Source organism: Manis javanica, chromosome 15, assembly GCF_040802235.1.
Source record: "Manis javanica isolate MJ-LG chromosome 15, MJ_LKY, whole genome shotgun sequence".
In the NCBI taxonomy this organism is placed as follows: domain Eukaryota; kingdom Metazoa; phylum Chordata; class Mammalia; order Pholidota; family Manidae; genus Manis; species Manis javanica.
The window spans coordinates 86,199,732-86,768,089 of NC_133170.1; the positions used below are offsets into that span (position 1 = coordinate 86,199,732).

At 51.2% G+C, this 568,358-nt stretch overlaps 17 protein-coding genes and 1 long non-coding RNA gene across 43 annotated transcripts; 8 read left to right on the forward strand and 10 right to left on the reverse strand.

Moving 5' to 3' along the window:
- Window positions 1–15,441: 15,441 nt before the first annotated feature.
- On the reverse strand, window positions 15,442–26,785 carry ZNF74 (zinc finger protein 74). Of its 2 annotated transcripts, none has more exons than XM_017673722.3 (5): window positions 26,323–26,785; window positions 25,637–25,722; window positions 20,294–20,420; window positions 19,789–19,887; window positions 15,442–18,948 (listed from the first exon to the last, which is right to left on the reverse strand). In XM_017673722.3, exons 1-5 carry the CDS (start codon window positions 26,354–26,356, stop codon window positions 17,288–17,290), a joined length of 2,007 nt encoding a protein of 668 aa, XP_017529211.1. In that variant the 5' UTR covers window positions 26,357–26,785; the 3' UTR covers window positions 15,442–17,287. The 2 variants fall into 2 exon arrangements, with proteins under 2 accessions (XP_017529211.1, XP_017529212.1); XM_017673723.3 differs by having other exon boundaries at window positions 19,789–19,884; window positions 26,323–26,781.
- Window positions 26,786–30,894: 4,109 nt separating this feature from the next.
- Window positions 30,895–33,364, forward strand: FAM246C (family with sequence similarity 246 member C). Its single transcript, XM_073222961.1, has one exon. The coding sequence runs from the start codon at window positions 32,295–32,297 to the stop codon at window positions 33,003–33,005; it is 711 nt and encodes a 236-aa protein (XP_073079062.1). The 5' UTR covers window positions 30,895–32,294; the 3' UTR covers window positions 33,006–33,364.
- A 4,442-nt stretch (window positions 33,365–37,806) lies between these two features.
- On the reverse strand, window positions 37,807–127,669 carry DGCR2 (DiGeorge syndrome critical region gene 2). 2 transcript variants are annotated; one of them, XM_036993420.2, is made up of 10 exons: window positions 127,328–127,668; window positions 88,717–88,839; window positions 68,256–68,381; window positions 66,012–66,222; window positions 64,433–64,509; window positions 60,920–61,096; window positions 49,550–49,753; window positions 43,182–43,334; window positions 41,992–42,228; window positions 37,807–40,663 (listed from the first exon to the last, which is right to left on the reverse strand). In XM_036993420.2, exons 1-10 carry the CDS (start codon window positions 127,404–127,406, stop codon window positions 40,407–40,409), a joined length of 1,644 nt encoding a protein of 547 aa, XP_036849315.2. In that variant the 5' UTR covers window positions 127,407–127,668; the 3' UTR covers window positions 37,807–40,406. The 2 variants fall into 2 exon arrangements, with proteins under 2 accessions (XP_036849315.2, XP_036849316.2); XM_036993421.2 differs by lacking the exon at window positions 88,717–88,839 and having other exon boundaries at window positions 127,328–127,669.
- A 374-nt stretch (window positions 127,670–128,043) lies between these two features.
- On the forward strand, window positions 128,044–131,716 carry TSSK1B (testis specific serine kinase 1B). The gene is made up of 2 exons (XM_036993670.2): window positions 128,044–128,683; window positions 129,630–131,716. Exon 2 carries the CDS (start codon window positions 130,113–130,115, stop codon window positions 131,220–131,222), a length of 1,110 nt encoding a protein of 369 aa, XP_036849565.1. The 5' UTR covers window positions 128,044–128,683; window positions 129,630–130,112; the 3' UTR covers window positions 131,223–131,716.
- Window positions 131,717–134,420: 2,704 nt separating this feature from the next.
- On the forward strand, window positions 134,421–136,737 carry TSSK2 (testis specific serine kinase 2). The gene has a single exon (XM_017647990.3). The coding sequence runs from the start codon at window positions 135,569–135,571 to the stop codon at window positions 136,667–136,669; it is 1,101 nt and encodes a 366-aa protein (XP_017503479.3). The 5' UTR covers window positions 134,421–135,568; the 3' UTR covers window positions 136,670–136,737.
- A 1,716-nt stretch (window positions 136,738–138,453) lies between these two features.
- ESS2 (ess-2 splicing factor homolog) lies at window positions 138,454–170,504 on the reverse strand. Of its 2 annotated transcripts, XM_036993425.2 has the most exons (11): window positions 169,566–170,504; window positions 147,366–147,838; window positions 146,263–146,431; window positions 146,077–146,178; window positions 144,147–144,316; window positions 143,917–144,034; window positions 143,388–143,521; window positions 142,799–142,901; window positions 141,580–141,689; window positions 139,335–139,450; window positions 138,454–139,006 (listed from the first exon to the last, which is right to left on the reverse strand). In XM_036993425.2, the coding sequence occupies exons 2-11, from the start codon at window positions 147,498–147,500 to the stop codon at window positions 138,727–138,729; spliced, it is 1,437 nt and encodes a 478-aa protein (XP_036849320.1). In that variant the 5' UTR covers window positions 147,501–147,838; window positions 169,566–170,504; the 3' UTR covers window positions 138,454–138,726. The 2 variants fall into 2 exon arrangements, with proteins under 2 accessions (XP_036849320.1, XP_036849321.1); XM_036993426.2 differs by lacking the exon at window positions 147,366–147,838 and having other exon boundaries at window positions 169,566–170,481.
- Window positions 147,851–152,269, reverse strand: GSC2 (goosecoid homeobox 2). The gene is made up of 3 exons (XM_073223146.1): window positions 151,525–152,269; window positions 151,174–151,427; window positions 147,851–150,664 (listed from the first exon to the last, which is right to left on the reverse strand). Exons 1-3 carry the CDS (start codon window positions 151,811–151,813, stop codon window positions 150,560–150,562), a joined length of 648 nt encoding a protein of 215 aa, XP_073079247.1. The 5' UTR covers window positions 151,814–152,269; the 3' UTR covers window positions 147,851–150,559.
- Window positions 170,505–172,088: 1,584 nt separating the features above from the next.
- Window positions 172,089–175,613, reverse strand: SLC25A1 (solute carrier family 25 member 1). Its single transcript, XM_036993427.2, has 9 exons — window positions 175,358–175,613; window positions 174,933–175,040; window positions 174,733–174,832; window positions 174,517–174,655; window positions 173,686–173,770; window positions 173,440–173,544; window positions 173,139–173,254; window positions 172,982–173,055; window positions 172,089–172,809 (listed from the first exon to the last, which is right to left on the reverse strand). The coding sequence occupies exons 1-9, from the start codon at window positions 175,440–175,442 to the stop codon at window positions 172,695–172,697; spliced, it is 927 nt and encodes a 308-aa protein (XP_036849322.1). The 5' UTR covers window positions 175,443–175,613; the 3' UTR covers window positions 172,089–172,694.
- Window positions 175,614–175,637: 24 nt separating this feature from the next.
- CLTCL1 (clathrin heavy chain like 1) lies at window positions 175,638–258,207 on the reverse strand. The gene is given in 35 exon segments (XM_073223147.1): window positions 175,638–176,629; window positions 177,423–177,498; window positions 179,867–180,088; window positions 183,182–183,352; window positions 183,633–183,743; window positions 184,077–184,208; window positions 187,699–187,848; window positions 187,931–188,037; window positions 188,040–188,094; window positions 190,620–190,727; window positions 192,103–192,267; window positions 198,435–198,592; window positions 199,139–199,333; window positions 200,389–200,523; window positions 200,526–200,569; window positions 207,175–207,320; window positions 209,666–209,788; window positions 211,562–211,796; window positions 212,162–212,208; window positions 212,210–212,305; window positions 212,816–212,941; window positions 213,842–214,005; window positions 215,234–215,414; window positions 215,938–216,102; window positions 218,915–219,073; window positions 220,237–220,338; window positions 220,938–221,090; window positions 221,178–221,378; window positions 222,164–222,361; window positions 223,082–223,255; window positions 225,525–225,638; window positions 228,015–228,176; window positions 238,460–238,728; window positions 242,046–242,253; window positions 257,402–258,207. Coding segments are annotated over 35 exon segments (5,013 nt in total). The 5' UTR covers window positions 257,444–258,207; the 3' UTR covers window positions 175,638–176,510.
- Window positions 258,208–277,379: 19,172 nt separating this feature from the next.
- On the reverse strand, window positions 277,380–366,253 carry HIRA (histone cell cycle regulator). 11 transcript variants are annotated; one of them, XM_017675870.3, is made up of 26 exons: window positions 365,657–365,677; window positions 347,504–347,566; window positions 346,150–346,212; window positions 345,571–345,681; window positions 344,244–344,334; window positions 342,826–342,920; window positions 330,535–330,630; window positions 329,115–329,275; window positions 327,106–327,273; window positions 325,290–325,403; window positions 323,349–323,419; window positions 322,616–322,721; window positions 320,524–320,736; window positions 319,491–319,576; window positions 314,953–315,150; window positions 312,894–313,055; window positions 301,884–302,088; window positions 301,432–301,536; window positions 298,974–299,122; window positions 296,875–297,036; window positions 296,285–296,343; window positions 295,827–295,932; window positions 294,373–294,495; window positions 293,764–293,927; window positions 292,190–292,278; window positions 277,380–280,415 (listed from the first exon to the last, which is right to left on the reverse strand). In XM_017675870.3, the coding sequence occupies exons 4-26, from the start codon at window positions 345,647–345,649 to the stop codon at window positions 280,299–280,301; spliced, it is 2,919 nt and encodes a 972-aa protein (XP_017531359.1). In that variant the 5' UTR covers window positions 345,650–345,681; window positions 346,150–346,212; window positions 347,504–347,566; window positions 365,657–365,677; the 3' UTR covers window positions 277,380–280,298. The 11 variants fall into 11 exon arrangements, with proteins under 11 accessions (XP_017531359.1, XP_036849221.1, XP_073078627.1 ...); XM_036993326.2 differs by lacking the exon at window positions 346,150–346,212 and having other exon boundaries at window positions 365,657–366,253; XM_073222526.1 differs by lacking the exons at window positions 346,150–346,212; window positions 347,504–347,566; window positions 365,657–365,677 and adding exons at window positions 338,290–338,450; window positions 342,506–342,574 and having other exon boundaries at window positions 345,362–345,681.
- Window positions 366,116–369,558, forward strand: MRPL40 (mitochondrial ribosomal protein L40). Its single transcript, XM_017675889.3, has 4 exons — window positions 366,116–366,868; window positions 367,181–367,264; window positions 368,179–368,337; window positions 369,115–369,558. The coding sequence occupies exons 1-4, from the start codon at window positions 366,816–366,818 to the stop codon at window positions 369,437–369,439; spliced, it is 621 nt and encodes a 206-aa protein (XP_017531378.1). The 5' UTR covers window positions 366,116–366,815; the 3' UTR covers window positions 369,440–369,558.
- Window positions 369,559–372,183: 2,625 nt separating this feature from the next.
- On the reverse strand, window positions 372,184–376,038 carry C15H22orf39 (chromosome 15 C22orf39 homolog). 2 transcript variants are annotated; one of them, XM_017675892.3, is made up of 3 exons: window positions 375,935–376,038; window positions 375,605–375,772; window positions 372,184–373,460 (listed from the first exon to the last, which is right to left on the reverse strand). In XM_017675892.3, the coding sequence occupies exons 1-3, from the start codon at window positions 375,956–375,958 to the stop codon at window positions 373,335–373,337; spliced, it is 318 nt and encodes a 105-aa protein (XP_017531381.1). In that variant the 5' UTR covers window positions 375,959–376,038; the 3' UTR covers window positions 372,184–373,334. The 2 variants fall into 2 exon arrangements, with proteins under 2 accessions (XP_017531381.1, XP_073078634.1); XM_073222533.1 differs by lacking the exon at window positions 375,935–376,038 and having other exon boundaries at window positions 375,605–375,928.
- A 2,445-nt stretch (window positions 376,039–378,483) lies between these two features.
- UFD1 (ubiquitin recognition factor in ER associated degradation 1) lies at window positions 378,484–404,609 on the reverse strand. The gene is made up of 12 exons (XM_073222532.1): window positions 404,446–404,609; window positions 401,129–401,261; window positions 400,740–400,772; window positions 391,823–391,944; window positions 391,318–391,448; window positions 389,073–389,145; window positions 385,193–385,261; window positions 384,310–384,375; window positions 383,980–384,027; window positions 383,168–383,256; window positions 382,211–382,292; window positions 378,484–378,603 (listed from the first exon to the last, which is right to left on the reverse strand). The coding sequence occupies exons 1-12, from the start codon at window positions 404,446–404,448 to the stop codon at window positions 378,529–378,531; spliced, it is 924 nt and encodes a 307-aa protein (XP_073078633.1). The 5' UTR covers window positions 404,449–404,609; the 3' UTR covers window positions 378,484–378,528.
- A 286-nt stretch (window positions 404,610–404,895) lies between these two features.
- On the forward strand, window positions 404,896–435,406 carry CDC45 (cell division cycle 45). Of its 7 annotated transcripts, XR_012125444.1 has the most exons (20): window positions 404,897–405,391; window positions 405,515–405,574; window positions 406,305–406,397; window positions 407,505–407,642; window positions 408,590–408,736; window positions 416,902–416,957; window positions 418,099–418,147; window positions 419,385–419,446; window positions 421,158–421,208; window positions 422,431–422,550; window positions 423,257–423,388; window positions 423,626–423,724; window positions 424,331–424,492; window positions 429,661–429,799; window positions 429,883–429,966; window positions 430,437–430,555; window positions 432,247–432,323; window positions 434,067–434,133; window positions 434,439–434,565; window positions 435,278–435,406. XR_012125444.1 is itself a non-coding variant. In XM_073222527.1 (19 exons), exons 1-18 carry the CDS (start codon window positions 405,341–405,343, stop codon window positions 434,129–434,131), a joined length of 1,704 nt encoding a protein of 567 aa, XP_073078628.1. In that variant the 5' UTR covers window positions 404,897–405,340; the 3' UTR covers window positions 434,132–434,133; window positions 435,278–435,406. The 7 variants fall into 7 exon arrangements, 5 of the variants coding, with proteins under 5 accessions (XP_073078628.1, XP_073078629.1, XP_073078630.1 ...); XR_012125445.1 differs by lacking the exon at window positions 434,439–434,565 and having other exon boundaries at window positions 404,896–405,391; window positions 430,437–430,514; XM_073222527.1 differs by lacking the exon at window positions 434,439–434,565.
- Window positions 435,407–437,919: 2,513 nt separating this feature from the next.
- CLDN5 (claudin 5) lies at window positions 437,920–440,318 on the reverse strand. Its single transcript, XM_017675826.3, is given in 2 exon segments — window positions 437,920–439,311; window positions 439,314–440,318. Coding segments are annotated over 2 exon segments (936 nt in total). The 5' UTR covers window positions 439,461–440,318; the 3' UTR covers window positions 437,920–438,522.
- A 48,161-nt stretch (window positions 440,319–488,479) lies between these two features.
- On the forward strand, window positions 488,480–492,111 carry LOC108406870 (uncharacterized). Of its 2 annotated transcripts, none has more exons than XR_001855571.3 (2): window positions 488,480–489,086; window positions 490,295–492,111. It is a non-coding gene; the product is annotated as an uncharacterized lncRNA (long non-coding RNA). The 2 variants fall into 2 exon arrangements; XR_005054465.2 differs by having other exon boundaries at window positions 488,480–488,945.
- Window positions 492,112–539,718: 47,607 nt separating this feature from the next.
- On the forward strand, window positions 539,719–548,230 carry SEPTIN5 (septin 5). 5 transcript variants are annotated; one of them, XM_036993496.2, is made up of 12 exons: window positions 539,719–539,851; window positions 539,983–539,993; window positions 544,320–544,416; window positions 544,520–544,606; window positions 544,874–544,997; window positions 545,105–545,239; window positions 545,365–545,482; window positions 545,602–545,703; window positions 546,460–546,556; window positions 546,648–546,783; window positions 547,000–547,102; window positions 547,198–548,230. In XM_036993496.2, the coding sequence occupies exons 1-12, from the start codon at window positions 539,809–539,811 to the stop codon at window positions 547,252–547,254; spliced, it is 1,110 nt and encodes a 369-aa protein (XP_036849391.1). In that variant the 5' UTR covers window positions 539,719–539,808; the 3' UTR covers window positions 547,255–548,230. The 5 variants fall into 5 exon arrangements, with proteins under 5 accessions (XP_036849391.1, XP_036849392.1, XP_017531364.3 ...); XM_017675876.3 differs by lacking the exons at window positions 539,719–539,851; window positions 539,983–539,993 and adding exons at window positions 543,394–543,723; window positions 543,875–543,955; XM_036993497.2 differs by lacking the exon at window positions 539,983–539,993 and having other exon boundaries at window positions 539,735–539,851.
- A 132-nt stretch (window positions 548,231–548,362) lies between these two features.
- On the forward strand, window positions 548,363–549,610 carry GP1BB (glycoprotein Ib platelet subunit beta). The gene is made up of 2 exons (XM_036993498.2): window positions 548,363–548,494; window positions 548,718–549,610. Exons 1-2 carry the CDS (start codon window positions 548,485–548,487, stop codon window positions 549,314–549,316), a joined length of 609 nt encoding a protein of 202 aa, XP_036849393.1. The 5' UTR covers window positions 548,363–548,484; the 3' UTR covers window positions 549,317–549,610.
- Window positions 549,611–568,358: the final 18,748 nt, after the last annotated feature.

Here is a 568,358-nt window from a genome sequence, read left to right on the forward strand (position 1 = left end):
TCTTCCCATCTCTCAGACTCTGCGTGGCCAGCTTCCTGCCTGTCTTTTGATGCCCAGCTCTTTCAATTAGGAGATTCTGTCAACATTCTCCGGTCACTGCCCCGCCCCCGTCCTGCAGCCCCCGGCTTGCTATGAGGTCTGACCAGGGCTGGCAGCTCAGGGCTCTCACCTGGCGAGTCTACATCCCTCTGTCCAGACGCCACATTGAGGTCAATGTTGGAGACCCAACACTGGTGACCACCTGAGTGGAGAGAGCCTCATGGGATGGGCAGGACCTCTGGTGTGGCTTGCACGGACATAGCGCCTACATGTGGCCTGTGCAGGCAGCGTGTGGAGTCTAGGCTGCCCGTCTCTCAGGCACGCTACCTCCCTCAGGCCGGCTGGGCACCCTCCCAGCCTTGGCCCTGTGGCAGGCCAGCCTCTGATGCGTTTAGGCAGCCGGCCATGCTGGCTGCTGGGGTTGAGAACACAGGCTTAAAGTTGGTCAGGAGGGGCAGTTGTGGAGCTTGGCCCAGCAAGGACAGGGCAGTGACTGAGGACAGTGGGGAGGACAGCCCAGTGGCGCAGAACATTGTCTTGCTTTGCAACCCCGTCACCCCCGCCACCGATCGGCACCACCAAGTGCCACGCTTCTGCTCCCTGGCCCCCACCTCTCAGCTCTGGCTCTTCCTGGTCCCCCAGCCCAGGTCAGCACAGTGTGGGGAGACCAGAATGGTCCCAACAACCGGGCCCTGCCCTGGGAGCCCTCCAGGGCATGAGACCCTGACCTTCGTGGGCCCCTCTCTGTGGTTGCCCCACAGAGCAGGGGTGCCTCCTGTACTTCCTGCTGCCAACCCCCACCCTGTGGGCTGGATGCTGTGCCCTGGACACCAGGCAGGACTCAGGCCAAGACACCCCCAAGATGATCCTGGTAGCTGCCCGGGGAGGAAGCGGCTGCAGCCCCTCAACACCCCTGCCCCCCCCCCCTCCTGTCCCACCCCTGGCTCGCAGCAGCGTGGCTCCCAGGGCAGGCGCCACAAAAGGGAACCGCGGCTGCTGGAACCTCCGTTGCCATGGGGACGGGGACCACAGGACCCACATCTGGTAGCGATTGAGGAGGAAAAATTATGAGTCGTGGAAAATGCAAATATTTTTTGTAGCACAGAGCACAAAGGAGCGGTAGGAATGTGGGACTGGAGGAGGCCTGGGCCCAGCCGGGTTTCCAATGAGGACATACCGCAAAGAGAGACAGAACTATGCCCGTACCCCGCCATGCTCGCAGAACACCAAGGCAGACACACGCCGCAGGCGTGCACCCACACACAGCCAGGCCCAGAACGCCCACCTGCCAGCATACACACTTCCCTGGAAGGAAACAGACACCATCACTCCAGCACTCAGGCTCCAACACACGGAGACGCTGAGACGCAAACACGCCCTGCAGCAGGGCACAAACGTGCCAGCAAGAACCAAAGGATCATCCGAGGAGAGAGGCACACGGCAACAAGCACGCTCTGCGGCCAGCCCGCGGGGACCTGGCACGTGCTCACCCCGCAGGCACCCGCAATCCAGCTGACGCGCAGGAGCAGCAAGAAGGTGCATTCCACAGCACGCGCTCTCCCTGTATTACACACACTGAGACCGCAGAGAGACCGAAAGAAGGGCGCAACCGTGCAACACAAAGACACACACCACCAACTTACAGGAGCATCAAGAGAGACTCAGACCCCACAACACACACACGCAAACACCAAGAGGCGCTCACTTGGCAATCACATGCCCTCCACCAGACATCCAGATGTACATGCATACACACACGCCACACAGAAACATGGTGACACACACAGAATGTGTGACACACACATCCCACCAGACCCACAGAAGCATAGAGACACCTATTTTACAAACACAGAGAAACACACACCACAGCAACAGAAACAAGCCTGCAGCAGCCACAGAGCTCACCAAGCCTAATTAAACGCTGAGGCCCACCCTCAGCCTCACACACACACACACACACACACACACACACACACACACACACACATGCAAACACTCCACCTGAAACAGAGAGATGAGTCCATGCACCCTACAAACCACCAGACCTGTGGGGCACCCAGTCAGCTGCTGGCACTGACTCATCTGAGCCGTGTTCCAGAAAAGCAGCGATGGTTGGGAGATCGCATGTCTGTGCCTGGGGATGGCTGACCCTGAAAGCCCACTTGGCCCTCACACACGCCAAGGACCCCCACTCTTCCCATGACTCCCTTGTCTATTCACCTCTAGGTGCACCCAAGCACCCTCCTTTCCCTGCAGACAGTCTTCATTAGCAAACTTTCTTCCTGTCACTGGATCCCCAGTCAAATCATCCTCCCACGGTTCTGGCGCCCCGATTTGGCGTGAGTTGAACTTTGCCTTAGGATCCCGTTCACTGCGTCCAGGCAGTGAGGTCCCTCGGAGCCCTTGTGTGCCACTCCCAGGTGGCAAACAAAGACCCTCACGGTGGCTCTCCTCTGGTCCTGTGCCCTGAGCCCTGGCCTTTGGTAGCACTGTAAGAATTTGATTTCGAGGGCTTGTTCATTTCTGGTGCCTGATTCTTTTGGTTTCACGGTCTGACCATTTGGTCTTATGCTTGTTGTCTTTTTTGTTTGTCTGTTTTGAGCTTAAATCAATTAGGAGTTTGTACCCACTGGAAGGATGGTTTGGAGACGTGGCCAGTAGAAGGAAAGAGTGGGGCTGTTTTGAAGGTTTCCTTAAGATCAGTCAGAGAGGCTGCAATAGGAACAGGCAGGTGAGCTTGTGACATACCCAACAGCACGCTTTGCTGAGACTCTCCCAGGTGCCTGGCAATCAGTGCCTCCCGAGAGAGCCATGGTGCACCTGGCGGGGTTAGGAACGCTGAGGTCTCAGCACAGGGAGTGAGGGCTGAGGACAGGTGAGGGTATCTGTGGAGGTCAGGGACCATGTGGCAGAGGAGTAGGGCAGGCAGGGTAGTAAGGGGGTGCTCAGTGGGGTGTGGCCCATGGATGATTGCATCTGGGGTCACCGTCAGGGATGGTCTTCAGTGGAGGTCTGTCACTGGAAAGGCCAGCTGTAGGGCTGAAGTCACCTGCTTTAGTCCAGAATTTGGTTAGTTTCATAACAGCTAATACAGGGAAGCCACCGAAGGGTCCATCAGCCAATGAGCAGATTATCAAAATATGGTCCCTCCATACAATGGACTACTATTCAGCCCTAAAAAGGAAGAAAATCATGACACGTGCAACAACATGGGTGAACTGTGAGGACATTATGCTCAGTGAAATAAGCCAGACACAAAAAGACAGATACTGTATGATTCCATTTATACAAGGTACTTAGCGTGGTCAAATTCATAGACAGAAGGGAATAGTAGCTTGCAGGGCTGCAGGGAGGGAGAATTAACCAGTTACTGGTTAATAGGTCTAGAGTTTCAGTTTCACGAGATGGAAAGAGTTACAGGGATGGATGGTGGGATGGCTGCACAGGGCGAGTGTGCGTCACATCACTGACCTGTCCGCTTAAAAATGGTTAAGATGGCAAATGTTATGTGTATTTTAACCCAACAACAGGAAGGAATTTTTAAAAAAGGAAAAAGAGAGAAGTTGATCAGAGGGAAGTCCAGCGGGTGAGCCTCGGCTGTTGCTGGGGGGCCGTCAGCCCAAAGCTCATTCTAAAGGCACCTCTTGTGAGACATTCCAGTGGCTTTTTTTCCCACTTCAAAAAAAATGTTTAATGCCCACTGACTTGTGAAAATGAATATATAGGTGTTAACAAAAAATGCAGCTGATAAGCCTGCGAGCACACGGACAGGGCCCCACTGATGGGATTGACCGGCCATTTCTTACAGTCTCAGAATTCCAGACTGTCAGGCATTTACGGATGCCAGAAATCATGCCGAGCCAGGGGTTCGGATGTTGGCCTTCGGAGATGAGCGCGAGGCCGGCCGGGGGAAGGTGGTTCCGCGCAGACACAAAGCGTTGAGTGGTCCTTCAGTTTCATTACACACCAGACTAGTGCTGTGTTGGTCAGTTTTTTAGTCTTTTCCTTTCCACCATGATTTGCTTAAAAAAAAAAAAAGACTATTTTTTAAAGCAGTTTTAGGTTCACAGGAAAATTGAGCAGCAGTCACAGAGATTTCCCATATACCCCGCCCCCGCCCGTCCCACAAAAGCCTCCCCCGCAGTCACCATCCCCCACCAAGCGGGACATTTGTTTTGAGATGAACCTGCAGCGACATCCCATCGTCCAGAGTCCCTGGTTTGTGCCAGGGTCGCTGCACGTCCTGTGGGTTTGGACAGATAGATAATGACATGTGGCCACCATTCTCGTATTTTTTCAGAGTAGTTTCACCCGCTAAAAGTCTTCTGTGCCGACTCGTCGCCCTTCCCTTCCCTAGCCCGACAGCCTTTTTACTGGTCCTTGTGAGGTTTCCGCAGCTCTGCCTTTCCCACGATGTCGTACAGTCGGAACCACATAGCGTGTAGCCTTTTCAGATGGGCTTCTTTCACTCAGGGACGTGCACTTAAGGTCCCCCCCGTCCTCCGGGCCTGACAGCCCAGCCCTCTTTAGCGCTGGTAACATCCCATCGCCTGGGTGGGCCGCCGCTCATCCCCTCCCCTTCGGGAGGACATCCCGGTTGCTCCAGGGACGTTTTACTGATGACCTGACTTGCGTTTCTGAGAGGCGGGGCGTGCGCTGGAGGGATTCATTCACAGACCTGCAGTGGGCATCCGTGCCCACGGGCTGCCCGTCTGGAAGACTCGCGGCGGCGTCTGCAGCAGCCTCAGGGCGGCCTTCCTCCCCCGCAGCGTTTTGCCCGCGAGGTGGAAGTGGGGCAATGGTGCCATCTAGCGGTCGGCTGTGGCAGCGGCGTGACGAGCCCAAATGAGCAGGGGTGACAGAGCGGCTGAAATACATGGAGCCCGGCAGCTCGCCCGCCTTCCGACGGGATGCGGTGTCCCAGCCCCCGAGTCCCCAAAGCAGGCACAGCCGGGGGTGATAAAAGCCAGAAGGCCGACTGACAGCGTGTGCATGAAGTGACATCAGCCGGACCCGGATCCACGCGGGCACAGCGTGGACCCACTGGCCCTGCCCTCATGTGGGACAACAGCTCGTCTCCCAGCCATGCCATGTGTAAGAGCGCCCATGGAATCTCTCCCAAGGTCTTGCAGGCACCAGAGTGTGCCACCCCACAGGCCACCAAGACACGGAGGGTGGTGTCCCTCAGAAGTGAGCACGGTGGCTGTCAGGAAGGACATCCCGACACCACTCCAATGTGGGTGCGCCCGGACGGTGTCATGCTGAATGGAGGTGGCCAGCCTCAAGGCAGCCCGTGGATAGAGACCGAAAGCTGAATGACCTCAGGGCCGGGGGGTGGGACTTGCCGTTCAATGGGCAGAGTTTTGGTGTTGGGAGATGAAAACGTTTGGACCCATAGTAGCGATGGTCGCACAACAATGTGTATGTACTTAATGCTGCTGAACTGTACACTTAAGTGCTGTTAAAATGTAAATTTTATGCCATCTGTATCTTATCACAATTTAAATATATAAATAGAATACAACTAAAAAAAACAAACAAAAAGTGACTGAGTAGATGCTGAGAGGCTGTGGATAAGGGCTGTGTAGAATGTATCAGCCCAGTTACAACAGTGAATACCGGCCCGCGGGAGGCTGAATGGCCAGCACCCCTTCTGCTGTGTTAGGGACAGGGCCTGACCACTAGTTAGGGTTGCGGCAGTTCACTGTGAGGTGTCATTTGTCCTTTCTGGGTTGAAAACCAGGTCAAATTGGGCTGTTAAATGGAAAGGGCGGGTGATCACTGCTTCGCTTCATGCATCTTGTGTAAGGGAGCTCATCCCTGAAGCCCTGTTTTAACAGACATTGGGCCAGATCAGCAATTAAATGACTCGGGCAAGTCTTTAGGATCTGAGCGGACAAGGCCAACAGCAAGGAGCAAAGGCTTCATTTCATTCCGACTCAGTCACCCATTCTGATCATGGGAAATCCCAGAGGAGAAGGAGCCAGACCCCCGGAACAACGAGGGGGTCTCGGGCACCTTCAGTTTTTGTGGAGGAGCATCCGGAGAGCTTAGGGAGTGCCACCCCACATTTAGTGGGGTCTCTGGGGAACCAGTATCAACTAAGGCCCTAAAAAGTTGCTTGGCACGTGGGACCAAGGGACCACCACGTTTGCACAGAGCGACTGCCCCCCTTCTCCCCCACTGTGGCGTCCGGAACCCAGGGGCATGTGCGTCTCTAGCATGGCCGGAGCGCTTGCCTGAGTCTAGGAGAGGTGAGGGGCGCCCACACCCTGAGGACCTGGTTTGGGGCGGGGCTGGAATGCTCTGTATTCAGGAGAGCAGATGCTCCTGCGGCCTTGCCTGAAATCTGATTGCTGGGGAAGCCCGTTCACAGATTTGCCCCAGGTCGGGGAGTAGCCATGGAAACTCTGAAGTGGGGGCTTTCTTGGTAGGAAGAGTCTGAGCATTGGGGGCCTTTCTGCTTGGGCATTTCTGGGTCCGGTCTCACTGCAGTTCCTCTGCCACACATTCCAGCTCACCCTAGAACGCTGCCTCGGGTCCAGAGGAGGCGGCAGGTGGTGGGCCTGGAGTCAAATCTGGCTGGCTATGTGTTTTTGTAAATAAAGGTTACCTGGAGTGTGCGCACACACGTGTACACATTTACACACCTGCGTGCACGCACACACGCCTGCTCAGGGCCCACTAGGGCTGCAGTCCCCGGAGTACTCCACAGAGGGACAGCCCCCCTGAACACCACACCAGGCTGCCTCAAGAACCACCACCCGCTGCTGAAGTACCTCGGCCTGAGCACGATGCACAGAAGTCAGCAGTCACGGCGCAGGCCATCTTCCAAGCGACCGTCACCCGATGCAGGAAGGGAGGGCCGAGGCCGTGCCTGTGGATTGCTGTAGAGGGTGGACGGGCCGTGTCCACTCCCGTGAGACCAGCGGAGCCCACGTAACAGATTATCAGTCAAGGGGGGATCAACAAAATCTGCTGGCCAATCAGAGCATCTTGGTAGTGGTTAAAGGGAGCTGAGAGCCAGCACGATGCACGTGCAAAAGCCAGTCTGCCTTTTTTGAGGTCTCAGTCCATAATTGTTTGTTAAGTTTCAGCTTTGTCTATTTTGCCAGCACCGTAGTCTTGGCCACTAGCCCCGAGGCCGGGCGCCCTCAGCCCCGACTCCTCAACGCTGTGCTGGCTATTCTGCCTTTTTTTTGCCTTGCAAAAAACTTTTTTTTTTGCAATATCCACACAATAACTTACTGGGATTACGACTGGTATTGCATTGAATTTGTAGACCAAATTGGGAACAACCGATATCTTGACAATAATGAGTATTTCTTAATAAATGAGAAACGGCATATCTCAGCCATCGATGAGACATCTGCCTGCTGTGTTTGTTCTGACACCACGAAGCAGCGGACTCCACTCCGACGCTGCCCACCTAGAGACAGCATCGGGTCCCACAGGCTGGGGCTCTGTCCTGCAGGACTGCCTCCCCCACTTCAGAGGCTTCTCACTGACTGGCTACAGACGCGAGGTTCCCAGGACCCCCTCCTCGGGCTCTATTAATTTGCTAGAGTGGCTCACAGAACTCAGGAAAACAGCTTATTTACTAGATTTCTGGTTTATTATAAAAAGATATAACTCCGGAAGCAGCCGGCAGCCGGATGGAAGTGATACCCAGGGCATGGTATGGCGGGGGGGTTCCATGCTCAGCGAAAGCACCGCTCTCCCCGAATCTCTGTGTTCACAGCCCAGGAACTCTCTGAATCCCATGCCTTTGGGTTTTTATGGAGGCTTCATTACTTAGGCACAGTTGGCTAAATCATCAGCCATTGGTGGTGGCTTCAACCTCCAGCCAGTCTCCCCTCCCCAGGGGTCGGGGGTCGGGGAGAAAGTGCCGACGCTCTGAACACGTGGTCGTTCCCCTGGCAAGCAGTCCCCACCCTTAGGTGCTCTCCAGATGTCACCTCATTAACAAAAGACACCTTTATGGGCCTCATAACTTGGGAAATTCCTAAAAACAGGGTTTTGGGAGCTCTGTGTGCCAGGCTGGGGACAAAGACCAACTACATATTTCTTATTATGAATCACAGTGATCACAGGTCAGGGGTGAACTGAAACTGAGTCTGATGCCCTTAACATTTTTTTTAATTGAAGTACAGTTAATATAATATTATAGTGTCAGGTGACCTTGTTCCATTTTCACTGTTTGCGGACAGCAGTCAAGTCCCACGGGCCCTGTGCCCCTCGTCAGGGCCAGCTGAGACAGCCCCCCTGTACCCGTGGACTTCACACCTCGTGACCCCAGCCCTCGCCTGGAGCTCATCCTAGTTCCAGCTGGGCTGGCCTGAGGGCCTGGTGTACACGGGCAGGAACTGCTTGTGCCCACCTGCTCGCCCCACAAGCCCCTTGGGTGACCGATAAGCTTTCTTTCACATATTCCTGCTGTGTGGGATGTCCTCAGTATCGACGTCCTACCTATTGATTGGAGGTGCGTCCCTCACACTTTGTGGGGTGACCACAAAATCGTTGCCTCATGTTTGGGGTGCAGGCTGGGAGCCCCCCTTCTGAGACCTTTCTTCTCATGCTCTTGGTCATGGAGCCCAGACCCCACCCAGCCTGTGGGGTGTGGCTCCCCATTTCCCGGAGGGGCTCGCCTTGTGTGTTGTGCCAATCAGGCTCCCTTTGCGCCTTCCCCCGGAGCCTTCGTTACAAGTGTGGCTGAAATGGGAGCTCCTGCGGGCAGGACTCTCACCTGGCCTTGGCTGGCTGGCTCACCACGCACGTGTGGGCAATACGTTGCTACTGACTCTATATAAAGAGCTCCGCCCAGTGCTCTGAGTGACACGGTGGCAGTGCTGCAAGGCTGCAGGAGAGCAGAGCAGAGGCTGGAGTGGCGGCAGCGCCGAGGACAGAGGCCCGGAGGACAGCTGTGCGGACAGAGGGGCCCAGAGGCAGAGACCAGCTCACTGCAGGCAGACTCGCTCTGAGTAGAGGAGATTTTAGTGACTGACCTGCCTCCGTGGAAACAGAGTTGAGTGTAGCCGTTTCACTGCAAGAACATTCTATTGTCATTTCTTTGGTCACACTGAATCCACAGTGAACTTGCCCGGGGCTGAAATCCATTGGCAAGACAATTGGTATGAGATGGCAGGGTTCATTGGCGACCAAGGAAAAAGATGAGGCTGCCCTCATGGAAGGAGTGTTTTCAGCAGGCTGCACCTATGGATCGGGAGACGCTTGAATGTCCCCTATGGACATGTGGTACTGGGAAGGGGTGGAGGACTGGGGTCCCCACCAAGAGAAAGCTGACTGAAATGGCGTCACTAGGAAATGTGGCCCGAGAGGAAGCGGTGTGGGAGAGCCCGGTGCCGCGGGGCAGGGGAAGGATGCGGTGGGGCCTCAGCCCCAGGAGCGGAGGAGCGGAGGTCTGACGGACGGGTGGGGGTGGAGGCCCTGCAGGTACGGAGGCCTCGGCCCCTCCTCGGCTGAGACCTCCCTGGCTGAAGGCTGGTGGGCAGCCAGGAGGACTCGGCAGCCGCGGGTTCCTCCAGGAGGGGCACGGCCCCCGCCCCTGGTCGTGGAGCGCCCCAGGCTCCGCTTCTATCCTCGGGCTCAAGCACAAAAGGAAACACGGTCTGCTTCTCGAAGCAGGAATTTAAAGGGCCCTGTGAAGGTCGCAAAGACCCAGATGTGGGCTGGTTTGAAAAGGCAGGAGCAGACGGAAAGGAGCTGGATGCCCGGAGCTGTGGCAGCTGGGACTGGAGGACGGTTCCGGCCGCCGAGGACAAAGCAGAGGCAGAGAGAATGCAGCAGGCTGGGCCTGGGCACCCGCAGGACCGCCTGTTGGAGGGGCTGGAGAAGGTGGGTACTGTCAGGCCCACCCGCGGTCCTTTGGGTGACTCCTCTGAGCATGACTGGTTTGAGTGCAGCCGGGATGACCACCTGGTGGCAGTGGATCTCCTCAGGCTGGAGGGTTATTATAATTTGTGGTAATTTTTGTTATTTGTATAGTGTTGTAGCCTCAGTTGTTAGTGTGGAATTTGGTTACAACGCTCCAGCTTTCTCGCATTGTAGAGGGACCATTGTAGAGGATTGAGGACACATAGATTGAGAGGCGAGAATCCTGGAGGGGTGGCTTGTGGATAAAATGAAAGTTCCTGCGGCCAGGATTCTCACCTGGCCCTGGTCAGCTAGCTCACCACACACGTGTGGGCAATGCGTTGTTATTGACTCTGTATAAAGAGTCCTGCCCAGTGTGTGGGCGACATGGTGGCACGGCTGCAAGGCTGCAGGAGAGCAGAGCAGAGGCTAGAGTGGCAGCAGTGCCAAGGACAGAGGCCCAGAGGACGGCTGTGTGGGCAGAGGGGCCCAGAGGCAGAGATCGGCTCGCTGCAGGCAGACTCGCTCTGAGTGGACGGGATTCTAGTGATTGTCCTGCTACTGTGGAAACAGAGTTGGGTGTAGCCCTTTCACCCTAAGAATGTTCTACTGTCATTTCGTTGGTCACACTGAATCCACAGTGAACTGGCCCGGGGCTGAGACCCACTGGCAAGACAGTAGGTTTGTGGCCCGAGCTGCATTTGGGGAAAGAGTTCAGGACTGAGGCCCTCCTCTGGTCTACACCCGGGTGGGGTGGGGGTGGTCTCTGTTCCAGCAGAGGCGGTCAGGGGGAAGGTCTCTCCCTCTGAGCAGCGGTGTGTCCTAGCCAGGCAGTGATCCCTGCCTCGGTGCGATACGGGACCCCGGGGTGCTCGCTGTGTGAGGGCCAGTAGTCACCAGGCAGGGTGCTGAGGGCTGGACTCCCAAGTGCAGGTGGTCACTGGGATGCTCCGAAGCCTACAGGCCTTCACAGCTGCTGGCTGGGGTCCTGGTTCTCAGCGCAGCAGGTGAGATGTGCACGTCATGTGGGCACTTAGGGAAAATGGCCCCAGCTGTTGGGCCTTCCTCAAGGGCCAGAGGACACCTGGGCAGGAGAGGACTGGCTCAGGGTTGTCTGGGTCGGAGTGTGCGTGTAGGCCTGAGGCCTTGGGCTAGGTGCACCAGTTTGTCCAGTTAAGTTTACCCTAAGAACGCTGTGAACATGTGTCTTTGCTCTGGGGTCGGCGTGGGGCTGAGGGGGGCTGGACTCTGAGGCTGAGGTGCATGGACACTGCAGCCTGGGTGACTGACCCGCAGTGAAAGCCCTGAACGCAAAGGCTGGTGGTTCTCTCTGGTCCATGGGAATGCTCGCTCGTGGTGCCGCACAGGCTGCTGGGAGGGCTGAGTGCATTCCTGTGTGTACCCACTGGGAAGCCGGCCAGGTCTCTCCTGTGCGTGTGCTTTTCCCCCATGTGGTCTGGGTTTGTATCCTTCCACAGTGATAAACTGTAACTGTTTCTGGGTCCTGTGGGTCCTTCTAGCCAATCATCAGGCCTGAGGGTGGTCTTGGGGACCCCAGCACAGCTGTGTGACCTAGCGGGGCTCATTGCCCGAAGGCCCAGCAGTGACTACAGGTCGTTGTGGCAGCTGCAGGTCCACACAACGGGCGTCTCTGCTCCCAGCTCCAACCAGGGCCCCTAAAGCCAATAGGCAGCGATCGCCGACGGACGTGCCCTAATTCGGGTAATGCTGATTGGACTCCCTGCAGGGAAACACGCCACCACGAGCAGCAGGAGGTGACCCCCCCCCCCAGCACACCTCATAACCACCCCCAAAACGACTCTACACGGGGAGGAAACTGACCTGGAAACACACTTCTCTGACTCAACTCAATTGGAAATTCAAAATTTTATGGAGAGAATTTACCCAATTAGGATTTGAAAAGGGTGCCAGTTGGCTTTTGTGATGGTCATCTGTGCCCCTCAAGTTGGTAATGCAGGGCCTGCTGGACTTAGGGAAATGCATGCGCAGTTCCCACCTGCCGCAGTGCCCACAGGCCTCGGCCAGGCAGCCTTTCCCAGCAGCTGTTCATGGCATGAAACAAAGCCCACCCTAGTCCCAACCCCAGCCCCCGGCCCCGCCTCGGGTCTCGAGTGACCTTGCCCTGACCCGGATCCTACTGAGCACACAGATGTTCTGGCCTCTGGACCGGGCCAGGTGCTGCCGACACCAGTTCTGCCCCTGCTGCCGGGAGGGACCTGGGGCAGAGCGGGCACCCCAACCCACCCTGGCAGCCTCTGCCTGTGGCTCCCTCAGCCACTACCCAGCTGGAGGCACACTGGCAAGGAAGGAGGCTTGCTGCCCAGCCCCGGACTCGGAAGGGTGCGTGGGTGCGGCCAGGGTGTGTCCCAGGCTTGTGTTGGTCACGTGACAGCTTTGGTCCAGACAGTAAAGACAGTGTTGTTCTGGAGATGGGCCATAGGAAGAGCTAAGGACCCTATTATTTCATTGTTCAAAGTGGAAATTGCTTATTGTACTAATCAAAAGTAAGTGTCATCTTAATAACTCCCGACGTTAAAAGTCAGTCCTGACCCAATATCTAGGTATTGCAGGCGTCTGGTCCGTCTCCCTGGTTCCTGGTGGGTCTCCCCTGGTCCTGTCCCAGCCACTATGCCATATTCTGGGGAAGGGTCCCCACCCCTCTTCATTTGTTATTATTTTTTGAGCAAGTGGGAGAACAGTCCTGTCGATGGAGCCCAGCCACCGCATTGGGGCGGCCCTTCCTGCTGGGAGGGGGCTGCCACCCAGTCACAGGCGGTTCATGTCCGGGCAGAGCCAGAGTGCAATCTTGGGCTCATTGTTGGCCAATTCTGCTTCTCACACCCGAAGCTTTAGAAAAGTGAGTCCACACATAGTAACCTTGATGAGCCCTTGCAGAATGGAGTTTATTCCAGTGACAGGTATGTTAGAAAAGCTTTTTATAAATCCAATTATATCTCCACCAAGGAAGGAAACCATTCAATCACTTTTGAGGTGTGCCGAGGAGGTGTTTGGTAAAATTAACACCCAGTCCCAATTTTTTCAGTCTTTTCAAACAAGGCCCATTTAGTTCACTAACGTGATAAACAGTCATGGCCAAGGGTTGACGTGTCACCTGATACACATCTTCGTCCACCTACAATGGGGGTCACATTCCAATACACCCATCATAAATTGAAAACAAAGTCAAAACCCACTTAATGCCACTAATACTGAACATCACAGCTTAGCGCAGCCCACCTGAAAGGTCCTCAGAACACTTAGATTAGCCTAGTTGGACAAAATCATCAAACACAAAACTTATTTTTACAATAAAGGGTTGAATACCTCGTGTAAATTACTGCTGCATGGAACGTGAACAGCAGAAGGGCTGTGTGGGCCCCTAAAGGCTGTAGGTGCATGGCTGCTCAACCCCGAGATCACGGGACTGCAGCTCGCTGCGACGCGCTGCCCAGCAGCATGAGAGAGCATCATACTGCATCTCTCTAGCCTGGGGAAGTTCCAACTTGAAAATTAGAATGGTTTCCACTGAATGTGTATCACTTTCACAACATCGTTAAATCAAAAAACTAAGTCAAACAATTATACGTTGGGACCATCTGCAGGGAAAAACTGTATGTGTCTCCCTTCAAGGCAGGAAAAAGACCCAGAGGCTATGCCGGTGAAGAATGAAGCCACTGCGAGGAATGACAAACGGACTTACACCATTTATTTTTCTTACGTAACAAGAACTCAGGAAGTTAAAGGTCAGTGGCTAACACAGCTGCTCAAAATGCCATCCAAGGCCTAGGATCCCCGTAGGTCTTCATTTGTCTCATAGTCGGAAACAGCTACTACACCTCCAGGCATTACATCCAAGTTCAAGGCAGGAAGGAGAAGGTGGGGAGAAAGGAACAGTTTCTCTTTTATCAGGAAAGCAAAGACTTTCCCCAGCTCTCTAGCAGATTCCCCTTGGGCCTCACCGGCCACAACTGTGTGCTGTAGCCACCCCAGGCCGCCACAGGTGGCCACTGCCGCCAAGTGTTGTCTCCAAGTGCTGGCCAACGTGGGTTTTAAAAAGAAATGAAATAAAAAGCTACCTATAATAAAAGGAGAAGCAAACTTTTTATTTCCATGTAATGTAACGGTTTACCAGAAAACCCAATAAACTGTGAATTGTTAAAATCGGTAAAACTGCTAGGTATAAAATAAATATGCAAAAGGATATTTACGACCAGGAGTTGTCCTGTTGTCCTGTGTTTTACAACAGAGATTTACAAACCCCACAAAATTAGAATGAACTTAAGGACAAATGTAAGAACATATATGAAGAAAACTATAAAACTTTTCTGATGTTAGAGGCAGGTATGAATGAACAGTCATCTACATTCTTTGATGTGAAGGCTTAATATTATATAGAACTATATCGATTCTTCACAAACTAGTCAGTTCCAATCAAAATCCCAATGAGATCTGCAGAGGCATGAAGAGTTGAGTTCTGAGAAAATGAATCCTTGGCTCCCTGAAAGAATAGATTAAAATTTAAAAAAAACTTAAAAAAACCTACTAAAAATGTGGTCCTGGTCCTTCCCCGTATTCAAGTGAACCACAAAGCAACGGTAACAGGAAGGACAGGCCTACAGACCAGCAAGGAAGGCCGGCGCAGCAAGGCGAGGGGCCTTAGACTGTGCATCCCAAATAGATGGATTTAAGAGTTAAATGTAATATGTGGAACCAAAAAAGCACTTGAGAAGGGGATTTCTAACAGACAAAGGAAAAATACAAAGGAAATAAATCAAATAGACTTCATTACACAGAATTTAAAACCTCTCTACATAGAAAATGCAGCAACGATTACAGATGTACATGCCAAGGCTATATGTGTGTGTCTATATATGTATAATGTGTACATGTAAATGTATATAAAAAAACAAATGGAATATGGGTAAAAGAAATGGACAATTCATATGAAGAGAAAAAAATAGCCAAAAAGCATGAATAATATTTTTAATGTGTGGAAATGGCAAATATAAAAAGTGAGACGTAAAAACTTAAGAATAAATGTAAGAACCTACATGAAGATAAAACTTTTCTGATGGGCAGAGGCGGAAGCACTGGCCAGGGTGTGGACGAGGGGCATTCTCAGGGCCCATAGGGAAGGTGGACACCAGGAGCGCTGTGCTGCGGTCGGCCTGGGAAACCTCTGCAATACGACGCCTTTGCCCGCGAGCTCCACTTCTCAGAATTTATTCTGATGAAATAATCAAAGATGGGCATAATATGTTTACCTCCCAGAATTACTTATAGGAACAGGTAATCAAGATGTTCAACGATAAAGGAACAGATAAATCATGATGTGACTATAAAACAAAATCATGTGGCCATCAATAGTTTTGAAAAATATTTTGTAATGTGGAAAGTGTTCATCGTAAAATGTCAAACAGAAAAGCATAAAAATAACATGCGGAATATGAATCTAGCTTTGTTTCAAAAGAAAAGGCGTAGGTATAGATGCAAAGAAAAGACACTAGATGGAAATGCATGAACCGATACTGAGGCTCATTTTTATTCGTGTAATTTTCTGATTTTTAAAAAAATTTCTTAAATACACAAATATTCATATAATCAGAAAAAATTCATATGTAAATAAAAGAAAAACATCAAGACTCCAAAGAAGAGGCCAAGTGTATATTCAAATTATTTTCAAGAAGAAACACCAATAATTACACGTCAATATTCAACCTCGTTAGTCATCAGTGGTGCGAAGTAACGAGGCGTTGCCCTCAGCTGGGTCAGCTGGGTATATTCAGGCACTGCAGGGCAGAGGGCACAGTACCCACCGCTCACAGAGCTGGTTGTGTTTTAAGTCTTAAAGTGAGCAGAAAAATGAGGATGATGATAATGAATCAAGCCAGATCATATTTGTCCTTTACTAATGCGCCTGTGAAGGGCACTTTTCCTGTCATGAAAGGAGGGCCCGTGACAGCCACGTGGCCCTGGAGACCACGTAACACAAGGCCGGCGCGCAGACACACCGGAGGGCTGCAGCGGAGCGGCTGACGTCCGGGATCATCACTCAGTTGTCTCCACGTCCTGAACAGAGGCCGGCTGGACACCCAGCTTCGAACGGCGCCTGTCTCTGGATCTGCAGGGGACGCTCCTGCCTGCCGTCTACTGCTGCCCGATGTCCATGAGACACATAAGCAAAAGCATACTAAGGTGATTCCTTAAGCAGTTCATTTCCTTTATCTCAAAATTTTCCCTCCTAGAAATCTTCTCTAAGAAAATGAAGTGGAATGCAAAAAGATGTTCTACAAATGATTTGTAATACTGAGAATAACTTCAACATCTAACAAAAGAATATTTAATAGAATACCACACCTCCATCTGGAGTTTAAACTCCAAAGACAGGTTACTTGGGAAAAAATTCCACTCTGCAGCTAAGTAGAAAAAAAAAAAGATTAAAATGATATATACACTATGTTTAAACTAATGTAAAAATGCATGATGAAAAGAGAAGGCAATGCATCAAAGTGCAAAATGCAGTTTTATTAAGAGTCATGGGCCTTTTCCCCCTTAATTCCACATTTCCAATGTGGTTATTTTGCCTCCATAGTCTAAAAGGTATACTGAGCAGTTTTTCATGAGCTGCAGCACTCTATGCATGTGAAGGATCATCGCTGAGAAGGCAACAGTACTTGCTTAGAACTGAGTAGAAAGAACAATTCTGGAAGAACACCGTCTCTACCCCTGCAGAAGGCATGGGATGGGGGCGGGACTCCTCCCCGGGGGCTGGGCTGGGCTGAGCTGAACGGTGCCCAGAGGGGCCCTGCAGGCAGCCTCCCCAGCTGGGACAAAGGCTGGTTCTAAGTACATCTAGCTTGGCACTGCAGCTGGAGGCCTGGGCAGCTGCCTGTGTGCTGTTTCCCGCCTAGGACTAGGCGGCCAGGCAGGATGCCAGCACGTCAGGACCTGGCCGCGCCGATGCTGGACCGCGCCGGGCGGCCGCCGTCGATAAATGGCTCTTCAAGAGGCCTGCTTGCGGAGGCGAGTCTGGGAATTCATCTTCCCTCCTCCACACCCAAGGCCGCTCTCCCCTCCTGGAATATAACGACGTTCGCTTGGAAGTGATATTGTTCATAATCCTTATTTTTTTAAAATTATTATTCTAAACAAAGGTGTACCGGAAGCATTCCTGATCAGAATCAAGCCAGGAACCCGTCTGAGGAGCTGCTGACCTTTACTTAAGGGAGGTGCCTGGCACATGGACAAACGCGTGGGTAGGAGGGCGGCTTCCTGGCCCGCAGAGACCTGCGTGGCCTGCAGGTGAGCCGCTGCGCCTTCTGGGCGAGGAGGGGCTGCACCACAGCTCGCCACCTCAGTTCCCGGGCTTGCTGCCCAGGGGGAAATTCCTGCTGGCTGGGGGCGGAGCCACGCACAGGAGCTCTGCCATGTCCAGGGCATTCATTGGGTCTACGCCGCCAACACCTGTGTCCTCTGTGCCCAGCAGGCTGCCAGGCACGTAGTAGGTGCTCAGCAGGTGCTTGTTGAACTGGATGGCAAAGGGCTTCTCGCTGTGCGTCCTCTGATGCTCGGCGAGGTGCGCACTCCAGCTGAACACCTCACCACACTCATTGCATTTAAACGACTTCTCCCCAGAGTGGATTTTCTGATGTTTAATGAGACAGTGGTTCTGGCTGAAGGCTTTGCCGCACTCCCTGCACTTGTAGGGCTTCTCGCCCGTGTGGATCCGCTGGTGCACGATGAGGGATGAGTGGCAGCTGAAGGCCTTCCAGCAGCGGCTGCAGTCGAAAGGCTTCTCCCCGGTGTGGATCCGCTGGTGCACGATTAGGTAGGAGTGGGAGCTGAAGGCCTTGCCACATTCGTTGCACTTGAAGGGCTTCTCCCCGCTGTGGATCCGCTGGTGCACCACTAGGTAGGAGTGGCAGCTGAAACCCTTCCCACAGTCACTGCACTTGAAGGGCTTCTCCCCGGTGTGGATCCGCTGGTGCAGGGTGAGGCGTGAGCGGTTGCTGAAGGCCTTCTCGCAGGAAGAGCATTTAAACGGCTTGTCGCCGTTGTGGATCCTCTCGTGCACGGTCAGGGATGAGTGGCACGTGAAGGCCTTGCCGCACGCGTCACACTTGTAGGGCTTCTCGCCCGTGTGGATCCTGTGGTGGCGTGTCAGGTGTGTCCTCTGGTTGAAGGCCTTGCCACATTCAGTGCACTTGTAGGGCTTCTCGCCCGTGTGTACCCGGAGGTGCATGTTAAGCAGTGAGCTGCAGCTGAAGGCCTTCTCACAGGCGCTGCACTTGTAGGGCCTCTCACCCGTGTGGATCCGGTGGTGCACATTCAGTGACGAGTGGCAGCTGAAGGCTTTCCCACACTCGATGCAGAAGAAAGGTTTCTCGCCCGTGTGGATCCGCTGGTGCTCAGTGAGGCTGGTGCTCCAGGTGAAGGCCTTGCCACACTCGCTGCACTTGTAGGCTTTCTCACGCGCATGCCAGCGCCTGTGCAGAGTGAGGGATGTGCTCTGGTGGAAGGCTTTCCCACACTCCCCACACACAAAAAGACCCTCCCCGGGGCCTGCACCCTGCTGCGTGCTCCCTGGCGGGTATTTTCCGTGTCTGCTGGACTTGCAGGAGTTCCTGGCTGTGCACGTCATCTGGTGCTTCGCTCCTGCCTCTCTGGGCTGGATATTCTCCACATGTCCATCAGGAGAGTCGGCTTCTGTGGGAACACTTGGCTGGGCCAAGAGGGGGCACCTGGAGGGAGCATCCTCCTCAAATGCCTTGTGTCCCTGCTGGTAGCAGTTCGCAGATGCATCTGCACAGCTGGCGGGCGACTGCTTCCAGAGCACAGCCTCGCCTCGGGATGGAGCAGCAGCTGGGCCCTCCCAGGCAGGCCCACTGCCTGGAGCACGGCTGTGGAGCCAGGACCTGACCAGCTGCCCGGTGCCCAGCTCCTGAGCCAGCTCTTCCTTGCAAACGCCCCGCTGCTCAGACAACTCCTCCTTCAGCCCCAGCCTGGGCTCCCGGTCTGTAAGAGATGAATGGGAGATGCGATTTTCTGTAAGTAGGCAGACATGTGGCTGGGACTCAGGTCTGAGGCCTGACTTGGAGGTTTAAACGGGCAGAGAAAAGGATCGACCAGCACAGCATGAGAGCCGCAGGCCTGGGGGCAGAGACTGATGGGGGGACCTCCAAGGCAAGGCAGGCAAGCTGGGGAAGGGGAGGGACAGAGAAACTGAGAGGGGTCAGTGGTCCACCCAGAGAGCCTTTGACTGAGAAAGTGGGCATCAGCGCCAGGCACGAACACAGGGTAAAATAGGGCCAAACACAATAACTACATTCAGATTTTTCCTGGTGTCTTAAGGGAACTGCCTAACACCAGCTCTCTTTAGCATTTCCTTCAGAACACCTGGAGTTGTAAATGTGTCCTCTGTCCCTGGGGTGCGTGTGCATCTCCTTAAACACTAAATCCCAGAACACTGGGAAGTCTTCCTGGAGCCCTCTATGAACCACAGTTGCGTCTGTTTCCCTGTCCACAGGCGGCCACTGCCTTTTCTCAAGAGGCGAATGAAGCCTGGACCCTAATTCCACACACGTGCTGCTCTGTCCTTTGTCTTCCCTGGTGCCAACTAACCATCATCACTTGTGCATGGAGGTGTTATTTCTGTCTCCGGCCGGCAGAAGGAGGCGCCTTTGCTCACCGCTGTATTCCTAGCACAGCTCTTGGCACACAGTTGGTGTTCAATGTGTGTGTTGAAGGGAGGAAAAATATAGAAGCATGGAGGGTTCTAGAAAGGACACTGAGCAGGCACGGTGGACGGTGGAAAAAGAGGAGATGGGAGGGGCATCCTTCCCTGCCTTTGCTCACCTGGACACGCCCCTCCAAGGGCTTCTCTAGGCACCTGCCAGGGCTCCTCGCCTCGTTCCAGGTGGGAGATCACATCCGGCTTGCAGACTGGAGGCCCTGCTTGTGGAGAAGGAAGTGGTGTGGCTGTGTGCTGGGCTCTCCCGGGCAGCACCACCAGGGGAAGTGAGAGGTGTGTGCCAGCCCTGGACGTGGGTCTCAGATGCAGAACTCAGATTGAAGCCTGCACTCTGAGGACCCCAGGGTACTGACACCACCTGATCTCCCCAAAAGAGCTCCAGGGCAGGCTGGGCTCCCACGCCCCTGCCCACCCCTCCCTCTCATCTGGGATCTACCCCAAACCAGCCACAACTCCAAGCAAGGATGCTGGTGGCTACTACGCGCCGTCAAGCCCCGCTGAGCACAGGGACATCTCTCGCTTCCCACCGGGCACAGCGCCAGGGCTGTAATGCCTCTGGCATGGCAGAGTGCCCTGACTGCACGTTCTGAGCCTCAGGAGCTGCCTTACCCAGGGCAAGGAGGTTCCGGTAGTTCTCCAGCATCACGTCGCGGTACAGGGCCCGCTGAGGCGAGTCCAGCTGGCCCCACTCCTCCTGGGTAAAGTCCACAGCCACGTCCTTGAAAGTCACCAGTTCCTGGAATGGCATGCACGTTGTCACTCACCCAGGACGGGAGTGACTCTGACTGCATTCCCGGCCCCACAGGAGGTCCTTAGGGACAACGTGCTGACCTCGGGTGACCTCCTGAGCCTTCTGTGCTGGAGATGCCCCTGGTGGTACAGCTGTGACACCCATGCAACACCTGGACCAGGAATCGCCTTACGGACCCTGGCCTGGGCGAGGAGGGCCTGTCTAAGCGGACAGCCCATGTCTAAGTGGTACAGCGGCAACAAGGCTGCTGCAGTGAGTTCTGGGTAGGATGCTACGCTTCCCCAGGGGTCAAGACAGTGCAACTTACAGATGTTGAAAACACAGTACTAAGAACCAGAAAACCTATTCAAATCTCACCCCTGCAAAAGGATCGACCTCAGATGAGACGCCACCAGTGCACTCTACAGCAGGACACCCAGTGCTTACCGGCAAGTTCCTGCCCCCACGATCAGGGCAGCCGTTCCAGGCCCTTCCTGCTGGGTTCCTTACTCCCCTGCCCTCCCTGGCCAGAGCCTCGGTGCACCTCATCCCTGCCTGCTCCCCATCTCGCCCCGTCACTGATGCGCGGTGACCCGCTCCACCCACTCCTGCTCTTGAAGCCCAGGACCGCCAGGGGTCATCACCCACCCCCCGAGTGTGCGGGCGGCTGCCCTCAGCGGTCTCCTCGCCCTCGTGCTCTGACCCCCCTGGGTCCCTCCTGCCGGCGAATAAGCTCCCAGGTGGCAGGAGCAGGCGGGCTGCTTTCAAAGCAGCCGCTACCTCTTCTCTCTTCACGCCCGAGACAGTCAACACCGATACAATAGGATCTAAGATACAACCCATTTTCAAATTTTGTCAACTGTCCCAAACGGCCTTTGAATTTTTTGGATCTATGAGCCATGGAGGATCATGTGCTGCACTTGATCCTCATGTCTCCTGAGTGTTTCACAGAGTTACAGGGCATTCTAACACGTTACGGAAGCCTGGCACACCTCCCAAGATGTATTTCACAGGTATGTCTACCTTTCTGTAATCAGACCTCTTTCAAGTGGGAGGTTAACAGAATCACAAAATCCTAAAAAAGTCAAAGGACCCTCAATCCTCCAAACCTCACCACATCACACTGTCATCCCTTGTCAACTGTACACATCTAAATACTGTGATGGGTGTGGTGTTTAGGACAAATGAGGATTAAAACCCAAAGTCTGTAAAAGGAGGGATTTGAGCCCCAGGGCCAATTTCTCGCTGAGCCCCCAGATCCTCCGGACCTCCACCATGGGAGCTAGTTGTAAAGACGAGGAGTAAAGCAAGGGGCAGAGCTGGCCCCCGCCTGGTCGGGGCTCGCTGGGAGGGACTGGGGTGGGGCCGGGAGCCGCCAAGTGCCCCCCGAGTTCCTGTACCAGCACCCGCAGTCAGGCAATGGGACAACACACCTCAAGCCTTGAGGCGAGGCCTCATGCCTCCCGGGCACCTATCAGGAGGTCAGGGAGGGCAGAGGCCCCTTTTGGGGTCATAGGAGGTTTGACCTGTAGTTCTGAAAGTGGCTTATACTTTTAGATAATTATCAAAATTGCCACAGACTGAACTGTGTCCCCCTGAAGCCCTCACCCCAGCTGTGGCTGTATTTACAGACAAGGTCCTGGGAGGTAACTGAGGTCACATGAAGTCATGGGCCCCGTCCAACAGGCCTGGTGGCCTTATGAGAAGAAGACAGTAGAGATCTCTGTCCGCAGTGCGCACATCGCGGACAAGCCATGTCATGAGGTGGTGGCTGTCTGCAAGCCAGGAAAAGAACCCTTACCAGAAACCGGCCCTGCTGGCGCTCTGGTCTCCGAATCCCAGCCTCCAGAACTGTGAGAAATAAGTTTCTGTTGTTTAAGCCCCCTAGTCTGTGATATTTTGTTACAGCAGCACGTGCTGAGACGAATACCAACATAAAACAGCAAGAAAGATTAAACCACTCTTCATACCGCACACAAAACCCAAGTCCAGGTGGAGCAAGGATCTGAACATGAGGATTTTGGGAGGTAGTGCTGTGAATTCAGGAAACCCAGAAACCAGGAGAAGGCTTATACTTATTTACTCCATAGACATTTGTTTTTTCTTTGCATGGAATACCGACAACTCACTAAGAAAAAGGCAAACAAGAGGAAAATGGACAAAGGATACAAGCCGTTCACAGAAGACTGGCGAATGGTTGAGACACAGATGGGGGGCTGATCTCATTAGGCTCCAGATGTGACGAGAAGTGACACGGATTCAAATCATACAAATTTTTCTCCAATTCCACCATAATTACATTAGAAATCCATGATAGAAAGGTGTCTGGATAATCCCCCAAATATTTGGAAATTAAACAACACATTCCTAACTAATAGATGGTTGAAGAAGAAATCAGGAAATTAGAAGCTATATTGAACTGAATAAGAATGGAAATTCACTGTAACAAAATTTGTGGGGAGGAGCCAGGACAGCGCCTAGTGGGAAATCCATAGCATTGCCGCTGCGAGAGCGAAGCAAGGAGACGTCAGGCCAGCGCTTGAGTGTCAAGCGTGAGAAGCCCAAGTAAGTGAGGGAAGGAAATAGGACCCAAAATCAACGAACTAGGAAACAGAAAAGCAGTTGAGAAAATCAATGAAACCAAAAGATATGAGAAGTTCAATAGAATTGCTAATTAAATATATTCCCTATCTGACTCAGCAATCCCATCTTAGATATTTCTTCAAGAGAAATTAAAACACACATCTGTAGTTGTACTCAGTCACGTACAGCAGGTGTATCTGTAAGAGCCGAAACGACCTGAATGTCCACCAGCTGGTAAATGGACAAGCAAACCGTGGAATATCTGTACAATGGTACGAGGCGCTGGACTGCATCCCCCCAAATTCAGATGTTGAACTCCTAACCTTCAGTACCTCAGATCGTGACTGTGTTAGGAGAAAGGATCTTTAAAGAGATAATTAAGGTAAAACAAGATTATTGCGGCAAGCCCTGCCTCCCTGACTGATGTATTTATAAAAGAAAATTTGGACACAGACACGCAGAGTGGAAAGGCCACATGAAGGCGCAGGAGAAGCCCTGCCTCGACGCACGGGGAGCGGCCTCGGGAGAAGCCACCCCTGCTGGCACCTTGATCTTGCACTTCCAGCCTGCAGGCTGCGACAGCGTCTGGGTCCCCGGTCTGTGGCACTTGGCTACAGTGGCTCTCGTGAACTACCACAAATGGAATGTTACCCAGCAATAAAAAGAATAAACTAGTGATTCTCATAATGACATCATATCAAAAACACTAAGTCAAGTTAGAAACAAAAGACTACATACTATGTAATTCCATCTGAAATTCTTAAAAAGCCTACGTTACAGCTGTCGCCAAGGGGTGGGGAAAGAGCACCGCAGGCAAAGGGGCCTCAGGGAACTTTCTGGGTAATGGAAACGTTACACGTCACGAGTGACATACATTGACCGAAACTCACCAAATCCTGTACTTACAACCAGAGAACTTCATTGTGTATACATTGTACCTGAATAAACCTGCTCCAGAAAAACCACTGGATTTCAGGGAGATGAGAGGGTAGGACTGCGGAAGCTGGCTGAGAACCCGCCGTTTCTGAGCCACGCAGGGAGGAAGTACCACGGTGGCAGCAATGGCTGGGAGAGGGAGACAGCAGGCAGAAACCAAGCTCCAGAGACAGCGAATGCGGTGCTGGCGAGAGGGGCTGTCGGAGCTCCGTGGCTGCAGTGTGCGGGTGTCCGCAGGCGAGAGCAGGGGAGGGTCTGAGCCTTGCACACGCCCTCCGGGTGGGCACCCCCAACCCACTGGGAGAAGCCTACGTCCGTCCGGCCTGTCTTCATTACACAGGACAGGAAACCAAAAGCCCAGGGGGCCTGGGTGGGGATCAAATGCAGAGGTGGTAATGAAACTAGCGGAGTGAGAGCAGACCACAGGGGGTGTTCCAGGGGAGCAGAGCATTTGACCATGGTGGGGACAAGGCTGTTGGAGAGAAGAGTGCTCAGGAGAGGAGGACCAGCTACTCCTGGGTCCAAGCTGATATTTTAGGAGTAACACCTATGCACAAGGGGAGTGCCTTGAAGTAATCACTCACACGCGTACACACACATGCACAAGCACACTTTTCTGCCGAATCATGTGAAGGTAGTTGCGTGACATCTCACCCTACCTTCTTCAGCATGTATCTCCTAGGGACAGTCTCTTGTGCAGTCCCAGAGCGGGCCACCATCACGACCGAGACAGTCAACACTGATACAATAGGATCTAAGATACAACCCATTTTCAAATTTTGTCAACTGTCCCAAACGGCCTTTGAATTTTTTGGATCTATGAGCCATGGAGGATCATGTGCTGCATTTGATCCTCATGTCTCCTGAGTGTTTCACAGAGTTACAGGGCATTCTAACACGTTACGGAAGCCTGGCACACCTCCCAATATGTATTTCACAGGTATGTCTACCTTTCTGTAATCAGACCTCTTTCAAGTGGGAGGTTAACAGAATCACAAAATCCTAAAAAAGTCAAAGGACCCTCAATCCTCCAAACCTCACCACATCACACTGTCATCCCTTGTCAACTGTACACAGCCAAATACTGTGATGGGTGTGGTGTTTAGGACAAATGAGGATTAAAACCCAAAGTCTGTAAAAGGAGGGATTTGAGCCCCAAGGCCAATTTCTCACTGAGCCCCCAGATCCTCCAAACCTCCAGCTTTTTCCATGAAGGCCCTTGTTGGGGGCCTGGTAGAGGAAAAGCACCCAGGTCCACACCCTGAACCATCACTCCTCCCCCTGCACGGCGACGCAGCCCTTCCTACAGCTACTCCACACTCCTGCCTGATCCCATCCCAGAAAAGTCCCCCAAACTAGGGCCGACCACCACAAGCACGCGCTGGGTCTGCTCGTGAGGCAAACAACCTCGTGTGAGCCTTTGCCTAAGTGCTTGGCCTCCACGAAGACCACTCAGAGCCCCCAGTACAAGGCTGGGCACGCAGGCCCACCTGCCGGACTGTATCCAGCTAGAAGGGGACGCTCACCTCAAGGGCACACGTGGGGTGTCACCCCGACTCTCCAACCATGCCCGGGGCTCCCCGAGGACAGGAGCGCAGGCTCCAGGCTCTTTCCCTGGGTAACTAAAGATCCCGAGAAGGGGAGGAAGGTGCCCTCCTCATAAAGAAGTGGACGTTCTGAAGGTCGGACAGACAGCCACTCACCTCGGACTTGGCTTCCAGGGGACCCTGACCCCACGTGTCCTCTGGATTCTCTTTGAAGGGAAGTACAGGGTCCTGAGAGGGCAGAGCTGGGGAAGAGAAATGAGTCAGGGGGCTCTTTGGCCTAGAGCCACCAGGTGCACGGGCTGGGCGAAGGCCACTCCGCCCCACACGGGGGGCAACCAGAGAGCAACCAGGAACCCCCGGTGCAGAAGGGTGGGGGGCCAGCCCCAGTACCCGCACAATCCGGGGTAATTCTGCCAGTCAGTGTCTCACACTCTCCAATTGAAACCCGAAGTCTGTAAAAGGAAGGATTTGAGCCCCAAGGCCAATTTCTCGCTGAGCCCCCAGATCCTCCAAACCTCCAGCTTTTTCCATGAGGGCCCTTGTTGGGGGCCTGGTAGAGGAAAAACACCCAGGTCCACACCCTGAACCATCACTCCTCCCCCTGCACGGCGACGCAGCCCTTCCTACAGCTACTCCACACCCCTGCCTGATCCCATCCCAGAAAACCCCCCCAAACGCGGCCATTCCCGCTCATGCTTGACACAGAAAAGAAAATGGTTGTGCACAGCGAAAAGGCAGGAGGCCTCATTGTGCTGGGCGCTTCTGGGAAACTAGTGGACCTCTCTGAGTGTCAGCCTCAAGTGCAAATACACAGACGCACGGATTTAAAGAGGCAACTGTACCTGTGTCCCGGGGCTTCGGGGCAGGGGTCTCCATGGCGCCCTCGGCAGCGCTCCGGGGACCGGGCCCGGCCCAGAGCAGCGGGTCCTGCTCCTGGGGCTCAGGGACGGCCCGCAGGGGAGCCCCGCGGGATCGCACCGCCTCCCGGCCGCGCAGTCACGCGCGCGGAGGCCCCTGCGCCCCCAGAGGCCGGGGTCGGGCGGGCTGGGCCGGCGCCGCTCCCCACCCCGGGCTGCGCCGCCGCGCCATCGCCCGCGCCCTCCTCCCAGGGCGCCACGCGGGGACCGGGCCGGCCTCGGCTCAGCCGCCCACAGCCACGGGCGCGGGGCGCGGGGCGCGGGGCGCGGCCGGCAGACGGGCCCCGGGGCGGCCTGCCGGGCGGACGCGCGAGCAAGCGGAGCCGCCTCTACAAAAGGACAGCAGCCCCCACAAAGGAGCAGCCGGAAGGCGCCGCGGGAGAGCGCGCCTGCGCCGACCGCACGCGAACTACAACTCCCAGGAGGCTTTGCAGCGCGCAGGCTGTGGACTCCATTTCCCAGAGGGCGTCGGGCCCGAGCTGTAGCACAGCCTTCTGGGAAGTGCAGTTCCCGGCCCAGCAACCGTTGCGGAAGGCGCTTGTGTCTCAGGGCTTCTGCGTGTGTGTCTGAGCGGGACGGGAGGGGCGTGTGGGGCGCGTTCCTCGGCCCGGTGCTCAGGAATGCGGAGTTGAGCTGTCCGTCTGTCCACGTGTCCAGGTGGAGTCGCGGGCTCTGTCCCACATCACCTCCGTCTCTGCGGGAAAGACTCAGGCGCTTCGCTCTAGGGAACCTAGAGGTGGGTGGGCCCAAGCCCAAGGGTTTTCCCAGGCGCCTGGCCTTACTGTCCCTACCGTCCCTACCGAGACAGCTGGGCCAATGGTCCTGGCCCCCGTGCACGCTTAGGAGCTGGGCAAGGAGGGTCTGGGTGGTGGCCCAGCCTTGACACAGTGCTCTAATGATGCCACCCTCCTGGACTTGAACCCCAGGCTCACTGTCGGACACAGGCTCTCCCCAGCCAGCATCAGGACACCACAGCTGTGCCCGGGCCTCCCCTGCTGTGGTGGCTGGTCTCCAGTTTGGTCCTTATAAACCTTGTCTTCTGATAGTCACACCCTTGGGTAGCAGAACCTCCCACACTGAATAAGGCTGACTTGTGTAACAAAATATTGTGGATGTGGTGGTGTGTCAGTCATGAAACTCGGTCATAAAAGACGGACTGCAGCTTCCTCCTCGCCCTCTTGGATCGCCCGCTCTGGAGAAAGCAACACCACATCCTAAGGATACTTGAGCAGTCTGTGGAGACGTCCACGTGGCAGAAACTGAGGTCCCCTCTGCCTACAGCCTGAACCCATCTGACACCCATAAGAGGGATTGATCATCTCTTCCTACAGCCCTCCGTGACATCTTGACTGCAGACTTAAAAAAAGACCCCAAACCATAAGAACACAGGATAGCCAGATATGGCATACAATAATAGAAGTTTATTGTTGTTTTAAGTCACTAATTTAGGTATAATTTGTTGTACAGTGATAACAAATACCAGTAAAAGTAGTATATTTAAGTAGTGCAATTAACTAAATCCAGCATTTGAATACATTATTTTTATAACTTTTCTATAAAGTAAATCAAAAGTATTGGAGAAAGAGTTCACTTTATTTACTATTTTTTTGATGAAAATGTTGTTTGTAGAGTTTCTCACAGTGTTTATTACCTAACGGTTAGTAAGAGATAAGAATTCACTACAATATTTTACAAATTTGTATATTATAAGTTTCCTTCATAAGAAACAGATTAATATTGTATGAATGGCATACTATGGCTGAATTACCTGCCACAGATACTATTCATAGAATGTCTCCCTTGGATTGATCTTTCACTGATGTAGAGCATAGCTGACATATTTTTAACATTTAATGCATCTGTTGAATTTCTCTCCAGTCTGAATTTCTTTATATATGGCAGATTCTTCAGATTTATTTATCTTCCAAATCCTTGGTGTTGAATAAGGTTTGCATTTATAATGAAGGCTTTCCCACATTTCATCCATACTGGCTTTTCCCAAGAATGGATCTTCTGGTCTTGAGTCAGATATGCACTCTGACAAAAGCTTTTCCCACACTTGTTACACTCGTAGGGTTTCTCTTCAGTATTAGTCCTCTGGTGTTGATTAAGATGTGTACTTCTGCTGAAAGATTTGCCACATTTTTGTATTACAAGGTTTTTTTCATTATGAATTCTTGGTGTTGAGTATGGTGTGTCTTCCATCAGAAAACTTTCCTCTACTCATTACACTCAAAGGGTTTTTCTTTCATTTTTTCAGGCACAATTGTTGGAAGTTTATTGTTTAATCTGTAAAATATCCATTACTATCCTCACTTGGTAGATGAAGTGGGTTCAAGGTCTTACAGTATGTATCTCTTAGTAGCATAATGCCAATGCTGTAGCTTACTAGCTTACTGGTAAGCATATTTGTATGTGGAAGATCACATCCATATGAACATTTATTGGCATTTAATTTTTTAATACCTAAGGGTTTTTACCTGAAGATTTTGACCTATTGTATATATATATTGTTTATGAAAGTATCATTGACATACAATCTTATAAAAGTTTCACATGAACAACATTATTGTTTCAACTTTAACCCATATTACAAGGCCTCACCCTCCCTGTTGCAGTCACTGTCCATCAGCGTAGTAAGAAGCTAGAGAGTCACTACTTGTCTTCTCTGTGCTGTACTGCCTTCCCCGTGACCGACCTGTATTGTGATTGCCAATTATAGAGCCTCTTGATTCCCTTCTCCCTCCCAACTCACCCCCACAACCCCTCCCCTTTGGTGAGCACTAGCTCTCAAAGGATTTTTCTTCAGTATGAATTCTTTTAAGTTGAATAAGGGATGACACAGCGGCCTGAAGGGCAGGTCCATCCACTCTGGGAGGCCCTGATGCTGGATCCCTAAGTTGCATGTGGCCCCTCATTTAAAGAAGGGGACAGAGAGGAGATGTGACTGGCTCCAGGTCCTACTGCAGGTCTGGGGCTTCATGTGGGGGCTGCATCTCCATGTGTCCCCCTTCACCAAGGCGAGGCCCAGACCTGGCATGTGGATGGCTGCAGAAGACAAGACTACCCTGCCCTCACATACCCTCTCCCCCTTCTGCCTCGTTGGGCTGGGGGGAACCCGGGGATCTGCTTCCATGTGCCCCCCGAGGACTGTGAGGCCACTGTCACAGCCCCTGCTCCCCTGCCCCCTCCAAGGCCCTCCACCACACAAAGCCTGCCTGGCCCTGACTGTTGACGTCTCTCCTGGCTCCCGCTGTCCTCGGGCTCTGGGAAATAACACCTCTCTAGGTGGCTGCTAGGGTTTAATGGCAACAGAGGGCAAGGGTGACCACAGTTAAGTCACATGGAGTGACTGCCCCCCTTCTGGGGCACAGGCAGAGCCGGGGGTGTTCTCTCTCTCCAGGCCCTGCACTGCTGATGAGTCAGTGCATGGCAGGGCTGCTGATGCCTGAATGCACACAGCCTGACAGCCCCAGGGACTGGTAGATGCCCACAGACGCAGGCAGCCTAGCTGCCCCCACCAAGCCTGGTCCTGCCCTTCTGGGCACACAGAGAGAGGAAGGGGTGGGGACGGAGCCGGGCTCTTCACTGGGCCCAGTCGGCAACTCTGGGCAGGCTGGGCTGCGAGGGGCTCCCTGGAGGAGCCGGCAAGCAGGCCCGTGTGCAGGCGCCCCAGCCCAGCAGCTCTGTCCCACCCTGCTCCAACCAGCCGGCCTTGGCACAGGCCTCTGCCCACCTCCTCGCCTCCAGCCCTCAGCTTTTCTGCCCAGCCTTCCCACTGCTGGAGCTCAGGCCAGAGTCACAGCGACCTACTTCTCGACCCTCACTGCACTTGACCTTAGGGGCTCAGGTCACCCCAACCACACCCTCGTGCCCACCCCTCACCAGCACCTCTACAGCCCTCCTCAGGGCCCGTGGGGTCCCTGGGGCCACCCTTCCCACTCTGCACTGGCTTCTGTGCCATCTGTCTTCTCCACACCCGCGGCTGTGGGACTCTGCACCATGAGCCCTGTGCGCCTACAGGAACCGGAACTCCTGCAAAGCCCTTGGAGCACACCCCCTCCGTCAGCCTCAGCAGTCAGAGCCAACAAGCCCTGTCTGCCCAGGCTGTCTGCCCAGGCTGCCTGCCCCGGCACCCCCGGCTCTCACGTCCCAGGTGCTGGTCAGCAAACCTGAAGTCTCTCTTGCACCCTCCCCCACCCTCCCAGACCCCCTGCCTTCGGCTTGTGGGGGCCTTAGAGGCCTCCTTCATCTCACAGTGGAGGCTCAGAGAGGGCAGAGCCTGGAGTCACCCAGCCTGGCTCCCGGGGACCTGAGGAAGGAACCCAGGGCTCTTCTGTGCAGTATTAATTACTGAGGGGAGTGGGGCAGGGGTATAGTTAACGAGTCTCGAGGGATCCGAGCACCACATGCTGGAGGTCCCAGGGGCCGGGTGATGCAGCAGGAGTGGGGGGCCGTTCTCATCCCTGCTGCGCCTTCCAGAGGGCCAGGATGCAACGAGGGAAGGTGAGTGAGGGGGTGAGTGCGGGGGACCCGGGACTCTTCACAGCGGTCTGGGGCCAGGGCTGCCTGAGAAAAGGGTGGACAGACTCCCCACTACCCGCCACCACCACACCCAGCCCGGAGCTGCACAGGGGCTTGGTGTCTGTGGGCCCTGGGGACACAGGTCCCTCTGGCCCACCCCAGATCCACATCGGGCCCTCTCTCCCCACAACCTACTGGGAGGCCCCAGGGCACTCGGAGTCCTAACTAGCCCCTAGGGTTCAGGGAGAATGACATGCTGGGTGGGGGACACTGCGCTCCAGAGGGTCCACTGCCCACTGCCCATGGCCCATCGCATGTGTGGAGGCCCGGGAGAGAGAAAGAATGGGTGCAGTGGGAAGGGCTCCCACAGAAGGTGGCAGGGACAGGAAAGCCAGAATGGATAACCATGAGGGCCTCGAATGCCAGGCACCCCCACCCAGGATCCTCAGCCCCAGACTCAAGTCACCCATCTACTCTTTCATCCAACACCAGGCATGTTCAGCACCACTGAGTCTGGGTGAGCCAGCCCTGTGCCTGTCTGCACTGTGGGTCACCTGGACAGAGAATAGAGCCGTTTAGGTCCAACTGTGAAGGGGGGCTGCCAAGGAGGGGCCCTGCTGAAGGGTGAAGGGGTCAAGGACCTCCTGCCCTGCAGGAGTGGGGTGAGTGGGGGCTGCCAGGCAAATGGTGGTGGGGCATCTAGGTCGGGGAACAGCCTGAGCAAAGGCCCAGGTGGTGGGTTAGAGCAGGTAAAAGAGACACGGCCCAGATCCAGGCAGGCCGTGTGGGACAGGCTGGGACCCTGGGCTGCCTCCCGACGGCTGGGGCATGGCACAGAGACCCCAGGATCCCTGAAGGGCTTGAATGGAAGTTCCAGGGAGAAGGACGAATTCCTGCAGTGTGTGGGGAGATGGCGGTGGCCGGACTATGGTGCACGGAGCTGGCCTTGGCCAGTGAGGTCTGTGGACTCGGCGACCACTGCTGCCGTCCCCTGACTGTGATGGGTGCAGCAGCTTGGAGCCGAGAATGTGGGCTCTGCTCCTGACGCTGGTCCCAGCCCCCCGCCTCGCATTGGGCCCCACCGACGACAGCCTGATGTCGGGGGGCAGGTCCGCTTCACCCAAGCCTGCCAGCGTCGCTCCCTGGGGTCCCCTGCGGGCATCACCCCGCCCCCGGCCCTGCCGGCCCGGCCCTGCCCGGGTTCCCCGAGCCCCAGGCCGGATCCCCTGCGGCCTCGGTGGTTCCCAGAGCCCTCCCGGGGGGCCCTCTCCACGGCGCGTCGCCCGGGCCCCAGCGGTCGCTAGGCTGCGGGTTGGAGCTCGCGGCCAGGCCGGGCGCTGGCGGCGGTGGCGGTGGCGGAGGCGGCGGCGCGGATGGCGGCGGAGCCTGGGCGCTCGTGGGTCCAGGCGCGCAGCGCGTACGGGGCCAGCGAGGCGCTACGCCGCGCCGCGGGCCGCCGGCGGGACCCCGGCCCGCAGCCCAACGGACCGGGCCCCGAGGAAGCCCGCGCCCCGGGACGCCTGGCTCGCCTGCGGGGCCAGCTCCGGGCCGAGGCGGCGGCGCGGGCGGCGGCGCCGCGGCTGCTGCGGCTGGTGGAGCGCGCGGAGGCCGCGGCGGGGGCCGGGGAGCGGGCGGCGGGCGCCGGGGAGCGGGCGGACCCGCGCAGCCGCGGCTCCGTGTGCTCGGTGTGCGGGGAGCCCCGCGGCGGGGCCACCTACCCGGCGGGCGTCCTGGAGGTGAGCGAGCGGCGGCTGCAGGAGGGCCTTGCGGCCGTGCGCGCCGACCTGGGCGCGGGGCTCGAGGCGCTGCGCGCGGAGCTGCGGGCCGAGCTGGACGCCCTGCGGGCGCTGCTGCCGCCCCCGCCGTCGCCGCCGCCGCCCGCCCGCCGCGCGCCCCGCGCTGCGCCCCGCGGCGCGGCCCTGCTGCGGGCGCTCGGCACCGTGAACGCCCTGGCCGCGGCGGCGAGGCCCCCCGACGACGGCGCGAACGGCCCCGCCGACGGCGGCGCGAACCGGGCCCCGGCCCGGAGGAGCTTCAAGAAGACGCAGGGGGCGCCAGGGGCTTCGCAGGGCGGCGGGGATTGAGGGCGGCCGAGCCGAGGGTGGCCCGCGCGAGGTGCCCAAGGCGCCGCCACTGGCGCGCGGGACCCCGACAATGGACAGCCCGCCCCCCCCAGGAGCGAGAAGGGTTTTCGGAGGCCTCCTGCCAGCGCTCCAGGGTGGGGGGCGGGCGGCGGGACGGCGGGGCCCCTTCGGCCAGGGGTGTGCCAGCCTCCGGGATGGCAGCGGGGAGCGCGCAAGGGGGGAGGCTCCGCCCGGGAGGGGATTGCAGGGTTTTTGTTTCCCTTAAGGGTTTGGGGGAGGGGGCAGGGCCTCCATGCCCTGGGGGAGTGTGTCCCCCACACCACGCAGTAGACATCAGAGACACGTGGGTTGCAGGAGCATTGTCACCTGCACCCAGCCTCCCTCGGGACAGCGCACCTGGATGAACACCCGCGCTCCACGGAGCATCACCGGGCCAGCAGCCTGCCGCCGGCCAGCTTCACCCTCCGACAGTCAGACCCACACTCTCTCCACTGCACAGCGTTGCCTGGACACAGCCACACCTAGTCAGAGTCCCCTGGGCTCTGCTTTGGACACTAAGTGACACCGAGGACACTTACCCCTTCACTTAGTCTCACAAGTCACTGGACACTGGTGTCTCTCCAGAGGGTGTCACCCTACGGACTCCGCAGCCTAACTTCTCAGCGCGTCACCTGGACAGACAGCCCTTCACTAACTGCCCCCGTCACCAGACGCACCCCCCCAGCGCAGCCTGGAGCCAGGAGCTCCGCACCTCCTGGCCTTGGGGGACATCAGCTGGAGTCAGCATTTAACCACGCGGCGTCCCGGGTCGGTCAGCTCGCTCATTCTTAAATAAAACGCGTCATCTTAGGCTTCGGCAGGTGGCTTTTCTCCTTCCACTTTACCAGGAGATTCAGATATAATGTGGTTGGGAGTGGGGGGCGCCTTCTCCCCCTGAGAGAGATTTGGGGGACCCAGGACTGGCTGTGGAGGAGGGGGCGTCTCCCCATGCGGACCGGCACAGTGAGGCCCGAGTTAGGGCAGAAGTCCCGCTTCCCTGGGGGAGGGAGTGAGCGGTTTCCCCATCCGAACCGCGTGAGGCCAAGGTCACTCTGGGCATCATTTATTGTGGGGATGAGGTCACGTCTGCATCCTAGGCACCCCCCAAGAGCCCCTGGCTGAGCCCCAGGCCCCGCAGAGCCGCGCGCGCAAGGGCAGGGCCTGGGGCGGGGGGCGGGGCTGCCGCGCAGACCGAGGCGCCGGGGAGGCCGCGACTCTGCGCCCCCCAGAGGCTGCGGCGGGCCGGGCGGCGGGGGCGCGGGCGGCTCACCTGCGCGCCGACGGGTGCCGAGTCCCCGAAGACCGTCCAGAGCGCGGCCGTGGCGAGTGGCGGTGATACTGAGCCAAAATCTGTGGGACGCCCGGCAGCAGCGCGGCCAGCGGGAAGGTGGACGCCAGGTTCACGGAGACCCCCGGGCGGAGGTGGGGAGGCGGGGTTGGAACAGGCCTGCCGGGGCCTGGGCGCCCGGCCCCCTGCAGCCCTGGTCGGGTGCGATCCGGCGGCTCCTCACCACGCGGCTTCTTCAGGCCCGAAACGGGGGCAGAAACATTGAGGCTGTCAGCGTCCTGCCCCCGGGGATGGGGCTCCAGGGGAATCTCCAAAGGGGGCTCTCTGTGGGAGGTCTGGGGGGACTCTAACGGAGGTGGAAGGCTCCAGTGTGTTGAGGTACGGCCATCCCCACTGACCCTGCAAACCCACCACCTCCCACAGTCCCCTTTAAAAAATCTTACAGGCCCCCTGCCATTGCCTTACCAACACTCCACAGGCCCTCTGCCCACTCGGCAGACCCCCAGGGACCCCCTTTCTGGGAAGCACAGGGAGTCACAGCCCCTCCCTGCCTGCCAGGAGTCACAGGGCCCTTCCCTCGTGCCAGCAGCGCAGCCTGCTCTGCCAGCCAGTCAGGGTGGCCTCACACCTCCCCCACGCTCAGGTATGGCTTGTTCTTGTGGGCCGTGTGCCTCTGGGAGGTCCCCAGCTGCCCCCACCATGCTCCCCTGGCCTCCGTGGGGTGCTCCCACCCGGTTACCCCATGCCAGAGCCCACCTCCATGGGGTGGCACTGGCCATCCAGGCTGTTTTGAGCCTGCTCGCCGTGCGCCCCCCAGTGGAAGTGCCAGCTGTAGGGCAAGGTAGCAAGCAGCAGCGAGCGGGCACCCGGAATCTCCAGGTGGCCCTGAGAGCCAGTGTCCATTGCGAGTCACACTGAGGGTGAGGGGGCACATGACACCCTTTCCCCTGCCTACCCACCTTTGTGCCATTAGGGTATGAGTGAAGGTCCCCTTCAGGCCAGTCTGCTCCCTGGCTGGGCCTGCATGGGAGCAGGACCACACTTGGTGTCCAGGCCCCTCTGCTGGCCAGAGGGGTGAGGTCTGCAGAGGAAATCCCCCCTGCCCTCCTGTGGCTGGATTCTGACCCACCTCAGCTATTGTCACTGTTGGGGGTGGTGATAGCTCCTGGGCACCCTGGTGCTATGGGCAGTTGACTTCTAGGTATGTCCTGCCAGGTCTTGGGGGCAATGGCTGGTTGCTATTGGTACAGGGTCCTGCCAACTGGATATGGAGGTTCCTGATCCCCCTATCCAATGTGTATGGAGGTTCCTGCCCGTCTTGGGGGGATCCTGACCCCAGGGTGCTGACCTGTGTGGCCATCGTTTCCCAGAGTCCACAGGCCTGGAGGTGCACAGGTGTGGCCTTGTAAGGTGAAGGGTCCAAGGGTGGGGTCGCGATGGACAAGGTGAAGGTCAGTGCTCATGGGGTTCTGGGCTGGGCCCCCACAGGCAGGGGCCGCCTCCTTCCAGCGAGTGGGGCCTGAAGGAATGAGGTCTGGGGTCTGTAGAGGGGATCAGGGAGGCAACGTGGGGGCACAGAGGAAGGTGACTCCTCTGTCCCTTCCACACATACCCAGAGGACAACCAGCCTCAGGAAGCTCCTCGCTGCTCCCTCGCACAGCTGCACAGGTCACAGCTGCCACGCACACCCTGGCTTGGACACAATGTCTGCAACACCCTCGCACGGGGGTACCACGTGAGCCAGGCCACACTCTGACACACAGTCACCTGTGGGCTGACTGTCCCACACAGAGCAAGGGTGGAAAGGTCCGGAGCATGGTCGCACACCCATACGGGGAACCTCTGCACCTGCGCACAGGTGGGCTGGCCTCACTGGCAGGCTCACGGGCCCCGACTGATACGAACAGCTTGGGCACCACAGCAGGACTGGAGAGCATGGCAGCCATGGGCCTGGACACGCTCAGAGGGTCAGTGGTGCAGACAGGAACCTGCAGAGACCACAGAAGTGCAGGCTACAGACCACCTTTTGGCCACAACAGCACCAGACTATAGAGCAGCCACAGGTCAAAGACTGATCCCACAACACTGTCCCCACCACACTCGGATCGTGGGAGTGGTAGTACCAGGTGCCTGTCGGTGGAGACAGGAGGCGGAGCTGAGGGTGAGCCATCCGGGCCCTCTCTGAGCTCCGTCCCAGCCACAGTCCAAATGGGAGCGCAGGGCTTAGGCCGGGGAAGGGCACCGTACTCGGCTCCCTGCCACGGGACCCCCCCAGAGGCAGGGCCAAAGGGGGGTAAGGAGTAGTCGTGAGGGAGGGCAGCTTCAAGACCAGAGGGGCAGAGTCCTGGAGCTCACTCTCCAACTCTGCGCACTTCCAGTGGGACTGCGGGGAGGGTGAGGGCAAAGCCCGGAGACCACAGTGTGCAGGACTGGAAAACTCGGAGGGTGGCAGGGCCAGGCGGCCATGCATTCACCAGCGGGGTGGGCTCGCGGGGGGCCATGCGGGGAAGGTCGAAGGGGATGGCACCCAGGCAGGGCCAGCAGCAGGGAAGACAGCTCCCAGCTCCCGCGCTGACCCCAGGCTGCAGCTGAGTGCCATCAACAATCGCTGGCATCTACCAGACCTAAAGGACTTTGCATGGACTCCTCCAATTCATCCTCCCAGAAGGAGGCTGTCGTGCCCATTTAAAGATGAGGAAATGGAGGCTGGGAGCCAGAAGTGACCTGCAAAGGCCGCCAGCAAGAATGGAAGGTCAAGGGGGAAGGTTCCTTGGATCCCAGGGCCCTTGGCTCGTGGGGCCAGATGTCCTTCCCCCGTTGTGGGGCTGGGACCTAGACCACCCTCCCTTCTGCCAGCGTTCACCACTGGGCCCGGGCGAGGCCCTCTGATTACTCTGCTGCTTGATGTGGCCAGGCAGGTGACGACGCTCTTTGGGAGGAGCTCTGTACCCGGGCGCTGGGGTGCTTGCCAGTGTGCGCGAGGGGCCAGCAGGCTGAGGTTGTGGGAGATGGGATGGGGTGGGCAGATGCCTCTGTGTGCAGCGCCTCTTTCCAGTCCTGAGGGGAGGTCCTCCCAATCTGGGGAAGGAGGGCACTGTCTGCAGTGCCCAGAACCCCCCACTGCCCAGCAGTTGTGTCCAGGAACAAAGGACCACTTCCTTGAAGATCCCATCCAGCCGCTGGGAAAGCCTGGCCTGGAGCAGCCGACTAGAGGCTGGGTCAGGAAGGCGAGCACAGGACCCAGACGACGCTGAGTCCCTGGGTGCCTTCTTGTCGCCACATCACAAACTGGGCAGTTACTGAAAGGACCACTGTCGGACAGCAGATTGGGCCCAGGCGTCTTGGAGTCCCACACCTGCCCTGGGCTCCCACAGATGGCCCACCTCTGTCTCCCCGTCCCTGCACCTGAGGCCCGACAGCTTGGCCGAAGCCTCCCACCCCAGCTTGGGTCACACCAAGGATTGGCCAGGCCTCTCCCAGAACACAAATTTATTTGGCATTTGGATGAAATTGTTCTCACAGCATCTTAAGAAAAGGATTAGTGCCAACCCAACCAAAAATAAACCCAAACTAAAACCCTTCATGAAAGGAAAACATAAGAACAGGCGTCAAGACAATGTACAGTGTCGCTCCCCACCTTCAGCAGGAAGGCTGGGCCCTGGGGGAGGCGGCCCCTCCTGAGAACCTGCTGTCCCTCAGGGAGCCCGTGTCAGGGGGCAGGGGGCCGTCTATCCCAGGCACAGGAGTCTCAGCCAGGGTTGGCCTCGAGATTCTTCGTGGGACCATGGAGCACAGTCAGATCTCACAAAGGGCAGCAAACAGAAGGGAGGCTGCAGACAGTCGGGCCACCCCGTGTTCCCCTCCCGCCCGGCCTGCAGCAGAGCTCAGCTCCCGGCACCAGCTCCTGGGGACACAGTGGGCCACAGGCAGGGGTCTGTCCTGTCCAGCCCAAGAAAGCCCAGTGGTTGAGCACCCTTGAACAGAACCCTGGCCAGGCCAGAAGCAGGTCCACCCTCTGCGACCCATATGATCCGCTTCAGGCCACCTCCTCTTTGGTGCCTCCTGCAGGCCTGATTGGCCCCAATAGTCCTTCGGTCCCCAAAGGAAGATCCTCAGCCCCACACATCTCGTGTCAGCTGCCCTGTCCTATACACACGGTTCGGAGGCCTGGACCAGAGACATCGGCGGGGCCAGGAGGGACCCTGAGCTGTTGGGAGCAGGGCCCTGTGGGCTCCACTGGAGTGATCACTCCGAACAAGCCTGCTCAGGACACTCACCTGGCATCAACAGAGCGCGGGGCTGCGGCCCTGTGCCCAGCACATGCTGAAGGCATCACCTGCTTCCTGCTGTCTTCAGCAGCCCAGGACACCCTTCTCAAAGCATTAGCCCCTCAGCAAGCAGCCTGCCTGCTTTAGGCCTGCCTCCAGCTCCCTGGCTCCTGAGGGCTGAGCCCAGCACAGGTAGTTCAAGGATAAAACTCACATCTCCAGCCAGCTCGGGGAGAGGTTTGTGGGGCAACTCAAGAATTTTATTCCTACTTGACAGACAAAATGGTTTGCCAGCAGGAGAGTGTGAGCATGTGCCCGCAACTAGACTATGCCACCAAGGCCTGCTACCGCAAAGCGCCACAGAGGCACCCACTTCTAGTCAACCCTCCCCCGGCCGCACACTGGTCTGGACAGGCCGCAAGGGGGCCCAGGAGCAGGGCTCCATGTGCGCTCAGCCGAGGGGCAGAGGTGCAGACCTGGCCAAGCCGCAGGGCTACCCGAGATGCCACGGCCGGCATGGGAAAGTGGGGCTCCAGGCCTGAGCTCCCGCGTACCACCACCGCCTACAAACACCTGGACACATATGTACACACACAGACACACGCGCGCACAGAAAAGGTCCAGACATTCAACGTAGAAAAGATATGGATGTGCTAAAAATCGCACAGAACCCGCGTAATCTCCAAACCTCAGAAATGCTAAAAGCCCTGGGTCAGGAGACAAGACCCCTGCGCAAGAGCAAGCGACAGGGCCCTCAATCCAAAGGCCCTGAGGCAGGGTACCCAGCACCCTGCGCTGCTGAGGGCAAGAAGGTGGCATGTGGCTGCTGAGCACTTGGCCCCAGTGGTGGCTGTGGTGTCCAAGAAGTGGACTTTCAGGAGATGGACACAGCCCAGAACATTAATTTCAGCCACCCCTCCCCTCAAAGAAACAACCCTTTGTGGCACAAACAAGGTGACGTGAGGGGCAGGCCAGGCCCAGGGGCAAATCAAACGGAATGGGGGCTCCAGAGGGTAACAGACAGCAGCTGGCTTAGCCCCCAAACCCCAGGAGAGGGTCCAGGCATGCTCATGCATGGCTAAGGGCCTTGGTCATCCCGAGCTGCCTCCCCGGGGAAGCCATGCGCAGCAGTGCTGGGGAGACCGGTGGTGGCAGCGGGTGGTGCAGGGCAGGGCCTCCGGGCACAGACATGGACTTCGCAGAGCCCAGCTGGAAAGACAGTGAGCGTTCAACTTCCTTCCAAGCGCCCACTCTCAGGGCCTTGCACACCAAGGCTACAGGCCAGCCCCCAGGCTCACCCTCGAGGCTCATGGACCTGCTGGAGGCTGTCCCCAGAGCAGCCACCGGAGCGCCCTCCAAAGCGCCTGCCTGAAGCAGAGGCAGCACCCAGGCCATGCTGACCGTCCACAAACACCGGCGCCCGGGCAGCCCTGGGGCTCAGTGGCTGGCACACTGCTGCCAGCAGCCCACCAGAGCCGGGTGCAGTCTGACCCTGGCCCTGCCACAGCTTGTTCCCTACCTCTGAAACGTGTGGTCTGAACAAACTTTTGTCATTCTCCTGCCGTTTGAAAAGAAAAAGACAGTGACCCAAAGCTATGCGTGTTTTTGAGGCCCTCAAGGAGATGGGTGCTCGCTCTCGTGGAGGTGGTGCGGTCCCTCTGTGCACGTGCACGCTGCTGGCCGGTGTGTGGCAGTCCAGCTCGCCCGGCTCACTCAGGGGCCCTGCAAGGCTCCCACGGGGATCAGTGTCTCCTTGACAGCAAACGGGTGCTCCCTGCACATCACGGCTGTGGGCCGGGCAGTTCCCTACACCACAGTATTGAGGGAACCACGGCTGTGGCGGCCAACCCCTGGCAGTGCCTCTGTGGCTGGGATGCTCCCGCCCTGGGCAGGGTCCGGGGGCACGAGCAGGGCACTGCTGCTGTCAGCTGAATCTTCCAGGTCTGCCAGAGGGGCCCCCGCCGTGGGCACAGGCTGCTCCGGGAGCCGGGGCAGGGCGCCTTCTCCGCCGCCAGCGCCCGGGGGCGGCGGGCTGGCCTCTGCCGGCTCAAAGGCATCATCATCTGCAGGAGATAAAAGGGCTGTGAGCAGGGTGGTGGGCCTGGTTGGGGGGATGCTCCCCCTGATGGCAGGGCAGGGGAGGCCGGGCTCACCCCTTCCCTGCGCCACGGGGCGGGCAGAGCGAGCAAGCCATGGCGCGGTGAGGGCATGCTGACAGCAGCACAAGGAAAGGGGACGGGAGACCCTCTGGACTCGGCGGGGGTCGGAGCAGGGCTTGAGTAAGATCAGGGAGTCGCCGGGCAGGGGGTGGGCGCCTGGAGGAGTGTGTGCAGCCCCCAGGCCAGGCACTGTTGCTGAAATTATGGGGACTGGGGTGCAGGAAACCACACCAAGGGACACCTCGAAGGGACACCTCGAAGGAGTCTGCAACAAGTTCTGGCCTGAGGGGGGCTTTATGGGGCCTGCTCGTCCCGTGGGCCTGCTCCTCATTACCGGGCTTCCCCCAAAGGCTTGGGCTCAGGGCCCAGAATGTGCCTGCCCCTGGCCCTCGCCCTGCAGCCCCAGCAGTCCTGCTGCCCTGCCAAGGGGCCAACTGCTCCCCTGTAGCCTGGCGCCTGCCGGCGTCTGGGACCTGCTGCCCTGCATGAAGCTTGTCTTACCCTGGCACCCTTGACAGCCTGTGTCTCAAGGGCAGGGGTCAAATCCAAGCCTCTCCTTCCCACGCAGACCACAGGTGTGGTCTGCTGGCTGACCAAGGAGCAAACAGGACCAAGAACACAGTGTGCAGCCTCACAACACCCGTTCTGCTGCCATATCTGGGCACTGCCCGTGAGCCTGCTGCAGGGTGTGTGAGAGGGTGGGATGCACGGGGCGATGGAATAGGAACACCCAGAAAATGCACGAGGACCCGGCACTTCCGTGCATCGCTGCCTGGGAGGGTGGCTTTCCAGTGTCACATGGACAACAGAGCCAAGTGATGAGCCCAGCGTCACAGAACAGAAGGAACTGGTGCTTCCTTCCCACGCTGGAGCTGCCCCAGGCTCGGGGGAGTGCCACAGTGCTTCTCTGCATGGTGTCACATGCATCTGCAGCCCAGCTGCTGGCTCTGGGCACGCGGCACCTGGCCCCCCAGCTGTCCAGAGCCTGGCTGAGGGCTCTCCAAGTGCTGCCCGCTAGCAGGGGTTCACAGGAGGGCGGCACGGGGCAGGTGGCCGCCACCAGCAGTCGCCTGCATGAGCTGCCCAGGAAGAGCCTGCCCACCCTCAGAAACCTTCAGGGGAGAAGTGGAGGTCAGTGCTGGGGGAAGGGAGGACCCCTGGGCTGCGGGCCCCACAGGCCCACGGGTGCTGCCGGCCGCCCCCTCTCCCTGGGCGCGGGTGGGAAGCAGCACCTGCGGGGTCGTAGAACATGCTGTCCGGGTTGACGGAGGCCTCGTAGGGCGGCGGCGGGTCATCAGGCTGGTCGATGTCCGGGTACTTGTACGCAGTGTAGGGAGGTGGGGGGTCATGGAAGTGGAAAGTGCCTCCCTCTCCATCATCAGAGAGGTGCAGTGGCGTGAGGCCCGTGCCGAACCCATCTGGGCCGTAATCAAAGCCAGGGATCCTCCGGCCAAGGTTGAAGTGGTGCACTGAGCAATCCAAGGGAGACATGGCGACAGAGCCATGTCGCCATGTCACCAGGGGCCACACCGCTCAGCTCAGAGCCAACGCTTCCCGAGGCTGGGCCTGTCCCCCAGGCCCAGGGCCCCAGACATCTCGAGTGTCATACTCCTGGGCCCAGCTGCCTACCGGAGAGCCCCAGACCTCCCACCCAGGCCCCTCCTTCAGTGCACCCTTGCCCCTCACCCACCATCTGGTCTTGGGTCAGCCCAGTGTGCCCTCACCACCCCCCTCCAGCTCTAACATGTTTCTGGGTGTGAAACCCATGATGGCCTTGGAGATCTGCCTACCCTGGAGTGTGTGAGAACTGAGGGTCTGGGGAAGAACCTGGTGGGCTCACAGTGACCTGGGGCCCCAAATGCAGCCAGTGTGGCCCCCAGCACTCTCAGCACCCTGACGCTGAACCCTCCATAGCCAATCTGCACCTGGCCCGTCCTCCCACAAGGGCCTGGGCCTGGGGACCCTGGCTGCTCTGGGAGACCAGGGGTACTCCTCCAGCCGCGCCAGGGGTATGGGCTGCTGCCAAGGACATGGGCTGAGGAGGGTGAGCCACACTCTGAGTTGCTGCTCCTCTGGCAGGTGGCCTCCTGGCAGATGGCCCATGCTCACGGCCACACCATGAGAAAAGTCACCATCTGAACGCGTGGCAGCCTGTCCTGCTTTTTGGCTTGGAACATCAGAGCAAGCACAGGGGAGCCTGGGGCAGCTGGCGCCATGGCTTCACCCTTCCTGTCACACATCCGTGGCCTGATCTCAGGTCCTGAGCCCCCCCAGCGCTCCAAGTGAGCGCTCAGCCCACAGGCAGGTGCACGGGGCAGGAACACACCGGGCGGCCGCCTCCATCAATACCCCCTTTGCCCCCTGCCCCCTCCCACTTCCCGTGCCCCTCCAGCGGACACAGCCCGGGGCAGGGGGCACTCACAGTTGGCTCCAATCAGGGACTCAATGCGCTCCCGGCGCCTCTGGCGCAACCGGTGGACCATGAAGAGCAGCAGTGACAGGATGAGGAAGGAGGAGACGCAGCTGACGATCAGGCGCATCCCACTGGCCATAGAGTCGAACAGGCTGTTGCCATCTGTTAGGAGAAGGAACCCCATCGCTCTCAGGAAAGGGGACCCTGACCCCCAGGTGCTCAGTGCCAGGCCCTCCACCACTGGGCAACCACACGGAGAAGGTACCTCGCTTCCCGAGTCCCTGCACTGGACAATCTGAGGACAGATGGCAGACATGAAAACAGCTCAAAATCAAGAATACTACGATAACAGCAAAGGAGAAAAGCGACCATGGGCCAGGAACACTGGTTCAACAGGACAGCCTCGTCAGGCACCCCCAGCCTGCTCCCCGTCCCTGAGCTGAGGCCACCTGGCTACTGGCTCGCTTGTGCTGGGTGATGGGGCACCTTCCTTCCAGAGCCGCAGGCCCCAACATTGGCTGTGTGCAAATGCCCAGACCTGTTGGTGAGCAAGAAGCCTACTGTCCAGGAATCGAGATCAGCTCTCTGCATGCACAGGGAGGGCGCTGCAACCCCCTGCAGGGCTACACGCCCTTCAACAACATGGCAATTCTGAGTGTCAGGGAGACAAGCTGAGGAAAAAACGTCATCTGCAGTGGGCAGTGGCGCCTCTGAGGACTTGCACGGGCTGCAGGCGGAGGAGCAGGGGGGGTCGGGAAAACCGGAGGGGGCTCCCGCAGCGTCTAGCGGGGGGTTGGGGGGAAACCCTAGTCTGGACTGGGGTATTGAAATGGGAAAGTGAAAGCACGGGATACCTTCTGGACGTGGACTCACATGCTTCCCAGACAGGCCAGAGGCAGCTGCAGCCCCCCTGGGGATGGAGGCCAGCCTGGGGCCTCTCACGAGAGCCACTGCAGCTGCAAATGGTTCCGTGGCTCCATCTTAACCCACAGCAGAGAACTTGCCCCGTTCCTCCCAACCCGTTGGACAGCAGTGCTGGGCACACGTGCGAAGATGCGCTCAGACACACGCTCGCCAACTGTCACCACGTGGCTGTCACCACAGGCGCCTCAGCCTGGCCACAACCATGCAGCCACCCGCCCGTCCAGAGGGCCTGCCTCAGCCCTTCCCTGGGGGCTAGTGCCCAGCCTATCGTCCCCCCACCCCCATCCCTGGGGTGTGAGTCTCAGAAGCCACAAGGCTTGAGGGGCTGCTGAACAGGGCTGAGCAGTGGTCAGAGCATCTAGTACCTCCCTGGCTTCGGCCACTGCCCTGCAAGGCAGCAGTGTCGCTTCTACAGAGAGACCTGAGGCTCCATGGGCCCTGGGACTGGCCTGAGCTCAGACTGAGGCTGCAGTCCCAGCAGGTGCCCCCAGGGATCTGCCCCTCCCCAACACCTGCACTGCTTGGGTGTGGAAGCCAGGGCCCGCTGGAGCCCCACAGGTGACTGGGGCAGCGTGAGTCCCTGTTTACTGTCCCTGCCCACACGGTGGCCCCCGTCGGCACTGTACTAATTCCCGACCTCCCCAGCCCCACTCCCTCCCAACCCTCCCTGTTGGTAGGGATAGCCAGAGCTATTGGAGCGTGGGCCCAGCACTTCCAAGGGCTCGACTGGCACTCATGACGTGGTGCGGAGGAGGGCACACAGGGTGAGTGCTTACACAGGCCCTGAGATGACGCTCAGCCTGCTCCTTTAGGCCCCAGGCCACAGTCACTGCGGCTCTGTGGTGGAGGCCCTGGTGTCCCGCGGCTTGAGCCAAGGGTCGGTGTCTGGCCGGCACTTAGACACCTTGGGACAGAGGAGTGGAGTCTGTGGCCCAGGCAGTGCCCGAGGTGGGCCGACCTCCCAGCCTCGTGCTCCTCCCCGCGGTGATGTGCCCATGGACGGGGCTGTCACGGGCCCTGTACACTGACACAGTGCAGAGTGGGGCACACGGACCTCATGAGATGAGGCGTGAAGGGAGAGAGCCTGCAGTGGAGGTGCTGCCTACGTGCACACTCGGTGCCCTCGCCTAGATGAGACAATCACTCGCTCCACATCACAGTGACAGAACCAGGAAGCGGGCCCACAGACCCAGAGTGGGGGCCAGGGAGGCTTCAGGGGGAGGAATGGCCTGCAGCCACAGGAAGGGGGGACTCTGTAGGCAGAAGGGCAAGGACTGTCAACTCCCAGCTCTGTGACAGTCACAGGGGCAGGTCCCCAGTGGCTTGCCCCAAGGAAACACCTCACAGCTGGCACGGGCTCCACGTGACAGGCTGGGCTCCAGGACCCTCCACTGCTCCTGCTGGGCCACCAGTCTGCTCCGTACCAATGCAGATGGCCAGGCTCACTCGTGCCCTCCTCCCACGGGGCCAGAGAGTCTTCCCCCAAAGCTCACATATTGCTGACAATACTTGGGAACTCAACGTGTGGACAGGATCCACCGTCTCACCAGCCAGATGCTTCTGTGATGCCCCTGATCCTGGTCCAGTCCCCAGGGCACACTGCGTCCCTGTCTGCGGGAGGAAGTCCATCAGCGCAGGGGGCTGCTGACGTGTCTATGAATCATGGCCAGCTCAGCTCAGAGGCCCCAGGGGGACACACTAGGGCAGCAGTCCCTTTGCAGCGACTAATTCTTAGTTCTAAAATAAACCCAAGGACATAGTCCAGGTCCGTTCTTCCATGCTGGTTGCCAGGAGGAAGCATCTCCTAGAATCAAGCCACCTGTGGTCACACACAAAGAGGACGGTACAGTCTAGGAGCCAGAGGCCAGCCCGGGGGTCCGAGGGACATGACCACCAAGAATAGTCTCCTGGGGCTCTGGGCAGTACCAGGTGGGGCTGTCTTCTGTCTTCCAGGCTGCTGGTCTCCAGCTAGGCCTGGGCCCCAGACGGAGGACATGCCTGCTGGGGCCGGTGCTACTGGAGCTAAAGGTGCCCTGAAGTCCACCTGACCCAACCCTCAGTCTGCCCCACATGGGGAGCAATGCGGCCTGGGCGTGAAGAGCTCCAGTTACAGGGAGCTCACCATTTCAGTGAGCTTGGTTACAGGTACTGGCTTCAAATCTCTGTGGTCAAGAGCAGCTGGAGCAGACGCTCAGCACGGCTGAAGGCCAATGCCCGGGAGCCCAGTGGGCTCTGCTACTGGATGCCACGAAGCCGGGGACCTCACTCCACCTCGCGGCCCCAGGCTGCCCCGGGCGCCAGAGCAGGACAGGAGGAAAGTGCGGCTGCTCTGAGTCTCGGTTGGCACTTGGAGGTGTCGGGTATTATTTTAGCCTCTCCATTTGGTGAGGTACCCCAAGTGGACTCAATTTTGTTTCCACTAATGACCAAGTGGAGCATCTTCTCAGGGGCTTGGCTGCCATCATGTACCTTCTTTGTTGAAGTGTCATTTTAAATCTCTTGACCATTTTGATGAAAGTTCCAAAGGAAACAGAGTCAATCACATTGTAATTTCTCTGTACGTTGACAGACAACAACTACACTTACCCTGGTGAGCGTTCAGTAATGTATATATAATCGCCAAATCACTATTTTGTACACCTCAAACCAATATAATATTACCTATCAACCATATTTCAATTACAAAAATAAAACATTTGTCCATTTTTTATTAGGATGGTTTGTTTTCTTATTATTGAGTTGTTAGAATTCTTTATATACTCTGAATATAAGACTTGTCTGATTTGTGTTTTCCAAATATTTTTTCTCTGTTGGTAGCTTATCTTTTCGTGTCCTTAAGCATCTTGCAGGAGGCAGAGGTTCTCCATTTTGATGACGTCTAATTTACCAATTTTTCTCATAGATTATGCTTTTGATTGCATCTCTAAAAATGTCTATCTCAAGATCACAAAGATGTTCTTTTTTCTTTAAAAAGACTTGATTGTTTTTAGAATATATATTTTCTTCTAGATGTTTTGTAATTTAAGGTTTGACAGTTACTATGACCACTTTGAGTAATTTTTATATATAATACGGCATGTAGTGTAAGGTTCATATTACTTTGGTATGTGCACGTCTAATTGTTCCAGCACCATTTGTTGAAACTTTCCTTTCTCCACTGAATTGTCTTTGTACCTCTGTCAAGTTCTCTGTTGACCATATAAATATGGGACTATTTCTAGGCACTATTCTGATCTATGTGTCCCTGCTTTTGCTAAAACCACAATGTTTTGATTACTATGACTATATAGTAAGTTTTAAATCATGAATCCTTTAACTTTATTCTTTATAAAAGCTGTTTTGACTATTCTAATTCCTTTGTCTTTCCACATATATATATTTAAGAATCAGCTTGTCAATGTCTGAAAAAAGTCTGCTGGAATTTTGGTTGTGACCACATTGAATCTATAGATAATTTGGGAAGAATTAACTTCCTACTAACATTGAGTCTTCTAATCCATGAACATGGTATATGTATCACCTTTTATTTATGCCTTTGATTTCTTTCATTAGTATTTTATGCTTTGTAGTAACATACAGATTGTACACTTATTTTGTGAGATTTATACCTAAGTATTTCATGCTTTTTGGTGTTACTATAAATGGTACTTTTCTTAAAATTTTCAATTGCCAACTGGTCACAGGTAGCATATATAAACACAATTGATTTTTGTATATTGACCTTACATCTGGAGGCCTTGCTAAACACACTTATTAGCTCTAGTAACCTTCCTGTAGATCTTCTGAGAATTTCTATGCACTCATGTTGCCTACAAAGGGAGATAATTTCATTTCTTCCCTCTGGTCTGGCTGCCTTTCATTTTCTGGCAATGCCCTTGACCTCCTGTACAATCCTGAACAGGACGGTGAGAGAGGACAGCCTTGCCTCGTAAAGGGGACACTTTCCAGTGTCTCTATCTTGGCAGTGCCCCTGTTATTGCTGCAGTGTGGAAACTTCCCAGGTGAAGATGCTCTGCCTGGGAAGCAGTCAGGGGCCAGTGGAAGCAAGGTCACGGGGGGCGGGGGGCAGGGTAAGGCTCAGGCTGCGGAGGAGAATGGAACGTGACAGCTCTGGTCCCACCCAGACGCCGTGAAGGCCTGTCCTCTGAGAAGTCTGCAGGCTGGGGGGCTCCACAGGCCTTGTATGTGTCTGGTCGGTCTTAGGAAGCCCGGACAGTGAGGCAAGGCAGCACTGGCCGACTTCTGAGGACTGGAACCAGGTACCTGGGTGACGTGGCTTGTGAAAGCCAGCACTTGACTCCCATGGAAGGTAGATGAGCTTCAGGCTCGGAGGGATGTGGCTGGGGCACTGGAGACCTGGTAAGCGCCCTATCAGTGCCTGCCAGAACCCTGTAGGAATGTGACCTGCACAATACTCGGTGAGTTAGGGAGGCTTGAGCATATCTGCACCCAGGTCCACATCCGCTGACTGCCTCCTCAGCATGCTCCACAGCTGACTGCACGTGTGTGGGACACATGCCAGGCTGCCCACGTCTGCTGGGCGTTTGACAGCCCTGACAGGGACACTGACAACTCTCTACTCAGGAGCTGCTCTCACTTCTGTGCCCTCACATGCTGGCTCCCGCTCCCTCCCCACTGGTACTAGGCGATCGGCCTCTCCTCCACTGGGGCCCTGGGGCTTCCACAGTCTCTCCTGTGTCACTCCCACACTGTGGCAGCCAACCAAGAAACAAACACATGCTTCTCATTCACATTTCTGAGACCATGAATTCATACAGAGATGCCAATTGCCCTGGTGTGGAGAACAATCCAGAGGCTATGAGTTGGATGTGCACTGACAGGCAGGATCCCACCGCTATGCTTTTTTCTTGGAAGGGGAAGAAACAGGCTCATCTAGAGACCGCATGCTTGCATGGTGTCTACCCACAAGCACCAGCTAGTTGGGAGGAGTTTTACCTCGAAACTGATGGTAATATTTAATCGTTTTCTTAAAGATTCCAACAGTAAAAATTGATGACTTATAAACAATGAAAACTGTCATTACCCTTCAAATCACCACAGTCAGAAAACAGGAAGAGATCGAACAGGGACATAAGGTGGAAGTCTAAGCCTTACATGGAGAGGAATGACAGGTCTGCGGTACGTCGGTCACAGCTGATCTGTGGACATACAGCCACACTCAAGTTCATGCTCACTGGTGCATGACAGCTGTTTCCCAAGAGCTGAAATGAGCCAGCGTGCAAGGTGAGAGGAGGCCAGGTGGTGTGAGACACACATGCCTGCTAGAGTAGTTGGCCACCAAAGCCTGTAAGACAGCTGTGAGCAAACGCTGCCGTCACTGCTAAATGGTGTGTCATGAGTTCTCAGACATCCCTCCCACCCAGGAAGCGAAAGGACTTCTAGGCTCCAGCCCTGAGTGGGGAGGCTGACTCATGACCCACTGCCCACCTCACCTGGGTCCAGGCACATGAACTTGCAGCACTCCTTGGGGTCCTTGCGGTACTGCTGGCAGCCCTGGGGCCGCTCGCAAAGTGCGGCCACACACATCTCGGGCTCTCCTCCATGGCAGGTGCAGCTCAGGCACGGGTCATCTCCTTTGGGGGTGAAGTAGAATCCCTCATCCACCACGTTATCCTTGATGTCCACACATGTTTGACCTGCCAGAGGGACACACATGCACATGAGTATGTGTTACCAGCAGGGGCCTGGACTCTCCCCTCCTGGGCCTGGGCAGTGAACATGACAACAGAGGGGCTGGCACGATCGACCTGGGAGCCCTCCTGGCACTGGACTGCTGTGGGTCTGCCTCACTGCCACGGAGCATGGCCCCCTGAGAAAGTCCGGGCACCCTGCTGGACACAGCATGCCGGGCCAAGGCACACTTAGCCATAAGCCTGGACAGTGAGGACAGAAAAGTGCGAGATTCCAGGGCAAAGTCTGTGCACAAGTGTGTGTGTGAGCAGTTTACTCAGGAAACTTCTTCAATTTCAAGATGCGGCTGCCACACGTATCAACCATTTTAAAATCAGAATGTGTCTCAAGTGACTCTCCCAAGAAGCTGCTGGTTCTGCTTGGGAAGACAGTCACTGGACCTAAGACACACTCAGCAGACTGTGTGCAGAGCTGACCTGGGGCTAGAGGCAGAGAAATGGCCACGGCCAAACAGGCAGCTCAGAGCTCAAGAGCTGGTAGGCAGACGTGACAGAAGCCAGAGGGAACAGATGAGGGGAGAGGCGGGGCAGGTCTCCAAAGGGACACACACTCAGCACAGTACAGGGACATGAGAAGGAAGCTGGTTCCAGTCTCTAAGCAGAGTAGGCATATCTAGAAAAACTCCAGAAATTCCACAGCCATTGGGTCTGTACCTCACTTAAGACTGGAGTCAGATCTAGTCACCCATAAAATTGTTCTCTGCTAGAAGAGAGAGAAAAAAAATGTAGAAAAAATGAGCAGAGCCCTTGGAGAAATGTAGACACCACCAAGTGCACCGACACACGTGAAGTGGGAGCATCAAGAGAGAGGAGCAGAAACAGCGTCTGAAGAAACAGTGGCTGAAAAGATCCTAAATCCATTGGAAAACAAAAACCGACAGATCTAGGAAGCTTGACAATTTCCTAGTACAATAACTGGAAAGAGCCTAAACACACCAGATACACACATCTTAGTAAAAATGCGGAGAAATCAAAGACAAGGTAAAAATCTTAAAAATAGCAAGTGAAAGAAAGGCTCACTACTCATCCGAGAGCCCTGAAAAGAGGAGCAGCAGACGCAGCACGGCGATGCCAAAGTGCTCACAGGAAACTGTCACCCAGGAATCCTATATCCAGCAAAGCTATCTTTCAAAAAAAGGCAAAATGAAGATTTTCCCAGATACACAAAAACTGAGAGAATGTGTTTCTTTCAGTCTCAACTTACAAGAAATATCAGAGGGAACTGTTATTGCTAAAAGCGAGTGACTCTCAGAGGGTAATCTGAACCTACACACACACAATCAAAAAGCACCAGAACAAGTAATTACATAATTATAAAAGACAATATATAAATGAGCTTTTTTTCCCTCCTTTATTCTCTTAGCTATTCAAAAAGCAACCGTGTAATTGTACAATATGTATATAATGTAGTGTTTGGACCCATAACATATAAGAATACAATGTATGTATGAAATATGTGCCAATAATGGCACAGAGGTGTGTGAAAGCAAAGCTGTACTGGGCTCAGGGAATGACTGCAGAGAGTAGTGTAATTACAAGGTGGCACAGGGGTCTTAACAATGGGAGATTTAAGGTGTGCAATGATGATACCACAGAGAGAGAACGGGAAGAGAGTCACACAGAAGTAACATTTCCACTTATCACTGAAATTAACCTACAATCAATCTGAAGCTGATTCAGGTAAGATACATATTTACAGGGAATAATGGTAATGGTTGCACCTATCTGTGAATATACTAAAAAGCATTGAATGGTACACTTTGAAAGGGTGAATTGTAAGGTATATGAATTATCTCTCAGTGCTATTTAAAAAAGAGATAATGGCTGAGGTTTTCCCATAATTAATCAAACATATAAATCCTCAAGTGTCCTGGAAGGACAAATAAAAACAAATCAATAGGTAGACACAATGTGATGAAACCTCAGTGTATTAACAGAGAGAAAAGCAACAAGACAAAGATTGCCTGCGGCTGTTATGTTCTTCTAGACGATGGTCTGTTAGGTGTGGCCACAGGAGAGGACACAGGAAAACAGCTTATTACAGGTCCTAGAGAGACAGAACCACATGCCGGGGGGGGGGGGGGAGGGGGGGTCACGAGGGAAGAGAACCAAGGCTGTGGCTCAGCCAAGTGGAGGTCGAGCGTGAGGACCCGCAGCGAGTGCTTTTTCAGGGTGTCAGTATGGCATGACTAGCAAAGGCTTGAGGCTGATTTCCCTGGAGCATTTGGATGTTCCCAGGTCAGAGTCCAGTGAGAGCAGGAAGGGGAACCTACGGCAGGCAGAACCCAACCTCATCACACAGGTATCCCTGGCCACCTGGGCAGGGCGCTTAGAGTCTGTTTGTGGAGCAGGAAGATAGGAAGTTCTGAAATTTTTAATACTTCCACAAACCAAGGAAAGGCATATGACAGTCCAGAGCAAGGAAGAGGGCAGAAAGAATAAAATAACATCGTCAAAGTGTCTTGAGAAAAAGTAACTGCCAACTGACATATGTATACCCAGCGAAACTAGCACCCAGGATTAGAGGGAAAAACAGACTTTTCATACAGAGACCAGAAGTGTGGCACTGACACAGCCTCATCTGAAAGAGCTCCTGAAGAATGTATTTGAGAAATGAAAAACCTGAACACAGAAAGAAGTGGGATGCAGTAAGAAAGAATAAGAAAGAAACGGATAAGCAACTGGGAAATCTAAATAAATACTGACTTCACAAACAAGGTATTCATTTCAGAAGTATAAAAACAAAGTAAAACTAAAATACTGGACAACAATTACATGTAAGTCAGAGGCTGGGCCTTACTGGAGCTAAAGCAATTTAAGGTTATTATATTATTCAGAAGGAAGTTAGAGGCACTATCTTCATATAGATTGAAGTTGAATCAATTAGACCCTTTAAAAAATGTTAAGACCAGGCACTGAAAGTATAGATATATATATAATTTCTGAACAAGAATAGGTAAAAAAGAGACTAAAGAAAAGCTGGTTAATTTCATTCATATAAGTCAGGAAAAGATTAAAAATAAGCAAATGAAATCTTAGGTAAACAGCATAAAGTAAGGTGCTAAAAATCAACTTGAAGACTTTATTAAAAGAGTGCAAAAAGATATATCAAAAGGCAGCTAGCACAAATATATTACATAATAATAAAAATAGTTTCTTGCTCACTGCACTTTAACCTTTCCCAACAAGATGGGGAGGGGTTGCCCAATCACCCCTTTCCCTGATGTGGGACACAGGGGACAGAGCTTAAGAGACTGGTATAAGGCCAAACTTGGATTCAAATTCTAGTTATTTGGCTATTAAGCCTCTTTTCTTAACACCATTTTAAAACTACTACTAGAAAAGAAATAGACTTTAAGAAAAATGAACAACTACTACAGTTAAAAAGGATCATTACATACTGATAAAAAGGTTCCCTGTACTGGGAAGATATAATAATTATAAGGGCTTATGCCCCTAACAACATGACTTCAAGACAGATAAAGCTAAAAGTAGAGAATATCAAAGAAAAACAGATACATCAACATCCATAGTGAGAAATTACAACACATCTCTTCAACAATCAATATATAATCAGCCAAAATAGATTTGGATACCATCAATAAGCCTGAGCTAATGGACATGCAAAAAATCCTACAGCCAAGAGATTAAGCACACATGGAACAGTAACAAAAATTAAGTCAATTCAAGGCCACAAAACAAATCCTAACAAAGAAAAAAACCCATAAATACTGTGTTATCTGAATCACATACATGTAAGCCACTAAATTAAATTAGAGGCCATCAGTAACTATAGTATGTAATCTATGATAAGAATGGCTTCTTGGAAGAGGGGAAACACGCTGAGGAAGTGGGGGCAGGAGGTACCTTGCGGAGCACTGGAAATAGTCCACATCTTGATCTGGGAAGCAGTTACACATGTGTACAAATCCATCAAACTTGCACTTAAGATTTGTGTGCTTTGTAGGGAAAGCTGAACTTTGTTCTATTAGAAAAAAAAGTCTAACCCTAGAAAGTATAAAAATGAAAAGAGTAAACCTAATGAGAGTAAAAGGATGGGAAGTGAATTGAGCAGAAATTAATGGCACAGAAAACAGATACACACACTGAGACCCAAAGCTGGTTATTCACAAAGATGAATCAAAGAGGAAATAATCCAATAACATGGATCAAGAAAAAAGAAAGTATAAATAACTTCAGAAATCAAAAGGAGGTCATAATGATAGATATAAAAATGTTGCAAAAAATCATAAGCAAATGCTAATAGAATTTCACAACATTTAACTGGAAGATTTAGATAATGTGAGCAATGCCCCACATAAATGACTTACTGCAAAGATTTTGCAACATCTTTCTACATTGATAGACAGTAACGCCACACTAGAGGAGGTGAGGACTTGACAATGTGGGTGACTGTTGAACCACTGTGATGTACAATTGAAACCAGTGTGGATTGTATATTGATGCTTAAAAAAAAAAGGACACCTGTTAAAATAATATGACCTACCAAAACTGACTACAAAACACTAGAATATCTGAATGTCTGTAATCATTAAAGGAACTAAATTAGTATTAAAAATCTGTACCCAAGATACACATACACACATAGACACACATGTATGCATGAACACTCACATCTTAGCTCTCTGACCACTGAAAGGGCATGAAAGCAACAAGCACAACCAGTGCCCAGGTCCTCCAAGGCTTTTTGGAAAAAGGTTGATTCCATAAAATATAGGACGACTTGGACATGCTCACAGAATGCTGGGGACATGCCCAAAGGGCAGCTTGTGAAATAAAAACTTATAGAATAGAAAGGAGAAAGAGACACACACACAATTGTATTTGTGGATTTCAACACCTTTCTCTCAGCAATTGACAGAACTCTTGGATAGAATATCAAGCAAGAATATAAAATATCTGACCAACACAATTAACCAATAGTATCTAATACACACACACACACACACAGAGTCCTCTCTCTCTCTCTCTCTCTCTCTCTCTCTCTCCCCAGCAACACCAAAAAATCCATTCTGGGAGGCATCCCAGACACACAGTATACTGGGGCATAAAACACAACAAATTTAAAATAACTGTTATCATACAGAAATTACTCTCTGACCATAATGAAATCAAGCTAGAAATCACTAACAGGAAAATCTCTAAGCACGAGGAAATTGAACAACACACTTCTAACCCATGCATCAAAGAAGATGTCTTAAATAATAAAAGAAACAGAACTGAAGGAAATAACATGGAGGATGCAGCTAAGTCAGGGGACTGCCAAGAGGTACAGTTATAGCATGAAATGCTTATATTAAAAATGAAGAAACGTCTCAAAATCAGTGACCTAAGTTCCCATCTCAAGAAACTAGAAAAAGAAAAGCAAAAAGAAAGAAATGATAAATATCGATAAATAGTGAAACTAAAAATGGGAAAACCCAATGAAACAAAAAGCTGGTTCTTCAAAAAAAAAAATACTATGAACAACTTTCTATTCATAAATTCGAAAACTTAGAAGAAATGTATCAATTCTTTGAAAATCACAAACTACCAAAAACTTAAGATGACATAGATAATCTGAATCAAATAGTCCTATCACATCAAATAAACTGAATTAGTAATTAAAATCTCCCCCCAAAAGAAATATCAGCCCAAATGGTTTCAATACTCTACCAAATGTTTGGAGAATTAACACCAATTCTATATAATCTCTTCTAGAAAACAAAAGAGGAGGGGACATTTCTCAGTTCACTCGATAGGGTCAGTGTTACTCTGACAGCGAAACCAAGAACAGTAGAAAACAAATACAATGACAACAACAAAGACAACTAGAAGCCAGTACTTCTCATGGATTAGATGCAAAAATCTTCAATAAAATATTAGCAAACCAAATTTTAAAATGTACTAAATGAATTTTATACCATGATCAAGTGGGAGTTATTCCAGGTATGTAAACCTGGTTTAATATTTAAACATCAATGTAATCTATCATCTCAACAAGCTAAGAAAGAAATATTTTATGTTCAGATCAAATGATGTAGAAAAAACATCTGACAAAATCCAATACTCATTTATGATAAAAACTCTTAGCAAGTTAGGAGGAGAATTATTTTAACTTGATAAAGAACATCTAAAAAAAACCTATGGCTAATATCATATTTAATGGTAAAAAGTTGGAATACAGTGTCCATAAGATCAGGATATCTGCTCTCACCATTATTATTTGACACAATGCTGAGAGTTTTAGCCGCTGCAATAAGGCAAGATAAAGAAATAGAAGAACACAGATTTGAAAGAAAGAAGTAAAACTATCTCATCTGCAGACTGACTGTGAAGAAAATCCCAGGGATTCTACCAAAAAACCTCCTAGAATAAGCGAGTTCAGGAAGGTCACAGAATACAAGATCAACATACAAAAAACCATTCATATTTCTTTATACTAACAATAAACATGTAGAAACCAAAATTTAGAACACATACAACCGCTCCAAAGAAAATGAAATAATTAGATATCTACATTTAAACTTGTACAGAATCTGTTTGCTAAAAATTACAGAATGCTGATGAAAGAAATATCTAAACAGATGGAGAGACATGCAATGTTCATGGATTGGAAGAGCCAAAATAGTAATGATGTAAATTTTCCCCAAACTGATTTATAGTTTCAATATGATTCCCATCTAAATCTCAGCGAAGTTTTTTTTTTAATTCTAAAATTTATGTAGAAAGGCACAGGTTCTAGAATCGCTAAAATAATCCTGACCAAGAAGAATGAAAAGGGAGGAATCACTTCCTGGTTTCAATGTTAATCATATAGCTACAGTTGTCAAGATAATGAGGCATCAGCAGAGAATGAGATATGTAGGTCAATGGGACCGAGTAGAGAACTTAGAAATATACCCACACAAATGCACTCAACTAAGTTTTCACGGAGGCATAAAAGTCATCAACGGAGGGAACAGCTTTTCAGCAAATGGTGCTGGGCCAACTGGACATCCACAGCAAAAAAAAAAAAAAGAACTTTAACCTAAATCTCCCATCTTACAAAAAAATTCACTCAAGATGGGTCATAGACTTAAATGTAAGATATAAAACTTTTAGGAAAAAACATAGGAGAAAGTCTTCAGATTGTAAGGCTAGGCAAAGAGTTCTTAAAGACTTGATACCTGGGATATAATGAGTCATAATAAATACATATTTGGTCATTCACAGAAAGACCAAATATATTATTTCTCAAGTATATTTAGTCTTCATCCAATTTCTGAAAACCCTGTAGAGTCTTGAAGGTTAAATGGGTGTCTTGTCATGTTATTGAGAGACTTTAGAACCCCTGGGGGTGTGGGGCTGGAGGTTAAATCAGTCAATGGCCAATAATTTAGTCAATCATGATTATGTAATGAAGCCCTCACAAAAATCCCTGAAAAGAGCTTATTCTCTCTGCTCTCTGAGGTCCTGCTTCTCCTTTGGACAGAACGTCCACGCCTGGGGAACCAGAACTCCTCCATATGCCACCAAGCCAGGCCCCAAGCTCCACGAAGATAGAAGCTCCCTCATCTGGGACCTTGCCCTATGCATCTCTTCATCTGGCTGTTAACTTGTGTCCTTAATTAAACTGGTAAATGTGTTTTCCTAAGTTCTGTAAGCTGCTCTAGCAAATTAATTGAATCTAAGGGGGAAGTTGTTGGAACCTCCAATCTGGGGGGGGGGGGGGTTGCGGTGGAGGCCAGTCTTGCAGGACAGAGCCCTTCACCTGGAGAATCTGGTGGTGTCTCCGGGCAGATAGCGTCAGAATTGCATTGAGTTCTCAGACACCCTGCTGGTGTTCGAGAACTGCTTGGTGGTGTGTGGGTGGGAAGAAACCCCCTTCCTTCCCACACACACTGGAATCGGGTCCGGGAACCTGAAAGGACTTAGCACATCATTGCAATACCAAAGTATGATCCCCAGAAGGAAGAATTGATAAATTGAACTTGAGCAAAATTTAAAACTTTTGTTCTGTGAAAGTCCATGTAAAGAGGATGAAGACGAGCTACAGACTGGGCAAAATATTTGCAAACAACATCTGACAAAAGATTTGGATCTAGAATACACCAAGAACTCTCAAAACTCAACAGTTAAAAAACCAATGACATGAACAGATATTTCACCAAAGATGATACAGAGACAGCAAATGAACACATCAACAGGTGTTTAACATCAATAGCCTCAGGGAAATGTAGATTAAAACAACAATGAGACCGTACTACATACCTATCAGAACGGCTAAAAATTAAAAACAGTGAAAACAACAAGTGCTGGTAAGGATATGGGTCAACTACATTACTTATACATTGCTGGTGGGAATGTAAAATGGGAGAGCCAGTCTTTATTAAAGAGTTTGCTAGCTTCTTAAAAAAACTAAACAAGCAACTAGCATACAACCCAGCAACTGTAATCTTAGGCATTTATCCCAGAGAAATGAAAACTTAAGTTTGCACAAAAACCTGTATACAAATGTTGATGTTAAAAGCTCCAATGGAAAAGGAACACAACATACAAGATGAGCAATGGAAACCATCTCTCTTCAGCAGAGAGATGGAAACGATAAGAAAGAATCAAACAGAAATACTAGAAATAAAAAACAGAAAAAATGTGAAAAAAAACAGATGAAGAATGTCTTCAAATGGACTCCTGAGCAGGCTCAACACAGTCAAGGAAAGAATTAGTAAACCTGAAGACAGGTCAACAGAAGTTACTCAAAAAGGAAATTAAAGAGACACAGCAACTAAATGCAAATCCTGATTCTGGACTGGATCCTGGACAAGGAAATAAATAGCTCTAAAGCACATCATTGGAACAACTGGCAAAGCTGTAATGACAAACTATAGATTACTGTACTGTATTTATTTGTACCCATGTTAAATGTCCTGATTTCGGTAATTGTGCTACAGTTAAACGACACCGTGTCCTTGTTCTCAGGAAACACACACTGAATATTTAGGCCTCAAGGGCACAGTATCTTTAATTTATTCTCAAATGGTTTGGGAGAAATACGCTGAGAAAGAATGATTAAGCAAATGTGGCAAAATATAAATAATTGATAAGTCTGGGTACAGGGTAGATGACAGCCAAGTTCCTTATGCCATTCTTACAGCTCTTCCCTAAACTTGAAATTACATCTAAATAACAAGTTCTAAACTCCTCCACCTCCCCGCCCGCGGCCAGATGGTCCTATAGGGTATGGCCTATAACATACTCAAGGACAAGATTATCCCCAACTTGCACAAACTGACTTAGAAACTGGCCAAAGACAATGCTTCCCAACTCTTCATAAAGCTAATATAAATGTGGCACAAAAACTAGTCAACGAGAGCACAGAAAAGAACCTAAAAGGCCAAGCTAACTTCTTGAAAGAATTTCAAATATCCTAAATAAAATATCCACAGACCCATGCTGGCAATATACAGCTGACCCTTGAACAACTCCGGGGTTAGGGGTGCCCACTCCTCCATGTGGTCGGAAATCCGAGTATAGCTTAACTCCCCCAAAACTTAACTACTAATAGCCTATACATGAAATAGTCAATTAACATGTATTTTGTGTCTGTATTACATACCGTATTCTTACAATAAAGTAAGCTAGAGAAGAGAAAATGTTTCTTCAACTGTTGAGAACCTCCAAAAATTTTCCAATTATTGAAAAAAACCTGCGTGTAAGTGGACCACATACTGCAAACCTGTGTTGTTCAAAGGTGACTTATATACAAAAATCATGAGATGCTTTAACATCAGAAAGCCTATTAATGAAAGAGTAGGTGATAAAACAAAATCATGTAATATAAAACAGTATAATTAAAATAGTTAATAAAAGAAAACCACATACTTCTCAATTAATGCAGAAAAAGTATTTAATAAAAATCGATCATCTTCATACTGTAAAAATTCCCAGCAGGAAGGGTACTCCTTAACCTCACGGAAGTATCTCCTAAATCGTACAGGAAGTGGTATACTTAATGTTAAAACACGAAAAGCCTTCCCTTTTAGGCTGGGAAGATAAGAACGATCACCATTGCCACTTCTAGTCAACACCACACCGGGGACCTTAGTAAGTAAAGCAACACCAGGAACAAAAAAGGTAAAGAAATAAAAAGTCAAAGATCTGAAAGAAGACACAGAAATGTCTAAACAGAAAATCTACAAGACTCCACCAAATGAGAGAACTAATAAGGGAGTTCAGAAAACTGACCCTAAAATTCATGTGGGAGGGAAAAGGCCAAGAACAGGCAACGTAAGGGGCAGAACAAGGCTGGGAGGCCCCCCGCCGGCGGGGAGGGCGCCCCACGAAGCTGCTGTAAGGGTGCGGCGGAATCAGCACAGGGCGCCCAGGCTCAGACGGGGGTCTGGGAGAGGCTCGGACGTCTGCGAAAGCTTGGCTCCGACAGACGGGCACGGAAGGGAGCGACGGTCCAGACGAACATCGCAGAGACCGTCCACTGCAGCACGGCCCGCTGCACGTGCCGCGTCCGGGGGTGACGGTGCCGTCCCCTGCGCACAGGGGCCCGGCGGGGCGGGGGCCCTTGCTGCCATTCTGCAGGACCCGAAACTGAAGGGACTTCGACGTGGAATGTGAGTGGGTGGGCCTGGAAGAGGGCCAGGGAGAGACCCATGACGCCAGAGCCTGAGCGGGCGCGTACAGACAGGGTGGACGGAGGAGCAGGGCACAGGGCCCGGGAGGGACGGCACAGAGGGGGCTTGGGAGCGGGCTTGGGAGCTGGCAGGGGTGCTGGCCAGAGGCTCCGAGTCACCGCTCTCACTCAGCCTCCTGACCACACCTAGCGGGAGGGCAGGGATTACCGCCCCATCCTGGGAGAGAGATACCCACTGCTGCCCAGGCCACAGGACTACACTGCGGGCCTGGCCCAGCTCTGGCCCTCGCCGCAGGGCACCTGTGCCCCTTCAGAGGAGGGCGCGAGCCTCCTGCCGCACTGCCGTAAACAGGTCTGCCTCAGGGCCTCATGAGGTCAGAGCCCGCTCAAGGTCAACACCGCAGTCCAGACACCGGAAAGCCACATTCTCAGGAGATGGGCCCTTCCTTACAGCGTGCTAGGGAGTTGCAGTCACGGTGGCTTACTTCTTTTACACAGAAACGACGACTTCTCGTAGCAGCTCTCGGCGTGCCAGCTGTGCAGGTCGTGGTGGCGCAGGGTGGGGAAGTGGAAGCACTGCAGCTGGGCGCAGAGCACGTTGTCGCTTTCAGACATGGCTGAGGCGAAGATAGGGTCTGGGGGTAGGAACACCTCTGAAGAGCCTGTGGGAGAAACACGCGGGGGGCTGGCCATTACAGCACACGCCAACATGCCCAGCACATGCAGTCCTCACAGGGGCCGGCGCCCCCTGAACTGGCCCCTCGGTCACAGAGCTCGTGGTGGCCAAGTGCTAACTGTACCGCGACTGTGGTGCCGCTCCCTGACAGCCTCGGCCGGCCCCTCAGAACATGGCTCTGGACACTGTGCCAGCGGGGGCCGCGCTCCCGCAGAGCCGGGGGCTGCGCTCACAGGCAGGCACCACTGGGTGGAGGCCCAGGGGAGGGCCGTGCTAGCCTGCGGACGTTTAAACGCAGAGCAACACCACAAAGAGCAATGGACCACCGCACAGGGGCTCACAGCTTACGAGGCCGCACGGGTGGACAGGTGACTGCAGCAGGGGAGGGGATCGCACCTCACAGCCAAGTGTCAGTACTGAGTGGAGAAGGGCCTGAGAAGGTGTGCACTGCACCTGCCAGGAACACACGTTCTGGCAGCCCAGTGGCCCTGGTGCCCAGCAGGAGCATCAGCCGGCCAGGGGGACGGAGGAGCGTTGGCCCCCTGGGGCCCTCCTCCCAGCTGCTGGGAGACTCGGTCGCTCACTCAGCTCCTGGGTTCCAAGCTGGGGACCAGGCGATCAGAAGTCATGCTGCCTTCACAGCCCGGGGTGGGGATGCACAGGCGTTGTGGGAGGGGCCAGGAACCTCCTAAGCCTCTCTTCTCTGGTATCCTAGGAAGTGGGGCTCTGGCTACACGAGGGCACAGCACAGCCAGCCCCAGAGCCTCTCCGAGGGACAGCCCTCCAATTCTTGACTGCCAGAAGATTCCTTGAGGCTAACCTGGACACGGATCACTAGAAATGCTCTCCTTTTACTCAGTGGTGATGCAGTTTACCCTTCAACAGGAACACGGCATTTCCACGCATGCCTATCTGCTCCTAAGGCTAGTCAGTGTTGAAGAGCCCGCACGTCCAGAGGCAGGGCCTCATCCCAAGGGCACCAGGACACAGTGTCCTGGCTCCCTGACAAGGGCAGGAAGATGGGCTTCCAGGAAGCACGGAGGGCCAGAAGGCCAGTCCCTGACCGACAGGCAGAGCCAGTGTTGTGCATCCCTGCTGGGGCACTGGGGCCCCAGCAGCCTGCCAGCCTCTCTGCTGCTCAGACCCAGGGCCAGGCCACAGCAGGAGGCAGCAGGGGGGCCGGGCTCTGGGGGATGAGTTCCCATGCCATCTGGGGGCTCCGACCCATTGCTCAGAGAGGGCCCTGCCATGAACACCCTGCCACCCAGCCTGCGCTGCAGCCCTTCCTCGAGGCTCCCCGCTCCCCCAGGAGGCTCTTACGCCCCTGTGCATTATGCTCTTCTTCTCCCTCACATGCCCCTTGGCCTGGGCAGCACCCTCCCTTTAAAAAAATGGTTTTCTCCACTATTTGGCTTCCTGTCTCATGGGCTGGAAAAATGAACAGATTCTTCCCATCCTTTATAAAAAAACAAGTCTTCAGCCCCTCAGTCTAGTTGCCTTCAGGAGCACAATTTTGTTGCATGATTGCAAAGCTCGGACCAAGGGCACAGGGGTAGAGCAGGCCAGAGCCAAGCTGGGGCGGGCAGGCAGACGGACGCGCGGGCAGGCCGAGCGGCAGGTGCTCCTTCCACTAGCTGGTGCCCATGGGACCCTGGCCTCCTCATCCCGTGCTGGTCAGAAGCCCCATTAATGCCCAGGTTGTGGGCTATCATTCCTTGAACCAGTGACTGTGAAGACTGCCCACTTCCTCCTTGCCAAACTCAGATCCTTCCAGCCCTCCTTTTACTTGCTCTCTCTGTGGCGTTTCACCCTCCATTTCCTTAAGGGTGTCTCCGTCCTTGGTCTGTCAGCGTATAAATGTGGCTGACCCCAACACGCTCGATGTGGTCTTCCGTTAGCACCTGCAGCAGTGGCCTCTCCCCCACCAAACGCATGTTCACCTTGAACCACAGAAGGTGACCTTATTTGGCTCTTGAGATGAAATCACCCTGGATTTGAGGTGGACCCCAAATCCAATGTCCAGTATCCTTATAGTCAGAAAGGACACAGAAAATGGCCATGGGAAGATGGAGCAGAGAAGGGAGTAAAGCTGCCACAAGCCGAGGATGCCAACCGCCATTGAATGCTGGAAGGGGGGCCGGGCAGGATCACCTCCTGTAGCCCACCCTGCCAACACCCTGATTTTGGACTCTGTCTCCAAAACCGCAGGAGTGAATTTATGTTGTTTCCACCACCAAGTCGGTGACGCTCTGCCAGGGCGGTCACAGGAACCCAGCACAACCTGCTAAGCACTCTCACTGGCTGACTCAACAAACACTGGCAGGGGCATCCTGTGCACAGGCGCAGGGCACACTGGGCAGCAGGCAAAGATCCTGGCCTCGGGGAGCTCGCATTTGAGGGGGTGGGGTGCGGTGGGTGGGGTGGTGCAGACAGATGACAGGGCAGTGGCCTGAAAAGGGAGTAAAGTGCCACGATGTCGGGAGGTCATGGCTGCTCAGGAAAAGCAGGCTGGACCTGGCAGTGGAGGCGGTCCTCGGGGTGGTGACTCCAGGTGGAGAATGGAGGCAGAGCTGTGTGCCGCCAGCCCTGACACTATCCTGCCGGGGCTCCCACACCACCCAGAGGTTTTGCTGCTTTGCCAGGACTCAAGGGACCTTGCATCAAGCTAGTCACAGCTAAGATTTACCACAACGATGCAGCAGGGGTGGGGCGTGGCCCAGGCCAGCCTTCCCCAGCACCCCACCCTCAGGAGGGTGCCGTGGGGTGGGCCTCTGCCCGTACTGAGTCACAGCAACACGGCACAGAGCCTCTGGCAGGGAGGCCTGCGGGCTGATCCCCTGCCACCATAAGGCAGACTCATGACAGGAGCAGGCGGGCACCTTTATAAAGCCCACTGCCTGCGCGGTCCAGGCGGCCTGCCTCAGCAGGTTCCTTCCAACCCAGCCCTCCTGCCACCAGCAAGGCCAGGCCGGCTATGCCAGCTGCACCAGAGTGAGCCCTGAGCCTGGGAGGAGCGTCCCAGGGAGGGCTTATGGGGGAGCAGAGGCGGCACGTCGTGGGGTGGAGGGCTGCAGGAGTGAGGGGAGGAAAGGGCGGAGGGGAGGAAAGGGCGGAGGGAATGGGCGCTGCTGGCCTCAGTGAGAACCGTGCTTCTGTGGGAGGAGAGCCACGAATGGCAACCCCTGCACCAGGCACCCTCCATGTCCGCCAGGCACCGCCGGGGTTGCTAGGGGGGAGTGGGTGACCCCAACGATACCCCTCAGGTCAGGATGATGCCCCCCAACTTCACACGCAACGACTCTGAAAGACCAGGGAGGCTTACCTTTGAATGCCACCTCCCAGCGGCCTTCTAAGGAGTGGTTCCGGCTGGTGATGACGTACTGGTAACCAACCCACAACCTGCGGAGGCAAACACGTGGGCAGCCGGGCAGCGGGGAGGCAGCGCCAAGCGGGTGTGTGTGTGTGTATTCACAGCTACCTTGACCTTTCAGATACTGAACTTCTCAACCATTCCTTTCCTTTTAAATTTGGATAATGAATTTTAATAAAATGCACTGAAACTCTAAACAATAAATTCAAACCCAGAAAAAGTTTTATCTTGAGCAAGTTATCTTTTTAACTCCTGCCAAGACTGATCTTACCAGCCGATCCAATTAAGCGTTCACATTAAGCGAGACCAGCTTTATTCTTAGTGGACATGCTTGTGAATACGCCACAGGACAGTACATTTGACAGGGGTGGATTTTATGGTATGCAAATTATATCTCAGTAAACACAGACCCCTGGGAGGGTACAGCAGTGCTGGCCACCCATGGGGTCCCCTGCCCTGGGCCAGCCCGCCCCAGGCCTGCAGTGGGCTCCCAGAGGGCATCACAGCACTGAGGGGCCATGACCCACTGAGTGTGCCCTTCTACCCCTACCTTCCAGCCTGGTCCCAGAGATGCCCGTCAGCGGGTCCCCTGCCACTGAGGCAGGGCCCTGGCACAGTGCCACTCTGCCCTTCAGCTTACTGCCAGGCACACGCCCACCCTGGGGAGATGGGCGCCTCCCCAGCCCTCTCGCTTCTCCACGGACTCATAACCACTCTGTGAGCCAGGTATTCTTCCCACTTGGTACCAAGAAGGTGAGAAGAGCCGGCCCTGCGATTTGACGAGGTCCCGGGGCACAGCCAGGAGCCGGGCCCCATCTCAGGTCCTGAAGTAGAGGCTCTCCACCTGCCGTGGGCGTCACACCCATGGTGGCATGGCAGCCGTGCCACTGCTAGGAGGGCACACTGGACACCTGGAGACCCTTGCAATCCCCTCTCTTGCTGCTGACCCTGTGGAAGGGGCAGTGTGAATCCACCTCCAGAGAAGGACCACCACAGTCCTCAGCACCCACCTGTTCCCAAACCGGACCCCCAAAATGCTGGAAGATGCCAGCAACTGCCGCTGTTCCCGCTCTCTTCAGACTGTCTGGGTTGGAACCCTGGACTGCCCAGTTGGTGCATGCCCATGGTCACGTGCTCACCCACCCTGGCCTCAGTGTCCTCACCCACCGGCCCCAACAGGCCCAGGGCCCCTGCATGCTTGTGTGCCCTTCTTGCCAGGCCTACAGAACCCCCCCCACTGAGCAGAACCCCCCTGCCACAGGCCCAGCCCCCACAGCTCAGCAGCTACAGAGCCCACAGAAGGGGCCTGATGAAAGGGACTGGCCTAAGGTGACAGAAGGTGGTGGCCTGCCCCTACCCCTCCAAGAGTCCCTGACCCCTCCTCGATGCACGTTCTAAACCCTAAATCTCCATTTCCAGGGGACAGGGCTGCGCTTCCCCCAGATGTTGGCTGCTGGCTCTGCCACACGCATGGACATGTTCTCATCAGGCACTGGCCTGACCCGGGCCCGGGTCCCCACCCAGGACTCACTTGTGTTGGTCCTGCCAAGCAAAGCTCCGCTCTGGCTGGTCCCATTCCTGGGCTAGGACGAAGCGCAACTCCTGATCGGTGGAGAAGGTGGCGAGGGAGCCGTTCACGCGCTGGCAGGTCTGCGCTGCGTCCCAGTAGTTCTCCCCGCTCAGGTAGACCCTGTAGCAGCTGGCCGTGCCTTCATAGTGGTGCCACCCTGTCGGGCACTTCCCTAGGAAACATGAAGGACAGCGGGGAGTAGTCCCCCAAATTAGGATCTTTACTCCAACAGAATGCAACTACATGAGGTGTATCTGAGCAGAGCTCAGAAATCACAGAGAAATGGGGAGCCTGAGGATTGGGAAGACAGCGCTGCCTGTGAGAGTGCGCACTCTGTGCAACGCTCGGGTCTCTCCCAGATGCAGACGCCCCTGGGGCCCGAGGGCGGCCGGGGAATCCCTCCATCGCTGTTAGGTGCTCACTTACTGGGCAGGAAAGCCTGGCTGCTGAATTCATTTCAGCAAAGTGGGTTTTGTTCTCTAATGAAGTCTGGTTGACACATGGCAGAACTCCCACCCCGCTCACTGCAAGGCCTGGCGGGAGGGAGTGGGGAGGCTCCCCAGCCGTGCCGCTGGCAAGCCCACCGCTGCCCAAGCCTACTCCCGGGCCCTCCTTTCCTGTGTGTGTGGGTGCTGGCTAGCGCTCCCCTAAATCAGAGGTGCAGGAGGCCAGAGCTGGAAGGGCAGCCAGTCGGAACCAGAGTGCCCTCAAGGCGGGCCGGGCCAGGTGTCTTCTCACTGGGAGACTCACCCCTGGGGCTGGGGGGCCCTGCTACACCGTGTGGCTGGCCTCGGCTAACAGCGACGCCCCGCTCTACGGGACCTGAAGCCTTCAAACGCCAGGGTGCTGGCCTCCTCAAAGCACACTGAGGAAGAGGAACGATTCTGAATAAAGCCAGTTGTTAGCAAAGTGTGTTTTGAATGCATCCGTCTCCAGGAACTAGTGAAAGCTGTTGAAGACTGATGCTCATGCTTTTATTATTTAGAGGCTGTATGTGTAACTCATTAAGAAAGTGCAGAGATTACAGGACAGGAAACGGCAGCGCTGGCCCCAAGCCAACGCGACATGCCAGAGCCTTGGTGCGGTGCAGACGGCAGCGCCCTGCGCACGGGGCGCCAGCCCTCGGGTTCCCAGGCAGGGGCAGGGAAGGTGTGTGCGTGACCAGCACGTGGCTGCCAAGTGTGTGTGTGGTGTGGGTGTGAGGGGTGGGGGCTCGCCAGCTGGCCTTCACTGTGTGTTCACCATGCCCTCGGCCACCTTGTGCCCTGTCTCGGCCCCTGCTGTGGGGTCCGTCCCGTCTCCAGGTTAGAGGTGCGGACAGAGAGTGTGCAGAGACCAAGCGTCTTCGGCTGGTGAGCCGCAAGGCTTCCACCCCAGGTTCCTCGCCCACCATCTCAGGGCAGGCATGGGAAACCCTCCAGGGACAGACACCAGTGGCCAGAACCTCAGAGCTGAGTCACGGAACTGCCCCTCTCACTGTGTGCCCTCGGGCAAGGGGCCCTCTCAGAGCCTCGGCTTCCCCCCAGCCAGGCGCGCACGCCTCCTCTCTGCTAGAACGCCAAGTTCACAGCTCCCATGTGTCAGCGCCGAGGGTACTGTCAGGACCGAGAGGACAGCTGACCCCCGTGCCCAGCGCGCTCAGCCCCCCAGACAGGAAGCCCGGGCTCCATGTGGGGCTGGATCTGCGAGGAATGAGGGGGACCCTGCAGGGCGCGAGAGGCCTCTGAGGCGGGTGTCAGCGCGGCCCCGTCACCGCCCACCAGGCCTGCTGTGTCGCCATTCCTGAGCACATCTGCTCAGTGTGGGGCGGGGGGTCCCTGTGGTTTTTCTGCTTCAACCTCCCTCCATCTTGTTAGGTGCCTTTAAAATCTTAATGTCATAGGCAGTTCATTAAATAACTAACGTTTTTAAAAACAGAGGTAGAGCCTTCTCACCCCACGAGTGGCACCTGACCTCCTGGAGCCCGGTTCCCCACTTACAGAAGGGCTGGGGCAGCCCAGCCCCAAAAGACAGTGTTTGTGTGGGCAAGCAGCCTGGGGTTGTGCCATGGCTTCACCACTGGGCTGGGTGACTGGGTAGGCACCATAATGCCCCGATCATCTGCAGGGCTGTTTCAGGGGGCTCACCCCGGCACCACCAGGGTCAGGGGAGAGCTGGGTCCCAGTGAGGTGGAAAGGTCACACAAGGGGCAGGTCTGCAACTTACTGCTGAAGCGGACGGGCTGGGCCACGTTCACCGCATGGAAGTGCTTGGGGTCGCCGCCCCGGGCCCGCCCCTGCCGCGGATCCACAGCCTCCTTCCCATGGTAAGCACGTGCCTCCCTGGTCACTTCTGAAAGCAAAAGAGAGTGGGTTGTGAGCTCTGCTCAAGCATGGCCGTGGAGGCTTTTGGGCCAGCTCACGTTAAAATGCAGTGTGGCCACACTACTCGTAACAAGGGGTCCAGGTTGGGGGAGCGGCACACATTCCATTTATTCAGCTTTCTTTGGCCTCGTATGCTGCTGTTCCTGCCACATGGGTCACAAGGGCTTCCTACCGACTTACGCCTTGGTAGGCTTCATCTTCACTGCCACTGTGGAATGAGATTGCTCCTTCACTGTGGTTCTCAGGCTACTGCTGGCTGCCGGCACAACACAGGATCAGAGGTGCCTGCTGAAAATCCCTGAGCTCAGCGCCATGGGGCTCTTCCCAGGGCCTACCCGACGGCCTAGGGGCCGTCCCGTTAGCATGAAGTGGGAATGGTTGTGTGAGCCGGCTCGGCGGGGCTCATCCGTGGGACGGAGTTGCTGTCTGTCCACCTGCTGCTAGCCCCTCTCAGCCCAAGGCTAGGCCTCCGTGTAGTCCTGCCTAGCCAGTGGCCGCCTGGCACAGGCCCTGGTGTGATGCAGGCCCTGAGTATGGCTGGAAGCATGAATGGGAAGGTGAAGAACTCCAGTGGCGTGCATCACGGTCTGAGAGCAAGGCACGCATCTTCCTTTCAAACAGCGTCTGTGGAGTTCTCCAACCCTGGCTCAGCGAAGTGAGCCGATTAACCCAAGGTGCGGAGCAGGAACGAGCCAGGGACGGCACCCTGCCGGGCGGCGGGCAGCAACACCTCGGTGCACTGTGGATATCAGGCACAAAGTCAGGACAGTGACAAACTTGGTCTGCACGCCTGTACACAGACAGGAAAACAGAAACCTCACATGGGCCTGCTCTGCCACCGCATGGCAACTTCTGGCAGGACCACGGCCATGAACCTGGCCTTCCATGGCTCTGCCGCTGGCCATCAGCCCCATCTGAATGTCGTTTCTCCAGTTGTCTGGTTCTGTTAGAGGCACCTTTCATTGCATAAATGTGTACTTTTTCTCATTATAAAATAACAAATGTTCAACGTGAAATATTTGAGACATACAGAAGTTTTTGAAAAGACAAAACATATTAACTGTTACTAATTAGGGTCCGCTGCCCTTCCAGTCTCCTTTTTTCTACACAAATCCTTAAAAAATACTGGGGTCACATAAAACACTATTTTATGATTTGCTTTGTAAGCTTAAAATGATACACAGCTTTCCACACTCTCAAATGGGCTTAAGAGTTCACTTCTAATGGCTGCATAGTATTCCACGAATGGATGTCTTTAATAACCGTAATCCCCCTCTGGCTCAACATTTAGGCTGTTCAGATTTTCTTCGCTACTCCCCCAAGGGCCGCCCTGAACACGGGCGAGTCTGTGTGCTCTCACTGTGGGCCCCGTCCAAGGCCCAGAGGCTTTGGTTCCTCCCCCACGAGATGCTCAGGGCAGCCCTGCCCACAGCTCCTTCCCCGGCATGTCGCGGGAGTCAGGTGCCACTGGGCTGCAAATTGTTCTGCACGTAAATGCACTGCCAGTGTCGGAGGTCAGTTCAACACCAAGAACACAAGGAGAAGCACCTTTAAGGCCTGTGCTGTGGCCACACTGCCAGCAGTGATGTCACTGCCACCACCCTTGCGGTACGGGAAGGGTAGCCTGCGGCTGCAGCTGCTCCCTTCAAACACCAGCCCCCGGCAGCGGGGCGATGTCAGCTCCCAGGCAGGACTGGGGAGCTCCTCTGCACCCCCAGGAGCAGCCTGGCGGCTCTGATGTGGGGGCAACCCAACAACCCCCTGTCCGGGGCAGCAGGCAGAAGAGCAGGGCTTCTGAGGGACAGCAGACCAGGAGACAGGACGGAGGGGAGGAGAAGGGCTGCGCAGCAAGAGCACAGCATGGGAAAAGGGCAAAGGGCACAGGCAGACAGTCTGGGAGAAGCATGTCAGCTCGGGTGTGCCTCAGTTTCCCATCCCTCCCATCTGCTCAAACCAGCTGGACCCACGAATCCACTTTGGGGTTCGGCTTCTTCCCCAGACCACACAGCACCTGGTAGGTGACAGACCCAGCGGCCCTCCGAAGACAGATGAATCCAGGGCGGAGTGGAGAGAGGAAGAAGCCACGGTGTGTGTGCCGGGTCACACGGGCGCTGACCGTCAGCGGCCTGGCTGCTCCCTGCTGGGGTGAAGCCACCCTAGGCCTGGAGGAGCTGGGCAGCAGATGAAAGGGGAAAGGAAGGTAGCCAGGGAGCCCGAGGACGCTCCTGTGTGCAGAGCGGGCTCTCTGGGGCTCGGGGGGCAGTTCTGAGTCCTCCTTCCCACCATTTCTCTTGACATTCAAACGCCCCCATCCACACACCCCTTCATTCCTTCAGTGCCTGTTACACCCACCACGGAAGCCCACAGGCACAGACAGAGGCCCTGCCAGCAAGATGGGGAAGGCTCAGTGGAGAGACAGTGTGATGGCAGACGGGGGACCCCCAGGGCCCCGGGGGCCAGGAGAGGCAGGACATGGGGGTGGCGGGGCAAGAGGCAGAGCTCACCCGAGTAGCCCCTTTACGACCTCTAGGACCCCTCTGACAGTAAAGAATTTCCTTCTGAGACCCACAGGCAGCGCTGCCCCCATGGTGCCCAGCGGCAGGTGTGCTGCTGGGCAGCTGGCCTGGCTCTCCTGGCTGAGCTGATCCGCGGGCCGCCTGCCCTGGGAACCAGTTTCAGAGAACCCCCAAGTAGCCTCCCCTCCTCATCCTCCCTCTCAGAGCCAGGCACTGTCCTCAGCACACGGATCCTGGCAGTGAACAGGCAGCGCACAGTCCTGTCCCCTAGTGCGGTCACGCCGTCCTCTGCCATCAGCGACTGGCCTCGGACACAGGGCCCAGGAGTCTGGTGTGTGACCAGCCCCAGCCCACAGAGGGCGTGGAGAGTGTGGTCCCTGCGCCACGGGTGCTCCGTGCTCTGCAGATGTCCTCATTGAGCTCTGGCTCCCAAAGATGCAAACGGAGCCCGTGGAGGGGACCTGGAGCAGGGGGGGAGCATTGTGCCTGACCCGCCACTGGGAGACCAGGGACCTAGAAATGTTTTACAGATGGGGAAGCAGGCTCAGAAACGTTGTCAGACTTGCTTCAGGGCAGAAGTGGGGCAGGGCAGGTGGGCCCCTCTCCTCCGTGGCCACAGGACCCAAGTCACCAGGTGCCCGTTTCTGCTCCGGGGCACCCATCTCCCCAGGCAGCATGGTCTGCTGTGCCCTTGGGACTTAGGGCAGCTGCCTCCTCCCCGGGCCCCAGACATGCCCAGCTTTCTGCTTTCCCAGCACAGACCTCACAAGGAGAGCTGGGGAACCCCAGGAGAACCTTGAGTCCAACCAGGAAACTGAGGCAGGGCAGGCAGTGTCATGCTTGCTTCCCAAAAGTGTTTGGCCAGAAATGAGGATTATTTGCAAATGAAGTACTAATGTAGATGTGAATGATTCTGATTTGTGTTTCTAGAAATGTGTGATGTGTCCAGACATAGCCCCGGGTCTAGATGAGCTTGTATCCTCTCTAAATAAAGAGGAGGTTAAGACAGCCTGAGCCTCTGTAGGGCTCCGGGTGGCCAGAACACGTACCACTCGCCTACTACACCAAAACAGGTTTAGAATCGTGGTAAAAAACCAGGTGTCGGTAAGTCAATGCCTGCTTACCAAAAGAGGATTTCTACTATCAGAGAGCCTGAAAATATTTTCATTACATTGTACATATTCTTTAAATTCTTTCCGCTCTCAGCTAGCGCCAGGGTTGTCTCGTTTACTGAGAATCTATGGTTAAAGGTTTGCTAGTTCGGATAATCCCCAGGGACCATCAGTGACCACCCACTGAGGTTTTGAGACCTAGCTTCTGAAATGCCAACACGAGCACTTTCATTTCCCCATTTCACACCCACGTGGACATTATATGACTCAGCACAGAGAATAACAGCAAAAATACAGCCCTGTGACTTCCAAGCTCAAAATCTGCCTCCCTCCCATTGCTCCACGCATGTCTCGGGCACACGTTCACAGAGGGTCCATCTTCCCTTCCTCTAACGCCTGCGACAGAGGCCGACGCCAACAGATACACGCTCCTGAGCCCAGATACATCCTGAGCCCAGAACACGCTCAGGATGCGGCCTTGGCTCTCGACGGCCAGCGGAGCCTCTGGCGGAGGCCGAATGACCTACATAAGAACCCTCAGCCACAGTCTTCCTAGCTCTCACATGTGTACGTCGCGGATGCAACTGCAGACCCAGCACCCTCCTCCCAGCTGCCGACTCCTGATCCCGTCTCCCAGAGACACCTTTTTTTACCTATTTCTTCTAATACTTATGTCCATATTTCCAAATAATAGGTTTAACTGGCTATTTCGTTTTATCAATTTTAAATGTTACCCACTGACTTGACGTTAAGGCGGGTGCACACTCAGATCATATACAGAGTCAGTCGCCAACACACCAGAACCAATTCCGCGACTGGGCTCAGCAGGCAGTGAGCCAATGAGCAGTCAGGGCATTTCAATTCGTAACAACTTTCTTTTTCTTGGAGTTAGTATTTGCACAGATTTTTAAATTTACTTAGTTTTCTGTGTATCTCCTGCCAATTTTTCTAGCTGCCGCAGTAGATCACCATGGCAGCAATGAAAACTTTAAACACTCAAAACACGATCAGGGTCTCGCAGCTTTGCTTTGCTTTCCTGGGGGGCCCTTCCGGCTCCCAACCTTCTGGCACCAGTCTGGATGGGCTACTACTCTCTGGGCTGGGGCATGGCTGGGATCCGGGGATCCATCTGCTGCCTTCCTGCTTCACCCTCTGCTTTTACAAGATCGCATTTTCCTCAGAAAAGGTAGGGCAACTTTCCTGAGTGTGTCCACATCTGAAAATTTCTTTATTCTGTTCTTATGCACAAATGGTTTCCCCTGGGCATGTAAATCCCAGTTAATAACATCTCGAAGTCTCCAGTTAAAGATATCAGATTGAACAAACATATTTATTCACCTTTAGCCTCTCCTGAAAGTCATTAAAACAACAGTAATGGAATTTTAAAAAGGCACAGTTGCAAGGACAAGCAGAACAAGAGAGAGGATGCTGGGAGATGATGATTAACTGAGAGAAGGTGGCCACACATTGTAATTTGCCTGGGGACAACCTTGGTTTATACCTGCTGTCCCAGGTTAGCATTTGTCAGCCTCAAAATTGTCCTATTTTAAAAGTAAACCACTCTAAACTTATTTAAGCCCAGAAAGTCACATTTTAGGCCAACAGCCAGGAAAGTGAAAAAGTAAACAATCTGGCAATATATAGCAAAACTACATTCACACTGACCCTTTGGCCTAGCAACCCTACATTTAAGAATTTACAGTGAACCTACCATTTGCAACAACATGGGTGGAGGTAGAGGGTATTATGCTCAGTGACATAAGCCAGGAGGAGAAAGACAAGTACCAAATGGTTTCACTCATCTGAGGAGCATAAGAACAAAGAAAAACCTGAAGGAACAAAACTGCAGCAGAATCACAGAACTGAAGAATAGGACTAACAGTTACCAAAGGGAAAGGGACTGGAGAGGATGGGTGCGAAGGGAGGGAGAAGGGGAATAAGGGGCATTACGATTAGCACACGTAATGTAGTGTGTGTGGGGGCACAGGGAAGGCAGTACAACACAGAGAAGACAAGTAGTGACTCTATAGCATCTTACTACGCTGATGGACAGTGACTGTAATGGGGTATGTGGTGGGGACTTGATAATGGGGGGAATCTAGTGACCACAATGTTGTCCATGTGATTTTATATTAATGATAACAAAATTAAAAAAAAAAGAATTTATAGTGAAGGTGAATTTCTAACAACTTGAAGGGAAACATATACAGGGGGCTATGTATGGGGGCAGTATATTTAACAGCAAACTAATGGCAGCAACCTAAAGACCCATGCACAGGAGACTGATTAAATAAATTATGGTATATCCCTCAGATGGAGTGCATTACAGCTCTGAAAAAGATCTTTATGAATTAATACACAGTGACCTCAAGGATATTTTGTTAAATTTAAAAAAAATTACAGTGCAGAGAGTATGCACACTAAAATACTTTTTTTTATGTAAGAAGGGGTCAAAGAAAAAGAGGAGGAAATAAAAAATGTAAAAATTTGCTTATTTTTTTAAAAAAAACAAAAAAATTTCAGGAGAGATAAGCAGAACTAATTGAATCAGTTACCTATAGGATGTGGGAATAGGGCAAAGGGAAAAGGAAATAGAACTTCCAAAGTCTATGTTTTTATATACAACCTTGAGAATATACTAAACATCATGAAACTGTAACACTTTAAAGGGGTGAACTTCATGGCACATTAATTTTATCTCCATAAAAAATCTTAAATTAAATGAACAAAATGAGAAGGCATAGTCCTAATACTGAATACAAACAGAATCCAATAATTCTAAAACTACCTTAGGACTGGCCCAATGATACATATATAGAGCATGTTGAAAACAAGGGTTCTTACTATGGGAAAAGGAAGATACAAATATGAGAAAAGGAGAAGAAAACCTCTAATATAGCTTAGAATCAGAGGTATCAATAAATATGTATTTATTCTACAAAAAGGTTTTCCAGCTTTATCGCACTGTAAGCGCTTAGAAGCGATGATACCCAAGCAACTACGAGCACAGCTGACACTCAGATCTCGGTCTCTAAGCTCCATTCCTCACTGAAGCGGGAGCTCCTTAGAGAGATGGCCGATTCCAGGTCCAGGGCAGGCAAAGTCCAAGATGAGCACAGAACATCTTGCAGGGCCAGAAGGAAAGGGCGCTTTACAAAGGAGCATTTAAGTGGAGTGCGGAGGGGAGAAGTACAAAACCAACATTTTTTAACCACCACTATTATAACTGTTTCTGACACAAATCATCAATATAAGCTAAACAACTGGTGTACAGTTGTTGGAGAACATCTAGATTGCCAGTCCACAGATTATTTATTACTTATTCAGATTACTTTTCATTACAAAAGGGGAAAACAACATTTGTAATAGTTCTGTAATCTGGCAGATATTACCTTAACCACACAAGTCATTAAACTTAACATCACCAATAATGGGACAAACTGACTTCATGTGCCCAACGTGATACTTCATGACCTGCTAGGAAAAAGGTATCACCTGAATCTAATCATAAGCAAACAGTCCAAATTCAAGGACATTCTATAAAACAGCTGGCTTGGACTCTTCAAACAGGCCAATGTCATGTAAAATCAATGAAAAAAAAGAGAATGCTGGGGACAATTCTTAATTAAAGAACAAAACAAGGTGGCAAGAAAATACAATAGTAACCTTACAATAAATCCTGGATTTAAAGAAAAAAAACCTATAAAAGACATTTTTGGGACAAATGGAAAATTTTCCATATGGACTGTATGTAAGAATGGTGTGTAGTAAGTTTTTTGCACATGAAAAGTGTATTGTGGTTGTGGGATTGTTCTTGTTCTTGAAAGACAGATGTACAGATAAAATGTCATGATATTAGTATCAGTCTCTCAAAGGGTTCAGAAAAAAACATGTAGAGAAAAGCAATTATAGCAAACTGCTACCGGTTGGTGAGGGAGGTCAGGGCCTTATGATTGTTTCTTGTACTGTTCTTGTGCCTTCTCTGTAGATGTGGAATCTTTCACAGCTGAGCCCGGGCAGAAGGCAGCTGGCACACCCAGATCCCGTCCCCTGCCTTGGTGTGCTCAGGCGGCCCCGCTCCTCCCCGACCCGAGGAGACCATGGGTGATTTGTTGACAAGGTAACGCAGGTGGTCTCTGGGCTGGGGGGACACCAGTCCAGCTGGAAGTCGGGGATCTGTACTAAGAGAGGGGTGGGGGGGGCTGACTCCCAGCCGCTCTTCCTCCACTGAGCTCCCAAAACCCCAGCCTCCAGGCCAAACGAAACATTCCTTTGTGGAAAAACCTGGCCAGGCCAAGAAAAAGGTCCCAAAGGATAGGAGATCTCCAGTGCAACAGTCCAGCCAGTTCATCCTCTACTCTAGGGAGGTCCATGAGCACAGAGCTCCAAGTCCCTCTTGCCACATACAACAGACTGGCAAAGGCCACCTACTTCAAGAGAGGGCCTTCAAATCAAAGGCAAGAGACCCAAACCACAGAGGAACCGAGTGCGGAGAGACAAAGTCAAGCAACAGTGACATGCCACGAGCACCGGCCGACTGAGAGCCCTGTACTGCACGCCATGAACCAAGAATGGGATGCTTTCAAGGAGCCCGTAGCCCACACCAACTCCCGCATCCACACCCACTAAAAAGCTCTCTCAGAAATGCAAACCTGACAGCAAAAATGGAAACTCCTTAAAAGAGGTGGTGCAAGTAGAAATTTCCACAAAAAGAGAGACCTGGAGAACTGGACAGACTAAACTTGGAAGGGAAAAGAAAGCTAGTGGTTTCGTTCCCTAAACCAAAAGGCTTGAGTTTCTAAAAGATCGGCCAAGTGGCCAGCACAATGTACCAAAACACACTCAAAACTGCTGGGAAGAAAGAAACAGGTTATGTTCAAAGAACAGGAGCTATCATGGCACTGGCAATGTTGAAAGCTTGTAAAAATGGAATAAGAGCTTCAGTATTATAAGGGAAAATTACTTCCATCTTATAATTCTAAATCCCGCCAAATCAATCATGTATGAGAGGCAAATAAAGGCACTTTCAGACATGCAAACAGGCAATCAAACACTTCTCTGCTGTGGTCCTTTTCTGTAGAAGTTACTGAAGAAGGTAGCACACCACTTAAACAAGGGAAGGCACCCAAACAGGAGACCAGAAAACAGGATCTAATACGACAGACAGACAGACAGACCCACCACAAGGGAGAAATCCACTGATCCCCCCACGCTGACAGTGAGCAGAGACCCCATGTGGACAGGGGAGGGCGGCTACAGGCTCTGCCAGCTCTAAGCCAGAGTGGGGTGGTCAGGGGCCGCAGGAGACAGAAGGTTCCAAAATGACTGACAGAATTCACAGTACGTCTACAATTGAGGGGACATCAGGAAAGACGTCTCACTAAGGGCATTTTTTAAAATGTCAAATCTACAGCCACTATGGGAAACAATTTGGCAATTTCTTAAAAACTTAACATAAACTTACAACATGACCCAGAAATCCCACTCCCATGCATGTGCCCAAGAGAAGTGGGGGCGTACATCCCCTCAAACATTTGTGGCGTGATATTCACAGCAACTGTGTTCAAAGTGGAAGCGACTCAAAAGCCCATCAGACAAGGAATGGATGAACTCCATGTGGGATTATCCATAGTGGAATATTTGGTGAGCAAAGGAACTCCTACTAATTCCTGCTGCAGCATGGATGAGCCTCAAATACATTCTAAGTGAAAGAAGCCAGACAGAGAAGATCGGGAATTGTATGATTCGTTCCATATGAAATGCCCAGAGTAGCAGGTCTGGAAGAAACAAACAAAAAAAAAGACAAGTGGCTGCTTGGGCCTGGGGAAGGGCACAAGGACACCTGCATATAGACATGGGGACCTTTTTGGGGTGATGGACATGCTCTAAAATCAACTGCAGCCATAGCTGTAGAACTCTGAATTTACCAAGAGCAACTTGTGCACTTTTAAAGCCTGGGAATTTTATGGTATATAAATGACATCTCAAAGCTGTTAAAAGGAAGACTAACACAGGACATGCAAAGTTTTTTTAGAAAAGTATAACAAAAAGTCATTTCAACTATTTGCTTCTGAGAAGTGGGAAACTGGCAAGGCCCCACTGGCAGTGTTTATTTCTATAAACAAATCTTATAGAAACTATCTGAATTTTCGAATTGTGCGTTAACTTGAATAGAGCTACAGCTGAAACTGTGACCCAGACAGCTGGAGTCGGCCCCTCCGTGGAGGGGGGGCCCTGCCCTGCGCACCCTCACACGGTGCAACTCCAGACCCCTGCACGGGACCCTCCCGCTTTGCAGGGGGTGGTGGTCTCCGCATTCTCTCTCTGTTGCTACATAAGGATCGTGTCTAAGTCTTTCAAAAAGTATTGTGCTTTTCTAATCCAAAGCTATATGACTTTTCTAATTCCCTCCCCTCCCATTTTTTTTTTTCTGTTTTCTTTAAAACAACTCTTATTTATCAGATACTGAATCTTCTGGACCCTTTTTTTTAAATTAGTAAGAGCTGTTTCTTGCTTAATTGTCCCTTTTCATAGCATTCTGTTCATGTTTAGAAAACAAACCTGTGTATACATAATTTTTTTCATTGTGGTAAAATATATATAACATAAAAGTTTTAGCCATTTTTAAAGTGCACAGTTCAGAGACCCTGCTTTCAGTTCTTTTGAGCATATAACCACAGGTGGAATTGCTGGATCATATAACGTTTTAGCTTTTTGAGAAACTACCATATTGTTTTCCATAGTGGCTGCACCATTTTACATTCCCATCAACAGTGCCTAACGGTTCAGATTTCCCCACATCCTCTTCAACTGGTTAGGATGGCTGTTTTTACAGCAGCATCTTTTCATGCACACTCTGTATCTTTAAAATTCAAGTCCTTTGCCCTTTTATTCAAATTATTTTTGTTGAGTTTTAAGAGTTCTATATATATTCTGAGTATTAGTTCCTTATGAAATACATGATTTGCAAATATTTTCTCCCAATCTACAGGCTGCCTTTTCACTGTTGAATGTTTTCTTTAATGTACACGTTTTAAATTTTGATGTAGCCCAATTTATCTATTCTTTCATTGGCTGTGTTTGGGTATCACATAAAAGAAATTACTGCCAAACACAGTATCATGAAGCTTTCTCCTATGTTTCCTTCTAAGAGTTTTATAATTTTAACTCTTACATTCAGATCTTTGATCCACTTTGAGTTAATTTTTGTACAATTGTCAAGTAAAGGTTCAACTGTATTCTTTTACATGTGGCTGTCCATTCCCAGCACCATTTGCTGAAAAAATCTGCCCTTCCTCTGTATTCAGTGGTCTTGATATCCTTGTGTAAAATAATCTGACTGTATATATGTGAAGATTTACTCGTGGGCGCACTGTTCTGTGCCATCAGCCCACATGACCGCCTTTATGCAAGTGCCACCCTGTTTTGACTGCTGCGTCGGGAAGCAAGAGATCTCCAACTCTGTTCTTCAAGAATAATTTGACTATTTGAAATCTTTTGACGTTTCACATGAATGTTAGGATGGAGTTTTCTTTTCTGGCAGTAGTACTGACGGCTTCCTAAATCTCCCAGTCCATGAACATGGGATGCCTTTTCATTTACTTATAGCTTCCTTAACTTGTTTCAACAATATTTGAAGCTTTCGTTGGACTAGGCTTTCAGCTCCTTGATTAGTTTATTCCTAAGTATTTTATTCTTTTTGATGCTAATATCAATGAAATTGTTTCCTTAATTTCCCTTTTGGGTTGTTTACTGTTAGTACACAAAACACAACTTCGTGTTTTTGTCCTGCAACTTTGCTGAATTTATTCATCATCCCTAACATTGCTCTGTGTGTGTGTGTGTGTGTGTGTGTGTGATCTTTAGGGTTTTGTACATAAAGAATCATGTCACCCACACAGAAAAACATTTTATAATTTAAAAAAAATGTTACTTTCTTTCCAATTCTGATGCCTTTATTTTGTCTAACTGCTCTGCCTAGAACTTCCAAATACTATGTTGACCAGAAGGGGCAAAATTCTTATCTTGTTCCTGACCTTAGAGGAAAAGATTTCAGTCTTTTACCACTGAATATGATGTCAGCTGTGGGTTTTTCATATATGGTCTTTATTATGTTTTGGTAGTTTCCTTCTCTTTCTAGTTTGTTGAATGTTTTTATTGTGAAAGATTAATTCTGCCAAAAATGCTTTTGCTGCAATGAGATGCTCACACGGTTTTCCCTCCTGCTGTCTGTTAGTGGGTGTATTGCAATGATTTTAGTTTGTTGGACCATCGTTGCATCCAAGAGTAAGTCCTTTTGGCCATGGTGTGCACTCCTTTTAGTGTGCTGTTAAATACTGTCCACTAGCACTTTGTTCAGGATTTTTGCATCGATCTTCACGGGATTTCGGTCTGTAATTTTCCTTTGGCAGAATTGCTTCTAAGAATTTGTTTCATTTAGCCCATCTAGTTTGTGGGCATACAATTCTTCATTGTACTCTTACGATCCTTTTTATGTCTATAAAATTGGTAACGCCCCAACTTTCATTTCTTTTATTTGGGTGTTCTTTCTTTAGTCAATCTAACTAAAGTTTGCCAATTTTATTGATCTTTGGTTTTACTTGCTTTCTCTATTCTCTATTTATCTGTTTTGATCTTTACTACTTTCTTCCTTCTGCTAGCTTTGAGTTTAGCTTATTTTTTTTCCAGTTCTTTAAGGTATAAAGTTAGGTTGTTGATTTGACATCTTTCTTTTTTTAATGTACATGTTTACAGCTATACATTTCCCTCAGCACTGCTTTCACTGGATCTTATCAGTTTTGGTATGTTGTGTTTTCATTTTCATTTCCCTCCAGATATTTCCTAATTTCCTTTCTGATTTCTTCAGTGTGTGTGTTGAATTTCCATTATTGGTGAATTTTCCAGTTTTCCTCCTATAGATTTCTACTTTCATTAGATTAGAAAACATACTTTGCATGATTTCAGTCTTTAAAATTAAGACTTGTTTTGTGGCCTAACATATTCCCTATCCTGGAGATCCTGGAGAATCTTCCACATGCACTTGAGAAAAAAAAAAAGCGCATTCTGTGGTTTGGGTGATCCTGTAAGTGCCCAAGGCTTCTTCACCTTCATTCATTCATTTTATCCCAAAGGCTCAATAATTTCAAAAGTCCTTTTTTTAAGTTCACATAGCCTCTCTTCTGCCTGTTGGAGCCTACTGTTGAGCCCCTCTAATGGATTCTCCGATCAGGTCACAGTGATTCTCTTTGGTTCCTTTTAATAATTGCCTTCTCTTTGTTGGTGGTCTCATTTTGTTCACCTGTTGTTTTTCTGACTTCCTTTAGTTCTTTGAGCTTATATTAGCTCTTTGAGCACATTTAGTAGAGTAGTTTTAAACCCTTGTCTAGGATGTCCAATGCTTTGTTTCTTCAGGGATAGTTTCTGCCACTAAATTTTATTCCTTTAAAGATGCCATGTTTTCCTGGTCCTTCAAATGCCTTGTGATTTTGTTGTTGAAAACTAGGCATTTGAAGAAACAGTCACTTCTCTCAGTCTGTGCAGACTGGCTCTGTGTTGGGGAAGACTGTCCCTAATTAGCAAGATTCACGCTGAGCCTTGGGACCAGCCTTGGGTGAAGGCTTAAGGTCTTCTCAAGTCCTTCCTGCCTGGCCCTGTGTGTGTGGACTTAGATTCCTAAGTACACATGGCTGCGGTTCCATGTCCTCTTTTCCCAGAGAATCACCTGGCTCCTCAGGGTCTTACTGTACTCCTCCAGCCCCAGTCCTCTGCCTCGGGCATCTGTAGCTCTGCAGCCCCCAAGCTATGTTCACCAGTCTCCACAGCTTTTCACAGCCTGAGGTCCCAGCTATGCTGTATTTCCCTGTCTGGGCTCAGACACCCGTAGGGACAGGTCAGAACGCAGTGAATAAAGCTGGCCTTGCACCCCCCTAGCGGGCGCAAGGAATGTGGAACCGGGCTGCTGCTTCCTTCAGACCTTGTGTGCCGGGCAGAGGGGAGGTGGGGCAAAGCAAGTAAAGATGCCGCACTTCCTACCATTTGAATGTGGCTTCTTCTGGACTGGGTGTTCCTGTGGTTGCTGTAGGCCTGTCTTCCAGAGTTTCTGTGACGTTATTTTAGCCAATCTCTAGTTGCTTTTTTAATGTATCTGTGGGGAAATAGGGTTTCAAACTTCAAATGGAGTTTCCTAGACTGCCATTTTGCTGATGTTAAATATATTTTTAAAATTTACTTTTACTCTGAATAAAATAACTGCTAATATACATTAAAAATTATTCTGTACCATGTTCTATTCTAGGCAGTTTATATGTGCTGTGTTATTTGAGCCTCACAGCAGCCCTAAGAGGTAGGCATCGTATAGATGAGGACAATGAAATTTAAAAAGCATCTTGCCCAGAGGCCCAGCCAGCAAGTGGAGGCAGCGTGCCGGCCCTCGCGGCTCAGGCGAGCCTCACTTAACCACCCTTCTACACACGGCAGAGCTGACCGCCTTTTCAGTCTAGGACACTCTGTCCAGAACCTGGCGAGCACCTCACAGATGTTTCCTCCCAGAGTCTACGGAGCACCGGCTGTCTGTGCTGAAGAGGAAGGCAGGCCAGCTCACCAGAGGCTCAGTGAGCACAGGGAGGCCAGGAGCCGGTGGGTTCCGGGGAGCATTCGGCGGGGGACCAGAGCTTTGGTCGGGAACCCTCCCTGGTGTTGACACCTCCCCCACCTCTTGCAGGGAGCGCCCATTTCCCCAGGACAGACTCCTTCAGCTGCCTGCCTGAGGCCCGGTCACAACTCTGCAATCCTGCAGACCTGCTGCTGGCATCTGGGGAGCAGGGCAGAAGACAGGCTGAGGCTCTCACCTGTTCCCACAGAGAATTTCTCTTAATTCCTCACCTTTCAACCTGTATGGTTCCCCTCTGCTGGGCCTGGTGTCTCCTACTTTGCCAACTTTAAGTCTGAGGGTTGTCTAACAGAAATATAATGCGACCACATTTCAACAAGATATTAATTTTAATAATTTAATATAACCCAATATATTAAGTACTATCATTTCAACATATAATCAATATTAAAAAGTATTAATGGATGCTTTACATTTTTTTGTACTAAGTCTTTGATATTCAATGTGTATTTTGCACTCTGTAGGATATCTAGTTCTAAGCGGCCACAGCCCAAGGGCTCAGCAGCCACATGTGACTCACAGCTACAAAACTGGAGAGTGTAGGCCTAGAAAAGAAGCTTCACGTCTGCTGGTGGGAGAGAGAGCCTTCTAGCTACGCAGAGGGAGGAAGGACAGGGGGCAGGGGGCCAGAACCCCACCAGCTCTCGCTGCACTCCCACGCCAGAGGCTCGCCAGCCTCAGCACTGAGGGCATCCAAGCCTTTCGGGGGTGCTGCTTGTCAAACTGGCTCATTTCCTGGTGTTCTCTCTCTCAAGCAGGCCCACGGTTGCAGTTTCTCTGCTATGCTAAGTCAGTTTTCATTCTCCTTCTATTGGCTTTTCTAAAAAAGAAAAAGAAAAAGCTGAAATACTCCAAGAATAGATGAAACACACATGTAGAAATAAAATGTGATAACCAAGCGCAGTAGTGTTAGAACTCAAACAGCGGCCATAGGGCTGAACCTCCAGGTTTGCTCCCAGTCCCACTCCTGTCTCCCCTCCAGGGAGGAACGAGGGGCCTGACCTTTGTGCCTCACAGTTCTGCCTCTTTCTGTCAGGTCATCACAGGTGGATATAACTGTAAATAGGATAATGGTCAGTTTTGCTTGTATTTATTGTGCTGTATGTACTTTTTGGCAACTTGCCTTTGTTACCTATTTGTTTTTGGGATTCATCCATGTAGCTGCGAGAACTTAACATTTTCCTGGTCCATAAAACTCCATCGTGTGGACACAGACTTTGGGGCTATTTCCAGGATGTATATTAGTGCTGCAAAGATTTCTTTAGTTTCCCCAAATGGAAATCCTGGATCATACACTATGAGAATGCTCAGCTTTTCAAGTTAATGCCTGTTGTCCAAAGTGAGTGCATGGGTTTATCCTTCTCATCAAGAGCAGAAAAGATTTCCAGGACACCTACATCCTCTCCAACATTTGGTTCTGTCAGATATCTTAATTTTTGCCAGTCTAAGGATCTGTAAAGTGGTATCTCATCTAGTCTTAGAATACTACTGAGGTTGGGTATCTTTTTATATGTTTAACCACCATCCTTGTTAATTTTTCTGACATGTTTGTTTGTCTTTTGTCCATTTGTAAGAGTTCTTTACATGTGCTGAATTACAATTACAAGCTTTGAGTGTCGAAAAATACCTTCCCATTCTGTGGCTTGTCTGTTCACATTCTATTGGCACTTTTTGATAAAGGGAAGATCTTAATTTTAATCTGGTAAAAACAATCATTTTAATTTTAGAATTAACATTTTTTGTGACTAAAAACAAAATTCCTATCACGGTGGTAAAGGTATTCTCCTATACTGTCTTCAAGAAGTTTTTCTTTAATTAATGGGAACCTGATTTTTCTGTAAGACGTACGTTGGAGATTCAATTTCATTCTTTCCAGACTGACACAGCACCATGTACTGAGGGCCCACCCCCTGCCCACCGATATGTAATTCCACCTCTGCCGTAGGTCAAGATTTTTAGGGCTGTGCCCAGCAGCACTTCTGTCCCCCTGGCCAGTGTGTGCCTCCCTGAGCCAACTAGCAGAAGCACCGACACCGGGGGGCAAGGGCCCGCTCCTCCTCTTCTCCAAAGTGCCCTGACACCATTAGGACTTCACTCTTCCCAACATTTTAGAACTAACTTGTCACATTTCCCAGAAAACCCTCTGGAGATGCACTGAATCCACAGATCGATATAAGAACGGCAGCTTCATCATACTGGGTCTTCCTAGCCAAGAACATCCTGTCTCTATTTATTCAAGTCTCCTTTACCGCCTCTTAATAAAGCTGCCTTTAATGGGGCTTAATACATTTTTCCCCATTAAAACTTGTACACATCTTTTGTTAGTTCCCATTTATATCAAAGATGGTTCTGTCAGGAGAACTGAAACCATGCTAGGTATTTCAACCACACAAGAGATTTAATTCAGGACATTAGGTGCCTTCCAAACTGAAAGGGCTCGAGCGTGGACAGAAGTAACGTGGGCCACCTCCTCCGATTTCACCTTGGCAGTGGCAGTGCAGAGAGCTGGGAAGCCTCTCCTGCCCTTCACAGCGGAGAAACCTGCAGAGAAACGCTGCCATGTCACAACTGCTCAGCAGCCCTGCGATGGCTGGCCGGCCAGTAGGCAGGTGGAAGCCACTGCAAACAGTCACTTCCCCCCTAAGCACACACAACACTGGCAGAGGAAGGATTCTACCTCCCCCTGCTTTCCACATTTCATGGGCAGGCTCTCCGAGCTAAACAATATCCGGAGGCCTGCAGGCGCAGGGTCTGAGTGTACGGCTCCAGCCCTCCAGCCCCCGAAATGCAGGGCACGTTCTGAATGCCTGGACTAACCCCAGCGTACCATCCATCTCCTATTTTCCAAAAACGTGCTGAAAGTACTGATCTATCCTTATACCTTCCCCCATTTCCTCCGTCCCTCTGGTTTTCTATCTCTCATATTCTTTTATTGTAATTTTAGCAGTCTTTTAGCAGGGCAATGAAGTAATCTTGTGCTGTCACTCCAGAAGCTCATGCTGAAAAGCAGCCTCACTGATCATGGCTGGTTTCCCCAAAAGTTTACGGAGACTCTCCCCATACAAGAAGGTGGCTACCAGCTAACCCCTACCCGCAAGCCCCTCCTCGCACAAAGATTTTTCTTCATCTTTTTTTTTTCTGGTAGGGAGAATGTTAATGAAGACTTTACCTACATTCATGGTTTTTTTTAAAGTATCGATATACAATCTCATGAAGGTTCACATGAACATTGTGGTTTCAACATTCACCCAGATTATCAAGTCCTCACCACCCCACTGCAGTCACTGTCCGTCAGTGCAGCAAGATGCTACAGAGTCACTACTTGTACTGCTGTCCCCATGACCTACTTATATTGTGATTGCAAATTATTGTGCCCCTTAACCCCTTTCCCCCTTCCCCCCTGCCCTTTGGTAACCACTAATCCCTTCTTGGGGTCTGTGAGTCTGCTGCTGTTTGTTCCTTCAGTTTTGCTTTGTTCTTATACTCCACAAATAGGGGAAATCATTTGATATTTGTCTTTCTCTGCCTGGGTTATTTCACCAAGCATAATACCCTCTAGCTCCATCCATGTTGTTGCAAATGGTAGGATTTGTTTTCTTTTTATGGCTGAATAATAATCCATTGTGTATATGTACCACATGGTTAAACTAATTTACATTCCCAATATATTCATGATGTTTAAAAAATGAATTTCTTTTAAAAGAAATACAACAGAATTCCAGCAATTAATTCAGGAATGTGAGAAACAAGTATTACATTGTTATTTGTATATTTTGATAATTTAAATTTCTCAGAATCCCAACTTGAAGAACAAATAGAAAGCAATATGCTTATCCCACCGGCTAATGGCATGGCACTACACCACAGGGCGGACTGAGTGCCAGGTGTCAGGGGAAGTCAGGCGTGAACCCAGAGGGCCCACAGGGCCTCACCCCACCCCTTCCCGGAGCGGCCCAGGCCCTCACACCTCAGCGAGAATGCACACGCTTGCTGTCCTCAGGCCCTCAATGGTTGGGGCTGTCCCCTCAGAACTCCGGGCTCCTGTGAGAAAGACTTTATTTTTCTGTCTGGGGGTAAATACATCAACCTACGTCACTTCAAGTCAACACTGTGCTGAGCGGAACCTGTGGCCCTGTGTGCTGGAGCACAGGATCCAAAAGAGAAATCGGACCTAGTTACTGTTTCCCGCAAGCCCGCAGTGCGCGGACAGGTGACCGGTGAGCGCCTGCCACTGTTCTCAGTACCTGTAGCGGGGCAGTTATTACACACAATTGTAACTAAGCCAAAGGGTGCTTCCATTTTAAAGCAAGCCAAGAATCACTTGGTCCTTTGTTCAGAAATTCGACAGGAGGCTGGATATTAAGCCCCACCCTGTGAGACCCGAGGAAGCCCCAGCACCCATGCTGGTACTCACTGGTCTGACCGAGCACAGGGCAGCCGCATCCCGAGCACCAGGAAGGCACGCTCTCTGGGCGGAGATCCAGGGAACAACGAGGTGGGCTCCCAGACACTCGACTATCCCCGAGGCCCCTGGCCCGGCCACCACCTTCCAAACACTCACGTGGGAAGGCAAACACCTCAACCAAACACACGCACAGCCCAGCAAAGGAAGAACAGGTTCAGGGGGCAGTCAGGGGCGCCCCTCTACATGGCCGTCTTGCACCAAACGCATCTGAGCAGATCGCTTCTTGCTGTTTATTTTGGAATGCCCCAAGCTCGAATGTCTTCTTCTGTTTGATGCTATACCTGATCCCCCTGGTTGGAGTCAATCAGTTTTCTCACAGCACCTGGCCTAGAGGAAATACACCTCTTCTTTCATTTACTGAATGTTGCAAAGGACCCCATCATAGGCCACGTCCCACTGACCAGGAGGACAGGTGTTCTGCCCCCAGGGAGCTCACAAGCTGGAAGGCACCATCAAGCATGGGCACTGGTGACAGTGAGCATTACCAGCGGTTCAGATGCTGTCAGAAAGGGAAAGGCCGGTACTGGCAGAAGCCAACCTCAAGCCAGAGGGCCCAGAGATGCCCACTTGCTGTGCTATCATCTGAGCCAAGCCCTGAAGGACAAACAGGACACAGAACGCATGGAAACAGAACAAGGGCATCCCAGGAAACGAGAAAGGCATAAAGGAAGCATGTGGCTAGGAAATTATTACTGCGGTGGCACAAGAAGCAGCTCAGCAGAGCCACTGAAGGGGAAATAGTGATAAATTAGGTCAGCAAAGTAGAACCAAGCCAGACTGTGAAGAAATTTGAATGCCCGACCAAATGAATGTAGGTCTGAGATTCTCAAGCTAGAATAAGACACCCTTCCCCTCTCTGGGGCTTTCTCAGAACCACCTAGAGGTCTTAGACAAATCAGTGTATGTACATGTATGTCAGCACATCACACACACACACACACGCATGAGCACGTGAGACCCTATACCTTGCGCCCTAACCCCAGTACAGAACCGGGGCTGTAGTGAGCACCATTGCTCCCGTGTGTGTTACACTCCACGAGGGCACAAGGGCAGAAACCCAGCAGAGAACCAGCAACTTGGAGTCCCTGTGACATCTGCATACATCTTTAGGAGCCCACACATCGCCAGGAGGAAACGCCCATGTGAAAGATCAGTAGTGACTGAGCAGGACACAGACACAGCCCAGGCCTAGATGACCCTCAGCAGGCTTCTAGCCATGCTGCAAAAGGTGCCTGCATCCAGAGCCAGGTGAGGGGGCAAGAGGGCAGCACGGCTGCAGGTGCACGTCCTGGGCGCCTCTCTGTCTCAGCACAGCCCTGACCCTGCCTCTTGCAAGTTCTGGGATCTGCCAGTGTTAGGCATCTATTTTTAAAAAGACAAGAGACACACAGATGGGAGGGGGTCAGCTCCCAACAACCTCCCAGTGCAGGGACAGAGCACAGGTTACGGGTTGATACCATCGCCCCCTCGTGAGAAGCACAAGCACACAGCTACAACAGTGAGGCAGGGGCCACATGTGTCCACCTGCCTGATACACTCACCTGGACAGTCGGTTTCGTCGCTCTCATCCTCACAAGTCACCCAGCCGTCACACTGCCAGGGGAGGGGGATGCACTGGATGGCGCCACTGCGACAGGCAAACTGCCCAGGGTTGCACCGCAGCTCTGTGGAACCAAAGGGCAAGAGGCCGTTGAGGAAGCAGCAGGCGTAGCAGAGACCTGGAGTGGCCAGGCCTGCCACCGCCTGGTCCTGCCACTGCCCGGGCCCCATGAACCTGGGCCAGGCCCCAGGTAGCCTGCCCACAGCCCATCTCTCCTCGGCCTGCACGTAAGCCCCGAGGAGCAGCCGAGAGCTGGGCCCACAATGCCATGTGTCCCCAGAGCAGTGCACCCTGCGAGGCACTGCTCCTTATGAGCCACCTCACACACACACTGGCCACGCTCCTGCCTGAGTCAGGCTCTGCCTGGACCACAGATGAGACAGACCCAAGAGGGCACACCTCTCACCTCTGGAGGGATTCTGGGTCAATACGGAGGCCACACATACACACGGACACACACACACTTGGGTTTCTGGCAGCGAATGGAGGTCGCTACACAGGAGTGCACAAACAGCGTGAAGGAAGGAGAAACTGCCCCCCTCACTGGGCTCTGGAAGGCTTCCCAAAGAAGGTGGGACGTGAACAGGGTTCCCGAGGCAGGCGCATGGCGTCAGAGGGCACATGTGATGCCACAGGAAAGGAAGGGCATCCCAGAACAAGCAGGGCTCGGGAAATACCCCGGGGCAGAAGGGCATGTCAGCAGACTGCGTCTGAGTGACAGACGGAGAACCACTGGAGATAAGATCAGAAATACAAGGGCCAGATGACGGGCGTGTGGAGGGTAAGATATTCTGACTTTGACTTAGTACGCTGCAGGGAGCCACAGCAACATGATTAAGATCTGTGTTTTAAGCAAGGTATTACTGGTGATGGTTTCTGGAAGCAATTATCATAGGGGGGCCAGACAAAAATATTAAATAACTCGGCAAAGTAGGTGGACTGAGGCAGGGGTTGGCAAAAGGCAGGCCCCAGGCCCACTCCTGCCCATAAAGTCTTACTGGGTGTGTCGGCTGCCAGCACGTGCGGTCGGTCTACGGCCGCCTCTAACTGCATCAGCAGAGACGCGTGGTTCTCAGAGCGACTACGCGATCTGCAGAGCCGGAAATATCTCCTCCCTCATCCTTTAGGACAGTCTGCAGACTCCTGACCCGAGGGGGCGGCTGGTAAGCAGGAAAACCATGGGACCAGGGGAAAACCGTGAGGCGTGAGAGGCGAAGTCGGCCACACAGCCGACGGCGCAGGGCAGAGAAACAGACGGGTGGCTTCCGGTCGCCTCCCCTGCCCCACCATCAGCCCACCGGCACCGGGCAGTGGAGGGGGCTCCCTGCACCTGCGCCTGCGCGGAGCTGTCAGTCAGTCACGGCTGATCTGTCGGAAAGATGGGCCCATCCAATCAGGCAGGACGTGGACGCCAGGCCCGAGCCCCCCCTGAGCCCCACGCAGGCCGCAGCGTCCGCACGGCAGCAGAGCGCCTCTCCAGAGGGCCCTGTGGGGAGGGGCAGACGGGCACAGCCCCACCCGTGTGCCCCTAGGGCCAGGCCCAGCCTGAGTGTCCTTGGGTCCCAGGTGAGGCGGGAGCAAGGCCGGGCAAGGGGCCGTGGACTCAGTGTTCGCTCTTCCCCACCCCTGCCACACACTGCGGTGGAAGGATTCAATCTGACCACAAGGAAAGCCTTCATAAAACACGTAACACTGATGAAGAAGTTGCAATGCTTTACACTGTATAAGGCTTTCAGCCAAGATGGCATCATAGGGATGGATTTAACCACCCACCTGAAACAACTGGAAAAAAGTAAAAAGGACAAAATATAAGAAAACATCAGTTCTCCAGACAGTGGACATCTGGCAACAAAGGGCAGTGACCTCCGAGCGTCAGGAACCCCGTGGGGTGAGGTGAAGGGCATTTCCAGGCTGCAGAGCAGGGAGAGGGGCTCCAGGGGGGCCCGTGAGGCACCTGGAGGTGAGTGGATGCTGTTGAAAATTGGGAGAAACCAAGCCAGGCAGCAGAGCACTGGCAGGACCTCGCCCTGCACAGCCCCGGAGGGGAGAGAGCTGCGGCAGACAGACTCCAGAGATCTGCGGAGGGGCCCGCGGGTGCGGAGCACAGCGCCCCCAGTACGCGGTCTCAGCAAGCCGCCCCAGGCCGGGCAAGGAGCCCGCCTGAAAGATAAGATGGCACAAAAACCGGAGTTCAGCAGGGCCGTGGACGGGACCTGTTTATGGACCACTGAGTCAAGTACTCAGAAGACCTTTGCCACATTAGTGGGAAAAAATTAACTCCCGACTAAACACTGCTCAGTCCTGCCTCACACAGTTACAAGTAAGAGCTGAAAGGATAAAATTATTTCCAAGTCTCATCCCAGAACCAAGTTCAAGGATAAGGGTGTTAAGAATGAAAAAATATGCAGCAACCAAAAAGGCAAAACTCACCAAGTCTGGCATTCAATATAAAACCACCAGACATACAAAGAAACAGGAAATTACAGACAAGATGAAAAAAAAAATCAGTTAATTAAAACTGACTCGGAAACAATACAAATGATAGAATAGACAAGGACATTAAAAGTTGTGACTATACTGCAAATGCTCAAGAAGCTAGAGGAAAAATGAAACATGTTAAGTAGAGGAGATATGGAAGATTTACAAAAGAAATCATCCACTGCCTGAGATGAAAACCACAGCAGACAGGATGAAGCATCAGTTTTGTGACTTGAAGACAACAGCAGAAACTCTCTCTAAACTAAATCACAGACAGAAAAATGCCTGGAAAACCTGAACTGTGAGCTGTGGGACAACCTCAAGCACCCGAATGCCCTTGGAGGGGATGGACTGAATGTTTGAAGAAACAGTGGCTGAGGAACTTCCCAATTTCATTAAAACTATGAACCCACAGATCCAAGTAGCTCAATAAACCCCAAACTCAGGAAATAGAAAGAAAACTAAGGCACAGCACAGTCCATTGCTTAAAACCATCAACAAAGAGGAAATCTTAAAGCAGCCAAAACAGAAAGACATATTACACACAGAAAAACAAGGAGAAAGACACCAGTGGACCTTTCCAGAACAATGCACGCTGGAAGACAATATTTTCAAGTTCTGAAAAGAAAAAAGAAAAAGCTATCACCCTAGAATTATTTAAAGCAAAAATATGCATACTATACTGTGAGGTCTACAACATGCAGAAGTAAGACTTGGACAGAATAGCACAAAAGCCGGGAAGGAAGAGCAGCTTTAAGGCCTCGTACCACAGGCGAGCGGCCTGCCACCAGAAGGCGGACCGTGATCGGGATGAACACACTACACTGACACACGCGTGAGAGCGAAGCGGCCAACGAAGACAAAATGGAATGCCAATGTGCAACCCAAACGAAGGCGGAGAAGGGAAAAGGAAACAGAGAGCACAAACCGAAAACAAATGACAAAACAGTAGATTTTCATTAATTCTGCCTAGTCAATAAACTTACAGGGTGATTTAAACACTCCAATTAAAAGGCAGACTTTATCACATAGGTAAAAAAGCAAGACCCCACTATATACCACCTAAAAGAAACCCGCTAAAAATAAGGACACAAATAGGTGAAAATCAAAGAATGGAAAAACATTTAACTAACTGATCAAAAGGAAGCTGGAGGTGACATCACACAAAGTGACTTCACAACAAATGGCATCACCAGGAATGAAGAAGGTCATTTAATAGTGACAAAGGACATGATAATCCTGAATGCTTGTGCATCCACAGCAGAGCTTTCAAGTATGGAGGAAAACCTGCCAGAACTGCTACCAGACAAACTCACAGTGACTTTCAACCCCTCTCTGAGAGAACAGAAAATCAGGATGGGCACAGACACCCTGAGCAACACTACCACCCTGCCGGACCCACCACTGTTTACAGGACTCTCCACCCAGCAGGAGCAGAATTCGTATTCTTTTCATTGGCATATGTAACATCTACCATAATAGATATTAATATTAAAAGTAATAATAAATTTATTGAGATAAAACAAATCTCAATAAATTTATAATGACACAAATCTTACAGTACGCTGTCTCACAGCAGAAAGACATCTGGAAAATCACCCAGCTATATGCAAACAACTGACATATTTCTAAATAGCCCATGGGTGACAGAAATGAAGAGAAATTAGAATTTTAAATTAATGAAAACTTGTGGAATGCAACTAAGGCAATTCTTGAGACAAATTACTACATTAAACTCTTGTATCAGTAAAGAAAAAAGATCTCAAATTCATGACCTCAGCTTCCCCCTTAGGGAAGCAGAAGAGCAAATGAAGCCCAAAGCAGAGAGCAAAAAAGAAATAATAAAGGCAGGAGTGGGAATTGATGAAACAGGTAAAATCATGAAAACAAAAGCTGTTTCTTTTTGGATCAACATGAATAAACCCCTAGCCAGAATAATTAGGAAAAAAAGAACACAAAATACCTCTACGAGAAGAGGGGTGTCATCACTACAGATTCCAGCAATATTAAGGATACCAAAGGCAGAGAACAGGTGAACTGTATGGATGACTTTATATTAATACGTTTGACAACTTAGATGAAATGGACAAACTCCTTGAAAGGCACAAACCACCAAAGGCCGCTCAGAAAGATATCAATAGCCTAGAAACTTTTACAGCTATAAAAGAAATTGAACTTTAAAACCTTCCCACAAAGAAAAATCCAGGTCTAGACAGCTTCACTGGAAAATTCTACGAAAAATTTAAGGAAGAAATAACACCAACTCTATATAAACTCTTCCAGAAATTTCAGTATTAAAAATTACCATAACAAAAGCATCAAAAATAGGAAATACTTAGGGATAAATCTACAGACAGACATGTAGTTCTGTACACTGAAAATTACAGAATATTGCTAAGACAAATTCTTTAAAGACCTAAACCTATGTGGACATATGAAGTGTTCATGGATTGTTAAAATGACGATTCTACCTACAGATTAAATGCAATCCCAGTCAATATTCCAGCGGGTCTTTTTGTAGAAAATGACAAGCTGATTCTAAGATTCATATGGAAATGAAAAGAACTTAGAACACCCAAGGTAACTTTGAAAAAGAAGAACAAAGTTGGAGGACTTACGTACCTTCAGGACTTACAACAAAGGTGCGCCCATCGAACAGTGACTGGGAACGGGTATGTGGGGGGGACTTGGTGAAGGGGGAGCCTAGTAAACATAATGTCCTTCATGTAATTGTAGATTAATGATACCAAAATAAAAAAAAAAAGGTGCGCTCATCGAGGTGATGAAGCATGAGCGTCGGGACTGGGGAACCAGAGGAGAGAAACCGCCCATGCGGAGTTACAACAAGGTGCAGAGGTTAACTCCCTGGAGAGAGAACCGACCTTTCAACAAATGGTACTGAGACAACTGGATACCTATTTCTTGTACCAAAAACAAACTCAGAATAGATCAGAGATCTAAATGTAAAGCCTGCAACTGTAAAACTTCTAGAAAAAAAACACAGAGAAAGTCTCTGTGACTCTGGGTTAGGCAAAGATTTCTTATATAGACCACAAGTACAATCCATAAAAGAAAAAGTTCATAAAAATTAGACTTCATGAAAATTGAGAACTTTTCTTCTTCAAAGACACCATAAAGAATGAAAAAAAAATCATATACTGGAGAGAAAATATCTGTAAATTGAGTATCTGATAACGGACTTGTACCCAGAGTGTATGAAGAACACTCAGATTTCAGTAGCAGGAAAACAACCCACCCGATTTTTAAAATGGGCCAAGGATTTTAATAGATGCTTAACCAAAGAAGATACACAGATGGCAAATAAGCACATAAAAAGATGTTTAACATCAGGAAGTGCAAATTAAAGCCATGATGAGGTACCATTATACACTTTAATTAAAGTGACTAAAATTAAAAAGAATGATACCGAGGGCTGACAAGTATGTAATTCAACTGGAATTCTCCTACATTGTTAGTAAGAATGTAAAATGATACAATTACTTTGGAAAACAATCTGACAGTTTCCAAAAGGCTGAATGTATCCTTACCATTATGATCCAGTCATCCAGTTAGGTATCTACCTAAGAGAAATGAAAGTACATGTCCGTACAAACACTCATTCAGAGTAATTTTATTTGTAACAGCCCAAAGCTGGAAACAACCCACATGTCCAAAACAAGTAAAGGAATACACTGGATGGATAAATACAAAGTGGGGTACCACTCAGCAGTAAACAGGAACATGCCACAGATGTGCAGAGCAACATGTAGAAATAAAAACAAAAACAAGGGGTGGGGCAGGCTGTTGTATGCGCTCCCCTGTTCTGCAGTGGAAGTTCAGGGATACACCTTTACCCGCCATCCTGCACAGGGAGGCACTCACTAAACGTCTGATGAACTGAACGGTTGCTCAAAGATCTCCCTCCATTCTTTAAGTCTATAACAGAGAGTCAACAGTTCTCTGGTATCCCCAGGAAGGTCCTCTCCCTTCCTGATTCACCTGTACTGTAGAGGCAGTTTTGAGAGCAATCAACCTGTGACTTAACACATGTGAATCATTCATTCAAAAGGTATTTACCAAGCACTGTTTTGTGCCAGGTGACTCTCCAGGTGACTGGGCCAGAGTGGCAAACAAAGCACGCAGAGCCGAGACTTGGCAGTGTGGCGGGCACCGACACACAGCCGGCCACTGAGGATATCAGCCAGGGATTCGGATGGGTCTCGCTGGCATTACTCCACTTGTCGGTCAACATTCTTCTTCTTTCTGCTCATATTCTCCCAAGTCCCTTTGAAAAGCATCTAGCACAATTTCTGCCACATACAAAGTTGCTCAAAAATAGTTACCCCTCTTCCCATCACTGGCTTCACCAGGGTCCTGTCCCAACTTCCTCTTGTGGTGACCGTCTCCTGGCTGTGAAATGGGAGACCCAGGCAGGCTCTTGCTAGTGAGTGGGCCGTTGACACTTTTTGAAATGATCCATGCCCTCACCACTTAAGAGCAAGGCCACAATGCCAAGATACCAGCAATTCTCAAATGTTTTCATCCTCAAACCCTTTCAGACTCTTAAAATTCTGAGGGCCATAAGATCTCTTGTTTATGTGGGTTATATCTATCAACATTCACTATTATAATTAAAACTGAGAACTTTTGTAAACATAAGATCCCCAAGCAATACTCAAAAGGTTAAACCCAAGGGTTACCCTATGACCGAGTAATTCCACTCCTAGGTTGTGTCCCAAAGAACTGAAAGCAGGTGCTCAGACAGACACTTACACACCCATGTTCACAGCAGCTTCACTCAAACAGCCAAGAGGTGGGAACAACCAAATGTCCATCAACAGATGAATGGAGAAACCAAATGGGGTCCATCCACACCAGGAACATTACTGGGTCATAAAAAGGAGACATTCTGACACATGGCACATGGGTGAACTTTCAAGGACATTAAGCTCAGTGAAACAAGCCAGAAGCAAAAGGACAAACACCACATGATTCCAGTGATAGGAAATCCCTAGTTGAATCCAGAGAGGCAGAGAGAAGAACGAGGTTCCGGGGCTGGGGGTGGGTGGGTGCGGACAGGGAGTTGCTATTTAATGGGGACATAGTGTCAGTTTGGGAAGATGACAAAGTTCTAGAGGTGGATGGTGGTGACAGTAGCACAACATACTGTATTTAATGACACTGAGGTGTGCACTTAAAAGTGGTTAAAGTGGTGAACTTTATGTGTAATTTACCACAATTTAAAAAACACTTTTAAAAAAGATAGAATCCCAAGCACACATTCCATTGACAGTCAATCTCACATCAGGTAGCTTTTGGAAATGCCCCTGATGAACCGTACAGAGACCCCAAAGAACCCCGACCACACTTGGAAAGCTATGGCTTTCACTGTGCAATGTTTGGAATCTGGAGGACTCCTGCCTGTAGAAGTTTAGACGTCTCTGCAATACAGATTCCTTCACTAGATTCAATTCCTCCTTTGTCAGCAAGGCTTGGCCTCATTTTAAATTATGTAAACTGAGCTGTCTCAAATTACTGTGTGAAATTTAGTATGCTGCCTAAATTGTCTAGAATTCATTTCTCCTCAACATTTCCCACAAAGAGGAAGGCAGCATTCAGCAGAAGCACATATGTCCACAGTCACATCACTCAGGAAATCAGACATATCCAGTCAGGCAAAGCAGGAGAGAATTCTGCTCCAACTCCTCCCACTGCCACAGCCCGCTCCGAGGGTCTCTGCCAGAGAGGACTGAGATCCCAGACGCAGCCCTCCATGCCCCGCAGGGCCACGAGGAGCCAGCTCCCCAGCAGGCCCGGCCCAGGCTGGCAGCACGGCCAGGCACACGGACATTCCTCCCTGGAAAGTGCTAACGGCTGCATCCGAGAGGGGCTTTGTGGCGGGTTCTCATTTCCATGCCACCAGCCCCTTCGAGGCAGGACTGGGACGAGGGTACTTGCCCAGCATCACACTGAAACCACGGCAGGGGGGACAGGACCTGGAAGTAAGGGCTGTCTGGGCCCCACTGCACAAGGGACACAGCAACTCTAGGAGAATGGCTTACATGGCACGGAACGCCGGGATCCAGGCATCCCTAAGGAATGTTGGGGGGCCGGCCATCCCTGCTCCAGACACCTCCGAGCGGGAGAGAGACACTGGCGACAACACAGATGCAGTAAAATACAAAATACAGGGACTCCCTGCTAAGCAGGCCTTCTGAAGAAGGGTTACCTGTGTCCGGAGGGCAGGGTGTAGGACTAGGTGCTTCAGCTAGGCCTCAGATGGGGGACACCTGAATCACCAGCAACCATGGGGAAGGCCTACAGGCCAAGGGCCCAGCCTGGCCCAGTGCCACTAAGCAGGAGAGGAGCTCTCTGCTTGACTGGCGCCCAGCGGCAGCTAAAACCAAAAGGTACTGCGGAAGCAGATGGCTTCGCGGGATGCGCTACAGCTCCAAGGATGGGGCCGCTGGCTGCGGAGGAGAGGCGCCCCAGGACACGGGTCGGCAGCAGGACAGAGAGCGGAGCAGGCAGTGTCAGCGGGCAGCTGCCTCAGCCCAGGGGAAACCAGCCTAGAATAACACATTTCCTGCCTTTTCTACCGTGTTCTAAATGCCATTTGTCCTGTCACAAGGCCAAGGGCCACCTCCAGACTCCCCCCACTGGTCCCTCAATCAGGTTCCTGGGACCCCTGACTCAGCAGTCCCTGCAGCCCCTCTGTCTTCTCCCCGTGGCTGTCCTGTCAGTCAGCCAGCCTGCCCGTCACCTCCCTGCTTCCTGCACAATGCATGGGGATCAGCTTTGAAAGAGGCCCCCAAGGCCTGTTCCAAGACGAACCACTGGCCTCGGCTCCCAGGCAGGGAAGCCGGTCACGAGCATGATACCTCCTCAGCCTCTCCCTTACCCATGGGAAGTGGAAGTGGTCACCCTGGCCTTGCCTCCCCTCATTACTCTGAGGTGGTCCTGAGGCCTAAAGAAGAAACCGCTAAAGTAGCACCTGGCTGCTGAACACTTTCGGGTATCCTGTCCCTTGGAACGGCTCTCTAAGGCCCTCTGCAGAGGCACATGCTCTCAGAGGGACTCCGGGCAGGACAGGCAGGACCGGGGCAAGGAGCTGGGACCGGGGGCTTGGCACGGCACGGCCTGCCTCCTGTCTCAACAGCCGGAAGGACACCAACATTTGAGCTTCAAGCTGCTCCAATGTTTGCGCCACTCTGCATGTGCCAGGCAGTGTATCAGGCACCTCAAATAGGATATGATGGTTAAATCCTCAGGACAAACCCATCAGCTCCATCAGACGAACACAGCCTCACACCTCCTAGGGGGCCTGGTTCTGTGCTGGACTTGAGTGAGAAGAGCAGAGAGAACTCTGCCCTCCCAGAGCTCCTGGTGGGGAGGCAGATCTTCACAGCCACAGAATAGGCAAAGATTTTTTAGAGAAACAGAAAGTGTAAACATTAAAAGAAAAAAACTGGTAAAGTAGACTTCTTCAAAATTAAAAACTTTGATCAAAAGCTCAGTAAATATACAGAGATCAGTGAGTGGAACACAACAAAGAGCCCAGAAATAGACTCTCACAAATGTGACCAATTGTTTTTTTTCTCTGGTGACAGAGTAAGGGGAGGGTGGACTGGCATTTTAAGGAGGATGGTCAGGGAAGGCCAACCTGAGGTGACGACTGAACAAAGTCCTGATGGAAGTGATGGGTTGAGGCAAGTGGACTCAGGGACAACAGCCAGTGCAAGGGTCCCGAGAAGGGAGCACATGGCTCCAGGAGCAGCAAGGGGGCCGGGGAGGCTGGAGCAGAGGCAGGGAGGTGGGAGCAGAGGCAGGGAGGTGGGAGCAGAGGCAGAGAGCTGTGGGCCGGTCGTCGGAGCAGAAGATGAACGTGACATGACTAAGGCCCTAGTAAAAGGCCAAATGTGTTAAGTGGCCGCTCAGCGTCAAGTTCTGACATGATTTAACAGCTCATGGAATCCTCCCTCCCCCATTGTGGCAGGTATATTATAATTATTATTTATTTATTTATATTTTTATTAAGGTATCATTGGTATACACATGAAGGTTTCACATGAAAAGCATTGGTTACTACATTCACCCGTATTATCAAGTGCCCCCATACCCCATTGCAGTCACTGCCCACAGTGTTGTAAGATGCCACAGTCAATACCTGTCTTCTCTGTGCTACACTGTCTTTCCTGTGACCCACACACACACCATGTGTGCCAATCATAATGCCCTTCAATCCCCTTCTCCCTCCCTCCCCACCAGCCCTCTCCCACCCCTCCCCTTTGGTAACTGCTAGTCCTTTCTTGGAGTCTGAGACTGCTGCTATTTTGTTCCTTCACTTTTGCTTTGTTGTTATACTTCACAAATGAGTGAAATCATTTGGTACTTGTCTTTCTCCACCTAGCTTATTTCACTGAGCACAATACCCTCTAGCTCCATCCATGTTGTTGCAAATGGTACGACTCGTTTTCTTCTCATGGCTGAATAATATTCCATTGTGTATATGTACCACATCTTCTTTATCCATTCATCTACTGACGGACACTTAGGTTGCTTCCATATCTTGGCTATTGTAAATAATGCTGCAATAAACATAGGGGTGCTTATGTCTTTTTGAATCTGAGAACTTATTTTCTTTGGGTAAATTCCTAGAAGTGGAATGAGTGGGTCAAATGGTTATTTCTACTGTTAGTTTTCTGAGGAACCTCCATATTGCTCTCCACAGTGGTTGAACTAGCTTACATTCCCGCCAGCAGTGTAGGAGGTTCCCCTTTCTCCACATCCTCGCCAGCATTTGTTGTTCCTAGTCTTTTTGATGTTGGCCATCCTAACTGGTGTGGGGTGATACCTCATTGTAGGTATTTTGCATTTCCCTGATCATTAGCAATGTGGAGCACCTTTTCATATGCCTGTTAGCCATCTGAATTTCTTCTTTGGAGAATTCCTTGTTCATATCCTCTGCCCATTTTTTACTAGGTTATTTGCTTTTTGGGTTTTGAGGTGCGTGAGTTCTTTATATATTTTGGATGTTAACCCCTTGTTGGATATGTCATTTACAAATATATTCTCCCATACTATAGGATACCTTTTTGTTCTGCTGATGGTGTCCTTTGCTGTACAGAAGCTTTTAGCTTCATATAGTCCCATTTGTTCATTTTTGCTTTTGTTTCCCTTGCCCGAGGAGATGTGCTCAGGAAAAAGTTGCTAGTGTTTATATTTGAGAGATTTTTGCCTGTGTTTTCTTCTAAGAGTTTTATGGTTTCATGACTTATATTCAGGTATTTGATCCATTTTGAGTTACTTTTGTGTATGGAGTTAGACAATAATCCAGTTTCATTCTCCTACATGTAGCTGTCCAGTTTTGCCAACACCAGCTGTTGAAGAGACTGTCATTTTGCCATTGTATGTCCATGGCTCCTTTATCAAATATTAATTGACCATATATGTTTGGGTTAATTTCTGGAGTCTCTAATCTGTTCCACTGGTCTGTGGCTCTGTTCTTGTGCCAGTACCAAATTGTCTTGATTACTGTGGCTTTGTAGTAGAGCTTGAACTTGGGGAGTGAGATCTCCCCCACTTTAGTCTTCCTTCTGAGGACTGCTTTGGCTATTCGGGGTCTTTGGTGTTTCCATATGAATTTTTTAACTATTTGTTCCAGTTCATTGAAGAATGCCGTTGGTATTTTGATAGGGACTGCATCGAATCTGTATATTGCTTTGGGCAGGATGGCCATTTTGACGATATTAATTCTTCCTAGCCATGAGCATGGGATGAGTTTCCATTTGTTAGTGACCTCTTTAATTTCTCTTAAGAGTATCTTGTAGTTTTCAGGGTACAGGTCTTTCACTTTCTTGGTTAGGTTTATTTCTAGGTATTTTATTCTTTTTGATGCTATTGTGAATGGAATTGTTTTCCTGATTTCTCTTTCTATTAGTTAATTGTTAGTGTATAAGAAAGCCACAGATTTCTGTGTGTTCATTTTGTATCCTGCAACTTTGTTGAATTCCGATATCAGTTCTAGTAGTTTTGGAGTGGAGTCTTTAGGGTTTTTTATGTACAGTATCATATCATCTGCAAATAGTGACAGTTTAACTTCTTCTTTACCAATCTGGATTCCTTGTATCTCTTTGTTTTGTCTGATTGCCATGGCTAGGACCTCCAGTACTATGTTGAATAACAGTGGGGAGAGTGGGCATCCCTGTCTTGTTCCCGATCTCAGAGGAAATGCTTTCAGCTTCTCGCTGTTCAGTATAATGCTGGCTGTGGGTTTATCATATATGGCCTTTATTAAGTTGAGGTACTTGCCCTCTATACCCACTTTGCTGAGAGTTTTTATCATGAATGGATGTTGAATTTTGTTGAATGCTTTTTCAGCATCTATGGAGATGATCATGTGGTTTTTGTCCTTTTTGTTGATGTGGTGGATGATGTTGATGGATTTTCGAATGTTGTACCATCCTTGCATCCCTGGGATGAATCCCACTTGGTCATGGTGTATGATCCTTTTGATGTATTTTTGAATTCAGTTTGCTAATATTTTGTTAAGTATTTTTGCATCTACGTTCATCAGGGATATTGGTCTGAAGTTTTCTTTTTTGGTGGGGTCTTTACCTGGTTTTGGTATTAGGGTGATTTTGGCTTCATAGAGTGAGTTTGGGAGTATTCCCTCCTCTTCTATTTTTTGGAAAACTTTAAGGAGAATGAATATTATGTCTTCTCTGTATGTCTGATAAAATTCCTAGGTAAATCCATCTGGCCCGGGGGTTTTGTTCTTGAGTAGTTTTTTATTACTGCATCAATTTCATTGCTGGTAATTGGTCTATTCAGATTTTCTGTTTCTTCCTGGGTCAGTCTTGGAAGGTTGTATTTTTCTAGGAAATTGTCCATTTCTCCTAGGTTTTCCAGCTTGTTAGCATATAGGTTTTCATAGTATTCTCTAATAATTCTTTGTATTTCTGTGGGATCCGTCATGATTTTTCCTTTCTCGTTTCTGATTCTGTTGATGTGTGTTGACTCTTTTTCTCTTAATAAGTCTGGCTAGAGGCTTATCTATTTTGTTTATTTTCTCGAAGAACCAGCTCTTGGTTTCATTGATTTTTTTCTATTGTTTTATTCTTCTCAATTTTATTTATTTCTTCTCTGATCTTTACTATGTCCCTTCTTCTGCTGACCTTAGGCCTCATTTGTTCTTCTTTTTCCAATTTCGATAATTGTGACATTAGACTATTCATTTGGGATTGATCTTCCTTCTTTAAGTATGCCTGGATTGCTATATGCTTTCCTCTTAAGACTGCTTTCACTGTGTCCCACAGTAGTTGGGGCTTTGTGTTGCTGTGGTCATTTGTTTCCATATATTGCTGGATCTCCATTTTAATTTGGTCATTGATCCAATGATTATTTAGGAGCATGTTGTTAAGCCTCCATGTGTTTGTGAGCCTTTTTGCTTTCTTTGTACAATTTATTTCTAGTTTTATACCTTTGTGGTCTGAAAAGTTGGTTGGTAGGATTTCAATCTTTTGGAATTTACTGAGGCTCTTTTTGTGGCCTAGTATATGCTCTATTCTGGAGAATGTTCCATGTGCACTTGAGAAGAATGTGTATCCTGTTGCTTTTGGGTGTAGAGTTCTATAGATGTCTATTAGCTCCATCTGTTCTAGTGTGTTGTTCAGTGCCTCTGTGTCCTTACTTATTTTCTGTCTGGTGGATCTGTCCTTCAGAGTGAGTGGTGTGTTAAAGTCTCCCAAAATGAATGCATTGCATTCTATTTCCTCCTTTAATTCTGTTAATATTTGTTTCACATGTTGGTGCTCCTGTGTTGGGAGCATATGTGTTTATAATGGTTATATCCTCTTGTTGGACTGAGCCCTTTATCATTATGTAATGTCCTTCTTTATCTCTTGTTACTTTCTTTGTTTTGAAGTCTATTTTGTCTGATACTAGTACTGCAACACCTGCTTTTTTCTCCCTGTTGTTTGCATGGAATATCTTTTTCCATCCCTTGACTTTTAATCTGTGCATGTCTTTGGGTTTGAGGTGAGTCCCTTGTAAGCAGCATATAGATGGGCCTTGCTTTTTTATCCATTCTATTACTCTGTGTCTTTTGATTGGTGCATTCAGTCCATTTACATTTAGGGTGATTATTGAAAGATATGTACTTATTGCCATTGCAGGCCTTAAGTTTGTGGTTACCAAAGGTTCAAGGTTAGCTTATTTACTACCTTACTGTCTACCTTAACTTGCTTATTGAGCTATTATAAACACAGTCTGATGATTCTTTATTTCTCTCCCTTCTTATTCCTCCTCCATTCTTCTTATGCTGGGTGTTTTGTTCTGTGCTCTTTTTAGGAGTGCTCCCATCTACAGCAGTCCCTGTAGGATGCCCTGTAGAGGTGTTTTGTGGGAGGCAAATTCCCTCAACTTTTGCTTGTCTGGGAATTGTTTAATCCCTCCTTCATATTTAAGTGATAATCATGCTGGATACAGTATCCTTGGTTCAAGGCCCTTCTGTTTCATTGTATTAAGTATATTATCATGCCATTCTCTTCTGGCCTGTAAAGTTTCTGTTGAGAAGTCCGATGATAGCCTGATGGGTTTTCCTTTCTAGGTCATCTCTTTTCTCTCTCTGGCTGCCTTTAATACTCTGTCCTTATCCTTGATCTTTGCCATTTTAATTATTATGTGTCTTGGTGTTGTCCTCTTTGGGTCCCTTCTGTTGGGAGTTCTGTGTGCTTCTGTGGTCTAAGCAACTATTTCATCCCCCAGTTTGGGGAAGTTTTCAGCAGTTATTTCTTCAAAGGCACTTTCTATCCCTTTTTCTCTCTCTTCTTCTTCTGGTACCTCTATAATGTGGATATTGTTCTTTTTGGATTGGTCACACAGTTCTCTTAATATTGTCTCATTTCTGGAGATCCTTTTATCTCTCTCTGCATCAGCTTCTATGCATTCCTGTTCTCTGGTTTCTATTCCATTAATGGCTTCTTACAGCCCATCCCTTCTGCTTTTAAGTCCTTCCAGAGATTGTTTTATTTCTGTCGCCTCCCTCTGCACTTGCTCCTTTAGCTCTTGCATATTTCTCTGCAGATCCATCAGCATGTTCATGATTTTTATTTTGAATTCTTTTTCAGGGAGACTGGTTAGGTCTGTCTCTGCAGATCCTCTCTCAGGGGTTGTCTGGACTATTTTGGACTGGACTAAATTTTTCTGCCTTTTCATGGTGAGAGCAGTGGCTGTAGGCAGGTTGCAGGTGTGTCAGCTGGGAGAAGAAAGTCCTTTCCTGCTTGCCGGACGCCTTGCCCTTCTCCGCTGCCTGTCGGTTACCCACACTCCTGGAGCCGCCACCAGGTTAATCCCCTAAGCTGCTGTGGGCGGGGTCTCCATCAGAGCAGTGCAGAACCCTGCACGAAGTGGCAGGCATGCCGGGTGGTGCTCCCCCATGAAAGCGACACCCCTGCCGGGCAGCTGTGTACCAGCAGTGGCCTTTGCGTCTGGCCCGGGCGGCTGTGCATCGGGCTGGGACTCTGGTTGGCTGCTGGGAGCACGGCTGCTCCCTCTGGCACTGCTGCAGGTGCGCGCGGGCCTCTCCCGTGCCCCTCTGGTGGTGCTGCCGGCAGCACGCACAGGCTGCTCCTGGGCCGCTCGATTACCACAGGCTCACGTGGACCTCTCCCGGGCCCCTCTGGTGCTGCGGTCCCTGGCACGCACGGGCTGCTCCCAGTCCCCTCCGGTGCTGCTGCCCCCAGCGCGCGCTGCTGCTCTCCCACTACTGGGCGGGTGTGTCAGGGTCCACGCCAGTTGAGGAAACGACTGGCAGGCTGCTTAGTGCTGTGAGGGGCTTCAGAGCTGCGCTGCCACCCAGGGGGTTAAGGCACCTGAAGTTCCCTGGGATTCCCAGCTGCTGGCTAAATGTGCCGGGACAACTTCGTCCAGCTGTGGGGTCCTGGTCTCTTTAAGACTTGCAAAAAGCACTTGCTTTTCTTTTGTCTCAGGGGCACCAGTTGCAGGGACCTGCCCACAGGTTTTACTTTTCCGTTTCTCTAATATCCAGCACCCTGTGCACCTTGTGTCTGCACTCTGGGTGTAGATTTCTAGAGCTGGTTGTTTAGCAGTCCTGGGCTTTCACTCCCTCCCTGTTCTGACTCCTTTCTTCCCGCTGGGTTCTGGGGTGGGGATAGCACTCAGGTCCCGCCTGGCTGCAGCTTATATCTTACCCCCTTCATGTGATGTTGAGTTCTCGCAGATGTAGATGTATCCTGGCTGTTGTACTGCATCCACTGGTGTCTCTTTTAGGAATAGTTGTATTTATTGTATTTTCATAAATATATGTTTTTGGCAGGAGATTTCCACTGAACTACTCACACCACCATCTTGGCTCTGCCCCCTCCCCCCTGCCTATATGTCTTTTGATTGGTGCATTCAGACCATTTACATTTAGGGTGATTATTGATAAATATGTACTTATTCCCATTGCAGGCTTTAGATTTGTGGTTACCAAAGTTTCAAGGTAACTTCCTTACTAGTTTAATTTAACTCATCTAGTATGCTATTACAAACACAATTAAAAGGTTTTTTCTTTTTTTCCCCTCCTCCTTCCTCCTCCATTCTTTATATATTAGGTATCATATTCTGTACTCTTTGTCTATCCCTTGACTGACTTTGGGGATAGTTGATTTGATTTTGCATCTTCTTAGTTATTAATTGGTCTACATTCTTTACTGTGGTTTTATTTCCTCTGATGGTAGCTATTTAGCCTTAGTAACACTTCCATCTATAGCAGTCCCTCCAAAATACATCATAGAGACAGTTTGTGGGAGGTAAATTCTCTCAAGTTTTGCTTATCTAGAAATTGTTTAACCCCTCCTTCATATTTAAATGATAATCTTGCCGGGTAGAGCATTCTTTGTTTGAGGCCCTTCTGTTTCATTTCATTAAATATATCATGCCACTCCCTTCTGGTTTGTAAGGGTTCTATTGAGAAGTCTGATGATAGTCTAATGGGTTTTCCTTTGTATGTGATCTTTTTTTCTCTCTTTGGCTGCTTTTAATAGTCTGTCTTTATCCTTGATCTTTGCCATTTCAATACTATATGTCTTGGTGTTGTCTTCCTTGTGTCCCTTGCGTTGGGAGATCTGTGGATCTCCATGGCCTGAGAGACTATCTCCTTCCCCAGACTGGGGAAGTTTTCGGCAGTAACCTCCTCGAAGACACTTTCTATCTATCCCTTTTTCTCTCTTCTTCTTCTGGTACCCCTATAAAGCAAATATTGTTCTATTTGGATTGGACACACAGTTTTCTCAATATTCTTTCATTCCTAGAGGTCCATTTTTTTCTCTCTGTGCCTCAGCTCCTTTGTATTCCTGTTCTCGAATTTGTTTCATTTACTGTCTCCTCTACTTCATCTAATCTGCTTTTAAATCCCTCCATTGTATATTTCATTTCAGATACTGTATTCTTCAATGTTTGTATCTCATTCCTGAATTCCTCCTTGAGTTGTTGAGTATTTTTCTGTAGCTCCATGAGCATGTTTATGATTTTTATTTTGAAATCTCTTTCAGGAAGATTGATGAGTTATTTCACTCAGTCCTCTTTCTGCTGTTTGTGGGATTTTTGTTTGAACCAGGTTCCTTTGACTTTTCATATTTGTAGGTGGCACCGTCTAGTGCCCAGAAGCTCTAGTCTCTGAAGCTGCTCAGCCCCTGGGGTGATGGTTGGGGTCGCAGGCGAGCAGCGCTGGTGCCCTTTTCCTTGAGGTCTGCTGGTTTCCCCAAGTGTAGACAGTCTGTCTCAGCCTTCTTTCCTGTTGCTGTCTCAGGATTTGATGTATTTGCTATATTTTCATATTATATGTGGTTTTTGGAGGAGGTTTCTGACTCACCTCTCATGCCACCATCTTTAATCTTTGGCCTATTATGACCAATTGATTTTTGACAAAGGCACAGAGACAATTCAGTGGAGAAAAGATAATCACTCAACAAGTGGTGGTGGAACAAAACAACCACATATCAAAAACTGAACCTCAATCCATACTCTCACATCAGATATAAAAATGAATAGAGAATAGAGCAAAGGTTTACACATAAAACCTAACACTGTAACACTTCTGATGGCAACAGTAAGAAAATATTTGTGAACATGGGTTAGGCAAACAGTGCTTATATACATCTCCAAAAGCATGGTGTATATAAAAAATAAATATTATAAACTGAACTTCACCAAAGGACCAGTGGTTGCCAGGTGGAAAACTCAGGGTAGGGGGATGTGCTGACTACCATCTGACAGCATGAGGGGATTTCTAGGATGATCAAACTGTGTTCTGCATCTTAAGTGTGATACTGGTTACATGACTTACACATTTGTCAAAGAGCAAAGAATTCTAAAAAGAGGAATTTTTGTGTACTAAATTAAAAAACAAAACACACTTTTAAAAGTACAGTTAAACAAAAAGAAACAACAAGGAAGCACAGTTAAGCAAACGAATGGGTATGTCATGAACTAAGAAAATATTTGCAACATATCTAAGAACTTTTATCTGGAATATATAAAGAACTCCTACAACTTGATACAATCATAGATAATAAAAAAGCCAACAACATCATAAAAAATGGGCTAAAGATTTAAACAGACACTTCTAAAAAGAAGATATAGAACATGAAAAAAGCGCTCAATGTCACTGCTCACAGGGAAATGCAACAGAAGCCACAAGGTGCCACTGCACAACAAAACAGCTAAACCTAAGAAGTCTGACACCATCAAATACTGGTGCAATTGTGGAGCAATTGGAACTCTTACATAATATTGATGGGAATGTGAAATAGCACAACCGCTTTGAAAAAACATTCAGCAGATTCTCATAAAGTTAAATCTTATACTCAACACAGTACCAGTAGCAAGTGCAATTATACACACACAAAAAAAGGCCTGCAAATTGGAAAAGAAGTAAAACCACGTTTGCAAATGACATGATCTTATACACCATGTCTAAAGATTACACACACACCCTATTAGATCTAATAAATTCAGACAATCACAGGAAACAAAAATCAACACACAAATAGCATTTCTATACACTAACACTGGATAAATTGAAAAGAAATTAAGAAAACAATTCCATTTAGAACAGCATCAAAAAGTATAAAAAAACTTAGGAAACCAATACCTAATCAAGAGGGTGTAAGATGTACTTATACAACACTGAAAACTACAAAACACAGCTGAAGTTAAAAGCGGCACAAATAAATAGAAAGCCAGTCCATATTTCTAAAACAGAAGACTTAAGATGCCCATCGACTCAAGGCAATCCTTTTCAAAATGCCAATGATATTTTTTGCCAAACCAGAAAATGCCATCCTAAAATTAATACGAACTCTCAAAGGACCCTGAATAGTCAAAACAATCTTGAGAAAGAAAAACAAAGGTGGAGGCTGTGAGAATTTATATGGAATTTATATGGAATTTATATATAAAGTATGAAAATCATATGTATAAGCACTTTTGCCTTGATGGTTTGTTTATAGTTCATGATTCATAGTCAAAACAGAAACAGCAGTCAAGACAGAAGGAGTTTCTGTGTTCGTTCACCATGAGGATTTGTTCGTTATCCTTCAGAAGGTGAAACTGTTGAGAGTTGGTCTTAATTGATGATTGTGCATGGAAACCCCAATATTGTTGTTAACAATATTATGATTAACAATAAATATGAGAGCTGCCTTCTCGGCACCACTCTTGCACTGTCATGCCTCGAGTCCCCTGGCTGGTCCTTAAGATCTTCGACAACCAATCGTGTCTCTTCCCTCATCTGCAGGTCAGAGACAGGGAAGGGACCCGACAGAGGCCTTCCAGGTTTGTTTTCAAAACTTATCACAAAGTTCATGATTTCATGAACTTATTTCATATTTCAAAACTTATTACAAAGCTACAGTAGTCAAAAACAGTGTGGTACTGGCATGAACATAGACGTATGGGCCAACAGCACAAAACAAGCCCTAAAATAAACCCTCACATATATGGCCAAATGGTTCTTGACAAGGGTGACAAGACCATTCACTGGGAAAAGGACAGTCTCTTCCACAAACAGTGCTGTGACAAATAGATGTCCATAGGCAAAAGAATGAAGTTGGGCCTTACCTAACACCACATACAAAAATTAAATCAAAATGGATGAAGGACCTAAATGTAAGACCTAAAACAATAAAACTGTTAGAAAAAAAAATAGGACAAAAGCTTCACAACACTGGATTTAGCAATGATTTCCTGGATATGGCACCAAAAGCAAGAGTAGACAAAGGACTAGATCAAACTTAAACAACAGTGAGAAAAGGAAACTACAGAATGAGAAATAATATATGCAAATCATGTATCTGGTAAGGGGTTAATCTCCAACACATACAAAGAACTACAGCTCAACAATTTTAAAAAAAGCCCAATTAAAAAACAGACAAAAGACTTGAATTAAGACATTTCTCCAAAGATGATGTACAAATGGCCGAGAATATGAAATATGGTATATTCATACAATGGACTGTTATATTCAGCCTAAAAAAAATTCTGTCACATGCTACAACGTGGACGAACCTTGAGAACATCATGCTAAGTGAAATATGCCAAACACAAAAGGCACATACTGCAAGACTCCACTTCTACGAGGTGTCTAAAGTAGTAAAACTCTTAGAAACAGAAAATGGAATGATGGGTACCAGGAGCTGGGGGAGGGAGAAAAGAGTATGTTATTCCATTGGCATTGAATTGGTTTTGCGAAATGAGGAGATTGGCTGCACAAAGTGTATATAGTTAACACTTAAAAATGGTTAAGATGACCTATTTATGCGTTTTTTTACTACAATTTAAAAATTAAAAACAAATAGCACTGACCCTTGTTTCCCTGGACCCAGCCAATAATCTCCCAAGGTGCTTCTATTACTGTGCACATTTAGAGAGAACGAGATGAGCTCTCTGCCTGCCCCTCTCCAGGCTAGTTTCTCATGCATCGAATGAGGTGGCAGTGGGCTGCACCTGCTCCTCACAAGCACATACAAGATATGGAGGGATTTTATAGTCATAAGGGTAATATTAAGCCCAAATAAAGAAAGTCCTGCAGGAAAGCAGGGTATATATCTGAGGCATCCAGCCCCCCACCCTGCAGGATAGCTCAGCACAGCCAACCTCTAATGCAGGCTGGAACCCCCCAGAACTTCCACTCCCCAAAGTACATGGCTTATCATTAATGCACCTCTTTAAAGAATGCTCAACATTTACAGCCTGAAAGTTTAATTTCATATGCTTATTTCAGAACTGAAATCAAGATTAAGATTCAACACACCAAAAACTCATTCTACTGGGGAAATGAGAGTCTCTTCAACAGATGGTGCTGGCAAAACTGGACAGCTACATGTAGGAGAATGAAGCTGGTCCACTGTATAACCCCAAACACAAAAGTAAATTCAAAATGGATCAAAGACCTGAATGTAAGTCATGAAACCATAAAACTCTTAGGAAAAAACATAGGCAAAAATCTCTTAGACATAAACATGAGTGACCTCTTCTTGAACATATCTCCCCGGGAAGGAAAACAATAGCAAAAATGAACAAGTGGGACTATATTAAGCTGAAAAGCTTCTGTACAGCAAAAGATACCATCAATAGAACAAAAAGGTATCCTACAGTATGGGAGAATATATTTGTAAATGACAGATCCGATAAAGGCTTGACATCCAAAATATATAAAGAGCTCACCCACCTCAACAAACAAAAAACAAATAATCCAATTAAAAAATGCGCAGAGGAACTGAACAATTCTCCAAAAAAGAAATACAGATGGCCAACAGATACATGAAATGATGCTCCACATCGCTAATTATCAGATAAATACAAATTAAAACCACAATGAGGTATCACCTCACACCAGTAAGGATGGCTACCATTCAAAAGACAAACAACAAATGTTGGCAAGGTTGCAGAGAAAGGGGAACCCTCCTACACTGCTGGTGGGAATGTAAATTAGTTCAGCCATTGTGGAAAGCAGTATGGAGGTTCCTCAAAAAACTAAAAATAGACTTACCACTTGACCCGGGAATTTCACTCCTAGGAATTTACCCTAAGAATGTAGCAGCCCAGTTTGAAAAAGACAGATGCATCCCTATGTTTATCACAGCACTATTTACAATAGCCAAGAATTGGAAGCAACCTAACTGTCCATCAGTAGATGAATGGATAAAGAAGATGTGGTACATATACACAACGGAATATTACTCAGCCATAAGAAGAAAACAAATCCTACCATTTGCAACAACATGGATGGAGCTAGAGGGTATTATGCTCAGTGAAATAAGCCAAGCGGAGAAAGAGAAATGCCAAATGATTTCACTCATCTGTGGAGTATAAGAACAAAGGAAAAACTGAAGGAACAAAACAGCAGCAAAATCACAGAACCCAACAATGGACTAACAGGTACCAAAGGGAAGGGACTGGGAAGGATGGGTGGGTAGGTAGGGATAATGGGGGGGAAGAAGAAAGGGGGTATTATGATTAGCATGCACAATGGGGGGAGGTGGGAGAAAGGGGAGGGCTGTACAACACAGAGAAGACAAGTATTGATTCTATAACATTTTGCTATGCTGATGGACAGTGACTGTAAAGGGGTTTGTGTGGGGGGGACCTGGTATAGGGGAGAGCCTAGTAAACATAATATTCTTCATGTAATTGTAGATTAATGATAACAAAAAAAAAAGAAAGAAAAGGGGGAGTACTCCCTGATAGGATAAAACTAACTGCAAATCACCGATTAATGCATGCTTTAAATATCCTTAATTTTGATCATTTAAAGGGTGTCAAGTGATCAGCTATGAAAGTACATTTTTCTGATAATATTCCTTTCTCTTAAAAAAAAAAAAAAAGGCAGTTCCTGTGTAGTGATCTCCATAAGTTCTTCACAATGGTATAAAGGGCATATCAAAGGGTGGCAAAGGGTTTGTTTGTGTTTATACAGAGGATCAAAGCCTAATTTGGCTACCCAGAAAACGAATTAAGATACGATATGAAGAACTTCCAACGTCAACATTCTCTGGAAGAGTCATTCCAGAAGATGATTATCAAAAAAACTTCAACAAAGATCCTGGCGCTGTTGCAGTTGTAGCTGCATTCATCCCACTGGTTCCTGGACTTGCCATTGGAATGAAGAAGGAGATATCTAAGCTGGCCTGTGCATACAGTAAAACAACAAATTTGACTGGATCTATACTGTTGGAACTCAACCAAGAATTAGGAGAAGTGCAAGTTGCAGCGCTCCAAAATCTTGCGACTATAGACTATCTACTGTTAAAAGAACATATGGGATGTGAACAGTTTTCAGGAATGTGTTGTTTTAATATGTCTGATTTTTCTCAAACTATTCAAATTCATTTAGACAATATCCATCATATTATTGATAAGTTTTCACAAATGCCTAGGATGCCTAACTGGTTTTCTTGGTTTCACTGGATATGGCTGGTAATTGTAGGTCTGCTTTGGTTATGTAGCTGTATTCCTATTATGTTAATGTGTGCACGCAATTTAATTAGTAGTTTAAAACCTATACATGCTTATGTTACACTACAAGAAGATATGTCGAAGAAATAATCAGTCTTCCCCTGTTTTCTTCTGTCTGCTACTTCTACAGCTTTTCTTCCTTCCTAATTACAACCCTTAAGTAGAATTCGTGCCTCATATCAAAATTACCAAGTATCATAATTCTTCCAAGTGGTAAAGATACCTCAAGACAAATGCTGGGCATAGAAGCCACAGGGCATAAATCTGCAAAGAAGTAAAAAGCTAACCTTTTCAAACAATAATGCTTCTCTCACTTACCAACTTTACATTTCCCTGTATGGCCCCGGAAGATGACTGGTTAGCCAGAGACAGGTAAGATTCCTCAAGGGAGGAACAACCTAAGACAGGCACAGTCGCAGGGGAGCCATCAGGTGAGAAATTGGGGATCAACAGAAGTGAGGCTTAGAACCCCACCCCCCGTTTTGAGAGAAATCTTCTGCATCCGTGGATGTTTTGTTGCCCTTGTCTAGCTTGGATTATTACTTAGTCTACAGGCACACACCTGATCATCTACATTAGCCCTCTTACAGCACTAAACTATGTTTTCTACCTTTATCTTGCATCTACCTACCACTTCAGCATTTTATTAAAAAAAAAAATAATAATAATAATAATAAGGGAGAAATGTGGGATTCACATATAAATCAAGTATAAAAATCAAACGAATAATCATATTTGACCTGATTTTTAGTTTATAATGCATGAACAAAACTGAAAGTTTCTGTGATGACTACCCTTGCACTGTTCACCATGTAAGAACTTATTCACTACGTAAGAACTTGTTCACCATGTAAGAAGTTGTTCGTTATGCTTCAGAAGATTGGACACTGTTGAGAATTAGGCTTGGAGTTGATTAATGATTGTGCATTGAGTCCCCTATACAGAATTTTGTTGTTGTTAACAACCATATGATCAATAAATATGAGAGATGCCCTCTCAAAAAAAAAAAAAAAACCTCATTCTATAAGGTAGGGTCATAGTTAGGGTGAGCTAAGCTATCACACACCAAGGTCTTTGCAGAGGGCAGGACGGTCAGAAAGGGGGGAGGTGGTGGTGATATCAATGATGACAACGTTGACAGCCACAGCTAAAGACCAAGGCCAACACCAGAGGACCACCCAGAACGGGATGCTTTCAGCTCCCATGGGTCAAGTGTGAAGCACCCCAAAGGGCAACTGGGAGCATAGAATGGGTGGTGGGCAGGTGAGATGGAAGCCAGAGCTGTAGCCCTGGGGGCCAAGGCTGTGAGAGGGAGACAAGAAAAGCAGGTGAGCAAAGAGGTTCAAGTCGCAAAGGAGGGAGAAGAAGAGGAGCCAGAGGGCTAAAGAGCTGAGGATCAAGTACCTACTGAGGCGGTAAATATCCGAGCATGACTCTAGGCTGCCTAGGTTTCGAAAACTGGTTCCAGCACTTAAAAGCTGTGTGACTCTGAGCAAGTCACTTACTCTTTCAAGCTCTGCTTCTTCATCTGTAAAATAAGGCTGATCTGAGTATTCACTTTCTATTAAAAAAAGCATCACACCCCACACTGCAATTAATAAAGGATAAACACGCACACATGGTTTTACCGTGTGCTCTAATCATTTTTAGGGTGACCTATTTTTTTCAAGTATTATTAGCTTTACATTTTAATTATATGAAATCTTTTCTATTAAAATACTTTTCTGATCATTTAATTTTATTAATGTTTCTTATGAGGTAATATATCCACATGGTTTAAAATCCACAAGGTGGTGACAGGTAAGATTAATAACCTCCCAAGATTCTCACAATGGACACGTTTGTTTGACTGCAATCCCAGGGCTGGTGAGGTGACCGGGGAGGGCCACTAAAACGGCAGTTCCCTAAATCAGTCCACCAGGTCCAAAGAGCTGGGACAGCATCTGTGTCCACACAAGACGGTGGCAGAGCCACCAGCACTGTGAAGGCGCCCCCCTCCTGGGCAGATGGGCACCACACAGTTCATCTCCACTCAGCTCTTCGTGGGAATCACGCTACAGGAGGCAGAGCACCTGGCTCAGGACAGCAGGCCTCAGTTTCCCATTTCTGCTGCTTCTACTTAAGAGCCAAGTGATGACACCAGACACGGTAATCGTCCCTGGCCCTCAGCACAGCAATCTGTAGAAGGGACACACCACCAGCCTTGTGGCCTCTTGCATGAGCAGGGCTGTCGGATGAAGCACGTGTCCAATGACAGCCAAACTCCCAGGCCGAGCTGGGCCCCACCCTCAGGCAGCTTGCCCACACCCTGCCATCTACCAGAGCACAAGCATGAGCCAAGCGTGAGCCATGCGGAGGACAGGGCTGGGAGCTTACTCAACTTGGGCCCAAATGACCCTTGAACATCTAAGCCCTCCACTTTCTCTCCAGGAAGAAACTGAAAATCAGAGTGGTTTGCCAAAATCGTAATCAACGACAAAACTAGGACAACCAGGTCTCGGGACTCTTAGAAACGACAATTCATTTTTCAATATACACTTTATTATCACAAAATAAGTTTCTAAATAAGCTTTGATTCTGGAGTCATGTTAGGTTTACAGAGGAGGTCCTGTACGCGCCTCATCCAGTCCCGTTGTTACTACCGCACACTACCCCCTGGGGCCTTTGTCACAAACAGGAAACCAACAGCGGGGCGTCTCCAGAAACTGAGGCCCAGCCTGCTGGAGCTCCATCACCTGCTCTGCTAATGTCCTCTTTCTGTTCCAGGACCCAGTCCAGGACCCACATCGCAGGCAGTATGAGGAAGTCATTTCTAATACAGTCCATCAGAAGATTTTAAGGTTAACAAAATAAAAAACTTACGACATTTATTAGTGCTAACATTTAAAGAATGTAATTAATTATAAATTTTACCTGGCCTTTCCGTTTACTGATGCTAAGTTATCATTTACTTAACGTACTTAATTCTCTTCACGCCACAGAAGCAAACTTGGAAAAAGCAAACAGCAATGTATACTAATGAGTTGACTGTTAAATCTATAAATATCTACTCCTATTAAAAATTATTTTTTAATTTACCCAGGAAAATACTACTATGTTTTTGAAAATGAGATGTTTCCTTACCAATTAATGTGATGAAATAGAGGCTTGTTATAACAATTAAATTACAGGACATACTTCTCAGTATTATTAATTTAATAAAGGTGGTTTCAAATCAAGCTTTGAACTTAACTATGAAACGCACACAGAAGACAGAAGAGAATTTGAGTAGCTTTTGGCCCCAGCATCAGTCTAAAGACAGAGAGGGCTACAAAAGTTGGTTTGCTGCTGGCAGTGGTAAAGGGTGGGTGTAGCCCTTCTGAAACACGCTGTGTGAATGCAGGATTAAGCAAATGAGTAAATCTACTGATGTGCTTGGAAGCCAGAGTTCTCACTATAGAAAAAAGGGAGACACATACACGAAATGGGGAAAGCAAGCAACATCCTGTAGTACTGAGTTGGAACTAAAAGGAACAGTATGAACTTACACACAGACACACACACACAGAGATGGATGGACACAGACACACCTCAGCTACACTGAAAGGTCTAGTAGCGACTATACCCTGGCAATGATGAACACATCCAGCACCAAAATTCTGGTTTCTAGAAACTACCTCCCGCTCAAAGGAACCAGTGCTCTGTGGAAACATGCCTGGCGCAAGGAAGATACAAGATGAGCCTAGAAATAAAGAATGTTCAGAATGGATGAGGACATGTCAAAGGGATGCCTGAAAGGTTTCCACTGTCCAAATCAACCACACTCTAAGTGTCAAAATGCATAATGACAACAAACTATAAAACTCTGAATAAACCGAAGAATCCATGAATCCATACTGATACTAAAAAAAAAAAAAGCAGGGTTTTGTTTAATAGTAGACTACTATTAAAGGAATAAGAGAAAATTACCATTTAGCAATCATCACACAGGTAACTGAACCAGGCAAGAATCATCAGCAGATGCTTAAAACCACTGCGCAAGGTTTCCTATCTCCCTAGCTGTCCCTGCCTGTCACAAATAGGGAAAAGCACTCTTCCAGTGGAGAAACACAGCTGATGCCACCTTACAAGGCGGTCAAGGTTGACATCGCCATCCCGGGACAGAGTGGCGGGCTATGCTTCCAGACACGTGCAGTGAGGACCCCCCATCCTGGAGGGTGGATCCTGCTGTAAACACATCGACTGAATATCATCACGAGGAAGCAATCTGATACACTCAAAATGAGGAACATGCTATTAGATGACCAGCCTGCAGTATTTAAAAGGTCTGTGCCATCAAAGACAAAGAAAGCATGGGAGCTGTTCTGGATTTTTAAGGATTAAATGCACATGACAATTAAATGCAACACATGATCCCAGTCTGGATCCTGGACAGGGAAAAAAATATGTTGTCAACAGGACAACTCAGCACTACATCAACCTTAAACTTCCAAAATCTGGTAACTGCAGCAGGCTTGTAAGAGAAAGGCCTTGTTCTTAGGAAATCTAAACTAAGGGTTTTTAGAAATGAAGGTCACAATGCCTACAACTTAGTTTCAAGTAGTTATACAAAAAAAAAAAAGTGTGGCTGTATAGATATGTTTGTACACAGCACACAAATGTGTGGTGAGTCAAATGTTAGCCACTGGTGAGCTGTGAGGCACTGGCATGACAGCAGGGTTCACGGCACTATGCTTGCAACTTTTCTGTAGGTAGGAAATGTTTCCAAGTAAAAAGGTTTTTTAAAAGGACTGAGGACACTCTCTCCACTTTTATTCAACATAGTTCTGGAGGTCCTAGCCACAGCAATCAGACAACACAAAGATATAAAAGGCATCCAGATTGGTAAGGAAGAAGTTAAACTGTCACTGTTTGCAGATGACATGATATTGTACATAAAAAACCCTGAAGAATCCACTCCAAAACTACTAGACCTGATATCTGAATTCAGCACAGTTGCAGGATACAAAATTAACACACAGCAATCTGCTGCATTCTATACACTAAAGATGAACTAGCAGAAAGAGAAATCAGGAAGACAATTCCATTCACAATTGCATCAAAAAGAATAAAATGCCTAGGAATAAACCCAACCAAGGAAGTGAAAGACCTATGCTCTGCAAACTACACGACACTCACAAGAGAAATTAAAGAAGATACCAATAAATGGGAACACATCCCGTGCTCATGGATAGGAAGAATTAATATTTTGACAAATGGCCATCCTGCCTAAAGCAATCTACAGATTCAATGCAATCTCTATCAAAATGCCAACAGCATTCTTCAACGAACTAGAGCAAGTAGTTCTAAAATTCATATGCAACCACAAAAGATCCCAAATAGCCAAAGCAAACCTGAGAAGGAAGAATAAAGTGGGGGGATCACACTCCCCGACTTCAAGCTCTACTACAAAGCCACAGTAATCAAGACAATTTGGTACTGACACAAGAACAGACCCACAGATCAGTGGAACAGACTAGAGAGCCCAGATATAAACCCAAGCATATATGCTCAATTAATATAAGATAAGGAGTCATGGATATACAATGGGGAAATGAGAGCCTCTTCAACAACTGGTGTTGGCAAAACTGGACAGCTACATGTAAGAGAATGAAACTGGATTATTGTCTAACTCCATACACAAAAGTAAACTCAAAATGGATCAAAGACCTGATGTAAGTCATGAAACCATAAAACTCTCATAAGAAAACACAGGCAAAAATCTCTTGAATACAAACATTAGCAACTTTTTCCTGAATGCATCTCCCTGGACAAGGGAAACAAAATAAAAAATGAACAAATGGGACTACATCAAGCTAAAAAGCTTCTGTACAGCAAAGGACACCATCAGCAGAACAAAAAGGCATCTGTAAGTCCAGGGAGAGGAAATCTCGGGGCAAAATACCTCTAAAAACCATAATCAGCAAAGGGAGAAATAAAGTTTAAAACCCATTTATTGCTTACAAACTGCAGTCCAGCGCCATCTCTCTCAACCTGCTCCCAAAGAAGCAAGCAAGCAAGCCACTCCTCTTAACCTCTCAGGTTCAGACACGCCCTCACTGGCCCAGGTAATTACCCATTGACACAAAGATGAACTTCTCTCCACCCCTGAAGATATGCAAAAGCCAGGTGAGAGATTCTGGAAATGTTACAATTTTACCCACAGCATCCTCCAGTATGGGAGAATATATTTGTAAATGACATATCTAACAAGGGGTTAATATCCAAAATATATAAAGAACTCACATGCCTCAACACCCAAAAAACAAATAACCCTATTAAAAAATGGGTGGAGGATATGAACAGACACTTCCAAAGAAGAAATTCAGATGGCCAACAGGCACATGAAAAGATGCTCCACATCACTAATTATCAGGGAAATGCAAATTAAAAACACAATGAGGTATCACCTCACACCAGTTAGGATGGCCAGCATCGCAAAGACTAGGAACAACAAAATACTGGCGAGGATGCATAGAAAGGGGAACCCTCCCACACTGCTGGTGGGAATGTAAACTAGTTCAACCATTGGGGAAAGCAATATGGAGGTTCCTCAAAAAACTAAAAATAGAAATACCATTTGACCCAGTCATTCCACTCCTAGGAATTTACCCAGAGAAAACAACTTCTCAGATTCAAAAAGACATATGCCCCCTATGTTTATTGCAGCACTATTTACAATAGCCAAGATATGGAAGCAACCTAAGCGTCCATCAGTAGATGAATGGATAAAGAAGATGTGGTACATACACACAATGGAATACTATTCAGCCATAAGAAAGAAAGAAATCCTACCACTTGCAACAACATGGATGGAGCTAGAGGGTATTATGCTCAGTGAAATAAGTCAGGCAGAGAAAGGCAAATACCAAATGATTTCCCCTATTTGTGGAGTATAACAATGAAGCAAAACCGAAGGAACAAAATAGCAGCAGACTCACAGACTCCAAGAAGGGAGTAGGGGTTACAAAAGGGGAGGGCAGATGGGGAGGGAGGGAGAAGGGGATTGAGGGGTATCATGATTGGTGCACACGGTGTGTGTGGGGTCATGGGGAAGACAGTGTAGCTCAGACAAGACAAGTAGGGACTCTGTGGCATCTTACTAACTGATGGACAATGACTGCAATGGGGTAGGAGGGGTTTCGATAACAACAGTGAATGTAATAACCACATTGTTTTTCTTGCGAAACCTTGGTAAGAGTGTACCATCAATGACACCTTAATTAAAAAAAAAAAAAAAAAAGAATGAGGAATCCCTCTGCCTCTCTCCAAAAGAAGATATTTTGAAATCTTAATTCTTTTTGGAACTTAAGGCTTCCTCATACCAATTAAAAAAAAACACATAGACCACTGTATCTTTGGGATCTGGTTTCATTTTTCCCTTAAGCCACCTCTTAACTCAATCATTTTGTTCATGGCAAAGTTCCCCTAAACAGCCACTCTGACTCTAAATTATCCTTGGTGAAATTATGCCATGTAGATGGCACACAGATTTGAGTTACAGCATCAATACATGGATAACGCAGGTATCCAACCTGGAGGTGCTGCAGGCCTGGCTGGAGGCCGAGACAAGCCCGAGGGCCCGGGGTGAGCCTCTGCAGCAGAGCTCTTGAGGCTGAGGAGTTGGGGCGCGGTCTCCTGGCCAAGCCATCACTACCTGTAAATCTCACCAAACTGCAGCTCCTGGGTGATGAAAAGTGTTGGGAAGAGGTCTCCCCCGGAACCAGACCCACAGACAAAAACAAAACAAGGCTGAGGAACGTTCTTGTAAAATCTTGTTTAAAATAAAAAGAGAGGTTAAAGATACACGTCCTAACAAACAAAGATTTCCAAAACACCTCAAATGAAAAAACTTAAAAAACTTATAGAAAAAGTATCATTCCATTTCTGTAAAATATTCTATGTATGAATTTTTGTAACTAGGAAAAAAAAAATCCCCATCATTTTTGCAGACTACCCTGGGCTCTGGCTCGCCCTGCGGTCTGCACACACACCCTCCTGAGGGAGAATCCAAAGCGTCTCCCATCCCAGGAGGTGCCACCAAGCCACCACCCGCAGAAGCAAGGTGTGCCATGGCCCACACACGCCTCGGCCCCTCGGGCACTTCCAGCCCTCTTGTTCTGCCACAACAAAGCTTTGTAGATAAACCAACCCACGCAGGGACCCCAGGACACAGCCAGTGGCACTGGAAAGGTCTCTGCATCAGGAGACCTGATGTCAATTTAAGTGCCCAAGGGGTCTCAAAACCTCACATCTCCTGGCTGACCCTCTGGAGCACCCTCTGAGGTGGCTCTTGCCCCTTGTCCAGCACCCCAGGGTACCCCAAGCAACCCTCTCCCTAGCTATGAACTCCCAAGGAAGGTCCCCCAGGGAACAAGGCTTCTGAGATAGAAGAAGGGCAGGTCCTCACGGCCCAGCATTACCCACTGGGGCTCTGCTGTCAGCCCTGTCCAGCTGCAACACAGATCAGTCTACAGCTGAGGGCAGAGAGATGACAAGCTGATCTAACTGCCAGAGACCCAGAAGCCAGCCTAAAGACAAGGACCAGAAGGGGGCAGGGGCACTAACTGAGGTCAACAACTAGCCCAGGCTGACCCACATGAAAGCCACACAGGCAGAGAGGCAAGTATGTCACCCCCCCGTCCCCACCAGCTCTCAAGCAAGGCTTATGCTAGGTGATGGCCGGAGAAGGCCAGGCCATGTCTTCAGGTGGGGAGCAGCCTCAGACAGGCAGCCGGGCCCACCCACACTGAAGGCTTCCTGGGGCCCCCTAACCCCTCCCAAACCCAGGCTGGATGGCTGGTGAACTTCAGCGAGTACCCACGTTATGAGAAGACCTCACCTGCTCTCACCTCTCAGCCCAGCTCACATCTGCAAGAGCAAGTGCCCCACCAGTGTGAAGCCCAGGCCGCGGTCTCTGCAGCACCCCCCACACCGGTCCTCCACAGGCCTTCCTGCAGGCAGCCATGGGGCCCTTGTCCCTGCCACCCCCACAGGGCAGGTGCAAGGCCCTCTGGCTAGGGAGCTGCTGCTCTTTATGTCAAAATAGAAATAGCCATTTGTGCATTTGTTCAATCACTGATTTCTGAGCGCCCACTCTGTGCCAGACCAGGCCCAGGGGACACAGCATGAATGTGACAAAGAGCAAAACATGTCAGTGTAACAATCCTAGCCCTGTCCAAAGCACTGCGGCTGTTTTGGGAGCTCTCGGCAAGCTACACGCCCCACTGCCCACCCCCAGGCCACTGGAATGGCTAGACTCACTGGGCACTTACTGCATGTCAACACTGCTCAAAGCCACTGTGCCCTGCTGCCGCCCAGGTGTAGGCCTCTCCCAAGGAACACGCCCCTATGCCCATGGCCACACACTTTCAGAGGCGTCCCTACACCCACTTAAGTCCATCCACAGCTACCATTAACAGCCTTTATGGCAGACACTTCTTAGAATTTTTTGCAGACTCACTTTGTCTCAACATCTTTCTGAGTTGTTATGTCCGTGTTGCAGATGAAGGAACTGAGGCACAGAGCAGTCAGGGTGGGCAGCAGAGTGGGACTTGACCCCAGGCCATGTAGCTCCGGGGGCCTGGCTCCTAGCCCACCAGGATGGACAAGCTGTGATGTGCTGCAGCAGCGCCCCCTACAGATGGCGTGTGTGAAGTGCCACCAGACTTCAGCTTTCCTCCCACCCAAGTTAATACCCAGATGCCTCAGGACACGCTGGGTCCCCAGCCCCTTGCACTCCAACTACAGCCTACAGGCCCTTCGCTTTCCCTGGACTTGGCCTGCCAAGGTCGACCTTGTCCACACCGATCCATGGCCCTGCCTGAAGCAGCAGGCCAAGATGTGACCGGCTTTCACTAAACATCCCAAGTCAATTGGTAAAATCGCCAGAAACAAAAATCCAGCCATCACATAATAACCACACCCTGTCACTCTGTTTGGAAAACTGCTGGCCCAACTTTAGGCTCTCAGGGTTCCCAACCGGCTTTGCAGACAGGAAAGGGAGGGGGCTGCTCACCAAATCCTTTGCACCCCAGGTCCCAGAGCACATGTGAGGAGGGAACAATCCCTTGCTGTCTAGTAGGTCCTTAGTTGTCACATTTTGCTTACATCAACAAACTACAAGGTGTTTCCCTATGCCAAGTATCAAGGGAGGTAAGATACCATCTTTGCAGGGAGGGTCGACGACTAGATTACCTCCCACAACTCCTAGCACTGCCTGGATAGTGCCGCGAACCGCCCAGGGCAAGGGGGTGGGGTGGACATGAAGCACTGCTGCGCTAGGCCTGGGAAGGACCGGGGAAGGCTGCAGGCAGGGCGACCCGGGCCTGAGGAGCAGGCGCGGTGCAGCCTGACAGCGGCAAGCAGGGCCAGATACACCTGCCAAAGTGCGGGACAGCGGCACACCCCTCATTCCTAGGACCAGACCCACCGACTGATGTAACAGCTCCGACTCGCTGCCACCTGGGCCAACTGGGGCTTTAACCACAGTGCTTCCTGTGCTCCCAGCATCTTCCTGTGGTGACACAGTGCCCAGCAGAAAGCAGGTGGAAGTGAGGGCTTGTTACAGGGCAACTGCAAGCAATGGGGTGGGGAGGCTTCGCCATTCGTGTCTTGGGACACAAGCCATCAGGAGCCTCCTCCTCCACTCTGCAGTGGCTAACGTGTTCAAGGGGACAGGCCGTGGTCCATGCCACTTACCCTCAGGCAGTTCGGAAAAAAAGTGTGCGTGGCCATACACACACACACACACACAAGTGCACACATGGGGGATAAGGCAGATAAAGGAAAACGTTAAAAACACCTAAGTCTGGGTAGAGGATATGAGGGTGTCTCTGCACTAATTTTATTCTTGCAGCTTTTCTGTATGTTTGAAATTATTTCCAAACAAAAGGTTTCTTTATTAAAAAAAAATCCAGTAGCTTGTGAGGCTGGAAAGTATTCCAACTAAACAAAAGGAAACTGTGAAGCACGAAGCCCAGTCTGCCCGTGGGGCAAGCCCGACAGCAACATGGGGGGGCTTCGAAGGAAAGCCCTCTCAACTCAGGAGGCACCTCGCAAGCCCAGGTGCAAGCTCAACTTTCCAGCTCTTCTATGGACTTCAACCATGTCTGCTTGTAAAATAGCCACACTCTTCCTAGTCATGAACCCTTGTGCTGCTCCAGAGGCCACTTGTCAGCTCACTGAGGATTTATTAGCTCAGCATAGCCAACGGGCCCCTCCAGGTCCCTGACGGCGAAGGGGACAGAACCCCGAACTAGGAGCCAGCTCACCTGGATCTGCATCCCAGCTATTCTGCTCACCAGACCTCAGACAAGCCACTTGCCTCTCCAGCCAGCCTTCCCAAGAGCACCAGGAAGACACCTCCAGTCCTGAGACCTCATCAGGCAGCCAGCAACCTAAGCTGAGACAGCACTCACTTTGGGGGGCAAGTGTTTTCTCAGCCATGTTGGGGGAGAGGGAATCACCCTGCACAGAGCTGTGGCTAACAGTAAAGCACGATTTTCTTTCATTATTGAAGCCACAAAAACACAGCTTTAGAATCAGCAACTGCTGCTGCATTCCCTGCATAGACAAAGGGTCAATAGGCTGATCTTGCAGTTAGTGGCCCTCAATGTTCCTCTACATTTGTTATCCATCAGCAGAGGCCCCAGTCTTTCAGTCCCACCACAGTACACACCATCGCTGGTCATTATGGCTGACCACAGAAGGGATTTGGGGGCAGGCTACTTCTAACCCTCAGCCTATTCAGATGGAATAAAGTTCTGCACCCTCACCTGGACAACCACGTCTCACAGGGGAAGGGAGGTGGCCTGGAGCACCACAGCTGGCTTGAGGGTGGCCAGGGCAGACCATGCACAGCTGCAGTGGAAAGAGCCGTGGCCAAGGATGCATGACAGGAGATGGGCAAACTTCCCGCACTGGAATCTCACCTCAGCCTATGCGCTTCATGAACTCTCTGCATTTCAGCTTCTCCATCTGTGAAATGGGGCTACTAACGGTATCAACTTCACAAGGACCACCTACAAGTTAAATTAATCAATACACCTTAGTGCTAGGACAGCGCCTGGCACGTAACACACCCTCAAACAACCAGGAGCAAATGTGCAGTTCAAAGAAACTACAGTGGACGGTCAAGTTCAGCACTCTCACGTTGCCCCGAGTCTGTGAAAAGTTCGAGCCCCTGGCCTGCATCAGAGAAGACCCCAAAGTCGCTTGGCCCCAGTAGTCAGGTGTCCACCTGGCAGAAATCAGGAGTCCCTGCCTCGTGGGAAGCAGGTTCTGCCCGGTGCCTTCCTCACATCCAAGTATGGGTCTGAGCCAGGACTCTGACAGAAACAATGCAGGCCAGGGCCAGAGAAGGCCCTACTCAGAAGAGCCAGCCAGCAGACTCCTGCCTGGAAGGACACAAGAGCACACACAAGAACCAGTGGCCCACAGTGAGTCCCACCCTCCATGCCCAGTCAGTATCAGGGAACCAGATGGAGCCCCCCAGGTTTTGCAGGGCAACTCAACACCAGTCTGAGCTGCGGCCAAATTCTCATCTGGAGTCGTGGAGTGAAAAGGATAACTCTGCTCCCTTAACCAGAGCCACCTCCCTTCCCCAACCCAGACCTAAGGGTGAGGTCTCCTGTGAAGTCTTCACAGCTGGCCACCTTTGCTGCCTGCCTCTGGGCCCCCCCACTCAGTGGCCCAATTTACACTGAGTCCCCACTTCCACACCTGAAGGGTGCTCCGAGAAGAGGGGTTTATTTTCTTCATTTGAGTATCCCTAGTATGGGCAGGCAGTGAGCACTTGAAGACACTTTCTGAATTGCTACTAGCCAGCTGGCAGTGTATGTGGACGGATGGCAAGGGAAGAGGAGCTGGGGACATCGGTCACCTCCATCACCCAGGCAGATGTTAACGTAAACCAGAGGCACCCCCAGGAAGACAGGCATGATGTGTGTATGGCTTTACCCCTCAGAGTCCAGTGACCTGATGGGTAAAACTGGGAACCAGGAGCCAGAACAGGACATCTCACCTCTGCACAGGTGTAGACATGTTTTCCAAAGAATTTAGTCACAGGAAGCCACAAATCCAGTGGCTCTGGTCCTCAGGAGTCCACGCAGTGCCCTCCTTCACAGGTGGCCCTTTTCCTGGCTTCTGTTCCTAACCGAGGCCACCCCAAAATCAGTCACCCTGACACCCAGACAATATCCAGGGTAGTGAGCAACTGGCCCTACTTGGGGCATCCAGAGAAGCATCACCGGAGACTCCAGGCTGGGAACAGGCCCACAGCCGTGGCCACCAGGGAGCCGCGGGGAAGGAGGTGGCGCACTCTGTGCAGACGGCAAAGAGCTGGGCATCTGGGGCAGAAGGCGGGCCGGCCACCTCAGAGGGCCACACCCCACCGTGCTCTCCAGCCTGCCTTTACCCTTGGAGGCCTGACAGCACCCGCAGAAGACAGCTCTGGACACTTCTGCCTTTATGGACCTCTTCCTCCATAAAACAAAAATTAAGAATCATAGTTTTTGGCTGCCCTGGTATAAAAATGAATGTATTTGTGTGCATACTACAACAGTTTCTTCGACTTAAAAATTTGTTTTTCCTTTCCCTGGTGATTTTAAACTAAAACACTTTTCACAGGCCACTGAAACCATGGTGGACCTCCGGCACCAGGGCGCCTGTGCCTAATAAACCGGATCTGCCTTTGAAGATTTTATTTTCTTGTTCAATGGTGGGGGAGATAATAGCAGAAACAGGTAGACATAAAACTGTCTGGGACCATCTGGTGCCATGATTCTTGGTCTCCACCCCAAGCTTACTTATAAAAACACAAGCTCCAAGAGGAATTCCGAAAGCGTTTAACTGTCACATACGAGGGGCACTCCTAAGTGCCTGGCTCCCACACCGGCGACGCCGGCCGCCCGGCAGCGCAGGAAGCTTGCTTCCCGAGCGCGATGCTCGGCGGACTTAGTACCTCCTCGGGGCCGGTCTCTGGCCTGAGTACTTGTCAGGTGCCAATACCTGAGTGACAACGACATAGCTGCCACTTTCCAGCTGAGCAGTTTGTAGGCTGAGACGCTGGCACCAAGCCACTGCTGGGCGGAGACACGGGAAACCAGGTGCCTCCACGAGCTACTCTCTCGACCCCCAGCACCAGCCCGACGCCGGCCGCTGGGTCGGCAGGAAGGCGCGCGGCCCTCGGCCGCAGAATTCCCAGGCCCCAGAAGGGAGGTCGAGCCCTGCACATCACGCCCGCTCCGGTCAACCTCAAGGCTCGCAACGCTCCACGGGCGTGGGACCAAAGACAACATCCCTCCAGAGTTCCCTGACGTACGGGGCGCTCGGAGCCCAGGGTCACCCACGCCGCTGTCCCGGGCGGGGGCGCGGCGACCCGCCGCTGGCCTCGCTCTGCGCCCGCCCGCGACGGGGTCCGCCGGGAAGGGAGGCCCGGGACCGCCCGGGACCGCCCGGCCCGCGCGCCGCGGCCCCGCCCCCGGCCGGCCGCCCGCCCCGCCCCCACGCGCCGCGCCCGCCGCGCCGCGCACCTGGCCGCAGCGGCTCGGTGACGGTGAGCACGAGCAGGAAGAGCAGCAGGAAGGCACCGCTGTCTGCCTTGGGCACCATTTATCCTCCGTTCATCGTCCCCGGGGCGGCTGCGTGACCCCGCGGGGAGGCCGGACCGGGCCGGGCTAAGGGTCAGAGGGCCGCGCTGGGGCCGGCGCCGGGCGCGGAGAGGCGGAGGGAGAGGGCTCCGGCTGGGCCGCGGCTGGGCTGGGCTGCGCCGCGAGCTCGCACGCACTCTCGACCGCAGCCTCGAGCTCCAACTCAGGATCCCAGCAAGATGGCGGCCGTCCTGCTCGGTTCCGCGCCGCCCCGCCTCCCGCCCGCGGCGCCGCTGCCGGCCAATGAGTGCCTATGAGGGGGGCGGGGCCTGCGCGTTTCCAATGAGTGCGGGCCATTGGCAGGGCGGGGGCGGGGCATGGGCGGTAGTGCCCGAAAGGGGCGAGGCCTACGGTGGGGAAGGTGGGGAGCGGGAGCGGAGGGGCGGGCCCGGTGGGAGGGCGGGACTGTAGGAAATGAAGTGTACCATTGGCTGAGCAGAGAGGTGGGGCTCAGGGGCGGAGCCTGAGCGGTAGGGCCTCCGAAGGGCCTAGAATTTGAGGGCGCAGGGCAGGGACGGTGGGGGAGGAGCAGCGGGACCGAACGACGGACAAAGCGGGCACCGCGGACACAGCAAGGGGCGGGGCGCCGTGGGGAGCGGGGGCGTCGGGGGCGGCCGGGGAGGGAGCGCGAAGGCGGAGGGGCGGGCCACGGGGCAGCGGCGCGGGCGAAGCAGCGCCCGGGACCCGAAGGGCCCTCACACCCCGCGCACCTGCAGCCCAGGTCCGGGCAGCGGCCCCGGAACGCGCCCTAACGTGCTCTGCCGAGGAGGCGTGAGGAACATGGAGAGGCCCCCGCCTGTGTTTGAGGATCGGCCCTGTAAGGAACGAGGGAGTGTGGCTTCCCAGGCACACACGACGGAAAACGTGTCAAACATACGGAGAAGTAGCCCGGAGAGAGTCGGGGAAGCCCGGATCCCAGAGACTGGAGCGAAGGGGCCTCTGGAGAAAGGGCCCTGCCCGCGGCGGGGCGGGAGGGGAAGGCCCGCGGGGCCGAGCGGCTGCCGGGGACAGCGCCCCAGGGGCCGGCCTCGCACCTGCCGCCGGGAGCGGGGTGCCTGTGGGCACCTGCCGCGGGCACAGCAGACGGGCGGTCCTCAGCAGGAGAGGAGCCAGCTGTCTGCGGGAAGGACCGCCAGCCACGCCGCGAGGCCTGGCGCCGGGCTCCGGCTGCGGGAGGGCCGAAGCCTGGGCCCGTGAGGAACATGGAGAGGCCCCCGCCTGCCTTTGAGGATCAGCCCTGTAAGGACCGAGGGCGCGCATCTCCCCCGAGTGCATCCTCACGTGCTCTGTGAGGACCGGCCGCATGCGGCCGCCTGGACCCCGGGGGTGCCCGGCCACCTCCAGCCCCCCCACCTCGCTCCCTAGGGTCAGTCGCCCCAAATTCCCTTCAAGGCGTGATCCTCTTGAGCGTCCCAGAATTCCAGCCTGCGACCCTCAGGGGCACTTGAGAGAGGCCCCCAGTCCCTCTGGGCCAATATGGCCGAGGTCAAGCCCAAGACTAGACTAGGCCGGGCCAGCCTGCCCCTGCCTCCTCAGGGCATGGCCTGGAGCGGGCGCTAAGCAAAGGGCCTGTCATAGTAGAGGAGCCCTGCCCTGCACAGCCCCCCTGCTTTGCGCCATCCCCAGGAAGCATTCCTAAGAGCGGCCGCTGCGCCCAGGACCCAGGGCTGGCCTGCCCCCCATCCGCAGATCTGCCTGTGAGCCCGTTCAGGGGAGAACTTTCAGCCAAGAGCAGAAATCCCTGCCGGTGGTCCCCCTGCAGAACCACTGTTGGAGGGCTGGGCCAGCAGATGTTTGGGGGAGAGAAGTACAGGGAGGTGAAACACCCAGCCCATCGGAGGGCAGAGCCCCGGCTTCCGAGCTTCAGTCACCGCGGGGCCAGGCGGCCTTGTCCCCTGATCCATCTCCACCCTTCACAGCCTTGCTGGCCGCCCCATGCTGCCCGTGTGGACACTGTCCGGGGCTGGAGGGAGGGAGAAGAGGTCGGGGCACCCTCCCCAGCTCCTTCCCTGTGGGGTCACCGCAGCCTCCACCAAGGGCCACTGCCTTTCTCCAGGCAGCCCTCTCTACACACTTTACCCAGGCTCCGCTGACCATCCCTCCCTTCTTCAGGAGTCTGTTATCGTTGGGGCTCCCTACACTCTGCTCCCACCTTGTAAGTCATCCCTTATTATGCCCTCCTCAGAGTGCCTGAACCTGAGTGTATCTTCAAGGTGAGGACCGGGACGCATGTGACCACCTGCCCTGGACTTCCTGGGATGCCCGGCTTGACCCATAAGCCGTCCTGGCTCCAGGTGGGGAAGTCTGGGCAGACCGATGTGCTCCCCGCAGCCTCTTCTTCCCTCAGGGCCCATCCACGCACAAGGCCACCCTGCTGCCCTTTGGTCTGCTCCAGCCCGCTGGCCAGACTTGCAGGGTCCGAGTCCAGGTGGCTCAGGTCAGAGCCTCATTCCCCGAGGGCACCCCTCCATTATGACTTCACCGACTGAAGTTGCCCCGGAGACAATGCTGGGCGTTCCACCCCAGAGTCTTTGCTTCTGAGAGGCAGGGGTGGCAGGCCAGCCAGCCCAGGGTATCCTCTGTCTGTGGGATAACTGAGGACGCTGCTGGCCCCTGTCCTGCGGGGGTGCAGAGGGCAGCCTCAGAGGCCCTGGGTGCTCCCGGTGCCATGGACGACGCTGGCGTCCTCAGGCGACGAGGCTACACCATGGGGACACATTTGGGAGAGGGCTCGTACGCAAAGGTCAAATCCGCCTACTCTGAGCGCCTGAAGTCCAACGTGGCGGTCAAGATCATCGACCGCAAGAAAGCCCCCACGGACTTCTTGGAGAAGTTCCTTCCCCGGGAAATCGAGATTCTGGCCATGCTGAACCACCGTTACATTATCAAGACCTACGAGATCTTTGAGACGTCAGACGGCAAGGTCTACATCGTCATGGAGCTCGGGGTCCAGGGCGACCTCCTTGAGTTCATCAGAACCTGGGGGGCCCTGCACGAGGATGATGCTCGCAAGAAGTTCCACCAACTCTCCTCAGCCATTAAGTACTGCCACGACCTGGACATCGTCCACCGAGACCTCAAGTGCGAGAACCTTCTCCTCGACAAGGACTTCAACATCAAGCTGTCCGACTTCGGCTTCTCCAAGCGCTGCCTGCGGGATGACAGTGGCCGACTGACGCTGAGTAAGACCTTCTGTGGGTCGGCGGCGTACGCAGCCCCCGAGGTGCTGCAGGGCGTCCCCTACCAGCCCAAGGTGTACGACATCTGGAGCCTGGGCGTGATCCTCTACATCATGGTCTGCGGCTCCATGCCCTACGACGACTCCAACATCAAGAGGATGCTGCGCACCCAGAAGGAGCACCGGGTCAAGTTCCCCCGCTCCAAGCACCTAACGGGTGAGTGCAAGGACCTCATCTGCCGCATGCTGCAGCCGGACGTCAACCGGCGGCTGCACATTGACGAGATCCTCAGCCACTGCTGGGTGCGGCCCATGGCACGGGGCCTGTCCTCTGCAGCCATCAGCAAGGGTGGGGAGAGTTCCCAGGGCACCGAGCCTTCGTGCAACCCCGAGCCCAGCTCTGACGAGAGGTCTGCCACCAAGCTGGAGCCCCTGGAGGAGGCGCATCCCGAGGCCCTGCCCAAGACACAGGCCGAGGAGAAGGTACTGCAAGCACAGGTGTCGAGGCAGTTAGAGCCCCTGGGCCTCGATGGCAGTGAGCAGCTGAGCAGGGAGGCAGAGGGAGAGGTCCCCGTGGGGCCTTCCGAGGCGCACACCTAGGAAGCCTCCTGCAGCCCAGGGGGCCGGCGGGGAAAGAGGCAGAGCTCATGGCTTCGCGCCTGAGCGCTGGAATTCAAGGGATGAGCCAGAGAAGGAAGACTGTCCTGGATGAGCCGCTATTTTCGTCAGTTTCTCCTCCCTCCCTTTGAACTTGGTAAACCCATGGTAACGTGGCTAAAGAAGCAATAAATCACTATATTAGTGCAGACCTCAAGGGGAATGCTGCTCTGCTGACTGAGGGTGTCCAGGGAGAGGTCATGCACTCTCCCCTTTGCGCTCCGCCCCCAGAACTTCCCCTCCTCCTGGGGAAATACATCCCCCACTGCGCCTCGGGCCCCAGACCAGAGCAGAGACCTGAGTGCGGAGGACGCCGCTTCAGGAGGGAGGCCTGGGAGTGTGGCGCTGGGGCCGCGGGCTGCGGAGGACGGTGGGAGACGGGCGAGGTGGCAGCCCGCAGAGGATGGAGAGGGGCCACCTCAGCGGGAATCGGCTCTGTCTGCAGCGGCCACAGAGTCTGGGCCCTCAACACCCCAGGGCCACCCACCCCACAGGCTGCCTGCTCACCAACTCCCTACCCTGACAGGCAACGTGTTTTTTCTGCTCTGTCCACCAGGAGTTCCCCCGTGTCCAGCCAGTACCCACTGCTCCATGGTGCTGAGTCATCCTACCCTGTGGTCGCTTGCCAGTCCCAGGGGAGGCTGGGGCTGCGCTGGGCGCCTGGTCACACCTCAGCCTGTGTGTCTCTTCACTCGACCACGTCCCATTCTCCTCTAGTCCATCTTTCCCCAGGGTGACACTGCGCCAGGGCTGACACTGGCAAGCGGGAGCAGAGGAATGGGTGGGGGTCCTCGTGATGCGCGCCCGGCCCCTGCAGCCATCTAGGTCCCGCGGAGGGAGAAGGCCGTGTGCAGTGTCACTAGCCCCCGTGTCATTTCTCAGGCCGTCCTGGATTCAGCCCGGCAGCCCCCTCCTCTCCCTGCTCTGCACTCACTCGGGACAACCCCACGGGGACCTGGACTGGACACACGAAGAGGACAAGAGCCTACAGACGCACCTCTCCCCTTGCCCACGTCGGTGTTGGGAAGACCCCAACCCCAGGTCCCTGAAAGTGAGGTTCAGTGACCTGCCCTTTGCACCCTCCCCACCAATTCACTGCTCTGCCCAGCTCTACTCCCTCTGTGTTCCTGTGTGTCACGGCTCAGCCTTCACCAAGGCCTCCATCTCTGCCCCCCATTGCCTCCCGAGCACCAGAGCTCCCATCATGCACCAGGCCAGTTCCCACTGTGGGAAGGATCCCAGTGCCTGGCTTTGGAGGTCCTCCGGCCCCTCCATTATCCCTGTACCCCCACACGTACGTGCCTTAGCCCTGCTTGTGGACACATCCCTGTAGACCTTGCCCATCTCTCCAGGCTCAGCAAGGCGCCATGGCCTCCACAGAGCCTTCCAGGGGCCCCTAACAGGGCCGCTGTGAGCTCTGCCAGGATGGGCCAGAGTCCCCAGGGTCTGGGTGCAGAACAGGCCCTGAGTAACACTGCAAGAGGCACCCAGTTTCTCCTGGAGGCTCTGGAGCCCAGTCATGCAGCTCATCTGCTGGTGGAGCAGATTCCAGAGCACCTGGGGCTGGCTGGGGGTTGGGGGGCTCCTGGAGAGGCTCGTGAACCTCCCCTGGGTCATCTCTGGGGCCTGATGTGGTCACTGGGGCAGGGGGCAGTATGTGGGGAGAGGGCCTGGGAGTGACTCACTGCAGCCCAGCCAGGATTCAAGCCTCGGTGGGAGGGGGCCATGGGAAGGAGCAACAGTGGTGTGCTTTGCAGGGGAGGAGACAGCTCAGAGAGGGTGCAAAACTGCCTGGAATAACACAGCACAGAGCAGTGGCTCAGCTGTGAAGCCCAGTCCTGCCCAGGTGGCCTCACGCTAGGCCATCCTGAGCTGCGTGACTTACTGGGCTCAGCCCTCCAACGACCTACTGAAGCTTTAGGATCAAGACGCTCACTACAGCCTCCGTGGCCCACAGTGGTCCCTCCTACCCTGCACACATTTGTCACGCCGGGTCCTTGCAGGCCATCACATGCATGAGCTCTCCTTGTCCTCCCCCGCTGGGCTGACTCCTCAGACCCCTGCCTCCTGTCGTCCGTCCTCTCAGCCCCGTGTTCCTCTGTGTTGCAGCGCAGCACCGGCTGTATACAGGGGCATGCACGCCACCAGTGTGACGCTGAGCCCCCAGGAAGGCACCCCAGCACCTGGGACGGACCCTCAAATGCCTATAGGTAAATGGGTGCCCACTTCCCAGAGGAAGCTGAAGCTCAGACAGTGGCCTTCCCAGTCTGAAAGCCTCCCACCCACAGGACTGCAGGTTGGGGGCCCCAGGTCCAATCTAAGGCTCCCCACTCCAGGAGTGCCCCCCTCAGTGTGCACATCCTGGCCAGAGCTGCCTGCTCCAAGCTCCCCAGCATCACTTGTGCAGTGCTGAGATCTGCCTCCTCCAGGCTGTGTCCCCAGAGGACCAAAGAGACCAACTGTCCTGGGCAAGGGCAGGGTGTGGGGAGCAGAACACACAAAAAGGGAAAAGCGGTTGGCAGAGTCAGCTGAGAAAGCAGCCATGCAAGCAGCGCCCCACTGAGCATTTGTGGGAGCAGCAGGAAGGCAGGGAAGGTGCCATGCTCCTGGGTCCTGTCCCAGAAATCCTTAGAGCCGGCCCCTTCTGGGATGCAAGGGAGTGAAGTTCTGGTTGTTTCTAAGACCCCCAGGAAAAAGGCAGGCATCGAGCTCAGGTGACTAGGGATGGAAGCTCTGCAGAGCTAAGAGCAGGACTGGGCAGGGCTGTGGCTACTGGACGGCCCTCCCTGGACCCCCTGCTCCTCACTCCCACCTGGTGTCCAGACTCTGGCTGCCCTACCCCCGACACCTTCCACACAACTTCCAGGCACAGGGAGGCATCCTGCACTCCGCAGGTGTGTCCACGTGACTGTGCTTCAGCCACGTCACAGCCTGGCACGTCCTGCCCCGTTGACCTGGTGGGTCCTATGGATCCTCTGCATGGCAGCCCGCAAGCACCCACACAGAGGCAGGCCTTCCTCCCGCCCCGCCTCCTACCCTCCCCCAAACAGCCCGTGCTAGCATCTTGTTGTGTGTGGGCACAGGATGCCCATGGCAAAGGACGTGGATGGCAGGGCTTCCGAAGTCCCTAAGGAGACACACACAGGCAGCCACGTTCCAAAGCAGAAACATAGGGTTTTTATGTTGCTTCCAGGTGCAAAAGGCCGTCTGAGATGCAAACGGGCATGCTCTCCCAGGGTTCCAGCAGGCTGTACAACACCCCTGCCTCACAGAGGTCCACGTGACAGAATTCAGGCCCCCCTCCTCCCCTAGGTGCTGGCTCTGAACAGCCGATGCTCCGGGCGCAGCCAGCCCCAGGGCCCCCCACACAAGGCCCCACCACACGCCCGCCCCCTCGCGGGCACACACCAGACCCTCCTGTCCTCCTCTGCTCCCTCGGGGCTGTCCTGCTCCCCACAAAGCCCATTTCCTAAGAGCTGTGCCAGGGACCGTCTGAAAACACGGCTTGGATCATGTTGCTCCTGCCCTGGGCCCCACTTACCTTCCCCTCCACCTCCCTCCTGACTGTGGGGCTCCACGGTCTCAAAATAAGCCCCCTCCTCTCCCAAGCTCTTCCCTGTCCAAATGCCTCAGCACCTCCTCCAAGTGACCAGAGCCCAGCCCACCGCCAGGCTGCCCAGCCCCAGAATACACCATCTGCCAGCCCAGGGCCTGGGGCCGCTTGGCTGGTCAGGCCCAGTACCCCAGCCCTGCCTGCCCTCCCGCCCCACACCTGCCCAGCTCTCTCCCCCAAACAGGAGGAGCCCTTACCCCCCGGGCAGGGAACCACCAGTCCGGCTGGAACAGGGCCAGACCAGGGCAGGCCTTCTGGGGCACTGCTGCTCCTGAGGTCATGAGCCCTCGAGGGGGTTTCTTCGTGCCCCCAAAGAAGCTGCAGGAAATAGGCCCTGGTGGGATATTGACCCCATGCCCCAGGCAGGGAAACAGGCGTGGGGCTGGCACTCTGCCCAGACCTGCGTGGCTCCTGGACAGGGAAGCCTCGGCGAGGAGCAGCACGGTTACCACACCCCTGGGTGCCGGCTTCTTTCTGGGACGCGGGGAGCAGGTGCTCCTGCCGGGACAGCCTGACTTCCAGGGGCCCATCTTGGCAGCCTGGCTTTATGACTTCACATGCTGAAGTCACCCTGGACAATGCTGAGTGCCGCACCCCTCCAAGGCCCAGCCCAACCAGACGGCTCCCCGCAATGCCGATGCGGACAATGCCTGCTGGCCCGCCTGGGGAGATGTAGATGGCAGCGATGCCAGCCGCTCCTGGCACCATGGACGATGCCACAGTCCTAAAGAAGAAGGGTTACATCATGGGCATCAATCTTGGCAAGGGCTCCTATGCAAAAGTCAAATCCGCCTACTCCGAGCGCCTCAAGTTCAACGTGGCGGTCAAGATCATTGACCGCAAGAAAACGCCCTCTGACTTTGTGGAGAGATTCCTTCCTCGGGAGATGGACATCCTGGCAACCATCAACCACCGTTCCATCATCAAGACCTATGAGATCTTTGAGACCTCTGATGGGCGTGTCTACATCGTCATGGAGCTCGGGGTCCAGGGCGACCTCCTTGAGTTCATCAAGTGTCGGGGGCCCCTGCACGAGGACGTGGCTCGCAAGATGTTCCGCCAACTCTCCTCAGCCATTAAGTACTGCCACGACCTGGACATCGTCCACCGAGACCTCAAGTGCGAGAACCTTCTCCTCGACAAGGACTTCAACATCAAGCTGTCCGACTTCGGCTTCTCCAAGCGCTGCCTGCGGGATGACAGTGGCCGACTGACGCTGAGTAAGACCTTCTGTGGGTCGGCGGCGTACGCAGCCCCCGAGGTGCTGCAGGGCGTCCCCTACCAGCCCAAGGTGTACGACATCTGGAGCCTGGGCGTGATCCTCTACATCATGGTCTGCGGCTCCATGCCCTACGACGACTCCAACATCAAGAGGATGCTGCGCACCCAGAAGGAGCACCGGGTCAAGTTCCCCCGCTCCAAGCACTTAACGGGTGAGTGCAAGGACCTCATCTGCCGCATGCTGCAGCCGGACGTCAACCGGCGGCTGCACATTGACGAGATCCTCAGCCACTGCTGGGTGCGGCTCCCCAAGCCCAAAGCCAGGTCTTCTGCCTCCTTCAAGAGGGAGGGTGAGCGCAAGTACCAGGCCGGGTGCAAACTGGACACCGAGCCAGGCTCGAGGCCCGACCACCGGCCTGACCACAAGCTGGCGGTCAAAAACCAGCACCCGCTGCCGGTGCCCAAGAACGAGGACAGGCTGGAGGATGAGCTGGCCAAGACCTCCAAGGGGAAAGACCACATCCCCGGAGCCGAGGTGGGGAAAGCGAGCAGCTAGTGGTGCGGAGGCCCCGGGGGCGTGCCTTCTCGTGAGCTGAGTGGGCAGGTAGGAGCTGAAGAAGGCACAGGTGCCTGGAACAAGTAAAGTCTGTCAATTAAACCACTATTTTGATTACATTCTATTAGCTTTCTTCCACTTAGTAGCAAAGACATTAATTACCATCAAATAAACCACAAAGTGTATACAAGCACCAAGAGCGCCCCGTGCGGAGTCTTTTTCTGTAGGACTCAGCCAGCTGCCCTCCCTGCGGTGCGGCACGGGGGTCTCCAGCACAGGGCTCCTGGGGCCAGTGCTCAGGCACAGGGACACAGGGAGGCCTTGTGGGCAGAGGGTAGGCTGGCGCCCATCCCCCCAGGTCTCCTGGTCTCGGCCCTGCCCGGGGCCCAGAGCCTTGAGCACTCCCGCCTCAGGGCAGTGCGGCCCACCCCAAGCCCGCCCCACGCTCTCAACAGCCTCCTTCTCAGTGTGCTCCTCTCCCTCCATTCCTGGGGGTGAGATCGGTGACTGTGGCCCCTTGAGTGCCCCCCATGCCCCAGGGCAGCCCCAGCAGAGACCCCTCACCTGCACCCCAGCCTTTCCCACACAGCAGCCTCACTGTACTGTCACCCATCACTTCCTAGGCACACATCCCATGCACCAGCCAAGCGCATGTGGTGGTCAGCGCCTGGCCGAAGATGGCCTTGTCTGGACACCACCCCCCTCTGCCCTCACATACACCCACTCAGCCCTCTGCCTCCGTGCTCCCTGGGGACCCCTCAGACGAGTTCACCTCTCTGTATGGGGAACAGCACCAAAAGCCAGTTTCCTGACCCTGGGTAGTGCCAGGCCCCTGATGGGTCACAGGGCACAGCCAGGGCTCAGCCCCCGGGAACTTGCAGGAACTCACTGTCCAGGGGCACAGGCTAGACGGTGCCCAGACAAGAAGCAGGCCCTGTACCACCTCCAGAGACAACGGGTGCTCACAGAGGGTGCCCGAGGACAGCCCAAGGTGACGGCCTGGCGTCAGGTGGGTGAGCTCCAAGCAGGGAGACCAGTCTGAGCAGGTCCCAGGCCCCCCCGCCGAGCGGCACGCGGCCCTCTGAGGTACACCCTGACCCTACCCTGACCCCACTGGGGCCGTGAAGAGGCCCGTCTGGGAAGCCCTGGCCCCACCTCCAGGTGGGACAGCTGGTCCCGGGCCCCCAGGGCAGCACCAGCCCGTGTGGAGCCCAGCCCACCTTGGACACTGTGGCCCAGGTCCTGGGGGCCTGTGGCTCCCGCTGCTGGGCATGACGATGAGGTGGGGCAGGCGACTCGGCAGCACTGGAGGCCGGTGCCCGGAGCACGGGGAGAAGGGCTGGGGGATGGAGACACCCTGCCACCCTCCCAGCCTGCAGCCAGGTGCCTGGAGGCGATGGGGGGCCACGGGGAAGGCACCTCATGTGGGGGTGTGGCCTGCATAGAGACCTGGGCAGCCCCATACAGCTGGCAAAACAGCTGGCTAGGGAGGCCACAGGCCTGAGCCCAGGGGCACAACCTCCAGGGGCTTCACCCCTGCCCCACGTGGACAGGCTGCGGGGGGGAACCAGTGAGCTATGAGCTCAGCTCGGAAGGCTGGTTCCAAGCCCCCACTGTGCCACAGAGCACAGTGCAGGTCACAGTGGAAAAGCCAGGCCAACCGGCTTTCAAGGGCCACTGCGGCCAGCAGCTCCTCCTGGGAAGCCCGCCGTCCTGACACCCCGGGGCAGGCATGCAGGCAGCCTCAGGGCCATGGGCAGCAGGATGGGGAGGGTCCAGCTCTCTAATGTGCCAGGCGCTCTTTAATGAAAGTCAAGGGGAAACAGGCGGGGTTGGTAGGGATCAGTATCACCATGGCGCCGGGGGTGCACCTCCAGGGCCGCGGGGCGAGGCCTGCGCCAGCCCGGCTGCGGCACAGCACCTTTCTTCTGGGGCTCCCGGGACAGTCACCGCTTTTGGCCCGGGCCTGGGTCCCCAGAAGGCTGGAGTCCTCTGCTGGGTGGGCAGCTGCCCTGCAGGCTCCGCAAAGCTTCCACAGGCCCAGCCCGGGCCCGGCCCTAGAAGAAGTCGGAGGCTTTGCGCCGGGCAGGGAGCTGCAGAAGGTCATCCGTGATGGAGGCTGGGTCCTGGCTGAGGGGTGTGCGGGTGGCAGAACCGGGGGCCGGTGTGCTTGTGGGCGTGTGAGGCCCACCGGCTGGGGTCTTGAGGTGAGTGGAGCGCGCTGGGGATGGTGTGTAGCTGGCCCGCAGGGCTCGGTCTGTGTACTTGCTGGCCGTCCTGCTCACGAGGCGCTGCAGGGCTGGGGACATGGCTGGGCTCAGGCCTTTGGGGCTGAGGCTGGAGTGGAAGAGACAGAATTAGGCCCAGCTGGGCATCCCATGACACCCCAAGGAAGACATGCGAGAAATGCAGGGTCACTCAGCGCTGAGGACACCAGATGGTCTGGCACACAGCAGTGAGGCCCAACTTGAGGTCAGATGAGGGTGCAGCTTTTTGCTGGGGGGTCAGGATGGAGACAGGAAAGACAGTGAGAAGCCTTGTTCCTGGTCACAAGGGCCACGCACCATGCCACAGGAGCTGCTATGGGCCCACCACGGAACCTGGGTCTGCCCTGCAGACCACGCGTCCACACTGAGTCCCCCCTACTCAGGACGGCACCCCTCACCTGGCTAGGTTCTCTGTCACTTTCCGCAGGGCCTCCTGCTTCTTGGCCCGGTTCTTGGCGGCGGCCTCATTGGCCATCTTCAGCCCCAGCCGCTCCCTGCGGCCTGGCTCCAGGATCTACAAGCAGCGAGCAGGTGGGGGGCCTGCACTGGCCTGTTACTCAGCCAGGCAGTCCCTCACTGCTGGGGCACCTGCCTCTCCCCACGGCCCCCCACAACGCACCGCTGCCCCCCTACCAGCCCGCAAAGTCACCAACCAGCCCGCAAAGTCGCCAACCAGCCTGCCTGAGCTGCCTACCAGTCAAGGGCTGGGCAATGCCCGCCTGTCCTCATGGTTCTCTGAAAACCAGCACTGCCAATGTGTGAATGAACCTCTGACAATCTTTTAGAAAAGAGAAGGTCTTATTTTAATCTGCTTCCTTCCAATTACTAGAGCAAACAGCTGTCTTTATCTGTATTTCTTCCAAGAACTTCCCCAAATTTATCCTTGCCAATTTTTCTATCCAGGGGCTTCTCTCCTCCGCTTTTGTACGTAAGGAGCATCGCAGGCGTTGATTAGGGTCAGCTCCGCGGCCCGGGTCTCCCTGCGCCGTGCACCCACTTCCCTCCCAGCCCTGCTGTGCCCCGGGCCCCGCACGCGGCACAGTCCAGCCCTGTCACCTCCGTGCTTTCTTCCTTGGTTTCCAGGTTGACAAAATCGTTCCTGCCTTGAAGTCAGATAAAATACTGACAATTATTTTCTTCTAATTATGTTCATGGTTTTTATATTTAACTTTTCATCTTTCTCAAATGTATCCTGCTGTGCACGTAAAAGACCTGGACTATCTTATTTCCAATTTCCAAATACTCTACTGCTCAGCACAACCTGGTCTGTCTCCCCTGAAACACCCTAAATTCTGACTTGGATGGAGGTTTGCTCAGAACGTCTCCTCCTCCCACTGGCCTGCGGGCTTGGGCTGCGTCTACACCTCCCAGTAGCTTGGCACCTGCTGGCCAGGTTCCCCCGCAGCACTCCACGATCTCAGGTTTTCTTGGTCATCCTTGCATCCCAGACAGGTTTTTGAACCAAGGCTCAAGCTCCTCTGTACATGTTCTGTCTAGATGTGGGCTGCCCTCTGAACTACTTGGCGGGGGGAAGGAATGGCGCTACATGGGCAGGCCAAGGGGCCCAGCCAGCTCCCTCGGGGCCGCCAGCAGACGGGCGTTCTCCTGCAGAAGTCTGCAGCACAAGTCCGTGGTTTCCTTACAAGAGCCAGGCTATTCCCGGTCACTCTAGACTCCCGCTGCTATGCCGAGTGGCGTCCCTTCCGTTGCATCTCAAGCCGACCACTGTCAGTGTTTAGGAGTAGTTCCCAGTGACCTCTGACCCAGCTCCCTACACAGCCCGATAATAATTCCGGCTTCCATGCCTAATTCTGTGGGGTTTCAAAGCAGATGATGCAAGCCCACACCCTCTGGTCTCCGGGACACCACCAAGCCCCGCCTCCCATCCCCCCAGCACTCCACAGCGGGCACCAGCAACAGCCCAGCACCCCAACAACAGAACTGCATGCTCCCATCATTCGGACACCTTTCTTCTTTCCCCTCCAGTCAACTACACCAGTCACCCTGCCACACTGCGGATAGACCAGAGCACCCTGCCTTTCTAACCCCTCTCTGGGGCCCCTGCGCCTACCTACTCATCCACACCATCCTGAGACACCCCATCTTTGCAAACCAACCCCCACACTTCCCCGCTCTGCTGGCCCATGAAGAGCCTCCCTTGCCCGCTCCAAGCCTTGTGAACCACCCCCTCTGACCACTCCTGCAACACTGCATGTCCTGAATCGTGTCTCCTACACCCAGGGGCCTCTGCAAGCATACAGCCCTTCTGAGGACAAACCACATCCCATGGAACCCTGGGGTTCTGGGAACCCCCCCAGGGCCGCAGCAGTCAGAGCTCCTGGTCTGCCTCTGAGACCCCGTCTTTGAGCAGCCCCATCCTCCGGGCCTGCAGGCTCAGAGGCTCCGTGGCTGCTTCCTGCCTTGATGCCTCGGCCCCACCCCCCCAAATCCCTCCTTGACAGACTCCCTGGTCCTGCTCAGAAGGGTGGGACCTGCGACATGCAGCCTGGCACTCAGCTTCGCCCGTCAGCCAGCTTGGCACTGAGCAGCTGCAGCCGGGCCGTCCTCTATGCACACAGCCACAGGTGCTCAGAATGTCATGCATCCACTTGGTCCTGCCCGCGTCACCTCAGCACAGCCCACCTTGAAGGCTGGCCCCGGCGTCCGGTCCACGTAGGGGGTTTCAGATCCTTCCACTCTCAAGGGCGTGTTCTCGACCTCTCCCCAGGTCATCAGTGGGGACTCGTCCACACCTGCAGACCGAGAGCCCACAGCCACCTCACACCAGGGGACCCGGGCGGTGGTACCACCACGGCCCACCCTCCACCACGATTCCCCATGCGCATCCCCACGAACAGACACCAGGGCCGGCAGCTCCCAGGCCTCCAGAACCCTGGCATCTCTGCCCTCTGACGGGGCAACACCAAGGCCACTGTGGGCCTGAGGCAGGCCCAGGCCCCTGTAGGTGACTATACCAGTCACCCTGCCACACTGTGGACAGACCACGCAAGGTGTGGCCTGGAGGGGGCGCTCCCTGGGGAAGCCTGGCTGGGTCAGCTGGGCCTCCATCCTAGCACATGGCCAGGGAAGCCTAGAGGTTGCTGGCAGCACCCCCTCTGAGGAGAAACCTGGGGGCTTCCAGAGTTCCTAGACCTCCCAGGGCCCTGGGCAAGCCTGCGGCGCCCCTACATGCCCTGGCCTGTAACACAGCACCCAGCACTCCAGGGCAGAGGCCTGTGTGCGGGAGGGCAGAGGAACACTACACGTACCACGCGACTGTCCCGGGCTTCACGCTCCCCTGCAGAGCTCTCTGGATTTAGGTGTATAAGTATGGTGTGCCTCGACGTGAGACCCAGAACTAGGATATGTTACCCCGGGAACGACTGGGACACCCACGCCCAGGCCAGGGTAAGGCGAGGCAGCCTAAGGGAGGGGAGCCCCCTGCCCTGCAGCGCCCCTCAGGCCCACCGTGCCCGGCCCCGCGAGGCCCCGGAGGCACCCAGGCCCCCAGACAGCAGCTCAGCTCCATGCAAGTCTCCCACATGAGAAGATGCCCGCCTGACAGCTCGTTCAACTACTGCCCTCGCTGTTGTTCGGACCCCAGGCCCGGCCTCCTGCTGCCCCTTGGCGCGCTCACCATGAGCGGTCTGCCCAGCAGAGCCCCAGCATGCCCACTTCCCAGCAAACCCAGCCCGCCCACAGCCCCGCTGGGCCCTGCTATTGCAGACGGGATGCCGAGTCCCTGGGTCACCTGGTGCGGGGCAGACTCAGGAAGGCCCCAGGAGTGGCTGGGCCACCAGAGCCACCCACCTCCCCCCAGAGCCCCATCAGTGGGCAGCCTGCTGGCAGGTGCATCTCTCACCAGGGGCAGGAGAGGGGGTGGCGACGAATCCGAATCCGCCCACTCTGGGGGACTCCTGGGGGATGAGCTCCTTGCCATCAGGGCCCACCTTGCCCTGTTTGTGCTGGAGGGAGCAGAGAGGGTGGTGTCAGGGGGCCCTGAGCCTCAGGTCGCACTCCACAGGGGCTGCCATGAGGGTACCAGAGCAGCCTCCCAACAGCCACCGGGCTCAGCAGGGCAGTGACCACAGGCCCAGGCACCTCTGCTGTGTGCTGGGCCCCGCCCCACCCTGCCCATCCAGGCCACCCCAGCCCTGCCTGGCACATGGTTGTGGGTCTGAGCAGACTGGGCCGGCTCCCAGCAGTTGCTCACCCCCCACGCCCTGGCCCACCCCCCCGGGAGCTGGCGCAGACCTGACTCATGGATGCATCGGCTCAAGACCAAATGGCCAACAAAAGCCACGGGGGTCGAGACTCAGGACCCTGCCACAAAGGGGCCCCCAAAGCCCCCACAGTACCAAGCTCCACCAAGGACAGTCCTAAAGGGGGGCAGCCCAGATCAGCAGGTGGTGCCTGCCCACAGCCAGCCCATGCCAGCCCCTGCCATTCACCTGGGCATTGAGGGCAGCTGCCTGCTGCAGCTGGGACCTGCTCAGGGCCTGGCTGAATGGATCCGTGAGGAAGCGAGTGTTCTTATGCACCACCTGCCGGGACTTCTTAAATAACTGCTCTTCATCAGGGACACCTGGCAGACCAATCAGCAGTGGTAACAGGTATCAGAGGAGTGGGCAGGCCCCACATCTGCTCCACGCTCAGGGCCTGAGGGAGAGGCCAGGTCACACCCCACAGAACAGAAGCGGAGCCTAGTTCAGTCTCCACGCTGCGGAGTATGAACAACACTGTGGAGGGCTTTGCTCTCTTGCTAGCATCACAGATGGACCCACCTGCCCAGAGACAGACGAGGACCCCTCTGAGGCCTGGCCTGCGAGCGAGCACAGACAGGCACACCTGGCAGGGCCAGGGCACAACATGCAGCTCCACCCCACGCTGGGCAGTACACGAGGTAGTTCACGCCTGGCGCCGCCTGCTCACCCTCAGGGTAGTACAGGAGGGAGTTCACACCTGGCGCCGCGTGCTCACCTTCGGGGTAGTACATGAGGGAGTTCTTGGCCTTGTACTTCCAGGTCTCCACGCCAGCCTGGCTGCTCTCAATGGCTTGGTGCTCTGCTGATGGGAGTTCAAGATTATCCTTCTGCCTCTGCATCACAGAGGAAAAGTGAAGGTCAGGGAGGCCCCCAGATGCCGTGCCCCGGCCCTGGGACCCCCCTCACCCCGAGGGCGGGCGGCTCTGCCCTCGCACCCGGGGATACCTTCTCAAACTCCTCCTCGGCCTCGTACAGCCAGGTGTGGCGAGCCCGGCTTTTCTCCCTGGCCACCTCCATGATCTCCTGGAAGGACGCGTTGTCCTCACTTGTGTACCGGCTCAAGAAGGCATCCAGGCTGGGCAGGGGCTCCTTCTCCTCCTCCTCTCCAGCCTCTCCTGCTCAGGGGTGCAGGTGGGGTGACACAGAACCACAAATAGCAGTGACAGCATGCTGCAGACACAGTCCCAGCAACCCTGCTAGCTGACAAGCAGGGACGGGGCCTCACCATGGCTGCGGGTCTGCCGGTAAGAGCGCACGTGCCAGACAGCAAAGCGCCTGGGGGCAGAACTCAACCGGTCCAACCGCCTGGGGGGCCCTGGGCGCAACCCTCATCTGCGGGCTGCCAGCGAAGTGCACGATCTGACTCAGACCAGAAGGGATGCATCCGGGGGTTAGGGAAAAAGCAGGTGATCACAGTGGGTCAGCTCCCACTAAACCGGGCCAGTCCTGTAGGACTTGCCTCGGCGCCCCAGGCTCTCCCTTTGTCCCGGGGCTTCCCAGCCCTGACTGTTCCCCCGTCCTGCAGCTGCGCTACAGTGGGTGGCTGTCAGCTAAGCCTCCAGACATGCCAGTGGGCTCTGATGACATGCCTGCACGTCATCCAGTGCTCTGGACAGGGCCTCACAGGACCTGGGCATCAGGAGGGAGAGGTGCTACCCCGCCCCTCCCACCCTAGCAACAGCCCTGACACCCACTGCTCCTAGCCGGCACACAAAGCACAGCAGCAAAAAGCTCAAGACCCGGAGCCCGAAAGGTGAGGGCTCAAAGCCTGTCCCACCACCGAGCGAGCAGCTCTGAGGCGGGCGGGTCACCGCCTTCCGGAGCCTCTGCTTCCGCATCAAACTGAACAGTGGTGGCACCTTTGCTCAGAGTACTGAAAGGATGCCCGTGTTCACCAGCAAATAAGGCGCATTTAAAGGAAAAGAATCTGCAAACTGCGATTCGAGTGCCACGGTGCAATGGAGAAGCAAGCTCCAAGGACGCAACATGCTGGGCTGTGCTAATGGCACGTGTCTGTACACACACAGCGCATCTGCGTTGGTGAGGCACGCAAGCCCTAGTAGCAGCGTCCCGTCTGTCTGCACGGGCACAGACAATCCCCTACTGACAACACACCGACCCCCAAGGAGCTCCGCAGCACACAGCACACTCATGTCCCAGAGGGCTCGGGACGCCCTCTCCTCAAGTCGGGATGCCTCGTTCCACCCCAGTAACTGTGGAAGAAGACAGCTTATCCACCTGCTCTAGGGACCTTGGAGGAAAGCCCACTGCGTGCTGCGCACTGCATTTTGGGTGCAGAGCCCAGACGCCGGACAGAGACCCTGTTCTCGTGGAGGACGGAAACCATAAACACACCGAAGTTAAGTGTCATGTTCTGTGGTGAGAAAACAAAGCCAGGCAGGAAGGCACAGGGCATCAGGGGTGATGGGACATCACACTGGGAGGTCAGGAAAGGGGTCCCTGAATGGCAAGTATTGGAGCAGAGGCCTGAAGGAAGAGGAATGAGCCCTGCAGTTCCCCAGGGGAAATGACCACCTTGGAGGAAACAGTGCAGAGCCCTGGGGCACCTCAAGGAGACAGCGAGGAAAGGAGCCCCCTGAGGCCCACGAAGCCCACTGGGCAGCCCACGGGAGACACAGTGAGCAGGCCCTCAGAGAGGTGGCGAACTTCACAGGGGCGCGGAGAATTGCCCACATTTGGCAACTGGACCCCGATCTTCTGCCTCCTAGGCCTCTTTAGCCCCATGGGCTGCTGATTAGACAGGAAGGCCCCTCAGGGACAAGGTGTGATAGCTCCTGGACCGCCCCTTCAGGGTGTCACAGGCTGGGAGTCCAGGCAAACCCGACCCTGTGGCGGCAGCGGGGCGCTCACTCACCATCACCGTCCTCCACGCCTTGGCCCCGGCTTTGGGGCTTGCTGCCCACCACTCCGGCGCCTGTGTGCACCTCAGGCGTTTCAAAGGTGGCTGGAGTCACATCTAGGGGAAGGGGGGTGGGGATTACAGCAAGCCAGAGGCAACAATCTGGCAAATGTTCCCGTCTGTCAACCACAGAAGTCTTACAGGGCGGTGGGGGCTCTCGGGACACCTTGCCCAGGGCAGAGCCGAACTTGATGGCGATCTGGCGCATCCGCTCCAAGTCTCCATTCTCCTCGGCCTCCAAGTACTCCTTCTGGGCCTGCAGCTTCTCCACATCAGGAAAGAAGTCCCTCTGAATGACAGTCTGGAGGCCCTGTCACGACAAATTAGAGCAAAAGTCAGAGCTCACGTCTGCCTCTCCCCTGCCCCACAGCCGACCAGTGCACATGCTAAGGGCCTTGCCGACTGGCCCACCCCCGTCCAGCCCAATGACCCTTCGAGCTGAGGGGCGCTTTCTCACGAGGATGACCGTCCCATGTGGTCTTACCACAACACCTCACATTACTAAACACGCCTCTGATTTCCACGGAACCCTCCTCTCTCGCCTCACTACCCGTTCACGGGCGTTCTCCTTTGCTGGCTTCACCGCCACCTCCTCCCAATCTGAATCCTTTACCTGGATGACTTCAGCGAGTCATCCCACCACCCGCTCCACTTGAGATTCTCATCTCTGCATGTCAAGGCAAACCTCTCTCCTGAGCTGCACATTTGTGCACCCAGCTCTCCATTACGCCTCCTGCCTGTATATGCCCGAGGCATCCCAGATTTAACCAGGCTAAAACCAAACTGGTTTCGTCCAGCTGCTGTGCCAGCCCCCTCCTGCGTGTCTGCTGTAAGGTTAAGACCTGTTTCCAGGGCGGCTGGAGGCCCGCTCACTCAGTGACGCTGTCGCAATCGCAGCCTGCTTCCGGGACCCCCAGCCTTTGCACTTGCTCTCACCGTTCTCTATAAAGTCCCCTTTGCCGCGATTCTTTCAAACTCCTACTCACGCTTAACAGAAAACCTTGTTTTCCCTGATCCCGCCCCATACAGAGCCGCCCCCATTCCCTCTAACAACACTGCCAGTACCTCCCCGTCAGTGACACTTCCCGCTGCACGGTGCTGATTTGGCTCTCCGACCTTCCACACCTTAAGGGCAGGGACCCGGGCTGCTGCCCCCTCCCGCGAGGGGAACACTGCCAGGACCCGAGGGGGGCGCGCGCCGGGGCGGAACCCAGAAGTCGCCGGCGTCTGCACCGAGGTCTTACCTCGATGTATTCTTCCTCGTCCAGGACCCGTTGCTTGCTGGTCGTAGTCTCGGCCTCCCCCGCAGCGCGCTTCCTGCGGGGCCGCGACACGGCCGGGAGCAACAAGGCCCCCGCCGACGCACCCGGCGTCTCCATCCCTCTCCCAGGTTCGCTCTACTGGCGCAAGCGCGTAACTGTGCCCGGGCGGGTGCTGAATCGGCTGCGCAGGCGCCTGCTACAGTCCGCCAATGGGGAAGCTGTGCGTTTCGAAGGCTGACCCGCGCTCCGTAGTGACATCACCGCAAGCCCTTGTCCTCATGGGAGTTGTAGTCTTTATCTCACCTCGCTCTGGTCATGCGTATCTCGGCTGTGGGCAGCAGGGGGTGCTGTGGTGGAGGCTAGCGGACGTGTGGTTCACGCTAACCGTGAAAAATTCCAGCACTGAGGAATTGAAAAGCCTTGGAATTCCAATTCCTCGCAAATAATCACTGTTTCTATATTAACAAAAACACACTTTTTAGAAAATTTGGTTATATACGAGTTTCAAGGTTTTTATTCAACGTTTATATAAGAACCCTAAGACCATTCTTGATACCTAACAACAAAAAATACAATGGTTCAATGAAGGAATGTTTAGTCAAAAATTATTCGGTCCCTGAATGCCAGAGCAGACTACCCAGAAGAGGGCTAACTCTTATTGAAATGGACCAGAAAATTGCCTAGACATTTTTCAGGAATGGTCATTTCCTGAAAGGGGGTTGTGAATTACCTCAAACAAATTAGTTCTGCCCCAGAATGATTTAGTACAATAGGCAGTCATTCCCTCATTCACTGGGGACTCCGCGGTGGTGGTTCCTGTCCTCTTGGAGATGACCGTTGAATGGGGAAGACAGACACTAGTTAGATTATCCCACAAACAAGGCAAAACTGCAGTGAACAGGTACAAAAAAAGAGATTGCACCTGGGGACTCTTACCTAAGGGGCAGTCAGGGGAAGTTTGCCCCAGAATGAAGTGGTTGCAGACCCAAATGAACAGACATGGATCAGGCGGAGGGGAAAGAGTGCAGGCAAACGTTCAGCAGAAGGAGTGAGAAGACCTTTGGATCCACACAGGACGCAAGAAGCAGGGAGGTGTGAGATGCCGCCAGTGGGGCCGGGCCTACGGGGCCTCCTGGGTCATCCGGCAAGTCTTTACTCTGGGAGCAATAGGGAGCTCCTGGAGTGTTGCAGGCAGGGGAGAGGCAGGTTCTGACCTGCACCCCAGCTTTTAGGGAGAATGAATTAAAGAGAAGCAGAGTGGGTGCAGGCGGACAAGACCAGAGGTGGCCGCAGTGGTCAAGGTGAGAGGTGATGGCCGTTTTCATCAGGTTGGTGCAGTTGAAGCTGGGGATGGATAGATTCTGAGATTGCTTTTGGAGGCAGAATCAACTTGCAGTTGGCCTGGGTACCGTGGGTGAGGGAACGAAGGCGGGGGTGTTGCCAGCACTCCGGCTCATGCACCTGATTTGCACAGGGGAGACTGCCGTGGACAAGGTGATTTTGAGGTGCCATGAGCTTCCAGATGGAGTAGCCGAGGGGACAGTTGGACATAAATATCCAGCTCAGGGGAGACGCCCGGCCTGGGGGTGTGAATCGGAGATGGGAATTCTCATAGAGGTGGGAATTGGAGCCTGAGGGCAGAAGGGGGAACCAGCGAGAGAATGGAGACGAGAGAGGCGAGTCTGGGGACTGGCCTCAAGGACACCTATGCTCACGGGCAGCTGTTGGACAGGACTCCCAAGGAGCAACTTGAGAGGAAAGAGAAATATCAGGAGCAGAGCAGAGCCACTGGTGCCTTGCAGCTGGAGCTTTGATCATGGCTACCCTACAGGGTTACAAGGAGCCACTCAGCAAAGGAGGCCGAGGGTCCTGCAATTCAGCAGGATGAGGGTGCCCAGCCTGCTGGGGGGCTCTGCATGCAGCCTGTGCTGGGAGTAAGGCTGGGAGTCAGGGAACAGAGCTTTGTAACAGCCAGAAGTGTGCGGTGGTGGAACCCAGGGGCACCCAGCAGTTTAGGGCAGCCCTGGCTGGGAACAGCACAGTTGCTCACGTTATCTGAGTTGCTCAGCCTTGGAGAATCCCAGGTGCTGCAGTCCTGGCTTCTGCATCTTTCATGGATTGACTGTGTCTTCTTCCAGATACCCGTCCTTTCCCCCCAGGGCCTGTGAGGAGGTACAACAAGGCCCCCACACTGGATGACAGGGGTGTTAGGGGCCTTCAGCCACTGGACGAGCCTACTTGGGGAATGGAAGCCTTATTTCATGCTGTTCTTCCCCATGGAGCTAGGATGATGGAGGAGAAAGCAGGCTTTTTCCAAGGCGGTTGCGGAGGGCCTCCACAATTGAACCTCCTATCGTCCCAACAGGACGGCAGAGATGGACTGCGGTGAGGGAGGCTCAGTGCACAGCACGGACCCCCACCCAGCAGGTTGGCAGCACCTAGAGGCCAGTGCAGGCCGCCATCCGCGGGGGGCAGTCTGCTCTGCTGGGGGACACCCTGGCGCTGTGCTGCCTGGAGGAGCTGGCCTGCCACTCCCTGAGCAGGGAGGGGCAGGTCTGGCCGGCCGTGAGCAGAGCCATGGCGGACTTGGGACCCTGGACCGCTTTGTGCTGTTTGGGGTTGCTGGTTTATGTCCTAGTGTCTGCACAGGCTCACAGGATTCAGATGCAGGGGAGGGGGCTTCTGGAAATGACCTCCCCCAGCAGCTTCTTCTACAGGTCTGGACAGCCAGTGAGGACCTGCCAGTGGCAACACCCCAGGGGTGCAGACACCACCCGGCCTGCCTCTGGAGGGTTGTAAGCCAGGTCAGGGGGACTATGTCCATGCTGAGGAGTGGAGGGAGGGCAGCATGCCCCTGCAGGGGCAGGATTCAGGGTCCCCCTGTTGACAAGGGATGGGGTGTCGCAGCCAGGGAACCTCCTTGGCCCTCCTGCCGGCTTGCCACTGGGGAGGAGAGCCCACGGAGATGCTCGGTGTTCCCTCTTTTCACCAGGCAGGGGGCGCAGGGACACACTCCACTCGCTCTCCCGCAACTGAGCAGCAGCTCCGGGACGCAGTGAGCGGCGCAGGCGGGAGGATGCGGGTGTCTTCGCTCGGCTTCTTCTCGGGTAGGTCTGTCCACTTTCTGTGCCGGCTCCAAAGGCTATACGGCCAAGCCCCGAAAGCTCCCAGAGCCATCAGCAGCTCTCCTTGGGGGGCTTCCTGGCTCCGGGCAGGAGCCCTGCAGACGCTGACGCGCGCTTCTGGTGTCGCCACTTGGCCCGGCGGTTCTTGAACCAAACCTTCAACCAGAGGAGCGGGAAGGACTGCTCAGTCCCAGGCCCCGGGCTCGCGTTTCGCCCGGGTGGCTCCCCGATGGGGGTGCGAGCGGACCAGGGCTGCGGACCCGGCATCGTCTCTTATCCGAGGCAGGCAGGGAAGGCGGCTTGAGCGGCGGGAAGGGAACGCACGCCCACCCGGACCGGCAGTCCCTCTGCACCCCTTCCCACTCCCACCCCCGCCTGGCGGCGACCAGGACGCCCCGTCTGCAGCTCTGTGCTCTTTTGAGCTTCCCAAATTCTGGAACATGGGTGTGCGCCCCATTTATAGTCAGGGGAACAAAAGTTTAAAGCTACCTTATGTCCTCTCCGGTTCCAGCGACACTTAACGGCGCGTGCCTGTCCCGCCCGCCGCTCGCCCCAGAACTGGCCCTGCGTGCCTCTCCCGCGCCTCCTCGGTCCGCCGCGCGGGGCCCGTCTGGTGCCAGGGCCGGCCTCCCTGCCGCCCTCGCCCTCCCGCCGGCCGCACCCACCTCCACGCGCTCCTCGCGCAGGCGGATGCGGCCGGCCAGGCGCTCGCGCGTGCCCACGTCGGGGTACTGGTTCTGCGCGAAGAGCGCCTCCAGCGCCTGCAGCTGCTCCTCGCTGAAGATGGTGCGGTGGCGCCGCGTGCGCCGCTGCGGGCCCGGGCCGCCCGCGCCGGCCAGCGCCCCGGAATCCGCGGTCGGGGCGGCCAGGGGCAGGGGCGCCGCGGGCACGAGCCTCGGCGGCCACGGCAGCCGCGCGCCTGCAGGGCGAGGGCGCGGTGAGGCGCGGGCCGGCGGCCGAGCCCTGCCCCGACGGCGCCGCGCGGAGGACCCCGGCCCGCGCCCGCGCGCACTCACCCAGCCCGGGGGCCGGCTCCGGGGGCCCGCGGGGCGCCGCGCGGGGGCCGCCGCCGCAGCAGCACTCGCAGGGCGTCGCCGTGGGCGCCCCGGGCTGCGCGGGGCCCTGGCGGCCGGCGGGCTGCGGCGGGCGGGCGGCCCGGGCCGCGGGGCTGCGCTCCGGCAGGCCGGACAGGATGTGCTCGATGGAGAAGGCGCAGGGCCGCGCGGGGCCCCCGGGGCTTGCCGCGCCCCCTGCCGCCGCCATGCCGTCCCGGCCGCGCCGCCGCGGCCGCGGGAATATATACATCGGGGCGGAGCGCGCGGTAATCCCCGGACCGGGGGCCGAGTCCACGCGGGCTAATCCCGCCGCGCCGGCCGGGGGCGCGCTAATCCCTGGGGGCGGCGGCGGGAAATCCTGCGGCCGGCCGCCGGGAGGGGTCCGCGGGAGGACCGCCGCCCCCCGCCGCCCCGTGCCGGGTCGCCCCCTGGACGCCGCGGAGCCCCCTGGCCCGGCCCCTGGCGCCCCGCTCCCGTCGCCCCCGCGGCCAAGGCGGGCTGCTCGTCTCTTCGGGGCCCTGCCCGGGTCGGGGAGCCGGGATGGAGAAACCCGCACGGATGGCGCAGGCCCCTGCCCCCCGAACGACTGCTCTCCCACCTCAAAGGGGACCCAGGCCTCCTGGCAACCCCTTCCCCCCGTCGCACGGCTTTTTGGCCCCAAACCTCCCACCCGCCTCGGACCCGGGTCTCCGCCTCCCGGAGGAAAGGGGTGCGAGCAGGAGGCTCCGTCGGCGCATCAGCAAAGCCCCAAGCCCGCTGCCGGGCGCCCCCAGTCCTCGGCCGTCTCTGGGCCGGGGGAGCCTCGGGGACCCAGCCCAACCCCCACCCCAGTGCCCCGCAGCCACCCCCTTCCCCGCCGTCCCGGAATCTCCCCGCAGCACCGTGGACACCCGGGCCCCGCCCTCCTAGGGGCTGTGCTCCTCTAGCGCTGACCGGGAGGCCCCCCACCGCCGCGCTCGGGCCTGCCCCGGGGCGCACATTCCCGGGGGCGCGCTGCCCGCTGCTCCTGGTGACCTGCCCTTCGCCAGATTCGAGAAGAGAGTTTCATCCTCAATTAAGGAACGTTCGACAGCCGGACGGGCACTCCGGCCTAATACCGTCTACTCCGGACCCCCGGAAACGTACCGCCGGCTGGGCTGGTCCGGGCGCTGCGGGGTCCACAGTGAGTGGGTCGCAGCCAGCCACAGATTTCTTTGTTCCTTCTCCGCTCGCACCGCTTCCCTTGCCTGAAAAAGGTGCCCCTGGCTCACAGAACGGCCGCGACTGCAGCCTGGCCAACACCCCGGCCGCCGCCTCCCGGCCGCGGGGCCTTCCAAGAGTCCTTCGCCTCCTGTGCCTCAGTTTTCCGAGCTGTAAGCTGGCATAGTAATTGCGACCTAACTCAAGGGGTGCTCTTGGGGCTCAGCCGGTGACTGTGTGGGATGTCAGAGCTCCACTGGGCACAGAGTCCCGGTGAATGGCAGGCGCGCCTCGCTCACATCCCCGCCCTTCTTCAGCTCCCGGCCGACCTCATGCTGGCGTTAGCGAGGAGACTGGACTTCAAGGGACAGAGCATGCTGGCTCGGCCCCTGTCACGAGGGCCCCGGGCAGAGTGCCCAGGACTTGTCTGTCTGGAGGCTCAGTGAAGTTACCACCACCTCTGGAAGGGGCCCTGCCTCTCCCAGGCTGCCCCGTGGTGGCAAGCTGGCTGTCACAGCCCCAGCCCTGCCATCTCTGTGCACGTCCCGTCGGATGGTAGTGGTACCTCTCCCGGCGCAGAGTCTGCCCCTCAGAACTGCATGCCCACCTGCCCAGCAGAGAGGTGCATAGGGGCTGACCACCAGCAGAATCTGACTTCTGCTGAGATGGGGGCAACAGGGGCAGGGGTCAGGAAGGCTGTGCCCTCTGCCCCCAGCCCTGACTGTCCGCTTCCCACGATCCTCACGCTTGGTGGCCTCCCCTGGCTTTGCAGCCTCAGACACCGTCCCTGAGACAGTGACCCCCGGTGTGGCTCCCCTGGACTGACCTCCCCCTCTGCTCCCGGCCAGCATACCCCAAGTTGGCTCCATGTCTTCATTCTGATAACCAACAAACACCTCCCACCCACCATGCCTAGAATGGACTCAAGATCTCAAAGCCCATTTGTTCCCCGGCATTCCCCGCCTTGATGGGCCGGTCGTCTGCCCAACCTACCCCCTCAGTCAACACTCCGTTTCTCTACCTGCCCAGCTCCTCACAGTCCCCGTCTCCTTGCCGGCCCACCTGGGCAGGGGACCATGCTGGTGCCTCCCAAACACGGCAGCACGTTCTCTGACGGCCCTGCCTTCAAGAGATGAAATGTAATCCCCTTCTTCTTGAGCATGGGCTGGCCTAGTGGCTTCCTCCCAACCCCTAGAACGCCGCAGGAGTCACTGGTCCCTAAGGCCCGGCCAGGTGACACAGCCTCCCTCCGTCTGGCCTTGGGATGCTTGCTCTTTGGACCCGGCCACCGCGCTGAGAGGCGCCAGCCGCCACAGGGGAGGACCTGCAGAGGGCTCCGAGCCCGCAGCTCCGGCTGAAGGACTGGCCGACGGCCAGCGCGGAGCACTGCAAATGAGCAAGGAAGCCTGCGGGGTGGCCTGCCTCCTGCTGCCCCTGCCAGCGACCACGAGGGGCCAAACGGGGGTAAGAGATGGCTGCAAAGTTTTAACAGCACTAGGTGTGGGGTGGTTTGTTACGTGACTGTGGATAACTGGACGGGTTTGGTACTGGAAGGGACGCCAGCAGAACCCTACACCACATGGCACTGGCTTGGGGTCTGGGCAGGGGGTGGGAGCTGGAAGGACCTGCTGAGGCAGACAGTGGGGTCTTGGAGGGAAAGGGCCCCTCGGTATGGATCGCTGAGTTTAGCAACACTGTCGCCTGTAACAGAACAGGAGATAGAACTGTAAGCATCAAGGAGGGCCATCTAGCTGGGGAGATGCCCCACGGGGATGTGGAAGGAGCTGTGGGTTCCGGTGAAAGGGGAAGAGGCTGAGCCGAAGAGGGGGACATGGATGCAGAGAAGCCAGCTCACCTGGTGACATGTACTCTGTGGCTCGAGCCAGCCGTTCCTTTCCTAGGAGTCACCTTGGGGGAATGGGAAGTTCGGTCCACACAAAATGCTGCCCACGGATGGTTAGCACAGCCTGGTTTGTCCTCGCTAAAGCTTGGAAACAGCCCAGAGGTCCCTCCACGGCTGGGCAGGAGGACACACTGAGGGTTGCCACGCCGGGGAGGAGCCCAGAGTGCCAGCAGCCGCACAGCAACGCGGCGGGATCTCGGAACCGTTGTGCTGAATGAAAGAAGCCGTTTCAGGAGGCCCCGTGCTGTGGGGTACCATGCTGGGGTTCCATGCAATCTCTCTGGAGAAGCCAGCATCAGAGTGATGGAAAACAGCTCAGCAGGTGGTGTGGAGGAGGGGCAGGAGGATTTTTTGGGTGAGGGAGCCCCTGAGGTGGTGGGGAAGGGAGATGCTGAGGGGGACCCTGGGCCCACTCTAGGACAGGGGGTGCAGGGCCACTGTCACCCCCTCCGAGGTGGCTCCTGTCCTGTGCTCTGCAGAAGGGGCCACCAGGAGGCAGCAGCCCAGGCGGCTGGAAGCCCTCAGCCCCTCCCCCTCCCGCACTGAGTTCACTGCACTCCTCCTCCCCATGACTCTGGGTGAGCACCGTTTTGGGGGGCACCTAGGGAAGGCAGGTTAGTGGGACTGTCTGTGGCCCTGCGGCCTCAGTGGGCCCTGAGGCGGTACCCAGGTGCCCTCCTCCCCCACCCGACCTAGATCCCCCCTCTGAGGAGCAGCCAGCACTTCTGAAGGGCAGGGGGGTGCTCGCCTGACAGGTTGACCCAGATCCTCATCCCTGGGGAGGTAACCCCCGGGCACCCTGCCCTCCCTCAGGCTGCACTGGCCCCTTCACAGTGGCAGCTGGGCGAGGGAGCACCACAGGCCAGCCAAGGGGCCAGGAGATCCGTGCTCCCAGGATCTGGGTCCAGTATCCCTTTGCTCGATGTCGTGAGGAGCGCAGAGCGGCCTGGCCGCTGTCACACTACTTGGACACACGTTCCCCACTTGGGTGGCTGGGGGTACTGGGGAGCTCCCCACACCCCAGCCCCAGCCCCATGTATTCCACCAATGGGAATGACACACTGTCCTCTAGGTGCCTCTACCCCAGCTTCCTTGTCTCCAAACTACTTGCGCTTTTGCTCCGTCTGAGCCCATGAACCAATCAGCTCCAGCCGTTTGCTGTGGCCTCGAGGTCCATGTCCCCATTCACTCCACACAACACGGCTGGCACGATGCTCCATAGAAGTTCTGCCTTTCGGAGGGCTTTTCCCTCACCACCGCTGTTCAAGGCCACCCGAGGAGTGAGTGAGGCCCTGTTGGGGGGGCGGTCACTTGCTCAGGCAGCTTACTCTCATGTCCTCTGGATCTGCTTGGACCTGGTCCTGGCAATGCCACTTCCATCATGTGGTGATACCTTAGGACTCAGTGGCTCTGATGGCACCTCCCTTTCATGAGCCATTCTGGCCACGTGGCCACTTGTAGCCCGAGGTCTGGTGCTGAACTCCTGCCAGAGCCCAGTAACGAGTCAGGAGCTATTCTGTGTCTGGTGTGTGGCACGGCCTTGCTCCAGAGCACGACAGCTCTCCACTGGGCCTTCCTCGGGGCTCTGCGAACCAGTTCCGCGCTACAGCACTTCCACGAGTTCTGTCAGACCCCAGGGCCAGGGGGCCAAAGCCTGGACCTGCTGCAGACCCCTCTCCTGCTCGGGACCCTAGTCAAAGCTGGCATGCTCTGTGTCACCCAGCTGTTCGCATCGGCATCCCAAAGTTTGGGACGTACTGCCTCCAAAACCCAAGGAGCCTTTCTGAGTGTGCGCTTTCTCAGGGGTGGGAGGGAAAGTCCCAGTATGGGCCAACCGTCATAGAACCACTGGAGTCCTAGACACTTGGTTTGTTTATCTTTTTATTATTTTATTACTTCTTATTTTTATTATTGGGTTGTGAGAACTCTTTATATATTCAAGATACAAGTCCTTAGCAGATACATAACTTGTAAATATCTTCTCTCATTCTCTGGGTGGTTTTTCGCTTTCTTGGAGTGTCCTTCAAAGCACAAATGTTTACATTTTTTTAAGTAAATTTAAAATTTTTGAATAAGTCCAATGAATTTTTTTCTTTGGTTGCAAGTGCTTTTAGTGTCATGTACAAGAAATGATGCCTAACCCAGGATCATGAAGATTTACCCTGATGTTTTACAGTTTTCAAAACTCTAAGTTTTATAGTTTTAGTTATCACATTGATCCATTTTGAGTGAATTTGTGTATGTAGTGTGAGATAAGGGTCTAACTTCATTCTTTGGCATGTAGCTATCTAGTTGTGTCCCAACATCATTTGTTGAAAAGATCATTTTTTCTCACATTGAATTGTTTTCACCTCCACTTGAAAAGCGACTGACCGTAACCTTGAGGACTTAGTCCTGGATTCTGAATTCTGGTCCACCGGTCTGTCCGTCTCTCCCCCGGCAGTACTATCCTGCCTCGACGGCTGTAGCCTTGAAGTCAGTTTGAGATTGGGAAGTGTGAGCTCTCCAAATTTGTTCTTTTTTAACGGTGGCTTGTCTGTTCTGGTTCCCAGGAATTTCCATGTGAATTTTAGGACCAGTTTCTCCGTTTCTGCAAGAGGTGAGTCAGAAGTTTGAAAGGGATTGTGCTGATTTTATAGATCAATTTGGGGATTGTTGCCATCTTAACAACATTAACTCTTCTAACCCATGAACATGGGATGTCTTGATTATTTGGATCTTTAATTTATTTCGGTGATGTTTTAGAGTTTTCAGAGTATAAGTTTTTCACTTCCTTGTTAAATTTATTCCTAAGTATTTTGATCTTTTTGATGTTACAATCATAAATGGAATGTTTGTTTTAATTTCATTTTCAGATTGCTCACTGCAAGTGAATGAAACTACAGTTGATTTTGGCACATTGATCTTGTATGTTACAGCCGAATGATTTTTGTGTGTCTGTGTGTGTGGATTCTACAGGTTTTCTGATATACAAGATCATGTCATTTGTAACAGCAATATTTATTCCTTCCTTTACAATATTGGTGCCTTCTACCTCATTTTCTTGCATGACTGCCCTGGCGAGAACCTCTGATACAATGTCAAACAGCAGTGGTGGGAGTGACTGTTCTCATTTTGTTCCTGATCTTGGAGGGAAAATACTCAGTCTTCATCATTAAGTACAATGTTGGCCGTGGATTTTTCATAGATGCCCTTTATCAGATTGAGGAAGTTCCCTTGTATTTCAAGTTTGTTGAGTCATGAATGGGTTCTGTATGATCCACCTCCAGTTTTTACTAGAGCCAGACTAATGGAATTAAACTGGGGTTTGCTGGAGCACCCCAGCCTGCAGTAAGTCACTGACCACGACGTCGGCCTCTGCTGTGGTCCCAGGAGGGAGCATCGTTCACCTTGGTAGGAGGGTGTGGCTCAGGAGCTTCCACTCAGAAGACAGGTCTCACTCTGACGGTCAGAAACCACTGTGGAAGCTCTGCCAAGTGCTAAATACATCTTCGCAATCATACATATTTCTCCAGAAACTGGAGAAATGACTGGTGAGTAGGTTAGGAACCCCATGGATCCACTGAGACGGAATCGGGCCGATGTTCCGTTTAGTGCCTGACCCCTCCATGCGCGACACTGACGGCGAGGCCGTGCTGGCACTTCGGGTCCCGGATGTCGGCGCTAACATGGAGCCTGTACCCGGCAGCTCTGAAGTGGTCTGGGCTCTCCCCCTCTCCAGTACACAGCCACCTGGGTCAATGGACGTGGGTTCCCTTTGCAAAGGATCAGGGGCATCACTCCCATTAACGTTTTCCATGGTGTCACTGGATCCTTCCCCGTGGGAGGGAGACTCCAGTGGGCGCGGTAAGGCCCTGGGAACTGGCTGGAACCTGGGTGCGGGGTCGTGACAGTCACAGCCGTGATCCGGCCCATTTGCTCCCCTGTCATGTTTCTCTGCTCTTCTATTTTATTTACTCTTCTAGTGTGGCATGTGGTAAAAATATACATAGCTTGGATTTGCTGTTTTAACCATCTTTAAGTGCCATATCAGTGGCATTAAGTGCCTTCACAGTTGAATGACCACCATCACTATCATTTCCAGAGCTTTGCCATTATCCCAAACAGACGCTTAAGCTCATCAAGCAGGAACTCCCCACTTCCCCTGATCCTCAGCGCCTGGCCACCGGCGTCATGGCTGACTTCGCCGAATGTCCAGATATGTTTCTGATCCCTTCATCTGTCAGCAGACATTTGAGTTGCTTCCACCTCTGACTATCATGAACAATGTTGTTGTGAATGTGGGTGTTGCTGGGCATACGGTAATTACATCTTTAGCTTTTTGAGCGACCACCAAACCACTTACAATGGCAACACCATCTTACATTCCCACCAGCAAAGTACAAGGGTTCCAATTTCTTCACGTCTTCATCATTTGTTATTTTCTGTTTTTCAATTTATGGCCATCCTAGCGGATGTGAAGCGGTGTCTTGTGGTTTGGGATTGTGTCCCTAGTGATGGGAGCATCTTGTCATGTGCTTCTTAGCCATTTGTTTTTCTTCTTTGGAGAAATATCTGGTCAAGTCCTTTGCTCATTTTTAAATTCGCTTTGGTTTTTGTTGTTGTTGAGTTTATTTTTTCCCCAAATATTTCATGATGAAGTATTTCAAACATTTAGAAAATCTGAAAGGTTTGCTCAGTGAACAACCTTATCCCGCTCTCTAGACTTTTTGCTCTATTACCTATGCATGCGTCCTTCCATCAGTCCATTTGATTTTTTATGCATTCCAAAGTCACAGACATCAGTCCACTTTACACCTAGACTCTTCGGCATGCGTATCATTAACTAGAGTTCAGAATTTGTTTGCAATTTTTAATGTAAAATTTACATACAGAGCATTATACAAACCTTGGTGTACCGTTTTGTGAGTTTTGACAAATGAACACACCCATGGAATCCAAACCCCTATCAGGTACAGAATGTCTGTCACTGCAGGACGTCTCCTCCTGCCTCTCATCAGAGTGGCACCGCCCCCGCCTCGCCCTCAAGAGGAAGCACCGCCCTGGTTTCCGCAGAGTGGTTGTGCCCGCCCTGGCAGCGTGTGGGACATTCTTCTGCATAAGGCTTCTTCTGTTCAGCGTAACATTTTTAAGAGTCATCCATGCTCTTGTGTAGTTTTGTGCTGGTCTCAGCCTACCAATAACCAATATTGAGGTTGGACCCTGTGGTTGTTATTATGAATGCCAGTCGCCCTTCAGCAATACCATCAGGAAACTGAAAAATAGAGGTTTATCACTTACAGGGCCTGGAAATCACACAGCGTGCCAGGGCCCACACGGCGAGTCGGTGGAGAGAGCGGGTGAGCCCACGGCCAGGTGTCATGTATTTATTGAGGCTGAGGATGGGGCCTCGGGTTTCACAGGCTCTCTCTTTATTGGTGAATTTAAAACATAGAGCGGGAATTTAAAGCACAGGGAGAGAAAAGACAAGTGGCCCAGGTGGTCAGTTGTCAAAATCAACCGAGACCTCTAAAACCAAGGAGCCTCAGTTGGGGGTAGGTGACTGGGCTCTTTTTTATAGTTGGGTGGCTGGCAGTGTGTCTAAGAAGAGGCTGTGTTTGAAGTGGAAACCTCAGCAATCAATGATTAAGTCAGGCCCTTGCCTTAGAAAAAGACAGTCAGGGTTTACACTACATGTGTGTATCAGAGATTTTCCCTTTTCTCACTAAAATTCCTTTCTTGTGAAGATATCCTGTTTTCTTCTAACAGTGTTATAATTTTCTATTTTAGTATCTATGATAGCTCTTAAGTCTTGTGCATCATCTGAGGCAGGAGTTGAAGTTAAATTTTCTTCCATATAGATCTAGTTGTTACATCATAATTTATTGAAATAATTTCCCCTTCCCTGTTACATTTCATTAACACCTTTTTTGATGAGTAAATGGCTATGTAAGTGTGGGTCTTCCTAGGCTTTCTATTCGGTTCCGTTGGTTATGTACTGACCCTTCCTATGCCAGCAGCGCGCTGTTGATCGCTGTAGCTTCAGAGAAAGTTTTTAAGTAAAAAAGCGTAAGTTCTTCAACTTTGTTATATTCCTTTTCAAGATTGCTTTGGATATTCCTGGTTCTTTGTACTCCTTTTAAGTATTTAGAATTATTTCTTCAAGAAAAGCCTACTTGGAATAGTGTTTAGGATTGGACTGAATCTAGAAATCAATTTTGGGAGAATTGATGTCTTAAAAATATTGACAAATCCATGAACTTGTATTTTACTCTCCATTCACTGATGCCTTTTTTAATTACTCAGCAATATTTTAGGTTTCATTTAGATAAATGTCTTGGAGGTCTTTTATTAGATTTATTCCTAAGTAGTTCATATGCTTTGATGCTATGGTAAACATTTTTAATTTAATATTCTGATTGTTATTATTATATAGAAATACAATTGTTTGCATATTAACCTCATATTATGAGTGTGTTAGTATGCAAGGGCTGCTAGGGAAGTGCCACAAACTGGGTGGTATATAAAATAGAAATTCAGTGTCTCCCACCTCTGGGGGCTAGAAGTCTGAAATCAAGGTATTGACAAGGCCGTGCTCTCTCTGAGGCCTGGAGGGAACTCTTTCCCTTACCTCTTCCCAGCTTCTGGGGGTTTGCCAGTAATATTTGGCAGTCTTGGCGTGCAGCCGCATTACTCCAATTTCTGCTTTTGCTGTCACGCGGCATTCTCCCTGTGTGTCTGTCTTCACATGGATATATTCTTATTTGGACACTGGTGATGTTTGATGAGGGGCCCACCCTACTCCAGTAAGGCTCATAAATTATATCTGCAATAATCCTATTTCCGAATAACACATTTTGTGGTACTGAGGATTAGGACATCAACATATCTTTTTTGGAGAGGACATGTTTCAACCTTGATTTCATATATTAACTTATAAACTTCTATGATTTGTTTTTATAGAGATTTCTGCATAAACAATATCATCTGAAAATATCACCTGTCTAGTTTAATTCTTTTATAATCTTTATGACTTTTATTTCTTTCTCTTGCTTATTGAATTGTCTAGGCCTCCAATATGATATGAATAAAAATTGTAAAATTAAACATTTTTGCCTTGTTCCCAATCTTAGAGGGAAACAGCTCAATCTTTAAGCATTAAGTGTGATAATAAAATAGACTTCTAAAGTATGTTAAATCAGTTGAGAAAAGGCAGAAAAGGAGGAATGGAGAAACGAAAGCAGATAACAATAAATAGTAAAATAGTAGACTTAAGTGCAGCAACTTTGATAATTACATTAAATTTCAGTGGAGCAAACACTCCAACTAAAAGGCAGACATTGTCATATTCAGATCCTTTTTTTTTTTAAAGCAACTAAGACCTAACTACGTGCTGCCTAGGAGATGCACTTCCAATATAGACACTAATGCACTAAAAGTAAAATCATGGAAAAACACATACCATACAAAAACAGTAAGCTTAAGAAAGCTAGTGCAACTATATTCCTAACAGAAAAAGTACACTTTAAGACAAAGACTGTTATGAGACATAAAAATGGATGTTTTTTTTGATAAAAGGGAAGAAATACAATCCTAAAGGTATATATGCCTAATAACTGAGTTTCACTAAACACAAAGCTAGAAGTGGTGGAATTAATGGGGGTAAACAGACAAATTGACATAGTTGGAGTTCTAACACCCCTTTTACATTAATTAATAGAGCAACTAGAATAAATCAGCAGGGTCATTACAGGAACCACCTCGGCCGCTGATGGCCACTGACAGAGCGCTCCACTCAACAGTGCAAGGACGCATTCTTTCCAAGTGCACACGGTACAGTCATGAAGACAGATCACATGCTGGTCCATAAAGCAAGTCTCAATACATTTCAAAATAATGAAACCTTACAGAGTATAGTTTCTGCCCAAAAATGAAATTAAATTGGAAATGGATAAAAACCAAAAATAGTAGAAAACTCCAAGATATTTGAATACTAAACAGCATACTTGTAACAAATTTATGTGTCAAAAAATAAAGCAAAAAAGAAAGAAGAAAATATTTCAAATTTAGTGATAAAAATGTACAATACATCAAAAATTGCAATGTGTAACAGGTAATATTTAGTGGAGGAATGTATAGCTTTAAATATTCCCGTTAGAAAAGAATATATAAAATCAATGACATAAGGTTCTGTGTTAAGATGCAAGTAAAGCAAATTAAAAAAGTAAAAGTAGAAAGAAGGAAGTAAAAAGATAAGAACAGTAGCCACTAATATATAAAGCAGGTAAGCAACAGAGAAAAATAAAGCCAATACATGTCTTTCAAAAGATCAATAAAATTGATAAGCCTAACTCAATGAGAAACAGCGAATACAAATTACCACTATCAGGAATGAAAGAAAGGACACGACTGCAGATTCTACAGACATTAAAAGGATATTAAGGAACTATCATGAACAACTCTAATAACCTAGAGTTAACCTACAGTTAATATCATACTTTACGGCAAAATATTGGACATTTTCTCCCTACGATCAGGACTAAGGCGAGATGCGCACACTCAGCCCTCATACTCAGCGCCGCCTCGGACGTCCTAGCCGGTGCAATTAAGGAAGAAAAATACTTGAAAGGTATAAGGATTCACAAGGAAAAGATAACACTGTCCCTGTCTGCAGATAACATAATAGTTATGGTGGGACTGTGAAAAAGAACGAATACTCTGGAAAACAGTAAGGCAGTTTCCTATGAAGTCAAACACACCTGTGTTCCAGCCGTTTCACTCCTAGGAACTTACTCAAGGGAAGTGAAAATACAAAATCTTGTATTTGATTGTTGATACAGCAGATTTACTTGTAATAACGTCAAACAAGAAACAACCTAAACATCCATCAACAGTTGAACTGATAAATGAATTGAATGAAATACAATTAAATACGACTCAAAATGAACTTATTGATACAAGCACAACATACGTACATCTCTCATGGTCATTATTCTGATTGAAAGATACCAGACCAACCACCACTACCACCACCACCAAAAAAAGAATACATACTATATGTATCTTAAAAGTCTATGCAATGAAAACTAGGAGCTTTTGGGAGTGATTGACATGTTCACTAGTCTGACTGTGATGGTTTCATGACTGAATACATATGACAAAACTCAGCAAACTATATACTTCAAATGTATGTAGTTCATAGTAAATTGTGCCTTGGTAAAATCTTTTTAAAAAATGCTGTTTGCTAATTCCAACATCTGAATCATCCTGGGGCTGGTCTTCACTGATTGCCTTTCTTCTTACACATGGGTCTTCTTTCCTGTTTGTATGTCTAGTAATTTTGGGTTGTATCCTGGACATGTGTATGGTCTGGGAGAGAGGACAGTTTCTGTTTTGTTCCTCTGGAGAGTATTGATTTCTTGTTTCAGCAGACCGTTAATTTGGCTGAACGCAAACTGCAAAATTTGCCTCCTGTAGTATAAGGCAGCTGAAATCTCTGTTCTGTTATTTTAACCTCAGTTGGGCTACTTAGAATCCACTCTGTACACGCACGATCCAGGCATTAACCAGAGACTTGGGCAGAGTTATACTGTTCAGAGTTTATCATTGCTGTTTACAGGAGGATTGATCCACAACAAGTGACTCCACCATTACCAGACACAGAGCTCTGCTTATTTTAAATACCTTTTGAGGCTTGTCTAAATTGCTAGAAATTATTTAAGCTGTCCCCATAGATCCTGTGGTTCCAGCCTCCTTGCCTGTTATTCCTTCTTGTAATCACTCCCACTTCACTCCGGACAGTTAAATGCTGCCACCCGGCATCTGCTTCTTTAGGATCACGTCGCCCCCTTTCCGACTAGGGACCCAGTTCTTGGTGGCACCTCCCACTTCACCTGCAGAACACAGCCACTCCTGGGCTTCACACCAGTGCACTTCTTAGCTCCCTCTAGACTTTCCTGGAGGTCTTGGGCAGCCTGTGGCTTTTCTAATCATAAACCCAACTTAACATGCCCCCTTCTCTGACTTCTGATCTCTTTCCCATTTTTGTTTTGCTGTCTGGCATCTGTTTTGTTTGCTGTAGGCCATGGCTTTTTTCCAAGGGCCACCCTGGACTTATTAGAATGACCTCCTGGTGCTCCTACTATAGTCTCATGTGTCACAGGAGGACACCCCTATGTCGGCCAGCTCTCTTTATCCATCTCTGCAGCCCACTGTCTTGATCTGGTGCCCTCAGGACCCACCCACCAGGTGCCTTCTCCCGGCTCCTGCCCGCAGCACACAGCTGGCCCTGCAGTGTCCTGCATGACATCCCTGCCCTCCGGCAGGCCCAGCACTTTAGCTGGTCTAGGCTCAGACATGATCCTTGGCCGGCACGGGAGGCGGGTGCAGGCCCAGAGGCAAACACTGCCGAGGCGCCTGCCCCTTTGGGGGTCCTTGCAGAGTTCCTGTGGGAGGTAGGGCTGCCATTGTCCGCCACGGGGGGGAGTGGCCGCTTCTGCAGGCCCAGAGGATTCGGGGCAGTCTGGGGCTCAAAGTGCTCACGTGCCTCCACCCAGTCATCCCCTCCGCATGTGTCCGCATCCCATTCCTTCACCATCAGGGCCCTTGTTTTGACCCAGGAGGCTCATCTAGGTTGAGATCCAATCTTTTGGGGCTTCATCTTCATTTCTGTCTGCCCTCCTGCTTCAGGGTGTCTTGACATGTGCCAGGTGGCCTCTGACACACTTTGCTTTCTACTATTAGCCTGTCATGTTCTCTCCTCAAGGAATCAATGTTTTGCAAAAGCCTAATAGTTACTGTCTCCTCCTAACCTCTCAGGTGCCTGAGACATTGTACCAGCTACCGCCTCCCCTTCCACCTCTCAGCCCAGAGCGCCCAGGGGATGGTTGTCACTGTCACACTGCAACCCCTGCCAGGGGCCATCAATTCTCCATAGGCCGCTAGCGATGGTCCCTCACGGCCATCCACGCTGGCTGGTGATCATCTCAGAGTGCCTTCCTTAGGGTCAGTTCCCTGACCCACCCACTCCCGGTACCAGCTTTCAGGTTGAATTCCCGAAGAAGCAAAGCCTGATGTGGAGATCTGAGCCGGGCCCTGCTGGCCTCCGCAAGGCCCCTCGCCTGCTCACACTCACCCACTTGTCCCCCTTAGTAAACAGCCCATCGTCCCACTTAGCTGCCTGGATAAACGCGCACCCAGACTCCTGCTCACACTGTCCGTCTAAGTAAATGGCCCGCCCACCTGTGCACCATGGTCCCGGCTCACCCGCCCCCAGAGCTGCCCAAGCCACAGACTGGGGGTGTGCTTGACACTCCCCTTGCCTTTACCCCCACGTCCCACCGGTTCTACCACCCACAGCTGGGGCTCTGCATCGGCCTCCTCTCGGTGCCGGCAGCAGGTGCCTGCCGCCTGGGCACCCCCAGCGGCCTCTGGATCCACTCCTGGCCGCGTTCCTTGCCTGGCAGCCTCACCGGGTGAGCCTGCCCGCAGAGGCCACAGAGATCTCTGCGAACACAAATTCCATCACGGTGCACCCTAGCCTCAACCCCTCAGGGTAAGAGGGTCCTGAGGATGAGGCGCGTCACCTCTGTGGTCCTGCCCCTGGACTCTGGCACCTCTGCCTGTCGGCCCCACACCTCCTGAGCTGCCAGGCCCCGGGTGGGCTCCTCCAGCGCACCCAGCTCCCAGCACGCCTGCCCTGCTCAGCCCCACTCTGGGCTTCCGTGAGGGGCCCCCCTGCTCTCCACCACCGGGGGCTCAGGCCCCCCTGCACATGCTTGATGGACAATTCCAGCCGCCCCTGGCTGCCCCCGCTTCTGCCTCCCGGACTGAGGAGGAGACCAGGCCGCTTTCAGGACCAGTCAGAGCCGGTCGCTGACATGAGCGAGGGGCAGGTGGGGGTGCTGGGGGCCCCCGGGAGAAGGCACAGGCCTGAGGCCCGAGAGACCACGGGCTCTGGACAGAGGCTGCAGCCCAAGGCAGGCCCAACAGGGCCCGGGGAGGGGTTGGGGTTTAGTCCCCGCAAGCGCGGGGCAGGCTGACGGCGAAGGTCGCGCAGTCCTTCGGCGGAGATGGCAGCGGGGTGGCGGCGGGCACTCCTCGGGGCCGGGCCCGCGGCCGCCCGCACCCCTCCCGCCGCCCCCACAGGGCCCTCCCCCGCCGCGAAGCCAGCGGGACTCCGCCGATTGCTTTCTTTCCCTGCGGCGCCTTTCTTTGCCACACACGCCCGCTAATGCCGCCTTTATCACGGAATTAGGGGCTTTGGGGCCGGTCGCACAAAGAGGCCTCGACAACGGCCGTAATCGAACGCCAATCGGCCGATCTCGGGCGCACGGGGGGGAGCGCGAGCCGGGGATTAGCGCGGGGCCGGCGGCCGGCCGGCGAGATAGCATCGGCGCGGCCCCGCCGGGAAGGGCCCGGCCCAGGCGCGGAGAAAGGCCGGCTTAGCCGCTCGGCGCTGCGGTTCTGGAGCCGTCAGGGGGATTAGCGCCCGGGTTAATCTGCTTTGGCTGCTCGACCGAGCGGAGCGCGCGTGGGCGGAGGGGCCCTCCGCAGAGGGACCGCAGGCGCTGGCTGGCCTCAGTTTCCCCGGCTGTCACTGGGCCAGGTTGGTCCTGAGGACCAGAGGGAGGGGTGTACACCTCGGCTGGTCAGGCCAACGGCCCGACGTGCGCACCTGGCTCACCAGGTGTGAGCGGAGCCGGGCCCTTGGCCCCGGCCTCTGTCCCCGCCAGCCTTCCAGGGAGATCAAGGAACTCAGCCCCTGTCCATTCTCAGAAACGCGCTTCCTCTCCCCCTCCCCAGCCTGCCCTCCCCACTGCATCTGACCTTGACCACCCCTTGTGGCGCTGTCAGCCTCCCCAGTGAGCTTGGGCTTCTCAGACCAGCACAGCCCCCTCCCCATCCTGGATGGCGGGGAAGCAGGTTGCAGATTGGGAGGATCTTATGGAGCCCAGCAAGGAGTCACTGTCTGCAGACCCTCCATCTTTCCCTTGGGGTCCCTTCCACGGTATGTACCCCTGAGGGGCATGTTTGTTGATTGACTCACTGACAGGGCAGTGACGCCACCTGCTGCCCCCTCAGCGCTACCTCAAGCCCCTCTCACTAGGTGAGGGAGGGTGGGTGTGCAGGCTTGGGCCTCCATAGTTCCCGGTTAGGTCCTTTGTCTCCGCGTGCGTTTTCCCAGCTAAGAAATAGGGCTCCTGGTAAGAGGAAAGACCCTGCCAGGGGGCCCACTGTCCAGCTGTGCAGCCTGTGCCCGCTGCTGCCTTCTGTAGGCACTCCCAGTCCCCACTCCTCCTCCTGTCGTTGCTGATGACAGGCCTCCAGAGCGGGAGGCGCAGAGGGGTGTCCTCGCACTGTAGGGGTTCTCCTGTCTCCTCCATGGGGCCTCACAGGAGCGCACGGGTGGCAACAGGTGACCGGCCTGGAGCTAGCCAGGCGGGCAGGGCCAGCAAGGGACGCAGCAGTGGAGCGGCTGGAGGAGGCCTCTCGGCCCCTCGCCCTGGCCCCATCTCCTTTCCCGTGGCCGAGACACTGCAGCAAAGGGACGCAGGGGGAGGGAAAGAGTCTCGGTCCTTCCTCTCCTCATTCGGCAGCGACGTTTCCGCAGCCCAGTCACGCTCTCTGGGAGCTTGGGTCTGAGGGCGCAGGAAGGTATCCGGATCAGAGGCTGTGCTGGGAAAGGGGGACGGGTCCCCGACCCGCTACGGGTGCAGACAGTGTGAGATTCGGGATGAAGGCCGAGCTCGCGGCGGCGCTGCGGGAACAGGTGCGCGGCGGCCCGGGCCGGGGCAGAGCGCCGGCTGCGCGGGAGAAGCCCAGCCCGAGGACACAGGCACCGCCGGGAGGCGGTGGGGGAGGCGCCGGGAGGGCCTCGGGGAGGGGTGGCGGTGGCGGCGGGCCGCGGGCGGGCTCGAGGCATCAGCGCTGAAGCCCGAGGGCCGGGAGTGCTGGCAGGGGCTGCCACAAGGCTGCCAGCAGGCCGCGGACCGAGGCCGCGAGGAGCCGCACGGCCCCGCGCGGGGAGGCGGCGCGCGCCCATGACGCCACCAGCGCGCGCCCCGACTTCCGCCGCAGGCGGCCCGGGCTCCTCCCTTGGCGCCCAGTTCCCGTCCCCGAGGCCGGGAAGGCCCCTGCGCCCACAGGACCCGTCTCCGGACCTCCAAGGGCGGGTGCAGAGAGGCCCTTGAGCAGCCGGCCGAGGGCCGCCCTCCCCTCGGCCCTAGCGGGCACAGCCGCCCTCGCGACCTGGGCCGACCGGCCCGAGGAGCCCCCGGGTCACGACCGCGGGCGGGTCACCTTCTCCCCTCACGGCCCTGGGAGAGGGGCCACTCCAGGAGCGAGGCGTGCCTCGCCAGGTCTCCGCAGCGGGGCTGGAGGAGGGGGTCTGCCGGTGCGGTTAGACTCTAGGGCCGCGGGGGGCGGACCAGCTGGCTGGACAGGGCGCTTCGGCGGCCCCAACCCGCCCGGCGCCCGCATGCAAGGTCCCGGGAGCCGCACGAAGCAGTGCTTTTCGGCCAGCGTTGGGCTGCAGGTCACTGAAGGCATGTGAGCAGCGCTTAGGAGCAGAGGAGGTGGGGTGGGTTATCCCCGAGGTCACTTCAGGAGACGACACCCCTGTGGTCAAGTGGGGCCTCCCGGGCCAGTCCAGGCCGGTGCGTGTGGCCGGCCAGGCAGAGGGCAAGCTGCCCTGGGACATTTGCCAGGTGGGGCCTAGGAAGAGTGGCGCTACAGGGCCACGTTCCCTCTGTGGGTCACCCATATTGTTGGCCTCGGCCATGTGTAACAGCCTGAGTGTTCCATGGTCCTCCCATCATGCTTTTAGGCCAGTTCTCCACTGTGCTTGCATCTCTGTCCCTGTCCCTGATGCGCCCCATCCCTGTTCCCACATCATGAGGACGCAGAAACATCTCACACCCTGTGATGCTGTGCTCCTTACCAAAGACCACCGTCAGGGATCCGAGAACATGTAGGAAGTAGCAAGTCAGCGAGGAGACCCTCCGGCATTCCCAGCTGGGGCTGCTGTGAAGGCTGGGTGCACGGCCGCCCGTTGGCTGGAAGCAGACCGACCCATTTGTCAGGAGTGACTGGCTGTTTCGTGTGCTCTGATCTCCACTCACCACCTACACAAGGACATGGCAACACCCAGGGGACGCTGGTGCTACTGGCTGAGGGGAGGCTCCAAGAGGTGTGGCAAGGGCTGGAGGTTAGCCAAGCGCAGCCCCGGGAGCAGCCACCACGTCACTCTCAGCTCCCTTGCCTGTGTCTGAGGCCACTCTTCCTCCTGGGCACATGACACAATAATCCCAGGCTCAAGGTTGAGCCAGATGGTGAAGGTTGGCTGTGGCTTTACAAACAGGTGCAGAGGCTCCAGCCATGGCCGAATCTGGTGACTCGGAGTGCCACATTCCTCATTTCACATCTCATCTCTGATATGTGCACCCAGCCACCTCCTGGGTTTCTCCCTGGCCTTGTGTCCAGGTTGGTGGGGTGTGGGGGGTGGCAAGTCTGGAAGTTGGGTCTGTTTTGCTACCTGATTACTTAGAAGATCTGCACACATCTCTGGAAGGGCAAGGGTCTCCTGCCATCAGCCTCCTCTCTAGCCTCTGGGGTCTTACATGTAGCTGGTCTCCCTCCAGGCTCTCTGCCTGTTCACTTTGCTCGTCTTGCTGGCTTTCCCTCAGCCCAGACACTGCAGCTCTTTCCTGCACAGAGGACACCCCTCCCCTTCCTTCAGGTCTCAGCTCCAAGTACTGAGTGTGCCTGCTTCTTCAGGTGAAGTGTGACAGGTGGGGGAAGGATTCTACCAGGATGGGTGGCTACTCCTGGCCCCAGGGGATTCAGACGCAGCTTAATCAAATCTCCTGGCTGGGCAACCTGCTGTCCAAGTTACGCTGTGCAGCACAGGGACAGGGACCCTGGAGCCACAGCAGGATCCCTGCTGCTCCTGCGGAGAGGGGTTAGATTACCTCTGGGCACAGGTCCCCATGCCCTGTTCTCAGCCCAGTGCAACCTTGGCCTCTTCCTCCCTGTGAAGGGGGCCGGCAGCAGGGTTCTGGGGTGCTGATGTGTGGCGAGTGGGTGCCATTCCTGGAGGTTGGTATTTGGGGACATTGAGGCCCCACAGGGCTCAGCAGCTGGGCTTTGCCTATTCTTAAGATCTATGTGGAACTCAGGAGTCTGCAAACCTCCTGCAACCCTAAGAAAACAGCTACACATGTGCAGGCTTGTCCTATCACTGTTCTGAGCACTTTCTAGGGATCACATTTCATCCTCACAACCCACTCCCTGTTGCAGATTAGGAAACGGATAGGTGACTTGTTCACTTTGGGAATTAGGGTTCTGACCCATCTACAAATGGTGCAGCGGGAGGGCAGGCCCCAGGGGAGCGGTGTGCCCCTTGAGTCTCCCTGTCCTGTGCTGTAAGCCAAGCCAGTGGCTTAGGGTGGGGCCTCCAGCCCTGTTGCCTTCCCAGAGCTCCCACATGCCCTGCTGTGGGTGTGGGAGGCTAGCCCTTGGCCCCTGTGGGCTTGTGAGCTTTGCTGCTGGCAAAGGTCCTGTTGTGGCAAAGATGGGTAGGTGTCCTGTGAGATCAAGAGCACCCAGCTCAGTTCCTCAAAACCCCGTGTTCCCCTTGCATCCCCAAGCCCCTGCCTGGCCCGCAGATCTACCCCGGTCCAGACTCCAGGGACTCTGGTGCTGACCGAGGCTGGAGTGGGGCACCCTCCCCCAGAGGAGCAGCTCCAGGGACATGACCTGCCTACTGGGGGGCTTCTGCTAGGGTGTTTGCCCCACTTGGACAGGAGGGTGCCTTCTGCCCCTCCACAGCCAGAGGTACCAGTTCATCCCACCCTGCTCTTGGGCCTCCTCCACTCAGCTCAGGGTTGTGGTGCCCAGCTCCTGACATGGGGTGAGGAGGGGCACCCAGGGACACTCCAGTTCAGGGCTGTGAGGTGAGGAGCCCCTAGCCCTGGTCAGGCAGCTTCACCCCCTCCTGCCCCAGGGCAGCTGCCTCCCAGCCTATGTGAAGGGGTAAGAAAAAGGCCCCCTGCTTAGAAGCTCAGGGAGCCAGAAATTAGATGCCCCAAAGCACTTCCCCGTATGCATGCCATCCCAGAGAAACCACAAGTGGGCCTTAACGTGCAGGCTGAGGGGCAGCTTCCCAGGCCCAGCCACCAGCGCGGCGCAGCTCCACTCTGGCCACTCGGGGCTGCCTGTCAGGTGACCCTGAGGACGTGTGCTCCAGCAGACCCTGGAGGATCCTGCCCACAGGCCACGTGCAAATCCTGGACAGAGCCCGATTCCTCGGCCTCGCCTGGCCAGGCCTCCTGCAGGGCTCGCCCACCGGCCTGCCTGCTGCCTGCTCTCCCTGCCCCTGCTGGTGCCTCTGCTGAGGGCCTGCCTTCTGCAGTGGCAAGTCCACCACTGTCCACCCACAGATGGGCCCACTCAGGGACAGGAGGCTGAGACAGGATCCGGTTTATTCTGCCTTGGGAGGGTGGTCCTGAGAGTGACGGGGGCCACCCTGTCCCGGGCGGAGGGAGGGCCCAAGAGCCAGTTAAGGCCAGTGGCAGGAGAAGCGAGGGGCACACAGCCCCTGGAATGCGGTGAGGCCAGGCTGAGACCCGGAGGCAGCTGTGGTAGGCTGGGGCAGGTGCCCCTGCTGCCCAGCGTGGAAGGCACCGGGCTGGGACCGGGCCATGGCTACAGGGCCGTGGACCCAAGCCACATGGGCACCCCGGAAGTGGGGTACCGGGTCACATGACACAAAACATGAAACACAGGCACATGGCTCATGAGTAAGCACACGGACAAGTGGGCACAGATTCACAGGCCAGAGGGACACCCAGCCTCTGCCTGACACACTGACACAATGGTAGTTGACCACAGGGGACACATGGTACTACAGGACATGTGGACTCGAAGGCCACAGGAGAGACCCAGGCCACGGAGTTCAAGGAATGGGGGTGGGGCCTTTTGGCACAACCGCACTGGAATTGTAAGGAGAGGGTGGTGTGGGCTGGTCTGCAGGCACCTGGGGGCGGCTCCCACACTGATCCCCAGGGGCTTAATCCGTCTTCCACACCTTGTTGAGAAGCTTCACTACCTCATCATAGATGATGAACACGATGGCCACGTCCAGGCAGACCCGGCCCAGGCGGGGGACAGTGCCCTTGTAGAATCTGGGGGGGGCCGGGGCAAGGCACGCAGTGAGGAGGTGAGGAGGGGACAGCAGGGCTGGATACAGATGCTGGAGTGGGAGACCGGGACCCTAGAAGTAAGGACTCCTGGGCTGGCAGGGGGTCTGGGGTGAGACCCAGGTAGAGGACAATGCCCTTCCCCTCCCCCACTCACGCCTTGAGCCCCTCGTTCCTCAGGATCTGCAAGCCACAGTCCCACGTGTTCCGGTACTTGTGCGCCTCCAGGCCCTGCAGGACACCAGCCACAGGGCTCAACAGCCAGTCCCTGTCCCAAGACCCCTTCCCCGTCCCCTTCCCGGTCCTGCCGCCACCTGCATCCGGGTCTTGATCACATCCAGAGGAGTGTTCCCAAAGACGCTGGCGGCGCCGGCGACAGCTCCGAACACCCCGGTGATCAGCGGGTTCATGGGCTTGTTGGGGTTGTCCCCTGGACGCGGGTGGGGGTTGTGGTCAGAAGGTGATGGAGGGCAAAGCAGAGGGCTCTGAGGGCTGGGGAGGAGCACGAACCAGCCCCCACGGGGCCCAGAAGCTGGGGCCCTGGCCTGGAGGCCTGATGGGGAGCAGAGCTTATCCCGAAGTGTTTGGAGGTGGGATCCTGGGCCACCAACATACCTCGGTACCAGTTGCGCAGGGAGGTCATGACGAAGAAGCGGATAGCCTGGTTGGACCCCTGCTTCAGCACGGTGGCTGTGAGGCCCTGGTACGTCCCCTTCAGCCCTGGGGGCAGGCAGGCATGGAGGTCACACTCGGGGAGCAGCACGCAGGAGCGCTGGGGCGGGGGGGCAGGCAGCGCAGACCGCTTCTGGCCTGGCCGAGCCGTCCCTGACTCTACTTGAGGAGGACGGCTGAGTGGCTCACCTTGTTCCCGAATAATCTCCCTGACCCCGTGGAAGAACCCTCTGTATCTGGGGCTGGCAGAGGTCTGGTCATGGATGAACTTCACCTGAGAGAGAGGGATGCAAAGGCACTGGCTCCCATGGTGCCTCCTGGAGAGCCCACCTGGCCTCTTGGCTCTGTAGGCCAGGGCTGGGGGTACACCTCCTCACCTGGAGACAGGGCCCCAGGGCCGTGGTGGGCACGAAGTCCCAGAAGACAACAGGGCTACTGTACTAAAGGGTCTTCCCTGTTTGCTGGTATCTCCTTCCATAGCTTAGCCAACAATCACTTTTTTTTTTACGTCGTTTGTTTATAATTGTTTCTTAAAAAACTTAACTGGAGGGGCAAGAAAAGGAACCTAGAAGTAAGGACTCCTGGGATGGCAGGGGGTTTGGGGTGAGGCCCAGGTAGGAATAAATGGCCCACCCCTCTCCCACTCAGGCCTCGAGCCCCCCATTCCTCAGGATCTGCAAACCACAGTCCCCCGTGTTCTGGCACTTCTGCGGGAGAAGGCACAGACTTCCCTGCGAGAGCGAAGGGATGGGCGCCGTGGCTTTCAGACGCCAAAATCAGAAAAGGGGATGCCCTCTCCCCTGGGGACCCACTGTCCTCAGGACAGAGTCCAGCCTGCACAGGAGGCCCCTCCGGCGGTCCCCCTGCTGCCCGGGCAGTTCCCCCTGCATGTTGCTCTGCGGCTCTTCTGTGCCCCCGCCCCGCCTCAGCTCCGAGGTCTCCTTGGCGCACGGGACCGTCACCGCCCGGCCACCCCAGCACCCCTCCGCAAGCCCTGCCCCCTGCCTGGACCTTCCCTACCTTGATGGTCTCCATGGGGCACACGACCACCACCGCTTCGGCCACGCCAGCGCCCAAGCCGCAGAGCAGACCGCGCGTGCTGTCCAGCCGTCCCTGGGCGTCCCGCATGTGGTTGCTGAGGAACTCGAACATCCCGAACCTGCGGGCGGAAGGCGGGGGGGTGGAGGCGGGCAGCCCCTGGGGGCCCCCTCCCGCGGCCGCCCCAGTCCTCCTCACCTGACGGCCGCCTTGGGGATGGAACCGTAGAGCAGAGAGCTGAGGCCTCGGTACAGGCCCAGAACGCCATGGCTGCGGACCGTCTGCCGCACGCAGTCCCCTGCGGGAGGGGGCGGTCAGCGACCCCCGCCGCCCTCAGTCCCGGCCCCGCTGCGCCCTCCGGCTGCCGGCTCTCCCGGGGCGCACCGCCCCTTACTCACCGATGCCTCGGTACCGCGGCGGGTGCGAGCGCTCGTCCAGCTGCAGCTGCGTCTTCACGTACTCGGTGGGGAAGGTGATGCAAATCTCTATGCCGCCCGCCAGGCCGCCTGCGGGGGGACCCGGGCGCTGAGACCCCCGCCCGGCCGCCCGGCCTCCCGCTTGCGGCTGCCGCCCGGGCCCCTCCCCCGCCCCGGACTTTGCCCGGCGCCGGCGCCGCCGGAGGCGGGGAGGGTCCCCACGCCCCACCCTCGCCCCGCAAGGTGTGGGGGCGACCCGCAGTGCGAGCCCCCGCGCGCCGGCTGGGGAGCGGGGCCGCGCCCCCCGCCCGACCCGGAAGTGGGGCGAGGCCTCGGCGTCCCCTGCCCAGTCTGAAACCGCAGGGCCGGCGGGTGGGCGCCGCGGGGTCCGCGTCCGGGGGGCCCACCTGCCAGGATCGCCTTCCCCGGGTGCGTCAGCTTGGCCTTCCCAGGCGCGGGCGCAGCGGCCGCCAGAGCGCGAGGCGCGGCCATGGCGGGCGGGAAGGCGGGGCGTCGGGGCGCCCGGCGTCGGCCGCGGGTCCGAGCCTCCTGCTCTCGGGAATCGGTTCGTGGAGGCAGCCGGTTAGGGTCCGGGGGGGCGGGGCGGTCGCGTCGGCTACCGGGCTCCGCCCCGCGTGGTCCGAGCCGGGCCCCGCCCCCGCCCCTTGCCGGCCGGGAAACTGAGGCCGGGCGGAGCGTCCGGAGGCAGGCGCAGGGGCGGGACGACAGCCCAGCCAATGGCCGGGCCCGGGCCCTCGGGAGGCGGCGCTGCGCCCGGGCCTAGAGAGGTGGGTCAAGGTGCGGTTTCTGTAACTTGCCTCGGTATGTGGCGGGCTGGGTGCGGGAAGGGGCGGGTTTCACGGTCTGTGTGCCAGTCAGGAGCGACAGGACCCTTGGCAATCACGGGTGGAGAGAGGACCCTTTCCCGAAACACGTGGGGCTAGCTACCTCCCCGAAGTTTGAGGGTTCGGCCTTTCAACACGCGAATGGCCACGTGGCTACCACAGCTGCCACGGGATTTAAAGCTCCACGTAGGGCGCATCGTCGGGGAAGAACCCGAAGGCAGCCGCAGGTTCCCCGCCCCGCAAGAGGTCCTGGAAAATCCTACGTCCCCTCCTTCGCACACCAGCACCAAGCAGGGAAACTTTGCCTTGATCAACCACCTTTAATATTCATGATCGGCGGGAGGCTCTGAGCCAGGTTATAAGGTCTGTTCAGCTGTGTCTGCAAGTAGCCTGGAGGGGGCGGCTCCACCGGTGCAGAATGTGGAGAGGGTGCCCTTCCCCCACAGGACCAGGGAATGTTGCAGACAAGAACTCCCCAGGAATGTCTGGCTCCGAGTCAACTTCCCTGCGTGAGGGCTGGAGCCAGTTTTCTCCCAGTCAGTGGCTACCCTGGCCTCAGGCTCAGGGCTGGCTCAGAGGCTGCCATCACTGGGCCTCGGCAAAAATAATGTGCAGGTGTCCCTGCCTGCCATCAGGGTCCTCTGTGCTTCTGGGCTGACACGCCCCCTGAGGAGGGTAATAACCCAGTAGAGGGGGTGTTGCCACTGAGCACCCACTACACGCTGAAGCCGGACACAGGAGGCTGGGTGAAGGCAGGAGCAGCTTCATATCCATAGGGGAAGCCAGTAGGGGCAGGGGCTAGGCCTGGGCCTGCTGTCAGCATCAGCTGCTGACCTGCACAGGGAGACGCCAAGGGTGAGCAGAACTCACTGCTCCCAAGTCACCAGGGCCCAAGGAGCAGGTTGCACACCAGCCCTGACCACCCAGTGGCTGAGGCACCACAGAGCAGGTGCCTAGCGGCAAGGTCTGTGGGAACTGCTGTTGGGCTGGCCAGGCAAGAGGGTAAGCTAGTCCCAAATGGGACACTTACTTATTAGCTCAACTGGCTGGGTCTCACTCATGCCCATCAAAATCTAAAAAACCAGATTGACATTAATGGTGGGTGGGCACAATGACCCCAAGCACAGCTGGTGGGAGAGTTGAGACCAGGCTCGTTTGCTGCATGTCACACCATGCCCTCAACCTGTGTTAGTCGCAGATACCAGGACTCAACAGCCTGTCTGTGCAGTGCACACACGAACCAATTTATCTGCTCAACAGCCAGGCCATCCAGGCAGGCTCCTAAGGGCAAAGTCAGCAAGAGGCTTACTGCCTGGTGGGGGGCCAGGCAGGGTGGCACACAGAAGCAGCTTGTCGTCAGCTGGCTGCCAGGCACAAGGAGAGGCAAGGCAACCCCACCAGGAAGCAGGCACCAGAAATGGGGGGGGGCAGGGGCTGTGCCCCTATGAACACTACTGAATACACGAATCTCCTCCACACCTGGCGGCCATGGCGGTCTTCCTGTCCCCCCCACCCTGTCCATTCCTGCCTGGACCTGAAGCCCAGTCAGGGGAAGGTGGTACGAACTGCCTCCCGTTTTCTCCCCTCCCTAAGGGGCAGGGGACTAGGGACTACAGGTGCCACGTACCAAACAGGAGAGGGGCGGCTTCCACCACATGCTCCTCCTGTTTGCGCAGACTCTCTGAGGCATCCAGTCTGTCCACCTGCAGAGGCGAGAGCACAGGAGCGCCTGTCTGAGAGCCTCAAGCAGTCAGGGCCTGGAGGCGAACGTGGGGCTGGACGGCCAGTACACAGCCTCCAGGAGAGAGCGAGCTAAGGAGGCTCCCGGGCCAATGCTGTGCGTGCAGGGCCCTCTGCCCTGCTCTACAAGATGAACCCTCTGTAACTGGACAGAGACGGAGTGCCCCGTTGAACCCCAGCCACTGTTCCAACCTAGTACTTTCCAAGCGGGCACTTGGCTGCCAGGTGCACCAGAGCAATCGTGGGTGACTGCAGGCTGTGTGTGGCACGGCTGATGGGGCCAAGTGCTCCCCTGGACACAGGACCACCACCAAGATAATGCAGTGCTCCCTGCTTCCAGCCAGTCCTGGCCACCTACTCCTTCCTAGGAGATCAGTCACTCACAAGTGTGACATCTGGGACATCCTCCCTGCAGGGAAGATGCGCCCCGAGAGGTGGGCGCTGTATCAGCCATCTGAGGACAGCTCCCCCTCACTCTTCAGTGCTGCCCAAATGAGGCAAGAGCCGAGACTGAGGTCTCCAGCCGGAACGGGTCTGTGGCCTTGTCTGGGCCCCTCCACCTCACAGCACCCAGCACTGGGTCCAGTCAGCTGGGCCCCAGCCTCAGCTGAGAACCAGCCCACATCCCATCAGTGCCTGAGAAGCCCCTCTCAAGCCCCCTCCTCTCTCCACCGTGACAGGCACCTGGTCTGGTGCTGGCGGAGGCACGTGGGACGGCAGGCAACAAGGCCAGGAGCTGTGGCAGCTGCTGACTGCTAGGACTAGAGGAGCGTGGGGACCCTGGGCCAGGAAGCAGGGTCTTTCCAGCAGGAAGGCATCAGCTACCCAAGCACACAGTCCCAACTTGGGTTAGCTGCGTGGCCACAGTGCTGACCGAGGGGACACGGCTCCCAGGATGCCCTCTATCACCCACCAGAAAGGGAGTGTGCTTCCCCAAGTCCTGGGAGGCCCTTTGGAGGCCCAATCCCTGCAGCACGGAGTTTCTGCTGGGCCCAAGTTCCCCAACTTCAGCAAGAGGGTCCGGCCATATTCACCCTCTATGCAGGGCTTGGAACAGACTGACTGCTTCCAGGTTATGGCAACTTAGGCAGGGGGAGAGCTGTCCATCATGGGTAAAGTGGCTGTTGAGGACAAGCTCCACACAGCAGATACCTCATGTAGGGAGCTGCCTTCCACTGTGTTGAGGAACCAGGGACCCTTGTGAAGTCAGCCAGTCTGTGTCCTCTGGCAGCCCGCATTCAGGCTGAATGGCCAAGGTGCCCTTCTCCCACCCCCTGCAGAGTCTCAGGAGGCCTCCCGCTCAGATGTGCTATGTGGATGGGACTGCAGCAGGGGGATGGCCTTGAATGGCCCCTGGGATGGCTCCTGCAGGGGCTGGGCAGTTCCTAGGAGGCTCTGTAGGCAGCAAGCAGAGAAAGCCCTTGCGGGCCAAAGCTGACAGCACCCGAATGCACCCCCCAAAGCTTCCCATTTCTTCCCTAGAACCACTGAAAAAAGCCACAGCCTAGTGGCTTCTGGCATTGTGGGGCCTCCACCTGGCTGGAAGAAGGGTAGGTGTATGGCTGGAAGGGCAGGTACGTGCTGCTGCGTGGTGGCTTTTCTGATGCCTTAGAAACAAACTGGGCCAGATAAGTGGGTCTCTGGACTGGGTCCAGCTTCTAGACAGGGACTTCTACGGCTTCAACACACAGGGAGAGCTAAAACCACACACTGCCATCTCATTAAACAGCTCAACAGTCTGCAAAGAAAGCTAGAGTGGGACACAGGGGTGCCAAGTGACATCTGGAGTGGCAGAAGTGACATGCTCAGACATGATTATGGCCCCTGGGCAGGGGAGACATGGGTCTGAGCCCATGTTTTCCTCTGTCAGCTCTGGACTGGGACTCCAGTGTCGCAGGCTATGGAGGGATGACCACCTTCCTGACAATATATTAAAGGGTTAAATACGTGTTAAGGTTCCTACTAAATGCTTGGCAAAAGAGGGTCACCACGACAGGTCTTCCAACAGCTGCACCCTGGACTCGACGAAGGGGCACCGAGAGGTGGGTGGCCCCTCGAGCCCACAGCTGTGTGCTGGAGGCTGCCAGCCGGCACCTCACTGCTCTCTCCTCATGAAGCCCTGGGCAGCGGGTGAGCACACCTGTGCCTCTGGCCCTGGGTGGGTGGCTCTCTAAGGGGAGGTGCTCAGTTCTATCCAGCGACCCCACAGTGATGTTCTAGGAGAGGTCAAAGTCACTCAGGTGTGAAGGACGAGGCCTCTCCTGAAGGCAGGCGGGGCTGATTGGGCAATCAGGACTGGCAATGCCACGTGGCAGCAGGGGCAGTACTCACCTTGCTCAGGTCCTCCTTCATCACCTGGATGAAGTAGGGCATGGCCAGGCCCACAAGGCCGTGTCTCCAGGCCAGCTCAAGCACCAGCTCCGGGGAAAGCAGGTCGTAGCAGGCGAGGAGAGAGGCTGCGAAGCACTCCTGCTTGCCCTCCTCCAGGAACCACCGCAGCAGCCTCTCAGCCAGCGCAGCGTCCCGGGACGCCGCAGCAAGCCGCATGGCATCCTGCAACCAGGGCAGACACACAGCTCAAGCCCACCCTGCCTCATGCCCCCCGAGGCACTTCCTGAGCTGCAGGGCACTGGACAGTACCAGGTTCCATGAAGGCCCTCACCTCACCTGGGGTGGGGTGGAGGTGTCCCTGCGCCTCGGCTGCCCTCTGGCAGGACTGAGTACCACCTCTGGGAGAGGGGGGACTCTGAGTGTGGCCCTAGTAGCAGGTCTTTGCAGACCTGCAGACCTGCCAAGGAGGTAGCACACGTGGTTGCTGGTGCCCTGGGAGAGGGGTCTCAGAGCCCGACTGGCATGCAGAAGGGGTACAAGGGGCTGCCCCGGGGGAGGATTTTGAAAGGGGTAGGGACAGTGCCAGCAGGGCCTCCTGTAAGGGCCAGAGTCACTTGCTGTGCTCAGGCCAACAGCCCGCACTACCCTGGACTCAACACAGAGCAGCTATGTGGACATGGGTAGTGCCCAACAAGATGATTTGCCCTTTCTTCCTGACATGAAGTTGTCCCTAAAAAATCCCCAATCACTACTTTCACACTTGCAAATGTGTCTAAAGCATAATTAAAAAAAATCACACCCACCCAATGAGGAGCCCAGAGGCCAGCATGTGGGTCAGCCCCGAGTAGGCACGGCCACGGTACCCTTCAGAGGTGAGGAACCTGAGGCCCACAGGTGGGTCACTCCGACGATGAGGCACAGGTGGTCTCAGATGCCATCTGACTGCCTACCGAGCACGGCTGCTGCTACCTGGAGGCACACACTGGTGCCTCTGTGCTCACGGGGCCTCACACCCACTCAGTCACCTGACATGAGCCTTCGAGGTCCAAACTGGAGACTCCAGCACCCTGTAAGGCAGCTTCTGCAGTGCCCAGTGGTCCTCCTCCCAGAAGGACCCTTGCTGCTCTGAGAGACCTGCCTCATCTCCATGCTGTTCCTACAAAGGCACCAAAGTCACGCGAAAGCTCAGGACACCCCAGGCCTCCCAGGCCTGCTGCCAGGGACGCCAGCTCCTCTCTCCCCCATGGTGTCCTCCAGTCCAGCTGGGCCCACCCTTGGCCAGCCTGTCTGTAACTTGTGCCTAAAAGTAGGCACTTCTCTCCCTCCATGGCCTTGGGGACTGCCCATAAACTCTCACAGCCTCAGTCGCCACCAGCAGAACGTGGCCGTCTCTAGTTCCCTTCTGCCCTGTAACTGCCTGCTGGCAGCTTCTAGAGGACCCAGGTGAATGAGCCCCAGGTGACTCAGAACGAAGCTCAGGCCTGAGATTTTCCCACACCTTTCCACTTCTCACCACCGCACTGGCTGGTGTCACTATCAGGGCATCTCTCTCCCTCATCCCCATCCCTCCCTCCCTCCCAAGCCACTGCTGGCCTCCTCCAGGGCCTGGCTCCAGCCCTCCCCTGCTCTCTGCTTACCATCCCCTGGCCCATGACTACCGTCACAGGCTCCTGTTCTTCACCCGTGGGCAGAAGGGGCCTGTGCACACACCTAGGTGGGCCCAGGCGGCACCTGCCTACATCCGGCACCTTCCTCATGTCCTGCCTGCCCTGCCAATCCTCAACTGTCCTAGCTTCCCACGTGCAGTTACTGCCCCCTCCACTCACACTGGCCTCCAGGCAGCGTGCACATGCCTCGAGGTGGTCACCCTAGCCAGGTGACTGTCCACTGTGCCTTTACACCCAACGTCTGCAATCTGCAAAACATGCTTCTTGTTCTGTAACTGTCCCAGGAACCAGCGGTGGCCACTCAATGTGCAGTGGCCCACTGTGACCACCCAGTCTTCCAGGCCCCCCTCCCGGGGCGGGTTACCTGCCAAGGCACTGCTGACACGTGTGTGTGTATGTGGTGGGGTGGGCATCACAGACCCTTCAGCACCACTCTGTCCTCCACCTACTACACGTAGCACCAAAGCCACAGGCTGACGTCCAGAAGCACCCTGGGAGTCAGTCAGTCCAGTTGAGAACCAGCACTGGGACATAGCCAACTGCCTCCCGCCTTTGCTTTGTCTTAGATCCTCTTCCTAGTGCACTTTGCTGAGTGGGACTGTTGGCTGGAGGAAGGTGGACACCAGAGAGGTGAGGAGCCTGTGCATTCAAGACCATGGCACATGCCACTGGCAGGACACGGCAGCTGTGACCCCTTGCCAGACGGAGCCCTGCTGACGCCTCCCAGGGCAGAGCCTAGCCCCCAGTGCGCAGATAGACCCCTCTGCAGGCCCTGTCAGCACCCAAGGATCACCAGCACTGTCACAAAGAGTGAGGAGATGACGGCAGGTAACAGGTCCAAGCTGGAGGTGACGACTTGGGGTGACCCTGGTATGCCCTTGATGTCAAGGGTCTCTGGCCTCAGCCCATGTGCTGTGAGAGGGACGCACCTGCGTGGGGTGGAGGGAGGCAGCTGTTGTGTCCTGGGAAGGTCTCAGGAACACAAAGGACAGCTCAGAATAGCATCCTCAGGCCAAGCTCATGGCCTGTGGAGGGCCTCCTGGGGGCTCCGGGCACACAGAACACTTGGAAGTCGGCTTAGGCGTGCAGAACAGCACAAGGGCCCCCTTGGGCAGCGGCTCTTGCCCCCACTGGGGAGATGCCGAGGACAGGCGGAGAGGCGGCAGTGCCTCTAGGTTCTGCGATCTCTTCAGGCAGCCCACCCTGGCCAGCAGACGCCCAGGCCTGGATCTGCGCCCGAGGATGGTGCAGAGCCACTGCTCAGTGGCAGAAACAAGTACTCTGAATGTGATTTTACCTTAATCTCTGAATGTGATTTTAACGTAATGTTTCTATTCCCCAAATCTTGATAATAAGCAAAGCAGGTGCCAAGTGAACATGACCACATTGCTTAGGGAGAGTGAGATTTGCGAGTAACTGCCGGAAAAGAATCAACTTCGTGAGAGCCAGTCTTTCACCTCGAGTAACTTCTAAGGGGCTCTATGTCAGTGGCAGATGATGACCATCACTCTGCTCTAAAGATACGGACGCTCCCCACTTAGCTTCCTCTCGGTTCCCTCCACAAAGGTCTCCCGCTGGGGGCTGTGGCCACTCCCCACGCACTCAGAGTGCCAGGAAGCCCGGGGGAGGTGGGCACTGAGACACTGACCCTGTGGAGCCAGTCCTTCTTGCACAGCTCCACGCTCTGGGCCCACCGGCCACTGCCCTCGTAGAGGTAAGCGGCAATGCGCCGGAACTCGATCAGTTGGTGCTTCTCCAACCTCTGCGCCAGGGCGATGTTGTCAAAGTTGTTGTAGGCATCGACAGATGCTCTCAAACCCTAGGAGGACACAGCCTTCTGTGGGTGAGGGACTGGGTGGAGCTGCCACCCAGGAATCAGTAGCAGTTGCTGCCACCATGGCCTTGGTGGTGGCATAAAGTCCTGCCCATCTGCTCACAGTGCCCTGTGGGGGCCACACCCACTTCTGCTCCAGGGCGGCCCACTGAGAGCACCCCAGCCAGCGTGGAGGGGGCCTCTCATGCCCAAAGCAGCTGCACGGTCCCTGGGGCTCGGGGGCAGCTGCCACCGCCCTCTGACAGGGCTCAGTCCCCACACCCACCTGGTAGCCTTCCTCTTCTGTCAGCAGGTGGTTGAGAGCCTCGTTCACACTCTTGTTGTTGTGGCTCTGGACTGACCGCAGATAAGGCTTCACTAGGGGCAACTGACCTGCCTGATGAGTTGGGAGAATGGTCAGGGCATGCAGAAAGTCACCAGGCGTCCACTGTGACATGCTGATGGGCTGGTGTGTACAGCCAAGGTCCAGGTCTCCTCCCAGAACCCTGGAACTGACAGGCCCTACCCACACACTCACACAAAGGGCTGCCTGTGTCACTCGGCAGGTGCCAGGTTTAGCTGTGGACGTCTGCCTGAAATGCAGACTCGAATGTGGAACCTAAAGCAGCACGCCACACTTCACCTTTAAATTGGCTGAGGCTTCTCTCAGAGATGGCTATTAAGGTAATACCATGAAGCTGGCCTTGGCCCGGGGCACTGGCTGGCTCACCCCTGAGAAGAAGCTGATGGTCCGGCTGTGGTCCAGCCGGGGTGCCAGCACGAGCAGCAGGTCACTGATGAGCAGCGGTTTGTAATCCAAATAGAACTGCAGGGCTTTGCAGTAGAGTTCCACATTGGCGACCTGCGGGCAGGGCTGAAGGTGAGGACCGGCCCACCCGCTGGCCGCAGATGCTGTCCACTGACCGTACCGCCTTCCGCTTCGTGCCCTAAGGCACTTCATTATCGAAGCCTGTCATGACCATCCCTTTTAAGACTGAATACCCCTTTCCGACACGTACCCATATCTCTGGCATTTTTCTCCTCAGCACTTGCCACCTGCCAGGCTAAGAGGCAAGCGGCCTCTGTCCCCTGCCTCACCCCAGCACCCACCGCGGGACCTGAAGCAGGGCCAGTGCTCAGCCAGTTATCTGCTGAGTAGTGAATGAGGGTAACAAGTCAGAATAACTCGAACTCCAAAACAAGGTTTTATCCAAGCAAGCTTTCCCCAGCCCTCCTTGGAAAGCTCAGCTTGCTCTCGTGTCCCCAGTGTTCTCTGGCAAGGCGCTGTGGTGTTCAGACTGGGCACCAGCCAGCAGAGGAGCTGGATGGCTCCGGACCGGTCCTGTGCCCCCTGGAAAGGGAGTCCTCCTGGCTTGCGGATGGCAGGGCCTGTGTTCAGAGGAGGGCATGGCGGTCCCTGCCCTTCAGAAAGTGTGACAGGTGAGGGGCAATGAGCATGTCCTTGGGAGTGTGCGGAGGTTCAGGGGTGCACACGGGGCACGGTGACACTAGAGCCGTGTGGGTGGAGAGGGTGGGTTCAGGTGAGTGGAAGAGCCCCATCTGCAGCCCTGCTGCTACTGGCACCCTTGCTGATGACGGACAGCTGGACGTTCCTCTCTACTCCAATTAGGACGTGACGTACCCTTCCCAGACCAGGGCACTCGCTGTGGTCACAGAGTCTGACCCACATGGGCCTCAGGGTCCGAGTGCTGCCTCTGTGGATGCAGAGGACCGTGGTGACCCTTCTCCCAGGCACGCTTGCACAGAGCTCCGGAACCTGTTCCTCCTCCAGCCTGGCCCTTTTTCTCAGTGATATCCGGGCCTGGATCAGGGGTCTCTAGCCTGACTAGATGTCTAACAAGCAGAAAGAGCTGTTGGGACATAAGGCTGGGTCAAGGGCCACAGGCACTGGGGCTCCAGTTCGCCTACGGTGGTGAGTTTCCTCTTCTGAGGTGCTGGCTCCCTAGAAGCCCCTGCCAGCACTTGCAGGATGACTGAGGGATGAGGGAGGACTGAAAGGATGGGCCTGGGCCGAGGTGCTTCCCCTGGAAAGGCCCCTGCTTGCACAGCTGGCAGAGGTGGTGGGGAAGAGCTGGCTCTCCACTCCGGGCACACAGGAGACCTGCTTCCCTGCTTTTTGAACAAATCTGTGTGGCCTTCACTAAAGCATGGCCGGTGTGCCCTGTCCCTCTGGTGGACAGTTTGAGGCATAACACAACTGACCACACTGCTTCCCCGACTGTGGAGACCTAAGGCTGGACAAGAGCTGGCCAACCACCTGGCTTGGCGGGTCCATGGACACTGTCATGTTGGGCTGAGCTGCTGATCCGGAAGCACCTGGTGCCCTCTGGAACGTGTGGGGCTCCCACCAGGGACACTGGCATCCACCCACACTCCTCCGGGGCGATGCACCAGGAAGGGCGCGCCAGCAGGGCCAAGCCCGCCCGTGCAGCGGGCAGATGGCCGCCATCCTGCTCAGGCACACACGTGCATGCTGGCTCCATGAGCCTAGGCCCGGGGGTAAGGCATGGACCTTATTTTGCAGAAAAGAAAACTGAGACTCAGAGATTGTGTCACAAGCTCACGGGAGACCAGCCAAGTGCACTCTGGCTCCTGACACATATCACACCCTCTGTGGGAGGCATGGGAGGCAACTGCTGTATGCCAGGCACTGCCATAGACCACGTGGCAGGCAGGAGGCACTACATCTGTTATGGATGGGGTCGCTGAGGGTCACGGCAATGACACCAGCCCAGAGGGACAGAGACTGCGAATGGCTGAGTGGGGACGCAAGTCTGGTCTGTGTCAGCAAGGCCCATGCTCAGCCCTCCACTGCCCAGCCCTGCGCCCAGGAGATTCCAAAGCCTTCCTCTCATGTGCCCAGAGCCCCAGCAACGTCCCCTCTGCTGTGCCACCACGGCAGCCAGTGTCCTCTACCCCTCTCTCTTCCATACATGAGCTGATGGCCTGCCTCCCATGTGGCAGACAGAGGCATCAGCGTGCACACCAAGGACAGAACACGGCCGTCAGTGCATGGGCACGGCTCCCACGTGAGGCCATGGGGTCTGTCAGCACGTGTCATGTGACTCAGGATGCCAGGCTGAGCTCCACCCCTCCTCAGGCATCTGCGGTCACAGTGGCCCACACGAGGGTCACGTGACAGGGAGGCACCCGGGCGAGTACACCAGATACTGCTAAGAAACAAAAAGCACTGCTACGCCTACCACGGCATGCCATCCACTTCAAAAGGTGCCCTCTCATCGGAGGAACTGAATGTGAAAAAAGCACGCTTAGATCTGTTCTGGTGGGTCTGCAGCATGTTTCTGTGCCTGGGGCACGGGAGCTTGTGACCTGCCTGCCCTTCCCCTTGCAACCCGCAGATCCCACTCAGGGCAGGACCTCCGGCAGGCCGCTGCTGACTTCACACCCACCACACCAACTGGTGAGCGGAGCATGTGCAGGACCTCAGGGCGACCCATCCTCCTGACAGCTGCCCCTGAGGGCGGATGCTGGCACCACCCCCGCCCCCAGCAGCCAGACGGGACAGAAGGCGTTGCCCTGGCCAGTGGGGTGGGGGGAAGGGGCCTACACCTGCACCCGGGAGTAGCAGTCAGGATGTTGTCTATCACTGCAAACAGCAAATGGGAGAGAAGTGTGGTCACATTACTCACTCAAGGCCACCAGGACTGAACAAGAGCGTACAAAGCCGAAGGCCTGGGGACTGATGACAGAGCTTCCCCCCTTACCTCCTAACACGTGTGCAGAGCCCAGAGCGGTCTGGAGGCTGGGCCCACTCAAAGGCCAGAAACAGAATAGCGGAGGCCCACTTGGTGCTTACGCCCAGACCTGACGCCTTCCGGTGTTTTTGGCAGCTGGTGGAGCAGCCCAGGTTCCTGGATTGGCCTAAATGGACTACAGGGGGGTGTCTGCTCCTGGGCACAGTGGGCACCCCAAGGCCAGCAGACCTGGGCCCGTGCCTTCACCATCTGTGCTCCTCTGGGGGTCAGTTTTGGAGAGACATGGAGAAAAAAATATGCTAGATGGTGAAAAATATGAAAAAAATGTAACAGGAAATGGTGATAAGACAGGGGTGGGAGCCCCTAGTGACAGGGCAGGAGGAACAGTGAACGTCAAGTTCTGGCTGTAAAGGGCCCCGTGTGGGAGCGAGGTGGGCCGACGCGGTGCTGGGAGGCTGGGGCAGGGGGCGGCGGGGGGCGGCGGCTGGACCGCAGCAGCATGCTGCCCTTGCCCTGCCCTCATGCCCTGGGGCACACACCCTGGCCCTCGTCCCACCCACCCTGGGACAGGCCTGGCAGTGGCAGGCAGGAGCTGGCGCTCAGGGGTCCTCCTACCTCGGCAACGACGTCCTTGAACTGCCCTTCCCTCCAGGCATCAGTGGGGTGACTGATCACGGTAAGGAGGGCACTGTCGAACTCCTTGTACTTGTCCTGGAGGAACACCAGCTCCGCCCACAGGTGCGCCTGCTCTGCGGCTCTCAGCACCTGCGGGGACAGCCACGGGCGAGGGCCCGGCTCGAGCCATGAGTGTACCTGCCAGCCGGAACCCCGAGGAGGGCCAGGTTACCTTTGGGATGTTGAGACGAGACCAGAAGAGCTCCAGGTGCTCGGACATCTTCTGAGGCTTGAATCTGGAGGAGAGGACAGCCAGCTCCGTGAACATGCCCACGTGGGCTCCAGGCCCAGGGCTGCTTCCAGCAGGGAGATCAGCTCCTCAAAGTAGCCTCGATCCTGAGAGACCGACAGTCAGGCCTGGGCAGGAGTGACCTCACTCGAGCGCAGCCTGCCTACAGCGGAGCCCATTCCGAAGGGAGGAAGGGGTGCGATGCTGCCAGCCCTACCCCCTGCCTGTCGCTGCCCAGTGTGCCTGAACTGAAGGGAGTCTGACTGGCTCCTTTCTCTCCAATGACCACAAGCAGGGGCCACCCCCGAGGATCACTGCATACCCTCCTCTCTCCGTCTTCACTCTCTGCAGATAACCTTGCCCCTGCTTCTTGGAGAAAATGGAAGCCATCAGGAGGAAATGCCGGCATCTGCACTCACGCTCTGTCCACACGCACACCGTGCTCCTGCTGAGAACCAGCCAGCTTGGAGCGCTGGGTCCAGCCGCCTCCCCGGCCAGCAGCTCCTCCCCCACAGCTTGCCTTCAGCCAACGCTCTGCAGCTCGCCCGCCCTGCAACACTCTTCCTTGACCACGTCTCCTACCAGCTACCGTCCCATCTGTCTCTCCTCTTTGCAGCAAGCACTCCTCAGAGGAGCTGCTCCCGTCCTCTCCCTGCGCTCCGGAGGCCACCCGGTCAGCTGTCCCCCAGGCCTCATGGTCACCAGTGTCCTCTACCTCTCTGCTCCTCCTGCCATCTGCCAGCAGCAGGACCCCACCCAGCTGACCATGCCTCCTGTCCACGTGACTGCTCAGACATCATCTTCTTTCGAGTTTCTTCTTACTTTACCCCAGCTCACGTGGGAGGCCTGGGAATCAGGTCTGGTCTCCTCTTATCCACACTCACCCGGGGGATCTCATTCAGTCTTGAGTCTTCATGTGCCGCCTGTTTGTCAATGGCTCCTATTTTATTTCACTTCCCTAGCTGGGCTTCTTCACTGAACACCAGCCCCTACTTCCCACTGCCTACTTCACTGTGTGAATCAAGCCGATTGGCAGCTCAAATTTGTATGTCCAAAACTTAACCCTGTCCACCCAGTGGACACCTTCTCTTTTCCTCATGTCTGCTGACAGAACTCTATCATTTCTAGTTGCTCAAGCCAAAAATAAAGTTATCCTTGACTCTTCTCTCATTCCACACCAACCCACTAGCTTAACAAGATGGTTGTGTGTTCAAAACTGCCCCCCAAAACCTGACCACCGAATCACTTCCTAGCCCCTGACTGCTTTCCTGCCTTTCCCCTGCCCCTCCGTCTGCCCACCCTGGAAAAACCTGTTCTCAGCATGCAGGCCAGAGTGACCCCTCACACATCAGGTCCCACGTCCTGCTGTGAGTCCTTCATGGAGGCCTGTGCCCCTGAACCATCCCCGCCTGCCACCGAGGGTCCTTCCTCAGACACTTGGCACGTTCCTGCCTCTGGACTCAGCCCTGGACACTGACCCTCTCCTCATATACTCATGACCAGGCTCCTCAGTTTCTCCTGGTGCCCCCTCTACATCTACCTCTCGATCAGTGTCACCGTGAAGGCCCCTTTATGACAATCCACCCAAGGCCTCCTCATCTCCAGACCTGCTCCATCCGTCCAGTAACTCATCACCTTCAGACACTATGCTTGTTGCTTGTCAATCTCACTGTGTGTAACTTAAACTGAGAAGGGGTTTTTCTGTTTTGTTCACTGATACCATTATCTAGAATAATGCCCAGCACATAGTAGGTACTTGAAATATTCGCTGAACAAGTGAAGTAGTCTATTTGTCAGCCTCTGGATTTCCTCATTACTTTCCCTGTTTCCTTTGCAATTCACTTCTCAAACTTCTGTGGAACGGCAAAGAGGTGTCACCGAAAAGTCAAGCCTAGCCTGGCGTTCTGGGCCTCTGTGGCACCCACTTTCAGAGGCTCACAGGCCCCCTGAGCTTTACAGCTCACTAAGTCCCCTCCAGGATGCTGTCCCTCAGTGACGGAGTTTCACGTGACCAGCAACACCGACGAGCCAAGTCAAGCCTTTGGTCTGTCCTGCCTCCCTCTGGTCTGACCATGCAGCTCCCGGACTCCATGCGTGGAGGCCCAGGCCCCGAACTTGACAGCAAAGCATGACTCAGAAGCAACACAGAGAGCTCCCACTCTCCCCAAGGTCTCCAGGCATTTCCGCTTCTGGACCCTTGCATGTTCTCTGTCTCTGTGGCACTTGAGAATCATACCCTCTGCAGGCCACACACTCTAGGGAACTGGGTGTTGGGCTGTGGCTTTGCCATTTCAGGCCCAGTTCCTGGCAAGTTATTGAAGGGCAGTCCACTGCACAAGCCAGTGACTGAGCTTCTGAAGGTGCAGGGACTCAAGGGGAGGGGAGCACTTCTAAAAACACAAATACTAGCCAGCAATGTGACCCACGATATCTAACATGCCAATCTGGTTTGATTTTTGGATGGGTTGTCTACCATGTGAAAGGACTTTCCCATGGAGACAATGCTTCACACATGCTTCCCCACGGATGTAACACACCCTAAGGGAATGGACTGCCCCTCTACCTGGAACAGTTAGATGTCATTCATCATCTCTATTGCAGCAGAGATCATCTATGGCCAGAGACTAGTGACCTGGTAATAGCTGATCAGCTCCTGCAGCTCATCTGCGTGAATAACAATGTGAAGACCACACAGCTGTGCCAGGAGGAACTCCTGCCCATCCACGCAGGCCAAGCACACCTGGGGAGGCCAGGCCAGGCAGCGTGAGCATCCCCAAGACAGGGCGCAGCACCACCAGACTGGCTGCCAGGGATGCAACTGCAAGGAGAAGTGTCAGCAAAAGGAGCTTCTCAAGTTGGATTCTGAATAAGTAGGTGACTAAGGTGGGTGCATGAGCCCGGGAGAAAAGATACTGGTATTTCTAATCTGCAGGTCAAGGGGGTGTTTGAGATCACGGAGAGAAGAGGGCTCACGTGTTACTCTAATGCTGAGATGAGGAGTTGGCTTAGGCGACAGGAAAGTGATGCTGGATTTTAGGTCTGGGGTTTGAGATGGGTTTGACAAGGCTCATGAATACCAGCCGTCAGAGCACATTCCGCCTGAGGGCTGTGTACAGGAGAGGAGCTTGCCTTTGGCATTATTTTTAGGCAAAGTGCAGTATGCACACTTAATGACAACAGGTTTTAAGAAGTGAAGAACCCCCTGTGCAGAAAGATGCTTCTGCTCAGAAAGACTCAGGCGGGCCCTCGAGCTGCAGACAGCGCCTCTGACAGGCAGAGCTGGTTTCCCTCGAAGTCCCCCTAACTTCCCGTCTTCTGTACACAGCGAGTGTTGTCACAGGACATGAGGCAGAAAACGCAGATAAACAAAAATGATTACACAGCTGCGAGATAACTAGTGGTTATCCTGAAACATGATCTTTGCCCATATATTCTGTATGACACCCACACTGGCACCCGTCTGACCTCTCACACACACACGTACAACGGCATCACGCTGGACGTCCTACCTGCAGCGTATTTCTCAGGGAGTGTGGAGACACCTGTGACCCTGCCTGCTCGTTCTCCTTAGCAGGGCAGAGCTGCAATAAATACATTATATAACGAAGGCCTTGATAGTGGATTTTTACGTTGATTTTAATTTTTTATTAAACACAATGCTTTGGAGGTTCACTGAAGCTAACTTTTTTGCACATCTTCTTACAAATTTCTCCTTATCTTTCTTTCATCTTATAGATGATTCTTACAGATATTATCAGAGAGCTCTAAGACAACCCACCTTACCAATTTACCAAAAAAGACCAGCAATGTCAATTTACACTGATTATGCTACTAAAAGGTGATATGATTTTTAAAAACATTGTAAGTTATGATACTACTTAAAATATTGGTAGTTCCACACTCTTCAGACAACTCCTAGGAGCTGACTAGTCCAGCATGGGGGCTTCCTGGTCAGCTTACAAGGCTCTCTTAGCCTTCCCAGGAGACTCAGCACCCAGCCTGGACCAGGCAGGCGCCCAGACGCATCCTGCTTGGCACAGGGTGTGGAGCACGGGAGGAAGGACGAGGGGAGGAGGCCGGTAGGCCGGCTCTCCCCCGGACACTCCTGGGCCTACCTCCTTCCACGTGCGCGTGCTGTCAGCCTTCTGGCTGCTGTCCACAGCGGCCTGGTACTCCCTGAGGTGGACCAGGGTGGAAGCCAGGCAGGCAAAGTTAGAGACACTGCTGAACAGCAGCTTGGCGGCCCCGTACATCCCCTCCTCGTAACAGCGGTCTCCAACCTGCAACAGTCAGGGAGCTGTGCTGAAACCTTCTTAAGTGGGAAGATTCCCCAGGGCTGCAGTTCCTAGGTGGCAGGGGTACTTTCTGTTCTCCGGGGAGGTGAGTATACTGATCACACAGCAGGCTGGGTCACTGTAGAGTCCTGAAGGACAGAGCATGCCCCTGTGCACACTGGCTGTGGGGTCCCACACCTGGGCCCGGCCTGGACGTGTGCTGCTTGCTGCTTCCAGGCCAGTCCCTACCGCCCCACGTAACAACTGCTGACCAGGAATTTGCAGGGATCATGCAGCAGCCCTCACTCCTGCTGCCATCCACAGGTTGTCCTTGTTCCCTGACAGCTCCAGCTTTTTTTGATGTCCTCTGCTCTGAGGACTTGTGTCCTCAGGACCACAGCCAGTCACATGCCCAGGAACCCTGGCACAAGAATCACTTCTCTGCCTGCCATCCATCCCTGTCCTGCTTACGGCCTCAAGCACCTCAACTCCTACCCCACCCCCGGGCCTGGCTGGCCTGCCTGCCTTCCTCCCCGTGGCCCACCGAGGGCAGTGGTGTGCGGCTCCACCCTCACTCCCAGGTTGCATCTGGCGGTACTTGCTCAACCAAACCCCAGTCTCTCTTAGAGCTGTTCTTCGTAGACTCCACACCCGGGACTGCGGAGGCAAATGCAGATGGCCAGGGAAACAAAAGCAAAAACAGGCAAGCGGGACTAAATCAAACTAAAAAGCTTCTCTACAGCAAAGGACACCATCAAGATAACAAAAAGACAACCTACTGCACGGGAGAATATATTTGTAAATGACATATCCAGTAAGGGGTTAACAACCAAAATATATTTTTAAAAACTCATATGAAGCAACACTAAAAAAGCAAAACAAAAACACCCCAATTACACAACAGGCAGGGGACCGAACAGGCATTTTTCCCAAGAAGAAATTCAGATGGCCAACAGGCACATGAAAAGATGCTCCACATCACTAGTCATCAGGGGAAGAGAAATCAAATCCACAATGAGATACCACCTGGCCCCAGTCAGAATGGCCACCACCCAAAAGACAAGAAATAACAAGTACTGATGAGGCCATGGAGAAAGGGGAACCCTCCCACACTGGGAATGTAAATTGGTGTAGCCACTACGGAAAGTGGTAGGTGGTTCCTCAGAAAATTAAAAACAGAAATACCATATGACCCAATAACTCCACTTTTAGGAATTGACCCGAAGAAAACAAAATCTCTGATTCAAAAAGATATCTGTACCCCCACGTTTATTGCAGCACTATTTACAATAGCCAAGATATGGAAGCAACCTAAGTGTCCATCAGTAGATGGATGGATAAAGAAGATGTGATACATATACACAGTGGAATACTATTCAGCCATAAAAAGAAAGAAATCCTACCATTCTTGACAACATGGATGGATTTTTTTTTGTCCCAAACTCATTTATTGAAAAATACATCTTATCTCTCTGACAGAAAGGCTATCTTTGTTATATACTAAATTTCAATATGTAGTTGCTCTTATTTTCTACACTTTTAGTCTATTCCACTGATAAGTTTGCCTGTTTATATGCCAGTAGTCACAGTAGCTTTATATCATGTTTTACAATTTGGTGGGGACTAGTTCCCTTTCTTTACTTTTCTTTTTAATTTTTTATTAAGGTATGATTGATATACACTCTCATGAAGGCTTCACATGAAAAAACAATGTGGTTACTACATTTACCCATATTATCAAGTCCCTCCCCAACCCCAATGCAGTCACTGTCCATCAGTGCAGCAAGTTGCCAGGGATCCACCATGTCCCTTCTCTGTGCTACACTGTTCTCCCTGTGACCCCCCACACCGTGTGTACTAAACATAATACCCCTCAGTCCCCTTCTCCCCCCTCCCCACCTCCCTTCCCCACCCCTCCCCTTTGGTAACCACTAGTTCATTCTTGGAGTCTCTGAGTCTGCTGCCATTTTGTTCCTTCAGTTTTGCTTCATTGTTATACTCCACAAATGAGGGAAATCATTTGGTATTTGTCTTTCTCTGCCTGACTTATTTCACTGAGCATTATGTCCTCCAGCTCTATAACATGGATGGATTTATTATTATTTATTTATTATTTATTATTACTATTGCGCTCAACGAAATAAGCCAGGCAGAGAAAGACAAATACCATATGATTTCACTTACATGTGGAATCTAAAACCAAACCAGACCAACAAACAAAACAGCACAGACACCGAGAAGAGACTGGAGGTCACGGAGGGGTTGGGGTAGGCGGGTGAAATAGGTGAATGGGATAAAGATGCACAAAATCTCAATCATAACAGAAATTAGTTATGGGGATGAAAATACAGCATAGAGGATATAGTCAATAGTAACATCTTCCTATGTTGACAATAATTACATTAGTTGGAGTGAGCAATTAGTAATGTACCTACTGAATCACTATGTTGTATACTTGAAACCAATATAACATTGTATATCAACTATACTTCAACTAAAAAGACATTAAAAAAATGGAAAAAGAAAAAAATGCAGACAGCCAAATGCCAAGGTGCCAACTGGTCACTCTTGAACTTCATTATGATACTGACCCAGAGGCGCGTCAACACCAGCAAACTCAGCTGCCTTAGCCCAGGGTCCCTCCTGGCCAGCCGTGTCCTGCCTCCTCCGCACCTCAAAGCTCCGCAGGCTGCATCACTGGCATCCCCACTCCTGGGGAAGCAGACGCCACAGGAAGGGCCCTTCCACAGGTTCCGGGACCTGCCTGCCCCTCGCTGCATCTGTGGCCCTCATCTGGCCGTCACGGCCAAGTCTCAGAGCGCACACGGCCCCGCCTCCTGCCCTGCTCAGGTCGGCGCCCCGCCAGCCCCTGCGGGGATTCCCTCCTACACGCGTAGGGAACCACGATGTCCCTCAGCTCAAAACCAAAGCGAACAATCCTCACTCTGACCTCAGCTCAGCTCTTGGCCACTGGTGTTTCTACCCTGTCCTCTAGAGCGACTGCTCAGAAGGCTGACTGTTCTCGGAGCCACCCCAGCCTCCTACTGTCCTCTCGGGACCCTGTGCAATCCGGCTCTTGCTGACTCCTAGTGGCGTCACCGTGGCCCCTTCTCCACCCTGTGATGGCCGCATCTAGCTTACTCATCACGCCCTCTGACAGACCCCGACGCACTTCCTTCCCTGCATGCCCTGCTCACTTTTCTCCCCTGGCCCCAGCCACTTCCCGTTTCCACTTCTTGCTGCCCTGAGCTTTGGAGTGCCCTGGCCTCAGGCTTCGGCCTCCCGTGACAATCCCACGTCGCAAGTGTCACCTGCACACTGAAGGCTGCCACTCTCCTCCTAAGTGGACTCCAGTATCGGGCTGGACAGACCCCACGAATGTTGAGTAGAGATCAAATCTGTCTGAATGTGAGTCCTGATGCCCTGCAAGGCAGGCTTCACGTGGCGCCCCACTAGCAGGCAGGGGCCCATCTGGCCAGGGCTGTCCATGCCCCCAGCTCGGACCTGCTGCTCCCCGCTCTCGTGTGCCCCCACTATATCCCCGAGCTCCCCTCCCAGCTCATGAGAAGCTCTCTGCTGCTTGCCCCGACTACCTTACTTGAGGCTGACACCAGCCCTTGCCCGGGCCACTCACCAGCCTTTCTTCGCCTTACTGCTCCTGCCTCTGTCCTGCAGTCTTTTTTCAGCACAGCAGCCAGAGGTGTTCTGGTAACACCTAGATCAGAGCACATGCCCCCTCTGCTCAGAACCTCCCAGTCTCACCCAGCCCTGCCGGGGCCCACAATGCCCCACACGTGGCACCAGCGCCCTCTCTTTGGCTGGAACTCCAAGCCTCTTGACTGTGATCACCCTGCTACACCTGCCTGCTGTGTCCGTGCTGCTCTTGCAACACAGCCAACACCCCTTGCCTTGCACTGCTATCTGCTCCGCCCTTGGGTCTCTTCCCCCATTGGGGTGCAGACTCAAGCACTCCCTTCCAGGACCCTTTCCCGGCCTCCCTGTCCAGAGCTGCCCTGCCCACCTCACACCATCACCTGCCCTGACACTGCCGGACCCTCCCCGCCGCACCTTTCTCCTTTCCTCTTAGCATGCCACAGATTTCTTGAGTGGCTCTTAGGTTCCACGAAGGCAGAAACCTGACTACTATTTTCATAGCTGCATCCAGAGCCCCCCTACCACGGCACATGGTAGATGCTCAATGAGTTTTCTGAGTGTGACTCACAAATACAGAGAACAGACCAGTGGTTGCTGTGGGGAGAAGGGAGGGAGACAGAATAGGTGAAGGGGATAAAGAGGGACAAACTTCCAATATAAAATAAGTCAAGGGGATGAAAAGTACAGCATAGGGAACATAGTCTATAGTGTTGTGATAAGTTGGTGTGGTGACAGCTGGGGACTATGCTCGTCATGGTGAGCATTCTGTAATGTAAATAACTGCCAAGTCACTGTGTTGTACACCTGAAAATAATGTAACATTGAACGTCAACTATTAAAAAAACGTTTGTTGAATGGATGAATTAATAAAGTACTGTATCAAAGGGTGTGCTCCTTTAAGACTCGGTACTGCCAATTTACAGAGAAAACGAGTTAAATGACATCATAGGAGATGCAGTCAGCAAAAGCCAGACTGTGGGACACAGACACAAGCAGGCAGTGGGCCAGACCTGGCTGGATGTGCCTCTGCCCTGGACGCCTGGCCGGGGCAGGGAGCGTGCCCGGCCTCGGAGCCAGCACAGCAAGCCAAGCCACCTGCGCTCCCGGGTCTCGCTGGTCGCTTGTTGGGATTTAACTGCTGCATGGCCCAGGGCAGCTCCTCTAACTATTGTATTTAACAGATTCACTAGCCAGGAGAATCCTGTTATTAATTCAGAGAGAAATTTGGGTTAAAAAGTTTTGTTTTCTAACATTTTTATTAATTTTGATTATAAACGTAATTTTAAAAGTCACAGTCACTAATTAAAAAAAGAACTTGGCAAACACAGGCGATAAAAGGGAAGTAATATAAATTGCCCAACTCCATTATCTCAGTCATCACTGTCCCCATCTGGGTGTTTTTCTAGGTGTATATGTTCATTATATCGTACATGAAGGTTTTCACTCTGCTGGAACTTATTTTGAAAGCTTTTTCTATCACAAACAAGGCTCTACATTCTTATAATGGCTGTAATATATTCTATCAGTGGACGTCCTTTAAGGATTTCCTTTTGCTGGACATTGCTTTTAATTCTTAGTATAAGACATGCTGCAATGATTAAACACATATGTGTAAAGCTACATAGACCTTTCCTACTTTCCTGGGATATATTTTTACATCTAGACCTACAGGCTCCACAATCAGGAACATACATATATTTGACATTTTTATGCATTAGATGGACTGGTAGTTTCCTTTGTGCATTCTTCCACTGCTTACATGCCTAAGATATAACATACTAAGATTCAAATATGTTTTTAAATATTTTTTATTAAGGAAAAATCCCTTCAATTTTTACCTGTAATTCTGTCATCTGGAACTTAATTTTGGTTTCAGAATTATGTTACGAACTTTTAACCCCTTTAAAAACTCTCACCTACTAATCTCCGGCAACTGGACCCGACCTGAAGGAAGAAACCAAAGCCCCCTTCCGCGTCATGTCAGCGAAGTGTGCGTGTTCTGTCATGAAGGGAGCGCTGGCAGTCTCTGCTGCCACAGTACACTCGTTATCCTTTGTCTCTATCACTTCTTCCAAGGGCAACATTTTACCCCTGGAAATGGCAGGCTTTACAATTATATTTAGATTTTTCTTTCATGTCATGTTTTTTTGGTAAGGCTTATTTAAACATTTTGGTTTTATTCCTACTTAAAAAGGAATTTCTTCCCCATCATGTTATCTGATAATCGCTGACATATGGGAAAGCTACTCATTTCCAACACATTTCTGATTCGGCCGTTACTCGGCTCACTTGGCTCTTGGGTGGCAGCAGCTACAGCAGCTGCCCGTCGCCCTGACGTCCTCCTGTCTGGGAGAATCACTCTGAGGTGCCCAGCGAGGCCTTCACTTCTACACCAGGGACAGTGACGAGGGACCTACTGCGCCGCGTGGCCTGTTCCTCACCACCACAGGTGGGGGCCCCTCTGCAGAGTGACCCCTGACCCTGCCTGCAGGGGCCCACAGTCTCAGGGCACAGCCTACCTGCTGGATGTGGGCACTGTTGGGTCCATTAATACAATCTTCCAGCTCACACAGACGGCTAGTTTTAGCAAAGGCAAAAATAAGTTCAGTCTCTACATAGAATTCATGGCCCTTTTTTCTGGCCATCTGCAGGAATTTAATCAGATCCTCCCAATTGTCTAAAGACAGAAAACAAAAATAGGTTAACCCAGAGCTGCTAAGTTTATACAGGGGCTCAGCCATCCAGTCTGTCCCCAGCCAGGATGTGCACCCCTCACTCTGCCTTACTGGGGGCTCGGGCTCCAGGGAAGGCCCAGAAGCCCTATTCCAGCCGGGAGAAGGGGACCAACATGGGAAGCTCCATGGCACCAAGGAAAGCCCTCAACAGGGCACAGGACGCTTATTCCAGCCACTGCGGAGCTGGTGCCACCATCAACTGTGAAGGCCAGAGGGAACTTGGGCCTAGGTCTCCGACCATAAAATCATTATGACAATGCTATCCATTATATTTCAACTACTTAGTCTTGTGAAAGAGGGAAACAGTGAGCTGAAGAGCTAGTGTCAGTAACAGAACAGTTATCTCAGACTCTTTTGGAAAACTCTCACTCAGCCACATCTTCCGGATCTCTGGATGTGCGATGCACAAGGACCTGGGGGGCCACACCCTCGTCCTACGGGCTTCCCACCAGGGAGCAGCAGGGCTCTCGGGGGGGAGGTTCACTTACTGCTTCCGCTGGCTGCCTGTACAACCTCCAGGTAAGAGGAAGCGTCGTCAGCCCTAACGTAGGAGTCGATGGCTTCCTTCACCAGGTCTTTCTGGAGCTGGGCGTAGGCCAGCTGGCTCCACACAGCAGGCTCACCGCACCTCTCTGCAAACTCGTACGCTCGGTCTAGGTTTACAATGTGCTCAATCAGGACCTAAGGGTTACAAGAGGGCTTTCATTCTCCCCAACACCCGGTCAGCTCTAGGGAGCAGATGACTTCTGTTTAGTTCCATATTGTACTTAAAGTTGAAAGACCATTTCAGTTCAGTCCAAAGCAAATGGGCATGAAGTATTTGTTAGATGAGGCCTGGAGGCACAGGGTGAGAACGACTGCATGGGGAGGGCGATGCCAGACAGAGAGGATGCTCCAACAAAGAGGCAGACGGAAATGGAGACGGTCAGGCTAGGCCTCTCGGGACGTGGCCTGACACGGGAGCCGGCTGCTCACCTTGCAGTGGGTGACAGTACAATGGAGCACGTTGGTCGTAAAAAGGTTCGAAGTTCTGCTATCGGGAATGAGATAGCTCATCAGGCAGAAACAGGCTTACAGGGCAGCCTGCAGGGCTGGGGTGCAGCAGCTTCCCCCCACATAGTTTGGTCTCAGAGCAAGGCAACAGCCTATGTGTGAACCAAACAGAGGAGCTTCTAGATTGGAGATTTCATGGGCAAATACTGAAAAACTGCAAAGGAAGAGGTAAAGACAGAAAGGATATTGCTAAGAGAGGAGTTAAAGTAATCTGTCCCGTGGCTTACAATCAACTTGAAAATAAAGCTTGAAAAAGCCAACAGACCGGGAAAAAAGGGATGAGGGTAGCAGGAAGTTCCCGGGGTGGTCGAGCACAGGCAGGAGGGCTGGCAGGGAGCTGGGGGGCTGAGCAGCACGGGAGTGAAGGGCCGGAATGACCGTCACGTGTGAGAGCCTCTGAGGATCAGACACTCCGGTCACTAGGGCTGCCCACACAACCTTGTGTCAGGTAACTGAGTCCAGGAAAGTGTCGGGGAATGATCGGGAAGCACGTAACAGCCAGATGGAAGGAGCACCAGTGGAGAAGCAGCCAACAGGCTCGGAATGTGGGTTGCTGGCGAGCAGGGAAGGGCACAAAAGCTGAGGGGCACCAGACAGCCAGAAGGTCTGGCACCCTTGGCGATGATGAGGACACAGTTTGGCAAAGGGTGACGGGGTCCAACACAGAGCGCTAAGCAGCTCCCCAGGACTGCTGAGGCGTTTACAGCGAACTTGCAGAAGATGGTGAAAGCCTCCTCATACAGTGCATTGGTGATGGCGATGTCTGCAGTGTCTGGGGCATCACAGTTGTCCAGGCGGCTGATGTACTCCATGACCCGGTGCGGTCCACCTTCATGGCAGTCAGGATCAGCAGATTCTGGAGATTCCTGAGGAGAGGTAGCAGTCGGCGCAGTGTCAGGGATGAAGGCTGGGCAGGTGGCCAGCCCCAAAGCCCCAATTTAATAAAAGTATTTAATACGCACATACGACCAGTAGGTAGATACAACAGAATATTTATGAAGTATACGGGGTCTTAAGCCTTGGAAAGCAGCAGCTAGGAGAGCCCACCGATCACTGGCGCTGCGGCAGCTGCTCCGGGAGCCGCCACTGCCCCCAGCGCAGAGGTGCCCGTCCTGAGGCTGTCAGCTGCGTGTGACTCTTTAGGCTTACCGTACATACTGTACATGTAAGCAACATAGGTAGTTTTATACTTTTTTGAACTTGACTTTTCTTTAGTCATCCTGGAATGCATTCTTATAAAATGTGTTTTCCTTCACCCTATTCAAAACTGTGGGGGTAAAAAAAAAAAATCAATGTGATGCACCACATTAAGAATCTAAAAAAGAAAAACAACACGATGATTATCTATTGATTCCGAAAAGGATCTGACAAAATCCAACAACCATTAACAATAAAAACTCCCACTAAACTAGACACGGAACTTCTTCAACCTTATGAAAGACACCTACACAAACCGGCAGCCACTCAGCACTGAGGTCAGAGATGAGACGCTTCCCTCAGGACCGGGAACAAGACAAGGACAGCAGTTCGCGCCGCTTCTGCTCAGTTCTGTCCTGGAGGCTCTGGTCAGGCATTTAGGCAAGAAAAAATAAATAAAAAGCATCTAAATGAAGAAATGAAACTGTCCCTATTTGTGAGCAACATGACTGACAGAAAATTCCAAGAAATCTACAACAAGAAAAAGTCCTAGAACTACTAAGTTCAGCAAGGTTGCAGCAAGGTAAAAAAAAAATCAATTGTACTTCTAAATACTAGCAAACATACAACTGTAAACAAAACAAAAAACCCCGTTACTTACAATAGCTCCAATGACACAAAATACTTAGGTAAAAATCTAATATGTATACAATCTATATACTGAAAACTATAAAATGCTGATGAGAAAAATCAAAGATCTCAATAAATGGATATAAACATTGTGTTCATAGATCAGCACAGTAAAGATACCAAATCTCCCCATATTGGTCCACAGATTTCATGCAATTCCAGACAAAATCCCAGGAGAGTTCCCTGCAGATAAAGACAAACTAATTCTCCATTTTGAACAAGAATGAAGTTGGAGGAATCATTCTATGTGGCTAACTGATTTTTGACAAAGATGAGAAGACAGCTCAGGGGAGAAAGGACCCAACAAATAATGCTGGAGTGACGGGACATTCGCATACAAGAAAATAAACTTCAGCCCAAACCCTCACGCCTCACTGGGTACTGGACCAGAGGTCTAAACGCACAATGTAAAAACCACAGAACCTACAGAAGGAAACATAAGAGGGAATCTTTGTGACCTGGGATTAGGCAGGGAGTTCTTAAAGTAACATCAAAACGCAACCCACTAAAGAAAAGTTTATGGATTGGACTTGGTCAAAATAAAAACTTTTGCTCTGTGAATGATGCTGTTAGAAGAATAAAAAAGCTACCTACCCTGGGGAAAAAATATTTGCAAATCATAAATCCAACAAAGGACTTAAATCCACAATGTATAAAGAACCCTCAGTAAAAAACAGTAAAAAACCAAATAACACAATTAAAAAATAGGCAAAAGACTTAAAGAGACACTTCACCAAAGAGGATATATGGATGGCGAGTAAGCACAAGAAAAGCTGCTTAACATCATTAGCCATCAGGGAAATGCAAATTAAAGCCACAGTGACATACCACTCTATGCACAGCACAGTATCAAGCGCTCACGAAGATGCAGAGCGACTGGAATTCTCACACATTGCTGGTGGGAATGCAAAATGGCACAGCCTCTCTGGGAAGCAAGAGTCGGGCAGTTTCTTAGACAGTTAAGCACGTATACCATGTGACCCAGCAACTACTGGATATATTCAGAGAGAAATCTGGATACAGATGTTTACCGCAGCTGTATTCACAATCATCCAGACTGAAAACAACCCACCTGTCCTCCAGAGAGAGCAAACGGACATGCACACCATGGAGCAGTCGTACAGTGGTGCGTGCTTTTCAGTAACTATGGAACAACAAACTACTGATGCACACAACTTGGACGACTCTCAAAAACTGAAAGAAGCTAATTTCAAAAGATGCCACACTAAATGATTCCTTACGTGAAAGTCTTGAAAAGGCAAAACTACAGCGCCAGGAACAGACAGGCAGACGCCAGAGGCGCAGGGCTGGGGAGACGTGACCGCGAAGGGTAGCTCGCATAAGGGAGTCACGGGGGGTGAAACTGTTTGTGTCCTGACTGTGAGGGTCACACAGATCTGGGTGCGGCAAGATTCCTAGTACAGCCGACCATTGAATAGGTGGGGGCTAGGGCCACCAACCCTCCACACACAAACCTGCTTAAAACTTTTGACCCCTGCAATATAATAAGTTATAAGAAGTATATATTTAGTCTTCATAGTTCCTGAAAGCACTTCAAGGCCATGAAAGTAATGGGTATCTTGCTATGTTAATGACAGTCTTTTGGACCCCACCAAGGGTGGGGGCTGGTTGCTTAGGGGCACAAGCAAGCAACGTGATTAGGAGATGGGAACTCAGCCCCTAGTCCCCAAGCCCTGGGAGGAGAGAGGGCAGAAGGGCTGGGGGCGAACCAGCCAATGGCCAATGACTTAAGTCAATCATGACTATGTAATGAAGCCCTCACAAAACCTGTAAGAAGAGTATTTTGCTCCCCTTTGCACCCTGCTTCCCGGTCCGAGAGTTTCCATGCTTAGGGAACCAGAATGCCTCCGGGCCTCCTCATGCCACTGAGCCAGGCCCCAAGCTCCACGAGGACAGAAACTCCTTTGTTCGGGACCTTGCCCTAAATACCTCTTCGTCTGGCTATTGCATCCTTTATTAAACTGGTAAACGTGTTTCCTAAGCTCTGTGGGCTGCCCTAGCAAATTAACCAAGCATAAGGGGGGAGGTCATGGGAACCACCAAATGTATAGGCAGTAGGTCGGAAGCACAGGTGCCTGCCTGCGGCTTCGACTGGCATCTGGAGTCGGGGGGGTAGAGGGTCGTTTTGTAGGATGGCCTCAGTATTAAGAAGAATTCTCAGACATTCTGCTGATGTTTGAGAACTGCTCGGTGTCATAGGTGGGAAAACCCTCTCCAATGCATACACATTGGATTAGGGTCTGGGAACCTGAACAGAATTGGTGTCAGAGTAGCGGAACTTGCTAGAATCAAACTCCCCCAAAACTTAACTACTAATAGCCTACTGTTGACTAGAAAACCTTTACTGATAACATAAAGAATACTTATTTTGTATTTTATATGTACTACATACTGCATTCTTACAATAAAGCTAAACAAAATATTAAAGAAATGGTAAGAGAAAGTACATTTACTGTTTTTATAAGTAGACCCATGCAGCTGAAACCTGTGTTGTTCAAGGGTCTACACTATACATCTTCCCCCAAAAAGGTCAATTTTACTGTGTAATACTTAAAAGACGAAAAAAATATTTAAAAGTTAGGTCCTAAGATTCCCTGTGCTGTGCACAGTATTCATGTCCACTGTGACGTGGTGCCCCACACAGGCTGTTTATAGAGGGGTGTCTGGGCGCTCTCAGATCTGGGCCACTGGAACTGCTCTGAGCATTCTTGCCCATCTCCCAATATACGTGAGCCAACCTTCTTTATGGTTCACAACCAAGAGCGGCACACACTCCTTTCCAAGTATAAGCGGCATTTTGAGCAGGGCATTAAGAGTCTGGGCTGCGCCACATTCCTACCAATGCTGATTAAGAGAGCCAGGTCCCCTGCTGCTCTGCGGGAGAAAGGGAATGGTGCGCAGCACCAGGCTGTGTTTCTTTGACGGCTGGTGCGGCTGAACTCCTGACTTGACTTGCTGGCTGGCTCTCCTCTCCCTGAAGGACTGACTGCTCAAGTGCACCGCTGAGGTTTTCCAGGCTGTCTGAGGTTTCTCTTTCATTGTCCGTTCTTTGTGCTGGTTTTCTGTTGCATATACATGTCGCAAATGTCATCCATTTGTAGCTTCTCCTTTTTTCATCTTCTTATGATAGAGGTCTGAAGTTTAACATAGTCCTATATATCAGCTTTTCACAAAAGGCTTCCATTTTTTTGGTGATTGTTTAAGTGTTCATCAGACCATAAATATATCCTTCTAAACATCAACTTGAAAAATATTATAATTTTATCTTCTATACTTTAATCCTTACATAGTGTGGGACAGATGTCCAATTTAAATTGTTTCCCATATAACCAATTGTCCCATTATTTATTGAAAAGTCTATTATTTCCATCTGTAAAGCCAGCTCTGTCACAAATAAATGTTGGACATAGATGTGGCTGCATTTTAGGGCTCCCTATCATAATGGCTTATTTCTCTAGTCCTTGCCCAAACCATCATGTCTTAATTTAGCTTTATAATAATTCTAGTTTAGAGTATGTACCATGCCAATCCCAACACCCACTCCCACCTCTTGGGTAATTTGTTATTTGTTTTAGAAGCATCTTGACTATTCTTGGCCTTTTTATCCTTTTGATTTAAAACTTAAAATCTCCTTGTCAAGTTCCATAAGCAAACAAATATGGGTTTTCAGTTCTGTTAAAAACTCTATCATCCTTCCTGTAGTGTTTCATTCCCTGCTCTTCGAGGCTTAAATTAGACACCCCTTTTACCTATACGTCTCTTAAACTCTCACATTTTCCACCTGTCTGTCTTGGCTATGTTCTTTCTATTTCTTCACATCTGTCTTCTAATTCATGTGTTCTCTAATGCTGCTAAACTCATTTGAGGTTTACTTCAATTATATATGTAATACATATATCATATATATATATATATATATATATAATATTTATCAAAGTTACTCAGCATTTTAAAAAATCTGCTTGATATTTTTTCGGTATTTCAGCACATGGCATGGAATTGCGCGTTCGGTGCCTGCTCGCCTTGACGTCACTGGCCCCCTGGACAGGCCCGACCCTCCTGTGACTGCCGGCTCACTAAGGGTGCCCTGCTCCCTGTGTGTTCTGTCAGTGTTTACCATGAGCTCATTCTCTATTTCTCAGAATGTTATCTGTCAGAGCACCGTGCAGCCTTGCTAGAAGGTATGTTCTACTTAAAAGGGTTTGTATTCGCCTTTGGCAGAGCTCTGAAGGCACTACCTGATGGCAATCACTTTAAATTCCTCAGTTGAGGAATATTTTAATATTACAGCAGTTCACCTGGATTTGCATGAAAACCCATTAAAGGACAAGGCAACACTGGTATATTCTTAGTTTATCCTTGCACTGAGGGTGTCTCTGTAGACTTGACAACTTTTTTGTAATGTAAGCCCTCAGGTCTAGTCCCCAGTCTTCCGTCCTGCAGGTTGTGAGACCCACACTCTAAGGGCAACAGGGTCTGGCAAGTCAGATTGTGTTCCTCCTACTTCTCTGGGGTTTTTTTTTTTTTTAAATCTCAAACTTATTTATTTACTTGCTAGCTCATTGATTCATTTACAAGATCAATTGTATATCTCATGTTTTAAATTTTTATCTCATCCTATGTTTTAAGTTTCCCTAGTGATAGGATCTGTCCAAGTACATAGGTATCTAGTCTGCCACACTGCGAAGGCTATTTTTACCTGCACACAAACCTGTCTGGTGAATCAGTCACAGAAAGAAGAGCAAGAACTTGAAGGTCCCCTGCATGTTAGAAAAGTCACTGTGTCCCCAGAGGCAGCGCACAGAATCAGAGCTACCTGCAGGTGTCCTTCTGTTAGAAGTGCCCACAAGCTAGTATCTATCGAAGGTGGTTGTCCAGACAGCAAGACAGAATATCCTAGACCCTCAGGTACCTTAACTCTGCCAGCCTGTCACCAACCAGTGCTTGATTCCAGTAACATACAATTTCACATTCCATAATTAACCGTACAGCATTTCCATTTAAACACGCACACACACGTTCCTTAACACAGTATCACAGATCTTGAAAGCTTTTCTGTTCTACAAAATAAATCTTAAAATTAAATCTTTACAGCAGGATTTATATAGTGTGAACATACTATAATCTCTCTGACACAGAAACTCTGATAATGAGTTTCGAAAGGCAACAAACACAGGGTGAGCGCACGCTGAGGCACGCTCTCCTGCTGCCAACGTGTTGCCCCAGCTGTTGTTCCCGCCAGAATGTTCCTTCTGTCCCAGCACCTGCTCATCACACTCCTACATTACGTCTCCAGGAAATCTTCCCTGTAACATACCTGGGACATAGTGGGCCCTAGTGTATGTCAGCTCTTTTCTCTCAGTGTTGTGGTCAGAAACAACAGTGTGGGCCAGAGCAGTAGAAGGAAGGAAACCTTCCTGGAAAAGGTAGAACTTCGTTTGGGCTATGAGTCAGGTAGGACTTAAATGAGTGAAGGGAAGGGAGGGATGAAGGTATAGGAGGTGCTAAGACTGGCCACGTGCCGAGGGAGCAGCTGATGGTGAGGCGCAATTGTAACAGGTGGTGAATGTCAGGCAGGTGTTTGAACTGGACTGAGTTGGCAGTCCTGCTGGTGCACCCTCACCTGTGCTCGCTGAAGACAGAGCTATCCAGAATAATCTTCTCTAGCAGCTCAATTAGTTCGTTGGGCAGGTCAGCTGTCATGAAGGCCTTGACAGTGACTGAGATCTCTTCAGGATCCTGTGTTTCTGCCAATGCCGTTTGTACCACCTGTTTTAAAATCATTGGAGAGAACTTGGTCAGATAAAGTCAATTCAAGCCTGCATCTCTGAAGTTAAACAGAGGGGAAGGACTCCTCCCAAGAGAGTCTAGAATAGATGAGAAAATGGGATATTTCTCATGGCAGGAAGGGTGTCTACAGGAGTCAGCCTCAAGGATTTCTCTTTGACTGTCTTGTAAATTTACTCCAAAGCCAGTAACACAGTGCCCTGAACAGGTAGCTGAAATGCATGCTTCATTTTTTTTTCTTAAGCCACTGTTCAGAGCAGATATGGCCTCCATTTCTTTAGTGGAGATGCCACAGGGACCTCTTGCTAGCCTGAAGCGCCACTGCTGCTGTGGCCCAGCCTTTTCGGGGGATGCAGCCATGTGCACCCCAAGCTCCGGAGCCCTCAGAATGATGATGACAGAAAGATCAACAAGACTGGCTGCACCACCCTCATCAAAGTACAGCATCTCACCCACCAGAAAACTTACCAACTGGGGGGAAGACACTTTCCCAGAGAGCACACTTCACAAGCAACAGCAGGCTAGAAGACCGGCGCTGTTCTTGCACTTTGCACCAGAGGCCTTCGGTGACTTTAGGATCTGCCATTTTTGCCAAGTTTCTGATGTTCATCAGAGGTGGACACAGCAGTGAATTAATGAGAAAGAACAGACAGCTCTGAGGCCGGACAGAGCTGATACGCACTGTGGCCATGAACTTTAACTCTGCAATCATGAAGGGCTTCACAGGATCCAGGAACAAAGCCAGCCCAGTTCCCCTTGCACATGCGAGCCATGTACTCAATGGCTCAAAATGCAGAAGTTCCTCTTCTGAGGAATTTATAACAACCCCAACAGGCATGCTGGGGAGCTTGAGAAATGAGGCTGTCACAGTGGTTAAGTGCCCAAAGCACACTCGAGGGAAAGCACTGTGACCCAGCAGCCCAAGTTGACCCAGAGCAGTGATGCATTCCCTGGCATCACATGTTTCTTGAAACCTCAGATACCTTAAATACCCACTTGTTGTTTTAAGGGCAAAAATAAATTTCCAACATCTATTTGAGCTGAAATAGATGCCCAACCTAAGGTCACCTCAGGAAACCACTTCCTCTAAGTACATTTTCATAATGAGATTCTAGTCCAGACCTAAAAGCAGTCTGCTGCTGCTGTCATGCACCCCTCCAGTTAGAGGGGCACTGAAGGAGGACGCCCCCCAGGGGGTGGCTATGAACGTGGAGCCACACCGGGCATAATGACAGAGCGGCGGCTCCGCTCAGGCACAGGGAGGCCATGAGGCACTCACGGGCTCTTGATCAGCTCAGTGGTAAAGAGAGTCAGAACTGTTCTTCCCGGCGCATGTGATGCGGCCTGCATGCTGGGCCGTATCTGGAAATGTCTGTTGTCTGTGAACCTGGAGGAAGATCCCCAGTGGGATCTCAGCTGACTCTGTCCCAGGGCCTCTGCTGCTCAATGTCTTCATCAGGTTTTTGGAAAAAGCATATTGACCCTTCAGGTACATCTGAGAGATGCCCAAAAGGTGACTATAATAAAAATTCAAAATGACACAGGCTTCCATATATACTAAAGTGTTCCAAAATACATTAAAGAAAAAAAAATAATGCCATGGGCATGAGGAACAGTGGACAGCAAACAAGCAGCTGCGATTCCGTAGTTCCAGGTGGAAGCCAGCCGTCGAGTCACACAAAGGGCCCAGCGGGCCGGCCGTGAGCACAGGGAGCTGCCTGCTGACCGGCTCAGGGCTGAAGCCCCCCTGCTGGGTCGGGGTCTTGTTCCCACCTGATCTCGCCTGCCCAAACGGCGTGCCTGGCAGCCTGTGGGGCTGTGCGAGGGACAGCGGAGGGCCCGAGGGTGATGCCCGGGGCCTTGAGAAGCCCGCTAAGTGGCTAATGTCAACACTCCTCACCCTGCCACGCTGCCAGGGGTGGGCCCCAGCCTCAAGCAGGCGCTGCACAGTCACAGGGGCTCCAAGGTCCCTCGACAAAGGGAAGCCCAGCGGAGACAACCTTGGGAGCCACGTACCTCTGCCAATGGCAGCGAGCTGGAAAACTGTCAAGGATGAGGCGCGCGCGCCACCACAGGTGCCTCTGACTGGGGCTTTAGATATCAGCTCTGTCCTTAACCAACAAACCAAACAAGCAAAAACATGAGCCCACCTTGGGATCAAACCATTTTTAGGCAAGTCGCTCCTAGAGGGGAGAGAGTGGTGAAGGTTCACAAGGCTGTCTGGTCATGTGGCTGAGGAGTTTTTAGATGTAACAAGCCAGTCATGAGCGCCAGGACGAGTAGAGGGGAAATGCACACACACACCCTGCCCTGCTCCCATGCCCCACCTGGTCAATCAGCTGTCTCCTGCAGGGGTTGGTCTCTTCGAGGACATGGGCCCAGAGCTCCGGATCCTTCCTGTGCACCAGGTAGCGGGCCTCAGTTTTGAACATAGAATTCTCATTGCAAACCTGAAATGAGCACACGTGTGTGTGTAACACAAGCAACCGACCAACAGCAGCTATGTGGGGGTATCCAGCCCAGCCAGTTCCCTCTCCCTGACACCTGTTTGGTGTCAGCCAGAGGAGACATAGTGCTTTGACACGGGACAAGCAGCATCCCAAAGGGTGACAATGCACTCCTCCGAGTGACAGATTAAGCACTTCTCAGTTTACAACAACTTACAGTGGGCATGATGTGTGAGAGCCCTACTCGTATCAGCCTGACCACTGCTCTAATAGCAGTGCTGCCCCACAGAACTTTCTGACAGAAACGTTCTTGGCCTGTGCTGTCTGATACAGCCACCAAGAGCCACAGAGGCTACTGAGCACTTGGAATGCAGATGTATGAAGGAGGAACTAAATCTTTACTTTTTTACTTTTAGCAAAAAATTTAAATACACATAGCTAGCCCTAAACCATCTCTAAAATATTATCGGAATGGCTTAGAACTGGTATAAAACAGCAGATATGCTGCAACATTTCATGGCCTATATGCTTTCATTTAAAATATGTTCTCATTGATTGAACTTGTGACTTTTCTGAACATTGTAACACATCTCCCAAAAAAGAACTGCCTGATGGAACATTCCAATTTGTGAGGCACTTACCAGGCCCTGGTGGGAATCAGATTTGTTAGGTCCCAGATGCCAGGCACAAGGCTAAGTAATGAACGCGTGTCTGCAAATGCAGGTGTGTGCAAGAGGCAGGGAGCACCCAGGCGCCCGGCCCGAATCCCACCACAGGCCTCTCCCTGGCGGAGCAGAGCCTAATGATTGTTTCTTTCTTACCTGAACTCTGCCTTACCAAAAGGCAATGTTTTATCTTACATCGCCTTGGAGGACAGATGGATGCAAAGATTTCTGAGAGAGATCTGAACAGCACTTAAATAAAAAAAGCAGTAAATTAAGCCAAAGATGGCTTATAGTATCAAACTAACTAAATCCCAGCTTCACATAAACAAGCTCCCTAGAGACTTGGCGAGGAGCTGTGTTCACCGGGCCTGTCACCTGCATGACCAATGTCCAAAGCTAGAGCAGGATGGGAAACTGCCTCAGAGCTTCTGCTCTGTACCCCTGACTGCCCAGACTCCTTCTCCAGCGGCTGAGCTTCCATCACGTCGTCAGACGCCGTGAGGTGCTGGGAACAAACAGACCAACTGCCCAGGGAGATCCCAGTCTAACAGGAACCAAGTGCACCCACACGAGACTGTGGGAGTTTTAGGTTATGTGATCAAGCATCAGCAGCTCAACCTAAAGAAGTCCAGGCAGATGCAAGTCAGGACAGAGGCCAGCAGGAGGCCGGCAAGAGCTCTGTGTGGGGAAGGGGCAGTGGTGATGTAGGGGCTGCCCTCGGGAGAGGGGAAGTGAGGAGGCGGGCACGCGGGCCAGAGGCACCCAGGGTGGAGGTGGGAAGGAGGGGGGCCGCCCGCAGAGGAGCCCCCAGGGCAGGCCGAGGGGCCCTGCTTTGCTCCCCGGACGCCACGGGGCACTGAGGACTGTCAGGAGGAGAGCTGGCAAGTCAGGCGAGGGGCCAGTCGGGCCTCCAGGTACAGCAGACAAGGACGGGCATGAGCAGGTCGTGGGGTTGGAGTCAAAAGGAAACTGAGTTCATGGGAATGTATCTCACGGCCTGCAGCTGTAGGGTTCAGAGGATGCCCGCCCCCACCCCCCGCAGAGCCTGCATCTGAAGCGCTTCCCGGGAGGCCAGAGGGACAGCCAGCAGCGAGGCCGACCCGCTGCCCACCTTGATGAGCTCAAGGTCACACTGCCCCCGCTCAGAGGCAGCGCAGGCCAGACGGGGGTCCCGCCTCTCGCAGCAGCGGCCCACCACGCGGCTGTCGAAGTAGGGGTTCTCTCTCAGGAAGTGCTCTGGGCTGCTGCAACTGTCCATGTAGATCCTGGCGAGGGCGTTGTGCGTGGCAGGCTCTTCACAGCCTTCGCGACTCCGGGACTCCAGCCAGGGAAGCAGCAGCTTCAGCCTCTGAAAGAAGCGAGAGCACCCTGAGAGGGTAAAAGCTGGCATCTGAAACCCTGAGGGCAGCCCCTGGACCCTGAGAGTTGCGTTTAGAAACAACAACAATCTCTTGTTCCATGAATTTCTGGTTGCTCTAGGGGCCAGGAGAGGCTTGAGCCCCAAATTGGTTTCAGTTAAGTTTTTCCTAAAGGTCTTCAGTCCAGTACTAACAAACACCACTAGGTCTGAGATCTGTTAGGGGGCAGCCCGCCACAGAGCCAGCCCTTGGGCTGGAGGCCGCCTGCAAAGGCAGGCACCCGAGAGGATGAGACTGGGCAGCAAGCCCTGGGTCCCAGAGGCGAGAGAAGGCACCAAGCTAGGACGCCTCACCTGTTCCTTTTTTCTGCTTCAGCCACCAGCTCCTCGGTAGAGAAGTGTTCCTCTCACCCCCATGATCAGGTTTCTGATTACTTCCTCAGAACAATCCACGTCAAGCAGCCCTCCAACCACAGCTGGGATCCGACTAGGGTTGACCTAGAATAATCAAGGTGGTGACTTCTGCGCTGTAAGGACATGGCTATAAGACCCCCAAGGCTTGAACAGTGTGGATGTCTGAAAGGGCTCCTGTGAGGAACGAGACTGTGTCCCCCCAAATCCATATGTTGAAGCTCTAACCCCCAGTGTGGCTAGATTGAAGACAGGGCCTTGACAGAGATGATTACGGTTAAATGAGGTCCTGAGAGTGAGGACTAATTAGGGAGCAGTGAGCAGGTGGCGGCGTGCAAGCCAAGAAGGCCCGAGAAGGTGTTGGCCCGAGGCAGGGGCAGCACTCTGGCCTTGGCCTTCCAGGCTCCAGTCCTGCGAGAAGTCAGTGTCTGTCACTTACACGCCCCGTCAGTGGCGTTCTGCTATGATGGCCTGAGCCGAGACACTGCCCTTCACAGACTGTCTCAGACACGGTCAGAGTCACAGGCAGCCTCCTGGGTACAGACTATTACTAACCAAGGCACAAGGTAGCTGGCGTCACCCAGGAACGGGCAGTACCTTCTGAACATAGATCTCGATGTACTTCTGCAGGCTGTTGTGGTATAAGTACAGGACGAGATCATGGACAAAGTCAGACCGATCACACACAATGATGGGGGGAAGCTGGTCTGTGAGCCTGGCCTCCTGTGAGTTGGAAAACGTAACGAGCCAGGCAGTGAGCAGCCTGCCGAGCTAGGCCGCAGGGGCTGTGAGCCAGCACGGGCACGGCAGTGCTTCTGCAGCGGAACAGCCCCTCGGAGACTTGGAATGAGACTGTTCTAGACTGACTGCTGTTGTAAGGTGGGTGCTTCTGGGGGGGCACTGTGTGCTTTGGGAAAGACAAAACTGGATGAAAAAAAAATTCTGCTAGCTTTGGCAATAAACATTCCAAGCTGGTCCAAAGCAAACAGCCTTTGGGTTACGCCAAGCAGCTCATTATGCCTGCATCCGGCCCAGGCCAGGCTGTGTGAGAACGCCTGCGCAAGGGGCACCCTCTCAGGCAGGCAGCCACGCCCCCGAAGCCTCACCCACAGAAATCCCCCATGCGGGCTCCTCTGTACTCTTTCCTTCCAGTTGACCAGGAAGGCAGTTTTCAAGGTGATGGGAGGAAGACAGCAGGGCAGCCATCAGTGCGGACCTTCAAAGATGGGGGAAGAAAGCCACCCCACCTACCCCCACATCCACCCAGGACTGCACAGGAGGTAGAAATGTGCTGTTTGTTTTTCTGCTCCCAGCACTGAGTGGTTTATTTCTATCTGCAGCCTTGCTCAGCCTAATTAACAGGGGCCCTGCTGGGGGTGTTGCCAAAATACAGTTCTTCAATAAATTAACTCTCTCCCACTCACATGTCAGACACTTAGCACAGCCTTAAGCTTCTGTCCACAAAGCGCCAGAAAGTGGGCAGTGGGTCCAAGAACTTTAGGCCATGAAGTAGAGCCCTGTCTCTGGGGATCCAGGGGCCTGGGGAGACAGGTCAGCCTTTCAACTCCTGGGTGGCTGACCGGTGGTTCGCTCAAGGAAGGAGGTGATACCGCGCCCACTCACCTTCAGGAAGTCCTTCGCCTGCTCTGGGTCACAGCGATCACTCCCCCGGCATACCCTCTCGACTTCCTTGATCCGCCCTGTCTTACAGGCAGCCTGAATGTATTTCAAGTGCACGTCTGGATCTTGGCTAAAGTTCACAATTGAGCCCAGGAAGTAGAAGAGGCCTACAAAGAGACACTGTTATAGCTTATGCCCCCATAATATCCACCTGCCCTCTCCACAGGTGCAGCCCACCTGCCCTTGACAGCCCAGCCCACAGAGACCTTGTTCCACTTTCCAAGACCCACGGCCTACTCAGAAATTACATCTATGTGAAGTTCTTCTGCTTTGGCATCTCCCAGAAACAGCTAGCCGGATTTCCATGAAACTCGGAGGTAGACCTGGGATGTTCTGATGTAAAACCCTGGCTATATGTGTAGGTGGAATCCTTCTGGGGGACCCAGGCACACCTCAGAGGGTCCTCTGCAGGAGGAATTCAAAGATCGCTAAGTGGGCTGCATGACTGCTGCTCCACAAGGCACACCGGGGGCGGAGAGAGCAGCGCTTCAGCCCCTGTGAGGAGTGCTGCCTGGCACTGAGCCGACGCACGCGTGGACCCACTACGGATGGGCCCAGGGTGAGCTGGGGGCGTGCTGACTCATCAGGCGTGGCTCTCTCCCGGCCAGCAGAGGGGCCGGCCAGGAGGCACTGGTGACAACGGCAGGCCATGCTGCACCACGATATCACCTTCCCCGGAGGGCTCTGCTGTAACTGGGGCCGGAACCGGCATCTGCAAGGCCCACTCTACTGCCGTCTCCCAGCCCAGGGCAACCCAGCCACTGCTGCGGCCTCTGCTCCTGGTGACAAGGCCGGCTCCCTGAGGCTGGTCTTCCCTTCACTCCTCCAAAGTCCCAGCCAGTGCACAAGTGCTCAGTCTGTCCTGGGCAGGCCGGACAGCCCCTGCCTGTCCCCAGCAGGCCCCCACCTGGGAAAGCCGTCCTCCAGCCAGTGTGCTTTCTCAGTGCGATACCCACAGGAAGCCAACCAGGTCAGCAGCCACACACCACCAGAGCCCCTCTGGGCTCTCAGCCGGGGAAGTCAAGGGGCCACCCCCTCAGGGCCACGCACGCCAGTGCCGCGAGCTCGGGGCTTCTGGGGTCTTGGCTGCTCAGTTCCACAGCGGCATTCCAGGGACACAAGGGGCATTCTAAGTCTCCCTTCCCCAACTACGGATTTCTTCCTTTGCAGACCACAAACAGGGTACCTAAGCTGTGTAACGCGTACAAGACTGCAGGAATCTTTCACTATCAACCAACACCCGAGGCGGTGACTGTTGCATCCCACCGGGCTCGAGGGAAGCCCCGATAGGCTGGGTGGGCAGAGTGACGTCCGAGCAGAGGCTGTGAGGTTCACCTTCATCACTCCTGAAGGACTCGAAGAGCTGCACCAGGGACTGCATGCCCAGCTGCTCATGGTACTTGCAGGCCACCTGCACACACAGCCGAAGGTTCTGTCTGATGCTGGCAGACAGCAGAGCGTGCAGACACGCCAAAGAATCATCTACCAACAAGGAGCCAAGGAAGCCGACGAGCCACTGGGAAGCAAGGAGGAATTTGTCCCCAACTACACCCAGGCCCAGGTGTCAGCAAACAACGGTCAGTGTCCCCTGAGTCAGACATGAAGAATTTCCACTTACTGGGACTGAAAAGCGACTGTCCCTTGTGGTAGTAAGTGGGAGCTGGAAGTAAACTTGGGATAAGACGCTAACCTCAGTGGTTCAGCAAGCTGTCATGGACCCTGCAACAGATCACGGCTGACAGCAGAGCCTGTTCTGTAAACCAGAACACAGCGGCTTCTGCTAATGGTCCAGACAGCCTGCTAGAGATGTCGACATAAAAGTTCCTCTCTATAGACTAAGTCAGAAGTGGGCAAAGGAAAGAAAGATGATGCGCTGCTGAGCAGGTGGAGTTTGTGTGGGGGCTGGATGGGACCACTTGTGGCAGTGACGAGAGTCAAGCGCAGGGAAGACACACACCACAGTCCCACAGCCACCGCCACATCCTGGAGTGCCAGTGGCCCTGAGGGCTGGGCCGGTGGGCCGCAGGGGAGCGCTGTACCTCATGATTGAGGAGGTGAGTGTGGATCACAGCCCTCTTGATGTCGTAAAGGTCGCTGCAGTGCTCCAGAGCCCGCTGCAGCAGGCCCTCCTTCTCACAGAGCTGAGCTATGTGCGCCCGGTCGTAATGAGTGAACATCTGGCTTCCCAGGATGGCATCTGCGACCTGTGCGACAGTGAGTCCGGTAAGAGAGCTGCAGGGGGTCAGTAACTTTTAAAGAGCAGCTGCTCAACCACACCCCACGGGCACTGCTCTGGGGGGTAGGGCAGTGGCTTCTCCAGGTCTGAGCCCTGGTTCCTTCCAAGTCAGCTGAGGCCCTTCGAACAAGGCCCGGTCACCCCCGGATACAGTCAGGTGTGTGCAGAAGGCTGAGGCTCTTCGCTCAACACCGTCACTGGGATCAGCCCGGGCTGCCGCTCCAGCCCTTCCGCCATCACATTCACAGGCAGCTTTCTGGGGCAGGGCCGACGGGAGGGCATGAGCCTGCCAAGCTTCCTTCTTTAAGGAGCTCGACCCTCAGACTAGGAGCAGTCAGACTAAGGCCTGAAAGTGACAAACCCTGTTCGGGTTGCTTCTCCGCCTGGAGTGGGAGGCTCACTCGAAGAACCTGACACTCCTGGCAAGAACTGTGATGAGGCTTGATGTCATCTTTACATAAGCAACCTCTGGGCAAAGAACGAGTGCGTGAGCACAGCGACCCTGCTGCCTCGCTGCAGCGCCCTGAGCCGCGATCGGGTCCAGCAGCTGGTCTGGAGGGGCAGCACTCCTGGGGCCTCCGCCTGCTGCCCGTACACTTCCCCGCTGCTTCCAGAGTGGGGAACACTGACCAAGTTCACGGGGACCACGGACCCGGTCTCACACCGTGTTACTCTGGGACTGTACACACACTGGGTCTCTTATAGAAATGGCATAAAACCAAATGTGATTTATTCCCAGAGGAATTAAACTTTAAACGAAAGGGTATTGACAAGAAGCCTACGTGTCAGAACCCGCACCAGGGAGTCACCCCGGCTGGGAGGGGGAGGGAGACTAAGAAAGAGCAGGCTGTGCATCCTCCAAAAAAAATGCAGAGAAGTTTTAAGCCAGCCAAAAAAATTAAGAAAAATGTAAAAAAAAAAAAGTCTAATATAGATATAACTTGCTTAGGCAACGTCTGGAGACAATGTGAACCCTGCAGCACTCGGCCAGCAAGGAGCCGGGGAGGGACTCGCGGGCTACGGAGTGACCTGCTCGCTGTGACCCTGAGCCTGCTGCTCCCAGACACCGGACCTCGCAAGGCCTCCATTAAAGCCTCGCTCTGCTGTTCTTTGTCTCCGTGTCCACTTACTGAGTTCGGACCAGTGGGCGCGTTTCTCAGTCCCGACAAAGGAAATGATCTAAACCAGGTGCATAAAGGAATTTTGTAAACCTCTGGCATTGCTCTGGTCTCCCACCATCTGTTCCCTTCAGATTCATCCTGCCTATCTCTTCTCTTGAAGAAACATTTCACCCTTCTTATAATAGCAGTGTAGTTTAGAGAACTTAGAAAACCAAGATAAGCCAAGAAAGAAAACATCACCCTGCCTCCAACATCCAAAGAGACTGCCTCAAGGGTTCAGGCGCTATGCCCAGCCACGTGCCCAGCCAGGCTAACCCGCTTCTGGGGTATGGACTCTCCTGAGCATCCGTTTGCTCAGTTTCTGAGCGGTGCTTAGTTTCTGTTTCAAAGCTCAGGTACTAGACACTGTGGTATTCGATCCCCAAGCCGTAAGAGTCCACTGAACACCAAACAGCCGATCGACAGCACTTCTGTGTCCTAGGGGTGGGCTATGAGTCCATGCGGCAGCAGCCGACTCTGGACATGAATCACCGGAGGTAGCAGAACACTGTCCTCAATGCATTGTTTCCTGATTACTAGACAATATCTTATTATAAAGAAAAAGAATTGGAAGATAAGTAAAGAACAAAGTCAACTTCCACAATTCTATCCATTCAGACAACTATGATTAACAGCTTAATATAAATTTTGCCAAACTCCTTTCTTGTATATATATCCAAATTCAATAAAAAAACAGCATATACATATGATGGGATCACACCTATACCCCCAATTTTCAGGTCAAGACGTGTTGCCCCATTGAGATACCACTTCACACCCATTTAGGATGGCTATTATTCTTGAAAAAGCATACACCCACAGAAAATAACAAATGTCGGCAAGGATTTGGAGGAACCGGAGCCCTCCTAATGCTGCTGGTGGGAGTATAAAATGGTGTAGCTGCTTGGAATACAGCGTCCTGGCACCTCAACAAATCACGATGCAGAGTCACCACATGGCCCAGCAATCCCACCTCTGGGTGGACAAACCAAAGGAACTCAAACTGGTCCTTTTACACTGGCATTCACGGCAGCACTATTACCAACAGCGAGAAGGCGGAAACGACTTGAGCGTCCATCAACAAATCAATGGAAATGTGGCACACACATACAATGGAATATTACTCAGCCATAAAAAGGAATTAAATTCTGATCTATGCTGCAGCACAATGAACCCTGAAAATAATATCTAAGTTAAACAGGCCAGACAAAGAGACGGTGTATGACTCTACTTACGTGAAGTATCTAGAACAGAAAAATTCAGAGCCAGAAGGTAGAACTGAGGTTACCTGTTACTGCTAAACAGGTACAGAGTTTCTGTCTGTGATGATAAAAAGTCCTGGAAATATACAGTGGTAATGGTTGCAAAATATTACAAATGTACTTAATGCCACCCAGTCACACAAAAAAATTGTTAAAATGGTCAATTTTGTTAGGCATATTTTAACACAATGAATAAAAAAAAATGATGCCCCAGATGTAACAGTTGCTATGAAAATCTTGCAGCACAGATTCTGGAAATCCCTTGCAGGGGGTCCTGGAGAATGTTTACCGAAGCATGAGCACCACCCAGCCCAAGGCCGCCGTGTTGAGGAGTGCGCGGTCCCTTGGCTTCACTTGCCTGGGGTGCGTGAATCAGGTTCATCTCCAACAGGCGAGTCTGGGGGTGCCCCTCGGCTGGGCGGCTATTTTTCAAGGCATCCAACGAGAAGGAAGTACACTGCTGAATTAAACTGTTTTCCATGAAAATGTCCATGATCTGCAACAGATCACAAGCCACATTTTTAGGAAATGTACTTTATTTTATTTAGGAAACTGTTTTATTTTCTTATTGAAAAAGTTCCTAAAACTGAATCTCATTTAGGAATTCAACAATGAGTTCCTTCCTTTTCATTTTCTTACATCTTCAAAATTCATGAATTCATGGCCATTGTTTATTTATAGGTAATTTCGTGGAATTACATCACTTACATCCTATTCACCAATGGAGTATTTTACTGAGATTAAAGGAGGTACTTTTATCACATATGAATCCCCAGAATCCTCAGAAGCGATGCAAGCAATGTTAACAACCCATCCCTTAATCAAACCCTTGGGGCAGTCCATGCCTAGTGGCTAACCCGTATACTCCCATTATTCAGGCCCAGTTGGGAAAATGCAAACATTGATTTAGATACCAGTCATTAAAGTTAAAGAGATGTTAATTTAAAGATAATAAGAGGTGAAACAGAAGTAATAAATTTATTAATCATGTATTGTTTCCATATTTAAGGTACAAGAGAAAAGTTTATACTGAAAATACTTTAAAAGTATGAAATACAATCCAGATGTAAACTGGGGCCTTCTTTCTGGGGTTTGTGTAAATTTGGGTCAAACTCCAAAATATCTGTCAATCCCAAGATGTATAAACCCAATATAACTACTTCCTTTTGTACAAGGTGTTGGTCTTAGCTTGCTTCGTCACACCCTCTGTGACAGCCCGCCTGCACGGCTGACTGAAGGTGACGAGACATGCTCACACCTACACGGTGAGCACGTTACACCAAAGCACTGTGTTCACCTAACTCCAGGAGCCGGTACCCACAGTGGAGGTCCGCAGAAGATGACAGCACTCACCACGACCGGGTACGGAGGCAGAGTTCAGGTGGCCTTAGTCTCAGGGGCTGGGGCTACACCCTAAAATGGCACCTTCACCCCACGGCACCACTCAGCACACAAAGAAACAAAATCCTCACAACCCAACACACAGACCTTCTAATGTATTTCAACAAAGGTAACAAGTATTCACTGATGAAAGACTAGAAGACAAACCTTTCTGGTACTTCAGAAACTTTTAAAGACTGGAAGGTTAACAGACAAAAGAATCGAAACACTGGTAACAGAAATTAATGAGCAGGAATCTTCCTGATGGCTTTACAAAGCTGCCAAAGCTCCCCAGTGACCCTCCTCACCCTGCACTAGCATTTGAGAAAACTGCAGGCCCTGTTCTGGACTGACCCTCATCACACTCCTGAGCAAGAGGATCCAGTTTGGGGCGTAGCCGACCTAGAAGCAAGGGAGCCGCATCAGAAAACTACATGAAGTACCTTGAGTGTTAAAAAAAAAAAAGAGTTCCCCATCCTCTGTTTCAAACTTGTGCCTAAAATGATGAGCAGTAGGGGCACAAATACATGCCAGCCCGCAGCCAAACACAACATCAATTCAATGTGCTGACCACATATATACCGACGTGCAATGAACCACGCAAACAGGCCTGGTCCACAAAGACACCCTGACGAGTGTGCGAGCTCTGCCAGCCGCCAGCACAGTGGCCAAGGAGCCCCAGGGCACGCTGTGCTGGAAGCCCGCCAAAACACATGGGGTGCTGAGGGAGACTGGGGACGAAGTGGGCAAAAAAAGACACGATGACAGGAAAAGCCCAGACTGGAAGGGAGACAGGAGGACTTCACAGTCTTTCCATAAGACAGGGATAAAAACATGAGAGTAAAATAGGATCATTACTGCTAAATGACAGATGCTGAGAGCAACACAGACACCGCTAAACAAGCACACTAACGAAGAAGGGAATGTCACAGACGTCAGAATCAGCAACCACCCACCACCAGGAATGAGCAGTGAGACGCTAACGGTTAAGCATGCATCACCTTTTTGGCATACAGCACAATTTTCTGGAATTGGCCTGTTTCTGCAAAACACTGGATAACTTTGCTTGGCACATTTGCCCGAAGGTACACACTCAGAGCGAGTGTAGGGTCAGTGGTTTTGATCAAATCTCCAAGTTCTTCTGAACACTCCAGCTGTGGTGTGCCAAAGGACAAGGCAGGATTAGGATTATGACCTAGTTTCCAAACTGCTGGGACTGTGATTTTACAGGTGTCTGTTACCTTATCTTCTTTCAGCCACTTTTCTAAGAGCTGCTTGCGTCCCTGCTGAAGAACCAGTCGGCAAAGTTCTAGGGATTCAAGTTTATTGAGTTGACCCTGGTCAAGTAAGATTCCGAAGTACTGGAGCAAAGGAGAAGCCTGCCCAGGGGGGCTGGGAATACTTTGGAATTTCCGAACTGTGTCACTGGTGCGCAGGGTGCCCTAATGATAAATGGAAATGCAGGTCATTGTGCTGTAATCGCAGGTCATCCCTTCATTAACTGTCTTGTAATAAAAAAAAAAAATCCGCCAAAGGAAACTACACATAGTCAGGGACAAAGTCCTCTACCAAGGCAAACTGCCCCAGGCACGGTGGGCCTTGGCCCCCGGGTGACTTCCGGTGAGGACGGGCCTTCTCCCTAGTATGCTGTGGTGGGATTAGGCTTCCAAATGGGTTTTGTGGTATTGAAATTCTACCATCATGACATTCTAATTCAAAATACCCAAAGTCCCAGGAGAAGACTGAAAATGGTTCATTCATAAGCACCACTTGAGAGACAGAAAAAAATCCTTTCAAGGAAAAGCAACTTGTAAGCATTTATCTTCCCAGAAGCAGATTCAGTGCCAGGGCAATTTATCCTGATGAAACAGATCAAAGAAGATGCCTTAAGTTAGTGCTACTCTCCAGAAGAGCAGAGAAGGTCCAGAGCAGACTAAATGAAATAGGGTCTGACCATGTGCTGTGTAATACAGCTCTGCGCTCCTGAGCTAAGAAGTGGGGTGAGAAACATGTATGCACGCAGACAAGGACTGGAAGAGAATGACAGAGAGTAAGTCGTTGCAGTAGGACTGTGCTTTTTGCCTGTTTCCATTATTGTTATGTCACTGGCGCAAAAATTCTGAAGCTACAACTAATGGGGCACTAAGACTCCGACGGCAGTCGTGGAACAATGCTTTTGTGATGTGGTTCACTCTTGGCAGAGTGCACAGCGTCTAAGCGTCTTTACCTTTGGTGCAGTCGCTGCCACTTTGGCGGCTTCAGCATAGCTCCCCTGTGCAAAGAAGCCATGGAACTTCCTCACAAGTAACTCTTCTGCCCCAGCCAGGTTACTACGGATGGCCAAACGCAGACCAAGGTCTGGATTCTGAAGCACGCTGGTTGCATAATTCACAATGTTATCTTCCTCAACACAAACTGACAGCACCTGTAAGGACCCAGTAAGCGAGGCTGGTTCAGCCTGGAAAAGCGCTCCCCACATGCACCGCCACACCCCACTCACAGGCACTGGGGTGCCACCACAGTCTAAGGTTCATGCTGAGTATGCCCAAGATGCTGGTTCTAACAGTGCCAGGACGCGCAGGGGCCAGACACCTAATGGTGACCCAGTAGATACCATGACACAGCAATAGCCTGGGACTCTATGTAGTCATTTAAGACTGTAAAAATATCAAGTGAGAATGAGAAGATGCAGGGACACTGGCCAGTGATGCTTTCAGGAAGACAATTATGCCAAAATGACCTGTTTTCATTGAACTGACCCTTTTTCTTCCTAAATGCTCTTTTTTAAAGCACAGATTTTCCTGTCTTTTTAACTTTGGTTGGGAAAGGTAAGTAGCATAGCTTGTGGTTTTACACCCACACCAATCAATGTGTGCATGGCCGGAAGATCCAGTGGTATCAGAACCGCTGCTCCACTGCTAGACGCTGCATGCAGGGAGCTGCTCTCTTCTCTGGGTTCGTCCTCTGGGAGGAGTGGCGCTGAGAAGTGCGTGACGATGTCAAGGAGAAGGGAGGAGGGAGGTGTGGGTGGGAGTTTCACAACAGGAGCTAACTAAACCCGACTGCTCTCCTTGAGGAGGAGGAAAGGTAAGCCCCAGGCCCCAGTGAACGGAGAAGGTGGGAGAGGACCCTCAAAGCGACCTACCTGCCCCTTTTTGTTGACAGCGATAATTCCAGAGGTAGGTTCATGTGGGGCAGTTACAAAGATCGTGTCAGCACTAATACGGTTCATATAGATGCACACGCCAGACTCCAGGTCATACATATGAAGACAGCCATACTTTGTGATCAAGTAAATAACACCATGTTTAGCTCCAACCTATAAGACAGAGAACAACAGGTGGAGAAGCAAGCAGAAGCCAAACAGAGCAAAAGAGTTCACAAATGGTGAAAAAGGACTCGAGCTTCTTAGACCAAGATATCACGTATCATTGGTGGGAAAGTGCATTCCTGAGACGTGGATCCCAAGTTGATTCCAGTCCTACCCCTTTGAGAACTAGTGTTAAGGCCAATATTCTGCCCAACCACTCTCAAATAAAGGTTCCATTAAGTAGGCTATTCCATTTATCTTTCAGGTACAGCTATCCTTTCCCGAATTTCTTACCAAATCTCTCTGGGCAAGCTCTAAGTTCGTAAAATAAGGGGAAAGTTTTGGGCAAAGACCTCAAACACTGTGTTCATAGTTCAGCCTGCCCTCTACCACCACTTATTAACCTTTTTTTCCTTTGCTAAGTGCCACTGACTCTTACAGAAAAATATTTAACACATGGGAAATCTTGAAAGGGTGGGAGAAAGACAGATGAATTTGCCCAATTAAATTATTATAAAACTTATGGTGATTTAGAAGTATGATACTAAGAAATAAAGAGACAGAGACAAATGTAACTTAATTGAGAACTCTGAAACAGAATCAAACATATGTAAGAATTTAATAAGAATGAGTAGGTATTTCATATCAAAATAAGAAAAATTGACTTTAACCAGTATATGATGTTAATATAACCAGCTGGCTATATGGGCACAGGGAATTAGGAATGACAGTAAGGAATTGTATCTCTACCCTATTCTTTAGATGAAAGTAAATTCAAGATGGTCGAACATTTTTAAATAAAAAGCAAACAAAAGTAAGAAAGTAATAGAAGAAAACACGGGTGAATATTTTTGTCACCTTGGGGTCTATTATTCTTTTTAAAATATGCTATGAAATACATGTAAAAATGCAAAACTCCGAGAAGGTGGAGCACACCACAAATAAACTTTTGTTATGACTGAGGAAAAATATTTGAAACACAATATTCACTTAGTACTCAAATATTATAGAGTTCTTATAAATTAGATGAAGACTCTGATAGAAAAAAATGCCAAGATCAGGGAGAGGCAATTAACAAGATGCATATGAGTGACGGTGAACCCATTCCACCTCGACAGTAACCAGAGGAAATGCCACTGCACAGTGCCCAGCTATCAAGTGGTGCTGGCAGGAGTGTGAACTGGCCAGCATGGTCGTAAAGGTCAGCGACGTGCACGTAGCCCTGACCTGGAGTTTATCCTTGGATTTCTGGAGTAATGTACAAAGATGCATGGACAACAATGATTCTAGAAGTGTTCACTGTCAACATAAATAAATGCCCACCAACAGGGAATTGTCTAAATGAGTAATGGTACTTCTACAGGGCAGATGATAGACATTAACATATACACACACATTTTACGGGCATAAACTGGTCTACAAGGTAGTGAGAGGTTGTAAAGCACAAGGCCAGTGCAAAGCCATTCTCTAAGTCTATCTGTGTATATGTGCATACATGCACGCATGCAAGATGGGATGTCACAATTACCAGTGGTAGAAGGATTTCAGTTGACATTTAATTGTTATATTTATTGACATAATTGGAGTTTTATGGACAACACATATTTTTTGTAGGACAGAAAAAAAGCAAGTTTCACTTTGGGAAAAAAATTGCATTCTTTGGTCACATAACTATTTCCAGAAATCTAGCTTAAAGAAATTATTGTTAAGTATGGTCAAACACTTGAACACAGAAAAAAAAGGAAATAGCTAAAACATCCTACAGTTATGATACATTTTTGAAAATAAGTGTTTCCCTCCCACAATATTAACAAAGAATGTAATACCTTATGGAGATACTTACAATGTACTGAGTAAAAGACTCAAAAGGGGGGTAGATTGTGTTATCTTACTCATATAGTGAGATCTCAGTTTTGTCTGGGAAAAGTTTTTATCTGAATTTTTAATATAACAAGTGGTAGGATCTCAGATATATTTTGACATGCAATTGGTTCATCTATTGATGGATTTCCTTCTTTGTGCGTCTTTGTATAACAGTGACCAAAGGAAAAGGCCCGGGACTTCAGGATGTGAGTTGGAAAAAGTCCTGCCTACGGAACGGAGAGCTCCTCTTCAGCGCGTCAGCGAAGCATGAGCTGGAAGACCAGCGCCAGCGGCGACCCCTCTGACCCCAGCATAGCTACTAGGGCGCTGGCGGAGGCCGGGAAGCGCTGTCTGCTGTCCCCCGTCTGAGATCCCTGATCTTCTCCAACCCACTCGGAGAGCAGCACTTTCACGCCTGCACAGCCACGGGGAAATCAGTCTGAGCCTCGGGAGGGAAAAACACGCCCACAGCCTTCTTTACAAAAGGCCGGTTTCCTGTTGCAGGCTGTCCAACTTCAACTATGTGCAACTGCAGAAGAGATTGTAGGTCAACCCAAGCAAACGTCACTTGATGGCAGACTGATGCTGCCCAGTGCACAGTGGTGAGCAGAGCCTCAGGTCCATTAGTCTGTAAGATGAATGATAAAACTTACATCCAAACTCGGTGACCTGCTGCCCCCTACCAGGTATAACACGGAGAGTGGATGCCAGGGCCCCGGAGGGACGTTTAGCTCCAGCATGTGGCCGAGTCACTTCTCCCCTTGCTGGGCCTCTCAGTGTGATGCCCGTGCGACAAGGGGCCCCGGCGAGGGTGTGTGTCTCCTCAGCTCTGCCACTGCTCTCCGGACACAGCTCAGCCAGCACAGACGTCAGTGGACGAGATCCCGTAACTGAATGCCGAACTCCCAAGACAAGTGATTATAGCAAAGGCCTGAGTTTTTCAAGGTTATGCTGGGAAATTTAAGAGTCTTTGGAGATTCAGGAGGAATGAGAATAGACATGGGGGTCCATCCCTGCTTTTTTTTTATCAGAACAGCAAGTTCCTTTCAGCTAAAGAAAAGGTAACACAGCTGAAGCAAGTCTAGAAAAATCAGGAGTAGCTGGACCAGAGACATGAAACACGGGCTGGGGGAGGCTCAGCGGAGGAAATGGATGAGACAACGCTCACTTAGCAGAGAGCTGGCATTTTGCCTGGCAGAGAGAAGGGAGAAATACCAGAGGTTCAAGGCTAGTGGAGGATGAACCTGAGACAGGGGCTAGAAGGGGGACGGCTGATGCAGCAGGCAAGCGGGGGCTACTGTGAGTTACAACAGGGGAAATGAAACGGAATACAGGTACTTTAAGATAAGCCATAGTTCAGACAACTGCTTTTGATGGGTGTGGTAGCTCTGAGCACCTCATAAATGTCTATTCCCTATCCCAAATGCGGGTGTGATAAGGGTCTAGTCTAGCACAGATGTGAGACTTGCTGAAGGCTGGACAGTGGCAACAAGAAAAGAACGGTCTCCCTGGGTGTGGTTTCTTGCTTGGGAGCTGGGAAGGATGGGGCACTGCCAACAGAAGGGAGGTGGGGAAGGAAGCCAGCCTCCTCTGGGAGGAGGGCGTGGCGACGGCAACAGTCAGCACTACGGACCCCGTGTTCAGACAGGACTCCGATCCACATGTGGAGACTAGAGAGCCATTCCCAGATGGGCTGAACTAGAAGGGAGGTGCGTGGCGAGGGACACACGCTGTGCAAACCACTGAAGGACCCCCACACCTCCCACTGGGTAGGGGAAGTGCGGTTCGGCCACCAGTGTCAGGTGGCAGGTGGGCAGTTGCTGTGGGGGTCTGCGGTGAGGGCCCCGCGGGGAGAGGCCGCTCTGACGGCCGGGCCCAGGAGATGTGGGGGCTGCCCATCTCCAGAGCCCCTCTCTTCTCTCCTCTTGCTGCCCCCAGTGCGCAGGGGCTCCTGGTGGGCTCTCCTTCCCAGGGGGCCTGGCGGGCAGGTTCTGCTCAGATGAGGGAGCCTGGGGCTGGCTGTCCAGCTCTGTCTGTGAGGAGGTGGGAGCCTTGTCCTGAGGGGATACGGAGGCAAGCTCTTAGTGTAGGCTGACATTCTTACCTGACTCCTATTTTTCTATTGGTTCTCAACTGAGCAAGACATGCGCTATGTTATACGAGAGACCAAAGTGTCCAAGTAAGACTACTCAAGATGAGAATGTCTGGAAAGCTGCAGACTGGTTCAGAGCTTTTCTCTTGGGGAATATTTCTGGGCTACTGATCACCCCAAAACGATGGTATTGGGAAGTATCTTTGACAAGAGTGTACTGGGATAAGGACCCTGTCTTGAGGCAGCTCTCCAAGTGACAGACACACCCCCCAGGGAAGACAGCATGAGCCCTTCACTGCCATGCCCCTGCCGCGGCAGCCCCACCAGAGAGCTGTGAACCACACCCCCAAGCCTACAATTCAGCTCGCCCAGGGCACAGCGCTGGGCTCCCACCCAGGCCCCTTCCCTTAGCAGAGCACGCCTCGGTGACGATGGTGTGCACCAGTTCTTCCACAACAGTTGCCTCCAAGGGATGGGAGTGTGAGCGCAGAAACCACATGCGCCTAGCTGATGCTCAGCAGACTCTGTCAAGAGAAGCTTTAGGGGAAAGGGACAAATTAATTGGCAGCCGACTTCAGCTTATTAACTTTATGCAAAGGTTGGCCTGTGAAACTACCAATATGGACAAAAGTGAGTTGTTCTAAATACCCTAAGAGCCTTCATTTACATGAACCACTTGTGGGCTGTTCCCCATTCTCAGTTATAAACTGGTTTCAGAATGTAGGCCAAGCGGCTACCAGTTACACTGATACAGACGCCTAACACAGACTCAGAACCCTTCTGGGGTAGAAGGCAAAGCGGAGTAGATCTTACCTTGCCCCCTGCAGGACTGCGTACAGCGAAGCAGAAAAGGGTGGCAGGCTTGGCATTCCCCTCGCTCTGGAACTCTGCAAAAGCAGCGGCGTGGCCTTCTATGGTTTGGGAGACCTTCCTGTCCGCAGAGTAGAGCTGCATTGCCCCAATCACACGGTTTTGCTGAGAAAAGATATTTTGCAATGCCAGGGAGAGAAAAAAGATGGATACAAGCAACGGTTAAAAAGAATGTTTCTAAAATGAAAGCCTAATTTTTTATATAGTTACTCTAATAAAGTATTAGTCTACTGGATATTAAATGACATCATACAACTGAATTTGATGTAGAAAGATGGCTACAAACACTAGGGAAAAACGAGACTACAGAACAGTATGATAAAGGATCCCAATCTGTTAAATATGATGCGTGTGTACATATATTCTATGCACACACATACATTCATATACAATGTGTATATATCATATGTATACCTACATATACCCATATATGTGTGTGTGTGTATGTATATATTCATATTCATAGAAAGTCTTTGAAGGAAAAATTCCAAAACTTTAAGAGTAGTAAAGTCAGGAGGAGGAGATTATCGGCCAATTTTGAAAATTGTTCAGATTTTCTCAACTTTATGAACAGCAAAAATTGTACTTAATAAAAACCAATATGGCTGGTATCTTTTATAAAACTTAGAACTTATATTTCCCAGGAAAGAATTTCGATACATTTACATCCCAAGTCCAACGCTCGACAAGCCAAGTGAACAGAACACCAAAGCACCACAGGCCCGGCGCCGACAGCTCAGCTTTCAAACCACCATTGGGGCCAAATAAGCTCCTGTGCAGCCTGTGGGTAACATTCAGATCCTCAGTCTACTCCCTACCTACCCAGAGCTCCTTAAAAGGGGAAAACAAGGGCTTCAACTTCATTCTTTGTAAACGTCCTTTCTATTGCACAGACTTATGTTAAAGTCTTATGCAACTTTACATGTGCACATGCTACAACACAGATGAGATGAACCTTGAATATGTGCAAAGTGGAAGTAGAGTCACAATTGATTTGCAATCCCTAGTGACTAATAATACTGAGCATCTTTTCCGGTATTCAGTGGCCATTTGTATTATATTTGGCTAACTTCTATTCAGGTCTTTTTGCCCACTTTTTAACTTTGTTGTTGAGTCAGAAGTCTGGATACTAGACTCTTATCAGATAAATGATTTGCAAATACTTTCTTCTATTCTGCAGGTTGTCTTTTCACTTTCTCGACAACATCCTTTGACGCAGAAAATTTTTAATTTTGATAGAGTCCAATTTATCTATTTTTTCTTTTGTTGCTCATGCTTTTGACATTATACCTAAGAATCCACTGCCAAATACAAAGCATGAATATTTGCCATGTTTTCTTCTAAAGGTTTAGAACTTCAGCTCTTACATTTAGCTATTTGGTCCATTTTCAGTTAATTTTTGGTGTGAAGTAGGGGTCCAACTCCTTTCTTTTGCATGTGGTATCCTGTTGTCCCAGCACCATTTGTTAGAGAGAAGATTCTTTCCCCATTGAACATTCTTGACATGTGTCAAAAATCAACTGGTCATAGATACATGGGTTTATTATGTATATGGAATTCCAATTCTCTTCCATTGGTCTACATGTTTACCCTAATGCCCATGAAGTTTTCTGTTGTCAAATGCCTGTGTGATATTGTGTACTGGTCTTTGTCCCTGGTTCCTGGCACAGAACTCCTAAAACCCTAGTCATTTCCTAAGTGACATGAGTCGACAGAAACATCTCTAGTTACAGTGTTTATTCTTAGTTTCTGATTCCTGACACAAAAGCTTCTAAGACCCTTGGAACCTTCCAGAGTGATGAGTGTCTTTTTTTATGCTAATGAGATGATGGTGGCCCCCAAATAGCTTCAGGATAGGGTCCGGTCACCAGAAAGCCCAAAGAATGATTAGAGGACTGGAACTTTCAGCCCTACCCCATCCCAACCTCCAGGGAGAAGAGAGGGGCTGGAGACTGCGTTAATCACCAATGACCAATAAAATCTCCACCAAACCCCTACAGGATTCAGAGTCCTAGGCTGGCAAGCACGTTGATGCGCTGGGAGGCTGGAGGGCCTGCAGGAGATATGGGGGCTCCACATGCACCCACTTCGGTCTCTGTGCCTTGCCTAACGCATCTCTTGCATGTGGATGTTCCTAAGTTGCATCCTTTATAATAAACCAGTAATAGTAAGCAAAGTGTCTTCCTGAGCTCTATGAGCCATCCTAGTAAATTATCGAACCTGATGAGGAGGCTGCTTGAACCCGATACATAGCCTGTCGGTCAGAGGTTTAGGTGGCTCAGGACATGAGTTCTACCAGAAGGCCTGGGAGTAGTCTCGTGGGAGCCCTTCACCTGTGGGGTCTGCACCGACCCCAGGTGATTAGTGTCAACACTGAACTGGATTCCTGGATACCCAGCTGGTGTCCACAGAGAAATGGAGAATTGCTTGGTGAAGAAAAACTAATATGCTTGGCGTCAGAAGTGCTGAGAATGAAAACAGTTTACAGCTTGGATTTTTTAATTGGTTTTTATTTTTGTCAGTAAAGTATAAACAAAGTAGCATTGTGATTTACAGTCTTTCTTTTAAAATAGCTTCTCAAATATGATGATTTCCTTATAAATGGGCATGATTCCCAAGAGTACTGTTAGCAACTTTTTTGAGATATAATTCATATGCCATATTACTCATTTCTTTAAAGCATACCATCTGGTGTTTTCCAGTTTATTCACAGGACTGTACAATATTCACTACAGTGTGATTTTAGAATACGTTCATTCCAAGAACCTCGTTAGCAGGCAACTCCCATTCCCACCCCCAGTCTAAGCAACTCCTTATCTACTTTCTGTCTCTATAGATAACTATTCTGAACATCTCATAAATGAAATCATACATTATGTGGTTTTTATGACTGACATCTTTCACTTAGCTTAATATTTCCAAGCTTAACCATGATATAACATATATTAGTACTTTGTTTCTTTTGCTGTCAAGTTGGTCAAGTTGGTATCCCACCAGACAGACATCCTACTTATGCATTGATCAGTTGTGGACATTTGGGTTGTTGTTTCCTTTTTGACTAATGTTTCTATGGACATTCAAATGCAAGTTTTTAGGAAATTTCTATCTTAAAGTCTATTTTATCTGATGGTAATATAGCCAATCCAGCTCTCTTTTGGGTACAGTTTGTATGGTGTACTTTTCCCATCCTTTTACTTTCAACCCACTACGTCCCTCAGTTTAAAGTGTGTCTATTGAAGACAGCATATAGTGGATCTTGGTTTTCAAAATATTCCGTCAATCGCTGCCTTTTTAATAGAATGTTTAATCTATTTAGTGCAATGGATAAGATTTACTTCTTAAGAGGAGTAAGATTTAATTCTGCAGTTTTGTTATTTCTTTTCTATATGATTTATGTCTTTTTCTCTTCTATTCCTTCATAACTACCTTCTTTGGTGTCAAATATACTATTCAAGTGTATCATTTCATTTACTTTGTTACTTCTTTTATGATTAAAAAAATTATTTCTTGGTGGTTGCCCGAGGACTACAATTAACCTCTTAATTTATAACAATCTGATTTGGATTAATACCAATATAATTTCAATACTATACAAAAACTTTGCTCTTTTACAGCCATTTCTCCCCATTATTTGTGCCATTATCATCATATAAATTACATCTTTATATACCATATATATGTGTATACACATATCCACACACATACACATATATCCACACACACACTTATTATTTTATGTAGTCTTTTAACTCAGGAGAAAAAAAGTCATGAACAAAAAATACATTTTTTGTCTTTTATATTTACCTATATAGTTGCTTATATCAGTGTTCTTTATTTCTTCATGTGGGTTTGAGTTACTGACTTGTGTCTTTTTATTTCTACCTGAAGAATTCTCTTTAGTATTTTTTATAGGGCAGATCTGTTAGAGACAAGTTCTGTTTCTGTTTATCTGGGAATGCCTTAGTTTCCCGTTCAGTACTTGAAGGGTAGTTTTGTGGACACAGAGGTCCTGGCTGACAGCCCTTTCTTGTTGGTAAAGCCCTCGGAACATGTCATCCCGCTGCCTTCTGGCCTCCACGGTTTCTGGAGAGAAATCAGTTGTCAATCTCATCGAGAGTCATTTGCGCAAGATCAGCTCGCTTCTCTCTTGCTCCTTTCAAGGTTCTCTTTCTCTTTTGTTAGTAATCATGTCATGTCTAGGTCTGGACCTCTCTGAGCATCCTGGCTGGGCAGATTAATAGTTTTCATAAAATTTGCTGAGTCTTTGGCCATTATTTCTTCAAATATTCTCTCATTTCCCTCTGGGACTTTCTCTCCTCCTTTTGGGACTTTCATTATGTGTATGTCAGTCCACTTGATGGTGTCCCAAAGATCTATACGGCTCTGTTATTTTTTTATATTTTTTAGTTCTTTATTGCTATAATCTATGTGGTGAGACACTGTTCTCATGCTTTCCTTTAGTTCTTTTAGACATGGTTTCCATGAGTTTTTTAAAACATTTAAAAATAGCTGACTTAAAGTCTTGAAACTCCAATGTCTATGCTTCCTCAGAACAGTTTCTACTGATGGCCTTTTTTCTTCTTCTTGAGTATGGGCTATACTTTGTTTCTTTGCATATCTTACTTTTTTTGTTGAAAACTGGACATTTTAAATAATACAATGTGACAACTTGAAATCAGATACTCCCCCCTTCCTTAGGTTTATCATGGCTGCTTGTTTAGGAAATCTCTTGAACTAATTCTAGCAAGTAAATTCTTTGTCATGTGGTCATTGAGGTCTCAGCTTACTGGTCAGTTAATGATCTGAAAGAGGTTCCTTGAATCTCAGCCTTTGCTGAGAGGCTGTGTGTATATTAAGATATGCCTTCAATCCTCTGGTGGGAAATTTACAATTCTTCCTTGGCCTTATCAGACACTCAAGGTCAACCAGAGATAAGAGCTTAGAGCCTTGTCAATTCTTTCTAGGGTATGCACACAGCCTGAACCATGCACTGGCCTTCTAGATTCCCAAGAATATGCTGAGTCTTTGAAAGCCCCTATGATCATCGCATTCTATAGATTTTCTTTTTAATTTTTTTGCTCAGCTGATTTGCCTCAACTGCTATCATCCCTTCAGGCAGCTGTGATGTTAAACAGCTGCTGCTGATGGTTTGATAACGCATGTCCCAGGAGATAAGGCTGTTTGCACTGAGCAGGAGTGAGTCAAATCAACTAAAGAAAAGTCCTGTGAATGGAGATCTCCAAGAAACTGCTGGACAAGTCAAATAATGACATTTATCTCAGAAAGGTACATTTGGAGAAACTTTAAACCATTCTGCCTCCTTCAGAGGCTATTTGGTTGCTTGATTTCACCAATTTGTGGAGCTGTTGGTTTTCAAGGCTATCACAAAGCTGGAGAGACGGGGATGGGAACAGGGCAAGTTCAAATGCCACCAAGCCTGCAGTCAATTTCCTGAGTTCTGAAAAAGTTGATTTTGACAATTTTTGCCAGGGCTCTCACTGCTTTCACGGAGGAACAGATTTTCAGAGGTCCTTACTCCATTGATCCGGCTGAGGTTCGATATGTGTGGATGTTTCCCTCTCTCTCGGGTGTATAACTAGGAGTGGAATTCCTACGTTTAACTTTTTGAGGAACCGCCAAACCGCCTTCCATCGTAGCTGTGCATTTTGCATCCCCACCAGCAGTGTATGAGAGTTCCGACTTCTCCACACCCTTGGCAACACTTTTCAGTGTCTGTCTTTTTGATTAAGGCCATCCTAGTGGATGTGAAGTGATAGCTTACTATGTTTTTGATTTACATTTCCACAATGACTAATGATGTTGAAGTATCTTTTCATGTGCTTATTGGCCATTTATATATCATGTTTGGAGAAATGTCTGTTTAAATCACTTATCCATTTGAAGACTGGATTTATGTCTTTTTATTATAGAATTTTAAGAGTTTTATATATTCTGGATACAAATTCCTTACCAAATATATGATCTTGAAATCTTTTCTCCAAATAGTAGGTTATTTTTTCATTTTCTTGATGGTATCATTTGTCCACATAGTATTTTAATTTTAATGTCCAACTTACCTATTTTTTATTGCTTGTGCTTTTGATATTATATCTAAGATGTTTTTGCTTAAAAAAGGTCTTAATAAAATTTACTCCTGTTTTCTTCTAAGAGTTTTACAGTTTCAGCTTTTACATTTAGGTCCGATCCATTTTGAGTTAATATTTGAGTATGATGAGAAGCAGAGGTCCAATTTCGTTTTTCTGTATAGGGATATCCAGTATCCCTAAACCATTTGCTGAACGAACTGTTCTTTCTTCCATTGAATTATCTTGGCATTCTTATAAAAAAACCAATCGGCCATAAATTTAAGGATACATTTCTGGACTCCCAATTTCATTTCATCGATCTAAATGTCTATTCTTACCTCGGTGACACGCCGTCTCGATCACTGCGGAAGCTTTGGAATCGGGGAGAGCAGGTGCGCCCCCACTTTGGCTATTCTGGGTTCTTTGGATTCCACGTGAATCTGAGGGTCAGCTTGTCAATTTTTACAAAGAACTAGCTGGTATTCTATAGGGAATTACACTGAACAGTTTGGCAAATAGGACTATCCTAAAACTATTAAGTTTATGACCTATGAACATGGGATGGTTTTCTCTTTATTTAGATCTTTAATTACTTTCAACAAAAATAAAATGTTTAGTAATTTTAAGAGTATAAGTTATGTAATTTAGTTAAATTTGGTCCTAAGTATTTTATTTATTTTTTTATGTGATTGTTAATGAATTGTTTTCTTAATTTCATTTTTGGATTGTTCACTGCAAGTGTAGGATCATAACTGAATTTCGTATCTCGATCTTGTGCTCTGCAAACCTGATGAACTTGTTTGTTAGTTCTGGAAGTTTTTTACTGGGTTTCTTAGGATTTTCAATATACTAAGACCATGTCTTCAGTGAAGAGAGATCATTTCAATTCTTCCTTCCAAATCTGGGTGCCTTTAATTTTTTCTTTCTTGTCTAATTGCTCTAGTCGGAACCTCTAGTTCAATGGGGACGGAAGTGGCAAGAGTAGACATCCTTGGCTTGTTCCTGACCTTAGAAGGAAAACTTTCTTTTACCATTAAGTAAGATGTTAGTTGTGTTTTTCATAGATGCCCTTTATCAAGTTGAGGAAGTTCCTTCTATTCCTAGTTTATTGAGCAATTTTATCAAGAAAAGGTGTTAGATTTTGTCATATGATTTTTCTATGTCTGTTGAGAGGACCATATGGCTTTCATCTTTTGTTAATATTGTATATTATACTAATTGATCTTTTGGATATTAAACCTACCTTGCAGTCTTGAGATAAATCCTACTTGGTCATGGTGTACAACTCTTTATATGTTTCTGGGTTCAGTTTGCTAGCATATTGTTGATGACTTTTATGTCTATGCTCATAGGAGGTAGTGGTCTGTAGTTTTCTTGGGATGTCTTTGGTTTTGGTATCTGGGTATTGCTGGCCTCTTAGAATGAATTGAGAAGTGTTCCCTCCTCTTCTATGTCTTAGAAAAGTTTGTGAAGGGTTAGTATTAATTATTCTTCAGCTATTTGGTAGCATTAACAAGTGAAGCCATCTGGGTCAGAGATTTTCTTTGTGGGTAGTTTTTCCATTACTAATTAAATGTCATAACTTGCAGGCCTATTCAGATTTTCCATTTCTTCTTGAGGCATTTTCAGTAATCCATGTCATTCTAGAATTAGTCCTTTCATCTAAATTATCTAATTTATTGACATACAACGTTCCTAGTATTCTCTAGTAATTCTTTTAGTTTCTGTATGGTTTGTCCCACCTATTTTTGTAAATAAAGTTGTAGTGACATGCAGAAATGCCAATTCATTTACTTGTCTACAGGCTGCCTGAACTACAACTTCAAAGCTGAGTAGTGGTGACAGAGACCATAGTTTTTTTTGGCCCACAAAGCCAAGAAAATTTACTATTAAAAAAATTTGCTGACCTCTGGCTTAGAAGAATAAAATAACAGTTGAAGTACTCTAGTGAAATTGGAGTAAAAGGCTTTTAATAAAAGTATTATAAGCAGGTAAAAAGTGTGGAGTGAAATAACTACAATCTAGTTTTATAATTCTCTGCTCAAAACTCCATTTCTGTCCAACTTCTCAGACATCATTTCTGGGGGAACAAACACATTTCCATACCAGAGTCAGTACAAAGATGAAGCTTCATGGAACAAACAGGGAATTCAAAAGCAAAAAGTATTTTGGGCAACAGGGGAGGAGCACTGAAAGCTGCCCTGAGAGCAGCTTTCCTTCCCGGTGGTGGGGGGTGACTTCAGAGTCCTTTTTCTGGGAGCAGCACAAGCTCAAACAAGCACAGCTTTTCCAATGACTCAGGAAGAGCGAGAAGCTGTGAGAGGAGAGCCTCCGGTTCCCCCCTCGGCCCCATAGAGTCAGAGCAAATCCGTTCTTCCTTTTCACACCCACACCACCTTGAGAACTCAGGTGACAGCATCTGTTGCACAGATGTTTGTGACTCTCTCACAAAAGCATCCTTAGGCTCTGCGTAAGGTACACTCCTCACCCCTCATACCACAAACGTCCCCGTCTTCATTTCCATTAGCAACACCTGAACTGTCTGCAACCTCTGTCCACCATAAAGGGCCAGCAACACCCAGACCCTCCCGTGGAGAGCCAAAGAAGAGTTTCCATGTGAGAAAAGCTCCATAAATAGCATCTCAACTAGGGTTAGTGCCTCCAAAGAGTAAATCACGCCATACATGATATGCCGCAGAAAATGTCCTGGGTGTAACATCACTCCTTTTATGGGACCTTGACAATCAGACCCAAACAAGCCCTGTAAGGCTGACACCACTAGAATGTCACTTCATGTGTGGCAGCAATGGGAAAGTCTGTTACTCCAGATGCGACATGCTGTTTCCTACAAATATGCTTAACTCTAAGCTCTGACAAGAAGAAATAACAGGCTCACTGGAAGCCACAGGCCTGTCACTGAAAGGTTCTGTCATTCTTCAGCAAGTCTCTTAAATTATAGCAAAGAACTCCCAAACCACCTGGGAAGACAAGCTCATCAGTACGTCACCGAAACGGAAGGATGAGAGCCGAGGCACTTCAGCTCTCCCTCATCTCTGCCCCATTCTGAGACAGACGCTCAGCCGTCACCCAACTCTCCTTTTCCCGACAGACATCCCATCCATCACCAAGTTTTAGCCACTTCATCTCTAAAATCTCAACTTTTGCCTATCTTGTTCATCTCCAATGCCACTACCTCCATCTCAATCACAGATGGCTCATTTCTCAAGAGAGGAAGAAAATCCCAAAGTGGAGAGAAGCACCGCTTCCATCTCTGACGGCTCTTCAGCTCCCTCACGGATCCCCCTACTCCGGCGCAGACGGTGCGCCCTGTCATCCATATCTGTCCACCAGATGGCCTCTCAGCCGCCAGTCTTCATGGTGGGGCCCCCTCCACATTGCTGATGGCACTGTTTCTACTCCACCACACTACTGAGAAGGAAAATGAATCCTATCACTTCCACTTTACGACCTGCTGCAGATGTTCCACTGCCTGCAGGTCGGGGCATGCACCTCAGTCTTGCCCCAAACCATCTCTCCAGCCTTGTACCTCTGGCAGCCTCTAATGAACCCTACAGGTACCAGCCGCAGTGGATAACCCCAGACTCCCAGAAAGAGCCATTCTCTTCTGCTTCCATGCCTTTGCACACAGTTTCCTCCCAAAGTATGCTTTTATAGCTGGCAAAATGCAGCTCAGAGGCCCCCTCTGTTGTGGACCCTCCCTGACTAAAGAGACTCTCTTAAACCTCCCACAGCACTCTCTTCAAATGTTTGACCGTTCTCTATGAATTAGAATCCTGCAGTCATACCTTCCCCACTAGGCTATGGAAGACCATTCAATGGCCCGGACTGTCCAATAAAGGTCTAAGGCTAAACATCCTGTAGTTCTCAACTATCTGGTGACTGGTTTAGCCACCAGGAATAAAGAAAAAGGAAGCATGGCACAAAGTTACTGCTTTCTTTATAAAAGGGCATGAGCGGGTAACATTCCATTAAAGCCCCAAAATAGAGCCCCAAAACTAATTTCTAATAAACCTATAGGTTCCAAGTGGCTCTACACAATTCCTCAACAATTCGTTTCTCAAAACTTCCATAAAGTTTGAGGAATGGATATCAGTAACCTGACAGAAGTAGTTAATGGGCCACTGCTGAATTAAAATTCTTCAACGATCCAAAGGTTGGATTTCTTGGTAACCTCTGTTTCTTTCACTCCTGGGCTTATTTCTTCTGCCTTACACCTATCCCAACTTTAGTATTAGGACTAGGGTCTATCAGACCAGGGTCTGAAGGTAGCCAAAAGCTTACCTGAGCTGAGACGCCAACAAGGAGCAGCCACTTCTGGTAGCGGTCAGCCCGGTAGTGGATGATGTGGCACCCTGCCAGACTGGCATGTCTCTCAGACATCTTCACGGGCTGGGAGTCGCCTTCCATGCTCCAGTGGTAGACTGTGGTTTCGGTCACCAGGGCAACAGTGTTCATGGAGACCCATTTCCAGAAGATCACCTCTTCTGTCATTGTATGAGACTTTATTTTACTCTTTATCTCAATATTAAATATTTGGAGCGTCTTCCCAGCTAGTATTCAATGTAATGGAGATAAGAGAAAGATAAATAAAAAAACCGAAAGACAAGCTCTTACACTTTTAATTCTGAATCCTTTTAATATTACTTTAAGTTGTACTACTGACAACTAATCTGATTAAGAGGGGAAAAAAGCTGTCTTAGTAGTAATTAACCATATTTTGATGTCTAAATACTGAGAATAGTCTCCTATGCATTAGACCATTCATCAGAAGATGGTAAAATATATGAATATTTATGGATGTATGAATAACAGTCGGCAATCAGTTCTACTGAAGCAACTATCAAAAGAATCAGTTTAAGGCTGGTTAGACTTAGAATATTCTAGTTTTAAAGCATTTTTTCAGATAGGTCAGCAAAACAAAAGATGCTCTTCTCTGTCAGGGTCTCTGACTTTCAGGAAAGGGCACAACCATCCCTTCAAATTAAACCAGCTTCTCCACATATTTTTTCTTAAATTCTAGACCAGTGCTGTCAAAAAGAGTTTTCTACAGTATCTGAAATATTGTGTACTTGTGCTGCCCAGTACAGAGAACACCAGCTATACACAGCTATTAGGCATTCGTAATGCGTGCAGCAAGACATATTGCAGGAACTGAAATTTTACTTTTATGTAACTATAATTAATTAATTTAAATTTAAATTAAACCTAAATTGAATCAAATTATGTGTCTGGTGTCCAAACATGACAGCATGGTTCTAGACAAAAGGCTTTGGCATCCATTTCCTGACAAGACTCATATTGTTTCTATCTTTGACAAAAAGATGAGTTCTGATTTTGGTATCTATACGCAAAAGTTAGAGCTAACATGAGAGCCTGCTTCCCCCTAAGATCAGGACCAAGACAAGGACTATTACTCTGACCACATACCCTAGCCGGTGCAATAAGGCAAGAAAAGTAAAAGGCATAAAAACCAAAAAAGAAGAAAACCATCTTTTATTCATAGACAGCATGATTGTTCAAAAGAAAATCCTACAGAATCTAGAAACCTACAACACCACTATCAGAATCAACAGGTAGAATATAACAATACTCTAGGATATAAGGTCAATATACAAAAATATCAATTGAATTTCCAGAATCTAGCAGAAAATAATTTAAAGAAGAATTTATAACACACTAAAAGAAAACACTGTTGACCAAGAATCCTGTATCTGCCAAAATTTTCCTTCAAAAATGGGGGAGAAATCAAGACATTCCCAGATAAACAAAAGCTGAGGGAGTTTGTCACCACTGAAACTGTCCTGCAAGAGACGCTAAAGGGAGCCCTGCAGTCTGACATGGAAGGACACGAGACAGTGACTCAAAGCCACACGAAGAAACAAAGACCTCAACAGAAGTAAGGTACATGGGTAATTACAAAAGCTAATACTATTGTAACCTTGACCTATAACTCTACTTTTTGTTTTCTGCATGATTTAATAGACTAAACATTCAAAAAAATTACTAGTCTAAAAGCTAGTGTTATTATAACTGGTTTGTAAATACACTTCTTGTTTTCTACATAATTTAAGAGATGAATGAGTCTGTTTTTGGACACATGATTTAAAAAGATGTAATTGTGTGACATGAATAACTGAAAGAGATGGGGATGGAGATGTAAAGGAGCAGAATTTTTGTATGTTCTTGATATTATGCTGGCATAAATTCAAATTAGACTGTTATAACTTCAGATGTTAAATATAATTCCCGTGGCAACCACAAAGAAAATAGCTATAGAATAGACACAAAAAAATGAGAAAGGAATTTGTTTCCCATAAAAAATCAATTAAACATAAGAGGAAAGAGTAATGCAGGAGATGAGGGACAAAATAAAAGCTATAAGGCACATCAGGACTGCAGACAGTTCGTACTGAGCACCTCAGGAGCTCTCACAGGTATGAGGATACATGCAAACGGAGACTCTTCGAAAAGGGGTCCGATCATGAGACATCACCAGCCAAAACGGGGGGTCTTCGAGATTGAAGACTGGGCCTCTTGACTTCGCTTTTATGCTTTCACACTGGCACCTATAAAATAGCTAAGTGTGTGTAACAATAAAAGTGTGATTCAATTATCGCTGTACAAATACCCTTAAATAAAAAACAGAGTTTTGCTCACTTTGGCCTAGGGTCTTTCAAGTACACTGTACACCCTCCACTTGCCAAGGTGTGCAAGGGTCATTCTTAGGGCCACAGCAGTGCAGGAAAAACAGGACCAAGCTTGAAAATTGTCACTTTGGTTCCAGAGCCTCACACTCTGCATGCAAAAGCAAACGACACTCAAAAATGTTACAGGTGAAGCAATTCATATGAATAGTGACAAGGAAAGAAAAATAAAGGGCTAGCCCCGCCCTCAGGAAGCTGACCTGGCCCTCACAGGTAGCCATGCTGCCCTCCTAGCAGACATGAATGACCTCAGAGAACACCAACCTCAGACAAGGTCCCTCTGAGTCCACAATAAAGTGAGGCAAAGCAAGGCCACTTCAGAATTTTATTCAAGCACAGACAAAAAACAAGGTTTCTGTGCAACCCAGAAAATATGAAACAGCCCCTATCTTGGATAAAATGAGTGACTACTACTTTACCAATGATACCTTTATCCTCACTCTAGTCTGCCCTTCCCCATAGATAGGGTTTATGGAGACACCCAATCATAAAATCAACCCCAGTTTCTGACAGCATTTTATCTACAGCTATCTCCTACTTCCGCAGACCATGCCCCAAATCACCAAAGCCCAAGTCCTATAAAAGGTTTCAGCGGCCTCTTACTGTGACCACCCCCATTTCGGCATCACATGCATTCTCCCTCTCTGGAACAAGGAATAAACCCAACCTGTCAGCTTCAGGTGTGTTCCTGGTGCTCCCTGGCTGGGGGAGGCTGATGACATGTAAGCACTGTGTTCTCTCTGCTATCCTATCACTCCCTCCACGCCCCCCGCCCGGAAGGTCCACACTATATACCGGTACGCGAGAGCTGTGCTAGAGGAACAGAAAGACCAAAGTGCTGGTCATCTCCGAGACCTACCAAGAACACCAAACATCAAATGACATACTAGAAAAATGTCTCCAAAAAATGGAAAAATGCAGAAAAGCCAAAAACATCACTAAGATCACTTGATGCGTCTCATGCACTTGGCAGTATGGGCAATGAGGCACAGAGCTTACTCAGCGGGGCATGCAAAACAGAGCTTTTGCTAAAACATTAGGAATTAAGTTTAGTACTATTGGTGACACTTTGCCAAGAGTTTACAGACACTTGTCTAATATTGAAGGTAGGCAACCAGGTAAAGTGACGTAAAATTCTATTCTAAAAGTCCCATCAGGCTTACCTTTCAGAGCTATCACCTTAGAGGCTGGATTCATGATGGCACTTTCTGCAGAGATAGGCCATCTGATTGGTACCGCTGGGTCACTCATGTCAATCATCACTACCTGAGCCTGCTCACCAACTTTCTCTCGGACACATATGAACTTGTCGGATTCCATGGTCAGCGTGCTGAATCCAATGTTGGCTGGATTAATTCCCAGGTTTTGGAGCTAAACAGAAAAGAAACATTTGACTAAGGCAGATTTTTCTTCTCTAACATAGATTAGATCTGGCCCACTATTCAGCAAGGTCTAACAAAAGGAGGAAAAATTAAATGAGAGTTTAGAAAAAAGTTAACATTAAGTGACTCTGAGGTGAACAACTTTGAGGTGCGCATCTCTGTGCTTTCAGCAGAGCCAAGGCGCTCCCAGTGGGCTGGGAACCAGCCCTCAAGAGGCTCGTCATACTGGAGGCCAGGAGACCGCCCAGGGACACGGGCACCGCCAGGGGAGGGAAGGCTGCCGTGAGGGATACGGACTGGAGGAGACCACTGGGAATGGGCGAGGGGCCCACAGAAGAACAGCCCGCAGGTAAGCCCACAGGCAGGAGGGAGGTCTTGGAGAGGTGGAGGAGGGGAGGAGACATGAAGGAGAAGACACAGAAACTGGTTTCTCTAAAAGCGACAGAAAGAACGAACTAGCCAAGACTTGTTGCTTAAAGCATTCCCCTACATCTCATAAAGTGTGTCTACACCTAATTTAAATGAATTTCTAAGCCAGTTTGAGTATTTCTTGGTGAGTCTAAGGTTAATAAAAAGCCAACAGGTCTGGTACCTCTTTGGAGGTAGATGATGGCTTTTATGTGTGTAAACTGAAATCAGGTGCCTTTCTCCAAAGGCTATTCTATACATAGTGCCTGGCTTGAATAAAGACTATTAATGAGATATGCGTCAATGAAAAACCACTCAAGAAACTCTAGCACCCCTATGAAGAGCTATGCCCGTCTCTGCAGAACTCCCCTGCCCCAGCCTGCACACGAGGCCCTTCTGTTTCTCGACATTGCTCTGCTCAGCCTGAAGCGTGCTGCTACGGACTGGGACCTTTAATACCTGTGCCTTTGTGTAGGTTTACACTAGCAACAAAGATCAGAGACTACTTGTTAAAAATCACCACTACCTTTTGGAGAGCGCACAGATGAGCTGTCCACGCTGCTAGTGTTATTCATCACCATTACTCTGTCGCTCCCCTCCCCCTTCGTACGGACATGAACTCCTCGCAAGCAGGCACACTATCTGTCTGCCTCTTCAGTAGAGTCTAGCACACACTGGAAGTTCTGGCTGCTGAGTGGAACAGGCCGCAGGACACCAGGTCGCCTCATCTCATCTCCCTGCTAACCCATTAGGCAAGTATGCTATGTACCATTTACAATCACGCAGCGCAAGACTTTTAGGCTAAGAAATCTTCCCAAAGCCACGGTGTTGATTAATGATGGAGGCAGGTGTGAATAAAGCCTGTGTTCTGAACCACAACACCGAGTTGTATGAAATTCAATTTCATTTGAACACTGAAAGGATGAACTAAGTGGTGGCTAATGTCCCATGTGAGTCCACCAAAATAAACAAAACCACACATAACAAAAAAACAAAACATCACTTTACAATTATCATGAAAAGTATTAAAAAAAATAGAACCTACATACTGATACTGTCATTACAATGAAGTCCCTTCCCACTCCAGCTAGGTTACAGGTCGGAAAACAATGCCAACAGTGGGCAGTGCTCACGGGGCACCCGCGCCCGGGCCCCCAGCCGTGGCGGGGGCAGGCCCGCTGTGCTACAAAGCACTACCTCAGGGACTCGCCAGAGAGACACTCTGACCTAGAGCCCTAGGGCAAGAAAGTTACCTCCTGAGACAGAACAGGACTACTGCAGAGAAAAGTAATTTGGGTTGAAATTCAGTCAAAAGGAAATCTCATTTCTACAGAAATACCCAACCACAGCCCTTCCAACCCTGAATTTGTAGTAACTGTCCCCAAGATAAAGAGGTAAAAACAATGAGACTTAAAGACTTCTTCTTCAAAGAAGTCAAAGGCAGTAGGCCTCAGGTTGATCCTGAAGGAAAGAAAGTTTCAGGTAAAGAACGTGGCGCCCTGCCCCCCGCCGCCCAAGTTCTTCGGGAGCATTCCCCAAGTTCTACTGTCCTTCCCAATTACACTGAAGAGTCACCTTTATCACAAGTCTAAGAAATACAACTTTATAATTTTCACATTTTTTCTATTTTGGAAGACTATATACCAAACTTACTGGTTATCTCCAAGGCATGGAAACCACCTTCGCTTTTCACTGCCTATGTTGTTTGAATACACACAGGTTTGACTCTTGTAATTTGTGAGAAGACACACATAAAAAAAATCTTATTTCTAATGGATTCAGCCACTTATCAATAAAAATGTGAACCTTTTGGTTAAAATTAAGGGAGAATTGGGGAGCTCCTGTTGAATGGGGACAGACTTTCACTCTGGGAAGATGAAAGAGTTCTGGAGATGGATGGTGGTAGGGATTGCACAGCAATGTGAATGGACTTAATGCCACTGAACTGTACACTTAATAATGGTTAAAATGGTGAAATTGTATACTCTATATATTGTGCCACAGTAAAAAAAAGGTTAAGGGAGGATTTAAAAAGTGAATTATACCCTGGCGGCTATGGAGTTGGGCTAAAGAGTAAAATCAAGCACACACAATTAAGGGAAACGCATTCAATCATGGGGCATTTCAAATACTGAGGTTTTTATAACAAGTTTTCATTTGCTAAAAACACCTGCCTGTTTGTTCTTTCAGCATCTCTTTCGCCACCACAAACAACAACCAAACACTGGCAGACTCCACTGCTGGGAACTTGGCACAAATGACTCAATACAATTGCTAAAATTAGGATAACAAACAAAGGCAAGAATCTTGCTAGAAAAGCAAACTGATTTTCTTTCAACAAATGCATATCCAGTACCTACTATGTGCCAGGCTTTAGGAACACAAAGCAAAATAAGGCAGACAAGGTTCTGCCCCCACACACACTTTAGTAAAGAAAACCACCACGATCATTATAAACTGAGATCACCGCTACAAACAGTGATTTCCAGGGGACACAGCTATTCTAGACACAGCGAAAGAACAAGAGGGGTCCTAAGCCATTTCTCATGTTCAGGCTGATAATTCGTAGTATATTTAACCTATCTCTTGTGTTAACTTTCCTAGTATTATCCTCTCTTTCCAATATGTCTTCTCTCTCCACAACGTCTGCTTATAACACTCTGCTTGTATCTGTGCCATTATCTCAGAATTATCACAAACCCATCTGAAGTAGCAGGTCAATGCTGTGAGCACTGTAATGCAGTGGCATATAGTATAGAAAAGGGAAGTTGAAACTTTCAGAGCAAGTAGTTTTCATACATTCATTCCCTAAGCGTTGAACACATACTACTCACTAGCCACTGTGCTAGATTCTGACAATAGTCAGATACACAAGATAAAGTCTCACCTTCCAGAGCTCACAGGCTGTGGAGACAAATAATTAGGTTGAAACACGTGAAGCTGCCATCAGGTGTGGCCAGGGGACAGTGAAAGTCACCTTGGCCGGCGGGGAAGGGAAGAAGGGAAAGGGTAAAAGGAAATTCCAGGAGACCTAATTAGTCTTCCATTTTTATTATGAAATATTATAAACATACATAAAACTTGGAGAGCATCCTAACACTCAAGCATCCAACACCCAACTGTCAGATCTTTACATTTTGCCAAACTTACCCCAGCTTTGTTACAAATGAAACATACACAATGAAAAAACTAGATATTCATTCTCACTAATAAAGATGTGCTATTAAAAACAAAGTGCCATTTTTCTCTCAACTTTGTAAAAAAAATTTAATTAATATCTAAGGTTGGCAAGAGTGTGAAAGAATGAATATTCACAGAGTTGAAGAGAATCAATATTTCATAAGCCATATAGCAGTTATAAATTTTAATTAAATGTCCTATGACCTAGAAATGTAATTTACACTAATATATCCTACAAAAATATTCTCTACAGCTTTACCAGTAACTGCAATACTTTGCAACCTATAAAAAGTGAACCCACTGTGTATGTAGTGGCTTGGAAAGAAGTCTACTACATGGCAGATCCAAGAGATTTTGCCTATATTTTTTTCTAAGAGTTTTATGGTTTCATGACTTATTCAGGTCTTTGATCCATTTCGAGTTTACTACTGTGTATGGGGTTAGACAATAAACCAGTTTCATTCTCTTGCATGTAGCTGTCCAGTTTTGCCAACACCAGATGTTGAAGAGGCTGTCATTTCCCCACTGTATGTCCATGGCTCCTTTATCGTATATTAATTGACCATATATGCTTGGGTTTATACCTGGACTCTCTATTCTGTTCCACTGGTTCATGGGTCTATTCTTGTGCCAGTACCAAATTGTCTTGATTACTGTGGCTTTGTAGTAGAGCTTGAAGTCAGGGAGTGTAATCCCCCCTGCTTTATTCTTCCTTCTCAGGATTGCTTTGGCTATCTGGGGTCTTTGGTGGTTCCATATGAATTTTAGAACTATTTGCTCTAGTTCATTGAAGAATGCTGTAGGTATTTTGATAGGGATTACATTGAATCTGTAGATTTCTTTAGGCATGATGGCCATTTTGACAATATTAATTCTTCCCATCCATGAGCACGGGATGCATTTCCTTTTATTAGTGTCCTCTTTAGTTTCTCTCATGAGTGTCTTGTAGTTTTCAGGGTATAGGTCTTTCACTTACTTGGTTAGGTTTATTCCTAGGTATTTTATTCTTTTTGATACAACTTTGAATGGAATTGTTTTCCTGATTTCTCTTTCTGCTAGTTCATTGTTAGTATACAGGAATGCAACAGATTTCTGTGTATTAATTTTGTATCCTACAACTTTACTGAATTCAGATATTAGATCTAGTAGTTTTGGAGTGGATTCTTTAGGGTTTTTTATGTACAGTATCATGTCATGTGCAAACAGGGGCAGTTTGACTTCTTCCTTGCCAATCTGGATGCCTTTTATTTCTTTGTGTTGTCTGACTGCTGTGGCTGGGACCTCCAGGACTATGTTGAATAACAGTGGGGAGAGTGGGCATCCTTGTCTTGTTCCTGATCTTAAAGGAAAGCTTTCAGCTTCTTGCTGTTAAGTATCATGTTGGCTGTGGGTTTATCATATATGGCCTTTATTATGTTGAGGTACTTGCTCTCTATACCCATTTTGTTGAGAGTTTTTATCATGAATGGATGTTGAATTTTGTCTAATGCTTTTTCAGCATCTATGGAGATGATCATGTGGTTCTTGTCCTTCTTTTTGCTGATGTGGTGGATGATGTTGATGGATTTTCAAATTTTGTACCATCCTTGCATCCCTGGGATGAATCCCACTTGATCATGATGGATGATCTTTCTGATGTATTTTTGAATTTGGTTTGCTAATATTTTGTTGAGTATTTTTGCATCTATGTTCATCAGGGATACTGGTCTGTAATTTTCTTTTTTGGTGGTGTCTTTGCCTGGTTTTGGTATTAGAGTGATGCTGGCCTCATAGAATGAGTTTGGGAGGATTCCCTCCTCTTTTACTCTTTAGAAAACTTTGAGGATGGGTATTAGGTCTTCACTAAATGTTTGATAAAATTCAGCAGTAAAACCATCTGGTCCAGGAGTTTTGTTCTTAGGTAGTTTTGATTACCAATTCAAATTTCTTTGCTAGTAATTGGTCTATTCAGATTTTCTGTTTCTTCCTGGGTCAGTCTTGGAAGGTTATATTTTTCTAGAAGGTTGTCCATTTCTTCTAGGTTATCCATTTTGTTACCACATAATTTTTCATTGTATTCTCTCATAATTCTTTGTATTTCTGTGGTGTCCATAGTGATTTTTCCTCCTCATTTCTGATTCTGTTTATGTGTGTAGACTCTCTTTTTTTCTTTGTAAGTCTGCCTAGGGGTTTATCTATTTTATTTATTTTCTCAAAGAACCAGCTCCTGCTTTCATTGATTTTCTCTATTGTTTTATTCTTCTCAATTTTATTTATTTCTGCTTTAATCTTTATTATGTCCCTCCTTCTACTGACTTTCAGCCTCACTTGTTCTTCCTTTTCTAGTTTCATTAATTGTGAGTTTAGACTGTTCATATGGGATTGTTCTTCTTTTCTGAGGTAGGCCTGTATTGCAATATATTTCCCTCTTAGCACAGCCTTTGCTGCATTCCACAGATTTTTATGTTGTTGAATTATTGTTGTCATTTGTCTCCATATATTGTTTGATCTCTGTTTTTATTTGGCCATTGATTCTTTGATTATTTAGGAGTATGTTATTAAGCCTCCATGTGTTTGCGGGCTTTTTCCTTTTCTTTGTGTAATTTATTTCTAGTTTCATACCTTTGTGATCTGAGAAGCCGGTTTGTACAATTTCAACATTTTTTAATTCACTGAGGTTCTTTCTGTGGCCTAGTATATGATCTATTCTTGAAAATGTTCCATGTGCACTTGAGAAGAATGTGTATCCTGTTGCTTTTGGATGGAGTGTTCTGTAGATGTCCATTAGGTCCATCTGTTCTAATACGTTGTTTAGTGCCTCTGACTCTTTACTTATCTTCTGTCTGGTTGATCTGTCCTTTGGAGTGAGTGGAGTGTTGAAGTCTCTTAAAATGAATGCATTGCATTCTATAATCCCATCTAATTCTGTTAGTATTTGTTTCACATATGTAGGTGCTCCTGTGTTGGGTGCACAGATATTTATAATAGTTATATCCTCTTGTTGGACTGACCCCTTTATCATTATGTAATGTCCTTCTTTATCTCTTGTTACTTTCTTTGTTTTGAAGACTATTTTGCCTGAAACAAGTACTGCAACTCCTGCTTTTTTCTCCCTGTTAGTTGCATGAAATATATTTTTCCATCCCTTTACTTTCAGTCTGTGTATGTCTTTGGGTTTGAAGTGAGTCTCTTGTAGGCAGCACATAGATGGGTCTTGTTTTTTATCCATTCACTGACTCTGTGTCTTTTGATTGGTGCATTCAGACCATTTCCATTTAGGGTGATTATCAATAGGTATGTATTTATTGCCATTGCAGGCTTTAAATATGTGGTTACCAAAGGTTCAAGGTTAACTTCCTTACTATCTAACAGTCTAACTCACTTCGTGTGCTATTACAAACACAACCGAAAGGTTCTTTTTTTTCCCCTCCTTTTTCTTCCTCCTCCATCATATTCTGTACTCTGTCTATCCCTTGGGTGGCATCTATTTAGCCTTAGGAATACTTCCATCTATAGGAGTCCCTCCAAAATGCACTGTAGGGGTGGTTTGTGGGAGGTAAATTCTGTCAACTTTTTCTTATCTGAAAATTGTTTAATCCCTCCTTCAAATTTAAATGATAAATTGTCCGGGTAGAGTATTCCTGGTTCAAGTCCTTTCTGCTTTATTGCATTAAATATATCATGCCACTTTGTTCTGGTCTGTAAGTTTTCTGTTGAGAAGTCTGATGATAGCCTGATGAGTTTTCCTTTGTATGTAATCTTTTTTCTCTCTCTAGCTGCTTTTAAAAGTCTGCCTTTATCCTTGATATTTGCCATTTTAATTATTATATGTCTTGATGTTGTCTTCCTTGGGTCCCTTGTGTTGGGAGATCTCCATGGCTTAAGAGGAGACTATCTCCTTCTCCAGATTGGGGAGGTTTTCAGCAATTATCTCCTTAAAGAAACTTTCTATCCCTTTTTCTCTCTCTTCTTCTGGTACCCCTATAATGTGAATATTGTTCCATTTCGATTGGTCACGCAGTTCTCTCAATATTCTTTCATTCTTAGAGATCCTTTCTTCTCTCTGTGCCTCAGCTTCTTTGTATTCCTCTTCTCTAGTTTCTATTCCATTTACTGTCTCTTCTACTACATCTAATCTACTTTAAAATCCCTCCATTGTATGTTTCATTTCAGATATGGAATTTCTTAATGATTGAATCTCCGACTTAAATTCGTTCCTGAGTTCTTGAATATTTTTCTGTACCTCCATAAGCATGTTTATGATTCTTATTTTGAACTCTCAGGCAGATTGGTGAGTTCAGTTTCATTTGGCCTTTTTTCTGGGGTTTGTGAGATTTCCGTCTGAACCATGTTCTTTGGACTTTTCATATTTCTGGGTGGTGCCCACTAGTGCCTTCTGGAGCTTCTCAGCCCCTAGAGTGAGGTTGGGGGTCGTAGGGGAGTGGAGCTGGTGCCTTGGGGGAGGAAAGGGCTGTGTCCTGATGCCCGTCTGCAGCAGCTATCTCCGGTGTCGGAGCCAGTGGGCCGAGCACACACGTGTAAGCCTCTGTGCTTGGAGTCTCTAGTTGTTGTAGGCGGGGCTTCCTTCTGGCTGGCCTGACGCCTGCGCAGTGACTGTTTGTGTCAGTTTGTGAACAGGTGCCAGCAGGCCAGGAGGGAGGCCCAGCAGGCTGCATGTCTCAGTGGGGGGCCTCGGAGCTGAGCAGGCAGCCAGGGGGATGGGGCGCTCAAAGTTCCCGACCAGCTGGGTAGAGCGGCCCAGACAACCCTGTCCAGCTCTCCCCGCCCCCACGCAGCAAGCTCTGTGCAAACCAGCCCCTTCAGCAGCCCTCTCGCTAATGGGGAGCCTCTCGGACTGCCTGCCTTTCCTCTGACACAGCGCGGCTGGCTGCAGATCCGTTCCTCCACAAACGGCTGGAACCTCAGTCTTTCAATCACTCTGCCCGTCCGAGCTCCCCAACATCCGGAGCACCACACAGCGTAGGTTTCTGCCCCCAAAGCAGACCTCCAGGGCCAGGTGTTCAGCAGTCCCAGGCTTCCACCCTGTCCCCCCGCGCCATTTCTCTTCCTCCCGCCGGTGAGCTGGGGCGGGGAAGGGCCTGGGTTCCGCCAGATCAAGGCCTTCATTCTTACCCTGTTTCCTGAGGTCTGTCTGCAGTCTGGTGCAGCCCTCTTTCCTGTTGCTGTTTTAGGGTTAGTTGTATTAGTTAACTATATTTTCACACTATTTGTGGTTTTGGGAGGAGTTCTCCGTCTCACTTTTCATGTCGCCATCTTGAATCCTCCTCACATATATCTTATTGCTTATTTATTCTTAGAATAAGATTTAAGGTGTCCTCATTCTGAATCCATCAAAACATCTAGCACATAAAAGCTCAGGCAACAAATGAAACAGAAGACTTTTGGAAAGAGACAGAGAAGCATTACGTGAGCTTGTAGGCGAGCAGCTGCACAGCTGAACTGTGTCCTGAGGATGCGGCCATATGGACCACTGTGCACCGGTGCTAGATCCCAGGGCTCTGACCTTAATCACCTGCCAGCCAATATTTTAATTGAAGGGGCTTCTACTTGAAGCCCCAGATGAGGGTGTTTTTATTATCTGCTAAGGGTTTATTTTGAGACTGTCAAGATTCTAGAGTAACAATCTGAAGAGATTCTTAATAGATTTGAAGGGCTCAAAAATGAAAAGATAGGTGGACATGAACATAAAATACAATATTTGTGTTAAATATCAAAGATTAAACGATCAAAGGTTAAAGGATCAAAGCTTTGCTCAAAAAGCAGCTCTAAGACATAAAATGTTGACCAAATGCAATGTGTGGGCCTTCTTTGGATGCTGATTCAAACAGTTAAATAGACAAATAGGAGAAACTTAACACAAGATACTTGATCAAATTGAGGAATTAGTGATTTTTAGGTGTGATAATGTTACTAGAATATGTTTAAAAATAAAGAGTGTTTGAGAAGACAAGTAGTGATTCTATAGCATCTTACTACGCTGATAGACAGCAACTGTAATGAGGTTTATGGGGGAGGACTTGATAATGGGGGAAGTCTAGTAACCATAATGTTGCTCATGTAATTGTACATTAATGATACCAAATAAAAAAAAGAGACAGTAAGAATAAATAAATAAATAAAAACTAAGAGTTTTTACAATTTGGTACAGGCACAAGAACATACCCATAGATCAATGGAACAGAATAGAGAGCCCAGAATATAAACCCAAGCATATATGGCAATTAACATATGATAAAGGATCCATGGATATACAATGGGGAAATGACAGCCTCTTCAACAACTGGTGTTGGCAAAACTGGACAGCTACATGTAAGATAATGAAACTAGATTACTGTTTAACTCCACACACAGAAGTAAACTTGAAATGGATCAAAGACCTAAATATAAGTCATGAAACCATAAAACTCTTAGAAGGAAACACAGGCAAAAATCTCTTGCATATAAACATGAGCAATTTTTTACTGAACATATCTCCTTGGACAAGGGAAACAAAATAAAAAATGAGACTACATCAAACTAAAAAGCTCTGTACAGCAAAGAACACTATCAGCAGAACAAAAAGGCATCTTACAGTATGAGAGAATACATTTGTAAATGACATGTCTGATAAGGGGTTAACATCCAAAATATATAAATAGCTCACAAGCCTCAACACCTAAAAAACAAATAACCTGATTAAAAAATGGGTGGAGGATATGAACAGACACTTCCAAAGAAGAAATTCAGATGGCCAACAGGCACATGAAAAAATGCTCCACATCACTAATTATCAGGGGAATGCAAATTAAAACCACAATGAGATATCACCTCACACCAGTTAGGATGGCCAACATTGAAAAGGCTAGGAACAACAAATGCTGGCGAGGATGCAGAGAAAGGGGAACCCTCCTACACTTTCAGTTGGAATGTAAATTAGTTCAACCATTGCGGAGGTAAAGTAGTTCAACCATTGTGGAAAGTAATATGGAGGTTCCTCATAAAACTAAAAATAGAAATTTGACTCAGGAATTCCACTCCTAGAAATTTACCTGAAGAAAACAAGATCCCTGATTCAAAAGACACATGTACCCCTATGTTTATTGCAGCACTATTTACAATAATCAAGATATGGAAGCAACCTAAGTATCCATCTGAAGATGAATAAAGAAGTTGTACATATACACGATGGAATATTATTCAGCCATAAGAAGAAAACAGATCCTACCGTTTGCAACAACATGGATGGAGCTAGAGGGTATTATGCTCAGTGAAATAAGCCAGTCGGAGAAAGACAAGTACCAAATGATTTCCCTCATGTGTGGAGTATAACAATGAAGCAAAACTGAAGGAACAAAACAGCAGCAGACTCACAGACCCCAAGAAGGGACTAGCGGTTACCAAAGAGGAGGGAGGGAGAAGGGGATTGAGGAGCGGTATGACTGGCACACATGGTGTGGGGGGTTCATAGGGAGGGCAGTACAGCACAGAGAAGACAAGTAGTGACTCTATAGCATCTTATTATGCTGATGGACAGTGACTGCATTGGGGTGTGGGGGGGACTTGATAATATGGGTGAATGCACTAACCACAATGTTTTTCATGTGAAACCTTCATATGAGTGTATATCAATGATACCTTAATAAAAAAAGAAATATGAAGTTTAAGAAAGTGTTTTACATTTCAAACTTACCAGCAAGCTTTTTCCCTGATTTAAGAGGGAGCTTTGTAAGTAAGGGTCTATAAAAAATGATGATACTAAGGTCTTTTCTAGAACTTAACTAAACTCCAGGACTAGGTTAATTCCGGGTAGTTTAAAAACTACATCTGTATAGTGCTTTACAGAACTTCTCACATTACACCACTGCAGGTTTTCTGTATTTTAAAACCAATGCATAAGACCCTATATTTATCCCGGTTAAATGTCAACTAGTTGGATTCTAGCCTGTCAAGTTCTGTTTAAGATTCTAATTTTGTCCCTGAACTTTGCTACCCTGCTCTGTGGCATCCTTCTTCAGTCAGCCAAGAGGAATGTCATCTCTCCCGAGCATGGTGGCTACTAGCAGGACTCAAGCAAGGGAAGCAGCCAAAGAAAATGTGGAATAGACTGAAAGCAAACTGGTGAGGCAGCCAGGGAGAGAGAAAGCAGGGGCAGCAGGGAGAACAAGGAAACGCCTGCAGGATGGGGTAGCAGGGTGCCAGTAACCAGCATTCAATTAATGATAGAATATTAATAAGCAATACCATCAAATATATGCTCTGATCTTAAACATCTTCACACTGTGCTGTTACAAAAGCAAAGGACAAGAAAATATTCATAGTAGGATTCTTTTAATCACTTTTTGAAAAAGATAATGGTTTCCGTAATAGTGATTTCTTGAGAAACCCAGCAGTTACATAGGAAGGCTTTAACTTTATTTATATTTTCTACTTGGGGCTATTCTTCCCATGCATATGTGTCACTTTAAAGCTTGTTCCAGACAGACTTTCGCCTGAGCTACAGAACGCTCAAGAACCTGACGCAGAGGACGCTTGACTGAGATTCTGTTTGGGGATTGGAACATGTAAGTGTTCCACGGTGATGACTCGCTTTTCCAAGGAGGCCCTGTTCAAATCCACTTAGTGTCTGGTAATCCACCAGGCCACTGTTACGGGCATTCTCACAAACACTCACCTTCCCACACACCCTGGGTGACTAGGCGGCTGCTGTCCTCACGTTGTAACAGTGAAGTCAGAAGGTATGAATGGCCCAGTACCTACCTTCCACACAAGTATCATCAGTCCGCCAACAAGCAAAATTCAACAACTTACATGTGTCCTTAAAAAGAGTTTTACATAGGTATACAACAATTTTAGGACGGAAGAAGCCTACTGTGGTTTGTCTTAGTATATCAAAAATCATTTCACAAGTGGACAGCTATGTAACGGCAACATAAACCAAACACGTAGTAGGCTGTGAGCACAGGGTCCTCTGTAAGAGTGACTCCCCAAGGGCCTCCCCAGCAGACACAGGTGCTCAGAAACTGTTCTCAGTGCAAGTGCAGTCTCCTCCCTACTCACGTGGGAAAGGTTCAAACGTCAGCCTCTTTCTTTATGTCTTTTCTTTCATGATGGCAGTAACAGCTGACAACACAGCACTTCATTATGTCCCAGACACTGACACTTTACACTTACCACATTTATTAACTCAAGACCTCACAACTCTGTGAGGTAAGAATTTTACTTTTTTATCTCTATTTTATAGATACAGAGATGGAGGCACAGAAAGGTTACCAAAGTTGCCCAAATTCATGTGGCCAGTAGGTGCCTGAGTCTAGATTCAAACCCTGCCATCTGGGCTCAGTCTACACTCTTCACCAGAGCCCACTACTGTCTCTCCCATGTGAATCTCTGGGGCTCAGCAAAAATATGTAGCACGCTGGCAACACTGAGCAAATGGGAATACCCGCGAATCGCCCAGCGGAGCATACTGAATGAAAAGATGAAGGCGTCAAGACAGACTCCAGGCTCATGCATAAGAGGAGACTACAAAGGAGACGGGGTGGGCAGAGGGGCAGGAGCAGCCCTGGGAGATGGCGGTACGAACGCAGGAGAGAAAGGGCAAAGGGCTGCAAGGAGGCAGTAAGGCCCAGTGTCAAGTGCAGCCTGAGGGTCATGGGAGACGGTTGTCATGCTGGGATTGGCAAACACAGCCTGTTTTTGTATGGCCCGACTAAAAATGGTTTTATGTTTATTAGAAGGTTTAAAAAAGGGAATATGTGACAAGAGACAGTGTGGGGCCCTCAAAGCCTAATATATATATACTATCTGGTCCTTTGCAAAAAAATCTGCATGACGACTTATGACCTTGGCAAGAACGATGCAGGGGAACAGTGGGGACAGAAATCAGACTGCAGGTTGAGGGACATAAGGGAAGCGACAAGGGGCTAAGCTGGTTCCTTCCCAATGTCTGGCTGTGCGGTGAGAGCTTCAAGGGGGCAGGGGAGAGGGAGAAGTTCGCTGCGAAGACGGAGGAGATGCGAGCACGGTCGGGCGCCACCAGGAAGACATTGCCAAGAGGGCCCGGATGAGAGGCGCTAGGGCCACACTGAGGAGGGAAGGATACAGGATGCAGAACACACGGGAAAAGCCTACTTCTGAGGTAAGAGGAAGTTAGGAGACAGCAACTGCTGACAGATTTGTAAGGCTGAAGGCGGGAAGGTGAAGAACATTCCAGTTTACCAGCTACTTCTCCCATTACCTGCAGGCAGCAAGCGGGAGTGGCAGCAAGAGGGACGGAGGGGACAGGCGGAGGTTTCGAAATGTCTGCAGCTAAGGCAGGCAGCGTGTACAGACCAGAGAAAGAAGGGGTGCAGAGCAGCCTCAAAACCTCGCATGTAGATGCCACAGACCCCAGAGTGCCATTCACATGGCCTGTACGCCACACTATTTTCCAGATAACAGAATATACGCCCTCAAGATATCATGAACTTCGATAGGAAATTAAAATGCCTTACTGCTTCCCTGCCTTTCAAACTTATTTAGATAATGGCTAAAGCACTGGCTTTGGGGTCAGAGAGGCGGTTTAGAAGCCAAGCTGTGCCACTTACTAGCTGTGCACTTCTAGCGCGATCACTTGGCCGCCCTGTGCCTCAGCGATGTAGGGTTAATTCAATGCCTTAGTTATTATGGGGGCTGAATTGAGGTTTACAGGCTACACAGTACAGTGACTGGCAAGGGAAATGACTCAATAAATACTGTTATTTATTGTATTGTCAAAATTAGCAGCAGCATGATGTTACTGGCAACGGGCTCGGCCCAGTTGGGGAGACGGGTGCCCAGGGCACTCAGCGTCCACACAGGCCCGGCCCCCTCGCTGACCACGGGACCAGGGCAGCGCACTCCGGGTATGCAGTTTCCAAGGCGCGCAACGGGAGGGCCCGATGGTCACGATCCCCTCCCCCGACCTTCCTCCTTCAGACACGGGGTCAGAAGTGCCGTGAGTGCGAAAAGAGGGCTTTTCGGTTCGCCCCATTTCAGCCCGCCGTGCCACCTGCCGCGCAGCTGCGCGGGCGGGGGGCCTGGGTCTCCGTCTCGCTCTTGCCGCCTCAGTGACCCAGGGCAGGTTGGTGACTTGCCGTCTTTGCGCACCGTTCCCTCACCTGGAATAAGTCCGACGCGCTTTAGGGGACGGAGATGGTCTGACCCGAGGCACTGACGTCGCGGACACAGGGCGCATGTGGCCCCCGCGCGGGGCGCAGCAGGCCGCCCTCCCCGGTGCGACCCGAGCGTGGGATGTGCGCGACGCCGGCACCGCGCCCCGGGGGGACGGGCTCCCTGCCCGGGCGCTGCCGCACTAGGAGAGCTGCGGACAGGCTTTCGGGGCGTTCGCGCCCTGGCGGCGTCTCGTTAAAACACACCGTGGTTAGCGCTCCTCGCGGGCGCAGGCTGACGCCCCCCGGGCTCGCCGCGGGCCCCTCCGCCCGCCGTCCGGCCGCACCGCGGGCTCGGCAGCCGGCGGCTCCACACGCGCCCACCCCGACCCGCCCACCGCGGCCGCCGGGCCAGCGACTCCGCCGGGCCCCGGGCCTCACCTGGAGGAGCTCCCGGAGGCGGATGGGGAGGGCCTGCGCCATGGCTGGCGCGGCGGCGGGGCTCCCCTCGCGGGCGGCGGGCGCTCGAGCGGACCGGCCGGCGGCGGCGACGCGCAGGCGCACTGCCCGGGCCACGTGCCGCGCGCCTCACGGGCTCTGAGCGGGATCCCTCCGCCCGCCGCCCGAGGGGCCGCGGAAAGTAGTCCCGCGCGGCGCCGCGCTCCCGGCAGCCGGGGCGAGAGCGAGCCCGCGCCGTCTGGGGAGGCCCGGGGCAGGGGGGCGCGGGCGGGCGCGGCGGGCTGCCGCCGGGGTGGGCGGGGCTGCGGCCCGTGGCGCGCGCGGGCCGCCCGCAGCAGGTGCCCTGAGGCCGGAGGTCTGCGGAGGCGGCCGAGTTCTCGGACTGCCCGTGCCCTGCGCTGTCCAGGGGCAGAGGCGTAAGTTCTACCGCAAACTCTGGCCAGCTGAGTTCAGGAACAGCCTTTTTTTTTTTTTGCAAGTGTAGATGTGCCAGAAACCACAGAGTCTCGCTCGGTAGCGTGTGTGCCGGTGTGTCGGTGCAGGCTGAGCCCTCGCTCCTGTAGGAAACGCCCGTCCTGGCTCACGATGTCTGGAGTGCTGTGTCAGTATCAGTGCAGAGCGTGCAACGATCACGTCCAGCCGCAGGCCAGTGAGGGCCACCGGGCGTGCCTGCCGTCCCACAGTAGTAGTAGCAGGTCGGGGACTAGAGTCCACAGCTGCTTTGGCCAGTGGTCACTTGTTTGCTGAGGCACCAGTTGTGCATGTGTTTCGCGTGCAGATGGCTCAGCTGCATGAAAGATGGTTGTCAGGGAAGGGAAGGCTTGGCTCTCTGCGTTCTCACCCCCACGGTGTAACGGATAGCCTGCCCTGTGCTTCACCATGCTCACGGGTAATTTTAAGAAATGAGTAGTCCACTGTGAATAACACAGTGATGGTGCACTTACTTGCACAGTGGCTTCACAGTCCAGCAGCCAAAAATATGTTAAAGAAGCGAACAGACTGTTCACTTTAAAATTAAATCCCTTTTCCCGTTTAGCCAAGACCTCTGCAGACCACCCTTTCAGCATCTGTGTACCATCATCACCCAACAGGAGAGCTGATTTTTGCTGTGGGAATGTGGTAACATTTCCCAAATCTTTTTTGGCAATAATGCCTATGACCCCAAGTACACTGTATGCCAATCATTACATATATATATATATCTGTTAGTATTAATAGTGTTCCCTAAGTCATCCCCCAGGCTTTCTGGGTCAAAACTAAGCATTTACACCCTAGAAGAAAGAATTTTAGGAAAATGATAATGAAGCAAAATGACAGGATTGTTAATCAGTCAGGACCTCGCCTGGAAGCTATACTAGGAACTAAAGGGTTCTGACTTGAAAAAGATTCTAATATTCTAGCGGCTGGTGGGTAACCTGTGAAGTAATTCTGAAAAAAATCTTTCAATCCTTTTTGCTGACTTCTTGTCTTCACAATAGAAATGATGTTAAGATCAACAACCTAGTAGAAAAATGGGCAAAAATATGAGAAAAACAATGCATAAACAATTACAACTGATTTTTAAACATGAAAAAAAACACCCAACTTCACCCATAAGCAAAAGGCAACTTAAAACTACACTGATTATTTATCTCTATTTATATATAATATGCTACATATATATTATACTTTTTTCACTAATCTAATCAGTAAAGGTCAAAAACTTGTATAATGCTGTGTTGTTGAGAGGGTTTGAGGAGGGCAATTTGCAGGTACATTTTACTGCTCCACGTGGTGCATCTATTCTACAATTATTCTTGCAGATCTTCATCCAACAAATAAAATTCCAAGGAAAATGAACAGCTCATGGTAAAAAAAAAAAAAATTAAAAAATAAAACACCTAAGGAAACAAGGCACCGCACAAAAGAACCAAGACAGATATAGACTCACAGCCACTGAGGAAAATGAAATCATCACAAAAGATTTTAAATTACTATATTTAATATGCTTAAAGAGCTAAATGACAAGCTTAAAAATACATGTGGAGAATAAAGGTACATGCAGGAAACCTGAAACTGTAAAGAATGACCAAGTAAATTTGAGAAAGGACCAAACAGATATTCTAGAAATGCAGAATGTAATAGAGTACAGTAAAACCTTGGCATAACATTCCAAGTGGGTCCAAAGGATCTAATCACGTTGCCCTGAGGTAAATTAGACTAGAGGAAGGACAAGGGTGGGAACTGCGTCAGTCCAGAATCCAGTCAGGAAACAGAAACCACACAAGTTATTTGAATAGAAGGAATTGGATATGAACAATAGTTAACATGAAATTAAGTTGTTAACTAGGTAGCTGGAAGGTAAAACAAGAACCCCAAATTATCATGGATGTACAAGTGTAAGAAGTAGCTACCACCCCCTTGAGCTCAGTGGAGACTAGGAAGAGCCTGGAAAATTCCCACTTAGAGAAAGTCTCTGCAGAGCTAGAACTCGGGCCTGGGGTCTCCAAGTCTACAGGAGGGGTCCTGTGGGGCCACACCGCAGACCTCTGAGAGGGGTCCCTGTGGGAGTCACTGCTGTGGAGAGGCTGGCGGGTCGGGACCCAGACCTCTGAGGCGGTGTACTAAGGCTGGTCCTGCAAATCTTGGAAAAACTTCAGACTGGATTCAGCCTCTTCTGGGTGAAGAATTTGCTCTGCTTTAATTTACACCGAAGAAGTGTAGCTGGGGTGCTGCTTCCAGGAGCAGACCCTGCAGTCACCCTGCAGTGTCCTTAGGGGTAGAATCTACCAGGGACGGTTTCCAGAGACGCAGTCCCAGCACCGCAAAGCAATTTATAGGAGTGGGAAGGGATGGTAGAGCTGAAAGACAAAACCTAACTGGCACAGGAAACAACCTGTTACATCTAAATTGAAATTCTCACGTGGCTTACTGATGCATGAAATGCAAAAATCCATGGAGGACTTCTGCTTCCAGAAAGCATCGGAGAACAAACAAGGCAGTGAGTGATTACGGGCCAACATCCGTGAGAAGGAGGAAGGGAGAGAGGTTGGTCTGGCGCTTGGGGTGCTTTTTCCTGAGGGGCACCTGCCGGTTCCAGAGGAGCGGCTGGGAAGCTAGGACGCTGAGCAGCAGTTTAAATATCCTGGTGGTCCTAGGAGGACAACGTTTGGGATATGGGAACCACCAGGGAGGTACCCTAATGCATTGTTTGGGGACTACAAATTGTTTGGGACTCCATACAAATCATATCAGTCCTTGCTAGCAGCAAACAAATTCTCTTGGGAGAAGATAACCTCATGATAGGCCTCAAATGATCTCTACCACTGTTTATATACAGCAATCAGCACTCAATCAAGCATCCAAGGAGATGAGACAAATGATTGCAAACCAAGAAAAATAACAGATCTATAGCAGATCCAAATTACGGAGTTTCCCCAAAGACTGTTAAAGGACTATGCTTACTATGGTTAAGTGGATGAAGGAAAAGATTGAGAATTTTATCACTGATTTGCAAACTATAAAAAAAGAATCAAATAAAAATTCTAAAACTGAAAAATACATGAAATTCAAAATTCAATGCATAGTGTTTGTTGGCAGGTTACATACACAGCTGCAAAGAGGAGACTATGAGTTGGAATTAGGTCAGAAGTATATAGTCAAACTAAAGAGAGAAATGGATAGAAAATACAGAATATACATATAGAGAATGTGTAAGAGGGTCTAATGTACATGCAGTTGGAGTCCTCGGAGTGGACGAGGCTGACCATGTCCGGAGAGAAAATGGGCTAGGGCTTGTGAGAATCGACGGAAGAGATCAAGGCTCAGGTGCCAGAAGCATTACATAATTCGATCAGAATTCGTAAAAAGCAAACCGCACTTGGGCATATCACAGGAAAACTGCCGAGAGCAGAACAGAAGCAAAAGACCTTAAAAGCAGCTGTAAGGAAAAGACATTACTTTCTGAGGAGTCAGAAGTTGAGAACTGACTCCTCAAACAATAGAAGCCTGAACACAGAAGAATCATATCTTCAAACTGTGAAAAAAAAAAAAAAACCTGCTTAGATTTTATACAAAAAAAAAAAGTCCTTTAGGAGTGAAAGGGAAATAATGACATTTGCAGACCAATTAGATTTGAGGAAATTCGCTACAGAGTGTGTCGGCACTACAAAGTAGAGCTGAACCAAAGGACACCCTTCTTGTTTTTTTTCAGGCAAAAATAAAACGATCATAAATGGAAGATCAGATGTAAGAGGAATAAAACTGAATAGAGTGTATTCATAAAACTAAATGAAAGTTAACTCTGTAACACAAAACTAACAATGCCTTCTGGGATTAAAAACTATCAGAATTAAAATATATGAAAACTATAGTATGTAACTCAAGAGTGGAATACCTGGATTTAAGGTATTCTACCATCAAAATCCCAGCATCATCTGAGAAGGAGAGACAAATAGGTTAGATCTGCACTTCGTTGAATGACTGGTCCCGCCTCTTAGTCCCGGGTACTTTTGTTCATCCATGATCTTGCCATGGCTTTGTGAGGCACGAAGGGAGCCTCTCCATCGCTCGGCCCTCGTCAGGCCGGGCCCTCTGCCTTCCTCTGGCCGGCCGGCTGTCGGCAGGGGTGGTAGGAGCAGAGGCTGATATACCCTGTGCTGTTTGGCTGGCACCCCTGCACTCAGCTGCATCCTCGAGCACAGTGCGTCCCCGTAGGCACTGCCTTTTCAGCCTGAAGTTCAGGATGGGGCATGGAGAGACGACCCTGCCCCGATCTGCAGCCTAGATGCGGGATTAGCCAAGGTCACCCAAACCCAGCCAGCCCCCAGACCTGTGAGGGAAAAAGTAAACGTGGTTATAAGCCACAGAGATGTCGAGGTTGTTTGTTAGAGAGCATTATTGTGGTAATGCTGGCTGATACAGAAATTGGTACCTAGAAATGATGTACTTCCATAACAAAAAACAGAAACATATGGCATTGCTTTGGGACATGGTGGTGGGTAGTGAGAAACTGTTAAAAGAAGCTGAAGAAAATGGAGATTGGTATTATTGACAAAGTTGCCTGTGGTAAATGTTACAGGTTGAATTGTCCCCCTAAAACTCATATGTTGAAGTTCTAATTTCAGAATATGACTGTATTAGGAGATGGGGGTCTTTAAAGAGGTGATGAAGTTAAAATGAGTTCATTAGGGTGGGCCCTAATCCCATATGACTTGTGTCCTCATAAGCAGAGGAAATCAGGACACAGACGCCTGTGAGGCCACAGGGAGAAGCCGACCATCTGCGAGCTGGGCAGAGAGACCTCAGGAGGGGGTGCTGCTGACACTTGATCTCGGGGCTCGAGCCTTCAGAGCGGTGAGAAAATAAATTTCTGTTAAGTCCTGCTGTCTGTGTTATTTTGTTATGACAGTCCTAGTAAACTAAGGAGTGTTGCTATGGTAGACATAGAGTGACTCATAAGAAAGAAAGTGTATCTAATGAACTTTGTATCATTAGGTGAAAAGAATGAAGCAAATATTGAAAATATGAGCTGGTTGCTTTCAGTGTCACTCGGTAAGATTCTACCAAAAAAACCCCTCATGATTCAGAAAAGAAGTGACTGATTTGCAAGCTGTATTTAGAAGCAATAGAGAGATTGCAGAAATTGGAGCATTGGAAAAAAAATGTTCTAAACCACATATAAGGCCATTACCCACCCACCGCAGAAAGAAGTCCATCTCCGAAACTTAGCCAGTAAGACACAGACTGGTAAACACCAGCTCAAGGCGCTCTGTAACACACTCTGCTGGGGTGCCACCTGGTGCAGCCTTCAGCTGACTAGAGTGCTCATTTAAACATTAAGAGTGTGGCTCTGTAGAAGCCTAATGTGCCCAAAGAAAATTCAGAGGCATGTCTTGAAAAGAATTTTGGGTGTGGGTTTTGGCACATGGAGTTGACTCATGACTTGGGCACATGGAATCAAACACATGGAAAGCCCATTACTACGGCCTGAATGTTTATGTTCCCTCAAAATCCACCTGTTGAAATCCTAACCCCGCAGGCGATGGTATTCAGAAGTGAGGCCTCCGGGAGGTGAAGAGGTCATGATGGCGGAGCCTTCGTGAATGGGGTCAGTGCCTTCATCAAAGGGGCCCGAGAAAGCTCCCTTGTCCCTTCTACCTTGTGAGGGCACAGCAAGAAGCCAGAGGACACTGACGCTTGTTCATGAACGAGACCTCTGGGCCTGAACTTTCGCAGGCTGCGCAGACCCACAGGGTGCTTGGTTTTGAGGTCTCCTTCAGAAGTGGCCAAGAAGAGTGACAGAGCAGGATGACCCCCCAGAGGGAGGAGCCGCGAGCACTGGGGGACGATGAGTGGGGAAGTGCTCCCCCAGACCACCCCGCACGGGAGGGGGGCCTGGGAACTTGTGCCCAGAGGGTTTTTTAACTACTAAGGGCCAGTGACTTCTGGGTGCTTCTCATTCATTCTTCCACCCTGCCACTCCCATCCTCTGCTACTGGGAGGGTTTATTGCAGTTTTCCTGTCCCTTTTCCACCACTGTATGTTGGGTGGCTAGGACAGGGGCATGGACAAATATTTGTATTTTTAGTGTGTGGATCTCGGGATAGAGAAAAGTTCCATCCCAGATGATGGAGATCGTGCAATCCCGGACTTCAGGCGTGATGCCATGATGTATGGAAGGTTTAGGTCTCTCACTGGATGGCAGGAGCATGTTTCTCACGAAGCACGATAAGTATGTGTGAACAAAAGTGTGGGTTGAGACCATTTGGATTATTGAGTAACGTTACTTTCTATCCCATCCCACTGCTGAGCTGTACTTTGCGCTGGCATTTTTTAGGCGTAGCCACATGACTTGCTTTGGCCAGTGGCTGCAGATGGAAATGATGCGGCGTGAGCTCTGCAACTGGCCCTTCCACAAGGCATCGCTTGCTCCTCTGGTAGCTACCTGCTCCATCAAGACCAAAACATGGCCCAGGCAGCCAGTGCCCCTCCGGTCTGAGTCCCCCAAAAAGGTACACGGACAGAATAAAACACAGACCCTGCTTAAGCTGGGGACCTAACAGGAGACCTTCCTCACGGAAAGGTAGGACGCCCCCAAACATCATTACCCTTAGAGCCTGGATGACTCAGCAGCAAGCCAGCCCTGCCCCGGGGGAGGCCGAGCAGGATGGGGAGGGCAGATCTCAAAGAAGACGTGACCATGACCCAGGCCTTGCATACACTGACAGGTCAAATTTGTTATCTTTCTGTTTCTCCAGAAAACCCCCAAGCCACAGATGTAGTTTGCAGTCCTCCTAGACTGGCAGTGCCACTAGGGGCCTGGCTGAAGCAATTCTAGTGACCTTTGGAGGCAGGCACCTTCATCCTACACCTGAAACATGTCTCACCAATGATATTCCAAGGAAATCAGTCACTGAAAATAAACTAATCACACAAGGAAATAAGGCACAATGGGGGTGGAACAAGAAGAAACAGGGACAGCAGAAACAGACCCACACATGATTCATACTGGAACGATCATTCAGATCTCAGAAACAACTTGCCATATCTCAGGAATTAGAAAGATACAGAGCAATATTCTGTGACCCAGGAATTCTACTTTCAGATACATACCCAACAAAAATACATAGATATGTTCACCAGAAGATATGTATTAAAAGTAGGATATTCATACATAGCACTACTATTTGTAATGCCCATCCCCCAAACCGAGACCATCCAAATGCCCATTGACAATGCAATGAATAAATGGCACTGCCATCTCACAACGGAATGCTCTAAGGTGACCTGAAACTGCACACGGGATTATGGAGGAGACTCACAGACATAATGCTGAGATGAAATCAGACACAAAAGGATACATATTGTATGATGCCATTCATTTAATGTACAAAGATAGGCAAAACTAATTTATGTGTAAAAAGACAGGGTGGTCCTTGCACTTGGTGGTGTGTTGTGGCGGGAAAGGGAAGATGGGGGCTTCAGGGATATTGTTAATGTTCCGCTTCTTCTTGATCTGAGTGTTTATTACATGAATGTGTTTGGTTTGTGACAATTCATTGAGTTATTTAATTATTTACTTAACAGTTATGTAACAGATTTCCCCAAAACTTAGTACCTTAAATCAAGTATTTACTAACTCAGTTTCTGAAGGTCAGGAACCTGGGAACAGCTTCTCTGGGTGAGTCGGCCTCAGGGTCCCTCCTGAGGTCGCAGTCAAACCGTCAGCAGGGGGGCTACGGTCATCCGAAGGCCCAGCCGGAGCCGAGGTTCCCTTCCGGGGGGATCCTTGTGCATGTCAGCAGGCCTCGGCTTCCACTGACTCGGCTGGAGGCCTCGGTTTCTGCACATGGGCCCCTGCACAGAGTGCCCGAGTGTCCCCGTAAAATGGCGACTGTGTCCCCAGGGAGATGAGAGGGACGAAAGGGAGGAGAAAACCCCAGTGTCTTTATAACCAGATGTCAGGATGCCATGTTATTTCTGCCTTATTATATTCAAAAAAGTGAGTTACTAAGTCTAGTCATTTGGACTTAGGTTACACATCATGGGCTGGAAAATTAAACTCCAGTTCTTGAAGAAAGGAGCATTGTCTTCGTCTGTTTGGGCTGCCACAGCAAAACACCATGGACAGGGTGGGCAGCTTGGACAAGGAAATTTATTTATCCAAGTTCTGGAGGCTAGGACGGCCAAGCTCAAGGTGCCAGCTGCTTTGGTTCGTGGTGACCGTCCTCTTCCAGCTCACAGACGGCTGCCTCCTGCTGTGTCCTCACAAGAGAGAGGGAAGGAGGGGGGCGCATTCTCCGTCTCTTCTTTTAGGGCACTAATGCCATTGTGAGGGGCTCACCCTCCTGACCGCATCCAGACCTAAACCCCTCCCAAGGGTCCCACCTCCGAATGCCACCACACTTTCCTTACAGTTATGGAGCCTGGAAGTTCCCAGATCTTTAGTGGGAAGGCCTGATAAGCAGGAGGGCTGATGGTGTACGTCCCAGTCCGGGCCTGAGGGCAGGAGGCGACCGACGTCCCAGCTCAAGGCCGACAGGCAGAGAGAGCACATTCTCTCACTCTGTCTTTGCTCCGTTCAGGCCCGCAACAGACTGGATAAGACTCGCCCGTGTTGGGGAAGAAAATGTTAATCTCACCTAGAAAAACCCTCAGCGACATGCCCACAATAATGTTTAATCAGATGTCTGGGCACCTTGTGACCCAGTCAGGTTGACACATAAAAGTAAACATCGCAAGTATGAAGGAATTTGCAGACATATTGTTAAAACCACTCCAGCAAGCATATACGTATCTTTCCAGCTCTGCATTACCCTTCACTGGGAGGTGTTTAACAAGAGGCTGAAAAATACCTGTATGGAACAGTTGCAGTAAGCCGTAAGAAACAGCCCAACAAACTGTTTTATAGCTTTATTGGAGTTTTTCAAATTTCAATCAATACTTAAGGGACACTTGGATAAATGTAGACATATACCCATGAAACCAGCACCACAAAAGATGAAGAACCTACTCATCACTCCCAGAGGTTCCCTTGTGACCTTAAAATCTTTCCCACCCCGTCTCATCCCCGGATGACCTGCTTTCTCTCACTATAGTTCAGCTTACATTTTCTAGGATTTCACATAAACGGAAGCATACACCATATATTCCCTTTTGTCTGGCTTCTTTCATTCAGCATAATTATTTTGAAATTGACTAGTTTTGATGTATGTATCAGTAGTGTATTATTTTTATTGCTGAATAACATTCTGTTGTATGAATAGGCCACAATTTGTTTATCCATTCATCTGTTGATGGACATTGTGGCTGTTTCCAGTTTTTGACTATTACAAAGAAAACTGCTATGAACACTTCTGTACAGGTGTTTGGATGTATGCCTCCATCTCTCTCGGGTGGGAACCTAGAGGTGGAGTGGATGGGACATACAAGTAGTCGTACATTCAGCATTTTAAGAAACTGCCAAACCAAAATGTTTTCCAATGGGGCTTTATCACCTGCATCCCCACCCGCAGTGTGTGAGGGCTCCGCTTTCCCCACATGCTCTTCACAACTTGGGATGGTCACTCTTCAAAATTTTTACCATTCTAAGAGGCATGCGAAGGTATCTCACTGCGGTTTTAATTTTAATAATTTGCATTTCTATAATGATGTTGAACATCCTTCCAGACACTTAGTTATCATATGTATTTGTTGTTTGGTGAAGGATCTGCTCAACTCGATTTCCCATTTTTAATTGTTTTCATTTTTTTGTGTGTGGGGTAAAATATGCAAACATTTATTATTTAAGTGTTTGTAAGTGTACAATTCAATGGCGCTAAATACACTCGGTGTTGTGTAACATGACCATGTATCCTCACGACTTTCTCATCAGCCCTAATATAAACTCTGTACCTACTGAAAAAATAACTCTCCATTCTCTGCTTCCCCAGACCTGGAGGCCACTGTTCTATTTCCTGTCTCTAGGAATCTGCCAGTTCTAGGTACCTCATAAATGGAATAATATAACTATCTGCCCTTCAGAGTCTGACTTTTTTCATTTAGCATAAAGTTTTGAAGTTCCATCGATATTGTAGCTTATTTCAGTTTCACTCTTTTTATGGCTAAATAATATTCCACTGTATCCAAATTGGAAAGGAAGAAATAAAATTATCTCTGCAGATGACATCTTATATGTAGAAAACCCTAAAGCCTGGACAAAAAACTATGATAACTGATAAATGAATTCTGCAAAGGAGCAGGATACAAAATGAACAAAAATCAGCTGCATTTCTATACACTAATGGTAGCGCTGGATTTCAGCCCCAGGAAAGTTCACTCTGGATTCAGTGAGACCGGAAAATGACAACAATGTATTGGGAAAAGTGTTCACACCCAGCTTTATTCTCACAGCACCGGCCAAGCACTTAGATTCCGTCCACTGCATCTGCATGCAGCGAGTCTGCCATTCATGCTCCATCGTCCATGCAGAGCACGGAGTCGGGGTCTGTATACAGCAGCACAATGTGGCTCATTGCCAACATGTGTGCAAGCATGTGCCTGTGCAGCAGGCCACGTATTACATCAGCATGAGGTAGCAGGCACCTGTGTGGTGGGCAAGTAGCTCAGGGTCAGATGAGCATCTGGAACTTCCGTTTTCCCTACACTAACAACGAACAATCTGAAAAGTAAATTAAGAAGACAATTCTATTTACAATAGCATCAAAAAGAAAAAAATACAGAGAAATTAACTTAACCAAGAAGGTAAAAGACTTGTGCATTGAATGTTAGAAAAAATGTTGCTGAAGGAAATTAGAAAAGGCACAAATAATTGGAAAAACAACCCATGTACGAGGGTCAAAGACTTAATATTGTTAGGATGTAAATACCAGTCCAAGTGATCTACAGATTCAATGCAATTTGTATTTTTCTGTGTATGAGTTTTTTTTACCTCCTTGGTAAGATTTATTCCTCAGTATTTTTTGGGGATGCTTATTAGAAATATAATTTCTTTCTCAGTTTTCTCCTTGGACTGCTCACTATTGGTACGCTATAAACACAGCAGGTTTCTGAGAGTTGCTTTGGTACCCTGCAGCCTTACTGAATTTATTGGCTCTACCATCTTTCTTGGGGTGAGGTTTTCTATATAATGGCTCATGTCATTTGCAAATAGAGATAATTTTGCCCATTCCTTTCCAATTTGGGTGCTTTTTATTTATTTTTCTTGTCTAATACCTTTGGCTAGAATTTCTAGTACAATTAAATGCCAGTGGTGAAAGCAGGCATCTTTGTTTTGTTCCTCATCTTAGGGCGAAAGCTTTCAGTCTCTAACTATTAAGTATGTTGGCTTTGGGCTTTTCATAAATACCCTATATCGTACTGAGTAATTGTCCTTCTATTCTTAGTTTTCATCATGAAAGTGTGATAGCTTTTGTCAAATGCCTTTTCTGAATCAAATGGAATTTATTTTATTTTTCTATTTAGGTGATGTGTTATGTTGATTGATTTTCTTAGCTTAATCTGCTCTTGCATTCTTAGGAAAAATTCCACCTGATCATGGTGACCAGTCCTTTTGATATGCTGTTGGATTTGATTTGGTAATATTTTAAAAATATTTTGTTGATTTTTGCATCTATCTACATAAGGATATTGGTTTTTAATTTTCTTTATCTGTGATATCACTATCTGGTTTTGATATCTGGGTAATGCTGCCCTCACAGAATGAGTTAGGAACAGTTACTGCCTCTTCAAGTTTTGGGATTATTTGAGGATTTTTGTTAATTCTTCTTTAAATGTTTGGTAGAATTCACCAGTAAAGCCATCTGGTTCAGGATATTTCTTTGTTGGAAGCTTATAATTACTAATTAAATCTCTTTAATTGTAGGTCTATGAAATTTTCTATTTCTTGAGTCAGTTTAGGTAAATGTTTCTCAAGGAATTTATCCATTTCTGTGCTATCTAATTAATTGACATATAACTGTTGATAGTACATACTTATAATTCATTTTATCTCTGTAAGGTTGGTGTAATGTCCCCAATTTCATTTACGATTTCAATTATTTGCATCTTCTTTTTTTCTTTCTCAATCTAAACTTTTGTCAATTTTGTTGATTTTTTTCAAAGAACCAATTTTTAGGTTCATTGATTTTCTCTATTATTTTTCTGTTCTCTATTTTGTTTAACTCTAATCATTATTAGTTCATTCCTTCTGTTAGCTTTGGGCTTAATTTGCTCTTCTTTTCTAGTTGCTTAAGTTGAAATTTTAGGTCATTGATTTGAGATCTTTCAGTCTTTGGATGTAGGCATTTACAGCTATAAATTTCCCTTGAGCATTGCTTTGGTGGCATCTCTTAAGTTTTGGTATGTTGTGTTTTCTTGTTCATTTGATTCTAAGTATTTTTTATTCCCCTTGTGATTTCTTCTTTGACTTATTTTTGTTTAAGAGTGTGTGGTTTAATTTCTATATATATGTGAATTTTCCACTTTTCCTTCTGTCATTGATTTTTAACTTCATCCTGTTATTGTAAATGAACATACATTGTATGGTATCTTTCTTATACCAACTGTTCGGACTCTCTTTGTGGCCTAACTTAATGGTCTATCCTAGGGAATTTCCCATATGCTCTTGAGAAAAATGTATATTCTACTGTTTTGGATAGACTGTTCTGTTTATGTCTGTTAGGTCTAGTTAGTTAAATGTGTTGTTCAACTCCTGTATTTCCTTATTTATCAACTGTCTGATTGTTCTATCCACTACTGAAAGTTAGCTGTTGAAGTCTTCAGGCATTATTGTAGACTATTTCCCCCTTCAGTCCTGTCAGTTTTTGCTTCATATATTTTGAGGGTCTGTTACTAGGTATATAAATGGTGTATCTATGGTATCTTTGTCTGATAATCTTTTTTGATTTGAAGTCTATTTATCTGGTATTAGTATATTCCAGCTCTCTTTTCTTTAGTATTTGCTGGGAATATCTTTTTCTGTCTTTTTACTTTCAGTGGGTCTTTTGTAGGAAGCATATAGTTGGATCATGTGTTTTAATCCATTGTTTATCTCTGTCATGACTGTAGAGTTGAATCCACTTACATAAAGTAGTAACTGATAAGGAATTTTGCTATTTTGTCTATGTCTTACTTTTTTCGTACCTCGTTCCCTCCATTACTAATCGATACTTATTGTATGAGGTTTTTAGTCTATTCTCATTTCCTTTTGTGTATTTTTTTGTCACTACCATGGGGATTGAGTTTTATATCCTAAAATTAGAACAATCTAATTTGAACTTACACCAACTTAAATACAGCTCACTCCCCCTCCTGTTATTGATGTCACAAATTACATATTTGTATATTTTGTGTTGATACCACAGATGAGTAATTCTTTCTGTGCACTTGTCTCTTCATGGCCAAGAGCTTTTTCTTTCTTTCAGCTTCTGAATGTATCAGGCATTGTCTCCAGCCTCTGGGATTTCTCATGTGAAATCACGATGACCTTGAGGATCCCTTTTTGTGGTGAGCTTCTTCCCTCTTGCTGCTTTCGAGATTCTTTGTCTCTAGCTTTTTGTAGTTGGACTACAGTGTGTCTTGTTATCATCATTATTTGTTGTTGTTTTAGTTTATTCTCGTTGGAATTCATTGAGCTTCTTGGATTTGTGGATTCACGTTTTACATCAAATTTGGGGAATTCTCAGCCACTGTTCCCTCCGATGTTCTTTCTTCTTTCTCGTGTTCCCTCTTCACGTGGCTCACGCTGTGCGGTGGGCGGTTCGGTCACACCACACCTGTCAGGTAGGTTCTCTTCTCTTTCCCCTTTTTCTTTGTGTCCTCACTCTTATCATTTCAGTGGGCTTATCTTAAAGCTTGCAGGTTCTTTCTTCTGCTTGCTCAGATTCTGCTTTTGAATCTTCCAGTGAATTTTTCACTTCAGTTATTGTACTTCTCAGTTGCAGAGTTTGATTCTTTTTTAATGATTTCTACCTATTTATGGTATTCTCATTTTGTTCATACATCATTTTCCTGTCTTTCTATGCTATCCTTGAATTCTCTTGAGTCTCTTTAAGAAAGTTGTTTTTAAAGTTTCGTCTAGTAAATCTGACAACTAGGGCTCCTTACGGACAGTTTATGGCAATTTATTTTGTTCCATTAAGTGGGCTATACTTTCCTATTTCTTTGTATGCTTGTGATTACTTGTTATTAAAAACTGGACATCTGAATTTTACAATGTGAACTCTAGACATCAGACTATCCCCTTTTCCCAGAATCTGCTTTCTCTCTCTTTTAATTGCTAAAGGGTGTCTCTGTGCTGGAGATGAGCCTGAGATCTTCTTAGGTTTTTTCTGAGTCTTTATGTTTTCCTAGGCTTGCATGGTGGCATTCTAAATTCTCCTATATACATGTTTGGTTTTGAATGGCCTAATCCTTAAATAGCTGACTCTCAAAAGAGGATAAAGGGGGAAAAGAAAAAAGAAAAGAAAAAAATGTCCCAGAAAATATTCCTTACAGAATATATGGATGTCAGATGGCTCCAACACTATTTGTTGAAAATATTATGCTGTCCCTCATTGAATTACCTTGACAGCTTTGTTGAGAATCAACTGACTATATACCTTTGGTTCTATTTCCAGATTCCCTATTCTATTCCATTCATCTATTTATGTTTTGTATAAATATCATACCATCTTAGTGCCCCAGCTTTAAAATGATTCAGAATCACATGGTGTAGGTCTTCCAACTATATTTTTTTCAGAGTTCTTTGGCTATTCCAATTCCTTTGTATTTCATATAAGTTACAGCATTAGTTTCTCAAAAAGAGTTAATTGACGTTTGGTTAGGAATGCATTTAATCTATAAATCAAGTGCATGGGGGTGAAGTTTAAGGGAAAATAGGCACAACGTTTTGAAGTCCTTTTCCCAGTGGAGTCACACAGAATAAGCTTAATTCCCCCAACAAGAAGTTGTGACAACATTTGTGAAATGTTGCCTACCAAGGAAGTCGAGCTTTAAATGCCCAGGGTTTTTATTTGGGGATGATAGACAACTCTGCTTGGCACATAACCAAATCCCAGAATGCCAGAAGGAAAGCAAGTGTTCAGAATAAACCATACTGTTTGTTTAAGAAGTTCAGGCATAGTAACCACCGCTACCAGTTAATGATGGGAATGCTCCTGAAATCTGAGTTTCCAGACGCCGGGGCCGACCTTGTAAGATGCTATCAAAGCAGAGCAGTCAGGCCTGCTATGTTCATTCTTTTCTGCACTGTTACCGTGGCTTATTTTCCTATTTTTTTTGTTGTATTAAAGTACATAAAACATAATTTTTAGTCATTTTAAGCACACAGTTCAGTGGTGTTAATTATATTCACAATTTGAGCACCACCCTTACCCGTCTCACAGAGAGTTTCCTACGGGCGGCGTATAGAGAAGTTGGCTGCTCTTTACGTCTACTCTGAAAATTGTGCCCTTTAGTCGGGGGGTGGGGGGCGTGTTTAGGCCATTTATATATAATATGAGTATGGACTGGCCTGGACTTGAATTTACCACTTTGTTATTTATCATCATTTCTCCCATCTGTATTTTATGTCTTTCCCTGCCTTATTTTGGATGAATGGTGTATTTTTTTATAATATCATTGATCTCCACTGTGGACTTAGTGACCAGAAGTCTGTTTTGTTTTCTTTCTAGTGGCTGCACTAAAGTTTACAGTATCCATAATCAACTTACGTCTGTTTCCCTTCAAGTAATATTCACATTATACTTCAGTTTTTCCCTTTGTTGTTGTCATACATTTTACTTCTACATGTTATTAAATCCCACAATAAATTACTATTTCTGCTGTTGACCAGGAGCCAGCAAAGTATGACTTGTTATCCAGTTGTCCGAATACCACTTGTTGAAAAAACAATTCTTTCCTCCATTCACTTGTCTCAGCAGCCTTGTTGAAATCTTGTGATGTCTTTGCATGTTTTTGGTACCCGAATGATACTGGCCTTACGTTCCACTGCATGTATATACCACATGAAAGAAATCTATTAATCTGTAATAGACACTTGGGTTCTTTCCACATTTGGGGTATTGTGAATAATACTGTTGTGGACACTGACATACAAGTATCTTAGCCCCTGTTTTCAATTCTTTTGGGAGAAGAATTAGTGGATCATAAAACAATTCTATTTCTAACTATTTGAGGAACCTCAAATAATGATTTTAAAATAAATATACACACATGCACACACATATATATGTATATGCACATGTATATCTGAGTTTTATCATCAGTGGTTGCTCTAGGGCTTACTTTATACTTCTTTTTAGAAGCAGGTTTAGATTTATGCTTACTTAATTGTAGTGAGACACATAAACATTGCTCCCACGTAGCTCTATTCCTGCTCCACGTTTTATATTATTGCTATATATATTACACCTATAGTTGTCACAAACTCAAAATGCATTGTAACTATTAATGTAATTTAATGGCTTTTAAAGAGGATAGGATTAAAGAGATAAAAAATATTAACTCTTGCTTATCATTTCTAATTCTCTTTATTTGTTCTTTTGTATCTGACTTGCCATCTGGAGTAATTTCCTTAGTCCAATACTGCTTCATTCCACCCACCTCTTTTGTTTTGTTATTGGCAAGTATTTTACATTTCTGTAACCTATATGCCCAATAATACATTATATACATACTGTTTTATACAATCGCTTTTTAATATCAGCTAAGAGAAAAGAGAACCAACAAGATCTCATAGAATTGCACAGAATACTGCATTCAACAATGAAATGCACAGTCTTCTCAAGCACCTATAAAGTACAAACCAAGAGACCATATACTGGGTCATAATACGAACTCATTCAACCCCAAATGTGCTGAGCGAACTAGAAATCAACAGCAGGGAGGCAGCGGGGTGTCTCCAAGCACTCGGGAGCCGAACAACATGCCTCTAAACATCCATGGGTGAGAGACAGAGGCTCAAGGGAATTAAAAAAAAACTGAATGGAACAAAAATGAAAACAAGACATAACAAAATTTCTGGGATGCAGCCAAAGCAGTATTGAGAGGGAAATTTATAACAGTAAGTGCTTCTATTAGAAGAAAGGAGCTGACATGAGCAGTATGGCTGAATAAGACGTCCCTTGTTTGTGTCTCCACCACCACCAACAATTTGACATCCATCCATGGACAAATGAGACTCCGTGGGAACTGAGGTCCAGCACCACCTGCCAATGAACCCAGAAATCTTGCCCATCAGTTGGTCAGGTAGTAGGCATCCAGACCTTGGTCCTAGCTGTGGACCTTGTGATGGCCCAAGAACTGGCTCCAGCCCTTCTTGGCTATGGTCCAGGAGCCCCAGCAGACATGTCTTAGGCATTCACTCATAAATGAGAGTCTTTGCGGAAGACTAAATTTCCAGTGGAGAATTCCAACCCTGTTGAAGCAAAAAAATATGAATGTGGATGCGCTGGAGAGAATAAGAGGAACAATTTGACTTACCGGCATTGCCCCTTCCTCAAGGTGGCCAAGCTCAGGGCCAAGGGATCCTCTCGCCCCATGATTTCTCCTGCAGGGGAAGGTAAGAATGTTGAGTGAGCACCTGCTTTCTCAGCTGTGCAGAGTGCTGCTAGTCAGGTCATTTGCCCTCCCCCTCTCCCCATCTAGAATACTGAACCATGAGGTGCGAGCCTGGGGAGGCAGGAAGAGGCTGGAGAGTGACAGATAGGATGCTGAAGGGCATTGAAGAGATAAAGGCCCCACTGACCACATCACAGACTCTATCACATACACCACTACCAGGGATGCCTCGCCCGTGGATGCGCTGACTGGCCCACGGACACTCCCAGCACCTTGTATCTCTGTATCACCACACCCCTGCCAACCATCCTGTGGCTGGTTCCCTGTGCGTACTCCCGCTGTGGTGGTGGTCAGAGTGAGTTTTGGAAGACAGCTAGTAAACACACACAGAAAGCCAGCTGATAGCCTCATGGGGGTTTCTCAGCAGAAACCTTACAGGCCAGGAGAGAGTGGGATATATTCAAAACGCTGAAAGAAAAACAAAAGCCACCAAGAATACTATATCCAGCAAAGCTGTCCTTCACAATGGAAAGCTGAAGATGCTCCTGGACAGCAGCTGAGGGAGTTCATCACCATGAGACACACAAGAAATGCTGAAAGGAGCTCTGCACGCTGAAATGAAAGGACACTAATTAGGAACACGAAAACCTTTGAAAAATACACAACACACTGGAAAAGGTAGGCATGATTCAGAATACTCTAATACTGTGAATTGGTGGCATTAACCAGTTAATTCTGGTATGAAGATTAAAGGAGAGGATTTAAAATAACTTTAACTAAAAAATAATTTGTTAATGAATACACAATATAAGTTAAATTGTGACATAAAAAATGTAAAGAGGGCAGTAAAAGGATAGGTTTTACATGTGATTGAAGTTATCAACATCAAAACAGACTTATGTCTACAAATTATTTTATGTAAGCCTCATTGTAAACACAACACAAAAATCTACAGTAGACTCAGGGAAGATGTATCTACAAATGTTTTGTGGAAGCCTCTACAGTAGAAAAGCCTACAGTAGATTCACAAAAATAAGAGAAGGGAGTCAAAGCATGTCACTATTGAAAATCATCAATTCACAAAGGAAAGCAGCAGGAGAGGAAGGAGTGAACAGGCGAACTACAAAATAGCCAGAAAACAAGACTTTATTGCCTATAATTACTGAAAAATATTTTTCTTAAAATTTAAGACATTCTAATAGGTATGTGTTATGTCATTTAATTGGAACTTTCTGAATGACCAGTGTTGTTGAACACCTTTTCATATGCTTATTTTAGTTGTCATCCATATATCTTTGAAGTGTCCTAAGCTTAGAATAATTAAATTACAAAAGAACAATTAACCTTCACAAAAATCAGAAACAAGTCAACACAAAAATAAAATTGAAAGATGAATGATCTGGAGAAAATATTTACCATGTGAGAGGAGAGGGACAGCAGATCCAATAGAGAGAGAGGAGGGGCTGCGCTCTTTCCTGAGGTGCCTTCTGTGTGCGTGCCCAGACCCTTGCTGCACCAGCAGACTCACCTTACATGTGATCTGGAGGCTGAAGCTGGGAGGTGCTCGAGGCAGTCAAGTCAGAACGTTTAGAAGAGGCAGGGAGTCCCAACCCAGGAAGACACAGGTCCCCATGTTCTGCTTGCAAACAAGGTTTGTGGGCAAGGGTAGTGAAAAGGTGTGGGGCATCAGTGGACAGGGGTAGTGAGGTTAGCAGGCATGGGCATGAGGGGTAAGGGTAAGGAGGAAACAGTGGGCATTTGCAGAGGCACAAGGAAGTGGGAAGGGATAGGGCAAGTTTTCAGCCATTATTATATCCAAATATTTTTTTCATCCACTTCTCTTACCTCTTCTTTGAAGATTTCAATTACTTGCATATTAGGCCATTCGATGTTGTCCTGTGGCTTACTGATGCTATTTTCTTTTCTTTTCTCTTGTGGATTTTTTTTTTTTTGGGATATTTTTATTTCTATGCCTTCAAGTTCACTAATCTTTTCTTCTGCAGTGTCTAATCTGCCATTCATCCTATTCCCCTTTGCATGTTTTCATCTCCATGTTATAGTTCCCACCTCTAGAAATTTGATGTGACTTTCTTGTTACGGTCTTCTATGTAGCCACTTTTGAACATGAAAGGTAGTGTTACAACTATTTTAATGTTCTTCTCTGCCAACTCTAATATCTGTGTAAATTCTGGGTCAGTTCTGATTGATCAGTCAAGATCGGTTGTTCCTCATTTTGGATCATGTTCCTGCTTCTTTGTATGCCTGGTAATCTTTTGTTTGGATGCCAAACATGGGATGTTGCATACTTTTGTATTCTTTTAAATCCTCTTGAACTTTGGTTTGCAGTGAAATTAATTACTTGGAAACAGTTTAATCCTCTCAGGTCTTGCTTTTCATTTTTGCTAGATGGATCTGGAACAGCGCTCTAACTACTCTCCGGTACTGAGGCAACACTTCCTGGGTGCTCTTCCCCAGATCTTCGTGTTACAAGCTTCTCTAGTCTGTTTGGTGGGAATAGGCACTATTCCTATCCCTGGGTGATAACTGGGCAATTTTCACTTTAATCTTTTCATACGGTTTGTGGTCCAATCTTGCTCGTTTCCTCATATGCATGTACTTATCAGTACTTAGTAGAACATACAAAGGTGTCCCCTCTGCAGGGCCTCCAAGAGCCTCTCTCCTTGGAGGGCTCTTCTTTCTGCTACTTCGTCCTGTGAACTCCAGCTGTCTTGCTCTCCCGGCTCCTCAGATTCATTCCTGCAACACCAGTGTGCTGGGCTCTGCCACAGCTTCTCCCCTCTTGGCTGCAGCCTAGAAGCTCTCTCTGCAGTAGCACGCTGGGGCAGTCACAGGGCTCATCTTGTTTGTGTTCCATCTCCCGGGGATCACTGTCCTTTATTTTCTGACATGCGATGTCTTGAGACCTCTGCTTCATGTATTTTGATTGGTCCCTCTGGTTGTTCGGCAAGGGGGTCAGTTTGCTCCCTGTGATCCCATGTTGGCTGGAAGTATGAAGTCCCTGAACAGTCTTTTTGCTTTTTGTCTTCCTCTCCTGTCCAAATAGTAAAAACACTGGTTGTTGAGAGTTTTCTTCAAGGAAGCATTGGCTATGAGCCAGGACTTTGCTTACATGACCTGTCAGTCCTCACAGCCACACAGGTTTTCTTAACCTCATTTCCATTTGACAGCAAAGCCCAGATTTGTGCTGGTTTAGACATAAGACAGCTCTGTCAGTCCTGAGGCTGTTCGCTGCTGCTCCCCAGGTTCTCAATGCCGCTCTGCAGGGTTGCCAGGGTAACTGCCTGACTTGCACAGTATCTCTGGTTCCTCATTCCTTAAAGAAAAGCTCACACTACAGCTTGGCTTTTGAGGCATCCATGCCCACATGCACTCCATGCGTTGGCTTGTCTGGCACTTAGGTGTGCCCGGATCTTATCCAGGCATTTGACATTAAACAGACAGGAAGCTAAAATGGCCATTAGGCAAAGCAGCAGCCATAGAGGGATGTCAGTGGCCAGAGTCACCCAGATGTCCCAATTCCAAGTCCAGGCCTCCTTCCCCAGACTCAGGGTCCCACACGGCCGGCAGGGAGGCAACAGAGAGGTCTAGGACCCAGCGGTGAAGATGCTCAGCCCTCACCACGCTTGAAGATTCTGTGATTGTAGTTATCTCTTCTCTTGTGGTAAGAAATGCAGGCTCCTAGATAATTCTTCAGAAAACTCACATCTTTACCTATTGATTTCCTTCCGTGAAACTGGCAAGTCAGCTGCAGCCCTTGGTGCTGAGCATGATCAGGACCTGGGGATCCGGGCAGCCGGAACCCAGGACCTCGATGCCTGGCTTGGGAAAAGACACACGCCAGGTGGCCTGCCTGCTGGTCCCAGTGCAGCCCGAGATCCTACACGTCCAGGGAAGTGGCCTCCACATTGTGAAGAGAATTTCTGTGTGGAGATGCCAGGGATATTAGATGACGTCAAAGACCCCTTCTGGTTCCGATCTTCTTTCACGGCCCATTTCAGGAGGGGGATCCACCATTGCAGGAGGAAGGTGCAGTTAGAAGGAAAAGGCAGGGGCAGCCAGGGTGATTTGGTATCCAACGTGTGTTCATTTATTTTACACTTACAAAAGAAATCACCCACCCCCTGCCCCGTCCCCCAAAAAAGACTCTTTTTACAAACATTTAAAAATTAAAACCAAATGAAGATAGACAAGTTAATTTCAGTACAATTATGTTTCAATGTAGCTGTCATAATTAGAGTTTAAATTTCCTACAAGTGACCAATGTCCAAGTGACTTATAGGGAAATCCTGATTATTGACCAAAAAGAAAATTCCATATTACAAGTTAGCAAATTCTAGTACAAAAATAGTCTGTGTGTCGGAATAGCCTTTCCTTTTACAAAGGTCTTGAGTCAGTCTCCTGACTGCATAATACACTACGTTTCAGGGTTCTCTCTTTCACAAATGGCTCATTTGTCATAGCTGAAGCAGCACGGCACCTGCAGTGGCAGAGGCTAGTTAGTGTCCACCTTGGGACCGTGCTCGTCACGGCAGGCCCGGGAGTGCCTCACTGACCCCGGGGCAGCAGGGCAGGGTGCCAGCCCCAGCTCCACATGGGGTTCCTGGAGGGAGGGGTGAATTGCGGGCAGAGGTGCCCCCTTCTGAGGGAGCACCAGGCCCAGGACACAGGGGAAGTCGGCCCAGGAAGCGGGGCCAGCACTGGTGCTGGACTGCCCACCTCCTGCCAGTGTCTCCTCGTCTTGCTGTGACTTGCAGATGAGGTGAGAGGAGGCCCTGCACGTTGCCAGTGGTGAGGGCATGGCCCTGCCCTTGCTGCAGCCAGGGCAGACCTCAGCAGGCTACTTGTCCCTCAGGATGTCAAGCTGTTCCTGACACTCGGTGAAGAGGCGCTGGAAGCGGAGATTCTGCCCAATGACCGGCAGCAGCTCCTTCAGCAGCTCCCTCTTCCGCAGACCCTGTGAACAAAGGAGTGGCAGCTGAGTGCACGTGTCATGAAGAGACCTAGACGGCTGGGGGCTTCCCTGGCCTAGCCATTGACCCCTGGGCATCCTTGCAGAAGCCACAGATGGAGAACAATTTCTCTGCATCCTGGGATGCCCAGGGCCAGCCAGAAGGTGGAGTTGGGGCACAATGGGTGGAGTGGTAGGGTACAGGGAGGGACACAGTGCAAGGATGTGGCAGAGAAAACCGGGGCAGGTTCTGCTCCTCTGGCCCCCCTGAGTCTGCTGGTACAGTCGCGGCTGGCCTAGGAATGCACTGGTCAGCAGCCACAGTAGCTTGGCCTCCAAAACAGGATGGAAATAGCATATCAGGGTAAAGGTTACAGGTGGGCTATCTGGGTGGAGCTGTTCCTTCGCTGATGCTCTCCAGGGACCTGACGTCATGCCAGGGGTGAGGAGGTGCCTGGGGGTAGTTACCAGACTTGGTTTTACAACCCCGGGGCCTCTGCCCCTGGCTCCTGCCCATGCTTCCTTCAAGCCTAGGTGCACTGGCATCATGTCTGCCTGGGCCCCTCTGCAACATGCCCTGCCAGGTGAGGTCTCTAATGCACAGACCCAAGGAGCACAGCTGCGGCAAAGGGAAAACTGCCACCAGACAAGACTGAACACTGGAAGAGAAGGCCCAGGATGTAAAACAGGAGTGGAAACAAGATAAGGAATTCCAGAAAAGAACCAAGGACAGATGTTAAGTGCGAGCATGTGGAGACATCTGAGATATTAAGTGGCTGAAGGGGATGGATCAGCAGAACGGACACTGCTGAAGACCAAGGAGGAGTGAAGCTGGCCGGAGGGGCAGCCCATGCGCGGGCAGGGAGGGAGGCGTGCAGAGGGAGCCGAAGGAGAGAGAAAGGCAGAAGGGGGGCAGGAGACGGGCCTGACAGCTACGCAAGGAACCCCTTGGGAGGGACGGAAAGAAGAGAAAAGGAGATATTTAAAGGAAGAATACAGGCAGACTTCACATAATTAAAGAAAAATGAATGGCCTTAGGTTCAAAGGCTCCACTGAGTGCTGATCAAGTAAGATGGAGCTTATCACGTATAAAGGCAGAGATACCAAGATTCACAATGAAGTACTATTTTTAATATACTGGAAAAACCTCATAACCTAGGCTTTCTTACCCAGCCAAACAGTTATTCATATAATAGGGTGTAATAAAAAGATTTCTTAGCTTGCAAGACTCAGAAGGTTTGCCACAGGACACATCCACCCTGAAGATGTCTTGGAGGAAATAGTTAACGTATGAAGAGGTCAATCCAGGTGATGCTAAAAGAGGTCTGGAGAGCAAAATGACTGACTCTCTGGCTAAAGTTTATGTTGGTTTAAAAAAAAAACAAAAAATGTACATGGTTTGAACTTGGTGATGAAATAATATCTTGTCAGATTAGATAAAACCAGCCACGTGACGTCAGTAAAAAACACATAAGCATGGATACAGAAAGGACGCAGGTAAAGGTGGAGTTATAAGATGTTAGTAAATAATAAAAAGAAGAAAGCTCGTATTTTACAATTATGAGACAAAGTAGCCTGTGAGACCAAAAACATCACTGGGGACAGAGTTAAAAGAGAAGGACAAAACAACTTCCACATGTAGGTTTTAATACACATCAAATTAGTAATGGGTCAGAAAGGCCAAAATGTGCAGATTCAGGTAAGCCAAACTGAACATTTAGTAAATGTGACCTAAAGGACACATACAGAATGAGGCACCCACAATTAGAGAACATACATTTTTCTTTGGCACACTTGGAAACATGAAAAATTGCTCTAAAAGCCAACTTCAACAAAATAACAGGTATCACGTAGGCTTGCAGGCTTGGCATAGCCCAACCCAGCCTACCATCTATTTTTTGTAAGTAATTCCATCAAAATGCACCCAAACCTTCCTATTTGTTTATATGTCATACTAAAATAGCAGAGGTCAGTAGCTGCAACAGAGATCCTAGGGGTTTGCGAAGCCTGAAATGCTTACTCTCTGGTCTTTTACAGAAAAAGTTCACCAACTCTTGATATACATCATTTTCTCTGATTAAAACACAACTGAGTAAAACTCATGGGTCAAAAAAATTAATCTAGTTAATTAATTAATTTTAGCTAACTGACATTTTTTAAATGACTTAAAAGTGGATGGTAATAAAAACACTCAACATTGCAAAACTGGTGGGATGCAGCAAAAGTGGGGCTTTTATAGGGAAACTTGCAAACATAAAACAGCTTATATTAGAGAATCCAAAAGAATGACAATGAATGACCCAAGAGTCCAACCTAAGGCATCAGAAAGAAAAAAAAGAAAAAGAAAAAGACATTAGGTAAAACATTTTTAAACAGCAGAAGGAAGATGACAGTATAGAATTTAAAAAAAATCAATGAACTTGAAAATAAAATATAAAATAAAGATGACAAATGAAGACAAAAGTCATGTTTTTGAAATGACTAGAAAGACAAAGTTCTTAGAAGATTAATCAAGAAAGGAAGAAAACTCAAAGAAACGGTATTAAAAAATGGAATAAAAAAGAGATATAACTACAGATATAGAAGAGTTAAAAAGATATGAGTACTATCAACAACTTTATGCCAATAATTTGAACATTGAGAGAAAATGGACTAATTCCTAGAAACATGTAATTTATCTAAACTGACTCAGAAATAGAAAATATGGTTAAATCTTACCATGAAGAAAACATTATATATACCAGTTTTAAAAACTGATGTTTAAGAAACTCCTAAAGAACAGATTTTCCCAGTCTTATACAAGCTTAGAGGTTAAAAAAAGAAAAAGAAGGAACTATCCCCCCCACATTCTGTGGACAAAATAACCTTGTTTCTAAAATCAGACATGGACAGAATGAGAATGGAAGATCCCAGGCCAATTCTGTTCATGACATCAGATGTGTAAATCCTCTACAAATTACTGGTAATCAATTCTAACAGTTAACAAGAAAAAGGTAATAACTGTGACCAAATTGGGTTTATCGAGGAAAGCAAAGAGAATTATTATTAGAAAACTTGTAATTTCGTGTATTAATAGATTTCAATATTATGAAAAAAGGCATTAGAATTGAAAAATAGGTAATAAAATGATTATTTGAGATGATTTGATTGTTGACTCCATATAGAAAACAAAACGATTTGACAAATTAATAAAAACAGCATGTGTAGAATGTGTACGAAGATGACTGGTGACTCATATACTAAAGTCTAATGCATTTATAGAGTGGCAGTGAATAATTAGGAAACATAAAAAACCAATACTGTCATTTAGAATATACACAACTGTAAGATATCCAAGAATAAATCTAACAAAGGATGCACATGGCCTACAGGCTGAAAATTATAAAACTTTACTCAAAGGCATTACAGAAAACGTAAAGGAATGGAGTGCTAATGGGAACAGCGGCATAGCTGGGCCATCAGGATGGAGGCCACAGAAGGCGGCGGCCGGAGAAGAGGCATAAGAGAGCTGCAGGGGTGCCTGGGGGAAAGAGAGAATGGGTAGAATACAGTAGAACATCTAAGGTTGTGAAGACAAGTAGGAGACTCTTAGGGAAATGAAGACATTTAGAAGCAGCTTTGTAAATGGGGAGATGGAAAAGCAAGTGCACACAAGGGCCTGGGAAAGACGCATCACTAGAAGAGGCCTGAAAGGACTAGGAGCCTTTACAACTGACTGTGTGGTGGAGCCAGTCTATAAAGACTGGGAAAGTTGATTGCTTTTTTCAAATGCACCAAATTCAACAAAATATCACAAGGCACAATATAAAGAAATGGGGAAACACGGTCCATTCGCAGGAACAAAATAAATCTCTAGAAACTGACCCTAAAGAAACAGAGGCTTGGAACTTATGTGACAAACCCTTTAAAACAACTGTCTTAAATATGATCAAAGAGAACATAGGCAGACAATTAAATGAAATAAGGTGAACAATAGGAACAAATGAGAATATCAATAAAGAGATAGAAATTATTAAAAAGGAACCTAATCAAAATTCTGGAGGTTAAAAATGCAATAACTGAATTGAAGAATTCTCTAGAGGGGTTCAACAGCAGACTGAAAAAAACAAAGGAATCAGTGAACTTGAAGTCAGATTGTTAGAAATTATTGAGTCTAAAAAGCAAAAAGAAAATAGAACACAGAAAAGTGAAAATTGCCTACGGGACACCATCCAGTAGACAAATACATGCCCTACCTCGAGTCCTAGAAGGTCAAGAGAGACAGGGGAAGGGAGCTTATCTGGAAAAATAATGGCCGAAAAATCCCCAAGTTTGAGAAAAGATGGGTCTACAAATCCAAGAAGCTCAATGAACACTCCATTTAGGAAAAACCCAAAGTTTCCCCTACTGTGCATAATATAATCAAACTGTGGAAAGTCAAAGACAGACAAAGAATCTTGAAAGTGGAAAAGTGACTTGTGTTGTAAAGGGGATCCTCAATATGGCAATCAGTGGGTTTCTCAGCAGGAACATTAAAGGCCAGAAGACAGTGGAGACATATTTAAAATGCTGAGAGAAAAACTGACATCTGAAAATACCATATCCGATAAAACTGTCCTTCAGAAATGAGGGAGAAATTAAGATATTCCCAGATAAATAAAACTGACAAGAGAGCATTACCATTACACCTACCATGAAAGAAATGCTAAAGGAGGTCCTTCAAGCTGAAATGAAAAGATGCTAGACCATAAAATATATTTAGTAAAGGTAAAGGTAAAAATGTGGACAAATATACAACCCACATTTTTTCATTTTGTTTGGTAAATCTATTTTTTTCTTTTACAGGATTTAGAAGATGAAAGCATAAATCATAAAAATCCATCTTGCTGGTTACACAATGCATAGATATAATTTGTGACTTCAATAACCTAAAGTGGCTGGAGGACCTGTAAAGTAGAATGCAATGTTTTTATATGCAATTGAAGCTAAATTATTAGCTTATTGTTATGCCTTTAGAATGTTTTTGTTATCCCCATGATTACCAAAAAGAAAATACCTATAGGATATATACAATAGGATATGGGGAGGGAATCAAAGTGTGTCATAAAAAAAACCAAAAAAGAACAGAAAAAGATCAACTGAACACAAAGGTAGATAGTAAGGAAGGAGTTAAGGGACAAAGATAAAACATATAGGAAATGCATAACAAAATGGCAATAGTAAGTCTTTACCTGTCAGTAGTTTCTTTAAATGTGAATTGAATAAATTCCCTAATCAAAAAATGGGTTAAAAAAACAGGATCCAATAAATTTGCCTACAGGAATTCACTTTAGATGGAAGGGCACACAGGTTGAAAGTGAAAGGACAAAAAAGATAGCCCATGTAAAAAGTAACCAAAATAGAGAAGGGATGGCTATATTAACACCAGACAAATAGATTTTAGGTCAGAAATGTTAAGAGAAACAAAGAAAAACACTTGTATAATGATAAAAGGGTAAATTCATCAAGATGTAACAGTTATAAACATATATGCACCGTACTTCAGATCTAAATATAAGAAGCAAACATCTGAACTGAAAGGAGAAATAGACAGTTCTACAATAATTGCAGGAGACCTCAACATTCCATTTTTAATAATGGGTAGAACAACCAGATAGAGGATCAATAAGAAAACAGAGGGCCTGAAAAACAGCACAGTCTAATTGGACCTAAGGGACATATAGAGAACACTCCACCCAACAACAGAATTTTTTCTCAAGTGCACATACACAGAACATTCTCTAAAACAGACCACATGTTAGGCCATGGAACAAACCTCAAGTTAAAAAAAGTTGAAATAATAAAAGTATCTTTCCAATTACAATGGAATGAAACAAAAAAATCCATGGGAGGAAAACTGGAAAATCTGCAAATATGTGGAAATTAAACAGAGCACTGTTAAACAACCAGTTATTCAAAGAAACCACAAGAGAAACTAGAAATGCCTTAAGACAAATGAAAACACCATATCAAGAATTATGAGATGCAGCAAAAGCACTGGCTAGAGAGAAAGTTATAGCTGGGAGGACCTATGAAGAAGAAAGATAAGAAAGATCTCAAATAGTAACAACCTGCTACCTTATGAAACTAGAAAAGTAAGATTCAAATAACAACAATGAAAAATAAAATAGGGACATTACAACTGAATCCACAAAAATAAGAGAATGCTATGACAAATTGCATGCCAACAAATTGGATAACCTAGATAAAATGGACAAGTTCCTAGAAACAGCCTACAAAGACTGAATCAAAAGAATTCAATAACCCAAACAGAACTATAACTAGCAAGGAGGTTGAATAACTAATCAAAAACCTCTCAACAAAGAAAAGCCTAGGACTGACCAGATGGCTTTACCGGTGAATTATATAAAACAATTAGTAACTAACAACAATCCTCCACATACTTTCAAAAAACTGAAGAGAAGTGAGTATTTTCATTCAGTCCATGAGGCCAGCATTATCCTGATACCAAAACCAGACAAAGACACTACAAGAAAGTAAAACTACAGACCAGTATCTCTTGTGAACATTCATGCAAAAATCCTGAGCAAAACACTAAAAAACAGAATTCAATAGCAAATTGAAGGCATTGTGGAATTTATTCCTGGAATGCAAGCATGGTCCAATAAACTAAAATCAGTGTGATACACTACATAAACAGAATGAAGGGGAAAAAAGTCCTAGAAGATCATCTTGATGGTGTAGAAAAAGCATTTAACAAAATTCAACACCCTTTCATTACAAGAACACTCAACAAACTAGTAACAGAATGAAATTATCTCAATATAATAAAGGCCATATATGAAAAACCCACAGATAACATCATACACACAAAAGATGGAAAACTTCCGTTCTAAGGTGAGGACCAAGGCGAGGATGCCGATGCTCACACTTCCGTCCAGCATAGTGCTTGAAGCTCTAGCCGGGCAATGAGCAAGAAAGAGTAAACGCTTCCACGCTGTGAGGGAAGGAGTGAACATGCTCGCATACGACACGATCTTATGTGTAGAGAACCCTGAAGATTCCATAGAAAACCTCTTAAGGACTAATGAATAAATTCAGCAAATTTGCAGACTATGAAATCAAAACTCAAAAACAAGCTGCATTCTGATACACTAACAATGAACAATCTGAAAAGGGAATTACGAAAACAATTCCATTTATAATATCCTTCGAAGAAAAAAGTACTTAGGAATAAACTTAAGGTAAAAGACAAATACACTGAAAACTACAAAATGTTGCTCAAAGAAATTAAAGACACAAATAAAGGGAAAGATATCCCATGTTCATGGATTGGGAAACTTACTATTGTTAAGATGTCAGTAATACCAAAAGTCATCTACAGATTTAGGGCATTCTCTATCAAAATCCTAATGGTGGTTTTCACAGAAAAAGAAAAATCTATCTTAAAATTCACATAGACTCACAGAGGACCTTCAAGAACCATAAGAATCTTGATAAAGAAAATAAAAATTGGAGGTCTCACACTTCCTGCCTTCAAAACTTATTTAAAAATTTGAAAAACTACTGTAATCTTTTTGTTTTTGAACGATGTGACTGTATTACCACTCAAAATACATTTAAAAGGTAAAAACCTGAGAAAGTCAATTTAAAAGAATGGAAGGGAATGAAGTAAACTGCTATAAACAAAGCAGAACATTCTGCCTGCCTGTGGCACCAGGGGCAAGATAAAAGAGGATCTGCCCTTTGGCCTGAAGACCGGTGTCAATACCGACAGACGTCAAGCACACCTCCTGCCTTGGGCTCTCAGTAATGGACAATGATCCCCACTGCTTCAGGCGGCAGCATGGGGCACAGCTCATCACCAGCTCTCTGGACAATGTCACAGGTCCTACAATGAAGAACTTGGCAGAGGGGGACTTCCTAAGAGTCTTCCTAGGGCCTGACTGGGGAGACAGTGGTCTGCACAGAGCTCAGAGACCTAAAGGACGGTTACTTGTGCCCCAACCCTCTGCTTCCTGTCTTTTTCCTGTGCACACGAGTTGTGTGATCCTTAGGGAAAGAACCCTGGACTTTTGGGGTCCCCTGAAGCACACTGGTAGCACAAAGAGTAATGTCCCCAATATATAGAGTTCCTATAGAGCAGTAAAAAAAACATGACAACAAAGTATTTCCACAGGTCATTCAAACAAGGAAACTACAAGTGGCTTTTAAATGTATAAAATGGTGCTTCCTTAATAAGCATCTTGGGAGGGCCGCTGAGTCAGCACTGCTGGTCAGAAGTCCACTTTCCTTCCACAGCAACATTTTCCCAGACATCCTGAGGGCCAATTCAATTTGAATGACCAAGTCTCACCATAAAAGTGTTCACAAAGCAACTCAACAAGAGAGCAGAGGGCTCATACTCAATTCACCTCCACTGCCCTCAATGTCTAGATGAAGAGACAATAAAAAGTTTTTTAGAAAAAGGGAATAAATTCAGCATAGTGTCAGGAGGGAATGTGGCAGGCAGCAGGAGACGGCTACGTCCACACCTGCTCCAAGACCTCTTCTCCTTCATGCTCTTTACTTCTTTTTCCAGCCTCCCTTGCAATGTGGGTGCCCAAGTGATTTGCTGACTGCCTGTGCAGCAACTGGCTTCTGGGAGAGCTTTTTTTTCTGGTAAGAGGGGTGGATATTGTTGGCACTGGCTTCCTCCTGTCCTTCCTTGAACTTGGACACAAAAGCCAGCTTATGACCATGAAGGAAAGGCTAGGAGAATTGCAGAGATACAAGCTGCTACCTACCTCCAGCTAACTTATTTAGAGGAGAGAAAAAAACTATTTTAGCTACTACTGGATGGAATACCATTTGCCCGCAGCTCTAAGTATTTGTCATGGATACCAGGGACCACAAACAGACCAGCAATTTTAGGCAGTTTACAGAAGGTAGAAAGTAGGTGGGACCACATTGATGGTGCTCCTGGGAAAAGCCCCAGTGAAGTGTCCTGCTTGGAGTTGGCAAAAAACAAGGAGCAGGAAGGACAGGGAGAGGAGAGTGCATGGCCGTTAACTGGTGGCCAGTCTGTGCCCACTTACCTCGCACCACACTAGCCTAGAGTGTTGGCCTTCAGGCTAAAAGAGAGACTGCCAAGCAGAGCTTGGGCTGATGTCCCAGACTAAGGCTCCCAGAGTGCCTGCCGGGTCTCAAAGTGAAGCCCCCATATCTTGGGTTTGTCAGGCACGTATCCACCTGTCTCCCAGCCAGCAGATGCCCTGTCAGGCTGCCCCAGAGGTGGGTGTGCTGGGGAAACAGCTCTACTCCTGCAGGTGATTCAGAGCAATCTTCCTGTTGAGGGTGGGGGACAAACCTGGACAAACAGAAACAGCTCTGAGAGAGCTAATGTGCTAGAGATGAAAGACAAAGTAAACGGTATCAGGAAGGAAGACATCCAAACAGGGAGGCCTTCGCCTTGGGAACATTTATTGATGAGGAAGAGCCTGCGTGTATTTCTGCCAGACTTGAGGCCCTGGGAGGACCAAGAAGAAGGCCAAGGTGAAAGTGGGGGGTCCCTGGGATATAATCCCTCATTCATGCTGGCACCCCAAAGGATGCACTGTCGAGTAAGGGTGAACTGGAAGTAAACCAGCTCACACACCAACTAGTGCCCAGCCTGCAGTCCCTGGACTGGGCTGAGGGCCCTGCAGTGCTAGTGCCTCAAGAGCTGGCAGCAGAAAATGCAGGTGTACATCATGTGAGGCTGCAAACCATTTCTACAAATAATTTTCAAATACCGTATCCAGCAGAGTTAAAAATGACCAGGTACTTGAGGAAATAAGATAATATGAGTGAGAACCAGCAGAGACATTCACAGGCGACAGAAACAGACCTACAAGGGCTCCTGGTACTACAGCGGTCAGACACACAGCTCTGACATCGGCTGACTCAGCTTATACGACTACACACATAAAAGACTAAATTGAGTATCTGAGGGAATTGAAACTATGAAAAATGATACAGCAGATTTTAAGAAAAGAGGACACGACACCTCTCTGATGATGGGGAAAATGGAAGGGATGATAAAGAGAACAAAGGAAAATCCACAGAATGAATGACAAGGACTCGTGAATCTTCAAAACACCGTGACAGGATCCCCAAAGAACTTACAAAGCGATGAACATCAAACTGGCAGCAGAGATTTTAGCAACAACACGGATGCTGAAAGTCTGTGGCACCATACCTTCAAAGACAGTGGACTTTGAACTTAGGATTCTATTAACCAATCAAATTAAGACCCATTACAACAAAATAAAGATGGAATAAAAACCACAGGAGGCCAAGCACACACCAAGGCCTGCAGAGCTGTGAAGACTGACCCTCCAACCTTTGTGACCTTGACCGCTTTCCCCCTCCCACTGCCACTCTTGGCTGTTCCCCCTGCAGTGAAAGCCCCTCCACCTCAGGGCCTTTGGACTCGCTCTTCCCTCTGACTGAATGTTGCCCCCCAGGGATCTGTGGGGCTTCACCCCTCACCTTTTCTGGTCTCTGCTCAGTCAGTCAGGGAGGCCTTCCTTCATCACCCAATATAAAACAGCATCCTGTCGGCATTCCATATCCCCCATCCTCTTTGCTTTTGTTCACAGCACCCCTCCCCATCCAACTTACTACCTGTACTTGCTCATTTGATTGGAATCTGCCTGTCTCCACGAGAACGTAGGTCCACGAAGGCAGGGCCCCTGGAGGCCTTGTGCACCGCTGCCCGCCCTGGGCCTGCGCCCACGCAGACAGAGCTCAGAGGTGACTCTGTCATTCATCAGTGACTGACTAAAGCAGCGGAACTGCCTTTGGGTCCACGACCTCTCCCATCCCTGCTCCTGTCCCACCTCAGTCAGTGTACTGGCATCCGTCTGTGGCAGCCGAGAAAATCCGGAGGGGACCGCACGGTCATCACTCTCTCCCCCTCACCGACTCCGCACCCACTCACCCACCCGCCGCCCAGCACATCTCGCCAGTCTTGCTGGTTCTGCCTCTAAACCACATTGAATCCGTCTCTTCTTCCCTCTGCACAGCGAGCTCACCGATCCGCGTCCCGTCCACCTACTGCTGGGACTATTGTAAAAACCAGCCGGCTGCTTTTCCATGTCGGTTCACATCACCTCTGCACAAACTCCTCCAACGGCTCCTGTTGCTGAGACGAGAACTCCAGGGACCCACTGCCTGCTCCTACCTCTCGCCTCATCTCACACCACCTTCTCCTTTGCCTACTGTGTACCTCGCCCGCGTCACATCTGCTGTCACCTCTTCCTGGAAACTCGCCAGGCTGCGGCGCGGCCGGCTCGCTGGTATCCTTGGGTTGCACCCTCAGGGTCCTCTCCCGAGGCCTTCCCTGGCCACTCTTTCCCAGGCACGCTTATCTTCTTGCTCTGCTTATTTTCCTTCTCAGCACAATATAGTCTAGAACTATCTCACCGACTGACCGAACTGCTTCCTTTCATGTCTGCCTCTCTACGGGACTGCGAGTTCTGTGAAGGCAGGGAAGGACCGTCCATCCTCTCTACACAAGGAATCCACAGCCCCTGGCAGGCAGCTTTCCTTAGCTTAGGTGCCTGGCTGAGTATTCCTTAGGCCTCTGATGCCAGGCCCACCTCCTGCCAGGGGTGCAGTGCTGGCACCCAACCCTTTCACTGATGCTGGGACTGAACGCACTGTGCTGGTGAAGCCTAATGTGGAAGAATTTCAAAGCGCTTTGGCTTATTTAAAAACACGTCCACCTTTACTTTTCAAGAGAGTATTCTTGTGGCAAGAATGAAAGAAGCACCTACCACTACCGTTGACTCCCACTGGCTTCCAGTGGAGTAGTGAACCGGACCCAGTAAGTCCTTGCATATTTCTCGGAGTCGGTATTCAAACCCTAATTACAGAAAAAAACAAACAAAAAAACAAAAGAACAGAACAAAACAGAAATAGGAACACATTACAAAAAGAAATAAAAAATCAAGAATATGCTAAGTTGTTGTGGATATCAAAGCAGACTGAACCAATACTTATTTTATTGCCTACAGTGGGCAAAAAGCCTCTTGCACGTCTCTGGGGCGCTGAGACCCATAATGACAGATTCTCACTCACTCACCCTTGACAACAAATGGAGTGGCCCCTCTGTGTGCTGGGCCCACAGGAAAAATGAGACTTAGCCATCTCTGGGATAAACTCCCCAAGGTAATGGGAAAGCATAGGAAATTGTGGATGGAGGGGAGTGGGCTAGTCAGATTTGAGAGAAGATGTCCTGGCAGCAGTGTGAGGGGTGGCTGGCAGGGTCAGGATGCAGCCTGCAGGAGGTAAGAGATGGCAAGGGGATAAATTCAGACTGAGGAGGTGGTGACTGAGCGGAGAGGACAGGAGAAGCAGGCGTGGGCCCATCGACTCAGGTTATGGGCACAGCCACGCAGAGTGCGAGAACGTTGGAGGCAGAATCTGGGGGTCTGTAGGCACTGGGGGCAGCTGAAGCTGTAGGGAATGGATGAAATCACCCACAGATGAGGGTGGAGAGTAAGAGGATGAAGCTGGAATCAGTGGAATTTTAGGAGTGGGGTCTTCCTTTAAAACTTGAGTCCTCCTTTTACGGTTGAGGAAGCAAGGGACAGAGAGGAGGTGACTTGTGTATGGACACTGGCACAGATGCGTGGAAGAAAGAGAAGCAAGCAGAAGTGATCCCACAAATGGTGGCAGGCCCCAGAGGCGGCGGTGACCTTATGCGGGGCAGCAGGGTGAGCGCTGACCAACACCAAGATGGAACCAGCCAGAGAGGAGCCAGAGGAGAGGGTTCTCCGGAGGAATGGGTGTGAGGCCGCATGTGCCTGGAGCACCTGGCAAAGGTGTGGGGGCCTGGGGAGACTGAGCACTCAGGACGGTCAGCGACCACACAGACTGAGCAGGAAGAGTGCACGAACTCATTACTGGAGCCTGCCGGGAGGAGGAGGGCCCTCGAGTCGGTGAGCCATGCCTGTTGTCGTCAGGGGTGAATGCACACAGTCATGTCATCAGAGGCCACATGCTGCTGCCAGGAGACGCCTGCCCCAGGGTGACTGGCTCCCTGCCCACTAACACCCCAGGGTGCGAGGGAGGTGGGGTGGGCATCACGCCTGCACCTTCAGAGCACGTCCTTCCCTGCATCCTCACCCCACCCCTGCCCACGGCCTGTCCTCCACTCAGGGGCTCGGAGCCTGTGGAGGGGTTGGGGGCCTGAAGAGCTCAGGCTGGGAGATGGGGAACGGAGGGCCCACCTTGCTGCCAGGGAGCCAGAGTTCAGATGGCCCAAGGCCACTGCACCTCAGAAGGCTCAGAAGGGACAAGGGCTGAGCTGGGCGCGAGAGGCTGGAGGGGCCACCAGGGGCCTCACCTTCATTCACGAGGTACCTCGCATAGAGGAGGAGCCAGTGGCGGTACTCGTGGCTGGACCGCAGGGTGAGCGCTGCTGCGACCTGACTCTCCAGGTAGGCCAAGGTGGTCTCCCGCTGCACCGCGTGAGGCACGGAGAAGAGCCGGGCTGCCTGCCTTCCCGAGCTGCGGAGACCAACACAGCACACACCGTGAGGCCGAAGCTGTCCCAGTGTGCCCCAGGCACCAGTGAGGAGCAGAGGTGGGCAGGCGTCAGCTCCGTCCCAGCCAAGGCCGTCCTGGTTACGCTGGCTACCCCAGATGTATCCCACTCTGCACCTGCCCTCCTGGCTGGAGGTGGCAGGCCAGTAGCCCATTCCCCTCACTCAAAACACTGCCTAACGTGGGTGTTCCTGACCTGTAGCACACCAGACAGCCATCTGGGCTCTCAAGTGACAGGGCTTATGCCCCAGCACCCTGAGATATTAGCCCATGTGGGCCCACAACCCTTGGCCCCCTCAGCCTGCCTGGCTGAGCAGTGGCTGGGCACATGAACAGGCAATCAGAGTGGGCCTGGGTAGGACTGTGCCTTCCTGACCTGGCCACCTTCCCCAGCACTCGGGTTACCTACGTGGAGGCACGACCCTGGACTATGGCTAAGGGTCCCGAGCACAGCATGGCATCCTGGGGAGGCAGGCTGCTCCTGAAGTCCGCACATTGGGCCAGGGAGTCCTGCTTGTCAGAAACGAGGTTCCTGGGAAGACAAAGGGAGGAGCAGAGGTCAGAACTCGGAGGCTGCCAGAGGCTGGTGACAGGGCTGCCAAGAAAGCAGCACCATGTGGCCTGCCAGAACACCAGTGGAGGCAGAGTGCCACTGCATTCTCAGCACAGGGCCCCGCTGGGGCAGGTTTCACCGCAGGAAACACTGGGGACAGTGAAGGTCACTGGCTGGGTTCTTGCTTCAGCCTGGGAACGGTTCAGCCCCACGGTCTCTGTTCTTGGGGACGGGGGCCTGTGTGTGAAGTGTGCCTGGGATGCCTGCCTGCCCGGGGCCCACATGGCCCGCCCTCGGAAGCTTTAGGGAATGCCAGGGGTCTAGTGTCCTGAGCTTCCACAGCGGCCAATCAGGCAGTGAGCTCTTTACCTTCTCTGGACCCTTCATATCTCTGTGAAGAAAACATTCTTCACGCACTTTTAAAATAGCCAGGTGCCTTTATAAATGTGTCTGAAATATGGAGTCAACATTTCCCTTCTTAAACAACCATGTTGTTCCATTATTACATTAATCACATAATACATAACATTTTGTAATTTGGAAGAGCAGGGAGTGGGGAGTTTTAGGATTTTTTTTTTTAAACTCAAGAAAGAGATCTCAGTGTGAGGATAACCTTGTGCCTGGCGACTGGAGCAGAGCAGAGCCGCGAGGCAGAGCCTGGCCGCAAGGACCAGAGGGGCAGGCGGAGGAGGAGGGTTTCTGATTGGCTGCTACACGACATGCACGATCCGTAGGTCTGGGTTAATACCTCTGACGAACAGAAAAGGGCCCCGAGCTCCGAGATGGGCAGAGGAAAGGTGCTGACCACCACACGTGGTGAGGGACGGGTCAGCCTCACCGAGGCACAGAGTTAGTGGGAAGTACCACTCGGCTCCTCTGTGCGACAGAAATGGACGAGTGGTGGCAAAGCTGTTGTGAGGCTGACTCACCTATGCCAGCGATAGCTAAGAAGGCCGGGCTGGAAATAAGATCGAGAACCATGACCATTTCCAAACGCCTATTCTAAACAAAGCAACCCAGAGAGCAATGTGGAAGAAGGAAGGTGTCCCTGTGCACAGGCCCTGAGGCAGAGAGGCCGGGGCCAGGAGCCCCCCCAGGACAGCGGGGCCTGTACCAGCAGGTTTGAGACCCACCTTCCGTAGCACACAGAGCCCTGCAGGGCTGTCCCTGTGGCCTCCACTCTAGGGTCTGAATCTCAGAAGCCAGGCCGGGCAGGCCTGCCAGGACCAGGAGCCTTTGTTCAGCCACCCTGGGCTCCAGCTCAAAAGGACACTCCCCCAGGAGGGCTGGGCTCAGGGTGGCCTGCTTACCATGTGGAAAGTGACGGATCAAAGCAGTATGCTTTCCCATCGGACAGGTTCATCACTGGGATTCCGTGCTGCGTCAGCAAGATCTGTGACACTGTCATATCACTTCCTGGGGAGACACCACAAGAACGGGTCTGCGCTGTGTTCTGATCGGCGCTCACACCAAAGGCCGAGTCTGAACGTGGCCCCACGGTGCCGCAGCAGGCGCCTCAGGACTGACACAGTGGCCAGTGGCGCGCTGCTCCGCTCTGCGTGTGCTGCTCTCACCACCACCCACCAGGCTCTCGGGCGCCTCTTGAGGACTGGTTCAAATGTGCCCCCGAGAGGCTGTGTCTCCCCACAGCATAACTGCACACCCTGCTGGGCTGGGCCCAGGGCCTGTTCCCCATCAGACCTGGGACTTGAGCGGCCCGGCCCCGATACCCTCCACCCACCCAGGGAAGGCCCACTGCTGAGGTTACCTGCCAGGATGGAGTGGAGAGACTCTTCTTTCACCACAACTACCTGCCTGTGAACATCCCTATGAGGCAGACAGGAAACAGCTTACTCTCCAGCTGGGGTAAATGCCTCAGAGCACGCTTGGTGCTCAGACATGGTGCACACCCACCCCCGGGCTCTCCGGAGACGGTTCTGGGCCACAAGTGGCTTTTGCCCCCCATGGGCCACTATACTCCCTCCGCATAGCAGAAGGCCTAGGCAACAGAACTGTGGGGCCTGCCACCAACACCACGCCAACTCTGGAAGATGTGTGGCCACGTTCTGGCAGCTGAGATACCATTTCTGGACATTGGACATGCAATCAGGCACCGTGACTGTCACCCGATTTGCTCCTGTAAGGACGGTAACAGGGGCCAGGCAGCCTGCCCGACTTCCACTTGTACATCTTCCCGCCCCCGACACAGGGTGGCCACCAGAAACAATGTGCGACTTATCATGGCCTCCACGGGCAGTAAGATCCCCGGGCCAGCAGGGCCCGAGGACGTATCTGCTGGGGAGCTCTACAGAGCCCCATCCTGCCTGGAGCCTGGCCCACCCCAGGCCTGCCTCTCACCAGACGGACAGTGTGGCCGCAGCAGTGAGTGCCATGACGTAGGAGCCCGTGCAGTGCAAAGTGGAGACAGGGGACGGCAGGAGGATGGGAGGGAGGAGGCGGCGACCACAGGCGGAGAACACTGACAGCATCCTCTTTTCACAGGCCACACACACCACATCGCTGGGGAGGCAGAGGAGGGACAGGCATCAGATGACCGGGAGCTGGGGCCCAGGCAGCTGCCCTGGGGTGCAGGGCCTCCCCATTGGGCTGCCCTACGCCACTGGCCTTCCTGGGAGCCCGTGCAGCAGAGGGAGACAGGACCGCTGCCTGATGGCCACACATGAAGGACACCTCATATGTCAGATGTGGCCAAGCAGCACCCACCCGACAGTCTTCTGTCTGTGATTAGCTAGACCAGTCCTGAGAAGGCCTCTTCCAAGACAGGCTGGGAGCACTGGGGGAAGGGAGCAGTGGGGGATCGGTGGGGCATGTCCCTGTACGGGGTGCCAGCTGCATGCCGGAAGGACTTCACAGCTGGGTTTACAGCGGGACACGAGAGGGGTACCACTCCCTCAGCAAGGACACTTCACAAGCAAGCACGTGGGTGCTGTCAAGTCCTCCCCTCTGAGCAGCCACTAAGCCCCTCAGGGATGCTCCCCACAGGCAGGCTGCTGCCTTCCAGCAAGGGCCCCCCAAGAGGCCCCAGGACTGGGATGAGGCAGGAGCCGGGCTCCAAGAGGAGGGAGCAGGTGTGCAGCCAGCAGCGAGATTCTGGCCCTAGCAGACCTCCGGCAGCCCCGTCACGTCACTTCTCTTTCGCTCAGCCAGTGCCTGTGGTCTGCATGGGCGGCAGGCCCACAGCAAGGCCAGCCAAGGAAGGGGCTCTGCTGCCCACCTTTACTTCCCCAACACTACTGTTACTGGCTGCTGGACAGGGAGCACCAAGGGAGGTGCCGCTGCTTACAGAGCTGTTTGAGCAGGGGGTTCTCGGAGAGAATCCTGTCTGACTGTCTCTGACGAGCAAAGCCTCCCTAAGCCGGCTCGCTGCATAGCAAGCGTCAATCGGCGGCGGCAGGGCCTGGGGGGCAGGTCTGCACACTGGGCTGGGCCTGGGCCTGGGCCTCTGGTCCCTGGCAGGCCTCCCCAGCCGCTGCTGGGTCACCATGGAGGAGGCTGTGTCAACAGCCCGCAGCCCCCAGGCTGGGGCATGTTAGCTGCTTCACGGTGGGGATGAAGAGGGGAGGCCATGGCAGCACACAGCACAGGCTTCTGTGCCCTTCGTGGGCACCTGGGATTGAGAGCCCAGCCTACTCATCTTGGGGCAGAACAGGAAGGAGGGATAGAGTGGTGGTTCCTTCTAGGCTCAGCCTTACACACCCTCTCAGGGCCCCTGGGAACCCTGACCTAAGGGGGAAGGCCAAGTGCTTGCTGACACTTGAGAAAACATTTCACATGTAACTTCATGATAAATGATTACGAGTCCAATTTAAATGAGTGTCTCTAAGCCAATCATCTTCAGAAAATCCTCATGGGAGTATCAAACCTGGGTCCTGACCAGGGGGCCCTGTGCCTCAGCAGGCCTCTGGGGAGAATGCCCGTCCTCTTCCCGGATGGACGACTCTGGGGATGTGGCCTGGAAGCCCAGGGGAAGACACTGAGTGACCAACCACTGAGTTAAGGTCGCCCCTCAAAGTGATGGATCTGGGAACATCTGGGCTGGGGACTCCGGTGATACTCATCCTGACTTCCTTGGAAACCTGGGGTCCAGGGAAAGAACCAGCTCAGGTCAGAGAGAACCAGGCAGAGCTCAGCCTGGAACCAGAACTTCAGAAATGTGTTCAGACAATGGAGTCAGCATGCCTGGATGGAAATTCTCTGGGACTCAGTTCCCCCACCTGGAACACGGGGACGATGAAGCTGACTTCACTGGGTGTGTGGGGACTGAGATGACAGAGGCACATGCTTGGCCCAGAGCAAGGCCTGTGCAGGCCTCCACGGAAGCAGGGGGACAGGGGCACACCCCCCCTGATGGTAACAGCACCGCACAGTGGGGCACACAGTGCTTGCTTGACGTGAAAAGTGGGGTCGAGAGGCCAGGTGGAGGCCTGTGCCCTTACCAGCTGCCGGCGGCGGTGAGGATCCGGCTGGTGAGCACCGTCTCCCACTCCTTCCCTTCCCGGTTACACTTCAAGCGGCTCAGCTTCACACCCCCCACGGTGGTCACTTCGTTCTCCACCTCAATGTACATGGAGGGGTCGGAGCTCACCTGGGGGGAAGCACACTTCTTTTCAGGTGACAGTGGCCCCACTCAGCCTTGGCTCATGGGACAGGCGGGATGCTCAGGGGCCCCCTGGTTGGGGGAAGACAGAGAGGCAGACAGCTGGCTGGCTAACAGGAGGGTGAAGGCAGGGGGCCCAACAGGACAGGCAGGAGGGCCAGAGGTCTGCATGTGCAGCACCCAGGGCAGGGAGAGTGCTGGGAGCTGGTTTCTGTCTTGTCATCCCTGTGGTGGTGCAGAGAATCAGTATCAGAACTAAAGACCCCAAGGCCTCCTAACCCCACCACGTTCCCCCACGAGGGGGAAGGCAAGCGGCCTGCCCAAGAGCGCACCATCATGGAGGCCACAGCGAGCTGGGGACAGAGGCGGGAGTGACACAGGAGTCTCCTGCCTTCTGGCTGAACTGAAGGGTCTTCAGGGATCACAGGCACTAACAGAGTGTGGGCTGGGTCCTGGAGGAAAAGTCTAGAAAATCCTAAGGTTCTTTCCAGCTGCTCTGGCAGGGAGCCTCGGTCTGCTCACTGGGGGCCAGCCTCACAGGGGCGTCCCGAAGAGTGTGCACTCGAGGGCCTGGTTCGGTGTCTGGCTCCGCAGGGGCTCCGCCTCAGCCCTTCTTTCTGGGTAGCTAACTGACATACTCCGTATGGAAAACTAGGCAGAAGACTGGCTGTGGCCGGGAGCCAGGCCCTGGCAAACCAAGAGGAGCCCCGGGGAGCACTCAGCGGTCAAGGCCCCGTGGGGCTGTCAGAGTTTGTGGGGGCTCTGTGTGCCCTGCCCCAGCTCACATCACCGACAAGAAGGAACTATGGGAGGCCCTGTGCTGGGGTCCAGAGGACCTGCGGCAGGAAGGAATGATACCCGTGCTTCAGGGCCCACGAGGGGCAGCCAGGCTGCGAGCTGGGCAGCCAGGCTGAAGTGACCTACACACCAGTCCCAGGCTTCCTCAGGAAGTGCACCTAGGTCAGGGGACAAAGGGCAGGCGGTGATGACCTGGTCCAGGAGCTGGGCCAAGAGACTTAGAGGGCCCCTGGGTCTTAAGGCATATCTGCTCTAGAACTGTGTTTTGAATGAGCACATGGTCACAAGCCTCCGCTGTCAGCCCTGATGATGATGCTGCTGGGCCCTGCGAAGTGGAGGGCCAGCAGGCTGGCTGGGAGACAGACCACTGCCCCACAGCCCAGCAGACACAGAACCTGAGGGCCAACTGTGGAGACCGCGGAGGCTTCCAGAGGGGACATGAGATAAATCTTGAAGGAGCTGCCATCCAAAGATGGCAGCAGGGACTACAAAGCCACATGGGGGAAAGAGGCATCGGGGGACAGGGCGGGAGCCCCAGGGGAAGAGGCCAGCAATCTTGCTAAGACTGGGTGGCTACCCTGATCAGCTAAAACTTCCCCCAGAAGGATAGAGAGACAGCGGAAAGCAGCCCTTAGTCAGTTTAACAACCCAGGGTTTACAAGGGTGGTGGGCGGGGAGTGGAGAGGGTACACACACAGGCTGGGGGTGGGGAGAGGAGAGGGTACACACACAGGTGCACACACACAGGCTGGCGGGTGGGGAGTGCAGAGGGTTCACACACAGGCTGGCGGGTGGTGAGTGCAGAGGGTTCACACACAGGCTGGGGGTGGGGAGCGGAGAGAGCACACACACAGGTGCACACCCACAGGCTGGGGGGTGGGAGCGGAGAGGGCACACACACAGGTGCACACCCACAGGCTGGGGGTGGGGAGCGGAGAGGGCACACACACAGGTGCACACCCACAGGCTGGGGGTGGGGAGCGGAGAGAGCACACACACAGGTGCACACCCACAGGCTGGGGGGTGGGAGCGGAGAGGGTACACACACAGGTGCACACCCACAGGCTGGGGGGTGGGAGCGGAGAGGGTACACACACAGGTGCACACACACAGGCTGGGGGTAGGGAGCGGAGAGGGTACACACACAGGTGCACACACACACAGGCTGGGGGTGGGGAGTGAAGAGAGCACACACACAGGCTGGGGGGGGAGCTGAGAGAGCACACACACAGGTGCACACACACAGGCTGGGGTTGGGGAGCGGAGAGAGCACACACACAGGTGCACACACACAGGCTGGGGGTGGGGAGCGGAGAGAGCACACACACAGGTGCACACACAGGCTGGGGGTGGGGAGCGGAGGGAGCACACACACAGGCTAGGGGTGGGGAGTGGAGGGAGCACACACACAGGTGCACACACACAGGCTGGGGGTGGGGAGTGGAGGGAGCACACACACAGGTGCACACACACAGGCTGGGGGTGGGGAGTCTGCTCACCTGCAGGGTGAATGCTCTCTGGGGGCCTGGCACAGGCAGCCTCAGTGCAGGTGCTGGTACAGACAAGCACACAGCGTCCTTCTCTGCAGTCAGGGCAGCTGGCGACTGCAAAAGCAGAAATGTCCCTGAGCCCTGCCCCTGCCCTGTAGACAGTGTCAGGCAAAGGTGCATCACCCAGAGGTGAGGCGGGGCTCATTCCCCGGCAATTCACACTCGGCGAGGGTGAAAGCACAGGGGAACGCTACAGCGATCCCCACTTTACACCCCGGGTGGCTGACCCCAGGGAGCTGGCTCAAGGACTGGGTGGGGGGGAGGGCGGCCTGCGGGCAGGTCGGGGCGAGCACGTCCCCCAGGGGAGCGTGCGTGTCCGGGCCGCCTGTTCCCCCACTGATGAGGCACACTGAGGCTCCAGCACTGAGCTCACAGGGTGAGCTCACAGGTGCTGGCCTCACCTGGACAGACAGAGACACAGGCAGGAGCCGGGAGTCCTTCCGAGGCCGCCCTTTCTTCTTCTTCTCCACTGTCTCCACCTCAAGCTCCAGTTTTCGCTTGGACAGTGAGGACGGCTTGGCCACAGGGACCTTCTCGTCGCTGTCACTGCTGCTCTCCAGCAGGTCCCGGGGCCTCGGCTCTTTCACGAGGCTCTGCTCTTTCAACCTGCATGAACACAGACACCCGCGGCTTTGTCCACGCAACCATTAATTTTATAATAAGAAAACCCATACTTATGCCCAAAAGTTGATAAATAAAAAAGTAGGAAAGGACTTCTGGTTTTTCTCCAACATGTGAAAAGTTTGAAAGTTGTCACTCCCATCCTCAAAATAAGACAAAGGCTGACAGTCTGAAAATCAATGACTCTTCTTAGATCCATCAGGAAGTGAGGTCACAGGACAAATTGTGGAAAGCTGGAGCGCGAGTGCAGACAGCCACAGCTCACCTGGAGCAGAAACCCTTCGAGCCCCACCGCGCAGGAAGACTTGGAGTGACTGATACACCGCTAGAGGTGGAGAGCAGGCCAGCTTGGGAGCTAAAACTCCTGGGAGCCCAGGGTAGGAGGACACCCACATTTTTTTGGTTTTTCCCTCTAGGAGTTCCCCCAGGCTCTCATTGGGTGATCAGGGATAGAGAAAATCCCGTGTGCTTTGGGCTGGGGGATGGGGAGAAGCAACCATGTGAAACACATCCAGAATTCTGTTCCCCTCAGCAAAATCCTGCCCTTAACGGAAACTACTTTACTAGAGCCTGATATGCGACCTGTGGGCAGGACAGTTAACCAATTACAGTTCAGCTGCATAGGTAGGGGTACACGTACACACACACACACACACACACACACACACACACACACACACACACACACAGGAACTCTTCCAAAGGTCATAGCTTGGGATACACACACACACACACACACACACACACACACACACAGGAACTCTTCCAAAGGTCATAGCTTGGGGTACACACACACCCACACACCCACACACACACACACACAGGAACTCTTCCAAAGGTCATAGCTTGGGGTACACACACACACACACACACACACACACACACAGGAACTCTTCCAAAGGTCATAGCTCAAGGACTCTGGTACAAGAAAAAAGAGGAGATTTAATCACGAGATAATACAGTACTTCGCCTCCCTAGCATCTCATCACCAACAGGGCTCCAATATAGGAACAGTAGGTTACAACTAAGCTGAAAGACAAAGACTCTATTTAACAAGGAACTTCTAGGGAAACTCAAAGGTAACGGAGACTAGTGCAAGGACACTGGGGGAAATGGAAGCCTCTGACACTTACAGGAAACAGTAACATGGCCTACCTCTTACCTATATAAATGAAACTTCATACTAAAGGCCTCTTTAGATCAGTTCCTGCTGCTCAGTACATTATGTTTAGTTTTCATAAAAAATTACAAGGCATGGTAAGAGGCAAAAACCAAACTGAACAGAAAAATAAATAAAAACAAATAAACCACAGTCTTAAAAGATGAAGAAACCATCAGAACCAGAGTCAGACATGGCTCTGTCAGATTTTGGAGTTATCAGGCATGGATTTTAAATAACTATGGTCAATATGCTAAGGGGTCTAATGGAGAAAGTGGAACAATATACAAGAATAGACGGGTAATGTAAGCAGAGAGAATATAATAATAATGATGATAATAGCTGAGAATAGTAAGTGTAATGATAATAGCTAAGAATTTTTCAAAACTAATGAAAGATACCAAGCCATAGATCTGACCTGCTTAGAGAACACAAAGTGGGATAAATACCCCAAACACTACACCTATACATACTACCCTCAAACTACTGAAAACCAGAGACAAAGAGAAAACCTAGAAAGAAACTGGAAGAAAAAAACACTTTACCTATAAGGGACAAGGTAAGAATTAAATCTGAAAAATAAACCCACCAGCCTAGGACTCCATATCCAGTGAAGTTATACCTCAAAAGTGAAAGAGAAATAAAGACTTTCTCAGACAAAAACAAACAAAAAAAACCACAAGAAATTTGTTGCCAGCACACCATTCTGGCAAAAAATGATTAAAGTTCTTTAGTGCAAAGGAAATATAGGTCAGAAATTCAGATCTGCATGAAGAAAGCAAGACTAGAGAAGGAATAAATGAATATAAACGTTTTTCTTATTCTTAATTAAAAGAGAGAACTTTTTGTTTAAACTAGTAACAGCAACAATGTACTGAATGATTATAGTTTGTAAATAAGTGAAATAAATAAATGGTAGCAATGTTAGAAAGCATGGACAGGAAAAATTGGGAATACTCTATCATAGGTATGTTTAAGTGGTAAATATCTTTTGAAAGTGTATTTAGATTAAAAATGTTTATTGCAAACCGTAGGGCAACCATTAAAAAAAATCTTAAAAGCAGTATAATGTGCTGAGAGATAATGTAAGAGGTACATTACCTAACTATCTAAAGTATTGTTAGATCATGCGAGAGGAGAAAAAATGGAAGCATATAAAAATGCTCAAGTAAAATCAGAGAAGGCAGAAAAAGGACGGGGTGGACTAAAAAAAAAAGAAGGAACAGTGTAAGGAATAGAAACAGTTCAAGATATGGTAGATATTAATACAACTATACAAATAATCACTTTAAATGTGAATGTTCTGAATATACCAATTAAAAGACACAGATTGATGAAAAGGATAAAAAAGACTGAAGATTATGTGGTCTACAAAAAATTCAGTTTAAATATAAATACATAGATTAAAGGGATAATTCCAAATCTATGACATTCCGGCAAAGGGAAAACTATGGAGACGATAACAAGTGGTTGCCAGGGGCTGGAAGGAGGGAAAGATGAGCAGCCGGAGCACGGAGGACTTTGAGGGCAGTGAGACTGCTCTGACACGGTAATGGTGGGTACTTGTCCTTAGAAATTTGTCCAAACCCACAGATTGTACAGCTCCAAGAGTGAACCCTAATGTAAACTAGGGACTTTGGGTGACCATTGGTCCATGAGATTCATAAATTATTAACACAGTGGAGATGGAGGGATGTATGAGAACTCTGTACTTTCTGCTCAATTTTGCTGTGAACTTTAAACTGCTCTAAAAATTAGTCTATTAAGAAAAAAAGACACAGACATGGAGAAAGACACAGACATATCTCATTGCATTGCGCTTTATTTTACTGCACTTTGCAGATATTGTGTTTTTTTAAAAATTGAAGGTTTGTGGCAATCCTGCATTGAGCTTTTTTTTTCTTCCCAACAGCATTTGTTCACTTCATGTTACTGTATCACATTTTGGTAATTCTTGCTACAGTTCAAGCTTTTCCATTATTATTATATTTGTTATGGTGATCTGTGATCAGTTATCTTTGGGGTTATTAGTGTAATTGTTTTGGGGTGCCATGAACTGCCCACAAAAAGACAGAGGATTTATCAAAAAACATTGTGCGTCCTGACTGCCCCATTGACTGGCTATTCCCATCTCTCCCTTTCCTTGGGTTCTCCTGTTGACTGAGACAACAATATTGAAATTAGGCCTTCCTTAGAAAAATGTCTATTCAGTTCCTCTGCCCACTTTTAATCTGGATTATTTGGGTTTTGTTGGTGTTGATTTGTGTGAGTTCTTTGTATGTTTTGAATATTGGCCCCTTACTGGACATATCATTTGCAAATATATTCTCCCATACAGTAGGATACTTTTTCATTTTGTTAAAGATTTCCTTTGCTTTGCAGAAGCGTTTTAATTTGATATCGCTCCACTTATTTTTGTTTCTGCTTCTCTTCCTTGGGGAGACATATCCAGAAAAAAATTACTAATGCTGATGTTCAAGAGTGTACTGCCTATGTTTTATTCCAAGAATTTTACGGTTTCAGGTCTTATTTTAGGTCTTTAATCCATTTGAGTTTATTTTTGTGTACAGTGTGTAAGACAATGATTCAGTTTCATTCTTTTTCATGTAGTCCAGTTTTCCCAGCACCATTTATTGAAGAGATGAGCTTTTCCCTATTGTATATTCTTGCCTCCTTAATCACATATTAATTGATCACATGAGCATAGGTTTATTTCTGGGCTCTTTCCAGTTTCATTGATCTATGTTTGTTTTTGTGCCCATACCATACTGTCTTGATTACTGTAGCTTTATAGTATAATTTGAAATAAGGGAGTGTGATTCCCCCAGGTGGTTTATTCTTTCTTGAGATTGCTTTGTCTACTCAAGATCTTTTGTGATTCCACACAAATTTTAGGATCATTTGCTCTAGTTCTGAGAAAAATGCCATTGTTAATTTTCATGGGGGTTGCACTGAACCTGTAGGTTGCTTTAGACACTATGGTCATTTTTGCAATATTAGTTCTTCCTATCCATTAGTGTAGAATACCTTTTCATTTATTTGTGTCTTCCTCAATTTCTCTCATCAGTGTTGTATAGTTTTCAGAATATAGGTATTTCACCTCTTTTGTTAGATTTATTCCTGGATATTTTATTCTTCTTGATGCAATTATAATTGGTATTGGTTCCTTAACTTCTGTGAGTTCATTATTTATCTCTAGAAACACAACAGATTTTTGTATATTGATTTTGTATTCTCTGACTTTACTGAATTCATTTATTAATTCGAAAGTTTTTTGGTGGAGTCTTTAGGATTTTCAATGTAATACTATATAATACTTTACATAGTGCTGCAAATAGTGACAATTTCACATTTTCCTTACCAATCTGGATATATTTTATTTCTTTTTCTAAGCTGATCGCTGTGGCTAGGACTTCCGGTATTATGTTGAATAAAAGTGTCTTGTTCCTGATCTTAAGGGAAAAGCTTTCAGCTTTTTGCCATTTTGAGTATGATGTTAGCTGTGGGTTTGTCATACGTGGCCTTTATTATGTTGAGATATCCCTCCCTACCCATTTTGTTCAGAGTTTTTGTCATGAATGAATGCTGAATTTTGTAAAATGCTTTTTCAGCAACTATTGAGATGATCATATGGTTTTCATCCTTCCCCTTTTTTAATGTGGTGTATCAGACTGATGTGCAGATATGGAAAGATCCTCGCATCCTTGGAATGAATCCCACTTGGTTGTGGTGAGTGATCCTTCTAATGTGTCTTTGAATTTGGCTGGCTCATGTTTTGTTGAGGACTTTCGCATCTGTTTGTTAGGGGTATTGGTCTGGACTTTTCTTGTATTGTCTTTGGTTTTGGTAGATAGAGGTAGGTGATGCTGGCCTTGTAGAGCAAATTTGGAAGTTTTCTTTCCTTTTCAATTTTTGGAACAGTGTTAGAAGGTTGGGTATTAACTCTTCTTTAAGTCTGGGAGAAGCGTCCTGTGACTTGACTACTGATTCAATTTCATTACTGGTACTCGGTCTGTCTGTATTTCTTGCTGGTTGAGTGTTGGAAGATTGTATAAGTTTTAGCATTTTATCCATTTCTTCTGTATTGTCCAATCTGTTCACATGTAATTTTTCCTGGTTCTTATAAAAGTCTTTGTTTCTGTGGTGTCAGTCGTCACTTCTCATGTCCGATTTTACTGAGTCCTCTTCTCTCTTATTTTTGATGAATCTAGCTGAGGGTTTATCGGTTTTGTTTATCTTTTCAAAGAACCAACTCTTAGTTTCATGGATCTCTTACTTTTTTAAGACTCTATTTCATTTATTTCTGCTTTGATCTTTATTATTTCTTCCCTTCTGTTAAGTTTGGTTTTGTTTGCTCTTTTTCCCCTTCCTTTAGGTGTAGGGTTAAATACTCCAACACTTCTCTTTTGAGGCAGTTGAGTAAATATTTTCTATTATAATGCTGTAATAAACATCTGTGGACGTGACAGAATCCCTGAGCCAAAGACACCTCTCCTCAAGGAGTTCTCCATGAATTATACTCCAGCACAGCACCCAAGAGCCCTCGTTGCTGCCTGCATGCTTCCTGCTGACCAGGAAGTGTAATCAGGACTGTTGGCCCCTCCTCTGGGCACTGTCTTCTGCTGTTCTCATTACTGGTAGACCACGGTCAGAGAAATGTGGGTAGATACACCCAGGACATACAGTCCTGAACTGTATTGGTACTCATAGGAAAAACCAGAAACTTCTGACTCTGCTCCATGAAACCAAAGAGGCTGGTCTCCATTTTTCTGATGCCCTACAACAGGGCAAAGCACCCACTTCTGGGTGTAACTTGATGTTCTGGAAACCCTTAGTACTTTGCAAAGTCCACTTAAAAGTCCTTTTTAAAATTTTTGGATTTTTGTCTAACTATATAGTTTTGCAAGATACAGGAAGAATGTCATAGCAGTGACTGTCACATGAGTTGCTAAACTACTTGATCCCTTTCTGAGCTCATCCCGACAATGGCCCATGAACCTCACTTTGCTTGGCAGTGCCCCAACTCAGTCTGTTCCACTGTCTGTGGCTGGGACGTCTGCAAGAACCCTCAGCAGTCTCCGCACCTCATGCTTGGCCTGACACCCCATTCAGGGCCCCTGAGGCCAGGAGCTCACTGAGAACTGCACCTGCCAGCCTGTGTGGATCTGTACCAGCAGTCACCCAGGAACCCCGGGAGCGCTGGTGCCCCTTGGACCTGACATCAGCTGAGGAAAAGCACAGCTGGCCAGAGCTTCCCAGCTTACAGACTGGCTCCCTCCTAGGTCCTGCCTGCTCAGGCCAACCTGGGCCTCTTTACACCGCTCACTGACACACAGGGCTGCCCCTCTGTGCCGAAGGGGGTAGCGCTCGGTCCCCAGACTCATCTAAGGCTAAGACGTGCTGGTCAGGTCGTAGGAACCTCACTGCCCAGCCACTGCGAGGCCAGGCTCAGCACATGGTTTTACAGGCACGCCCTCTTCAGTCCTCAGGACCCAACTCCTGTGAGGTAGGTTCTCCTCAGGCAGCCATTCTGCCTAGGAGATGGGTTCAGAAAGACTGTGTGTCTTGTTCAAGGTCACCCCACCAGGAAGTGGGGAGATGAGACTCAACAGCAGGATGTCTGGCTCTGAGCACTATTCCTGACCATGTGACACTTGCCCCAAAGGAAAACTTCCATTGATGGGTGGTTTAAAGGATTCCTCTTGGCTTTCACTGAGAATATAAGAAAACAGCCATATCAAGAAAGCTGCACTTTCTGTAAAGCCTCTAATAAAGATACTAGTTTTGTTTTATTTCATTTTCCTCATATGAGGATCCAACTACAACTTCTCTTAGAATTTTAGCACAAGGCTTTTGTGACTCTACTAGACACCACCGCTACTTTGGAAGCAGGAAGCTCAGCTCTGAGTAGGCACTCGTTCACTGCTGTTTTCAAGTGAGAAACCAAGAATGACAAACTTGATGGTCCCTTACTCTACAGACCTTGGAGTTGTATGAATGGCTGAAGGTCTTGTGAGACATGGGGACACAGCTGCTGAAAGACCGGCTCTGGTGGTGCCAGGGCCCGGGACAGTCATGTTTTGCCTTCTGGAAGCCCAACTCAAGAAGCATCCTATGTGCTTCTCAAAGCAGGGTTTGCACTCCTTGAGGCAGGATATGGTGTGACAAGGGCTGTGGAAACCTACAAGACAACTGTGGGGTGGCTTCCTCACTGAACATTACAGATTTCTGTCTATGGTGCTCTGTAGTTTCTCTAAGGTGGGATTTAATTTTATTTATTCTGTTCAGAACTCAGTCCATTCCCAAACTGAGGTTTCACACTCAAAGCTGTCGAACAGCAGCCACCCCCTCTTGACAGCTACGCCACAGCATGCCCTCTGGGAACCCTCCCTGTATCCCCCATCTCGAGCCTCTCTGTAGGTTCCACCTCCTCACCTGTGCAGCACCAGACAGCTCAACAGATCGAATGCTCTTAGCTGGGTCTCATCTGCTGTTGGGAATGTCCACTGGCTTTTTAATTACAATCACTGTTTTTCTTTTCCAAAAGTATATTTTAGTTTATTTCTACATCTATCTGGTCTTTTTTGGTGGTGTATTATTCCTTTTTTTTTAATTCACAAGCCATGAAATTCACCTTTTAAAAGTACAGAATTTGGTAGTTTTTGTATGTTCGTAAGATTATACAACCGTCACTATTATCTAATGTCAGAGCTTTTTCATAATCCCAAAAGGAAACTGCCCATCAGCAATCGTCCCCCCCCCCCAGCACCACTAATCTTCTTGTCTGTCTGGGCTTGCCTATTCTGGGCATTTCACATCGGTGGGATCAGGCAGTGTGTGTCTTTTGTGACGAGCTTCTCTCACTTGGCATAATGTTTTCAAGATCTGTCTGTGTTGTAGTGCATCTAAATACTCCATTCCTTTTTGTTGCCAAATAATATTCCATTGTATACATAGACCACATTTTGCTTATCTGTTCATCAGTTGATGGACATTTGGGTTGTTTCCACTTTGGGGCCATTATGAATAATACTGATATGAATATTTCATGTGCAAGTTTTTGCATGAACATGTTTTCAATTCTCCAAGGTATGCATTTTGGTGTGGAATTTCTGCTTCACATGATAACACTATGTCTGTAACACCATTTGAGGAACTGCCAGATTGTCTTCTAAAGCGGCTGAACCATTTTACATGCCACCAGCAATCTGTAAGAGTTCTGATTTCCCCTCATCCTCACCTACACTATTACCTGACTTCATTATATCCACCCTAGTGGGTATCTCATTGTGATCTTGATTAGTACTTGCCTGATGGCTAATTTTTATGTGCTTCAGTATTTTTTTTATGGGCTTATGGGTCATTTGCGTGTTCTCTTTGGAGAAATTTCTTTGCCCATTTCAAAATTGGGTTATTAGTCTTTTTACTGTTGAGTTATAAGAGTTCTTCATATATTCTGGATTCTAAATCTTTTGATACGACCTGCAAACAGTTTCTCCCATTCTGCAGGTTTTCTTTACATTCTGCTGTTAGTGCTCCTTCAAAGCATTTCAAAAGTTTTAAATTTTGATGAAGTTCAATCTATTTTTCCCTTCAGTTGCTTATGTATTAGGTAGTGTATCTAAGAAACAGTTGTTTAATCCAAGGTCACACAGATTTATATTTATGTTTTCTTCTATAAATTTAAAATTTTTAGGTCTTATATTAGTTCTGTGACCTGTTTTGAGTCAGTTTTTGTATATAATACAGTGTATTCTTCCCTTACATTTTTTATCTTTCATGTCTTTGATTATTTTAAGCATATTTAAAGTTTTCATATGAAAACTCTATGATCAGAATTTTATAAAGGTCTAAGCCTCCTGTTCATTATGTCTCCTGACATTCGCGCATAATGTGGTTTCTTCGCGTGTTTTGTCACTCTGGATCTGTCCGCATCTTGGGCAGTGCTTCCTAAGCGGGAACACTGTACATCCTCAGGTCAGGGGACTGTCCCTGGCATGGTGGACTTGCATTTGTTTTGCCAAGAGCCTCCTGGTGTTAATTAGACCAGAATCTCCTCTTTTTGTGTTCACTTTTTGGCTTGGTGATTTCTAGATGACACAGGTAGTATTAAACTGATCCCCAGCAATGTACGGGCAGGGCTGTGGCTGTACAGTCTCAGGGGAAGACTGTTTTTCTAACCCAGAGAACAGGCTGAGACATTTCAACTTCTTGGTCATGTATTCATGTGGCCACTCAGGAATTTTTTAGTCCCCCAGGTCCACTGGAGATATACTTTCTCAAGCAGCTTGACCTAACATTAGTGTCTCAGTTACAACCTCCTACACAGCTCAGAATCTGTCTTGAATCTATGTGGCCATTAACACTCCAGGGCCTTGGTCACCAGGTCAGTGACCCCCTAACCCCTTACTCATGTCATGGTCCTACCCACTGCTTTGGCTGTTTTGTTTACTCTTGGATTTTGGCTCCTGGAGACTTCCCTTACTTTCTTGTGAACTAGTCCCGTCTTTTAGGGATATGTTTTATAGTACATTCAGCATTTCAAAGTATTTAGCAGCAGGAATGCTTTTAGACCCTCCATGTTGCTGGACAGAGAAGCTACTGGTTAAAAAGAGATCACACATATCTGTATACTAAAACAAGCATGATCATACTACAAAGTCGAATTACAATGTCCCACACCAAGGTCACAGACGCAGTAGCTGTCTTGAAGGGAGAGTCCTCTGCTGCTGGTTTCCAAGGGCTATTCTTCCAGGAGAACAAATCCTAATCAGATGAGTGTTTCAAGGTCATGAATGAAGCCCTGGGAACAGCACACTGCAGCTTTAGTTACAGGACACTGTACTACAAGGTCAGGTCTCATCACAAACGCGCTCTTCATCGGGCACCTGCGGGCTGGTTGGCCATTGCCAAGAGTCTGTGACTCATGTCCCTGTGTCTGTCTGACGGTGACACAGGCCAGGGTATGTCTGCCCAGGGTTGCCAAGACCTAGTTGCCTCAAGGTGGGAGGCAAGAGAAGCTGTGCGGCGATGGCAGAGGCCGAGACACTCGCACCGGCCACCTCAGGGCGCCTCCTGCAGCTCCAAGAAATAAAGAGCTACAGCCCATGTAACTCGGGGCTACATTCTAAGGGAGGTGCAGGGAACGGGCAGGCAGCACAGAGCCTGCAAGAGCTCGGAGGTGCGTGGGGTCAGAAGGACTTTGCAAACACCTCCCCTCCACCCCTTTTCTGTGAGTGCCCGCCGTCCTGGTCAGCGTCTGAGCAGAAGGCCCTTCCTTCCCCAGTGCAATGGCAGCAGAGCCTCCCAACCTTCCAGCCAATCTCCTGCCCCCCTCTGGGCAAACCCTGGGCTCCATCGAACATGATGCTCAGCACAGCCTCTGCCCTGACCAGCTGTGGTCCTTTGTACCTGTGGTGTCACCCCACCCCTCAGCCCTTTCCAGCCTCCTTCACCCTGAAGTAGCTGTTCCTTTCTCATCAGAACTGGGGGCTCCTGAGGACAGAGGGGCTGGGGTGTCAGCCCCACCGTGTGAAGGCAGGCTGCTCGGTGGGAAAGCAGGCACTGCAGCACTGCTGGCCCAAGACTGCACCCTCTCTGGTCTCGTGGGGCCCCACACAGACCCACCTACCTTTCCACAGACGTCGCAGTCACACTAGCCAGGGCAGGAGCACCTGGTGTGGCCTTGGACCGCTCCGTGAATCGGGAGTCAAACGCTTTCATGGGTTCGATCTTGGATGGGGTTGTTAACACGGAGGGTGAAGACACAGCAGGAGCAGAGGTAGCGTTCACACTGGGGGTGGGGCGGAGAAGACGGGAGAGCGTGTCAGGCACAGCCAGCAAGGACTTGGGAGGCTGGGGTTTGCGTTACGGGAGCCAAGTGAAAGGCACAAACATCAAACTTCTATAAACACAGACAAAGTCAAGAAGTAATCTACTATTCCTATTTCTTCAATAATTTCATGTGTTAAAATTCTGGCAGCTTGGCTGCCTCGGAAGGTTGTGAGCAGATGCACTCACACTGGCCCCACTGTTTTGCTGAGAGCTTCTGGGAGTAGCATGAGGCCTAGACAGTAGTTCTTACCGACTTTTTACTCATCATACAGCCCCGTCTGCACAGCTGGAATCCAGCACCTTCATGCAAAGCTACTTCCACTACGAGCTTTACCCGCTTTGACAACAGGCCTGATGAGAGGAGCCCCCAGAGGGGCCTGCAGCTGCACTCCACTCCTGGCCTTCATCCTCAGCCTGCATGGCCCCTCCTGTCTCACCTTGACAATCACACATTCTTCACGCTCTCCTCCAAGTGCTCACCCAGAGCCCTGGCCGTCTACTCTACAGAGGAAGGAGAGGCTCAGGCACAGCTGACCAGCTTCCCCTGCACCCAAGGACACTCAACATGCCGGGCCCCGACTCACTGGGTCTCCATCTGACCACATCCACCTGCCTGGAGCCCACTCCACACACCTGGCAGGCACCATGGCCAGCCCTCTCCCCTAGCACCTGCAGGGCCATCCGTTGAAGTACTGTGCAGGTCAGAAGCTGCCTGTCCTTCCCCAACACCCCCCACCGCCCCAATGGATGCTTTCCGCCCTACCTGGTCTTGCTGCCCCATCTCCTCCTCTTCCCAGCTGCCCTCACACTTCCCGCAGAGATGTGACACCTGACACATGGTACATGCTCCACAGCCATGACACCAGAGCCCAGAGAGGCTGTGGTGACACACGACCCTGTCCTCGCCAACAGTCACTCTAACAGTATCAGTTTGTGCTTGGACAGCTGCTGAATTTGGGTGCCAAGGCCTGCGAGAGTGACCTTCTTAAATGTGAGTCCCAGAGCCTTCTGTGAACCCACTGTAGCGAGAGGCCTGGAGTACCTGGTTCAGCACAGAAGCCTGGCTTTCTCCCCCCTTTCCCACCACTCCTCTGGGGCCTGGGGCTCTGCAGTCACCACTGTCCCCATCTTCCCCTGGGTGGCTTGACGGGCCCTGGGCAGGGCCCCCTCTGAGAAGCCTGCCTGAGGACCGCTCTCCAGCCCCTCAGATGGCTGGCCATTTCTGCCCAGGGGACCCTAGGAGCCATTCTGCTCCCATGTCTGCCTCTTCCCCCACTAGCCTACACACTCCCTGGGAACAACTCACGAAGCAACCCCCTGCAGACACCAGGCCACAGGGCAAATGTTTGCTAAGTGAACAGTTCCTGGCTCTTATTCATGCTCACCTGGTCCTTTCTGACTTCTGATGTGGTTTCCAGGTAATGGTCAGTGAGGATGTGGGCTCCCTAAGCAAATGTAATTCTTAGTGTCAGAGGAGCCTGTACCTCCGCACATGAACACCCTAGTATGACTGGTGTGGAGATGCTCTCAATGGTGCAGTGGAGGCCTACGCCACTTCTGGCATTGACCTGCAGGGAGGTGGGGCTGACCCTGCAGCAGGTGATGAGTCTCATGCTGGTTCCTGCCCTTAGCAGCCCAACCCTGGGACTGCATCTTCCCCAGGACATGGTGTCCTCATGGCCCTGTGTATCCGAGACTCACCTGAACAAGGTCTCCAAGGAGGCCCTCATCTGAAATCAAGCATATCTTTCTTTCTTTCTTTTTTATTGAAGGGGGCCACAGGCTATGTCGCTGGAAATGTGTCCAAATCTGAACATTCCCCAGGGGCAGGAGCGAGCCTTGGTGCACCCACTCACCTGTCCTTACTGACAGAGTCACCCACAGGCCTGACACCAGCTGCCACCACAGGCTCTGTGGAAGGCTTCGAGGCGCCAAAGGAGTTGGGGGTACTGGGGTCCAGGGGCAGCAGCTGCGCATCACTATGAGAGGAGAGCATGGTGCCTGCCAGGGAGCCCGAGAGTGGGATGCTATTGAAGAATGCCGTGGAGAAGTCCCTGTCGTCAAGAACAAAAGCAGGCCTCAGATACCAGGCACCACATCAAGTACTTTATACATTCTCAGTAACTCTTTTCTGGATCCAAAGGCAATGTATTTTCATGGAATAAATTTGTAAAGTTACAGAAAAGTGGAAGGAAAAATCAAATCACTTCATACAGGATGTTTAATTGAATCTAAGGTAAACTGGCACTTGATGTACCACTGAGGAAGAAAAAAAGTATTACCAAATATAACTGTCAGCTGCCACTGATTATAAGATGTACCCTGATCTCAGGGATATTAAAATGTGCAAACGTACGTGTCAGAACTAATGCAGCACGCAGAGCGGGTTGGTCTCCCTCTCATTATGGCCATATGGGTGTGCCATCATCTACCTAACCAGCCTCTACTGAGGGGCGACCGCGCCGTGCCCCAGCTCCTTCTGTAGGAGACACCGCTGCAGCAGGAGACAAGGTACTGCAGTGCTAAGGCTGAGCCCTGGGTAGGCCAACCCGCCCGGGCCTCCCTTCTCTGCATGTACAAGCTCTGGACCCCTGGGCACTTCAGCCACTCTGGGCTTCAGGTTCCTACCAGCAGAACAGAGAGTGGCAGGACCCTCCCCATGAGGTCACTGTCAGGACTCAAGTAGTCAGTGTAGCACACACTTAGAACACATAGTAGCTGCTCAAAGGTGCTCACTCTCACAACTGTCAGCATACCTGCTGTTCCACATATTACACGGGATAAATCCCTGGAAGGGGAACCGCAGCAGTGCAACAGTCACTGATGAATTTTGGTAAAGGGTTTTATAGTGCCCTCCTTCGAGGTTTAAATTAAAAGCAGTGTCTGAGTGCCCACTTCCCCAGACTCTCACCACAGTTTTATCAAATCTCTTGGCACTTGACAATCTGATGAAAATTGTACCTTACTAGAGTTTTAATTTACCATTATTTTAATGGGAGGTTGAGATTTTTTCATATAGAAGGATCTGATTTCCTTTTTTGGTGAACTATTTGTTCATATCCTTCCTATTCTGTTCTCTTTGGTTAGTGGTCTTTATTAGTGACTGTAATACCTATTTATACTTGAAAAAAATTCCTATATGAGCAGTAAGTGTTTTCCCCAGGATACTGTGTTTTGGCTCTTCATGGTACAATTTTCCTTGCCCTCAGTATGTTATTTTTGTGTAGTCTAAATTTTGCACCACTTGTAGAGAAGACTTTTTTTTTTTACTTCTAAGATCTTCTTTTTATGAACTCTTCTAAAATGTTAAATACCAAAGAAATTAAAGAAAAAAGCTAAAAAAAGAATCTCTGCGCTGTTGAGAACTAAATAATTCTACATTGCGAGGTAGGGCTCCCGGTCTGCTTCCAAAGGGCAGGCGGTCCTGACTCCCGTTTTTGGATTAGCTGATGCTTCATCACTGATGCAAAATTTCCATAAATACTTGGGCTTATTTCTGGGTTTCTGCTGTACCCCACTGCTCTGTCTAGTCATGTGTCCGTACCTCACAATTTTAGTTATTATGGCTTAAAGTTTTAATTTCTAGTGGGGCTACTTTCTACGATTAATTTTCTTCTTCAGAAATATTCCAGCTATTCCTTTCTAATTTCCTGCGTAAGTTTAGAATCAGCTCCTCTGATTCTGGAAACTCCTGTGGTTATTGGAAGTGGCTCATGTCACATTCATAAGTTGAGAGAGATCTGTCCTCGTTGTTGTTGAGTCATGTTAGCTAATAAACGGTGTGCATGTCTAGTTATTTCTTTGAACTGTCTTGTAGGTCTCTCAGTAGGATTCATGGTTTTTTCTTCATAAACGTCTTCTCCAGGCCCTCTCCCGCTCTAGGTGTTGCACCTGTGTGAGTGGTCTCTTCCTCTTCACCTTCTGAAGGCAGCCGGTGCTACTCGATCCGATCATGTCGGCGTACCCAGCCCTCTGTCTCCTTCTCTGGCCTGCTGCACCTTCTCCAGTGACTCTCTTGTAGGATCGCATCGTCTCTAAGCGACGGCGCACTTTGCCACCTCCTTTCCAACTTACCCTTTCTCCTGATTGACTGTATGGTTTGGGACCTCTACAACAATGTTGAATTACAGTCATGAAAGTATACATTTCTTGAGTTTTTCAACTCAATTTGAAATAAGGTAGTTTATCAACTTAAGGAAGCATCCATTTATTCCTATTTAACTGAATTTTAGATCGGAACACTGAATTTAATAAAATGCCTCTTAAGTATCTTAAGATGTCTATATAATTTATTCCTTTTGATCTTTTGACATATAGAAGGCAAATTAAGTTTCCCAAAATGTGAACCACGTCGCCTCTCTGAATGAGCCTTACTTGGTCATACTGTTTTGCTATTCTAGCACATTGGAAGGTTCTGTTTGTCACTATTTTATTTGCACTGACATTCAGAAAGGAGATCGATCAGGAATTTACTCTGTTCTATCTTTGCCACATTTTGATGTAAATATTGGGTTTATTTTGAAAAAGATTTTGCAAGGTTTCCTTCTTTTTCTACACACTAGAGAATTTTCGATAGTATTAGAACGATCTGCTCCTTAAAAAAGTTTGTTACAATTTCCCTGTGAAGGCTTCTAAGTCTGGTGGCTTTTGGTAGTCTAGCTCTTTGACAGTGTCCTCTATATTCCTTCTATAATTCATTTGTATAGATTTTTTTCAGCTTTGGTAATTTTATTTTCTTCATTCATTTATTTGAAGCAGTTCAGCAAAGAAGTTTTTCATCCTTTTGATTTATATCTGTGATTATTTCTACTTTACATACTTGTGCTTTTTCTTCTCTTTCTTGATTAGCTGAGCTAATAACTGCCTATGCCATTGCTATTTGTTTTAACATTGGAGTCAGGAGGGCAAAAAAGCCTGTAAGACCAAAAAAATCGAGTCTGGTGCCAGAAATATGCACCCTGTGGCGGAAAGCTGGCTCAAGGCCAGGCAGGAAGCCAACTGCCACCTCTGCCTCCTCACCAGGTGAGGCCTGCAAGTATCGCTGAACAGAAGTGCCACCATCACCATCACCATCACCACCACCTCTACGATCCTCACTCCCACAGGCCCTGCGCTCTTCAAAGCACAGTCACGTACTTGTCTTATTTTGCCCTAATAAAATGTAGACGGGTGCCATCACCCCCTGTAGGTGCACAGCAGGAAAAAGACTTGATCAAAGGAAAACCTCTCTTGGGAGGAGTTAGGAGGCCTGATTCTGGCTCCATCTGGTCAGGCCTCTGTCCTCTAAGACCTAAGAGCCCATGTACCTAACATGTGGAGGTTGGATCAGCACATCACATGACTGAAGGTCTCGCCAGACTTCAACAAAGATTTGGAACAGCTCATGGATGAACAACTGCAAAGTGCAGAGGACAACCTGTGTGTGGCACCCTGAGCGGACTGGCTGGGTGAGTATAAAACCCAGGGTGGATCGCCTTGACAGCGGGGGTCTGCTTCCTTCAGGCAGGACCATACCATCCTTTGAATCAACACACATTGTTTTGGGGGGAATGAACAATACAAAGGCAAGCCCTGATACAGATGCTGACAGGACAACAAATGGTGACTGAGTCCGCCTATTCCTTCTCTGATGCCTCAGAGAAATGTGCTTTAAGCCCTGCCCTCTACCCAGCAGTGCCACTTGTGGGAAGTACCCTATGGTGGCAATCACAGGTGTGCTCAACGATTCATTTATCATCACACAACAGTGGGCAAAAACTGTGAGTCCATAGTTTTTAGTTAAGGGGCTGGTTAAGTAAATCATGGTACAGTCACAGGCTGGGAACCTGGACAATCAGCAAGTCAATGCTTCAGAGGACTATTTATTAAAATGGATATAAGGTCAAGATACAGGGACAAGTGGGGAAAAAAAACTGGAAATACATAACCAAAATATTAACAGTGATTACAGCTGAGAGACTGGATTATGAGTAATGTTTATGTCCTTCTTAGGGCTTTTACTATTTTTAAAAATGTGCAAACTTTCTTTTCATAATAAGAAAAAGCTTTAATGAGAAAAAAGACACAGGAAAATATCAGTCTGACTTCTCTGCCTGGTGTCTTCAGTGCCTCGCAATCAGTGAAGCAGGGCTAGCTGTGTGGACATGCTGGCACTGCAAAGGTGCCCTTGTCTGCCAGCCTGTCGCAGGATCCTCTCAACCCGCCTGCAGCACAAGTCAGGTGTGCATTGGGGCTCTGTGGGGAGCTGGGCTCAACAACCTCACTTCAAGATTCTATGGATCAGATTGACCCAGAAGCTTGCGAAGACCCTGATTATGAAAGTGCTAATGGGCGCAAGGATAGAGGAAGACCTCCCCAGAGAAGGCCACAGAAAGCTCCATGAGTGAATGAATACCCGGTGTCCAGCTGTGCTATGCAGAGAGGTGTGATTCTTCTCCGACCATCTGCCGTCCGAGTCTCAACTTGTTTCTTCAAAAGATTCTGGCAAAGTAGAGTGACATAAAAGAATGGAAAAGTTTCTGCCAACTACCTCCAAATATCAAAAAGTAAGATTTCTAAGGAAATGAATTCTACTTTCCTTTTATGGCTTTCCTGGTCCACTTAAACTAAGCCACTGAATAAAATAGCAAGTGTTTTTATCAGGGTATATGCTCAACTTCCTGTACAGTAAAGCATCCAGGACAGAAGCTCCTAGTTAACTAGCCTCAGCAGCTCTCTAGCACCAGCACTGCGGGCATGGCAGGTCACCGGGCACGAGCATGTGTCCGGCTGGCCACCCCTGCCCAGCAGCCATGGGTCTCGATGAGGGAACTAACGAATAAGAGCTGCACTACGAGCCACACTCTTGTCCCTAAGCCATGACTAGGCAGCTGTCTTTCATCAGAATCCTTTCTTCCATGGAAGGCTTATAACCAAGGGTTCCCAGTCATATACGGTGTGCATCACCTGGGGAGACTGTCACCCTGCACAAGCGCTCAGATGTGGTTTAAGCTCCCAAGGTGATCCAACATTTCCTGCTCTGCTCCGGCCCCATCTCCAGCCCCACCCCCCGTGAGACACGGGCTTCCACAGGGAAAGTGGGGAGCCCACAGGTGTCTCCTAAGGGCAGTGAGTTTCTCCCACTGTTCTCTGTATCTAGAATTACCTAGAATTGCCTAGAAAGGCTGCAAGTGAGGTTGAGAAGTTCCTACAAGAGATAACCTCTACAGCTCCTTGGGACAAAGAGGCCTTTGATGAAGGTGCCTCAGGCTCGTTACTACCTCATGCGGCTGATGGCAGGGGGGTCAGGCAGCCCCAAGCTGGTTTATCTCTGGGTCCTGTCTGTTTACAGCACATGCCACCACCCCACCACTTGTGTCCCTGCCCTGCTCCCCTCGCCCTTCTCTGGGCACGGGTCTGTGTCCTTGGTGCCCAGGCCGTGGCCGCACCTTCCTGATGTCCTCCAGACTCTCCCCATTGACAACGCCAGCGACCGAGGCAGCGACGCCTGTCTCTCTCGCCGAGGTGCCCTTCTGGTCTGGCTGCTGGTGCTGCCTGCGCTGGTACTTGAGCATCTCAGGGTTCTCGATAACAGCTGTGGACAGCTGGGCCTCAGTCATGATGGCCAAACTCTTGCCATAGGTGGATTGGTGAATACGGCTCTAAGGGAAGTGGAAAGAAGTGCAACAAACTGGCTGTGAGCAGTACCGTGGTGGATGCTGCCCACCAGCGGGCCAGCTGCATGCTGGCCCTCCTGGCTCTGGGAACGGAAAGGGCCCTGAGAGGGTCCCAGGTGCCAGCTCTCCGCTGCCACCCACCTCGTTCTGCCTGTTGCTGATTAGATGACCCTAAAGAAGTCTTACACCCTCCCCAGATACCCTCCTGTGTATCTATAGCCGGGAATGAGAGTGAATGGGTAACTGAGAAGAAAACACATAGCTGGTGCAGAATGAATGGCAACAGACACTCAAATGTTAATTTATGGCTCTTAAATCACTCTAAGGACCCCAAACACGTTTTGGGGATCAGATATTGAAACCCAGAGTCTGCTTTCCCTGCTCTTGTGGGCAGCTCTTAGTCCCTTGGGGTTGGAGGGTGCCATGGGGCTGCTAACAGTGCCTCTAACAGTAAGGGAAGGTCTGGCCCAGCAGAGCTGTGGAACCCTTCTCTGTCACCGCCCCAACGCATCCTGACCTTTTAAGTAGGGCCCCTCTCTCCATCTTGCCAGGCCTCATCACTCCTATGCTACAGGCCAGGCAGCGGTCCCCAGGGGAGCAGACTCACACAAAGAGGTCGGGACGGCGTGCTCCTCACAGCAAAGGATGCTAGGCAGGGGCAGTGGCCCCTCAGGACCGGCTCCTGCAGGCTAGTGTGCCTGCCTATGGCCAGGGACCTTCCTCTCTGCCCTTTTGGCTCCTGCCACCTCTCCCCTGAATCCCTCCCTTGGAATCTCAAGGCATAATTTAGAATGTGGCTGATGTTTCCCTGGTGTTCCTGAAACACGAGGTCTCTGCCTATTGTCTGGGAAATGGTGAGCTCTTATACATGCTCCCACTTCGACTCTCCAAGGGGTGTGCAGTGATCCTGGGTTACCCTATGACACTGACAAGGCAGAAAGATCTAAGGCCCCCGAGACACTCATCCCTTCTGACTGTCAGGGCGTTCAGGCCCTGTTCCAGTGTTGTCAACAAGGCAGACTCCTACCCTTAAGAGGTATATATCACAGTGGGGGGTCCACACAGTAGCTTAAGAGGGCATCTACCAGCAATCACATCACTAAGGGGAGAGCTGCCCACCTGCTCAGCTATCACAAGGCTCAAACGAATATATTCCACTGAGTGTTAGCAAAGACCTATTTGTAGAAATTGCTTTCTAAACCAATGGTAGGTTCCCAATGCCCTTGAGGAAGTGCACAAGGCCTGCCCTGTCCTGGGCAGAGCACAGAGAAAAGGCCTGGCCCAGAAGCCCCTAGTTCATGCTCCATTCTCACCTGAGGGTCATGTACGGTCTCAGCAAAGGGCCATACTATCTTCTGAAGCTTAGTTACCTCATCAATGAAAGGAGTAAGCCCTTAAAGGGTTTTGTGTAATTTAACTGGATATGTGCAAAATGCATGACCCAGAGTCTGGCACACAGTAAGTGCTAAGAAACGACCAATATTACAGTTGCTGGTCCTGGCAATTATGTCAGTACAAGAAATGGGGACAGTGATGTGAGCAGGGACCCTCTCCCACTCTCTCCCAGGGTGAAAACCTCCCAGTTTGTGGCTGATCATGAGTTCAAGGGGATGCCCAAAGTTGTTTTGTTCTTAATTCCAGAACTGATTTCTGACATGAATAGAGACTAATTTTTAAGTTTCTCTATTTTATAAAGGAGAGAAATATCAAAATCTACAGAAGCAAACCCCAAAATACCTTAAGAAACAATGTGTCTATGTCACAGGAAGACAGTCCTATCAAAGGGGCCCCCCAGCGCTGCCGTGGCTACTTCTGTGGCCCCGCAGCACACAGGCCGCTGGTCAGCGGCGGGTCGCTCTCCTACCTTTTCCTCCTCGCTCAGCGGGTCTCCGAGCTCGTCCTGGGAGAAATCTAGGAACGCCACTGAGCCATCCATGGAGCACACCAGGATGCCCAGCCCATTCAGAGTCCTGAAAGAGACAGTTGTCAGCAGCCTGGAAGCAAGCGCTCACCCACGCCTCAGGGCTGGCTCAGGAGGGCGGCAAGGCAGGGCTCTAGGCAGATGCCCGTCACCCTGGCTCCCTCCTGGGCAGGGTGGGGGTAGGGATGGAGGAAATGGAATGTTCAAAAAGGTTCTAGTGACCTTTGGTTCTAAGCACATGTACAAAGTATCTCTCACCATGTGCTTTTTAAGAATTTCATTTTTTTTATTTTTGAAACCTTTCTAAAAAATGTGAGGGAGAGCACATCTAAATGAGGTCACAGAGAAGCAGAAAATGTGTCTCACGTCTGTGCTAACAGGGCCATGCGATGGCAGAGAGCGAAGTGGGACCGGATCAGCACCAGTTTGCCCGAGAAGGTGTTCTACGGGGGCAAATCCCAATGGAGCCGCGCGCAGCTGCAGGCACGCCCCCGACAACAGGCTCAGATGCCCTTTCCCGGGCCATGTGTGAAACAGCGCCCTGGGGGTCTGCTCCTGTCACTACCCTTGGGTGGGCCCCCAGCGGCCTGACCCTAATCACGTCCAGGAGGCCTCATGTTCCAATGTGTGGCTTCTACTTTCTGAGCCCATTACATCTAACAGAAATCCATCTTACCAGGAAATATCCATGATGGACTTGTCAAACAGCTCATGGATGACAACCAGAGGCCGTTTCAAACATGTGAGCTGGAAGGAAAGGAGCAGCTACGGTTAAGAAATGAATGGAAACCACTTTTTGTCCACTCAGCCCAGTCCTAAAAGTGTTAGCCCAGGTTTTGGCTGACACAGAGGGCACAGTCAATTCTATTTAACCAGTAACCACCAAGATCCCAAACTGTGAAACCAGAGCCTGCCAAACATATGCAAACTAGAGTGGCCCCTGCCTGAAGGGCTTGCTGTGACTGGCAGGGGGATGGCTCTACACGCAACTGGCAATGGGGAAGGGGTTCTGGAAGGCTCATGGCCTGAGCAGAGAGGGTCTACAGACAAGGCATGAGGCAGCTAGAGCAGCTTCCAGGACAGGAGAACAGCCTCAGAGAAAACCCAGCACATCTTCTCTGGGCCCAGGGAGTTCTGGCACACATTTATGCAAGGCTTGGAGTAAGTAACTGCCACATACATCCACAGGCTCATTCTACAGTGGGCGCAGAAAGTTCAGAAATGCACAAAAAGTTTGTGCTGCTTTTAATCGAGACCCAAAGTTACCCATTATTAATGCTTTGATGAATTATTTCCTCTTGGTCTATCTTGTGCAAATGTTTACCTTTTTAACTAAGGCACAAGGTGCACCTGCTTTCAATTTCATGAACAGTGAGAATATCATTAAATATCCTGTAAAAGCCCGTCTTTGATGACTGTGTGACATTCACCATGTGCAATCTCATTATCTAGTCACTGACACCAGGCCGTGTGTTATCTCCACGTTCCCACGGCCTCCCACAGTGGCAGCCATCTTTCATTTGCTAGTATATGACCATCCTGCTGACAAGTCCTGGGGCCACAGGGCAGCCGATTGGTGGAAACACAGTTCTGCAGAGGAGGACATCCTGGGACCGCCCTCGTCCTAAGGAGGGGGCTGGAGTCTAGGCCATGGAATCTGTAAGAAGAATCTTGCCCCTACCCTGATTCCACATCCAGAAAAAAATAACTCTGTCCCTCCTTCCAAAAAATGTGTCTACAGACCCCTAAAAAATCTGGAACCTGTGTGAACACCTGACCACAGCATTCTAAAAACATGAGCACATAATCAGTAGCATTTTGTCTAAAGCACCACGAACAGAGCCCCAGACCAGAAGAACATGCCTGAAAATGCCTCTCGTGGCACAGTGTTTGGGTGCTGGAATGGGTGTTACGTGAATATTAGGCCTGAAAAAATCACGTGCACAGCAATTGATTTCTCCCTGACTGACAAACAACTGTAACAGTGAAGCCAGAGGATGACCTTCAAATCTACAACTACAGATCCACTCTGCTTAGGGGGAAATTGAAAGCCTTTGTTAAATGCAACAGCACAGATGAATCTGGAAAACACCACGCCGAGTGAGAGCAACACGACACACAGGAAAGTAAACACTGCACGCTCCGTTTACATGAAGCACAGAAACAGGAGAAACTCATCTATGTGACGAACGTTGTTAAGAGTGGCAACCTTGGAAGAGGCAACTGGGGACTGGCAGGGACAGGAGGTGTTCTGGGCAGCTGTCACACCAGCGTGAACGCACGAACAAGGCTCTGAGCTATACTGCACACTTCGGGCAAACACACTCACGTAGCTTAAATGGCGATACCAAGGCTGGTTTAAAAGGGAGCAAACACAACGTGCTGACCCTGGCACTGCCCAGCGAGGGCGCTCCCTGGGTCTGGGCACAAAAGCTGCTCCGGCTGGGGGTCAAGCCCCCTCCTAGCTGCGTGCAGGCCCCCCTTCAGCACCTGCTCCCCGCAGGGCGACGGCGGGGCTGCTCCAGGCGCAGGGCGGAGGTGCCCGCTGAGCATGACCAGAGCGGGGTCCCCCACCTCTGGGCCTCCCCTCAGGGCAGCACGCTCCCGGGGGGCTCACCCAGACGGACAGGGAGCGGTCCTTGCTGCCCACCGCACAGCAGCAGTAGGGGCAGCTCGGCTTCGCGGAGCTCCCATTCTTCTGTTTCTTCTTGAAGATTTTCGGGTTGAATTTCTAAAGCCAAATAACAAAAGTGAAAATGATTAATCAAGCATCAAGTATGCACCCTGTGCCTCATATGAGAAACGCATTCTGGAGCCGGCTCTTAGGTGGGGGCCCCAGACACTCCCCCAGCCTGACTGCATCTTCATGACTTCCGAGGAGGCGCCCTGCTGAGGCTGAAGGAGGAGCAGAGGCCAAAAGGCATGTGTGAAGCACCGGGTGAGTGAGCGGCTAGGCACGGGCGTGACACTGGCTCTCCCCACTCGCTGGGTCTGGGCCTGCCGCCAGGCTGACGGTGTGAGCGCTACTGAAGCCGGCTCTCTGAATTCCCACTGGCCAGGAAGGGTGAGCACCAGGACTGCAGGGACGGAGTTGGTCACGGGGACGGCGGTCACGGGGACGGCGGTCATGGGGACGGCGGTCACCAGGACGGCCAGGAGAGGCCCATTCCGTTAATCCACCCCAGCACTGTGTTTGCTGCTCACAGGCTGCACTGCCTTGCGGGGCCAGGGATGACAGCTGAGTCACGCTGGGTCGGCCCAGGGGCTGCCTCCACTGTCACCTGGGTGATGCTTTTAGAAAGGCTGGACGCACACACTGAGCTCCCCGCCGCCTCCCTGGGCTGAAAGGAGTGGGAGCAGTAGGGTCGGAATCCTCCAGCCAGGACAGGCGGGAGGGGCCTGGGGCCCGGTGGCCCAGAGGAGTTCTAATCCCAGCAGGCACGCAGGGATGGGCAGGAGGAGAGAGATGGGAGGACATGGAGCCCGGAGGTGTGCACCCTGGCTCGAGTCCCTGCTACCACTGGGCCTGCTGCAAGGCCCCAGCTGCCAACTCCCAGCGCGGCCGTTACAGTGGCTGGGAGGGCCACGCAAGAGCAAGCCATGTGCTGACCAGGAAACATGTCGGTAACAAGGTCCTGGATTCAAACAAAATCCTACATAGACTCCCATACAAAAAATTAAAGAAACAATATTTCATTTGTATGAATTTTAAGTCACAGTATATGATATTTATCATCAGTTTAAACAATGAGAAGGATGAGCCCCCTGATGAAGATAAAAGTTGTGATTGGGGTCCTGGGGGTCCTTCCCCTTTACCAACCTTAGCCTTCCGATCTCTACTTTGTTTGGCTGCCCAGGCCTGGAAAATCCTGGTTCTCACAGATTGTCTGCAACTACTCCACAGCTTGCCTCGGGCACTCTCTAACTCTCTTCAGTTCAAGTCATCCAGCATAAAAGGTGTGGCCTAATACCCTTTTGAGACTGAAAGATTAACAGAAGCCCATACTGGGCACCTGTGCCCTCCACACTGCGATCAGGTGGGTAGCTCCAGATGCAGGACAAGTGCTCTAGGTGACCCACTGCACTGCTTGCAGCCACGACTGGCCACTGCTGCCGGGACATGGGAACAAGCACACGCTCAGCAGGACCACCATGCTTGAGTACTTATGAGCTGCCCAAAGGTGTGAAGGCTAGGGCTACGCCGTTCCCAATCAGAGGCTGTTCTGGTGATGCTCATCATGCTAAAGTCTGCTTCTTAAATGGGTATGTGATCTATTTTGTAAAATTAGTTTTTCAATACTGAAACAGAAGTAAACTGAAACAAGAATGAGGCATGCGTTGAATCTTGGAGCCTACCACTCCACTCCCTCAAAGCACCCAGCCTTGGGGAGGTACTGCCAGCAACTGGCCAGCCTGACGCTGAGCACACTCACCACAACGGTCACAGCCTTCCGATGGCCGACAAAGTCCATGTTGGTCTTCCAGCCCTCCCTCTCGATGATCTGGGCGGTGGGGCCGGAGTTGTTCATGGCGTGGGCAGACACCAGGTAGTGCCCGTCAGGTGACCAGCTGAGCCGCAGCACATGCGTTGTCCCCCCACACTGCAAGAAACACCTGTGCTTAAAAGAGCTCAAAGGCCAACTCTGTGACCAAACTCTGGCCTCAAGAATAAAGCTGAACTCAACTTACAGAAGTATGATGGTGGGACAATGTACACCCAGGCCTAGCTACACTACAGCTGTTAACTCCCGTCTCCCCAGGGGACCCAACAAGGAAGGTGGTGTTGGCTGAGATCAGGCGCTGCAACATCCTACACGTCCCCCAGGACGTGAGCCTGGAATGGGGGTGCCGGCCCCGACGGTGCCACAGGCCGCCTCTTCCAGCTGTCAGTCCTGTGTGGTGGCTGCTGCCCCCTTTCTCCCGTCCAGCACCAGTTAGCCCTCCCCGCCCCCTGGGGCCTGCACAGCCCTCACCACCATGGAGAAAGAGCCCTTCTGACCCTCAGGGGGCTGTTCCTGTGACACAGTCTGTGACCAGGTGCCACCAGCTGCTCTCTCATGCCTGTCTCCTCACCGGAAGCCTGGTGAAGTTACTAGCAAGGGAGAAGAGGCTTGTAAAGTCTGTGTAAACCATAAAACGCACAGTGGAAAGGCACTGTTCCCCTGGTCTGGCCTGAGGGCTGGGGCAGAGCATTCCTCCACATTGTCCCTCCTGCAAAGTGAGATGATTTGGGCCAAAAGTCAGACCCCTGAAGCTCCAGGTTGGTCCAGGGCAGCCCTAAAGACTTAACAGCGAAGGTCTTGGTCCCAGAGGAAGGCAGGAAAAGGCAAAGCTTATAGTGACGCACCTGCATCAACTTCCAGGCAGGCCACAGACTGAGGCAGGCCAGGCCTAACCAGGGCTGCAGAGTGTTGCCAGCTCCCGCTAGGGTCCCAAACACTCCTGCTCCGCTCCCCACAGCTGCCCCCAGGAGCCCAGCTTTGGGACCCTCGCTGCCTGGCAGCTGGAGCCCTGAGGAACTGGTGTGAGGGCCCGCGCCCCCTGCACCGGCTGCAGCCAAAGATGGCAGGACTAAGCGAGGTGAATACCAGTGCTAATGTGTCGAGTTCAGGAGCTGCTGTTGGTTTGGGGAGAACTGAATACATGATCCCCATGTCCCCCCGCAGCCAGCCTTGACCTAGACAAGTGGCTATCCTTCCTGCAAAATGTCACTGTGTCCCTTCCTCTGAGAAGCCATCTCTGTGATCCCTCCTAGGCCATTTCTACCAAGCCTTGCCAACTCTGTCACAGGGCTCACAAGTGACATGAGTGTGTCTTTCCCACCCAGCTCTAAGCTTCAATGGAAAGACTCCACCTCAACCTACTTCCACGTCCTGTACCCAGGACTGCCTTACACACATTTGGCACTTAAGAAATGTCCAATGAATAACAGTGACCTTGAGCTCTGATCACCTATAGATGAGAACTCAGGTAAAGGAAGAGACAGTAAAATACTACCAAAGCCACTACAGTTTGACCCCTCCTTGAAAACCATACTACTGGCTCTACCAAAGAGAGAAGCTAGCCGGCCTGCAGTCAGTGGGCAAAGCCACGGCAGTCAGGAAAACACCCAAGGGGGCTCGGCCCTCCCTGCTCAGCTGCGCCCCTCGTGAGGAGGCACAGCACGTGGTGAGAAAGTTTCATCCACGGCTGTGGCAACTAGCTGTGTGGCACAATGGTGTGCAGGTTCCTCTAAGGTTTTCTTCAGCTTTAAAACTTATCAATCCTTTCACTTCAAAGCTGGACATTTAAAGTACCTGAAAAATGAAAGATTTTCATCACCTAACTCTTTGGGCCAGAGCCCCCGCCAGAGAACCCTGACTGGTGTGCTCAGGAGGTGGGACCTCGTCTGAGCATGGAGGCCAGGAACGCCGCTGACGGAGCTCCCGGGCCGCATCATTACCTCATCGAAAGGCTTGGTGATGCTGGTCTCCAACTGCCAGTCCAGTGTCCTCCACACCTTCAGGCTGCGGTCGTCAGCTTGAGAGGCAATGTATTTACCAACAGGGTCCCAAGTCAGCCCCTTTACTAAGCCAGAGTGACCTCTCAGAGTAGCCAGAATTTCTGTGAAGAAAGCGAGAGATTGGAAAGGCGTCAGCTGGGAGGAACTCCAGACTCTCTACGGAGATGTGACCTGCAATAAACAGGCTACAAAATGGCTGGCTTGGAGAAGCGGTTTCGGGAAGCCGCCCTGGGCACAGGCAGTCGTCCCTCAAACCGATCCCCACCGTGGCGACAGCAGCCTGAAGAGCAGCCGCACCAGGAGGCAGGCACGGTGTTCTCCCATCGGCCATGCCCAACACTCTGTAAGTTGAGGCTGCACATGCCCACCAGGGACCCGCAACCAGGGGCCCAGGCTTGGGCCAGAGCCAAATTCTGCCTCTGTCTCATCAGCAGCTGGCAGCCCTGCCCGCAGTTTCCCTGTCCAGACAGAAGCTCACACCCGCCTGGGCTGACTTCAGCACCTCTGATGTGAGCCTCCCCGGAAACTCCCCAGGAAGGAGCAGGCCAGACAGCTGGGGGTGGACGTATGCTAGCGAGGCCTCTGTAAGGCAGTGCTGAGGACACAGGCGTGTGAGGCAGCACCTCACTGAGATCTGTAACCCACATGCCACCTGGGCCTCTAAATCTGGTCCTCTGTGGCCAGGCTGAATGTCCCTGCATGTGCTGCCAGCTTACAAAGGAAGAAAATGACTGGATCAACTGCATGGGTGATGCTTTTTAGCCCATGAGGAAATATACCTCAGATACCAAGCACGAATGTGCCAAGCACCCTGTTAGTCATAAATGGCAGCACTGTGATGTGCTAGGCCAGCTATCATTATTTTAAACACATTAATAAGAAAAATTCATTTTTGGCAAAACTGGATGTCAACCTGCACCTGCTCAAGGGCCTCACAGAGGAGATGGCAAGTGAGCTGAGGCCAGGGCCCAAAGGTGGGAAGTGGAGCCTTGAAAGGCACATGTGGGGGTGCCGGACACCCTTGTGCATGTGACAGCACAGCCCGGGTGCAGGCAAGCCGGGCACAAGCTGGGCGAGGCCCCCAACACTAGCTGTCAGCACACCTCCCTTATGGTGGTGGCACATCCACACAAGCACTGTTACTTTTTTTAACACAAACTTCTTCTAAAACCTTCAACATTTTGGTTCAACAAATGTAACTGAGGAAGAAAAAAGAACTGAGTCAGCAAGACACACGAATCTCCGTCCACTGTGAGATACCTGCTGCCACCAGGTGAAGGGGGCCTGCGCCCACCCCGCCCCAGACACCAACAGGCAGCGCTCTGCTGGGTGGCCCGTTCCGGTCAGAGGGGGCCCAGACCTGGGAACTTGACAGCGTTCCAAATGACGACAGTGTTGTCCACACTGCACGAGGCCAGCCAGGCGTCATGGGGAGACCATGCGACGTCCATCACATCTGGAAGACAGGGGGCTGGCAGTGAGTCTCCTATCTGACCTGCAGACTCAGTGAGGGGGCACTGAGCACCACCCTGCCCGCCAGCAGTCCCAGCAGTCCCTGGCATTCTCAAGTCTGAGGCGCTATGGCCTGGGACCAACAGAACTAGACTTAAAAAAAAAAAACAATCTAAAAAGCTTCCCCACTAAAGTGTTTCCGTCGGTTGTAACATCTGAAGCACCTAGCGGACCCTGCTCGTCCTTTCACCGGTGAAGCAATGGAGGGCCGGCTGAGAGCTGGGTGCCTCGTGGTACCAGCCCCACGGACCGGAACTGCGGCTCTGCCAGCCTGCGGGGCCTGTGGCCTCGGGCCGGCCCCCTGAGCCCCCTCCTCTGGCTTCCCTAGTCCTAACCGGGCCCCCCTCGGAGAGCCCTTTGAGCGCTGGCAGTATGGCACTCCGTAGATGCCCGGCGCGTGCCAGAGCTCAGGAGCCGCTCACTGACCGGGCGAGCGGGATGCCATCTCCAGGCCCTCCTCCTTACGAACTGGATCTCATCTCCAAGACCCTGCCGGAGCACCCCTTCCCTAAGGAGCCCCTAAACAGAATAATCATGCTCATTTCTCTCAGACTCAGTTCTCTTCAGTAAGAGGCAGAAAAAAAGCCAGAAACCTATCCTCAGCGGGTTATTGTGAGGATTCACTGTGAGAAGTGGCTGTCGCACGATGCCAGGCACACACCAAGGATTGACAGAGGCCAGCTGGGATGACGACAGTGCCTGTGCTCATCTGTCTCACCCTCCAGCTGTGACGGACATGGTCAGTCTTACCAATTTTCTAACTCAGTGCCTGGTGCACTGCTAGGTGTACATGCTGTGTACACAGCTGGTGAGGCAAAGAAACAGAAACCCCACAGCAAGTTAACAGCTACCTAGTCTTTTCCTCGTAGGATTTCTAAAAAGCATAGCAGAATATTCAAAATTTCTACTGTTATTTTTTATTTTTTTTAATCTTCAGGGACAGCTAGACACCGGCTGCCCACACTGGGCGTCACACCGCGCGGGCCCTGACGGACGGTGGGAGCTGCGGGCTCCTTTCGTTTGCTCTGCATTTCTTGTTGCTGAGAGCGCTCGTGACCACAGACAGATCTGATTCAAGCATGAACTTTCACTGACTGGTTTTCATGCTTGCAAGCATGTGCATGTATGTCACTACACATTCTGGATTATTCCTCTGAGGCTGATACCCCGAAGTGGGAATACCTGAACATTCTCGCAAGTCTGGATTCTCCTAACACTACAGACTGCTTTTTAAAACCTCAGTGACTTCACACTTCTATAGGCAGAATGTTGATTTCAAAAATTCCCATTGGCTTGAGGATTATGATTTTTTTCCTTTCTGACAAACTTACTAGGTACATTTTTATATTTTAATTTTACTTTAATTAGTAGTGAAAGTGAAGATGTTTTGTATCTGTCTGTCTCCTTGGACTACGTTGCTCCTATCTTCTGTCTGTTGGCAGGTTTTGTGTGCTGTGAGTTTAAAGAGCATGGATGCAGCACTACGAAGAGAACAGGAATCTCTGTCAGCGCCCAGGAGGGGCAGACATGTAAACACCAGACTGCACTGCGACCTGAGTCCCAGAGCAGAGACCTGTCAGCCAGAAATCCAGAAAGGAGGCGTGCTCGGCGATTCCACGGACTATGGGTAATACAGGCACTAGCCACAATTTCTGTCAGTTTATCTTTCTATACTGTAGAAGATTTACATAGTAAAGTCTCTTATTCTCCTTTGTGACATCTTTCATTGCCAGTTAACCTTGAAAAATCCCCTCTGCTAGAGGTTTGATAAATGTTTAGTTCTGTTTTCTCCTGCTTTAATTATTTAGGATGTTTCTGTTTTTAGCATCTGGAATTTACTTTGGTGTATGCTGTATTTAGGAGGCTCTAAATTACTTCCCCCTCACTCACAAACTGCTGAATGTGCACTCCACCTCAGGTGGGGAACAAGTCTTTCTTTCCATAGCTGATAAGGAATGCCTCCTTCACAGTACACCGAGCTTTTAGGGGCACTGCAGCTGCTTTGCATGTTGTTAGTTTCACCCCCAGATCTGTTTCAATCACTGTGGCTTTGAATGATTTATTTATTTTATTTTTTTATTTTTTATTAAGGTATGATTGATATACACTCTCATGAAGGCTTCACATGAAAAAACAATGTGGTTAACTACATTTACCCATATTATCAAGTCCCCACCCACACCCCAATGCAGTCACTGTCCATCAGTGCAGCAAGTTGCCAGAGAGCCACCATGTCCCTTCTCTGTGATATACTGTTCTCCCTGTGATCCCCCATACTATGTGCACCAATCATGATACCCCACAATCCCCTTCTCCCCGCTCCCCACCTGTGCCCTCCACCACCCCTCCCCTTTGGTAACCACTAGTTCATTCTTGGAGTCTCTGAGTCTGCTGCCATTTTGTTCCTTCAGTTTTGCTTCATTGTTATACTCCACAAATGAGGGAAATCATTTGGCATTTGTCTTTCTCCACCTGGCTAATTTCACTGAGCATAATGTCCTCCAGCTCCATCCATGTTGTTGCAAATGGTAGGATTTGTTTCTTTCTTATGGCTGAATAATATTCAATTGTGTATATGTACCACATCTTCTTTATCCATTCATCTACTGATGGACACCTAGGTTGCTTCCATATCTTGGCTATTGTAAATAGTGCTGCGATGAACATAGGGGTGCTTATGTTTTTTTGAATCTGAGAAGTTGTATTCTTTGGGTATATTCCAAGGAGTGGGATTCCGGGGTCAAATGCTATTTCTATTTTTAGTTTTTTGAGGAACCTCCATACTGCTTTCCATAGTGGTTGAACTAGCTTACATTCCCACCAGCAGTGTGGGAGGGTTCCCCTTTCTCCGCATCCTCGCCAGCATTTGTTGTTCCTAGTCTTTTCAATGCTGGCCATCTTTACTGGTACGAGTTGGTATCTCACTGTGGTTTTAATTTGCATTTCCCTGATGATTAGCGATGAGGAGCATCTTTTCATGCGTCTGTTGGTCATCTGAATTTCTTCTTTGGAGAACCATCTCTTCATATCCTCTGCCCATTTGTTAATCGTGTTATTTGCTTTTTGGGTGCTGAGGTGTGTAAGTTCTTTATATATTTTGGATGTGGATCCCTTGTCAGATATGTCATTTACAAATATATTCTCCCGTACTGTAGGATGCCTTTTTGTTTTGTTGATGGTGTCCTTTGCTGTAAAAAACTTTTTAGTTTGATGTAGTCCTATGAGTTCATTTTTGCTTTTGTTTCCCTTTCTCAAGGAGATGGGTTCAGGAAGAAGTTGCTCATGCTTATGTTCAGATGTTTGCCTATGTTGTCTTCTAAGAGTTTTATGGTTTCATGACTTACATGCAAGTCTTTAATCCATTTTGAGTTTACTTTTGTGTATGGGATTAAACAATAATCCAGTTTCATTCTCTTGCATGTAGCTGTCCAGTTTTGCCAACACCAGCTGTTGAAGAGGCTGTCATTTCCCCACTGTATGTCCATGGCTCCTTTATCCTATATTAATTGACCATATATGCTTGGGTTTATATCAGGGCTCTCTAGTCTGTTCCATTGGTCTATGGGTCTGTTCTTGTGCCAGTACCAAATTATAGTGATTACTGTGGCTTTGTAGTAGAGCTTGAAGTTGGGGAGCATAATTCCCCCTGCTTTATTCTTCTTTCTCAGGATTGCTTTGGCTGTTCGAGGTCTTTTGTGGTTCCATGAATTTTAGGACGATTTTCTCTAGTTTGTTGAAGAATGCTGTTGGTATTTTGATAAGAATTGCATTGAATCTATAGATTGCTTTAGGCAGGATGGCCATTTTGACAATATTAACTCTTCCTATCCATGAGCATGGGATGTGTTTCCATTTATTGGTATCTTCTTTAATTTCTCTCATGAGTGTCTTGCAGTTTTCAGAGCATAGGTCTTTCACTTCCTTGGTTAGGTTTATTCCTAGGTATTTTATTGTTTTTGATGTAATTGTGAAAGGAATTGTTTTCCTGATTTCTCTCTCTGCTAGTTCATTGTTAGTGTATAAGAAAGCCACAGATTTCTATGTATTAATTTTGTATCCTGCAACTTTGCTGAATTCAGATATTAGATCTAGTAGTTTTGGAGTAGATTCTTTAGGGTTTTTTATGTACAATATCATGTCATGTGCAAACAGGGGCAGTTTAACTTCTTCCTTGCCAATCTGGGTGCCTTTTATTTCTTTGTGTTGTCTGATTGCCATGGCAAGGCAATGTTGAATAGAAGTGGGGAGAGTGGGCATCCTTGTCCTGTTCCCAATCTTAAAGGAAAAGCTTTCAGCTTCTCACTGTTAAGTATGATGTTGGCTGTGGGTTTATCATATATGGCCTTTATTATGTTGAGGTACTTGCCCTCTATTCCCATTTTGCTGAGAGTTTTTATCATGAATGGATGCTGAATTTTGTCAAATGCTTTTTCAGCATCTATGGAGATGATCATGTGGTTTTTGTCTCTTTTTGTTGATGTGGTGGATGATGTTGATGGATTTTCGAATGTTGTACCATCCTTGCATCCCTGGGATGAATCCCACTTGATCATGATGGATGATCTTTTTGATGTATTTTTGAATTCAGTTTGCTAATATTTTGTCGAGTATTTTTGCATCTACATTCATCAGGGATATTGGTCTGTAATTTTCTTCTTTTGTGGTGTCTTTGCCTGGTTTTGGTATTAGGGTGATGCTGGCCTCATAGAATGAGTTTGGGAGTATTCCCTCCTCTTCTATTTTTTGGAAAACTTTAAGGAGAATGGGTATTAGATCTTCACTAAATGTTTGATAAAATTCAGCAGTGAAGCCATCTGGTACAGAGGTTTTGTTCTTAGGTAGGTTTTTGATTACCAGTTCTATTTCTTTGCTGGTAATTGGTCTGTTCAGATTTTCTGTTTCTTCCTTGGTCAGCCTTGGAAGGTTGTATTTTTCTAGAAAGTTGTCCATTTCTTCTAGGTTATCCAGTTTGTTAGCATATAATTTTTCATAGTTTTCTCTAATAAATTTTTGTATTTTTGTGGTATCTGTAGTGATTTTTCCTTTCTCATTTCTGATTCTGTTTGTGTGTGTAGACTCTCTTTTTTTCTTGATAAGTCTGGCTAGGGGTTTATCTATTTTGTTTATTTTCTCGAAGAACCGGCTCTTGCTCTCATTGACTCTTTCTATTGTTTTATTCTTGTCAATTTTATTTATTTATGCTCTAATCTTTATTATGTCCTGCCTTCTACTGACTTTGGGTCTCATTTGTTGTTCTTTTTCTAGTTTCATTAATTGTGAATTTAGACTGCTTATATGGCATTGTTCTTCTTTCTTGAGGTAGGCCTGTATTGCAATATACTTTCCTCTGAGCACGGCCTTGGCTGTGTCCCACAGATTTTGCGGTGAATTATTGTGGTCATTTGTCTCCATATAGTGCTTGATTTCTGTTTTTATTTGGTCATTAATCCATTGGTTATTTAGGAGCATGTTTGTGAAGCCTCCATGTGTTTGTGGGATTTTTCATTTTCTTTGTATAATTTATTTCTAGTTTCATAGCTTTGTGATCTGAGAAACTGGTTGGTACAATTTCAATATTTTTGAATTTACTGAGACTCTTTTTGTGGCCTAGTATGTGGTCTATTCTTGAAAATGTCCCATGTGCTCTTGAGAAGAATGTGTATTCTGTTGCTTTTGGGTGTGGAGTTCTGTAGATGTCTGTTAGCTCCATCTGTTCTACTGTGTTGTTCAGTGCCTCTGTCTCCTTATGTATCTTCTGTCTGGTTGATCTGTCCTTCAGAGTGAGTGGAGTGTTGAAGTCTCCTAGAATGAATGCATTGCATTCTATTTCCCCTTTTAATTCTGTTAGTATTTGTTTCACATATGTAGGTGCTCCTGTGTTGGGTGCATAGATATTTATAATGGTTATATCTTCTTGTTGGATTGACCCCTTTATCATTATGTAATGTCCTTTTTTGTCTCTTGTGACTTTCTGTGTTTTGAAGTCTATTTTGTATGATGCAAGTATTGCAACTCCTGCTTTTTTCTCTCTGTTAGTTTCATAAAATATCTTTTTCCATCCCTTCACTTTTAGTCTGTGTATGTCTTTGGATTTAAAGTGAGTCTCTTGCAGGCAGCATATAGATGGGTCTTGTTTTTTTTATCCATTCAGTGACTCTGTGTATTTTGATTGGTGAATTCAGTCCATTTACATTTAGGGTGATTATTGATAGGTATGTACTTATTGCCATTGCAGGCTTTAGATACATGGTTACCAAAGGTTCAAGGTTAATTTCCTTACTATCTAAGAGTCTAACTTAACTCACTTAATATGCTGTTACAAACACAATCTAAAGATTCTTTTCTTTTTCTCCTCCTTTTTCTTCCTCCTCCATTCTTTATATATTAGGTATCACATCCTGTATTCTTTGTCTTTCCCTTGATTGACTTTGGGGATAGTTAATTTAATTTTGCATTTGCTTAGTAATGAGCTGTTCTACTTTCTTTACTGTGGTTGTATTACCTCTGGTGACAGCTATTCAACCTTAGGAACACTTCCATCTATAGCAGTCCCTCCAAAATAGACTGTAGAGATGGTTTGTGGGAGGTAAATTCTCTCAGCTTTTGTTTATCTGGAAATTGTTTAATCCCTCCTTCAGATTTAGATGATAATCTTGCCGGATAAAGTAATCTTGGTTCCAGGCCCTTCTGCTTCATTGCATCAGATACATCATGCCAGTCCCTTCTGGCCTGTAAGGTTTCTGCTGAGAAGTCTGATGATAGCCTGATGGGCTTTCCTATATTGTTCCGTTTGGATTGGTCACACAGTTCTCTCAATATTCTTTCATTTTAGAGATCCTTTTTTCTCTCTGTGTCTCAGCTTCTTTGTATTCTTCTTCTCTAGTTTCTATTTCATTTATCGTCTCCTCCACTGTATCCAACCTGTTTTTAATACCCTCCATCGTGCTCTTCAATGATTGGATCTCCAACCTGAATTCATTCCTGAGTTCTTGGATGTCTTTCCGTACCTCCATTAGTATGTTGATGATTTTTATTTTGAACTCCCTTTCAGGAAGAGTTATGAGGTCCATATCATCTTTCTCCAGAGTTACATTAATTTTACTCTGGACAAGGTTCCTTTGGCCTTTCATGTTTGTATATGGCGCCCTCTAGTGTCCAGAAGCTCTATTATGGAGCTGCTGAGCCCTTGATGCAATGTCGGGGGTCACAGGGGAGCGGTACTGGTGCCTGGCGGGGGGAAAGAGCTGTTCCCCATCTCCTGGCTCCTGTGCCTGTCTCCACTGCCTGAGCCAGTGGGCCAGTCACACAGGTATAAGCTTTTGTCCCAGAGCAGCCAGATATGGATCCCTGCTTTCCACAAGCAGCTGGGATCTCAGTCTGTCCAGGAACTATGCCTGTATTAACTTTCCAACCCAGTAGTCATGTGAGTATCATGAAAGCACCGTGAAATGCAGGTTTGTGCTCCCAGCGCAGATCTCTGGAGCTAGGTATTCAGCAGTCCCAGGCCTTCCACTCCCTCCCTGCTCCGTTTCCCTTCCTCCCGCCGGTGAGCTGGGGTGGGCGAGGGTCTCGGGTCCCGGGAGCCACAGCTCTGGTACGTTACCCCGTTCGCTGAGGTCTGCTCTTCTCTCCAGGTGTGTGCAGTCTGGCGCCGTCCTCTTTCCTGTTGCTCTCTCAGGATTAGTTGCGCCAATTAAATTTTCTGATTGTGTCCAGTTTTAGGAGGAAGCCTCTGTCTCTCCTCTCACGCCGCCATCTGTAATCCTGTGAATGATTTCTTTCACAGCCTGACTTATCCTTCCGGATGCCTTTTGGAGTCACTGCTGAGTTATGCAATGAATCCACACATGACATTTGCTTCCCAAACCCCAGATGGAAGAAAGCCAGTCTTCAGACTATACCGTTTCCCTCTCCATCCCATAGCACATCTACACACTTGAAAAGTTAGAGATCCTCCCTGCACTTGAAGAGTTACATTTGTGGTCAAAGTCATTCCAGCCAACACTCCCGTCACCATTCTTCGTGATTCCAAGATGCCTCCTCTACACCCAAGGCTCCTGGATCCTTAAACTTCTCTTCCTCCTTCAATGACCCTGGCATCCACTACCTCAGCCTTTCATTCCCTGACAAGTCACTGCAACCCACTCTTGACGCCAATCCTCCCCGACTCCTGCTGTCAACTCGGTGCTTCCAGCTCATGCTCAGCCCCAGTGGGTCTGTCAGGCTCCTCAGCCCCCTGGCACCAGAGGACTCGCTCTGTCTGCTGTCTCCCTGTCTGGCTTGCAGTCCGCCCTCCACAGCTCCACTACTGCCCTCTGCTCATCTCCTATGTCTTCGCAGGTACCTGACAAAGCCCAGCATGGCTAGTCCAGCTCTGTCCTCCCCTTCATCTTTCTTGAGGGCCCTCCAATTTGGCTTCAACCCAACACAGCCAGCAGCAGCGTCCATGCGGTGACCAATGGCCAATCCTCTGCTCTCACCTGACCTTGAGACAAGGGAGGCTGCTCGCTCTCTTCTCCTTCAAAAGCTCTTGCCACTATCTGAACTAGTCTTTCTGTCTCAGCCTCTTTTGCGGGTTCCTCATCAATGCCAGCCCCAAGGCTCTGCCCATTTTCTGTTCCTACCCACACTTCTCACCCATGCCTGACTCACATGCCCAAGTGCCTACACTGGCAGGTCCTCTTATATTGCTGCTTAGGTAATACAAACATGTCCAAAACCCCTTCTAAACATTTTCCCCAGCAAATATTTTCTGTCCCGCCCACACACAATGCATCCTTGCCACCGTCCCATCCTGATTTCTCTGCTTATCTCACACCTCGTATGCCGTACTCCAGGAAGTCTGCACCTGACCATGTTTCCTGATTTCCATCGTTCTGACCCAGGTCCAAACTGCCATCATTTCTCACCTAGGTTATGGGCAGCCCCCTCGCTGGTCTCCCCGGTGCAGCCCTTAGCCCCCCACAGTATGGACTCCACACAGCTGCCACAGGCCTCCTCAGTCCTCTGCTCACTCGGAGATGTCCCATCCCTGCTCTCCTGCCCTCTGCCCTCGCCCTACTGGTTCCCTGAACACACTAAGTGCCTGTCTATGCTCTAGGGCTGTGGCCCTGGCTGTTCCCTCCACCTGGAGAGCTCCTTGGCTGTCCCCACAGTTGTCCCCTAACCTTTATCTGGTCTCCCCTTGGATGTCACCTTCTCTGCCTGGCCCTCCTTGAGAACCCTGCCTTATTTTGCTTCTTGGCACTTATCTTTAAGTATCTTACATGACTAGTCATTGTCTGTCCCTCTTAAAAAGAATGTAAACTCTCTAAGGATAGAAGAGTACATGGAACATGTCAGGTGCTCAATCATAGATATTAATTTGGGAAAAAAATAATGTCTTTATTTTATTCATTATTTCCATTTATGAAGTGGTCTTTTATATTTTTCAAAAAAAGTTTGTGGTTTTAAATCTTAGAAATCTCATTTATTTCTTGGTAAGATTATTTCTGGGCATTTACAATTTTTGACCTTACTGTGTAAGGATTCTCCTTTCATTATTATTCTAATTGGTTATTCTTAGTGAAAGATAAATAATTAAACATTTTCCTCTATGATACACATCCAATGACTCATTTTCATTAGTCCTAAGTGCTTTTCAATGTTATAAGTTCTATGCACTCATTCCTTTAGGTTTGTTGATATACAACAATGCCATACTCATATCATTTCACTTTTGTATTGTTTGCCACTGTGTCTACCTTCTTTTATTTAATTCTAATGCAGAAATTCCAAAGTATACAAACTAAGTGACAGCACCCATCTTTGTCTTTCCTTGATATAAATAAGGCTTGATTGTGAACTATATTTGCCATTGGTTTGGAAAAAATATAGAACTACATCATGTTACAGAAATAGCTTTCTATGGCCATTTTCACAAAAGCATTATTATTAGGAATTGATGCTGAATTATCTAAGATGACTCTGGCTTTTCATAGTTAACCTCCTAGTATATTAAGTTATATTGGTAGATTTCCTTTATATAAAACTCTTCCATTTTATTTAGTCAAAATAGTTTTCAAATGTTATTAAATACATTAGTATTCAGATTTTTCTATCTTTATTCATATTTGTCTTTGCTTTTGTTCCATTTTTATTTTCATTAAGCTTTGGAATTGGAAACCCAGAGTTAAAGTTACCTTTGAAAAATAAATGTTTCTAAGTTCTGGATTAATTGTCTTAAAAGCTTGAAACAACACATCAATGTACTTTAGGATCAGGAATCACTTCTGAAGGCAGCTTCCAATTTCTTCATTGGTTACTATTTTGTTCAGATTTTCCTAACCCTATGGTATCAATTTTGAAAATTTAAATTTTCTAGAAATTTATATTTCTTTACTAGTATGTTTTTTTGGTTTAGTGATAATTTTTTCCTTAGGTTAAATGTTTTCCTAGACCTTTTACTTCTAGTTTTGTCTAGGTTTCCTCTTCCAACCCCCTGATTAAATATGCCAAGTATATGTTTTTCACACTTTGCTTTCAAATACTCAGTGCTTTCTATTCATTTATTTCTGCTTTGTAACTGACTTGTTCATTGTAAATGGTCCTGCCCACACCTGCTATGAGGGCCACTGAAGAAGGAGTGGCAGGTACCCCTGTTGAGGGTGGACAACCCCCCTCCCGGCAAAGGAGAGCCCTGGAGTGGGAGGCCAGGAGAGAGGTCAAGGTTAGGGCTCAGCCTGAGTCTAAGGTCAGAGGCCCCATAAAAGTTGTCCTTGAAGCCCCACGCCACACCTGAACATCCTCACAGGCACTTTCTCTGAGTTCCAGGGAAGCCCAGGCTGTGAGCTCACTAGACTCAACTGTGAGCAGCTGAGAATAAGTAAGGGTAAGTTACACATTTTTACTATTGCCAACAACACAATACTACTCTGTCAGCTTTCAAAAACGTGGAATAAATTTGTGGTCACCAAGAGGTAGGTTTGTTCTCCACTGAAGTGCCTGCAGAGTATTTGTTAAGCATATATACCAATGGTTACACAGGATGCCCTCTAAGCCTCTCTCTCCCTCCCTGTCTCCCCCAGTGCTCCGGGCTCAATTCTTCATGACATTCCTCCCCAGGGCTACACCGACTGGCGTCTATCCCCACAAGCCTGTGGTCACTATGGTGTCAGTAAAGGACACCGCTGGCAATCCAGGTGCCCAGTTAGGAATCTCCCTCACCTCTTCCCTTGCTCTCTGAGGAACTCTCCACTCTCCTCTCCTCTAGCCCAGTCATCACAGGCCTAGTCCAGCCTTGTAGTTTTCATCTGAACCCCTGAAACCACCTCCATTTCCACACAGCTGTCAGATGATCTTCCCCTTATGTTCAAAGCTGCTAATGGCTCCAACTCTTCCGTGATAAAGGCCACCCTCATTAACAGGGAGGGCGAGTCTTCCACAACCTGGCTGCTGCACACTCAGCCAGCCCATGCTGTGCAGCTCCCTGCCTTGTATGGAAAGATCCAGCAGGGGTAAAATGCTGTCGATTCACCATTTGCACCAAACCTTTCTGTCCCCTTGCCTTGGAAACCTTCCAGGCCATTCCCAGGCTAGACCACGGGCTTTCTGAGATAAGACTACATTATACTCTGGTATCCCTGTCATCTATCTAAGAGTGCAGCATATAGCTGTAGACTCTATCGACCAACCTTCCTCCTCTTCAGTCCAGTCTATAAAATGTGTCCCTTTTCATCCCAAGTCTGTTAAACACTTTGCAAACATATTCAAGGTCAAGTAAAAACTTTCCACTGGGCCCCCGTGTGCTGGTTTCTGTGGAATAAATAAAGTGTGCTTACGGACTTAGTGATCCACTGATGAAGGTAGTGATTCAGTTCACCAGGATAAACAGCAGAACGTGGGGAGTTCTACATTAAAGATATAAACATATACCCCATGAGGGCAGGAGTGGGGCACTGAATGCAGCTGGAGAAGGGCAGTGGGGACAGTGACTGCACAGACCTTGAGGGATAGGCAGGGTGTGACCGATGGTGACGGGGGGTACAGCCCAGCACAGGGCTGCTGTAAGGACCACAAGAGTACAGGGGAGCCCTGGAGTGTTGCTGCTCATCTCAGACAGCTGCTGGGGCCGCCCACCCCAAGCGGCAGCCCCACTCACCGCCTGAGTGACTCCGGAGGATGGAGACACAACGCCACTGCTCCACGTTGGCAAGTTTACCACTGGAGCCGAACACAGTGCTGGGGCCGATGTACCTGTGTGAGAGAGGAGTCAGAGAGGTACTCCGGGAATGCTTCGGGAATTGCACAGGATGCTCGCTGCAGCACGGCTTGTCACGGCAGACAGAAAAGAGCAAAAACAAACAATGGTTGGAAAACAGCAAACTGGAACAGGGGCTGATTAAGTCAATCATGATCCATGCGCTTGATGAAACACTACACAGCCATCACAAATCTTGAGATACATGGAAGAATGTTCACAATATATAATTAAGTGAAAAACACAGGGCACTATATGCAGTATGATACCACTATGTAAAGAAAAACTGCATGTAACATGGATACCGTCTAGGCATGGAAAATGGGTCAGAAGGGTACACATGAAAAATCCCAAAATATTAACTGGGGCTTTTTTCAGGTGGTGGGACTGCAATTATGTTTTCCATTTTCCAAATCAGATTCTAAATATTTTATGTTGGCTAAAATAGCAAAATTAACAGTATTTTTTAAGCCCCCTTGTAATGAATTAGACACCTGTGCCTTAACACCAGAGGCAGAAAGCTCTGGAACCACAGGTACTAGCTCCTGCCAGGTGAGCAGTCGGCTGCGCCCTCACGGAGGCAGTGCGGACACCACCGCTGCGCAGAGCCTCTGCTAACACTTGTGGCTTCCATAGACCTCTTTACACTCCCACAGGAAGCGCTTGATCAGTAGCTGAGAGGGGAAGGGCGGAGGCGCGCCTCTGCCCTCACAGCCATGGCCACAGGACTGCTCTGGCTAAGCGGTGGGGGAGGGTCTGACCGGCCCCCAGAGTCACCAAGAGAGCTGGTCATGGAACAGAGTCCCAGAACCCAGCCTGAGAGGCTCTGCTTATTTAAAGGTAGTTTTCCAGGTAATGGTCAGTTTGTTGTGGGTGCAGAACAGGGCCTTTCAAGGGGAACTTCCTAAGTCCCAGGGTGAGGCTGACGGAGTATAAGGTAAATGGCAGAGGGGCTGAGCTCTGGATCCCCTGCCCTGGATGCCATCGGGGTGCAACTTCTAACCATTTGTTGGAAAATTTCATTTGAAGAACAAAACAAATGAAGCCGCCACTGTCAGCACTGGAAGGGACCAGCCTTCCTCTCAGACAGAAGCCCTGCAGCCACGCAGGGGGGGGCAGCTGTGCAGGTCACCAGGCAGGTGGGGGCCTCCCGGCTCCCTGGTGAGGCCCCAGCTGCCCCTGGCCTATGTGTGCTTCCTGCTACTTATGAAGTTGGAGCTCTGGGGACTTGAGGGCAGGGCAGGGAAAAGTGACTGTGAATAAAGACCAGCAAAGAAGCTTCTAAAAGTAAAATGTGAAGAAAGGAAAATGATGCTTACGTAGCCCGCTTCCACACCATAATCAGTTTGTCATCTCCCCCAGAAGCTAAATACATCCCACTGTTTGACCACCGCACACAGTTCACACATGCTGGGAAGAAAAAAAAATAGGGTGATGAAAATGCATAGTCACGCCCATTTGCTTTATGCAGAGTTTGGCAAGATGCAAAGGGTTTATAAAATCTAATCTCTCTAACCTATTCACGGCATGTACTGTGTTGAGAGCCCTAGAAGGATACTCTGTTCAGGACCTAACCTATCTGTGCTGTAATGACAAACGGCCAGAGCAGAACCTGGATGGGAGAGGTTACACAGTCTGAGAAGGGTTAGTGCTGGATGAGACATTCACTAGGAGGTTTGTTTCTATGAAAACTGATAAATAACTAAATATCATTACTTCAAAGGGCTGTCTAATGATAAGATGTACTGAGTAGCAGTAATTCTTGAAAGACAGCATGTGCTAAAAAGACTGAGAAGCCTTCCTTAGAGCTTTTGGGGGAGCAGCTTGGTAAAGCATAAAACTCTGACTTTATCCCACCTGTCAGTCCTTTTAAATTCAGACTTTCCAACCTTGTCAGCACTACAGGTTGGCTGGCTCTGCACTTACAGCTAAGGCCAGCAGGACCACCCCAGCCTCCCAGCTCCCCAGTGGGTCGGAGTCTCTGGGAGCACTCACAGCTCGGCCTTTGGGAGCCCCGCAATACGAGGGACATTATTCAAGTTGTGGCCCACACGTGGCCTGTAAACGACTTCCAGGTCAGAGGACACTGAGAGGCATGTTGGGAGAGCAAGAACGTACAGAACAAAGGAAGGGGAAGTAATTGTAATGGAGCACTTCAGGGGGCAGCTAGGTTGGAAACCAGAGCCAGATACAGTCACCCTGACGCTCAGGAGTGGGAAACTACGGCGCTAACACAGGAAAGGAGACCACCCTGTCCGACGGCCACCTGGTGTCCTGGCAGAGGGCCTCGGAGAGACAGTGGCAGTGTGAGACATTCTGGTGAGTTAGTTTTCTGTAACATGCCCTTCCCCAGAGCCCTCCTGCCTCCAGGCCACTGCCCCAGAGCCCCACGGAATCAGGCAGCAACGACTCATGAGCAGGAAATCACCAGAGGTACCTGCGGACTGTCCAAAGACGGTTCTGTGGGCGGGCCGAGTCTTCTGCCGAGTAACTCACCCAGGTGTGCAGCCAACATCTGTGCCTTCAGACAGCAGGCCGAGGGCAGTTACCGCCGCACGGGGCCTTATCTTTCTAATTACAAACACATGTGCTAACCTTGGGCACTCTGCCAACACGCAAAGCCTGCAAAGGGCCACTCTGTAATACCTAAGTGATTGTCCATCTGGCAGAGCATCTTGGGAATATTTTCATCCTTCTCATCATCCTCCTGGAGGACTGGAGACATATTCCAGATCACAACCTTCCCAGAATCCTGTCCTGGAATGAAGGAACAGAAATAACTCACTGTGCAAGTAGAAATAGGATACTGATATTAACTATGAGATGTACTTCTCACTTAGCTTTCACATGTCACAACTGACTAAATCGGAGGAGACTGCATTTGAATTAGTAATATATCTTATGGAAAAGATGAAGAAACACAGTGCTAATGGGGATAAAAATGCATGTGGGTTTAGTAGTAGGCTGAGGCCAACCTGACCTCACAAAGAACTCTGGACTGGAAATCAGGAGGGGACCAAGCTCTGGTCTGGCCTCTAATCAGTATCCCCTGGGACCCCTAGAAGGTCCTCGTCCCTGCGCAGGACTCAGACTTCTCTTCCGTACAATGAAGAGGCTGGAAAAGCAGATGTCCCAGGACCCTTTCAGGACTGTGCTTGGGCACCCTAGCAGCAGCCGAGGAGACAGTGCGTCTCTCCAGCACTTCCCTCCCCCGCCAGGTGCTACCTGGAGTCCACGCCAGTTTCCACAGCTAACTGGACACTTTGGGAGCCAGGTTTGAAATGTGCCCTGAACACAGGAAAAAGCACTCATTACTTTCTTATCTGCCCTTTGCTGTCACCTAAGATGGAAGATCAACCAAAGAGGGCATTTAGGATTCCTGTGGTCACAAGCTGATGTAGCACTCTGCTAAAAAATACATCCATGCATTTTAGCATTGATTTCTCATTCTAAGCTTTCCATTACTGATAACTAGCAGAAGCCCAGCCCCTCATTTAACTGTCTATTGTAGACGAGCAAAACCCAATAATATCTGGAAATGGACATGTCAGAATTACCATAAGGCATAATTGAAATTGCCTCTTGGGGCCAGTATGCAAAAATGTTTCCTGAACAACTCTCCTCAACTTCATCATGCAGAGTAGAGTGAGAAGTATGCTTCCTGTGGATGGGAAGAAAACCCTGTCCCCCAGCAAAGTCCAGTGGTCCCAGGAGACACCAGTGAGCGCCTCTCGGGCGCAGCCCAGGGCACATGAACCAGCACAGCCTGGCCGCCTGATAGCTCCCCTGTGTGCCCCTGTGGCAGGAAGTCTGCAGGCAACCCATCCGGCAGCACCTGGCCGAAGGACCCAGAACTCAAAGAGTTCCTGTCCGGGTGCTGGCCAGGGAGGCCTCGACCCAAAGGCCCTGTGCTGGGGCAAAGCTGCTGGGGCCAGGCTCTGTGGGAATGCTACTTTGTGTCACCACAGATGCATCTTGGAGTCTTGGCCTGAGCAATGACTTTGTCTTTCCAAACAGAGCTGTGTTTTTGCAATATTGCAACAGACACTGGATGAAGCACACTGGTGATAATATGGACCCTATTTTCAAATCATGTGGACGTTTTTATTGCCCAGTATACTTGCTCTCTAATCCAGTTCAATTCCTTTCAGCCCAGAAAATGGGCCTAATGACTACACAACTGCCTCTGTAGTAACCGCTTTCCCACCTTTCCCAGATGAGAAATGCTACTAGAAACTAGACAAGGAGCCGACCTGTTGCTTCCGGGGCTGCAGCTTGTCCACAGGACCACTTGCCACTTTCCACGCTCAGTAAGCTGGGGCTCGGGGATGCAAACTGATTTTATTATTAACCCAGTAAGTAGAAATTAGAAAGACACACCCACTACAAAAACATTTATAGAGAGCAAGCACACTAGGGCCAAAAAAGGATTTTGATTTAACTTGTTCAGATTAACATACTATAACTATACATTTTAACTGAGTCACACCCATACTGAAAAACAGCAAGTATTCTCTCTTCAGCTCAATGGCAACCAGGCGCAGGGCTGTGAGCGCTCTCCGTGATTCCATGGACGTACCTTGTCCTCCAGTTGCGAACTTGGTCCCGTCAGGGTGAATATCAACTGAAAAAATTGGCTTGCCTGGAAATAAAAAAAGCAAAACAAAACACAACATCTACCTTGGCTTTTGTTCACTGGAGAAGGGCTAGACTCAAAAATTTTAGAACATTGGTTATTCAAGTGATACCTCTAATCATTGCTCCTGGGAAAAAACAGTAAGCTACCAATAAATTATCGGTAAGGGTGGAACGATTTAACAGTTTCAGTTCAAGTATAAACTGCTGGAAGAAGCTCCAAGTCACATCAAACTGAAAGTCTAACGTGGGAGAAAATACTCTGTCACCAGAACACCTGAGAGAGTCCCCGGGTCCCTGGGGCAACTGCAGAGGTCCGTGGCGAAGCCTGCCACCTCCTGGAGCTGCACGTGTGTAAGGCTCCGAGCTGTCCATGAACACAGCTCTGAGGCACAGGGCCTACGGCTCTGCCCCCTCCCCTCCTACAGACCTGCACTTGGCTGACAGCCTAGACATGGGGCCCTTTTACCTGGCTGGCAGACAGCCAGGTAGGACCAGTGGCCCCAACGCACAAGCACTGCTTCCCCAAAGCCCTTCTGCACATCTGGGCTGCTCTGAAGCCCCTGGAGAGTCGGCCTTCCAGGCATTTCCTTTGGCTGAACCTCCTCTATGGTATGCGCCGTTGTGCTCATCTAGATGTTCAGTCTTTGCAGAGGGGAGGGCTGTGGCTACTAGCTCCTGGAGTCCCCACAAGGCCCAGTAGGGGCCCAGCCCCACACCAGGAGCCCATGAAGCTGAGGGACCAGACTGGCAAAAGCACCAGAGGAGCTCAAAGGCCAGCAGACTGTGGAGGCAATCCTGGGGCCCATGCCCTGTGAACACTGGTCTGGCTCCTGGGTCTGCTTCCAGGTTAAGAAGGGCATGTCAATCACTGTCCAGTTCATCGCCACATCTTCAGCTTCTAGCATGGGCCTGGTGAGTGGTGGCTCAGTAGTATTCGTGCAGTAACAGATTAGACACGTGGCGACTGACAGCGAGCTGAACGTCAGCAATCATGCGTACAGGCATGGGGCGACTGCCAAAGAGCCTCTCGGTTGAGGATGCTTTCTCTGCTACCTAAGAGAAGATGGCATGGGTGCTGGGGGAGGGTTATCAGCTCTGGACTCACATGACAGTAAGAACAGGCAGGGGCAGGGGCAGGGGCAGCCTGTGAGTGCCTAAGAGCTAAAAGTCCCGCCACGGCTCCCATCCAAGTGTGGAGAATCAAATGCTGACACCAAAAAGGCGATGGTCAGCACGGGTCTCGAGCGCCATCCAGCTCACTTCAGCTTCTTGCAAACTCACACCCCTACAGTCAAATCGAACATGAGTTTCCACAAGACAAGGGTAGAAGGGTTCTCCTTCTTACTGATCATTACATGAGAGTGGGGGAAACAGCCGTGCAGGCCTTAGTGAGCAGGCGTGCTAAATGCAAGTACCCTTGTCTCAGGGAACAAGTAGGAACCCTAGAGAAGTTTGGAAATCACACCATATATTATTTCATCTCTAGTACTTACTGAATTCCAGAACAACAAAGACTATCACAATAGGCCCCTGTCATCATCATGTTGGCAGCCTGGTTCCTGAGCCCCCGTCACCTCCAGGCTCATAGCCAAGAGCCAGAGCTCTACAGTAGCAGGCTAAGTTCAGCCAAGCAGCTGCCGGCTGCCCTCCAAGAGCACAAGCAGTATGCTCAGAGCTGTCCCAAACACACAGAACACTCAGCCCTGGTCTGCTCTGAGCTGTCACTCCAAGGATTCAAAAGACAAGCCCCGGCACAGCTCGGCACTCTACAGAGCTTCAAGGGAGACCCAGCAATGGAGGGCACTCGCAGAGGCCTGTGGGGGGAGAGCTATGCCAGGGGCTCCTCTTCCATAGCCTGGAGGGCCAGACCCTAGTCGGCTCCATCTCTATCTTCAAGGGGAGCATGCAGAGAACCCTACACAGTGCAGCAGGTGGGGAGCACACAGGTGAGGACTGGAAGTGCTCAGAGGAGTGCTCCCTTGCCTATGCACTCAGTCCACACTGGCAAGCCGGCACCTTCCTGGCCAGGAGGTGCTACATGTGATAAGCCAGGGTCCAACATGCTGCTTCTAGACTGTGCCACACCTTCCCACAGGCCAGGGAGCTGGGAGCAAAGCAGTAGCGAGAAGGTAGGTTTCTTGCCCATTTGGGCCATGAGAAGGGCTTCATGGGAAAGCCTCGAGAAAGAAGAAAGGACAGTCAGAGTTGAGGGCCCTGCCTTGAGCTGCACAGGCCATGGCACCCAGTGCTGAGACTGAGGGAGGCTCAGAATCCTGCCAGGCACTGGAGGACAGCGAGCAATCAGCACAAGAGCCTTGTAAAAGTCAGAGGAGCAGGCGTCTCCAAGCATGGTGAGGACAGTGGCAGGCGTCCTGACCCCTGCAGCACTGTCATCTCGGCCCAGGGCCTCTGAGAAGCTGCGGTGGGCCGCCCTTGGAGGTGCCAGCTGGTACCTGGGCAGGAGCCATGCTGGGTAAGTCCTGTGGAGCTCTGCCTCTCCAGCCTGCAGTTTACCTCCTGAGTGTCTGATGTGCCCCTCCAACCCTGCAGGCAGCACGGCCCAGGGTATTCAAATTTTACACTGCCCTCTGAGGTGGACAGTCCTGACACCTCATCTTACAGAATGGGGGAAACTGAGGCACAAGAGAGGTTAGGCCCAAAGTCACATAGCTGTCTGCTCCAGAGCCAGAGGCTTTAAATTCTGGGATATGTCACCCCTCCGGGTTAAGCTGGGTGGGGTGGGGGCACACCAAGAGCTGCTGTGAGGGTCAGATGACATTGCCTGGAGGAATGGATGCAGTGCACACAGGTGAAGAGTGAAGCAGGGAGCCAGAGTGTGTACGGGATCCTGCTGACCTCCTCTGCACCCCTGGACTTGCTATGCTGAGCATCGATCGCCCTGGACACTTCAGTCCCTCAAGTCTGTGTGGGAGATTTGCTACTTGGCTACTTCAGGAGGCCCCAGTGAACCACCTCTCCCAGGACACCTGCTCTTGTGTGCTTCCCTCCCTTTGAATGTGGGCTGACTCTGTGACCTGTTTAACTGACAGAATGTGACACTGTTCCAGTTCTGGGCTTAAGCCTAAAGAAGGTCCTGCAGTTCAACTTTGGCCTTTGGATAAAGTCAGTTGCTGGGTAAGAAGCCAAGTACCCCAAGACCACTCTGCTGAGAGGAGGCCCAAGCTGGCCACATGCAGAGAGGACCAAAGAATCCAGACCACAGTGACAATCAAGGCCCTGACACAGGACTCAAGGTAGGCTGTTCTAGCCCCAGGCTGCTCGAGCCATCCCAGCAGATTCTACAAAGGGCTGAGATGAGCTCTCCCCACTGGGCCCTGCTAAGTCTCAGAAGCACAGACAAATGATAGAAAAGCTATTGTTTTACCCCAACAAGTTTTAGGGTAGTTTGTTATACAATAAGAGATAACTCAAAATGCCAGTTCATTCACTTTTCTGCCTAAGTCAACTTGAGCTGGGCATTTATCATTTAGAGCATGGAACAAAAAGGTTCTGGCTATCTGGGCATCAGTATGGAGGCCAGCCAGGAGGAGCACCCACCCCACCAGCACAGTGCTTTCCAGTTCCCTAAGACTGGGGGATACTTTCTACATACATCCTCAAGAAGCACCTCAAATCCACTTACCTGTAAGCCACAGGCCAGCTTGACTCCCCCAGAGCATCTAGAGCCTAGCCACGCTGAGTGGAGGGGCTCAGCTGCATGGGCACCAATCACAGCCTAACTCTTCCCAGCACACCCACATGCAGCATCAGCTGGCCGGGTGCTCATTCATCCTCCCTGTGGTCACCAACTAGGAGGCTGATATTGGGCTAAGCAGTAAGTAAAGGTCACAGAAGGCTCAGCCTGCCCTCAGGAAGCTCCCGGAATGCAGATGATCATACACACCTCACTGATCAGCCCAGTCAGGGACTGATGTCTGCACAGGCAGGAAGCCACCTAATTTGGTCTGGACTGATTCCCACAGGTTGAGGAGGAGTCAGACAGAAGAGCAGGGGAGGGATTTTCAGGCAGAGGAGACACGGACTCAGGAGTGAGCCCCACCTGCTGCTGTGAAGGAAGGTGCAGGAGAGCAGCTGGAGAGACGGGCAGGGCTTGCCAAGGCTCCCTGAGGAGCGTGGACCTTCTCCTACAGCTGCCTCCGAAGCAAGGGATGCCACGTTCAGATTCACATTTTGGACCTTAGTTGTTAAGTCGCCCTCAAGACTCCAGGTGAAGGCAGAGGTGAGGGCTGGGAAAAAGCCTGGGTTTTAGTAGTAAATACCCCTGGGTTGACTCGTCAGCCCTGCATCTTACCAGCTATGCAGACTTGACTAAGTTATTTTCTCTCTCCAAACACCAGTTTTCTCATCTGCAAACTGGAGTGGACATTTTCACCCTTATAAGCACTTTATGGGACAGATTTAGAAGCTGTGTCATGTTGCTTCCGAGGTACATATGCATGTTTTATACATGTGACCATTTCTGAGATGAAGATGTGCCTTGGTGAGAGCTGTGACCAACGTTAACTGGCACTGTGTTTCCTCTCCTGGTTATGTGCCACAGACTGAATACGGCACGGCCCTACCCAAAGCCACCGACAGGTGCTGCTCCCTACCTCCTTCCAACACTAGACCTTTCAGACCCGAGGAGAGAGCAGTGCACACTCCTTTGGTGGGAATGGGCTTCCTTTTGCCAAGGGTTCTCTGAGGTAGAGCTGAGGAGGGAAATCTTATGGCTTGACTAGTTAGAGAAGTCCTGTGGCGTGGCAGGATGAGGAAGACGAGGTCCCAAACGCCCCCAGCATTTGGCCTTTCTTTGTACAGAGACAGAGACAAAAGGTAATTTAAGACACTCCTTGGGCCCTAGAGCCACCACGTAACCTCTGAAGGAAGGTGGGCAGCCCCTCTCCCTGAACACGCACCGCAGCACGTCCTCCTCAGGTCTCAGCCTCTGAGCCACCTCTCCGGGACCCCTTCCTGGACCCCCCTGCCCACATGCAGCACCCTGCCATCACTCCCCCACCAGAGCCCTGACAGTGGGCCACTGTCTCCAGTCTGGGGGCTGCCGATCTGATGATGGCAGCGCGAGCGCTCTCCATCCTGCCGGAGTGCAGTTGAGTCATGGAGGCTGGGCTGCGGCAGGGTGCGCCCAGGTGGACTCCTCCGCGCCCAGGTGGACTCCTCCTCCACTGCATCGGGGGCAAGATCCCTCGAGGCCCAGTGAGGAATTTAAACAGGGACCAGAGCTGCTGGCCAGAGAGAAAGACGCAGGGAGGGCACAGGCGAGAGTGGCCAGCCCCTCAGTGGCCCTGGGACCTTTGGTTTGGGCTTCTGTCTCTGGCCTTTTGCTCTGACAGCTACTGGGCAGATCTGAATGGAACAAACAGGAGTATGTCCCACTAGAATGGAAGCTTGGGGAAGTCGAGGCCTTCACCCACTGTGCGCTGTTTCTGGAAATACTTCTCCTGTATAGCCCAATAATACTCGGTTTTAACAAATCTTGGTGATTGGTAATTTAAAAACATGAAAAAATGTTGGAAACATTTATTAAGTGAAAAAAAAAATTACAAAACAGTGTTAAAATATAAGGTGGGTGCAAAAGACATGATCTCATATGTAGAAAATCCTAAATAAATGAATTTAGTAAAGTTGAAGGATACAAAATCAACAAACATTAGTTGCACCTCTATATATTAATAGTGAATCCAAAAAAGAAATTAAGGAAACAATTCTATTTAAACTAGAATCCAAAAGAAAAAAATACTTAGAAGTAAACTTAACAAAGGAGGCCAAAGCCTTGTACATTAAAAACTAAAACACAGTGCTGAAAGAAATTAAGATATGAATAAATGGAAAGATACCCTGTGTATAGGAACTGGAAAACTTAATATTGTTAAGACATCAATAATATCCAAAGCTTTGAAGATTTAAGGCAATCCCTATCAAACCGCAGTGACATTTTTTGCAGAAATTAAAAAAAAAAATCCTAAAAACTCTTATGGAATCTCAAGGTACCCTGAATAGCCAAAGGAATCTTGAAAAAGAACAAAGTTGGAGGTTTCATACTTCCTGATCTCAGAACTTACTACAAAACTACAGTAATCAAGACAATGTGTTACTGCCATGAAGACAGATGTACAGACCAATAGAAAAGAATAGGCAGCCCAGAAATAAAACCTTGAACAGGTTGTCAAGTGATTTTCGACAAGGGTGTCAAGATCATTCAATAGGAAAAGGACAGTCTCTTCAACAAATGGTGCTGGGAAAACTAGATTTCACATGCAAAAGTATGAAGCTGGTCCCTTGCCTCACAAATTTATATAAAAATTAACTCGAAATGGATCAAAGACCCAAAATGTAAAACTTAACACTGTAGGACTCTTAGAAGAAAACACAGGGGAACAGTTTCATCACATTGGATTTGGCAGTGATTTTTTAGATGATACCAAAAGCACAGGTATTGAGGAAAAAAATAGACAAACTGAACTTCTTGAAAATTAAAAACTTTTGCCCACTAAAGGATCCTATCAACAGAATAAAAAGGCAACCTACAGAATGGGAGAAAATCTTTGTAAGCCTCGTATCTGATAAAGGATTGATGTCCAGAATATACAGGGAACTCTTAAAACTCAGTAACAGAGAACAAAAAACCTGATACAAAAATGGGCAAAGGACTTGAAAAGCCATTTCTCCAAGAAGATACACAACAGCTAACAAGCATGTGAAAAGATGCTCAACATCCTTGGCTATCAGGGAAACGTAAATCAAAACCAGAATGAGGTATTACCTCACCCCTACTGGGATGACTACCGTAAGAAAGAAAATAACAAGTGCTGATGAGGTGGAGATACTGGAACCCTTGTGCACTGCCACTGGGAATGTAAAATGGTAAGGCTACTGTGAAAAACAGTCTGGCAAATCCTCAAAAAATTAAAAATAGAAATTACCTGTGATCCAGCAATATCACTTCTGGGTATACATTCAAAAGAATTGAAAGCAGACTCTCAAAGAGATTTGTAAACCCATGTTCACAGCAGCATTACTCACAATACCTAAGAGGTGAGAGCAACTGAAGCGCCCGCCAATGAATGAATGCATAAGCAGACTGTGCTCCATTCATACAAGGGAGTATCACTCGCTTCTAAGAAGGAAGGAAATTCTGACACATGCTATAACGTGAATAAACCTCTAAGACATTATGCTAATTGACATGAGCCAGTCATAAAAACACAAATACTGTATGATTCTACTTATATGAGGTCTCTAGAGTAGTCAAATTCATAGATAGAAATTACAATGGTGTTTGCCAGGGGCTGGCGGGGAGGGAAATATGGGGAGCTGCTGCTTAACAGGTACACAGTTTCAGTTTTGCAAGATGAAAAAGCTCTGGAGATTGGTTAAACAGCAATGTAAACACTACTGAATTATGCACTTAAAAACAGTTAAGATGGTAAATTTTATGTTCTGTGTATTTTACCACAACTTAAAAAAATGCTAACCAAAACCAAGCCAAATGAAGAAGTAAGTGGTGGAGGGGCATGGGAGGGAGGATGGTATGATTATAAAAGATTTTGGGACCATTCAATGTCGTGACTATGGTGATGGACACACAAACTTACACAGGTGAAAACTGTGTAGAACTAAACACCCACCCCCAAACAAATGACTACAAATCAAAATGGGGAAATCTGATTAAGACAGATGAATTGTGTCAATGTCAATTTAATAATATATTGTAGTTGTGCAATGTTTTTTGCAACAGTTTTTCTCCACTGGGAGAAACTGGGAAAATGTACAAAGGATCTCTTAGTATGACTTCATACAACTTCCTGTGAATCTACAATTACTGCACTAGGAAGCTGTCTTGCCAATGGGTTTCAGCCCCTGGCAAGTTCACTATGGATTCAGTGTGACCAATGAAATGACAGTGGAACGTTCTTGGGGTGGAAAGGTTATACCCAACTTTTATTTCCACGGTGGCAGGTCAATCACTAAAATCCCATTCACTCAGAGCGAGTCCGCATGCAGCAAGCCGGTCTCTGCCTCTGGGCCCCTCTGTCCGCACAGCCATCATGCACAGCTGTCCTCTGGGCCTCTGTCCTCGGCGCTGCCACCACTCTAGCCTCTGCTGTGCTCTTTTGCAGCCTTGCAGCACTGCCACCGTGTCGCTCAGAGCACTGGGCGGAGCTCTTTATATAGAGTCAGTAGCAATGTATTGCCCACACGTGCGTAGTGAGCAAGCCAGCCAGGGCCAGGTGAGAAGCCTGGCCACAGGAACTCTCATTTTATCCACAGAAGTAAATATACATGTACATAAGGTCTATTCATAAAAATCTATATATGTGTATGCAATTATATAATAAATATCAAAACACCAGTGGCTGTCATAATGAAACCGATCCCTTTCTTGTGCAGGTTATAATGTGCGTATCTTACAACCGGAGATCTTGCTGGAGAAAGTCCCGCACCAAAGCATTCTCGTGGCCAGGTAACTCCTCTACCAGCCGCCCGACGGACTTCGCAGCCTGCCCGTCCCCACCACGGAACTCCTCATCTTTTCACCCCGACCTGTTCTACAAGCCGCCTGCTCAACAGCAGGGCAGGCCGTCCCTGGGACAGGAGAGACCAACAAGCCTACCTCACTCCCAACTCTCCTGGCTGCCCCCACCCCAATCTCTGACCTAGTGCCCTGGCTCCCCCTCTGCTCTTAGGCTGCACGGGATGTGCTCCTACCCAGCGCCTTGCCCTGGCTCTTTCCTCAGCTGGAACCTCTTCTCCCAGATACACACCAAAGCTCTTTTCTCACCTACTTTCAGTTTTCGCTTAATGTCACTCTCTCACAAGGCCTAATCACTCTACTTGACAATTAATTTCCCTATGTCTGACCCTCCTGCCCACCAGAATGCAAACTCCAAGAGCTCAGCAATTTTTGTCTATTCTAGTCATGGAGTCACCCCCCAGTACCTAGAGCTGTGGCCTGGCACATAGCAGGCACTCAAAAAATACTTATTGTTGTTAATGGCTGGATAAAGCCTGCAGCAGAGGCCCCACACACCACCAGTGTCACTGGCTTCTTAGTCTTTGGAAGGCAGGCTCATCTCCTGAGGTGGCAACTCAGATGTCACCAGCCACTTCCAGGTGGGAAGCACAACCTTGGCTGGCTCACAAAGCCATCTGTTGCTATCTCTACTGCTTTTGACCATAAAAACTTCTCTGGTCTTCTTAAGTAAGTGCTACTACAATGGCATCTCATAGGTGTCAGGTGGTGAGAGAATAAAAAACAGCACAGGAAGGAAGCTGCAGCAATCATGCAACTGGCATGTGTATGTGTGTGTGTGTGTGTGTGCGTGCATACGTGTGTGTTACCATGAACTAAAATAGAAGAGAGGGGCAGGCATATCATTTACAGACTTGAATCACTTTTCCTGCAACATCTGCCAACATATAATCAGGAAGTTTTGTTACCAAAACAGAAGAAACTTAGTATCCGTTTCTTCTTATTCTTTTTTTCCTCCAACTTTGAGTTATTCCTTTTAAGTTATTTGCAAAATAGATTTCTATAAATATAATCATCTCTTCCACCCAGTTTCCTTAGAAAATTAAGAGCTATTAAGAACATTCCCATGGAGGGAGTATCTGTTAGCTTAACAACAATCACAATTAAGAGAGCAACTATCATTAATAATACTGTATTGCCTATTTCAAGTTGCTGAGAGAGTAAATCTTTAAAGTTCTATGGCAAGAAAAACAATTCTGTAACAATGTATGGTGATGGACTTTAAATAGATTTACTGTGGGGATCATTTCACAGTCTGATATATACAAACTAGTATCAAGTCATGTACACATGAAACTAATACAGTGTATGTCAATGACACCTTAAGTAAACACAAAAAGAAAAAGAAAAAAAATAACAAGAGTGCAAGATATTATGTAAGGGGACAATGCACAGCAACATTTTAGCTATTCCACTGAGGGAATATGGGCAATGCAAGGTCTGAAGGGAAGCTACACATAAGACCCTGGATTTGCTGTGGTGTCAGGGATTTGGCTAAGGCCTTAAAAAATTCAGATTTTTAAAAATAACGTGGCATGTATACTAAATAAAATGTGAAGATCACCAAGTTACTCAGTTTTTTTTCCCAAATGGTCTGGAAGACCACATAAGAAGTCTGCTTTCTTTTTTGAGTTTTCTACTTTTTCCTAAATTGAGTATTACTTTTATAATAAGAAAAATAATTGTGCATTTTACAAATTTAAAGCATCAAATCACAAAATGCTCACAGCATACACATACACTACAGAATGTATCCTAGGATAATTCTATATGACAATTGTTGCTAACCACAAAGAAAGGTGTCTGTCTTGTTCCTCTAACAGCCCTGGAAGGGAGCTCTAATGTTACCAAAAGGGAGCAGGCAGAGAAGCCACCCATCAAACGCGTGCTTGCGGCAGGCCCTGGTGGCGGCCCCACTGGCCCCACACCCTTCTCACTGCATCCTGGCTCTTCCTCCCCACGGGGACAGCAAGGCTGCTCTTCCCGCGGGACTCACCCTTCCGTCCTCCTGCATCTCACACCTCACTTCCACCCTGGAGACTCCCTTCACAGTACATCTGTCACCCAAATTTTCTGGTGGGGTGCAAATGTTCCCTATCTTGAGTGAGGAATAGGTTACACTGTATTTGTTAAAATTCATCAAATTGTATACTTCATTAGCATCTGTGCACTTCACTATGTAAATTATACTTAAAAAATATATGTGTAAGTAAGTATACCGTCCCTCAACACACACACACAATCTAAACATTTCTCAGCAGCACCATCACCTCCATCACCACCCCGGTCCAAACAATGGTCCCCTCTCGCCTGAATCATCATGACTACATCCTGACGGGTCCCCCAGCTCCCTCCCTTCCCCCCACACCCAGCCTTGTCCCAAAGCAGAAGCAGGGAAGACCTCTAACACCAGACCAGATCATGTTACTCCTCTGCTCCCATCACACTGGGAATCACAGCCTCTAAGCAGCCCACCAGGTGTTCTCTCTGGACTCCCCTCTTGGTGCTCTTGGCCTTGTGCTGTTCGTTCTCTCTCCAATCACAAGACATCCTTGTTATTCCTCAAAGTGCCAGGCAAGCTGTTGTTTCTGCTGGGTCTGCTCCTCCCTCAGATGGCTGCTTCCTCACCTCCTGGTAGATGCTGTGGTTCCCTGCCCAGGTTCCCTCCCTCCAGGAATGAAGCACTATGGGAGCACCGGCAGCCTATGAGGGCTCCCAGCTAAGTCCTTCTCCAGGTGGGACCTGCCCTCGGAAGAAGAAATGCTTTGACCAACATAGGCCCCCTTCGCAGGACAGCTGGCACCCGATGACTGTGGAGGCGGGAACATGAGCTCTGGGCTCCTCACCACAGTGCAGGATGCCTCTGGAGAGCCATCCCAGCTGCAGAGCCCCAGCAGGCCAGCTCTGGCTGCTGCTGCCTTGTGCTGTAGCTCAGTGTCTCCCGGTCCAGTCCTGCCTCCCTCATGCCCCTGCAGGCAGGGTTCTGAGAACATTCCCCCAAATTCTCCTGCATGCAAAACTCTCCAGCTCGGAGTCAGCTTCCTGCGACAAAGTCTGCTCACACGTTACCTTCTCACTCAGGCTTTCCTAGAGCACCCCATTTAACCATCCCCCCAATTCCCTCAGCTCTCTGCCGTTTCTCCCCACACCAACCCCCCAATCCTCTCTGTAACTGCTCTTGTTGATGGTGTCTGCTGCGATCCCAGTAAGCTCTCCTCCTCCACCTCCTTTTCTGCTTACAGAAAAAGCCCCGGCAGATACTCGTCCCCAGTCTCACTGGCAAGAATGCATCATATGCTGCTCCCCAACAGATCCTGGAATGCCACTTGGTTCACCTTAACATTTCCAGCACCCAGTCCCTGGCGCACAATTTGCACTAATTATTTGTTGAACAGATGGATTTACCCAGTGCTGCTGCACGGGACCTTTTGCTGGAGGACGTGGCCGACCTGGAGTATGCTCCTAGGAAGGTCCATTCCTGGCCCTCAAAGGAGGCTTGTACCTCTCCTGTGTGTCCCTCACCACAGTGGCTCTGGCCAGGGCAGCTTCCCGTGACTTGACCTGTCCTAGGTTGGTTAATGCACCAAGGCAGGTATTGTTTTTAAAAGCAACAAGTTGTGACCTAAATGAATTTTCTTTTTGCCAAGTACTCTAAACCATTTACTATCTGTTCTGTTTCATCTCCTCCCCTTCCTAAAATGGAAAGCTCCAGGACACAATTATGTGAATGGAACCCTTGATTAAGAGCCTGGTCAGGATGTTTCCCTGCATCACTGGAATACCCAGCAGATCCCACCAGCAAGTCTGACCCACTAGAAGAGCAAGCCGGGATAGACAGGATGTTTCACGAAGCAAATCAACTCTACCACCTAAGGGCAGCAGACACTGTGAGCTGTCAGTCTTCTTCCAGTGTTCAACCCTTGTCTGACACTCACGGAGAGCCCACTGCGGGGTGTGCCAGGCAGTCGTAGGCCTGGAACTCGAGCGGGAGCAAAGGCAGAGCCTGCCCTCTGAGAGCTTGTTTTCATCAGGGAGGTCTCTAGCAGAACCCTCCCCTGTGTAAGCCAGTAGGCGACAGCGACTGGAGTAAGAGAGGGCATGTGACCTAGCTGGCTCAAGCAGGCCAGCAGGGAAGACTCAAAGTCCCTGACCGGGTTCCCTGAAAGCACTGTGCTGATGATACCCCATAATTGCACAGCTCTCGAAAACCAAGTGCCAGAGAAGGCTCGTCAAGCACACCTCCAAAAAAATTTGCCAGGTTAGGAGCCCAAAGAGCCTCTGAGTGAGCCCATTGTGCAGACCTATGGCTCACTGTGCTGGGTGCCTCTGCAGCCCATGGCCAACACCGTGGGTGAACAGCTGGTACAGCAGCCTCTGGGGAGAAGAGGGGCAAGGCAGATAGACCTCTTCTTCCTGGTCACCGACAGGACCCAAGATCAGAGCAGTAGCATCAGGTCCCCTCAGTGGCCAAGGCCAGAGCTGCCCAGAGTTCCTCCCCAGCTGTATGACTACAATTCTTCTCATAAAGTGAAAACATGTTTTCAACCATTTCTTAGAGTAAAATGTTTAAGAAAACTCCATTTCCTGTTCCTCATCCCTACTCTTTCTCCAGTATACCAAAGAAATAAACTCAGAGAGTGACCCAAACCTACACACAATTGACTGCCTCTGCCCTGTCCTCAGTGCCTACCCACGCCTGCTTTTCTCCACCACCAAAGACCTGCCTGTCTCCCTCATCATCCCTCACCAAGACCCCAGGAACTGCCCCCTGCTCCCTCAGGGCCCTGCAGAGACACAGGCTGGTGTGACATCCAGCCTCCTCAGATACTCAACGTCCCCACCCCCCAAATCCCCAGAAGGAAGTCCAAGCTTCTAGCAAGGTGCTCAAGGATGTGCCCCGAGCCCATTCTCCCCTTCACTGCTTATTCTCAACCCCTAACATGCTCTGTCTTCTCCTAGATGCTCTCAGCCCTCCCCAGGCCTCTGCCCCTGATGCCCCCACAGTGGCAGTGCCTTCTCCACCAGCATGGCTCTCCTCCTATGAAGGCTGAGCTCAAGGGCACGCCCACAAAGGCCCTCCTCCCTGGGGCTATCACCTTGTAGCTCTGCTAGAATGCCCTGCATTCTAGAATGTGGTCTGTATGTACCCCTTTCCCACCTATGGCACAGATTTCCACATACAGGGATAACCTTATTTACCTCTGATCACCACCGACCTTCTTTCCAGAAAGGTTCAATGTTTGGAGTGCAAATCAGGGAAAAATCCATATGCACATTATCTAAGGCAAAAACCAACCCAATTTTCTTCTGAATCCTCTTCAGATGTATCTGGTTATTTTCTTAAAATGACCTACTGTCTTCAGCATAAGTCAGTGAAAGGCAGTGTGGAGAGAGCTCATATTTCTTGAGCCTTCACAGGTAACAGGTGAGGCAGGTGTTACTGGCTCTATTTAACAGACCAGAAAAGGAGATGAAAAGAACTTCTGTAACACATATTTGGGGAACAGCAAATCACAGAGACTCAAGAACAGGACCGACTCCAAAATAAAAGGCAAAATTCTTGTCCTCAAGAAACTTACAATCTAGTTGGAATGATGAGACAAATACATGAACAGGCAAATAACAATAAAGATGTTCTTACCTAGAGCAAAGTTTCTCAACCTTGGCACTACTGACATTTGGAGCAAAATGATTCTTATCATGGGGGAATATTCTATACACTACAGGGTATTCAGCAGCAGCCCCAGCCTCTACCCACCATATGCCAGCCACATTCCCATGCAGTTGTGAAACCAAAAATGTCTCTAGACACTGGCACATATAAAAACCCCTGACCGAGGACAACTGCAAAGCTTATCTAATGACCTCTGCAATCATGAACTCTCATCATTAGGACCCTTCCCAGTCTATTCTCAGAGACAGTCTGCAGTGCCCCTCTGGCAGCTGTACAGGGCCTTTTTCCCCACCCGCTGCTGACTTCATTATTGCACCATCCTGTCCCCATTTCCCCTTCAAGCTGACTTACTTATTCTCACCCAGATGCAGCATATGTCTCAGGATACCTTATCCTTTTTGGAATGAGACAGAGTAGGGGAAAATAATCCAGTCATAGGAGAGGAGAGAAAACACACACCATACAGCAACGTGGTTAGCTGACAATTTATTCCATTACTGAAAATTTGCTGAACACCTTTTTACAACACTGCCATCAAAATGTGAGCCAGAGGCCAAAGGAGAACGAGAGCTCTTTCAGTCCTAGCCCCTCTGGTTAGGAGCGGCTTCTCTGAGGAGCTGAGCGTGGACACTGTCTGCTCAGGAGTGAGAATTCCAGACAACACTCTCAGGAACAAAGGCCCAGGGAGGGGAAGAACCATGAATCTCAAAATTTTCTAGACACACAAACTACAGTTTTCTACAACTAAAAACCAATTGCTTTCACTTTTTGACCAATATACGGTCATAACCTAGCATAAAAATGAACTTTATTTTGGCCAAGCCTAAAATAAAATTAAATATATATGAATAGTACAGCCAAGAACACGGAGCAAAATGTGTGTGTGAACAGTGCCTGGCACATAACTTCTACATAAGTTATAAATTTAAGACTTTTTTATACTTGGGTGCAGGATGAAATGTCAGGGGTGCGTCTTTATCCAACTTTACCAAGGCCTACAGGTGGAGTTACAGGCTCGGGACTTCACAGCTAACAAGCAAAGGCATCTTGAATCTAGTCTGATACCATGTTTGAGGCTCATTCCACCGTGATATGGCAACCTCACGATTTATTAACTTACTAATCACCTTAGAGAAGTGATTCTAAACTGGGAGTGACTCTGGCCACCAGGCAACACTGGCAATGTCTGGAGACATTTTTGGTGGTCACAACTGTGTGTGTGTGTGTAAGTGGGTGCTAGTGGCATCTGATGGATAGAGCCAGGGATGCTGCCAACATCCTATAATGCACAGGACAGTCCCCACAATTATATGGCCCCAAATGTCAATAGTGCTGAGGCTGAGAAATCTCCCTTAGAGGAAAGGTCTTACCACTGCCATCGGTGCCTTCAGGAAACTGAATACCAAAAGTGTGCAACACCTCCAGAGGTACCTCTCCCTCTGCTTCCTTTAACTGGCCCTGTTTTAGCTGTTCTCTGCACCCTGCCTGAATGGATCCCATCACCATGGGGAAAATGAAAATGCTGGGCTTTCTACGCCTCCCCTCTTTGGACTCTCAGACACGAGGAAAAGTACGTTCAAGATGCAAAACAATTTAGGAGACATGAAAGCAGAATCAGGAGGCCAGAAGTGCAATGATGCAGTCTGTAAGGCACCGTGATCGTTTTGGTTTGTCAATCCTAAGTAAGCCCAATCTCACCAGCCACTACCCACCGCTCAGGCTCTTGGCTAAGCAGACCCTGCTGCCAGCAGCTCCCACTATTCACCAGTCTTTAAAGGCTTGCTCAGTAGCTATCCAGCCCACCATCATGTCCTTCAGGGTAATGGTCATTTACCCCAATGCTCCTTCTAAACACTCTGTGAGACAGAGTTTGATTTCAGGAGATTTTAAAAGAAAGCAAATTCAGCAAAGCACAAGTTTAAAAGAGGCTAAATCCCACCCAGCCAGAGTCTCAATTTTTTTTATTATCATCTCTTGGATATCTAAAGCACTTTCTGGTCTGGGGACCACTTTTGGGTCTACCTTTCAAACCGGACATCACAATTGTACTGTGAAGAAGGCAGAGCAGATATCATCCTGTTCAGTTCTAGGGCTGTGGAGAGGCTGCAGCAGCAAAAGGCCTGGGCCCAGTATTCTGCCAGTGCTGCCAGGCTGGGACGTCTGGCTGCTGGCCTGGCTGCAGACTCTCTCCTTTATACCAGATAATCACTTACTTCTGCTTATACAGCATAAAACTTCTGTCCTACAAAGAAGCTGATCATGGAGCTAGAAATTATATGGCAGAAAGTAGAAGAGAGCTAGAGAAGGGTGGACTATACGCCCAAACTGATCTAGGCAGAACACTTAAAATTCCTTTAGATCTTCACTTACACGGCACACTAGTTCTTAATAAAACTTTTCCTATCCTGATTTACAAGCATCTTAGTTGTAATCACTGAACACTCGGCCAGTTCTCCAGGGTAAGATCTGCACGCTACACATCAGGAAATGCTCTTGGAGATCAACATAGGACCAATGAAACTGAAGTTCATAGCTTTGGCTTTTGTGCACAGCAAATCTAGTTATATCTTTGTATATGAGGGAAACCTCAACTTTCTTACCTATTTTAGCCAACATTCACCAAAGGCCCTTTACGTGGAAGGCCTTGCTGAGTGTGGCAGGGACTACAGAGGGGAATGAGACTTCCCCACCCTGGGGGTACATGTGGGAGACTTCCCCACAGAGAGAGCACCTCTAATGGAGTAACTCAGGAGGAATGGTAAACAAAAAGAAAAAGCGACCTCACCGCATCCAGAAAAATGAGGTCAATGTCGCACAAGAAGATGGAAGGAGACAGCACTTGCGACTGAAAGACTCGGTTCAGTTTAGTTGCAGATGTGGAAAGCATCCCAGCGTCAAGTTCAAAACTAAGAAGCTACATCTATTAAAAAGGCAAAAGCACCCACTTTACTAATTCTAAAAAAACACTGTAGCTCCCTCTAGTCGCATTACAAAGTAGAAATGAGGAACAGGCACAATCAGGGTGACCCTTTTCCTGGCCAGAATCAGGCTATGGGCCCTGAGCTGGAGGAGCGCCCCCTGGGCTTCAGAGAGGTCAGCAGGAGGACGGGGGCCCGCGGCTCACCTCCCTGGAGAGCAAACGCCAACTCCTGCGAGAAGGCAGAATTGGGACAAAACTGCTGTCCTCGTTTTGGGGGCTTCTCTGCACCAGAGCCTGTTCTCGACCAGAGGACTGGAAACGACTGTCCCCCAGGCTGTACCTCGGGACCACTGCCCCCGAGCTAAGGAAGTCATTCTCCTACCACGCGCTTGCCCTACGGTCACCATTCCAATCAGCCTCACACCCCAGCACAGCACAGATGGGGTTCCTTCACCTGAGGGAACTCAGCCCCGGGCCAGAGTGCCCCAAATGGGGCACTGTCACCAGATCCAGGTCTCGCCGAGGGCAGTCACAGCCCCTCTGCGTGGCAGAGACACGCAGATTCAGGTCCTTGTCCCGACACTGAAAGGCCACGGGGGGGTCGGTCCCAGGGTCGCACACTGGACCACCTGGACACCTCCCGGCCAATGCACACAAGTGGCAGGCGGTGGCCGGCGCCCAGGGCCACGGTCTCCATGCAGACCACGGGTGGGCAGCCGAGGGCTCCGCGCAAGTGCCGGGGGCAAGGGCGGACCTGGCTGCGGCCACGCAGAGCACGTGCCCGGGCTCGCCGGCCTCCCCGCACCGAGGACAAAGTCCGCTCCCGCCGGCCTCGCGGCTCGGCACTGGGCACCGGGTGTCGGGGCGAGGCGGGCGGGGCCTGCCCCTGCTCCAGACCCCGGCCCGACTTCGGGCTCGGCCTCCCGCGCCCCCCGCGCTCACTCACCATTGTGGTTGACCCAGGTCGGCTTCAGGAGCTTCATTGTTCGGCCGCCGCCGCCGGGCTCAGGCGAGAGCCGCGTCCCTCAGCGCGCCCGGGCCATGGGGCCGCCGCCGCCGCGTCCTCCCGCGCCGCGCGCCCTCCGGCCGCCGCCCGCCCCGCGCGCTCAGCGCCGCCGCGCCATCGCCAGCCCGCGCCCCGCGCCGCCGCCACAGTCGCCTCCTGCGCTCGGCCGCCGCCGCCGCCGCCACCGCCGCATCCCCTGTGCCGCTCCTCCTCCGGCGGCTCCCGGGCAACGCCGGAAGTCACGGCGCGCACCTGCCAAAGCGCCCCGGCGGGAAACCGCTCCCCTCGCGGACGGGGCCTCCGGGCCTCCCCGCGGGCAGGGGCAAGGGAGGGTGGGTCCGCTTCGGGTCCGTCCCGGGCGCGGCCACCAACGAGGGGAGGGTCGGCTGGGGCCGCGGCGGGCGAACGGGGGCCTCGAGCTGCAGCCCGGGCTGGCAGAGCCGGGCGGGGTGACGGTGCTGTGAACGGCCTCTCACCAGCTCTACCTCGCTGGTTCGGAGTCCGACTAACTAGCTTCCGTCATTCATCAACACGCGTTCATTGGGCATCTCGCGAGCGCCCGGCCACGTGCCGGCGCGGGGATGCAGCCACCGTGGGGCGGCTGCGGCCCCGGGCACGAACGAATGCAGAGCTACGAGCCAGCCACGGAAGGGCCGAGGGGAGGCCGAGGCAGGCGCGTTTACGGAGGCTCGGGGTCGTTTTCAGAGATGTGGACACTTGGAGAGGGACGCCCTCTCAGCTACTCTGGCCGCACTGCGGGATCTTGGCCCTTGTAGGTACGAAGGCCAACCAGCTAGGGCGGCGGCCAGCGGGGCTGTGCCCACTGCCGCGCAGAGCTGGCGACGGTGGCGGCGGCGGGCCAAGCGGAAGGAAGGCTCCCACACGGCGCGAGGTGCGAGGCGCCCGGGGCGTGCCCGTGCGCCGCCGGGACGTGCAGGGCGGGGCACGCCGGGGGCGGGGCCAGGCGCAGCCCAGCCCTCCGTGCCCGGAACGCGGGAGTGCGGAGCGACAGGACTGTCGGACCTTTGCGCTGCACACAGCGGGCCGGACCGCGAAGAGGAACGCGCCCGGAAGCCGCGGATTGGCGGCCAGAGAGGCCATGTCCGCCGCGGGGCTCGGGGTGTTCGCGCGCGCTCTGCGCCCGCAGAGCTGGTGAGTGCCGACGCCGCTCGGTTGCGGGGTGCCCCGGGCGCGCGCGGGGGTGCTCCTGGCTGGCAGCCCCTGGCCTTTTCTGGCTCCCTTCCCGGCCGCCCTTGTCCTTGGGTATCTCAGGAGTGAAATAGCTGATCGCGCCCCGCCCTGTGGATGAAAATCCGAAACTCGCTCCCGGCGAGCAAGGACTCTGCCCAAAAATCTCCAGCATTGACCTTGCTGTTATATCCAGCAGAGGGCATTGTGATTTTTTTTGTCTTTCCCTCTTTAGTAGGTGGAATCAGATACTTATATATTCTTTGTCTTTTGCAGGCTTCTGGGAACTTGGCAGACACAGATTAGAGACACCCACCAACGAGGTTCATTGTTGTCCTTCTGGGACCTCATTCCCATGAGGTAAATAGCCCTGGGCCTGACCTCTTTGGGGCTGTCAGCGGTAGATGTGCACATGAACAGAACAAAGCAAGACGACGTCTGTGTTGCAAAATTAATAGCCTAAGAAGTTTCTCACTTAATTTTGGCAGTTGCGTTTCTTTTCAGCGTTTTCTATGGAACACTGCTCTCTCTGCAATCGGAAACAAAAATTAATGTAAAAATAGTTTAAATAAAAATTAGCTTTGAAGGGATTCTTGTGTGTTTTAAAGAGCACAGCATCAACTTGTTTCTCCCAAGGCCTTCCATTTCTGAATTCTTGGAGGTGTGGGGGGAGGGGGGAGGATTAGATTTGCCATCTGGGAGTCTGGGTGCTTTCTAGGGCCTTGGCTGCTGAAAGTCAATCTTGATGCCAGAGGATTTGTTTATTCTTAATTGTATATTACCACCATAGGAGATGTGCTTCTGAGAATAAATCAGACTTTTATGAGTGCTGTAGGATGGGAAAATTTGTTGTTGCAAATACATACCAGTCACTATTATACTTTCTAAGTCTTAACTCCATTTATTTTTATAAATTACAAATCCATTTAAAATGTTGAGTAATGACCTTCTAATTTATCAGTTTGATATTTACACTTTTCAATGCCATCTGAAGGCACACCTGAACCCCAGCATGAAAGCTGGCCACTTACCCTTAATTTATATCCTGGTGCCCCGTGAAGCTTTTCCAGTCCTTCCTGGGCTGACATTGCCCACACAGTTGTCACCCCGAGATGGAGGCTATCTCCCTGCCACATTCAGCTCATGAGGTCAGACCCATGCAGTCCTTCCCAGCAGAGCTCAGTACAAGTTGGGAGCAGTTCACCCAGCACTGTGTCTTACTGTGTTCGTGAGACCAGAGAGGGAAATGCTGAATGTTCGTTTTTTTCCATTAGAGCAGAACCCCAGCGAAAGAAGAAGAAGCTAGATCCAAAAAAAGACCAAGCAGTAAAGGACCGTTTGAAAAAGAGGATCCGACGACTGGAAAAGGCTAGCCAGGAGCTAATTCCCATTGAAGATTTTATTACACCTGTGAGGTTCCTGGATAAAGCAAGGTAAGGGTCCTCGGGGGCAGAGGAGTTCTGTCACCTCAGATAGTTGTCCGCAGTTTGTGTCTGTGATGGGAAGGGCCGCAGTTTGTGTCTGTGATGGGAAGGGCAAGTAGGCCTGGACTGACTTGGCCTGAGTCCTTTTCTTCTTGCCTGGGCCTTGCACAAGTTGAAGAAGTCATTCCCCGTGGTGCTTTCGAGTGTTGATAAGCCAGGCCAGGTGCTGGAGTGGTCACAGTGTTGCACTTTTGGAAGAGGAGTTTCAGCTGTGGCTGACGACAGGGGCCTTGGCTCTGCAGCCCTTGTGCCCATCCTGATGGGAGAAACCCCTGACCTCTTGTCCTGGGATGCAAATGCTCTTCATTGGGATGTGTGGTGTGCAGGGCTGCTGCCTTCTTGTAAAAAGTGGTACCATTTATAAGGCTGCACCTTCCAGACAGATGGGACCCAGCAGATGCTTTTTTGGTGCTCCAGGGCTGAGACAGTCCATTTGACTTCTCACCAAAGGTGGTCGCTGCTCGGGGCAGGGAAGTGCTACCAGTCTTCTCAGAACATCAGTGTTTCTTGTCTCCACGTAAAGCAGATGACACTGGTTCCTGCCCTCAGCTGCAGCTGCCACCGCACTCAACATCCCATTCCTTAATTGTTGCAGACTTCCACTTCCTTGAGGTCCCACCTGTGTGTGAGTGGGGACGCATGAGTCCTGTGCAGGCGCATGGACTCCGTGCCTGGTGAGGCTGGTGCTCCCCAGGTGTCCTCACGCCTTTGGGTTTGTGTTCCCAGGCAGCGGCCTCAAGTGGAGCTCCCCTTTGAGGAGGAGGAGCGGAGAGCTCTGCTTCTGAAAAAGTGGTCCCTGTACAAGCAGCAGGAGCATGCGATGGAGAGGGAGGCCACCAGGTCCATGCTTGAGGCCCAGCAAGAAGCGCTGCAGGAGCTGCGACTCACGTCCCCAGAGCTCCACGCAGAGGCCACCAAGCGGGACCCCAGTCTCTTCCCTTTTGAGAGGGAAGGGCCAGATTACACACCACCAGTCTCCAACTACCAGCCGCCTGAAGGCAGGTACCAGGACATCACCAAGGTGTATGCACAGGTAGAGTTCAAGAGGTAGAGGATGCCGCAGGCAGCTGTGCAGAATGCCCTGCCCTGGAGAGCCAGACCCACCAGGTCTCAGGCCTGCTTACCACCCAGGCCAGCTGTGAATAAATGTTTTATCAAGTGTCTGCCTTATGTTAGAGTCAAAAAATAATTCACTTGAGGATGGATGGGGGTGAGAAATGCTGCTCTTGCCAGTGTTCGGGAGAGGAGAGCCAAGATGTAGACCGCTGCTCCGCAGTAAGGTCACACTGTGCGGAGCAGACGCCGCCAGCTGGAGGCGGAGAGTGGCCCCGGGGAGTGGGCGTGCAGGATGGGCAGGCGCTGGGTGCAGAGGCGGGGCCCTCCCGCGGGGCAGAGGGAGTGTGTGTGCTTCCCCGCATCGCCGACAGGGCCAGCTTTGGGCTTCACGTGGGGAGCCTGGAGAGCGGAGCAAGCCAGGAACACACCACTTACCAGAGCTGCTGCGCCCCCAGGAGGAGCTGATGCCTGATGGGCAGCGGGCTCTGTCTTTTCAAGAGCTATTAGTTTGGGTACAGAGGATTGTATCAGCTTGCTGGGGCTGCTGGAACAAAACACCACGGATGGGTGTTAAACAGAAATCTACTCCACAGTTCTGTAGGCTGGAGGCCTCAGGTCATGGTGTTGGCAGGATTCTTTGTCCTGAGGCCTCCCCTTGGCCTGCAGATGCTGCCTATCCATGTCTTCACGTGGTCGTCCCTGTGTGTATGTCTGTGTCCTGATCTCGTCTAATAAGGACACCAGTCATTGGGTTAGTACTCACCGTATGACCTCATTCTAACGTAATTATTCAAACACCCCACCTCCAAATACAATCACATTCACAGGTACAGGGGGTTAGAGCTCAACTACAGGTATTAGGTGGTGGGGGACAACACCCCACACAATCAGCCCTTCACAGTGAAGGTCCAGTGGATGAACAGAGCCGTTTCCCCCAGTGAGGGCCTTAGGCCCTTCACTACCTTAGTGGAAATAAACTAGGGAAACAGTTTATTTGAACAAATTCAGATTGCCCAGTTCCCTAATGTGTGGTCCACTTTTGATTTAAAAGCCCTTACCAGATAAGCATTTTTACTGGATAAAAGCACTACCTCAGGATCCCGAGCCCTCCAGCTCGGCACACAAAAGGAGGGCCAGCCCTGTCCCGCCCACTGCTTTCCCGCTGACGTATCCACGCTGGGCACTCCCGGCCCAGCTCCTGCAGCAGACCAAGGGACCTGTAAGACCCAGGTCAGTCAGGCCTCTGGCCACCCACCCCCGAGGGCAGCTCACAGCCCCTCCGGGACCCTGCCAGCACATGGGTCTCGCTCCCGGTAGCCTGTGTGGCCCTTTCTCACCCTGCAGGGCTCACGCCCCCTCAGCCAGGTCAGGGCTCAGATGCTGAGGCCTCCTGCACCTCCCTGCCCATTGCAGACAGTTGATACTAGTGCTTTGGGAACAGATTAATCCATGAGGTTGTATAATTCAGTTTCAGCTTTTTGTTCTGTAGTTAGAGGTTGGAAGTGAACATGCAGGGAGGTGCCAAATGGTTTCCTCAGCCTCAAGTATTCCTGCCCAAACACTTACTGCCCAGGAACTGACCTCAGGAAATTCAGATTTCCTGTTAGGTCTGCACTCATCTCACTGCAGTTTCATCACGTGTGGCCCTGTGTAACCACCACCACCAAAGGTGCCAGCACTGCTGGACACCCTCTGTACCCCTTTACAGCCACGCCCACAGCTTCCTGCCATCCCTAACCCTTGGCACCAGTAACTGTTCTCCATCTCTATAACTACATCATTTCACTGGTGTTACATAAATGGAGCCACGCTGTATCTATCCTTTTAAGATTGTATAACACTCAGCACAACTTCCTGAAGTTCCATCCATGTTTCTGCATGGAGTTTATTTTCAGTGGCATAGGACTGAAAATGTCAGCATATCACACACTACAGATAAGGACTGTTCTGTGAAGCTTGTTTCAACAGTTGGTGCTTACGTGACAGTTTGTACCAGAGCTGAAGCAAAACACCTGCCACTGTGGGTTCTGTGCAGTTTGGAAGCTGCTCCATCTTACCACTCTGTCCATTTTCTTCACAGCATTTAACCATCAGAGTAGACTTTTATTTAATGATGCTAAAATGTGTACATCTGTCCCCTACACTCAACTGGAACCCTCTGAAGGCATTTTGTCCATTTCAAGACTGTGATCACGGAGGCTCAAACTGCGCCTGGCATGTCGCGGGCAGTCGGCTGTTGTGAAGGTGTAAACACAGGAACGCTCTGTCCAGAGCAACGACTATCCGCTGCTGTGGAATTCATGCAGTAGCTCACAGATTACTCAGCTGTAGGTGACGGGGAGCATGGCTCCTGAGGGGACTCAGGACTGCTGTGCCGGCTGCCACTACCAGGATTTCCCTGCCCCAGCCCCACCCCAGGAATCCCAAAAGAGCTGCTGCAATTCCAGGCATCACATGCATCACAGAATTCAAACGTCTCCCTGTGTTTCAGAGGGAGGCGAATGCTGCAGATGGCGGCAGCCTCTCCTCTCCCCCCCCTTGGTCAGAAGCACTCACGGAACTAGCCACAGCCGCAGTGTAGCTACCTTGGTTGGCTTAAGACACACCAAGGCCTAGCCAGGATGGGGGACTGCTGCTCTTTGTTATACTCACCTTTGCTCCTGGGGTCCTGTGCACTCCCACCCCTCACAGGCACACACATAGAGACTCTTGGGGCACACAGGAGAAAACACTCAAGAAGAGAGGTTTTCTTCTTTAATGTGTACTCTTCTGAAGAGATGGGTTATTTTGCTCCAAAAATGTATTAAAAGATGTCTGACCCAGCAGGCCCCATGGCCAAGTCGGGGCCCAGCATTAGGGAGGTGCTAAGACACAGTGGGCCTGGGACAGCCAGGAAGAGCGGTGAGGGCACGGCCTGCCGCCGCCCTGCCCCTCGGCACCACGCGCGGGGCTTGCTACGCAGCCACAAGGCGCTGAATCATTTTCATTAGTAACGGAGACCTCTTCGAGACGTAAGAGTTCTTGCTCATTCATATACATATCTTTTAAAAACATCTATCTACAAGAGTATAAGCATACAAAATCCTAATGCTATTCAAGCACAGTGACATCAGGTATAAAATCTAACAGTTTCAACAATTAAACTGTGGATCTAACTTTTTTATTTTACTTGGGATCAAATGTGTGAAATGGCTTTTGATATATTCCACATTTTCTAAAAATTACCAGGGGAAATTTTGAGGGAAGGAGACCATAATTTCATGTGCCCTGGGCTTGGGTTTCTTAAGCTAAGAGTCCGTGAACTCTTTTAATGCAGAGCTGTATGTTCTGTGGCTGTGGCACTTCTTAAACACCAGGGTCTCCAGGGCTGGTCCAGTGGAGTGCCTGCAGAAGAACTGAGCGAGTCGGCTGAAACGCATGTGAGCGCCAGTGGCGGTAATACGTGGTCATCACCAAGCCAGGGCCAGGACAGGGGTTCACACAGCACAACCGACCATTCAGCTGCCTCATTCCGACCCCCTACATGTCCACACAGGTCAGGGACACCGCTTAAGAGTTGACCTGAGAATTCCAGACCTCAGAGCAGGCCGCTCCTGCACCACTGTTCCCAGCAAGGAGCGTGAGCAGCCTGGCCTGGCTGCCCGCAGGCATACCTGCTGCAGAGCTGGACTTCCTGAAGCTGCGCAGCGGGCGGACTTGTCTTTGAATGTATGGTAGTGGCAAGGCACCCTGAGCACAGGTGAGGCGTGGCCAAGCAGGGCTGGAGACATCAAACTCCGAGTTCCACGGCAGGTGGAAGCTCCCAGGGACCACCAGACTGCCCAAGCTGCACACAGTCCTTTGAGTCACGTGCAGCCCCACTCGAAACAGACTGGAGGAAAGTGAAGGGCTCAGTCTTTCTCCTGCTGTGGCAGGGGGAGGTGCCAGTCTGCAGGTGGCCTCTGCCTCGGGACCCACACCAGCGTGTGCTTCTGTGCAGCCTGGACTCGTGCACGCTCGCTCTCACAGAGGGACCGCTGTGCAAAGGAGATGCCCGTCACTTCCACCCTCACAGGCCTCTGGACCTCCCTACCCCTCATCAACCTCCCCAGGCCTCCCGGATGGACAGGGGAGTGTGCACTACTCCACACTGGCTGCTTCTACCTAACAAACAGGGGCAATTGTTCCACATTAGCAAACAGATCTAGATCATTCTTTCTACTAAGCTGTTGTGAAAACTGTGTAGATCACCGTAATTCGAGGAAAATTAAAAATTTTTAATGTTTTGATGCCTTCAGTTGACCTAATCAAATTCACCTGCTAAGCCCAGGCTGGGGCTGAGCTGGGAAGAGAGACAAGAGTCTGAAAGAGTGGCCAGAGGAGGAACATGGGGCAAGAGACACATGCCAAGGGGTCCTGGATGGTTGAGGACGAGTACAAATGATAGCAGGTGCCACTCAACCCACCAGCTTCTCTCTGCCCCTCTCCCCAAAAAATGAACACAGGGCAAGACACCACGAGAAGGGCACTTGGTAGGTGCATCATACAGATAATTTCACATTCCTCATCTGTCTACTTATCTGTCTGCATTCACGCTCTGTTTTCTCAAATAGCATGTTTTTGTTTTTGTTTAAAAGAGTAATCAAAACTGCAAACATTCTCAGTCCTCCATCCCTGAGAAGTTAACAGCTTCCCCAACACAATTTTAATGCCATCACGTGTTCCCTTGAAGAGGGAATAACCTTCCATTGGCTAGTGTTCTTCCTGCCTTTTCACCAAGCAGCACACCGTAGGCTCCTTTCCATGCCCAGAGAGATTACTATCTTTTATTTTTAATAGCTGTGTAGTACCCAACTTTGTAGAAGAACTTATTTGGTCAAATGTCTATTAGCAGAATTTGGGATGCTGTCAGTTTTTGCACGATGACACTGACACAAGGGACATTTTGAACTTTTAAATGTGCACTATTCCCCAATTACTTCCCTAGGGTAAACTTCCAGAAGTAAAACTGTGAGATCAAAAGGTATGCATCTGACATCTAGAAATCAAAACACCTGACTCTCAAACCCCTTAGACATTTCTCAACATTCCACTGGGCAGAAACCACTTATGGCTCTTTTAACTTGTATACAACACCATTCGGTTTTCTTTTTGAATGAATTCCTTCCTCATGCTCCTTGCCCACCTTCTTATTCAGAAATCATCCCCATGTTTCTTTTATATAAGAGCTCTTTTTATTTATATATATAAGGTTATTAATCTCCTGCTATTTAGGCTGCAAGCTATCTTTCCCATGTTTTGGACTACATCTTGCAGATTTGTCATCGTTTTCTTTTATACAGCAGCTTGGTTTCACATGTTTGTGTGTTTCAATAATCACACACATTTAGCAGCCTTGATGCAGCTGCCAGTCCTGCTGGCTCCCCTTCCCTGGCACCGCTGTGGGGCACTCTCAGTTTCTCTCCATCTCTGCACCCACAATGGCTCTAAAGTACCACTGCCTATTCTACACTAGAATGGAGGTGCCTAGGTTCTGTTCTCATCACTACTGTATCCCCAAGAGTGCCCAACATGTAAAGCGTCTGCTGAATGAACGGCCTAGAACCACTCCTAGGTTTCCCTGCCACTCCATAATATACTCTCCCACCCTGGCAGCCAGACTTACCTGTTAAAGATGTGAATCAAACCATGCTGCCGAGCACACGTTTAGGCTAGAATCTAAACCCTTTTTAAAGACCCATCAGGTCCGCCATGGTCTCCAGCTTCATCCCCTGCCCTTCTACAGCCCACGCTCCTCTTTCAAGGACCTGGACTTCTGTTTCTCCGCTGTGTTCCCCCGGGGCTGGCTGAAAGCTGCTGAGGCTGCGCTCCTGGTCCTTCAGGACTCAGCAGTACCCTCTCCCCTGCAGGCCACCTGATGGCCCAAGCGCTGTCAGGGGCCCTCCGACGGCTCCGAACCACGCTACGCTCCTCTTGCTTTGGCCTTCGCTGTCTGAACGCCCCGTTGACACACTAACTTTTGGTATTTCTCGAAAGGAAGCACGAAAAGATGAAGGGCCCCGGCAGTGCTCCTCTCGAGTCCCGGGGCCTGGAACGTGGGAGGGCCTGGCCCGCGCACTCGGACGCCCCGGCCATGCACCCGGCGGCGCAGCGCCCCCGCCTCCCGGCCTCCCGGGCGCACCTGGGCCTCGGCGCTCCGGCGCTCCTCCCACTCGCGGCAGCTGGCCAGGTCGCGCCGCCACTGCTCGCACGCCGGCCGCTCGCCGTGGACGTAGTAGTGGTGCAGGAAGTGCCCGGCGCTGCGGCAGAGCTTCCACTCGGCGCTGTAGGCCTCGCAGGGGCGCGGCGGCTGCGGCGAGAAGGACGCCTGAGCCGGGGTCTGCCGCCGCCCGGCCCGCCCCGGCCCATCTCGCCCCATCCACGGGAGAGGGCTCGGTTTATCCGGTCGCCCGGCACGACGAGACCCCGCAGGTCCTGGGCAGCCAGGGTCCTGGGCAGCCAGGACACTTACCCGCCAGCCGCCACCGTCAGCCATGTCCTGGCGACGGCCAAACCCCGCTTCCCGAGCCAGCTAGCCAATGAACACTGAAGAAAGCTGGCATCGCATGATTGACGGGTGGACGAACAAATGATCTCTAAATGCTGATTAAACTCCTCGCCCCTCTCCTTGACACATGCCAACAGGTCGGGACTGGGCAGCCAATAGCAGCAGGGGGCGGTGGCGCGCGCGGGCGCGCGCACAGGGGCGGGACCCGAGGCCCGAGGCGCGGGACACGGGGCGTGCCCGACGGATCCGAAAGCCGGGTGGGCTGCGGCCACAAGCCCAGGACCCGCCGGGAGCCCCGGACTGCACAGCCACCTCAAGTTAGCTATTTCTGAAACCACGTGATTCAGCTCATGTCTTTTCAGCAGCTTTTATTTTCGTAAATATTAAAGATGAAGTTCATTTTCATAAGCACGTACTGAGCATCGACTCCGTGCGGGGAGGCTGCCACGTCTGTCACAGTGGTCTCGCCCGAGCGTGCCCTCGAGGGTGGTGAACTCACGAAATAACCGGGGTTGGCTGGGTCTGATGGTGTTGAGAGTTGGGGTGTCTAGAGCACAGGATAACCCCCCAAGGAAAACCAGGCTGCAATGGAAGCAGGAGGAGGGCCTTCCCAGCACAGTGGCAAGCTAGACAAAGGCCTTGGAGGTTGTGTGGCACGGGGCGGAGGCCTGAGAAGCGAAGGCTCTACTCTGAAGCATGGCAACATGTGGAATGTTTATAGACAGGAGAGTTACCCAAGAGGCAAGAAAAGCAAAGCAGTCTGGTGGACGGACCTGAAAAGCCCTGCAATACCCATGCAATGGTTCTGCAACTTGTGCAAAGCCAGTCATCTGCTGAGAGCCCCTTCGAACATGGCTGCCCAGTGCACCCCAGGAAGGAGAATGGGTCCTACTCTCTGGAGATGGACCAGAGAGCTGCAGTTTTACCAGGGATCCTGCCAAACTGGCTCACAGACCCAAGCTTGGAGAGGATGCTAATGCTGCAGCAATGAGGACTTTTGCTCCAGGTGACTCTGCTGTCATCAGAAGACCCAACAATAGGGTCCACCCGTGGCCTGGACAGGGAAGTGTGGCTTCTGCAAAGGACCAGCAGTGGTTTCACCGTGTACACAGTAAGTATTGCTTAGGGAAAACAAAAACCCAGGGCCAGCACCTTACTGTAACTTTATGCATAAAATGACAATGTGTTAGCCAATGTGATCCTGCAAATAAAGGCTGTCTACACACCAGGGAGGACTTCTACCTCAGCTAGTGAAACTGAGACCCTGAAGTGGAGGATTGGTTAAGTCAGCAGTGTTCTATGCCTTCCAAAACCATGTCCATTACCAGTGATGACAGTTTGGGCCACAGGGCCTCGCCCTGATCACTGGGGTCATCTATGCTCTCTGAGGACACATGGGTGGACCTCAGGGCTGTCCTAGAGGGGCCCTGTCCGGAGTTGGACCCCTCTGCCTATAAGCAGGAGTCCTGGTGTAAGAGAAGATGCTAGTCAGCCTGACCATCCCCAACCCAGGGAGCAGAGAGTCCCACTTCTCCCAACATTTCCCAGAAGCCCCCAGAGCAGCCCTTTTCTAATGGCAGGATGGAAAAGGGGGCACCTTTAAGCAGGCCTTCCTCCTACTCCTGGCTTGGTGGCCCAACCACCAGTCTATGCTGGTACCTAATCAGACACAGGCAAGCAGGTTTTAGTCACTGCCCATTTTTATTTGAGATTCTTGACTTAAAATCACGTTTAAACAAACAAGAGACTAAAATAATTGGATTAACCTGTCAAAAGATCTCACACTGCAGAAAGTGAAGATCTGAGATCAAGTGAATGCTAATAAAAACTAGGCCAGCAGAACCTTCGATGATCTGATACATTAAAACTGGAATTGGGGGGGTGGTAGGGAAGGAAAAAGAGGAATGCATTTTTAATATTTATTCCAATATTCACATCTGTGTTTCACTATGAAGTTGTTTTACTGTAGAACAGATTCATTAAAGAGCCAGTTATTCCTGTATGAAATCAAAATAAAAGTGGAAACACATTCTAATCAGGTTTTCCTTCTTTTAAAAAAAGTCAGTATGTAAAATTAAAATAGAAACATTCTTCCTCACATACTTAAATTGCAGCCAGAGTAATGGGATAACCACTATTTACAGAGTACATCTCTATTTAAATCACTTTTTTCTAAAGGCAACTTCTAAGCTAGTGACCTGGAAAAAGAATAAATGTAAAAAGAGAAAAACACCTCAGGTTATTGTAATTCAATTCCCTCTATTGCTTTTTATCAGGAATTGGGGAACTCTGCTTTGGCTGGGGCAGTGAGAGCACCCCTGAGGGCAGAAAGTGAGGAGGCGGCTGCCTGCTGGACCTGAAAGAGCTTTCTTTTTCCCCAAATTAACCTTGAAGTCCTGCTGTTCCACTTCCAGGTCAGACTCAGTAATTCTTAGGTAACTGTAAACAAACCTTACGTAACAGGGCACCTCTGAGATAGCCTCATCCCCCTCAGAGCAAATAACTAAAAGCCATCATGTTGCAAGTATTTTATTCTCCCATCAGCCAACAGTCCCGACTCAAGGCTTTCTTCCTTTTTTACGCAATGACTGTCCTTCTCCGGAGAAAGCAACGAATCTGCCTCCAGCTTCATCCTACGTGTGAAAATAAAATACTGTTTTCAGAAACTCCTTGGGGGTTTAGAATAAAGCCTTCATTCTGTTGACTCACATGCCATCTACCCATTTTCCTCATTTCCACATTATTTATAATAAGAAATGTCTTTGAAATATACATACAAACCATCAAACATCATCTATTGATTTGAGAAACAAAACCACACAATCACAGCTATGCCTCTACCACAGCCTTTATTCTCAGGTTGAATGTATATCCTTTTGCATAAGCATCACATTTTCAAGTAAAAAATATAAAATACGCCCCCAAGAGAAAAGTCACCTAACTACACCACCCAAAATTAACATTCCCAGCTACTTTTCTGTATGTTTATATAAACTACTTTCATACTCAAGTCTCTCGCCAATGGACTCGCCTGTGCACTCTGCAGGCTACAGAGATTCCAGCCCATGGCAGGGGTGGCCCCCCACCGCTGGGTGTCACTTTCCTATGTGCAGCATTTTAAATCGCTGTGGTGAGCAGCTTCATGTGTCTGCACACAGCTCTTTTTCCTTAAAGTGGATTCCTTGATAAAATGACTGTACATATTTGAAGGCGTTTAATCTATGACCACTGACCAACCCTCAGAAACATTCTATCCCGCTATGCTCCCACCAGCAGAAGAGGGCTTGTTTGTCCTGAATCCTTGAAAACACCATGAAAAATGGGCCTGTACCGCTCATCAGTTGGAGGCTTACCTACGACGACTTCACACTCCCCAACTCTCACCTAAGGCAGCTGGGGTACCTCCCACAAGGCCTATGTAGAGTCTCCATGGTGGCATCTGTGTAAAGGCACCTCCCGCGGGCTGACCCATTCAGCCTTCCTTTCCCGCAGAGCCTACCGTCTGTCCTGCTGCCTGTAACTGTCTGGCGTCTCTCCACCGCCCAGACTCAATGACAGCAGGTGTCCCACCAGACCTGTCAGTGTGAAGGTGTCTCCCAGCTGCCCTGCCTGTACTGGGCATCCCCCCAACGCTGCACCTGGCTGTGCGGCTGCACTTCCTGATTTTTACCTTTTTCCTTCATTTTAGTGGGGAACTTCCTGAGAAAGGGTGCATGATGAATGCCTTTTTGTGAATTCCTATGTGTCTGAAAGTATCTTTATCTACTTCTACATGATTCCCTGGCAGGTTGGATCGTGTTGAACTGATGGGGCTATAGCAACAAAGCACCACAGACTGAGGGGCTCACACAACAGAAATTCATCTTCTCACTCTTCTGGAAGCTAGCGTTCCAAGATCAAGGTGCCATCAATTCTGGTTTCTTCTGAGGTCTCTCTTCTCGACATGCAGACAGGTGTCTTCTCACTGTGTTCCCGTGGCCACCCCTGTGTGTCCAGCTCTCCTCTTCCTGTCAGGGCACCAGCCAGACTGGACTAGGGGTACCCTGACAGCCTCACTTAAACGGAATCACCGCTATAAGGCTGTATCTCCAAAAATAGTCACATTCTGAGGTGCTAAGGGTAAAAGGCTTCAACACTGAAATTTGGGAGCGTATGATTTATCCTGTAAGAGTTGGGTACAGAATTTCTGAGATAGTTTCCTCTCAGATGTTAAGGGTGCTGCTCCACTGTCTCCTAGCTTCCGGTGCCCTATGAAGCCCCTTGAGACTACGGCCTGCATCAGAATGGCCCTCCTGTGCCATTCTTGATCTGTGGCATTAGTTCCCTCCTTCTGGGAACTCTGAGGATCCTTTCTGGGCTCCGACTTCGGGCTATTTGTATTCACCGGGCGAGGCGCTCAGTGAGCCTTCTGATCTGCGAATGCGCGTCCTTCAGTTTGGGGAAATGAGTTCCCTGATGAGTTCTGCCCTCTGGTTTCTCTCATCTCTTTCATAACCCCTAGGATTTGGATGTTGGCACCGGAAACTTCCCAACTGCAGTCTCGGCCCTGGGGCGAGCTGGCTGGGACAATCCTCAGGCCTCATCAGACTGTCCAGAGAACATCCCTCGGACTTCAAGGAGAGAGCCTGCCTTCCAGGGTCTGGAAGCCAAGCAGCTGGGGACACCAAGGGTGGCAAACTGTCACTCCTCTTTTAGTCTGGTCCTTCCATCCACTGGGCTGATGGCCCGAGCCTAGGGCCCTGCTACATCCTTTTCCAGAAGACAAGCCTCCAGCCTGCTTGCATCAGGGAGGTACAACCCCAGTGGGTGAGGGGAGGCAGTGTAGTGCTCACTGCTTTGTGGCAGCGGCAGACATCTCTTCTTTACCCCCTATTCCCAGAGGTGCCCTTCAGAGCTCTACTTTCTAAACGAGGCTGCCGCTTGGCTTTCCCCACAGCCGGCTCAGCACGCCGCTGCCAAGCTGCTCTGGGGCTTCCCGCCACTGCTGCAGTCGCCTTCGCTCCTCTCACTGTTTACTACCTTCTTACCTTGACCCACAGCTTAGTGGGCTTTCAGGATGGAGCAGAGCTACACACGTGCTCTACTCAGTCCCATCTCCATCACCTTCCCCCCTGAATACTTCCAGATAAAACAGCCCAGCTGGAGCGCCAGCCTCCCCCTCCCTCCCCAGTGTCTCCGGCAGTCAGGTGACAAGTCAGCCTGGAGGGCATACCCTGCAGAGGTCACTGAGCAAGCCGTGGCCTGGCCCATAGCTGGCAAAGGCCTAGGAGGGGCCTCAGAAAGTTGGAGGGTGAGGTCTGCCTGGGGCCCACACCTGTTCCTCCGTACCTGGGACTTCCCCAACACCGTGTCAGTTTAAGGAACATTAAGTTAGGAGGGGCTGTTGGGGGGCACGGGGTGTGTAGACAGCTCAGTGGTCTCTATACCCAACCACCCCAAGGTAGAGGGGAAGGATTCAGGCGTCAGGAGGGTATGGGGATAGCCCTGCGGCCCCAGCTGGGGACGGACGTCATCCATCGGCCCTTCCCAAGCGGCTCATGGCACTTCTACCGGAGGTCCCCAAGAGGCGCAGCCTTGAGGAAAGGAATCAGGAAAGTGGTACATCTTAGGTAATCTGACACCCTGGCTCTCAGAGCCTCTGCCACCCGCAGGCACCATGCTGAGTGCCTTATACTTCACCATGGGACCCCAGACGGTCCCACGAGGGAACAGTGGAGTGCGCTGAGACACTTTCCAGCACCCGCCAGGCAGAAGCCCCTCTTTGCCAACCCGTCCTGCCCCGCCTGCAGCCTTCCCCTCCTGCCGCAGGGAACTCCTCGGGGTGCCACTCTCCTCAGGTCTCAGCAGAGGCCACTCTGGAGTGTGGTGGCACACAGGTGGCCATGCCATGATCAGGAGCTCTGCCCCTGGGCTCTCGGTGCCCTGGCTCCATGTGTCTGTAAAGACGCAATGACAACAGCTGCCTCGTGGGACCATCCCGGGTCCGATGGTGAAGTGTAAGGCACTCAGCATGGGCCTGGCCCTCGGAAGGGGCTCTGAGAGCCAGCAAGTCACATTACCTGGTGACTGTCATCACTAGGTGGCACCAGGCCAGTGCACACCCTGCACCACCTCAACAGGACACTCGGGCCCCCAGGACGAGGAGGGCCCCAGGAATGGGAGAGAGATGATGGAAACACTGAGACCTCACCAGTCATCACTAGCAAATAAAACTGCTCATTACCAATTAAAAAAACCCACCTCTTCAACCTTTTTGACCAGTGGACGTGAATTTCTGATGAAAGTGATCTTACCAAGTTTAAATTCATAATTGGGAATTCCTCTGTAAAGAAAATAGAGGAGAAATGTTAGTCCCAGGAAAAGATAAAAATTCATTTTTGATAATCCAGAGAGAGGCAAGCAGGACAGCCAAGGGTCCTCTTGGAGACTCCCACTATGCATACATTGCTGCACCCCACCCTGACCTTGGGCCAGCCCTCTAGTGCTCCCAGCATCCCTCCTGGAGGAAACCAGAAGGCAGCTGGGAGGGGCGGGCAGATGCAGGGCCTGGCCTGCGGTGAGGGCTCTCCTGGCAGCCAGCCTGCCAGCCTCGCAGACCCAGGAGGGCTACTACACTCACTGCCCTCCTCAGGAGACTGGGCGAACCCCACCTCCAGCATTCCCCTACTCTAACACACTCAGCAGACTGGAGACACATCTCATTCCTGCCACCTCCATGACAGCCACCAGAGCAAGGGATCTGCTCTGAGGTCCCTGGACCAACAACAGAAACATGTAAGCATAGCAGCTCCTGTCTCCTGTTGGAAGGAGGTTAAAATCACATGACTTAATCAATTACTTGAAATCATAAAACAGCAAGTGGGCACATTACTCAACAGGAACCAGAAAGGTTCCACATAGGAGAGCTGATCAGGTGCCACTTGGGGACAGGTGGAGGCTAACCTGAAGTGGTCCTGGGGAGAGGATTGGTGAATGGAGGGGAAAGGCATGGACACGTGTCCCCTGGAAAACAATGACCCCCGTGAGGCTCCTGCCAAAAAGGGAAGGCAGGGGGCCATTCATCTACCCCACCAGCCTCCCTGATCTGGGCTTTGTCCCCACAGCTCCAGGGAGGCCACCCCCACACCCCAGGACTCTGGTGCAGACTCCCTGAAGGGGGACTAGGCATGGGCAGAAGCATGGCGAGGGCAGACCCACCTTTTAATGTCTCCAGGTTTGATGGGGGAAGGGCTGGGCTCTACACCTTTCTTCTTCCCATCCAGTCTATTCCCAGAGCCGGAGAAGGCCTAGACGGGCAGGCAGGAGAGTGCGTGCACCAGGTCAGGAGCCAGAGACCCCTGCGGCCGGAAGCCCTCACTGCCAGCTGCTGCGGTGTGGACAGCCACACACTGCCCAGCCCTCACGGGACTGCTGCGAGCTGAAAGCAGCCCCCTACTCCAAGGACAGCCACGCACCCCCCTCTCCCTCCCCGCAATGGGCAGCCGCAGCGACAGGGTGGAACGTCTGGCCCTGGCCCTTGTAGGGCCACCCAGCACAGGGCCTTGTGGAAGGGCCAAGGCCTCTGTGGCAACTGGTCAGCCTTCCTGTCCTGCCTCCTCCACCCACCCCCAGCACCCCAGTGCCCACACACTAGCCATCTCCACCCGTTCCAGAGAGCCTGGCTGGAAAATCATGTTGCAACTTACTTTCCAACAGCACAGGCCAAAGAAAAGAGAACACGCTCTTAGAGATAAAGCAAATGTGGTTACGCTGGTGAGTCTAAATGAAGGACGTGTGTGTGTTATACTATTCTGGCTTTCTGCTAGGTCGGAAATTCTTAAAAAGATGAATACATTAGACTGCCTCACAGAGTTAGGTTTCCAGGAGTGTGACAAGTGCCATGTACTGAGAAAGGGCCAGAGACGTGTGTGTATGGACACAAGAGACCCAATCCCTGCTGAAGCCCCTGGGCTGCCGTGAGGCTGGACAGGGCAGGAACACGGAGGTAAGACGTGGGGCCTGGTACTCACACGGAAGCCCAGCTCTCCGGCATAGCCACTGTGGTCAGCTTCACTTTCCTGATGAGGGGGTGGGGAGAAAAAAAATGGGAAATGAGCTTCTCAGCAGGGACACCCTAGCTCCTCTCTTGTGCCTCTCATTGTCACTAATGTCCCCACACCCCAAGAGCTGGGACACACCGTCCCTGGGAGCAGGGCTGGAACAGAAGCAGGGACTGTGGCCATGTGGCCCCCACAGCGGCCACTCACGGGCCAGCTGTCAGCGCACACCGAGGACACTCCCTCCCCTCGAGGAAAGGGCAGACCATGCAGGGCAGGGGGCAGCGCTGGGCGACGACTCACGCTGGACTCCTCGTGCTGGACTTGTCTCTCCGGCTCTTTGTAACCCAGAGGAGCATCAAAGTCCACCTGCGCTCCCAAGACAAAAAATACCATTCTGAGACCTGGGGGCACTTAGGTTTCCTTCGCTTTTCGGTTCTGAATTGAGACAACTGTAGGTTTCCACATGGTTTAAAGCGGCACAGAGAGCCTGTGTATACTCTGCCAGGTCTCCCAACGGTGACATCTCACAGAATGACAGTATTGCCCTTTTAGTATGATCCAGCCGTCCTGTTCACATTTCTCGGCTTTACACTTGCTTCTGTTATGTCAAACCCTCAGTTCTATCACGAGTGAAGGTCAGTGCACCCACCCTGAGGTACTGATTGGCTCCAACATCTGTTATCCTTTTACGGCCACACTCGCCTCTCTCCTGGTCTTCTGCATCCCCGCCTCCGGGCAACCCCTGCTCTGTCCTCCATTTCCAAAGTCTTGCCAATTCCAAGAATTCTATATAAATGGAACCAGACAGAATGTAACCTTCTGGGATTGGCCTTTTCTCTTGGTGTCACTCCCTGGAGATCCCCTAGGCTGCTGTGGGCACTCGGAGGTCCTTCTCACTCAGAAGCTGAGCACACTTACTTAGCATCTGAGAACATCCCCTCCTCGGCAGGTCTGACATGCTGGCAGATACAGCAGTCCTAGAACTGGCATCCACTCTGCCACGACCACTTGCCCTGAGACAGATCACATAGCCAGCAGGCCCCAGATGTTCTGGCCTCATTTTCCCCTCTCACCTAACAGTCCCAGGGGCTGCACAACAACCTCATGGGGCGTTGGCCTACCTGAGCCACCAACTGCCCATCTTTCCCTGCCTGAACACACTGCAAGCAACAAAGCCACTCACGTTCATGTCACATTCAATGATGGACACGGCCTTGTCAGGCTTGGTTTCCATCACCCGCAGTTCATAGATCTGTGGGGAGAACACAGACATCGATTGGCCGGCTTCACGGCAGCACTGGGGCTGTCCCCATTCACGTCACCACAGCTCCCAACTTGGCTGCTGCAGACCCATCACTCGCCACCACACCCTTGCCCACCCACACCACCTGCTGCAACAGTGGAGCTGTGGGCTGGGCCTCTTTGACACCTGTTCTTCACTCAGCACAGACTGTTCTAAGTGGTTCAAATCAGACAAGGTAGGTATGCTTCAAATTGCAAACAATACTCACAACCTTAATCCCAGAAAGTTCACTTATAGGAATTTATTATAAGTAAATAACTAAATACCCAAAGAGAAAACTGAGAATGTTCACTCCAACACTGCTAATAACAGTGTATACCCCCAAATGCCTATCCACAGATCAGTTAAATCAATATTCATATATAAACAACCATCACCAGTGGAATACTATTCGGCAAATAAGACATTAAAAACCAGTTATGTTGCTGTGTGTCAAGGTGGATCTCATGTATGTAAAACACATACATAAGTATGAAGAACAGGAACTAAAAGTGGTGGGATCTACCTTTTCCTGCAGCATTTCACGCTTCATTTTTGCCTAGAGTATGTCTTGCTTTTACACTGAATAGTCCAAAGAGTCCCACCATTAAGAAAACCCTGAATGTGAGTGGGAGGGACACCAAAGTAAAGTGAGTAGGCTCAATGTGCCCAGTCTGTTTTTACAGCTTTCTTCATTCCTAACAGTCCCAGGGGCTGCACAACACCCTCACGGGGCACTGGCCTACCTGAGCCCCCAACTGCCCGACTTTCCCTGCCTGATGTCACTGTACAGATGCGCCATCATTTCTCCCATCATCCCCTGGGCTGCCCCAGCAGCTCTGCTATCACTAACAACGCTGCTATGAGATTCCTATGCGTGGCTCCAGGGAAACATGTTTGGGTTTCTCGATAGTAGTTTTCAAACTGCAAGGTACGGCTAATTAGTGGGTTATAAAACTAACAGTGGGGCAAAACTAGAACTAGAAAAGAAAAAAACAGCAAGACAGTATAATAAAAATACTACGATAAACATGTGGTACACATAAACACTTATATGACATTTCGTGTTTTGTGTCATCACACTATGTAAAACTAATTTAAACTGTTTGTAAACATCCAACAGATAAGTAGAGCTTTCAGTTATTTTTATGGGCTTAATATTATTGAATTGTAAATAGAGAACACTTGAATCATAAACGGCTCTCTGGACTTGCTCCAGGATTTCAGGTGTCCTCTCTGGGCCTCTCGCGGCGTGCGTCACTCTGCTTCACACTGCAGGCGCCTCCAAGACTTACTGCCACTTCCAGTGTATTTGGTCGCCATTCCTTCTGGCAACCCTGTCTTTCCTTCTCAGAAATGTGTGGTCCTGAAGCTCATGTTTTTGAAGTTCCACTGGTAATAAACTCTCCTGGGTATGGTGGTCTGAAAATACTGCGATCTGCCTTCCCTCCTTAAGGATGGTTGTGGCGACAGTTACCTTCTCTCAGCCTCTGAAGGCGGTCTGCTCTTTTCTGCTACAATGGCTGCTACTCAGAGGCCCCACTATTTGCCACTTTTCCATCAGTAGCGTCTTTTCTCTCTCCTGACCTCTGTGTGCCTGGTATTTGGTGTCTGTAACCTCTCATGTCCGATGTGTCGTGCTTCCTCTAACTACGGGTTGAGGGCCCATTCTCGAACGTCTCACTTACTAATGCTTCACCACCTCACTGCTCACCCGTTGCCCCGCTGGGATCTCACGGAGTGTGTCCGGCTTCCTCGGTATCCCCACCGCCTCCCTCTCTTGCTCACTGCCTGGCTTCTCTGTGCAGAATTCTAAGTCATTTCTCCAGATTGAACTTTTCATTTCGGTAATTGTCAACTGTTGTCTAACTGTGACTGTTTTTCAGATCTTCCTGGTTATTTCTGACAGTCTTCTGTTGAAGGTGCATTTTATGATTACATTTTTTTAAAACTTTTTCAACATTTTATGAATCATTATTTCATATCTGCACCTGAAAATCCCAATACTGATCCCTGGGAGGGTCTAATCTGCTCGTCTTCTTCTGGGTATCTGGTGGTTCTTCTTAGTTACTGTTTGCTCAGCCAACAGCAATCCCTAACTAAACTGGGAGTGATCTTCCCATGGGGAATTCGGGTTTCCTCTCCCGGGATGAGGACGACACCTGTCCCTGGGTCTTTATTAGTCCCGTTCAGGCCTCAGTTTAATGAGGAAGCCTCTGATTCAGCTCCCACCACAGCACTGACATGGCCGTTTGCTCAGGAAGCCCCGGCTGAAAGATTCTTAAAAACTTCTTGTCTTTTGTAAGCAACAATGCATTAATAACCTAGATTTTATCCTGATTTAACTGTGTTTCTCAGAAGGACCCTTCAGAGTATCTAGTCTTCCACCTTTCCAAAAGTGGAAGTCCAAACATGCATTTCACTTCCACACATATTCTATGTAACTCACCTTCCCTGTCAGTGCAGAAACTTCAATATTACCTTTTCTCACCAGTTGAGGTTGTCAGCATTACTTACTACTTTAAGAACAAAAACATCAAGGCTGCCTATAATTAATTATGAGAGCTTCAAGTATTCAGTTAAGATAGGCAACATCTACAATGTCCCCACAAAGCTAAAGGAAACAAAGCTTAGTTTATGAAAAAATACAAACCCCCAATATTGAAAAGTTAGGCTCCTCAGTAAGAGGCAGCTCAGCAAGAAGGAATGTGTCAGAGGACACACTGGGTTCCCAGAGCGACCTGAGGAGCGCTGGCCTCCTGACCCTGGGGGAGGCGCTGGCCGCCCCGTAGGCTCCTCCTCCTGGCTGTGAGGCCACAGCCCCCAAGGGGACAGGAGTGTAAGGGAGCCAAAAGGGGCAGCAGGGGAAGCCAGACCGGGTCTGTGGTCACTCCTACACACCAGGAGGTCCACCCTGGCAGCAGTTGGGAGGGCCCATCGCCCCAGGGCACCCTCACTGCTGCACTCCAAGCCTGTGGCCCAAGGGGCAGGTCCACCCACTGTCATATCTCCTCTCAAACGTGTTGCCATGGGCAACAGGGAGGTAGATGCCATCCTGAATTCTGTGTCAGTTACACATGAAATGAATGGGAAATGGAGGATGAGAGATGGCATTTCACTTTACACCTATAATGTCTACATCTAGACACCTATGAAGCATGGAATCATGGATGAATGTAAGTGGCGCTCAGACAGGAAAGATTGTGTCAAGAGGCTCAAGCCCAAAGGAGCTGACAAGGGAAAAGCAAAGCTAAAGAAAACAGGAGGAAGAGGACGTGGGCTCCCATGAGGAGAGGTAACCCCAGGTGTCCTCAGGCAAAGCCAGGCCCTGTGTCCAGAGTGCCCCACCTCATTCCAAGTGCAGTGCAGCGCCTGTCTGTTTCTAAGGAAGCAAATTCCAAGGACAAGAACCCAGGCAGGTTCACTTCTGTGTTCCCAGAACACAGCCTAGCAAAGGGCTTAGCTGGTTATATACCCAGTGAAGACCTTTCTAATGGAGGCAGATCAGCAGCCTCACCGTCACGGTGCACGGACATGACTGACAGCACGACGCTCACTCAATAAATGCAATCAACCAATTCTCACAACAGAGTTGCTGAATGATTTAGTACAGGGCTTTGTACTAAGTATGAACCCACAAAAATTTTAAAATGCAAACAGTAGGCAGTCATCAACTGATAAAAGCCAGGCATACTCAGCTTAAAAAGAACCCCCATTCGAACACCAGAACGGACACTGCAGGTGTCCCGCACTGAGCTGGTCCCACAGCTGAGACACTCACCTTCTCGTTGTAGTTAATGGCAATCACATCTCCGGTGGTCAGACAGGCAAAGTTTCTCAAAGCATTTTCTAACCTGCAGACACACACTGTCAAGGAAACATGGCAGGATGGGCACCTCAAATGTAAACAAGTCTCCACGAGGGATCAGATGGGCTCTGTCCTAAGTGTGCCAGACCCGATGCACACCAGGCTGGCCCTGACACACGCTTTACACGGCACGATGTTACTCAGCAGTAAGAACGAATGAACTACACTCAGTAATGGGGGGACCCACAGCAGTGCTGAGGGAGAGCACAACAGCAAAGACTGGCCAGGGCCGCATCCCCAGAGCCCAGAGCCCTGAGCCGGACCTGAGGGCAGAGCAGCTGAAAGGTGCTGGGATACCCGGGAAAGGGCACAGGGCCTTTTAGGAAGATGGAAACATTCCGGTTATAAGGTGTACACAATGCATTTTATTGTATGCAAATTATACCTCAACAAGCTGATGTAAAAAATCCTATGGGAGCACAGAGACAAAAAGATTAAATGAATCATAATAGATCCCTTCAAAACTTTCTCAAAATTCAAAGATGTTCTCATGTACACTTTTGTTCTTTTAGGCAGTAACCCAATTTAGGGGTATGTTGCAAAATGAGTATTAAAAAAACAAAAATCAAAAAGGAAAAAGTAACCTGTAAACCCTTTTTATAGTGAAAAGTAGTAATAAATTATTAAGAACTGAATAACCAAAATGCCCAGGCAAGGGAATAATGCTGAGTCACATGGAATATTTCAACCACGTCATCCTCAACCAATTTACAGAATTATTTTAAAGAGAAAGATCAAACGACACACAGCCTCAGAACTCGGCACTGTGACCTGGCATGCCCGGTGAGAACCTCAGAGGGCCAAGGGTGGAGGAGCTGGGCTGTCCAGCCTCCCTTCTCAGCCGGCCGGCCTTCCAGGGTGAGAACAGCTCGGTGAAAAAGGCCTTGTGTGGCATGTTGTTTGCGTCCTTGCTTGAGATGCCACACCGCATGGGTGTTCTTCCCTGAACTCCTCTGGGTGAGCCTGTGCGGCACGGTCCATCCGAGCTGTCGGAACCAGCCCACTCAGCCCCTGAGGGTGGAGACAGTTCCTGCATAGTGGCTCTGAGCTCGGCATTCGCTGCTCCCTGCTTTATTAGACCATCGGCCAGACTAGGGACACCAGCTTGCCTCTAAGCTGATGAACGTGACTCCTCCAGGCACTAACACATTAACTACGCCCACAGAAAGAGCCTCTGAAAGCAATCCAGTGAGTCTGCACCACAATACATGAAAATCCAGAGAGAGGGTTACAAGAGGCTGTGGTCAGTGGCAGACCCCAGTCCCGGGCACTGGCAGGCAGGGCTCTGGAGGACAAGCTAACCAGATCTTGCCACAGGACCCCATCTTGCCTGCAGGACAGGGAGCCTCCACCGACTGCTGTGAGCCCAGTGCCCTAAACCCCCCCATGTCCAGGACCTGGCCGGCAGCACCCTGCTCCTGGGTGGGGCTGCAGCTCAGAGCACAGCAGGGAGGGTAGAGGCAGCTTTTTAACACTGTCCACCTGCCTGGGTTCAACCGTTTTTTTTCAAGCATGAATTTTTTAAAATAGACAGTGGAGTGACCACCCTAATGATTCACCAAGACCTAAGGTAGAGCTTGATGGTAGCCCACACACAGCACACCCCTCACCTCCACTGGTCATTCCCTAAATTATAAACACACACATGTCTGGTTTACATTCAGAGAACATATCAAAAATCATTAAACCTAAAACCTTTGTTTTTCTCTTGCTGAGACAGGAAATGTACTGTCAATGCTCCCCACAGGTTTGAAGTAAAAAGCCCTCAGTCTGGGTAAAAGGTGAGGTTGTGCAACAAGTTCATGGCTGAGCTGAGACACCAGGGGCCACACAGGGTTGGGGGCTTATAGACACACTGGCAAACCCCCCTTGCACCAGGACACACTGGGCTTCGTGCCAGCTGCCACAGGCAGTACACTCAAAGGAAGAACTCCCCTTTGCCTGCAAGGCAGTGTCTGGGCAGCACCCAGAAGAGACCCCCAGAGCGCCCAGCATGCCCAGGCCGAGGAGACATGGCTGTACAGGGAAATTCTCAAATCATGACTTCAATCACAAACATGTGGTTCCCAAGGTAGGCGCACACTCAGGAGAGTGCTGGTTGTTTACAGACTGCCAGCCCCCAACCTCCGTCCAGAGCCCTCCTGTCTCAGAAGGATACACTGCTTTGGGGTTGGTGATGTCCAGGAAGTCAGGGCTCTGGGGCTGGAATTTGGAGTATGTGGCCACTTGAAGGTTGACACTCTCCACCTGAACCAGGCCCCCTTCCTCCAACAGCAAGTTCTGCATCATCTAGAGGAAGAAGAGGGCGGTGAGAGGCTCCCGGGGTCAGGAGACCAGTATGAGGAAGCCAGGCAGGGCAGAGTCCCACGTTCACAGGGCCTCTTCTTTGGGGACCTGGAAAAGGAGCCTGAGACAAGGGTTTGGGGACAGATAATTTGTGATTTGATGTCAGGAAAGAAAAAAGGAGCAAGTGAATTAAAGACATGGCAGGAAGAAGGCCAATGAGGGGGCTACGGAGGTCAGTCGCGGCAGCACGAGGTCTCTGCCAGCCTCTGAGAGTCTGCGGGCAGGGTGGGAGGGGTGGCATCAGCCGCCAGCTCCCAGCTATGAGGCCCCAACCCCCAGATAGGCCCGCCCTCCAGAGGCAGGGAGGTCCCACTCACCCAGTGTGGGAGGTAGCAGATGCCCTCGTCTGCCACAAACTCCAGTACCCCGCAGTGCGTCGTGCGGTCCGAGTTCCTGTTGGTCAGCTTGAAGAGCATGGGGTAGGTAATGTTGAGTCGGCCTGAAGAGAGAGAGGCCAAGGCACGGTTTCTGTGAAGGAAAGAAAACCTGCTCCCCAGGGGGCTCGCCTGGAGAGGAACCTCCCTGGGGGCCCACCATGGCGCCACACAGCCTGGCCCCCGAGAGCAGGCACTCAGACTCATGCAGTGATTGGCCCCTGGTCCACCACCACCAGCCGCCATGCTCCCTGTGAGAGCACAGCACTAGGCCCAGAGGGATTCAGGAACGTCCGATGACTCAGGCACACACCACCTGCTTATACTTGTGATTTCTGAATTCTCTATTTTAAAAAGTGATTAAGGAGCGGAGACTGGGATTAAAGATGGTGGCATGAGAGGGGAGACAGAGGCTTCCTCCTAAAACTGCATATCATACGAAAATACAATTAATACAACTAATCCTGAGAGAGCAACAGGAAAGAGGACGGCGCCAGACTGCACACACCTGGAGAAAAGAGCAGACTTCACGGAACAGGGTAACGTACCAGAGCTGTGGCTCCCGGGACCCGAGCCCCTCCCCTACCCCAGCTCACCGGCGGGAGGAAGGGAAACGGAGCAGGGAGGGAGTGGAAGCCTTGGGACTGCTGAATACCTAGCTCTGGAGATCTGCGCTGGGAGCACAAACCTACATTTCATGGTGCTTTCATGATACTTGTGTGATTACGGGGTTGGAAAACTAATACAGGCAGAGTTCCTGGACAGACTGAGATTCCAGCCGCTTGTGGAAAGCAGGGATCCATATCCAGCTGCTCTGGGACAAAAACTTATACCTGTGTGCCCGGCCTACTGGCTCAGGCAGTGGAGACAGGCACAGGAGACGGGAGGCGGGGAACAGCTCTTTCCTCCCCCCAGGCACCAGTACCGCTCCCCTGTGACCCCCGACATTGCTTCAGGGGCTCAGCAGCTCCAGAGACTACAGCTTCTGGACACTAAGGGCGCCATATACAAACATGAAAGGCCAAAGGAACCTTGTCCAGAGTAAAATTAATATAAACTCCAGAGAAAGATTTAAATGATATGGACCTCCTGACTCTTCCTGAAAGGGAGTTCAAAATAAAAATCATCAACATACTAATGGAGGTACGGAAAGACATCCAAGAACTCAGGAATGAATTCAGGTAGGAGATCCAATCGTTGAAGAGCACGATGGAGGGTATTAAAAGCAGGTTGGATACGGTGGAGGAGACAATAAATGAAATAGAAACTAAGGAGGAATACAAAGAAGCTGAGGCACAGAGAGAAAAAAGGATCTCTAAGAATGAAAGAATATTGAGAGAACTGTGTGATCAATCCAAATGGAACAATATTCACATTATAGGGGTACCAGAAGAAGAAGAGAGAGAGACAGGGATAGAAAGTGTCTTTGAGGAGGTAGTTGCTGGAAACTTCCCCAATATGGGGAAGGAGATGTGTCTCTCAGGCCATGGAGATCTACAGATCTCCCAACACAAGGGACCCAAGGAGGACAACACCAAGACATATAGTAATTAAAATGACAAGATCAAGGATAAGGACAGACTGTTAAAAGGAGCCAGAGAGAGAAATAAGATCACATACAAAGGAAAGCCCATCAGGCTATCATCAGACTTCTCAGCAGAAACCTTACAGGCCAGAAGGGAGTGGCAGGATGTATTTAATGCCATGAAGCAGAAGGGCCTGGAACCAAGATTACTTTATCCGGCAAGATTATCATTTAAATTTGAAGGAGAGATTAAACAATTTCCAGATAAGCAAAAGCTGAGAGAATTTACCTCCCACAAACCATCTCTACAGTCTATTTTGGAGGGACTGCTATAGATGGAAGTGTTCCTAAGGTTGAATAGCTGTCACCAGAGGTAATACAACCACAGTAAAGAAAATAGAACAGCTCATTACTAAGAAAATGCAAAACTAAATTAACAATCCCCAAAGTCAATCAAGGGATAAACAAAGAGTACAGAATATGATACCTAGTAAATAAAGAATGATACCTAGTAAATAAAGAATGGAGGAGGAAGAAAAAGGAGGAGAAAAAGAAAAGAACCCTTAGATTGGGTTTGAAATAGCATATTAAGTGAGTTACCTAGTAAATAAAGAATGATACCTAGTAAATAAAGAATGGAGGAGGAAGAAAAAGGAGGAGAAAAAGAAAAGAACCCTTAGATTGGGTTTGAAATAGCATATCAAGTGAGTTAAGTTAGACTCTTAGATAGTAAGGAAATTAACCTTGAACCTTTGGTAACCACGAATCTGAAGCCTGCAATGGCAATAAGTACATACCCATCGATAATAACCCTAAATGTAAATGGACCAAATGCACCAATCAAAAGACATAGTCAGTGAATGGATAAAAAAACAAGACCCAACTATATGCTGCCCACAAGAGACTCACTTCAAACCCAAAGACAAGCATAGACTAAAAGTCAAGGGATGGAAAAAGATATTCCATGCAACTAAGAGAGAAAAAAGCAGGAGTTGCAGTACTAGTATCAGACAAAATAGACTTCAAAACAAAGAAAGTTACAAGAGACAAAGAAGGACATTACATAATGATAAAGGGGTTAATCCAACAAGAAGATATAACCATTATAAATATCTATGCTCCCAACACAGGAGCACCTACATATGTGAAACAAATACTAACTGAATTAAAAGGGGAAATAGAAGGCACTGCATTCATTCTGGGAGACTTTAACACTCCACTCACTCTGAAGGACAGATCAACCAGACAGAAGATAAGTAAGGAGACAGAGGCACTGAAAAACACACTAGAACACATGGATCTAACAAACACCTACAGAACTCTACACACAAAAGCAGCAGAATACACATTCTTCTCAAGTGCATATGGAACATTTTCAATAATAGATCATATACTAGGCCACAAAAAGAGCCTCAGTAAATTCAAAAAGACTGAAATTGTACCAACCAGTTTTTCAGACCACAAAGGTATGAAACTTGAAATAAATTACACAAAGAAAAGGAAAAATCCCACAAACACATGGAGGCTTAAAACATGCTCCTAAATAACCAATGGATCAATGACGAAATAAAAACAGAGATCAAGCAATATACGGAGACAAATGACAACAATAATTCAACACCTCAAAATCTGTGGGACGCAGTGAAGGCCGTGCTCAGAGGAAAGTATATTGCAATACAGGCCTACCTCAGGAAAGAAGAACAATCCCATATAAGCAGTCTAAACTCACAATTAATGAAACTAGAAAAAGAACAACAAATGAGGCCCAAAGTCAGTAGGAGGGACATAATAAAGATTAGAGCATAAATAAATAATATCAAGGAGAATAAAACAACAGAATGAATCAATGAAAGCAAGAGCTGCTTCTTCAAGAAAATAAACAAAATAGATAAACCCCTAGCCAGACTTATCAAGAAAAAAAGAGAAGAGAATCTACACACACAAACAGAATCAGAAATGAGAAAGGAAAAATCACTACAGACACCACAGAAATACAAAGAATTATTAGAGAATACTATGAAAAATTATATGCTAACAAACTGGATAACCTAGAAGAAATGGACAACTTTCTAGAAAAATACAACCTTCCAAGGCTGACCAAGGAAGAAACAGAAAATCTGAACAGACCAATTACCAGCAATGAAATTGAACTGGTAATCAAAATCCTACCTAAGAACAAAACTCCTAGACTAGATGGCGTCACCTCTGAATTTTATCAAACATTTAGTGAAGATCTAACATTCTCCTTAAAGTTTTCAAAAGAGTAGAAGAAGAGGGAATACTTTCAAACTCATTCTATGAAGTCAGCATCACTCTAATACCAAAACCAGGCAAAGTCACCACAAAAAAAGAAAATTACAGACCAATATCCCTAATGAACATAGATGCAAAAATACTCAACAAAATATTAGCAAACTGAATTCAAAAATACATCAGAAAGATCATCTACCATGATCAAGTAGGATTTATTCCAGAGATGCAAGGATGGCACAACATTTGAGAATCAATCAACATCATCTACCACATACACAAAAAAGACAAAAACCACATGAACATCTCCATAGATGCTGAAAAGGCATTTGACAAAATGCAACATCCATTCATGATAAAAACCCTCAACGAAATGGGTATAGAGGGGAAGTACCTCAGCATAATAAAGGCCATATATGATAAACCCACAGCCAACATGGTACTTAACAGCGAGAAGCTGAAAGCTTTTCCTTTAAGATTGGGAACAAGACAAGGATTTCCACTCTCCCCACTTTTATTCAACATAGTGCTGGAGGCCCTGGCCACAGCAATCAGACAACACAAAGAAATAAAAGGCATCCAGATTGGCAAGGAAGAAGTTAAACTGTCCCTGTTTGCAGATGACATGATATTGTACATAAAAAACCCTAAAGAATCCACTCCAAGACTACTAGATCTAATATCTGAATTCAGCAAAGTTGCAGGATACAAAATTAATACACAGAAATCTGTGGCATTCCTACGCACTAACAATGAACTAGCAGAGAGAGAAATCAGGAAAACAATTCCATTCACAGTTGCATCAAAAAGAATAAAATACCTGGGAATAAACCTAACCAAGGAGGTAAAAGACCTATACCCTGAAAACTACAAGACACTCTTAAGAGAAATTAAAGAAGATACCAATAAATGGAAACTCATCCCATGCTCATGGATAGGAAGAATTAATATTGTCAAAATGGCCATCCTGCCTAAAGCAATCTATAGATTCAATGCAATTCCTATCAAAATACCAACAGCATTCTTCAATGAACTAGAGAAAATCATCCTAAAATCCACATGGAACCACAAAAGACCTCGAATAGCCAAAGCAATCCTGAGAAGGAAGAATAAAGCAGGGGGAATTATGCTCCCCAACTTCAAGCTCTACTACAAAGCCACAGTAATCAAGACAATTTGGTACTGGCACAAGAACAGAACCATAGACCAATGGAACAGACTAGAGAGCCCTGATATAAATCCAACTATATATGGTTAATTAATATATGATAAAGGAGCCATGGACATACAATAGGAAAATGACAGCCTCTTCAACAGCTGGTGTTGGCAAAACTGGACAGCTACATGCAAGAGAATGAAACTGGATTGTTTGACCTCATACACAAAAGTAAACTCGAAATGGATTAAAGACTTGCATGTAAATCATGAAACCATAAAACTCTTAGAAAACAACATAGGCAAACATCTCCTGAATATAAGCGTGAGCAACTTCTTCCTGAACCCATCTCCTCAAGCAAGGGAAACAAAAGCAAAAATGAACTCATAGGACTACATCAAACTAAGAAGTTTCTGTATGGCAAAGGACACCATCAACAGAACAAAAAGGCATCAGTTTGGGTGAATATATTTGTAAGTGACATATCTGACAAGGGGTTAACATCCAAAATACATAAAGAACTCACAGGCCTCAACACCCAAAAAGCAAATAACACGATTAACAAATGGGCAGAGGATATGAAGAGACAATTCTCCAAAGAAGAAATTCAGATGACCAACAGACACATGAAAAGATGCCCCACATCACTAGTCATCAGGGAAATGCAAATTAAAACCACAATGAGATACCACCTCACACCATAAGGAAGGCCAGCACTGAAAAGACTAAGAACAACAAATGCTGGTGAGGATGTGGAAAAAGGGGAACCCTCCTACACTGCTGGTGGGAATGTAAGCTAGTTCAACCATTGTGGAAAGTAGTATGGAGGTTCCTGAAAAAACTAAAAATAGAAATACCATTTGACCCGGGAATACCACCCCTTGGAATTTACCCAAAGAATACAACTTCTCAGATTCAAAAAGACATATGTACCCCTATGTTTATCGCAGCACTTTTTACAATAGCCAAGATATGGAAGTGACCTAAGTGTCCATCAGTAGATGAATGGATAAAGAACATGTGGTACATATAGACAATGGAATACTATTCAGCTAAAAGAAACAAATCCTTCACCAAAACAAAGCGTTCACCATTTGCCACAACATGGATGGAGCTGGAGGATATTATGCTCAGTGAAATAAGCCAGGCGGAGAAAGACAAGTGCCAAATGATTTCCCTCATTTGTGGAGTATAACAATGAAGCAAAACTGAAGGAACAAAATGGCAGCAGACTCAGAGACTCCAAGAATGAACTAGTGGTTACCACAGGGTAGGGGTGTGGGAGGGTCGGTGGGGAGGGGAGAGAAGGGGACTGAGGGGTATTATGTTTAGTACACATGGTATGGGGGGTTACGGGGAGAACAGTGTATCACAGAGAAGGGACATAGCGCATCTCTGGCAACTTGCTGTACTGATGGACAGTGACTGCATTGGGGTGTGGGGGGTACTTGATAATATGGGTAAATGTAGTAAGCACATTGCTTTTTCATGTGAAGCCTTCATAAGAGTGTATATCAGTCGTACCTTAATAAAAAATAGTGATTAAGTTCTTTAATTTATTCACAAATAATCTAAGTGCCAAACATGTACTGGGCAAAATCCCTGCCTTCAAAGGTTTCTCGTTGGAGAGGTGAGAAAGAACACAAACAAGCGTCCCAGACACGGTGGCTGCGGGGTGGGCAGGGCAGGAGGCAGCGGGCAGGGCGCCTAGGGAGGAAATTCCAGGACAAGAAGCAGCCTGAGCAAAGGTGTAGGGGGAAGGGAGCCCAGCCAGGCTGGGGATGGATGGCAAATAGGATGGACGGGGCAGGGGACAGGGTGTGGGAGCTCAGGAAGGAAGGAGGCTGAGCCCAACACCTGCTCCGGGTGGGACCAGTCTAGTGGTCCTTGAGGTGAGGCGCAGGGTGGGGCGGACCACGTGAACAGGGCTGCTGGCCTGCCGGCCCAAGAATGCAAGAGGCATAGGACAGGCTGGTCATGTGAAGCAGGACCAGGAGTGCCAGGCTCTGGGCAGACTGATGTAGCACCAGCGTTCACCATGTGCCAGGCCCTCAGGTGGCCTTCCAGGCACAGCGAGGTAGGTATTATCATTACCCCTATATCCACAAGGAACTGAGACATACAGGTTCGGCAACACACCCAGCTCCACAGAACCCAGGAGTGGAGATGCCAGGACTCAACACAGGCGGCCGGCCCACCACTAGGCACACCGTGAGGTCCACTTGAGCCCGGCAGTTTAGGCACACTCTGCCCAGCTGCAGGAGGTATAGCAGACTCCTTCTGAGATCCCCCTAAAAACTCTGTACTGCAGCTCAGGTAAGCTTGGGCAGGAAGCCAGAGCTGGGGAAGCCCCAGGAAGTGCCTGGGCACGGTGAGGGAAGCAGTGAGCATGAATGTCCCTCCACCACCGAGAGGCATTTGAATGCTGGCAGCACACTCTCCAAGAACCCAGAGCCCAGCCCTTCCATCCCCAGGGCACCCCCAAGCTGTATAATGGCTCTAATTCCCCCCAATGGGGAGTGGAACACAGCAGGTCAAGGCAAACTGCATCAGACCCGAGCCAAGGGTGCAAGACTCTTGTAGCTGGAAAACACCCATGTGTTCCTCGGTCTGGTGGTTCTTAAACTACACCTGGTGATTTAGAGAAGCACCTTAGAGTTCCTGGGTCCTCTACACCCGACCTCCTCCAACCTGAAGAGTGACCCTGTTTGTAAATTAGGACTGCCTGTAAGATTCCACCTGTGTGAAGTTTTCCCTGTGACTTATAAAGGTTTGAACACTGACATAAGTAACAGTCCCAATCCAAGTCACTGCGCAGACACTTTCGCCACTGTCACAACTGGAGCTCAGCTCTGTTCCCTCCCCTGTGATGGCAGGCGTTGCCTAGAGGCTGGGAACCTGTGGCTCTGTCCACCCACCGGCTGGCTGAGGTCGGATAAAGGCTCCCCTGGGTGTGGCCTCTACCGCTGCTGTCCAACAATCCCCACCGCCTCCTTGCGACTGGCATCACGAGGCTGTTTATGCTCACACCACAGGGCTCCATCTAGGAGGGGGTACTCCTGCCACACGAAGGCTCTAATGAGCAGGCACTATGTGTTCCCACTTAAAGATGAGGACACTGAAGTTCAGAGGCCATATGACTAGTCCAGAGCCAGGCACCCTTTTCCACAGCGCAGCCCACATGTACCAGATACGAAATGTGGACCTGGCGGCTGGCAGCCTCCTTGGCCTCCAGAAACACTACCCAGGCGTAAAAGGCAATGACTGCACCAGGGGCTGGCATTGTATCCAGGTGCAGTGGGTGGGGCTTAAGGCACCCAAACACTCCCAGGAGGTGAACTCGGGGCAAGAGGAAGAACCAGCTTCTCTCACAGCCCACAGGCCACCCTGACCCCAGTTAAGAGGCCAGGCCCATGGGGAGGAGCAACTTCTGGGGCAAACAAAGACTTGGCGTTTGGCATGCCATGCGCATGGATGCCATGGGACAGAGGGGCTTAGAAATCCAGGCCTGGAGCTGAGGAAAGACGTCTGGGGAGGAGATGAGATCCTTCCACGCAGCCTCCTCTTGGGAGCAGACTGCTGTCCTTTAGCAAAAAGCCCAGTGAGCCCAGCCAACAGTATCAGCTGCCCATCAACGAAAAGCACTGGTACTGGAATCTTCCGGGATCTAAGAGAAGTCGGCAGGTGCAGGGGTGGGAAACTGCCTTCACAGAGCAGAACCTGGAGCTGAGCATTCCCTGGCCCCCAGCCTGCACAGCTGGCAGCCCCTGGCCAGCACCTCACTGGGGCACTGGTGGCCCAGACTTCCCAGCCCAGCACACACCCTCTTGGGACAATTCCAGACAAGACATGACCAAGGAGCCTGTGCTGAGTGCCTGAAACCCTTCCTTATATGACCTCAGTTTTCAAGTCATAAAGAAAATACTTACTGAGTTGATCGAGGGCTGAGGGTGGCATGATTACTGTGGAAAGAACATTTGAGAAATATTAAGAAAATAAAAAAAGGATAGAACAATGACGTTCTATGTTAAAAAAAGTATTAAATAGGGTTTAGTAGGGGAGCCAGAATCTCATAATGATCTTTCATAGAGTTTTACTTCCTGTAATGTATTTTGGGGACCCGAATGGCTATTAGCCATAAGTCTAATCATAATTAGAAACCCCACCCCTGTAGGCTTGTCTGGGACAAGCAGCCTTTTCACTGACTAGTTTCCGGTTACACATGCACTGAACTGTGGTACCCCCTCCCATCAACAGGCGAGGGAAGGTAAGCTGAGGGCAGGAAAGGCTACTATTCAAAATAGAAACAAGCACATACTCTTCCCGCCTTTCTCCACATCTGACCTGTCATTCGGCCCCGCAAGCATGGACACGGAGAAGCAGCGGTACTGCGTGGAGAAGCGGTTCTGGAAGACCCGGGGAATCGGGTGGTCAAACATGTTGAAGGAAAACTAGAAGAAGAAAAGGGATGCTGTGGTTAAAACGTAACAAAGGTACGCTTCTTCATGCCAAAAGCCAAATCAGGCCCGGGCAGTTAACGCTGTCAAATGAAGAACAAGATGCACAGAAAGCCTGATGGACTTACAAGAAGCCCAGCGAATCTCAACCCATTCTGCCACACCCAGTCTCATCCCTCCCTTCTGGTTTCCACGGTTTTTAGATGGTGTGAGCTTAGTAAAATACAGAACTGGCCATGTTAGCCTGTCTTTAACTTCTGCCAACACCCACCCCCACTCCCCAACCAGAGATCCTGGTCGCACTCACACCCCCCTCAGAGACTGGCCACTGTCGGCCTCACGATATCCTGCACCTCCAGAAACCCTGCTGGGCTGGGTCCTCTGCCCAGAACACTTCTCCTCTTCTCGTTAACTTAAAAAACAACTATTTATTGTACGCCCACTGCCTTCTGGGATCTGACCTAAGCAAGAGAGAAACAGCACTCGAGGGATGTCTGCTCACTAACGAAACAAGGACAACCTCCGCCTGGCAGAACCCACATTCAAGACAAGGGAAACAAGCAAAAGAAAATGCCTGCGTGTCTGGCAGTGCGGAAGGCTCCGTGGAAGAGAGAGTAAGGCACAGAGAGCCCCTGGGGATTCTGTTAAACGGGTGGTCAGGAAGGGCTCCGCAGAAACCTGAATGCCAGGAGAGGGGAGTCAGCCCGAAACAGACTGGCATTCCAGGCAGTGCCGCGTTGGCATCCATTCCACTGGCTTCCATGACTATCCTTTCCTTGGTCCAGGAAACTGTCCTGCTCCGTCTGGGGTCCAGACTCGTGCCCCTCCAATGTGCTCACATGTTGTGGTGAACTGTGGTACTCACTACCATCTATAAGTAAAGCCAAGACATGGTGCCACCAAAAAAGGGAGATCCCAGCTCTTAATCTGGATTAAATCCATTTAAAGTAGATTACAGTGAGGTTTAGAAAACATGTTACATAGCAATTTGGGGTCTTCTCAAAGAATTCCAATTACTATGATACTTCAAAAAAAACCAAAAAGAATATAAAATCATACAAGGCATATATCCAAAATAATTGAAAACAGGGTCTTAGATATTTGTACACCCATGTCTACTGAAGTACTATTCACAATAGCCAAGAGGTAGAAACACTCCATCTATCAATGGACGCATAAGTAGATAAACAAAATATGATATATCCGTGCATGATGGAACATTATTCAGCTTTAATAAGAAAGAAAATCCTGTCACATGCTTTCACATGTGACTTTAACACAATGACTTTCGACATTATGCTCAGTGAAAAAAGTCAGACACAAAAAGGCAAATACTATATGATTCCACTTACATGAAGTCCCTACAGTAATCAGATTTGTAGAGATAGAAAGTAGAATGCTGGGTGCTGGGGCCTGGGGGGTGGGGAATGGTGAGTTATCGTTTAATGGGGACAGAGTTTTGGTTTTATAAGATGAAAAAGGTCTGGAGATCCCATTACACGGCGATGTGAATATACTCAACGCTACTGAACTGTACACTTCGAAATGGTTAAGGCGGCAAACTTTGTTACGTTTTCTTTTTAATCTCACAACAGACTAGTATTTCTCGACTTGACTCCAAATACACAAAACAGAGGGAGAGCCAGCCTCCGATAAGGCAGGTTACCAGCAATTCCACACCCGGCAGGCTGAACCAGCTGCCTTCCGCAGAGGCAGCAAAGAGCCTGCTCCTGCTTCGACCTCAAATGGCTCCTCGGCCTCGAGCGCTGGCATCGCAGTTTCAAGCCTGTCTCTCTTTCTTCTTTTAAGCTGCAGAACTGTTCAACAAAATCTCAGCCAGAAGCCTAAGACATGAAACACCGACTCTGGATGAAAGAAGACAGAGCAGTGGGGGTCTCCCCGAGCTCCCCAGGCTATATTACACACATATAGCACGTGACAGGCTGAATAATATTCCATTAAATGGACAAACTACATTTTGCTTATCCAGTCATCCACTGACCAACACGTGGATTGTTCCCACCTCTTGGCTACTTAATATATATTTATATATATTATTCCGACGATAATCACCCCTGCCCCCGAGGCATTGTAGGGATTAAGTGGGATACGGTATAACTGAGGAGCTGTAGGTGTTAAAGAAAAGCTGTTTAACTAAAAAATAATCAGCAAATATTAACTACTGCTGTGAATCTTTACTGAATCGCTTAATAGCCAAAGGCAGCGTCCCAATGATGTTTCTCTTTGCAACGTGAAAGAGGAAAACGCTCTTTCACGAGGGTCTTAATGTGACCCTCGCTACCCCGAGTCCAACGGGGTTTCCTTTAAAATGTTCCTGATACAAAACCCGGCGTCTCAGCTGGACCTATCGGGCGGCCAACGTCTGTTAAGGGGATGAATCTGAGAAAAGCAAGATCAACACCGACATACGTGGGATAAAATGTAATGATCATTCCTTATTTTTACAAAAAGAGGTGACACCGAGGCACCGCTGCACAACGGCAACGAGCCTGAGCAGTTTGGCCGCCGCATTCGGCCTCACATTCGCACTCCTCACTTTTGCGGCCTCAAGGAACCCGCACCTGGCTCTCTAACCTCGGGCTTCCCACGGTTACAGCGGGACGACCATCCTGGTCTCCAAAGCCCCGCAGGGATCAGAAGCGAGAAGGCGTAACGAGGCGCGGCAGGTTTTAAAGAAAATCTGTGCAACGGGAAAAGCGCTCGTAAATACTAGCTACTCCGGCTGATCTTCCTGAAGCGCTCGGACCGCCGAGGGCACCACCACACGCAGGCGGGGCTGAGCCCCCCCCCCCCAGGCATTCTCCGTGGGGCCCCCGACTCTGCTCCTCTCCCCCAGCACCCTTTCGATTATTTGGTGTTTATGGGAACCTGTTACGTGTCCAGCACTTGCGACACCCGTGCGGAGCCACAAATGCGCACAAGGCTCCTTTCTACCCTCAAAGAGTTTATGTCCATCTGCGAGGAAATGCAAATTACACCCGGACAAGCGGACGCGAGCCGGGCCGCCCGTGGGCCTCGTACGGCTCTCGCCGGAGCCCCCAACCCCCACCCTCTCCCCGGCCCGGGTGACTCGGCATCTCCGCGACCGGCCGCCCACCGCGCGTCGGCCTCGGGCCTCGGCCCAGCCCCAGCTCCCGGCCCGCCCGGCCGCGCTCACCATGACGGACACCGCTGCCGGCACACGCCGCTTCGCCCACTGAACGTCTGGGTGGGAGCTCGCGGCCCCGCTCTCCTCACAGCCGCCGCCGCCGCCGCCGCCGCCGCCTCCGCTCCGACGCGCCGGAAGGCTCACCGGAAGTGCCGGGCCTGAGGCCCGGGGGGAGGAGCCCAGGACAGGGCCCCGCTGCAAAAGAGAAAACGCCAGGTAACGTCGCTAGGATCTAAAACTTCTCTGGAAAAAAACGAAAGACCGCTAAAATACCCCCTCCTAGTTTGTTGTCTCCTCGAGTAGTTTTTATTATTTGAAATGACATTTTGAGAGCGCTCCTCTCTAGACGAATTTCGTGGGGCCCATTCCCCTTACTGACTACACTACCCAGAATGCACGTCGTCCTCGCGGCCTTCGGGGCAGCCATGGAGGACTCGGGCGGAAGTAAATACACATCTCCCTTCGACCTAGACCGAGACTTTACTGAAATCGTAAGTTGATGACGTCCTTCGATGTGTAAGTGAATTCAACTTATGGCAAAAAGGTTTATTTTTCCCGGAACTCAAGTGGGAAGTTATAGGCTTCTCTTCCCAGAGTAAAGATGTCCGCAGAGCGCCTGATTTCTGGGTAAACGAGCGTCCAAAGAAGTGCGCAAAGGTGTTTGCGTCCTGCCTGTGGATGGCGCTCTTTCGGGGGCGGGCCGAACTGATCCATCCGTGAATGGTGGAGCACTAGTGTCCGCCCCCAATATAGCCCAATCAAAAGGGAGGAACGCTGAGCACTAAGTAGCTATTGGTTGGCCTCGGGGCCAGTCGGAAGAGCCATGATTTGGCGGGAGCCTTGACCGCCGCGGGGGCTTAGTGTGTCCGGGTGAGCGAGCTCCGGGCGTCCCGTCACCGTGGCCATGTTCGTGTCCGATTTCCGCAGGGAGTTCTACGAGGAGGTGCAGAGCCAGGTGACCCCCTTTCTTGGACCCCGAGGCCTTGTCGTGGGGAAGGGATGAGGTGGGGCGGCCGTGCGAGGGTGGGAGGAGCCCGGCTTCCACCTCCGCGCTCACCTGGCGCGCTCTTTGACACAGAGGGTCCTTCTCTTCGTGGCCTCGGACGTGGACGCCCTGTGCGCCTGCAAGGTCCTTCAGGTGAGCCCTGCGGGGCCGGGGCGGGAGGCGGGCCGGAGGCGAGGGCTCAGGGCCGGGAGGGACCGGGGCGCGGGTGGGCAGCGGGGCCGGCACCCGCCGGCGCCGCCCTCGGGTGAGAGCGCCAGCCGGGGTGGGGGCTGCCGCCGCCTCTGCGGAACGCTGGGGAGAGGTCGCCCCGCGGCAGGACAGTGCCGGGCGGGCTAGAGAAGAACCGGGCAAACGGCAGGGCGACTGGCCGGTACTTTTGCAATGATCTAGGCCAAGGGATGCGCCGGAGACACCCATAGACCTGCGGTGGTTTCCCAAATGTCGGGTTTCAGACCGAGGGACCGGTGACGACTGAGGGCCCAGGGGCGTCGTAAGCAGTACTGGGAAGGCAGGGTCCCTGAGCCCATTAGGGAGGGTCACTGGTTTCGTTCTGCATATGGCTCCGCCTTCGCCCGCATTCAGGGCGTCCTGAGGTCGGGAACTGCTTTGCAGAAGACGGAGGAATGAGATCGGCTTTTTCCCCCAATGTTTTCCTATGGTGATTTTCAAAAACTCCACAAAGCTGGAAGAATGGCACTTTGATCACTCACACCCTATCACCTATCTCTCCTTTACATTTATTTATCTTACTTTATCACGTATCATTCGTCTCTTAACCTATCTTATTATTTTTTTTAAGTGCATTTCAAGGTAAATTGCAGACATCCTCATATGATAGGCTCTGAACACAATCTCCCTCCAGGCCCTGTTCCAGTGTGACCACGTGCAGTACACTCTGGTTCCAGTTTCTGGGTGGCAAGAACTTGAAACTGCATTTCTTGAGCATAAAGAACAGGTATGAAAGATGCATTTTAGAATAATTAGACTTTTTTACTCAGTTGAAATTTCTTAACATTCGGTATTCTTTCTGTATCCACAACAGGTGGCATATACATAGAAGTCTCAAGTATATTAGGTAATATAGAAGAGAAAAACAAGTTATATGTTTAGGTGACTTACCATCAAGTTGTGGAGACATAATTGACAAGGAAAGATAATGTCTATGGACCTTTAACTTTCAACTTATGTTGCACATATTTCATTGTAAGGTGCTTGGAATTTAACAGTTAGTTTTTTATATGGCCTATTTAAAATTATTTTAGACTATGCCAGTATTTTACATTATCTCTCCAACGAAATGTATCCTAGTTTCCAACTTGGGATCCAGGAACGTAACTTCTCCCTGTGTAGTTTAAACAGTAGACACTAGAACCCCTTCCACCTCTGAATGCGACTATTATGAAAGATGAGACACCTTAGACCCCACATGGCCCCACAGCCCCAGAGGGCCAGGCTGGAGTGTGGAGGAGTCCCTGGAGTCTGGGCACCTCTGGGACTGTCTGGCAGAGATAAATTCTCACCTGGAGCTGCTGTCTTCACGGGAGGGACCTGTGCGAGTTTGGTGTATATGAGGAAAGGATTCTTTATAGTGAGAGGATGTAATAAAAGACTTAAATTCATAATCAGGTGTCCACACGTGTATGGGCTGCCCAAGATGGCTAAAAATGTGAACCTGATCAGTGCTGTCGGTATGGAGAGACAGTGCAGCACAGGAGAGCAGTGGAGACCTGGAGAGGCCCAGTTGCACAGCTGAAGTCTTGGTCTGCCTGCCAACAGCGTCTTGACCCTGAGACTTGGGCAGGTTGTACCTCTGCATCCTCCTCAGTGAAGCAGAGACAGCCCTGGAGCCTATCTCACGGTGTCACCATGGAAACGAAACAGCGTATCGAGCCTGTTAAAGCACTTTACACCAGCCATCTGTGGCCATTTTTGAGCCTCTCGCCTTTAGGGGCTTGCCAGGTATCGGGCTTGCCAAGCCTCAGGAGAAGGACCCAGGCCTAGTGTGCCAAGGAAAGGGCGCCTCCCCGGTGCACTTACGTCAGTGTGTCTCTTCTTTTTTCAGTTCCATTATTTCATCCTCATAAACTGTGGAGCTAACATAGACCTACTGGATATCCTTCAGCCTGATGAAGATGCCATATTTTTTGTGTGTGATACCCACAGGCCAGTCAATATTGTAAATGTGTACAACAGTACCCAGGTAACAGGCTTTGGGGGCCACGCCTCCCCCACGTTCTCCCGTTGATCTGTCTGTACCTTGTGATGCCACGGACAGTGTTGTATCTGGTGTTCTTAGCAAGGCAATGTGCCCACCTCCCCTATAGGAGTTGGAGTAGCCCCTGAGGACAGAACCCGGTCCTGTCCATCTTTGATGCGAAGCATGGCGCCTAACCTTGGAGGTGCTCTGAATGCATTTGTAGAATCATTTGCCCTGGGAGGCGTGGGGACCAGAAACCTCCCCTGAGTCTGCCCTCAGAGCTCAGGCCCAGGCCAGTCTCCTTGAATATCAGGGGCCCTTGGGGGCACCTTGTTTTCCCTGTAAACAAGGCTGGGACATGCCTTGCCCATCCGGAGGGTGGTGTGCAGATGCACGGGATGTGTTCAGGCTGAGGCTGTCAGCCTCGAGTGGCCCTGCTGCTCTTACTCTTTGAACGCTCAGCAGCTAGCGTGAAGTCTGGCACAGTGCAGCCACCTAACTGTCCTCTGAGGTGATCTTGCACTCATCAAAGTGTCCGCCCCGACATTCTCCTGGGAAGGACCTCTCTGAGAGAAATCAGCCTGGAATGGCTTTTAGAGCCAGAAGTTTTATGCACACTTTCATTTCTTCTGTCAGAGGCCAAGTTGTCAGAGGTGTTCATTTTGTCGGCTTGGTGTGTGGCAGGGGAGCAAGCTTTTTTTCCCAGACTTATGGAACTATGAATAGTTTTTAAATTCTTGTAATTTCTGCATTCTGTGAGATCCAACTCCAGCGCCTCACTGAGTGGAAATGAAAACAAAATGCCCGAGAAGTCAACTTCTTCTCAAGCAGGTGGCTATTTGCATATACATTATGAGTCAACTAATTAGGAAGTAAAGGCTCCACAAGAGCACGATAGTTTTCTGTCAAGGAGAGAGGAGAGACTTGATTGCTTTTTGTTTGAATCCTAGATCAAACTACTCATTAAACAAGATGACGACCTCGAGGTGCCCGCCTATGATGACATCTTCAGGGATGAAGAAGAGGAGGAGGAGCATCCGGGGAATGAAAGCGACCTCGGGCCGGAGCCTTCCGAGAAGCGCACACGGTTAGAAGAGGTGGGTCTGGGCCTCGCACCACAGTCTCGAGGGACGTGTCCCCGCCAGAGGTCAGCGGTCAGCCCGGAGTCTGCTGGGTCCGGGCCAGCTGGAGGCAGCAGGTGTGGGGCTGATCCTGGGCCCTCCCGCCCCCTGGTGAGGCCTCAGGCAGGTTACTGGACTTCTCTGAGCGGCAGTGTCCTTGTCTGTATAGGAAGATCTTGTCAGATGAAAGCTCTTCACCTGGGTAGCAAATATTTTTGAATGGATATCATCCATAAATGGCATTAGCATCATCTCCCTTCCCACTCCCCTCCATAATCTCTCTGTGCAGTCCCAGAGATATGCATGGGTCCTGCCTTGTGAGCCTTGGGTCTGAGCTGCTTACCAGATCTAGGGCCTGGCCATCAAAGGGGCTTCTGCACCACGTAAAATTAAAGGTGGGACGTGGTTAGTCCTCTAACGTAAGGGCCGTGTTTTATTCTAGTATTCAGTGCTGTCGGAGAAGCCGGCGCCCTCTGGCTCCAGATCCTTGGTGTGCAAGCCGAAGTTTGCCTCGGGAATGTTTTAGGGTCTATCCTTCATTTTTGGCCTGATATTTCCCAATAAGGCGCTTTCGCAGGCCCTTTTGAGCCATATGTGGGACGTTAGGGACGCTGTCCATCTTGGGGGCATGCCCTGCAAAGCTAGGAATTTTCTCTGTCTTCCTCGCCTTTGCCCGATCCTTTCTTTAGAGTTTCGGGTAGTCTGACCAGGGACCTCTGTGACCCATCCTTAGATTTTCCTCTTGCCCAGCTCTTTATCTGTTCCACTATTCAGGCAGCTTTTGGTCTTTGGCTTCTGATCTTTGATTTCTAAGAGGTCTGTTTTGTATTCTGAGTCCTCCCTTTATTTTATAGCATTATTTTAACTATTGAAAAGCTGCCTTATACTTGGCCCCAAATATCAGTGTTCTGATTTTGGGGTGGGATTTTTCCCCTGGCAACATTCATGTTCTGCGGATAAGAGTCCTGGGATTCTCCACTGTAAGAAGCCAATGTACTTTCAGCACTTCCTATGTGCCAGGTACTGGTCAGGCTCTGGGTACCAGGGGGAGAACAAAGTCCTGTCTTACAAAGCTTCCTTTCCAGGGGGAGACAGAAGAAATGCATAAATGAACATGCTTAGAGAATGGTTTCAGGTGCAGAGCTACATGTTACAAAGCAAAATAAAGCAAGGTAAGGGGCTAGACAAGGTATGGGTTGCTGGTCTATGAAAGTGGCCACGGACATTCAAGCAGAGGCCTGAATGAGGAAGGAAGGAGGCAGGAGGGCTCCTAGGAGGCCCGTCCAGGGCAGAGCAGGTCCAGAGGCAAGGGCTTTGAGGGATGAGCAGGCAGGCGAGAGCTCACCGGTAAGTTTGGCATCAAGGAGAAAGTTGGTGGTCTTGAGATATCAGAACACATTAGCTCTTCTGCTGACATGCTTAGTACATCTACTTAGAATCTGAGTTCATGAATGCTTATATAATGATCATGATATATGCGTATATGCATTATGCATAACTTCCCAATGACTGTCATTTTTTTTTTTTTTTTTGAGAGGGCATCTCTCATATTTATTGATCAAATGGTTGTTAACAACAATAAAATTCAGTATAGGGGGTCAACACTCAATGTACAATCATTAATCCATCTCAAGCCTAATTCTCGTCAGTCTCCAATCTTCTGAAGCATAACGAACAAGTTCTTACACGGTGAACGAATTCTAACATAGTGAATAAATTCTTACATGGTGAACAGTACAAGGGCATTCATCACAGAAACTTTCGGTTTTGATCATGCAATGTGACCTATAAATAATCAGGTCAAATATGAATATTCATTTCATTTTTGTACTTGATTTATATGTTGATCCCACATTTCTCCTATTATTATTATTATTTTTATTTTTAATAAAATGCTGAAGTGGTAGGTAGATGCAAGATAAAGGTAGAAAACATAGTTTAGTGCTGTAAGAAGGCAAATGTAGATGATCAGATGATCAGGTGTGTGCCTATGGACTAAGTATTAATCCAGGCTAGACAAGGGCAGCAAGACATCCACGGATGCAGAAGATTTCTCTCAAAGCAGGGGGGTGAGGTTCTGAGCCTCACCTCTGTTGATCCCCAAATTCTCACCTGATGGCCCCCCTGCGACTGTGCCTGTCTTAGGTTGTTCCTCCCTTGAGGAATCTTACCCGCCACTGACTGTCATTTTGAATTTTTTTTCAAATGTATACAGTGATTGAAAGGATAGTACAATGGCTATCTGTACACCTTCCATCAACATTCCACAGTTCACATTTGCCACATTTTGCCACATCTGCCTTCTCTCTAAGCTTTTTTCTTTTGCTAGATCATTTGAAAATAAGTTGGAGATACTATGATATTCCCCCATAAATTCTTCCGTCACCACAAAGACCCTTCCTGTGGCCCTTCCGTAGCCACTCGCACTTCCCTCCTGTTCCCCCCTCCTCCTCAGCCCCTGGCAACCACTAATCTCTATTTCTATGATTTTGTCATTTGAAGAATGTTACATAAATGGAATCATATACTATTTAGTCTTTGGGAATTGGCTTTTTTTTTCACTCAGCATAATCCCCTGGAGATTAATCCAGGTTTTGGGTGTGTCTGTAGTTGGTTCCCTTGTTCCTGAATAGTATTCTGGTGGTATGGATGGATGGGCCGTAGTTTGTCTAGTCATTCATCCACTGAGGGGCAGGAGTTGTTTCCAATTTCTGGCTATTCTGAATAGAGCTGCTCTTTGGATAAGGGTTTTGGGTTTGTTCGTGAACATGCTCTCATTTCTATGGGATAAATGCCCAAGAGCACATTTGCTGGATTGTGTGGTGTTTGTATGTCCAGTTTTTTAAGAAACTGCCAGACTTTTTTTCCTGAGTGGCTGTACCAGTTTTCATTCTGACCAACAGTTTGTGAGTGACCTAGTTTCTCCACATGCCAGCATTGGTGATGCCACTTTTTTATTTAGCTGTTCTCATAGGTTATAGTATTATCTCACTGTGGTTTTATTTGCATTTCTCTAATAGCTAATGATGTTGAATATCTTTTCATGTGCTGATTTGCCATCTATACATCCACTCGGGTGAAATCTCTCTTCATGTCATTTGCCCATTTTCTAATTGTTTGTTTTTTACTGTTAAGTTTTATATGTTGGAGATACTAGTACTTTGTCAATATGTGGTTTGCAGATATTTTCTCCCACTCTGTAGCTTGTCTTATCCTTTTACCAGAGTCTTATGCAGAATGAATGCTTTTAATTTTGATGAAACCCAATTTATCCATTTTTCCTTTTAATGATTTTCCTTTCAGTGTCAAGTCTAAAAATTCTGCCTAACCCTAGAGCTCAAAGATTTTTCTCCTGTTTTACACTAAATATGTTATAGTTTTATATTTTCCATTTATGTCTGTGGTCTATTTTCAATCAATTTTTGTATAAGGTGTGAGGTTTTGGTCAATGTTTATTTGCTTTTCAGTTGTTTGTTTGTCTGTGGATGTCCAGTTGCTCAAACACCATTTGTTGAAAATTGAATTGCTTTTGCACCTTGTCAAAATGGCTGTGGCATATTTGTGTGGATCTATTATTTATGGATTCTCTACTCTGGCCTGCTCATCTGTGTGTTTACCTCTCCGGCCATACCACACAGTCTTGACTACTGTAGCTATCCAGTAAGGCTTCAAATCAAGTAGACTGAGTCCTCCCACTTTATTCTTTTCCAAAACTGCATTAGCTTTTCTATGTCCTTCACTTTTCCATATAGTTTTTAGCATAATCTTCTCTATATCCATAACAAATCTTGCTGAGATTTTGATAGGAATTGCATAAACCTGTATATAAATTTAGGACAAACTGACATGTTTATTATGTTAAGTTTTATAATCCATGAACATGCTATGTTTCTCCATTTATTTAGATCCTCTTAGATTTCTTTCATCAACATTGGGTGTTTTTCTATAAAAGTCCTATACTTGTTTTATTAGATTCACACCTAAGTATTTCATTTTTTGGAGTGATTATAAATGACACTGTATTTTAATTTTGGTTTCTAGGTGTTCATTGCTAATATGTAGAAATACAATTGAGTTATGTATGTTTGTCTTTATCCTGTGACCTTACTGAACTCACTTATTAGTGCTAGGAATTTTTTTGCAGATTCCTTGGGATTTACTATATAGACAATTGTGTCATCTGAAAATAGAGACAATTTATTTATTTATTTATGATCAGTATACCTTTAATTCCTTTTCTTGTCTTATTGCACTGGCAAGAACTTTGTTAAATAAGAGAGTGATCTTTGTATTTTTCCTTATCATAGGGGGAAAGCTTCCAGACTTTTACCATAAAGTGGGATGTTAGTTGTGTAGATGCTCTTAACCAAATTGAGGAAGTTTCCTTCTATTCCCTTTCTTTTCTGAATAAATATCATGAATACATATCAAATTTTGACTGATTTTTTTTCTGCTTTAACTGATAAGATGCTTATGATTTTTCCTCTTTAGCATATTAATTTCCATCTTTTAAAAAAAAATTGAACCAGCCTTGCATCTCAGGAATAAACTTCTCTTGGTCATAGTGTGTAATTTTTATAAGTTGCCGGTGTTTTGTTAAGGATTTTGCATTTATATTCATGAGGGATATTGGTCTGCACTTTCTTTTCTGTACCGCCTTTGGTTTGGTATCAGGGTAGTACTATCTTCAAAGAATGAATTAGGAAGAGTTTCCTCCTTATTGTTTCTTATGCTTCCTTTGGTTTATTTTCCTCTTCTGGTTCTTGAAGTTTAGTGCTATAAATTTCCCTATTAACCCTCCTTTAGCATTTAGTCTTTATTTAATTTTAATTTAATCTCTTTCCCATACATTTTGATATATTTATTTTCACTTTCATTCCTTTCAGTGAATTTTTTAAAAATTTCCCTCGGGATTTCCTCTTTGACCCATGGATTATTTCAAAGTATGCTGGTTAGTTTTCAAGTGTTTGGAAATTTTCCTATTTGCTTGTTGATTTCTAGTTTGATTATGTTGTTAGAGAGTATACTCTGATTTCAGTTCCTTTAAAATGCCAAGATTTGTTTTGTTGCCCAGGATATTATCTATTTTGATACATGTTCTGGAACACTTGAGAAGAATGTGTATTCTGCTGCTATTGGGTAGCATGTTCTATAAATGTCAATTAGGTAGATATTTACCTATTATTATATATGTATTTAGGTGGTGGAATTAGATAATGGTGTTGAGTTCTTCTATTTCCTCATTGCTTTTCTGTCTAGCTGTTCTATTAATTCTTGAAAAAGAGGTGTTAAAGCCTCCAACTAAAATTGTAAATTTGTTTGTTTCTCTTTTCACTTCTATCAGTTTTTTGCTTCGCATATTTTACAGCTCTGTTGTTTGGTACACACACATTTAGGATGGCTTTTGGTGGCTTAACCTTTTCATCATTATATAACGGCACTGGTAGTTTTCTTTGCTCTGAATAATAATCTGATAGTAATACTGGTAATAATCAGTATTATCTGATAATTGTATTTTTTGATGATATTACTGATAATAATATTGCCACTCCTGTTTGCCTTTGATTAATGTTTGTTTGCTTTGTCTTTTCCCATTCTTTTACTTTCCACCTGCCTATATCATCATGTATGTACTGAGTTTCTTTAAACAGCATAGAGCTGGGTCATGCTTTTAATCAGGTTTTTTAAGCCAATTTCTGTTGTTAAATTAGTGGATTTAGACTATTTGCATTCATTTTAGTTATTGATATGTTAGGGCTTAAGTCTGGCATTTAATTTTCTCTTTTTTGTTTCTTTTGCTTTTCACTTGTTCTTTGTAGTTGTTTTGTTTTAAGATTTCCATCTTGGTTTATGTATAGTTTCTAGGTGTATCTTCTTGAACAAATTTTTTAGTGGTTGCTCCAGGTATTATATTATATACCCATAACTTATAACAACCTACTGGTATTGTCATTTTACTAGTAGAGTCAAATGTAGAGATACCTTCCTTTATGTCCTTTACTCTTCCTTGTTTATAATATAATTTTCTTAAATATTTCTTCCATGTACATTTAGGACTGCATCATACAGTGGTATAATTCTTGCTTCAAGTATCAAACATAATTACAAAACTTAAGAAGATAAGGAAAGCCTATTGTATTTACCCAATTTTTGCTTAGCATTTTTTCTTCCATCCTGATGTTCTAAGATTTGTTCTTTTGTCATTTATTTCTTTTCATAGAACCTTCTTTAACCACTTTTTAAGAGGAGATCTGTGGGCAAAAAATTCTCTTAAGTTTTCCTTCTTTGAAAATTTCTTGATTTTCCCTTTATTCCTGAAAGATATGTTCACCATGTGTAGAATTTGGAGGTAACAGTCCTTTTTTTTCAACACTTGAAAAATATTGTGCCACTTCCTCTGGCCTCCACATAGTTTATTATTAGAAATCTGCTGCCATTTGAATAATTTTTCCCCTGTAGGTAAGGTGTTATTTTTCTATTGCTGTTTTTGAAGTTTTTAAATTTTTTGTCATCAGTGTTCAGAGTTTAAATATGATGTGTCTTGGTGTGGATTTCTTTGGATATATCCTATTTAGAATTTAGTCAGCTTCTTGGATCTGTTTTCCAGTCTTGTTTTCTCTCTGTTGATCAGAGTAGGCAGGTAATTTCTACTATTGTGTTTGCTCATTCACTGCTGGTTCTTTGCTCTGTCCCTCCATTCTGCTCTTGAGCCCATCCACTGAGTTTATATTTTGGTCACTGTATTTTTCAGCTGTAAATTTCTATTTGGTTTTCCTTTATGTCTTCTATTTCTTTGCTGAGGCTTCCTATTTTATTTTTTCATTTGTTTCAAGTGTGTTTGTAATTGCTTGCTGAGGCATTTTTATGATGGCTGCTTTAAAATCTTAGATAATTCTGACGTCTCTATCATCTTGATGACATCTTGATAAAGATGACATCTTTATCATCTCTGTCACAGATGTTAGCACCTATGGATTTCCTTCTTTTGTGTTTAGTTTGAGATCTTTCAGTTTCTTGGTACGATGAGTGACTTTCCAATGAAACCTGGACATTTTTGTACTACATTATGAGACTCTGGGTCTTACTCAAACCTGCTCGTCTGCTTTCTCTGATACCATTCTGGCAAAGGAAAGGATGGGCAGCATGGCCTCTTTATAGCCAGCTGGAAGTAAGAAGTTCACGTTCCCTACTTGACCTCTCTTAACCCCTGAAGGGACTGGCTCCCTATTACCTCTGGGCAAGGAAGATCTAGGGTCCTTACTTAATTAACCTCCTTTGATGTACCACCCCTGTGTGGGTGTTGGGAGGTGTTGTACATGGAAGGTGGGGGTGTAACAGGTGCGAGGCACTCACCCGGGTGGGAATCTAGGCTCCCACTCATCCTTTGCTAGGTGGATAGGGGTGGGGCCGAAGTGTTTTTGGTGGTAGTGGCTAGAGTAGAGCAGTTATTGTCCAAAAATTTCCTGTCTTTGAGGCTTTTCCTTCTTGGTCCTTTGGTTTTTTGGGGGGAGTTTTTTCTGTGTACCTGTCAGTGTTCCAAGGTTGCCAGCTCTTTCAGATTTAAGTCTGGACTGTATGGGCCAAAAAGAAAACCCAGGGTACTTATCGGCCTTTCTCTCTACCTTTCAAAGTCTACTTTTGTTTGTTTTATATATAACGTTAGGGTTTTTAGGTATATGTAGTGGACATGCGGGGAAAAATACGTTTCTATGTTTCCAGCCCAGAAGTCTTGGGCCATGGACTTTAAAACTGCCTTACTGCCTCATGCCTTTGCTGTGAGAGTTAAAGAAGACCGCAGCTGCAAAACTACAATAGTCACTGGCATGTGGCAGCATGTAAGAAACATCACTCCTTCTAGTCTGGTGGAGAAGCTAGCATGAGGCAGCTGTGGGCTGAGCAGGCAGTGGGACAGCATCCACTCCTGCCCATGGTGCCAGTGGGCCTGGGGGCTCCTGGCCAGCCCCTGCCCCAGCCTCTCCCTTCTCCAGTGCAGGCTGCACCCGGGGCATGGGATAAATAACCCACGTGTTCCCTCAGGGGGCTGCAGCCAATGGCTTCCACCCAGTGGGAGGCTTCTTGGGCTGTGGGGATAAGTCCCTGGCTCATCTGCTCAACGTCTTGCTCTCTTTGTCCCCCGCCAGGAGGCAGCAGAGCGAACCATGAAGAGGAGGGAGCGGAGAGAGTGGGAGGCCCGGAGGTGAGTGTGCGCTTCAGGCGGCGCCCGCTGCCGGCGCCCGCTCCCCCTGCGGGGCCTGGCTGGAGGCTGCGTGCATATTTTTCCACAATTCTTTTAGTTTAGAGCCTCTGGGCCAGTGGCTGCAGGAGTGAGCATGTAGCCCCTGCATTGGAAAAGAGCTCTGGGTCCCCTCTGTTGCCCTCTGGTCCCATGAGTGACAGGACTGGGTGCGGAGGTCTCTCAAATACATGCTGTCAGGGGTGACAGGCTCTGGTTCTTCCAAGTTTTCCAAACATACATACTTTCATTTGCAAGTTCTTTAAAAATGGGATAGATGGCAATAGTGTAAAACATTTCATAGAATAAAGTATATGAAAAGGAAACCAAGGTATCCATAATTCCTCTTCATGCTGCAAGTCAACAAATTGGAGTGCTCTAAAATAAAACTATTGGGAAAGGTTATTCTAGCTTGAGATGAACATGCAGCAGTGCCCTGGAGCTGAGAATTCCTTGCTGGACCGAGTCCTTCAAGGTCTCTGCTAGTCCAGCTGAAGAGGTGTGCTTGGAAGGACAGTGCAAAACCAGTGTGGGAAGTTCAAGGAAAGAAAAGTGAATATAATCCACTCTCACTAGTGGGAAGAGAAAATTTTGTATCAATTTTCCTGGGTTATTCATACTTGTGCATATTTTATGTGATCATAATATGGACCTAATTTTGCATTTTTTCACTTAATATAATTATTTTAGGTAGTTCTGAACAGCCTTTATAACCTGCATAGTACTTAATTCACCACTCCCTGTCTTTCGGCTGGGGGTTACTTCCGGTGCCTCTGCCATGATAACAAGGCTGCAGTGAGCAACCTTGTGGACATAGCGAGTCCTGTCCTGCTTATTCCTCTGACTTGTTCTCTTGGGATAACTTCTTAGAAGTGGCATTCTGGGTCTGTGATATTTTACATCTTCCATTGCCACAAGTAATCTGTGTCAAAATTACACCTTTCCCAGCATTATACATTATACGCTCCAAGAAAGTCTGTAAGTGAAAAAAGAGCACCATGACTTACTCTGCATTTCTTTGATTACCTCAAGTTTGAGCATTTTCCAAGTGTTTTGTCTTCTTGTACTGCTTCCTATTGAAGACCCACATCTTATGTCATTGCAGAAGGGACATCCTCTTTGACTATGAGCAGTATGAATACCATGGGACATCGGTAAGCGCGACAGGGGTATTTCACCATAAAGTTCTGGCTCTGGGGGTCAGTGTCCTGAAACAGGAGGAAGGACAGGTTTTAGAGCCACAGAAGCCTGGTTTGAATCTGAGCCCCACTGCTTCCACCTTGGGGAGGTGGTGCAGCCTGCTTGAGCTTTAAACTCCTCCGGAAAAGGAAGAGAGCAATCGTCATGTCAGAGGCCATTGCTGGGATCCGCCTGCAGACCCACGAGGTCTCAACGGTTATTTTTGTTCATCATCAAAAATATGCAGCAGGTCTTTATTAGTCTCTGTGCAAGAAGATAAAACTCCAGAATTATAAAGGCCCCCCGCTGCGTGTGTGTCATGGAACAGAATTCATATGGGAAACCTCCTGGTAGTGTGAGCAGAGCACAGGGCTTCAAGGAGCCCTAGAAAATCGGTCTCCAGTTCAACATCCTGTGTTTAGTCTTAGAATTTGGCCTGGGGCCGTGAACTCTGAGCCCCATATTGCCAGAATCCCTTTCTCTGTCAAGGTCCCATTGTCCTTTGAAGGGTCATCTTTTTGCCCTCTGCTCTGCCCTGGCGAATGGAAGATTCTACACAGTGGGTGTGGTGGATGGGACAGTGGATGCTGGGCTCCCTCCAGATACAGGGATGGTTCTCTTGGCAATCCTCTCTGACAGGCTGCCCAGCATCTCACAGCTAACAGGACTTCACAGAGTTCTGGTGAGACACTGATCCCCCTCCCTGCCTCCTATGGAAACCTGTACCCTCTGCTCAGAGGGAGCTGCAGGCCTCCATCCACGGACAGCCCTGCAAGAGGGACCTTCCTCGCAGGGGGTCCTGAGGCTCCGCCCTCCGTAATGCCCAGGTAACGGGCCAAGGCCTTGCCTCACCTGGCCTTCCTGGAAATGTGCGAAGCCACCAGGCAGCCAGGATCTGCACATGGACATAGAGTAATGCAGACGGTGGGGTCCCCAACCTCCTGGCTCCAGAGCCTCCCTCAGGCAACACTGAGGCACCCAGTGAGATGTGCAGAGGCCCCGGCACAGGGCTGCAGCCTCCCTTGTGGCATGACGGTGTACTAGTTAGCAGAAGACACAGTAGGGTCACTTGCCATCTTCCTCCCTCAGTCTCCCCTGGAATCCACCCCAGCCAGGCAGACCATCTACAGGTGGCCCAGGTTTGGCCCAGCTGTGTGGCCTGCCCTCCTATAAGCATGGCTGGCCCTGGCCTCAGGCTTCTCTTTCTTGCAGTCAGCCATGGTGATGTTCGACCTGGCGTGGATGATGTCCAAGGACCTGAATGACATGCTGTGGTATGTAGGCCCCAGTCAGGGTCATTGCCATGCAGGGCTTCCTTCTCTGAGTAGCCCTGTCCTCCCACCGTGAGGCAGGTTCTGGAGGAAGATGTCCCCACATGTACATCCCTTGTTCCCACCAGGAACTTTGGACACAGCCCCTTCTGGCCATGTGTGTGACCGTTTTCCTTCCTAACTGAGGCTCTTGACTGCACATAAACTCCTGGGGGCCAGGAAATTTGAGGAATAGGGGTGTTAGATTTAAACAAGGCAGCCCTTGCTAGGCATCTCTGCAACCCTGGCATGTGGTGGAATCTGACACATGAGTCGGTGTTAACCTGCCTCTGAGCCTGCTGCATGGGCTTTACATGGGAACAGGAGTGCCACGAACGTGGGTTGATTTAGAGGCTAAACCTGCAGAGTCTGAGCAGAGACAGCATAGGTCTAGCCTTCTCCATCCCCTCAGCCCTCTTCTCTGGGCCCTTGTTTTGTCCTCTGCAAGGTAATAGTCTGGTGAGGTCCCTTCTGGCCCTGACCACGCACAGTGGGATTGTTGAACCAGGGCCTCAGGACAGCCAGGGACTGGGACAGGGCTGAGGCCCTGTTCATGCCTAGGACCAGGGGTGTTCTGTCTTCACCTCGAGCCAGCAGCTGGCTGCGTACCCACCTCTGTCCTTGGGCAGCTGCCCAGCCCCTCACCCTGGGCCCTCCATGGCATGGACACACAGCTCCTGCATCCTGGCATGGGCCAGCTTGCACATAGAGGGCAATAAACTGGTTGCAAGGCCTGTAGGCGTGGCACCTGACTGCTGTATCAGCATGGAGGAGCCTTTAGTGAGTGCCTGCTGTCTGCTCCATGCCACCCTGACAGCCCACCACAAGCTCCTCACTTAGCAGTGATCAGAACACGCCCCGTGACATGCTTCTGGGAAACCCCCAAAACAGCAAGGAAACATGAGAAAATCAGCTGATGTGCAGTGCACACGTGCACAAGTTTGGAAGGAGGTGGGGTTGGTCGGGTAGGTAGGAGGCTTACTGCACTGGGAGCGGTAGTTGGGGGCTGGGGCCCCTGCCCCCACAGGTGAACGTCCAAGGCTTCTCCCTCCTTGCTCCGCACACAGTGTCCTTGGCTGTGGGCCCAGACAGGGGTCTTGAGGATAGTGGGGACCCACGGAGGGCAAGCGCACGCCTAGGGTAGCTGATCACACGTGGGGGCCTGGCCCCCCATTGTGGTCTGGCTGTGGTCCTAGGGAGTTCAGACCGGCCTGGGTCATAATAGAGACAAAGATGAGCTTGGAGACAGGACCTCAGAAGGTTCTTTTGAGGCCTAAATGCTGTTTCTCCCCATCCCACCGTTTTACGCTGGAAGGATGGGGGCTGCTCTGCTTGGCGGCGTGTTGCTGAGGGGCGGTGATGTGAGAGGCTCGGGTGGAGCGACGTGCTGGGGTCAGCACAGATACTGTGCCGTCCTACACTAGCGGAACAAGGGTGGAGAGCAGCTGGGCGAACCAGGATGCAGAGATGGCAGCGGGCCTGCCGGTCCCTGTCCTGGGATTTCCCTTGTGCACCCACCCATGTGACACCACCGGGAGCCCTGGGTTGCCCCTGTGGAGGGCAGATGCCTGTCTGAGGGTGGCCCGGGTCGGGTCAGGTCGGCAGGATGTTCCTGTGTGCGCTGCCCACCCGCGCACGCCGTTCCCCGCTCCACTGCCTTCTCTTCTCCTTCCAGGTGGGCCGTCGTCGGACTAACAGACCAGTGGGTGCAAGACAAGATCACCCAGTAAGGGCACGCTGCCTCGGGCTGAGCCCGGCCAAGCCCAAGTCGGCTGCGGTGTGCCGGGTGGCAGAGCCAAGGGGAGGGGCTGCCCTTGCGCCTGGGTCCCCAGCACCAAGGGACGGCTCGTGACGAGAAGCCCTGGCAGCGTAGTGTGTAGCCCTGGGGAGCCCAGCAGGTGGAGCCAGAGTGCGGAGGGAGCTGTCTCCCAACTCCGATGCCATGGGGCAGCGGGAAGGGTCGGTGGGGAGGAGGCACAGAGGTGTGGCCCGTGCCTTGTGGACGCGGGGAGCCGGGAGGAGGAGGAGATGAGGGCCCTGGGCGTCCTGCCAGCGAGGGTGGCTGTGATCTAAGGGAAGGGGAAGGTTGGACACTTTCCGTGTCAGGATGGCTTTGGTGCTTGCTCCCCAGCTGTCAGACTCCCAGCAGGGAGCCCAAGGGCCGCCCAGAATACATGCTGGGAGGACGGGTGCCAGGGCCCTCTCACCCCCCGTCCTCGGGGGCTGTCAGGTGGGCAACTGACAGGGACCATGGCGCCAAGACGCTAACCCGCAGGGGCCCCGAGCCCGTGACCCGGCACCGCCCCAGACAGCTTGCATGTGCACTGCTCTGCAGTTTGGAGAGGGCCCTGAGCCCCAATTTCCTGCCTCTCCCTCCCCACCCTGTCTACCCAAGTCCTGCGGTGTGGCCCAGGGACCACATCAGACCAGCTGGGCTACTTCCTGGGCACCTTGCTGGGCCTTGCTCCCCCTCCTCCATTGATGCCGTGGGGTATGTGCAGCACCAGGCACCATCCGGGGTCTGTGGCCAGCCCCAGCCTGCAGGGGGCCCTGGACCGGTCTGCCCCTCCTGCTGTGCTCAGGACCACTTCCTGTGCATGGTCCACACCCTCTTCTGTGGTCCAGTGTCACTCCCAGGTGTGTCTGCAGGGCTGTGGCCTGCCTGAGTACCTGCCCCCAGGAGGCCACAAATAAGTAGGGACCCAGCAGCCACCTCCCAGAGGAGAGCACACAGGCCCCCCGATGCGGCCGGAGGCCCCCCGCCCCCAGCTCTGTCCACTCACGGCCTCCAGCAGCCTGGCCCTGTTGCCACCACACTTGGTTCTGTGCAGAGGCGTCAGGATGTCCTCAGGCCTGGCAGGAGCAGCCCCTGGGGCGGGCCACCCCTGAGCGTGCCCGCAGAGGCCTGCAGGAGGAGCCTGTCCAGCCCAGTGGTGCTTTCTTCCCAGGATGAAGTATGTGACTGACGTGGGAATCCTGCAGCGCCACGTGTCGCGGCACAACCACCGGAACGAGGACGAGGAGAACGCCCTGTCCGTGGACTGCACACGGATCTCCTTCGAGTATGAGTATCCTTGTGGCTTAGCCTGCTAGGTGCAGGCAGTGTCCCTCCAACTGTGTGCCGTCCGCAGGCTACAGCCCACAGCCCCTCACCAGGCTGAGCCTCAGCTGCACTTGGAGAAGGGAGAAGAGCGTGGGCCAGGGCTGCGGCCGTGCAGAGGCCCTGGGGTGGGCTCGAGGAACAGGCTGGAGAGATAAGGGTCTGGGAGTCATAGAGGCCACATCAGGGGGCTCTATGAGCCCAGGGCAGCAGGCAGTTGAGGAGTTCAGTTCTTGGAACGTAAAAAGTCCATGGGCTGCTGATTTGGGGAAAACAGACTGGCAGCTATAGGCATGTCATGTGGCTGGGTCTCACCGCTCTGGTGTGGGTAGAGCATGGCAGGGATGGTGCTGTCCTGTGCCCATATTGGGCTGGCTGAGGCCCATTAAACCTGGGTGTGAGCAGTGGAGGTCCCAGAAGGCGAGTCCAAGAAGAGCCAGGTCCTGGGGGTACCAGGGTGTAGGCAGGGGGGCAGTGGCCCCAGGGCCCAGCCATCAAGGAGGCAGCACTGAGGACCAAGTCCTCATGTTCCCGGAGCTCCAGGGCACCCATGTGATAACTGGTCACGTGGGCAGATCCCAGCGAGGCAGGGAGGAGGGCTGGGCGGGGGACTTGCACACACCTGTTGAGCCCCGGGTCACCGCACCGCCTGGCCTCCTTGACTGAGGGCCCAGCCTCCGCCTGGCGCTCTACCAGCACTGGTCCCTCCACGACAGCCTGTGCAACACATGCTACACCGCCGCCAGGTTCAAGCTCTGGTCTGTGCAGGGGCAGAAGCGGCTCCAGGAGTTCCTGGCAGATGTGGGGTGAGTGCCTGCCTCGGCCTGCCACCCCGTCTGCTGTCACCAAACTTAGTCCTGCACCCGCTGCTGCTGTTTCTACCCTGAGTTCCTCACCTCGGATCTCAGAATGTCCTCGGAAGGCCGAGGCCGGGGTGCCCTTGTTTGCACATGCACTGGGGCCCACTGGGGGCTCTTCCCTCCCGCTGCATGTCTGCCGTCATGATTAAAGCCACTAGGCTGATTAGCACTGGCTCTTTCCAGTCTCCCCCTGAAACAGGTGAAGCAGAAGTTTCAGTCCATGGACATCTCCTTGAAGGAGAATCTGCAGGAGGTGATCGAAGAGTCTGCAAATAAGTTTGGGTAAACATGTTTTTCTAGATTGAGCTTCTTAAGGTTTCAGGTTTAGCAACATACCTAAAATAAGGTGAAACCAAGAATGCACAGATGAATGTGACCTGTCTAGTCCTTTCCAAACTTTGGAGTTCTCTTTGGATTAAAAATAGGACTTAAATTGCTCAAAAAGTCTAGCATCCTTAAATTCTGGGGCTGATGTGCAGACCTGGGAGGTCAACTTGGCCTGCCCCCACTGGACGTAGGAGAAGGGCCTAAGAAGGGCCCGCTAGGGTCAGGTTCAGGGCGAGCTCTGGCCAACCAGGTCCTCCGGCATCCTGTGCCATGGGAGGGGACCGCACACACATCGGGCCTGTCAGCTAGTTAGTTTATTTGCCCCGACCAGCAGAACAAACGTGGATGAGGCACTCAGTGCCCCCACTGCAAGGCTGGTATGACGGGCCTGTGACCCCAGCATTCTCGGACCACAGTGGCTGTGCCTCGAGCCTTAGCAGGGGCCAGGCAAGCAGCACCTCGGCTGGCCTGGCCCGGCCTGGCAGTGAGTGCTCACCCGCAACGCGGGGACGCTGCCACACGCACGCAGGGTGATGGCTGTGCTGCTTCCTCCTGCTGCAGGATGAAGGACATGCGTGTGCAGACTTTCAGCATTCATTTCGGGTTCAAGCATAAGTTCTTGGCCAGTGACGTGGTCTTCGCCACCATGTCGCTGATGGAGAGCCCCGAGAAGGACGGCTCAGGGACGGATAACTTCATCCAGGCTCTGGACAGTCTCTCCAGGTAGTGGGCACGGCCGTGAGCTGCTGTCCCCACAGGTCACCTCCAGGCCTCAACCTCACACGGCCCAGGAGGCAGGGCATGGGGGTGACTGTGTCCTGAAGAAGCTTCTCAAGTGTGAGTCGGGATCACAGTCCGCCAGAGCCAGGGGTGCGCAGGACACATTTCCTGCCCACCGTTGGCATGTCACTTTCACTTGAATCGTTTTCATTTCTTCCTGATTTTTAAAATGCTTTTTTCACCTCCTGTATTTCTTAGGCATCATTTGTGGTGTTTATTTGTTCCTGTGTTTCTTCTACTTTAGTCTCCATTTCTCCATTATTTTTCTTTTGCTTCTCATTTTTTCGTATCTTCCTGAAATGTCTGTTTTGTTTTGTTTTGTTTTGTGTCTTTTAGCTTGCTCTGAAATGGAGCGCTAGTTTCTGTCTTTGGGGGACGTGTCTCTCAGTGTCATTTCATCGGCACTACGGGTGCTATTCTCCTTTTTTCTCTTCTTTCTAGTAGTGACTTTGAGGGATTTGATGTTGGCACTTCTCTGTGGCTTGGGTTCCCTGACATTTTGGGAGGGGGTATGATCTGGACAGTCTGTCTAACTTCAGAGAGCTCCCACTGTTAAAGATGTAGGAAGGCTCCTCCCTGGGCTTTCCTGGCCCTTTCCCTAGCGCAGTTTTTTTTAAAGCAGCTTTACTGAGCTATAATTCACACATCAAATAATTCACCCATTTGAAGTTCACAATTCTGTTTTGTGGTGGTTTCACAAGGCTGTGCAAACATCATCACTATCCAATTTTAGAGCATTTCCATTGCCCCCAAAAGAAATCCTGCTCCCTTCACATCACCTCCCAAGTCCTCCATCTCTCCCAGCCCCAGGCAGCCACTAGTGTACTTCTGTCTCATAGATTTGACATTCTGGTCATTTCATATAAATGGAATCGACATGATGTGCTCCCCTGGGACTGGCTTCTCTCACTTAGAATAATGTTTCCAAGGTTCGCCTATGTTGTAGTTCACCTGTGATCTGTCAGAATGTCCTTTCTTTTTATTGAAAATAATATTCTACAGTATGGATATACCACACTTCATCTGTTTATCAGTTGATGGGCATTTGAGTAGCTTCTACCTTTTGACTATTATGAATAATGCTGCCATAAACATACGCATAATTGTGTGGACATGTTTTCATTTCTCTTGCATTTATGCCTAAAGTGGAATTGCTGGGTCATATGGTGACTATATTTAACCTTTTGATTAACTTTGACAGACTGTTTTCCAGAATGACTGTATAATTTTGCGTTATTACCAGCTGTGTGTGAGAGTTTGGACTTATCTATCTTGTCAACACTTGTTATTGTCAGTCTTATTATTATAGCCACCCAGTGGATATGAAGTTGTATCCCATTGTGGTTTTGATCTGCCTTTCCTGATGGCTAATGATGTTGGGCAGCTTTTCATATATTTATTGGCCATTCATATATATTGTTTGGAAAATTGTCTGTTCAAGTCCTTTGTCTATTTTGAAACTGGGTTATTTGTCTTTTTATTATTGAGTTGGAAGAAATACATATTCTAAATACAAATCCCTTACCAGGTAAATGTTTTGCAAATATTTTCTCCTTTCCTGTGAGTTTCCTTTCACTTCCTTGATATTATTTGTTGAATCACAAAAGGTTTTAATTTTGATGATATCTATTTGATGATGATTGCTCCTTTTGTTCTTGGTTTTGATTTTTTTTTTTTTGGTGTTATATCTAAGACGCATTGCCTAATCCAAGGTCATGAAAATATACATTTGTTTTCTATAAGAGTTTTATAGTTTTGGCCCTTACATTAGGTGTACGATTGATTTGAGGTTAATTTTTATGTCTGATGTAAGGAAAGGGCCCGACTTAATTCTTTTGCAAGTGGATGTGCAATTGTTCCAGCACCATTTGTTGAAAAGATTTCTTTCCCCTTCTGAATTATTTTGGCACTCATGTTGAAAGTCAGTTGACCATAAATGTGGGAAATTTATTTCTGGATTCAAATTCTGTTCCATCAATTGATACATCTCTCATTGTGACAGTACCACGTGGGTGTGATCACTGCAGCTTTGAAGCTTGTTTTGGCTATTCTAGGCTCCTTGAATTTCCATATGAATTTTAAGATCAGCTTGTCAGTTTATGCAAAGAAGTGTCAGATTGCATTGACTCTTCAGGTTGGTCTGGGGAGTATTGTTATCTTAACAATATTAAGTCTTCCAATCCATGAATGTGGGCTGTTTTTCCATTTATTTTGATCATTTTTAATTTCTTTCAACAGTATTTGCAGTTTTCTTGGAATAAGCTCTGTACTTCTTTTTGTTAAATTTATTCGTAACTATTTTTTTGGACGTTGTAAATGGACTTTTCATAGCTTTATTTTTGGCTTGCTCATCGCTACTGTATAGAAATACAGTTGATATTTGTATATTGGTTTTGTATTCTGTGACATTGCTGAACTCATTTATTGCTTCTGGTAGTTTTTTAGTGGATTCCTTAGATTTTTCTATATACTAAATCATGTCATCTGCAAATGGAGATGGTTTTACTTCCTCCTTTTCAGTCTGCTAGCATCTCCACTACAGTCCCAGGATATTTTTATCTGTACTTTCTTTTTCCCTTTTCTATCATCTCAGTCTTACTCAATGCTGATTCCATTCTCAGAACTTCTCCTCAGTGAGGGGCCCAGCATAGAAAGAGGGTCAGGTGAGACTCCCAGGGGCTGGACCATGCTGACCCCCACTCTTTACTGCACCTCTTCCCCTTCTGTGGCCTCTTGTACTTCACCATGGCCCCTTGGACTCACCTGTTCTCAGAAACGGCAAAACTCCTCTCCGTTTTGGCTCCTGTTCCCCAGTTGCCTTGAGTGTTTCATGATTCTTAGGTCCTGCTGTTCCTCTGCTCCCTCCCACACCGACGTCAGCAAGAGCCGGTCTCTGGGCCAGTTGGGAGTCTGTTCCCACCTGTTTATAGTTTGAGGTCTGTGATGTTCCTTCCTTTCCTTGTGTTGCTTGTAATGGTCCCAGGTTTTTGGTTTTGTGATGTGATTGCTCTGTTTTTATCTAGAAATATGGGGAAATCCAAAAACTATACTACCAGGCTACCACTGTCACTCTAGAATTGATGGATCAGCTTCAGACATTGTCTGCTGACTTCCTGCTGTGACAAAAGAGCATTTATTCCACCTTTGTGCTCCTTCCCCCTGCTGTTTGTACAGTTATGCCATAGTTATTTTTACAGTTATTTTTAACTCCTTTGTAACTTTTAACATAATTACATAAGATAGGATCTTGTTCTATCACCAGTGTCCCTTGTCTCCCTACTTTATAAGAAAAGGATATTAGCATCCCTACCTTTCTCCTTTCCCATACCTCCCAATTTCTGAATTGTGTGCTTTTACATTTTCAAGATTGATAACACAATCTTGGGTTAGAAAATAGAATGCAAGTTATCTCATCTTTGGCTATCAGTTGATTGTAAAAGAAGAAAATCAGTAGTGTTACTTCATTGTGCTAATAAAATATTCCCGAGTCAACGATGTGCAGTGATTACATTACTTTCTGGTATACCTCTTTGTTTTTCCTGGAACTCTTCATTGCCTCCTTTATCGCATCCAGTTTTTTCTAGGCTGTCCATCCAGCAGGTATTCCCTGAGCCCCTTCTGTACCAGAGAGCCTGAGGCTCTGTCTTCTGACTCCAGCTTGAACCTCAGCTCTTTAGGCTTCTGCCCACTACCACCACTGATGGCCCTTGACTGTACCCCTGGGTTAGAGCCAGTGCACCTAGGATTCTCATCTGTGGGGTTTTTTTTACTCCCTCATTTGGCTAGAGCACAATTCTCAAGTACTTTTAAAGTTACGTTCTTAGTTCTTAATGTTTGATAATATCTTTATTCTACCCTCATCTGATGGCTAGTTTAGCCTGTAGAGAATTCAAGGTGGAAGACAATTTCCTGTTGCATTACTACCCTGTCTTCCAGTAGCCAGTGGTGCAAACGAGAAGTCTGAGCCATTTTGGCTCTTGATTCTTTGTAAATGTACCAGCACCCCACCTGAAGAAGCTTACAGGATCCTCTGATTCTCAGTGTTCTGGAATTTCATACTGATGTATTTAGCGCTCTTGTTTCCTGTATTGTACTAGGCTCTCAGGTGAGCTGTTTGAATCCGAGGCCCTCCACTTGGGAATGCTTTTGTACTGTTCCTTTACTATTTCCCCACATGTGTGTCAGAGTTTATTATTCTTTACTTTTTGGGGGGTTTTTGTTTGTTTGTTTTTCCAGGCTTCCTTGAACAATACTCTGTCTCTGATTTTTGCCTTATTATTTTCCATGGGTTAGAAAATAGAATGCAAGTCTTCTTATTGATGTTAAGGAAGCTTTTTCTTGACTTTATCCTCTATGCTTTGAGTCAGTTTTTTGTTTTTTGCAATCATTTTTGCTTTTCATAAACACTCCCCATTTCTGGTAGGTCCTTTTTCATAGCATCCTGATCTTGGTTTATGAATGTATTCATTGCCCAGATCTCTCCAAAGATAGTAATTAGAGTTCATTTAAGTTTTCTTTTGTTCTTCAAGGTCTCTGTTTCCTCTTGGGTCATTTTTTCAGGTCACAGTTACTTCTCAAATGTCTGGTGGTCCTTCACATTCACAAGGGAGGCTGTGGAAGCCTCTTGAGCCCTAGGTCTCTGGGCACAGCCTGTTGGCTGGAAGGCATCCCTTCATCTTGGTGGGCAGGACCCTTGCTTGCTGGGGTCCACAATCCTTGCTTGAGGCCATCACATCTCCACAGAGGGTTCATTTTAATGTCCTCGGAAGGGAACTCTCCTTTTTGGCGGGGAAGGGTAAGATTCTACCTGTCAGGGGGTGTGTCCTTGCCCAGGCGTCTCTTCTCTCTGTCACAGCCCTCCAGGCACCTTCCAGAACCTGCTGGGCACAGTCTCCTCTCTGTTGGCTTTCGGTCTCCCCATCTTCTGACGCCAGCACCCCTTCCCACCTCTCATGTCCATCACTGGTTTATACATTTATTCCTTCCTTTCACATGAAAGGAACTCAGGAGGCAGGGAAACACACCCACCCCCTTAACCACTGCCCCGCCCCACCCAGGAACCAAGTGCATTAATGACTCTGTGCCAAAGCCGTGCACCTCTCACGTTACAGGAGTAACCTGGACAAGCTCTACCGTGGCTTAGAACTTGCCAAGCAGCGGCTGCGAGCCATACAGCAGACTGTCGCCAGCTGCCTCTGCACCAACCTCGTCGTCTCCCAGGGGCCCTTCCTCTACTGCGCCCTCGTGGAGGTCAGGCTCCCCATGGATGCACAGGCACTGGGCCACACCTGCCAGCTGCCCCCTCTAAACCATCTTTGTGTCCTCCCCTGTAGGGGACTCCAGACATCATGCTGTTCTCCAAGCCAGCATCCCTGAACCTGCTCAGCAGACACCTGCTCAAGTCCTTTGTGTGCTCGGTGAGGAGCTGGGTGGGTGGGTGCCAGAAGGCAGATGCTCAGAGCAGAACGCAGACTGGGCATCAGAAGCTGGCCTTGGGTACCAGTGACCTTTTACCAGCTGTAGGGTCTGGACACATCCCTCCTTTCTCTGAGCTGTGTTTTTCTTAGCTGACCCTTGGGAACCTTCCATTCTCACAGTCTCTGATTCTATCCCTCCCTGTCCTGGTCACTTGGACAGGTAGGGAGGGGCTGCATGGAATCTGGGAGGCCAGAGCTTGTGCTCAGCTGTGGCAGAACACGGAAAGCTGAGGTTTGTCGTGGCAGACATGCCACCCAGCAGAAGTTTCTTTTCAGCGGGCTGCGTTTCCCCTGCTTCGTTCTGCCTTCTGCATGCCCTCGCACCCTTCCTCGCTCTGGCCCAGGCGCCGCCCTGACGCTGCCGCGTTCAGGTGGGGCTCTGTGACCGAGGACGCACCTTGCCTCTGCAGACCAAGAACCGGCGCTGCAAGCTGCTGCCCTTGGTGATGGCTGCCCCCCTGAGTGCGGAGCAGGGCACGGTGACCGTGGTGGGCATCCCCCCAGAGACTGACAGCTCAGACAGAAAGAAGTGAGCTAAGTGCCACTTGCTTGGGGGGTTGGGAGCCACCAGGGTCATTGGCCCATGGGTCCTGCTGAGTCAGATGATATTTGCCCTTAACACCACGGACAACCCAGGGCAGCCTTTTCCAAGGAGTGGGGCTGTGAGTGCTTAAATCCACCGGCTGCAGGTTAGCCACCAAGCCTCTGTCTGCCCCCTTGACTGGACTTCTGATTGCTTTTAGTGTACATTCCTAAATGAGAATGTTTACTAAGTTCTGACAGTAGGTAGCCTGCTAAATGGGAGTGGCGGTCGCCTGTCATCTGCTGGACATTCAGGCTGCTCCTAAGTTTTGTTAGTAGAGACGGCGTCCCCAGGGGCTGTGAGCACACAGGTTGTCTTCTTGCACTTTGGAGAAGCATCTCCCCCCTCTTCTAAACGTCCCCTTGGCCCTTCCTGCCTCTCCAGGGCTGGGTTCTGCCCACTCCTGCTGCAGGAGGTGGGGCAGAACCCAGCCCTGGAGAGGCAGGAAGGGCCAAGGGGACAGCCTGGTGTCGGCCAGCAGCCTTGGCCTGGGACCTCCCCTGTCTCCCTGCTGCCCACGCCATGTTCTTCATGGCTGGAGGGCCTGGTGACTCTCCCGGGAGCTGCCTGTCACTGGCTTGGGCTCGGGCCCCATGCTCCCCACCACATCCCAAGAGGTGACCTCAGTGCCTAGTGGGGCAGCTTGGGGGCAAGGACCACACAGCGTCCTGTGCCTCCTGGTCTTCCAGTTAGCCTGTCAGCCTCCACCATGGAGGACACTGGTCCTGGGTCTGGATCAATCCGAGCCCCACTGCTGCGAGCTTTGACCTACTTCTGTGTCTGCAAAGGCCATTTAGTAACAAGTTGGGAGGGACAATGGACTTTTAAGACAAGTGCTCCCAAGTTGCGGGCTGTTTTCCAAAACTCCACAGTCGGTCTTGGATTTGCAATCACGTGGTTGGAACTGGCCAGGGGCTTCTGGGCTGGCTTCCCAAGGTGGACATGGAGCATTTTCCCATGGGCCAGCACAGCCACTTGCGTTCTCACTCTGGTCACTGGTTTGTCCTTGTGCGTGGCCGTGCTGGTTAGCAGTCAGCTCTCACCAGTATGCGGTTTCGTGTGAGAGCTGTTGTGGAGGCACCTTACCTGTAGTGGCCCTGAGCCCCCAGGGGGTGGCTCTGTGCCCCTGGCTGTCTCGCTGCCTACCTGCACTTGTGGCAGCTCCAGCTGGGCATTTCAGGGTACTCCTGTCCCCTGACCCTCACTGGCCCGCGTTCCAGCAGCGCACTGCAGCCTGGCCCCACATGCTCCTCCCAGGCCCACCCTGCTATGTGTGACTTGGGCTTGTCTAAGACCCCATCCCAGCTCCCAGCAAGCCTCTGCCTCTCACTCTGCCCCAGCTGCCAGCCCAGTTCTGGGCACAAGAGGGGTTATAGTCAGAGCAGTGGGTGTGAAGCCTGGGGAGGTGCAGAGGACCCACAGACCTGGAGGGTGGAGGAGGGCACGGCAGGATGCAGGGTGGAAGCGCAGTGAGGTGTGACTGTCCAAAGAGGGGTGAGGCCTCACAGGGCTGTAGCCCAGGGAGGGTCCCCTGTGGGCGGGCAGGAGTCTGAGCTGATTCCAGTGTCCATCCAGGCATTGTGGGAAGGGCCCACTGCAGTGGACGGGCCCCCAGTGTGCCTCTTGTGTGTCCACAGCTTCTTTGGGCAGGCATTTGAGAAGGCAGCAGAGGGCACCAACTCCCGGACCCTGCACAACCGTTTTGACTTCTCAGGTGAGAGTCCACTGCTCTGGGGCCCCTGGACATCAGTGCAGGGAAGCTGGTTGTCAGAGGTTCCCTGCCAGCAGCCCTCCTGTCCTCTGGGACCCAGCCCGGGCCAGGCTGTTCCAGGCAGCTCAGGGGGCCCAGGGGGGTCTGGCCTGCCCCATCTGGGCTCTTTGAGGCTCCTGGGCAGGCCTTTGGGCAGGGAGCAGGTACTGCTCAGGGAACCGTAGGCCTGGCTCCAGCCTTACAATCCAGCCCTTTGGACCACATCACCAGCCAGCCTGGAGGACTGGCCCACAGGGCCCCACGGTACCCCCAGGGTCTCCGCCCCTCCCGTGGGAGCGGATACAGCAGGATACAGCTGCTGTGCTGGCCAGCAGCTTTGTGTGCATTGTGGTGAAGGGCCTCCCCAAGGCTGCTGCGGGTCCTGAGTGACTGGCCCCACTGCGCCGGAGGAGCCCCCTGGCCTGTGGCTTGAGAGGGCCATCCTTGCAAGTCGGCACCCCAACATCACAGCTTCTCCAGTTGCCAGCCTGGAACATAGTTCACATTTGCCCATATTTGCCTTTTAATTTTGATGACATATTTTAAAGTAAAACATATCAACACTTCACCCCATGTATTAATCAGCTTGGGCTGAAACAAAGCATCAGAGACTTTGGGCCTTGAACAGCAGAGACGTTATTCTCAGTCTGGAGACTGGAAGTCTGATCAAGGTATCAGGAGGGGCAGTTTCTCCGGAGGCCTCCATCCCTGGTTTGTAGACACTCATCTCTGTGTTCTCACTGGATCCCAATAAAGATCCCAGCAGATTGGATTAGGGCCCACCTGAATGGCTTTTTGACTTATCACTTCTTTAAAAGCCCTATCTCTAAACACAGACACATTCTGAGGTGCTGGCTTAGGCCTTCAACACCGGGATTTGGGGAGGACAAGATGCCTCAGAAAGGGTGTTTTGAATCAGCACAACGTGCCTCCACAGCAATGACTGTGGTCAGAGGCCCGGTGCCGCCTCCCACCCTGCCCCCTCTGTGGTCTGGCGCCAGTATCTTTGTGCTGGGCCAATGGGTGCTGTAGCTCTTGGGCAGGTACATGTTCAGCAGCAGCCCCCATTTCACGTCTCATGCCCCCGAGTGGGGAGAGGTTGGCACTGGCCAGCCTGCAGGAGCAGCTTGGCTTCTGTGAGTAGGGAGGCAGCCATGGCCTAAGGCAAATGGCTGGCGGGACCAGGCTGCCTGGTTTTGCCCTAACGAGGGCATGCTTGTTTCGGCCTAATGGGCCCCCAGAGATGTAGGCAGTTTGCAGCATGTCCCCTTTTATAGAAGAGGACACACTGAGAGACCCGCTGGAAGGAGACCCGAGACAGGCCTCCCACAACCCGCTGTGGGACAGGGCTCTATGTCCTGTGGTGGGAAGGCCCTTCTGCCTAGCTCAATGTTCTGAACCATCACATCTCCTGTGCTCACTCTGCTGGCTGTCACTGCTGGTCCCCTGGCTGCTTGGAGGGTCTACCCCCCAGACCACAGCACCAGCCTCTCCAACAGGGCTGTCAGGAGTCTCTACAGAGGGACAGAGAAATAGCACCTCTCAGTCCAGAATATTCCAGGTCGCCAAGGGCCCGAGCATATCCTGGAATGCCCTGGATGACCAGGAATGGGGAGGCCGCGCGCCCTGACTTGTTTTTCTCTCTTCTCCCTCACGCCCCGCCCTGCTCCTCCCATCTCACAAGATGTTTTTCTTTCATTACTTCAGTAATTGAACTGAAAGCAGAGGATCGCAGCAAGTTTCTGGATGCGCTTGTGTCCCTCCTGTCCTGAGGGTGAGCCGTGGGGGAGGGACGGATGCAGGGGAGCTGGGGGGAGATCCTCTGAGGAGGCGGGGGTCCCTGCCACAGAGTCAGCCCTGGTGACACAGACTGAGGGCCCTCCCCGATTCCCTGCTTCGATCTGGCCTTTTCCCTCCTCAGGCCAGGCTTCTACATGGCTCTCAGACCAAGCAGGGCTCCTGGGGAGATGTGGGGCCAACACAATTTTCCCAGGCATGTCTGTCCCTGGACTGGCGGCAGTGCCACAATGGGGCATTTTTGAGGGAGCTAATTTCATCAATCTCCTGGGATCCCTTCAGAAAGTGCCAGCATTTGCCCTCTCCTGACCACGTTTACCCTGGTCTGGAGCCACTGCTATGGCAGATGGGACCTGCCAACGCTCTGACATAGAGGTCTCCTCGTGCCAGCCCAGGGTCCCCATCTGTGGTGAGCTGGAAGCAGGTGCCCCTCCCCCTTGGGGTGGGCTGGGGCACACAGGGCCCATGTTGGGGAGCAGTTCTGGTCCAACCCTTTGGGTCTTAAGCGAGGTCTTCCAGGTACCTCAGCAGGTGTGCCCACTCCTACATCTACAGTGGGGCTGACATTCCTTGGACAGCAAGTGCCAAGCTCAGAATAGGGCCTTAGGTTGGACAGGGGTGTAAGCTTAGAACCCAAATTCAAGGTTACAAGTGGGGTTCTCAGGCAGATGGGCTGGCATTGAGACATAGCCCTTCTCTGCAGTCTCAATGGTAAGCCAGCACTGCTGGGCAGGGTGCAGAGTGAGTCAGGCAGGAAGGGCAAAGAGCGGTGTGCCAGAGGTGCAGGGAGAAGCCTTGTGGGGCACCACCAGGGTGAAGCTCAACCAGCTGCTGGGCAGGGTCTGTGAGGTGAGAAGGTGCCGGGGCCACGAGGCCTTCAGGGGTTCTCGTGCAGACAGCAGCTGGGACCTGGCCAGGGGGGTGCAGTGAGGATGGAGGGCACCTGGTAGTTCTGGGGTGGCCCTCTGCCCAGGCATACCCACCCCTCATCCCTGTGAGTGGTGGAGGCTTCTCAGAGGCAACAGCCCAGCATGTCAGAGGGAAGGCCTGGGCACTTTGTTTAATTTGGGGAAACATCAGAATTATTTGAAATTCATTTTTTTTCTCTTTTTTTTTTCCAGAGTATGATTTCTTCAGAAATACCCTCTTCCTTATTTATATTAGTTGGCTTTTATTTGGACTGTAAGTTATGAACATCGTTTTAGATGCACGACAGTCAGTTTTTAATGAAATAAAATCCTTATTTTAGGTTTGGTGGCCCAGTTTTGGCTCTGGTCACAGGGCCAAGGCTTGGTTGTACTCTGAGCCTTCGGTGGGTCCAGGGGAACCTTGATCCTGTGCCCTGGGCGCCCAGGAGGCCCCTCAGGAAGTCAGCCCTGGGTGTGGCCTCCAGTCTCCCTGGGCAGCAGTCGGCAGAGGCTGGGCCCCCGAGCACCTGGGCGCCCACATGGCTTCTGCGATGACCACTGCCCAGCAGGTTGGCCAGGACCTGACTCTGTCCACCCTCCCACCACTTCCTCCTGCCTTCCTGGCCTCAGCAGCGTCTTGAGTCCACCCTCTTGACTATGCCCTTGTTCTGGGCCTGCTCCCCTACGGCCAGCATCTCACCTTCCAGCACCTGCCTGTCCAGCACCCCCATCCTCACAGGCACACAGCGGGCACTGGCAGGCTGCTGGCCGAGTCAGACAGGGATAGAAAGGACAAGGCCTCCAGCGGGAAGGGCCGGGCTGATTGAGGGGCCCCAGATGGAGACGCCGTGGCCCCAGGTCAGCATCACTATGCCCTGATCACAGAAAGCCAGAGCTGGACAGGACCTTCGTGGCCTCCAAATTCTTCAGAGCAGCAAGCTCAGGGGAGTTGTGGGGTCAGCTTGCCCCACCCATCCAGATGTCCCCAGAGCACCTGCCAGGGTTGAGGGATGCCAGAGGCAAGGAGGATGCATTCCTGCCCTCCTGGGAGGAGAGAGCTGCCCACTCAAGCTGAGGCCATCTGTGGCCAGCACCTAGAACACCGGTGCAGGGAGGCAGGCAGCCTGGGGGCACACGGCCACCTGGGGTGATATTTCGGATGGCCAGCAGGAGGCTGAATGGTCTGGGCAGGCTTTAAGTTGGTGGGAAAAAGTCCATAAAGAGTGGCCTGGAAGTGAGGAACGGGCAGATGGGGCCAGGCCTCAGGTGGCCCTTGGGAATGGGTGCTGGGCACGGTGGGGCCGGTGGCGTTGGAGGTTGCCTCCCCTCACCTGGCCTCTGGTGGGTGGAGTTTGCTCTGCCTCCCTGGCATGGGTCAGGTGGCAGCAGCCTGGCTCCCTAGGGCCCTCAAGCTGCCCACCCTGGCCATTTGCAGAAGCTGGGGCTCTGCAGCTGCCCCTCAGAGTCCCAGCTGATGCCTGGGGCCTGAAGGAACTGGAGAGCTCTGGGCTTGTGTGGGTTGCAGCCTCGGGCCCTGCTCCTGCCCAGACATTGACACTGGGCAGCCCCAGGGGCCAGGAGCATCAATGGGGACCTTTGTTCAGGCCCTGCCAGGAGCTGAGGCTGCAGGGTCACACACTCCTGTGCCCAGGACTGCTCTTGGTCCTTGCGGCCCAGGCCCAGGTGGGCTGCCGTGGTGGGCTGCTGAGGGTCGCTGTGCCTCGGAGCCCGTCTCTGCAGCTCATGCAGCATCGTGCGCTCTGGCCACTGGGTAGCCCAGCCTCCCTGGAAGGCCCCCTCTGGCTCTCCTGCAACTCCTGGGATTCAGGGGAGCAAGCACGGGCCCTCTTCCTGTCCCACAGTGGGGATCCTGAACAAGGCCCTGAGTCTGGGGGTGGGGCAGATGCCAAGCCTTCCTGCTGTCTGGGTTTGGAGTTCCTCCCTGCAGTCCCTGCTCCCCTCCACTGTTCTCCTGTGCCCAGTAGCTCTCTCGGTAGCTGTAAGAGATAGCTCTGCTGTGCCCTGTTTTCCTGGGACCCCCACTCCAGCTGCCCGGCCAGGACCAGCACTAGCTCCCAGAGGTCCCATCACAGGAGAAAGGTCACACAGTACTCCCAGCAGGGGCTTGCGGTGAGGTGCTTATGGTTGGCACAAGTCTGGGCTGGCTGCCAGGTTGGCAGGGTGGGCACAGGCCCTGCAGAGAAACACTGAGACTGCCAGGATGGGCTGGCTGGAGCTGGGCCCGGGCCCTCTATGGGCACCAGGCGGTGGGGGCCTCCTCCCCACGGTAATGTGCTTGTCGCCCTGCAGCTCTGCTGGAGCCAAGCACACATTTTGGACTCACCCCTGTTCCCATGGCACTGTGGGCAGGAAGGGCCCAGTCAGTGTTGGACACGTGTCTGGCCATTTGATGTGATCCAGGGCTAGGCAGGCTCTGGGAGGGCAGGTGCAAAACACCTCCCAGTAGTGCATAGAGCCCAGCTTCTCCCAGGCAAAGCCGACAGCCTGGCAGCCCGCCCTTCGCACTTCCTGCATCCCAAGACCACTGCACACCGGCTGGTTCAGGGGGTCCCAACCTGCTTGCCTCCCTCTCCCCTGCCCCTGGGTCCCACGACTCAGCGGAGGCTGGCTCTTCTGACTATAGACCTCACTTTCCTGGGGCACAGTGAGCTGTGGCTGTTTCCCATTCAGTGGGAAGGTGACCACGTAGCAGAGGGGACCCAAGAAAAGGCCATGGGATCTTCTGGATCTTAGCGCCCAGCCCTGGGAGGTTCCCAGAGGAGTCAGAGTCGGAGGTGGATGTGTCAGGGCTGCTGGGCACAGGCAGTGCTGGACAGAGAACAGGACACAGGTGGGAGGGTATTTAAACCATTTACTAAGCAAAATTTTACCCTCCCCCCAAGCGGTGAAGGAGGGCGGGCCCTAGCCCCACACTAGATCTGGTGCCCATAAGCCTCGCCTGGGGAGCTGCTGGGGTGAGGCAGGGAGGTCCAGACCAAGTCTCTCGGTACCACTGGGCTCAGGCCCCACTGATGGGGTAAAGACCAGCTGTACACACCCCCTCCAGCAGCCCAGGCTGGGAGCTGAGGCTCTCCGTCTGCCCCGCTGGAATCAGCAGGGGCCGCTGGGAGTACGGCGGCACCCAAAACCTGAGGGTCTGGGAGGGGAGCGGCACCTCCAGTCCAGTGTCCACACAGTCGAAGAACCTGCGCCCCACCCGCGTCGGAGCCAGTCCGGGGCGAAGACAACCCCGCAGGTCCAAGTGCACATCGCCAGCTGAGAGCGGAGCGCGGGCAGGGGCCGGTCGCTGGGTCGCGTCCGGGTGCAGAATCCGGCGTTCCGCGTAGCCTGTGCGCCGCGTACCCCAGCGGGGGCGGCCTTCCACGCGGGGCTCCCCTGGCCCGCCCTCCGGCTCACTGGCATGGCTGCTGCAAGGGGCCCCGCCGTGCCCCGCGTCCTCAGACGTAGTTCTTCTTGTCGTAGTCGCCCCCAGCCGTGGACCGCCGCGGTGCTGAGTACTTGACCGGGAAGCTGAAGTCCGGGCGGCCGACGCACACCCAGGCGCCACAGCACACGAGGCCGCCGCCGCACATGAGCAGCGCCGAGGCCGCCCAGCCGATGTACAGCGCCGCGCCCAGCTCGTACTTCTGCGACATGGGCACGGTGCGGTCGTAGAAATCGCGGACCACGATGTTGGCGAACCAGCAGAGCGGCACGAGCGCCAGCAGCCCGCAGAGCGCGTAGAGCGCGCCCCCGGTGAGGGCCACGCGCGCCTTGCCCGGGCCGGGGGCCACGCAGGTGGTGCACTGCGCGCCCGCCAGGGTCACGAAGAGCGCGACGAGCGCCAGCAGCACTGCGCCCACGGTGAGCGCCCGCGCCGCCTGCACCTCGGTGCTCAGCGCCAGCACCGAGTCGTACACCTTGCACTGCATGTGCCCCGTGCTCTGCACCACGCACGACATCCACAGCCCCTTCCAAGTGGTCTGCGCCGTCACGATGTTGTGGTCCAGGAAGGCGGTAACCTGCCACATGGGCAGCCCGCACGCCAGGATCAGGCCCACCCAGCCCACCAGGCACAGGACCAAGCCGAGGATCTCCAGTGCCGCCGACCCCATAGCTGGAATCGAGACGCGCGCCCGACGGCCCCGGGGCGTCCGGGCTGGCGCGGCAGTGCCTCGGCCGAGCGGCTCAGCGCCCTGCACAGGCCTCGGTGCCTCTGCGCCCGCGCGCTCGGCTCACCGCCCCCGGTCCGCTGGCCCGCTGACCCGGAGGTCTGCAGCACAGCCTTGAATCTGCGGACGCCTACGGGGGGCTTCCCATTTGTAGGTTCGGGGGCGGACTCTGCCCCTCGGGTCCGGCCCCCAGGCCCCGAGCCGCCAATCCACGCGCCGACCATCGGCCTGCAGCCAATCACAGGCGCCCCCAACAGCGGGGGGGTTAGGGAAGATGCGCTTGCGGGTAGCGGAGGGTGAGGGGTCAGTTCCCCGCCCTGCCGCTCCCCCGAAGCCCGCGTCCGCAGCCGTTCCAGTCGCAGCCCCGTGCGATACGGCCCGTCCTGGGAGCCTGCGCGCGCGCCCCGCGGACCGCCTCCTTGTAGGTCCCAGCCTGGCCGCTTCGGGAGCTGAATAACCCTGGACCAACTTCAGCCACATCCCTGAATGAACCTAGTGGTCTTTACCAACCTGGCCAGCTCCAATCTTACGTGGGCCAAGGTCCGCGGGTACCCCATCCCCAACCCCCAACATCACCAACGAGCAGAGGCCTGCGTGGGGGCCTCCCGCGGCCCCATCTCCCAGGTCAGCCAGGCGCTGCTCGGCCTGTTCCTCGGGATGCTCGCCCTGGAGTCCAAGCCCAACCCCGGCCCTCCTGCGCGCCTCTGCTGCGCGGCTCCCCTCGGATTCCTGGAATGTCTCCCCCACAGTCCGGGAGGCCGGTCAGGCCTGTGTGGGTCAGGCCCGGGGCTCCAGCCTCGTCCAAGGTCTTGCCCGGTGCCACCGCCCACAGATCACCGCCTCCCTGGGGCCTGAGGCCCCAGCAGGAAGCGGGGACCTTTCCACAGCCCCCGGAGACCCTCACTGTTCCTGCAGCCGGAGCTTCCCAGACCCCCGGCCTTGGCCGTCTGCTCCCCTTCCGGGGGTGCCGCCCACCCCCCGTCCTTGAGGCTCGGCTTCGGCGACGCCACCTGGGGAAGTTCCCAGCGGGCCCTGCTCCCAGGAGCGACCAGGGGCCGGGCTGCAGCGCCTGCTCTGGCCCTCGGAGGGGACGAGGGGCTGCGCTCTGCCTTCATCCCAGCGGCAGAGGCGCCCCGGCCCCCGGCTCCAGGCCGCCCTCCGGAAGCCAACTTGGAGTTTCCTGGCCGGGAGGAAGAGCCCCCATCCCCGCCAGAGGCGGGAGGCACGGGATTTCCGGGCATTCTTCTGCACAATGGCCCAGCCATTTCTCAAAAAGCCTGCTGGGGTGGACACTGGGCCCCCGGGAGGCTCACTGCAGCACCATGTAGGCACTGGCCACCTTCTGGCAGCCCCCTCCCCACCCGCGGTGGGCTCCCTTGTTCCCAGCCCTGCCTGGACTGAGACTGCCAGGACGCCCCATTCTCTCCTCTGGCCCGAGGTGCGTGGCTCTGCTGGACAGCACGCGTGTCAGAGAAGGCCTGACCCCGAGGCCAGCCTCAGCCAGGGGACTTGGACAAACCTTCCCTCCTGGGCCTTGGCCCCTTCTCCCTCCAGGCCAATACCCTGTTCAGCCAGCATGGGGAGGAGCCCAGGCCAAGTTCACCTGGCCGTGGGGTAGGAGGGGGGGGTGGAGGGTGTGTGTGTGAGGGGGGTTGTCATCACCTTCCTCGCCCCTCCCTGCCTTGCTCCCTGCACAGGGTGGGGCTCTGAGGACCTCCTCTCAGCCACCAGTCACCTGCTGCTTCTCCTCTGCTGCAAACCCGTGAGCCACGCACCCTCCACCCTGCAGACCCTCCTGACGTCACCCCCTCTTGTCTACTCCAGGGGCCCAGCCAAACCTCTCACTCCCCCTCTCATTCATGCTCCCCCTGGCCCCAGGCCAGGGACCTTGCCCAGGTTCTCCCCACCATGCTCCACACTGTCCTCCCAGGGCAACTGCTGTGGCCACCTCAGGCCATCTGGGCTCGGCCCTTGTTCACTCAGGCTGCTGCTCAGGGCAATTGGGCCATCCTGGCAGGCTCATCTCCTGGATCACACTTTGCCTGAAACCCTCCACAGCGCGTGCTACCCATGGACAAAGCACTGACTCCTGGGAGTGTCCCACAGTGGCATGTATGCCTGCACGGGGCCTGGCCAGTCTAGCGAGACCTATTCTGTGCTCCATCCAGACCTGCCTCCCTCTGAGCCCTCAGACTGGTCTAGCCTTTTCTTCCTGCTGTGCTTGTCCCACAAGTGAGGGTCTGTTCATCTTCTGAGTTGTGTTGCTGAGGTCACTTCCTCTGGGACACCTTCCTGGCCCTGTCCCCCAGCCTTCCTCCCAGAGGCCCAGGCTGGAACTGCCTGTCTGCTCTTGGTTTTCCTCACCAGGATCCAGGAATGAGTCTCAACACACTGTCTTCATGCATTTGTCCCTGCCAAGGGGCTGCCTGTGGCCCATGGCATACCTCTGGCCCCTCGGTGTTGCAGCCAGCAAGAGGCTCTTGTGCTTTGCCTGGCCACCTGCCTTCTTCCCTCCACCCTCCTGGACCCATCCCAGGGCACACTCTCAACCTGGTCCCCTGGAGTGGCCCCAGTGAGCCCACATCTCTTTAGGGACAGCCTTACCATATCCTGGGGACCTGCTGGAGAAGCCTTACCCTCCACATACCACAATCTAATTTCTGCCCCAACACCACTGTGTTGGCTGTGGCCCAGGCCCTCAGTGGAACCAGGCCACCACGGAGAGGCCCAGCCCAGATCCAGGAGGGGCCTGAGGGCGCACTGCCTTCCTTCCCCTCGTGGAGATCTGACCACCTGCTGCACGCTGGGCACCATCTCTGGGTGGAGCACACACCCAGGGAGCTCCTGCCCCCACCAGTCCTGGGCAGGGCCCTTCCAGGTGTGCCCACAGGCTGTGCAGCATGAGGAGGCCTCTCCAAGGAGGCCACAGGTCAGCCAAGATCTCGGGAAGAAGTTCTGTGCAAGAGCCCAGAGGCAGGAAGGGGGCAAGGCGACCCAGAGCAGGCGGGGCCGGCGAGGCTAGGGCAGTGTGGTGGGCCAGGGTCTGCAGGCTGAGGTCAGAAGGGGCCCAGGGCTGGACAGGGTTGCGAAGCCCTGCTGTCTGGTGAGGGGCTCAGAGCAGCAGACCTGCCAAGGCCACCTGCTCATTTATGGCTATTGTTCTGCCTTCCCAGGGGAAGTGCAGCAGGATCTCACTAATTGTGGGAGGGAAAGGCCTGAGTCAGCAGAAAAGCAGAGTTTATCTTGAGCAGCTGCCGGCTGACCCTGCGCCAGGGTGATCCACTGACCTTCCAAGGACAACCTAAATTTAGGCTCCAGATTCCTGGGGACTGGGGTTTGGGAAGCTCCTAATAAATGGATTTCATTTCAGAGGAAGTGAAAAAAAGTTCTTTCTACCTTTTGGCTTTGAAACAGTTAAGGAGGTTTCCTCCAGTGCAGCAGATGTTTGGGGAGCCTCTGAGCGCAGAGCGATGCTGGCTGCCCTTTCATGGTGTCCCGGAGGCAGGGCGGGTCCCCAGGGTCACTGGGCCCTGCTCTGGGGGTTTGAGGCAACCTGCAGAGCACCCTTTGACAAACAGCCAGGGAATTAACAATGCAGACTACTGAACTGGCCTCTCCTTGCCTTAGTTTCCCTGTTGGTAACAAAGTCCTCCACAGTGGAGGCCGCAAGTTTGGAGGGAAGGCAGTCGCCTATCCTGGGTCCTCTACTGCCATTCCTGAATGCCCTATGGGGTCCTGAGATGCCTCCCCCGTCTCTTGACCTTCATGGCTCATCTGACTTCAGTCCCAACCCTCAGAGCAGGCACCACTGGCTATTTGTCAAATCTGGAAGGCACTAGGGCTTTACCACCCCCACGGGTAAGGTGTGGGGGCTGGGGAGCACAGACCCTGGGGGGTTGACAGACCCCCCCAACCCTGCCTTCATGGACTATACCAGATGACAGTCTCTGCACAGTCCAGGCCCCCCAGAGGAGGCCAGCCAAGTCTGTATGAAGTGGCAATGGTGTCCCCAGGGCCCCAAAGCAGCCCCCACCCTTTCATCCCTCACCCCTCACTACTGCACTGCATCCATGGACTCTCTGTCCACTTTCTCTCCCCTAACCCCTTCTTTTTCTAATTCTTTCCTCCTCTGCATGTTGCATTTTGCCACAATTTTATACTCTTTCTACTTAAACTCATAGAATAATTTTGGATTCTCCATTTTTATTTGACATCATATTGTAAACATGTCTATACTTTGTTAAAAACACCTTCATGATTATCATTGTTTCTAACTGCTTGGAAGAGGGCCTTGGGGGTTAGGAGGAGCCAGGATGGATTCCCTGCCACTCTGAGGGCAGGATGCGGCCAGGGCAGTCTGCTCTGAGGGTCTGTAAGGCGGGGGTGACACTGGGCTCACATGGAAGGTTGTCAAGGGTCACAGTGGGCAGCACTTCCTGGCTACAGATGGACACTGGGTAAACATTAATGGTGATGATGGTTCTGGTAATTATGCAACATTCCTCAAGACAGTTTTATAAATGATTTTTCTATTATAAATAATTCTGCTATGAACGTCTTTATTCATAAGCCTTGGTATTTTGGATGATTTCCTCAGGAAAAAATCCTCAAAGTAGAATTTCTGGCTCACATCCAGGGGGTTTTTATCACTTAGACCTCTTATCTGAGTATGTGTTTTCACTGCCTGTCACCACCAGCACTGGGTATTCACAGTTTCAAAAGTTTACTAATTGGATAGGCAGAAAATCTTTCATTTGCATTTCTTGGTAGAGTAATGTGGTTAAAATATTTTTTCAACTTATATTGCTCATTTTTATTTCTTCTTTGATGAATTGTCTATGTTGGTGTTTTTCTCAGGCTATGTGTCAGAAACATTCCTTGCCGTCTAACATGTGACACATACCTTTTGATGTTTGCTACTTAATCTAATAATGATGTTTTTCAGGATGTTATAGAAGTTCAAATTTTTGAGTATGTGAATCTATTAAGGTTTTACCTATGTGACTTCTCTTTATTTCTAACCACCAAAAATTCCTTCTAGATCCAGAAAGTACAAATTAAGTTATATTTTCATATAGTTTTCTTCTACTTCTCATCATGCTAAGGAGGGCTTCCGGTTCTGACCAAGATGGATGGGACTAGAGTTTTGCTAGACAGCAAAATAGAGGGGGAAAGAGGAAAGAATCAATACATTTGAAGACAGAATGATAGGATTATTCCAATCTTCAGTCTTCTGAACAAGACTGAGAATGTGGACTGAAGAGAAAGAAAGAATGAGCCTCAAGGAAATGTGGGATCATAAGAAATTTAACATCCATGTCATTGGAGTCCTGAAAAGAGAAGAGAAAAAGGATGGGGATAAAAAGTATTCAAAGAAATAATAGCTGGAAATTTCCTAAATTTAGCAAAAAGAAAAGAAAAAGCAAAACCGAAGAAACCTATAAATTCAAGATGTTGCCTGAATCCCAAATAGGATAAACCCAAAGAAATCCACACCAAGACACATCATAATTAAACTTCTGAAAACTAAAGACAAAGAAAAATATTGAAAGGAACCAGAGGAAAAAGACATCTCACCTATAGGGGAAAGACAAATCAAGTGACCAAGGGTTTTCATTAAGAAACCATGGAGACTAGAGAAAGTAGCACTTCTTTTTAAGTGCTGGAAGAAGAAAAACTGTCAAGCCAGAATTCTATATCTAGTGAATATATTCTTCAGGAATGAGGGAGAAATAAATATATTCTCAGAAGAAGGAAAACTAAGAAAATGTGTCACTTTCAGGTATACCCTTAAAGAATGGCTCAAGGATATTCTTGAAACAGAAAGGAAGTGATAAAAGGAGGGACCTTGGAGTACCAGGAAGGATGAAAGAACATGACAAGAAAAATCTTGGTAAATATAATAAACTTTCCTTCTCCTCTTGAGTTTTCCAAATTATGTTTGAAGCAAAAATTATTATGCTGCCTAAAGTGGTTCTCAGTGTATGTAGAGGAAATATCTAAGATAATTATATTATAAATAGGGGAGGGTAATGAGATGAAGGGAGATAAAAGTTCTTTTACTTCATTCCAACTGGAAAAATACTGACACCACTAGATTTTGATGAATAATATGTATGGAGTATAATCCTAGAGCAACCACTAAAAAGCTATGCAAATAGATACATTTCAAGACACTGTGTATAATTTTAAATGGAATTCTAAAAGATGTTCAAGTAAACCACAGGAAAACAGGAAAAAAAAGAAAAGGAAAAGGTAAACAGAGAAACAAAGAGAATAAACAGAAAACAAAAATAAAGTGGCAGACTTAAGCCTTACCCTATCAATAATTGCATTAAATGTAAATGGTCTACATACAACAATTAACAGTTTGGTGGAATACACCAAAAAAATGACCCAAATATATGCTATTTAAAAGAATCTCTTTTCAAATATAATGGTGTGTAGGTTGAAAGCAAAAGGATAGAAAAAGATATAATATGTAAACATTAATTAAATAAATGGAGGAGTGGCTATATTAATATCACATAAAGTAGACCTTGTTAAGAAAATTACCAGAGACAAAGACATTAAAAAATGACAAAAAGAGGGGGCAATCCTAAATGTGTGAGCACCAAACAACGCAGCTGGAAAATGTGTGAAGGACAAAGTGATAAAACTCAGTGAAGAAACAGACACACTGACAACCAATAGATGAATGGAATACCATTCAGTTTTTAAACAGGATGCAATTCTGACACATGCTACAACCATGGATAAACCTTGAAAACGTTATGCTAAGTGAAATAAGCCAGATACAAAAGGACAAATATTATATATGGTTCCACTAATAGGACATACCTAAAATAGTCAAATTCCATAGGGACATTAAGTAGAGCAGTGGTCGCAGGGGAAAGGGGAGGAGGCGATGGGGAGTTATTGTTTAATGGGTACAGAATTTCGGTTTGGGATGGTGAAATGTTCTGGAGGTCGGTGGTGGGGACGCTTGCCCAGCACTGGGAATGTTCCTGATGCCGCTGAACTGTGAAGTTGGTTTAAATGATAAATGTTATGTGATGTATATTTTGCCATAATAAAAAAATCAACTCAATGGAAGGTTGAAAATCTTTTCAACAAATTTGCAAAAGCAACTGGATATCAATAATTGAAAAATCAACCTCAGTCTAAGCCTCACACCATAAAAAAATCTAAAAATAAATCCTAGACTTATATGAAAAATATGAAACTATCAAGATTTTAGAAGATAACTCAGGAGAAAATCTTTGGGACGTAGACATAATACCAAGAGCACACTCATAAAAGGAGAAAATGATTAACTTCATCTAAGTTAACTTTTGCCTTGTGAAAGATACTTTAAAGGGATAAAAAAACAAGCCACAGACTAGGGGAAAAATATTTGTAGTCCACATATCCAAAAAGGACTAGTATCCAGAGAATATCAAGAACTCTCAAAATTTAGCATTAAAAAAGCAAGCAATCCGATTAGAAATTGGTCAAAAGATATGCAGAGACATTCACCAAAGAGGCTGGCAAGGAAGCAAATGAAAAGATGTTCAGCATACTATTAATTAGGGAAATTAATATTAAGATTTTAAGTATGACATGATCATTACATATATAATGATGAGATATAGTTGCATCTATTAGAATAGCTAAAATGAAAAATAATGAAAACATCAAATGCAGGCAAGTATGCAGAGAAACTGAATATCTCATACATGGCTAGTGGGAATGTAAAATCATACAGCTATCCCTGCAAATAGCTTGGCAGTTTCCTAAAAACCACATATACACGACTACATGTGATTCAGCAGTTGCACTTTTGGGCATTTATCCTAGAGAAATGAAAACTTACAATCACACAAAAACCTGTACATGATTGTCCATAGCAGTTTTACTTGTAATTTCCCCAAACTGGAAATAACCAAAACTTTCCCTGACAGGTTGGTGGTTAAACATACCATGTTACACCCATAACGTGGACTACCACTCAGCAATAAAAAGGAATGAACTACTGACACACACAGCTTGGATGGATCTCAAGGGCATTAAGTGAGGAAAAGCTGGTCTCAAATGAGTACATCCTGTATGATTCCATTTCTACAGAATGAAAAAATTATAGAGATGCAAACAGATTAATATTTCTAAGGGGTTAAGGATTGTGGCAGAGGGAGAGAGTGTGTTGGCTTATAAAGGGATAGTTTGAGGCAGATCTTTGTGGTGATGGAGTAGTCTGTATCTTGACTTCAGCAGTGGTTATGTGAATCCACAAATGTGGTAAGTTATACACATATATATACAATTGCACACACACATTGTACCAGTGTCAGATTCCGGGTTTGACAGCGCACTACAGTGTGTAAGATGTAATCACGGGATAACTGGGGGAAGCGTATACAGGACCTTTCTATACTATATATTGTAAGTTTCTAAAAGCAAAGTAGACTTTTTCCAAACATGTAAGGGCTGAAAAAATTCATCACCAGCACCAACTGAACACAAGGAGTGAGAAAGGGAATGTACACAGAGGAATAAACGGCACCAGAAATGGCAAATATGGGAGTCACTTGAACAAATTCTAAATTATTTCTAAAACTCTTTAGATATACTTTATTGTTTAACAGAAAAATTATAAAATGTATTGTGGGGATGTACAGGTAAGATGGATGGCAATATTTGCACAAAGGCTTGATTTATCACTAAGGTTTTTATGATATGTGAAATTATATGATACTGCCTGAAAGTAGACTGATAAGTCAAAAATCTATACTTTATACAGTAAAGCAACCACTGAAAAAAAAACAAACAGGACAAAGAAGTGTAGCTAATAAGCAAACAAAGGAGATAAAATGGAATCTTAAAAGAATTAATTAACCCAAAAAAGACCAAAAAAAATCCCAACCCAAACAAAACAAAACCAAGGGGGAACAAATAGGAGGCGAGACAAATAAAAACCATATAGCAAGCTGGTGGATATAAACTCAACCATCTCCATAATCACATTAAACGTTAACAATCCAAACATATGGATTAAAAGATTGTTAAATTGGATTTAAAAAGCAAGACCCAACATGCGGCCTACAAGAACTCATTCTAAATAGAAAGGTACATTTCAAACAATACGGCTTCTCTCTCACTTACCAACTTTACATCTCCCTGTATGGCCCCGGAAGATGACTGGTTAGCCAGAGACGGGTAAGATTCCTCAAGGGAGGAACAACCTAAGACAGGCACAGTCGCAGGGGGGCCATCAGGTGAGAAATTGGGGATCAACAGAGGTGAGGCTTAGAACCTGCCCCCCCCCCTGTTCTGAGAGAAATCTTCTGCATCCGTGGATGTTTTATTGCCCTTGTCTAGCTCGGATTAGCACATAGTCTACAGGCACACACCTGATCATCTACAATTGCTCTCTTACAGCACTAAACTATGTTTTCTACCTTTATCTTGCATCTACCTACCACTTCAGCATTTTATTAAAAATAAAAATAATAATAATAATAAAGGGAGAAATGTGGGATCCACATATAAATCAACTATAAAAAACAAACGAATATTCATATTTGACCTGATTGTTTATAGTTCATGATGCGTGATCAAAACCGAAAGTTTCTGTGATGACTGCCCTTGTACTGTTCACCATGTAAGAACTTATTCACTATGTAAGAATTCGTTCACCATGTAAGAACTTGTTCTCCATGTAAGAACTTGTTCGTTATGCTTCAGAAGATTGGAGACTGACGAGAATTAGGCTGGGGGTGGATTAATGACTGTGCATTGAGCATTGACCCCTCTATACAGAATTTTATTGTTGTTAACAACCATTTGATCAATAAATATGAGAGATGCCCTCTCAAAAAAAATAAAAATAAAATAAAATAAAATAAATAAATAGAAAGGTACAAAATAGAGTGAAAGCAAAAGGATGCTTCTGGTCTGGGGGCTCTAGGCCTGGGGGACACTCTGAAGGCGGGGAATCGTACGTGCCCCCCACAAGACAGAATGGTGACACACACCAGGTGCCCCCCCCCCCATAGCGACAGAAGACAGTGCAGGGCAGCTCAGTCCCCGGGCCCCATGGGAGGCCCTCACAACCCCCGGCGCACTCACATCACCAGCAAAGGGGATCAGTCAGGGGAAGGGCTTTCCGTCTCCAAAGGAAGATGCCAGGGGCTGGGGGCAGTGGCGAAGGGTTCTCCCCAGCAGCAAGCATGGGCACGGAGTATGTTTTATATTAGAAAAGCAGAGAAAATTTGTTCACCACCAAGCAAAAGAAAAAGTCACCAGCCATCGTCTCATCAGCAGACCTGAGAGGAGTTAGGGTGGAGGCTGCGGGGGCACGTGCAGGGCTATGAAGAGGGGCTGGGGCCCTACAGCTGGGGGGGCCCACGCCCCGTGGGGATGGACTGGAACGGGGACTGTTTGTGGTCAAAGTGGGCTGATTTTATTTTCTTCTTTAATTTTTTTCTCTTCTATTAACATTTCTCATATCCATGCGTATTTTGTTTATACTTAGGCAACAAATACTAACAAGTGACCGTGGGCACAGTGGTTAGAGCCCGGGTTCTGGGGCGGGGCTGCCCGCCCCTGACTCCTCCCTCCAGGTGCCCAAACCCCGGGTGGGTAGACCAGGACACTCAGCCACAAGGTGCAAAGGTCAGGAAGCTTCCCCTGGGGCTACGGCCACTCAAACCAGCTCCTGGGTTAGTGCCACAGAGACGGTTTTTACTCTGTTATAGGGTTGCACTTCTTTTATTAGGCTTATTCCTGGATTCTTTAAATTTGTTGTTGCTATTTTAGATTGTATCTTTTTTAAATTGCATTTTCTCACTGGTTTTGGCTGATATATAGAAATGCAAATGAATTCCGCTTTGAATCTGGCAACCTCATCTAATTCTAGTAATTTATTGGTAGATGCCTTTGCTTTCCACATAATCGTATCATCTGCAAATAACAGGAGTTTTGTGTTTTCCTTTCTGAGTCCCGTGTCAGGTCTCTGATCTTTCGGGGAATGCTTGCACCACGCCGTCTGCCATAGTTTCCTGGTAGATGCCCTTTATTCTATTAGCTTATATTTATATTTTCATTCTTCTCAATTTTTTTCTTATGAATGAATTTAATTTCATTGGATAGTTGCGTACCTATTGACATATTACTGTGCTTTTTCTCCTTTATTCTGTTAATGCGGTGGTTTATGTTCTGTGATTTTATAATCTTACACCAACTTTGCATTTTTGGGAGAAACCCAACGTGGCCGCGATGGTTTATCTTTGCCGTGCGTCCCTGAATGCAGCCTGCGTCTGTGCTTGCGAGGGAGATTTCACCGGTGGTCCGACGTCTTGTCCTGTTCTTGTTCAGTTTGCGTGTCAAGGTGGTGATAGCCGTGTGAAAATAAGACGAGTGTTTTCTATTTTTCTATTCTCTGAAATAATTTGTACGAGATTGGCACCATCTGTTTCTGCAAAGGGGGAATTTGCTTACAAAAGCTATTTGAGCATTTGTGAGAGGAAAGGGTAGATTTTAAATCAGTGATTTCAGTACTTTAATGTAAGACAATTCAGGTTTTCTTATGTTTTCTTTTTTTGGACTCCATTCTGGAAAACGGTTTTTCCAACAAATCATCCGTTTGTTGTTGTTTTCAAATCGGTCGGCATAAAGCTGACAAATGGCCTCTTTATTTCTGTTCACTTGCTGGCGCACCGGCGGTGCCATCTCCTTTCCTGCCCTGGAGTTCTTGGCCTGTGCGTCCTCTTCCCCTTGTTCATATTGCCAGAAGCTGTATATTTGTATTTCCAACAAGTGGACGCTGGGCCTTGCGGCCCTGGGTGGCGTTCCGCCTGACACTGACACCGCCCATGGCCGCGCTTGGTGGCCCTGCGCACGGCTGCCGTTCCCCCTTGACCTTCACTCTCACGTTCCTTTGTGGTCCAGGCAGGCGGGTCTCCGGTAACTGCAGAAAGCTGGGTTGTTTTTCATACTACGTGACCGTCTTTTCCTGTATCCGAGGCATTTGGTACCTTCACATTTTTGGCGATTACAGGTATATTTGGATTTATTTCTAACAGCTTCTGTCCAGCTCCTCCCCACTCCTCCTTTCTGTCTTCTTTTGAATTTAATTTTTTTTTCTCCTTTTCTTATTCCCTTTTTTTTTTCCTTTTACCTGTTTGGAAATTATACCTTCTGTGCCTATTTCAGGGGCCACATTCTCAAGTGGACAGCCTCCAGCTTGAATGTCTTGGCCCTCCTGTCACGCCACACCAAAACCCCAGAACGTTTTAACCCGGCCACCTGCTGCCAGCTCCCAGTCTGTTGTTCCCCGTGCCCTGTGATTGTTTCACACACTCAGGACTGGCGTGTGGGGCCCACCCAGAGGGCAGGGAGAGGGTCCCCCGCCTCCTCAGACGGCGGCCACACCCCGCTTGCCAGACGGAGAGGCGGGCGCGGAAGCGCTATAAACACAGGCCAGGCCCCCACCCCGGTCCCAGGACCCTGCGCACTCACCCTGCCTTTGTCAAGCCCTTGGGACCTGGCACCCAGGCCAGTGTTTACCCAAACAAGGAGTGGGTCAGAGCCGCACACCCAGGGCCAGGCCAGCCACGCCGAGGCTGTAAGGACGCTCTCCGGGCCTGAAGCCCTTCCCAGGATGGGGAGGATGCGGCGCCTCCCAGCCTGCCTGCTCACCCGGGGAGGCTGGCAGGGCCTGGAGTGTGCAGAATCACCCTCAGGTGCCCTTGTTTGCCCCTGCAGACACCCCTTCTCTTCACACTTTCCCAAAGAGGCAGGGCTGGGGGTGCTTCGTCTTATGAGTGGCCTGGGCTGGGGCAACCCCTGCAGCAAATGTGGACTGCGAATCAATGTCCACAGTGCGAGGAAGCTGTCTCAGATTGAGCCCTTCTGCTCTCACTGCAAAGCTCACAGCCTGAGCGGTGGGGGAGGGCTGAGCAGAGGGGACACAGCCACCTACCCACCAGCCTGGGAGGCTGTGGAGGGGAATGACCCCGCATGTGGGTTTAGAGGAACGAGCAGTTCACCAGGGTGGGGGTGGGAACAAGCATCTGGGAAAGGGAGACCCTGGGCAGGAGAAGTCTAAGCCCTGGGGGTGGGGTGGGAGGCAGGGGGGACCAGCACAGAGCCCTGGGAGGCCCAGTGCGGCTGGGCCCTGCCTGGGGGGTGCGGGAGGAGAGGTCACGGCAGCAAAGCAGGGGGCCCAGGTTGCTGCGGAGTAAACGTTTCCCAGAAGCCTCTTGGTCCCAGGAGGGACTCCCCGGGGGCTGCGGCCAGGGAGGAGGCAGACAAGCGTATCTTGCAAACGCCAGCCCTCCTCGGAGCAGCTTCAGGGAAGAAAGGTGGCCCTGCCCGGAGAGAAACCTAAGCGGATCCGTTAGAGACTTCCTGGCCTCTAGCGAGTCTGAGAAGAAGCAGGCCCTCTCACACCTGGTGGTGCAGGGTGGTACCTCCACTTTGGAAACAGTCTGCCGTTCTCTCAAAGGGTTGAAGGAACCTTCAGCAGCTCCCTCTGGGGCCCAGGTACCACGCAGTGAGCAGGCCTGACGTGAAGATCACGTATGGGTGCTGAGCTAACAACAGAGATGGAAGAAGGGGTCACCAGTGGACCCCCACCCAGGACCACATGGGGGTCCCTGAGCAGAAGCCACCCAGGTCAAGTCCAGCACTGGAGAGAATAGTAGAAAGATCCTTGTTTCAGGCTCTGAGGTTTGGGGTGTTGGCTATGCAGATAACCAGATTTCGTTTCTATAAGTTGAAAATTAGGCTCAGGAAACCTTGGTGTTTAGGAACGTGTATACAGGCGGCTAAGCTATAAAGAAGAACAAAGAAGTAAGTACCACAAAAGTGGGGCTGGCCTTTACCTCTGGTGAGAAGGGAGTGGAGGGGCGTGCGGAGACCACAAGGTGGTACCAAGCAGCGCCTACGTGAATGCCGGCTTTATAATAATTTGTGAAGCTGTTTATGTTTAATGTTATCTTTCACAATAAAAGAGTATTTTTTTTTTAAGGAAAGCTAAAAAGAAGGTAAAGTGCCCTGGCCTTGGATCACGGTGGGGCACAGCACCTGCCAGCAGCCCCCAGCACACCTCCTGCAGAGGCAGACCCTCCCTCTTGGGCAGGGCCGAGCTCTGGGAGCAGCAGGCCGCCTGGCCCCAAGGGGAGCCCGTGCCGGCCACAGCAGCGACGACTGTGCAGCCAAACTGGGAGTCCCAGATTGAAGCTGGCTGACAAGAAGACAGACCAACAGCAGGAACCTTGACAACCACTAGCCGCTTTTCCGTCTCCGTGAATCTGCCTGTTCTGAATGCTTCATGTATGTGGCGTCATCCCTGGCCTTTTGTGTCTGGCTTCCTCCGCTCAGCATAATGTTTCCTAGGTTCATCCACAATGTAGCCTGTGTCAGTATGTCATTCCTTTTCGTGGCTGAATAATATTCCATTGTATGGATATACCACTTTGTTTATCTGTTTCATCAGCTGATGGACATTTAATTTGTTTCCACTTTTTGGCTATTGTAAATAATGCTGCTGTGAACATTTGCGTACAAGTTTTGTGGGGACATATATTTTCATTTCTCTCCAGTAGATGAGGAATTACTGGGTCATATGGTAATTCTATGTTTAATATTTTCAGGAACTGCTCAGCTTTTCCACAGCAGCCGGACCATTTTGCATCCCCACCAGCAATGTACTAGGGTTCCAGTTTCTCCATATCACCATCAACCCTGTTATTGTTGATTTTTTTAAAATTATGTCCATCCTGGTGGGCGTGAAATGCTGTCTCATGGCTTAGGTTTGCACTTTCCTAAAAAGATGTTGAGCATCTCTTCATGTGCTTATTGGCCATTTGTATACTTTCTTGAGTTGTCTTTTTTAGCTGAGGTGTAAGAGTTCTTTATATATATACTCGAATCTTATCAGATATATGATTTATAAATGTTTTCTCCCATCCTGTGAATTGTCTTTTCACTTTTTGGTAATGTCCTTTGATGTACAAGGCTCACATTTTGGTGAAGTTCAATTTATCAAGGGGGCAAGTATTCAGTCTTTCCCCACTAATGTTGGCTGTGGGTTTTCCATAGATCCCCTTTAACAGACCATGACAGGGTGTTTGACTTTGTCAGTTGTCTTTTCTGTGTCTATTGAGGTGACTGTGTGTTTTTCCCCAGTATCTCTATTAATATGGTGTATTACGTTGATTGATTTTTGTATGTTAAGGCACCCTTTAATTCCTGGGATAAAGTACACTTAGTCACAGTGTATGATCCTTTTTAATTGGCTGCTGGACTTGTTTGCTAGCATTTTGTTCAGGTATTTTGCATAAGGGACCTTGATCTATATTTTTCTTGTGACGTCTTTGTCTGTCTTTGGTTTCAAGGTAACTTTGGCTCCATAGACTGAGTTCAGAAGCGTCCCCTCCTCTTCTATTTTTGGAAGAATTTGAGAAGGGTTAGCATTAATTCTTTAAACATCGGGTGGAATTCACCAGTGCAACCATCTAGTCCTGGAATTCTCTTTGTTGAGATTTTCTTTGTTGAGATTTTTTATTACTAACTCAAAATTCATCAAAGTTGGGAAGATTTCAGCCTTTATTTGTTACTGAGAATTAGCCCTATTTCTTGAAGTAATTTTCCCCAAGTTGCTGCAAACCTTTGGTTAGTTTCCAGAGTTTCGAAAAGTGTTGATCCTGACAGCTTTTGCTCACATTTCCATTGTTTTCATGGGGCGGTAGAATGTGGAGCTCCTTTTCCATTTTTGCTGATGTCCCTCCTTAGTCAGGTTTCGAGTAGAGAAAAGCATCCCAACATACAAGACACTTAGCTATAGAGGCAGACACTGGGGTGATGGCTGTCAAACTGGGGTGCGCATAAGAAGTAACTAGAGATGATGACCCTAAGTGCATGTTTCTAGGTCTCACCACAAATTCTGTCGATTTGGGGAATCTGCTCAGAGGTCCTTCTTTGGAAATACTGGATTCAAAGAACAAAAAGTAAAAACAAATATGGTGGGAAGTCGAGAGGAAGAGAGCTCATATAAATGTGTCCGCTTCACATTTTTCACAGAACAGAACCAGGAGAAACTGTCTACAGCTGAGAAATCAAGGCATGGGGCGTAGGCTTTAGGGTCATGGAGGTGACTGTAGTGAAGTGGTGAAGGGGACAGGCTCCAGGCAGGACTTGACTTCCTTTACAGTTTCTTGGATGCAGCTGTCGCCTTTATAAGAAATACAAACAAAAGCAATGGGAGACGCAATAGAAGGGCCGCGAGCCGACAGCACCTGCCTCCTCCGTTCCTCTGCCACCCATCGGCCATCAGTCGGCCAGTGGCTGCAGCTTTACCTCAGGGAGGTGTGGCACCTCCTTGGAGAGGGTGCCACAGAGCGGGGCCTCTCCTTTAGCACAGACCATGCCCTGGCCACCTGCCTCCAGAGACGTGGGCACCGGCAACTGAGCTCCAACAAGATTGTGAGGAGCCCAGAGCTGCAACCTGGGGCCACAAAGGCTGCAAGGGACCTTCCCACGGTCACAGTGTGTCAAACACCTTCCCAGAACCGGTAGTTTTTGGGGCCTAAAAACATAGACATAAAATAAAAAACAAGCTTTGCTTGGAAGCCGGCTGTGGGCAGTTGGCTTAGCTCACACCATGGGCTCAGCAGCCAACTGCTACCGGGGGTTGGGCAGGGGCCACGGACAGGATGTGCTGGGAGCCAGGTGGGGAGGCTGGCCTGGGGGGCTGGGCAATGACAGCTGTGCCCCTAGGTGGAGGGATGTGGGTCCCCGGCCCCTGGCTCTGCAGGACCAATTTCAGGGCGAAGGTTATCGGCCATCCTGCCGAAGCAGATGCCAGAGACTCGTGGTCCTTCCCACAGCAGATGTGCTTCTCCCTCCCCAACATCCTGTGCTGTAAGGCAAGTGCCTCCACACAGGGAAGGCAAAAAGGCCCCTCATCTGCATGGAGCCCGGGGTCCTTCCTGGCAGGGGCAGGGAAGGGATGGAGGGTCCGCGGGAGGAGACATGGGGAGCGGAGCTGCTGTGCCCTGCCGAGCTGAGTGACAGACTGGAGAGTGAGTGGCTGGCGGCATCTCCTTGGGGGAGGGGCCCTTAGCAGAGATGCTTTGCAGAGGGACCAGCCCAGGAGCTGGGCCTGCACTGGGACCAGCTCTGACGCAGGAGGGCCCTGCCATATGATGTGGCCTCCTGAAGCGAGCTAGGGGAGGCCAGGGGAACCCCACGGGTGACACCGGATATGGCCCTCTGGCCCCAACCCACGGGGCCCACGCTGTGCTGTGGGGGTCTCTCGCGTTCCCCTCCAGCGTCGGGAGTGGTGAGAACCAGCACTGGCTTTTCCCCGAGTCTCTGCCAAGTGTGGGTTGGCATCTCGCACCTTCAGTTTTTGTCCCTTCCTGCCATCTGGCCTGATAGGCGGGTCTAGGGATCATCAGCTCAGTGCCCAAGCCACGAAGCTGCCTGGCCAGCAGCTAAGAAGGCTGCAGCAGGCGGATCCGCCCAGCACCCGTGGTGTGTCGGGTGCTGTCACAGACAGCAGCTCACAGATGTGACTCTGATTCTGCTCCCAGTTTTGGTATGTGTCTTTTTCCCCACCACCAAACAATTCTGACACCAGCTGGGTGCCCCACAACTTAACTCAGTTCTGATGCTCTCTGCCTGGAGGTAGCATGGGATTACGCAGGTGGTGGGCTGAGTCCTACAAGACTGCCCCACCCCTGTCTCTTCAGATGCCAATCACCAAGTCCAGGCTGTGACCTGCGCTTCCGACCCACTGGCTGTAAATCAGAGGTTGCCACGACCCGCTCCTTGGGTTCGATTAATTTGCCAGATTGGTTCACAGAACTCAGAAAACATCTTAGTTACTGGATTACCAGTTTATTATAGAAGGATAATACTCAGGAATCGACAGACGAAGAGATGCACACACAGGGCTCAGTATTTGAGAAAGGACGCCAAGATTCCCGGCCCTGTGAGTGCCGCCAGCCTCGGGTCCTTGGGAGCCGCATGCTGAAGAATTGGCACCAGACTCAAACTTTGGCCTGGACAAGGCTTTATCAGAGCTTGTGCTCGAGCAGAAGAGAGAACAGAGGAAAGAATCCTCAGGCTGGCTCTCCCGAGAAGAGGCAGGGGAGGGTTTTTCAAAGGTCGTGCAGCCGCTAATACTGACGCCAAGATCATCACCAAACAGGAGTGACGCGAGAATCCGTGCTCTCCTTGGAAAACCGACGCGCCACCTTGGAAAACCGCGCCAGGCGACACCAGGGGTGAATCTGAGACGCACTGGGACTGCCTGGCGAGGACACAAGGGGCGTGTGCAGGGAGGCGGATGACGGAAAGTTTCCAGACACAGCCGGCCAGAAGGGCTCCCGATCGTTGCGGAATACGTAACAGGGCCGGGCATTCTGCCTCAGGAGCGCACCACCCTCCCTGAACAGCATGTGTTCACCAACCCAGAAGCTCCCTGGATCCCAGCCTTGTGGATTTGTATGGAGGTTTTATTATTAAAGCATTTGATTAAATCATTAGCCTGCGGTCGGGGGGGGGGGGACTAAAAGTTCCAGGCCTGTGATCTTGTGGTCGGTTCTCCCGCTTCCTTCCGTAGGTGATTTCCAAGTCACCTCAGTAACATGACGAAAGACACCTGTGTGGTTCTCTTCACTTAGGAAATTCCAAGGGGCTCAGAAGCTCTCTGCCGGGAACAGGAGGAAGGCCAGACCGATGGTTCTTATGATAAGTCATAGTATCACGGGCTCAGCCGTCAGTGCATCGGCGTTCAGAGGACCGTGACACGTCACGGGCTAGGGAATGGCCGTCAGGATCTGCCCAGGCCACTAGCTGTGAGTCCACAAGGACGGGGCCGGACACCACAGTGGCCACAGATCCAGCAAAGCACCAGGCACTTTGCCCCAGTAAGTGTTCCCTCAGCCAAAGAATGGAAATGGGACCCACAGGCCTCCAGGACTGTCACTGTAGCTGCAGGGGGTACAGGTGAATTTAATAGAAAGATATCACCATGTCCCCAGGAGCTGCGGTAAAATGACCGGTGACAAGGGCTTGAGTCGGCTCGACCAGCTCCAACCTTCACAGTGTGACTGGAGGTCTGAAGGAAGGTGTGAGACATCTGGAGTCCCTGCACTCACTCCCTGTGGGGGCAGAGAAAGTTTCCCTTCTTCCCACCTAGATTTGTTGGCTGGTCTAATAGTTAAAATGATATAAGATGATTAATAGGGGAAAAACCTAATTCCATACAGACAGGAGCCCCACAGACAAGACTCGGGGGCAGGTTGAGCCTTATATGCCGCCCTGAGCTAAGGAATGAATGGGGTAGGGGTCTGGGGCTTCCAGGGGAAGAGGGGCTTCACAGGATAAGAAGAGCAGATGTCTGGCAATTATCATTGGCTCTGCCAAACCTGTAGGTCTTTCAGATAAGAAGTTATCTCTGGTAACAGCTCTCTTTTGGGCCAGACCCCATCGAGATTCTTTCAGGCAGTTAAAGGAGAAGTAAAGGGTTTTCTTGAGCCTGCTGACTTTAGCTCAAAATAATCTACGCACCAAAGAGGTACATTTCAGGGTGGCATGTTGGGCTCCCCTGTGACACTCAGAGGCACAGCTGGTTCTCAGCATCAGGTTGAGGCTGAAACCAAGGTGTTGGCAGGGCCACCTTCTCTTCCAGAAGCTCTGGGATGAATCCACTTGCACATGCATTCAGGTTATTGGCAAAATTCGGTGCTGTGAGGTCGCAGGGCAGAGGCCCTGGCCCCCTTGCTGCCTGTGTACTAGAGAGGTCACTCCCATTTCCAGAGCTGCCCAGATTCCCTGGCTCGCGGCCCTTCAAAGCCCAGAGCGAAGCTTGGGCCTGGCCCCCACTTCAGCCCTCCGGCCCCCACCCGCCTCCTGCTGCCGCTCGCAAGGGCTCAGATGACTCCACACCCAGGCCGTGGGAATGAGCTTCTCGCCTAAGGCCAGCTGGCGATAGCTTCTCCATGTGCAGAGGCCTTTCACAGCCGTAGCAAGAGTATCGTCTGACCGAGTGACCCAGGGTCAGGCATCTTGAGGGCCTACCTTTAGCATTCTGTTTATCGTGGTAGGTCTTCAGGAACATAAACCTAAAGAATACGAAAAATGGCTGATAAAACCAGCTAATGCAGAGAGAGCTGTCAGCAACAAGCTTGTTACTGCCCCCTCGCAGGGAAGCCCGGCTCTGGCTACAGCCGTGGTGGAGGCCTTTTGCAGCAGTGGGAAAGGGCAGGGTGTTTAGAGGGGGTGATCTGCAGAGGGAGGCGGGGCCTGGCTGAAACCTCCACCAGCAGCCTGTCACTCAGGACAGAGGGGGAAACTCCCCTGAGGGGCTGCCGGCTCCAGGGAGAGTGCAGAACAGAATCCCAGATAGAGAGGAAAGGGGAAGTGGTAGAAAAATACGGGCAAAAAACGAGTGCTTTCAGATTCTAGGTTTCTAGGCTCTGCTGGATCATAGTTTGAAATCTTCATTTTGAACATTTTCAGTTTCAGAAAATTTAAAAAATCTGTTTTGGCAAACCATGTCCTGGAGAATTAGTAAAGAAAATAGAAGGAAAATCATATTTTTATAATTGTCTACTTTTGTTTCTCAAATAATTCTCTGGAAGAGTGTCCTAGGACACGTTAGGACTGCAGGGCTGAGGTCACGGCTTAGCTTTTCACCTCATTTGAAAAGTGGAATGTGTGCTGATCTGTGGGGCTCCACAGTGGCCTCTAAGTGGGGTACCCAGCCACACAGACAACAGGGAGGCCAGGGACTGGCTGGGGAGTGGTCCTCACGGCACAGAGGGGAGCCAGCTTCTGTCCCACGCTGCGGTGATGGGCATGCAGCCTTGATTTCCCCCCGAAGTCCTCGTCCAGTACAGATGTGCATTTCTGTAAACACTGATGACTGCGCCCCTCTGCCACTCACTGCCCCTCTCCAAGCTCGTGTGTGGCTCTGGCAATGGCACGTGGCCTTCCCTTCCTGATCCTGGTCCCCGACACTGGCCATCGCCATGTGGCTGCCCACAAAAGCCTGCTGGAAGGGCGCCCTGGCCCTGGCCCTGCTGCATTAAGCACATCCCCACTCAGCACCAGAGCTGCAGCCGCAGGCCTGCTGCTGCTCACCCGGGTCACCTGGCACGGCCAAGAGGCTGCTGGCACAGTGGTTATGAGCGTGGGCTCTCGGTTCAGCAGGCCTAGGTTCACACACAGCCCCCTCCAAGTTCTACTATTTGGTAGCTAAGTGCAATTTTCTTTACCTTACTGAGTGTGGGGAAAATGGAAGGTCCCGTGGCCAGGGTGCTCACCTGACCCTAAACTATTTGATGATGGAACTGCCTAGTGCTGGGCTACTGCTCCCGCACCCATGGGCAATGAGCTGTCACTGAGTCACTGCATGAAGAGCTCTGCCCAGCGCTCCGGGAGGAGGCACAGAAGGAGGTGGATCTCAGACCTGCAGATGCTGGGTGCAGACATGATCCTAGTGCTCAGTCTCCCGCTGGGAGAATAGAGGCAGGTATAAACCCTTGTACCCCAAGAAGTTCCACTGTCATTTCTCAGTCTTACCGAATCCATAGTGAACTTGCCCAGGGCTCAAACCCTCAGACAAGACAGGAGTTTGTTTCCTTATATGCAAAATGGGGAAGGCAGTACCCATTTCCTGGCATTGGAGTGCTTCACCCTACAAATACTGAGCACCTTCCAGCGGCCTAGGTGTGGGGGACACAGCAGGGCTACTGCAGTGCTGGTCAGCCCATCTGGGGCCCATGGGGAGGTCAGCATGTCTGGCTGTGCTCAGAATCAGGGCCAGTCTCCCAAATTCCCTGTTTCTTGAAAACCTCTTCACTCTTAGTGTCTACAGCGTGGCAGTGTCCTGGCCCTACTTTCCTTCCTGGCACCTCCAGGCCCCAGCAGGAGCCACTCCCACTCTGGGTCCCAAAGGGCTGTGATGGCTCATCTTGTATGAACATCCCTTGGAGATCAGAGACTCCTTTTTACAGACAAAAATGTGGGTGGCCCGCCCACCCCCATCTATAGCAGTTACACTTTCCATATCTTTTGATTAGGAAAATACATAATCAGGAAAATGTATATTATAATTTCAGTCCTATTTTAAGTGATTCTGCATTTTATTAAGTGCAACAGGACCTATATACACTTGAAAAGGGCTGTTAAAAAGAAAACCACAAGCCCAAAATGGAGTCACTTAGGTCACATCACCAAAGCAGGCCTATACCTAACCAGTATTAACCTCTTTCAACCAGTTTCAACTTCTCAGAAATGTAGTCTTAACCAGCCCATCAACACCACTAAGGTAATCTGTCATGCGGGCCCTCTCCACTCTGCAAAGGAAGATGAGGTAATCCTCTTAATAGGACCCTCGTTTCCCCAAAGGAAGGTGATCTCACCGGAAATAAGTCATTTTTTCTGTATGAATTCCTTGTCCTGCCTTTAAAACCCTTTCGCTTTCTAAAGCTTCTGAGCTCCCCTCTGCTTCCTCGACAGCAGGCTGCCCGATTCATGAATCACTTAATGCAGCTAATTAGATTTTAACATTTACTTGGTTGAATTTTTGTTATTTAACAATACAGTATATACATATGGGTGACACATTATATCCTCTGAAGGTGATTTGTTTATTACAGTAAGTTAATGACAACCGCATTCAAATGATTGAACTCTCTCATCTCAAGAGGTGTAAATTGCTTTCTAATTGCTGCCTTCAGTCAGTCCCTGTCAAATTTCCCACACCTCCTATAATTTTCCAATGCCTAGCAGGTACTCAGAGTCCAGACAGTTCAGATACAAGGTAAACCGTTGCCCACTCCCATGGCCAGCTGTGGTTAGCCACAGGACACTTCATAGGAAGGGGTGTGTGTGGCCACCTCTGGATCACCACCTTCCACCTCTTTGGGATCTCACACCTCTCATGCTGGGTTGTGAGAGGAATTAGGGAAAAGAGCTAAGATTTCTCTACCTAAAGGGCCACTGCTTGTCATTTCCTCTCAGACCAACACCAATTGGCTTTTCTAAAAAGTAAGGTATATTTACTTATAACAAAGCTCACCAGTTTTAAGTGTACAATTCAGTGAGTTTTGACAAATCTATAGTTCTGTAAACACCACCACCACCACAATTTTGATCTAGAATATTCCCACCTCCACCCTGAGTTCACGTTGGTCTCCTTTGCAGTCAATTCTCCTTCTGCAACCCGTGACCCCTCACTACTGATTCGCTTTCTGTCACAATGCTTTGTCTTTTTAGAGTATCATTATCAATGGAATTTCACAGCAGGCAGCCTCTGGCATCCGGTTTCTTCCACCCAGCCCAACAGTATTCAGATTCATCATATTGGTGCATGTATCGGTAGGTTGTTCCTGTTTTTGCTGAATAATACATTTCATTGTATGGATCTATCATAATTTGTTTACCTAATCGCTAACTGATAGACATCTAGATTGTTAGTTTTTGACTATTACTAATAATGCTATGAACATTTCAGTACATTTTAGTGAGTCTAGCGTGGACACGTTTTCATTTCTGTTGGATAAGTAAATAAGGGGATTGCTGGGTTGAATGGTAAGTGTGTGGCAACTTCCTAAGAATCTACCAAAATGTTTCCAGTTGTTTGTACCATTTTGCACTCTTACTAATAATGAATGAGAATTCCAGTTGCTTCACGTCCTCATCAACAGTTGCTGTTGTCAGTGTTTTAAATTTTGGCCATTTAAGTGCACTTGTGGTTTGGTGGTGTCTCACCATGGCTTTGTGTTTCCCTGATGACAGATGGTGGCTGAGCATCTCTCGCGTGCTTATGTGCCACCCGTGCCATCTTCTTTGGTGAAGTATCTGTTCTGTTCATAGTTTTATTACAGGGTTGAGTAAGTTCTTGTTATATTCTGGATAGAAGTCCTTTATCAGACATGTGTTCTGATTTCCTCCTGGCCCATGGCTTCCCTCTTGTTTTCTTAACAGGGTCTTTATGAAAATTAATTTTCTTCAGGTTTATTGAAGTATAATTTGCATAAGTAACATTCACCCTTTTTAGATTAGAGTCCCACAAAATCTACCACCACAATCAAGCTACGAAATGTTTCCATCATCCTCCCTCAACCCGTTAACAAGCTCTGGGTGTTTATATGTCTGGGGTTCTCTTTGCCGTGCGAAATACTAAATGCCTCTGGGCCACCTTTGTGCCCTGACTCATAAATTCTAGGGTAACAGGAAAAGGCCCATTAAACATCCTGTTACACACAGCTCTAATAAAACAGTCATAATAACACCAAAAGGCTCATAAAGTCCTTGCCAGGCACCAACCTCATGTTCTGCATGTGCTAGCTCATTTGTTCCTCAGAACAGCCCGCCTTGGGAACTGTGGTCGCCAACCCTTTTCCAACTGAGGAAACTGAGGCACAGAAGAGGGGAGGTGCACCGCCAAGCTCCCAGGGCCAGGGAGCCCATGGCTGCAACACAGACGCGGGAGGTCCGGCTGGGGTCTGCGCTGCCAGGCACCACGTGTTGGCCTTCCTGGCCCGCAGGGCGAGGGGAAGCTGCACCCGCACTGCCACCCTTTTGGCCTGTGCGGCTGGTTGAAACCGACGAATCCCAGACCCCAGGGCGGGGGAGATCGCTGAGCCGGCGGGGTGCACTGAATCCCTACAGATGCGGCCCGAGGAAGGACAGGGGGCCGGGACGGGAAGTTCTGCTTTACGAGCCGCAAGGCCAGTTCACGGACACAGCTTGTCCTCCAGACTCAAGAAACAGGGCACTTCATGAGGGGTCTCAGGGCGAGGAAGCTGGCTGTGCAGATACGGACGCTGGGCTGCTGCCAGTGCAGGGGGTCGGGCCTGCAGGGGGCTTGTGGGTGGTAGTTGATGACGGTCGGACCCTGGCACGCGAGGGGCACACTTGGCGGCGGCTGATTACCTCCCCTTGTCTGCCAGCCTCGTTCTTTGGCCCTCATGGCATGTGATTTAGGACGTTTCAGAATTTATCTACCGAACCTACATGTGAATAAGGAAGTCCACGGCCAGGGCTCAGAGAGGGGGCAGCCTCGCTCACCATCTCACCGCGGTGGGGGGTGGGGGGGTGCGCCCGCACCCCTGGGCGCCCCCTGCTCCCTGCTGCGGGGCCCAGGCCTTCGCCGCTCGCTCCGGCCGGCCGCGGGCACCGAGCCCCGCGCGCCCGTCCGCGGGGAGGCCCACCCGGCCCTTCTGCCCCCTGCGGCCGGGGGCCGTTTCCCGCGAGTCGGCCGCGCAGGGGGCGCGCCGCAGGCCGGGCTCCGGGGACCGCAGCTCGCCCGGTTCTCGCCTCGGCGGGAAGGAGAGCGCGGCTGTCAGTCTTGGGGGGTTGGGGGGAACCGAGCACAGCTCCGCGCCGGCCGAGCTGCACCGGAGGACGAGCCGCGGGCGCCCCCCCGGAGCCCCAGGCTCCCGCCGCCCGACCAGCGCCCTCACTGCGGGGCTTTGCTGAACCGCTGGTGGGGAAGATTTCTCATCGGACGGTCTGGGTCCACTCGGCAGGCCCCAGGGCTCTGGGCCAGGCGCGTCATTTTCCCGGAGCTCTTCATCCTATTGTTAAAGGGAGGAGGGCGCGCCGCAGTTCAGCGCTGCAAGTTACTAAACCGAAGGAAACGGGAGGGCAGGTTGGCTGAGTCGTGCACGTGCCCGGCCTGGCTCACCGGGGGGGATGCGCGAGGGGTGGGCCAGCCCGGACCTCGGGGTGACGTGAGCGGTGAAATACCCTCGAGGACAGGGCGGAGGCCAGGCAGGAGTTCTGCGTGGGGGAGGGGGAGTCAGCCCAGGACTCACCCAGGAGGTGACCTCTGAACTGACCCTTGGAAGATGAGATGGCAGTGGGGGCCCCTACCAAGGGGGTGCCTGGAAGCTTGCAAAGCCATGCGTGAGTCCGGAGAGTGCTGGGAATGGCTGTCCGGCCAGCTCGGGGTGTTGGGGCAGCAGCAGGTGGGCTTGGAGGGGGAGGTGGGGAAAGTGTGCCCAGGGCCTTGAAAGGCCCTGCAGGTGGGGAAAGCGGGGGGAGGCTCTTTAAGCATGGAGCGAACCTCAGATGTGTGATTCAGGAAAGCAGCTACGGCAGGAACCAGGCGGGAACTGTAATTGTGCAAATGGGGTATTGGGAGAAGGAGGGTGTCCTGCCAATGGGTTTCAGCCCCAGGCAAGTTCACTATGGATTCAACGAGACCAAAGAAATGACAATGGAACATTCTTGGGGTGAAAGGGTTTATACCCAACTTTATTCCCATGGTAGCAGGTCAATCAGTAGAATCCTGTTCACTGAGAGGGAGTCTGCAGCAGCAAGCCGGTCTCTGCCTCCGGGCCTCTCTGCCCCCACAGCCATCTCAATCTCTGTCCTCGGTGCTGTCACCATGCCAGTCTTGTCTCCATTCTCCTCAGCCTTGCAGCCATGCCACCGTGTCACCCAGACTACTGGGCAGAGCTGTTTATATAGAGTCAATAACGATGCATAGCCCACACGTGTACAGTGAGCCAGCCAACCAGGGCCAGGTGAGAATCCTGGCCACAGGAACCTTCACTTTACGCACAGAGGGTGATCTCAGTCCCAGGAGTAGTGAGGTCCTGAGCCTGCGATGGAGATAGAAGTAGGGTTTCAGGAGACCTTGGAGATAATAATGACAGGCTTCACTGGCTCCCCATCACAGCTGAAAACCAGGGAGACTGAGTCATTAGACATTTGAATTTCCACCCAGTGCAGACCTTTCTACCCAGTGCCAGGTGCTCAGCATCCAAGATAACAGACACCTAGGTGTTTGCAGTTGAATGGAGAACACATGACAAGATGATTCTGCCTTCACCCATGAATGCTCTAGCTGTAGAGCACGACAGGCCTCCCTGCCCGAGCCTGAAGTGGGGCTGGGGGCCGGGAGGGCATCCTGGGGGACGGAGGCTGAGCTCCAGGGAAGCAGGAGTCCCCAGGCAGCAGGGCATCCAAGGTGGGAAGGCCGGCTCGTTTGCGATACGCTCAGAGCACTAGAAGGAGATGCTGGAGTGTGAAATGGGTGGTGGGCTGGAGTTTTATTTTCCAGGGGCTGGGGAGCCATCCAGGGCCTGTTGTCTGGAGGGCTCGCTCAGATTCCGTTTGGGACGGCTTACCCCAGGCCAGGCCTTCTCCAGGAGCAGCTGCACACCGGAGAGGCTGTTTCAGGAAGTGCTGGGGGGTGAGGGTGGGGGCTGGGCCTGAGCAGTGGCAGGGGGAGCTGGCCTGGCGTGGGGGATGAGGGAAAAAGGCTGGTGGGGGCAGCAGGGAGGGAAGTGGAGGACAGGGGTGGGGCACGTGGAGCCCTGGGGACAGCCCGCTGCAGATACCCAATGGCAGTTTACAAGCTAAGCAGAATGGCAGTTCACTCAACCTCCGTAAGCTTGTCTCCTCGTGTGCAAAGTGGGGGTGGCGGCCGCTACCTCATAATGCGGGAGGGGCTCACTCAACAAGACAAATATTTACTGAGCCCTCCCGGCGTTCAGGTGCCCAGAATGCAGCTGGATGGCCACAGTGTAGAATACACAGGACCTCCCGGTGAAGCGGAAAGTGGTGGGCCCAGCGCAGATTGGGCGTCACGCACAGTATGTGCCCAACAACAAGGCAGATGACACAGAGTGTGCAAGATGCCCCCACTGCAGGGCTGGTGATAGGGCACTGCCGGTGAGCGCTGGTGAATGGCTGACAGCCGGGGCCAGGCCATCTCGGAGAGGACGGTTTGGGACTGGTCCTTCTCCAAGGTCCTCCCTGATGTCATAGCCTCTGGCAATCTTGTGTCCTTTATTAAACTGGTAAACTAAGTGTTTTCCTGAGCTCTGTGAGCCCCCCTAGCAAATTAATGGAGCCTAAGGGGGAGGTCGTGGGAACCTCCAGTCTGCAGCCAGTAGGAGAGAAGCGCGGAACTGCCTGGGGCTTGGGACCTGCGTCTGGAGTGGGCGGTGGGGGGCAGTCACCCGGGGAATCTGGTGGTGCGTCTGGGCAGACGGCGTTGAGTCCCTCGGACTCCCTGCTGGCATTGGAGACTTGCTTGGTGTTGTGTGTGGGAAGACCCCTCCCTCCCACAGATACACATGGAATGGGGTCCAGGTATCTGAAAAGAATTACACTATTGCTGCTGTGTACAATACATTACTATTATATGAAAAAAGAAACACCAGGACTTAAAAGAAATAACTTTCATGTGCTTTTAAATATTGACTATTAAAAATCATACGACTTAAAGCTGTTGGCCCTTCGGACAGTCAGTGCCTTTGGCATCTGGGGTTTTGCTGGAGGTGGCGGCACGAGCTGGTCCTGCCTCCGGAGTGGAGGCCGCCAGAGGAGCAGCCGAGAAAGCGTCTGTGACGGGCGAAGGCAAACGTACCTGTTCCATGCCATCGCCTGCGCTCGCCGCTCCCGTGTGTGACTGTGATGAACTGTCCCCGCTGCATTTCTCAGTGTAGAGGTGGACACAGGGGTGGCTCCTTTGTTTTCCCCGGGACCCGAGTCCTCGCTGGGCCCAGCTCCTCGGCCTCTGAGGATGGGGCTTTCCTGTTTTCGTCCTTCCCAGTTGACTCTGCAGGCCTGCTTTGTGTGGGGAGAAGAGCGCAGCGGAGGAGGCTCCTCGGAGGGGGACCAGGTGCACGGGTCAGCCAAGTAGGCGACTCGACGGGACGCGTCTCTTTGTGTTCGTCCTGTCGGGAAGGGTGTGACGGTGCTGGGAGAGACTCGGCCCGCAGCCAAATAGCTTTTCCACCTGAAGGACGAGGCGGCTGTTCCGAGGGGTCCAGCCTGGGCTGCTGAGAAGCCAGGAGCCTGCCCGGCACAGGGAGCTTCCTGGAGGCCACTCGCTCCTGTCCACGCACTAATGTGTGCGACAGTGTAGCTGCGTACAGACTGAGGTGTATGTGAGAACACAACAAAGAAGAAAGGAGGCGGTGTGAAGGGTGGATAAATACATGGCACATTGATAGTTCCTGAGGCCGGCTGGTGGCCACATGGGCCTTGTCACATTCTTCTCTTTGCTTTTGTGTATAGTTGAAAATCCCAAAATAAAGCTTAAGCATATGTATGGTATTCAAGCATTTGTGTAGGTGTGTGTCGCACACAGTCCTCCCTGGACCCGGCTTTAAGCAGACGTGGTTTGGGTGCAGTGACGGTTTTCCACGTTTGGGGCACTCATTGCTGGGGGCACACATTAATCTGACATCATGCAGATACTGAGTTTCAAACAGAAGTCTCTGAAGCACAGCGATGGGGTTTTATGAAAACCCTGAGTGGTGGAAGCCCCGCTAGGGGCAGCTACACCTGAGGGCAGGCGGGAGACCGAGCTGAGATCTGAGGCCTGAACAGGAACTCAGGGGGCCGCGGGGCAGGGGACAGGGGTCGGGGGAGGTGTCCGAGAAGGAGGTGTCAGGACCAGAGGCTGCCCAGCGTAATGGAGCCCAGAGGGAAGGGAGGCTGGCTGACTGGGGGCCGGAGTGTGCTGCCAGGCCTTGTGGGGAATGGCCTCCGTCTCGGGGCGATGGGCAGCCCAGGGAGAGGGGAGGCAGGAAGCAGCTTCCATTGACTGCGACGTGTAGGGTGGATGGGCGGCAGGAGGCAAAGTACAGGCGAGGGACAGGCAGCCTGTGGTGGGGGCAGAGGTGGGGCGAGGGTGTGTCTGGGAGAGACTTAGACTTGGTGGCAGTGTGGCTGTGGGTGGGAGGCTGAGCGTTGCCCTATGGTGGCAAGCTGTCATGGGCTGAGAGGGGACCCCGGGAGGGGGGCCTGGTCTGGTGGGGTTGGAGGCAGCTACCGCCAAGGTGACTGGTGGCATGGAGGTGATGCTCTGCGCAGGGACCTGGGCGGCCAAAGCACCCGGGTGACGGGGACAGCCGGTGGGCCTGGCTGAGAAGAGGTGGCCCCGGGGAATCGGGACCAGGCTGCTTTGGCTGGCACCAGTGTGCACTCCTGTCCAGCTTGGATTTCTTCCCTTTTTAAGCTTATACACGTTATGCATAAGCACGCTGAATGCTTGTGTAGTCAGCAGTGCCAAACCACAGCGAGTGCGCACAGACACACACCCTTACAGGCCCGTGTATTGTTACACGTATGTACGCAGGTGCGTGTATACATGGTTTTGCATCTGACCTAAACGCATTCCTGCCATCAGCTCAGCAGTGTGTTTGCCTTGCAAACTTTTTTTCTGATGTTTCTGTACTTAACACAGTTAGAATGGAAATCTCCCCAAATCCCAGCCTCCATTTGGTATTATGTTAACGTGTTCCTGTGGCTTCTTCCCTACCTGAGTAGCATCTTGGTGCATGGGTGCATCATTTCTCCATTGCACCTCTGTTGATGGACCTTCAGGTCGTCTGTAGCTTTCCTGCTGTTAAGAACCGTGCTGCCATGAATATCCTTGACTGTGCGTCCCTGGGGTGCATCTGTGAGCATCCGTACTGGCCGAGTCCTCCATGTGGAATCCCTGGGCCAACAGCAGCGTGTACAGTTTGTTGGTTTTAACAGATACGGTCCCCCTGCCACGGGACACATGTTCTGCACACTTTCCCCAGCCCTGCATTTTACCTTTCTTAGTTTTTTCCTAATTTGTTTCATGGAAAAACCTTGTCTCATTGATGCTTAATTTATGTTCTGTCGATCTCTTGCGGTTTTAAGCATTGTTTTTAATGTTTATTGGCTATAATCAGTTCAATGAGAAAATTCTGTCTTTTGCCTATTTTTCTTTGCTGTCACTTTCCTTTAATTGAGTCAGAACAGTCATCGATATTTCACAGATACTAACTGTTAACAGCTTGAGCCTAAGGACGCCCAGCTTCAGACGGTCTGACACATTCCCCTTCGTCCGTGGCACCCCCGGTGTCCTTTGTCCATCATCACCAGGCCCTATTTTTCCTCAGAATCATCTCATCCTCAGCCCTTTAAGGTTGGGGACATGCTCTGCAGTGTCCCTCGGGGAGAGGTGACCTGCCCTGGGGTCACACAGGTGGGGTCCTGGCCTCGGCTTCCAGTGATGTGACAGTGGGTGTCAGCAAGGCCTCCGGGTCAGACTCCACTGGGCCGCCACTGGCAAGCCTCCAGGACCCTCTGCATTGCTGCCCCCAGCCTCACCCTGGGGAGCGGTCAGTTCAGTTTCCAGGTGACCAGACGGTGAAGAGTGGCCATCAGTATCTCACAAGGGTGTCGGAGCTGAAAGTGCAGAATGCAGGCATGTGTGCCTGGGCCCCGGGTGACTCAGTCCCACCAGACGTGGGTGCAAGGCTGATGACCGTGGGAGGGCGAGGCGTTGCCCGAGGCATCCCTGGGAGCTGGGCTGGGCTTGCTGGCTCTGCAGTGGGAGACCAGACATGGGAGTGGCTGTCCTGCTTGTACCTCCTCTCTGGGTTTTGTTTGGGGGAGGGGCGTCTGGGGCCCAGGCCATGGCCAGACTGGCTCCTGACCCCGTGATCCTGCCAAACAGCCCCCAGGCCCTGGGACTTGTCAGGGCCACCTGCCCCTGTGCCCACCTGCCCGCAGTCTTGGTCTGGCCCCCTGCATCCTGCTCTCCGAAGCTGGTTCCCAGTATGCACACGGACAGCTCTGGCCCTGCCAGTCCCTCCCAGCTCCGTCTGTTTTGTGTTATAGCAGCTTTACTGAGATATCATTCACATACCATACGCTCCGCCCATCTAACACAGACGATCCAGTGGTTTTTAGTGTATTCACAGAGTTGTGCGGCCGTCACCACATTAATTTTAGAACATGTTCATCACCCCAGAAGAAACTTCGGACCCATCAAGCAGTCATTCTCATTCCCCCCCAGGTCCCCCGGCGCCTAGCAACTGCAGGTCCCCTCTCTGTCTCCATCAGTTTGCCTTTTACAGACATTTCATGTCCGTGGAATCAGATAATTTGTGTCTACTTGTTTTTAAAGTTGTGAGTAGATGCCAGGCTGCTGAACATCCGAACAGTGAGTGCTGGGCCTGGGGCGTGTGAGTCAGTCCTGCCTGGAGGGCCCGTGAGCTGGGTCCCAGCCGCCCTGGCCTGGGTCAGATGGGAACCCGTCAGGGGACAAGGGTGTCAGAGACGGGAGCTCTGGGGGGCCTCTGGACTGCAAATGCCCCTGTGCCTTTGCTGGAACCTGGACACACCCCTTTGATGCTCTCCATGGCCTGACATTTACTCAGCTGGAATTTCACCAGTTAGATGCTGGGCGAACAAGCACCTTCTTAGGCTTCTCTAGAGAGTTTGACATCATTTTCATTCATTCACATCTTAGGGTAAATTGTCTTCATTTGGGTATTTTTCTCTCAACACCTCAAAGAAATCAGTTTAATGAGCCTGGAAATCCCCAGTCACCTTAGTTCAGGTAACTGGCCTCAGAGCCTAGTGAGAACCTGGCTCCCTGGCAGCTGGCATGTCAGGGGCGGTGCTGGGGGCCCTGTGGGAAATCTGGGCAAAGTCAGGAGCATGGTTCACCCCTGGCCTTCTCTCTAGGTGTGTGTCTGCACACCACGTTGCTCTTTGCTTAGAGTCACCCTGTGGCCCCCACTCACTCAGTGGCAGATAGCTGCCCCGGAGTGGCCGTGACTGTGTGGCCTGCTGCTTTCTCACCCCGGCTGCCTTGGTCCCAACAGACAGGCACGCTCCTGCTGCAGGGCCTCTGTGCAGACTGGCCCCCGTCTGCCCTGGGCCCTGCCCCCCTTACATGCCCCTCAGGGACCTCAGATGCTGCCTCTCCGTTTCCGGCACAGGGCCTAGTGGTGAGTGGGCCCAGGTAAGGATCGCTGGCGGGAGGAGTGGACAATTCTGGCCTGCATGTGGGGAGCCAGGGTCCCGGCAGGACAGTCTCTGGCCTTACCGGGCCTCAGATTTCTGTCGCCAAGAGGGCTGCTTGGCTCCTCCACCCACCCGACAGCTGGCACTGCTGAGTCCAGGAGCAAAGGGGCCCTGGGAATTGGCCTCTGGAGCCTGTGGGGGGCTGTGAACCTTGTCAGGGGCTGGAGCCAATTGCCCTCCCCACCACCAGCACTGTGCACTGAGGGCGACCCACACCACTGCCTTCCTTGGGCCGGTGTGGCGCCTGTTGGCTGCTGGGCTGCAGAGAGGGCCTGGGCTGGGTTCTTGCTGCCCTCCAGTTGGGGTCTCGAGGCCCCAGTTGGGTGGGGTCCCTCTTTGTCCCTTGGTAAAATAGCGAACTGTGGCTGGGATGTGGTTAGTGGTTAGTCAGGCCTGTGTGAAGGTGGGTGGCCACGTCTCCTGGGTGCAAACCGCAGTCCATGCAGGGCCACAGGGCTTCCTGCCCGCCGGCCACTACGGAGGCCCCGGCGCCTGCCTGTGCACACCCTCGCTTCCTCTGCTCTCTGTGCCCCACCTCTCCCCTGCAGGACGCCTGCTCCCTGGCACTCCTGGGCCACCAAAGAGGACCTGGCATAGCACAGCTTCCCAGAAAATGCGTGTTGTGTGAGCAAGTGTATAGTTTATTTGTTAGACTTTTTCTGGTTAGTTCAGCTAGAGCCGGGGTGAGTCATTTCTGCAGAGATGACCACTCTTCCATTTTGTTTAAAGAGAATTACTAACATTTGGATGTTTAAAAAATACCAAGGAGAAAACCAGGAGAGAGGAAGTTTCTTTTTCATAAAAGAACTTTATGTTAGAAATACAAATATATGCACAAATAGAATAGAGTAGTGACCCCTTGTCACCTGCCCTCGTCCAAACAGGTCCCCATTCACACCCGTCCCCTTTCCTCCAACCCGCCCCCAGTCCTGGGTGAGTGAGAAGCACACCGCAGCTCCCACAGCGTGCCGTCTGCAGGCACTTCGGTTGCATCCAAAATGAGGCTTCTGGGAGGAAAGGCCGAGGGAGAGGCGGCTGCTGGTCCCCAAGACCTGCCGGCTGGCCAGGCGGGCTGCCGCCTGAGCAGGTGTGCGCACCATTCGCATGTCATCCCAACAAGCTTAGCCGGGCTACGGCCGCCACACAGGTGTTCCTGTGGTCATTTCCTTCCTGGACTGGCCGGGGGCACTATGATCAACCTGTAAACCCTGAGGTGTTTCCCTTTTTCTATTTCCTGTCACTGTTTTGAAACGGAAGAAGAAAGGTACCCCAGTGTGGTGACCATTCATTTACTATCAGGGTGGGTACCACATGCCTATTAGAAAGTGTGGTCAGCATTATGAATATCAGCGATTTAAAGGATGCTAGCATTCCAGTAGGGTAGGAATAAAGAGTTTCATTTTGTGATTATGTACAAGATGTTTTCTGCCACATTGCTAAATGTGGATTATTACGTGAATTATGGAGACACATGTAAATCTCATATTCTACACTTTCAGTCACTTAAATGGAATGTCAATTCTTGTTAAAGATGATGGTGCTGAATGGAAGAAAGAATGCGGATTTGAATACCACTTACTAATTTTTTTCCTTCAGCTTCTGATCAAAATAAAGTACATCTCAGCATGCAAAACAAATGAAGAGATCAAGTGTGTTTAAAAAAAACAGAATGTTACTCAACAACAAAATCCCAAACAACCAAACTGAAAAATGGATAAAGGACTTGAATGGATATTTCTCCAACGAGGACATACAAGGGGGTAGTAAGCATTCCTAGTCATCGGGAAATGCAAATGAGAACCACGAGATGCCCCCACACACCCCTTAGGATGGCTACTATCAGAACAGCGTTTGATGGCTGTGGATAAACTGGAACCTTTGTGCGTTGCTGGTAGGAATGTAAAACGGTGCAACCGCTGATGAAAACAGTTTGACAGCTCCTCTAAAAGTCAGACATAGGATCACCATATGACCCAGCCATTCCACTTCTAGGTTTGTACCAAAAAGAAATTAAAGCAGGGACTCAAATACCTGTGCACCCTTGTTCATAGCAGCATTACTCACAATAGCCAAAAAATGGAAGCAACGCCAATGTCTACCAACAGATGGATGGATAAGAAAATGTGGTGTGTACACGCAGTGGGAAGGCACTCTGACACGGGCTACGTGCATGAACCTTGAAGACATTACACTAAGGGAACACAGCCAGGCACAAAATGACAAAAATTGTGTGATTCTACTTATATGAGGTCCTTGGAGCAGTCAGATTCATAGAGACACAAAGTAGAATGATGGGTGCCAGGGTTGGGGGAGGGGGAATGGGGAGTTATTGTTTAATGGGGACAGAGTGTCAGTTTTGGAAGATGACAAAGGTTTGGAGATGAATGGTGGGGATGGTTGCACAACAATGTGAATGTGCTTAATGACGCTGAACTGTATACTTTTAAAGATGGTTAAAATGATAAGTTTTATGTATACTTTACCACAATTTCAAAAATGCAAAAAAAGGTAAGTAATGGAATAAGGTAGATCACATAAATATGAATTATAAGACATCTGAAGTGGCTATATTAATACATGACAAAGTAGATTTCTGAGCAAGGACTATTACTAGAGACAGAAGGATATTTCATACTGATAAAGGGGCAATTCATGAAGAAGACGTAATTATCCTAAATATGTATATACACACCCAATACAGGGCTTCTCAATGCACGAAACAAGACTGACATACACACCCAAAGGTTGAAGAGATGAATGCACACTTGTGATTAGAGATTTCAGTGCCTCTCTCAGTAAATGATAAAACAAGTAGGCGAGAAATCAGCTTGAGGATACAGAACACCTGAGCAACCCTGTCAAACAACGTAATTGACATACAGAGTATATTCTCTGACCACAATGCAAATTAAATTAAAAATCAATAACAGACATCTGGGAAAAAATCCCTAAATATTTGGAAATTAATATACTCTCAAATACCCCATAAGTTAAAGAAGTCATAAAATAAATTAGAAGATATTTTGAATTGAGTAATAATGAAAAAAAATGAAAAAGTTTCTAGGATGTAGCTAAGGCAGGGGTTAGAGGGAAATTTATAACTTTAAATATTTGTATTAGGAAAGAAGAAAGGCCTTAAAAAACCAATGACCTAAGCTTCACATTTTAAGAAGTTCAAAAACCCCAAATAGAAGAAAATAATAAAGAACTTAAATGAATGAAAAAGAAAACTGACAAGTAATAGGTAAAAATCAGCAAGGCCAACAGCCAATTCTTTGAAAAAGTCAATACAATTGATAAACCTCTAGTTAGACTGATTCATAAAAAGAGAGGATAAAAATGACCAGTGTGGGCAATGATATAGGAAATAACAGAACAGATTCCACAAACATTAAAGGGAAAATAGGGGAACATTTTGAACAACTGTATGTTACTAAATCCAAAAACTGGGATGAACTAAACTACCTGAAATACTAAATTACCAAATAGGCTCAAGAAGAAAGAGGAAATCTGAGCAGCCCTGTAGGGACTAAAGGAATTGTATTTAAAAACCTTCCTGCGGGAAAAAATCCGAGCCCATGTGGCTTCAGCGGTGAGTGCTAGCCAACATTCGCGAAAGAAATAATGCCGATCTTACACGAGATCTTTCAGAAAACGAAGGAGGAGGCATACTTCCCAAGTCATTCTATGAGCCGGCACAATCCTAATACCGAAACCTAACGAAGATATTATAAGAAAATAAAGCTACAGGCAAGTATCTCTCATGAAGATAGATGTAAAATTCTCTCAAAATGTTAGTCAGTTGAATCCAGTAATATATAAAAAAGGATAATACAGGTTAACATGCATGGGGGGGAGGGAGAAAGGGGAGGGTGGGCTGCACAACACAGAGAGGACAAGTAGTGACTCTACAACATTTTGCTAAGCTGATGGACAGTGACTGTAATGTGGTTTTTAGGGGGGACCTGGTATAGGGGAGAGCATAGTAAACATAGTATTCTTCATGTAAGTGTAGATTAAAGATTAAAAAAAAAAGAAAGAAAGAAAGAAAGAAAGAAAAGGGGGATTACTCCTTGATAGGATAAAACTTTTGGTAAATCAAAGATTAACGTATGCTTTAAATATCCTTAATATTGATCACTTAAAGGGTGTCAGATGATCGGCTATGGAGGTACCCTTTTCTGATAATATTCCTTTCTCTTAATAAAAATAAAATAAATAAAAAAATAAAAAAAAGCAGTCCCTGTGTGCTGACCTCCAATGAGTTCTACACAGTGGTATAGAGGGCATGTCAAAGTGTGGGCAAAGGGTCTGTTTGTTTTTATGCAGAAGATCAAGGCCTAGCTTGGCTACCCAGAAAATGAACTAAGATACGATATGAGGAGGAGCTTCCGGCATCAGCACTCTCTGGAGGACTTGTGCCGGGGGATGATCATCAAAAAGCCTCCACAGGGATCCGGACGATGCTGCGGTTGTGGCTGCATCCAGCCCACCGTTTCCTGGACTTGCCATAGGAATGAGGAGGGAGATGTCTAGGCTGGCATGTGCTTACAGTGAGACAACGAATTTGACCGGATCTGTACTGTTGGAACTCAATCAGGAGTTGGGAGGGGTGCAAGTTGTAGCGCTCCAAAATCTTATGACTATAGACTATTTACGGTTAAAAGAACATATGGGATGTGAACAGATCCCAGGAATGGGTTGCTTTAATTTGTCTGATTTCTCTCAAACTGTTCAAGTACAGTTGGACAATATCCATCATATCATAGACAAATTTTCACAAATGCCTAGGGTGCCTAAATGGTTTTCTTGGCTTCACTGGAGATGGCTGGTAATTATAGATTTGCTTTGTTTATGTCACCGTATTCCTATTATGTTAATATGTGTGCGCAAGTTAGTAGTTTAAAACCTATACATACTTAAGGTACTCTACAAGAAGATATGTCAAAGAAATAATCAATCCTCCCATGTTTCCTTCCATCTGCTACCTCTCTAGCTTTTCTTCTTCCTTCCTAATTACAACCCTTAAACAGAATTCGTGCCTCATATCGAATTTACCGAGCATCATAATTCCTCCAGGTGGTAAAGATACCTCAAGACAAGTCTGGGCATAGAAGCCACAGGGCATAAATCTGCAAAGAAGTTAAAAGCTAACCTTTTCAAACTTTATGGCTTCTCTCTCACTTACCAACTTTACATTTCCCTGTATGGTCCCGGAAGATGACTGGTTAGCCAGAGACGGGTAAGATTCCTCAAGGGAGGAACAACCTAAGACAGGCACAGTCGCAGGGGGGCCATCAGGTGAGAAATTGGGGATCAACAGAGGTGAGGCTTAGAACCTCACCCCCCCTGTTCTGAGAGAAATCTTCTGCATCCGTGGATGTTTTATTGCCCTTGTCTAGCTCGGATTAGCACATAGTCTACAGGCACACACCTGATCATCTACATTTGCCCTCTTACAACACTAAACTATGTTTTCTACCTTTATCTTGCATCTACCTACTACTTCAGCAGTTTATTAAAAATAAAAATAATAATAATAATAAAGGGAGAAATGTGGGATCCACATATAAATCAAGTATAAAAATCAATGAATATTCATATTTGACCTGATTGTTTATAGTTCATAATGCGTGATCAAAACCGAAAGTTTCTGTGATGACTGCCCTTGCACTGTTCACCATGTAAGAACTTATTCACTATGTAAGAATTCGTTCACCATGTAAGAACTTGTTCGTTATGCTTCAGAAGATTGGAGACTGACGAGAATTAGGCTTGAGATGGATTAATGATTGTGCATTGAGCATCGACCCCCCTATACAGAATTTTATTGTTGTTAACAACCATTTGATCAATAAATATGAGAGATGCCCTCTCAAAAAAAAAAAAAGGGTAATACACCATGACAAGTGACACTTATCCCAGTAATGCAAGATTGGTTTAACAGGAAAAAATCAATGTAGTTCAGCACATTAACAGAATAAAAAAGAAAAAAATGATCATCTCAATAGATGCAAAAAAGAAAAAAGAAAAAAAAGCATTGACAAAATCCAACACCTATTCATGATATGAAAAACAAAAACCCAAAACCAAAAATAAACCCTCTCAGAAAACAAAGAGAATTTCCATAACCTCATAAAAGGCAAAAGTACTAAAAACCTAGAGCTGACATCACACATAAAGATGAAAGACTAAATGAATTCTTTGTTTCTAAGTCAGTAACAAGATAAGCATGCCTGCTCTTGTCATTTTTATTCAACATTTTACTAGCAATCCTCACCAGTGGAATAAGGCAAGAAAAAGAAAGACATGCAAACTGGAAAGAAGTAAAACTTTTTATTTATAGATGTCATGTCCATCTTCTATAGGACATGATCATGTACCATGAAAATATCAACTCTACAAAAAAAGCTACTAGACCTCATAAGTGATTTAGCAAGGTCTCAGGATACAAAGCTAACATTCGAGAATCAATTGTACTTCCAAAGACTGGCAATAAGCAATTGGAAACACAATGTTTAAAAAAATACCATAAAAAAACACAAAATACTTAGATATAACTATAGCAAAATATGTTCAAGGGAGGTACACTGAAACTACAAAACATTGCTGAGAGAAATTAAAGACCTAAGTAAGTGGAAAGATATGCCAAGTTCATGAATCAGAAGATTTAATATTGTCCAAATTTCTATTTCCCTCATATTAATCTATAGATTCAATGCAATCCAAATAAAAACCCCAGCAGCCTTTTTGTAAAAAACAGCAGGTTGATTCTAAAATTTATGTGGAAATGCAAAGGACTGAAGCCAAGTTTTTTTTTAAAAGTCAAAACAACTTTAAAAGTGAAAAACAAAATTGGAAGACTTACAGTATTTGATTTCAAAACTTAACTACAAAGCTATAGTAATCAACACAGTGTGGTACTGGCACTACGGTAGACATACAGATCGATGGAACAGAATAGAAAGTGTATAAATAAACCCACAGCTATATTGTTAATTGATTTTAACAAAGTTGCTGACGGGTTCAATGGGGAAAGGCTAGTGTTTTCAGCATAAGGTACTGGAACCACTGGATACCCACATGGAAAGAAATGAACCTCAATCCTTATCTGAAAAAATATACAAAAATTAACTTGAAATGTATCATAAACCTAAATATAAAAGCTGAAACTATAAAACTGAAAGAAGAAAACATGAAGGAAATATTTGCTACCTTGGCAGATTTCTTAGGACATGAAAATCATAAACCATAAAAGAAAAGAAATTGATTCATTGAACTTCAAATTAAAAACTTCTTTTAAAAGCACTCTTAAGAAAAGGAAAGATAATGCAAAAACTGTATATCTGACAAAGAGCTTTTATGCAGAATATACAAAGAGCTCTTAAGTCAAAAGTCGGAAGACAAGTAAAACCTCATTAAGAATTAGGCAAAAGATTTGAGCACACATTTCACAGGAGATATGTGAATGACCAATGAGCACATGAAAACATGTTCAGTATTTCTAGTTATAAGGGAAATGCAAGTTAAAATCATAACGGGATACCACTAGACATCCATTAGAATGACCAAAATGTAAAAAACTGACAATATCAAGTGTTGTCAAGGACACAGAGCCCTAGAACTCTCATCCATCACTGGTGAGAATATAAAATGGTACAAGTTGGGGAAAGCTGGGCCGTTTTCTTGACTCTTAAATATTTATTTAACATTTACAACCCCACAATTCCACAGCTACATAATATACAATGGGAAACCTCTGACCACACTAAGACTCATACAAGAATGTTCACAGCAGCTTTATTTAATAATAGCCTGTGAGAATCGTGCTCTCTGGTCCAAACTCAATAAATGGACCCAGAGGCAGAGAACAGCGGAGCGAGGCTTTAGTGGTGGTCTTGCAGGGTGGGGTGTCTGGGAGCAGCACGCTCAGGGGGTTACCACGGGCAGTTTATTCCCTGGCACACAAGTCCCTCCCTTGGTTCCTCATTGGCTGAGAACTACAGGTTCACATCCTTTCCCGGACATCACCTAAGCACGTTATATCCATTTTAGGCTTTCTTTACATTTGTCTTAATTTTATTGGCTGGTTCAAAATTTTTCTGCATTTTTCTGAAGTGAAGCACAGGCCGCTCTTTCTCAGTCTCCCTCCCCCTCCCAGCCGGGGTGACTCCCTGGTGCGGGTTCTGACACGTAGGCCTCTTGTCAATACCTTTTCATTTAAAGGTTAATTCCTCTGGGAATAAATCACATTTAGTTTTATGCTGTTTTCTGACAGCCCCAAACTGAAAACACCTTAAATGTCCATTAACCTGGGGCAGACCAGTGTGTGAGGGGGCTGCGCGGAGGAGCCGCACGGGGACTTTGCGGGCGATGGAAATGTTCTGTGCCTTGACTGTGACGGCGGCTTCATACACAGCTATACACATTTGTCAAAACTCACTGACCTCACTCAAAATAAGGACACTCTATTGTATATAAATGTAGAAAGTGGAATGACTGGATGGCACAGCAATTGCTTGGCTTTTTGAGGACCTACCAAACTGTGTTCCATGGCAGCTGCTCCATTTTACATTCCCACCGGCAGTGCACGTGGGTTCCAGTTTGTCCAGAATCTCTGATGTTGTGAACAACAATTTTGGGCAACTTAAGCTCCCTGTGCCTCAGTTTCCTCTTCTCTAAAATACAGGTCATGATACTGTCACTCTAAGGGTGGCTGTGAAGTTTTAAATGAGCAAATACATATGTGTGACTTGGGCCTGGCAAACGCGAATGCTCCTAAGTGTGGGGTGGCATCGTCGCTGTCATCACCGTTACTAATAACCATTGTGTCTGAAATCTGCAAGCTTTGCAATCGCGCCCCTCACCTAGGCCTCCGTGGGCTCTGAAGAGGCTGTAGAAGGGTGACTGTGGCCAGACACTGGGCCCAGTGGAACAAGCCCCTGGAGATGCGCGCACAGGTATGTGTGCAGTGAACAGGCCTGAGGGGTGGGCGGCGTGGTGGGGGCCGCATAGCCCGGGTGTGACAGCACCTCCCTTCACTGACATCCCGCGACGGTGCTGCCAGGACTTGGGAGTGTCCCCTTCCTGCCCTTCTCCTCTCACGGGCTTTCAGAAGTGTGGCGGGCAGCGCCACTCCTTGTGTGCCAGGAGCATGCCAAGGGCCTGGTGGAAGCCCTGAAGAGTGACAGCGATCCCAGGACGAAGCCGCAGGTGTCCCTGATGGGACCCGAGGGTGGGGTTCACAGGCCTGGGTTCCCCCAGGATTGTTTCCACCAACTTGGTGACTGTAGTGGTAGGACATGCATATGCCCCGCAAGTCGCCTCGACCAGGAGGGGAGCCCAGAGCAAATGCTCCCCGTTGCCTGGCGCTGTCACCCGATCGTCACTGTGATTCCGGCAGGCTTGTTCACGGCGAGGATGTGTGGCCTGGTCATAGGAAGCAGAAAGCCCTCAAATGATAAACTTCCAAGTCTGAGGCAGGATAGATTTCCACTCCTTTTGAACTGGTATTTACGAGGCAGAAACCTGTGTTGTGGGAGTCTGGCGGTACCTTTGCAGCTCTTCATGGCTAATGTGTCAGCCGTCCTTTCCAGGCCCCCGAGGCCATGGGGACACGGGCACAGGAACTCTGCCAAGAAGGCCTGTGCCCTCGCCCTCGTGGGAGCTGGCGGGTCACTTCCTTGTTCTTTCCTATTATTATTGTTAAGTTTGAATAGTACTGATGACTGGGCATTCGTTGGTTTTTCTAAAACTGCTTTTTTAATTTCTAAAAGGTTATTGCAACAACATCTGGAAAAAGGAAATAAGAACATTCTAGCATAATAGCTGCTTCATTTCTCCAGACTTTCTTCTAGACTTTTCACATGTCGGCCTGTACTTGACGTTGTCGTAACCATTGTATATGGTCATTTTAGGTGCTTTCTGCTCAGCTTTGCTCATAAACATCTTTTTATGTGACCTTATTTTTTTTAATAGCCATATGACAATCTGTCAGGTTAATATATCAATTTATTTAGACATTGTATGATGGGCATTTAATTTTCCCCAATCTTTCACCAGCATGAATTTTATTTTATCAGCTATTCTTGGTTGTATGCAGTGAAAAGTATAGGTTGAAGTTTAAATTGTTAAAACTATAATTAAAATGAGCCCAGACTCAATCGCATTCAAAAGACTGAAGTAATTCTTCTACTGGCATCTACTTTGTGTAGCAAAAATAATTTTTGTAGCTTATCCTTCAGAACTTTTCCGAGGATATCATATCCCAGAATTTTAGCCTGGGTGGCGCCGTCCTTCTTTGTCCCTCTTGTATCAGACTTCGGGGGAGAGAATGCCCTGGCGGCAGCGTGTTGGAACAAGCCCCTTGGAGAGAGCTTGGGCACCTGGCTCTCTGCAGTGGTGTTTGCCGGGAGGCTGGCCAAGCACAGGTACATGGCTGGACTGTCCTGGTGTGGGACATAAATACCAAGGTCAAGTCAACAGGATAGGGTAACTGTACTGCATGTACCCTGTTGCCCAAGCTACTGGAAACCTGGACAAAATATATGAATCAACTATTTCCAGACATGGAACAATGGGCTGTGCAGAGCTGTGATTCCTGAGAAGAGGGGAGCGAACAGGGCTAGTGCTACCGTATCACAGACCGCAGCCTGGGCAACGGTGACCTCCGGGGCGCATGGTGGCCTGGGGGCACTGAAGAGCAGAGATGGGAGTGTGGGGACTCAGCCATGACGTGTGGCGTGGGGTCCTGGAGGGAAGGGGACTCTGGGGAGGGAGCTCCGCACGTCCTCCCCGGGTGCCTGAGCATTTGTGGGCCACTGAGCTGTGGTGATGGGCCAGGACCACTGCCGGGGGCTGTGAGGGAGCCGACCCCAAGAGCTCAGCCACAGTGGGCAGTTCCCAGTGACCCCAAGGTCCCCCCTTAGTGGGGTGAGTGTACGATAGAGCTCCCCAACAAAGCGCACAAACAAACCTGCAGGCCCCGAGCTGGCCTGCTGGGCCGTGTATTGCTGCCTGAACAGACTTAGAAGGAAGGGAAATGATGGGCCAAGGTCCCCGTGAGCACTGACATGAAAATCCTCAGCGCGGTATCACGGCCTCTGGCTCAGCCTTGTGTCAAGAGGACGACGCAGCAAGGTGGGCGAGCTCACCCCAGGAGCAAAGGCCGGGTCGGCATTTGGGAGCTGATCAGCATGATTCATCATAGCAATAGATTCAAGAAGGAAAATTTTATGATTATCTCAATCAGTTCAGAAATAGCGTTTAGCAAAAATCAACATCCATTTGTGACAAAATCAGCAAGCCAGGATTTAAGATTTTCCTTAATCTGGTAAAAGTATCTACAAAGCCCCTTTAGCTAGGCTCATGCTTAAGGGTGAAAGCTTTTTCCCTAAGACCAGGAAAGAGGCAAGGGTGTCCCACTTCATCACTTCCATTCACCACTGTCCTGGAGGCTCTAGCAAGTGTAAAAGGTAAGAAAAAGAAGTAAAAGTCACACAGATTGGAAAGAAAGAAATAAAATCATCTTTATTTGCAGACGACATGATTTTCTATGATGCAGAAAGCTGAGACTAACAGGTCAGTTTTGCTGCGTACTAGCGAAAAACCATTAGGAATTGAAATTTGAAACATTTCCATTTACAGTTGCACCAAAAACCATGAAATACTTCAGAATAAATCCTAGAAAATATGTGCAACAACTTTTGGTTGAAAATTACAAAACACCAATGATAGAAATCAAAGAATTGAATCCCTAAATAAATGGAGCGATATATTGTGCTCAGGCACTGGAGTCGTCAATATTGTCAAAAGGTCAGGTGTCCCGAAATTGAGGTAGAGATGAAACTCAGTCTCAGTCAATATCCCAAAAGGCTTTGTTGTTGAAACTGATGAGCTGATTCTAAAATTCACACGGGAAGGTACTAAAATAAGACCAATTCGAAGGAGAAGACTGGTCCAAGGACACACACCACCTAAGTTCAAAACTCACAACAAAGCTACCATCACCAAGACTGGGTGGTATTGGAGAAGGGGCGGCACACAGATCAATGGAACAGAACAGAGACCAGAAATAGCCCCATGCGAATGTGTTCGATCGATTTTTGACAAAGCATAATGCCGGTTTAGTGGACAACGGATTGTTTTGGGTTGAGAGTCCTTGCAAGACAGCGAAAGGGCAGTCGGACAGATAGAGAGACTGCAGCTCAGGGAGAGCTCCTGGGCCCCAGAGACACGGTTTGGGGAGTTACTGAATTGCAGGTGTAGGTAGAAACCATGGGTTGATGAGAACAGCCCGGGTTGGATGAAAGATGCCAGGGAACGGCTTTCTGTCTGGAATGGGACAGTGATCAGGCTGAGACAGGGATAGAAGGCAGAGACACACAGGCACTTTCTTAGTGGCACACCTTTTGGTGCAGAAGCTGCCCATGGGCACAAGTGGGGTCAACATGGTGTGGGAAGGAGCAAGGGACCCAGAAGTAAAGGGGAAACAGGTGGGCAGGGACCAAACCGTCCAGACGACACACACGCATAAGTACAGACAGAGGCTGCTGCGCCCCATACTGGTGTCACCTTCCGTTCTGCATGCAAGGCACCAGGGGGACGCCGACAGTGGCCATTTTCCTTAACAGTAGCCTTTTAGAACACAACACCCATTTGGAGTGCCTCCTAGGTGCCAAGTGCTGCTCTAAATTCCTCGTAAATGTTAAATCGCTTCTCCCTCACAACTCTCTGAAGTAGGTGCAATTATCCCCATTTTACAGATGAGGGAACTGAGGCCGAATTCTGAGCAGTGATGCTGGGCTTGGCACCGCTGCACATCTGGAGCAGGTAGGTCTGAGGCCGGGCCCTGGCACAGCCTACCACGCCACCCGCACCCAGCGTGGACGAGCGTGTGCTTCCCTCTGCAGACAGAGTGCAGGAGGGCCCCATGTACCCTGGGCCCAGGCCTCTGCCCTCTGCCCTGCTGGCTCTGCTGCTCAGGAACAGACGCACGCGGGTGTCCCGCAATGCGGCCCTTGGAGACCGGCCGCGGCACCACGCGGCTGCCTTCAGCACCAAACTGGAACAGTGTCCCTGGTGGGCAGGTTTTGAAACAGTTAAGTCTACTGGGGAAGGGAGTGGCTCAACAAGCGTAAGTGTAGGCTTGGATTTCAAAGGGAAAAAAAGTCCGGATTCTAAAATGTTGATGCACATGTATTCGAATGACTTACTCTTCAATTTGAAAGAAACACGGAGTTAATTCCAAGCTATTTTGAACAGCAGAAACATCTCTAAAATTTCTGCTTGCAAGGTCTTCAAAGGTACACTGAGGGCCAGTATTTGCAGTTTTTTGCTGATAAAGAGACTGGCTCTTTATTTCAAAGTCACCTGGTATTTTTGGTCTTCTGTACCTTCTGAACCTTTTGTAACTTCCTCTGAATAAGAGGAAATATGGTTGCCAGTTGTGTTTAATTTATTTTAAACAAATCAAAGCACCAATTTCTGCTTCCTGCCTGTGTAATACTTGAGCTGCAGACAGCTTCAAAGGGCAGAATAACTGTGTTCTTGAGTGATTGTGCGTCTGTTGTATTATTTTATAAACAGTTCAAAGTTTTGTATTGTATAAGAGCAACGGGAATGACAGAGATTTTTGTGTGGGAGCAGAGGCAGAGAACTCTGCATGACCTTTGCATTTGTCTTGTGCTAGTTCATAGATTAAATTTAGATTTTGGTAGAGTATATATTTATGTAAAGACTCAGAGTTTATTTTTCCTGTTTTCTCACACTGCTTAACTTGGTCCCTGAATGTTTATCACAATGGCAGGTTGTTGTTCAGGCGGTGGAAAGAAAACTAAATACTTATTAATCAGTTGGTTTTCTTACAGGTTCATTGGGTTTAGGAAACTCCACCTAGATCAGCAGCTTATTTCGGACGGGGCTTTCTCCAGACCCAGAATTCCTGGGGCTGCAGGCATGGGGGCTTCAGAACCCAGTGTTCTTGGGGCTGCACAGGGCAGATCCCCAATACCCAGCTTGTCAGAGCAAAGATGTTACCATACCCTGATTCCCGAAGCAAGTTCACTTGTTTAAAAACGGTTCCCTGAGTTCTTTGCTTGGACCACACAGCCTCTGTGTCCAGCCTGTGCTGCCGCCCTGTCTCCCCTGGGCTTTGATGTTACCCGTGCACTCTGCCATCGCTTGGCACGATGTGCCAGGGATAGAGGCAGATTTGTGCACATGTGGCCACTGTGCCGGCACACTGGGGGAAGCCCTTCTCTCCTCCCCTGCTGGGTGTGGGGTCTGAAGGACACAGGGAAAGCATGTGAGAGCCGGAGGGTCGCTTGGAGCCAACCAGACTCCAGCCATTTCCTGGGGTGCAGGGCACATGCACGTCATGCCTCTGGGCTGGAGGAGTTGCCCAGCATCACGACGGGGGTGGACTCGGGGCTGGGGGGTCACCCACGAGGAGCCCCTGGATGTGCAGGCTTGGCAGAGCATGTGTGTCACGCGCTGCACAGAGCACGTTTGGAGGGACTTTTGCCCAGGGGCTGCCCTCTGACCTGATGTGAGGTGAAGACAGGCCATGAGACCCCTGAGCAGAGGCTGCAAAACCCGGGCTCCCATCAGTGACCTGGAGACCTGGGCCCAGGCCGGGTGGGGCAGCCTGGCAGGCAGCCAGGGAGCAGTCAGCGCCCCATGTGGCCGCCCTTTAATCCTGGGCCTGTCGTTGCTGAGTGACTGGAGGAGCTCCAGTTCTGTTTTCACATCTTTGGAAGTGCTGATAAGGTGGGAACAGAATAAATCAAATGTCATAAATCAAATTCCTGACTGGGGAAGCACAAATCTAAGTATGACCTTGGAAATGCTCCCGGATGCTGTTCTCTTTGGAATGTTTTTCCCCAAGGTGACTTTTCCTTCTCATTTTTTATTGTGGCAAAACACACATAACATAAAATCGGCCGTTCTCACCATTCCTAAATGCACTGCCAGCGGCATGAGCTCATTTGCATTGCTGTGCAGGTTGCAGTCGTTTCCAGAAGTTTCTCATCTTCCCCTACAGAAGTGCTGCCTGTCACGCACTGTCCCCTCCATCCCCTTTTCCCTCTTGGGGGCCTGCCTGTGGCTGCTTCCCTCCCCCTGACCCAGGGCATGCACTGTGGGGTGCCAGGGTCCTGGTGTGGGAGAGGCAGGGAGGCCCAGGGCAGCACCCACTGTCGTCCTGGCCCTGGATGGCACGTCTGAGGACAGCCGACATGGGTTAAGGGCTGTGTGCAGTCCTCGTCTGCCGGTCACCTGTGGTCAGCCAGCCGCCAGGGAGCCGGTTTAATCAACTGATATGCTTGACGGGGTCGGGGGCTCTCTGAGGCTGGGCTGGGCTTTATTTTATTCTGTTTTGTCTCAACCCACACAACAACCCATGAGAGCCATTCAATATTTCATGCCCATTTTGCAGAGCAGGGAACAGTCACAGAGAAGCTAAAACTAAGGGCGTGTTTCTGGATCCCAACCAGGACTCGGGTCAGAGCTGAGATGCTGCCACATTTGTGGATGGGTGCAAGCTGCGAGCCGGTGGCTGTGGTGGGGTCCCAGGGCCCTGCTGCACCTGCCGCAGGTGTGCATGGCTGACGGCAGGCTGGGAGGCAAGTGCGGGACTGCGGGCTGGCTGCCCTGAGGCCTGCGGCGCCTGTGGGTGGCGCTGCATGTCTGGGCCTTGGTGGCCCTGTGTGGTCACATAGGCACCTGCGTCAGGCCCTGGAGCGGGTGCTCGGTGGGGCTTTCCCCACTGGGGAGGGTGGCTTGTACCATTTCTGGGCTAATTTTCTAGTGCAAAGGTCCACCACAGGTCTGCGGGGACAGGAGCCGCATCACGTGTGTTTTGCAGGCCGCTCAGGAAAGGGGAGGGAGGCATGCTGGTCTCAGGGCCGGGCGTAGGTCCGGGGCACAGCACGGGTGCGCTTTGACCCATGGCCCTGCTGCCCCTGTCTCTGTCCACTCTGCTTCCTCTGCAGCCGTGTCACGGTGGCTTCGCATTTTGCCCAAGGCTGATCCCAGGGGAGAGGGCTGTTGAGGGCCACCTGCAGGCCCCTTGTGGGCCAGGGCCGCCCCCCTCACATGCTGCCACCTGATCCAGTGGCTCTGGAGATAAAAATGGTCGTTGGATTGTTAAATGGTTGAAAAAAATTAAAAGACTGTTTCATGACTGGTGCAAATTCTATGAAGTTGCCGTGTCAGCATCCACAGTAAAACTTTTTTTGGCCACGGTCACGTGCATTTGCTTATGGATTATCTGTGGCTGTTTTCTTCATACAACTAGAGATCATGTGGCCCACAGAGCCAAAAATATTTCCTGCTTGGCCCCTCCTGGAGAGGTTTGCCAGCCTCAAGTCAGGCGTCCCTTTCTGTGATGGCAAAATTTTGGGTTGGCAGCAGCATTTCACACAGTCAGCCCAGACCTTCAGGTCTTAATCAGGCTGGAAGGAGCCCTGGGCCAGGGGGTCCGCTCCTCATGATTTGTGGAGAGAGGGCACTGGCCACAGGTGAACTGACCCGTCTAGCACCTGTGGCTGCCGGAGGCCCTTCTGAGGATCCCTGGATGTCATGAGAGGGCGGGGCCCACTGTGGGCCCCCAGCGGGCAGTCAGGTCTCTACCCAGGGCTCACAGACTCTCTTCAAAGGGACACTGGCTGGGGACACTCCCTCTGCTGCCAGAGGGACGCCAGGAGGCATGCCTGTCCCGGGCAGTCTGGGCCGGCAGCCCATGGGTGTGACGACATCCATCCCGGCAGCGGCTCCCTGGCCCCTGGCAGCACCAGCTGCTCCAAGGGTAGCAGGTTTGCCCTGGGAAGCGACCCATGGGATGCGGGAAGAGCTGAGAAGCCACTGACGGGCTGGCAAGGCCCAAGGTATGGTGGGCATGCAGGCCTGGGGCTGGTTCTCGCTCGCGGGGTCTCTCTGGCCCACAGCTGGCATTTCCTCTGGAAGCAGGGCTCATCAGGGAAAGCTACGGCCGAGTGACACTTCTGCCCCCAACCCCCGGCATTCAGGTAAAAATTAAGGGTGAGGACTCTGCTCTTCTTCAGCTCTGAAAACTAGCAACTTAATTGTTTCCAGCTCAGAATATCTGAAATCTTAAATAGAGCAAAAACTCATGATGCAAGCTTATTAAGTCACGGAGAGCCCAGGTTGGTTGTGGAATCATCTCCTCAGTAGAAAAGTCTATTTAGAAGTCAATTTATTTCAGAAGCTGCAGTAGTGGCTTAATGCATTGAAGTGCACACTTGCCAGGGGCCACCCTGAAGTCCAGTCAGACTCTCAGGCTTTGCCATCCGTCTGCCTGGATGCTGTTAAAATATCCTTTCTCCAAAACTGTGTCCCGCACTTGAAAACCTAATTCATGGGGCTGCTCCTTGGCGGCCGAGCTGGCTGTCTACGTGGCTCATGGACGTCTTTCCGCCATCTCTGTGGTTTTCTTTGTTTGCTTTTGGTTCTTTGTATTTTTTTCCACTTTTTCATTACAAAATACACATAATATAAAATGTACCATGTGCAGCTCAGTGGCCTTAAGCACGTTCACATGGCCGCACCACCGCCACCACCTTCCTCTCCAGAATTCTCTTCATCTTGCACTCTGACACTGTGTCCTCTTTAAGTGACAACTCCCGTTTCCCACACCGCAGCCCCTGGCACCCACCATTCTGTGTTCCGTCTGTATGAATTTGTCTGCTCTGGAGACCGCATGTAAGTGGAATCATACAGTATTTGTCTTTTTGTGATTGGCTTTTTCACTGAGCATCACGTCCTTGAGGGTCATGCCACAGCGTGCTTCCCTTCCAAGGCCGAGTGACCTCCCAGGGTATGTGCATTCGGCGCACTGCATTGCTGCATTTTGCTGACCCCTCCACCCACCCATGGGCACTTGGGTTGCTTCCACTCTTGGTTATGGTGAGTAATGCTGTTATGAGCATGGCTGTACAAATATCTCCTGGAGACCCTGCTTTCAATCATTTTTAAATGTATGACAAGAAGTAAGATTGCTGGATCAGAGGCAATTGGTATTTTTAATATTTGAGGAACAGTCGGACTGCTTTTCACAGCAGCTGCACCATTTTACATTCCCACCAATTTTTATTCTGCGCACAAGGGTTCTAACTTTTCCGTACCCTTCCCAACACTTGCTATGTTCTGTTTCTTTTTTAATAGTAACCATCCTAATGGGTGTGGGTGACTTCATTTTTCTTTGTTTTTTAATTAGGCATAATTTTCATCCAGTGAAATGCACAGATCGTGTTTCCCATCAGACGGGTTTTGACAGATGAACAGCCTCATGAAACCCCGCAGCCCACAAGAGACAGACGTAGCCCCACACTCGGAAGGTGCCCCCTCCACCTTTCCCGTCAGTCTTCCCACCTGCCAACAGATTGCTGCCCTCACAGAAGAGCAGTGCCAGACCTTGCGCTTGTGGCAGCCGGCCCACACGGGGGGCCCGGGACAGTTTTGCGGACCCGAGTACGCCTCCCTGTGCGTGGCGGGGTCAGGGCGGCTCTCCCTGTTGGGAATGAGGCTCCCATGCCGGTCGGGAGCAAGGAGAGGGTCTTTGCAATGTGCAGCTTCTCTCAGCACAACACTGTGGCCCAGCTCCTGGCCTCCCCCGAGCCGGGCTGCATCTGCGTTTGGAGAGCCCGGCACAGGATGTGTGTCCTCTGCTGGAAGACATGGGAATGAGGTCAGCCCAGGTGCTTCCCGGGCAGGGCTGGGGGAAGGTTCCCGAAGAGGAGCCTGGACGCGGAACCAACCACGTGTCCGTGATGCTTACAATGGCTCTTCCCCAGTAATATGCTCAACCTCGAAAACAGTGCAGTTTTTATGAGCAGCGCATTTTGTGAGTCTGGGCTGGTGCCAGGGAAAGCCTGCCCGGGGTGGGCTGGGGCTCACCAGCCCCGTGGATTTGCTGAGTGACTGGAGGAGATTTTTCCTTTTTTCAGAGCCTTGCTTTTTCACTTGTCTTTCAACAAGCGATTCTTCCTGCCAGGCGCTTGGGATACACAACCAAGCAGGCCAGAGAGTCGGGGAGAGACGTGAGCAGGTGACAGCACAATCTATAAACATTTACTAAGTGTGGTGACCGCGCGTTGGGAGCTGGGGCCCAGGGAGGGTCCCTCTGAGGAAGGCGGACCTGCAGGGTGGGTGGGGCTTCCCAGGGCCCCGGGGCTGAGATGGGCTGAGCTGGGTGGGGGTCAGGCTGCAGCCGTCTCCAGGGGGACGTGTGGGGCAGGACTGGAGGGGGTGCCACCCTGCGCTGGCCACTCCTGCTGGCCCGAGGGAGTGCAGGCGACCGCGCCCTGGCCCAGAGCCACAACTGGCCTTTCAAGCCTCAGGGGCTAGATTTCAGGGCTTCCGTGGCTTGGCTGGGAAGAAACTAGTTTCCATTTCTCGTCCCTAAAATCTGCTTTTCTAACACCAGTATTGATGCTTTTGCTGGGGTTTATGGCTCCTTTCCTTGAAAAATGCAGGGTCAGACTCAAGCCTGGTCCCCTCGAGGCACTGGGGTCATGGTCTCCGTGCGGTCCCAGACCCCAGAGGGCAGCGGCCGTGCTGATCACTCCGTCCTCACTCGCACGCCCGCGCCGCCCCCTCCACCCCGTCGCCTGCAACATCCCTCCGGTGCCTGGGGCCCCCCAGCGCGGCTTGGGGCCACCTCATGTCCTCAGGTGGGGGCTGGTGACCCTGCCTTCCTCGTAGGCCTCATTCTTAAATCAATGGTCAGTGAATTGAAGTGTGCAGAAGCAAATGGAAAAGGGGCAGATGCGGAAACCACAGCTTCCCAGGGCTCTCCTTTAAGTCCTGGGCATCCTCCCCCTTTTTTCCTTGCTAATCGTGGTAAAATATACGTAACATGAACTTTGGCATCTTAACCCTAAGTGTACAATTCAATAATGCTTAGTGTTTTTTGCATTGTTTTGCAACCAAATCTCCAAAACTCTTTTTAATCTTGCAAGAATGTTAGGCATCTTTTAAAAAACAAAGTGAAATGAAATGAAATAAATGGAGTAACGCTGTCTTCAAAAATCAGCTGCCAGACTCACAGAACCCAAGAATGGACTGACAGTTGTCAAAGGGAAAAAGACTGGGGAGGGTGGGTGGGAAGGGAGGGAGAAGGGGGAAATGGGGCATTATGATCAGCACACATACTGTGGTGGGGACACGGGGAGGGCTGTGCAACACAGAGAAGACAAGTAGTGACTCTGTGGCATCTTACTACGCTGATGGACAGTGACTGTAATGGGGTTTGTTGGGGGGACTTGGTGATGGGGTGGGCCTAGTAAACGTAATGGTCCTCATGTAATTGTAGATTAATGATACCAAAAAAGAAAAATCAGCTGCCAGAAGCCAGTGTTTATTCTCCTCGGTCATTGCCTCTCCCAGCCACCTCCCGCCCCTCCTCACGCCCACCGTGGTGACCTGTCACAGCCACGGGGCTTCCACAGGGCCAGAGACGCAGCCTGGTGATTGCTGAGCAGGGGCTGCCCCTGCCTGCTTCTGAGCAAGTGGCTGATGCCCTGGAAATAGACAGCCGGGTGATGGGAGGGCCAGGGGACCCACACACTCTAGCAGCACCTGCCCTTGGGAAGGCTTGGCCTACAGCGGGGCCCCGTACCCGCACCCCACTCCAGCTACACAGCTCACTTCCCCGGGGCAGCTCGGCCACCTCCGGCTGCGAGCACGGAGATCTGAGCCCTGTGTTTCTCCACATCAGGGCTTCCATTCCATGGTTTTCCACTCCTTATCAAACAGACGGGAAACGCAGTACAAACAGCTGTCAGGTGGTCTTGCTATTTAATAATAAAACTGTTTCTTCCAGTGAAATCTCTCCCAGCAGGGTCACAGGAGAAACAAGTGAACGTTCTCTGCTTCACTGGCCTGGGGTGCCCCCCCCTGCCCAGGTGCCCCCACCCCAGGGCCCACGTTCCTGAGCCTCCTGAGCTTCGAAGCCCACTTTCAATCTCATGCTGAACCTCACAGGCACATCACAGAGAGGGCAGGGGCAGGTTCCCCACCACACTGACATCGGGGGTGCCCTGCAGGGGGGCCCACGCACCCAGCTCACAGGTCAGGGGTGACGCCTACTGTGTGAAGGTAGGATGCGTTTGCTAGACAAGTGTAAAAGGTTAGGAATTACCTATGCATTAAGAAAAAAAGGATTTTCAGGTTAAGATAGCAGAGGGCAATATAGAATCTCTTTCCTAATATTTAGAAAAATGAACAAAAACTAGTAAAATAAACTTCCCAAAAAGCAGCAACCAATACAAACAGAAAAACACTGTAGGCCTCAGACTTCAGGAACCGGTGACACGGGAGGGAAACGAGATGCTGGCCCCCAGGTGGCGGACTGGCTCCCAGGGACACAGTGGGCACGGAGACCGCTTGTCCCCAGGGTCATGAGCCGTCTGATGTGACCTGCCAGTCTGGGGAGAGCTGGACTCCCGGGTGAGAGGCGCCTGGGAAGGGGGGGTCTTGGCCCAGGTGGCTTACGGGGCCCAAGGGTCTGCTGTCCTCGGGGGCTGTGCCGCGGCTCTGCCCACCCTCAGCCTCTGGCCCAGGGGCGGCTCCTGCCTGCGCCTGGCTGTCCGTGCTCTCTCCCTGCAGGGCTCTCCTCTCGGCCTCCTCGCCCCACGGGCTCCCCCTCCCACAGCCTTGCCCACTGGCCGACCTCTGGGGGCTGAGCCTGGTGCCCTGGCCCTGCCCCGCACAGCCCCCCGCCTCCTGTCCTTCCTCACCGCTGGCTGGCTGAGGTCCCAGTGTGGCCGACGAGGGTCATGTTTAGGAGTGAAGTTGAGGGGCAGCTCTCGTGCTACAGTCTTTAAAAACCATTTCTTTGATGAAGTAGTTGAGACCAAAAAGAAAAAGAATACAAAGAGCTTATATCACAAACACCCTGGGGGCCCCCATCCAGCTTAAGGAAATTATTCCAAATAGAGTCTATGTTCCAGAATCCCTGAAAAGATAGAGTTTGTCCTGAATTGATGTTAACACTCTGTGTGTGCGTGTGTGTGTGCACTTTTAATACCAATTGACACACACGTACCACTGTCTACAGAAGCTCACCACATGCCTGTGTATCTGGGTGGTCTGCACCCTCATCTATCTTTCTGCAGCCGCCTTTCCTCACCCCCAGAGTGTAACACCTCACAGTCACTGCTGACACATGTCACTCTCAGTCATTTGCATGCAACTCTGGGGCCACCGGATGCACCGCCCCAGGGTGCATGGCGGGGGCCATTCCGAGCAGAGTACAGCAATGTTAAACACAGGAAAACAGGCCCCAAATGGAGTCACTGATGCTAAGTCCCATGTCAGCCAACTGAGACTTCACGTGCTGAGAGTCTGGACTCGGCTGGAAATGGAGTCTTAAACCGCCAGGCAGGGATCGCTGAGCAGCACGGGGACGCCGCCTGCCTGACACGCCTTGCCGTCCCCTGAAGGACGGTGACCCCGCAGGAACCACCCCGCCTTTCCAGCTCCCTTCTGCCTGTAAAAATCTCTAATTTTGTTCACCTGCTCAGACTCCTTTTTACCTGCTGTCTGTGCCCAATTCGTGAGTTGCTGAATGAAGTCAATAAGATCTTTAAAATGCACGGGGCTGAATTTTGCTCTTCAACAGGAATGCCACCTCCGGGCTGGGCCACTCTCTTGTTCGCCCCCTTCCCTGTTCACTGGCCAGAGGTGGCTTCCAGTTTTCCCTGCACAGTCAGCTACTCCACCCTCTCGGGCGGGCAGGCGTGCTCCCGGAGGTACGGGTCTGAGAACGCACTCGCCACATCACTCCATGTGGACTACGAAGTTCTGTCCCCACAGCTCTTTCCACCTCAGCTGCCCCGGTGGCCTCCCACCGGCAGGCAGGAGAGCAGCTTCTTCCTGTATTTATTGGCCATTCCGTTTCCAATTGTGAACCGCCACTTCCTATTTCCCCCTCTTCCTGTGGGGTATAGGTCTCCCGATTCATCTGTAAGGATCCTCTGAGCGCGCCGACTCCTGCTACTGGGTCAGCTCTGTTCCCTGAAAATATTTCCTCCCCCTTGTGGCCTGTCTTTGCACTACTTTGTAGGGGCTTTTAATATACAGAAGTTTTACATTTGCTTGAAGGCTGCTTTCTCAACCTGCTTCATATTTTCGGTGCTTTAATTCACAAGTTAATATTTCGTACTCAGTTGTCATGATAGCTTTCTGGATTTTCCTCTGCAGAGTGACTTTGTATGTTAGGTGTTTGGGGGTACAGTGTGAGGTAGGGATTCAGTTCCATTTTCCTCCCCACGTGGACAGCGCACTACCCCAGGATGTGAGTGGAAATCCCTTTGCTTCCGTACACATGCCACGCCACGTGGCCACCTGCCACATTTCCACGTTACTAGAGTCTGGCCCTAGGCTCTCTTCTCAGTCCCTGGGCTGCTCTCCCCGTGCCAGGATGGCCTTCGGTTATTCCAGCCTTCTGACCCGTCTTTCACTTCCTCCGACCACCCCTCAGCCATGACCCGCCACCCGAGCCCCGCCACCTGCCTCCTTCTGGCCCTTTAGCCCATGTTTGGCACGGCCTGGGATCTTCACTGACATGTTGAAGATGAGGAGTGAAGGCAGGCATGACAGAGGAGAAGTTGTAAAGTAATAAGAGAGTGCCACGCACACCGATGTGCTAGCACCTTTGAACATTTCATTGAAATGGACAGTTTCCCAGGAAAAGTAAAATTTTCAAAATCTGGATCTGAAAGAAACAAGTAGACTTTTTATCGTTTCTTTGATGTATCTTTTACAATGATTTTCATCATCTCTTTTTCCCTTTTACAAGGGAAAATAATGTAGAGCAGCCAAAAAAGGATCCAGTAGCTGGCACACCTGAGTGGCACATCTCCCACGACAGCCCGAGCAGCTCCAGAATTCTGGAGCCGGTTTGCCAGCCGGGCAGCCACGGAGCCAACCATGGGAGGGCGTCCTGGGTCTGCCCCGTCAAAGCTTTAAAATTTTTAGACCTCGCGTTCCCATGTCTGTCTCTTTGCCATCTCTCAGCGTGAGGTTACCTTTGCCCGCCATGCCTGGATGCAAAGATCTTCCATAAAGTCACACGGCACCTGTCGTCTCACATGTTGTCACCACTGTCATTTCACACGACTGAGACTCACCAGGTGCTCACCGGGCAGCTTCTGGTTGCCGTCTTTCCTCTCTGCTGCTCCGTGTGCAGAGACAGGCGGGCCGAGCAGACATAGTCTGTCCTTCCATGCTGCCCCAGGACCACCGTCCATGCTGCACCTTTGCAGTGCCTGCCTGGGCCACCGCCTGCATGGCGGCCCACGGTGGTCAGGAGTCGACCTGCTGGAGGAAAGCCGTCCCCGATCACACCGGGAGCTCCACTGAAAGGGGACCTTCCCAAACCATCACATGGCTGCCTCAGTCGCAGAGGTCTTTGGGATAAACACTCTTGTCCACTTCATCCTCATTCCTGGAGGAATACAGCATTTGGAAGGAACGGGTTTCTGTCATTTTACCAAAAAGTGGAAAAGTAGGAAGGAGCTGTGTTGTTCTCCCAGATAGAGCTCAGAGTGGGGAGGTGCTGGAACAGTGGGTGTGTGGTCACTGAGGTGTGATGGTGTGCGAGCTAAAACACAAGCATCATAAAACTCACCGTCCTGGATGTGTGTGAGGTACGGTGCAGTGGTGTTAAGTCTGCTCACAGATCTCCAGGAGCGTTTGTATCCTGCAGAGCCAGAACTGACCCCATTAAACAGTAACTCCCGAGTCCCTGCTCCCCAGCCCCTCGTACCGCCATCCTACTTTCTGTTTCCGTGAATTTGACACTCTAGAGACCTCATTTCAGTGCAATCATATCGCATCTGTGTTTTTCTGACTGTCTTCTCCTACATTATGTCCTCAAGGTTCATCCTTCTCAAGGCTGAATAATATTCCATCATCTGGATGGACCACATCTGTTCGCCCTTTCATCCGTCCATGGACACTGGGGTGGCTTCCACCTTTTGTCTGTTGTGAATAATGCTGCTGTGCATGTACAAATCTCTCTTCATGACCCTGCTTTCAATTCTTTTGGATACATACCCAGAAGTGGTATTGCTGGGACATAGAGTATTTCTATTTTAAAATGTCTGAAGAAACTCCGCATTCTTTTCCACAGGAGCCGCACCAGCGGAACAAGGGTTCTGGGGTCGCCACGTCCTTGCGCGCACTTGTTCTTTCTGCCTCTGAGAGCCGTCCCGGCGGGTGTGCTACTGTCTCACTGTGGTTTTGATCTGCCTTTCTCTGATGGTTAGTGATGCTAATATCTTTTCCTGTGCTTGCGGGCATCTGTTCCATCTTCTTTGGGGAAATGCCTAGTCAAGTCCTCTGCCTGTTTTTTATCGGGCTATTTGGTTTTTTTGTTGTTGAGATGCAGGAGTTCTTAATATACTCTGGATATTAATCCCTTATCAGATACGTGGTTTGTAATTATTCTTGCTCATTCCTTTTCACTCTGCTGAATGTGTCATTTGATAAAGAAAAGTAATTGAATTTGACGCAGTCCCTCCTGGCTTGGTTTTTGTTGACCATGTACTTGTGCGGGTCCAAAACTCTGTCGGGGATTCTCTTATTTCTGGTGATGCGTCACAAGCTGGGGCATTCTCTGATCACATCTGATCTGCATTTCTTGATTTCCCCCTGCTCTGAAGCTCTTAGACTTGGAACTCGTCAGAGTCCTTCATGGCAACGATAGTGCTGTCCCCAGATGGTCCTGGACGTCTTCCTTGGGATCCACGCGGGCAGAGCAGAGAGAGCCAGATCTCAGTGTCAATTCAAAAAAGAGCAAAACCCCTCTGAAAGAGTAAGCATTATTGGTTTTCTAAAAATAAAAAGTAAAAATCAAAAAATGTTGACTAGTCAGAGATCCTCTCCTGAAGTTGCCGACCATCTTTGCTTAGCACTCAAAGGGCGTTTGGAGGCCCCGATGTCCTGAGTCCTGGGCAGGGACCTCTGGGCAGTGGGCAGGGAGCCCAGGGCAGTGGGCAGAGAGCCCAAGGCAGTGGGCAGGGAGCTCCGGGCAGTGGGCACAGAGCCCAGGGCAGTGGGCAGGGAGCAGCTCACTCTGAGGTCCTCCACCCCCGCCTGCCCGCACAGGCATCCTCCCTGGGTCCTTCGCCTGTCTCTGCAAGGAACGCCACAGACACAGAACCGCACCCCGCCCCGCGTGCCACTGTCATGGCTGCCGTCAGAGCACCTCTGTGGAGGGCCCTGGAGGCAGACCCCCTGGCCCGTGGTCCCTCTCATCTGTCCCTCCAAGTCAGGCCACCCCTGCTGAGCTGCCCTTCTTGGAAAGAATAGCAGAGGATTGGGGATCGTCCATTTTTCTTTTTTTTCTCTTTCTTCCTTTCCATTTCCTTCCACAACAGCAAAAATATGCCCCAATTCTTCTGTTCACCACCCCCCACCCCTCCTGCCATGGGCTGATTTGTGTCCCTACCCCCAAATTCATGTGTTGAAGTCCTAACTCCCAGTACCTGAGAATGTGACTGTATTTGGAGATGGGGCCTTTAAAGAGGTAAGTTAAAATGAGGTCACTAGGGTGGCCCTAATACAATATGATTGTGTCCTTGTAAGAAGAGACAAGGACACAGACACACAGCGGACGGCCCTGTGAGGACCCTTGGGAGATGACAGCCATCTGCCAGCCAAGGAGAGAGACCTCGGGAGAAACCAGCCCTCTTGACATTTTGATCTCAGCTTCCAGCCCCCAGAACTGGGAGGAAATGCATTTCTGTTGTTTAAGCCCCCAGCCTGCGGCCCTTTGTTACGGCTGCCCCAGCAAGCTGATACACCCGCCCCATTCCGTCCTTCTTTCTCCCAGTGTAACAGCATGAGCCACTTAGTAACTGCGGTAGCAGGATGTCTGTCAGTATTAATGTGAGGCTCTCCCAAGACTTGCTTGTAATATTGGCAAGTAGCTGTGAGCTGTGAGCCCGGCATCCTGTCGTGAACGGGCACGGTCCTTATTGAAATGCCACTTGGAGCCCTCTGTTTCCCGGTGCTCTTGGCCACAGCCCAGCTTCACGTTCCAAATAGGAAAAGGCGGGTTGATTTAAAGACTCAGACTTTGTTAGGCGTTACCTTGATTTATGTAAAAATAATATTAACTAGCCAAATAACAATGGCTCACCACCCACCTGCGGTCCGGGAGGCTAATAAAACAGGCACATTAATCTCTATTGTGATGACATCAATTTGTACCAGCAGTTCTTCCAAGTCAAGAAATGTGTCATGTCGTTCCAAACGTGCGTTTACTGGGTGCAAGGTTGTGTTAAGTGGTTCCAAAAAATGAGTGTGGATATTTTCTCTAGGGAAACTCTTGTATATTTTTTCAGCTCAAAACATCTCAGGCACACAATTACTAATCAGGAATAAAAATCAGTATTTGTCCTGCTGGCCCGGCCGGGACCATCTGCTGCCTTAAGATGTGGCTGCCCGGTGGCCGCCATGGGGCGGGCGCCCCAGGGCCATTCTTTGGGGCCAGGCAGAAGGCTCTCTTCAGAAGGAAGCGCGGCTTGGGGCCGTTCCTGTTTGTCCTGCTGTGATCCCGAGATGTGTCTAGCATTTTCCCCAGTTGAGCTGAGGGGGCCCGGGACGCAGTTTCAGAAGCCGTGGGGCGCAGGCCTCCCAGGGGAGCTCGCACAAGAATGACTTCATGACAGGGGAACTAATCCTTGCTGTTTCTTCTTTTTTTCTCATTTCCCAGGGGAAGGCTAATCTTTAGAAACATAGAACCTCTGGAGGCCAATAAAATGGAGCACAAGAGAAGCCAGATTGTTTCATTGTTGCCACCATGAACTTGAGTTTGTTTTTATTGCGTTTCTTTTTCCCTTCAGGAAAGCCCTGGGTTAAGAGCCCTGGTAGATTATTCTTGCACCCCTGGTTCTGGCTTTCCCCCCATTGTTCCAGTTGCCTTTTTATCACCCAGATCTCTGTCAAGTTCAATGCTGGTCTAGTTTCACATACTTGTTCCTGCCCGCCTCTGCCCAGGTTCCCAAGGGCGGTGGTGTGGGGCCAGGTTGCCACCCTTTCATGTTGCAAACCACCTTAAGGGTCCCCAAAACCAGCTCAGGGTGTGGGCAGGATGGCAGCCTCTAGGGACAGTCCTCTGGGCATTTCCCAGCCCGGCAGCAGGCAGTGGGCATCCTCCTTGGGCCAAAAGCCTCCCCTTGTTCGGGCGCCTGGTGGGGGTGCTCAGCACAGACCCGGCCTGCTGTGGGCGCTTGGGTGGCACCCTGTATCTCGACGAGTGTTTGTTATGCAGAAACATGCAACCCAGGGGCAAAAGTCACAGCGTGGTGGGCTCGGCCCCTCCCCTTGCATGCTGGGTAGGCTTGGGTGCTGAGAGTGCATCTATGGGACCGAAGCACTTGATGTGAAACGTGTGGGTTAGATGCTGTTTGTCTCAGGAGTCAAGTTAGACAGGGGGGAGTTTAGGCAAGGAAAAGGGGTGAAGGGCCCAACTTGGGAGGGGGAGATGTGGGGTCCAAAGGAAGCTGCCCAGTTATGTGGGTGCAGGGACCCATCACTGAGTCCTCCACCCTAACATGCACCCGCCAGGCCGGCAGGAGAGCCTGCCTTCCTGCTTCCTGAGGCCTGGGGAGGTTTCAAGTCTAAACCAGAGGAGAGGGAATCACAAACAGATGCCTGGGTGAGTCATTCTGGGGGAGTCAGCATTTGACTCCCTCTCTAACCTCCCAGAAATCCCTCTGTGGCCCTAACTGTGTCATCCAGGAGCCAGAAAGCCCCCTCCTGCGCCTGCCTGGCACCTCAGTCCGCAACCCTGGTGTGTGTGTGTGTGTGTGTGTGTGTGTGTGTGTGTGTGTGTGTGTGTGTGTCAGCACCCGCAGCGCTTCCTAGATGGGGTCTGGGCAGCAGCCCCACCCACAGTCTGCCTGGGGGTCAACTCTGACATGCCCTCTAAACTATACGGGAGTTGAATGTGTCTGGAAGGAACATTTTTGCACAAGAAAACGCTACCCTTGTCCGTGTAGTTTGGTGTCACAGATGCCCTGCTTTTGTTAACGGGATTGTCCTTTATCCCAGGAGAGGGGAGACCCCGAGTTCCACCTGGCTGGCAGGCTGGGGTACAGACCTGCTGCAAGTCACTTCTGTCATTTTGGGTTCTTGGGGGTTCAGGAGGCCAGGAGGGCATGGTGCCACAGCGCCCGTGGAGTTGGTGTGTCCCGCAGGGTGGGCTCCTGAGGAGGCCACCTCTTATCCAGAGACGCCGTGCTCAGGAAGGGGCGTCTGTGACCTGCTGCGCTGAGAGGCTCGAGTATAGCTCATCCAACACGGGCTTTCCTCCATGAGCCTCGCTGCAGCCTTCTCGCACTCAGGACCTCCAGACGGCACTGCTGGTCTTCGCCTGTGAAGTAGAGAGAGCAGGTCACTGGCCCGAGGTCAAACAAGACCGCAGTGGGTGGAGGCAGCGGCAGGTGCCCAGGGGCCACCTGGGCCCTCCACCAGAGCCGGGCTTGGCACTCGGGCCACACAGGTGGGTGCCAGCTGGCCCCCAGCCCCGCGGACTCCGGGTGGGAGGGTGGGAGGCACCAGGCAGCATTCGCAGGGCCCTGCTGCACTGGACCAGCACCTGGGGGCCTGGATGTCACCCCTGGCGTGGGCCTGGCAGAAGCACAACCTGGCGGGGATGGGGCCTCTCCTGTCCTCACCGGGCCAGGCAACGCTGGGAACAGCAGACCAGGGTCCTGCAGGGATGGCTGGGGTCTCTTGTCCAGTCCTTTTTCCTTCTAAAGACAGGGTGCGTGTAGCTGCTCAGAGACCGTGCCAGGTGGTAGCAGGCGGGGGTCTTGCTGTGACCCTCTGGGCAGCACAGGAGAACTGGGTTCAGGGGCCACGTCTCCTCACTGCTCCCCTCTCTTTGCTCATAGCGCTTCTTCCAGCTGGGCCAGGACCAAGAGTCTCACGGGAAGCTCTGGGGGCCACCGGGCGGGCTGAGCAGCTAGGGGAGGGTCCTGGTGCTGAGGGGCACCTCCTGCCCCAGTGCCCAGCAGGACTGCCCTGGCCGTCAAACTCAGTACAGATGAGACGTCCCATTTCCACCACCTGGCTTCCTCCTCTCCTCGTCCCCAAGGCCTGGCTGGGGGCATGTTTGCAGGAGGAGGGGGAAGCCCCCCAGACACTCCCCCAGCTTGCATGCAGGCTGTGCATGACATACCAACTGACCCTGAGGGGGTGCACACACAGCTGGCCTCCTACCCCGGTGTCCTGGGGTGATGGTCCCTCTCTGGCCTCGTGGTTCCCGGCCAATGTTCTAGGACAGAGCAGTCCTTCAGCCCTTTAGGGGGCCATGGACACCTTGTGTGGCTTGGTGAGCCCTATGGACCCCTAAAAACCATTGTCATTGGTGCCCTATACTCATAGATGGAGAAAATGCTGAATCTTAGAGTTAGTGAAATACACAGTTTTTTCCCCTCCAAGTTCGTGGATTCCCTCTCTCTATGAGGACCTTGGGGAATCATGCGCCCAGCTAAGAAGCCGCCCAGGGGAGAGAGAGCTCTGCAAACGGGGGCCTGCCTCCTCCTTCCCAAGCCCACCGCCCCCTCCACGTTGCTGTCTCAGCCTCTGTGTCAGCCCAGGGGTCAGTAGGACTGCAGATCACACGGCCCCGGGCTGGCGGTTGACCTTTGGCTGGGGGAGGGGGCATAGCAGGGGCCACGCCCTGGGGGTGGGAGGCTAAGCTGAGAAGGCCAAGGCTGCATGAGGGCACCCCAGGGAGGGCCCACGACAGCCTTCACCCTTCTCTGCAGGGAGAGGATGAGTCTGGCCCGGAGTGGCAGAAGACTCTGCTCTCGCTCAGGAAGTGCGCGTGACCCTCCCTGAGGGCGACACACATCAGGGCCTCCGCTTCTGGCCACACACCTTCCCCCCGGGCCGGCAGAGTGCCCCTGCAGCTGGGAAGGATGACACCAGCCCCTCGGTCTTGTGGTTCCTTCCTGACAGAATATCACCTTCAGAGGGGCACCTTTTATGTGTGGTCACTTTATTATTATTATAAAATGTATATAACATAAAATTTACCATTTTAAGCATTTCTAAGTGTCTATACAGTTCAATGGCCTTCAGTGCATCCACATTGTGCAATCACCACTGTCCACCTCCCTCTTCCTCGCTTGCAAAACCGAAACTATCTCCATTAAACACCCCCCGAACCCCTCCCCAGCCCCTGGTGCCCCCACCCTACTTTCTGTGTCTCTGAACCTCATGACTCTAGGGACCTTGTAAGTGGAGCCATTCAATGTTTCTCTTTTGTGTCTGGTGCTTCCACTGAGCATGAAGTCCTCAAGTTCATCCCTGCTGCAGCATGTGTCGGAATGGCCTTCCTTTGTGAGACTGAGTAATGTTTCTCTGATTGGCCGGGCCACAGTTTGTTATCCGCTCCTCTGCCAGTGGGCACCTGGGTGGCTTCCACCTTTTGGTTACTGTGAACGATGCTGCTACGAACCTGTGTGTAAAGAGGGGTGCTTTTAGAAGTTTGAAAGGTTCCTACTTTATGAATGTTAGTATTTAAAGTTTCTTTACGCTTGAAAGAAGATGGGCAGTAATCCTGAGTCATTTTACCTGCAAGGTTCCATTCGGTTTTCCTCAAGCTCCCAGTACAGGTGGTTGCCTGGGGCACTGATGCGGTGACCTGTCACCTTTGTGCTCACTCAGGCCAGTGCTCTATCTGCAACCAGGGGTAACCAGCTCATGAGGCAGAGGCTGGCCAGATCGGGATGCGTGGGGGCCCTAAATCCCAGGCCCTGCAGATACTCCCCCTCTTGTGGGAGTAGCCTGCTCCCCGAGAATGCAGGGGGAAGGTGGTCTCCTGTAGGAAACTGGGACTCAACGCATTTCTGCCCAACCCCCATGTCACTAGGCACTGGCCACTCTTGCCCGCCTGGCAGAAAGCTGAGCTAAGGGTTCCGTGCCTTGGAAGTGTGGTCATTGAAAAAGAGGGGGCATCCAGGAGGCCTCTGTCGGCGGGAAGGGCAGCTGGGGGCCCCGGAGAGTTGGGACAGGAGCTTCGAGATAGTGACCCCCTTCCTCTGTGTACTGCCGGGGGTTCCTCGTCAGCATCACCACGTGAACGCACTGGCTCTACGAGCCCCAGAACCCTGAGTCTCCCGTACGCACGGTCCGGCTGAGGACACGGGACTGTCCTGCAGACCCTACGCCCAGCAGGCATCCTACACAGGAGGAGCCTGGGACAGACCGTCCTCTCCCCTCGCCGAGGACGAGACAGGAGCCTGTAGTGCTGCCGGGTCTGCAGGGACCCCCAGCCACGTCAGCACGGCAGGGAACAGGAGAGAAGAGAACGCAGAACGGCCCGGCTCCACAGTCCCCGGCAGGGCCGGGCCTGCGTCAGTGAGCGCCCGCTGCCCCCTGGTGGTGAGATGGGGGCAGGACACAACTGTGTTTCATTCGCGTTCGCCTGTGAAGGTCCTGGCCACTGAGGTTCCGCGCCTGACACCGACTGTAACTCGCACACTGTTCCGGGACATGCATGATTCTGCACATGTTGTGTGTCAGGTGCTATGGTCATATGAGATGCATTACACGTTGCTACAAGCTGAGTTGTGTTCTCTGAAAATTCCTGTCTTAACCCCCAGTACCTCAGAATATGACTGTTACGGGGGGATGGGACCTTTAAAGAAGTAATTACATTCTTCTCAAGTTCACATGGAACCGTCGGGATAGATCATTGTTAGGCCATAAGACAAGTCTCAATAAATTTTAAAGGAATGGAATCATACACATTATTATCTCTGACCACAGTGGGATAAAATGAGAAATCAATAACAGAAGGAAATTTGGGAAATTCACAAGTATGTGGAAGTTAAACAACACAGTACTAAAAACCAACTGGTCAAAGAAGAAATTATACAGGAAATTAGGAAATATTTTGAGATGAAAGAAAACAAAACCCACAATGAATCAAAACGTATTTGATGTACCTTAAACAGTACTCAAAGGGGAATTGAAAGTTGTAAGCACCTATATTAGGAAAGAAGAAAATTTCTGAATCAATAACTTAAATTTCCTAAAATAACCTAAAAACCTTAAGAATGTTAAGAAACTAGAAAATGAAGGACAAACTAAACCTCATGCAAGCAAAAGAACGGACATAAAGATTAGACTGGAAATAAAAAGAGAATAGAAAAACAATAGAGAAATTAGTTGATTTTTTTTAAAAAGACCGATAAAGTTGATAATCTTTTGCTAGACTGACCGGGAAAAAAAAGGAAGACTCAAATTATGAAAATCAGGATTAAAAGAGGGGCCGTCGTTACCAATATTACAGAAATTAAAAAGATTACAAGGGACTACTATGAACAATCATATATGGTGGTGACAGAGTAATGTTCGCGTACACGTCAACGTCCTAATCCCTGGAACACAAGAATATGTTACCTCCCCTGGCAAACGGGGTTCTGAACATATTATTAAGTTAATGATCTTATCATAGTGTCTTTAATTCGGGCTATCTGGATGAGCCGATGTAACCACAGGGCCCTTATGAGAAAAAGGGAGCAGAAAGGTTAGAGTCAGAGATTCGAAGCCAATATACCGCTGGCTTTGAAGATGGAGAAACGGGCTACAGACCCAGGAAGGGAAGCGGCCTTAGCAGCTGTAAAAGGCAGGGCAGATTCTCCCTGGAGCCTCCAGAAGGTACGCAGCCCTGCTGGCACCTTGGCTTTAGCCCCATGAAATCCATGCCAGACATCTGACCTCAGGAACTGTCTGATATTAAATTTGTGTATTTAAAGCCACTTAATTTGGGATAACTTGTTACAGTGTGAAACGAAATGAGGCATATAGCAACATTAGATTACCTGGATGAAGTAGACACATTTCTACAAACTTCTCAGACAAGAAGAAATAGAAAATGTGAAGAGACTTACAAATAAAGACGTTGAACTAGTAATAAAAAAAAAAACCTTCCCTTAAGAGATGTTCCCAGGGCCAGATGTTGAAACGGATGAATCCCCCCAAATGTGTAAGGAAGATTTAACATCGGTCCTTTAGAAACTCTCCCAGATAAATAAAGAGGGGGAACACATCCCAGCTTATTCTGTGAGGCCAGAATTACCCCAGTAGCAAAACCAGACAGCATCACAAGAAAAAAAGATTAAGCCAGTATCCCTTATGAATACAGATAAAAAAATCCTAAAAAAATAGCAGGAAACCAAATCCAGCAACATATAAGAAGGATTATATACCATGACCAAGTAGTATTTATATCAGGAACAAAAGGTTGGTTCAATACTAAATCAACACAATCAACCATGTTAATGGAATAAAGGACCCAAAACATGTGACATATGTCCACACAAAAAACTGTACGCAAATGTTCATACCAGCATTATTCATGTTAGACAAAGGTGGGAATAACCCAAATGTCAATCAACTGAAGAATAGCTAAAACAAAATGTTGCATATATTTTTACATATACACAATGGAATATTTTTTTGGTCATAAAAAGGAATTATGTCCTAATTCATGCTACATGGATGAACCTTGAGAACATTATGTTAAGTAGAAGAAGCCAGACACAAAAGGCCACAGACTCTATGATTTCATTTACACAAATGTCCAGAGCAAGCAAAGCAGAAAGTAGATTGGTGGTTGCCGGGGCCTGAGGCGGTGGGTGGGGGTGCTGCGATCGCTGATGGATACAGAGCTTTTGGGGGAGGTGATGAAAATACTCTGTTTTATGAAAATATTAGTTTATGATGTGGCACAACTTTTTAAATATACTAGCAACCATTGGATTGTACACTTTAAAAGGGTGAATCTTATGGTGTATAAATTACATGTGATTAAAACAACCCATGAAAATTCAACCCAAAAAGAGAGAGGTAGAGAGCCTTGATCCTGTTGCTGGGTGGGGGTGGGGGGCATTGGCATGTTGTGGGGGCGCCCTGGAGGAGGGGAGAGACCCTGTTCATCAGGGAGCCCATGTGAGGTGCACCTTGCAGAGGGGGAGGATTCTAAAGAGTCCGTTCGGACCATTTTCCTTATAAATAAAACATCAGCAACAAACAGTTTGTTCTAGGTACTCCGTACTTCTTTCTAAACTATTCTTCCAAAGTAAAATAAATGTCTTTTGATTATGAGTGGCTCTGCTGGACTGCGTCTGTCCCCGGACCCTCTCTCCGGGGAGCAGAGCGAGCCACACGGGGGCGCTCTCGGCCCCGTAGCCCCACTGCCCGAGCCCGGCGTCCGCACCCAGGGAGCCCTCCGGGAGAGGCCAGCGGGAGCGCGGGGACGGCTGCCCGGAATTCCGTGCCATTGTTTTTCAGGTTGTCAGAGGGGATGACGGTATGGGACAGTATTTTTAAATTCTTATCTCTAGGTATCTCCCAGAATAGTTAAGGGTAACATATGTTTGGGCCATGCTGGAAAAACTGTAGCAAAGGAAAAATAGAGAGAAAGCAGATATGACAATGTGCAATAATTTAAAATCTAGCTGATGGATATATGGGCTGCATTTCATATTCTCTCACACTTACATATACAGACTGGATATATGTGGTTATATAGATATTAGATGGATATATCTATAGAAAATATTTTCCCACATATCTATGAAGATTTTTCATTAAAAATGTGGCCAAGTAGAAGTGCACAAAGGTGTTTTCTCCACTTAATTCACTTCTAATGATTTTGTTCTCTTTGAACAAAAATGCAGGATATTATGATCTTAGCACTTCAGAAAGGAAATAGTATAATGAGATTTAGAATCCCTATAGATTGTTAGATGAATATAAACATAATGTACACCGAACGCCCCAGCGGCTAGGGCAGTAGTGTGAGTGAATGAGAGGCTGTGAACAGGGTAATCCCTGGCATTGCCCAGGGTCAGAGCTTGGAGACCACCACCCACACCTCTCACAGGGGGACTGGCTGAAGCCCAGGGACTGCGGGGCCACCATACAGGTCCCCCTGCAGCCTGGGGGATGGGCTGAGGGCAGGACCAGCCAGGAGCATGGCGGCCTGTTCACTGAACATGCTGGGCCCCCCGTGTCCGCCCGCACCCCCTCTCCTGGCAGCTGACCCTGGACACGGCTGCATTCATTTATTTGCTGAATTAGTGAAGGTCATGGAATCACTGGTGATTTTCATTTTATTTTTTATATTTTCCTTTTGGTTTTCAAATTTTCTATAAAGGAGACATTTTATCCTTAAACAGTAATAAATGTTGCCATAAAAAGTAAATGGGTGTGGAGCGACAGAAACTTGCATTTAGTGTTGGTGGGAATACAAAGTGCTCCAGCCGCTTTAGGAGGCAGTTCGACATTTTCTTACAAAATTAAACATGTGTTTATGTGATATGGGAGTCACACTCCTTGGCATTTACCCAAAGGGGCGGGACACGTATGTCCTCACGGGAACCCGCACACACGTGCCGAGCGGCTGCATTCATAATGGCCAAGACGTGGAGGCGACCGAGATGTCCCTCAGTAGGTGGATGGCTGGATAAACTGTGCTTCGTCCAGGCAGTGGGGTCTCATCAGCGCTAGAAAGGAACGGACTATCAAGCCAGGGAAAGACGTGGAGGAACCTTAAGTGCCTGTTCCTGAGTGAAAGAAGCCCATCTGAAAAGGCTGCGGATCATATGCTTCTGACTGTACGACATTCCAGGAAAGGCAGAGCTGCGGAGATGGTAGAAGGATCAGAGGAGGCCAGGGGGTCAGTCGGGTGGAGACGGACGGACGGCGCACAGAGGACTTGGAGGGCAGTGAGACAACTCTGTGTGACGCTACGTGTCCGACACACACGGCCAAGATGAACCCTGATGTGGACTGGGGACTCTGGGCGCTACTGATGGTCCAGGAGTTCCCTCAGTTGCACTGATGACCCCCTCCGGAGCGAGATGCTGATGTGATTCTGCAGCTGCCAGTCCCCCGGCAGCGTTTGTTGGGTGGGCGTGGGGAGCACCCGTGCTGCAGCAGTGATGTGCTTTCATCTCCAGGAAGAGCGTCAAGAGGCCCGGCCTTGGCCCTGGGTGTTCCTGGCGCCTGGTGAGGGGTCTGCTGAGCGTAGAAACAGCCTGTCTGGCTTGGAGTTTGGAGGGTGGAGGGCCTGGGGCCTCTGAGAAGCCCCTGGAGGTAGCCGAGCCTGGGGGGCTGTGAGCCTGGTTTCCAGTGAAGAGCTGGGCCCCGCTGTCCTGACACAGACGTGGAGCGTGTGGCTTGGAGGGCCAAACTGGCCTGCAGGGCAGCAGCATGCACCCCCTCTTAGTGGAAATCCCTCTCTTTCAGCCATACATTGTGTTTGACTTGGGTGTGTTTTTCTTGGCTTTGATGAACAGGATTAGTTGCACTCTTTGTAATTTTTGGAATTGAAGGTATTTCTAACAAACGCAGCCAGCTCCGTGGGAACATCCTGCCGCGGCCGGCGTGTCTGCAGCCTAACACGAACTCTGTCCCACCCCCAGCCTTCCTCCCCAGCGTGTCCAGGACACTGAATGGGACGTCTATTTTTGTCATTTAAGTCTCAAACAGAAGCACGGACAGACCGAGGAAACAGGCTTTCCCCTCCCATTATTTCTTCTTCCTCCCGCTCTTGCTCTGTGAGAGAGAAGAGAAAGGTTAAAAGGGCCAAACTTGGTGGCTGATCCAGGTGGGGCAAGGGGGTCCGTGACCCTGCCCCTCCCGGCTGGAGGGTGTCCCCCCTCCGCATGCTGGAGCTGGATGCAGCAAGACACAGGCGAGGCACCCCGACCATCACTGACCCGGGAGGTGCACTGGTTACTCACTGCTGAGTGCTGCGGAACACGTCACCACAAATGTAACAGCTTAGAACCGCCCACATTTATGATCTCAGTTTCCACAGGCCAGGAATCCACTTACTCGGGTGCTCTGCCCAGTGACCCCCCCAAGGCTGCAGTCGCGTGTCTGCGGGGCCGACCAGAAGCTCCTCGGCATCCCCTTCCAAGCCCACCACGCGGTGTTTGACGGCACCCGTGCCTGGGGCCGCCGACCCGGGCCACCCTCAGTCCCAGGCCACATGGGGGTCCCCAGCACAGCTTTGCTTCATCAGAGCCGACAGGGTGGAGACCCAGGTCTCCTGTGGCCTGGCTCCAGAGCGGCATCCTCGGTGGTGCTGCCTTCTGCTGGTTATCCTGCCCGTGAGAAGGTCATGTGAGGGCTGGGCTCACACTGGCCAGGGGTCGTGGCCGCGGGGCCACGGCAGGTGCACCTACTGCAGGAGGTGACAAGGTCCTGCCCGCTGCTGATGTGAACCTTCACCTCACGGGTGTGGCAGTGCACTTTCAGGGGTGGGGGGAGGTCCTGACACAGGGCCCTCCAGGGGCCCCTTTAACCTCTCTCGCCTCCGCATCCTCTTCTTCTATATGGGGATCACGGTGACCACAGTGCTTCTGCGACATTTTTAGATTGGACAGGTTTAGTATTAAAAAGCTGGTCAGGGCGCGTGGTGCATAGTAGGCACCCAGGCATTCTTGTTGAAAGAGCAAAGGAGCTTCCTGTTGACAGGATGCGGGCAAAGTCCTATTTCAAGACTTTGGTACCAAAAACATGTGCGGATTCCTTCAGAGTACTTAGATTCCTGAGGAGGTGCCCCCCACCCCAGCCCCCAGGTGCAGGCGGATCAGGGCCCCTCTCCTGGAGCCGGGCCTCTCATGGGTGGGGACGAGGGCCTGGCAGCCAGCACGCAGGCACTGCCCAGAGCAGAGGGACAGCTGAGGGGAGGGAGGGGCACACGTCTCTGGCTTCTCTTTTAAAAGAACATTTTACAATCTGATTATGAAAGTGAAGCTCACCAGCGGCAGAACTCTCAGAGGGGAGCCAGAGGGCACGGGCTCCCTGCCCACGGGCCGGCCTGGGTGAGTCAGACCGTGGGTGGGGTGAGCGTCCCCAGGCACACCAGGGCCCACCCAGACCTGCCCCGCTGGGGCTTCCCTGGGCAGAGCTGGGTGGGAGGGGCCGGGGCGGCTCACGGGTGATTGTGAGGTGCACCCTGGTCTGAGCGCATCCTCTCCCGTGGGCGAGGCCGCGTCCTGGGTGTGGTTTTTTCTGTGCCTGCTTTTCCACAGGTGACATTGTGTCAACACCATTTTCCTGTGACACAGGGCGCTCCAACCGGTGCCCCTGCAGGCTACCATCAGCTCGGTCCTTCTAGGTCTTTTTCTCTACGTTTCTACCCTTATGTATTTAATAATAATACAGTTTGGTTTTTTTTTTTATATAAACAGCATCCCACTACAGATGGCAACCTGTGGCTCACTGGTCTACTCAGTAGTATGTTTTGGTATCTTCCCATGGCTGGCACGTTGCTGACACCCATTCTTTCCGTTGCTTCGTGGTGTTGAGGCTGTGGACATACTGTCTTCCATTTGCCTCGCTCTGTTCATGGGCATTCAGATTGCATCCAGGGAGATTTGGTGCTTAAAAGCAACCATGGTCAGTGTGTTTCTTCACACACTGCGTCTTCATGTAGGGCAAAGTCAGGAAGCGGAACTGCTGGGTCCCAGGAGATGCATAGTTAACATTTTAGTCATATTAATAATGCTGTGTTAAATAAATAAGTAAATAAATTGGGGTCCATAGAAGTAAATAAAGTACACATATGGCCTTTAAGGGGGTCAACCCACTGAAATCTATACAAAATTTCATGAGTGCATGCCAGCTTCTTTGAGGGAAAATGATCGAGATCTTTAATCTTAAGTATAGTCACTGAGACTTAGAACTACTGAGTGATTCTAAGGAAAGGCTGGCTTTTCTCCTGAGTAACAGAAGCAAGGTGGCGACGCCCGGGCCCTCCAGCTTTATTGAACACCACGCTGAGGCCTCAGCCAGTGCAGAAAGGCAGGCAGGTCAGAAAGGAAGGGCGAGACTCGATTTGCAGATGATGTGACCGGCTAAGGCATCTTTAAAACAATCTACGAGACTATTTATCAAACTAAGTCACAAAATACAGGGTGAATATGGAAAATGAGTTATATTTCTATATATTAGCAGTGAACGATTGGACAAGGGAATTTAAAAATACCATTTATAAAAGCATCTAAAATATACATACATGAGGAAGTTTTAATGAAGTATGTGAAAAACATGTACAATGAAAACTATAAAACAATGCTGAGAAAATATTTGTTATTGTTAGCATTTTGATTTTATCTTTATTGATATAAAATTCCAGTCTTTGTCCTGTTTAATATTCTACATGGAACTCACCTTTGTCAGAAATAAATTGCCATACTTTGTTATTTTTAAAATCTGTTTTTAAAATTTGAGTAATAAAAAAAAAACAATGCTGAGAGAAAATAAACAGAGATATATACCAGATTCATATATTGGAAGACTCAATATCATGAGATGATGGCACTTCTCCCCATGCTCAGTTACGCATTTGATGCAGTTTCCATCAAAATCTCACCAGGCTTATTTGTCTTGGGTTTTTTTTGAAACTGATGAGCTGATGCTAAAATTGATACAGAAATTCGAAGTCATAGAATAACCAAAAAATATTTTGAAAAAAAACAAAATTGGGCTGATCTGCCTAGATTTAAGACTTAATAGAAATATATAGTAATCAAGTAGATTGCTGTAATTTTAGAAAGAGAAATCAACAGAATAATAAGTCTGCAAATATGTACATATGTGTGTAAGTGCGTGTACACACACACACACACACACACACACACACACACATAAGGTCAATGGTTTTCAGTTAAAGGGCCCAGGTAATTCAATGGAGACAATGCTGTTTTCAATAGATAGTGCTGGTAAAATGGTACATTCATTTGGGGAAAAAATAATAATAATAACGCTGTGTCACTCTCTAACGCATCTGTACTGATTACCCTCTTACCAGCGGGGAATCTGGGTGCCGTCTCATCATCCTTGCTATTGCTTGATATCCTCAAACTTGCTGACGATCGATATTCTGATGTATGACCAACACGTCACTTCAGTTTAGTTCCGCTGAGTCTGGACTTTCTCGCAATATGTTCATTGGTCATTCGTGCTTCCTTCGTTGTGTGAATTGTCTTGTTTAGGTACTTCTTGCTACCCAGGAAAGATTCTTTATGGATTCTGGTGCCAATGCTTTGCCCGCTGTGGACATTCCATGCGTTTTCTGCCATCCCATCAAGTCTCCTGTAACACTGGTTTTGGTGTTTTCTGGCACAGAGAAGTTTAAGTATTTGAGTAATCAAAATGTGTGGGTATTTTCTTTATGGCTTTCCAAAGCTATGTTCATTAACCCACTTTCCTGTGTTTTCTTATTTTTCTGTTGTCGCTCCCCAGCACTGATGTCCCTCAGACAAGACCAGCAGGGACAGGCTCTAGTCCCGGGGAGCCTGCGCACTGTGCAGCGCCACGGGGCATCCCCAGGGACAGGGACAGGGACAGGGACACGCTCAGGGTGCGGCAGTGACGTGCTCATAGGATGTCTAGGTAGGGACTGAATGGCTCGTGCACTGCGGGGTGCAGGAACGCTGAGTGGGTGCTCCTAGCTTTAGGACACGTGTGCTCATGTGGGGTCCCTGTTTGTTCCCCCAGGGCTGTGTCCATCTGTGCAGGCCGCTGAAACAGAGCGAGAGAATGGCTGATAAACAACAGAAGGTCATTTCTCAGCTCTGGAGGCCGGGAAGGCCGAGGTCAAGATGCCAGCATGGCGGCCTTCGATGCGGGCCCCCTTCCTGGCTCACGGCTGTGCCTCCTGGCGGCGTCCTCACAGGGTGGGAGGGGCGAGGTGGCCCTCCGGCCTTTATGAGGGCAGTGATCCCGCCGTGAGGGCTCCATCCTCATGACCTGAGCACATCGCACGGCCCCCCTCCTGACACCACCGCACTAGGCATTGGGGTTTCAACGTATGAATTTTGCCACTAACGTTCACACCTCTGGAACAGCTTATCTTAGGACATGATTCTGAATGATCTGGCCTTGAAAGGTGATCCCTCGTGGCGTGGTCTGGCACGGTTCACCTGTTTTGGGAGTCAGGGTACGTTGCAAGTCATGGCTTCTGTTTCAATTCTCAGTTCCCCTAACAGCTGGATACCAGCAGGACCGGCGCCATCCCTCCCCTGGCCACTCCCAGGTCACCCTCGGATGAAGGGCAGGCCATTGTCTTCTGGGCACGCCATCAGTCCAAAACTGCTCACTGGTGGCCAGTTGTGTGTCAGGCCCGCGGTGGCCGCCCTGATGCCTGCTACATGGGCCCCTTGCTCTTGTTGGGTCACATGGGGGGACAGCAGCTGCCAGAACCTGGAGTTCACACACTTGAGCCGCAACACAGGATGAGACAAGGGTTTCTATTAATGCAGGAAACACGTTGGGTATGTCCCGTGACCGATGGGGTTCTTTCTCAGACGACCCTTTGGTCTGGGTATAGTTTGTTTGGCTTTGCTAGAGTTTGAAGAATTAGTTACAACTGGTGACTGTCCAAGGTTTGGGTCCTGGGCTCACTGTTACTAAACAACAGGGCTGTCCCCTGGCAATGTGCCCCCTGAGTCTGCAGGGACAGGGAGGGGGCAAGAAAGTAAAGCATGAGATGGCACAGAGAAGCTGCAGCAGGGGGCAGCAGCATTCTTCATGCCATCCCCTGCTCAGGGGCCCCGGTCCATGGGGGCGCCGCCTCCCCGGGGGCCACAGCTCCCAGGTGCTGCACCCACCCTCACCCTGCCTCCCACTCCCTCCCACCCAGACCGTCTGCCTTCTGCATTTCTTTGCTGTCCTCTTACTGAGGATGAAGGATGGAGCCTGCATAAACCCGGCTATGTTGAAACCCAAAGTTCCAATCATTTCATCTAATAGTTCAAACAGTTTTGTGTGGGCCCAGAGCTCCTCCTCACTCAGTCTGCAATTCATGTTTTTATGGGACAAATGGTTGGAACTTTTATTTTTTCCAAATGGCGAGCCAGTTGTCCCAATTTGACTGGCCGTTATGACCATTTCTCTGTTCACATGAAAAACACCTCAGAGACTATCAAGCCCAGGCATCTCTTTGTTCATGTGGGGTCATTTTTCTGGGCTTAGAATCCCTGAACTGGAGTTACTAGGTCAAAAGCACAAGCCTTTAGTGGGGCACAGACAAGGCACCGACCAGTCCTCAAAAGGACCACATCCAGCGGAAAGAGTGCCCGTCCTTGGGCGATCTGATTGTAAGGAATAAACTCTTCTAATGTGGTTAGGCCCAGAATCTCAACACTGTTTAAATCAAGATACCTTCAAGAGTTAGTGAGAGGCCATTTCATACCCATTAGGACAGCTGTTATAAAAAAGAATAACCGTGAGTGTTGGTGGGAATTGGAGAAATTGGAATTCTTGTGCGTTGCTGGTGGGAATACAAAGCTTCTGTGGGAAACGGTATGGTCGCCCCTTAAAGAATTAAACATAAAATTGCCACTTGATCAGCAATCCCACTTCTGGATATATGCACGGAAGAACTGAAAGCAGGGACTGAAACAGATGCTTGTACATCCCATTCATGCTGACATTATTCATAATAACCAAAAGGTGGAGATACGCCATGTGTCCGCTGACATATAAGTGGATAAGCAAAATGTGTTAGAGCCGCACAATGCGTATTAGCCTTGGAAGGGAAGGACATTACAGGACACACGGCAGCGTGGATGGACCTTGAGGGCATCAGGCTCGGTGAGATAAGCCAGACACAGGACAGATACCGTCTGGTCCCACCTACACGAGGCCCCCGGAACAGTCAGACCCACAGGGGCAGAGTGGGGGTCGTCAGGGGCCGGGGATGAGAGCCGTGAGGTGTTAGTGGGGACAGAGTGTCAGCTTGGGAGGAAGAAATGGGTTTTCATCTGGAGATAGAAGGTGGTGATGATTGTACAGCGACGTGATGTGCTCGGTGCCAATGACTGGACACTTAAGAACGGCCAGGATGGTCAAAAAACATCAGTGAGAGGAACATTTCCTCCGATGGTGATTCAGCCAGTCCTGTTTTCTGTGAGTTCTCTCCGCATTTTCCGTGCCCACAGGTGCCCGAGCTCCTAGTTGTCTGGACCAGTGAGGGGGCCTTCTGAGCGATCTTGGGCCTCCCTCGGGTATCTGCACAGGTCCCAGAGCAGGTGGGCTTCCTCAGGCCCGGCCTCACCACCTCCGGGGTGGGGACGCTGCTGAGGAGGAGCCCCTCTCTGAGAGGGGCCCTGCCCCCGAGGGTGGTCACAGAGCACCCAGGTATCCGGCCTCTGGGGTCGGCCGCCTCTCTCTGGGCCCAGCTGCACTGCATGCCCAGCGAGGTGCCCTCAGCTCTACTCCGTGTTTTGAGAAGGTTCTGGGGAGATCTGGACCGCTCATCTCTAAGAGAGTCTGGGGGTCCTCCGGGTGCCACGAAACCGTGGGGAGTGCCTAGGAAGTACATACACTTGCTTTGCGCACATCTCCACCCCAGGTGCTCTCCAGAGGCCCCCGGGCCCACAGGCCCTGGGCACGCAGAGTCCTGACCAGGCCCCAGCCCGGTTCTGGTCAGACCCTGCCAGCAGGGGGCAGTGTGGCCTGCAGGAGGCTGCTGACCAGGAGCCCTGCCTCCCAGTCCAGAGCGGAGCCCCTAGGCCGACCATCCCTGAGGCCCTGGCGGGCACTTTCAGCTCAGATCTAGAAGCAGCTCTCTGTTGTCCCACTTGCCTAAGGGACCGGGGACCCCCAGGTGTGCTGATGGGGAGGCAGCCAGAGCAGGCCAGGTCACAGTCCCCAAGCCCACCTGCAGAGCCTTGCTGAGCTGGCTCTGTAAGTCGCCAGGGGAAGTTGCTTTAAAAAAAATACAGGGACTTGCATTTCTGGGAAGATGGAATAGATGTGCTTTTGCTTATTCTTCCCACTGAGTACAACTGAATCCCCTGGACGTCACATGTATAACAAACACAAGAAACATGTATGACACCTCCTGCTCGGAGGTGGAGAGAAAAGACAGACTGGCTGGGGACCTCGGAACGTGAGAAACAACACAGGGGTGGGTCCCCTGGAGGGTCTTTTTGCGTCCCTGGAGCCATAGAAGCTGGGAACTCAGAAGCTAGCCTAGGCTTTCTTTCTGTGAGTTTCCTCCGCGTTTTCCGTGCCCACATGTGCCCGAGCTCCTAGCTGAGGCTCGACTAGGCAAGGCTGCGCTAGGCTGGGCAGTTCACCCAGCTGTTAAGAAAGTAAATGAGTCTAATCAATGGGTATAAATTCTTGCTCAAATCAGGGGTTTCTGTTTTCTTTCAATAAACCTAAAGGAGGATCTAAACTAGTTGTGAGGTGATAGAAGATAATTAACAATAATTTGGTAATTATCAAGTCTTTCCCATTGTTTTTGTAACTCGGAAGTAAAGTATTAAGTGCCACTGTTAAAATCAATTCTACTTTTATCTGAATCTACTTTTTAATGTGAACTAATTTCTTCTAGCAATAACTAATTTAACGTATAGATATCTGAGTAGTTGAGAAAATAAAGCCTTTCACATCTCTTAAAGAGATGCTTCCTCACTAAAATTTTTCACATTAGTTTTATGCTTATTATTTATTTATTTTGCTAGACTAGGCTAGGCTAAGCCTAGTCCATGCCCGCAGGTGACTGACTTCTCCAAGGCTGCCATTTGGCTCCTGCAGCTCCAGTGTATCCACGTTCGAGACAAGACCGAGGAGGAAGGACAAAGGGCAGGAGACACATGGCACTGAGCTTGTCTCAGGAAGTCCCCTTCTTGGAAGTCCCACCATGTAGACTTCCACTTATATCTCCTTGTCCAGAGATGTCCACGGCCACTCCTACTTGCAAGGAAGCCTAACAAATTAAGATTTTTAGCTGAAAATCTATCCCAAGCAAACTAGGATTATGCTAATAAGAAGAAAGAGACAGTGGATATTAGAGGCGGTGATTCTCAGCAAAATCCCCAGGGTCTATTGCACTGCAACCAGAATTGCTGGGCTAGCCAGTTCTTAGCAATGCAAGCTACTCATCCGGGGGCACACCTTTCAGATAGAAACCAACCAGTCCGGACCCCAGGGCTGTGAACAACTCCATCTGGCTCTCTCAGCCCTCTGCCCTGATCACCCCCAGGGCCAAGTCCCAGGTAACTAGAGACAGAACCTCTACCCCGAGCCTGCTAAAATGATTCGAACTAGCTAATCCTAAGCCTGCCTGCCCTGCCCTGCCTGGCCCTCTGCCATGGAAACCACAGTAAGGCCCTGCCCATGCTTTTCCCTCGATCTTTCTGCTTCCCGACCAACCCTGGTGCTTCCCCATAAGTCCCCAGCATGGCATGGCAGCTCCTGTTTCTAGAGATCAGTGAGTATAAAAAATTTGCTTTATGACAGTCAAAATAATAATAATAATAATAATTAGTAATTTTATTTTATTTTATTTTTTGAAACCTCATTATTCTGAGATAATTTTAGACTTGGGGAAGAGCTGGAAACAGTGAGAGAATTCCCACCCCAGCTGCTCCTGGGCCCGGCCACAGCGTATTTCTCAAACCTCAGACATGCTCGCAGGTTCCGCGCTGTTCACTGCAGACTTGGCTCACCTTTCACCATTGGCACTCATGTCCCTTTTCTGCCCCGGACGCAGATCGGTCCCTCTGTGCTCTTCAGTCTCTGACGAGGCTGGGCCCTCCCGTGCCCGTGACCGTGGAGCGAGCTGCTCCGGGGTTTTGCAGGATGCCCTCTGTTCGTGGTCTCAGGGTCAGGACCACGCCGCGCGGTGGGGGTGCGTGCTCCTCCTAGTTACCCTGTCAGGGCACACGTCGGGGCGTCTTCTCACTAGCCGATGTTTCCCTTGATTTCTCCGTTAGCGTTTTAGCTCAGGCTGCTGCATAGTAACAGAACCTGGGCGGCTGAAATAGCACTTAGTTCTCAAGTTCAGGCTAGGCTAGGCTGAGCAATTTACACTGCTGTTAAGAAAGTAAATGAGTCAATCACTGGGTATAAATACTTTTTCAAATCAGGGCTTTCTATTTTCTCTCAATAAAACTAAAGGAGGATCTAAACTAGTTGTGAGGTGATAGAAGACAATTAACAATTTGGCTAGGCTAGGCTGTAAATGCAGATAAAGGAAAGATTTAAGACAATTACAAATAGAATGGAAAGGGATGTAAAGAGAGGTAAGTTTCCTATATTTCACTTAAATTGGTAAAATGACAGTAACAATAGACTCTTGTAAGTTATGTATAATGTAGAGCATCTACTTTTAAAAGCTTATCAAAGAAATGATACACTCATAAACACTACTGATAAATCCAAGTGGATGCTAAAAATAAATGTTTAACTCACAGGAAGGCAGGAAAGAAAAAAACAGAAACAAAAGATAGAGAGAACAAACAGAAAACAAAGCAGAGAGAAATAGCAGAATTAAGCCCTAACATAACAATAAATTACATTAAATGTGAATGGTATAAATTCACCAATTAAAAGACAGAGATTGGCAGGATTGATTTTAAAAACATGCCTCAATTATATGTTATGCAAAAGAAATTCATCCCAATATACTTCATACAAACATTTGTCAAAGGAAAACACAGGTGGCTATACTCACATCAGGTAAGGTAGGCTTCAGGACAAAGAAAATTACCAGAACCAGGGACTGACATCATATTATAATAAAAGGGTCATCCACCAAAAACATACGGCGATCCTAAATACGTATGCACCAAATGACAGAACTGCAAGATATGTAAAACAAAAACTGATACAACTAAAAGGAGAAATAGTAAAATCCACAATTATAGTTGGAGATGTCAATACTCCTCTCTTAACAGTTGACAGAAGACCTAGAAAGAAAATCAGCAAGGAAATAGAAGAACTCAACACCATCACCCAAACAGAGCTAATTATCACTTACTGAACATTTTGTCCCGACAACAGCGGAATATACATTCTTGCCAAGTGTCCATGGAGGACACACCAAGGTAAACCACACCCTGCGCCATGGAACAAATCTCAATGATCTTCTCAAAAGTGATATCATACTGAGTGGGTCCTCCAACCACAATGGATCCAAGCTAGAAATCAATAACAGAAAGAAAAACTAATAGGAAAGTCTCCAAACACTTGGAAACTAAATACACACATAAATAATGTATGGAGTAGAAGTCTCAAGGGAAGTAAAAAAAAAACAAAAACACATTGAACTGAATGAGAGTGAAATACAGCATGTCAAAACTCGTGGACAGATGTAGGACTGAAAGGGGGAATTCACGGCACTAAATGTATGCATTAAAATCTCAAAGCAATAATCTAAGCTCAAACCTCAAGGTGCTAGGAAAAGAACAAAATAAACCCAACACAAACAGAAGGAAAATAATGAAGATAAGAGCAGAAATCAATGACACTGAAAACAAAAATAACAGAGAAAACAAAGAAAGAGCTGGTACTTTGAAAAGATTTTAAAAATTGACAAAGCTCTAGCACCAGTTACCCATATCAGGCATTAAACAGGGGACATGACTAGGAACCTGCAGACATCGAAGCTACGATAAGGGAGTACTACAAATAATCCATACTCACAAATTTGACAATTTAGATGAAATGAATAAACCCTTTGAAAAACACAAATTACCACAACTTACCCAATATGAAATAGATAGTATGAATAACTCTACCAAGAAAATTGAGTTCATAATTTTCAAACTTCAATGTGAAATCTCCAGGTCCATACAGTTTCAATGGAGAATTCTAAAAAAACCTTTAAAGAAGAATTAACAACACCTCTATACAATCTCTTTCAGGAAAGAAGAGAGTAGGAAACGCTTCCCAGTTTGTGTTACGCTGCTAGAATTACCCTGATATCAAAAACAGACAAAGACAGTGCAGAAAAGAGAAACGCAGACCAATATCCCTCATGAATACAGACCCACGGATACTTGACAAAATTAACAAATATAACCTCACAATACATAAAAATAATTATTCACCAAGTGGGGTTTATTCCTGGGATGCCGGGCAGATTTAGTATTCAAAAAGCAATCAACGTAACTGACCATATTGACAGGCTAAAGAAAACTTACATGATCGTGTCAGTTGATGCAGAAACAGCACTTGAAAAAATTCAACACTCATTAATGATAAAAATCCTAAAAATAGGAAAAAAAGGGTAATTTCTTCAGCTTGATAAAGAGCATCTACAAAATACTTATAGTTGACAATATACTTAATGGTGAAAGACTTAATGTTCTTCCTCCAAAGTTGGAACTAAGGCAATGATGTCTGCTCTCACCACGCTTATTCAACATAGTGCTGGAAGTTCTAGCCAGTGTAATAAAGCAAGAAAAGGAAATAAAAGGCACACAGATAGGAAAAGAAGACATAAAAATGCCCCTGTTTGCAAATGACATGGTTGTTTGCATAGAAAATCCCAAGGAATCTACTAAAAAACTCATCTAGAAGTAACAAGGGAGTTTAGCAAGGTCACCCAGTATAAACATTCAAAAAAAGTAACTATTTCTTTATGCCAACAATAAACACATAGATGCTGAAGTTAAAAAGAATATACCATTTAAAATTGCTCAAAAGGTGAAATACTTCAGTGTAAATCTAACACAACATATACAGAATTTGGACACAGGAAACTGCACAATGCTGGTGGCAGAAAAAAAAAGATGCACAACAGTCTAGAGAATTCTGCCAGGAGGGAAAATCCAGCCCTGAAAGGTAACATACGGCATGATTCCATTCCCACTTACAAGGCATTGTTGAAATGGCAAAATTATAAAAATAGAGAACAGATTAGTGGTTGCCAGGAGTAAGGGGCAGGAGGGAACTGGGCACGGTAATAAACGGGCCAGGGCGGGGGGGTCCTTGTGGTGACGACGACATCCTGTGTCCTGACCGTGCGGTGAAGGTTTACGGGTTGCAATGTTACAGTGCAGTTTTGCAAGATGCCACCGTTAGGAGTAACCGGGTACAGGGTGCAACATTCCTCTCTGCGTTATTTCTTACAACACCACGTGAATCTACAATTATCTTAAAAAAATGTTTAAGTACAGAATAGATAGTAAAGTGTAGTTTGGATCATGCAGCACAAATCTCAGTCATGCGGACTGTAAGGCTGGTGTTCACCTGACTGCATGTCCATCAATAAGCCAGAATCTGCATTTAAAAAATCAGAGTCTGGGACCACCCTCAGAGACCCCATTAGGAGCTCTTGTGCAGAACCCAAACATTGCATCTTGTAAGCGTTTAAGCCGCCGTCTGGGGCCGGGGCCAGGGACTTACATCCTTGTGAGCAGCTCTCCTCCTTCCTCCCACCGCCCGGCAGCCCCCTCAGGGCTCTGCTTTCTGCCCCCTCCTCTCTGTGACATACCTGCCCCCATGAAGCTCGCCTCTGCCAGCAGGTCCCCTGGCAGGACTGACCTGAAGGCAGGGTCTGCCCTTCTCGGGGCCGCACAGTGGTGTGGCCCGTGGGCTCCCCACAGGTGCACAGGGGGTCAGGTGAGGCACAGCAGCCTGTGCACCTCCCTCCCTCCCACCCCTGGGACAAGGACGTCCTAGTCAACCAGCAGTTTATCTTCTGCCCTTGATTCAGGCCAGGCCCCTCTTGTGTCACACCTGCTAAAGAAATGGATTGTGACACAACACTGTGTATGTCCACACATCTGGGGAAGTGGCTGGCCCTAGGCACAGGATCTGGGGAGGTGGCAGGTTCTTTGCAGCCCGGTCCTGTGCAGCATGACAGGCCGCCTCTCCGGCTGGCCCTCCCACTGGCTGGGTTAGAATTGCAGCCATGACCTGTTAGTGACCCTGAGTGCCGCCCTCCCAAGGAGCTGGGTGGACGACGGGCCCAGGAGCGGCACCTCTGCTAGGGCTTGCTAGGTGGGCCGGCACCTGGCAGGAGACCGAAGGGCTCGGGTGTCACAGCGACAGTGCCCTTCAGTCTGCAGTTTGCCTTTCAATTTGGGGTCACAGCCGGGGGTGTGGAAACCCGGCAGGACCAGCTTCAGTGGGGACGGCTGCTGGAGCTGCTTCACCTCTGCCCTCATGCTGCAGCACGCTGTCCATCCCAGCGCTGCCTTCCCGCCCTCCGCCAGGCCCAGCAGCCGTCACTCCCTTTAACTGGCCCCTCGGGTGCAGCCACCTGCAGCCTTCTGGGTGCGAGGCATCAGGCAGCCCCTGATGCTGACGGCTTGGCTCCCTGTGGCCCTGCTCTCAGCAGCTGCTTCTCAAACCGCCCTTCTGGGCTCAGTGCTAGGTCCCCAATGGCTCTGCCTGCAGGCTTTGGCCTCTGGCTGGGAGGCAGGCTTTGCCAGCTCACTGGGAAGTGCGGCCAGTGTATTAGAGCGTGCAGGAAGGACCGGGCCATGGAGCGGTCAGTGACATTGCTCTGTTGGTGGGGCAAGGGGTCAGGAGACACCGGCAAGACATGAGGTCAGACGGGGCTTATCCCCCAGGACAGGGGATAGATCCCACTGTCATGTGGGAGGTACATGTCCCACCCTGCTCCTCCAGGTGCCAGAGGTGGACATACAGATGTGGCTGAGATGCAGGTGGGACACCCCTCACTGTGTCACATGGGCTGATCCTGGTTAACTGCTGATTCCCAGCCGAGCACAGCCTGACACGTGTGCGTGGGAGCTTGTGGTCAGTCTTGTCCTGTCAAGTCCTGGTCCTTAAGCATGGTGTTTGGAGCCGGAGCACCATGTCTTCAGGGTCAGAGTGGAAACGTGGCTGTGGGACATGGCCCAGGAGAGGTGCCAGGCTAGGGAGGGCTCTGGGAAGCAGCTCGGAGCTGAGTCTCACCCTGCCCCTCCCTGACCTCAGGATTCCACCCCTTCCTGCCCGTTGCCTGTGTGCAGAGGACTGGGTGTCTCCCCGATGACCAGGAGGGGTGTGGCAGACGCGGTGCTCCCTCCCAACAGCCCCTTCTGCTCTCCTGGGGCCACGACCTCCCCACTTGGTGGCCACGGGCTCTCTCTGGGGTGTTCTGGAACATACAGAAAAGGAAAGTACGATGAGCTGCTTAAACCCTTGCCCTCAATTTGCCAACTGCTTATCTTTTCTCTCATTTTCTTTCTTGCTCTCTGTCTAAGTACGCATAGCCCCATGGCCACCACTGTGATGACTACTAACAACAGACCCTTTTGGGGATCCGTTCTCTCCACTCTGAACCTTCAGTGTACATACAGGACAAGGACATACAGCTCGAGTACTTTTTTTTTCTTTGGCTCCTGTTTTGCCCCTGCCAACTCCCTGCCTCTGGGCAACCACCAATCTCTTCTCTGTGTCGATGAGTTCAGCTTGTTTTTTTAAGATTCCACAGGGAAGAGAGAGCATACAGTATTTTTCTTTCTATGACTTATTTCATTTAGCATAATGCCCTCTAGGTCTACCCATGTTGTCACAAAGAGTGCATTCTTTTTCATGACTGAGTAACTTTCCATTGTGTATATGCTCCGCCTCTTCTTTGTCCATTCATCTGTTGATGGACCCTTCGGTTACTTCTGTAGCCTGGCTGTTGTAAATAATGTTGCAGTGAACATGGGGGTGCAGATAGCTTTTCAAGATAAATACTGGAAATGGGATTGCCAAATCCTATGCTAGTTCTGTTTTAATTTTCTGAGGACCCTCTGTACTGCTTTCCACAGGGGCTGCCTCCATTTCCGTCCCCACCAGCTGGTGCACAAGGTTGTCTCTTCTCCACATCCTTGTCAACATCTGTTATTTCCTGTCTTTTTCACACTAGCCATCCTATGTTCTTTCTAGTCGTTTTCCCCTTCCCAGGACCATGCACTGCGTTTGGCACTCAGGTGTCTGGAGCAGCCCCTTGGCTTGCCTGTGTCCCCTACATGGGCACCTGTGATCACAGGCCACCTGCTCTCCGGCACGTCCCTCGTTGGTGTCTGACCATTTGTTCCAGATGAGCTGTGTACAGCCGTGCATTATGGGCAACACTGAGTCCTTCCCCAAAGCCCAGGATGCGCCTGGGCTTGGGTGGTGTCTGCCAGATGTCCCCGCCGTGTCAGCGATAGACGACCTCCTGGACCCCTGAGGCGGGGCAAACACCTCTGCCCCCGGGCCCTCCGGCCCCACCATTTTCTAGCGCCTGTCAGAGATTCCTGCCTGAGTCTTTTATTACTAGAGTCTTTTATTACATTGCAGGTGACAGTTCTCTAACTCCTTCACTCTTTCCTCATTTATTGGCCAGCATTCTATTGCAAGGGAGAACCGTCGGCGCCCCCACCTGTTTATTTCTCCGCTATGAGTGTGGGCTTGCAAGGTTTCATTTTCCGTGAGTTATGCCCATCACTGTCTTTGCTCACTTTGAGTCCGTGAAGCCGGCTCCCGTGTCCTCTGACACGTCCCTTCTGTCCTGAGAGCCCCCTGCCCTCTGCCATGGCACCTCGCTCCAGGCTGAGCTTAGCCTGTGGCCTCCCCAGCCCTGGAAGTCAGCCACTTCCCCTGGCTTCCTTCAGAGCAGAGTGTTTCTTTGACACCAAGATCTAGGAGGTGTGCTCATTTTCACCAGGGTCGCTAGGTCCTCAACAGATCTCTAATGAATGGCCTCCTGGGTCACACTGTGACCCCCTCCTGGCCCCCAGCAGCACGTCCCTCCCCCACCGGAGGGCCCTCGCTTCTGCCACCACTGTGTTTGTCACCTCCTTAGTCCTCCAAACACAGAACAGCGCCAGCAGAGCTGCACCCACCCATCGCCACCAGCCCGCCGCGATCCGTGACCTGCGTGCGGGCCATCCGTCTCGGGGCGGGCGGAGAGCTCTTCTGCTTCCCAGCTGAACCTCAGCACCTCGCCCTATGTTTAAGGCCATTTTTATATTTCATGTTGCTTATCATCTGTACCCTTTGACCCTTGTTCTATATTTCTTCCCTTGACCATCAAGTCATTGAATGTTTTCTTTTACTGCCTGTGGGGTTTTGAGTCTGCGCGCCTGGCGTGCAGAGGAAGCCACCCATGTTTTCCCCTAGAATCTGGTCTCTCTCCTTTGTTGCACTGAGATCTTGGGTCCATTTGTAGTTCAGCTTTGTAAAGGTGTGAGGCACGCATCTAATTTTACCTTTTTCTAAACGGCTTCCCAGTTGACCCCGTGTCACTTATTTTTAAAAGCCCACCTTTCCCCTGCCTTTGTCACATACTGAATCTCCAAATGAGCCTGGGTCTGTATCTGAACTTTCTATACCAATACCATCCAGTAGAAATGAAATGCCAGGCATGCACATAATGTTAAATTTTCTAGGAGCCCATTTAAAAAATAAAAAGAAACAGGTGCAATTAATTTTAATACTTTTTAACTTAATATCTCCAAAATATCATTTCAACAGTCAGCCCACAGAAGCAAATGACTGGTGATGCCTGCGCCCTGTTGCTCACAAGGTTGAGTGTGTGTGGTTCCCGCCGTCCGTCTGCACCAGGACCAGCCACGCCCAAGGGCTCAGCAGCCAGGTGTGCACAGGTTGGGCGGTTCCACCCTGTCCATCCTGTCCCTGCTCAGCCGGCCGGGGCCAGCCCTGCTCTGGTGATTATAAGGGCGTTGGGGGTGCCTGTGCGTCCTTCCCACCTGAAGGCTGACCTTGCTCAGCGCTGGTCCCTCTGTCCCCTGAGAATCCACTCATTCTCCAGAAGGAATTGTCTCATTGAAGCACCAGGGGCGGCTGACGTTTGGGTGAGGAAACGTGAGAAATTCTACCTTGTGGGAAACCCAGTCTAGGAAAATTCATCTCCCCTTCATTTTGCTAGTGGAGGTCTGTCTGCTCATCTGTCAGATGCTGTAAAACAACTCCTTAGTTTGAATACTGAATTTTCTCCTGATTCTAACCCTCCAAGCAGCATTGTATTTGGAAAGTTCCCAAATGTGAAAATAAAAATAGGAGCCAGTAATATACCTTATTATCGCTCCTTCATTAGGTAAGTGCCTGGCTGCTGGGGCTGCTGGGCTATAGATTCTAAATAAAGTGGCCTGCGTTCTTTTCAAGATGCTGTGCCTTTGCTAACATCCCTGACTTTACTCTAAATGGATTTCAATTGCCTTTCGTCGAACCCTGGCTTTTCTGCTCCTTGCATTTCCCTCCCCCGCTGTGGAATCCCCTGTGTGGAGGCTCTGGCCCAGCCATGCCCCGGACGGACACGGCTTTTTGCTGGGCGTTTGTGCCCTGGCTCTGCGCGTCACCAGAGGGGCCGGGGTGGGAGTGGCGGGATGACTCCTGGGTTTTTCCTGCATGGTCTGCTGCTCGGAATTCCTTAGTCTAAGTAAATGTGTTTGGTCCCTTTGGTCTAACCACTGGGGCCAGGCTGACCACACTGCTGGACTTGAGCAGAAGGTACTCGAGGTTGGAAGTGAAGGAGAATAAACAAGTGGCCTCCGTGGCCACTGACCTGGCTCAGTATGCAGACATTACTCAGCTGCTTACAGGACAGGAGCTTCCAGTGTTCACCCGCAGGTTCTGTGCAGGGCAAGACTGCTGTGTCCTCATAAGCAGCCAGCTTTGGTCCCCGGCAGGCTGGCTCCTCCCTGCCCGGCGAGGGCCCTGCAGTGGGTGGGGAGGCCTGGTTCCTTCCTGGGGCTTTGGCTGTTTTCTTCGGCTTGGCCTCCTTCGGCAATCTGTTTTTTTAACTTTTTCCAGTAGGTTATAGAGTCCCAAGATTCAAGTTTCCAGAAACATAAAAGGGTTCATTTGTGGAAAATCCCATCTGCCCACCCAACGCCCTCGGATCCCCTCGGATGGGGCAGCTTCTTGGTGTCCTTCCAGGATATTTTATGCATGTCCGAGCACATGTATGCAGGAGCAAACATACTCTTTCCTTGCCTGCCGGTTTATCATACACACAGCAGCAGGCTGTGCCCACAGGCCGGCCACTTCCTGTTTATTTTTTCTTGTTGCAAGAACACTTAACATGACATCTACCCTCTTAACAAATCTTCTACAGTCCTGTTAACTACGGGTACAGTGTTGCACAGCCAAGCTCCATCATCCTGCAGAACTGGGACTATACTTGTTGGACTGTTTTTTATTATTTACTGATGTTTAATTGTAGCACAATATGAATAATAACAAAGTTCACCATTCTAACCATCTTTAAGGGTACAGTTCATTGGCATGAAGCACGTTCACATTGTGCAGCCATCACTCCCGTCTATCTCTAGAACTTCTCCTCCTCCCATTAAGCCCTCCCTGCCCACAGCCCTCGCCCGCCCGGTGCCCACCAGCCCACCCTGACCTCCAGGGGACTGACGGCTCCCAGGGCCTCATGTTAGAGGAACCAGATGGCAGCGGCCATCTGTGTCTGGCTTAGCTCACCAAGCACCACATCCCCCAGGCTCCCCAGTGCTGAGCAGGTGTCAGGATGCCCTTCCTGTTTAAGCCTGAGTGATAGTCCTGAATTTTTTTTTGAAATTAAGAACACATCCCCTTCTGCCCTCAGAATGCCCCAGGTGGCTCAGCCAGAGTGAGAACTGGAGTGCCCACCCTCCCACACACAGCCCTCGGCCTTCCACACACACCTTGCCCCCCACCCCGGGCCTGCCGCCCTCCGATGGCCCTCCTTACCTCGGTACACACTGCAGGGCGGACTTTATTTTGATCGTCAACTGTCTCCCCTGCTTAGGGAAGCTCCGTGAATGGTGGAACTTTCTTTAGGGGTGCATCTTGTTCCCTGGAACCTCGCTCAGTGACAGGTCCACAAGGGCCCTGGGTCAAGAAGTGCACAAGGACCACAACAGCTACTCCCGGTGAACAAACATGATGCGTACATACCCGGGGAAATCATTCAGCCTTGAAAAGGGAGGAGATGCTCCCAGGACGGATCCTGAGGACATTAGGACCCTCAGCAAGACTAGCCGGACACAGAAGGGCAGGTACCGTCTGATTCGACTGATATGGGGTCTCTGGAGTCACCGAGTTCATAGGCAGAAAGCAGAATGGTGGGTGCCAGGGACTGCCGGGGGTGGCGGGGAATGGGGAGTCACTGCTCAGTGGGGACAGGGTTTCAGTTTCACATGGTGAAAGGATCCTGGAGATGGATGGTGGCGATGAACGGTGCCGTCTACGCTGCCACGTCTGCGGTATTTGTTACAGTGGCCTGAGCAGATCACGCAGTCGGTAAAGGGGCAAGGTGAGCCCATCCTGACCACGTGTGGGGAGTGGGAGCAGCAGGACGTGCTGACAGACAGGATACAGAGGGTGAGGGAGACGGACAGACAGTGTGACTGAGAGGTTTTATTTACCTGTCAGGCAAGAAAGCCCGGGGCAGGCGCTGGGCTGTCCTCCGGGGGCCCGGTGACCACACGACGCCTCCTCCGCTAGCACGGGGGTCTGCAACTGTGGGCAAGGACCCGGGAGCGCCAGCTCTTGCCCGAGCCGGGGGGCTGCAGCCTCCCTCAGGCTGCTTTGCTACAGGTGTCACTCCACACCAGACTCGCCTCCTCGCGATGCAGGAAGTGCAAACAAAGATCAAGAGGCCCCTTGGCTGGGTGTCTGGGAGACAGGTCTCTCCCCTCCACCGTGGGTCGGTGCACTGTGCCCGGGGAAGCCACATAAGCAATACAGCCAGCGTCCTGCTCTTGGGGGTGATTCATGTGAGGGGGACACTGACACATACCAAAAAACAAGCCGTGACACAGCAGAGCACGCAGGAGGGCCAGTGGGCTGAGGGGGCAAGGGGAGCCAGCTTCCGGGAGACGGGGGGCAGGCAGCACAAGAGAAGCAGGGGATGGTGCAGCCAAGGGGCTGCTGGAGGTCCAGGGCCCAGTGGTCCCAGACCCGCTCTCTACCCCTGGATTGGACCCAAGGTGCTGGGAGTTCACTGAAGGCAGCCGGGCCAGTTCGGAGCAGCTTGACCTTCTGTCAGCATGATTTCATAGGGGTCTCCTTGGATCCGTGAGTAGGGAAGGGGGCTGTCGAGGCAGGAAAATCCCTGAGGTGGTCAGACTCTGTAAGCCCCACAGGTGCTGATGCCTTGGAGAGAACCAGCCAGACATGCAGACGCAGCCCGGCCTCCCGCCCCACGGCTGGCTGGTGCAGCGGGCAGCGGGCAGCAGGCAGCATGCAATGCACAGGCGTGCTCAGCACCTCCCTGGAGCCGGAGCCAGCCGCATGCAGCTCTGACGTCCCCCATGTGAACCCTGGCCAAGTCAAACACGCTCGTGTGGGGCTTTCTTCCTGAGTCAGAGCAGGGCAGGCCGCAGGCTAGGGTTTCAGCACAGCCACCCGGATCTATAGGCAGCACGCTGCCGGGCTTTCCTCCTCTGTCCGAGCCCATCACTCACCCACTCCACAGCCTTCACCCCCGGACGCATCTCCAGTGGGGTCCAGGCTCATGTACTCAGCACGACATCTCAGAGGCACACTGGGGTCAAGACACACACCCCCTGCCCCTCCCTCTGACCACACACCTCAGTGGCTCCACTCCCCTCCACCGCCCTGGTCCCGCAGGCCTCCGCTGTCACCTCAGTGGGGGCCTCTCCCCGCCGCCCACTCCAGTCCACCCCGTACTGCTGGCCAGAGACAGGTCACTATAGATTATCCAGTCTGCAGAACAGGGAGATAAAAGATCGACCAAAGAAGATGACATTTTACAGATGGCATTTTTCAAAGATGGCCAAGACATTGTCTTCCATCCCACATGGAAGGCTATATGTGATACATTACAGCAAAAATCATGTTGCACAACTTCTAAGGCTGGGTCACAAAAGACTCGGCAGCACCTGCCCTGGGTCTGGAACACTTGTGCTTGGAGCCTGGAAGCCCCATGTTTTACGGATTCCAGGCTAGCCCCCTGCAGGATGATATGAAGAAGCCCTTCATGGAAAGGGAGGTGCCCAGCCAGCCACTCCGGGTCCAGGCATTCTCTGCCTGTGGTCACAGAACGTCGTATGAGCCCTCCTAGATTTGTGACCCACAGAAACTATCACAGATAATAAAATGGATAAATTGGGTATTTAAGCCCCTAAATTATGAAGCAACAGGTAATCATTTTAGAACAGAATTGGGAGTTGGGAGAGAGCCACAATATGTAGCCAAAGCCTTGATTTTCATCAAAGGTGTCATGACAATTCAATGGGGAATGCCAAATTTTATTAACAAATGCTGCTAGGACTATTGGATAAACTGGGGGAGGGACAGAATGAACTTGGACTTCCACCAAACACCATACATGAAAATTAGTTCAAGATGGATCATAGAGGCCTAAACATATCACTGAAACCATAAAGATTCTGGAAGAAATAGAGGAAACTATATTCATGACCTTGGAGTAAGCAGGCAATAACTTCTTGGAAAGGACAAAAAAAAAAAAAGCATGAAATATAAAAATCTGATAAATTAGAATGTATCAAAATTATCGGCATGTGTTTCCCAAAAGATACCATTAAGAAAATGAAAAGCCATCATCTGGGAAAAAATACTTGCAATGAACATATCACTGGACATGGACTTGTACCCTGACCACAAGAAAAGACACTCCCGTATGTCAATAATCCAATTTAAAAACAGGCAAACTATTCAAATAGATGTTTCACAAAAGACGATCAAATGGCCCATAAACACTGACTAGATGGTCCTCAGGGAAATACAAATGAAAACAGCAGTAAGATACCTGTATACAGCCATTAGAATGGCTAAAACAAAAAGGACACTAATAAGTGGTGACAAGGATGCAGAGCAAGCGGAGTCGTCACACCCCGGGGAGGGAGTCAAATGCTGAAACCACTGCGGAAAGAGCTGGGTGGTCTCTTGTGAAGTCAAACATACACCTACATGATTCAGCCGTTCTACTCCTGATCATGTGCCCAGAAGAAAAAGACATATATGTCCAAACAAAGATTTGGCCCTCCCAGCAGAGCCTCGGGGTCCAAGGCTCTGACATGCTACAGGCAGCCTTTGTCTGTCCCCCACCTCACGTGTGCAGTGTCTGTGTGCCTCTCTGTTACCTGAGTCTTAAAAGGCTTCGTTTATCAGAGACACTCTCTGCGCCTGGGACAAGGCCAAGTGGCCAGGTGGCTGTAGTCCTGCAAGAGGGCAGAAGCTACTGTCCCATTTGCTGCCCCCAGGGCACTTCTCCAGTGGCTGCGTGTGGATGGGGAAGATCCCAGGTGGCATGTCTGATCCCCAAAAGCACCCTCTCCACAGCAGCGCCCTTCAGACCAGAGGAGGCACAGCCCTGGGCCCAGGAGGAGGCCGCGGGGACTTCACTCACGGCGTCCCCCTAACTCTGGCCGCTGTTCTTCATCTCCTAGGTACCGACGCAATCAGCCGACACTCGGGGGTCCTTGTTCTCACAACCCTCCTCTGGGCCGCCGCCCATCCCCCCTCCGGAACATCCTTGAGCTCTGGGTGTTATTTAGAAAGGCCTGGAATGCCACCCCTGGTCTCCACTCCAGCACCAAGACCACCGCTGCCAGTGCCTCTCCCTCTGTGGCCTCCCTGCCTCCTGTCACACTTGTCTCCTCTGGGGTTCCAGGAGCCCCCGCCTGTGTCCCTCCCTCAAACAGGGTCCCTGACAGGTCTCGGTGTCTGACGGTCTCCATCCTGGCCTTCCTGTCTGTGAAAGGCCCTCACCTTGGCTCTCCCCCTCGGCCCGCTGGGGACACTTGCTATGCCAGGGCGGGAGGTGAGGTGCACGTGGCCCTCCACCAGGGGGTCCCCGCCGAAGTGGGTCTCCAGGTGGGAGGGGGCAAAGGCTCTTGCCAAGCACCGGAGAGGAGAGAGGTGGCAGGTGGTGCTGGGGCTCAGCAGATAGGACTGTAGCCTGAGGCCCAGGCCGGACGCGGGGAGGCCCACGGGAGGCTGGCACGTGGCCGGGGGTGGTGAGCCTGGCATCTCAGGAATCCTCAGCTCCCATCTCTGGCCAGCTTCTCTTGGGAGATACGTCAGTTCAATGTCTTTGCCCATTTTTGAATTAGGTTGTCTTCTCATTGTTGACAGTCTCTCTTTTTGATCCTCAAAATAATCTCCAGGACTAGGTGTGGGCTAAACAGTACCCCTGGGCACATATGGGGAAACTGAGGCAGGACTGCTCCAGACCTCAGGAGGGCTGGGCCCTTGACCTCGAGCAGGGGTCCCCAGGACTCAGAGGTGCTCTGGCTGGACCCCTGCTTAGACTGGTGTCTGTTACGGGTATTATGGACCCAGTCCCTAGGCAGGGGTGTGGCAGAGCCTCTGAGGCCGTCCCAGCAGCAAGGCCCGAACCTGCCATTCCGGCCCTGCTACCAGCAGCCTGCAAGCGGGGAGACAGCCCCACGGCAGCCCAGAGTGCATGTCGCCCTTTGCCTTCCTGGGTCCTGACTTGGCCAGCACCTGCCCGGGCCCCTCTGTCCTGCTCCAGGGGCCCCTGGAGCATCTGGCCTGGTGTCATCTATTCTGGGGGCATTTTCCGATCTGTCTCTGGCCCTGTGCCCAGTGCTCATGGCCCAGCCCCTCTCTCCTGGCCTGTGGTCAGAATTTCCTGGGGGCCTATGGCGTGTGAAACCAGGGAAGGAGGGTGGGACCCAGCACTTTCTTCTCCCTGTGCTCCCGTGATGTCGCTGAGCAGAGCTGGCAGCCGCGGTGCAGACAAGAGGTGCCTACACAGTGCCTGCCCTGTGCCTGCGGCCTGCAGCTGCCTGGGAAGCTCCAGAGAGAGGACCAGTTTAGCACTTCAGTAGTGTGGCCTGCCAAGGAGGCCACACGCAGGCGAGCACATGGGCCATGACCCACCCCGGAACATGCTGGCACCTGTGGGTGGCTGTAAAGAGTCATGGCTGCACAAATGATGTGCAGCAAATGCCCGATGGGGGCTGAGGCCGCCTAGGAGCAGAGAGAAGGGCAGAGCCTCTGCCCTTGCTGTGGAGGAGGGAGCAGAAGCCTTCACCCAGGCATCACAATGGACCCCTCAACCCTTACCCACCCGCTCGGCCCCTGCCTCAGTGGCACGTGTGCCCCGGGGTAGGCAGAGAAATCTCCAGTGGCCCGCACCACAAAGAGGGGTGGGAAGGAGACCCCCTCCTTGCCCTCGCCAGGCGTGACCAGTTACCAGAGGCCTTGGAGCCAGATGAAGGATGCCTGCTGTGGGCTCTGGCCACCTTCTCACCTGGGTGTGATGGGCAATTAACTGGAGGTTGCACTGCCAACCTACCGTACCCTCTCTGGGTGGGCCCAGGGGCAGGGCAGGTGCCCAGGCCACCAAGGGGCCTAGCCTGCGTGGCTGGGCCATGGGGCCAGCGCTCTCACCGCATCCCATCTGTTCTGGGGTCATTTCCTGATCTGTCTCTGGCCTGATGCGTACATGGCCGACCAGAGAGCAGGGCTGCGGGGGTGCGGTAGGGAGCTGGAGTCGGCCTTGGGGCCCAACCTTCTCTGGCAAAGAGAATACCAGGTCACGGGCAGGGGTGTGAGCTTCTCTGGGCTGCCTGCCTGCTTGCTCCGGCTCACTGGTGCGGCAGCCCCACGCTCTGCCTTTCGCAAGTGCAGGTCCCCGTGGGATTTCTGAAATGCATGCATGCCTCTGGGAGAATCTCAGTGTGGGCACCACTTCCTGTCCCCACCTTTGACCTTTCATGAACTCACAGAGGTGCGGTCGAGAGCAGAGTCTCAGAGGTGCCAGGGCACTTTGGGGGAGGGGTCCTGCCCAGCCCCTCCCCCTCGCCCCACGCGCACCCCTTTGACTCCCAGGTGCGGTCAGGCAGCTCTGACACCCCAGCCTTGCTGCACCCTGCCGCTCCCTGCTCCCCGCTCCCCTGGCCTGCTCTCTGCGTCCCCTCCCAGACCCCTTCCGGGCACTGCCTCCTCCCACGGGACTGGAGGCTTGTGCTGCCCCCCACACTGACCTCGCTGGGGAGGGGCACCCGCTGCACTGGGCCCCCGGCCGGCTCACTGCCTCTGAGCACAGGCGGCCTTTGTAGCCCTCCTCCAGCTGCCCAGTGAATGGGAGATGCGATGTGGTCCCTGGCTCTGCCCCGTTTGGAACCGTGCTCTGTTCCCTGTAACACAGGTGGCCTTAATGGGCCAGGCAGCGCCCTCCTGGCAGGGGCAGCTGCTGGCGATTCCGTTTTGTTTTTTAATTGAAGTAGAGTTGATATCCAATATTACACTGGTTCCAGGTACACAACATAGTGATTCAGCAGTTACCACAAGATGCTAACGCTGCTAAGCGTAGTCACCAGCTGCCGCATACAGATACCACATTATTCTCGACTCTGTTCCCCCGCGCTTTACCCAGCCTGTCTCCGGTCGGTGAGGACGGCTGCACACGGTGACTCCCTCCTTATATTTGCCGACAGGGGAATAAGGAGAAACGTGCTCCAAAAGGTCTTCCCTGCGCACACATTTCCCATGCAGGCGAGACTGATGCCCCAGAGCCGGCTGCCCCTCAGTGGGTGGCCAGAGGCTCCCCAGGGTCACCAGCATAGGGAAGGGCAATCCTGGCAGAGGCACACGGAGGCCCAGGGCTGCAGGACAGAGGCAAGGGCAGGGTAGGAGTGGCAAGCTGGCGTACAGAGCTGTCCCCCCGACTGGGAGTCCCCAGCACTGGGGACGGTTTCGACGGAGCCAGGGCAATGGACGGGCAATGCCCGAAGCAGACAAAGGCAGGCGTTGGGCGGGCCCCTGGAGCTCAGGTGAGAGCTGCCTGGCCGGGCCGGGAGCAGGGCACACCCCTCTGCAGAGTGAGGCCTGGGCCCAGCAGTCCTGGGCTCCGCCATTCAGTCTCAGCACACCGGGAACCACCGCCTCCTGGTGTGTGTGCAGCACAGCGCCCCCCTTGCCAGCACGCTACAGGGCTGCCCCAGAGAGGCTGCGTCTGCAGAGCGCTGGCAGAGAGTCCAGTGTCCTGCTCAGCTTCCGGGAAGTGACTCGCCTCTGGGCAGACCAGGGAACTACCCTCTGAGACGGGGAAGCTGAGGCTTGGCCGGCAGGAAAGGAGAGACCACCTGACCCTGGGCCCAGGCCCTCTCGGTGTCCCCTGAATTGCACACTGAGGGGCAGGGGCCTCAGGAGGGAGACACGGGACACTGGGATACAGTCCCCCAAGCCAGAAGCTGGGGGACACGGCGCAGGAGGGAGCAGGGGAGGCTGGGTGTGGAAGCTGGCGGAGCAGGTCGGGGCGGGGTGCTCCCGGGAGCAGCCCTGAGCAGCGGGCCCTCCCTGGTGCTTCCCCAGCCTGATCTGGCCTGCTGCAGACACTGGTCCCGTACCCAGCGGCAGATGCCCGGGAGTGGCCTCTAGTAGCCAGTCGGGTAAACTGCGTGAATCACAGCCTTGAAGCTGACTTTGGGCCTCCAACGTTCCCCAAAGGGAGGGTCCCAGGAGCTGCCGGCCTGGGCATAGTCAGGGCTTCTGCAGGGCAGGCATCTCAGGGCTCCTGGCTTCTGGGCCGCCTTACGCCATGAAGGGAAGACTGGGTCTGTGTCCTTCCCGGCTGCTGCTGAGTGCTGGGCCGTGGTGACACCACTGTCTCCAGCCACCCGCAGTCTGCGGTGTGCTGTCCTGATGTAGGAAGGCAGATAAAGTTTTCATTTCATGTTAGGGATCTTTCTCCCGTGGATTAAACAGGCGTTTTGAGCAATGCATTTGGCCCTTCTTTGTGGTGTTCCCGTGCAGATAAAGGGACGTGCATCCCTTGTCTTCCCCTGGTGACCCTTGCCTCAGGGACACGGTCTGAACTCCATGGTCCTGTGTGACATGGCAGGCCCCCCCCGCCGATTCCCCTGCAAGAGGGTCTTGGGCATCTAACCGACTGCACCCAGCTCAGCCTCTGTGCCACCCTGGGATGGACACTGTCGTTGGCAGCTCCTGCTGCACCCGGCATCCACCTGGAGATCTTGGAACCGCAGTACCCGCGCCAGCTGACACCCACCTCCGTCACCGTCACTGTGGTTTACTCTGAGGCTGTCTCCCCACAGGCGCCTTCCATCCCCTGTCCTGTGTGACCACAGAGACGCCCCCGAGTCTGTGGTGACAGGGAGGGAGACACAGCAGGGGTAAGCAAGCCCTCTGAGAATTCCTTAACTAAAAGGTTTTTTTTCTGGAAAGCAACAAGCTATTTGTAGCCCAAGTTGGTTGAACAGATTTTTCTGGGTGTAATTTATTTTTCACTCATTAACTTCTCTTTCTTATGAATTAAAAAGTAGTGCTTCTTTCCACCCCGGAGTGTCTCGTGTACTTCTGCAGCACAGCCACACGTCCTCTGCCTGCCGGGAAGCAGACTTCGATCCCACTCCGGGAGGCCACAGCCCCTTACGTAGGTGGACATGGTATGTCCAGCCAGGCCCTGCCAACCTGGCCCCTTCCCAATGTCACACGTCCCCCAGAGCTGTGCTGTTCGAGGGACAGGAGCATGAGGGTTTGGCCTGGGCCATTCCAGGGGTGTCACCTGGGAGAACTTGGGGCACATCCTACGAAGCTGCTGGCCGGTGCCCTTGCCCATTTTCCTGGCTTCAGAAATGTCCCAGATGCTTTGTCTGTTAGGCAGTGGGCGCTGTCAACCCACCGATCTCCCAGCTGGACGGTGGGCAGCAGCTGTGTGTCTGGGAGGGTTCAGGGCCGTCTCATGAACGTAAGGTCATGAGTGCCCAAAGCCCCAGTTGGAGACACAGCCCCTGCATCCCTGTCCCAGGCCAGCAGCCTCTGGTGACCCTCAGGCACTTCACAGGAGGCACTGACCAGCCTGCCCTCGGCTTCTCCTTCCGGGGAGTGGCTCCAGTCCTCTTCCCATCAGCTCCATGCTGGCTATGCAGACCTAAAACTCTGGTTTCTGATCCAGCGTTTCTGTATACAATCTTTTGAAGTGCACTTACCTGAATAAAAATGATCACACTTACATGATACACTTCATCCTTTTTGCCTCCCATTTCCAGAATTGTTTTAAAACATGATTCTTGTACACATGCACCTCCCACCCCCTACTGGAGCTATGCCCTTGACCTGCAGTCCACGCCCCTCAAGGCCTGACCCAGGACAGCTTGGAGCCCCCTCCCCCCAAGCTCCAAGTAGGCCAGTGCTGTCCTGGCCCTTTGCAGTGTCTGCCCCATTGAGGACAGGTTCCTGTCTCTCCTCCTGTGTCCAGAGCACAGGCTTGCATGGGTCAGTGCATGCTAAACACCCAAGTGTCATTTTGCAAAGCTCAAGGTCCCCAAGACAGGATTCCCACCAAGTGCCTGGGGGCTGAGAGGGTCAGAAATCCTGCCTGTCACTTCTAGTGTCCCCTCCCTGCCTTTCTCCTAGATTCCAAATTCCCCAAAAGCTCTGAAACTTAAAGGGTTTCAGACCTTGATGGTAATTCCAGCCCTAAACTGATGTGCAGCCAATTATTATGGTCTTTATTTATTCAGTTCATGTGAACAGTGGTGTTTCACTACAAAAATCTTGAGTTTGATGAGGAGGTGCAGCCCAGACTCGAATGAGGTGTCACATAATGCATGAGATATAGAGAGAACTCTGAATTCCAAGCACATCTGGTCCTGAGGCTTTGGGTGAGGGTTTAGAGAAGGGCAGGGTCCCCACACTCGTCATAGTTCCGGACCAGCAGAGGCGCCAAGAGAGAGGGAGCCAGGATTTGGCAGAGCCATGGAACTGCTCGCCTGCCTGTCTCACATGCGCCAGGTGCTGGGGATCCTGAGACGGAGGAGCCCGAAGGCCAGAGGACAGGCCAAGGGCTGGGGAGAGATGGGCGTTTCCGGCCTGTGGGGACTGCAGCAGGCCCTCCAAGGGGGCTGATGCCTGAAGAACTGATGACCCCAGACCCGACTGTCCCTTTCAGAGGGACTGAAGACTCCAGATATGCCACCTGGGCACAGTCCCAGTAGGTTCAGGCTGAGGGGACCTGGAAGCATGCTAGCAACACAGAGGACTGGAGACACTCATGCTTGTGAGCCCTGCCAGCTCACCAGACGTCTGGGGCCTCAGCTTCCCCATCTGTGAATGGGGTGCAGGCCCCGGCCCTGCTCTCACAGTGCCAGCACTGGAGGCCTTCCCCCTGCTGCCCTCGCCAGGTGGTAAGAGGTCTGCCTGGGGGTCTGCAGCGCCAGGATGGGAGGAGGGGAGCAGGGGGCTGGCAGGCCTCGCAGGGCGGGCCAGTCCTGTCCCAGATGCTAGCCCAGTTACTCCTCACACAGAAGCCCAGGAAAATAAAGCCAGATAAGACAGGTGGGACAACCGCCCAGGGGCTGGGACCCTGCCGCTTGCCCAGGTGTGTCTCCCTCCAGGGAGCGTGTGCACGACACTGGGCAGGCTGCAGGAAGGGTGCTGGGGCGCGGGCCCTCCCGCCCTTCCGGGCAGTGACCACCACCTTCCCTGCCCTGGTCAGGCGCAAGACTCCCCAGGCGGGCGCTTCCCACGGCCGTGGTGAGGAGGTGAGGAGGGGGCAGCCACCGACTTCGAGCAGGCGGAGCGTGCAGGGGCCTGCGAGGCAGCGAGACCCCCAGGGGCAGGCCTTACAGAGGCGCCCCGCGGAATGATGCAGAGGCCCAGGCACGGACCGTGGGTCCTCCGGGGCGCGGGAGTAAGGGTCCTGGACTGGGCAGGGCGAGAGAGCAAGGGCGCCCGCCAGGCAGTGGGCGCGGTGAGCGAGGGCGGCGCGGACGTCGCCCGGGTCTCGGGCGCGGCCGGCGGCGGGCGCGGGGGCCTCGGGGGCGTCTCGGTCTCCGCCCCCGCCCCCGCCGGCCGCGCCGGGTCGCGCGTGGGCGCGGCGGGCGCCGATTGGCTGTCGGGCGCGCGGGCGGGGCGGGCGGCGGCGGCGCGGAGGGCCGGTCACCCCGCAGCCCGGCCTCGGCCTCCGCCGCTCGTCTCCGCGCCCCGCGCGCACGGCCCCCGCCGGCGGCCACCATGAGCACCGGCCTGCGGTACAGGAGCCAGCTGGCCACCCCAGGTGAGCCCGGCGCCCGCCCGCGCGCCTTTGTCCCCGCCGCCCGCCCGCCCGCCTCTCACCGTGTCTCTCCGTCTCTCCCCCGCCCGCCCGCCGCGATCTGGCCCCCGACCCGCCCCGCCCCGACCCCGCAGAGGACAAGCAGGTACGTGCGCGCCGCCGCTCGCCGGCCGCTGTCACCGCTGCGGCCCAGGCGCGACCCCGCCCCCGCCGGCCGTCATCCTGCCCTGTCGCGATCACCGACTGTCAGCCCGGGCAGTGCCGCCGCGCCTGGGCTGCGAAGGGAGGGGTGGGCGCCCTGCCGCCTCCCGCCTGACCCTCACGGCACGGCCGTGCACCCCTCCCAGGACGGGGCCTGGGCTGAGTGCCACTTTCCCACCGGTCCAGCGCCAGCATCTCCTTGCTGACCTGGCCTTGTGCCGTGTGCTGAGGGGGTCCTGAGTGTGGCCACGGTCACAGCAGGCCACAAGCTGGGCCAGGGGTCTGCATCCGCCAGCCGGCACAGAGACCCTGAGCAGCCCCACCCCACCCTCCATCTCTTACATCCCCTCTTTCTGCGCACCGACTTGAGCGGGTGGCTCTGTGGCCAGGTCTGCTTCCCAGACTGGGACCTTCTAGGGCCTGGTCTGAGTCATCCGCGTGCCCAGCACAGGTCTTCCAACCTAGTGGGGACAAATAGGCTTGTGGCTTCCCAAAGGAGCAGGTGTGGTCACCACCCTCTGGGAATGCAGGACCCCACAGGAGACTGGTTTGGACATTTGCTGTGAAACTCACCTGGGGTTGGGGTTAAACAGAGCTGGGAGACCCCAAGAGTGCGGTGGGGGTGGGTAACCAGGTGGGCTGGCGGTTCTGGGCATCTCTGCTGGTATCCTCTCTGGCTTGAGCACAGCCTTGTCTGGGGACCAAAAGAGGGCCCCACTTTGGCACCAGGGTGCCCTTGGCAGCCCTTGGGGATGGAGGCTCACACACAGGGTGGATGCTGGGTGGAACCCAAAGTTCCTGTCTGCCGTGTAGCAAGCAGGCCATTAGTGGCCCAGAAGGGGGCCACTCTCCCAGCAGGGATGCGCCCTACACTGGGATAGGTGAGACTGATGGGGAGGAGCCCATCAACTTCACCTGAGCAGGGAGGGCTCCTACGGGAGGCCGGACCAGAGCTGCCTCCCGGTCCACCGAGGCTGGTCAGACAATGCCTGAGCTTCAGGGACACGCGCTGCCAGGCTATTGTTTGAGGGAAAGAGGGAGCACAGGCTAGGAGAGCAGCCCCACAGCTTCTCAGGGGCCTGCAGGCACCTGGAGTCACTGGGCCAGGCAGCTGGCTGCCCAGCACCACCCAGGGAACCCTCCAGGGGTGTAAGCCCCTTCAGGCCTGTGCCTGCCCATCTTTCCAGGTTAGCTTGGAGCCAGCCTCACCCTCCCCTGCCCCTAGGACCAGAGGGACAGGGCATTGTACAGCAGAGGGGAGAACCCTGGGTGCAGGGCCAGGAAGCCAGGTGTTTGGGGTGGGCTCCCCATGGGTCTGGGGGACCGGAAGCTGGGTGTGCACACATGGTGGCTTTATCTGCACATGGTGGCTGCGCTGCTCCCATTGTTGGTGTCACTGAGCTTCAGCCTGTCGGCCCTGGACGAAAGGGGGTGGGAGAGCTCTGGTGGCCCTCTGCGCCCTCCTTTTGTGACCCTCTTCCTGGCTGAGGGGGTGAGGGGGGCTCTCTTGACTCTGGAGGCTGCTTCCCGAGCTGACTCTGGTGATTCTAAGAACGGACGTGCCTCGAGAGTCTCAGGCGCTGGGAGGAGGCGGGCACAGCTGTGTCTGGGGCTCGGAAAGCCCTGAGGAGTATTTGTTTTGCTGCAGGAGCCAGGGAAAGGGGGTGGCAGGGCCCCTTTCTTGGGGCTCCCCCAGGGAATACACAGGCCCTGTCTGGTGGAGGCTGGTGATAGGGCAGGCAGATTGGGGGCTGGGAGGGAGACTTGCCCTCCTGACCTGGGCCTCCCTAGAGGCTGTGCCTTAACCAATGAGGAGACCGAGGCCATCTGTGGGCCGCAGGCTCGTTCAGACACCGGGCTGTGGAACGCCGAGGCTCCTCAGCCCGAGACCCAGGTCTGGGTCCATCTGTCTTCCTGGAGGTGTCCTGGGCCTGAGATGCCAGCCTGTCTGCGCGGCAGCTGGGCTGAGGGGCTGTACCTACAGTGGACCCACTGGTGGAGTTTGGGCTGGACTCAGCAGAGGCCTCCTGCAGGTCAGCAGGGCAGAGGGCTGGGTCAAGAAGACGCTTTCCCCAAGAAAGGACTAGGGGGGGCCTGGAAAGCTGGGGGCCTGGGGGCTTCCCCCTGCTCCCCACACTCTCCTCTGGATGAAGGTTTCTCCTGTTCCCAGCCGTGGGCCCACCCCTCCGCTCCAGGTGCCAGCAGCCTCCAGGCCCCACAGGCAGCATCGGGAGTGTGGATGGAGGCCGCATAATAACCAGGGGAGCCAGGAGGGGCGTCTAGGTGGGGACCCCCTGTCCCCCAGGCAGCTGGGGGGCTGCCTATCCCTACTGACACACACAATGCAGGGTGTGCATCTTTTCATACACCCCCCCCCACACTCCCCGGCTCCTTTCCAGGCCTCCCCCTGCCCCACCGGCTCTGTCTTGTTGATTCTGGGGGCGGGGCAGGGGGAGGGGCAGGAAGAGTTTGTCGTCCCAGGGGGTCAGAGCTAAGATGGCTGGAGCTCTCCATTCCCCGCACCCAGCCCTGTGGGTCGGAGTAAGCGCTGGGGAGCTCAGAGAGCGAGCACCTGATGGGAAGGGGGGCCCACTCGGTGCCCCCTTCTGCTGGCAATGGCTGTCTGGAGACAGCGGTGGGGACGCACAGATGGCGGGTTGGTGTGTGGGGCAGAGCGCTGGCCGCAGCTTCCAAGTTTCCAGAGGCAGGGCGGGTGGGGTGGGCGAGTGTCCGGTGCTCTGACCGCAGCCCCCCGCCCCCGCCCCACGGAAGGCTCCGCGGGCCTGGGGATGGTCCAGGCCTGGGAGGGGGCTGTTCCCCGCCTCGTTCCCACTTGTCTCGGGGACCACGAGTCCTCCAAACACACACACGAGGTGGGGGTGCGTCCGTGGGCAGCTGGGGGCGGCGTGACACCGCCAGATTTTCGGGCGGAGTCTGTAAGGAGAGAAGGGGTGAACCCGGCGGGCTCCCGTGTGGGTCCCGGGAGCGTCCTCCGGCGCCCCCTGGCGGGCGGAAGCCGCGCCACGCCTCTGGGGAGTGGGACGCGCCGCAGTTACAGACCCGGGGCCCGCGGGAGGCAGCGGCCTCCCCGCAGCGGCCACTCGGGGCGTCGGGATGCCTGGGCCGAGGCCGCAGGTCGGGCGGCGGGGGTCCCCGTCCGTGCAGCGGCGCACCAGCCCCCGCGCCTGTGCTCAGCCCGGCCCTCCGCAGCAGCTTTCCAGTGGCTCCGCCCGCGGCCCAATTTCCAGGCGACTGTTTCCCGGCGACAGCGCGGGCAGGGCGGTCTCTGCCCCACCCCGCGAGCGCCGGCGAAGCCCCGCCTCCGGTTCGGTGGGAGCAGGGCCTGCCTGTGGCTGCGACACGCGCCGCGGGCCGGTCCGCAGCGGCAGGAGGATGGCTTGCAAGGCCTCCCGGGTCGGTGGCATCCCGGGTGGGCAACGTCCCCTCGCCAGTCAGTTCCCACATCCGTAAATCGGGGCTAGAACAGGGCTTCAAGGCACTACCGCGCGTAAGTCCCTGGAGAACGCCTGGCTTTGGAGCCTGACGGGGTCTGAGGCCCCCACGCAGCAGGCAGAGTCTAGGGGTTCTCTGCCATGGACTCGCTGGCAGCACCCCAGGACCGCCTGGTGGAGCAGCTGTTGTCCCCTCGGACCCAAGCCCAGAGGAGGCTTAAGGTGTGTGTGGAGGGGGGAGTGGAATGTGGGTCAGAGTGTGTGCGCCCGCGGGGGCGGGGCCTCAGAGGGCTGCGGGGCTGTGAGGAGGGCCTCGGGGCAGGGGCTGCGGGGTGGGTTGGCGGGGCGACTCAGCACAGCTGTCTATAAATAGCCGCTGCTCCTGCTCGTTGCTGGAGCCAGCCACCCCCGCGGCTGGATCTGGGCCAGATGGGGCCTCCCACCCTCTGGAAGGGTGAGTATTGAGGCCCTGGGGCTTCTCCAGCCTATGTAGGGCCTTGGGCGTGTCTAAGGGATCTGGTGCCCACTGCTCACCAGCCAGGAGAGGGCCCACGTGTACCTGCTCAGGCCTGACATCCCCCTCCACACACCCGCGGGTCGCTGCAGAGCTCCTCGCGGAGGCTGGGGCTTGCGTGCCTTCACCTGCCACCTCTGACCTGCCTTCCCACCACCAGACCTTTGCCCACGGGCCCTCACCCAGTTCCTGCCATTGAAACATGCTACTTGGAGGACTCTGTCCTCTGCTGGGTAGGAGATAGGGCATCAGGCTGCCCCAAGGGCCTTGGCAGGCCCCTGACCTGTCCTGCCCCTGCCTCCAGGATATCGACAAGCAATACGTGGGCTTCGCCACACTGCCCAACCAGGTGCACCGAAAGTCCGTGAAGAAGGGCTTTGATTTCACACTCATGGTAGCTGGTGAGTGGGCCGGGCTCCCAGGTGGGTGGCTGGGGCCACTGGCTGGCCAGGCTCTGTTTTAGGGGCCTCGGCCTTAACCCAGCTTTCACTTTCCTATGGGCAGGTGAGTCGGGCCTGGGGAAGTCCACACTGGTCCACAGCCTCTTCCTGACCGACTTGTACAAGGACCGGAAGCTGCTTAGTGCTGAGGGTGAGTGGGCCCCATGCAGCCCTGGCACAGCTTCCTCATCCCCTGCGGTGTGACCCCCCTCACAGGGTGCCCTTCCAGGTCCAGGCCCTGCTCCTCTCTCCCCATAGCATGGGGCTCCTGTTTACGGTCCCGGAGGAGCGGCCCAAACCACAGTCAGGCCTCACGGCCAGGGCCAAAACAGTAGGATGAAGGAGACTCAGGGTCCTGGCTGCCTGGTAGGGGTGAGGGTCAGAGAGACCTCTCCAAACAAGGCCCCCCACCCCACAGAGCGCATCAGCCAGACCGTAGAGATCCTGAAGCACACTGTGGACATCGAGGAGAAGGGGGTCAAGCTGAAGCTCACCATTGTGGACACGCCCGGCTTTGGGGATGCTGTCAACAACTCTCAGTGGTGAGCGAGGCCCAGCTGGGGAATGATCTCTGCCCAGGCTGATCGGACCTGCCGCAGGCTGGCGGGCCGCCCTCGAGGCCTGGCCTCATGCACCCTCCTGCCTGCAGCTGGAAGCCCATCACCGACTATGTGGACCAGCAGTTTGAGCAGTACTTTCGGGATGAGAGTGGCCTCAACCGCAAGAACATCCAAGACAACAGGGTGCACTGCTGCCTGTACTTCATCTCCCCCTTCGGGCACGGGTACGTGGCTGTCCTGGGGCTGCCCTCCCGCGGGTCTCCACCACGGCCACACAGCCACCCCCCAGCCCATCCCCAGCCTCTCCCTGCACCCCACCACCCATCATGCCCTCACCACACCTTGGTAGGCTGCGGCCCGTGGACGTGGGCTTCATGAAGGCTCTGCACGAGAAGGTGAACATTGTTCCCCTCATTGCCAAAGCGGACTGTCTCGTCCCCAGCGAGATCCGGAAGCTGAAGGAGCGGGTGAGCCTGGCCCAGGGCTCTGGGGCCGAGAGCACCAGGTGTGCGGACCCCGGGTGCCACCGTGCCGCGCCCGGGGGGTCTGCCAGCCCTCCAACCTAATGGCTCTTTTTCTGCCGCAGATTCGGGAGGAGATTGACAAGTTTGGGATCCACGTGTACCAGTTTCCTGAGTGTGACTCAGACGAGGACGAGGACTTCAAGCAGCAGGATCGGGAACTGAAGGTGTACATGCAGCCCAGTGGGCAGGGGAGGGAACTGGGGGCCAGTTCATATGGGCCCAGAGGGCCAAGTGCCCAGGTCCAGCTTGGTGGGGGCCAAGGGTCTTGTGTCTGGGCAGTAGAGCCCCCTCAGGGAGCTAGGGCTGCCCTGTTCCCAGCAGGCTCGTGTAGTTGGGCCTCACATGGTTCCCATGGGTCATGGAGCCCTTGGCAGGACCCAAAGGCACAGCTGCCGGCCAGGGCTCCCCCCAGCTCTGCTCCCCATTGTTCTCCCCATGGGTCACCAGCAGAAGGGCCCGGCCTATTGGCCACAGGCATATCCTGGATCCCAGAATTCTGTTGGTGGTTGGGGTGCCCTGGAGGCTAAAGTGGTGGTGACCAAGCCACTGGACATGTGCCACCAGGCAAGGAGCAGAGTGGGGCCCCTGGCCCCAACCAGTCAGCAGGGGCATCGCTAGCAGGAAGCAGGGCTCAGCCTTGGGGAGGGGAAGGGCCAGGTAGCTAGACAGAGCAGCTCTTGGTGGGGGGTATCAGAAGGGGAGGGTGTGCCTGGTTGGGCACAGCCTTGCAAGGGCACTAGGGGGTAAGGTTTACCGGTCGTGGCTTCAGGGGCACCACAGGGACAAGAAGGGGGCAGAGGGAGCCACCAGAATCTCTTTGGGGAGAGGCTAACCAGGTGCTCAGTGCCCACGCCCCTTTCCAACCACCAAGCAGCACTCATAGTGCCCAAGCCTGAGCCCTTGCACCTGCCCCTCCCCAGGAGAGCGCACCCTTCGCTGTTATCGGCAGCAACACGGTGGTGGAGGCCAAGGGGCAGCGGGTCCGGGGGCGACTGTACCCCTGGGGGATCGTGGAGGGTGAGTTCCGGAATGGGGTGTGGCATGGCCAGCAGCTGGGAAGGCTCCCCAGGACCCACACCCCACCCACCGCCCCGCTCCTGCCCCACAGTGGAGAACCAGGCGCACTGCGACTTTGTGAAGCTGCGCAACATGCTTATCCGAACGCACATGCACGACCTCAAGGATGTGACGTGCGACGTGCACTACGAGAACTACCGCGCACATTGCATCCAGCAGATGACCAGGTGAGCTGCCTGCCCCAGGCCCCCATCATGCACCATGTCGCCCCAGCCCCGTCTCCACCCACCCAGACCTGAACCTTGCTCCAATCCCCCAAATCAGTGCCTAGTAGTACCTTTCTACCCAGAGCCAGCCCAGACGTGTGGGAGCTCAGGAGGGCAGGGCCTTGCTAGCGTCAGCTGAGCCTCCCAGCAGCCCCGTCCCTCTTGTCCACCCCTCAGCAAACTGACACAGGACAGCCGTATGGAGAGCCCCATCCCCATCCTGCCACTGCCCACCCCGGACGCTGAGACGGAGAAGCTCATCAGGATGAAGGACGAGGAGGTGGGTGGGGCCTGGGGGAGGCGCAGGGGGACAGGCCCCTCCTGTGGCGTTTCTCATCTCTCCCTTGTCCCCACCCCCCCTCCACCCCCCCCCAGCTAAGGCGCATGCAGGAGATGTTGCAGAAGATGAAGCAGCAGATGCAGGACCAGTGACTCCGCCCCAGCTCCATGTTGCCATGGATACACTGCCAGTTTGCAGGCTGGCCCTTCCCACCCCTGGACCCTAACTGGCCTGGACTCAACCCTGGATTCATCTGGATCCCCTACAGGCCTGGACAGAGCCCCAATCCCAGAATGGTCCAGACCCAGACTGTTCCTGACCTGACCTGGAAACGCAGGGTCACAGCCCCCAGCCAACCCTAATTTATTCTCAGCACCAATTCCTCCCTCATTTGTACCTGCTTCCTGGGGGCCTGACAACAGCACGCACAGCTGGGCCCTCTGGCCTTGGGGGGCAGTGGCTGGGCTGGGTGTGACTTCTGAGATCTACCCCTACCCCAGAAGTTCACATGCTTAGACTCCAGTCCCTACTCGGGGAGGGTGGGTGCACCAAGGCAGAGGAGAGGAGCAGCCCCCCAGGACCCCGGGCTTAGACCCCACCCCAGTGCTGCTGAGCAGGCCTGGCAGCCCTCATGTGCCTGCCTCCACGGGCCGCCCAGCATATGCGGGGACCTTACTTTGTGGGAGGTAGGCCCAGCCCTTCCTTACCTCCTCACCCCTCCACCCTGTCACCACTGCGTAGCTCAGCAGGCTGGGTGGGCAGCCGAAGCACTTTGGGGCCCTCTAGACCTAAGGAGGCCGGCTGGCTGTGGGCAGTGAGGACCTCTAAAGCCGGGAGGCCTGTGACTGCCCATGCTCCTCCCCCATGGCGATGGCCTGGCCTGAGGGCTCCAGGACAGCGGGCAGTGGGCAACTTGGCAAACTCTTACCCATAGACTGCCACTCCCTGCCTGTCTCTGGAGGTCCCTGTGTCCCTCCCCCAGGCAGGACGGTCGCCCTGGGTTCCCTAGCCCTTGGCCCCATCTCTCCACCCGCATGATCCCTTTCCCCAAACCCCATTCTCCAGTTTTGTTCAGTTGTGAATGCCGCCTCCTGTCCCGGTGACAGGAGAACAGTGTTGGTGAACGTCGCCGCGGTGTCCGAGTGTCCCTGGGAGCGCGCGGGGCGGAAGCCTGGCCGGCTGGCCGGCGCGGATGATAGCGCGCTATCTGCGGCCGCAGCGCGGCTCCGCTCGGCCTCGGGGTTATTTCTGGCAGGCGGCTGCGCTGCGGTCGGCCCGCCGGCGCGCGGGGGCCTGGCGGGGGCGGGGCGGGCCGCCTTGCTGCCCGGCTCTCTGGCCGACGCCTGGCGCTCCAGAGCAACCACGGCCACCATCCTGTCGCCATGGGCCCCGGTGAGTCTGGGGTGCCGCCGGGCCCGGGCCGCGCCCCGAGCTGTTGGGCTGGAGGGCGCCGCAGTCGTTTGGGCTGCGGGAGGAGGAGCCGCGCAGAGCACGTCCCGCATTGTGCGGGGGGTGGGGGGTGCGGGTGGAGGGCAGTGGGGTCCGGCGCGCTAGGCGTCCAGGCGCCCCTCGAGGTGCTCCGCAGGCCTGCGGGCTCACGGCGACGCTCTTCCAGGGCCGCGAGCGGCGCTGAGCCTGCTGCTCCTTCTGCTCGCGCCGCCGAGCCGCCCGGCCGAGGGCTGCCCCACGCCGTGTGACTGCGCGGGGACACGCGTGGACTGCGGGCGCCGCGGGCTCACGTGGGCCACGCTGCCGGCCGCCTTCCCGCCGGACACTACCGAGCTGGTGCTGACGGGAAACAACCTGACGGCGCTGCCGCCCGGGCTGCTGGACGCGCTGCCCGTACTGCGCGCCGCGCACCTGGGCGCCAACCCCTGGCGCTGCGACTGCCACCTGGTGCCGCTTCGCGCCTGGCTGGCCGGCCGGCCCGAGCGAGCGCCCTACCGCGACCTGCGCTGCGCCGCGCCCCCCGCGCTGCGCGGCCGCCTGCTGCCCTACCTGGCGGAGGACGAGCTGCGCGCCGCGTGTGCGCACGGCGCGCTCTGCTGGGGGGCGCTGGGGGCGCAGCTCCTGCTGCTCGGCCTCGGGCTGCTGCACGCCCTGCTCCTGGCGCTGCTGCTGTGCCGCCTGCGGAGGCTCCGCGCCCGCGCCGCGCATTCGTTGTCGCTGACCTCCCCGCTGGTGGGGGAGCCGGCCGGAGCCAGCGAGTCGTGAGAGGAGCCGACTGGCGCTGGGCGACACGGGCCGGCCAACTCTGCAGGTCCCCGCCCCGAGGAGCCCTCGCCCTAACTGGACCGTTCTCATCCGCCGCCCAGGCACAATCCCCCAGACCACGCCACCCTCTGCAGGCCCCGGTGCATGTGGGCCCGGCTGCTTGCTGCACGCCCACCGCTAGCCAGGCCAGCTGACGCCCCAGACGCTCCGGCAGGTCCGGGGGCCAACTGCCGCCCACACCCTGCGGAGCCGCCCACGCCAAACTCCAGCGCGGAATAAACCCTTCTCCCCATCTGACCGGCCTCTGCAGCACGAGACCTGGGATTTCCCTCCCCAAGCTTGCAAAGCCCTGGGAGACGGTTCAAGGGGACACGGGCACACATTCATACACACCCAAAATAACCTCCAGGCACATAAAGTCAGGGAGTCAACTCCCCTTGACTCATGGAAGTTAAGTGTGAAGACAGAGAGGAACCCAAAGGATAGTACCCACACTGTAGGGTGGTGAGGATGCTGTGGGGTCAGCAAGGACACTGGGGGGAGGGGATACGGGACAATGAAGACACAGGGGCGGGACGCCGCAAGGGAAGTGAGGGCCCTGTGTATAGTGAAGGCAATGTGGAGACAGAGGACACGGCAGAGCAGTGCACTTAAGAGAGAGGATGCCGGGCATGGCAGCTTCCGGGTTAGCAAGGGGCCGTGAAGTGGCCCTGAGGCCAGTTCAGAGTGTGAGGTTTCCCCGGTGGCAGGACTATGCCATGTTGGCAGGGCCACCAAGGATGAACTGGGGATGAGCACCTGGAACTCCCTGGGCATCTGAGTGAGAAGCTCAGCCCGCAGGGGGCTATGGGGTGCAGAGACACTAGCCCTGTGAGGGGAGGTCCGGAGAAGGTCCCTGCAGGGGTGAGTGGGTCTCAGGGGTGCCTGTCCTCCATCAGCCACCACTCCCAGGGGGGAAGACACCTCTGGCTGTCCAGATGGGCCAGGCACTCCTCTGGGCCCTGTGTCTCTAGGTCCTCCCCATCCCACCCTCAGCACCCAGGGCATGGAACCCCTCCCTGGTGCCCAGCGCAGCACAGGCTGCCAACGAGAGCCCCGGGGTGCCTGAATGAGAGGCCGATGCCCTCCTCGCCACTGGGGTCCTGCTCCAGCCCTAAGTGTGGCCCCATGAACAATGAAGGCTGCTCTCTATAGGCCCCAAACAGGACCCTCAGGCTTGGGCCCTGGCCGCCTGGCACAGGAAGGCCCTGGCCCCCACTGACCGGGTCGGGGAGGCTGCTGCTGACACAGCCTTTGTCCTGGCCTTTGTGGAATAAGATGGATGGCCGTCCGCTTGGGCTGATGCTATCTCAGGGCTGCCGGTCAGACATGAGGCAGGGGCCACCCCCTCCTTTGTGGGCAGGTAAGGGGCATCCGGCCCATTGTAGACTCAGGCCGACTGTCCAGCCTTACTACCACATCGGGATGCACAAATAAGCGGCCACCCTGTCCTCCCCAGCAGACGGCCCAGGCCCCCCAGGACCCCTGGTGTGGGTCCAAGGTAATGGTCATTGTCAGCAGGGCATACAGGCAACCCCCCAACTCTATCCCAGTGTGGTGCAGAAAGGGGGTGTTCCCTCTACTTTTCAGAAGAGGAAACCAGTTACCAGAGAGGGGTCTCCCTGCTGGCCTGAACTGACTCCATAGCTACACTGGGAGCTGAGCCTAGACCAGGCTCCTGTGACCCACTCTCTGCTCCTCCTCGTTGAGGCTTTTGGGAGACAAACGCAGGGCCAGAGAGAAACATTCTGGGGGTCCCAGGTGACTACAACTTAAGAGAAGGAGGCCCCCTGGGCAGTGGGATGAGGCCCCAGTAGGGGCTGTGGGGAGTGGTCAGCAGGAGCCCAGGTCCACCACCCCTGCCCACAGGCTGGAGGGCATGCGGGCCCACGTCCAGCTGAGAAAGGTGGGCATGGCAGCTCTATAGGGCTGGAGCTGTGGAAGCAGCTGGAGCTTCTCTGGTGGAGGAAAGAGACTGGCACCACAGTGTGGTTAAACCTAAAAAAGGACTTCCTGCTCATGAGAGGGTGCAGCAGCTGAACCCCATGGTTGTTCCAGGAAGCCCTCTTCCCTTCCGCCTCTTACGTTGTTTAGTCTGGTGCCTGCTAAGGTACAGACCATAGCGGGGGTGCGGGACTGTCCTCACTGGCTGGCCATTTTGGGGCTGCCTGGGAGCCCCCAGTTCCAACTCCTGACCCTGAGCTGACCTGCCCTGCACTGACCCTGGGGTCTCAGCCTCCAAGGAGCGTGGGGAAGTGGACAGTCCCAGCTCAGTGCCCCTGAATGGCCCTGTGCGGGAGGCGGAGGGTACACCCCTCCCCCCAGCTCAGGGGCCTACTGGGCCCCTCCGCCCGGAGTTGTCCTCCACCTCCTGGACAACTCACCTGCCCCAGCGGCCGTTCCCTAAGGATAGCTCTTCCCCTCGGGGGGCTTCAGACTCCTTCCGGCTGGGCACAGGTTGGGGGAGGGGACAGGGGGCTCTGCCCAGCCCCCAGACTGGCTGGTTCAGGGCTCCTCTGACCACGCTGCTACCCAGCCTCCCTGGGCTCTCAGGACCCTCAGCCTTCCATCGAGGCCCAGCACCCGGTGCACCCCCCTTCACCCTGCCGGGTCCCCGCTGGGCACGCCCTTCCTGGTAACTGTGTCCTCACCACTCAAGCCCTCACTCAAGAGTGTCCTCCGCGGGCAGCTTCCCGGCCCTGCTCTGACCGACACAAGGTGCAAGATCGTGTCCAGGCCTGTGCCCCTGAGGCCCGCCCCGCGGCTCCAGCTACACCCGCAGCTTTGAGTGGGTGACTGGTCAAAAGGTTGCATAGAGCGAGGCTGGGCAGAGCCGCACGGCCGCGACCTCCCACCGGGAGGCTCCGTGTCCTCATCTGTGAAATGGGTGGGCGCTGCGGGCTCTGAACCTGCCGCCCCGGCCCGCGCCCGTTCTCCCCGGAGCGCCGCGACCGCGAGGGGACACCAGAGGGCGCTCGCGGCCTGCGGGAAAGGCCTCACGGGGCGGGGCGCGGCCGAGGGGGGCGCCGGGCTGCGGAGGCCCGGCCTGGCGGGGGCGGGGGCGGGGGCGGGGGTGGGTGGCCGCGGGGCCGGGCAGACGCACCCCTCCTCGCGGGCGGCCGCTGACAGACACTCCTCCGCTCTTCTCCCCTCCTTGCCCGGCTCGCTGACAGCCCGTCAACCGGGAAGATAAGGGACCCCTTCCGCCCGGCGGACACGGGGTCAGCCCAGGTGTGCCCTCCGCCCTCCCGCCGCCTGTTTGCTCCGTAAACACTTATTGAGCCCCTGCTGTGTGCGCCGCGGCCGCTCCCGCGCGGGCGGCGGGCCGAGGACGGAGGGGCGGAGGGGGGCTCCCCGGCGAAGTGGGGCAGAGGCTCCGCCACCTTCCCAACGGCCCGGGGAGGTGAGGGGAAGCCTGGGTGGGGGCCGACCCCTTACTGGCGGGGACGAGGCCCTGGGAAGGTCTGGGGGTCCGAGGCCCTGGCCGTGTTGGGGGGCGGGGGGCCGCCCAGACAGAGCAACAACATTGGGGTGGGTGGCGGGGCCCTGGGGGCCCATAGCTCACCGCACCGTCTGCGCCCACCCCCGGCGTTTCCGATGGAAGACAGGCAGCGGGTGATAAATCACCAGCCCCCACCCCCACCCAGCCAGGCCGCCATGGGAAAGGGGGGCTGCGTGTGACAGAGACAGTGCCCGAGATGAACAGAGACTGCCTGCAGACCCAGAGACAACCAAAGGGACCAGGCAGCTGTGCCCGGCCAGCTGACCCCCACCATGGCCCTCCGCTCAGGGTCTCCACCAGGCCCATCTGGAAACCGGCTGAGAGCCACCGCACCCTACCGACCCCCGACAGGGAGGAGGAGGCGGGAGGGAGCATGGCCGGCAGTCCTGACTCCTGTCTCCCGAGGCCCGTAAATCAGCAGGGGTCTCTCTCGGAGCACTCCCCTACTCCCCCCCAGGCTGAAGGGGGCCTTTGGGGTCACTGGTCCCGGTGATTGGGCCTGGCCTTAGCTGTGTCCCTCCCTCCTTAAGCAGCCCTTGGGGGATAGCCCGGCCCCCACCTCTGTTTCTCCCCAGCACAGGCACATGCCCATAGCCCATCCACACCCAGGGCCATCTACACTGGATGCACACCCTTGCCGCCCTCGTTTTCTCTGTTCACAGACAGGAAACGTCTGCAGGGAGTTATGTCCCATCCCGTCAGGAGACCCCATGGGCTCACCCCGCAGGAACTGGCTCAGTGGTCCTCCACAGTGAAGCCCCACAGGGGGGTGGTCCCTTCTGCCCCAGGGGAAATGCTATCTGCCCCTCCATCCACCCTGCTTTCCTGCCACCACGCCCCTCCCCCACAGGATGCTGAGAGATGGGCCAGGTGGGGACCCCTTCACAGGTGTAAGGATCACCTTGGGTGGGAGCAGTACTTGGTGGGCAAGGCTGGAGAGAGCCCAGGGGACTACCCCCAGGACCTTTAGGATACACTCAGCTTCCACATGCCCAGACCCCAATCCCTGCCCCAGAGGTCTGTCCCACAGACAACTCCTCAGGCTGTCCAATAAGGCCACCTGTCCACAAGGAAACAAATACCCACCATGAAATCTCTAGAGCAGGGGCAGGGGCAGGGGCAGGGATGGGCCTTCCTTGTCTTGGAAGATCTTCTGAGCTCTTGGAAGTGTGTCTGCAAGAAGCACTGAGTGTCCAGTGGGCTGGTCTGGACCTTGTCACCTCCTGAGCCCACCCTTGCCCTGGGACACTGACCAGTGTGCTGAAGGGGTTCTGGAAGGACCTCCTGGGGACAGTCCAGACTGGGGGTATAGAACTGTGCTGCCAGAAGACACCTCCTAGGGGAAGGCACAGACTGTGTTGCCAAGGGAGGGTGCCAAGGGCATGGTGGGGGCTGCCATCCGTCGTGAATATCCACCCGGTGACCACGCACTCTCACCATTGTTCCCACAAGTGTGCATCCGGATCTGGGGCCACCAGCTGCGTGGGGGAGGGTTGGGGATTCAGGTTCCTTTGTCCGCAGATCTCTACCCAGCAGAAGCCCCCATCCCTTCTGATGGGGCCAGCCTGGTCACTGTGCCCCCAGTGTGGTAAAGGGACCCTCAGAGCTGGGAGGAGCTTGAGGGCTCCTTCAAGCTTTACCGGCTGGACGTCCCCCAGGCTGTGGGTGCACAGGTCCCAGGAGAAGGGGAGGCTCCCCGTGGCAGCTGCTTCTCTTGTCCAGATGTGTGGACAGGCCTGGCGTGCCGAGCCCTGAGAGGGAGGCTGCAGCCTGGGCTGGGGGTCCGGGGAAATGGGGTGAAGGACTCCTGGACCTGGGCAGGGCTTTGCGGAGGTGCTCATGGGAGGCCCGAAGGCCAAGCTCTGCGTGCGTCTGCGTGAAAATCTATGTTGATGGGACTTGTATTTGGGAGTTGGCTTTTCTCTGTGCTTTGTTTATTTAAAGATGCTCTTGAGGGATTCCAGCCAGTCTTTGCAGATACGGAGGAAAGGGCTTCTGTGTGGGCAGGGCCGGGGGGCACCCCTGACAGCCACCTGTCCTGGCATGCCTGCCTGCGCCCCTGTGTCCCCATTAAAGGCTCTCCAGTGATTGGGCTGCCTTGCCAGCTGTGGGAGCACAGCCTGGGGGCAGGGCCCTGGGGGTGTTCGCGATACAGACCAGGAACAGTGAGAGCTCACGGATGCCGCCTTCCCGAGACATTCATGTCGGGGGGAGTGCAGGAGACCAGTGGTGTTTTCACAGGGACAGACCTATTTGTGGGAGCCCTGGGTCTCTCCTGGCACAAAATGCCACCTGGGTGCGCCCTGTTCTGGGGGTCCCTGCTGAGGTTCCCTGCTGTGTGGCTCTGTCTGCGGCAGGTCTTCATGTGGGGTATCTGCTCTGCAGGTCTCTTCTCTGTGGGGCCCTGGTCTTAGGTCTCTGCTGGGGATCCCCAGTCTGAGGTGTCTATACGGTGGGTCCCCGTTGTGAAGCCCTCGGTCTCGGAGGCCCCTGCTCAGCTCTCTGGGTGTCTGCTCTGACCCCTGGGACGGGGTCAGTGAGGCTGCCTCTCCTTATTTGGGGTGTGTGGTTCCGCCACAGTGGTCTCTGGGTCATCAGTCAGCCCCTTCTGCCTGGGCTGGGGACCCACTGCCACCAGAGTCCTCTCAGGGGCCACAGTACTGAGCCTCTTGCGGCGAGTCCGACAGAAGTGGCTGGAGCATGAGTGGGTCCAGGTCACCTGTGGGTGCAGCACTGCGAGGGCGTCGACAGCTACAGCCAACCTGCAGCCTCGGGCCCATGGAGCTCCCTGGGACTTGCCAGCCCAGATGCCGTGAAGAGTCAACTGAGTCCTCCCCAACTCTTCCCCCAAGTCCTCCCTCTGCTCCTGGGGTCTCCCAGAGTCCTCCCCCGGCCCTTCCCTGGCCCCCCCTCCCGAATCCTCCCTCGGTCCTCCCAGCGCTCTCAGAGCTGGGCTGCTGCCCCAGGACTGGTCCCGGCAAGTGACCGAAGTTAGTGCCTGCAGAGGTGCAAGCCTGAGACTGCCCCGCAGGGTCCCTGTGGGAAGACGGGCAGTGGGCACGGCAGTGCGCAGGGACTTGCTCCCTTTGCTCTGGCGTCTGGCTGTGCTCAGTGGCTGGACTGGTGGGGCCACAGCCATCTGGTGCTCCTGGACCTCTGAGACAGGCTTGCCTCAAAGCAGGTGGGATCCAAACGGAACTGAGGCACCACCACTCAGGTCCCCTCCACCACAGTCCTCCTCATGGGCTGTCTGGAGATAAGGGAGACTGCACCCCCACACACGCACGGGCACACGCACACGCATATGCATAAACGCACATGCGAGTCCCGAGAGCTTTCCATCTTCTTATCCCTGGGTCTGATTCCTCCGAGGTCCTGGGAGAGAGCACACCTCCAGGGTGGGTCCAACACGAGGCCAGTCACACGTGCTTCTGAGTGGCACACACATCGAGTGGCCCTGAGCATGCCACACCACCTTCCAATGTGTGTGTGATCACACCTCTGCATGTATGTGTGTTTGTGGGTATGTCGGAGACGACAGACACCTCACTGTATGGGGGCGGGTGTGTCCCCACATATCTGTGTGTCTGTGATACCATACCCCCACGTCCACGTCCCCACACCTCCCATGTGCACGTGTCCTGCTGGCCCCCCGTGCCCCTGCGTGCCCCCAGCAGCCACCCGTCCCTGCCTGCCATGCCATGTGTACACAGAGGCTTGTTTTCTCTGCCTTTCGGGCCAGGGGTGTGCTCGTAAATCGTGCAGCCGATGACACATTTATCCCACAGGCGGCTGGCGGTGTGAATTTATGGCTGCCCCTCCCTCCCGGCTGAGGCAGGACAGGGGCCTGGACACCCACCCCACAGGCAGACGCCTAAAGGCCACTTGGCCAGCAGGGCCGTCGTGAGGCCACCCCGGCCAGGACCGGACCACGAGGGACTGCAGAGCGACCCCGAGCTCCCACCTGCTCAGAAGCCCTGCGATTTCAGGGCACTTGGGTCAGACGGCAGGCGGGGAGTCTGGGCTCCGCTTGGGTGAGGGCTAGGGACGCAGGCTTCTGACCTGCCAGAGACATGGAGGCCAAGCGCTCAGCCTTATGTCTGACCCATCACTGCCCTCCCACTCTGCCCCTCTGTCTTCCCAGCTGCAAAGTGGAGCAGCAGCTTTAATGTGCGGGACTGGAGGGGCCGATCCCCTGGGTGTTGAGTCACCTCCCGTGCACACAGCCGGGCCTGTTGGAGGCAGGGAGGCTTTGGGGGGCCTCTTGTGGTGGGCGCCTGAGGCACCTGGGGCTGCACACAGCGGGGGGAACACTGGCGGCGGGCGGTCAGAGCAGACAACGCACCCCAGAACCCACCTGCCTCCCTCAGCCTTGTAAAGATGGGGACAACAAGGCCCTGGGAAGGGCAGGCCTCACACCCCAGATTCCTGCTCCCTGGCGTGCAGCACGGGGGTCCCAGGCCCCGCCCCCATTTCTGGACAGCCTCCTTTATCCTGTGAAGTCTGTCAGGGGAGAGGGCGGCCGCCCCGTCCAACAGGGGACACGAGGGAGCAAGTCAGGTCCCCTGGGGCCGCAGCTGGGATGGCAGCCAGCCAGGGGCCGGGCCGGCTGCCTCCCCCTGTCTGTCCGTCTGTCTGTGTGTGGGGTCGGGTCTCCAGGGGACCCTCTGCCGACTCTCATGCTCCCCCCATCTCTGGTCTCCAGGCCCCCCCTTGCCGCCCGCCTGTCAGGATGAGCGATGGCCCTGCCCCTCCCCGGCCCTCAGCCCCAGACCCGGTTCCCGCTCATTAGCCGCTGACACTGTTTGCTTTCCCGCCTGGGACGCCCGCCCCCGTCACAGGCCATTTCTGCTGGCGCCCCCCACCCCCCTGGGCCTGCCCAGGGGTCCAGGGTGCCGGGTAGGACCCGCATTGGCTCCCAGAGTGGTGGCCAGATGGAGCCCAGCCCTGCCCTCACCTGACACCCTAGAGGACAGGCCCTGGCTGTGCCCTGTGACCAGGCCATGGCACAAGGGAGGCAGGACTGTGCCACCGAGGCTGGGCTGGCTTCGTGGTGACATGGACGGTGGGGCTCTGGTGACAGGCACCAGGCTCACACTCCCGTCTCTCTCATCACTTGCCGCTCTTTCTGTCTCTGCCACTCCTGGCCTTGCCCCTGACCCATCCCACGGAGCGACCACTGAGCGGCCAGCCCCACGCAGGGGGCACACCCCGACCTGGAGCCCTGGCGCATGGCTTGGGGTCAGTGTGTGGGTAAGAGGGTGGCTCTGTGGTGCCAAGGCCCTGGGAGGAAGGCAGGAGGCAGGGGTGCCCGGGGCCTGCAGGCCCTGAAGGGTTCCAGCAGGGAGGCCAGAGATACCAGACGGTGGGGGTCTCAGCTTTGGCTCAGCCTCCAGGGCAGCCTTGGGGGGCACCTCAGGGTCAGCAGGCACCCCTCCCTCTGGCCATCCATTTGTGGGCCCCCCACATCCCCTCTCTGTACCTTTCCCCACCCCAACCCCCGCCCAGTGTGGCCACAGCTGGGCAGCATCAGGGCCTGCAGGCCAATGGCAGCCAGTCCTTCACTTAAAAATGTGTTTGTGATTTTGGCGGCGGGGCAGATAACGGTGACGAATGGCCCGCCTGCCCCACAGGGCCCCCAGCCCATCTGGTTTGACTTTGGCCTGTCGTAGGGTGCCCTTGGGCCCCTACCCCTGCCATGAGGCGGCATCCCCAGAGTAAAGCCCAGGGGCCAGGGCAGGCAGCCCCAGGCAGCCCTGAACCTCTAACCTGTGTGCGCACTGGTCTCCGTGCCCTAGTGCCCTGGCCCTGCAGCCAGTGCCGCCTGCCCAATCACAGGCCTCCCTCTGCTGTGCCAGGCACTGGGCACAGGCTGGGCTTCGTGTGAAGGGGTGCTTGCCCAAGCAGGCCTGCCTCCCCTCTGTGGAACACAGGGTAGTGGGTGCCTCACTTGGAAGGCCCAGGAGCCAGGGTAAGGGCAACACAGCGGCCTCTTCAGAGGGAAGGCAGGGCAGCACACGTGGCCTTATCCGACGGCATTTCTGACAGGGCTTCCAGCCCTCCTGCGGCAGCTGAGGCCCCCAGACCATCGATTATCCTGCTGGGGAGCAGTTCTGGTCCGGCCCCAGGGGCAGCGGGATGGGTCCAAGCCCCCTGAGGCCCTAGCCCCTCCCTTCCTCGCCCCTCGGGGCTCCTGGAGGTGGGCACAGGTTGGGGCGAGCGGGGGCACCCTCTGCCCCCAGGACCCTGCTCCTCCCAACAGCCCCGTGGCACCCTGGGCCAGTCGAGTCCGGGCCAGCCACACAGTCGGAAGGGTGCAAGTCAGGGGTTCACTAGGTTTGTGTGACCCGAGGAACACGGGCTCCTTTGTCCCTCAGAGAACCTTCTGGAGCCTGCCTGCCCAGGTCACAGGGGTTGCACCAGCCCTTAGCGAGAAGATAAGGAAGGTGGTGGGCTTGGTGCCTTCACCCACCTCAGGGGCCAGGGGGCCAGGGAGGCAGGGAGGTAGGGAGGGCACTGCAGCCTGAGGAAGCTGAGCTGGAATAGGGGGGGTGCCTGGGGGGAGCCGGAAGCTCTGTCCCTGGTTGTGTCCCCAGGGCGGCCCAGCCCCTGCCCAGGGCGTGGGGACAGCTGGGGGAGGGGAGGGGCGGCGCCACGTCCGGACCCCAGCCCCCTCCTCCCCAGGCAGGAAAATCCCTCTCCCTCAGTGTCACATTGTTGAGAATTAACTTTGTTGAAATAAAAATTGGTCTTGGTATTAACTTGGCCTCGAGGATTTTCCCCGGGATCCTGGGGGCCGCAGAGGGGTCAGACGCCCATTCCCAGAGCTGCTGCCGGTTTGGGTTTCAAGGGTGCCAACGACCTCCCCATCCTGCAGGCTGCCACTCTCCGCCCCTCGGAGACACACGGCGGTGCCTCGGGGCTGCGGGGGCTGTGGAGGCTGCGCCAGCCTCTGCCCTCTGGCCCCCGCCATGTGCATCTCAGGGCGGATCCCTGGCCACCCCCACCGCTCCAGGTCACGTGGCAGCCTCAGCCGATGAGCCACAGGGCATCTCTCCCACCCTCATGGCTGAGCCTTGCTGTCACTGCCTGTAAAGTGGGAGACCGTGCCCCCGCCAGTCTTCTGGAGGGCACCGCAGGCCCACAGGCATTCACTGCCTCAGCCGCAGGGAGTGGTGCCCAAGGCCGTGCGGGGCCCGGAGTGGGGTGTGAGGGCAGAGACACGGCCTGGGAGGCAAGGCAGCATGCTGACCCCACTGGCGCTACCAGGAAGGCCGGCAGCCATGGAACAGGTTTCTGTACCTACACAGATGTGCGTGCAGTGGCTCTGGGAGCTGCTGGGGGTCTCGCAGCCCCGCTGGCTGGCACAGGTGCCCTGGCGACTTTCCACCCACCCAGAGTCTGTATTCCTGCAGGGAGATTGAGCCCCCCTGCGCACCAGCAGAGGGATGGAAACGGGGCCGTGCTGGGCGCCCAGCCGGAGCGCGAGGTCCTGCTTCCCGGTAGCCAGGGGGTAGGTGAGATCTCCCAGCCGGTGGTCTCCTCGGAGCCTCATCTGACCACATCCCTTGCAGCGTGTTTTTGGGAGGGGGGTTGCAGCCTGGGAACAGGCTGAGATGGGGGCCTGGGAATGAAGGCGGTGGCCCCTGGGGGACGCTCGAGCAGGGCCAGCTGTTGCTGCCTGGCTCCAATTCCCGCTCTGCGCCGAGGCTGGTCCCCCAGGCCAAGGCCGGTGGTCTGCCTGTAGGGGAGTAGGCGGCTGTGGGGGCTGCCTGGGCGGTGGTCCCCAGGGCAGCAGAGAGCAGGAGGGAACTACCTTCATAGTGAGTGCAGAACTGGCTGTCCAGGAGGGCTGTCCTGCCTCCCCAGCAGCAGGTCCCAAAGCCTGCTCTGAGCACCAGGGTCACCCAAACCCACCCCATCCTCCCCTGGCAGCCCGGCCAACCACCTCTCCGGCCTGTTTGAGGCCTCTTAGGGCCCCACCCCCAAGGAACCTCCTCTCTAACCATGATGCTAGCACAAACCTATACCAGGCTGGCCCTTCTGCACAGGCTGGTCCTTCTGTCCAGGAGGCCTTTCCCACCAGGACCACCCTAAAACTCAATTCTCACTCTTCAAGGCCCCATGCAGGTGTTCTTGTCCCTGGGAAGCCACCCTGAATGCTGGGCCCAGCACCAAGGCGGCATCGTCGTCTTTTCAAGGTTCCTCCTGAATCTGCCGCAGGGCCGGACACCCGGGTGGGGTTCGCAGCCCCACTGTCACGTGCGAAAGGCTCGCTGTGTGGCTGGAGAAGGCCTTGCTCCCCCAGGCCTCGGCTTCCCCACCTGAACCGTCCTTGGCTAAAAGCTTCCGCGGGCTCCCCCGGAGCAAGTCCGAGCTCCGGGAGTAGGCCTCCTGTCAGGACCTGTCCTCCGTCCCCCCAGGGTTCTGAGGAGGCCGAGGGGCTCTGGAGAGGTGGGGGTTGGTGTGGCCAACTGGGGGTTCCCCCAGAGCAGGGGAGCAGGGGACCGGCCAGCTGCCCCCAGACACTCGGCTGGCTTCATCTGAGGCCAAGGGGCAGGCCGAGCCTCCTGGGGCTGGGGGAGCCGCGGGGAGTCTTCTTTCTCCTGAAATCCCTCCCGCCTGCCTGGCAGCCCCCAGGGAAACCCTGTGATGCAGGAACCTGATATTTTAAGACTTAAAGCAAATGTTTCTGGAGCCCAGGCTGGGCCAAGGCGCCCGCCCAGGCCTCGTGGGGGTAGGGCCAGCCCCTCCCACCCTGCCCCTCCCTGGGCCAAAGTTTCTGGTAACAGCAGAGGTAACATGGCAGGAGCCCCTCAAGGGGTTAGAGCCGGGAGCAGCTTCAGCACCAAGGGTGGGTGTCAGCTGATGTCAGCTCCCACACTGCTGGTCCCTCTCGTCTCCAGCACCACGTGAGGGCTATTGGGAGCCCTGAACCCCTCTAGGACTGATTCAGGAGCCCAAGAATGCTACCGGGCCACCCTCCCTGCCACCATCAGGGTGAGTGAGCCCATGTGCAGAGGCCACCAGGAGCTCAGGGCCAAGGAGCCCGAAGCTTCCCAGTCCGTGGAGCAGGAGATCTGGGATGGATTGGCGATGTCTGACTGGGATGCAGGTGTGAGAATGGGGCTTTGTGTGCTGAAACTAGCTTAATGAAAAAGCAACCTGACAGGGTTTCTTCGCCTCAACATCAGAAGGGACTGCCTACCCACGAAGGACAAAGAGGCCTGAAGTTTGCCTCAAGCTGAGCAGGGCTGGCAGGGGCCAGGCCCAGGCACCAGGCACCCCCCAGGGATGGGGTCTCAATGGAGCCATTTTCCTTCTGGGAGCTTCCCAGAGCCTTGAAGGCTAGAGCACCATGGGTAGAGGGACCAGGTGGACAGCACAGGGCAGGAAGGCTGGGGTCCCGCTGGGGCAGACAGGGATTAGGGCCTAATCTCTAAGAAATGTTTGGGGGCTAGGCCAGCCCAGGCCCAGCTGGAAGTGTGAGGGGAGCCGGGGGGCAGGTGTTCTGGGGATTCTTCCAGGGCGGGCCATCCTAATGACCCCAGCCAGCTGGGCCACCAGACCTCAAAGCGCCTGTGGCTAAGTCCCTGGTCTGGCCTCAGTTGGTGGGGCTGGGACATAACCCCACCCCCAAACTAGCAAACCTATCAGAGCTGAGAGCCTCCTCAGGGGCCATATCCAACCTTCTACAGATGGGCAACTGAGGCCCAGAGAGGGGAAGCCCTTCCAGGGTCACACAGCCAGCCCACGGCCCGCTCTGCCCTGCACAGTTGGGGAACCCTTCCGCAGCCCCCAAGAGCCTCCAGGCTCAGGGAGGGAGTGATGGAGCTCTGGACAGCCCGTTGTGAATCCCAGCATCCTGCCTCTGGTGCCTGGGTGTCCCCCCTCTCATGGCCTTTTCTGCCCTGGTGAACTCCTATGAACCCTCAAAACCCACTGGGGCCTTATCCACGAACCCTGGAATGGCACACACCCTCAGCTCCATCACCAGCTGCAGGTCCCCCGCCCCTCTGACAGGGAACTCTGTGCCTTGTGCTCCCTGGGGGTCTGCCTGCCATCCTGTTGGGCAGTTCCATATCTGGCCTTGCCTCTCATCTCACTGGAGAGGCTGCTGTCATTGCCAAGCCTGGACTCATACTGTGTCTCAGTCTTCCCAACTCTGAAACGGGGACAGTGAGTGTCAGGTAGGCAAGGAGCCCAGGATGCCCTGACCGAATGATCAGAGGGAGAAGAGGGTGGGCTGCCCAGAGGAAGTGCAGCTTCTGGGAGCAGCTGTGAGCGGCACCCATGGTGGACACCACTTCACGTACACAGATGCACCCCCAGTCCCCTCATCCAGCCAGCGGCTCAGGGCCTCAGCCTTGCAGGCCCCATCAGGCTGGGGGGCTGAGAAACAGTGCCCACCAGGGGCTGAGGGCTGCAGAGCAGCCCCTCACAGGAAGCCAAGCTGCCCAGAAGCCCCCGCCGCCCTGGTGGTCACAGCCAGCACCCACCCACCACTTCCCCCACCGCCCCTTAGCACTCAGATCACACTCAGCCGTTCCTTGGGCTCAGGGTCCCCACGATGATCTGGGAGAAGGCCACATGGGCAGAACTGGACTGGAGGAGAGGGTAGGGCACCCCAGGCATTTGGGGTGGCTGGGGTGAGAGGGGAGAGGAGGGAGGGGGAGGGAGACCCCCGCAGACCCTCAGAGGCACAGAGGAGTCCAGGGCGCCACGAGGAGGCAGAGGAGCCTGGCTTTAAACCAGAGGCGGGCAGATGCTGTGTGGCCGGCAGGTGCCTCCCCCGAGAGCCCTGTGCTCTAAGGCCTTGAGCCATTGCCCACCTCCCGCTGTCCCTGCTGTGTCCACGCACAGAGCCTGCTCCTCAGGCCCCTGCAAAGGAGGTCAGGGGCCAAGGACCAATGCCATATGGTCCCTGGGAACCGAAACCCACCCACCCCTGATTCTGCCCACTGAGGTTGCACCTGCGTCCCCTCCCTGGCCTGTGATGGGGCCGGAGGATGGAAGCAGGTGAGGTCAGGACCAGGCCTCCTCCTGGAAGCCTATGTGGGCCACCCTGGGGGAGCTCACCCACCTGTCCGCAGGTGAGGGCAGGTCTGGAAAGGGCAGTGGCAGGGAGGCAGGCCCAGGGAGGGCCTCACACCCAGGCCTGATCGCTGTGCTCAGCCACACGCCGGCCAGGGTCCCTTCGTGCTGGCTTGGGCACCCAGGCTCCAAACCAGAAAAACTAGATGAAAAACAAACAAGCCCACACTGCAGCCTCCACCACCCTCATCCCAGTCAAGGCCGTGGAACTCGGCCCCCCTTCCCTGGGGTCCCGAGGGTCATGGTCAGGGTGGCTGGGCAGGGGCTAAAGAGCACAGCCCACACTGGGCAGCTGGCCCCCAGCACCCCCCAGCGGCCCCTGCCTGTCCCCCACCCTTCACGGGCCCTGCTCGCCCCCAGGATGGGTTTCCTAGCTGCCAGCATGCAGAGCAGGGGCTGCAAGGCCCACTGTCCTGGTACCTCTGAGGAGTGGGCTTCCTGTCACTAGGCGCTTGTGAGTTGGGCCAGAAACCCCAGCCAGGGGGCTACAGGGAGAAAGCGCTGGGGGGAATGGCTGCTTCCCCCACTTCCTTTTCAGAGTCCCCAGACCCAACACTCCCTCCTAGAGCCCAGGGTTCTGGGATTCTGACCTCTGAGATGGCAGCGTGTGTCATGGGGCATGTGCTGGGCATGTGGTGGATGCTGAATAAACATCTGCTTATCCAATCAACAAACACCCCAGTGTGCGGGGCAGGTGGATATCCACTCTCCCCTCTACCTGCCCCTGCCCTCTCCATGCCCCTCTGAGGGTCAGGCCATACCACAGGAGCCCTGGGGCGCCTGACCTCCCCAGCCCTGCCCCCGCCAGTCCTGCCCCAAGCCCTTTGCACCTGATCTTAATCAGGTGGGTCGGAGACAAACTGTTGGTTTGGATACAAGTAACTGGAATCACCCCAGTGGAAGGCGGGGGAGGCCCCATCTCTGCCACGCTGCTTGGTGCCTGTCAGTACGTTTGCAGGTTCTCAGTTGAACAGTCTCCTTTCCACAGACAGGGGCGGCCAGGACTCTCCCAGCAGGGGGATGCAGAGCTGGGCTTGGGGACAGGCTGGGGCGGCACTAGGGACCTCAGGCTGGGAGGGCAGCTGAGTGGGGGGCAGGGGGGAGCAGGGGTTCTGTCCTCACCTGAGCCCCACCTGCCTGCTTTAGAACCCTGACTCCAGTGATGTGCTGCCCGGGGGGGACCTCACCTGACAGCTCGGGGGCAGTTTGAGGCTGGGACAGGAGGTGAGGTCTGGAAGGGTCTCTGGGGGACACTGGGGTCGGGCTCCACCCGCTGGGCTACTTGTCTGTGAACCTCCTGGAGTCGAAGGGTTCTGAGGGGTGGCACAAGGATAAGCATACGGGGCAGGATGGGGCAGCAGAGGGACGGAAGAACCTTGCAGAGGCACGGGAGAGAGGGACAGTGGGCAGGGTCAGACAGCATTCCAGGCGTCTACTCAGGGACCCCGGATGGCCAGATGGATCGCGGCTGCAGGGCCAGGTGGGACCACGCGGGGCCTCAGCCACACGGCCGGCGCTGGAAGCACCCTCAGACCCGCAGCAGCAGTGAGGGCAGGGCCCAGGGCTGGACCCTCAGCTGTCCTGTAAGGACACACTGGCCCACCCTTGGGCCTTGCCACCGGACACTCACATGACCCATGTCTGGCTGCCCGCCCAGCCAGCACCCCTGCCAATCACGCTGACCTTCCTCCCACCACACCTGCCAGGGGCTGACAGAGGTCTCTATTCCCGGCCAGGCGCCTGCTCGGGTTATATTTAGGCCATGGGGTTGGCGGGGCACTGGGCTGCTGACCCCCTCCTGGGGCCCGGAGCAGGGGCAGCTGGGGCTGGGCCGTCTGCCTGGGTCCAGCTGGAGGGCTTGGGTTGAGCTCTGAGGTGCAGGTTGCTGCCTTCGGGGCCCCTTCCTCGGCTCCTGGCCTTCTGTTCATAGCTGCGTTCAGGCTGGAGGTGTGGGCTCAGGTCACAGTCCACATGGGGAACTGAGGGTGGGCGCTCCTGGCCACGGAAGGATAGGCTCCCGGTGCTGGAACCTCCAGGGCGGGGGTGGGATGCCCAGCCAGTCTTCCAGATCCAGAGGCGCAGGCCTCCGTGAGGTCATTCCCCCCCGGGACTCCCTGGGACCCTGCCGAGGGGGTGCTGAGCCCCCGGCCTTCCTGCCTGCCAGACTGGATCCCTCTTCCCCCCTGCTGCCCAGGCAGGATGTTCCCAGGGAGGAAACAGCCCCTCGGAGGCCGCCCCATCCCTACTGGAGCCCAGGGCCACTTCCTGCCCCTCGTGAGCCCTGGTCCTGCCCCTGATCCTGCCAGCCCAGGCAGACCCAGACTTCCTGCCCCAGCGGTGCAGAGGGGCAGGGAGGTCTCAGCCTCTGCAGCCCCGGAGGCACGGCCCGAACTTGCTGGACTTGAGGGCCTGAGCTCCTCCACCCGGAGCACTGAGCCCCTGCCCACTGACCTCTCAGATGCCCAGCCCTGGCATCACCTGCTGTGCCCGCAGTCCATCTCAGTGGGGAACCATGACCTCAATTGTCCTCAATGTGGCGCTGGAAACGGGTGGCTAAATCAAAGCGTCCCCCTGGCCACAGCAGATGTGGGCCCGTCTGGCAACTGCAGGGCCGGCCTTGAGCCAGTGGGTAGCCTGGCCCCATGGGGTCTCATGGAAGGGCCATGACCCTGCTCCGTGCGTGCCCCATCTCCAGGGCTGGGCCTGCCCTGCCCCACCTTCTGCCCAGCCCCCACCCTCCAGGTCCTCACGCCCATTTGGTGGGGCTTCCTGCCCACGCAGATCAGGGCAAGTCTCCTGGCCACCTCCTCCCTCCACCCCAGGAAACGCACAGCTGGGGCCTGTGGGCCCAGGCCTGGAGTATTTGAGGGCAGGGCTGGCGGCTCTGGAGGGAAGTGGGTGGCCCCAGCCCAGCCTGCTCTGAGGTTCAGGAAGTGGGGTCTCAGAAGCTTCCTCTCAGCCAGACATGTTCCTGGTGGGGCTGGATGGCTGGGGGGTCAGAGGCCTGGCCACAGTGCCCTTTCCCCTGCAGCCGGTCACCAGGTGGGTGGCCTGAGCTACAGGACTCGGGTTTGGGAACTGGTGTCCCTCAGGCCCTGCAGGTGGCCGGCGGTCAGGCCTCTGGGCCTGCCTGGGCGGGAGGCATGCCTGCCATGGCTGCTGTGGCCCATCAGCACCATTGGGACGCCTGGCCCTGCCCGCCGGGATTCTCCATCAGGCGGCAGGGGCAGGGTCCGGCGGCCAGCAGGGCCCACCCCAGCCGGGGCCTGCACCCCCTCAGCCAGGACCCTCCCCAGTCTGTCCGCACACAGGACACTCCCTGCCCTGACAGACAGAGGCGCTGCCAGTGACGGCTGGAGCTGGGATGACACACCGGGGACCCCAGGGGCCCACTGGGTCAGCGCAGCGGGTCCAGACCCCTTCAGGCCCCCAAGGCCAGGCCTACTGCCCAGCTTTGCCCACACCTCGGCTCCTCCTGGCGTGCCCTCCTGATGCTGCCCTGAGCTCAGGAACCTGGTCCCTCCAGGGCTTTTTCTCGACTGGGCGCCAGGCCCCACATGGCCTGCTCGGGCTCTGCTGGGTGGCTGGGGCTGTAGAGGCCCCAGCACCCATGCCTGCCCACCCCCGTGCTGAGGAAGGACCTCAGGTCTCTCAGCACAGAAGGCTTTGGAGAGAGGGCGTTTCTTGCCCTCTGGGCGATAAGTAGGAGCCTCAGAGGGCCATGGAAGACCCCACCCTCAGGTACATTAGCTCACCTGCCACCCATAATGGGGTCCTGGACTATGATCCCCACCACTTGGATGGGGAGACTGAGGCTGGGGGCACTGACGAGCTCAGGTCTCAGCCTCCCTGGGTCGATGGCCCAGGAGGGTCTCAGGGTGGAGCAGGACGTCACCAGGGCTCCCAAGGGTGAATCTGTGCTGGGTTCGAGGCCCCCTCGGGCCCCCGCCCCAGCCCACACATGATGGGCGCTCGTCCGTCAGCAAGGCCAGCCCCTCTGGCCATCCATCACCAGCCAGCAGCCACAGGAGGAGCGGCCTGTTTGTTTTGCCAGCTCCGTGTTGCTCCCTGGGGCAAGGGCTGGAGGAAACAGCCATTTTCTGCCTGGGCGGGCGGGCGAGTGGACAGCAGAGGTGTGCGGGCATGAGGGGCGAGGCCAGGATGGGGTGTGGCAGGACCCCTGGGCAGACAAGGCCTCCCACTGGTGCTGGAAGCTTTGCCCTGCTCTGCCTCAGCCTCCCTCCTGGCGCCACGGCAGAGGGTGCTGGGATTTTCTGGCTGTTCGTATGGCAGCTGGCTCCAGCCAGGTCGCTCAGCCCCGCCCCTTGCTACTGGGTGGGGTGGACTCAGGTGTCCGCTGCCACCAGGTGGGGGGTCTTTGTCAGAAATCCAAGACGCTTGATGCTG

Coding starts and splice junctions, on each gene's coding strand:
- ESS2 (XM_036993425.2), bottom strand. CDS start 147,500: ATGGAGACGCCGGGTGCGTCGGCGGGGGCCTTGTTGCTCCCGGCCGTG. Junction 144,317..146,076: donor AGGCGTGGAGGACGGTGATG/GTGAGTGAGCGC, acceptor ACCCCTGAGCAG/GAGAGGCTGGAGAGGAGGAG. Junction 141,690..142,798: donor CACCCCCTCTCCTGCCCCTG/GTGAGAGATGCA, acceptor CTCGGTCTGCAG/GTGTGGACGAGTCCCCACTG.
- UFD1 (XM_073222532.1), bottom strand. Junction 391,945..400,739: donor CTCAGCCCTCGATCAACTCA/GTAAGTATTTTC, acceptor CTCTCTCTTCAG/GCCGACTCAACATTACCTAC. Junction 391,449..391,822: donor TCTGCTACCTCCCACACTGG/GTGAGTGGGACC, acceptor TTCTTCCTCTAG/ATGATGCAGAACTTGCTGTT.
- FAM246C (XM_073222961.1), top strand. CDS start 32,295: ATGGCGGCGGAGCCTGGGCGCTCGTGGGTCCAGGCGCGCAGCGCGTAC.
- GSC2 (XM_073223146.1), bottom strand. CDS start 151,813: ATGTATATATTCCCGCGGCCGCGGCGGCGCGGCCGGGACGGCATGGCG. Junction 151,428..151,524: donor GGAGCCGGCCCCCGGGCTGG/GTGAGTGCGCGC, acceptor CTCGCCCTGCAG/GCGCGCGGCTGCCGTGGCCG. Junction 150,665..151,173: donor TGCGCGAGGAGCGCGTGGAG/GTGGGTGCGGCC, acceptor CTCTGGTTGAAG/GTTTGGTTCAAGAACCGCCG.
- SLC25A1 (XM_036993427.2), bottom strand. CDS start 175,442: ATGGCCGCGCCTCGCGCTCTGGCGGCCGCTGCGCCCGCGCCTGGGAAG. Junction 173,771..174,516: donor GCCCCATGGAGACCATCAAG/GTAGGGAAGGTC, acceptor CCTCTCTCTCAG/GTGAAGTTCATCCATGACCA. Junction 172,810..172,981: donor AGGAACGAGGGGCTCAAGGC/GTGAGTGGGGGA, acceptor GGCCCCCCCCAG/ATTCTACAAGGGCACTGTCC.
- SEPTIN5 (XM_017675875.3), top strand. CDS start 541,858: ATGAGGAGACCGAGGCCATCTGTGGGCCGCAGGCTCGTTCAGACACCG. Junction 544,417..544,519: donor TTTCACACTCATGGTAGCTG/GTGAGTGGGCCG, acceptor TCCTATGGGCAG/GTGAGTCGGGCCTGGGGAAG. Junction 547,103..547,197: donor TCAGGATGAAGGACGAGGAG/GTGGGTGGGGCC, acceptor ACCCCCCCCCAG/CTAAGGCGCATGCAGGAGAT.
- HIRA (XM_036993326.2), bottom strand. CDS start 365,693: ATGAAGCTCCTGAAGCCGACCTGGGTCAACCACAATG. Junction 330,631..342,825: donor CCTCCGGAGTCACTCAGGCG/GTGAGTGGGGCT, acceptor CCTGTCTTCCAG/ATGTGATGGACGTCGCATGG. Junction 302,089..312,893: donor ACTGCGACGTCTGTGGAAAG/GTAGGTGGGTCT, acceptor GTGTTCATGCAG/GTTGAAAGAGCAGAGCCTCG.
- DGCR2 (XM_036993420.2), bottom strand. CDS start 127,406: ATGGTGCCCAAGGCAGACAGCGGTGCCTTCCTGCTGCTCTTCCTGCTC. Junction 68,382..88,716: donor CGACGAAACCGACTGTCCAG/GTGAGTGTATCA, acceptor TTTTGCTTTCAG/AAGTGACCAGGGAGGCACGT. Junction 42,229..43,181: donor GTCCCTGATTGGAGCCAACT/GTGAGTGCCCCC, acceptor TGGATTGCTCAG/TGCACCACTTCAACCTTGGC.
- ZNF74 (XM_017673722.3), bottom strand. CDS start 26,356: ATGGAGACCCCTGCCCCGAAGCCCCGGGACACAG. Junction 20,421..25,636: donor CCCTGGAAGCCAAGTCCGAG/GTGAGTGGCTGT, acceptor ATGCCATTCCAG/GAACTGGTGACTTTCAAGGA. Junction 18,949..19,788: donor CCTTGGAGGGGCGTGTCCAG/GTGAGCAAAGGC, acceptor CATCTCTTACAG/ACCGGGAGCCCAGGCTGGGG.
- CDC45 (XM_073222527.1), top strand. CDS start 405,341: ATGTTCGTGTCCGATTTCCGCAGGGAGTTCTACGAGGAGGTGCAGAGC. Junction 405,575..406,304: donor GCGCCTGCAAGGTCCTTCAG/GTGAGCCCTGCG, acceptor ATCTCCCTCCAG/GCCCTGTTCCAGTGTGACCA. Junction 424,493..429,660: donor GCTCTGGACAGTCTCTCCAG/GTAGTGGGCACG, acceptor CTCACGTTACAG/GAGTAACCTGGACAAGCTCT.
- C15H22orf39 (XM_073222533.1), bottom strand. CDS start 375,841: ATGGGGCGAGATGGGCCGGGGCGGGCCGGGCGGCGGCAGACCCCGGCT. Junction 373,461..375,604: donor GCCGGAGCGCCGAGGCCCAG/GTGCGCCCGGGA, acceptor TCCTTTGCACAG/CGGTCCCTCTGTGAGAGCGA.
- MRPL40 (XM_017675889.3), top strand. CDS start 366,816: ATGTCCGCCGCGGGGCTCGGGGTGTTCGCGCGCGCTCTGCGCCCGCAG. Junction 366,869..367,180: donor GCTCTGCGCCCGCAGAGCTG/GTGAGTGCCGAC, acceptor TGTCTTTTGCAG/GCTTCTGGGAACTTGGCAGA. Junction 368,338..369,114: donor AGGTTCCTGGATAAAGCAAG/GTAAGGGTCCTC, acceptor TTGTGTTCCCAG/GCAGCGGCCTCAAGTGGAGC.
- TSSK1B (XM_036993670.2), top strand. CDS start 130,113: ATGGACGACGCTGGCGTCCTCAGGCGACGAGGCTACACCATGGGGACA.
- TSSK2 (XM_017647990.3), top strand. CDS start 135,569: ATGGCAGCGATGCCAGCCGCTCCTGGCACCATGGACGATGCCACAGTC.